This window comes from Columba livia, chromosome 24, assembly GCF_036013475.1.
Source record: "Columba livia isolate bColLiv1 breed racing homer chromosome 24, bColLiv1.pat.W.v2, whole genome shotgun sequence".
NCBI classification, from domain to species: Eukaryota; Metazoa; Chordata; class Aves; order Columbiformes; family Columbidae; genus Columba; species Columba livia.
In genome coordinates this window covers 5278670-5833424 of record NC_088625.1, presented here as the reverse complement: position 1 = coordinate 5833424, position 554755 = coordinate 5278670, and the positions used below count along the sequence as shown (strand labels likewise).

Sequence of the window (554755 nt, the reverse complement as noted above, 5' to 3'; positions counted from 1 at the left end):
AGCAGGTTTTTGGGCAGGGGGGGTGGGACTCCCAGCCCTGCCAGCCCGTCCTCATCAACAGCAGCGGCTTGTACCAGGAGCTGGAGTCGGATGGCAGCACCATGGAGGAATATTCGCAGGAGGATTGGGGCAACCACAGCCAGGACCTTCACTGCTACCAGACAGGCGAACAGGAATTGGGTAAGTTATTCCCATTTATGCGCGTCTCGTTTTAACCTCTCCCCCAGCACCAAGTTTCACGTTTCGGACAGAACACACTCAAGAAGGGGGAGAAAAGGGAAATAAATTCCCTGCTTCGTCACATCACAGACTGGACTGGGTTGGAAAAGACTTCAGAGATCATCAAGTCCAACCCTCAGTCCAACTCCAGTCCATTCACTAGATCATGGCACTAAGTGCCATGTCCAATCTCAGTTTAAAAACCTCCAGGGCCGGTGAGTCCAGCACCTCCCTGGGCAGCCATTCCAATGCCTGACCACTCTCTCTGCAAAGAATTTCACAGAATCCCAGAGTGTGAGGGGTTGAAGGGCCCTGGAAAGCTCATGCAGTGCAATCCCCCCATGGAGCGGGAACACCCAGATGAGGTTACACAGGAAGGTGTCCAGGCGGGTTGGAATGTCTGCACAGAAGGAGACTCCACAACCCCCTGGGCAGCCTGGGCCAGGCTCTGCCACCCTCACCCCCAACAAGTTGCTTCTCCTCTTTCACTGGAACCTCCTGTGTTCCAGTTTGCACCCATTGCCCCTTGTCCTGTCACTGGTTGTCACCCACAAGAGCCTGGCTCCATCCTCCTGACACTGCCCCTTTCCATCTTGATCCCCAGGAATGAGTCCCCCCTCAGTCTCCTCTTGTCCAGCTCCAGAGCCCCAGCTCCCTCAGCCTTTCCTCACACGGGAGATGCTCCACTCCCTCCAGCATCTTGGTGGCTGCGCTGGACTCTCTCCAGCAGTTCCCTGTCCTGCTGGAACTGAGGGGCCACAGCTGGACACAAGATTCCAGGTGTGGTCTCCCCAGGGCAGAGCAGAGGGGCAGGAGAACCTCTCTGACCTACTGACCACCCCCTTCTAACCCACCCCAGGTACCATTGGCTTCCTGGCCACAAGGGCCCAGTGCTGGCTCATGGTCACCCTGCTGTCCCCAGGACCCCCAGGTCCCTTTCCCCTACACTGCTCTCTAATAGGTCATTTCCCAACTTAGAAAGAAATTCCAGGTTCCAGTATAATATCCAGCCTAAATTAATATCCAGCCTAAATTTCCCCTGGCAGAGTTGAAGCCCATGGCCCCTTGTCCTATTGCTGACTGCCTGGGAGAAGAGACCAATCCCCACCTGGCTAGAACTGCCCTTCAGGTAGTTCTAGAGAGTGATAATGTCAACGATTGTGGTTCCCGAAGTGTTTTAGGAGCAGGATTTGTGTTTAGGAGCCGAGCAGGAGGAAAGAAGGGCTGGAGGCGGCGGAGGAGGAGGCGACGCATTCCCTGTCTCTCCTTCCACTGTTTTATTAGGTTGGCGCAAAAGTCATTGCGGTTTCAGACTGTGAATTTTAAATCATTAGAATGATTAGGTTGCTGAGAGCTCAGGTGTATCTGCTGGATATTCCGCAATTTGTTCAACTTTGGAAGCATCAGTTGTGACCATGACCTTTCTTTGGTGCCAGTTTGGTTTGGGAAGCACTTTGGAGGTTCTTCTCAGTCCAACTGTGGAGCTGATTGTCATATAAAATCCATTTTTCATCGCATGTCACAATCCAATGGAGAAATAGTTCCTGTTGTTGTGTGGAAGAGAAGACACTGCTTCAAAATTATGTGTTTTTTGATTTTTGGTCCCCACTTCTCGAGCTTTTACACCTTTCTAGTTTACTTTAAATGCTGAACGACCATAGAACACAGAACAGTCACCATTGTGTTGGGGTCAGCATTGAGTTCTGGTCAGCGTTGGGTTCTGGTCAACATTGGGTTGGGATTGACGTTGGGTTCTGGTCTACATTGAGTTGGTGTCCACGTTGGGTTCTGGTTAATGTTGGGTTGGGGTCAGCATTGAGTTCTGGTCAACATTGGGTTGGAGTCGACGCTGGGTTCTGGTCAATGTTGAGTTAGGGCCGACACTGGGTTCTGGTCTACGTTGAGTTGGGGTCCACATTGGGTTCTGGTCAACGTTGGGTTGGCGTCGACGCTGGGTTCTGGTCTACATTGGGTTGGGGTCCACGTTGGGTTCTGGTTCAACATTCGGTTGGGGTCAGCGTTGGGTTGGGGTTGACATGGAGTTCTGGTCAACGTTGGGTTGGGGTCGACGTGGAGTTCTGGTCAACGTTGGGTTGGGGTCGACATGGAGTTCTGGTCAACGTTGGGTTGGGGTCGACATGGAGTTCTGGTCAACGTTGGGTTGGGGTCGACATGGAGTTCTGGTCAACGTTGGGTTGGGGTCGACATGGAGTTCTGGTCAACGTTGGGTTGGGGTCGACGCTGGGTTCTGGTCAACGTTGGGTTGGGGTCGACGCTGGGTTCTGGTCAACGTTGGGTTGGGGTCGACGCTGGGTTCTGGTCAACGTTGGGTTGGGGTCGACGCTGGGTTCTGGTCAACGTTGGGTTGGGGTCGACGCTGGGTTCTGGTCTACACTGAGTTGGTGTCCACGTTGGCCTGGCAGTTGGTGGGGCTGGGGTTGGGGTCGACGCTGGGTTCTGGTCTACATTGAGCTGGGGTCAGCGTTGGGTTGGGATCGATGTTGGATTCCAGTCAACGTTGAGTTGGGGTCAGTGATGGATTTGGGTCTACATTGAGTTGGGTTGGGGTCAGCGTTGGGTTGGGGTCAGCGTTGAGTTCTTGAGCAACTCCTCGTGTGGTTGGAAGAGGATCAGCGTCGATGATGCTCCCAGTTGGTCGTTGTCACCTTCCGACGGCTGCTCCTCATCTTCACGGCTCCCGTCTCCTTTATGAAACGTCTTGACCCACTGCTGCAAGTTAACGAACCACCTTCATTAGCAGTTCCTGCGCCAAACACCTCGTTGATGTCTAATTAAAATGATTAAAATTATGTCTAATGTAATCACACTTATTTCACAATGTATCCAAAATCAAACAGCACATTCCAACAATGCAAGAACCACAGTTACGTTTGCACCAACCTAATAAATTAATTACATGCTAAATTAAATAAAACGTAAAGGAGCTCACGTTGCAGGATTCCAACCCCAACCAGTGGTGTCATAAGAGTCAATAAATTGATGTGGAGGGTTGCTTGTTGCCTGTGGCTTCATTGAACTTTGTCCAATGGACCAAGGTACCACCTTTGTGATAAAAAACACATTGATCTGGGCGGTTTTGGGAAGAAGGGAGAAATATATTAATATATTCCTATTTTTTCAGCTGTTATTTCAATAATTAATTTTACCTTTCAGATGAAATGCCCCCCACAAAAAGAACATTAAAGATCAAACAGGAATCGTCTGAAGACACACAGTAAGTCACTTCTGAGTATTTTCCGCTGGAATGTGTTTCCCTGGGGGTGATATTTGCAAATTCTGATTATAATAATAAATTATTGTGCAGCTGAATCCACTCGATGATTTCCGGTTAGCTCAAAAACATCGGAAAATCTTCCCAGTTCTCGTCTCTTCTTGGCTTCGTTGCCCTTCCCCCCCCTGCCCCCCACTCAGGACCAAATGATGCTCTGGGAGTCATGAGGGGCTGGGACACCCGGTCCCCACCTCTCAGGATGTTTCTTGGGGTCATCGAGGGCTGGGACACAGTGTCACCCCAACTCAGGACCAAATAACATTCCTTGGGGTCATGAAGGGCTGGGACACTGTGTACCCCCCACTCAGGACCGAAGGGTGATCCTGGGGGTCACAAAGGGCTGGGACACAGTGTCCCCCTGACTCAGGACCAAAGGATGATTCTGGGGGTCACAATGGGCTGGGAGACCGTGTCCCCCCCAATCAGGACCAAAGGATGCTCTGGGAGTCACGAGGGGCAGGGACACCCTGTCCCCACCTCTCAGGACATTTCTTGGGGTCATCAAGGGCTGGGACACTGTGTCCCCCCCGCCCAGAATCAAATGATGCTCCTGGGGGCCACAAAGGGCTGGGACACCATGTCCCTAACACTCAGGACCAAAGGATAATCCTGGGTGTCACAAAAGGCTGGGACATTGTGTCCCCCCAACTCAAAAGCAAATTATGCTCCTGGGGGTCTTGAAGGGCTGGGACACCGTGTCCCCAACTCAGGACCAGAGGATGTTTCTGGGTGTCACAAAGGGCTGGGATGTTGTCCCCAACTCAGGACCAAAAGCCAGTGCTGTGGGTCATGAAGGGCTGAGACACTGTGTCCCCCCCACCCAGGACCAAATGATCGTGCTCAGTGTCACAAAGGGCTGGGACAACATGTCCTCAACACTCAGGACCAAATGATGTTCCTGGGGGTCACAACGGGCTGGGACACCATGTCACCAACACTCAGGACCAAATGATGTTCCTGGGGGTCACAATGATGCAATGCAGAATTTGTTGACTGATGCTTTTCTCCTATTTTAAAAGTTTGGGGGTTTGTAATTTGCAGGAATCGCTACGTGATGCAGAACTTCATGCAAATCTTGCTGACTGATGCTTTTCTCCTATTTAAAAGTTTGGGGGGTTTCATAATTCACAGGAAACGCAACGTGATGCAGAACATCGTGTGGATCTTGACCGACGCTTTTCTCCTTTTCTCCCCTAAACATCTGTGTCGTTTCGCACCCGCAGGCGACGCGACGCGATGCAGAACATCGTGCGGATCCTGGAGTCGGTGCAGCTCAAGTGGGAGCAGTTCCAGAGCTGGACGGATTTCTCCCGCCTCCACCTCTCCAACAAACTGGCCATTTTTGGCATCGGCTACAACACGCGCTGGAAGGACGACATCCGCTACCACTACGCCGAGATCAGCTCCCAGGTCCCTCTGGGCAAGCGCCTGCGCGAGTATTTCAACTCGGAGAAACCCGAGGGCCGCGTCATCATGACGCGGGTGCAGAAGATGAACTGGAAGAACGTTTATTACAAGTTCCTGGAGATCACCATCAGCGAGGCGCGCTGCCTCGAGCTGCACATGGAGATCGACTGGATCCCCATCGCCCACTCCAAACCCAGCGGGGGGAACGTGGTGCAGTATTTATTACCAGGCGGCATCCCCAAAAGCCCCGGGTTATACGCCATCGGCTACGAGGAGTGTCCTGATAAACCCCCCGCGCCGCTCACCGAGCCCCAAATCGACACCGAAACCCCCGGCGAGGCCGAGATGCCGTCGCCGCTGCAAACGGCGCGGATCGTCTATTGTTACCTCGGCATCGCCGAGGGCCGGACCCTCCAGCAGTGCCTGTTTTTGCATTTCCAGGCCAGCGCTAAAACCTTCAGCAAGGACTGGGTGGGGATCAACGCCTTTTTATCCCAAAACTGCCTGGTGGAGCCCGGCGTCTCGCCCAAATCCATCTACATCAAATTCGTGGAGGTCGAGAGGGATTTTCTTTCCGCCGGCTCGTTGGTCGAGTGCCTGGAAAAAGCCATCGGGTACCCCTTGAAATTTAACAATTCCTAAGGATTCGGGGCTTTGCGCCCTTTTATTTTGCGTTATTATCCATCTTGCGGATTCAAATCGGACTTTTCACCCCCAAAAAACCCCTCGTTTCCGCGTGGAAAAGAGGCGCGTGGGGTGTTTTTCCACCTGATTCCCCCCCCGGGGAGCGACTGTTGGTACATTCCACGTGGTGTTTTCATACGAAACACAGAAAACCCAGTTTATTTTGTTGGTTTTTAACTCCACGGCGTCTCGTTTTTACTGCATCTCGTTCAGTGTTCTCACGGATCTGAATTAATAAGCAATAGAAAAGGGCGAGTTCGACCCCAAATCACGGAGACTGTTTTTAAAGCCGCCCTTCGATACCCTTGTATATAATTTCGAACTTGGTTTTGCCACCCGTCGAGTGTTTTTTCTTATGATTTTTTGTCCAACAATCCAAGCTGTGACAACGGGGGGGTCGGGAGGGGACACGGGGGACACACACACACACATTTAATGCCTTTTTCAGCCGCGTTATTATATAAAACCCCATTATCTCGCGCGCCGGCGCTTCCCATTGGTTCTATTTTGATGATTCCCAAGCTCATCGATCGGTGAAGTTGTGACATACGATGAATGTGTCGGTCCTAATAAAATCAAACGAACGCGGAGGGGCTGCAGAAAATGTCTTTCCCCCCCTTAAAAAGGCTGAATTTTAGGGGGGGGGGGATTTCCACATTTTTTAAGATTTTTATTTGAATTTAAAATTTTAACTTTATCACCGCTCAGAGGCGCCTGAAATGGTTGGAAAGAGATTGAAGCAAAGCTCCGGCGCTTGAAATGTCACCCTGAAGTTGGGTAAGTTGCCCCAAAATTGGGGACACTGGGGGATGTCGATGCCCCCAGAGCCGCATCCGGGCGGGATTTACGGGGGAAACTGAGGGCAGGGGATTAATTCTTCCTCCTCCTCCTCCTCCGCGTTTAATCCCCGCCGGGGTTGCCCCGAGGACGGGGCCGGTTCACCCGGGACGCCCAAAAATCCGTGACCCCCCGGGCAAAATTGGCCTTTTTGGGGTGTTTTTATTGGAAGGTTTAATGTGGGTTGGGGGGGAGGGTGTGGGGGGTGACATTGGGGCGTCGCATTGTGCCCCCTTGCCTGCATTATCATCATTAATTAATAGTAGCCCCAAATAATAATAATAACCCAAAATAATAATAACCCCATAGAATTCATAACAACCCCAAATAACTCATAACACCCCCAAATAATTCATAATAAGCCCAAATAATAATAATCTCAAAGAATTCATAACAACCACAAATTATTAATAATAACCGCAAATAATAATAGCAAAAGAGAATTCATAATAACCCTAATAATTAATAATTATACCAAATAATTAATTAATAATGACCCAAATAATAGCCCCGAGTAATTAATAACAATCCCAAATGATAACAACACCAAATAATAACAACACCAAATAATAACAACCCCAAATAATTAATAGCCCCAAGTAATAATAAGTCCAAGTAATTAAATAGTAACCCCAAGTAATTAAAAGTAACCCCAAGTAATTAATAGTAATGCCAAATAGTTAATAATAGGCAAAAATAATTCATAATAAACCAAATAATAATTATACCAAATAATTAATAATGACCCAAATAATAATAGTCGTAAGTAATTAATAACAACCCCAAACAATGAAGAACAACCCCAAATAATTAATCATAACCCCAAGTAATTAATAGTAACCCCAAATAATTATAACCTCAAATAATTAGTAATAGCTCCAAATAATACTAACCCCAAGTAATTAATAATAACCCCAAATAGTTAATAACTCCAAATAATAATAACCCCAAGTAATTAATTCATAATAACCCCAAATAATTAATTCAATAATAAGCCTGAGTCATTAATCAATAAGAACCCCAAATACTTGATAATAACCCCAAATAATAATAACGCCAAGTAATTAATTCATAATAACCCCAAATATTTAATAACCTCAAATAATTAATAATAATCTCAAATAATTAATAACCTCAAATAACTGATAACCCCAACTATTTTTTTTTATAATAGCCCCAAATCGTTAATTAATCATCGCAACTTCGTTGCTGTGTGGCCGGGGGGTCCAGTGTCCGGGGCTGAGACCCCCGAAATGGGGACAGGCCACACCCCTCGGCGATGCCACGCCTCCTCGGAAGCCCCGCCCTGTCTTTGGGCACGCCCCTCCTAAACCACGCCCCCACCTGCGGGCGGCCCCCCCGGTCCCCGTTCCCCCCCCGGCACCTGCTGCGGCGGCTCCGGCCATGGGCGCGCTGGGGGCAGCGCTGGCGGCGGCGGCGCTGCTGGGTGAGCGGGGACCGGGGGCGGGGGACACCCGCGGGGACCCAGCGGTACCGGGGGTTCCGGGGACACGGGGGGGACACCCGCAGGGACTCGGGAGTACCGGGGGGGTAAGCGGGAGGCACCGGGGGGTCACCGGGTAGGACACGGGGGTACGGGGGTGGCATCCGGAGGGACATGGGAGTAGCGGGCAGGACACGGGGGACACGCCCGGAGAGACTCGGGAGTACCGAGGGGGTCACCGAGCGGGACACGGGAGCACGGGGCAGGACACGGGGGTACCATGGGGGACACCCGGAGGGACCCAGCGGTACCGGGGGGGCACCGGGCAGGACACGGGGATACCGGGGTGTCACCGGGTAGGACACGGGGGTACGGGGCGGGGCACCGGGGGAGACACGGGTGACACACCCGGGGGGACTCGGGAGTACAGGGGCGTCACCGGGCGAGACACGGGAGCACCGGGCAGGACCCGGGGGTGCCAGGGGGGACACCCGGAGGGACACAGCGGTACCGGAGGGGCACCGGGCAGCATACGGGGATACCGGGGAGAGCGGGCAGGGTACGGGGGGGACACCCGGAGGGACTCGGGAGTACAGGGGGGATCACCGGGTAGGACACGGGGGTACGGGGGGGACACCCGGAGGGACCCAGCGGTACCAGGGGACACCGGGTTGGACCCGGGACTACCGGGGGGGGGTACCGGGCAGGACCCTGGGGACCTTTAAAGGGGAACCCGGGGGGCCCCAATCCCACCCCCGTCCCCTCTTTGGGGCACTCGGAGAGAGGAAAATGTGGGAAAAAGCCACTTGGAGCTGCCCCCAAATTGAAACCCCCCGTGTCGCGGGGGGACACAAGGCCGGTACCCACCTCCCTGCACAGGCAAAAAACATCCAATAACCTTTTCTTTTTATGTTTCCCATGATAAAAACTTAACGAGAGTGACGCACCTCAACCCCCTCTATCAATTGGCTTTTTCCCTCTTAATTTCCAAATTAATTCTGATTAAATTTTGGGGGTGGGGGGGGAAATGGCACCGTGGCTGCGAAGGGCAAACGTCCCATTGGGGAAAGGAAACGGCCCCAAAACCACAATAGCAATAGCGGCCGCGTTTCCTCCGCATGGGTGTGGGTCCCGCTCCGCTTTGCTTCTTGAAGGGATTCTTTTTATCTTTCCATGATAATAATTAATTGTTAATAATTTTTAAACAAACCGTGGCGGTCGGTTCATCCTTAACCCGGCGGGTTCTCCCTTCCCCGCATCCCAACATCATTCATGTGCGATGGGTCCCCAAAACCATCACACCCGGGATGGGGTGCTGGAGGGACCGAGAGCCCCAAAATGCAGCAAAAAGAGATTGTTGAGCCTAAAAATGCCGGAAAAAGAGATTTTTGAGCCCCAAAAAAGCAGCTAGAAGAGATTTTTGAGCCCCAAAATGCAGCAAATAGAGACTTTTGAGCCTAAAAATGCAGGAAAAGGAGAATTTTGAGCCTCAAAAATGCAGCAAGAAGTGATTTTGGAGCCTAAAAATGCTGGAAAAAGAGAATTTTGAGCCCCAAAAAAGCAGCTAGAAGAGATTTTTGAGCCCCAAATTGCAGCAAATAGAGACTTTTGAGCCTAAAAAATGCAGTAAAATGGTATTTTTAAGCCCAAAAATGCAGCAAAAAGAGACATTTGAGCCCCAAAGAAGCAGCTAGATGAGATTTTTGAGCCCCAAAAATGCAGCAAAATGAGACTTTAAAGCCCCAAAATGCAGCAAAGAGAGAATTTTGCGCCCCAAATGGCTGGTTTTCCTTCATTTTGCCTCCAGAAGTCCCGTCCCCACCCTATGGGCTCCATACGGGAGCGGAACCCAGCGCCCGGCATCCCCGGCGCCGCCGTTTCCATCGGGGCCGAAGTCACGTCCCTGCATTATCATGATTTGATTTCATTTCCATGTTTCCTTCCCAAATTTGGTCTCTCTGGAGGCTCCGGCGCTTTCTGACCCCCCAGCCCGGGGTCGTGGGAAAAGCCGCCCTGGATTTTCCCAACGGGTGCCTCCGATCCGCCCCGTTATAAATAGAAATAAGGGAAAAAATACCCCAAAAACAATTAAAACAATTAACAAAACCGTACCCGGGTGGTTGCGTCTCATGGCCGAGCTGCTCCTCGACCTTTTTAATGGTCATTTTATCTATTTCTTAATCATTTTTGCGGTCAAATTCTCCCTGCGGAGCTTAAACTCCCAGCGTGGGCTCTTGCGATTTAATTCGGGTCTTGGTTTCACATGAATCCGGCGCCTTAATCCCAACGCGCGGGGTCATCGAACCCTCCGGCTGTTAATTCCCTATAGGGTTAATACCCTATAGGCTCTTCTTATTTTCCCCCTGGTTTTGGGGGGTTCGGGCTGAGCATTGAGCCAACAAACAGCTTTATTGGGGTGAAACGCTGTGATTTTAGATAAGGACGATGCATTAACACGGGGATTAATATCAATGTTGGATTTAAAGTTACTTCCATAGGGGAAAATAATTAAAAGGTGAATTTAATTTTTATAGTGGGGAAAAGGTTTAAAGGTGTTTCAAAAGGTTAAAATAAATGTGTTTTATAGGTAAAAATAAAGGTGTTTTCTAGGTAGATGGAAAGGTGTTTCTTCCCCTCAATGTGGACAGATGGGCTGAAGCGCATGGAAAACACCCGGGCAGGTGCTTTGCTTGAGGCAGCTGGACTAAAATCCAGGTTTTTCAGCCCAAATAGCAGCCAGGAGGCCCCGTGTGTCCTGTCCCGCTCCCCCCATCCATGTATGAGCGCCGGGAGCAGCTTAATTTTTTCGATCTGGTTAAAGCATTAGAGGATTTGAAGCGCCGAGGTGGCCAAAGCCGGAGCCGATGCCAAAGGGTTCAGTCCCGCCGCTCCAGCGCCGGGTTTTGCCGCCTCTTTTTAGGCTCGGAATTGGTCGACATTTTGAATTTGGGGTGAATTCTGCCAGAAAAAAGGGGTTTTTTTAGAAAATGAGCATCTTCCGGATCTGTCGCCATGGGGGTGATGGAGCCGCGATCTGGTTTAGGGATCACAGAGTCAGGGCGCCCATCGCGTGGTCGTCATTAGGTTTCAGAGTTAACAAGGTGTCATGGCGCTGGTTCTGGGCTCCCTTGGGAAATCCCCAGCTGGTTCCGGAGCATTTTTCCCCTCCAGAGCCTCCATTTCCCCTCCAGCGCCCTTTTCCTGTCACTTATTTATGTATTTTGCCCCAAAATGATGCTGGGCTGAGAAACAATGAATTCATGTGGCTGGTGGGGATGCCCGGAGGTTCAGCTGCAGCACCATCTGATGCCATCTGCATCATTAATTAATAACGATGATGATTATTATTAACATAAACATTAACATTTATTATTAACATCATTATTAACATTGTTATTCCCATTATTATTAGAATTATTAACATTATTATTAGAATTATTAACATCATTATCACTATCACATCCTCGCTATTACAACTACCCTTATCAAACCAGTAGGGACATGATACCAGCACATATTCTTTATGAATATTGATATCGTTATTATAGAATATATACAACCTATTATTACATATATTTTATTACATATATTTATTCTAGAAATCACAAACGAATCATTAGTCGCCATTTATTCTCTCGCATCCAATCCAAATTTGCCACAATCCAACACATAATTCTCTTGACAACGCCGCATAATTCTCTTCACAACGCCCTATAATTCCGTTATAATCCCCGCTAATCCCCGCTCCATCTTTTATTCAGCTCCACCTCATTAATAAGACTAATAATATAAATCAATTCGCTCCTCACCGCCGTCTCCATCGCCCGGTAGCGTTTTATTCCACCCCCACCCCAAGGACTTAAGGGTTTATGTTCTTAGGCCGCTTGAGCTATTTTTGAGCATCCTCACCAGGCCAGGGCTGATTCCTCCTCGTTTTTTACCCCAGGGAAGGGAAGTTTGATTTGTTTCCTTTTTGTTGTTAATTCCTGGGAAGGTTTATCAGCCCCAGCAGAGTTTCCTGCCCGGAGCTCCAAGGCTCCGTCCGGAAAACTGGGGCGGGGGGGTTGACGAACGGATGCGCAAGAAAGAGGCTAAAAATACCCCCCCCCAGCACTTTGTTTGTCCTGAAGAAAGCAAATGAAAGCTCTGAGTTCATAAGAAAGAGGCAAAATCCTTTGGTTTCTCCCCAAATCCTCCGGTTTGGGGGGGTGGGGGCAGCGGCGTGGTCCCCCCGCCCCGTCCCTGCGTCCCGAGCGTGGCGGGGGCAGCCGGGGACGCGATCGATGGGATGCGGGGACCGAGCGGGTGGGATGCGGGAGCTGCTTCCCCCCCGGGGAGAAATAAACCCGGCCTAAACCCTGAGCCGATTAATTTTCTGGCTGAGCTTTAACGAGCAAAGCCGGGGAATAATCTGCCGAGCATCCTTGTCTGGGTGGTGGTACCCGAGGGGGGGCGGGAGGGGGACGAAGGGATGTGGGATTCGGGGTGGGATGTTCGGGATGGGATATTTGGGATGGGATATTTGGAGTGTGATATTTGGGATGAGATATTTGGGGTGGAGTATTCAGGATGGGATATTTGGGGTGGGGTATTTAGGGTGGAATATTCAGGGTGGGATATTCAGGATGGGATATTTGGGGTGTGGTATTCGGGATGAGATATTTGGGGTGGGATGATCGGGATGGAATGTTTAGAGTGGGATGTTATTTGGGGTGGGATATTTGGGGTGGAATAGTCAAGGCGGGATATTCATGGCGACGTATTCGGGATGGGCTGTTTAGGGTGGTATATTCAGGATGGGATATTCGGGATGGGATATTTGGGATGAGATATTTGGGGTGGGATATTTGGGGTGGGATATTCAGGATGGAATATTTGGGGTGGGGTATTTAGGGTGGAATATTCAGGGTGTGATATTCAGGATGGGATATTTAGGGTGGTATATTTGGGGTGTGATATTTGTGGCAGCATATTTGGGGTGGGATATTTAGGGTGGTATATTCAGGATGGGATATTTGGGATGAGATATTTGGGGTGGGACATTTGGGGTGTGATATTTGCGATAAGATATTTGGGGTGGGATGTTCAGGATGGGATATTCAGGGTGGGATATTCAGGATGGAATATTTAGGGTGGTATATTTGGGGTGTGATATTCGGGATGAGATATTCAGGATGGGGTGATCGGGATGGGATATTTAAAGTGGGATGTTTGGGATGGGATATTCAGGATGAGATATTTGGGGTGGGATATTCAGGGTGGAATATTTGGGGTGGGGTATTTAGGGTGGAATATTCAGGATGTGATATTCAGGATGTGATATTCAGGATGGGATATTTAGGGTGGTATATTTGGGTTGTGATATTTGTGGCAGCATATTCGGGATGGGATATTCAGGGTGGGATATTCAGGATGGGATATTTAGGGTGGTATATTTGGGGTGTGATATTCGGGATGAGATATTCAGGATGGGATGATCGGGATGGGATATTTAAAGTGGGATGTTTGGGATGGGATATTCAGGATGAGATATTTGGGGTGGGATATTCAGGGTGGAATATTCGAGATGGGATATTTGGGGTGGAATATTTGGGGTGGGATATTCAGGATGGGATATTTGGGGTGGGATATTTGGGGTGTTATATTCGGGATGAGATATTCAGGATGGGGTGTTCGGGATGGGATATTTAGAGTGGGATGTTTGGGGTGGGATATTTGGGATGAGATTTGGGGCAGGGTATTTTGGATGGTATGTTCGAGGTGCAGTACTCCAGGTGGGATATTCAGGATGGGATATTCAAGGTGGAGTATTTGGGGCAGGATATTGAGGATGAGATATTTGGGGTGGGATATTCAGGGTGGAATATTCAAGGTGGGATATTCATGGTGGCATATTCGGGATGGGATATTTGGGGTGGAGTATTCAGGATGAGATATTTGGGGTGGGATATTTGTGGTGTGATATTCGAGATGAGATATTCGGGGTGGGATGTTCGGGATGGGATATTCAGGGTGGGATATTTGGGATGAGGTATTTGGGGTGGGATTTTCAGAGTGGAATATTCAAGGTGGGATATTTGTGGCAGCATATTTGGGAAGGGGAATTTGGGGTGGGATATTTGGGGTGGGATATTTGGGGTGGGATATTTAGGATAGGTTGGAGGGTCAGGAGAAACCACCCACAGATAATCCCAGTTTAGCACAAAATGGGGATCCTGGGATAACTGGGAGCACTTGTGGGTGCACATGGGTGACCGGGGGGGTGGACTTCTTTGGCTGGAGATTTTCTCATCCTGGGAAATGGGGACAGGAGGGGACAACGTGGTCCCGTGTCCTCATGGTGGGGATGGAGAAGAAACGTCCTCCCAGCGATGACCGGTGGGGATTTTACTGGGGCTTTTCCAAATTTCGGTGGCTTTTTCTGGAAAAATGTCACCCGGGGTTGTGTCCTGTCCTGTTGTCAGGTGTCACGTCGGCTGTGCTGGAGGTGCACGTGGGGACGGGCTCGGTGTTCTCGGTGGAGGGGCAGCGGGCGGTGCTGCCCGCCTGGTACACCAGCCGCTCGCAGAAGAAGCCATATGTCACCTGGCTGCTGGACAAGGACGACGCCGACCCCTTCCAGGTCGGGGACAGGTGGCCATGGTGGCGGGACACTCATGGTGCCCACCACGAGGTGGCACCTATGATGGGGTGAAGCTCGTGGTGCCCACCACGAGGTGGCACCTATGATGGGGTGAAGCTCATGGTGCCCACCGTGAGGTGGCACCTATGATGGGGTGAAGCTCGTGGTGCCTACCATGGGGTGATACCCATGATGGGGATATGCACATGATGGGAGAAATGCTTGTGGTGACGGTGATGTGGAGATGCCCACCATGAGGTCCTGCCTGCGGTGCCTGCAATGGGGAGGTTCTTGTGCTGCCCACCATGGGAAGATACCCAAGATAGGGAGATGCCCTTGGTAGGAGGATGCTCACAGTGCCTGTGATGGGGACATGGTCACGGTGCCCACGATGGAAAGATGTTTGTGGTGGCCACGATGAGATGTTTGTGGTGCCCACGATGGGGAGATGTTCATGATGCCCACAAGGGGGAGATTCTTGGTGGGACTCTTGGGGTTCCCCCTCCCAGAGGTGACCACAGGCACGTTGTCCCCACCCCGAGCAGGTCCTGACCTACCTGGACGGGACGGTGAAGGTGGAGGAGACGGAGCTGAAGCCCCGCGTGGGCTTCCTGCACCCCGTCCTTAGTCACAACATCTCCCTGGTCATCAATGTCACCCGCGAAGGGGACTCGGGACAATACATGTGCACCGTCAACGTGGTGGACGAGGCCACCAGCACCGGCAAGAACGTCGCCGTCATCAACCTCACCGTCCTGGGTAAGGCCCCGCCAGTCCCCCCCGCTTCATTGTCACCCCCATGTGGGAACTAAGGCTGGTTCCCGCAGTGCCACCGGCTGTCCCCACCTGTCACCTGCACGGCAGCCCGGCCGTGGGAGCCAACGTCACCTTGAGCTGCTCCTCGGAGAAGGGGAAACCATCACCCGGGTACCAGTGGCAGCGCACGGCCCCCATCCCACAGGTTTTCTTCCCCCCCGCCCAGGGTAAGGTGTCACCACACGGGGGGGACAAAGCAATCCGGGAGGGGACGTAAAAATCCTGAGGCGGGCACAAAATATCTCGGGAAGGACAAAAAGTCCCAGGGAACGCTTTGGGCTCCGTCCTGCACGAGCAGGCATGGAGTATCAGGGAATAATGTCACCTTAGCCCTGCGTGGGGACATTGTGGGGACACTGCAGGGGACACAACACCCCAATTTGTGTCCCCCCCGTCACAGACCGGGCCAAGGGCACCCTCAAGCTGACCAACCTGTCCCTGGAGATGTCGGGACTCTATGTCTGTGTGGCTGAGAACCGGGCGGGCTCGGCCGAGTGCAGCGTCGCGCTGGAGGTGCACACAAGTGAGTACGTGTCTGCGGGGTTGGGGACAGTCCCCACCGTGTCCCCACGGTGTCCCCACGGACGCAAAACCTGCCGGTGTTTCTGTCCGGCAGCCAGCGCCAAAGCCGTCATCGCCGGCGCCGTGTTGGGCTCCCTGGGCGCTCTGGCCACCGTCGTCTTCTTCGCCCGGCGGGTCGTTGGCTACCGGAGGAAGAAACGGGACGGGCAGGAGGACGTGGCCAATGAGATCAAGTGAGGAATTGTCATCGTTGGCTTCAGAGTTAACAGGAGGCAGGGAGGACGTTTCTGACTGTATGTAGTTGTCATTAGGTTTCAGAGTTAACAGGGCAGAGAGGAGGGTTCTGCTTCTGGCCAGTGATCGCTAGTTTTCCAAGTTAACAGAGGGAGAGGTTTCTATCGCTGTCTGGTCATCAGTAGGTTTCAGAGTTAACAGGATAGCGGGAAGGATGTTTCTGTCTGTATGTAGTCATCATTAGCTTTCAGAGTTAACAGGGCAGGGAGGAGGTTTCTGCTTCTGGCCAGTGATCGCTAGTTTTCCGAGTTAACAGAGTGGGAGGAGGGACCATCTCTGGCCTGTCATCAGTAGGTTTCAGAGTTAACAGGATGGGGGAAGGAGGTTTCTGTCTGTATGTAGTTGTCATTAGGTTTCAGAGTTAACAGGGCAGGGAGGAGGGTTCTGCTTCTGGCCAGTGATTGCCAGTCTTTCCCAACTAACAAAGGGAGAGGTTTCCATCCCTGGTTGGTCATCAGTAGGTTATGGAGTTAACAGGAAGGGGGAGAACATTTCTGTCTATATGTAGTCATCATTAGGTTTCAGAGTTAATGAGGGGGAGGAGGTTTCCACCTCTGACCCATTATTGCCACTTTTCAGAGTTAACAGACAGGGAGGAGACACACCTCTAGCCAGTGATCATTAGGTTTCAGAGTTAACAAGAGCATATTCCACCTCTATTTCCCCTCCTTTTCCTCTTGCCCCCCCATCTGGGGCCCTGCACAGCCCTGGGGTTTGGGGACATGGTGGGGGGACATGGGGTTTGTCTCTGACCGCCCCTCTCCGCAGGGAAGACGCTGTGGCCCCCAAAACCCCGACCTGGGCGCGACGCCCGGCGGCCGACACCATCTCCAAAACCAGCACCTTGTCGTCCATCGCCGGCCCCCGGGGGGGACACTACGCTGCCACCCCCCCCTCCGACACCGGCAGCTACCGGGGGGGACCCCGCCCAGGGGGACGCCCCCCTGCCCGCTCCCCCCCCGCCCTCAATGGGACCCCCCGACGTCACCAGGACCCCGTCGCCCCCCCAGGTTCGGTGCCGCACTCCGGTTTGACCCGGGCGGGCGCTGTCCCCGTCATGGTGCCGGCGCAAAGCCGAGCCGGCTCCTTGGTGTGACCCCCCCAAAAAAAGGGGGGTGCCCATACCCACCACCCCCCTCCTCCCCCATTTTCTGGGGTGTTTTCTTCCCTTTTTGGGTTACTTTGTGTTAAAAAACTGGACTCGGTGGGAGGCGTTTAATGGGGGTGCGGTTTGGGGGGGCAAGCCTTGTAAATAGAACACCCCAAAAATGGCCCCACCTGGGGGGCGCTTCTTTTTGTTTTCTTTTTTTTTATATATATCGGTCGAAATGGGGGATTTTTAATAAAAAAGAATTAAAAGCAGGGGGGACGGGGCGGGGGGGAGGGACATGACGCTTTTTTTAGGGGTTTTTTTCTGATTAAAAACGGCGCTGCCCGGCCCTCTGGTTTTGAGTGAATTTGTGGGGAGGTTTCCATCTGCGGCCAGTCATCATTAGGTTTCAGAGTTAACAGGGCAGGGAGGGGCTTTCTGCTTCTGGTCAGTGATCGCCAGTTTTCCGAGTTAACAGAGCAGGAGGAGGTTTCCACCTCTGGCCAGTCATCAGTAGGTTTCAGAGTTAACGGGGCAAGGAGGAGGTTGCCATATTGGCCAGTCATCAGTAGGTTTCAGAGTTAACGGGGCAAGGAGGAGGTTGCCATATTGGCCAGTCATCAGTAGGTTTCAGAGTTAACGGGGCAAGGAGGACATTGCCATACTGGCCAGTCATCAGTAGGTTTCAGAGTTAATGGGGCAAGGAGGAGGTTGCCATATTGGCCAGTCATCAGTAGGTTTCAGAGTTAACGGGGCAAGGTAGAGGTTGCCATATTGGCCAGTCATTGCTCGTTTTCAGAGTTGGGGAGTTTGGGGGGGCCCCAAGTCCCTCTGTGTGATGTCACAGCGGCCGTGTGATGCCATAGTGGCCATGTGACGTCACAGCGGCTGTGTGATGTCACAGTGGCCGGGTGATGTCACAGCAGCTCTGTTTATTGGGGGGGTCCGGGGCGGGGGGGGGCAGGCGGGGGCGGCCCCGGGGGGCACATGCGGGGCTGGGGGGGCGAAGCGGCGGCTCCGGGGCCTCTGCGGGCAGCGGGGGGGACCGGGCGGCGGCGGGAGGGACCTGCGAGGGGAGAGAAGCGTCAGTGCTGCCGGAGTCTGCACCCAGCGCCCTGCACCTGCACCCTGTACCTGCACCCGGTGCCCTGAGCCTGCACCTGCACCCTGTACCTGCACGTGGTGCCTTGTACCTGCAGCCGGTACCTGCACCCAGTGCCCTGTGCCTGCACCCAGTGTCCTGTACCTGCACCCTGTGCCCTGTACCTGCAGCCGGTACCTGCACCCAGTGCCCTGTGCCTGCACCCAGTGTCCAGAGCCTGCACCCTGTACCTGCACCTGCACCCAGTGCTCTGTACCTGCACCCAGTGCCCTGTACCTGCACCCTGTACCTGCACCCGCATCCTGAGCCTGCACCCTGAGCCCTTTCACCTGCACCCAGTGCCCTGCCTGCACCCTACCTGTGCCCCGTGTCCTGCCTGCACCCTGCTTGTGCACACCCGCACCTTGCAGCCTGCCTGTGCCCTGCACCCTGAGCCCTGTTCCTGCACCCTGTGCCCTGTCTGCACCTGCCTGTGTCCTGTTCCTGCACCTGCCTGCACTGTGCCCTACCTGCACCCTGAGCCCTGTTCCTGCACCCTGCCCGTGTCTGCTTGCAGCCTGTGCCCTGTGCCCCGCTGCACGCTGCTCCTGTGCCTGCTGCTGCATCCCACAACCTCTCTATGCCCCATCTGCACCCTGCTCCTCCACCCTGTACGCACCCCATCCCCCCCGCCTGCACCCTGCACCCCCCTGCCCTCTTTACACCCCACCCACACCCCGCTCCTGCAGCTGCACCCTCTCTGCACCCTGCCCGTGACCTACTTGCAGCCCACCCACACCCTGCTGCTGCCTGCACCCTGCACCCTGCTGCACCCTGCTGCACCCTGCTGCTGCTACCTGCACCATGCACCCTGCTGCCGCTACCTGCACCCTGCACCCTGCTGCTGCCTGCACCCTGCACCCTGCTGCACCCTGCTGCTGCCTGCACCCTGCACCCTGCTGCACCCTGCTGCTGCTGCCTGCACCCTGCACCCTGCTGCTGCTACCTGCACCCTGCACCCTGCTGCTACCTGCACCCTGCACCCTGCTGCACCCTGCTGCTGCCTGCACCCTGCACCCTGCTGCTGCCTGCACCCTGCTGCTGCTACCTGCACCCTGCACCCTGCTGCACCCACCCCAGAAGAGCACCCTGCACCCCATGTGTGCCTGCTCAGCCCACCTAACAACATGGCCCTAACAAGGTGACCCTAATGAAGTGTCCCTAACGAGGTGACCCTAACAAGGTGACCCTAATGAAGTGGCCCTAACGAGGGGTGTGGCCCTGAGGAGCTGCACAGCCCCTGCGCTTGGCAGCTGCTTCCCCACTGCAGCCCCAGTTCAGCCCCACAGCAGCGCCAGTACAACCCCAGTTCAGCCCCAGTTCCTCCCCACTATATCGCCAGTTCATCCACACTGCCTCCCCAGTTCAGCCCCACTGCAGCCCCGGTTTATCCCCACTACACCCCCACTGTCTCCCTAGTTCATCCCCAGTTTATCCCCCATGCATCCCCAGTTTATCCCCCATGCATCCCCAGTTCATCCCCAGTTAATCCCCCACTACATTCCCAGTTCATCCACACTGCATCCCCAGTTCATCCCCATAGTGACCCAGTTCATCCCCATTGTGTTCCCAGTTCATCCCCAGTTCATCCTCACTAAAACCCAGTTCATTCCCACTACACTCCCACTGTCTCCCCAGTTCATCCCCAGTTCATCCCCCATTCATCCCCAGTTTATCCTCCATTCATCTCCAGTCCATCCCCACTATACTCCCACTGTCTCCCCATTTCATCCCCCATTCATCCCCACTGTCTCTCCAGTTTATCCCCACTACATCCCCAGTTTAATTCCCCATTCATCCCCAGTTTATCCCCCAGTTCATCCCTGCTGTATCCCCAGTTTATCCCCCATTCATCCCCAGTTTATCCCCCATTCATCCCCCCTACACTCCTACTGTCTCCCCAGTTCATCCCGTTTATCCCCCAGTTCATCCCCACTGTATCCCCAGTTCATCCCCCATTCATCCGCAGTTTATCCCCAATACATCCTCAGTTCATCCCCCCTACACTCCCACTGTCTGCCCCGTTCATCCCCACTGTATCCCCAGTTTATCCCCCATTCATCCCCAGTTTATCCCCCAGTTCATCCCCACTGTATCCCCAGTTTATCCCCCATTCATCCCCAGTTTATCCCCCAGTTCATCCCCACTGTATCCCCAGTTTATCCCCCAGTTCATCCCCACTGTATCCCCAGTTTATCCCCCATTCATCCCCAGTTTATCCCCCAGTTCATCCCCACTGTATCCCCAGTTTCCCCACTACACTCCCACTGTCTCCCCAGTCCATCCCAATCACACCAGCCACCTCACCCCCACCCCAGTTCAGGGGACACAGGACACACACCCCCCCCGCAGCCTCGTCTCCATGGGCTCTTTATTTCCCTTTTTCCCCCTTTTTCTTCCTTAAAAATGTTACCTTTTCCTGCCAGGAGACTGTGACACAGGCTTTTAAAAATAGCATGTGCTGAGGCGAGGCGTTCGGGGTGGTGTTGCTAAGGGAGAAATTCGATTTCAAATCTAGGGCTGCGCCTTCCCAGCATCGCTACTCCCAAAAAATTAGGCCAAGCGGGGGCCTCTTGGGAATAAAAAACCCAATTTTCCGCCCGGGGAAGGACGTTTGGTGTTGAAAAACAGCCTAATTTTGGGGCAGGACGATGGGAAAGTGGGGGGGGGGGGTACCTAATCGCCGTTGCGGAGGTCGCCGCCGCGGGTGCTGTTGGCGCATTCGGCGTCCTTGGGTTTTCGGTCGATCTCCCCCCCTTTGATCTTCTTACGGGTCATGTGGCCCCGAAAACTCGCTTGGATTTTGGCGGCGGCCGCGTTGGCGTCGGGGTCGTCCAGGGGGATGTCCAGGATGTCCTCGTCCAGCTTCGTGCACGCTCCCTCCTGCCCAAAATATGGGGGGGGGGTTTAACCCAAATATCACGTTTCTCAAGCTCCAGTGGGTGCGGGAAGTGGGGAGTGAGCTGCAGTGATTTGTCCTTGGGGGTTAGAACCCCCCCAATAGACAACATTTCCCCCACAATTTAAGTCATCAAATAAACTCCTCTATTACCCTCGGCACTAAAAATGTGGGTTATGCACTAAAAATGTGGGTGATTTGCTAAAAATATGGGGAGTTTGCTGATAAGGGGGTTTTGATAATAAGGGGTTTTTGCTAATAAGGGGGTTTTGCTAATTAGGAGGCAGTTGATAAAATTGTGCTAGAAATGAAGGCTTTTCTGCTAAAAATTTGGCTTCTTTCCTAAAAGTTTTTGGGGTTTTTATGCTCCTTGGGGGATGTTTTCACCCATTTTCCCATCCTGAATTACCCGGGATGTAACAGGGGAAACTGAGGCACGGCCACAATTAGGGCTGAGTATCTTCCCCCCCGCATCACCTTTGGTTGCAAATCCCCCAAGAGACTGGAAAAACACCCAAATTTTTAGCCAAGAGCCCGAATTTTTAGCCAAAACCCCCCTAATTTTAAGCAAACCCCCTAACTTTTAGGAAAAGACCCCAAACTTGTAGTGAAGAACCCTAATTTTAAGCAGAAAACCTTCATTTCTAGCACAACCCCCCATAATTTCATCAACTGCCTCCTTATTAGCAAAACCCCCTTATTAGCAAAATCCCCCGTATTTTTAGCAAAGAACCCACATTTTTAGTGCACAACCCACATTTTTAGCGCACAACCCCCATTTTTAGCAGTGGGGCAGGTTGAGGAGCGTATCTAATGACTTAAATCGTGGGGGGAATGTTGTTTTTTGGGGGGGGGCTCTAAGCGCCAAATAGAAATCACTGCAGCTCACTCCTCCCGCATCCATCGGAGCGGATGTTGGGATCAAGGGGGCAAAAATGGGGATCAAATCAAATAAAATGGGGTTAAACCAGCGCTGGATGCTCCGGCGTCAAGTTTGCATCACCCCCCCCCCCCCCCCCCCCCCCCGAGTGATTTACATTAGATTTATGGGGTTTTTTTGGGGGGAGGGTGATTTGGAATTGTCCAATTTGGGGGCTCCGTGAAGTTCCTCAGGTGTTTAATAAAAGGTGAACGCGGCGGCTTAAGTGACGGGTCCAGGGTGGAAAATGATGCGGTCAGGGTGGAAATGTTATCGGCGGGGCTGGAAATCCTATATGGAGGGTGGAAATCCTATATTTTGGAGGGAGGAAATCCTATATCCAGGGCAGAAATCCTATATCCAGGCAGGAATCTTATATCCAGGGCAGGAATCTTATATCCAGTTGAGAAATGCTATATACAGAGGAGAAATCCTATACCCAGAAGGGAGGAAATCCTATATATAGGGGGCGAAAATTCTATATGCAGTGGAAAAATCCTATATGTGGATGGGGGAAAACTATATCCAAGGGAAAAATCCTATATGCAGGGGAAAAATCCTATGTGTGGATGGGGGGAAAACTATATCCAAGGGATAAATCCTATATTCAAGGGAGAAAATATATGGAGGGATTGATTCTATATCCAGGGGACAAATGGTATATCCAGGGGTGAAATCTTATATATGGGGGGGAATTAAATTTGGGGGAGAAATCCTGTAGCCAAGGGGAGAAATTCTATATCCATGGTGGGAAATCCTATATCCATGGGAGGAAATGTGTATATATAGGTGAAATCCTATAGGAGGGAAATACTCTATTCAGAGGGGGAAATGTTATATACGAGGGGCAAAATTCTATATGCAAGGGACAATTCCTACATGCAAAGGGGAGAAAATGCTATATTGGGGGGGAAATTGTATATGCAGGGGGTTAAACCCTAAATCAGGGAGAGAGATTTTAATTAGGGGGGGAAATCTTTATGTTTAGGGAGGAAATCCTATATATTTGCTCTGTGCTGCCAGCTGGGGAGGGAGGGAAAGGGGAATAAAAGGGGGGGAAAGGGGAATAAAAGGGGGGGGGAATGGGAATAAAAGGGGGGAGAAAAGAGGGGGAAAAGGGAAAAATGGGGGGAAAGTGTGTGGGACCAGCTCCCAAAGTGGTTGAGGGGAGGATTTCGGGGGTTTCACCTCGATTTGGCCTTTTATCCACAAGCAACATGTGAGAGTCGCCGGGGGGGTGGAGGGGGGGGGGAAAGGGGAATGAAAGGGGAATAAAAGAGGAATAAACGCGGAATAAAAGATGAATAAAAGCGGAGTGAAAGGGGGATAAGAGGCGAATAAAAGCGCGATAAAAGGCGAATAAAAGCGCGATAAAAGGCGAATAAAAGCGCGATAAAAGGTGAATAAAAGCGCGATAAAAGGTGAATAAAAGCGCGATAAAAGCGGGATAGAAGGGGAATAGAAGCGGGATAGAAGGCGAATAAAAGCGGAGCCCCCGTCTTTGGGGCCGGGGGCACTTTCCCGAGCGGGACGGTGAGACGGGGGGTGTAAATTCGGGGGAAACGCAGAGTCGGGTGCCGCATCGCCACCCCCCCCCCGCCCCCCCGCATATCACCCCGACCCCTGGGTCGCCCCCCCAGTGGACAACCCGGCGGGCTCACGTACGTTGCAGCAGTCCATGGCGCAGGCGGCGGTGGCCTCGGCGGCTCCGGTGGCACCGGCTGCTCTCCCGGCGCGGGCGGCAAGTTGAGCCGGTCCCAGCGCTCGCCTACGTAACGCGCTGCGCCCGGCCAGCCTATCAGCTCACCGGGCTCTTTCCCCCCACCCCTTTTTTATTTTTTGTTCCTTTTTTAGTGCTTTTATTTGTTGCCTCCGTCAGTTTTCCTGCGAGTCTTGAACGGGTTGAATTTGCAGATTGTTGGTTGGGTGTTGTTTTTAAGGGGTGATGGGTGGTTTGGGGCAGGGGGGGAAAGAAGGGGAAAAAGTGTGTGATCTGGTTTAGGGGGTTGGTCCTGGAGGAGGATGAGGGAGAGGAAGAGGAGGAGGATGAAGGTGATGAGCATGGTAAAGGATGAGGATGAGGATGGTGAGGAGGATGAAGATGGTGAAGATGAAGATGAGGAAGATGAGGAGAGGGACAATGACCATGAAGATTATGAGGATGAGGATGATGAGGAGGATGAGGAATGAGGAGGATGAGGATGAGGTGAGGGTGAGGATGGGGATGGGGATGAAGAGGATGGAGACAGGGATGAAGATGATGAGGATGAGGAGGATGAAGATGATGAGGATGAGGAGGATGAAGATGAGGACGATTAAGATGAGGATGAGGTGAGGATGAAGAGGATGAGGACAGGGATGAAGATGATGAGGGTGATGAGGAGGTGGATGAGGATGATGAGGATGAGGTGAGGGTGAGGATGGGGATGAAGAGGATGGAGACAGGGATGAAGATTATGAGGATGAAGATGATGAGGTAGATGAAGATGAGGATGAGGATGATGAAAACAAGGATGATGAGGAGGATGAAGATGATGAGGATGAGGTGAGGGTGAGGATGGGGATGAAGAGGATGGAGACAGGGATGAAGATGATAAGGTAGATGAAGATGAGGATGAGGATGAGGGTGGGATGAGGAAGATAAAGATGAGGCTGGTGATGATGAGGAAGGTGAGGATGATGATGATGAGGATGGTGAGGATGAGGATGGGTGTGGGGCTGAAGAAGGGCACGAAGATGAGGATGAGGAGGTGTATGATGAGGATGGTGAGGATGAAGATGAGGATGATTAAGATGAGGATGAGGTGAGGATGAAGAGGATGGGGACAGGGATGAAGATGATGAGGATGATGAGGATGAAGAGGATGAGGAGGATGAAGATGAGGATAAGGATGAGGATGAAGAGGATGAGGATGGGGATGAGGATGGTGAGGATGAAGACGAGGGTGAGGAGGAAGATGATGAGGTGGGTGAGGATGAGGATGTGGCTAAAGATGGGGATGAAGAGGATGAGGATGGGGATGAACATGAGGAGGATGAGGATGGTGAGGGTGAGGATGAGGAAGAAGGTGAGGATGAGGAGGGTGAGGAGGGGTGACCACAGCAGCACGTCCCCAAAAATAGAGGGGGCCTCCACTTTTGGGGTCCCCTCCCCGCTCTCAGGACCATTCCACCCCCCCAAACTCGGGGTGTTTCCCAGGCCCCCGAGGTGACAGTGGGGACACAGGGGACACATTGGAGCGGGGGGACTCCCCCCGTCCCCCTCACTCGCCTCCCATTTGGGGGTTGCTAAGCAACCGCAGAGTCGCCCGTGGGCTCCGGAAACGCCACTGTGTCCCGTCCCCATGGGATTGTCACCGCGCTGTGACCCGCGCAGGGGCTGGTGGCACTGGCCGTCCTCTCTGCCATCACCGGCAATGTCACCATTAGTGTCACTGTCCCGTGGATGTCACTGTCCCCACTCCTGGCACTGGCACTGTCCCCACTGGTGCCACCGGTCCTGTCACCAGCCCTGTCACCACCATCGTTCCTGTCCGCAGTCCCCTCACTGAATCCCAAACTTCAGCCCCATCATCACCTCTGTCCCCAACCCTGTCCCAATCCCTGATCTCAGCCCCATCTTCCTTGTCCCCATCCCTGTCCCCATCTCTGTCCCCATCCCTGACCTCAACCCCATCATCCTGGTCCCCACCCTTGTCCCCATGTCCACCCACAACCCCATCACCTCTGTCCCCAGCCTTGTCCCCATCCTTGTCCCCAACCCTGACCTCAGCCCCATCATCTCTGTCCCCATCCTTGTCCCTGTCCCCATTCTGACCTCAACCCCATCCTTGTCCCCATCTCTGTCCCCATCCCTGACCTCAACCCCATCATCCTGGTCCCCACCCTTGTCCCCATCTCCACCCACAACCCCATCACCTCTGTCCCCAGCCTTGTTCCTGTCCCCATCCCTGACCTCAGTGCCATCATTTCTGTCCCCAGCCATGTCCCCAAAACTGTCCCCAACCCCGACCTCAGCCCCATCCTTGTCCCCATCCACAACTTCAGCCCCATAATCTCTGTCCCCATCCCTGTCACTGTCCCCATCATCACCCTTGTCCCTGTTCCACCGGTCCCCATCCCTGTCCCCAGACCCGTCCCCTGTTCCCCTGGGATGTTTAGATTGGAAAATGACCCTTTTCCCTAATTTAGACCCTTCAGCTCCATCACTCCCCATTGAGGGACAACGGGATGTTTTGGGGTGATTTGTGCAAAGATCCGGCAAAATTCACCCCAAAAATAACACACAAAATACCAGTAAACCCCTAAAAATACACAAAATCGGGGCGTTTTGGAGCAGTTTCAAAGGCAAAGCGGTCGCCACCCTGTTTTTGTCCCCAAAAGCGGCCCCGGCCCTGGCAGAGCCGGCGGCTGCGGCTGCGGAGGAGGGACACGAAATGCCAGAACATTTCTAATCATTAACGGCGCTTTTGAGCCCGTTCCAGATCCTGATTTTTTTAAACCATTCCTTCATCTGAAAAAATATCCCCCCTGGGGAGGAAATATTGGGGGGACGCTTTTCCAGCAGCCCCTAAATCCGGATCATTTGGATGGTTTTGGGGCCACCGCGGGTGGCACGAACCATCCCGCCAAGCGTCGGAGACGGTGGCGCCGAGGTGGTAAAAGATGCTTTAAAACCCGACGAAAATCCTTGGAAAACCACCCAAATGTGGTGCTGGAAAGGGGCCCAGGGCGGCTGGCAAAGCAGCCGGCGCCGGGGGGTCACGCCAGATTTCTTATTAGTATTATTTTCATCTTTTCCCCCCGTTTTTCCTTCCTGTTTTTCCCCCTGTGCCGTGGGCGAGCGCATATGGTACAAACAGGATTTGGGGGGGGGGGGTGCAAAATTAGGCTGAGCTTGGGCTCCCCTACCCTAAAATACAAGTGTAATGGGTTGGAATGGGATTTGGGGACCCACCCGCTGTCCCCAAATCTCATGGCGGGGGGACAATGTCACCTCCCTGCTATTAAATGTTTTGCCGACCTGTGGGAATGCGGAGGCCTAAATATAGAGCTTAAAATTACCATCTTGAGCTCGGCCCAGCTCCTAAACCCGGGTTTGGTTTCAGTGAGGAATCTCAGGTGGGAGTCGCTAATAACGGCAGGGACCTCGTTAAGAAATATTCTCATTAAAAAAAGCTCATCCACCCCCCAAGAGAGGGACGAGAGCCCGGAGGGGAAATGAAGGTTTTTTGGGGTCTTTTTTTTGAACCATGGCACCTCGTTTTGGGTCGAGATGTTGCAAAATTGGGCCAAATCGGGATTTGGGGCAAGCAGTGGGGTCAGCTCCCCATGGGGTTGTCCCCAATAGGGGCTTTTTAGGGACGCACTTGGCTCTGCTGCATCACAATGAGCATGTTTTGGGGAGGAATCATGGTGTGTTGGTGCTGTTTTGGGCTCAAAAAGCTTTGTTTTGGGCTCAAAAAGCCTCGTTTTGGGTGCGGGCGGCCTTTACCGTGACAACGGGTGTGACGCAGCTTCCCTCCTGGGCCCCAGGGACCCCGATTTCTCCAGCGGGACAGAGGGGACAAGGAGGGACAAGGAGGGACATCCTACCTGGAGAGGGGGCTGGATGAGATCTTGGTCCTCCTGCGCCGGGTCGGCCGAGCTGGCTGGGAATGGAGGAGACTTGAGGCCATGGGGATGGGCACATATTTGGGGTAAAGGGTTTTGGGGTGCAGGGTTTCAGGGTGGAGGATTTGAGGGATAGGGGTTTTAGGGGTGAAGGGTGTTGGGGGAAGGATCTGTGGGTTCAAGATCTGAGGGTGCAGGATTTTGGGGTGTGGGGTTATTGGGGTACAGGATCCCGGGGTGCAGGATTTGGGGTGCAGGGTTTGGTAGGGCAGAGTTTGGGGGTGCAGGGCTCTGGGGTGTAGGGTTTGGGGTGCAGGATCTGGGGGTGTGGGATTTAGGGGTGTGGAGTGTGGGCCAGTGACATATTTGGGGGACAGGATTTCGAGGAGAAGGGTTTGGGGGTGCAGAGTTTACGGTGAAGGATTTGGGGTAAAGGATCTGGGGGTGCAGGGCTTTAGGGCATGTGTTGTAGACCTGTCACCTCAGGGATGGGCATATGGGGTAGGTCGGATACCCTGATGGGCAAAGAAGGTAGACCTGGCACTCCAGAAATGGGCATAAGGGATAGACTTGGCACCCCAGGGGTGTGCGTGTGGGGTAGACCTGGCACCTCAGGAATGTGTACATGTGGTAGACCTGGCACCCCGGGGGATGGGCACATGGAGTAGACCTGGCACCCTAGGAATGCTTATGTGAGATAGACCTGGCACCCCAGGGATTGGTACCTGGGATAGACCTGGCATCCTATGTGGGGTAGACCTGACACCCCAAGGATGGGCACATGGGGTAGATTTGACACCCTGAATAACAGGTGCACAGGCAGGTCTGACACCCCGGTGATGGGCACATGGGGCAGACCTGATGCCCCAGGGATGGGCACACACAAAAGGTCTGACACCCCAGTGATGGACACATGGGGCAGCCCTGACACCCTGGTGGTGGGCACATGTGGTAGGTCTAACACCCTGGGGATGGGCACACACAGGTCTGATGCTCCAGGGATGGGCACACAGGGTAGAACTGACATCCTGAATAACAGGCACATGGGCAGGCCTGACGCCAAGGGGATGGGACATACAGGCAAGCTTGAAACCCTGGGGCTGGGCATGTGTGATAGACCTGGTACCCCAAGTATGGGCATGTGGGCAGACCTGGCTCCTTTGGGATGGGTATATGGGGTAGACCTGGCACCCTGGGGATGGGCACATGGAGTAGGTTTGACACCCTGAATAATGGGTGCATGGGCAGGCATGATGCCCCACTGATGAACACATGGGGTAGGTCTAACACCCTGGGGATGGTCACACACAGCAGGCCTGACACTGTGGGGACGGGCACACACAGGCAGGCTTGATACCCTGGGGCTGTGCATGAGGGGTAGATGTGGCACGCCCCCCACTCACCCTTTCTCTGCTCCAGCAGCGTCTGGAAGTGCTGAGCAGCAAAACCCACCACGTCCTTGGGCTGCGCCCGCAGCACCTCCTTTACCAGCCCCTCCAGCAGGTTCTCGAAGCCATTAGGCAGCCGTACGTTGGTGCTGGAGAAGGGGACGGACATGGGCGCCTCTCCCCGGCTCCCTGCAGCAGCACGGTTGGGGTCAGCCGCGTCCCGCACCCCCGACCGGGCGGCGCCGGGACTCGAACACGTGGCTTCAGGGATACGGGAGGTGGACGGTGGGAGGCAGCGCTGCCACTAGGGGGCGCTCCACCCGCCCGCCCGCCCGCCCGGCCACCTCGAACTGCGCATGCGCAGCGGCGGCCCAGCCCGACCCCCGGTTCTCGCTCACCCCCCCGGGTCTCCCTGGTCTCCCCGGGTTCCCCACACCCCGGCCCGCACGCCCTTCCCTGGGCCCCGCGTTCCCAACCCCATTCCCGGCCTTCTCCCCGCTCCGACCCAACCAGGCCGCTCCGGCGTCTCTGGCTGTGCTGAGGAAGCTGTTGCTTGGCAACCGGCCTCCCGTGCCCAGGCCACGCCCCCGGTGCTGGCCACGCCCCCGTGCCGGGCACATCCATGTGTGCTGGCCACACCCCCAGACGCTGGGCACGCCCCATGGGCGGGCTCTCGGTGCGGGGGCGGAGCCTGGCATGCGGGGCCCTTTGACCCCCTCCCCAGTGTCACTTCGGCGCCATTGGGACCCCCCTAAGACCCACTGCGTGGCTCTTTGAACCCTCCCAGTCTTGCTTTTGGACCCTTGATACCCCCAGAGCCCCATTTGGGAGCCCTTAGGCCCCCCAAATCCTTTTTTGACACCCTTTTTCCCCCCTGGGAACCCCACTTTGGGGTCCCTCAGTGTCACCTTGGGGCCATTGGGACCCCACCTGAGCCCCATTTTGGGGTCACTGGCAGCCCCCAGAGTCACTTTGCGGCCACTAGGACCCCCCTGAGACCCATTTCGGGGCCATTTGAATCCCCCTGGTGTTGCTTTGGGTCCCTTGGGACCCCCAGAGCCCCAATTTGGAGCCCTTAGGACCCCCGAAACCCTTATTGTGATGCCCTTTTTTCCCCCTTGAACCCCACTTTGGGGTCCTTTGGCTCCCCCCAGTGTCACTTTGGGGCCATTGGGACCCCCCTGAGCCTCATTTTGGGGCCATTAGCAGCCCCCCAGTGTCACTTTGCAGCCATCAGGAGCCCCCCAAACCCCATTTCAGGAACACTTGAAACCCCCTGATCTTGCTTTGGGGCCCTTATGACACCCAAAGCCCCATTTTGGAGCCCTTAGGACCCCCCAAACCCTTTTCTGACACCCTTTTTCTCCCCCCGAGTCACTTTGGGGTCCTTTGACCTCCCCCCAGTGTCACTTTGGGGCCATTGAGACCCCCAGAGCCCCACTTTGGGGCCCTTTGTCTCCCCCCAGTGTCACTTTAATATCCTTGGCAACCCCCCAGACCCAGTTGGGGCGCTTTGCAGCCCCAAATTATGTTTTACATAAACCAGGAGCCGCCTCCCCTGGGCTCCCTCCTCCCCGGCTCTTTTTTTAGCCTCAGCTCCACCGTCTTGGGGTTTATTTGATTTTTTATACATTTTTTTTATATAACTCATGGTTCCCGGCCCCTCATCACATGAGACGCTGGGACTCCGCAAACCAGTTTAACCGCGACACCAACAATTCTCTCTCCGCACCCACAAACCTTCCCCAAAACCCCCATGATGTTATTAGACTAATTTTAATCAAAATTTGTACCGAAATTCCATGATTTCCCTTAAATCTCACCGCTCCCTCAGCTCCGTGCTCCGTTTGCTCGAGCAGAACCGGAGGACGCTGTAAATTAAAGCAGAATCTTGAATAATGTGGATTTGCAAGGGAGTTGCTTCACTCCCTGCCTGGGGGCTTTGGGGGCTGCTCGGCGCTTATATTTTGGGGTAAAACTGCTGCTTTTTGGCTCCTCCACAAGCCGGGGAGCCTGGAGGCGACGTGTGAGCGAGCGGGGACGCGGGAAGAGCTGCAGGATCCAGCAAATCCGCGGTGGAAAAGCTTTTTCACGCCTCTAAAATTAGCCGGAGCCGCCGCGGCGTCACGCGCACCCAGTTCCTCCCAGTTCCAACCAGCGGCGGCTGCTCCGACACACGTTTTTCTGCAGGGTTTTTCTTGTTTCATACCCAAAATTCATGCCCAAGGACCCTCGGATGGTGCAGATGTTAAAATCTGCACTGGGGAGCACTGCGGAGACTTGGGGAGCCCTGGGATGCCCAAGGGGACCCCCAGAAAGCTGAAGGGAACCCTGGGGACCCCTCCCAAACTGGGGAGATTTGGGGAGCCAAGGAGAGACTTGGGGAGCCCTGGGGAGAACCGGGGAGATTTAGGGAGCCCTGGGGAGAATTGGGGAGATTTAGGGAGCCAAGGAGAGACTTGGGGATCCCTGGGGAGCCCTGGGATGCCCAAGGGGACCCCCAGAAAGCTGAAGGGAACCCTGGTGAGCCCTCCCAAACTGGGGAGATTTGGGGAGCCAAGGAGAGACTTGGGGAGCCCTGGAGAACCCAAGGGGGTGAAGTGAGGCTGGGGAGGGACTGGGGAGAACTGGGGGGCACTGGGGAGACTTTGGGAGCCAAGGAGAGACTTGGGGAGCCCTGGGGAGAACCAGGGAGATTTAGGGAGTCCTGGGGAGCACTGGGGAGAATTGGGAACGAAAGGGGAGCCCTGGGGAGAACTGGGGAGACTTGTGGAGCCAAGGAGAGACTTGGGGAGAACTGGGGAGCTGAGACAAGGTTGGGGAAGAATTGGGGAGCCCTGGGGAGAGTTGGGGATCCCTGGGGAGCCAACGCAAGTCCTAGGGACCCCCAGAAAGCTGAGGGGAACCCTGGTGAGCCCTCCCAAATTGGGGAGATTTGGGGAGCCAAGGAGAGACTTGGGGAGCCCTGGGATGCCCAAGGGGGTGAGGTGAGGCTGGGGAGGGACTGGGGAGAACTGGGGGGCACTGGGGAGACTTTGGGAGCCAAGGAGAGACTTGGGGAGCCCTGGGAAGAACCAGGGAGATTTAGGGAGTCCTGGGGAGACTTGAAGATCCCAAGGGGGTGAAGTGAGGCTGGGGAGAACTGGGGAGCCCTGGGGAGAACTGGGGAGACTTGGGGAGAACTGGGGAGCTGAGACAAGGTTGGGGAAGAATTGGGGAGCCCTGGGTGGATGAGGGGAGGCCTGGGGAGATTTGGGGAGCCCTGGGATGCCCAAGGGGAGCCCCAGAAAGCTGAGGGGAACCCTGGGGAGCTGAGGAGAACTGGGGAGATTTGGGGAGCTAAGGAGAGACTAAGAGAGCCCTGGGATGCCCAAGGGGGATGAGGTGAGGCTGGGGAGGGACTGGGGAGAACTGGGGAGCCCTGGGATCAATAGGGGAGCCCTGGGGGAACCAAGAAGAGTCTTGGGGAGAACTGGAGAGCTGAGACAAGGCTGGGGAGGAATTGGGGAGCCTCAGGGAGACTTGGGGATCCCTGGGAGCCAAGGCAAGTCCTAGGTACCCTGAAAAAGCTGAGGGGAACCCTGGGGAGCTGGGGAGGAACTGGGGTGATTTGGGGAGTCCTGGGAAGGACCAGGGATCCCTAAGGAGCCCTGGAGAGACATGGGGAGAACTGTGGAGTCCCGGGGAGACTTGAGAACTGAGGAGCTGAGACAAGACTGGGGAGTCCTGGGGAACGCAGGTGACCCCTGGGGAGCCCCAGGAGACTTGGGGAGCCCCAGGGACACCCAGGCAAGTCCTTGGAACCCTTGGGGAGCCCAGGGGAGGACTGGGGTGATTTGGGGAGCCCTGGGAAGGACTGGGGATACCTGAGGAGCCATGGAGAGACTTGGGGAGGACTGGGGAGCCCAAGGGAGACGAGGCAAGTCCTGGGGAGCCCTGGGGAGCTGATATGAGGCTGGGGAGGGATTGGGGAACCCAGGGGCGATGATGGGAGAACTGGGGAGTCTTGGGGTGATTTGGGGAGCCCTTGGGATCCCTGAGGATCCCTGGGGAGCTGAGACAAGGCTGGGGGCAGACTGGGGAGCCCTGGGGAACTGGGCCGAGCTCAGAGTAAGAAGGGGAACCCCCAAACCAGGAAGGGACAGGGGGCTCAGCCCGGCTGTTGCATTCTGGCTGTCACCCCACCAGGTTGTATCCAAAGTGGAGCTTAACGCACTCGAGCGACGCCGGCGAGAAGGAATCGGATCCAACAGGATCCCAGCAGATCTCCTGGGCTCAGGCGGAGCCCTGCGAGTCCCGGGAGGCTTTTCCCAATGCATCCACCCCTGGGCAAGGAGGGGGAAGAGAAGGGAGTTAATTAAGGAGGAAATTAATTAACCAGGCGATCGCAAACGGGGATCTTGGTCCTGACTAGCCCGGGCACCAGCTGTGCTAGCCCTTGCGGTTGCCATGCCAACCAGGATGCTAAAAACAGCTCAACCTGGGTGGGTTTTTTAAAACCAACAGCCCACGCCTTGGGTTTTTAAAACCACGGCTGTAAACGGATCCGTCAACCCCCAAACTCTCCCCCAAAAACATTCAGGTCTTGGCAAAGGGTGGGTTCATGAAAAATGAGAAGGAAAATATCCCTCCCCCCCAAAAATAATCCTACCGTTGGCACAAGGTTGGTGTTTGGGCTTGGTGGCCTCCAGCCCGGCCAGCAGCGTCATGAAGTCCACAACAGTGTCGATGTCGCCCTGGTCGGTGGCAGCGGCTTCTTTCAAGGTGCCGACGGCGCTGAGGCGGCCGAAGGAGGCGAGACAGGCGACGTTGGCGCGGAGGAAGAGGAGAAGGAGGTTGAGATCATTGAGGGGGCAGCCGAGCATCTTGCGGCTGAGGATGTCGAAGGCCGGGAGCATCTCGTAGACGGCAAGGAGCCCCTTGTCCCAGCGGCAAAGCTGCAGCGCGTTGTACGCGACGACAGGGACCAGCACAACGTAGACGCCGCCGAGCGCAATGCTGAGGAGCTGGAAGATCGAGGAGAAAAGCAGCTTGCAGGGGATGAGCGGGGGAATTTGGGGCTCCCCGGTTGTCACCGAGCAGCTGAATTCGTGCTGGAAGGCACCGGTGAGGTGGAGGAAGGTGAGGTAGAGGCAGGCGGCCACCAAAAGGAAGAGCAGGAGGACGTTGCGCAGGATGTAGATGAAAACCAAGGAGTGCGCGCGCTGCTTGCAGGTCAGGTAGCGCTCCAGCAGCGGGAACTCGAAATACCTCTCCCGCCGAGCCCTTGGGGACACAAAAGGGGTTCAGAGGGACGCGGCGGGGACGCGGCGCGGCGGCGGTGGCGGCGCCCTCACCTCTCGTATTCCTCCCAGAAGCGCTCGGGCTCGGCGCTGGCCTGCTGGACCTTGCGCATGTGCTGCACCAGGCGCACGGAGCGGTTGTAGGACTTGTCCAGCTCGTCGGCGACGAAGAGCAGGTCGGAGCGGAGCGCGGGGGCGGCGGCGGAGCGCCAGAGCAGCGCCGGGAGGAACATCAGCCCCGCCAGCGCCAGCAGTGAGTACGGGAACACCTGGAAACAAGCCACAGTTGTGAACTTGAAAGTCACTTATTTGTCAAGGAGTAACTTTTGTTCACAAAACGACACCCACTAGGTGAATAAATCCACATTGTCAGTACTGGTAAATTGCTGCGGCTGCGCTCAATTCAATAAATCAGCTAATTTATGTTCACTGAGGGTCTAATCCACTGACTTTAGGATCCAGTGTGAAGTTCCACAGCTTGATAGTCATTAAATATATTTAACTGGGAAATTAAACCATGGCTTCATTAGATTTCTTTTTTAATTGATTGCCAATATCAATGTTGATGTTGCCTTAGAATTTTAAATTGCTATGACAAGCTCATACTTGAGTGGGTTTAGAGACATATTAACATAATCAACACATGCATTATATTTCATAATATAACTTATTTCATAAGTAGCCTCATGATATAAAGATTTGTGAATTAAACCTGATTTTTCAAAATAATATAATGTAATCCAAGCAACGCATCTAATGTAATCCAACTGTAATAATAGCAGCACGAGGCTTACATTTTTGAAATTAGGTGTATAGACTATAGACTATAGGTGTATTAACACTAATGGCAGTTGCAAGGCTAAGGATCAAATTTTCAACTGAGTTAATCCTGCTTTTAGTGATCTTAGATTACTAAATGATTTTTAAAGGCCTTCAGTCCCTAAGTTATTAGATCCACCCAACCCAGCCCCAATTATGATCAGCACCACAAGCAGGCGCTGAGGAACCGTCGCCACCGCTGAACGGGGCTCCCGGCCGGGAACCCGAACCCCAGACCTTGAGCGCCCAGAGGGATTTGGTGCCGCCGCGGCCGTGGTGCAGGAGCGAGTCCCAACACGCCGCGTCCACGTAGCCCGACTGCTGCGCCGTCAAGTTGCTGGGGGAGAAGCAGCTGATCTGCGAGCCTGCGGGGAGAAAATACCCATTCTTAGGCATTTTGGGGCTTCCTGAATGCAAATGCTTTGAGGGAGGATTAGAGATGGGCCAGAAGTGAAGTCAAACCAAGGTCCTGCTCTAGATGTCCTAACAACACATAGAATAGGGCGAGCGATGTTTAAACCGCATAGAGAAAATGTCCCAAGGAGCTGCTAAGTTTGGGATTTCCACCCCACAAGCTGATATTTAATACTTAATCTTCACTATGAAATAAATTGAGATAATCACCAAAGTTAATTCGATGAAGATCGTCTCATATCTCCATGGTAAACCTTCACTTGAACATTGATATGGAGAACTTAAATACAGATATTTGTACTTGAAATCACACATAAACACCATAAAAACACACTATAACAATCCAAGACAATCAGCGCCCATTGAGAAGAGCAAGAAGTGGGTCAACTAGTAAATGCTTTGTTAAATTATTTGGGTATTCACATCATAAATAGTGTACTCGGAAAAAAAGCTGCGTCTGAGATTCGCCCTCTTCTTTTTATCCACCTTTTCCTAGAGCTCCGCACCGATTTTTATTTATCAAATTCTCACCTACTAAATCACATCATTACACCTGAGGTCTAATAGAAAGCGCTGAACAATTTCACTAATAGGAGCAGTTATTTCTAATATTGTTCAGCTGCCGGCGCCTCCCTCCCCTTGGAAACCACCCGAAAGCGCCGATAACCCATTAAGATCAATAAGTATCAGCGAGGAAATAAAAACTCTTCAAATATTATTTCCACGGGGCTGGAAAACGTCCAAACGCCCGCGTGCGGACTCACCGGCGGAGAATTCGCGGGCGAACGCCAGCGAGACGAGGAGCAGCGGCAGCCCCACGGTGACGAACTTGAGCAGGCGGTCGCTGGGCAGCTCCAGGCGCAGCCGTTCGGCGCGGGACCCGCCGTTCTCCGGCAGAAGAGCATCCGATAACATGTACTCGGCGGCCGCGTGTGACAGCGACATGGTTGGGGCGAGGAAAACGAAGCTCCTGCTTCCCGGTGGCGTCTGAGATGTGAGCGGCTCGAAAAGAGGCTTTTATCTGTTAAATGGCAGTTTAAACGCGCGGCGAGCGCACCCGTAATTACAGAGGGAAGGCTTTTCGCCCCGAAATAGAAAAATATAAATAAATAGCAAGGCGGGAAGGCGACGTTCCGCCCTGGCTGCGGCTCCTCGTGGTTTTACATCCCTCTCTCATCAGTGGGTTTATTTCTGGCGGCCTGGGGCTCCCACTGGGTGTTTTTGCCCCGGGGAGGAGGGGGGACCCGTTCAAAAAGCTCCTGCCAGGTATCTGGAGGTACAAAGAGCCTTTTTGCAGCAGCCAAAGCGCTGGAGAAGTTCCTGCCGCTCAGCGCCAAGGTTTTGGGGACAGGCCAAGGGCCACCAAATGTGATTTTGAGGCAGAACATCAGCCGCGGTTCAACAGGTTTGTGATTTTTCCGCTCAGGGCGAGGGGGAAGGAGCCGCCGAGGGAGCCGGTAACGGGGTCTGGAAGTAACGACGGGATATCGGGAGGGAAAAGTTCCTCCCGGCGGCGCAGTCGGTGCCCAAAGCAGCAGCGATCGAGTCCCGGCGCTGCTCGGAGCGAGGAATTTCCCATCGCAGCAATAAACCACCCACTGCCGCTGCCAAATTGCGCTTTCGATGGATTTTTGCATGGAAATGTCGCCAGGATAAGAGGGAGAGATTTAAACAGCGAGCGACAGCACCCACGGACCGAGAGACACAGAACCTTCTACCTCGGAGCCATCCGGGGCTTTTATTGCACGTTCCAAACACAAATTGGACAAATCCCCCACCCCGTTTGTCCCGGTGAGCGGCTCTTCTCACCGCCAAGAGACCGAAATCCTCGTTATTCGTTGGCGATGTCCAGCTGCAGCTTGTTCAGGGTGTTTTGGAAGAAGGGGGGCGGTTTGCAGAAGAGCTCGACGCGCTGGCGCAGGGGCAGCGAGAGCCGCAGGGCGTGGAGGTGCAGGGGGACGTGCCGGGCTTTGCTCTGCGCCAGCTTCAGCCGCCTCAGCGTGATTTCGGGAAGTTTCTGCGACAAGAACAAAATAATATCAATTTTACAGCGAGCTGGGGGTTGAAAACTGCGAGGGGGAGCCCCCCGGGGGGGGATTTGTTTTACCTGGGGCGCCAATTTGCTCCAGTGCGAGTATTTGTGATCCCCCAGGACGGGGCAGCCCAGCCCGTACGCCAAGTGGACGCGGATTTGGTGCTTCACCCCTGAGGAGGGAAAAACGTGATGATGAATTAAACCGCTAAACAGCAAAACGTCGCCTCTGGGTGGTTTATTCCCAGGGTTTCAGCCTAAAATTAGGATTTAAGTTGCGTTTAAGGCCAGATTTCAGCGTGGAAAGGCTCACCCGTGATGGGCTGGAGCTCCAGCAGCGAGCAGGCGGAGGAGCTGCCCAGGACGCGGAACCGCGTCACGGCGCTCTCGGCGTCCCGCTTCTTGCGGATTTTCAGCACTTTTCCGTCCTCGGGAGCCAGGCAGTAGTTGGGGGCCAGTGTCATCTGAAGGGGGACGAGAGGGTGAAGCCGTGGGGTGAATAATGGGGGGATGAGAGGGGGAAACAGAGGACTCGGGGCTCACCTTGTAGTGCGGCTGGTGGCTCTGCACCTGCTTCTCCACGATGGGGATCTCCACGATTCCCTCGGTGGGGTCTGGGACCCCCACGCTAATCGCCCTGTGGAGGGAAACGAGGGGTCTGCAGGGGAATGGGGTCAATGGGGCAGAGCCTCAATCTAGTGGAGTCCTCAGGGGTCAGTGCTGGGGCCTATATTATTCAATATATTCATCAATGATTTGGACAAGGAAATAGAGTGACTGTCAGCAAGTTTGCTGGTGACACCAAGCTGGGAGGAGTGGTGACACTGGAAGCTGTGCTGCCATCAGAGACCTGGACAGGATGGAGAGCTGGGCAGGGAAACATTTAATGAAATAGAACAAGGGCAAGTGTAGAGTCTTGCATCGAAGCCAAAAAAACCCAAAACTGGTTCCCTTGGTGCCGCCATTTTGAGCCCTGAGGTGATTCTGTTGCCGCCATTTTGAGCCCTGAGGTGACTCTGTTGCCGCCATTTTGAGGCAGCTCAGGGCTCACTCCTTTGTTCTCCTGCCCCAAACACACTGGAATACAGGAGGTTCCAGTGAAAGAGGAAAAGAAGCTTCTTCTCAGTGAGTCCCTTCCAATCCCTGACATTCTGTGTGAGTTGAAGCCTCAGCCCCTTTCCCCACCATCCAGCCCACAAAAAGAGTCTCGAGGGACCACAAACAACCCCCCACCGCTCCCACAACCCCCACGTTCCCCCTCTTCAAACCCATTTCTCCGCCCAAACCTACCAGTAAACCTTCTCCACCTGGCGGGTTTTGAAGAGCAGCCGGATTTGCTCCGCCGCCTCCTCGCTCCGCGCCAGCACCATCAGCCCCGTGGTCTCCTTGTCCAGCCGGTGGCAAAGGTGCAAGGGTTGAGCTTTCATGTTCTCCAGCATCTTGGACAATATCGGCAGCACGTCTGCAATGCTGTTCTTGACCCCGGGGCCGCCTGCGGAACGCACGGGTCATTAACAGTGCGTTAATTAGCAATATTTTGGTGTATACTATGCTCCCCTTATCTACAGTCATGCTGAATAAAGCTATAGCTAAATGGAAAGTTAAACGTATTCACGAGGTGTTAATATCTATATCTTAATACCTGCAGTCTCTCGGAGAAAGCAAAAGTAACTACAAATTACAAATGCTTCCTCGAGATTTCAGCAGAAATAAAATACGTTTTGTGCTTTCAAGATGGGAAGGCAACTGGTATTTTTCATTGATTTTACTTTATCCACCTGTTACAAACCTCTGCTTCATCCGCTGTACGATAGTTTAGAGAGTAATTAACATGAGGTGAAAAATTTGTGTGTGAATGGTTTATGTCTTGCAGATTACTGTGCAAAATTAGTTTGGTAATATTCTGGAAAATCCTGATACAAACCATATATAAAAAAGAAGGCAGTTGTGCCTTTTATCTCAGTGCTAATAAATCCAAGTTACTTTTGCTTGAGAACAGAAAGGGAATTTCCAATGGAAAATCCACCTGCCCTAAATTACCCCCAAAATGCAACGTGAATGTGGCGACAAAAGGTGATAAACCCCAGGTTGGGGACGGAGGAGCCGCTGTCAGCGCCGCAGAGCCGCCTCGGTTTCCCCTCACCGTGCACGGGGAGCCCGTAGGGTTTGTTGATCACCACGATCTCCTCGTCCTGGTACACGGTCCCTCGCCGGAGCGCTTTGGCCAGCACGTTGGGGTGAACGCGCTGCAGCCGCTCGCCCAGCGCCGCCAGCTCCCGCAGCCGCCGCCGCGCCGGGTCCGGGGGGGTCTGGGGGAGAAGGGAACGGTGATACAGGGAATTAACTAATTAAAGAACTAACGAGCTAACAGAGTCTTAACCCACATCACAACTGCCGAGGCTTGCTTAGCTTTGTGTGACTTGTTGTACGAGAAACAGGAGTTTGCTGACGACTTCACAAGCCTTGCAAAGATAAAAACCCTTGGGTGGATCAGATAACAGAAACTCGGGCACAGGACGGGAGATACACCCGTTTTAACCAACCCAGCAGTCGGAGTCCCAGCCAGCTCATCACACTGGACCAAACGTGACCATGCACAAAGCCTCCGGTTCACAATCACTGCGCAGGCACAACCAGGAAGAGCCAGAGGTGCAGACTATGGAAATGATCTCCTGGAACTCACTGTAATAAGAACCGCCTTCTTGGGGACAGGTTATGAATATGTATAGGTGCTCCTAAAACTTGCATGAATATGTAACACCTCACAACATTTAACCAAGCTCACAGCTACTGGAAATTCGCACACATCTTAGGTTAAATTATTCTCAGATCCCGCAAATTCCACCCCAGATCCTCGCCCGGGAGGAAAAACCCGCGGGTGACACCGCCCGGTCCCCAGATCCGCCCGCGACGAGGGACCCGCTCCCGCTACACGTGTGCGCCACGTGTGTGGCGCGAGGCACGCCGGGAAGGGGCGCGGGGCATGCCGGGAGTTGTAGTGCGCCCCCATCCCTCCCCATCGCCCGGACTCATCGCTCACCTCCCGCTTCTCCTCCTCGCTCTTCCGCGCCCGCAGCCGCTCCGCTAGATCCTCAGCCCGCAGCGGCTCCGCCCGCCCGGTGTGCGCAGCGCGGTGAAAGGCCGCGGCCGGCCGCCAGCAGCGCCGCAGGCTGCCGCTCGCCACCGCCATCTTCCCGCCTCTGCCCCTCTTTCTCCTTCTGACCAATGGCGATGGAGCGGAGGCGGTGGTTTAGCCCACTCGTCCAATCGGAAGGGGTGGGGAGCTGAGCGACGCTCGGGCCGACCAATGGCTGTGGTGCAAAGGGCGGGTCTCAGGGGAGGCTCTCCGCTCTCCGCCCTCTCTCGCCGCCGCCATCTTCCTTCCAGGCTTTCCCTTTTCCAGCCAATGGATGCAGCGCAGAGGCGGGGCTTCAGCCCACTCAGCCAATCGGAAAAGGACAAACATCCGAGTGACATCCACCTCAGCCAATGGCGGCGGCGCTCAGGGCGGGCCTCAGGGGACGTCCCCGCCGCTATCCTACTTCCCCTTTTCCTCTTTTCCAGCCATTAGCTGAGGCGCGGAGGTGGTGCTTCAGCTCGCCCGTCCAATCGAAAGGAGCGAACAGCTGAGCGACACGCAGACCGCCCAATGGAGACAGCGCGAACGGCAGATCACCGGTCCCCACCGCCATCTTCCTTCCTCCTGCCCTTCTTCCCCTTTTCTATCCAATAGCGGCGGCGTGGAGGCGCCGCTTCACGCCGCTCGTCCAATACGAAGGTGGCGTCCAGCCGATTGACACTCACACCGCCCAATGGCGGCGGCGCCAAAGGGAGGGCCGCGTCCCCGGCCGGCTGTTTAAATCCCGGCGACGGTTGGAGGCCGGTAACGGTTGCGGCAGGAGAACAAGACCCTGTCAGGTACTGGGGGAGGGGGCTTGTTAAAAATGTGTAAATCCTGTCAGGTACTGGGGGCTAAAAAGGTATAAATCCTGTCAGGTACTGGGGGGTGTGTGGGGGAGGGTGCGCAGGTGTGTGTAAACCAGCATAACCCAGCACAGCCCCACAGCTGAGGCGACCCCATCCCCTTCCAGACCAGACCGCTTCACGTTTCTTGCATTTTATAAAAAACAGCGCTGAAAAAACGTGATTTTTCCAATTAAAAAAATAAAGCAAAGCCACCTATTCCTGCTGTGGTGCCACATCCCCACCCACACAAACCCTCTTGGGTGGCTGCTCTGCGGCCCCGTTGCCCCCTGGGTTGTGGTGACCCCTCTTGTTTTCAGGGGCCTGCTCGTCCTTGTCCCCTTGTGTCCCCAACCCGGGGGGGAGTTCGATCCGTCCCCTCCTCACAAAATGCCGGATTCGCTCCTCCAGCCCCTCACACTTGGGCCGAGCCAAGAGCGGTTTGTAAACCCGGGATTTGACGCCTTCCACGAACCCGCTGAGCTGGGCGCGGAGCGGGGGGTTCGACTCCCCCCAAGGAGCCACTTCACCATCACTTTGCCCTGTAATTAAAAAAAAAAACAAACCATGCTTTAATTAGGCTAATCTCCGTAATTTTTGCTAAGTTGTGGGAAATGGGAGAGGTGCCTGAGGACTGGAGGAAAGCAAATGTCACCCCAGTCTGCAAAAAGGGCAAGAAGGAGGATCCAGGTGACTATAGACCGGTCAGCCTCACCTCCATCCATGGGAAACTGATGGAACAACTTCTCCTTGGTGCCATCTCAAGGCATGTCAGGGATAAGAGGGTCACTAGGGGCAGTCAACATGGCTTCACCAAGGGGAAGTCGTGCTTGACCAACCTCATGGACTCTTATGAGGACATAACAAGATGGATGGATGATGGCAGAGCGGTGGCCGTGATCCACCTTGACTTGAGTAAGGCATTTGACACAGTCTCCACAGCATCCTCACAGCTGAACTGAGGGAGTGCGGTCTGGATGAGCGGGGAGTGAGGTGACTGCAAACTGGCTGAAGGGAAGAAGCCAGAGAGTCGTGGTCAATGGGCAGAGTCCAGTTGAGGCCTGTACCCAGTGCAGTGCCTCAGGGGCAGTGCTGGGGCCGGTGTTATTCAATATATTCATCAGTGATCTGGACGAGGGAACAGAGTGACTGTCAGCAAGTTTGCTGGTGACACCAAGCTGGGAGGAGTGGTGACACTGGAAGCTGTGCTGCCATCAGAGACCTGGACAGGCTGGAGAGCTGGGCAGGGAAACATTTAATGAAATAGAACAAGGGCAAGTGTAGAGTCTTGAATCTGGGCAGTAACAGCCCCAGGTTCAGTGTAAGTTGGGGAATGACCTATTAGAGAGCAGCGTAGGGGAAAGGGAGCTGGGGGTCCTGGGGACAGCAGGGTGACCATGAGCCAGCACTGGGCCCTTGTGGCCAGGAAGCCAATGGGACCTGGGGTGGGTTAGAAGGGGGTGGTCAGTAGGTCAGAGAGGTTCTCCTGCCCCTCTGCTCTGCCCTGGGGAGACCACACCTGGAATCTTGTGTCCAGTTGTGGCCCCTCAGTTCCAGCAGGACAGGGAACTGCTGGAGAGAGTCCAGCGCAGCCACCAAGATGCTGGAGGGAGTGGAGCATCTCCCGTGTGAGGAAAGGCTGAGGGAGCTGGGGCTCTGGAGCTGGACAAGAGGAGACTGAGGGGGGACTCATTCCTGGGGATCAAGATGGAAAGGGGGAGTGTCAGGAGGATGGAGCCAGGCTCTTGTGGGTGACAACCAGTGACAGGACAAGGGGCAATGGGTGCAAACTGGAACACAGGAGGTTCCAGTGAAAGAGGAGAAGCAACTTGTTGGGGGTGAGGGTGGCAGAGCCTGGCCCAGGCTGCCCAGGGGGTTGTGGAGTCTCCTTCTGTGCAGACATTCCAACCCGCCTGGACACCTTCCTGTGTAACCTCATCTGGGTGTTCCTGCTCCATGGGGGGATTGCACTGGGTGAGCTTTCCAGGGCCCTTCCAATCCCTCACATTCTGGGGTTCTGTGATTAATTATCCCCCCCATCTGATTTTTAAGGTTTATTTCAAGGTTTTAGCACAAAAATGGCTCTTACGTGCAACAGGAGCGGTGTCCAGGCCATGTAACATGTCGTGTAAAATGTGGGTTTTGACAGCGTGGGCGGCCCAGAGCTGCTGGAGGTGGGAGACGGTGAATTCGTGCACATCCTGGTCGTAAATCCAGCGGAGATTCTCGAACTGGCAGTCGTGCAGGACGAGGGGAAACTCCACGGCCATGCTGGGGGGAAAGAGGGTTTGAGGTGTTGGGTGATGCTGCGTTTGGCAGAACCAGCACTGTGGTTTATGGTTTAGCGCTAATGTGGAAAGAAATGGCATTAATGTGGAATGAATTAGTGGTAATATGGATAGAAATGGTGCTAATATGGGAGTAATAGGGACAAAAATGTCATTAGTATTGACAGAAAGGCACTAATATGAAGAAAAATGGGACTAATATGGACAAAATGGCATTAATATGGACAAGACCAGCACTAATATGGAAAAGAAGAGCGCTAATACGGGCAGAATTAGCATTAATATGGAGTAAATTGGCGTTAATATGGGAAGAAATGGCGCTAATATGGAAAAAATTAACATTAATACGAATAAAATTAGCATTAATATGGACAAAATACAGGAAAAATAGCACTAGATAGCAAAAAATAACATTAACATGGAACAAATGCTGCTAATACGGAAACGACGGCGTGAACGCAACCCTGTTGTTCGGCGTTTTCCACACCTGTACTGCGGTTTGCGGGGGTTTTTCTCCACGTCCAGCAGCTCGTCAATGATCTCAGGTCTCTCCATCCCTTGGCCGATGAGGAAGAGCACGGCGACCATGCAGCGCACCTGGTGATAGAGGAACGCCTGCCCCGTCACCTCGAAACACCACAGTCCGAATGGGTTTTCCGGCGACTTTTGGGCCGCGTCCGCCGGCGTCACTGCCGCCCCCAGCACCGTCCTCTGGAAGTTGGTGACGCCGTTGGCCACGTCCATCTTGCAGAAGTTGCGGAAATCGTGCGTCCCCACGTAGCGTTGGGCCGCGCGGTGCATCAGCGCCACGTCCAGCGGCCCGCGCGGGAAGAAATAGCGGTAGGTCCTCTGGAGGCAGCTGAAGCGGGCGCTGAATTCGGGCCCCACGGGGGCCCAGGCCAGCACCCGGATATCAGGGGGGAGCACCCGGTTTAACATGTGGGGGTAGCGCAGCTCGCCCGCCGTCTCGTCGCCGCTCGGTTGCTTCAGGTTGGAGCGGAGATCGAGGGAAATCACCTGGGAAATGAGAAAATGGGAATTAGTTTTGAAGGCTGGAGTGATGTGGGAATCGGTCGATTCATCCTCCTCAATTAGTGGGTTTATTCGTTATTTTTTGGGGGGTTGGGGAGTTAAATTGGCTCTGCTGAGGAAGGGCTGGTTCGTTTTAGGGGGGAAGCTGCGGCTTAAAGGGCGTTTGGTTCTCTCAAAGAGGCGTCTGGAAAAAAATGTACGGAAAATATGGGAAGAAATGGCACTAATATAGAAAATATAGTGCTAATGTGAACGGAATTAGTGTTAATATGGGAAAATTAGGTGCTAATAGGGAAAGAAATGGTGGTAATGTGGACAAAAATGGCACTAATATGAACAAAAATGGAAAAGAAATGGTATTAATATGGGAAAGAGTGGTATTAATATGGGAAAGAGTGGCATTATTATGGGAAAAGTGGCATTAATATGGAATAAATTAGTGCTAATATGGAAAGAAATGGTGCTAATATGGGAGAAGTGGCGATAATATGGACAAAAATGGCATTAATATGGGAAGAAATTGTGTGAATATGGAAACAATGGCATTAATATGGGCAATATTGCACTATATGGGTAAAATAGTGTTAATATGGAAAAAATAGTGTTAATATGGATATATATGTATAGCATTAATATGGGAAAAATAGCGTTAATATGGATATATGTATAGCATTAATATGAGAAAAATAGCGTTAATATGTATATAAATGTGTAGCATTAATATGAGAAAAATAGCGTTAATATGGATATATATGTGTAGCATTAATACGAGAAAAATAGCGTTAATATGGATATATATGTGTAGCATTAATACGAGAAAAATAGCGTTAATATGGATATATGTATAGCATTAATATGAGAAAAATAGAGTTAATATGGATATATGTATAGCATTAATATGAGAAAAATAGCATTAATATGAGAAAAATAGCATTAATATGCATATATATGTATAGCATTAATATGAGAAAAATAGCGTTAATATGCATATATATGTATAGCGTCAGTATGGGGGGAAATAGCATCAGTATCAGGGGAAATGGAAATAATGCTCCTAATACAGTCAAGAATAGGATTAATATGGAAAATATAGCATTACTATGTAAGAAATAGGATTAATATGGGAAGAAATAGGATTAATATGGGAAGAAATAGGATTGATATGGGAAAAAATAGCATTAATGTGTCCAAACCCCATCACTACTGAGAATTCTGAGGGTGTAAAGCCCCGATCTCCGTGTCCGACCTGTCCGAAGGCGCTGACGCCCTTGTCCGTGCGTCCGCAGCGCTGGTAGCGCGCGCTCTGTCTGTCCGGCACCAGGCGCGTGGTTTGGAGCGCGTGGAACAGCTGCTCCTCCACCGTGTTGCGCGTGTTCTCCTGGCTGGAGAAGCCCTGGTACCCCCAGCCCAGGTAGGCGACCTTGAGCGCCGCGTGGCGCCGGCCGTGGGCGCCGAAGTCGAACGGGCGTTTGGGGCCGTTTCGCGGCTTTTTGGTTGGGGTTTGGGGCTTTTCTTGGAGTTGCTGCTGCAGCCGCGTCACCTCCCGCTCCAGCTCCTGCACCCGCTGGCTCAGCCGCTCAACAGCATCGGCCATCGCGCTGCGCACGGGAAACACACCGTTAGTGCCCTGCAAACGCGTCGGATGTGAAAAGTTAATAGTGCCACAGCATCGTCATCAGTTAATGCCACCACAGCATCGTCATCAACTAATAGATGATGATAAGAGTATTAATTGATGACAATGACATAACAGTATGAATTATGTTATATCGTCATCAATTAATGCCGCCATATCATCGTCATCAATTAATAGATAAGAGTATTAATTGATGACAATGACATAACAGTATAAATTATGTTATATCGTCATCAATTAATGCCGCCATATCATCGTCATCAATTAATAGATAAGAGTATTAATTGATGACAATGACATAACAGTATGAATTATGTTATATCATCATCATCAATTAATGCCGCCATATCATCGTCATCAATTAATAGATGATGATAAGAGTATTAATTGATGACAATGCCATAACAGTATGAATTATGTTATATCATCGTCATCAGTTAATGCCGCCACAGCATCGTCATCTATTAATGCCGCCATATCATCGTCATCAATTAATGCCGCCATATCATCGTCATCAATTAATGCCGCCATATCATCGTCATCAATTAATAGATGATGATAAGAGTATTAATTGATGACAATGACATAACAGTATGAATTATGTTATATCATCGTCATCAATTAATGCCGCCATATCATCAATTAATAGATGATGATAAGAGTATTAATTGATGATGATGACATAACAGTATGAATTATGTTATATCATCGTCATCAATTAATAGATGATAAGAGTATTAATTGATGACGATGACATAACAGTATTAATTATGTTATATCATCGTCATCAATTAATGCTGCCATATCATCAATTAATAGATTATAAGAGTATTAATTGATGATGACATAACAGTATTAATTATGTTATATCGTCATCAATAGATGATAAGAGTATTAATTGATGACGATGACATAACAGTATTAATTATGCTATATCATCGTCATCAATTAATAGATGATGATAAAGAGTATTAATTGATTACAATGACAGTATTAATTATGTTATATCCTCATCATCAATTAATAGATGATGATAAGAGTATTAATTGATGACGATAACAGTATTAATTATGTTATATCATGGTCATCAATTAATAATGTTATAACCAGTAATATTATTACATTTAAACCAAAATTTTCTTTATTATTATTAATAATAATATATTGTATTAATATTATCATTAATTTATTATTAGTAAGAATATAAGTAATATTGATGATGTAATGGACAATATTATTTCAAAATCAAAACTTTACAAATTATTTTTCAATTAAAATGATACTTTAACGTTTTCTTGTTACTATAATAAGAACTATTAATATTATAATAACATTCACTATTATGTTTAAATGTAAAAAAATTAAATTACCATTATTTAAAAATCATTTTTAATTAAAAATTTAAAAAATATCTTTCTGAAGCCCCACAATAATTATTTTTGACCCCTCACAATAATTAATTCTGACCCGTCCCAGTGATTCTTGATGTTTGAACCCCCACAATCACTCTCTATTTTGCCCCCCAGGGGGTTCAGCTCCAGCAGCTTCACCTCACATCTTTTATTAATTATTATTAATTTTGTTGCGCTTTTTAATCCCTTCTCCCCCGCAGCCGTGCGATCGGCCCCTTCCATGCCCGTCGTTAAACCCAACACCCCCAACCTTGATTTTTATCCACAAATTAACTCTGATTTCCTCTTTTTTTGTACAGAATCAACCCAATTTGGGGGAATTGATGGCAAGTCTGGGACCGGAGCGGCACAGCTGGGACGCCAAGGAGTGGGGACATCCCTGCGCCGCCGCCCCCCCCATTTTGGGGGATTTTCCCCCTTTTCCCGCCGAGCGCACGGGGAGGAAGATGAAGAGGAAGGTTCTTCGGCACGGCCCCGACGGCTCCGCGCAGGTTTGGGACGAATCGCACGACGAGTTTTGGAAAATCTTAGGAAATGAATCCAGCATTTCCGAGGGGGAGATGGAGACGAGCTCGGAGGAGTCGCCACATCGGTGGCACTTTGGGGACAGTCCCTGTGTCACCCCCGGGGATTTCAGCACCCGCGCATCCCCCGTTTCGCAGTGGGGACCCCCCAAATCCTTCATCCCCCCGCGCTTCGACTCGCCGGCTCCTCGCCGAGGCAAAACCGACCCCATCGCCAAATATTTGGAATATAAACGCGAGTGGGAGAAATTCCCCATCCCGGGGGAGGATCCGCGCAACGGGCTGCGCTGGGGGGTCCGCGAGAGGATGATTTGGCACCCCCCGCCCCCCGAAAAACCGCGGCGGCCCCGCGGCCCCAACGCTTACGCCGTCCCCACCGAAAAGAAACGCGCGGCTCTGCGCTGGGAGGTGCGGTGGGACCTGGCGCAGGGGCTCGTCCCCCGAAAATCCACCTCCTGACCCCCAAAAACAGCGATTAATTAATGGAGACTTTTCCAGAATGTTCTTATTTTGGAAGAATATTTGCTAATTAATCATAATGAGCGTGGTGATTTTGGGGGGGGGAGGGGGGGGGGGTGTCCATTGCCCGTAACCTGTCACATAGGGGTTTTATTTCTAAGCAAAGTCTTTTGTTAATAAAGCGTGTGTGTGGATTCCTTATCGCTCTGGGGGTTAATTAATGGCCTAATTAATTAGAACCCTTAAAACCCCGTTGGGGGGGGGGGGTGTGTCTCTGTCTCCTATGGGCCCCCTCAAACCCTATGGGGGGGTCTTTGATCCCCCCAAAACCTTATGGGAGGGTCTCTGCCCTCTCCACCCAGGGATCCCCTAAAACCTATGGGGGTGTCTCTGCCCACTCAGGAACCCCCAAAACACTATATATGGTCCCTGTCCCCCAAAATCTTATGGGGGACATCTCTGCCCCCTATGGGGCCCCCAGTTCCTATGGGGGTGGCCCTGTTCCCCAAAGCCTCATGGGGGGTCTCTGCCCCCACAGAGACCCCCAAAACACTATGGGGGAGTCTCTGCCTGCCTGTCAACCCCAGGGACCTCCAAATCCCTATGGGGGTGACCCCTGTCCCCCAAAACTGTATGGGGGTTTTCTGTTCCCTCAGAGAACCCCCAAAACCCTCTAGGTGTTCTCTGCTCCCTCAGGGACCCCCCCCAACACTTATTAGGGGGTCTCTGTCTCCATGGGCCTCCCCTAAAACCCTATGGGGGGGTCTCTACCCTGCCAGTGACCACCAAAACCTTATAGGGGTGGCCCCTGTCCCCCCAAACCCTATGGGAAGGGGGGGGTCTCTGCCTCCTCAGGGACCCCCCCAACACAGGGGGGTTTCTGGCCCCCCATGGACAGCCCAAATCTCTGTGGGGGAGTCTTTTACCCCTAGGGACCCCCCAAAACTTTATGGGGGATTGTGTGCCCCCTCAGGAACCCCCCAACATTTATTGGGGGGGTCTATGCTCCCCCAGTGGTCTCCTAAAACCCTGTGGGGGGGGTCTCTGCTCCCTCAGGGATCCCTAAAACCCTATGGGGGTCTTTTCCCTTCAGGGACCCCCTCTCCCCCCCCCCAACCGCTATGGGGTGTCTCTGCTCCCCCCAGGAACCCCCAAATCCCTATGGGGGTGGCTCCTATCCCTCAAAACTCTATGGGGGGGGTTCTGCTTCCTCAGAGATTCCCCAAAACCCTCTAGGGGTTCTCCACCCCTACCAAGAGCCCCCCAAATCCCGATGGGGGGTCTTTGCCCCCTCAGGGACCCCTCCAAACACTTCTGGGGGGGGGTCTCTGTTCCCACAGGGCACACCTAAAACCCTATGGGGGATATCTACCCTGCCAGGGACCCCCAGAACCTTATGGGGATGGCCCCTGTCCCCCAAAACCCTAAGGGGGGGGTTTCTGCCTCCTCAGGGACCCCCAGCACTTACAGGGGGGGCTCTGGCCCCCATGGACAGCCTGAATATCTATGGGGGGTCTTTTCCCCCTAGGGACCCCCCAAAACCTTATAGGGGGGTGTCTGCCCCCGCAGGGGTCCCCTAAAACCCTATGGGGGGGCTCTCTGCTCCCATCAGGGACCCCCAAATCCCTACGGGGGTGGCCCCTGTTCCCTAAAACTGTAGGGGAGGGTCTGTTCCCTCAGAGACCCCCCAAAACTCTTTGGGGGTTCTCTGCCCCCGCAAGAGACCCCAAATCCCTATGGGGGGTCTCTGTCCCCACAGTCCCCCTCTAAAACCCTAGGAGGGGGGGTGTCTCTGCCCCCTCGAGGATCCCTAAAGTCCTATGGGGGTCTTTTCCCCTCAGGGAGCAACCCCAAATCCTATTAGGGCGTCTCTGTCGCCCCATGGACACCCTAAATTCCTATGCGGGGGGTCTCTGCCCCCTCAGGGACCCCCAAATCCCCATGGGGTGCCCCGTGTCGCCCCCTCCATACCTGCCGCGCCGCATCCGCTCCCGCCGCCCCGGAAGGCCCCGCCCCTTCCGGTGCCTCCACCGGTCCTCCCGCCCGTTAGGGGGCGTCACCGCCCCCACCCAACCAGCCAATCCCGTGCCCGCTCCGCCGCGCCGCGGTCCGCCCGCCCGGCAGGCGGCGCCACCCGCGTGAACACTGGGGAAGCGGTCGCCATGGCGGAGGCGGGGGACAGCGGCGGCTGGGCCGAGCGGGTGGGCACCGGGACCCCCCACATTGCCCCGGGGCTCCCCGCTCCTTCCCCGGTAACGGCCGCTTCTCCCCCGCAGCTCCGCCGGGACCCGTTCGTGCACCGCCGGGGTAAGGGGAGGCCCCGCGCCCCGGGCCGGCCTGCGCCTCACGGGCCGCTCTGTGACCCGCTCTGTGACCCGCAGGAGGATCCGCAGGAGGCCGCGGTGACCAGAGGGACGACGAGGAGGAGGAGGAGGAGGAGAGAGGTGGGGCCGGGGGCGGTTTCGGGGGTCCTGGGAGCGTCCTGGGGGCTTTGGGGAGAGTCCTGGGGGGATCTGGAGGGGTCTTGGGGGGCCCTGGGGGCTTATGAGGGTCTCGAGGGGGTTCTGGGGTGTCTTGAAGGGTCCGGGGGGGCTCTTGAGAGGATCCTGGGGGGTGTCCTGGGGGTTTCTGAGGGTCTCGAGGGGGATCTGGGGTGTCTTGAAGGGTCCTGGGGGGTGTCCTGGGGGTTTCTGAGGGTTTTGGAGGATCCTGGGGGGATCTTGGGGGCACCCTGAGGGTTTCTGGGGGATCCTGGGAGGGATCCTGAGGGGTTTTGGGGTGTTTCTACAGGGGCCTTGGGGGGTTCTGGGGGTTTCTGAGGGTCCTGGGTGGCTTCTGAGGTGTCTTGGGGGGTCATGGGGGGATCCTGAAGGCTCCGGGAAGGATTTTGAGGGAATCCTCGGGGTCTCTAGAGGATCCTTGGGGTTTTCTGAGGCGTGTTAGGGGTCCTGGGGGGATCCTGAGGGGTCCTGCGGATCTTTGGGCATCCTGGGGGGGGTATCTGGGGGCACAGGCGGGCTCTACACACACTAATTATCGTCACTCACTAATTACTTACAGCCTTCCGTGGCTTTCCCAAGAGCGGGGACGTCTGGATACCCAATATTTGCAGGAAAGGGGCAAAACTCATCATAAAGTCCCATTTTTAACTGTTTTTCTTCTTTTTTTTCAGTGGATTCGGCGGAAACGTCGCTGCTGAACAAGCTGATCCGCACGTCACTGGTGGAGTCGAGTCACCACGTGGAGATCCTGCAGCAGGACCCCAAATCCCCCCTGTTTTCCGTCAAAACCTTCGAGGAGCTGCCCCTGTGAGCCTTAAAAAAGCCCCAAACCCACCATTTTGCCTCAAAACGCCACGTTTTGATGCTCTTCTTTTTAATTTTTACAGGAAAAAGGAGCTTTTGAAGGGCATTTACATGATGGGCTTCAACCGCCCCTCGAAGATCCAGGAGACAGCGCTGCCCATCATGCTGGCGTATCCGTGAGTGCCCGGCGCACGGGTTCGCCCCCAAAATCGAGGCTTTCGTCCCCAAAACGCTCCTGCTTTCTTTGCTTTGCAGGCCCCAAAATTTGATTGCGCAGAGCCAGTCAGGGACAGGGAAAACAGCGGCTTTTGTCTTGGCGATGCTGAGCAGGGTTAATGCCGCCGAGAAATCCCCGCAGGTAACGTAGGAAAGGGAGAGTTGACGCAGGAAAACGGGGTTTTCTTACCCAAAAATCCTCCAGACGCCGCGCTGGGTTTTGGCCCCATCTCTGGTTTTAAACCCGTCGAAGAAACAGGTAGGACAAAAACCATGGCGCCGGCTTAAGGGACGCGCTTTGAGTCGCCGCTTTAAGCCGAGCTTTAGCTTTCCTAAACTTCAGTTTTGCAGCGGTTTAAACGCCCTCATCACTTTGTGATTTAAATCCCTCGTCTCGATTTAAAGGCTGGTTTTAAATAACTTAAACCCAGTTTTAAAGAAATAGAGCGACGGCGGCTTTTTTCCGCTTCAATCCCGCGTGCGACGCCGCAGCTCCCCCCACATTTCTTGAATGATTTTCCTGCGCTTTTCTCGCTGTCCCTTCAATATATTTCATCACCTCGCACCCCAGCAACACCCCCGGGGTTTTAAACTCTCTGATTTTCGCCTCACCGTTCCTTTTCTCCCCCCAAGTGCCTCTGTTTGGCTCCCACCTACGAGCTGGCGCTGCAGATCGGCCGGGTGATCGAGACCATCGGGCGGTTCTGCGCCGACGTGCGGGTGACCTACGCCGTGCGGGGAAACCGCGGTGAGTCCTTTCGGTTCCCTTGTCGCTCTTTCTCGGGTGAGTTTCCACCCCCCAGGAGCATCACCCCGCTCACGGTTTGAATTTAAACCCTCGACGGGTGGAAGTTGGGTTGAAAAAGGCGTTAAGATGCGGTTTTCCGGCATGGCAGTGGTGCCAGGCACCACGCCGGCCGAGCAGATTGTCATCGGGACGCCGGGGACGATGCTCGACTGGTGCTTCAAGAAGAAGTTGGTGGACGTGAAGAAGATCAAGCTGTTTGTGCTGGACGAGGCCGACATCATGATTGACACGCAGGGGCTCTCCTCCCAGAGCATCCGCATCCAGAGGTGAAGATTTGTTCTGGTTTTTGGGGTTTTAATAGCTTTTTGAGGGAGTTTTGGGGCTGGGGGACGTGGCTTTTCGCAAAACGGCCGCAAGATGCAAAGAGACACTTTGTTCTCCTTTGAGACGTTGGGTTGGGTTCAATTTCCATCAAAAGTGACACAAAATCCGCTTAAATTAAATTATCAGGGGCTCTTCTACCAGATCATCCACATGCCGAGGTTTTCTTTTTCCATTTTTTTAGCCTTTTTTGAGGGAATTTTGGGGCCGGGGACGTGGCTTTTCACAAAACAGCGGCCGCAAGATGCAGAAAGACGCTCCGTTTTCCTTCGAGCCGTTGCGTTGGGTTCTTTTTCCGTCAAAAGTGACCCAAAATCCACTTAAATTAAATTATTAGGGGTTCTCCTCCCAGAGCATCCACATCCAAAGGTGAAGATTTGTTCCCTTTTTTGAAGTTTTTATCCCTTTTTGAGGGAATTTTGAAGCCGGGGATGCAGCTTTTCACAAAGCGGTGGCAGCAAGACACAGGGAGAAGCTTCTGTTTCCTTCAAGCTCTTGGGTTTGGTTCTTTTCCCATCAAAAGCGACACAAAATCAACTCAAATTACATTATTGGGGCCTCTTCTACCAGAGCACCCACACCCGGAGGTTTTCTTTTTCCATTAATTGCTTTTTAAGGAGATTTTTGGGGCTGGGGACGTGGCTTTTCGCAAAACAGCGGCCACAAGATGCAGAAAGACGCTTCGTTTTCCTTCGAGCCGCTGGGTCAGGTTCAATTTCCATCAAAAGTGATGCAAAATCCGCTTAAATTAAATCATTAGGGGTTCTCCTTGCAGAGCATCTACATCCAGAGGTTCCTTTTTTCCATTTATTGCCTTTTAAGGGAAATTTTGGGGCCGGGGACGTGGCTTTTCGCAAAACAGCGGCCACGAGGTGCAGAGAGATGCTTCGCTTTCCTACGCGCCGTTGGGTTGGGTTCTTCTCCATCAAAAGCACCACAAGATCAGCTTAAATGAAATGACTTTTGCTTTCAAATGGGTCCAAATTGCCTCGTTCCGGCGCAGGGCGCTACCCAAGGGCTGCCAGATGCTGCTCTTCTCGGCCACGTTCAAGGAGAGCGTCCGCGCCTTCGCCGTGCAGATCGTGGCCAACCCCATCGTCATCAAGCTGCGCGAGGAGGAGCTGACGCTCAGCAACATCCGCCAGTATTTCTTCGTGTGCCGCGGGCGCGAGGAAAAGTACCAGGCGCTCTGCAACATCTACGGCAGCGTCACCATCGGCCAGGCCATGATTTTTTGCCCGGTAAAGCGGTAAAATCGGGGATATTTTACATTTTGCGATGAGCGTAATTGGGGTTTTTGCGGTGTTTTTGATGTATATTGCGGCACCGCCGGCTCTAGGGTGGGAATGTTGGGTTGGGAGCGATGGGGGTGACGGCGGGGTCGTGTTTTTGGCAGACGCGGCGCAGCGCGGACTGGCTGGCGCTGGAGATGAGCCAGGACGGGCACCGCGTCGCCGTCCTGACGGCCGAGCTGACCGTGGCCCAACGCGCCGACGTCATCCAGCGCTTCCGCGACGGCAAGGAGAAGGTGCTCATCGCCACCAACGTCTGCGCCAGAGGTAGCGCCGCAAACCCAGACACGTCTTTGGCCAAACCCGGACCCGTCTTTGGCCAAACCCAGACATGTCTTTGGCCAAACCCGGACCCGTCTTTGGCCAAACCCAGACCCGTCTTTGGCCAAACCCAGACCCGTCTTTGGCCAAACCCAGACCCGTCTTTGGCCAAACCCGGACCCGTCTTTGGCCAAACCCGGACCCGTCTTTGGCCAAACCCGGACCCGTCTTTGGCCAAACCCGGACCCGTCTTTGGCCAAACCCGGACCCGTCTTTGGCCAAACCCGGACCCGTCTTTGGCCAAACCCGGACCCGTCTTTGGCCAAACCCGGACCCGTCTTTGGCCAAACCCGGACCCGTCTTTGGCCAAACCCGGACCCGTCTTTGGCCAAACCCGGACCCGTCTTTGGCCAAACCCGGACCCGTCTTTGGCCAAACCCGGACCCGTCTTTGGCCAAACCCGGACCCGTCTTTGGCCAAACCCGGACCCGTCTTTGGCCAAACCCGGACCCGTCTTTGGCCAAACCCGGACCCGTCTTTGGCCAAACCCGGACCCGTCTTTGGCCAAACCCAACCCGTCTTTGGCCAAACCCAACACGTCTTTGGCCAAACCCAACACGTCTTTGGCCAAACTCAATGCATCTTCTGCTGAACCCAACACGTTTAAACCCAACAACACGTTTATCGCAAAACCCAACGCGTTTTTGGCCAAACTCAACATGTCTTGTGCTGAGCCCAGCACGTTTTCCACAAAACCCAACACGTTTAAACCCAACTAAGCTGTTTTGGCCAAACCAAAACTGAATGCGTTTTTCCACCAAACCCAAAATGTTTTTAGCCAAACCCAACATGTTTTCAGCCAAACCAAATGTGTCCTTTCCTGAACCCAACACGTTTATTGCAAAACCCAACGTGTTTTTACACAGAACCCAGTGCATTTTTGGCCAGACTCAATGCGTCTTTGGCCAAACCCAACACATCTGCTGAATCCAACATGTTTTCCACAAAACCCAACATGTTTTCCACAAAACCCAACATGTTTTCCACAAAACTCAACGTTTAAACTCAACAACGCGTTTTTGGCCAAATCCAATGCGTTTATCGCAAAATCCAACACGTATTTGCACAAAACTTGATGCGTTTTCAGCCAAACCCAGTGTGTTTTTCCACAAAACCCAACACATCTGGTGCTGAACCCAACATGTTTTCCACAAAACCCAACACATTTAAACCCAACGACGCGTTTTTGGCCAAACCAAACACATTTATCACAAAACCCAAGGTGTTTTTGGCCAAACCAAACATGTTTATCACAAAACCCGACACGTATTGGGCCAAACCCAATGCGTTTTCCATGAAACCAAACGTTTTTCACCGAACACAACGCAGTTTTGGTCAAACCCAACACTGCATTTTTGGCCAAATCCAACGACGCGTCTTCCCCAAAACCCAACAACGTATTTTTGGCCAAGCCTGATGCATTCATTGCAAAACCCAAGGCATTTATCCACAAAACCCAATGCATTTTTGGCCAAACCCAACATGTTTTACACAAAACCCAATATGTTTAAACTCAGCGATGTGTTTTTGGCCAAACCCAACGTGTTTATCACAAAACCCAACACGTTTTTCCACAAAACTCAACATGTTTTCTGCCAAACCCAACGTGTTTTCCACAAAACCCAACGCGTTTAAACCCATCAACGTGTATTTCCACAAAACCCAACACGTTTAAAGCCAACAGTGCATTTTTGGCCAAACCCAATGCGTTTTTCCACAAAACCCAACGCATTTTTGACCAGACTCAACATGTTTTTGGCCAAACGTGATGTGTTTGTCGCAAAACCCGACATGTTTTCTGCCAAACCCAACACATCCTGTGCTGAACCCAACATGTCTTCCATAAGACCCAACGTGTTTAAACCCAACTATGCGTTTTGGCCAAACCCAACACATTTGTCGCAAAACCCGACGTGTTTTACCACAAAACCCAGCACGTTTTTGGCCAAACCCAACACGTTTTTCCACAAAACCCAACGCATTTTTGGCCAAACTCGTGTCTTGTGCTGAATCCAACGCGTTTATCACAAAACCCAATGTGTTTAAACCCAACGATGTGTTTTTGGCCAAACCCAATGCGTTTATGGCAAAACCTGTCACGTTTTCAGCCAAACTCAACGTGTTTTCGGCCAAACCCAACGCGTCTTGTGCTGAACCCAACACATTTTCCACAAAACCCAACACGTTTAAACCCAATGACGTGTTTTTGGCCAAACCCAACACGTTTTACACAAAACCCAACACATTTAAACTCAGCGATGCGTTTTTGGCCAAACCCAACGCCTTTATCAAAAAACCCAACACATTTTTCCACAAAACTCAACATGTTTTCTGCCAAACCCAACGTGTTTTCCACAAAACCCAACGCGTTTAAACCCAACAACGTGTATTTCCACAAAACCCAACACGTTTAAACCCAATGATGCGTTTTTGGCCAAACCCAACATGTTTATCCCAAAACCCAATGTGTTTTTGGCCAAACTCAATGCATTTTCCATGAAACCAAACGTGTTTTCCACCAAACACAACGCAATTTTGGTCAAACCCAACACTTCATTTTTGGCCAAATCCAACGACGTGTCATCCCCAAAACCCAACAACATGTTTTTGGCCAAGCCTGATGCATTTATTGCAAAACCCAAGGCATTTATCCACAAAACCCAATGCGTTTTTGGCCAAACCCAACATGTTTTACACAAAACCCAATATGTTTAAACTCAGCGATGCGTTTTTGGCCAAACCCAACGTGTTTATCACAAAACCCAACACGTTTTTCCACAAAACTCAACACATTTTCTGCCAAACCCAACGTGTTTTCCACAAAACCCAACGCGTTTAAACCCAACAACGTGTATTTCCACAAAACCCAACACGTTTAAAGCCAACAGTGCATTTTTGGCCAAACCCAACACGTTTTTCCACAAAACCCAACGCATTTTTGGCCAGACTCAACATGTTTTTGGCCAAACGTGATGTGTTTGTCGCAAAACCCGACATGTTTTCTGCCAAACCCAACACATCCTGTGCTGAACCCAACGTGTCTTCCATAAGACCCAACGTGTTTAAACCCAACTTTGCGTTTTGGCCAAACCCAACACGTTTATCGCAAAACCCGACGTGTTTTACCACAAAACCCAACACGTTTTTGGCCAAACCCAAGACGTTTTTCCACAAAACCCAACGCATTTTTGGCCAAACTCGTGTCTTGTGCTGAATCCAACGCGTTTATCACAAAACCCAATGTGTTTAAACCCAACGATGTGTTTTTGGCCAAACCCAATGCGTTTATGGCAAAACCTGTCACGTTTTCAGCCAAACTCAACGTGTTTTCGGCCAAACCCAACGCGTCTTGTGCTGAACCCAACACATTTTCCACAAAACCCAACACGTTTAAACCCAATGATGCGTTTTTGGCCAAACCCAACATGTTTATCCCAAAACCCAATGTGTTTTTGGCCAAACTCAATGCATTTTCCATGAAACCAAACGTGTTTTCCACCAAACACAACGCAATTTTGGTCAAACCCAACACTGCATTTTTGGCCAAATCCAATGACGTGTCATCCCCAAAACCCAACAACATGTTTTTGGCCAAGCCTGATGCATTTATTGCAAAACCAAAGGCATTTATCCACAAAACCCAATGCATTTTTGGCCAAACCCAACGTGTTTTACACAAAACCCAATATGTTTAAACTCAGCGATGCGTTTTTGGCCAAACCCAACGTGTTTATCACAAAACCCAACACGTTTTTCCACAAAACTCAACATGTTTTCTGCCAAACCCAACGTGTTTTCCACAAAACCCAACGCGTTTAAACCCAACAACGTGTTTTTCCACAAAACCCAATGCATTTCTGGCCAAACCCAACACATTTTCAGCCAAACCCAACGTGTCTCATACTGAACCCAACACGTTTTCCACAAAACTCAACACATTTAAACCCAACAACACATTTTTTCACAAAACCCAACGCATTTTCGACCAAACTCAACCCATTTTCAGCCCAACCCAATGTATCTTATGCTGAACCCAACACGTTTTCCACAAAACCCAATGATGTGTTTTTGGCCAAACTCAACAGCATCTTGTGCTGAACCCAACACATTACCACAAAACCCAACACGTTTAAACCCAACAACGTGTTTATTGCAAAACCCAACGTGTTTTTCCACAAAACCCAACACGTTTTTTGGCCAAACCCAACACGTTTTTCCACATTTATCACAAAACCCAACACATTTTGCACCAAACCCAACGTGTTTTCCACCAAACAGATCCTCCCCAAACCCTTTTTTTTGCCTTTTTTCGCTCTTTTCCTCCCCAGGGATCGACGTGCAGCAGGTGACCGTGGTTGTGAACTTCAGCCTCCCCATGGACCAGAAGAACCAGCCGGATTTCGAGACCTATCTGCACCGCATCGGGCGCACGGGCCGGTTCGGGAAACGCGGCATCGCCTTCAGCATGGTGGAGAGTGGCGACGTGGGGCTGGTGCTGCTCATTGAGAAGCATTTCCGTGAGTTTCCTCCCAAATCCAACGTCTTTTCCACCTTCCGACCCATTTTTCGGGGTATTTTTTAGCCCAGACAGCTGAATTTTCACTGAAACAACCCATGAGGTTGTACGTCAATCGGGGTTTTTTCTGTGTTTCCCCCATCACTTGGTGGCTGAAATTGCGCAGGTTTTCCCTGAGATCAAATTGTGGATTTTCACCCTATTTTCACAAGATTTTGCCCACACCGGCCGCTTTTTGAACTATTAGGGTGCAGAAAACCACGTTGCATCCTCAACTTCACCTGCGGAGCCGCTGAACTCACAGAATCCCAGAATGTGAGGGGTTGAAGGGCCCTGGAAAGCTCATGCAGTGCAATCCCCCCATGGAGCAGGAACACCCAGATGAGGTTACACAGGAAGGTGTCCAGGCGGGTTGGAATGTCTGCACAGAAGGAGACTCCACAACCTCCCTGGGCAGCCTGGGCCAGGCTCTGCCACCCTCACCCCAACAAGTTGCTTCTCCTCTTTCACTGGAACCTCCTGTGTTCCAGTTTGCACCCATTGCCCCTTGTCCTGTCACTGGTTGTCACCACAAGAGCCTGGCTCCATCCTCCTGACACTCCCCCTTTCCATCTTGATCCCCAGGAATGAGTCCCCCCTCAGTCTCCTCTTGTCCAGCTCCAGAGCCCCAGCTCCCTCAGCCTTTCCTCACACGGGAGATGCTCCACTCCCTCCAGCATCTTGGTGGCTGCGCTGGACTCTCTCCAGCAGTTCCCTGTCCTGCTGGAACTGAGGGGCCACAGCTGGACACAAGATTCCAGGTGTGGTCTCCCCAGGGCAGAGCAGAGGGGCAGGAGAACCTCTCTGACCTACTGACCACCCCCTTCTAACCCACCCCAGGTACCATTGGCTTCCTGGCCACAAGGGCCCAGTGCTGGCTCATGGTCACCCTGCTGTCCCCAGGACCCCCAGCTCCCTTTCCCCTACGCTGCTCTCTAATAGGTCATTCCCCAACTTACACTGAACCTGGGGCTGTTCCTGCCCAGATTCAAGACTCTACTCCTTGAAATTTAAATTTCTTTTGATTTTATTGTCCTTTAAATTAAAACGCAGGATGAAAATCCGAGTGATGAACCCCCTGAAAACCTGAATTTTGCTTTTTAGTGCCCGTTTGCTTTGGTTTTCGCCCCGTTTGTGCCAAAAAAAATGTCAATTTTTGTCTTTTTTAGAGACCAAGATCAAGCAGCTGGACCCAGAGAACATGGACGAGCTGGAGAAGCTCGAAAATTGAGTTTGCGATGGGGATTTGCTGCTTAGAAATCCCAGTGTTGGTTCAAAACAGAAAGAGAAAACCTCCCGGTTTTGTGCTTTTAACTTCCAGCTGTTTGGGTTTGTTGTGATGTGGGGGTGAAACCCTCAGGTGTAATTAAAGAATTTATAATTATCAGTGATTATCATCCTTGGGTTTGTTTTGGGGTTTATTTCATAGGGTTTTGTAGCATTGAAGGATCCCCCGAGGGGCTGAATGTTCTCAGAGAATAGAAACTTCCCCCCCCAAAATAGAAAACGTGCCCCAAAGAAACCAAAAAGCAGCTCTAGGTGACAAGTTTTAACCCATTTTGGCCATTTTAAGCCCCAAAAAACCTCCTTGATGTTCAACATTAACGGTGTGGGTTTTCTTAATGAGGAATTAATTGTAATTAAGGAATCGGTGATGGGGAGGAGAGGGAATTTTTGCTTTGGCTGAGGGATTTGAGCCGTTATCCCCATGAATATTTGATGCGGGGGATGAAATATCAAACCCCGGTGGCTTCCCCCGGCGCCCAAACATCCTGTTTTCGATCAGCAGCAGCGAATTTTCCCGTTTTTCACCCCAAAAATAAGCAGAGGGCTACGTTTCAGGAATAAATCCTCCCCCGGGAGCGAGAAGAGGGGACGTTGTCACTTCTATGACGAGCCTGTGCGTCCTCAGCCCTCAGATTTAACTGGGTGTTGGGTTTCCCCTCCCCGTGACGGGTTTATTAATAATTAAGGATTAATCAGGGCTGGGCTTAATTACCGGGGGGGTAACCAGAGAGAGCGCAGCGCTGCTTGGGGGGGACATGGTGACATGGAGCGCAGGCGGGTGGCATCAGCACCGCACTGTTGGGGACCCTGGATCCTGTGGCTGCTGCCGGCGCTGGCGGGGGGTGAGTGGAGCCCCAAAACCCCTTGAAATCCCCCCAAAAAACTGGAGAGACCTGAGCGACTCGTCCTCCTGCAGGTCAGCACCTGCCAGGGGGGGACAAGGAGGTGACGGTGACGGGCGTGCGGGGCCGAGCGGTGGAGCTGAGCTGCGGGACGGGGCCGGTGGAGCCGAGCGTTGTGTTTTGGAGCTTCGCGCCGGGGGCGACGTGGCCGCTCGTGACCACCGGGCCACCCCGGGCGGTGGCCGCGAGCCAGGGCAGGGAGGTGATGGTGGCCCCCGGCGCGGGGACACTGGGGCGGGTGACGCTGCGAGCAGGGACGCTGGAGCTACGGGAGCTGCGGGCGGGAGCCCAGGGCCGGTTCCTGTGCCAGGGGCTGTTCCCCGAGCGCGGGCGGCAGCGCCTGGGCTACCACAGCGTCCTGCTGCGCGTCCTCGGTGAGTCGTGGCCACCACGCGGCCGGTACTAGCCAGGGTAGGGCCCTGCTAGCCAACCAAGGGTTCCACTAGCCAAGGTAGGGCACCACTAGCCAAGGAAGGGCCCTACTAGCCAAGGTAGGGCCCCACTAGCCAATGAACAGCCCCACTAGCCAATGAAGGGTCCCACTAGGCAAGGAAGGGCCCCAGGAGCCAAGGAAGGGTCTCACTAGCCAAGGAAGGGCCCCACTGGTCAACAAAGTGTCTCACTAGCCAACGAAGAGTGTCATTAGCCAAGGAAGGTCTCCACTAGCCAACAGAGTCTCACCAGTCAATGAAGGGCCCCATTGGACAACCAAGGGCCCCAATGGTCAACCAAGGGTCTCACTAGCCAACCATGGGCCCCAATAGACAGTGTAGAGCCCCGCTAGCCACTGAACAGCCCCACTAGCCGAGGTAGTCTCCCATTAGCCAAGGTAGAGCCCCACCAGCCAAGGTAGAGCCCCAATAGCCAATAAGGGCTCCACTAGCCAATGTAGACCCCCCACTAGCCAATGTATCAGCCCACTAGTCAAGGTAGGGCTCCACTAGTCAACAAAGCTTGCCACTAGCCACTATGGAGCCTCACTAGCCAACACAGTAGCCCACTAGCCAACCCAGCACCCCAGTATCCAGCCCCACCTCCTTGCCTACCCCAGCAGCCCACCCGCCCAGTCCTGCTCTCACTAGCCCACAGGTGGCCACCCTGGCCAGTCCCCAGGCCCACAGCCAGGCCACCTCCTCACTAGCCCACCCACCTTCTTACTAGCCATCTCACTAGCCAATAAATAGTCTGGGCTGGAGATGTCACCCCGGGTGGGAGAGTTTTGGGGGCCACTGATGTTTGGTTGCCCACAGTGCCAGTCTCCAAGCCCTTCGTGCAGCCATCGGCGGCGGCGGTGGCCGAGGGGACAGCGGTGGCCCTGAGCTGCGCCGTTCGGGAGGGGACAGAGCCACTGAGCTTCTCCTGGCAGCACCGTGAACCCCGGGGAGGTCCCTCGGTGTCACCTCCCCTGGGGACAGTGGGCGCCAGGGCGGAGCTGAACCTGGCGCCGGCCAATCGGAGCCACCTGGGCTGGTACGTCTGCACCGTGGGCAACCAGGTCAACAGCCAGGCCAGCGAGCCCATCTACCTGGACATCGTCTGTGAGTGCCCGGTGGGGGACAAAAGGGGAGGGAGATGCCACCAGGGCCACCATGGGGCAGCCATGGGACATCCATGACCAGCATGAGGCCACCATGGCCACCATGATGGCTCCATGGCCACCGTGGCATGTACATGGCCACTATGATGCCACCATGGCCACCGTGATGCATCCATGGCCACCATGGGACATCCATGGCCACTATGAGACATCCACAGCTACCATGATGCTTCCATGGCCACCATGGTGCATCCATTGCCACCATGCGACATCCATGGCCACCATGATGCCACTGTGATGCCTCCATGGCCACCAGGATGTACCCATGGCCACCATGATGTCCCCATGGCTACCATGGCATGTCCATGGCCACCATGTACCCAGCCAACTTGATGTCTCCATGGCCACCATGGCATGTCCATAGCCACCATGTACATGGCCACCATAATGCCTCCATGGCCACCATGGTGAATCCATGGCCACCAAGCACCCTTTCACCATGATACATCCATGGCCACAATGGAATGTCCATGGCCATCGTGATACCTCCGTGGCCACCATGGTACATCCATGACCACTATGATGCCTCCATGGCCACCATGGGACATCCATGGCCACCTAGATGCCACCATGATGCCTCCACGGCCACCATGATGCTTCCACAGCCATCATGCTACATCGATGGCCACCATGATGTCTCTGTGGCCACCATGGTACATCCATGGCCACCATGACACATTCATGACCACCATGATGGTACATCTATGGTCACCATGATGTCTCCATGGCCACCACAGTACAGCCATGGCCACCATGATGACTCCACGGCCACCATGATGCTTCATGGCCATCATGCTACATATATGGCCACCACAGTACATCCATGGTCACCATGATGTCTCCATGACCATCATGGTAGATTCATGGCCACCACAGTGCCTCCATGGCCACCACGATGTGCCCACAACCACCATATTGGCCCCTTTCTCAGAAGGCTTCACATCCCAGTTCCCCACCAGCAGGAGGACATCCCAGGGACCAACACGTCCCCTCCGTGGGGCCACCCTGGTGACCGCGCGTCCCCATGTCCCCACAGATGGCCCCGACGCGCCAGCCATCACAGTGGAGCCCTTCTCCCCTGAGACCGGGGGCTTCTCGGCGGGCGAGCGGGAGGACGTGGTGCTGAGCTGCCGGGCGCCCTCCAACCCCCCCAGCCGCTACGTCTGGCTCCACAATGGCTCGCAGGTCCACGTTGGCCAAACCTACGTCATGGCGGCCATCGCCCGCGCCCAGGCTGGCACCTACACCTGCCTGGCCGAGAACCCCCACCTGCAGACTCGCACCCAGGCCAGCGTGGTCCTCACCGTCTACTGTGAGTAACGGGGCAGGGAGAGGGGGGGACAGCTGGGGCCACCATGGACCTGGTCACTGTGACGCTTCCATGGCCACCATGGGACATCCATGGCCACCATGACATCTACATGGATACCATGGGACTCCCACGGCCACCATGACATCTCCATGGCCACCATGGTACATCCATGGCCACCACGTATGTGGCTACCATGATGCTTCTTTGGCCACCATACATCCATGGCCACCATGACATGTCCATGGCCATCATGATGTTTCCATGGCCACCATGGTACATCCATGGCCACCATGACACGTTCATGACCACCATGTTGTGGCCATGGCCACATGGCCAACATGACATGTCCATGGCCACCATGATGACTCCCATGGCCACCACAGTACATCTATGATCACCATGATGCCTTCATGGCCACCACAGTCCCCCCAGCCAAGACTAACCAAGACAACTCCCCGGTGAGGCCATGGGTACCGGGGACACTTTGGGGGGTGTCACCCCCTCCACCCCCCACCCCACCCCACCCCGCGGTGCCACTCTCTGCAGACCCCCCCGCCGGCAGCCCCAGCTGCTCCGCCACGGCCACCACCGACCTGCGGGCTGTGGCCCTGCGCTGCCACTGGCCTGGGGGCTTCCCACTGGCAGAGCTGCGCTGGGTGGGCCTCGTGCCCCCCGGGGACAACGAGGAGGTGACAGGGACAAGCGTCTCCATGGCCACCAGCATCCAGCCCGGGGCAGCCACCAGCAACGGCAGCTCCTTCTCCTGCCTGGCATCCCACCCGGCGCTGCCGCGAGGGGCCGTGTGTGGCATCACCCTCTGTGAGTGTCCCCAAAAATGTCCCTGACCCCCCCGCCACGTGAAAGCCACCCAGGTGGCTCTACAATGGGGGTGTCACCTTTTTGGGGGGGACACTTTGGCACCTCTCCCCGCCGCAGGGGTCCCAGCCGGCGGCCCCTCCTGCGTGGTGGCGGCCACCAAGGGTGACGAGTACGTGATGCTGCGGTGCCGCTGGGAGGGGGGGACACCAGCGGTCACCCTGCGCTGGCGGGACGCCGGGGGACACTTTTTGGGGGACCCCTCGCCTTCCGTCGCTGTCCTGGTGCTGAGCACTGGCGGCAGCTTGCGGGGTCGTGATTTCATCTGCGCCGCCGCACACCCACTCCGGGCCGGTGGCGCTGAGTGCCGCCTGCGCTTGGGTAAGCCCCGTTTGTCCCCACTGCCCCATGCCCTGTCACTGTGGGGCAGCACGTCCCTATTGTCCCCAATTTCTCAGACGTCCCCGTGCTGGAGGCAGAGAGCAGTGAGGTGGTGGTGCTGGAGGGCGACGAGGCGCGGCTGGCATGCCGGCGGCACGGTGGGGACAATTTGGGCGCCACCATGGCATGGTACGACCCCAGGGAGCAGGAGGTGACAGCGGGGATGGCCACCAAGTACCATTTAGAGAGGGGTCGAACGTGGCTCAACCTCACGGTCGCCGACGCCGAGTGGCCGCGGGACGCCGGCACCTACCGCTGCGCCGCCGCCAACACCGTGGGCAGCGCCAGCCTCGCCGTGCGCCTGCGCGTGGAACGTGAGTGCAGGACGGGTGGTGGGTCCCCAAGGGGGTGGTGTTTTGGGGTGTCACCCCCCGTGCTGTCCCCACAGGGTACCCGGCACCCCCCAACGTCACCATCAGCAAGCTGCGGTACACACGGGCGCGCACCGAGGTGCGGCTCCAGTGGCGGACACACGGCACTGGGAATCTCACCGGCTTTGTGGTGCAGCGGCGCCCGGCCAAGAAACTGCCCCGGCGGGTGGCCGGGCTCTGGGAAACGGCCGCCGGTGACATCGAGCCTGAGTCCCGTGACCGGCGCCTGGGCGGGCTGGACCCGGCAGTGCTCTACGCTTTTCGGGTGCTGGCCGTCAACCACCGCACGGCCGGGCACCCCTCGGAGGTGCAGACGCCAGGTGAAGTTGGGGGGGGGACGCATTGGAGCGTGGAGTCATCAGTAGGTTTCAGAGTGAACAGGCACAAGCTCCCACCTCTCTGGGCTCCACCCATCCTTGTGCTGGGTGCTGCTTCCTCTCCCCCTGTGCTGCTCACACGTGGGTACTTCGTTACCTAATTACCCCCCAGGGTAATTAGCGAGGCTAACAAGCGGCCGCTCTCTTCCAGCTGAGCCGCCCTTTGAGGCCTACCCAGCGGTGACGGGCGCGGCGGTGGTGGGGATGCTGGTGGCCACCGCCGCAACCCTCCTGGCTGCACACTGCGTCGCCCGGCACCGCAACGCCCTCCCACGTGAGTGCCGGGGCCAGGGGGGGCGGTTTGTCACCCCCCGGCCCCCCGCGCATCACATCCGTCCCTCTGTCTGTCCCCAGGGCTGCACGACCTGCTCTTCCGCACGTGAGTGTCTGAACCCTCTCGTGTCACTGCGCCCCGGCACCGGTGACACCCGTGTTGTCCCCCCGCCAGGGCCGGTGCGCAGGAGCCGGTTGGTGTGCCGGATGACGCCGAAACTGCGGCGAGGACGGAGGATGGAGCTGGAGCGGCATCGGGTAACGGCACCCGTGGGCTGAGCCACCCGCCCCCGTGACATGGCACCCACCCGGTGTCACCGCAATGTCACCTCCTTGCAGAGCCGCCCCCGGACACCAGCGCCGAGCCACCAGTTAATGGCACCAGCACCGAAACAGCGACACCGTGACCCCAATGGCTTTTCTGCTTTATTCTTCCCTTCTTATCCCCCTTGTCCCTTTGTGTCTCGCAACGTCAAGACTCAGCAGCTGGAAGAAAATCAGGGATAAAACGGATCCGGCACAAAAATTTGGGGCTGGTGGCAAAGGGGGTTTTGCTCTTTTACACTATTTTAAAAGGTAAAGCCTTTTTCACCCCAAAACGGGGGATACAGCCCAGGTGGTGAGAAAGGCGGGAGGGTTTTCTTCATCAAATCGCCCCCCAAAAATAAAGAACTCAACCCCCAAACCCTGAGAAAAACATGTTATTTCCAAATATATTGAATTTCTAAATGAATATTACAGTTTCTTGAGTGTCAAATGTGATCAAGTGGAGTGTGCGGAGGGGTTGATTGAAGCGAGGTGGCTTAAAAATGGGGTTAAATGGCAGCATTTGGGGAAAATGAAGTAAAAGCCAACCTGTGGTCTTGTGGAGGAGAAAATCCAGTGAGGGCAAAGCCAGGCTTAGAGGAGCGGCCAGGCAAAGCCGGGCTTAGGAGGAGATAAATGAGGAGGGAGGAGCAGGTGTAGGTGGTGTTGAAGCTTATGGGCGTGAGGATATTCAGAATTCAATGGGGAGGTCGCATAACCCTAAAAGAAAGGAAAACAATTAATATATTTATAAATAACGCAATAAAATAGAAAAAAATAAACGCTAGAACACTTAGAACAGCTCATGGAGATGGTGCTGCCAAAGCAGATTGTTTGGGGCTCTAGCAATAGCCATTTGTTGTATTTACAAGAAAAACAGACAGAAAAACACGGCGATACTCACATTACACCATTTCTGAGGGGCCAGGCAGGTGTTACACGACGTGTTTGATTCCCGAGCCATAATATTCCCTCAAGCCGTGGAATTAAAAGCGAAGTTAAACTGGGTTTTGTCCTTCAAGGTGCAACGGGCTGGATTTTCATCCGCACTTCTGCGAAAATAAAGGTTAACGGACACCCAAAGGGCATAAAAAGCCGCCAAAACACACTTTGCTGCTCAAACCGCGTTGCAGATTCAGCCAAAGTTGAGTTTTCTTATTTATTTTCTTGTTTTCCCACCGGGTTTTGCCGCGAAAAAAACCAACCAACCAAAAATATCGAGTACCATGATGTAAAAATAGTAAAAATCGGACCCGTTTGTTAAATCCATGTATCGGATTCTTCTGGCTGCGGAAAACACACTCGGGATTTCCCATTGTTCTTCTTTATATTATGACCATTTTTTTTATACACGTAACCAGGCTAGTTTCGCGGGAAAAAAAATAAAATTCAAGGCATAAATAATATAAAAAGGCGACAATTTTGAAAAAAAAAATAACAAAAAACATGATACATTCATATGACGCGACTACAAAAAATAAATAGTGAGTCTCTGTGTTTCAGTTCACATCCCTCCATCACTCCTGTGGAGCCGCTGCAGTCCCGGGCGGGTTCGGGGACGTTCCGGGGGGACGTGCTCAGGTTTCCTGCAGCTGCCGCGCGTCCCCGGGGCCGGCGGGGGGGAAACTCCAGGCTGGGGAGCGCGGGATCAACGGGGTCCAGCTCAAAACGCCGCTCGGGGTGGGGGAGTGAGCGCAGGGGTCGCCTGCAGAGAGAGCGCGGGGGTTACTGCTCGATAGGACTTTCATTTAGTTATTTTTTATCTTTTAGTTCCTCTTATCTTATTTTATTTCATTTTACCTATCTTACTTGACCTTATTTTATTTTCTTATTTTGTCTGCCTTACTTTATATTATCTTATTTTGCCTCTTACTTTACCTTATTTTATCTTATTTCATCTATCTTACTTTACCTTATTTTCTCTTATTTTGTCTCTTACTTCATCTTATTTTATTTTCTCGTATTTTGTCTATCTTACTTTATCTTATTTGGTCTTATTTCATCCATCTTACCTTATCTTATTTTCTCTTATTTCATCTATCTTACTTTATCTTATTTGGTCGTATTTCATCCATCTTACCTTATCTTATTTTCTCTTATTTCATCTATCTTACTTTATCTTATTTTCTCTTATTTCATCTATCTTACTTTATCTTATTTCATTTTATCTTATTTCGTCTATCTTACTTTACCTGATATTATTTGATCTTCTTTTATCTATCTTACTTTATCTTATTTTATTTTATCTTCTTTTGTCTCTTACTTTGTCTTATTTTATCTTATTGTGTCTCTTACTTTATCTTATTTTGTCTATCTTACTTCATCTTATTTTATTTTCTCTATTTTGTCTATCTTGCTTCATCTTATTTCATTTTCTCTATTTTGTCTATCTTGCTTCATCTTATTTTATTTTCTCTATTTTGTCTATCTTACATTATCTTGTTTTATTTTATCTTCTTTTATTTTACCGTATTTATCTTATTTCATTTCACCTCACCTTATTTTACTTTAAATCAATCATCTCTTTCAGCCCAACAAGCCTAAAAAACCCAGAACCGCTCCGAGTTCCTCCTCTCGCCGACGGCACCGACACCCGTTGGGTCCCACCGATACTTTTTGGTGGGCTTAAGTTAAATTAAATTAAATTAAATTAAAGTTTTAACGAACGGAGCGTGGGGATGTCTCACCGTGGGGCTCCCCGGCGCGGCAGCACGGCCGCTCCGCCGGCTCCTCCCCGGCGGCCACGCACATGGTGACGGTGACGCGGTGGCCCAGGGGCTCCAGCTCCATGTCCTGGCGACACGGTGTAACCAGGGGGACGAGCGGCAGCGCCGCGGGGCCAAAAGCGCCGTTGGTTTTGGTGAAACACCTGCGGAGGGGACGGAAAAGAGCGTCCGGGTTAGGCCGAGATGCTTCTTCCCACCGCTCGCCTCGAAAAAATCACTCTAACAACACTCAGACACCTCGCCAAATATATTTTACATTAGTTTTTATATTAATCCCGACATAAATAATAGGATCGAGCGGCTTTTTAATCCCAAACTATTCAAAACACTCTTGGTTACTCCCCACGTCAACGACTCAATGACCAGGCCCGTTTCGCCACCAAGGCAGCCCCAAAACCCACGTTTTTGCTGATAAAAAATAGATCTTGAGTTCAAACCAGCAAATTTAATCACCTTGGAAAAGAAATGCCAAGTTTAATCAAAGCAAATTAGGAAAATATAGAAAATATTATCAATATAACCCCCTCGCGGTGGGATTGCGGCCTGTAAGATTTCACGGCCCTGCCAGGCCATGATAATGAAGTTAAATTGCTGATTTAATTATTACAGCCAAGTTATTTACGCTTTAAAGACAAAGGAGCTGAAGAGACACTTGAAAAGTGTTTTTAGACACTGATATAGATACAAATATGAGCATTAAGGGTGGTTTTTTGTTGCTAAATTTCAATAAATTTGGGGTAAAATGGACTTTGACATCACCAGCAACAGGTTATCGGCCACTGGATTAGTCCTAAACTCACACAGAATTTAAAACGGGGAGATATTAAGGTTGGAAATCACAGTAAGATCCTGCCTAAAAGAGCAAAAAGCACTTTTATTCCATTAATTGAAATTTAAAAGGTCATAAAAACATCACTCTGGGGGGACTCGTCCTCCACACTTGGAGCCGCGGTTGATATTTTCACCTGAAAACCACGATTATTATCGCCAGGACTTTAAAATAACAACCAAAAAATCCACAATGAAACCTTCTCGAGGAGGAAATTTCCCCTTTCTCCTCCTATTTTGTCTTTATGCCTCCAAAAAATCATTATTCTGAGTAGGAAAATACCACAGAAGCCACCGAAGAAGCCACATGAAACACATCTGGCCTTCAAACAAACCCCGTTATTAGTTCCATGGAGGTTTTTGACTGCACTCGCTTATTATTAAAAATAAAGTAAAATCTTGGAGGAACCCATTATTGAACCCATTTGTTTGTGTATTTCTGAGGAAAATAAAGCGAATTTGCAGAGAGATTTGTAAAAACGCCGATTCCTCCGCAACCATGAGGTAGTTGGGAAATTTTAGTGCAAAACCACCAAAAAATGAAAGAAAAAATGTTAAATAATCAGTTTTCGGTCCTAATGTATAATAAGAAGTGCAAACCACACTCGACTTTGTCCACGTTTCAGCAGCTCCTCCCTCTGGCAAAGCTCCACAAGGGCATAAACTGCTAATTTAAACCAAGTAAACCAGATTTCACCGCCATCGTAATAAAAGCCGCTGCGAGGTGGCTGTTGCTCAAAACAGATGGTTATTTAATAGACCTAATTTTTTAGGATTTATTTGCACGCAGTCGCAATTCGAGCGACCGCTAAATTCAGCCCAAATGAGGAATCATTCCAGGTGGAAATTGGCTCGTTTAGGGTGATTTGGGGAGAGAATCGCCTGGGTTTAGCCCCAAAATTGTGATAATTCGGGTGCGTCTCTCACTTTCTGTGTTTTTTTACTGACTTATCACTGTTTATTTTATATTTATTTTATATTATAAAAATGACATCAGACAAAAAGCAAATTTGAGCGATTTTCCTTGAGTTCTACATGGGGAGTAAAGCAGCGGAGACAAGTTGTGACGTCAACGAGGCGTTTGGCGCAGGAACTGCTAACGAAGGTGGTTCGTTAGCGTGCAGCGGTGGGTCAAGACGTTTTGTAAAGGACACGGGAGCTGTGAAGATGAGGAGCGGCTGTCGGAAGGTGACAACGACCAGCTGGGAGCATCATCGATGCTGATCCTCTTCCAGCCACAGGAGGAGTTGCCCAAGAACTCAACGTTGACCGGAACCCAACGTTGACAACAACTCAACATTGACCAGAACTCAGCGTTGACCACAACTCAATGTTGACCAGAACCCAACGTTGACAACAACTCAACATTGACCAGAACTCAACGTTGACCACAACTCAATGTTGACCAGAACCCAACGTTGACGACAACTCAACATTGACCAGAACTCAGCGTTGACCACAACTCAGTGTTGACCAGAACCCAACACTGACGACAACTCAACACTGACCAGAACTCAATGTTGACCACAACTCAGTGTTGACCAGAACCCAACGTTGACGACAACTCAACATTGACCAGAACTCAACGTTGACCACAACTCAATGTTGACCAGAACCCAACGTTGACGACAACTCAACATTGACCAGAACTCAACTTCGATCAGAATTCAACACTGACCGCAACTCAACACTGACCAGAACTCAACATCAACCACAACTCAACATCGACCAGAACTCAACATTGACCATAACTCAACATCAACCACAACTCAGCACTGACCACAACTCAGCACTGACCACAACTCAACTTTGACCAGACTCAACATTGACCACAACTCAACATCGACCACAACTCAATGTCAACCCAAACCCAGCATCGACGGTTGTAGAGTTGTTTGGCATTTGAAGCCAACTGGGAAGGTGAAAAAGCTCCATAAGTGACCAAAAAAAAATCAAAGAAATGGCCGTTTTGAAGTGTCGTGTTCTCTTCTTCTACACAACAACAACAAACCATTTTTCAATTGGATTGTGATGTGTGATGAAGTAGGGATTTTATACAACAACTGGTGGCAACCAGCTTGGTGGTTGGACCAAGAACCTCCAAAGTGCTTCCCAAAGTCAAATTTGCACCAAAAAAAGGTCACGGTCACAACCGACGCTTCCAAAGTGGAACAAATTGGAGAATATTCACCAGATTCACCTGAGCTCTCACCAACCAACGGCCGCTTCTTCAAGCATCTCAACAACATTTGGCAGGGAAAACGCTTCCACAACCAGCAGGATGCAGAAAACGCTTTCCGAGAGTTCGGATTTTTATGATAGAGGAATAAACAAACTTATTTCTCGCTGATTGGAACAGTTCCTATTTTGATTAATCAAGATGCATTTGAGCCGAGTTGTAACAGTTTAAAACTCACTGTCCAAAACTGCGATGACTTTTGCACCGAGCTATGAGGTTGAGCAAAAACAGGGGAAATTAATCTGGCCTCAAATTCCAAACCCCCCAGACCTTCCTCCTCCTCGTTTCTGTCCCCTCTCCCATGTCCCCCGTCTAGTCCCTCGGTGCCGGGAGGGGACGGGAACGGTCCCGGCCACACGGTTCTGCTGCCAAACGGAGGTTAATTATCCCGCTGGGGTGAGGCAGCTGTTAAGGCACAACTTGTTTCCCTCTTGAGTCATCAAATATAGAAAAAGGACGTGAAAATTCAAAGTTCAGGCCCTGCTGATGGCCCATCGGGGAGGGATGGTAGATTTGAAGAGGACAGAACTTTCTTAAGACAAAAAAAAAGAGCAATTAAAAATGAAACAGCGCTTAAAACGGGAAAACAAGCTCTTAATTATAGCATAAAGCATCCCATCTCAATCACACCATCACACGTGTATTTATATGAATAGGAGGAAGGATTTCAAGCCTGTTCTAAGTTGTATTTTAAAAAGTAAAACGGTAAAACCAGAGCGAAGGTGTTTTCTGCCATCACAACAGCTTCGCTTCAACTCAGCTTCTCCAGATGTGCAGCTCGGGGCAGCTGCTGATTTTAATAAGGCTGAAAATTCAAAGTCCGGTTGAAACAATCCAGAATTTACCGGGGCTGAGCCGTCCAGCATGTCTGACTTTCAGTCCTATTTTTAGCCATTCAAGTAACCAGAGATTTAGCGGGCAGCCTGGAAGGATATTCTTTAAAACGCGAAAAATAACCTAATAAAAATCCAGACTCTCAGCTACGATGTCGAAGACGGGTTAATTTCCCTTAATTTATACAAAAAGGCTTTTTCTCATACAAAAAACAATGATGTGATGACAACAGCTGGTCAAACCGCTCCTGAAAAACCTCAAATCCCACGTTTTAATGGCAAATAGGTTGTGAATGCAAAGCTGATTCTTAAGAGAACGGCAGGAAATGTAAAATCCAGAAGCCAAATTAAATCCGATTTGACAAACTCCACACGGATGGTTTTGTTATCTCGAAACCGAGGAAAATAAGGTTTAAGAAAGGAAAACCCAGCACTCAAACTGCATCAGAGTTGAGCAACATGAGCTTGGGGGGGTTAATAAGTGGTTTTATTCCATCCCAAGGACAATCGGAGATGGTCACGCCGGGCTGAACGCGGTTTTACCTCACCTGTTGTTGTTGCGGCAATTCCGGCAGTTGACGCACTCGGCGGGGTCGGCCTGTGGCACCGCTGTGTACATCCCGCCGCCCTGCAGCGTGATTAATTAAAAGAATATATAAATTAATTGTTATTTGAGCATATTAGAGCCAAAACACACTTTGGGCTTCTTGGAAGCGACTAAAAAGCGGCGTTTCTTGCATACGGTTCAGCTCAAACTAGCGCCTCACATCCTTTTAGCTTCATTTTTAAACCAATCACCTTATCAATCTGCAGATCCGCGGCAACACTGAGCCATTATCCGAAGCCGCGCGGAGGGTTTTTCGCGTCAAGAGAAAAGTAAATAACCGCAACCCGACAAGCATGCGGTAATTTCCCTGGTCTGTTCTCAGCTTAAATCCGCCCAGGTTTAATTTAACAACCACGCTGTAAATATGTTTATTTTTAACGCCGATGACAGACGTGAAAGCAAAATGCCGCTCGTTAGCAAGCGGGGAGACGGAGCCTTAAATTCACATCGCTGATGTCATAACGTCAAGTCATCCCGCTGGCCGGTAATTACTCCGATTAGGTCGAGTTTACTTGGCGACATTGATTTTCTTTAATATTGTGAGACGGTTCGTATTTGTACAGATGGGGTGAGCGCTCAGCCAGCAGCGACTCGGGGCGAGAGGGATTTGGCCGTGTTGGTTTTGGCCAAACCGCTCGTTAGGAACGAGTCCGAACGCCCAGATTAACACATACCTCATTGTTAACGAGCGGGCGGGCGAGGAGGCCGGAGCCACTTGCAAAAACGGGGCGGAGTGGAGCCAGTTTGGGGCAAAACCACCTGATTTTTGAGATTTCAGCAGCAGGGCACTTCTAACAACCCCTATTTTCGCAAAAACAAGGTTTATCCTTTAGTTTTTGCGGCGATTTGGAGCGCTGAGGAAACGCCCAATTAGCCTTGATTGCCAGTTGCTCTCCTCCTAACTCAGCCCAATCGATGAAACAATTAAGCCAGTCCTAACGAGGAGGAGAACGTCCTGCTCCTGGATGAGATTTTTGACTCTAAATTTCTAAAATATGGCAGAAAAACTCCACGCGGTTGACTATTGGTGGTGCTGCACGTCTCGTCTTGCTCTGAGACCACATCCCTAATTCCTTATTTTCCCAAAAATAAGAAGGATAAATCACGGATTCAAGTCTCTAAGCTTTCTCACGGGTGAGATTTTCAGCACTGCAAAAATCCTCCCAACCCAAGAGCTCCAACTCTTGGAGCGTTTTACTCACCGGTAGGTTGGACAGGGCCAAAACAACTTAATTTGAGCCTCGGTTGCTCTTGAAAACAACCGAAAACTCATCGTTTCTTGCTACACGAGCAGAGCAAAGACAAAATAAGGTGAAGAAGCAACTCGTCTGGACTCAAAGCTGGAATCATCTCAAGTGGCGACTACTGTGCAAGCGCTAATTTGTTGTTCAATAAAAGGAAGCGCTTGTGTCCAATTACACAAACAATAGCCCCATTTTTTGTTTGCCCTGGGTTATTCAGACTTTGGAGCTTTTTTTTTTCTCAGTTTTCCTGGGCAACGTTCACAGTTTTGAGTGAGTTTGCGTCAGTTTGAACGTGAGCCATCTGTTTCCAGAGACAATAATGAAATCATTCTTCTCTCTTGGAAACGGGACGCGTTTCAGCAAATGAAGTTCTTTTTCCACAGTGTACAGAGGCTTGAATTAAGTTTGTAATTTTATGTTGTATTTCCAAACAAAAAAATGAGCCTCGGTCACAAGCAAGGGACTGAAAAGTATTTAAAAAGTAAAATATTGTGCTATTACGTCGCTGCATTTTGAGATGTACAGGGCGTTTCATTTTATGGAAGCTCCCGCTCCCTTCGTGCTCGGCCATAATTAATAACGTTGCCTTGAGTTCCAGATCTGAAACAGGTGGGGGAAAAGCGGGCGAGCCATAAAGCTGCAGAATAAGCAGCTCTAATTAAATCTCTTTAACGGGAAGACTGAGAAAGCCCAGATGTACGCACGGCTTTCTCAGCGCTTTCCCAGAGCCAGTGGAATTCTTGCCGTCACCCGATCCCCTCAAATGAAAACCGTGACGCTCGCATCGCCAATCTCAGCCCAGATGCTTCCTCCGGGATAAGTAATTTAGCGCAACTGGCTGTTATCAACGGGAGAGTGTTTCCCCCCACCCGAATTAAGCCCAGTTCTACAAGGCCTGGCTCAACGCCAAGCTTCAGGCTGAGCTTTCCGGCCAGGCTTACATTGAGGAGGCGATGGGGATGCCGAGACAGGGAGTCGCTGTGCCCGGGGTACAACCCGGCTCCGTTGGTCGCCCCGTTGACGCCGTTAGCGACCTGGCGATGGACGTGGGGGCAGCCGCTGCCGTTGGGGACGAAGGTGCCGTGGGTGCTGCCGTTGCTGCGGGTGGCACCGGGTAAAGCCGCGTATTCCATCATCTGCCCGTTGATATCGGCCCCTTGGTAGAGGTAACCAGGAGGGTCGTATTCTGCAAAAAACGTGAGTGAGAAGTGAAACAAGTGTCTCGAAACAGATTTATTTTCTCCTTTTGCAGTTTTTGTAAATTAATTTTAGTATCTAAGCGCTTGGTGTGCAAGTGGAGAGATGGAAAAGAGCAATGTTGGTCTGAAAGGACTTGGCTCATGAAGAGTGTTCAATTAATAAAACCAGCCCATTCGTATCACCAAGACAACCTCTGCTATGAGTTCTTATTATTAATACTTCCAGAAAATACCTCCAGGCCTCTTGAAGACAACTTGTGAGAAGTTTTATTTCTCTTTGCCATTTGAAAATAACCACGGGCTGCAGAAGGCGCAAAGCTGCGAGTGCTTTTTCTTTCCAGATACACCCAAGAAAGAGAAATTTAAGGTTTAAGCCTTCACTTTTAACAAGTATTTATAATTACTCATTAATTTTGAGATGCAACAAGGAGAAACTTGCGCGGGCGCTTGGAGTTCAAGCCTCTAAATATTGGCTTGTAACAGGAAAGCACTTCCCGTTCATAAAATATTAATGTTACTGATTTGATTCTGATATTAATTTTGCCATGGAAGGAAAGGCGAACTCACTGTGCAGGGCGTTCTGCTGCCGGTTCTTCCAGAGGCACATGGCGATGAAGATGATGAGGATGAGGACCATGCCGCCCAGGACGCAGCCCACGATCAGGTACAAGGTGTCGCCACCGCGGCCGGAGCCGCTGGCCGGGCCGGCGCCGCCGACGCGCTCAGGGGGACCCGGGGGGGTGCTCAGGTCCCTCGTTGGGTATTCGGATGCTCCGGGCGTGCGTTTCACTGGGTGAGATCAAAAACAAGTGCAGGTACGGTTGTTAAATGCATATCTTTCATTATGAAAATAATTAGCGCTGCGCTGGACACCTCTTCAAGTCAGCAAGGTTCCAAGTTAATATTAAAAACCGATAATATAAAAACTATCGGGTAATAACAGTTTGCCTTGGCAAAAGGTGATTTGCCAGCTCGCTGAGGTCACTCAGAATGATGTAAAACTGTGCTCCCGACTCAAAAACGCCCGAGTTTTTCCACTTCTGAGGGCGGGCAGAACCACAATGTGCATTTCTCTCACCCGGCGGTCGCCAGACGAGCTGGTTTGGTGTGATGTGAACCCTGCTCACCCCCTTTTCAAACCAGAAGAGTTTGAAAACACGATGCCAGTTTAACCCTGGGATTAAACTGATTCTTTTTTTCAGCTTGGATTCCTTGCATTTGACACTAAAAACGTAAAAAGACACTAAAAACCTAAACAAAACTTTTTGTTTTGGACACTAAAAATGTAAAAAGGCCAAAGAAGAGGTGCCTGGGTAGGAATGAAGCTGCTCGGGGGGAGTGAGATCTGCGCGTACACAACCGTCACGGAGCCCCCAGGACACAAAGCAGACGCGCAGAGCGGGGCGGGCGGCCCAGGGGCTGGGGGGGCAGGGGAAATGGGGGAAAAGGGAAAATGGAAGGAAAAAGGAAAGAAAAAGAGAAGAGAGAAAAGGAAGAAAAAAGAACAACAAAGGAAAAAGGAGAAAGGGAAAAGGAAAAAAGAGGGAAAGGGGAAGAAAGGAAAAAAGGGCAAAAAAGAAAAACGGAGGAAGGGGGAAAAGGAAAAAGGAAGAAAGAAAAAAGGAAGAAAAAGGAAAACAGGAAAAAGGAAAAAAGGGTGAAAAAGAAAAAATGAGGGAAGGGAGAAAAAGAAAAAAGGAAGAAGGAAAAAAGGGGAAAAGGGAAAAAGAAAAAAGAGGAAAAAGGAAGAAAGGGGAGGGGAAGGGGAGGGGAAGGGGAAGGGGAAGGGGAAGGGGAAGGGGAAGGGGAAGGGGAAGGGGAAGGGGAAGGGGAAGGGGAAGGGGAAGGGGAAGGGGAAGGGGAAGGGGAAGGGAAAGGAAAGGAAAGGAAAGGAAAGGAAAGGAAAGGAAAGGAAAGGAAAGGAAAGGAAAGGAAAGGAAAGGAAAGGAAAGGAAAGGAAAGGAAAGGAAAGGAAAGGAAAGGAAAGGAAAGGAAAGGAAAGGAAAGGAGACAAAAAAGAAAAAAGGGGAAAAAGGGAAAAAAAGGAAAAAAGGAACAAAAAAGGGACAATAAGGGGAAAAAGGAAAAAAATGAAAAAAGGAAAAATATAGGAATAAAGCAATAAAGGAAAAAAGGAGAAAAAAGAAAAAGGAAAAAAAAAAGAAAAATAGAAATTAAAAAAATATATATAAAATAAAAAGGGAAGAAAAAGAAACAAACCCCCAAGGCCGCCCCTGACTAACAATATTCTCCCGCAGGGCGGGAAAGGCGCGGAGCTTTGCCCAGAGCCGCTCTGGGCTCTGCTGTGTCCTGTCCCACCCGAACCAACCCCAACAGACCCCAAAATTCTGCCAGAGGAGCCAAAATTCCCGATTTTGCGCCCAAACCTTTGGTTTCACAGATCATGACATTGCTGTACTCGCTCTCGCCACCCTCGTTGTAACATTGCATCTTGATGTCATACGACGTCTCCGGCTGCAGGTGGTTGATCAAGTGCCATTGTTTGGTACCTATGAAGCAAAACAAAATCAAATTAAAAATTAAAATTGAAATTGAAATTAAAATTGAAATAAAAATTAAAATGGAAATTAAAATTGAGAGAGAGGTGCCTGAGGACTGGAGGAAAGCAAATGTCACCCCAGTCTGCAAAAAGGGCAAGAAGGAGGATCCAGGTGACTATAGACCGGTCAGCCTCACCTCCATCCCTGGGAAACTGATGGAACGACTTCTCCTTGGTGCCATCTCAAGGCATGTCAGGGATAAGAGGGTCACTAGGGGCAGTCAACATGGCTTCACCAAGGGGAAGTCGTGCTTGACCAACCTCATTGACTCTTATGAGGACATAACAAGATGGATGGATGACGGCAGAGCGGTGGCCGTGATCCACCTTGACTTGAGTAAGGCATTTGACACAGTCTCCACAGCATCCTCACAGCTGAACTGAGGGAGTGCGGTCTGGATGAGCGGGGAGTGAGGTGACTGCGAACTGGCTGAAGGGAAGAAGCCAGAGAGTCGTGGTCAATGGGCAGAGTCCAGTTGAGGCCTGTACCCAGTGCAGTGCCTCAGGGGCAGTGCTGGGGCCGGTGTTATTCAATATATTCATCAGTGATCTGGACGAGGGAATAGAGTGACTGTCAGCAAGTTTGCTGGTGACACCAAGCTGGGAGGAGTGGTGACACTGGAAGCTGTGCTGCCATCAGAGACCTGGACAGGCTGGAGAGCTGGGCAGGGAAACATTTAATGAAATAGAACAAGGGCAAGTGTAGAGTCTTGAATCTGGGCAGGAACAGCCCCAGGTTCCAGTGTAAGTTGGGGAATGACCTATTAGAGAGCAGCGTAGGGGAAAGGGAGCTGGGGGTCCTGGGGACAGCAGGGTGACCATGAGCCAGCACTGGGTCCTTGTGGCCAGGAAGCCAATGGGACCTGGGGTGGGTTAGAAGGGGGTGGTCAGTAGGTCAGAGAGGTTCTCCTGCCCCTCTGCTCTGCCCTGGGGAGACCACACCTGGAATCTTGTGTCCAGTTGTGGCCCCTCAGTTCCAGCAGGACAGGGAACTGCTGGAGAGAGTCCAGCGCAGCCACCAAGATGCTGGAGGGAGTGGAGCATCTCCCGTGTGAGGAAAGGCTGAGGGAGCTGGGGCTCTGGAGCTGGACAAGAGGAGACTGAGGGGGGACTCATTCCTGGGGATCAAGATGGAAAGGGGGAGTGTCAGGAGGATGGAGCCAGGCTCTTGTGGGTGACAACCAGTGACAGGACAAGGGGCAATGGGTGCAAACTGGAACACAGGAGGTTCCAGTGAAAGAGGAGAAGCAACTTGTTGGGGGTGAGGGTGGCAGAGCCTGGCCCAGGCTGCCCAGGGGGGTTGTGGAGTCTCCTTCTCTGCAGACATTCCAACCCGCCTGGACACCTTCCTGTGTAACCTCATCTGGGTGTTCCTGCTCCATGGGGGGATTGCACTGCATGAGCTTTCCAGGGCCCTTCAGCCCCTGACACTCTGGGGTTCTGTGATTCTGTGTGACCCAATTTGCCCGTTTTTCACAGGAAAGATCCATCTGGGCCGCAAAGAGTTGAAGGTGCGAGTCAAGAAATGTCAAATCAAGTGATTTTTCCAGGCCTGGCTCCCGGCCAGGGGTTCGTTCCAGCTCCCGGAGCCCCGAGCGCTGGGCTATAAATCACTTTCCCTTTTTACTTTCACTGCCCTGTGACACATTTTAATAAACAGTTTAATTAACTGTTTGAGGGCTCGTGATCCCCTGGGGAAAATCCACCTCGGAGTGTTGGAGCTGTTGCCCAGAGACCCAGAGAGACGCTGCTCTGGGCAGGGGGAGAACAAAGGGAAGGAAAAGAAAGGAAAATGGAAAGGAGGAGCCACCTGAGTGAGGCAGTTTTGCTTTTTTGTCTTTAAATAAATGGCTTTTTGCCCCTAGCGGCATTTCTGAGAGCAAGAAATGCAAGTGTTTTGCAGTTTTGAGTGCCCCGAAAGGCAAAATTGAACAGGAAAAGCCAGGACTTGGTATCACGACGCGTTTTCCACGGCTTGCATCGTGGCCAAAAAATTAAATAAGAACTAAAAAATCAAGCAGAAATGAGCTGATTTGGGTATTTAATAGCATTAAAGCATCAAAGTATTGTGCGGGGTATTGTCTGGTAGGGGAAAAATATTCAAAATAAAGGGTCGCTCCTCTGGTAAGTGAAATAAATGAGGGGGGAAAACTAATTAACGTCATCGGGACGGGATGAGATCAGCGCGTTTGCTCAGGAAAATGTTTTTAAAAGGGTTTTTTCCACTTCTAGACTAATCGAGACATTATCTAATAAGTTCTTCCAGGAAAATTATGACCTAATGTGCGCAGGGAAAACACAAATAATTTGATTAAAAGGCCAAACGAAGCGCAAATGTGGCAATGAGGTGGGTGTGGGGAGAGAATTCCACACCTGGCTTAAACAAATAGAGGGAATAAGCTTAAAAACCAACTAATTACGACGATGGGGGGAAACCCAAGTGGGTTTACGTCGTGTTAAATCTTATTTATGCTGCTCTTTCCCCGATGAGTTTAAGCAAACCCAGTTTAAAGAGATCGACGTGAAGGATTTGGAATAAGGCGCGGATTTAAAACCGGTTTTAGGTCTCAAGTTTCCGCCTAGAGGAGGCTCCAGATGGAAGGAACAAGCTCAAGCGTGGACAGAACTTGATGTTACATTGCCAAAATACATTGTCATGGTTTAGTCTTAGTTTAGATGTGGCCTAAACCCAGCCGAGGCAGCTAGGCGAGGTTTTGTTAAGCCCTACCTTCCACAACGTCCCTCTTGTAGTCGCTGTCGTTGTCGCTGTCTGTGGGCCGGTAATAAATATAGAATCCTTGGATGGGGGTGTTGTTGTTGCTGGACGTGATATACTGCAAGAAAATTGGGAATTAGAGCCCCAAAATTGGAATTAATTGAGTCCTGCTGAGCCGTTTGCACTAAATACTGCCCTGAAATACGGATTTTGGTGCAAGGGGATTTAATTCATCATGAATTAAAAAAAAGAGGGTGACACGGGGACAAAAGCCCAAGTTGGGGGCGACACTTTGCTTCCCAAACCGTTAATTTGGGTTTGGCCACAAATGGCCAGAAAATCTGCAGGATTTATGGGAAAGTTAAGAGCGGTTTTAGTTCAGAAAGAGTTAAGGTCGCTCTCAACCTCAGCTCAGGGATATTTGAGTTGAAGTTATGCGGCCTCCCGAGGAACCAGAGGTTATTTGGAGTTTATTATCCTTAACGAGCGAGCCGAGCAAACGAACGCCGGGAACCCGGCACGTTAAACCCTCCAAAATATACCGGGGGGTTGGATTTCAAAACAAGAGCGAAGAATTTCTGTGGGTTTGGAGATTTTAAAGCGCTTGTTTAGAGAAGACGGAATAACGGGCGAGAGAAAAATGTTTCCACTTCGACGTGCGGGTTTTAAGCCCAGCCTAAATGGGAATCGCGGGAAACGGACTCAAACGGCCGCACAAACCGTGGGGTTTGGTCTGAGTTAAGCCTGAGCACGGGTCTAAATTTTGAGACGCCGGCACCCACCGTCCATTTCAACATGATCTGCGTGTCACTGACGGCCTCGGTGTAGGCAATGTGCGGCCCGGCCACGGGGCGGCTGGAGAAGCGGCCGGTGAAGCCGGCGACTTGGTAGGGCCGGGACGCGGCGCTGCGGGGGCTCTCACCCAAATTGTTGACGGCGATGACGCGGAAGCGGTACATTTCTCCTGAAAAAGGCCGAAAAAATCTAAATGAAGAGTTTGGAGCAAAAGGAGCGCTAGGAGACGTGGAACGGATTAGAAATGGTGAGCGCGGACACGGGGAAAATGAAAAAATCAGGGCAATTCACTCCGGAAAAATCCAAACGTGGAGATGGAAACGACTGCACTGGCTCCGGAAATCCTTACATTGCAAAATTACATTTCAAGGGATGCTCATTGCCGTCTGTCCCCGAGATTTCAGGGCTGGACAGCAGGAAAAACCAGGAGAGACGTTTTCCCATTAATATATTTTGTTCTTATTGCATTTGGAGTGCTTAAAAATTAATAATAGGAATAATATATGACCCTCCTGAGCACAGGAACGAGTATTAAATCCTCTTAGCGGGTTGTTGGTTGGGGGGTTTTTTTGGTTGGTTTTGGGTTTATTTGGCGAGGATTTTTTTGTTTGGTTTGGTTTTTCTACTTGGAAAGCCAGAAATCAACTTGAATTTATGTAACGAGCTCCGATTCCACCAAAATAACCCCCAAATCAAACCAAAACCAGGATAATCGAAGCAGAAACGAAAGCAAAACCAAAGGAGAATTGAAATGGAAACAACCAAAGCGGAATTGAAATGGAAACAACCAAAGTGGAATTGAAAGCAAAACAACCAAAGCGTCAGGGTCTCTGTTCAAAGACGCCAACGAGGTAAAAAAGAATTTGTGGGTTTTTTAATACCTGGCTCCAAATTTCGAACTTCCACGGAGAGTTTGGCGGGTGAAATGTTCTCGGCCGCCACGAGCCAGTCGCTGCTCCGGCCCAAGCGCTTAAACTCGACTTTAAAGGCGGTGATGGGGGAACCGCCATTGGCGCGAGGGATCCAGGTGACGTAGACGGACGATTCCGAGGCGGCCGAGACGGTGGGACGGTCGGGGGCTTCGGGGACTGCAACGAGAAATTCCCTCAAAAACAGGGTTCAAGGCAACGAAAAGTTTGATTTTAATTGGATTTTTCCATCGTGACTGATTAAATTAGACTTTGTGTGTTAATAAGGAGGATCTTAAACCCTCCCAGAATGATTCGTTGTCTAGAAAAGGTGCTTGAGGAGCAGAAAATAAAGGAATTATTTATTAATTGACTGCTTTATCAGTATAATAATCACAAAAGATACAGGGTTGCGCTGCCCCTACGTGGGAAGAGAAACTCTAAGGGAAAAGTGTGGTTGTTGTTTTGAAAAATGTGGTTATTATGCAAAATTTGAAATGCCCCCAAGGTGACATAACCGGCACTAACGAGCAAGAGGAGAACGCGGCTCTAACGAAGCGAAGGAGCGATGGGTACTTACTGAACTCGCTGGGTTACAGAGAGCAGCAGAAAAGAGAGAAAAAGGTGTTAGTAAAGCTGCCAAAACACCATTTTGCCAACCATCCAGCTTCGCTAAACGAGCTTATCCTTGTTAACGCTAAAGAAGACCCAGAAGAAGAAGGGGAAACCAAAGCATTTAGCAAAAAAGCAACGGCAATTTTAAATATCAACGTGAAAAATCTTATTGATTTTGAGAGTGTCCTTGGAAAGTTGAGATTTTTGCGAGAGCAGGAGGTGAATTTGGTAGATTTAGCCAAACCTCGAGCTGTGATAAACACAAATTAAATTGGATTTATGTCCATTTGCAACAGAATTTTGGTTTTTTGCACCTACCCCCGCTGTGCCGAGACGGGTCCGGGAGGACGACCCCGAAGTTATTTGTCCCTTCGTGGACGACGGGATGTTTGGGGACACCGGCTGGTGGAGACGGAGCCTGAGTGTTCTTCGAGGATGAGGTTCTTTCTAAGAAGAATTTGATGCACAGTATGTCAAGTCGGGGTTTGTGACAGGACCAAGAAGCTGGAGAAGGTTTGTGATGGGACCAAGAATCTGGAGAAGGCTTGGGGTGGTGGGACACAAGATCTGGACAAGGTTTGTGGTGGGACAGAAGATCTAGAGAAGGTTTGGGGTGGTGGGATGGGATGGGATGGGATGGGATGGGATGGAGAAGAAGATGGTGGGACAGAAGATCTGGAGAAGGTCTATGGTGAGACCACAGATCTGGAGAAGGTTTGGGGTGTTCGGACCAAATATCTGGAGAAGGTTTGTGGTGGGACCAAGGATCTGGAGAACGTTTGGGGTAGTGGGATGGAGAAGATGGTGGGATGGAAGATCTGGAGGTTTGTGGTGAGAGCAAAGATCTGGAGAAGGTTTGTGGTGGAACCAAGGATCTGGAGAAGGTTTGAGGTGGCGGGACCAAAGATCTGGAGAAGGTTTATGGTGGTGGGATGGAGGAGAACATGATGGGACACAGAATCACAGAATGTCAGGGATTGGAAGGGACGTCTAGAGTGATGCCCTACTGATGCAAGCCCAGCAACAACCCCATCCCCCTTCAAGTCTAGTTTAAAGCTCTCCAAATGAGCACTGCTAGTTCCTGTCCCAGCATCCTTTGGCCCCTGCGAGATAAACCTTTCCCACGTATCACTGTTTGGACCGCTGTCTTGTAAAACCAACCGTTATCAAAGAACCCAAAGCCATGCCTGTAGCACCAGTCCTGTAGCCAATTGTTTAGGGACTGAATTTTTCTATTCCAGAAGATCTGGAGAAGGTTTGTGATGGTGGGATGGAGGAGAAGATGGTGGGATGGAAGATCTGGAGAAGGTTTGTGGTGGCACTAAAGATCTGCAGAAGGTTTCTGACAGGACCAAGAATCTGGAGAAGGTTTGTGGTGGGACCAAGGATCTGGAGAAGGTTTGGGGTGGTGGGATGGAGGAGAAGATGGTGGGACAGAAGATCCTGAGAAGGTTTGGGGTGGTGAGACAGAAGATCTGGAGAAGGTTTGTGATGGTGGGATGGAAGATCTGGAGAAGGTTTGGGGTGGAACTAAAGATCTACAGAAGGTTTGTGACAGGACCAAGAATCTGGAGAAGGTTTGTGGTGGGACCAAGGATCTGGAGAAGGTTTGGGGTGAGACTAAAGATCTGGAGAAGGTTTGGGGTAGTGGAATGGAGGAGAAGATGGTGAGACAGAAGATCCTGAGAAGGTTTGTGGTGGTGAGACAGAAGATCTGGAGAAGGTTTGTGATGGTGGGATGGAGGAGAAGACAGTGGGATGGAAGATTTGGAGAAGGTTTGGGGTGGTAGGATGAAGGAGAAGATGGTGGGACCGAAAGTTTGTGATAGGACCAAGAATCTGGAGAAGGTTTGTGGCAGGACCAAGAATCTGGAGAAGGTTTGTGGCAGGACCAAGGATCTCGAGAAGGTTTGGGATGAGACTAAAGATCTGGAGGAGGTTTGGGGTGGTGGGTTGGAGGGGAAGATGGTGGGACAGAAGATCTGGAGAAGGTTTGCATTGGAACCAAAGAGCTGAAGAAGGTTTAGGGTGGAACTACAGATCTGGAGAAGCTTTGGGGTGGCTTAGCAGACAACACAGAGTTGATGGAATTGAAATAAACATCCCCAGGAAAGCAGAGGCCACAGGGAACGTTATTTCGCACCCACCTTTGCTGGTGCGGAAGGTCAGCATGGCCGGCTGGCCCTCGCCCACCGCGCTCCGCGCCACCATCAGCACCTCATAGAGGCTGGAGGGCTCCAGCTCGTTAAGGCGCAGCTCGTTCTCGCTGCCGGGCACACGCACCGTGTGCCACGTCCCCGCCGCGCTGCCGCCGTCATCCAGCTGCGCCGCGCGGGGACAGAGAGCTCAACGTCAGCGGCCAAAGGAGCAAAAACCAGCCTAAAACCCAGACTAACCCTCTAATCCCCCATTGCCTTTGCACACCAGCAACCAGGACTCAGCAAAATTCCATACATTTTCCTATAATTTGTGCTTCTGCCACAAATCAGCATTTCTGCAATGACCTTCCCAAAGGAAAAGATGAAGATTCTACCAAAAATAAACGACTAAACAACATAAGACTTTAAGACAACAGGGACGGGAGATGTAAACGCTGTGGATTATCCAAGGTTATGGTTTTGTGAATTAAAAAATGGAAGCGTTGCCTCCAGGTTAAGCCAAGATCAGGATGGCGAGGATTAAAAAAGAAGTTTCTGGAAAATAAACCAAACAGCTTTGCCGCTTTCACTGGGAAGAACTGAGCATGGGCGTCACTTGGCGCTGATTTTAATTACAATATCGCGTGATTTTTGCTTTGGAAATTTTAGTTTAGTTTGTATTATCTAATTTTGGTTTAATAGAGCGTCTTTGGGACACAAAGGCGCAAATTCTGACAGTTAGGCTGAGCCTAAGCTTCCCTTCAGATCTTAAGTGTCCCCGCCAGATTCAGCCTCACTCACGCAAATATATTTTTAATGTTGCTGAAGTTGCGGCCCCGGAGCCCAAACCCCCGTTGAATAAATGAAATAACCCCCTGAATTAATCTCATTTCAAACTAGATATTAATAGATACTATTAGGTAATAGAACAGGCTGCCTGTGACAACTAAACTGAGTTGCGGTCACACGGTTCAACTACTTTCTAATTCTCCAGCCTGACGCCACGTGGTTTTTAATATAAATTCCTCGTGAAATGGGGAAAAACAGGAGAAACGTTACCTTGCGGTATTTGACAAAATAAGCGTTGACGGGCGAACCCCCGTCCCGGCCTGAGCGCCAGACCAGGGTGTAGGTGTCGGGTTTTGGGGTCTGCGGGGGGCTGAGGATGATGGGGGCGTCGGGGGGAGCGGCGGCGCTCGCGGCTTTTTCCGTCGCGGCCGAAGGGGATTCGGTCGGGGCCGAGCTCCAAGAAGCCGTTTCGGCAGCAAAATCGCGCTGGGCAACGTCGTCGGGAAGAGTTTCCTCAGTTTCCGCAGCGGTTTCTGGAGGGATTGGAAAGGGAAGAGGTTGGTTACGGCTTCAAACATCCGCTTGCGCGGCGCGGAGGGGAAAATAAAGAGTTTTAAAGTGTCATTTCCAGGCAAGATGCATTTTTTTCCGAGCAAAACAGGTTTTCTCTTATTATTTTTTAGCGTGGTTTGGGGTTTGTTTTCCGCAAAGAGATAAAACACGACGCACAGACACAGTTTGACTTGTATCTCAACTAAATCAAGCAGCAGCAAAGCACGTTAAAATAAAAAGTATAAGATATACGGCTATAACTTGACACAAAAGGAGAAATTTTAAGTTAAGTGCTGTTGTACTTTTCACCAAGAGCACATTCCCCTCCCGCAGTTTCGGATGGAATTTCCATCGACTCGATGGTTTCATCATGAAATTTATGCCGAAAATCCGGTTTTGCGGACAATGAGCTTCTAGAAATTCCGCTCCGGCCTCCTATTTATTGTGCTTGCTATGAAAAATCAAAAATAATATCTATAAAGCGAGAAATTTGTGAAGCGTCGCCAGCTGTTCGGAGCCCTCGTGCCTCTTTAATATTTTTCCCAGATTTGTGGAGGTTTCTGTTCCGCGCCGGGGTCTGGAGGGGAAGGGAATGAAGGGAACTCGGTTTGCAAAGCAAACAAAATTCCTCGGGCATGTAAAGCCGAGGCGGATTCCTCCAAACCTCCATTAAAATACCAGCAGCAAGTGCGGCCGCTATTTTTGGCCGCTTTTTAAACCAAAAAAGCCAAAGAGGCAAATTCTCTTGATTTGCTCCCGGCGAGGATCCCTTGTTTGTTTATCCCGATTTATTTTGTATTTGTAAAGGGAAGGAGGCGGGGACACCATCCCCAAAAACAGCTGGAATTTGCTTAAAACACCTGAAAAACCCTTTGTGGGTGGGGGGAACGATGGACTTTCGCGCCCAAATTAATTGTGGTTGAGGCTGGTGACAGCGGAGCCGTCGCGGTGACGGCTGCGCCGGGGGGTCGTCAACACTTGGAAAGGCGTTTGGGTTTTGGTTTTGCTGTTGGAAAAAGAATCTGCATGAAGCAACTGGGATCTAAGCGCTTTTTGATGCGAAGTTTCTGGCGTAATTGCTGCCCAGGGCGGGCGTATCTCTGCTGCTGTGTCATTATGTGACTTTTTTTGGCTCTTTTAGTGCCCAGAATCCTGCCTCTGAGAGCAAAAAAGGACTAAATATCCCAAATTTGGGCGTTAAAATAACTTTTATTTGTGGATAAATGAAGCCGCGCGTGCCTGGAAAGTCTAAAATCAGCCTTCTCAGCCACCTACCTGCACTAAATATTCATTTTTCTCATGTTTTACACCAACCTACCTGCTCCTCACACGTCCTCAAGTGTATTTTTCTCCTTCGCTTCCATTAGATAAAGCGATTTTTGGAGAAGTAACCCCGCGTTTTGTAACTTTGCGCAACAACTGGCTAAAAAGGCCTTAACATAAGCGTCACGGGTCCCGAATCCTCAGGCTGTCGTTTGCCATTTTGGTGGTTTCTCGCTATGAAACGCCCTGCCCGCTTTTAAGACCACGCGATGAATCACGTAGTGGAACAGATCCAGCAGAAAGAGGGAAAAAATATCTATATATTCAGCCAAATAAGCTCTTGTATTGTGCTCTTGCATTAGGAATGAGCTGCCAGGGCTGAGAGTGGCTTAAGGTGATTTTATTATTAAAGAAACGCAGCTTAATGCGCTTCGGAAGCACAAATTCTTAATTAAAATATCAAAATGTCGGAGCATTTCTTTCCGCAACATTTGAAACTCCCAAAATCACCCAGAAACCACTCAGGGATTTTATATCGGTCCCCAACACCGTAATCACTGGTATGACATGTTAGAAAGCGATCAAATTAAGACGTGAAACATTAAAATTGAACTTAGCGCTGCAAAATTCTGAGTTAGAGCAGCTGGAATTTGGGACGATGTTTAGTTTTGTGTTTCCCCCCTACAAGGTCCAACAAGAACTTAGTTTAACCCTCCGTGAATCACCTTCTTGGGGTTTCATTCTTTAACCTTTAAGCACCTTTTCCAACCAGTTACGTGGTTTCCGAGCTCTAAACCGGCGCTAAAAAAGAACCTTAAACACGGGGCCGCATCTTGGCCGTAAATCCAGCTGGATTTCCTATAGCAAGATGAGAAATTGAGGTGGCTTCACGTAACGCAACATCTTGTGAAGTGAACTCCCGATTCGTTACCCCCGCATCACCTAATTTGTGTTAATTATTCTATTTTGAGGCGTTTCTCACCGAAATCAGGAAGGGGGGACAGTGTGACTAGAGAGACGGTAACTGGTCCAGAGCCTTTGCCTAGGGGGAAAAAGAGAAAAATAGAATTAATATGATGCTTAACGCCAAAAGGAGTTGATACAACTTTAAAAGTGACACAAGAGCTTCTACTACACACAACACAGGGAGAACTGGAACAGCAAAGGTCTCGCCAATGTCAAAAATCAAGTTATTTGGGTATTAGAAAGTGTTTTAGACTGAAAAATGATCAAAAAGACTCTTGGTCTAATACAGGGGAAGCACAAATTAACCCCAAATGTGATGATTGGTTTAGAAACTTGAGGTTATGGAGCAGGAATCGTTATTTGTTGGTCAATATGGCTAAAAAGACCAGTTTGTCCAGCACAACCGGAGCCTGATTCTATTGCAGAATAAATCATGTCCAATTTAATCATAAGCAGATTTAATCGCAGCTGGTAATCAAGGTTTTAATTACCCCAGAGGTACCTGCACCTCTGCAAATTCAATTGCGAGGACCTGCGTTGTAAGATTTGCTACAAATAAGGGTCAGAAGCAAATCAATAGATAATTTAGGGGCAAAACCAGGATATTCTTGAAGTATAAAGGCTTAATTTGAGATTTGAGGGCTGCAAGTGCCAAGAGGGGTCAGAAGGAAATAGATACACAATCTAGGGGAAAAAGCCAGAATAAAGGTTGAAATATAAATGCTTAATTAGAGATTTGAGGGCTATGAGTGCAAACAGGGCTCAGAAGGAAACAGATACATAATCTAGGGGAAAAACCAGAATATTGTTGAAGTAACAAGGCTCAATGAGAGTTCTGAGGGCTCCTACCCGGCCGGACACGGAGTCTCCCTGTGGAGAGCGCGGAGCCGAGCGCGTTGGTGGCCACGCACTGGTAGACGCCAGCATCGGCCGCGGTGACCCCGCGAAGGCGCAGGTGGGTCCCGGCCGGGAGGTGCCGCGGGGACGGTGGCAGCGGAGCCGCGTCGCGGAACCAGGAGATGGTTGGGGTGGGGGTCCCATTGGCCTCGCACCAGAAATGCGCCGTCGCGTCGACCGCCACCATTTCGTCCTTTAATCCCCTGGAGATGGAGGGAGGTTCTGAAAGGGAAATAATTTTATATAAATTATGTCGATATCAGAGTTAAGTCCTGGAAAAGACGCTGCGAACCGTTACACAAATTATCGCATACGACACACTACGTCCTTCTAGTTCTGCACAGCTTAAAGTTGTTTTCTTCCACACTCCCTTTTATTACACTAATACTGTAAATAGAACACCTGTATTTTCAAATATAACCCCCGTAACAAGAGCAATCCCTGTAACAAGGGCTGTATTATGTCAACAACCTGTTTTCTGAGTTACTTTAATGTACATGTTTCAAAAATCCAACCGAAACCTCAAAGGACAGGAAAATCTGCTACAAAAGAGATGAGGAGCTTGCAGCCACACAAAAGAGGCCAAATATATTTATTTAGCTTTTGGTTTTTTGTCCTCGTCCAAACATGCCACTTCTCCTCGCCAGCTTTTTGCTTATATACACCCTCAAAAGAGAATTATCTGACGTCTGGCGCGTTACCGACACCGTATCCCACATACACTTGGCGCTCTGCAGAAAAATAAATAGCTGGGTTCTTCCCTCGGAGTTTATTATCCTTTAGTGTTTGATTATTTCAGGAAGGACTTGGAGAGATAAATAGCGATGGGTTTTAGCTTGGGAGAGACGATGAGCTGCGGTCTTTATTCCTTATTTTACCATGAGAAAGAACGTTGGGTTATTTGCAACCAGACACCAAAACCAGCGAGTGAACAAGCAAAATTTTGGACGTTAAAATGGTTCTTTTTGTTTCTTACCGAGTACGGTGAGCGAATAATTGACGTATTTCACTTCGGCTCCGTCTCCCACCACGCACGAGTAGTTGCCGGTGTCGGCCGCCTCCAGTTTGTCGGTGCTGAGGTGCGAGTGGCGCAGGTGCCAGCGGCCGTCGCTCGGTGCGGCGCGGCCGTCCCGGAGCCAGCGCGGTGCCGGCGCCAACCGCCCGGCCACCACGCACTCCAGCGTCACCGCGCTGTGCCGCGGCAGCGCCAGGGTCTGCGGGGCCAGCGGGTGCAGGATGCGGAAACTGCGCGAGGGAGAGGCGCCTAATAAAGAAATGAATAGATTAAATAGATTGAAATGATCGCTCGAGCCCCCCCAGGCAAACCAACAGCAGTTTGGTTCAGGCTCCAGAGGAGGGAAAGGCCTGAGCTGTAGCCAAGAGCTCCTGTTAGGAAACCAGAAAGGTGCAGAACAGCACCTGAACCCCAATAACTTGTAGGTTCAGGGAGCCTCGTGCAGACTTTTCCCGCTCTATGCAATTTCGCTACATTTTGTTCTATAAATATATATTAAAAATCTATGTATATGTACAAACACATATATATATATATGTATAAATACCTATATATCTATAAATATATATATAACTATATCTATAAATATATGTATAAATATGACAGCCTGGATGAGCCACTTTGAGCTCTCCCTGCTAAATAACCAGCTGTACAGCGATGGTTTTATCAGTGGATGAGCCCAGTTTAAGTTTAATATTAATCATTTAGCTTAAGTAGATGCACACTAATGAGTTATTTAGAGACATAAGGTTGCGTGATTTTTAATATACTCTGCTTCGTGTTACTTGGTAAACTGGACTTGCTAAATTTTAAGCTGTAAAGTTCTGCTTGTATTTACCAAACTGCACAATTGCAACATAAGGCGTATTTTGCACTTTGCAAAATATTTATTCAGACAAAACAGCACCTGCAAGGTTACGGACAATAAACAATGTCTAGAGCTGAACAAAACAAAGGCCCACGTGGAATCGGAGAAGATGATCCTGAAATTCCGCCCCTAAATCAGTTTTTAGTATTTGCAACATCCCTTTTTCCAGGGGTAATTGCTCTGTCCTCTCGGGATTCGCGAAGCAGCCACAACAAGGGGAAATAAGAATTAAAGGTGCAAATGACATAGGACAGACATTACATAGAGACCAGCGGATATTTCAGCCAATACACCCAGGCTAAACAATCTTCGGGATGTTATTTATTCAGTTGGAAACGTGTTAATTTTGGACACTCACGTGTGACGATGAGCTTTTGTCCGGCGAGTTCTGTTCGGAGATCACCGGTCACCGGGTTGTACGCGGCACATTTGTAGGATCTTTCGTCTTCTAAAGACACGTTCAAAATCTGCAGGTTTCCAGATGGGAGAATTAGGTACTTGTCTAAACAAGAGGGGAAGGAAATAAGAAAAATATATTTAGCTTCAAGAAATGGCTTACTTCTCAAATTTCGTTTGAATCATTTGTCAGCTGTATCAACGCGTTCCATACGTGGGCTCACAAAGAACCGGCGCTATCATGCAGAATATTTTAATTCACAAAGGCGGGTTTAGGTAAAAGCTTTTGTTGGTCATTCATATTACTGACCAGGGACGGAAAACTTCTCACCTGTTGATTTTTCGAGCCATTTTCCTCGTATTTGGAAGCGAACCTGCGCCTTGGGGTGACTTTTGGGCACGTCGCAGCCGATCAGCGCCGTCCCGCCTTCCTCTGCCGCCACCACCGGCTTTGCCACCGGAGCAAAATCCGCCAGACCTGCAAGTGGTGAAGTGTTCAGAGCAGCCTTGGGAAAGGGGGTTAAATGGTTATTGAACCGCTTAATAATAAATAAGATTGCTGTTTAAAAAATCGGTGAAATTGCCTTTCTGCTGAGGGCAGCGGCACTACAAAAAACCTCAAAAAGGAGGAAAAAAGTGTGAAAATGGCTCTTGGTGTTTAAAGTATCTTGAAATGGTGAAGTTTTTCTAGGGTAGCCACCCGGAGAGGGTCTTGCTATGGGTCAGTAATTTAGCAAAACACTCGCTTCTCGTCGCTTTTAAGAAATTCTCTTCCCGGAGGGATTCTCGACATGGTCCATAGAGGAGAAGCTGGTGAGAAATCACTTAAATCCCGCTCGACAATGACGCGATTCAACCAAAACATGCTCGCGACGGAAGATTGTTAATATATGGGAGGAAAATTATTAATATATCGGAGGAATGTTATTAATATATTCACATTCTTGGCACTGCGGTGCCTTTTCCGCAGGGAAAATGTCACCCGTTCCCTTCTAAAGTCCTCAAAGATCAAATAATTTACAGACAAAAAGGCTGATTAGAAGAACCAGGAAGAAGAGAAATTGCACCTAAAAGGACAGAAGATTGTCCCTACTAAATAATTATTTACAGATATAAATTATTATAACTATTTATAATGGTTTGAAGGGACTTTTGAGGACTCTAACCCAACTTTGGGCTCAAGATGAGGTTATTGCCCACGCTAAGATCCATCAGTTGTGGTTTTGCCCAGTTGAATTTTGAATAATGCCCAAGGATGGAGTCGCACAAGCTCTGTGGGGGATTTGTGCCAAGGACGCATCACCCGATAAGCCTCAGGAATAAAAAAGATTGGTAAAAACGTGTAATTTATCATATACCAGCTGAGGGAAAACACCACCGATATGAGGAGTCGAAGACAAATGACGCAAAGCAGTTAAGGTGGATACAATGAGCAAGGGATATAATGAATATCTTGACTTCAGTAAAGCATTTGACACAGTCTCCACAGCATCCTCACAGCTGAACTGAGGGAGTGCGGTCTGGATGAGCGGGGAGTGAGGTGACTGCGAACTGGCTGAAGGGAAGAAGCCAGAGAGTCGTGGTCAATGGGCAGAGTCCAGTTGAGGCCTGTACCCAGTGCAGTGCCTCAGGGGCAGTGCTGGGGCCGGTGTTATTCAATATATTCATCAGTGATCTGGACGAGGGAATAGAGTGACTGTCAGCAAGTTTGCTGGTGACACCAAGCTGGGAGGAGTGGTGACACTGGAAGCTGTGCTGCCATCAGAGACCTGGACAGGCTGGAGAGCTGGGCAGGGAAAAATTCAATGCAATATAACAAGGGCAAGTGTAGAGTCTTGAATCTGGGCAGGAACAACCCCAGGTTCAGTGTAAGTTGGGAATGACCTATTAGAGAGCAGCGTAGGGGAAAGGGAGCTGGGGGTCCTGGGGACAGCAGGGTGACCATGAGCCAGCACTGGGCCCTTGTGGCCAGGAAGCCAATGGTACCTGGGGTGGGTTAGAAGGGGGTGGTCAGTAGGTCAGAGAGGTTCTCCTGCCCCTCTGCTCTGCCCTGGGGAGACCACACCTGGAATCTTGTGTCCAGCTGTGGCCCCTCAGTTCCAGCAGGACAGGGAACTGCTGGAGAGAGTCCAGCGCAGCCACCAAGATGCTGAAGGGAGTGGAGCATCTCCCGTGTGAGGAAAGGCTGAGGGAGCTGGGGCTCTGGAGCTGGACAAGAGGAGACTGAGGGGTGACGCATTCCTGGGGATCAACATTCAATATCAACATTCAAACCTGCCTGGACACCTTCCTGTGTAACCTCATCTGGGTGTTCCTGCTGCAGCGGGGCAACTGGACTGGATGATCTGCCAAGGTCCCTTCCAACCCCTCACATTCTGGGATTCTGTGCAAAATGAACTTACTGGCCATGGAAACGATGGCGGGGCTGCTGAGGACGGCACCGGCGCTGGTGTTGGCCACGCACTGGTAGCGGCCGGCAGTGCTGGGCCCGAGGGAGCGGATGGTCAGGGACCCTCCCCGGGTCTCCACGGCCGCGTTGGCCACGCGCTGCCCATTGAACAGCCAACCCAGGCGGGACGTGGCAGGTTCGGCGGCGCAGCGCAGCCGCACGGGCTCACTGCGCTTCCCCATGGTGGAGAGCGGCTCCAGAATGAAGCGGGGGGTCAGGTCTGAAAGGGAAAAAATACCAAAAAATACATATATTCACTTATTAAATACCATTTTGCATTAACTCATGTCATAAGCTTAACAACGCATTGACTTGTTGACTATAATCTGTTCCATTAACATTCCCAACGCTGCTGTTCACATCAGAAAGTTAAATATTCCTAAAAAAAACGCTATTCATCTCAAAATAAAGTGTCTCTAAACTCTATTTTGCTCATGATACACAAGCCAGTGTCGCCTTTTCGGAACTCGCAACAAATTTCTGCGAACGCTGGGGAAAACTTGGAGACGCAACTCTGAACCCGCGGCAATTAAATTCAATATATAGGAAGGGCGAGATACATCCCCAGGCTTCAAGTCTGCAGAATTAATAAAAAATAGCAGGATTTAAAAAAAAAAGCTTGATAAACAGCAATGCTTCTTGTTAAATCCAAATACATGGACTTTATCAGGGTGAGAGTGACGAATCGGGCGCCCGTTATCTTTAAGATGAGCAGAAACAGGAAAAGCCGCTAATAAATAAAAGGTTCAGCTGCGCAAAACTGGGTTATGAGATTCCCTTTATTTGCCAGATGAAAATTCCTTCTTGTCGGGAGGGAATTTTTTGCCCGTCCCGGCCAGTGAAATGCTGGGAATTATTTCCATTTGTAGTCTACGTGAGTCTTCGCTGAAGATTTTGTACAAAGGGAGCGAGGAGTTCACACCGGTAACTCCTATTTGCTTAGAAATAGGGGAGAAAAAAATCAAATTAAATTAAAAATGGGCAAGGGAAAATAATCTCTAGTTTGTTGAGGAATTCCAAAAAGTCATATTAAGTGAAATCCAAATAAAAGACAATTTTCTTGTAGGTGGAGCCCTCAGTTCATGTTTTTCTTCTTAAGTCGGTCTGTGCTTAAACAGATGAATTTCAGATGAGAAACGTCGTGTTTTTCGCAGAACCATGAATTATCTGGCATCCTGGGCTGTATTAGAAGGGGGTGGTCAGTAGGTCAGAGAGGTTCTCCTGCCCCTCTGCTCTGCCCTGGGGAGACCACACCTGGAATCTTGTGTCCAGTTGTGGCCCCTCAGTTCCAGCAGGACAGGGAACTGCTGGAGAGAGTCCAGCGCAGCCACCAAGATGCTGCAGGGAGTGGAGCATCTCCCGTGTGAGGAAAGGCTGAGGGAGCTGGGGCTCTGGAGCTGGACAAGAGGAGACTGAGGGGGGACTCATTCCTGGGGATCAAGATGGAAAGGGGGAGTGTCAGGAGGATGGAGCCAGGCTCTTGTGGGTGACAACCAGGGACAGGACAAGGGGCAATGGGTGCAAACTGGAACACAGGAGGTTCCACTGAAAGAGGAGAAGCAACTTGTTGGGGGTGAGGGTGGCAGAGCCTGGCCCAGGCTGCCCAGGGGGTTGTGGAGTCTCCTTCTGTGCAGACATTCCAACCCGCCTGGACACCTTCCTGTGTAACCTCATCTGGGTGTTCCTGCTCCATGGGGGGATTGCACTGCATGAGCTTTCCAGGGCCCTTCCAACCCCTCACATTCTGGGATTCTGTGATTCTCTGAAACAGCGAATAAAACTGGAAATTAAAGTGTGGCTTCGCTTCAAAAAATTAATTAAACCCATAAAAACGCTGTCCAAGCGTTTCACACATTTGCATTTTGAGCTTCTCATTAGAAAATCATTTTTCCCGCTGGTTTGGTTCAAATTTCCAGGCATACGAGGGAGAAAAATTGAAGTGTTTTGAGCTCGTCAGCCACCAAAAGCCACTTTGATCTACGCCCGTGACACCGACACGAAGTGGGAATTGGTAGCGCTGACCCCGCAGCTGGAATTTATCTCCTCCGACCGCTTGAAAAGAACAATCAAATTTACCCCTTTCGCTTCTAACGCCGGGCTATGAAGTGCTAAAAGTAGTAAAAGCTGCTTTTTTGGTGCGGTTACGTTAAGACAAGCTGACGACACAGAGCAGATGTGGCGATTAAAACCAGGCCTCTGGTTTATTTTCGAGACGCCGGGGCCGTTCCGAGTGCGGCCGGCGCGGTTCAAAGATGTGATTTTATCCCCCCCCGTCCCGTGAATTTCGAACCCTCTCGGCAAAATTGGAGATTCCGAGGGACGAACGGAGCGTCTTCCACGTCCTTTTCCGAAGTAACGTCGTGTGTTGAGCGTAAGGCTGAGTTTAACCGCTCTGCGCTGCCTTAAAAGCAAATTATCGCTGAATTAGCGGCTCCAAATTGTTGCTGGTGCAAAATCCGGGCTCGACCTCCAGAATCTGAGGGATTTGCGTCAATCCGGCCTTACCTGGAGCGTTGGCGGCGACGAGCGCAGCGGCAGCGGCAAAGAGCAGGGCCTGGAAGCGGCCGGGCCGTGGCTTCATAACGCTGGCCTAAAGACAAGCTCCGGATTAAGCCGAGGCACCGAAACAACTGCAAAACAAACAGATTAAGCCGGGGGTTAAGTCTTGAAAGTCACTCACAACAAAGCGGTCGGGGTTTAAAATAAAAAAGGGGGCGGCCAGGAAACAGCCGATGTTCTTCACGATATAGAAACCATCTGTAAAAATGAGTCGGGAGCTGAATTTAACGATGCTTCCAAGTGCTATTTTTAATATAATTCTTTTTCCGCATCTGTGGCAAACTTGATAAATTAGACCCATTCCCAAGCGGAGGAATTAAAGTCCAAAGTAAACAGCTTATCTATCGGAGATAATACTGTTTGCAAACCATCACGATTTGCCCGTCTATCACTGGGCGCCACTCGTTTGATGAAGTTTTAATTAGTCTCACTCAGCACCTGCTCAGCAAGACGTCACCTGCTTGTTCCTTTTGGTGTTTCACAGCTAAACAGTGGCAAATCTACCACAAAACAATCATTAATACTAATACTATTGTCATTTATATTCCCTGTTTTCTCATATACATTTCTGAGGTATCTTTGTGTGTTTTTATCTATGTGAGGTTGGGTCTTTCCTTGACCACCCCAGTGCCAAAAAACCACCAAAATATAGCACAAAACCGACCAGCAAAATACAAATGAAATCATTCAATCACTCTCTGAAATGCTATTTCTAAGAGTCTCCATCACTCGCTTCACATGAAAGAAAAATAACCCGCTTGCTTTAATTTTCTATTTGCCTGGTGGATGATGATGAATAAGATTCGGGTTCGTTTAGTGCAGTTACTTCATTTATCAGCCCAGCCACATCATTTCACCGCTGATAACAGCCAACATGTATTTTCAACATCTCATATATCAGGCACGTGTGTAAATATGTACAATAAGTAGAAATTTTATAGAAACAAGTGCAACGATACGCAAGAGAAATAATTCTATTTATTGAGCACTTGTGGAGCCATTTGCTTTCCCATTTGCTTAATGATAAGAGTGTTTTATCACTGTAAAAATATATATATTTGCAAGATAAGCCTTGGGAAAAGACTTAATAATAAAGGGATCTTTATAGAGTGATTTGCTTCTCCACCGCAGGATTCTAATGATAATTTGAGACCGTTGCAAGAAACTCCGCGGAGTTTCGCTCCTGTTTTGGGGCGGTTTGACGCCGACTTCTTTCAGCTGCTTGGGGAAGAGGCAGATGGTGGAAAGCGCTTGGGTTTATTTGAATTTTCGCTCCAGCAGAGTAAACACCCCGAGAACTTGTTAACATCAAACACTTCGCTCAAGAGGGCCGGGGGGCAGCGGCGCTTTTTTTTTCCCCTCCTCTTTTTTTTTGGCTGAACCTTCACTATTTATTTACGAAAAGCAATGAAACGTCTATTCCCGGTCAACTTTAACCCCGGCACATGGAGCTACCGGCTTCTTTTGCAGCTGGGATTTTTTAAACAAGGCCGGCTCATTATCTTTAACTAAACTTTATCTTTAGGGATCGACTTGATCCGGGCTCTGATTTCTCTCTGTTTTTCTTTCTCTCGCCGCCAGTGTCAACAGCAACTCCTTGTTTGACCCCCGCGTTGGGTTTTTCGTGGCGAGATCAGCTGGGAAGCCACAAAGACTGCAGGAAAATCAAAGGAAAATACTGGCTTTAATTGGAGCAGCATCAGTGGCTAACGACAAGCGGAGTTTCGCCAACATCTGCTTCCGAAATTCGCTGGTGGATGTAAAACAAACCCAAAAATATCTGCTTTTTTTTTTTGCTTGAAAAGCCCCTTGCTCGGTGCAGAGGGCAAAACCACAGCTGGGAGTTTTGTGGTCTTCAACAACCCAGCAGAAAAACCTCGTCTCTAATATTATATTAACACATAAGCGGGTGTTAAAAGACTTTAGGGATGGGAAAACCCGATTCTTCCCTTTTGCCAGCATCTGAATAACCCCAAAATCCCATTTGGACACTCACAGGGCCCTTGTAAAATAAACCAGGAATTAGTCGGATAAATAAGAATAATATCTAAGGTTGAATCAAGACAGACGTGGATCAAACCCTTCCCGGTTTCACCAATGATCTCTCCATGGGAAATATTCACATTTTTCTTGCTTCCACCAAGACATTTTCATCTCAGGTCTAATTATTTTCCTCCAATGCTCAACCTGGAGTTGCTCACAGACACATAAAAAGAACATTATCTCATACACTCTTATTTTTTCCCTTTTCTGATGTTTTTTTTCAGCTCCCTGAATCATCTTCCTGCCACCTCATGGAATAGCTTGGTTGGAGGTGACGCTCAAGATCGAGTCCAACCGTAACCTAAACCTGGGACTAAACCACAGCCTTAAGAGCAACATTTAAACCCCTCCTGGGACAGCAGCCTGTTTTCCAACCCTTTCTAGGAATTTCTGTCCCGATTTCCAATGGGAACGTTCCCTCTCATCCCAAATTCATTTTTACGTGCTCCCCGAGATTGTTTCCACAGCTAAAATGAAAATTGCAGATTTGTGAAGCGCAGAAATTCAGAGCGAACGGAACCCCCAGAATTAAAACACTGTGACTCGAGTACAACAAAAAAATCGCAGATTTGCAAAGCGCCTGAATTCGGAGCAAACAAAACCCCTAAAATTAAGCAAAAGGCCGCAGTTTTAGAGCGAGTGAGATGAGTTAGATCATTAAATCTCACACCGAGGCACCTTAAAAAAAAAGAAGTATATAAAAGGAAGGTATTGAAGGGCATTCCGACAGCAAGCGCTCAGACATTCCTGTGCGCCGGCTCCTCGGTGACCGGCGGGGCCTTTGATCAACCCCGTCCTCCCGGGGTCCAGCAAAATGAGCAGAACAGCTGGTAGATGGACTCGGTTTCGCTTTTTGGAACCCCCCTGGGCCTCAGGCGGGTTTACCCGCAGCCCCCGGTGCCCACGCGTCGCGCCGTCCCCCTCGCAAAGACACGGCTTTGAAACCCCCTCGCGGGTTCAAAAACCAACCGAGTTGCGTCAAACTGTCACTTTGCCCAATGCTTAACGAGCGCTCAATTAACACGGGGCTTTAAAAAGCAACCGCGGCACCTTCGGCATCCCTCCCCCTCCCGTCTTTTTTTTTCAGGCTCTCAATCGAGGCAGCCGAGCGTGCAAACCGATCCTGTCGCCAGCAAAAGCATTTCCTTTCACCGCGGTCAGCGCTAAGGAACAAGGAAAAAGAAGAAGACGGGGGGGGAAAGAAAATGGAAGTGACTCGGGAGCCGTGGCACCGAAAAGGCCAGACGAGCGAGGAAATAATCAACTCCACATGAGGCGTTGGGAGCGCGGCACAAAGCGAAGGGCAGCGCGAGCCGCCCCGGGAAGGGTCAGCAGGACGGCGGGGTCAGGAGCTGCCAAAAAATAGGCGAAGAAATTAAAGAGGCGAGAGGCGGCTGCAATCAGGGTCAACGTGGTCCTAATTACGCGGCTTGCATAAAACAAGAATGAAAAGTAAATAAATAAAAGTCAAGCGCTCCCGTTTTACTCATCAGCTGCGGTTCAATTAAATTCCAGGAAGGCGAGCAATGAGATAAGGAGCCGGGCTTTTTGTTTTTTAAATAGACCATAATTAGGCGTTTGTGTTGGAGTTACGGCATCATCGAAGGGATTTTGTGATTGCAAGCAATAAAATGACGTATTTCAAAGCAGAAATGCCCAAATTCAGCCTCGTGCTCCTGCCAGCCCCATGTTTTCTTGATCCTAAAACAACCTGAAAGGGAAAATCCCACCAAAAAGTAAATAATTGCTGACAGTGACCCTATAAACCAAGATAGAAAATGTGATGAAACAAACTCAAAGGCGTCTGCGCCAATGAGCCCCATTTAAAAGTTACGAGGAAAAGCGCCCTTTGATGTTACGTTCATATTTATTTATGACATTTTAAGCAAATGAACCCTCGAGATCCTTATCAGAACAACCCAAAGGGGAGAAATCGCGGTTGCGCAAACTCTTCCAGCCCTCGCTTTGAATGTCGGGAAGGTCCAGCGGCCAAATGGATCCCAAAACCTGCCTGTTGTTCCCAGTTAATGATTCAATCAGGATTTTTTAGGCAATGTGCTCCTTGTGTGAAGCTTCACGCGATTTAAACCCACCCCGCGAATCAGCAATGAAGCCCGAGAACAATTTTGGGGGCTCAAAATGTCATATATTAGCGATTATCGTCAACAACAGCAGGAATTTACTTGAACTGGCACAGCCCCAGCGTCAAAGAAAGAAAAGTATTAAAGTATTGGCCTGAAAGCACAACCTAGAGATTTTTTTCGCCGACTTGTTCTTCCAGGCCTGGAAAGTCTCAGGGTCAGTATCAGCTGTTGGACTCGGATCAAAGTTGAGCTTTATCAAGCCCTGCGTAGAACTCAGGGGATTAATGGAGAGACGTATATATTTTTTCTTTAAGAAGACAGTTAAGATCACTCAGATACTTAATTTGCGCTCCAGTATTTCAGAAACACCTTGAGTTTCAAGCCTCGCTCTTGGCGGACATATGGTCTTGATAGAAGAGCGCAGGCTTTGGCATCGGCCGCCGAAATGAAATTTGGGAGCAGAGCGATGAAAAATTTAACGGTTTGTGTGCTGAGCCGCTGCAGAATGCGGCCAAAAAGTCACTCAAGTCACTGGTATTTTAATCGACGCATGTTGGGGAGATTTCCATTACAACAAGGCAAAAAAATAATCAAATAAATGATTGCAGAAGCCACGCTTTCTTAGCCACAAGGAGGCCTGCCAATTAGGTTAATTTTATTATTAACTTCAGGGAAAAAATAGCTGAGACAGTCCCCCCCGCCGGCACGCTAATGAAGTGGGGATGGTTTCTGCCTCTTCTCGCCTCAGGGGAAGAAAAAGAAGAAAAAGAAGAAAAAGAACAGAGCGTGAAGCTAACAGACAGCTCCGCAGGGCTGAGGTTATGCTGAAATGCCTAAATATTGGGTTTTTGACTGAGTGATTTTTACCAAAATTGAGGTTTCAGTACCAGTTTAAGGCAATTTAACAGCAGCAACACCTCAGGTCAGGAATGGCTTGTTCCCTCCCATGTGCAGCAACGATCGTGCGGCCGTCGCCTGAGTCAGACCCAGCGGATCCAGCTGCAAACTCAGCCAAAGAACAAAAAAAAAGAAGGTTTAAAGTGTTCACCTGGGCGAGGGAGCAACTTCATCCACGAAAACTTCGCTCTCCAACAGCGCGAGGCCTTAGATGGACTGATGAAGCTTCATTAATAAGCTCTGGACGGCAAGAACGCCAGCAAAAATGAAGAAAAATTAAATATCCCCATACAAAACACGACGCACCGGCCTAATTATCCAAGCTACGAGTTGTGTCATTGCCCCTGCGAAAACTTTGCATTTTGCACGTCAAGGACAATCGCCCGTGTTTGTAGTTTCTGTAAGTGGAATCAAACTTGATTAAAAATAAAAATAAATAAGGATTAGAAGCGCAGGCTCGCTCTGGGCATCAGAAAACCTGTCAGACCCTCTGCAGCCTCCAGCAACGAGCTGAAAAAAAGGCAGGAAAATGGGGTTGGTTTTTTTTTAGCTGCCTTACCCTGAGTCCAACTCACTCTGTTGCAACTTGCCGGGATCCACACTCTGCACGACTATTAAATCTGCACCTGCAGCCAGAATTTATAGCAACCCCGTCCACCGCCGCCTGACGTCAGCAGCAATTAGGAGCCCGCGAACTCGTGGCCGCAGGACACGGTCGTTAAGTCGCTGTCGTTACCTGGAATCGTGCGCAAGTTTTGACTGTTTCCTCTGCAAAAGCACCGGCTTGAAATCGCCGCTTTTGACGCTGCTGAACCCCCGTCTCCTTATTTAAAAAGCAAACAGGCGAGGGAGAAAGCAGAAAAGAGCCCTGTCCTGATTAAAACAAGATCCGAACGATTCATCCTCACTGCTCTCCTCCCCCATAAACTGGTTTCCAAATTGACGTCTGGATTCTGCAACAAAAACGTTTCTGAGCTGAGCCTAGAGGGACGGAATCCCGACGCAACGATATTCCACAGCAAAATAATCCCATTAGCCTCAGGCCCAGATAAAAGTGGACACAACAAATTGTGCTGGTCGGGGCAGGTTTGCTCCCACGCGAGGAGGAACAGAACACGGGGAAGGAGAGGAGGAGTTTGGGTTGGAAGGTCTTGTCCAACCAAAATGATTCTATGATTCTATAATTTATTTCCTTCCTCGTGCCAAAGAACATGGATTAAGCGTCGCTCGACAATCACAAAACCACAGCCTGAGGGTTCAGCCGCTCCGTGGCTCCCAAGTTGAGGCCGGGACCCCAGCCCGGGTGGCATTTGGGGATGGGAACGTTGAGCGGCCGCAGTTGGTGAGTCAGAGCCCTCGATCTCCTCCTGTGCATCAGCTCTCTCCAGCAAGACCAGCCCCAACACGAGTGACCGATAGGAAAGTCGTTAAAGTTTCATCACGGGCAGAGTTTTCCAGCAGGTTCAGCCGCCTGTTCTCACTCGCACAGACTCATCCCGCTTCGCCGAATTCCGGCTGGAGATTCCAGGAGCTGGCGTCCCCAAAGAAATAAAATAGAAAGCAGGGAGAAGGTTCTAGACTCTTCACGGCTGCATCATGAGACTTTAAAACGCCAAGCTCAGCAACATGCGGGGGCCCCGCGATGATAACATGGGATGGAATCGGTCCCGGGAGCCGGTTCGGATCCAGCAGATAGCAAGAAAAACAAGATGATGCAGCGCCACAGCATCACTCTTCGTTTAAACTTGGCAAAGAACAGCGACGTTGCCTTTTTTGTTGGCTTCTCTTTGTGTGTGTGTGGTTTTTTTTAAAGCAAATCTCAGCCTGAAAGGTGCCTGGACTTTTTAATATCTGGGGGATTCGAAGGGACGTCGCTCATACACTTGCCAGACGCCAGATAAGCCGGGAACACCTCGGTCAAGCATCTGCCTCCCGCAATATATACATTGCCAGCAATATATACATTTCCAGAGTGAAAATAAACAGCTTCGCACCTTTGGCTCGGAGCAGGACTTGAGCTTCTTTGACATTCTCAACCCACAGCCGAGGAATAAAGGTCGGAAGGGTGAGGGTTACTTGCAGTTCTCTTGTTCCAACCGACAAGAATATGGGAATTTTCTGTCTCGTGTCACAGGGAGAAGGCGGATTGGAGTGTTTGTGGAGGATCTGGTGTCGCTTTGTGGTGTTTTACTGTAACCTGTAGGAGGTGTTGCAGAAAAAAATGGCAACACACACACTTTTCGGTTACACACGATGCACTAATTAGCCGGATTTGAAAGTGCGATCTGTGCCCCAAAAAAACGCCCCAGCGCGAATAGCTGCATTTAAAGTGACATCATTAAGCCCGAAATTTCACCATATTTTGAGAGTTTTGATAACAATGCTTTTGATTCCATCCTTTGCCAGCTTCCTTCTACACCCCAACAAAGATTCCAAGTGTGCATTCCTCTTTCATTCTGCAACAGGGATTAGTGGCAGGAACAGAAAACATCTTCTGTTCCAAAAAACCCTCGGGGTTTTCCTCTTCAACGCGCATTTTTATGAGAAGAGACTCAAATCTGCGATCTGCTGTCACTGCAAAGTATTTAGGCAACATGTATCTGAGCAAAACAGCAAAACGCACCTTTTGAAAAGGCTCCTGAGGAACAAAAAGATTTCCTGAAGCTTCTACGAACGTGAAATAGCTGCTCAGAAGTAACAAAGGTTTAGGAAAATCCAGGCCCAGGCTTGAGCGTCCACACACGTGGGTGTAAAAATGGGGGTAAAAAAAAACCCATGTTATTGTTTAGTTTGACTCCGTAAGACATATAATCTGTGGAGTTGAAACATTACGCAGCAAAAGCCTTCGGCTCCCAAAAATTACACGCAGCCAAGACCAGCAAAATCCATCCGGCAAACAGCGAAATGCTGTTTTAATGGAAAATAGTGGAAATTCTCCAGAATACAGCTGAAAACAGTAACACTTTGCCAGTAAAACTGGGGACTTTGGGGTCCTGAGCAGAGGGAAAACACACTCGGAGACCTGTAACAATCACATGTCACAGCCTCGTTGAACCAACTGGACCCACCCGAGACGTGACCGTGGACGTCAAAGCGACAAGATGCAGTTATCCCAGTAAATCCACAGGGGTAGGAACAGACTTAGACACACAAATTCCACTCCTAAAGTTGCGCAACTCCCTTCCCAGCCTGTGTGTGCAATAATGAGGACTCTGTGATAACAAGAACTCTCCATGTGTCACCAAGAGAAGATCTCGGGTGTGCAGCTCCAGAACAACCCCAACTGACTCCAAAAGCCACCGAGCTCCAAACGCCACCTTTGTATTTCCACTTCGATGCCACCTCCTTGTCCCCAATGAGCTCATTCCCCCAAACCGCAGTTTTCCAGCTCCTTTAAATAACATTTTTCTTCGACGTCGGGGCACTGAGAGACCCAAGGAGGTGCCAACATCAACACTTCTACCTGGGGTAAGACGGATGCGCAGCGGGTGACGTCACATCCCAGACGGGTGACGTCACATCCCAGACACCTTGTCTCCAAGCTGAGCCTTGGCAGAGCCGCCGTTTAATCTTCCCTTCGTTCCGGGGGGGGCCAGAGTGCACGCAGATTTCAGCAAACTCAATGAAACGGTGAAGAAAGAAGCTTTTCAGCGACAGGCGGGGAGGAGAAACATCGGCATATTAAACAAATCATCTGTTCGGGGCGCCGGCTCCTACTTGTCCTCGGTTATATTATTCGCTCAAGAGCGGGTTAATCCATCACCGCAAAGGAATCTCCTGATCGCAGAGATAAAGGCAACAAGTCACGCACTGTCTGTGGGTCCCTCCTTGAAAAATGGATGGCCTTGCTCATAGCCTTATTTGGGCCGAGCCGAACAAACAAGAAGCAAAAAAGGGAATAAAAACTGAAAAAATACCACCTGCTTACAGCAAATTTGCTTGGATCAGGTAGAGGGTTTTAACTCAGTTTGCCACGTGAATTGTCCTTTATTTGCCGCGGTTGCCCAGATGGGACTTGTCGTCATGAGAAGGGTCACCTGAGGGTTACCTCCTGAACCGGCGTGCAGAAAAACCATCATTTCTTTGATGATTATTTAGAGCGAGGCCTTTTATCCAGATAAATGGTTTGTTTTACTTGGTGAGGACCAGGAAAGGAAAAACCCCCCGGTATCGAGAGCATTTCCAGCCAGAACAGGCTGCCGCTCACACACAAGGCGCCTGCAAGAAATACGACAAAACACACGACGAAACAGTCCCAAAATACAACGAAACAGCCGCAAAATGTAAACCAGCCCCTTTGCCTTTCTCTTTTTCCTTTTCTACGCTAGGAAAAGCCGGGTCTGCGAGGCAGGCCGGCTTTGTAAGGCTGCGAGGTAGGAAATCTTCAACTTGTCTCGGAATTAAACAAATAAGGCTCAACCGCTTGATTCATTAGCGGATACGACGGGTCCAAGTCTGCGGGGAAAACTCGACAGCGAAAGCCAGGGGATAAATCAAAGGCGGGATCAGCCAGGTGAGGCCGAGGGCGCGGTTTCACCTTACACTTAAGCCAAGCCTAAAACCAGCGCTGCCAAAAGGGACCATCTCCTTCCCCTGCTACGCTCAGTTCCCCCTTTTTGTTCAGTTTTGGGGGATTATTATTTTATTCTCCCCCCATCCCCCATCTCCTGCTGTTTTAGCAAGTTTAATCGGCAAGACACCAACTTGCAAGACTCAGTATCCAGAGCGTGGTTTTATGAGACAGTGAAGCCAATTCAAAAACCGGCTGCTGCCAAAATGGGTTGTTCCCCCCGCTTCCACACACACCCCAGAGGCCTCTCCAGTCATCAGGGTGGAAGATTTAGCAACTGCGGAACCGCGGGGCGAAATCCAGCACAAGTTTGGGGCCGTTTTTTGAAGGGTTAGTTAGTGGGGAAGAGGCAGGAACGTACCTGCTGCCTCCTGCGGCGGCGAGTCCGGGGAGCTGTAACGTGAAACTGCGCCCAAGGAGCTGGGGAATTGGAGAAAAAACTCAACAAAAATTAAAAAACCCAGAGTCCCACCTGGGTAGAAAAGCTCCGAGACACATCGTGGGGATGGGAAATGGGAAAACAACCCACCTTGTGATGATTATTTTCCCTCCTGTTGAAAGACAGGAGGTATTTCTTGCAGAGAAAGAACAAGCCGGGGCTTAATGGGAAAGGCAGGTGGGCTGGATGCGCAAGGCTGGGCCCGGGTAGGCTGGACACGCAGTTTAGCCTAAAGTGTCACTGGAAAATCGGTGGCCGCAGGGGAAAGGGAGAAGCGGGGTGGGGAAATTTAAGTGGAAAACTCTGCTCCAGTGCTGGACGTCGTTCTGAGGCATCTAGCAAGGAAATTACTGGAAGAACACTCAAAAAATGAAAAATTATATATATCTATACACACAGAGGTAACCTTGCTAACAATTCTTGGGTAGCTGGAGGTCTCTCGTTAGCTAAATTAACAGAATGAACAGGGTTTTTTGCTGAATTTGCTGAGGATAAACACAATCCCAGAGGGAAGGACGGGGGAGAAGGGGATGCTCAACACCAGGGCTTGCTCAGGGAGCATTAAGCCAGGCCTAAGACCAGCTGTTTTTAAGCTTAAAAAGAGCTGAATTTTTGCTCGATCTCAGCGCAGAGGCAGCCAGAAAATGGCCCAAAAGCTCCCGGGCCCACTGGAAAACCAGAAAATGCAAGGGGGAAGGTGGAAGGACTCGCTCGCTGTGCAAAAACCTGACTCTACACATCCAGGTCAAGTTTACGGTATCAATTAATTCCGACAAATTAGACACTGCCGAACAAAAGGCGTCAGGCAGGTTTCCACGCCGATTAAAGCGGTTCCGGATAAAGCGTTATCTGGAATTCCAGATCTCAGCAGGTTCGTGGGTGAAGCCACATTCAGTCTCGGGGCTTCGTGAGGTTTCGAAGCCTCATTAGAACCGAGTTCATCACCAAATTCACATTTTTGTGTAGTTTTGTGCCGATGCATCGCATTTAAAACCCCCTCAAGATTCCCAGGATGGAAAAAGGAAGATGCAGAGTAGATTTTCCGGAAAAAGGCTCTTAAGAGATGGCGTGAAGAGCGGGTTTGGTGCATGGAACAGGAAATCAAGGTGATGTTCGACGCCTTTTCATGTACAGAAACAGAAATAGCTCACGCTACCTATATAAACCTTTCTCATAATGCTCATTTTGCAGCAGACAGATGATATATGTGCACGTACAAGTGCTCACGTCCAGGTATCACCTTGTGACTTAAACATCAGGCACCGCTTTATTCCCAACGTGATTTAATCCTGGTACGCTCGGGATTTACGAGACGCCGAACGCCGGCCCAGCCGCGCGCTCACAGTTTCCACACCTGCACAAGCGGTTTTGAAACGAGCCAGTGTTATTTTTTTAAGCTCTTGACAGTTAAAAAAAATCCTCGGGTGACATCACCTGAAGCCCGAGCGCAGCTGCCTCGCGCCTTGAGCCAAAGTAAGCACGAGCCTGGCTTTATAGGCTCGGCTTAAGGCACAGCTTGAGATAATGAAAGTGCCTGGGGATATGCCCCTGTAGTAGAGTCAGGACTCTCCTGATGTGGTTTTTGGGGTGAGAACGGCCAAGTTTAGGACCAGTGGAGCTCAGCAAGCCAGCAGAGGGAGCATGCAGTAGGCCTCACTTTGCCAGTGCCCAAAGGGCTGAGGCAAATCGAGCACCAGGTAGACCTGGCGTCCCACCAAACCAGGATGGAAAATAACCACAAAAATACAGCAAAACACCTTTTAACACACAGGTAACGCAGTGGATCCTATCTCAGCATTTCTATTTGTGACTCTACCTTTAAACAACCAAATATGTTTGAGCAACAATTTTCTATGGCTGCTTCACGAGCCCGCGGATATTTCTGGGATGGACATGGAGCCTTGAGGAGGTTTGGGAGAAGGGATTTATAGGAAAAAAAAAATGTTAATTTATTTTGAACAGAGCAGCACTTCGTTATCAAGCCCTCCCCCACACAACAAGGCTCATAACTGCTTTACAAAAATAACTGCGGTTTGGTTTAGATGTATTTGAGTCACATAAGCTTAGGTTTAGCTTGGTGGAGTAAAAGCATTAGAGCACATAATATCAAGTTTAACAGAAATCACGCCGTGAAAAGTTCAATATGAGAATGTTTAGGATATCGCGACACGAAGGACGCAGCAACTACTATGCCAAAAGTGCTTTTTTCCTCCTTAAAAAAGCCACGGGCGGGTCGGACGTCCCATAAATCGCAAGTGTCAAAACAGCGGAGCTGTGGGAGACGAGCAGCGAAGCAAACGGGATTACCTGCTTTGTTCAAAGCAAACGCCACGAAGGACATGAAAAAAACCCACCAGAAAATCCAAGTTTAGATGCTGCTGTGACCGGTGGCAACGGCGGCGTTTGGGTAAATAAATTGTATTTCTGGTGCATGTGTGAAGGACACAAGTTGCTGAGTAAACAGCCCTTCAGAGCTGACAGTTTTACAGCCTGCTCAGAAACCTCCCAGCAAATCATCTGGGAAAAAAAAACAGTAAAAAAAATTAAAAATTAAAAGAACCTACATAAAGCCATCACATTGACCCATTCGGCAAGACTTTTGAAAGAACTACGAGGCGGGGGGCAAAATAAACGTTGCCTGTTTTCTGCCCAGCAGTTGAAAGTTGTGTGTTAATGCCTGAAAAACATTTGCCTTTTGGTTTAAAAACACCAAGATTGAAAACATGCGACAGTTGACTGGAAAGTTCTTTCATTAAAAGTCAGTGACTGTGTAATTATTATATACATATATTTTTTTTTTCTGGCAAAGCGACAGACAGAGCAAGCCAAAGTAATTGCAAATTTGAGAATTGAGGGATGAAGGCACCTTAATGCAATAAAAAAGAGAAAAATAATCCAAGTTAAGGTGTCAGGATGTTTTACAGCCAGAGTCCTCGGGCAGCGCACACCAGCCCTCAATTTAGGGCTTCGAACCGCCTTAATCGCAGATAAAATGACTAAAAACAAGCAATTTTAAGACGGTTAAGAGGGCAGACGTGTCGCCTCCGAGCAGAGCAGCCTTCTAATGACAAAATATAGCGAGAGCCAGAGCAACTTTCACTGCGAAATGAGACTGTAAATCAATCCCAGACCGGAGGCAGCGAAATTGCGCTCTGAGGTAATTTTTTTAATTTTTTTTTTTTTTTTCCTCCTCCAACTCAAAGCGCTCTCTAAATACAGTTTGAGACTGAGTGGCGGGGGCGGGGGGGATAAATAGTAATAATAAAGTCAGATGGTTTGAATAAACGCAGCGCCATAAGCCGCGCATTGATATTGTGAGGGACGCGCATGATTTGGGGGGGACCCACATTGATTTTTGAGGGGACATGCACATTGATTTCGGGGGGAAACACACACGCTGCCCCCACACCGACCCCTCAGGTGCCGGCTCCGCGCTCCGTCGCCTCACGGAGCCCCGTTCCCAGCGGCGGGGACCGGCTGACAGGAGCCAAGGAGCGGCCGCCACCTGCGGCCATGTCCGTGTCCCCCCCTCCCCACTCCCGTCACCTCAGCCCCGTCCCGCCCTCGCCGCGCGGCGGGAAACCGGGCGCCCTTTTTTACCTCACGGCAGCCGCCGCCACCGCCTCCTCCTCCTTCTCCTCCCCGCTCCCGCTCGGCGGCGGCTCCCCAGGACATTCCAGGGCAAGCCGGCGGACCGGAGCCTCCATCCAACGCCGCCCCACTGGCTCCGCTTATCTCCCCGCGTCTCTCACCGGCGCCCCGTGTATGAGGAGGCGGTGGCGGCTCCTCTCCGCCTCCCTCCCCTCAGCGTCCCGCCCCGCGGAGCGTACCAAGAGCCGGCCGAGGGGAGGACGAGCCGCCGGGCTCCTCCACCCGCGGCTCCGTGGTTTATTTCACCTCACACCGGCGCTCCCGCCCTCGCACAACCGCTTGGAGACGCGGCGGGGAGCGGTCTGTCCCACACACGCTCCGTTCACCACATAAAACCCCCCCAAAACTCCCGCTCGGGGGCTGAAAACCACAAAAAAAAACCAAACCAAAACAAAACAAAAACAAACAAACAGAAAAAAAAAAGGTTTGGGTTTCTTTTTAAGGGTTGGATGGCGTCCAGCCGCAGGCAGAGCGCGTTAAGCGTCGGGGAAGCTTCTCCCCCGTCGCTCGCAGCGTAATTTAATATTAACATTTTTGTCAAATTAACCCTAATCTGAGGGATTAAAAGCGGGGGAGTGGGGCGTCGTGCGCCCAAAGCCTTCTGAAAGGCCCCAAATATGCCCAAAATGCGTTGTTTTTTCCTTAAAATTGCAATATTTTGGTTGAATTCACACATGTCATGGCTGAGCAGGAAAGAGATTTATCCTGAGGAGGTGTTTGCGTGGAAAAGTTTCAACAACACGTGGAGCAGGCCAGAAACACAGAAATGCTTAAAAATAAAAGAGAATTAGGCTTTTTAAAATTTACTAAAAGAAAAAGAACACCCTTGGGACTGATTTTCTTGCTTTTTGGGCAAACCCATGAGACTAATGGGCTGCGCTACCCGGTGTTTGCCAGCCCTGATTTTACCCTCTGGGATGTTTCCTGAGGGATGTCACTGTTTCCACACGTGTCAAAGCAAAAGAAATAAGAAAAATTAAGACTAGGAAAGTCCTCGGCAGATTAAAAATCCCTTTTAATCTGAAGAAAACGCCCCAAAACTGAAAGGGAAGGGGTTTGGTCAGCTGGTGAGTTAAATATCTTGTTTTGTGGCGGCCGCCCAGCTCGAGCGTCGCTCTCAGTGGATACGCGAGGTGGCCAAGCCTGTATTTTGGGGTAAAAACAATCAAAATCAAGACTATAATGACAGTTCTTTGCAGAGCACGGATGCTGCCAAATCGCGTTTCCACCCTGTACAATTTTCTGGTTGTTTTTGTTGTTTTTTTCCCCTCCAAATTTGCATGAGAAAACCCTCTCGGGGAGGGGAATTGCTGCTTAATTAGAGAGCAACAATCACTTTAATTAGCATGTCTCCATGCTCCCCGCTATTTTGCATAGATTCAAATGAGATGCTCATTAGGGAGCGGGCGCCTGGACAAGCTTCGCCCTTTAGCCGCGCGCTGACCCCATTAACCTCGGCCTAGCTAAACAACACTGGGGGTTTGGCCAGGCCTGGCCTTGCTAGGCTTCTGCCTTCTCCTGAGGTCGGGCTTTGCGATGGCAGGTTTTCCTCCTTGCAATGTTTCCTTCCTCGCAATCTTTCCTCCTTGGGAGGTTTTGCCTCTTGCAAGCTTTTCCTTCTTCGCAAAGTTTCCTTCCTTGCAACGTTTTTAATCCTTACAACATTTTTCCTACTTACAACATTTTTCCTCCTTACAACTTTTTTCCTTCTTGCAACATTTTTCCTCCTTGCAAAGTTTCCATCCTTGCACAGTTTATTCTCCTCACAAGATTTCCCTCCTTGCAAAGTTTCCTAATTGCAAGGTTTTCCTTCTTCAAGGTTTTTCCTCCATGCAAGGATTTTCTTCCTTGCAAAGTTTTCCTTCTCTCAGGACTTTTCCTCCTTGCAAGGTTTTCCTTCCTTGGAAGATTTTCCTTCCTTGCAAGTTTTTCTTCCTTCAGGGTTTTCCTCCTTGCAAAGTTTCCCTCCTTGCAAGGTTTTTCCTCCTTCAAGGTTTTTCCTTCCTTGTAAGCTTTTCCTCCTTCAGGATTTTCCTCCTCGCAATATTTTTCCTCCATGCAAAGCTTTTTCCTCAGCTTTCTCACAACTTTTCCCTCCTTTTGCTTTCCCTCTCACTGCTGAGATTTAGGAGCAAACATTGTGGGGGGGGACACCCCCAAAAGCCACCATCCCTCCTCGAGGACCCTTCCCTCTCCTTTGTTCCTCCACACCACCGTGTTTCGCAGCAAGGCTCATTTTTAATTTTCTTTTTTTTTTCTCTATTTAATTCTCCTGCCCCATAATCCCATCGCCTTGTCACGCTTCCCCGGGAAGCGAAGCCGCTCCGAACAAAGCCCCCAGCGCATCCCGCGCTCCCCGAGGGGGTTTGTGCAGCTGCGCCCGGGAGCGTGACCGATCGGGAATGAGCCTTCGGATGCCGCTGGGACAGGGAGCTTTTCATCCGCCCGTGGGAGCCGGCACCAGTTTGGGGTGAGTCCAGTGGGACCCCACTGTGGTTTGGGGAGGGGGAAGGTGGTGGGTACAAAACTTGGGGTGGGGGATTCTCCCCATCACCGTGGAGCATCCACCAGGTACCTTGTCCTGCTCTGTTCCCAGCAGGTATCTCATCCTGGTCCCCATCACCCCAGAAGGTTCCTCGCCATGGTCCCAGTCACCTCATGATCAGCAGGTACCTCGTCCCAGTTACCATTTTCCTGTCCCCAGTAGGTACCTCGTTCAGGTCCCATCGCTGCATCCCTATCCCCATCAGGTGCTTTTCCCAGCCGTCATCACCTTGTCCCCATCCTCATCACCCCATCTGGGTCCCCATTACCTTGTTCCCATCCCCAGCAGGTACCTCGTCCTGGTTCCCGTCACCCTGTCCCCAACAGCTATCTTGTCCAGGTCCCATCACCCCATCCCAGTCCCCATCACCTTGTTCCCATGCCCAGCAGGTTCCTCGTCCCAGTTACCGTTGTTCTGTCCCCAGCAGGTACCTCGTCCTGGTCCCCATCACCCTGTCCCCAACAGGTACTTTGTCCAAGTCCAATCACCCCGTCCCTGTCCCCATCAAGTGCTTTGTCCTAGTCCCCATCATCTTGTCCCCATCACCACATCCCAGTCCACATCTGGTACCTCGTCCCAGTCCCCATCACCTCGTCCCCACCCCTAGCAGGTACCTCGTCCCAGTTACCCTTGTTCTGTCCCCAACAGGTACCTCTTCCTGGTCTCATCACCCCATCCCTGTCCCCATCAGGTGCTTTGTCCCAGTCCCCATCACCATGTCCCCATCCCTAGCAGCTACCTCATCCCAGTCCCCAGTGGGGACCTCACCCTGGTCCCCGTCATCCTGTTCTGTCCCCAGCAGACACCTCATGTCCCCATCCCACTCCCCCATTGCCCATCAACACCCAAGGTTCTCTGGGGAGGGAATGTTTCTGGGGTCCCTGCTGGGAAGGAGACAACAGGTACCTGATGTCCCCCTACCCTTGATGGTCGTGGTGGCATTGGGTGACATCAGCTCCCGAGCATACTCTGCAGTGCAGCAGACACTTGTGTGAGCGGGGAAACTGAGGCACGGAGGAGGAACCAGGAGCTGGTGGCAAGTCATACAGGGGCAAAGGCTGGAGGGTTGTTGGGCTGGAGCACACGTGTCACCTGGGAAGAGAAAATGAAGATGGAGATGATGAGAAGAGAGAAGAAAAGACAATAGAAGGAGAGGAAAAGAGGAGGAGAAGGACGGGGAGAGGAAGATGAGAAGGAGGAGGAAGACAAAGAGAAGGACACGGAGGAGAAGAACAGGAGGGGCGGGAGAAGAAGGAGGAAGAGAGAGAGGAGGAGGAGGAGAGGAGGAAGAGAAGAAAAAGGAGAGAAGGAGGAGGAGAAGAATAAAGAGAGGAGGAGGAGGAAGAGAAGAGCTCTTGGTTCCAGAGAAGGCTTATCTCCCCGTGAATTTTGCCAACCCATCACCTCAGTGCTTGGACAGGGTTTTTTTGTTAGTTTATTTTTCCCCTGGTGAAAAGTGCCTTTTTTGACCCAAACACACGTTTTCATAAAGAAGGTTTATTTTGGCTGAAAGCCTCTTTTTTAAAAAAAAAATCCTTATTAAAAAAAAAAAAAAAAGAGCATGGCTGGTGGGAAGGGTCATTTCTGTAAAAGGGTTTTTTTCTTGACAAAAAAACATCGATTTTGGCTTGTTTTCATCAGCAATAGCTCAGCGAGAGGCTTTGGGAGTGAATCATTCCCAAAAATCCCCTGTCCCGTGCCGTGCCTGGTCCTGCCCGGCTTCATCATCTCCCCCTGCAGCAAACGCCCAGCGACGACAACAGCAGAAAAATAGAATTATTAGGAAATACTCTTCTTGTTTCTTCATTTTTTTTTTACATTGGGGGCAACTCCAAAAGGAGCTGGCACCTGCTGGAGGTGGGACAGAGCTCAGTGGACCCCCATGATAGGTTCTGGGGGTGACAAGATGTCTTCATGGTCCTCAAACCAAGGTCGTAGGTTCCTCGTTTCCATCCGTATCTCTGAAGGACCTCAAATTGATGTTGTAGGTTCCTTGTTTCTATCCGTATCTCTAAAGGACCTCAGATCAATGTTGTAGGTTCCTCGTTTCCATCCGTATCTCTAAAGGACCTCAAACCGATGTCGTGTGTTTCCTCGTTTCCATCCGTAACTCCTGAAGATCTCAAACCAACATTGTAGGCTCCTCGTTTCCATCCCTATCTCTCAAGGACCTCAAACTGACGTTGTAGGTTCCTTGTTTCCATCCGTACCTCCTGAGGGACTTCAAACCAATGTTGTCGGTTCCTCATTTCCATCTCTACCTCCTGAAGGAGGTGGGAGAACCGGAGCCGGGCGGAGGGGCCGGAGCCCCTTCCAAATTGACACCATCTGGGCCCAGTAAATGGGTCTTTCATGCTGGGCCAGTTGCCATAGGAGCAAACACGCAGGAAATATCCCAGATAACTGGAATCGCGGCAAAAACAGATGTTTTGGATAAAAACCCAGCAGAAAATCGCCCCGTTTAACCCCTCTGAGGTTTTACCTATGCAAGTTTAACCCCTTTCCGTGCACACACAGGGTGGGGAAACTGAGGCACATCAGCCCCTCATCACCCAGCGGAGGGGAAGCCGAGGGGTTTATTGCTACAAGGTGCAATTGCTGGTGGATCCTCAGTATCGTCTCCTCCTCCCCGGAGCTGCTTATCAAGACGGATGTCTGGATGCAAGGCCGCGCGCTCGCTCTGCGAGCATTTCGCTTTGATTTGCCAAGGAATTTGCTTTGCTTTTCCTTTTTTTTTCCCTTTTTTTTCTTTCTTTCTGCAGCCTCGGCCGAACCTTATCGCATCTGGTGAGCAGCGGGCCCCCGGCGCTCCCCCTGGCCGCCCTCCAAGCGCTGAACACGAAGCCACCAGCCGAGCTGCCGCAGCGCCTCACAGGGCCCAACAAACCCACGGGCCCTGGGGAAGGGGAAACTGAGGCACGGAAGGACTGAAGAGCTGCTGCGGGTGTGAGTGGCTCCTGCAAGGTGGCTTTGTGCATCGCCGTGCGTTGCGAGCGTCCCCGCGTGTTGTAAGAGTCCTTGTGTGCTGCAAAATTCCCTGTGTGCTGCAAACATCCTCATGTGTTGCAAACATCCTCCTGTGCTGCAAACATCCCTATGTGCTGCAAATGTCCCTGTGAGCTGCAAACATCCCTGTGAGATGCAAATATCCCTGCGCTCTGCAAACATCCCTGTGTGCTGCAAACATCCCTGCACTGCAAACATCCCTGTGCTTTGCAAACATCCCTGTGCTTTGCAACAATCCCTGTGCTTTGCAAACATCCCTGTGCGTTGCAAACATCCCTATGCGTTGCAAAAATCCTTGCGTGCCGCAAACATCCCTGTGAGCTGCAAAAGTCTTTGCATGTAGCAGAACCCCTCACGATTACAAACATCCCTGTGTACTGCATACACCTTCACTCCCTGCAAACAAAGCCTGAGTTAGGGCACCCATGGGTGCTGGGCCTAATTTTGGAGAGCAGGATGTCTGCAGAGGAAGCATCGCGCCCATTGGGTGCAGGCAGGACAAGAATGAGGGAATTTAGGACCAAAACCACGGGGTGATAATGCCCGGGAGACACTCTGGCCGACCTGGGATTTCTCCCGGTGCCGTGGTGTAAATACCGCTGACGGGAGGAATGTGCGAGCGCAGAGGAGAAATCCCTTGCTCTTTAACTTTTTCATTCCTTTGCAGTGCATCTCCCTGGCCAACAAGCGCTGGAAAATCCATGACAGCTTCACTGGGCCCGTGACAAGGCACCGAAACAGCTTCTCAGCCCTCAAAGCAAAGCATGGTAGATACTATTAATTTAATTTTTCCCCATTTTTTTGCTACGTTTTCCAGCAGGATACAGTCCTCGCACCCCAGTCCCTTTGCCCAGGGGTGCTGAGCCCAACGAGACGATCCTCAGTCAAGGAGGGAGAAAAAAAGTGAGCTAAAACTCTCCAGGATGACACAAAATGATGCATTTTCTGTTGTCAGCCCCCTCCCTTTCCCCCTCTCCCCAGCCCCAAAATCCCAGCGGAGGCCAAACAACGCTCAAAAGCTGCTTAGAGGTTCAATTCCCCTCTCCCAGGGGGGTATTTTTTCCCCTTTTCGGGCTAATTTTGCTTTTCCCCCCCAATACTCAGCTTGCTCCGCACCTGCGGGTTGCGAAGCAGCAGGATTTTGGGTTTTTTGTGGGGGTGCTTTGTTTTTTTTAAGGAATTTGGGGCTTTTTTTGAGGACATTTTCAGTATTTTGGGGTCTGCTCTGGGCCGGCAAGAGCAGCATTTTCTCCCCACCCTGCCCAAGAATGTTTCTGCCGATATTAAACCCGACCCGGAGGCATTTGGAAGGAGCCGACTTCCTCGCCAAAAAAATGACCTCAGCCTCATGCTTTTTTTTACCTTTTTAAAGCATTTTTCTCCTTCTCTTGCCTGCCGGGCGAGAGGCACCGCTGGGGCCTCCGGAGCCGCCATGCCAAACCCCCCCAATTTTGAGGGATATTCCAGTTTTAACAGGCAAATTCCAAGTTTTGACCTGCAAGCCAGTATCCAAGGACCAAACCTGCTGCAAAAATCCACCTCTGGGCACTCAACTCGTGTCCCCAATGGAATAAAAAGGGGGGGAAAAGCCCGAATAAAAGTACGACAGTGCCCGTGATGTTTTCTGGAAGGGCTTTTTTGCAGGAGTTTCCTTCACAGACTCCTCTGCATTTTTGCTTTTATTAACGTGGCGGCTTTCCCGACTGTTTCGCGAGAGCTAAAAGTGTCTCCTGAACCAAAACTCCGGCCCCTCCTCAGTGGGAAACGACGAGGAGAAAGGAGGGAGACGCTAATTTAGAAGGGGAAACGCAGGATTTGGGGCTTTGCGGGTGGAATTGCTCCCGCTTTGGGGTTTTCTGATTAATATTTGCTGTCCTGGAGCCACCAAACTGATGGCGACAGTTCAGAAAATATTCCTGCAAGATGCAAGGCCTGGCCCCAAAAGGCTGATTTTAGTAGGAAAATGCTGATTTTGCCCTTAAAAAAACAGATGGCGAAACGTATCTGTCATTTTTCTCTGCTCAAAGTGACGCTATAAGCTCAGCCCAAGGTTCTTAATTGCAATTAAAATCATTTCAAGGCCAGGTTGTCCTGCATATCCAGCCCATATCTGCAGCCTAAGTCCTGTACCTGCGGCCTAAAAGCTGCCCCTTCGGCCTATGTCCTGCCACTGTGGCCTAAATCCTGCCTCTGCGGCCTAAAACTTCCCTCTCACATCCCTCCTGCAGCCTAAATCCTGCCCCTGAACCCCAAATCTTGCTCCTGAACCCCAAATCTGCATCTTCCACATCCTAAAGCCTCCATCCCAAACCCACACCCTAAGCCCGTCCCACACCTTCCAGCCCGAATCCCGCAGCCGGGACACGGCCAGAACAACCCGCACCGCGAATTTGTGACAAGGGAGGGGGGGAAAAAGCCTCCCCCGGTTGTCGATGTTGGTTTAAGGCATTTTCCACGCCGGTGCCTCTCTGAGAGCCCCTTGTCCCCAGCGGGGCTGCACAGCGGCCGCTTTTTACCTGCAGAGATTTTTATATAAGCCTTTTATCCCCCCAAAATTCCCCCAAAAGCAGAAAATAATCCTCCTCCCCCCAAAAACAAATTACATCCAGCCTCACGCCCCCCAAAAAACATTAATTCCCAAAGCGTTTTCTATTCCAAAAGCTTTTCTAATTTTTTTTTTTTTACCCTTAGAAATATAAATTCCTGGGGGGAGTGAACCAGAAAACCCGTATTCAGCTTAATTATCCCCCCCGGCCGCAATCTGTGATCTCCGGGACAATTAAAAAGCTGCTTAATCCCGCTTGAAAAGCAAACAAGGTCAGAGGCGGCGTCTTCCTGCTTCCCCCTCGCCCGCTGCCGGGGTCTCGCTCGATATAAATATGCAATTAAAAAATCGCCGCTAATTGCTGCACCGGAGGGGGGTTCCCACCATCAAAAAAAAACACAAGCTGTGGAAAGGGATATTAAAAGGGGAAAACAGGTAAAAAGAGAGTTTTTTACCCCAATAATTAAACTCTGGTGCAGGTTTAGGGAGAAATTGCGAAGATGTCTCAATATTCGCATCTCTGGGGTGGGTTTTTTTTGGGGGATGCTCTTTTTTGGGGGGGAAGGGGTTAATCCCCGGCTCTCCTCTCTCGCTCCAGTGCTAACAACCCCTGGCAGCTCCTGGCTCGTTAGCCCGTTGGAAAAGCAATTAAGAGAGGTTGGAAAATGAGGGCGACAAGGCGGGAAGCCGGGAGGGGGCTCAGCCCCCAAATCCTGGGGGGTGTAAGAGGTTTCAAGCCACACATCTCAGCAGAGATGTCGGAGCGGGAGTTCAGCTGGCTGAGCAATGCTGCGCCATCAGTAGGCTTCAGAGTGAACACCATCAGTAGGTTTCAGAGTGAACAACAACAAATATAGTTTTATTCCCCCCAGGGTTTTATTGAACCTTTAAAATCTGAAGCGTGCAGTTGGTCGCCTTTGCAGCAGAGGAGGAGGAGGACGAGGAGGAAGGTGTGGGGCTCAGGTGGGGGGCAGCCAGAGCTTCTGGGTGCTGACGATGTCGCTGAGCTTGCCCTTGATCTTCAGGAAATGGCGCTTGAACTCCAGCCCGTCGCCCTGTGCAGGGGGAGGGGGCGATGTGCCCTGTGCCTGCTGGCCTTGCACCGCTTTGCACGCACCTTACACGGGCTTGTAACCACCCCGCACCGCCACGCACCCCCTTGCACCACCTTCCATTCTTGCATCCACATTGCACACACCTTGCATGGTCTTGTAACCACCTTACACTCTTGCACCCACTTTGCACAGTCTTGTAACCACCTTGCACCACCTTGGACCACTTTGCAACCACCTTGCACGGCCTTGTAATCACCTTGCACCCCCTTGAACTCTTGTACCTGCTTTGTACCACCTTGCACTCTTGCACCCCCTTGCACTGTCTTGCAATTACTTTGCACAGTCTTTTAACCACCCTTGCACCACCTTGCATCACTTTGTACCCCCTTACACTGTTTTGTAACCCCTGTGCACCCCTTTGCACACACCTTTCACCCCCCTGCAAACTCTGCACTACCTTGCACACACTTTGCAGTCCCTTGCACATACTTTGCACACACTTTGCACCACCTTGTACATACCTTGCACTGCTTTGTACCACTTTGCACAACCTTGCACCCCCTTGCACAGTTTCCACCGGCTTGTACCACCTTACATCAACCTTGCAACGAACTTGCACACACTTTGCACTGCCATGCACCCCCTTACAAACTCCTTGCACACACTTTGCACAATCTTACACTACCCTGCACCCACTGTGCACTGCCTTGCAAACACCTTGCACCCCCTTGCACATACTTTACACACACTTTGCACCGCTTCACACCACCTTGTACATACCTTGCACTGCTTTGTACCACTTTGCACAACCTTGCACCCCCTTGTACCACCTTACATCAACCTTGCAAACAACTTGCACATACTTTGCACTGCCATGCTCCCCCTTGCACACACTTTACACCCCCTTGCAACCACCTTGAACCGACCTTGTAACCACTGTGCACGCACTTTGCACCAACCTTGCATCATTTTGCACAGCCTTGCAGCCCCTTGCACGGTCTTGAAACCACTGCGCACCACTTGGCACCCACCTTGCACCCCCTTGCAGACACTTTGCACACTCTTGTAACCACTTTGCAACCACCTACACCCAGCTTGCACCACTTTGCACACCCTTGCACGCCCTCCGCTCACCTTGGAGAGGCGGAAATCCAGCAGGACCCTGCTCTCCATCTCCACCAGGTTCACCTTGAAGATCAGCTTGTTGTTCCTCCGGTCCGTGGTCGACACAGTGACCTGCACGTCGCACCAAACCAGGTAAACACCCCAAAATTATCCACAGACACCCCAACACGGGGAGAATTACCCCCAAATTTTGCTCCTACCTGGTTGGCGCAGCTTTTCTTCCAGCCGTACCCCATCTTCTCACAAACCTCCTGCAGGGCACGGTACGAACCGTCGGCGTCCAGTTTGGTGAAGAAACGCGTCATCCTCTTCACCAGCCGCTGCCACGGGCTCTGCCACCCCAAAACACCCCCAAAAAGTTACAAACCCACCCAAAATTACAACCCCCGGCTTTGCAAAATCCCAGATTGAAGAGAAAATCTTGCAAAGCTGCACCCCCTGATGGCAAACGCTGCGAGTTGCAGCGCTCGGCTTGCAAATTTGCATTCGAAATATCGCAAAGTTGCACCCCAAATGCTTTAAATACCGCAAAGGCGTGTTCCAAATATTGCAACATCGCTCCTTAATATTATAAATACGGCGAAGTTGCTTTTAAAGATCATAAATATTGCAAATTTGCTGCTTAATCTTACATATATATTTATATATATAATGCAAATTGCATTATTATTATATATTATAAATAGTGTGAAGTTCGGTCCCGATATTGCAAAACTGCACCCAAATCCCGCAGAGTCGCACCCGCACTTTGCAAATCCTGCAAGTTTGCACCCAAACCTCAGGAAGTTGGGTCCTGACGCTGAAAATATCACAAAGTTACACCCCAAATACTACAAAGTTGCACCCAGAGATGATAAATGTTGCAAAGGTATATCCTCAATGTTGCAAAGTTGCACCTTGGTATTATAAGCGCTGCAAAGCTGCACCCTAAACTTCACAAAGCTGCACCCTAAATGCTGCAAACTTGCACCCGGAGATGATAAATATTGCAAAGCTGCATCCCTGATATTGTGAAGTTGCTCCCTAATATTAAACATCCTGCAAAGCTGCACCCCAAATATCGCAAATTGCTCCCCAAATATCGCAAAGTTGCATCCTGAGATGGCAAACCCTGCAAAGTTGCACCCTGGTTTTAGAAGCGCTGCAAAGCTGTGCCCTAAACTTTGCTAAGTTGCGTCTTGATACTAAAAGTCCTGCAAAGCTGCACCCCAAATATTGCAAAGCTGCATTTCGAGATTGCCAAACCCTGCAGAGCTGCACCCCCGATATTGCAAAGTTGCTCCCTAATATTATACATCCTGAAAAGCTGCACCCCAAATATTGCAAATTGCACCCCAAATATTGCCAAGTTGTGTTCAGACATGCTGAACCCTGCAAAGCTGCATCCCCAATATTGCAAAGTTCCTCCTTAATATTACACATCCTGCAAAGCTGCATCCCAAATATTGAGAAGTTGCACCCCAGATATTGCAAATTGCTCCCCAAAGCTGCACCCCAGACATTGCAAAGCTGCCTCCCCAATACTGCAAATTTGAATCTTGATATTATGAACCCTGCAAAGCTGCACCCCAAATTCCCGCGAGCTGCACCTGTGAGGAGCCGGGGGTGCCGAGCAGCTGGCTGTTGAGCAGCATGTGCTCGGGGCAGGCGGGCTGCGAGAAGCTGATCCCCTGCACCAGCTTGTCGATGGCGGCGGCTCCGCTGTCCCACGGCGTCCCGCCCGTGCCGGGCTCCGGCTGCGACGTGGAGTAGCCGGCGCGGTCCTCACTGAGGTGGAGGGGACGTCAAGGGACATGGGAGAGGGGACGGGGATGGGGGATGTTGTGGGGTGGTGAAAATGTGGGGGTGTGCGTGGGTTCTACAGACTAAGCGGTGAAAACACAGAGCAGCGCAGTGTGCAAAGGATTGCAGCGTGCACAGGACCGCAACGGGCCCAGAAAGAACCGCAACGGGCCCAGAAAGAACCGCAACGGGCCCAGAAAGAACCGCAAAGGATTGCAGCGTGCAAAGGATTAGAATGTGCAAATCTTTGCAACAGACAAAGGATTGCAAAGGGTAAAGAACTGCAACATGCAAGAGCCTTTGATGCGCAAAGAACTGCAACGCCCTGCAGGGTGCAAAGCTCCGTAACCTGCAAAGAACTGCGAAGTGCAAAGAACTGCAGAGCGCAAACTGCAAAGCACAAAAACCGCGAAGTGCAACAGCCTTCATCATGCAAAGAACTGCAAAGTGCAAAGTCCTACGGGGTGTAAAGCTCTGCAACATGCAGGAAACTGCAGGAAAACTGCAGGAAAACTGCAGGAAAACTGCAGGAAACTGCAGGAAACTGCAGGAAACTGCAGGAAACTGCAGGAAACTGCAGGAAACTGCAGGAAACTGCAGGAAACTGCAGGAAACTGCAGGAAACTGCAGGAAACTGCAGGAAACTGCAGGAAACTGCAGGAAACTGCAGGAAACTGCAGAAAAACTGCAGAAAAACTGCAGAAAAACTGCAGAAAAACTGCAGAAAAACTGCAGAAAACCTGCAGAGTGCAACAGCCTTCATTATGCAAAGAACTGCAAAGTGCAAAGCCTTGTGTCGTGCACAGCCCTGCAATGTGCAAAGAACTGCAACGTGCAAAGCCCCGCACGATGCAGAGCCGCAGGAACGCGCACGAGCCTCAGCAAGCAAAGGGACGTGGTGGCCGCTCACCCCAGCGCGCTCTTCACCGGCGACAAGTCCGTGTCGGAGCGGACGTGCTTGGAGAAGCCACTGGGAGAGTCGCCTACGCCGCCTGAGGACCCGCGGGGCCGCTTGACGCCTGCAAGAGGACAAATCACCGTGTCACCCCCAAATTTCGGGGGCAGGCGGCGCTTTCCCCGGCGTCCTTACCCTTTTTGAGCGGGCGGCTGAACCAGCGGTCCTTCTTGATGTCGGGGATGGTGATCCGCGCCGCTGGGCTCTCCGTCAGGATCTTGTGCAGCAGTGCTGGGGACACGGGGGGGACACACGGTGACGATCGGGGGGGACGTCGCGCGGCGCCGACGCCGGGTGCTTACCTAGAGGCGCCGAGTGGATTTTCTTCCAGGGCGGGAGGTAAGTCTTGCGCTCCTTCCAGTCGCTGTACTCCTGGCAGCTGTCGCTGGGCTGGTCCCAGGGCAGCTCTGCCCGGGGAGGGGGAACAAAGCGCCATTTGAAAACGGGCAAAGCGCAAAGGCGGGTGTTGCAACGCACAAAGATATTGCAACGTGCAAAAGATATTGCAGCACGCAAAAGTATCGCAATGTGCAAATACCCCACAGCACGCCAGTCTTGCAATGTGCAAAAGATATTGCAATGTGCACAAGTCTTGCAGCATGCAAAAGTATTGCAATGTGCAAGTGCCCCACAGTGTGCAAGTCCTGCAATGTGCAAAAGATATTGCAACATGCAAAAGTCTTGCAGCATGCAAAAGTTGTGCAATGTGCAAATGCCTTGCAACGTGCAAAAGATATTGCAGCATGCAAAAGATACTGCAGCATGCAAAAGATACTGCAGCATGCAAAAGATACTGCAGCATGCAAAAGATACTGCAGCATGCAAAACTCCCACAGCGTGCAAAAGTCTTGCAATGGGCAAAGCCCCGTGGTGTGCAAACGCTCTGCAAGGTGCGAGTGCCCCTTGGCGTGCAAAAGTATTGCAAGGTGCAAGTCTTGTAGTGTGCAAATGTCTTGAAATGTGCCGATGCCCCATGGCGTGCAAAAGTCTTGCCAGGTGCAGAAGCCCTGCAGCGTGCAAACGCACTGCAGCGTGCAAAACTCTTGCAAGGGGCAAGTCTTGCATTGTGCAGAAGCCCTGTGGTGTGCAAAGCCCTACAGCGTGTAAAAGTCTTGCAGCGTGCAAAAGCCTTGCAGCATGCAAAAGTCTTCCAACATGCACTAATCCTGCAACGTGCACAAGCCCTGCAGCGTGCAAACACACTGCAGTGCGCAAAAGTCTTGCAACGTGCAACATTTCTGCAAGGTGCAAAGCCCCGGGGCGCTTTTCCTTGAGCTCCTTGCGCATCCCCCCCAGTACGCGCTCTATAGGTCGTGCTATAGGCCCCACCTCCGGCCAGCATGGCGGTGAGCACCACGCCGCACGCCCAGACATCCACGGGCTCGGCGCGGAACTCGTGGCGCCGCAGCAGCTCGGGGGCCACGTAGGGCAGCGTCCCGCACATCTTGTTGAGCAGCCGCTCCCGCCCGTTGTGCTTGAACACAGTGGCCAGGCCGAAATCCGAGATCTTCAGGTTGTCTGAGCCGCGAAACTCCAATTAAAAACCCAAATTGAGATTAAAAATTAAATGGGGAGCGGGGAGAGAGGTGGTGTCCGCCCACCTCGCTCGTCCAGCAGCAGGTTCTCGGGTTTGAGGTCGCGGTGGGTGATGCCGATGCCGTGCAGATAAACCTGCCGAGGAAGAGGAGGGTTGGACCGGCGTAGGAACCGGCGTCACAGAATTTTAGGGAATGGAAGGGATCCCGAAAGATCATCTCACCACCCCGGCGATGAGCTGCTGGAAGAACCGCTGCGCTTCCGGCTCCGGCATCCCGACGTCCGGCTCTGCGCCGGGGGGATAAATAGATCAAAACCCCACTTTTAACCATTTACACGTTAAGTTTCGGTATGAATTGATTGGTGGCGGGTACCGATGCGGTCGAAGAGCTCCCCGCCGCTGCAGTACTCCAGGAACAGGTACTGGGTGGCGCCTTCGCGCCGGTGCCCGTAGAACTTGACGACGTTGTCGTGGTTGAGCATCTTGTTGATGCAAATCTCCTTCTTGACGTTCTCGGGGCAGTCGGCCGCGCGCTTCATGTCCACGATCTTCACGGCCACGGCCTCGCCCGTGCGGCGGTTCAGCGCCAGTTGGACCCTGCGGACACCCAAACGCCGTGGGGGCCACCGGGTGGGCGAGTGGTGGCCTCATAAGGGGCAAATGGTGGCCAAGTGCAGGGCAAGCAATGGGCAAACACGGGGCGTGCGGTGGGTAAACTGCACCGCATAAGGGGCATGTGATGGGCAAGCAGTGGGCAAACAGTGGCCACATAAGTGGCAAACAGCAGCCAGAACAAGACATGCAAGGGGCAAGCAGTGGCCAAATGCAGGGCACCAAGTGGCCACATAATAGGCATGCAAAATAGTGGTCACACAGCAGACACATAAGGGGCAAATAGTGGCCAAACGCAGGGCAAGCAATGGGCAAACAGTGGCCAGATGAGGGCCAAGCAATGGCCAAGCAGCAGGGAAACAGTGGCCACATAAGTGGCAAACAGCGGCCAAAGACAAGACATGCAATGGGCAAGCAATGGCCAAACACAGGGCACCAAGTGGCCACATAACATGCATGCAAAATAGTGGCCACATAGCAGACACACAAGGGGCAAAGAGTGGCCAAACGCAGGACAAGCAGTGACCAGATATGAGCAAGCAATGGTAAAATAGTAGCCACACAGCAGGTGCATAAGGGGCAAGCAGTGGGCAAGCAGTAGCCAAACACAGGGCAAGCAATGGGCAAACAGTGGCCACATAAGGGGCAAGCAATAGTCAAGCAGTGGCCACACAGCAGGCACATCAGTGGCCAGACCGTGGGCAAACAGTGAGCACATAAAGGGCACATAGTGGCCAAGTAGCGGGCAAACAGTGCCCAGACAAGGGGCACACAGTGGGCAAGCAGCAGGCAAACAGTGACCTTATAAGGGATAAACAGTGGCCAAACACAAGGCAAGCAATAGGCAAACAGTAGCCAAACATGGGGCACACAGCGGCCAAGCAGTAGCCACATAAGGGGCAAACAGTGGCCACATAAAGGATAAACAGTGGCCAAGCACAGGACATGCAATGGGCAACCAGTGGCCAGATAAGGGCCAACAACAGCCAAGCAGTGGTCCAACAACGGGCATTTAAGGGGCAAGCAACAGCCAAGCAAACAGTGGCCAAACGCGGGGCACACAGTGACCAAGCAGTGGGCAAGTAGTAGCCACATAAGGGGCAGACGATGGGCAAGCAGTGGACACCCCAATGTCCCCCCAGCCGGGTCCCGCCGCACTCACTCCCCGTAGGCGCCTTCTCCGAGCGTCTGCACCAGGTCCCAATCCTCCACGAACGGCACGGCCATCCCCGGCCCCGCTCCGGCCTCCGGTACCGGCACCGCCGCCGCTCCCGCCGCGCTGCCGTTTCCCGCCGGCGCCACAATCCACGCCCTGCGCGCGCAGCGCGACGCGCCACGCCTCCCCCCGGCCACGCCCCCAGCCTCTGAGTCCCACCGGCCCGACCACGCCCCCAGCCCCTGAGTCCCACCGCCCTGACCACGCCCGCAGTCACTCTGGCCACGCCCCTAGCCCCTGAGTCCCGCAGCCTTGACCACGCCCCCAGCTCCCGAGTCCCGCAGCCCTGACCACGCCCCCAGTCACCCTGGCCACGCCCCCTCCTAACCCCATTCACTCCATTACTTCACCAAACCGATTAAAAACCCGTAAAACTCCTCCCGAAATCCCTCCTCCCAAAACCACGCGAGATGAAAAAAACACCCTCAGAATTTGGGTAAAAAAACCCACCGAAGTCACCTTTCTTTTAAACTTGTTATTATTATTTGTGATTCCCCGTGAATCGACTTCTCCCCCGGGTCAAAGCCGTAATTTGGGATTTGGCGGCTGCTCTGTGTATAAAAATCATCCCCCCGGCAGGGCCGGGCGGCTGCCGGCGCTTACAAACGGTACAAAACAAAACCAAATTAAAATAAAACAAACCCCTTGAAAAGAAATCCAAAAATCACCAAAAACCATCCCCAAACCCCCCCGATTTCTGCTTCACAAGCCGAGGCTGTGGCAGCGGCTCCTCTACGTCCTCGACAAACCGCGGTTGTCCAAATCCTTCACCTACGGGGCGAAAAAACACACCGAGTTAGGTGGAAAATGAACATTTTTTCCCCAAACCTGCGGGTTTTTGGGCTCGTTTTGGCGCCGTTACCTTGTATATCCGCACCAGCCAGTGCTCGGTGGTGTACGCCTCCTCCAGCACGTCCAGCTCAAAGTCCTTGTTGCCGATTTCGGCGTTGCGCACGCGGTCGTAGCCCGGCGGCCGCTCTGCGGGAAGGCAGAGGTGTCGGGGTGGCCCCAAAAATTGGTGTCACCCCTGTGGAGGTGGCCCCGGGGACTTACTGGCCTCGGTGTAGACCTGGCCGAAGCGGTAGTAGCACATCTTGTACATGAGGCAGTTGAGCAGCACCGGGGAGCCCTCGCGGTCGACGCGGAACTCGCCCGTGGGGGTGTAGTAGTCGTGCTCCTTGATGTGGCGGCCGGTGTCGGTGCTGCCGCCGATGCGAACCATCCACAGGAACTTGTTGATGTCTGGGGGGGACAGAGAGAGGGGTGGCATTGAGTTGGGGTCAAGAGCAAAGACTGAGTTGAGCTGGGGTCAAAGAACGAGGAGTTGAGGCCAAAGAGCAAAGACTGAGTTGAGTTGGGAGCAAAGAATGAGGAGCTGTGTTGAGTTTGGGATAAAGAGTTGAGTTGGAGGCAAAGAGTTGAGCTGCGAAAAAAGAACGAGGAGTTGAGTCGAGAGCAAAGAGTTGAGTAGAGAGCAAAGACTGAGTTGAGCTGGGAGGAAAGAATGAGGAGTTGAGCCAAGTTGGAGGCAAAGAGTTGAGTTGGGGGCAAAGAACGAGGAGCTGGGAAGAAAGAGTGAGGAGTTGCAGGCAAAGACCTGATCAAGTTGAGTTGAGTCACAGCAAAGAGTTGAGTTGGGGGAAAGAGTGAGGAGTTGAGGGTAAAGAACAAAGAGTTGAGTTTAGGGCAAAGAGCGAGTAGTTATATTGAGTGTAAAGAGCAGAGTTGAGTAGGGAGCAAAGAGGAGCTGCAGACAAAAAGCAAAGAGTCGTTAGGGGCAAAGAGCTGAGTTGAGAGTAAAGAACAAGTAGTGGAGTTGAGGGCTAAGAGCGAGTAGTTGTGTTGGGAGCAAAGAGTTGAATTGGGAGCAAGGAATGAGGAGTTGATTTGAGGGCAAAGAGTGAGTAGTTGAGGGCAATGAGCAAAGAGTTGAGTTGGGACAAAGAATGAGGAGTTGATTTGAGGGCAAAGAGTAGGTGGGTTGAATTGGGGGGGGCAAAGAGTTGAGTTGGGGACAAAAAGTTGAGGGTGAAGAGCAACTAGGTGAGTTGGGGCCAAAGTGCGAGTAGCTGAGTTGTTGGCGCCAAAGTGTTGAGTTGGGGCCAGCAAGTAAAGCAGGAGCAGCTCCAACCAGGAGCCCCCTGGTCCCACCTCCACACCCATCTCACCGGTACCCCCGGCTGGTCCCTTACCGTCCGAGGAGTAACCGGTGAGGCCGCCGAAGATGACCAGCACGTAGCTGACGTCCAGCTCCCTCATGATCTCGTAGGCCTTCTCCTCCGTCGATGCCATGGCCTGGAGCGGACAAGGCATCACCGGCACGTCCTGGAGCCACCAGGAAGTCCCGGCGGTTGCGGTGAGACCTACCTGCCCAACACGGGAGATGTGGGTGTTGTTCCAGGTGTTGTTGTCCACCAGGATGGTGCGGTTGGCCATGGCGGTGATCTGGTAGCCGTAGTCCCACCACGACATCACCTTGGCGTCCTGCGCCCAACCCAACATCAACCGAGATGCCAGCGATGCAATGTTGGGTCCCCATCACCCAACCCAATGTGAACTGAGACGTGGACGATGCAACGTTGGGTCCCCACCGCCCAACATCAACCAAGACGCCGACGATGTGACATTGGGTCCCCACTGCCCAAACTCCACCCCCGGTACCTCTGGCGTGTTGTGGCGCAGCCAATAATAAGCTTCTCTGAAGTCGTCGAAGATGATCCGGCTGCCGTCACCGCCGCGGGCGGAAAGCACGATGGAAGGGGACGAGTAGGCCTCGCTGGTCACCCACGTGGAGTGGAAGGTGTAGGTGATGAGGAAGAACGCCATCACCAAGATCATCCCGCTGGCCACCTGGGCGAGCAAACCGGCGTCAACGCCGGCGGGAAGAGGCCACCGACCTCCCGCCCTGTCCCCTTGTCCCCAAACTCACCTCGTTTTTGATGGGGTAGGTGGAATCTTGTTGCTTTTTGCTCTTCTTGTCCGGGCGGCTGATGTCCAGGTTCTTCATGTAGGTGGACAAGACTTGGGAGACGCCGATGCCGGAGAGGATGCACATCACCGGGGCCAGCACCAGCATCAGCCGCACCTGCGGGCAACGGATGGACCCTCAGAGAAGAAATTTGGGCGAAAATCGTCGAGAAACGGGATAATTCAATCCCAAACTCAACCTGGAGATGGACCCATCACCACCACCGCGGATGTTCTCCAAAGACCTCAACGTTGGCCCAGGTGAGGAACCAACCACGATTTTACGCTTCAAGGTGGAAAAAAGCATCAGGAGATGCCTCCACACCCAGAAACCACCCAAAGCGTGAACAAAAACGGGTCGTTTCATCAAAAAAACACCAAAACCATTGAGTTTTGGATCATCCTGTTCCCTCGCCACGCAAAGAGGCCCAAAAAAATTGATCTTTGGGAAGAAACAGCCCACCACAAATTCAACCAGCTCAAGGTTGAAGCCTCATTGATTCCGAAAACATAAAAAGGGATTAAATCGGCTTTTATAAGAGCGTTTGGCCTCACCATCACGGCCGAGAAGTACATGCTGGTGACGCCGTACATGATGATGAAGATCCGGGCGTCCGAGAGGTTGCTGAAGCAGTAGTAGAGTCCCACTGCGATGGGGAGAGAGAAACGGGTCAAATCCGCCTCAAAACCGCGTTTTCCGAAAGGAAAAACAGGCGGTAGATCAATTAAAACCAGCAGCGTGGTTTAATAAACGGGATTTTGGCGCCGGGCTCACCGGGGAACATGAAGACGAGAAGCTGGAGGTCGAAATAATAAGAGGACCAGGTGGTGGGTTGGTGCTCGGAGACGGAGGCGATGATGGGGATGTTGTTCTTGGCGTAGGAAGGATCCAGGAGGGAGTAGAAACGCCCCGTCCACGGTGAGATTTTCCCTAAAAAAGAGCAATAAAAGGGCAATAAAGGGGGATTAAGATGTATAAGCGTTGTGGGTTTTTCTAGAAGAACAGGAGGTTACCGGTCAGCATGAGGACGGTGCCGAGGGACAGGAGGAGGAAGCCGACGAGGGAGATGACGCTGCGGAAAAGGATCTCGAACTGCTGGGGGTTGAGTTTGCTGCGCAAATAGTCGACGAACGCGTGGATCTGGCAAAGGCCGAAGACGCCGAGAGCCGCCATGTGCTCCGAGGACAGGACGGGCTGCGGGGAGACAGCGGCGCTTCGTTAGCGAATTAACGGCTTCTCGGCAAAATTTTGGCGGAAAGCAGCGATGTTTTGAGGTTATGAGGGGCTCGGTGTCTCCAGAAGGGAGATTTGCCAAAAAATCAGCGCTCATTTGCCGCTGTTCGCAACAAATCAGCGTTAAGCTATCTGGCAAAATTCCCGGCAAATCAGCGCTAAATTATCTGCCAAAATTAGCGACAAATCTGTGTTAAACTCGCTGATGGTTGTGACAAATCGGCATTAAATTTGACAAAATTCACGATAAACAGGCATTAAATTATGTGTCAAAATTCGTGACAAATCTACACGAAATTATCTACAAATATTTGCGACAAATCAGCCTGAAATTTCCTGATGTTTGTGTCAAATCAGTGTTAAATTGGCCAAAATTTGCGACAAACAGGCACTAAATTATTTGTCAAAATTCACAAGAAATTGGCACTGAATTATTTGCTAGAATTTGCAACAAACCAGCACTAAATTATTTGCCAAAATTCATGACAAATCGGCGCTAAACTTGCCAACGTTTGTGACAAATCACATTGAATCTGCCAGAATTCACGACAAATTGGCATTAAATTTGCTGACACTCGTGACAAATCAGCACTGAATTATTTGCCAAAAATGGTGAACAATCGGTATTAAACTCGCTGATATTTGTGACAAATCAACGGTAAATTTGCCAAAATTCGCAACAAACAGGCACTAAATTATGTGTCAAAATTCACGACAAATCAGCGCTAAATTATTTGTGACAAATCAGCTGGAAATTTGCTGATGTCTGTGACAAATCAGTGTTAAATTCGACAAAATGCACAACAAATTGGTGTTAAATTTGCTGAGGCTCATGACAAATTGGCACTGAATTATTGGCCCAAATCTGCGACAAATTGGCACTGAATTATTGGCCCAAATCTGCGACAAATCACTCCTGAATTGGCCCAAATCTGCGACAAATCGGCCCTGGATTATTTGCCAAAATTTGCGGCAAATCGGCCCTGAATTTGCCAAAATTTGCGACAAATCAGCCCTGAATTTGCCAAAATTTGCGACAAATCAGCCCTGAATTTGCCAAAATTTGCGACAAATCACTCCTGAATTTGCCAAAATTTGCGACAAATCACTCCTGAATTTGCCAAAATTTGCGACAAATCACTCCTGAATTTGCCAAAATTTGCGACAAATCACTCCTGAATTTGCCAAAATTTGCGACAAATCACTCCTGAATTTGCCAAAATTTGCGACAAATCGGCCCTGAATTATTTGCGGCAGATTTGCGACAAATCGGCCCTGAATTATTTGCCAAAATTTGCGACAAATCGGCCCTGAATTTGCCAAAATTTGCGACACATCGGCCCTGAATTATTTGCCAAAATTTGCGACACATCGGCCCTGAATTATTTGCCAAAATTTGCGACAAATCGGCCCTGGATTATTTGCCAAAATTTGCGACAAATCGGCCCTGAATTTGCCAAAATTTGCGACAAATCGGCCCTGAATTTGCCAAAATTTGCGACAAATCGGCCCTGAATTATTTGCCAAAATTTGCGACAAATCGGCCCTGAATTATTTGCCAAAATTTGCGACAAATCGGCCCTGAATTTGCCAAATTTTGCAACAAATTGGCCCTGAATTTGCCAAAATTTGCGACAAATTGGCCCTGAATTTGCCAAAATTTGCGACAAATCACTCTTAAATTTCCCCAAATCCACGACAAATCAGCGCTAAACTTCAACAGCGTTGAAACCAGGCACAGAGTGGCCTTTTGTTTTTGCTAAAACCCATAAAATGATGGTTTTTGGGCCTCTCCCGCGCACCTGGAAGCCGACGAAGGAGATCTGCATGGACAGGATGGTGCCCAGGCAGTAGACGGTGCAATAGGCCACGTAGATGCGGTGGGAGAAGCGGCCGGTCAGCATCAGCACCAGCACGTGCAGCGGGATCAGGTTGATCAGAAACACGTAACCACCCCACGAGGAAACCTGAAAAACACCCCCAAAATGTCATTAGATTATATTATTAATAAAACCATGCACAAAATTTCTATGTAGAAATGAAGAAAAACGCATCTAATTCCAATGTGACGCCATCACAGACACGGAAAAGGCACAAAGTGCGTTTTTGGAGCCAGAAATACCCCGGAATCACAACAAAAAACTCACCATGTAGAAATAAGCCAGAGCGCACATGGCGGCCCAATAGATAGAACCGGTTTTAACGGCTTTGATCCACATGTAGTAGGTGAGGAGCATGCAGAATATCGCGATACCTGGGCGGGAGGAGACAGAAAGGTCTTAAAACCCTGAAGTGACGATAAAATAGATCAAATAAAATTAAAAATAGATATATAACCACTCTTGTTGCTGCGTCAGAAGACGGGACGGCGCTTTGCGTAAAGAATTCATATCGAGATATGGGGTTAATATCTGGTTTTGGGGTTAAAACACGCATTTTTGGCGTTTGTGAGTCTGTGAAATGGTGATTTCTGTCGCACCCGGTGGCGATTTTACCCCATTTTCCAATTTTCCCCCATTTCCGGCGCCGCAAACTCACCTTCGTTATCGTAGGAGCCGGCGACGGATCGCGAGATGTACCCGGGCACCACGGCGATCATGGCGGCGGCCAGGAGGCCCGCGCCCGCGTCCTGGGGCAAAAAACAGCCAAAACGGGCAAAAATAATCACTTTTTAGCATTTTTGTTAGCATACACCTCAAAGGAATAAAAATTTGAGCGTTTAAATGAGACTTTAAGCAAGATTTTGAGCCTGGGTTTAGCTTGGCGTGGCGGTCACCGCTGATAAAATTGATTGAGGCAAAATTTCTGCGATTAGAGGTAAAATTGTCAAGATTTGCCTCGATTTAGCCAAAATCTGCGTAATTCGCTCCGACCTTGAGCTCTTTGGTGAGGTGGTAGGTGACGACGGTGGTGAAGGAGGAGAAGAGCGGAGCCAGGAAGACGCAGACGTTGCGGATGTCGATGGTGACGTGGAAGAAGTGCAGGACGTGGTAAATGGCGGCCGAGGTGATCATCAGCCCTGCGGGGGCCAAACGAGCCTTGTTAGCACCATAATTAACATCTCAAAATCTCATTAAGGCCCTCCCAGCCCGGTGATCTCCCCGCTCACCGGGATAAATCGTCCCGCCGATAATCCTGCCCAGCGGGTACCACGCGCGGTCGTCGAACCAATTGTGGAACTTATAAAAACCTTCCTCGGCCAGAAAGCGGGTGGTGCGGTAATTAAAATATCTGTTAACGGAGATAAAACACCCGAATGTCCGCGTCAACACCGAGAAATATCGAAATTTGGGGTCTAAAAGAGTCAAAATGAGCTGCAGAGGATGAAAAATGCCCTCTGAATCCTTCCTGCTCGGTGGGGAAGTTAAGTCGAGCTTAAGGTCCTGTTAAGTCGAGCTTAAGGTCCTGTTAAGTCGGGCTTAAGGTCCTGTTAAGTCGGGCTTAAGGTCCTGTTAAGTCGGGCTTAAGGTCCTGTTAAGTCGGGCTTAAGGTCCTGTTAAGTCGAGCTTAAGGTCCTGTTAAGTCGAGCTTAAGGTCCTGTTAAGTCGAGCTTAAGGTCCTGTTAAGTCGAGCTTAAGGTCCTGTTAAGTCGAGCTTAAGGTCCTGTTAAGTCGAGCTTAAGGTCCTGTTAAGTCGAGCTTAAGGTCCTGTTAAGTCGAGCTTGAGGTCCTGTTAAGTCGAGCTTGAGGTCCTGTTAAGTCGAGCTTGAGGTCCTGTTAAGTCGAGCTTGAGGTCCTGTTAAGTCGAGCTTGAGGTCCTGTTAAGTCGAGCTTGAGGTCCTGTTAAGTCGAGCTTAAGGTCCTGTTAAGTCGGGCTTAGCAAACACTGCCCAAAAAGGAAAAAACCCATCAGGTTCTCCCCAAAAATAAGAGGCAAATAAAACGAGACTTACGGGTCAAACTCATGGATGACACTTTCGAATCTTAAGACGGAAAAAAGCCTCGTGGAGAAAGCTGCAAATATAAGGCGGAGTTTTGTTAAATTTATCATGTGTTTTGGCCGATTAAAACCGGTTTTGTCCCCAAACGCTCGTGGGGAAGATGAAGAAAAACGTGTTTTTCGAGAAAACGGATGCGGAAGGAATAAAATACGACAAATGAGAAGGGACTCACAGAGCACGGCTGCCATGGACAGGATGAGCAGCTTGAGCAGCGTGTCTTGCTTCTCATAGGACAGGCGGAGAAACCCTAATTTCGTCATTTTTACACCAAAAATGGAGATTTGAGGACACTCGGAGACCTGAAAAGGCACAGGGAGGGTGAGCAGAGAGCAAACCCCACAACACCTCTAAATCACAGAATCCCAGAATGTCAGGGGTTGGAGGGCCCTGGAAAGCTCACCCAGTGCAATCCCCCCATGGAGCAGGAACACCCAGATGAGGTTACACAGGAAGGTGTCCAGGCGGGTTGGAATGTCTGCACAGAAGGAGACTCCACAACCCCCTGGGCAGCCTGGGCCAGGCTCTGCCACCCTCACCCCAACAAGTTGCTTCTCCTCTTTCACTGGAACCTCCTGTGTTCCAGTTTGCACCCATTGCCCCTTGTCCTGTCACTGGTTGTCACCACAAGAGCCTGGCTCCATCCTCCTGACACTCCCCCTTTCCATCTTGATCCCCAGGAATGAGTCCCCCCTCAGTCTCCTCTTGTCCAGCTCCAGAGCCCCAGCTCCCTCAGCCTTTCCTCACACGGGAGATGCTCCACTCCCTCCAGCATCTTGGTGGCTGCGCTGGACTCTCTCCAGCAGTTCCCTGTCCTGCTGGAACTGAGGGGCCACAGCTGGACACAAGATTCCAGGTGTGGTCTCCCCAGGGCAGAGCAGAGGGGCAGGAGAACCTCTCAGACCTACTGACCACCCCCTTCTAACCCACCCCAGGTACCATTGGCTTCCTGGCCACAAGGGCCCAGTGCTGGCTCATGGTCACCCTGCTGTCCCCAGGACCCCCAGGTCCCTTTCCCCTACGCTGCTCTCTAATAGGTCATTCCCCAACTTACACTGAACCTGGGGCTGTTCCTGCCCAGACACAAGACTCTACACTTGCCCTTGTTCTATTTCATTAAATGTTTTCCCACCCAGCTCTCCAGCCTGTCCAGGTCTCTGATGGCAGCACAGCTTCCAGTGTCACCACTCCTCCCAGCTTGGTGTCATCAGCAAACTTGCTGACAGTCACTCTGTTCCCTCGTCCAGATCACTGATGAATATATTGAATAACACCGGCCCCAGCACTGCCCCTGAGGCACTGCACTGGGTACAGGCCTCAACTGGACTCTGCCCATTGACCACGACTCTCTGGCTTCTTCCCTTCAGCCACTTCACGTATTTAACATAAAACCTTCAATGCGTGATCTCTGCCGGATGCTTTTGCTAATCCGCATCTCCCGTTCCCAAATCCTCACCTGATCCCTCGCTGAATGTTTTCTTTATCTTAGACTCCAGAACTTCTCCGGGGCAGAGGATGTGCCTGATTTTCTGCATGAAAAACCAAGAAACCAAGCGTAAGCTTTTACCAAAACTCACAGATTATATCGCTGGTTTGTTTGGGGTTTAAGCGATGCACAAAATAAACCAGAAGGGCAAAAAGCTGGTGCCGTTTTCTCAAACACGAGAGGTCTGAATGGCTTCAAATTATCAATATTGTTTAATTCGACCTCCCTGGGTGGAGGAAGAACCAGGAAAATCTGTAAACGAGACACCAAGGAGGTGAAACTGTAGCCACAGAATGATGAATTTCTCCTTCTGAAAACACTCTGGTTTAAAATATTTAATTAGCTGATTAATTAGGAAAAAACACCTCGTGGTCAATCCTCAGTTTGTGTCTCTGACACTGGGGAGATTGAAAAATGAAACACAAACTGGGTTCTTCTGCAACAGGGACGGGATTTTGATGGGCACGAGCTAATTAACACAGGAATAACCCCGTGGGTAATTATTCCCTGGAGATAACGAGCAGTGGGGGATAACGAGGATGCAGGTGGCTCCTGTGCCCACCCCGCAGACCCTGACCCCAAACCTGGGCACCCCAAAACACCCTGACCCCAAACCTAGGTACCCCACAACCCTCTCACCCCAGACCTGAGCACCCCACAGCCCCTCAGCCACAGACCTGGCACCCCAAAACCCCTCACCCACAAGTCCCAGGCATCCCATAACGCCACAGCTCCTCACCCCAAACCTGGGCACCCCAAACCCCCACAGAGCCTCAGTGACAGACCTTAGAACCCCAAAACCCCCTCACTCCAAACCTGGGTACCCCATAGAGCCTCAGCCACACAGCTGGGCATCCCGTAACCCACAGAACCTCAGACACACACCTGGGCACCCCAAAGCCTCTTCACCTGAAACCTGGGCACCCCGTAACCCCACAGTCCCTCACCCCAAACCCCATGTCCCTACAGACCTGAGCACCCCAAAACCCCACAGCCCCAGACCTGGGAACCCCCAAACGCCATAATCCCACCCCACAAGTGCCAGGCACCCCATAACCCCACCGCTCTTCACCCCAACCCGGGGCACTCCAAAGCCCCACAGCCCCTCAGTGATCTTAGAACCTCAAAACCCCCTCATCACAAGCCTGGGCCCCCCATAACCCCACAGCCCCCTCACCTCACAAGCCCCAGTCACCCCATAGCCCCACAGTCCCTCACACCCCAGGCCTGGACACCCCACAACCCCTCACACCGCACAGCCCCAGACACCCTATAGCCCCTCAGCCCCCCACCCCGGACCGGACACCCGACACCCCACATCTCCGGGCCCTCAGGCCTCACCCGGGCGCCGCGCTCGGCCCCGCCGCCATCCGCCCCACGCAGCCGCCCTTTCCCTGCCCGCTTGCCATTGGCCGCCGGCGACGCCACTCCAAATCTCTTAGCGCTCACTGGCTGTAACGCCGGGAACTCAGCCCAAGCTGGCAGCGCACGGCGCTTTCCTATTGGCGGAGCGGTGGGCGGGCGGGACCGGCGGAGAGCGAGCCGTAACGTGTCCGTTCCCGCTTGCGGGGGGTGTGGCGACGCGGATCACGTGGGCGGATGCAGAAGCGGGAGGTTCACGCCACGTGGGTGGTGCCACGTGGGCGGGGCCGGGGGGGGGATCCCTCGTCCCCAAACCCGGTGACAGCGATCGCGACCCCGCCCGGGGCAGAGAAGCGCAGGACGGCTGCAAACCGTGATTGCTCCTTTAATGTTTTTCAGTGTGAAAATCCTAGAGAAAAGTTGATAAACCCGCCCCCCTCCCCCCCAAAAAAAACAATAAAAGGGTTTTTTTGTGTTGTTTTAAAGTCACCGGTTACCCCCCCTGACCCCACATGCACAGGGAGGGGAAACTGTGGCAAGAACTCCCCAAAAATACACCCCCCCACACCTGAGTCGGGGGACGCTATAAAACACGCGCGAGGTGTTAAAAATCCGGGTTTTCTCCCCAAATTTCACCCGGGGTTTGGTCGCTGCTCAGGTGTGTTTGGCAGGGGAGGAGGAGGAGGAGGAGGAGGAAGCAGCGCCCAGGGCCGACTGCAGGTAAACAGTTTTGTGGAAGAGCCGGTTGCTCAGGAAAACCACCAAGGAGAAGAGACGGAGCTGGAAGTGGCTGCAAGGGAAGAGAAAAATGATACGAACCCTCCCCAGCGGGGTTTTGGGGGGAAAAGTGGGGGTTTGGGGGGTTCCGGGGTACTCACTAGGTTTTGCCGGGGGTTCTGGCTTCGTTGGCGCTGATGATGAAGAGGGGGAAGAGGATGGAGAAGAGGCAACCGCTGGAAGAGAAAAATAGTGAGGAGAGAGAAAATGGGGGAAAAATGGGGGCAAAGGTGGAAGAGTGAAAAGGGGAAACAATGGAGAATAAAAAGAAAGAAAGAATAAAAGGAAAAAAGAGGAGAGTGAAAAAGGGGAAAAAAGAGGAGAGTGAAAAAGTAATAAAAAGGGGATAAAGAGGAAGAAACGGAGAAGGGAGAATATCACAAAACTAATAAAATACCAACGAAACGTCCCCCCGTTTTGCAGGCGCGGCGCTCACCTGACGATGTAGGAGGACTGCGTGGCGGTGAGGAACGCCAGCGGCAGCCCGAACCCGAAGTAGTAGGGCCAGTTCCTCTCGATGTTGGACAAGCGCTGGTGCATCTCCAGGCCTGGAAAAACACCCAGATCACCAACCCGCAGACGCAGCGGGGAGATAAACCCGAGCGGGGTGAACCACGGCTGACCTTTGTTGAACCAGCGGTACTCGAAGCAGTAGAGCGAGTAGAGCAGCGACATGTGCAGGAGGCTGATGAGCTGCCCCACCACGTCGATGGGGAACAGGCTGACGATCATCCCCTGGTGCCGGAATAACGGGGAGGAGAACCGGGAGGAGAGGGGAAGGGAGAGGGGAAGGGAGAGGGGAAGGGAGAGGGGAAGGGAGAGGGGAAGGGAGAGGGGAAGGGAGAGGGGAAGGGAGAGGGGAAGGGAGAGGGGAAGGGAGAGGGGAAGGGAGAGGGGAAGGGAGAGGGGAAGGGAGAGGGGAAGGGAGAGGGGAAGGGAGAGGGGAAGGGAGAGGGGAAGGGAGAGGGGAAGGGAGAGGGGAAGGGAGAGGGGAAGGGAGAGGGGAAGGGAGAGGGGAAGGGAGAGGGGAAGGGAGAGGGGAAGGGAGAGGGGAAGGGAGAGGGGAAGGGAGAGGGGAAGGGAGAGGGGAAGGGAGAGGGGAAGGGAGAGGGGAAGGGAGAGGGGAAGGGAGAGGGGAAGGGAGAGGGGAAGGGAGAGGGGAAGGGAGAGGGGAAGGGAGAGGGGAAGGGAGAGGGGAAGGGAGAGGGGAAGGGAGAGGGGAAGGGAGAGGGGAAGGGAGAGGGGAAGGGAGAGGGGAAGGGAGAGGGGAAGGGAGAGGGGAAGGGAGAGGGGAAGGGAGAGGGGAAGGGAGAGGGGAAGGGAGAGGGGAAGGGAGAGGGGAAGGGAGAGGGGAAGGGAGAGGGGAAGGGAGAGGGGAAGGGAGAGGGGAAGGGAGAGGGGAAGGGAGAGGGGAAGGGAGAGGGGAAGGGACCAAAAGAACAAAAAGAAAAAGACAGAAGAACCAAAAGATAAAGAAACACAAAAGAAAAGAAGAGGAAACGAAAGGAGGTTGAAATGAAAGAGAGAGGAGGAAAAAAAGAAAGTAGCAGGTGAGAGAGGGGGATCTGGATTTTGGGGGGAACGTCCCCCCAGCGTGGGGTGGGATGGGCGATGGTGATTTTTTGGTGTGCAACTCAAAAAAACCCAAAGCTCACCTGGATGAGGAAAAGCGCCTGCAGGAGGAGGTTGAACAGCATGTCGGCGATGATCTTGCTGACGCTGGGGAAGGGGTGAGGCTTCCTGCCCGAGACTTCGAACGCTAGATCTGCAATGTCCTGAGAAAAGGAGAAATAGGGCGCGAGGGTGATGAAATTTGGAAAAGAAAAGGGGATTTGAAGGAAACGGGGTTCAAAAGGAGCCGCTACCGCCCTCAAATTTTTGGGGTGGGGTTTTATTTTGCGCCAAAATCGCAATGGGAGGGAATGATTCTCGTCACCTGGAACCAGATGGCATTGACGACTTTGCTGAGCACGAAGAGCGGCAGGACCCAGAGCGCGCTGAAGATGGAGGTGAGGAGGAATTCCAGCCAGGCCCAGACGTCGCCGTGCAGGGATGGGTCACCTGGGGACAGGGACGGGACACGGGAGGGACGTCGAACCGTGGCACCAAACGATTGGGAGGTGCTGGGGAGCGGGACAGGGACTCACCAATGATCTGTGCCGTCACCGACTGGAGAACGGGGATAAATACGCGGTAAAACAAGAAGAGACTAAGCTGTGGGGGAATAAGAGAGAAGAAAGGGGGGAGAGAGAGAAAGAAAAGGTAAAAAGAAATGAGTCAAAAGGTAAAAAGGGTAACAAGAAAAGAGGGAAGAGAGAGAGGAAGAGAGAATAAAAAACCCAACTTCTCTGTGAGGTTTGCACCATCATTTCTTGTGCCCCTGATCTCCTCCACGTAGCCAAAAATCAACACTTTAACACTTAGTTTTGACCATTTCCACACCGATTCCTCACACCCTGATTTACTTTAGCAGAAAAAATGATACTGGGGACTTATCAGGCTGCTCCGTTAAGGATTAAACGTCATGAAATGGCCATGGGAAGGTCAGAGCTGCAAAAATGTCTTGAAAATATCAATATGTAATTCAGTAAAATAGGCAAGGGAGTGGAATATTCAGGCAAAAGACTCGAAAAATCCCATAAAATCCCTTAAAATCCAGAATGAGGAGTGGGAACTCAGTGGCTCTGGTCAGTCCCAACGTCACCGACAGCGCGCAAAGGGGTTTTAACATAGAAAATAACAAAGAACCATTTTCTTACCCAAAACACGCCTCCGTTCCAGGCACAGCACTGAAATATCCGGCTCACTATCCGGGGTTCGCTGCAGGAGAGACGCGTTAAGGTCCCCACGCCCGGATAAATGTCCCCAAACAAGCGACAATTGCTTCTCTCCCCTATTTTGGGCACTCGGAAGCATCGCAGAAACCAGCTCAAGGCTGGTGACGCACCAAATTTTATCCAAATTGGGGAAATTCTGGAAGAATTCCTGGTGCCCACACACGATCTCTAGATTTACCTCAAGGGGATGCTCAATCTCTATTAATTCCCCATTTCTGCACTAAAATAGAAAAAAAAAAGCATTTTTCTCCCAGATTTTTAAGCATTTATTTGAGATCTCAGGCTGCTACCACCAATGGGATATTCAAGCGCTCCAGAAAAGAAACCCCAAAATCCACGTTCTTGTCGCTCCATCCCCTCTATTATTATTTCAAATTACTTATGCACTCGTCGTTGTCCGACAATCTAAAAGGTTTGACTTTCCTGTCGCCAAAATAATTCCGGTTTTGTTACAAAGCGTGGAAAGAGGGAATTTTAGATCACGTTTAACGCGTCGCTTCAGCGCAACTGGGTTTACAAACCTAAGTTCTGCTTTTACCAGGTCGTAACAGTTGCGACAAGTATTTTTATGATCGTCCCAAGCGCCAGCAACAATAAGGGCTTTATTTCTTAAACCCCGCTTAGCTAAACCTCCCTTTGAGCCTGATGATGGATATTTAGGAAAAATAAGAAGTGCAAGGACTCACTTTTCTTGCTTGCGCTCTTCCAGGTGAAACCTGCGCTGGGCGAGCGCGCTGTTCGCTCGCCGCCGCCGCTGCTCTTCCCTCTTCTGCTGGATCCGCGCGTCCAGTTTCGAGATGGTGCAGATGCCCCAGACGGAATCCTTGATTCCCTGGGGAATTTTTTAAAAAATGCGTCATTTCTCATCAATATTCTGCTGTTTATAAGGCAAAGAGTCTCATCTCTCGCAGCCTTATTCCTTGTGTTGGAAACATCCTCATCAAAATAAAAAAAGCGCCCAGAAATCTTCGCCTCGCTCAATTAAAAACGTAACTCCTAATACTCCACAAGCAGCGATTTCCAGCTGCAAAAATATATCATGGCTATTATTATCACAATTTAATTTCAAAATAAAAGATGATGAGGACGCTACTGTGAGCCAGGACAGCGGCACAACACACGCGACAGTTTGAGATACAGAGTTTTTGGACCCGAACAGGATAAATTTCTATATGAAACGTGGCTGAAACAGCGAATCGTCCTGCTGCAGGTACCTAATGAGGTGGAAATTAATTAATTACATGGACTGCAAGAGCATCGTGAAGCAACACAAGTCACAGAATCACAGAATGGACTGGGCTGGAAAAGCCCTCAGAGATCACCCAGTCCAACCCTTGGTCCAACTCCAGTCCATTCACTAGATCATGGCACTAAGTGCCATGTCCAGTCTCAGTTTACAAACCTCCAGGGCCGGTGAGTCCAGCACCTCCCTGGGCAGCCATTCCAATCCTGACCACTCTCTCTGCAAAGAATTGCTTTCTCATCTCCAGCCTCAATTTCCCCTGGCAGAGTTGAAGCCCATGGCCCCTTGTCCTATTGCTGATGCCTGGGAGAAGAGCCCAATCCCCACCTGGCTAGAACTGCCCTTCAGGTAGTTCTAGAGAGTGCTGAGCTCAGCTCTAAGCCTCCTCTTCTCCAGACTAAACAAGCCCAGCTCCCTCAGCCTCTCCCCATAGGGCTTGTGTTCCAGTCCCTTCCCCAGTCTTGTTGCTCTTCTCTGGACCCGCTCCAGCACTTCAATCTCTTTCCTGACCTGAGGGGCCCAGAACTGAACACAACACTCCAGGTGTGGCCTCCCCAATGCAGAGCACAGGGGAAGGATCACTGCCCTTGTCCTGCTGACCACGCTCGTTTGGATACAGCCCTCCTGCTTCAGATCGCAGCAAGCGCACCACAGATTTTCCATCTGAAACCCAACAATTTTTGTCAAAACAATTTATTTCTGAAAACAATTTATTTTTTAGCATCATGTCGCAAATGTTTTTAAGCCCCGTATTTACACACGGGACACAGCAGGCGCACTGAAACTGCACTAAGATTTATCGCCGTGGGGTATAAATTAAGGGAACGGTTGCTGCGATAAACGAGTCGAGCCGACTAACGAGGGACTCACCCTGACGAGGTCGTGCAGGAAGGTTTTCACGCTGTCCGCCATCTCGCCTCCAGCATCACCTCAGCGTTCCCAAACTATCAGCTACGGGGAGAGGGGAAAAGCCGAACCCGAACCTCTCGCATCCTGGAGAGATGGGAAACGATGGAGCCTGCGGAGAGAGAGAGAAAACACGGGGCATAAATGATAAATCACCAGCTAATAAAACTCACGGAGTTTTTCCGGGATTGAAAATGCTCTTTTTCTCCTTGGAGCGACTGGCAGCTCTGCTGTCACAAGCCCCAACACGTCAGTGTTGCTGTTGCTCTAACACGCAAATAACTAAAAATAATCTAAAAATAATGGTTTTATTTTGGTTACTCCAAAACCTGCCAGGGTTTGAACTGCGCTCCTGTGAATGTCAGTTGAAGCCGAACTGGCCTCCAGCTTTATTAACATCGAGTTAATCAGCGGTACTTTCAACCCCAAATCAGTGTCGAGGTCTTTTTGCTTTAGCCAGGTGTCCAGGGTCTGCAGCAGAAAAAACAAAGGTAAAAACGAGCGTTTTCATTGTTCCAGGCAGCCACGCTTCACCACCCTTCGCGCTTGGAAACATCTGCCTTAAATACGACAAGACTCTGGCGATTTATGTTTACCTAAAAGACTTTAGTGTTTCCCTATGGATCCCAAATTACGACAGGTACCTCAGAGCTACCCCCACAGTGGCACCAAAACTACCTCAGGGTCGCCCCACGGATCCCAAATTACCTCAAGGCCGCCTCCACGAAGCCCACAGGTACCTCAGGGCTGCTCCACGGGGACCCTGAGGCCCAAAATCACCTCAGGGTTGTCCCCACAGGTACCTCAGGGGGGTCCATAAATTGCCTCTGGGCCGCCAAATCACCCTCGGGACCCCAAATTATCTGCAAGCTACCCAAAATCACCTCAGGGTTTCCCCACGAATCCCTCGGGGCCCAAAATTACTTCAGGGCTTCACCCCACAACCCAAAATTACCTCAGCGCTGCCCCCGGATCCCTTCAGGCCCGCGGTTACCTCAGGGCCGCCCCCGCAGTTCCCGGGGGGAACCCCCCCCAGCCTCCCCCGAGGGGCCCGCAGGTACCTCAGTGTTACCGCCCCGGCCCCGGGGCCACCCCCGGGCTGCCCCCGCGGTCACTCACCGGCCGGGTCACGGCGGGTCGGGCGGCCCAGCTCCCGGCGGCCCGGCCGGCCGCTCACTGCGCAGGCGCGGGACCACGCCCATCTACGCATGCGTGACTCCACCCCTTTGTGGCCCCGCCTGCTCACGCAGGGGGCCACTCCCCTTACGCACGCGGGGCCCCGCCCTTCGGGCTCAGCGCCCGAAGGCGGGCGCGCATGCGCAGGAGTCCCGCTGGAGGGCCCGATGGAGAGCGGCAGGCCCGGTAGAGGCCGGCGGGGCCCGACAGGGACCGAGAAAGACCGACAGACCTCGACAAAGCCCAGCAGAGCCCGACAGAACCTGACAGGGCCCAGCAGAGCCCAAAAGGGACCGAGAGAACCTGACATGGCCCGAAAGAGCCCAACAGAGCCCAGCTAGGCTTGGCAGAGCCGAACAGAGCCCAACTAGGCTTGACAAAACCCAACAGAGCCTGACACGGTCTGACAGAGCCCGACAGGGCTGACATGGCCCAAAAAAGCCCAACAGAGCCCAAAATGGACCAAGAGAGCCAGACATGGCCTGAAAGAGCCCGACAGAACCCACCTAGGCTTGACAAAGCCTGACAGAGCCCAACAAAGCCGACAAAGCTCGACAGAGACTGGCAAAGCCCGACAGAGCCTTATAGGGCCTGACAGAGCTCGGTGGGGCCCAACAAAGCCCAGCAGACCGAGACAAAGCCTGACAGGGTCCAAAAGGGCTCCTAACAGAGCCCGTGATATACTGTACAGTCACCAAATTACTGTATAGCCAGCAATGTATTTTGTGGTGTAGCCCGATAACCGTTAAGGATGTAACAACTTAACTAACAAAGACAAGGGCCCAGCTGCATCCTTGGTGGATGAGATAACGGGAACCTTCAGCACGCAGGAGGACAACCCAGTTATCACCAGCTCAGCAGTCCGGGCCTCGGCCGACTCCACATACCAGCCCAAAGGTAAAAAGTGCACAGTGAGGGAGACTGCGAGCCTTCAGCCAAAAGACCCCGGGCACCAAAAGATCCGCGAGCACCAGCTGGCACTGCACATACACCAAGAGGAGGAGTCCTGTGATTATAATCCCCACTCCTATTCCTGGGACTAATTGTACTAATCCAAGGATTTGAGGAGTTGAGTTGAGGGCAAAGAATGAGGAGTGGAGTTGAGTTGAGTTGGGGGCAGAGTTGAATTGGGAGTAAAGGATGAGGAGTTCGGGGCAAAGATTGAGTTGAGTTGGGGGAAAAGAACAAGGAGTTGAGTTGGGGATAACGAACGAGGAGTTGAGTTGGGGTAACAAAAAAGGAGTTGAGTTGGGGGTAAAGAACAAGGAGTTGAGTTGGGGGTAAAGAATGAGGAGTGGAGTTGAGTTGAGTTGGGGGCAGAGTTGAATTAGGAGTAAAGGATGAGGAGTTGGGGGCAAAGAATTGAGGAGCCGGGAGCAGAGATTGAGTTGAGTTGAGTTGGGGGCAAAGAACAAGGAGTTGAGTTGAGTTGGGGGCAAAGAACGAGGAGTTGAGTTGGGGGTAACGAACGAGGAGTTGAGTTGGGGGTAACAAATGAGTTGAGTTGGGGGTAAAGAACAAGGAGTTGAGTTGGGGGCAAAGAATGAAGAGTTGAGTTGGAGGCAAAGAACGAGGAGCTGAGTTGAGGGGAAATAGTTGAGTTGGGGACAAAGCACAAAGGTTGAGTTGAGCTGGGGGCGAAGAATGTTGAGTTGAGTTGGAGGCAAAGAGTTGAGGGCAAAGAATGAGGAGTTGAGGGCAATGAGTTGAGTTGGGAGCAAAGAATGAGGAGCTGAGGGCAAAGAGCAAGTAAATTTGAGTTGAGTTGGGACAAAGAGTTGAGGGCAAAGAGCGAGTAGTTAAGTTAGGGGAAAGAGCGAGGAGTTGAGTTGGGGACAAAGAGTTGAGGGCAAAAAGCAAGAAGTCTGGGGCAAAGAGTTGAGTTCAGCTGGGAGCAAAGAGCTGAGTTGGCGGTAAAGAGCGAGTGGAAAAGCTTCCCCCCAAGCAACGATTCGTGGTGCTGTTAAGATCAAAGGAAGAGGTGCTTCATGCAATAGCAGGTCCAGGTGCTGTGACTCATCTCCCACTGAGTCCATGAGACTTGATGTTGGATCAGAGGTTCCCAGAACATAATCTCTCACTGAAATATTTATTTGCTGACTGGTGAGAGATGTTGGATTAAGGGGTTCTACATGCTGTCCCGAACAAGAAGGGAAAAAGGTGGGAGGATATGCAGGGATTACTGGAAAAGGTAGCAGGATGGGACATTCAACATCCCAACTTGAATGGAATCTCACGCCTGCACTTACAGAACATTTGTTTTTATTTGATTAATGAAAGCAATAGAAAGAAAAGACGTGGTTCCTAGAAGGTACAGGTCAGCTCAATTGTAGGATACTTTATCCAAGTAGTGATGCTATCCCAAAATTTGTCACCCTGAGATTGGCAGATAAAAGCTTTCCGAAGTTAACGGAGGAGGAATCAGCATTCCACGGAATGAGAATTACATACACTCACGTTAGTTTAGTTGTTAACTCTGAAACCTAATGGCAACCATTCACATATCAGTTTGTTGTTTGACATCTGTGCAGAAATGCAGAATACACTTCAGTGGTCCTAGCTGTCCTTCTCTTGAAGAAAAGCTGCCAAATTCATGTGTACTGCGATTAAGTTACAAAAGACATACCCATCATTAACCAATTGACATGAGATAAATGCTTTCTGACAAGGGGGGATATTCTTCAAGTTTTAGATCCTTCTGCACGACAAGAGGGAGACAGAAGATTGAGTGACACGTTGTTTAGAAGCAGAGCACTTAGTTTATATTTAACTAATAATTAATATGTGTATTGTGAGTAAGAAATGAAACAATCATAACTAACATCAATTATTTCTTAGGATAGATGTATTTTCAAAAATTGAGTGGAAGGGAGAGCACATATTCACAAGCAATATTTTATCTCGAAATCTGGGTTTGGAATCATCCATCAGAAGGCAGGAAAACATCGCAGGGAGCTCAGTCAGCCCTTGCGCAGCACATTTGGTCGTCATTCACAAACACAGGGTGCTGCTTGCAAGCCGTGGATGTTTAAAGGAGTAGCTTGGGTGAGTAGTTCTCCTTTGCTCATCAGTGTTGTGAACAACGTGTTGCCTGTAGTTAAAGTACCACGGTTGGACAACAAATGCCCCAGGCTCGCTTTGATTGCAGCCACTAAATTACTCATTGTCACCTGAGAGTTCTCACCCACCAAGAACTCCCTGAAGGAAAAGGGATTCGTTGTGCCCAAGACCAGAGCGAGCTGGGAAGTTTCTGACTAGTAATCGTGTCTGAAACACCCAAAGGACAATGGCTCCTATCAAAGGACTTCCAGAAAGTTTGGCATGCGTTTGATAATTTCAGGCTTTTCCATAGCTGATCCATACATTTAGACCTGTGTAGAGAGTGTCAGGCATATGTAACACGCATTCTGATTTCTTCGCACAGCCCTGGGTATGAGAACGGTGCTTCTACAGAATATGAATAGAATATGAATAGAATGAATAGAAATGTCTGTGGGACCCTCGGATGTAGATACCAGTCTGCCTGGGAGGCAGCACACTGCAAAGGGGATGTGAAAGGAGCAGCATTTTGCGATCTGTGTCCTCACGGTGACAACTGCTTACCCTTTGCTTCCGTTTCTCTCTAGGTCTCTACCTCAGGGTCCTCGGGGCCTCCGTCAATGCGGTGCCTGGGACTGGTAAGCCCCGAGAAACCCGCCATTCCTCCCCTCCTTCCTCTCCTCTTGCTCTCTACTTGGTTTCTAGCTCATATTTGCAGGCCACTCTTAATAAGATCCTTGGGTTTGGCCAGGGAAAGTATCCTTGTATAAGTGGTGTCCAAGGGATAAGAGCAGCAGAGTCTTGGATTCTTCTCTCCCTGATAACCACTCACTCCCAAGTCTGTATTTTAGAACTCCAGCAGCCAACTTTCAGGAGACAGTTTTTGCAATGAAATCTGTCATGATTTAAAAACCATTTTATGTTGAGAAAACAAGAAATGTAGACAGGAAGTATTAAGCTAACTTTCCCGATTGCTATGGCCCTTCTTTCTGCCATTAATTAAATTTTCTTACCTGCTCGGAGGATTGATAGTTCTCCATTGCCTCCCAACTATGTCCACGTGAAAATTTCAATTCTGTCATAGTTTTTTATAAAATATCCATCCAGAAAACTAAAACAAAGCATTGATATGTACTGAGGTACAGGGAAGGTGCGTGGGAGAAGAATTTCCTCTCCCGTCTCTGCCTGGGATGGCACCAGGATGAGCCAGCGCGCGTTGATGACTCAGCCACCCCTGCCAGGAGGATGGAGGACAAAACAATCCACGTTTTTCATCCCGCCTGAGCGTTCCCCGATTGTGCTGCAACACATGAAGGCAGTGGGATGTGGATTCTGATCAACAGTTTTACAATCCTTATTCAGACTGGTTCCATATGAAAAATACGCTCAAGTGGCATGAAGGGATTATAGCTCCAGTCTCTCCCTCCTTGTTGAGGGTTTAGATTGCGGGGTGACAATAAAACCCTGGCAGATGTATTGTTAGCCCCCTCTTCCCCCCCAACTTCCCCCTTTTTTGCCCCTTCCTCTCCCCCATTCCCACTGCGGACAGGCGATCAGGAGGGAAAGAAGGACAGAGAGAAGAGCTGGAAAAATTAACAATGTTTTACTAATGCTACTGATAAAAATAGAGAAAATAATGCAAAATATACAAAACCAATCTTGAAAGTCCTGGCACCCGAAGTCCTGGACTGGACTCTGCAGCCAACCGGAGCTGGATTCAGTCTGTCACTGGCCTCAGTTCGCAGGGACGACTTGCAAGGTCCTCTGCTAATGTCGGCCATAAGCAGAAGGGAAAAAGCAAAGGCAAAATGGAAAAGGGACGAGATCCTCGTGATCTCCCACTTTGATATGAAGTATTCAAGTGAATGGAATGTTATACACAGTTGGTCCGTTTCTTGGTTACCAGTTTCTCGTTGCCCCTCTCTCAAGATGTCCATCCGTAGTTATCAATAACTTCACATTCCATTGCTATGTTCACCAAAACATGTGTCTGGTTCTCCAGGAAAATGCAGCTCATATGAAGCTTTAGCTGACAGGCAAACTTCACTGAAAGAGAAACTTGTTGTTAACAAAACCAGGACACTTCTAAAACACAGACCTTCGTAAAATCTATATTCTACCTATGGAAACAATGGCACACATCTGAGACAATGACTCTTTTACTTTTTTCTTCTTATTTTTTATTTATTCATTTATTTTATCTATTATATCTGTATGTCCTTAGGTCACTGGTATGATTCCAGCTCGAAGGATAAGAGAAAGGGTGACAGATCATTTAAGGTTTAGCAGACAGGAAGAGTTAATATACATCCATACCTTTGGGACACTATCTTATTTTACTTCATGCATGACCTTGGACAAATCACTTAATCCCCATTAGGCGATGGTGACGGTAAATCCTTCCCTTCTCCCCGTCCTCAGCCGCAGCTGATTCTGCTGCCAGCATAGAAGACATTACACTGTATTGCACTGTATTACACTGACCCCCGGTGAAGCTCTAGTTTCCAGCTTGTTTCTATTGTGAAAAATTTGGAGTTATTTCACAGATTAGAAGCAATTATTTGAAAGCTCAGAAGTGACCATTCTGGTTGCCTTCATTGCCCTAGTCTGCAAATTTGACCCAGTTATTCCTGCGTAGTTCCTAACACTTCTATGCAAGGCCTTCAGTAGCTAAGCTTAAATTCAGGCTGAGTTTTACAGATCACAGCAGCTTGAGCCAGAGTTGCAGTGGGAGCCCCTTACTCTGTGCTGGGTGTTCCTGCCCGTGGAGCCTCTGCAGGAGCCGTCAGCTAAATGCTGGCAAAAGAGAGACAATCAGGAAGTTTTAGCTCTAGTAGAACAAGCTATGACCTACAATCTAACTAAATACTTATTTGAATGTATTGTCAGAGATTTTTACCCCAGGTTCCAGTATAAGTTGGGAACAAGCTGTTGGAGAACAGTGGAGGGAAAGGGAGCTGGGGGTCCTGGGGACAGCAGGGTGACCATGAGCCAGCACTGGGCCCTTGTGGCCAGGAAGCCAATGGTACCTGGGGTGGGTTAGAAGGGGGTGGTCAGTAGGTCAGAGAGGTTCTCCTGCCCCTCTGCTCTGCCCTGGGGAGACCACACCTGGAATATTGTGTCCAGCTGTGGCCCCTCAGTTCCAGCAGGACAGGGAACTGCTGCAGAGAGTCCAGCGCAGCCACCAAGATGCTGAAGGGAGTGGAGCATCTCCCGTGTGAGGAAAGGCTGAGGGAGCTGGGGCTCTGGAGCTGGACAAGAGGAGACTGAGGGGGGACTCATTCCTGGGGATCAAGATGGAAAGGGGGAGTGTCAGGAGGATGGAGCCAGGCTCTTGTGGGTGACAACCAGTGACAGGACAAGGGGCAATGGGTGCAAACTGGAACACAGGAGGTTCCAGTGAAAGAGGAGAAGCAACTTGTTGGGGTGAGGGTGGCAGAGCCTGGCCCAGGCTGCCCAGGGGGTTGTGGAGTCTCCTTCTGTGCAGACATTCCAACCCGCCTGGACACCTTCCTGTGTAACCTCATCTGGGTGTTCCTGCTCCATGGGGGGATTGCACTGCATGAGCTTTCCAGGACCCTTCAACCCCTGACACTCTGGGATTCTGTGATTTCAAGCCTCCTCTGGAGCGCAGCACACACAGGACAGGCCTGATGAGCATGAGGCATCTTATGCTTGAGCGATTGGTTTCCCTCCCAGAATCGAGCTGTTTGGCTTGTTTGGGACACACAATCTCCTTTAGATAGATTTTAGAGCAAATAGAACAACCGTAAATTACATGGTGCCGGAGCCGAGTTTACCGTCGGGGCTTGGAGGAAGCTCAGCCCTTTCCTGGTTACTCACTCCCTTGCTCACTCGTCCTGTTCTGCGTGTTGTGTGTCACACGTCCCCATGCATCCCGCACCCCTCCCGGCTCCAGACCCAAGATGTCCCCATCGACTCCTGGCTCAGCCTTCCCTCCTGTAACTGCTACATTGGTCATTTCCTCAAGACTAATTCACGGTAGTTCTCTAGCAGCTTAATAAAGAATTACTACCACTTGTAGAGTTTGTGCAAGTTAGGCCCGTAGTACGTATAAGACCCTTTTATTTTTAATGAGTTATTCTTTAATATTTACATAATTCTCTACATTCTTCAGTGTAAGTAAAGAACAGCTTCATATAGTATTATAGTACTTAGTTTACCCATTAATTCAGCTGTAATTGTTGAAAGCTTAGAGCTTCATAAATAAATGAGATTATTTGTTCAAAATGCCATCAGGTCTGCTTGGCATGACATTTAAATTAAATAATGTAAATCAGTTTGACCTGTAAGCCCTTGTCATTATTTGGTGACATTTCGTACAGAATAAACAGTTTGCAGGTTGGGCAGTGTGGTGTGGAGCGTGGCAGAAAGGTGTAAAAACAAGTTATCCTTTCATTTTACGCATCGTTTGGAAAAATTCCTTCGTTTTTCTATAATAGAGGAGCATCATTCCGTGGTTTGGAGCACATCAGCTGCCTTGGATACAGAGTTAGATGAATGAAATAGGTAAAGTGAGGCAGGGTCGGGTGGTCTGTAAACCCTGAAGTACCAACCACTGGGGAGCAGGGGAGGGAAATTGTGGGGGGATATAAACAGGGGCTTTTTGCCCTATTCTGTGTGCCGACCTTTAGGTAGAACACCCACTCTTGCAAAATCACTATTAAAATCTGCTTTTTTATAACAACAGAAGGACAAAAGCACCTTCCCTCGTGTCAGATCTGGCTTATTCTTCACTTTATTCTCCTCCATCAGAGAACTTCCCAGCGCCCGCGTCCCCGCTTGCGTCAGCGCTGCGCGGGAGCTCAGGTGTGACGTCGGAGATCAGCAGAGAGGTGACTAAAATGAAACTCGCTCTTTGCAAAGGCGTTGGTGGCCGCTGGCTCTTCTCGCGACGTGCCTGCGCTTGTGCACGCAAATATTCAGCCAAATTAAAGTCTTACAGGACTTACGGCGGGCAGGGCTGAGGCTGGATGAAGGTACCCGCGGCGACGGGGCGATTCACACAGACAGACACGCAGACACAGAGTTCTTGTCAGCAGCAAGAGCAGAGCTGAGCAGACTTTTATTAACAGTTCTCTATTTTCAGCTTTACAGGTACGGACCTGGACGAAGAGGTTAGACAGGATGTTTTCTCAACAAACACCCCAAACACACCACGTTCACGCTGTGTCTGTTTTCAGCCACGTTCCCATGTGTATCTTGTGGGTGGCGTTCCGACCCGCTCATTCACACATCGTACACATGGGGGCGGTTTTCTGACCCGAGATATCGTTCTCACTGGGCTATCACTCCTTACACTCATAAAAAACATATTTCTGTATAACCTGCTCAAGGCTGTTTAGCTGGAACTGCTCGTCCTGCTGTTCCCACAGGTACCAGCTTGGCCGACACGCTCCAAACGCCTGTTATTATTATTTGACCCCATTCCCGGCGCTGTCCCCAGGTACCAGGACCCCCTCGCTGCCCTGGGGTGCTGCTCGGATCTCTTTTCACCTCCGGGACAGGTAAACGGGGCAGAACGGAGGGGTAGGAGGCGCCCAGCGGCACCTCGGGGTGTGGGGAGAGGCGGGGAGGGAAGGGGAGGATAAAAGGCGCTCGGTGCGGGCGGCGCTGCCTTCGCCAGGGCGGGTCCCGGGTGTGCAGAGCCCAGCGGCAGCACCGGGGTGAGGAGCTTTGCTGGGGTCTTGTTTTTCCGCAAAAAAACCCATAGCGAGGAGCGGTTTGTACCGGGGTGTGAGGCAGCGCCGTGCTCACGGGGAGCGTGTTTTGAGTGGGTTTGATTCAGTGTTTCGGGTTTGGTTGTTTCTGTGTTGTTTGGGGGTTTCTAAGTTATTCTTTCCCCCCTCTGGAGTTTCTGTGGTTGGACGCTCAGCACGTCCTGGCGCTCTGTTCAGCAGGATGGTGTCCATCGCTCTGGAGGTGACGTGCAGCCTCGTCGTCTGGCTGGCCCTGTACGCCTGTTTGTGCTTCTGGAACAAGCACCGATCCTGCGAGTGGAGCTGCCGCTTGGTCACACTGCTGCACGGCGTCATTGTCACCGGCCTCTCGGGTTACGCTGCTCTCCTGGATGGCCCCTGGGCTCTGACCCACGCAGGTGCGTTTGGAGTCTCACAACGTCCTTGTCATGCCGTGTGCTCACACCTGGAGTAGGGGGCTGGTTGCTTTTGCTGTCTGCTCTCTTATATTTATGCTGTTGGCACATGTTTGGGGCAGGATTTTATTTAACTCTCCTCCAGCCCTTACCACTTCCTACTACTAATGTTTGTATTCTTATATGTTTGTTTTATCCGTGTATGTATTGAAAGCTCTCAGCTTGGCAGCACGAGTTTATTGCAGCATTAGGCATAGCAACGTGTTGACAATAGCGCTGTTCACATCTTTAAGGGTGTAGTAACTCCTGGCGTTTGTCTGCGGGGTTTTGTTTGCTGTTTTCGGTCGGGAAATCTCTACTAGTTCTGATCAGGCTTCCCATCCCTGCATTTTAAAAGGGGGGAGAGAAAAAGAGGAGCAGAAGCGTGACGGGATGGGATGACCTGCCTGGGTGTGCATGAAGGGACAGCAGAACCAGACATCCCATAGGATAAGGCTGGAAACTGAAGAGGAAAGAGACATATCCAACCCCTGTGTTGCTCTATATTGTAGAAGAAAGTCTTAATGAAATGGTCTAAGGACGTAGGGAGCGACCCTGTGCTAACGCGCTCTGCTGTCCGTTTGGTTCTGGTGTGCCCACAGTTAATGGTGCAATTCAGTGAATGCTTGTGAGATATACATTTTTACTGATTCATTCCATTTATTTCCTCTGACTTTCTAAACAACACGAGTAATTTTCAACTAAGCGTTCAAACTGTTTGTTCATCGTGTTTTATTCATTCCATCAATTTTCATCCTTCTTGAAGCTGGAGTTACAGAAATTAATATATTTCACACACATAACGCATCAAATCCTCTAACAAACCATTAATAAACTATTCAGCCTTTTTTCCTTTCTTATTTACACCATGTGTTAACCAATTCAAAGTCGCATTTTACACCATGCATGAGCCAATTCAATGTTGTATTTTACACCATGCATTTACCAATTCAACGTTGTATTTTACACCATGCATGAACCAATTTTACACCATGCATGAGCCAATTCAAAGTTGTATTTTACATCATGCATTTACCAATTCAATGTTGTATTTTACACCATGCATGAACCAATTCAAAGTTGTATTTTACATCATGCATTTACCAATTCAATGTTGTATTTTACACCGTGTGTTAACCAACAGATAACCAACAAATAACCCCAGGCTTATGCTCATCTTTCATTTCAGGTTCACCAAACACACCTCTTCAGATCCACGTGCTGTCCCTGACCTTGGGTTACTTTCTCTTTGACCTGGGCTGGTGCCTTTATTTCCAGACAGAAGGGGATCTAATGCTGTTCCATCACACGCTGAGCATCTGCGGCATGATCATGGTGCTGGGGCTCGGGAATTCTGCTACGGAAGTCAACGCTGTTTTATTTGTTAGCGAGATCACCAACCCGCTGCTCCAGACCCGCTGGTTCCTGCGGGAAATGGGGTGTTATTACACTTTCCTGGGAGAGCTGGTCGACTTCTTGTTTGTTCTGCTCTTCGTGGTGCTGCGGATGGGAGGAGGAGCTCTGGTCATGTACGCCATGGTGACGGCCCCTGGTACCAGCTGGCTCCTCAAGGCCGGAGGCCTGGCCATGTACGTGGTGTCCTTGGGGTTCATGGTTGAAATCTGCCGCTTTGTTAAGAGGAAAATGGTGAAAAAATACCATTCCTGGACAAGCCTGAGGAGTGTGAATGCACCTGTGAAAAGTAACGGGCGCTTAGCAGGTCATTAATGGTAGTCCCTTGGGCTAGGTTCCTGGCCACTGAGGGCTATTTCTGTGAAAAGAACCCCTAAAAGTGATATGGAATTGACTTTCTGGCACTGATCCGGAGAAGAATCTGCACTGGGGATACAGGAAAGCTGACAAAATCGGGGTTTGAGCAGAAATCCGAGGAGCCTGGCGTGTCTCCTGAACCCTGATTCTCTGGCTGCCGCAGCAATGGCACAGGGTGGCGATGAACTGTTGGGTGTCCAACCGATAACCGTGTGTTCCGTAATTGTTTTGGACATAAAAACCATTTTACGGTGTAGAGCCGGAAAACCAAACCTGAAAAATCCCATCTTCCTGCCAGTGGGACCAGGAAGGGTGTGACAAAGACTTACTGAGCACCGCTCTCTCTTAAACATGGAGCTGGACAAAACACTTGACTAAATGCTTGGATGAAAAGCCTCTGAACAAGATTCAGGTGCTTGCAGGGATATAGTGGAGTGTGTGAAGTGATGGTACTTGAGGTAAGGCAATGTTTTACCTCATTGTTTTTAATAATGTGTTTTTTTAATTTAATGCTTGCGTTCAAGCAGATACTGATCTTAGAACAGCGTGACTTCACTGGGACTGACTCTGGCCCTTGCAAACAAGAGTCAGGAATTAGACTTGTGCCAATAAACTCCATCAGCAGGTGTTCACTTAGCCCCGCATTGCTTTTTGAACACTCAGCATTTTGTAGGTGAGGGATGGTAGAGAAGAGCCCTCTCTGGATGCTCCTGTTCTGGGGTTGGCTCATTTATAAGCCACTTAACGTGTGGCTAAGTAGTCTAATAAGTGACTGTATTTTCAGGGGTGACGGTACGGTTTAGGCAGATCTCAGTGTAACATCTGCTCCACACCAGCAGGTCTGGGAGTGTGGACGGGTTCTCTTGTTTCATTCGCCTCTTGGCATCGTGTTCTGACATTTCCCGTGGTGTTTCAGAGTGAATTCCCTTTACCGAAGGCTGCAGTTCAGGCTCCTCCGTGCCTCTTGTCTCGCTAAATTTGGCCCTGTTCAGCGCAGATATCTGCCCTGGCTGGGGCTGGAAGAAGGTGTCTGGAGGGGTTAAAAAATGATGTGAAATAACCTAGAAAAACAGGAGCCTTGCAGTCCCGATAGGTCGCCAGCGTGGCTCTGGGGGCCTGGCCTTGTGAGGTTTGAACTCTTGCCGGACTCACTTCCAAAAGATCCTGTGAGCGATGGGACTTCTAATAAAGTTATGCTCTCTCTTTTTTTTTGCTGTAATGTCCTTTTGTTGTGGGTCTTAAGGAGGCAACTGTGTTAACACTGAGGAAAATGGGCTCGAGAGCAGGCTGAGCACGCTAAGGCTGATAGGGGCTGGCAAAGCTCCGGTTCACGCGGCTCAGGAAGGAGTGAGCTGGTGGAGAAGCAAACACAGACAGAGCCGTGTGCTCTGGAGCTCAGGCCTGAGGTGTAAAGGGCCCATGAGGCTCAGCTGTAGCTCACATTTGTGACTAATGAACCCAGAACCTGCCTTGCCGATGACTCAGTATCACAGGGAACCTAAGAACGGGCCATTAGACTGAGGTGTTTGCTCTTGACAAACGCCAGCTTGCCTGGGTTTCCCTCTGCACTACCAATGCCTCTGTGTTGCTGTGTTTCATCCTAGGAATGACCAGTTCGGAAGGCTTGGGTCACGAGGTGGTTTGCCTACGCTGTCTTTGGAGAAGCAACTGAAAGCAGGACAACACCTTTGGTCTTAGAGATGCCCTAAGACGCTGCCGAACCGCTGTTTCCAGCTCAGAACCTGCTGCTGCTGGGCCAGGACTGAGAGGTGAGCCTGGGTTTGGTTTCCAACAAGGAAACTCTTTGTTCCATGGAGGGACAGTAAATCAGAGCACCCAGCTTGCTTGCCTGTAAAACAGAGCATCACTCTTGGACTCTTGTGTGTTTCCAGTCCCTATATTTCATGTTTGGACAAGTTTCCCAGTGTTGTTAAGCTCATACCCTCTGTGACCCTTCGGTGTTGTAAGCTCTTGTTAGGATAGGTACAGAAAGAAGAAAGAATGTACTGCTGAGCCAGGGTGTAGCGATACTACAGCGTGCAAACAACTGTTAGCAGAGGTTCCTGTCCTGGGCTGTTTTGCTGAATGCTTTTTGTTCATCTGCAGGCAAACTGAGCCGGCGCAGCTCAGCCTGCTATTGAAACGGCTGACTCGGTGCAAAGCAAACAAGGAAATTAGTGTATAAGCAGCACCTAACTTCTGGTACAATCACAGGGAGGTGATTTAACTTGCCACATTGCATCTCACTAGATGCCAGTTTTGCACATTGTATGATCTAGAACAAAAATCCCCACAATTCCTCCTCTATATTTTACCTCGGGCATTAAATGGTCCTTGCCTTGTTAGGACTTTCAGTCAGTCAGACCATATCTGTTGTTGTTCCTGTGCTATGAGTCAACGTTAGCCCCAGAGCTTTCTGTCTGTCAACACTGCTCTTTATCCGAAGCTAAGCATTAGAACAGCTCCATGCCGGTTGTTATCAAGGCTATTGGAGGGGGCCTGGTGCAGCAAAGGCGGAGGAAAGCAAGATGAAAGCTTTGTCAGAGAAACAAATGCACTATTAACGTTAGTGTGGCTGTTGTGCCAAAATAGCTGAAGAATGAGGATCTTGTGGCAATAGGAACTTGTGCCTGGTGAAATGGTAAGATAGAGGGATATTTTTTTGAAGCTTATTTAGGTGTCCTGCATAAAATCTGGGTTTTGCTGCTCCGTGGATGTAGATGAGGAGAGGGGAAAGATGCAGTTTAGTGAGAAGCTATTGCTAAGGCTTGGTGACAGCCGCACAAGCAGCGGTGAGAGGCTGTGCTCAGGGCAGGGCTGCGTGAGTTCCCAGCCTGCCGAAGCTCATGCCCTGCATGATGAACCCCGCGGGTACGTCCCGGTGAAGCTCGTGCTATCCTGACGCAGTTGTGCAAGCTCTGTAGAAGAGTCAGTTCCCATCAGGTGTGAGTAAAGCTGGCTCGTCACTGCCTGCAGATGTGTGGTCATGCCTGTTATCTCCGGGATGTGTGAACTGATCGAAGTGGGTCATGGGGGTGTGGGACTCATTTCCCATGCCCGCAGGCTAAAGCGATGCTCTGTTTGTACCCAGTGGGAACGTGACCTGCTTCTCATTGTGTGGGCAACACCCTGTTAAACGTGGAACCTCACAGTGAACCGTGCGAACCAGTTGGTGTCAGCCCTGAAGGGCTTTAGGTGGGACGTGCAACGGGGGAGCAGCGTAGGGGAAAGGGAGCTGGGGGTCCTGGGGACAGCAGGGTGACCATGAGCCAGCACTGGGCCCTTGTGGCCAGGAAGCCAATGGTACCTGGGGTGGGTTAGAAGGGGGTGGTCAGTAGGTCAGAGAGGTTCTCCTGCCCCTCTGCTCTGCCCTGGGGAGACCACACCTGGAATCTTGTGTCCAGCTGTGGCCCCTCAGTTCCAGCAGGACAGGGAACTGCTGGAGAGAGTCCAGCGCAGCCACCAAGATGCTGGAGGGAGTGGAGCATCTCCCGTGTGAGGAAAGGCTGAGGGAGCTGGGGCTCTGGAGCTGGACAAGAGGAGACTGAGGGGGGACTCATTCCTGGGGATCAAGATGGAAAGGGGGAGTGTCAGGACGATGGAGCCAGGCTCTTGTGGTGACAACCAGTGACAGGACAAGGGGCAATGGGTGCAAACTGGAACACAGGAGGTTCCAGTGAAAGAGGAGAAGCAACTTGTTGGGGTGAGGGTGGCAGAGCCTGGCCCAGGCTGCCCAGGGGGGTTGTGGAGTCTCCTTCTGTGCAGACATTCCAACCCGCCTGGACACCTTCCTGTGTAACCTCATCTGGGTGTTCCTGCTCCATGGGGGATTGCACTGGATGAGCTTTCCAGGGCCCTTCCAACCCCTCACACTCTGTAATTCTGTGATTTCAAGCCTCCTCTGGAGCGCAGCACACACAGGACAGGCCTCATGAGCATGAGGCATCTTATGCTCTGAGCGATTGGTTTCCCTCCCAGAATCGAGCTGTTTGGCTTGTTTGGGACACACAATCTCCTTTAGATAGATTTTAGAGCAAATAGAACAACCGTAAATTACATGGTGCCGGAGCCGAGTTTACCGTCGGGGCTTGGAGGAAGCTCAGCCCTTTCCTGGTTACTCACTCCCTTGCTCACTCGTCCTGTTCTGCGTGTTGTGTGTCACACGTCCCCATGTGTCCCGCACCCCTCCCGGCTCCAGACCCAAGACGTCCCCATCGACTCCTGGCTCAGCCTTCCCTCCTGTAACTGCTACATTGGTCGTTTCCTCAAAACTAATTCATGGTAGTTCTCTAGCAGCTTAATAAAGAATTACTACCACTTGTAGAGTTTGTGCACGTTAGGCCCGTAGTACGTATAAGACCCTTTTATTTTTAATGAGTTATTCTTTAATATTTACATAATTCTCTACATTCTTCAGTGTAAGTAAAGAAAAGCTTCATATAGTATTATAGTACTTAATTTACCCATTAATTCAGCTGTAATTGTTGAAAGCTTAGAGCTTCATAAATAAATGAGATTATTTGTTCAAAATGCCATCAGGTCTGCTTGGCATGACATTTAAATTAAATAATGTAAATCAGTTTGACCTGTAAGCCCTTGTCGTTATTTGGTGACATTTCTTACAGAATAAACAGTTTGCAGGTTGGGCAGTGTGGTGTGGAGCGTGGCAGAAAGCTGTAAAAACAAGTTATCCTGTCATTTTACACATCGTTTGGAAAAATTCCTTCGTTTTTCTATAATAGAGGAGCATCATTCCGTGGCTCGGAGCACATCAGCTGCCTTGGATACAGAGTTAGATGAATGAAATAGGTAAAGTGAGGCAGGGTCGGGTGGTCTGTAAACCCTGAAGTACCAACCACTGGGGAACAGGGGAGGGAAATTGTGGGGGGATATAAACAGGGGCTTTTTGCCCTATTCTGTGTGCCGACCTTTAGGTAGAACACCCACTCTTGCAAAATCACTATTAAAATCTGCTTTTTTATAACAACAGAAGGACAAAAGCACCTTCCCTCGTGTCAGATCTGGCTTATTCTTCACTTTATTCTCCTCCATCAGAGAACTTCCCAGCGCCCATGTCCCCGCTTGCGTCAGCGCTGCGCGGGAGCTCAGGTGTGACGTCGGAGATCAGCAGAGAGGTGACTAAAATGAAACTCGCTCTTTGCAAAGGCGTTGGTGGCCGCTGGCTCTTCTCGCGACGTGCCCGCGCTTGTGCACGCAAATATTCAGCCAAATTAAAGTCTTACAGGACTTACGGCGGGCAGGGCTGAGGCTGGATGAAGGTACCCACGGCGACGGGGCGATTCACACAGACAGACACGCAGACACAGAGTTCTTGTCAGCAGCAAGAGCAGAGCTGAGCAGACTTTTATTAACAGTTCTCTATTTTCAGCTTTACAGGTACGGACCTGGACGAAGAGGTTAGACAGGATGTTTTCTCAACAAACACCCCAAACACACCACGTTCACGCTGTGTCTGTTTTCAGCCACGTTCCCATGTGTATCTTGTGGGTGGCGTTCCGACCCGCTCATTCACACATCGTACACATGGGGGCGGTTTTCTGACCCGAGATATCGTTCTCACTGGGCTATCACTCCTTACACTCATAAAAAACATATTTCTGTATAACCTGCTCAAGGCTGTTTAGCTGGAACTGCTCGTCCTGCTGTTCCCACAGGTACCAGCTTGGCCGACACGCTCCAAACGCCTGTTATTATTATTTGACCCCATTCCCGGCGCTGTCCCCAGGTACCAGGACCCCCTCGCTGCCCTGGGGTGCTGCTCGGATCTCTTTTCACCTCCGGGACAGGTAAACGGGGCAGAACGGAGGGGTAGGAGGCGCCCAGCGGCACCTCGGGGTGTGGGGAGAGGCGGGGAGGGAAGGGGAGGATAAAAGGCGCTCGGTGCGGGCGGCGCTGCCTTCGCCAGGGCGGGTCCCGGGTGTGCAGAGCCCAGCGGCAGCACCGGGGTGAGGAGCTTTGCTGGGGTCTTGTTTTTCCGCAAAAAAACCCATAGCGAGGAGCGGTTTGTACCGGGGTGTGAGGCAGCGCCGTGCTCACGGGGAGCGTGTTTTGAGTGGGTTTGATTCAGTGTTTCGGGTTTGGTTGTTTCTGTGTTGTTTGGGGGTTTCTAAGTTATTCTTTCCCCCCTCTGGAGTTTCTGTGGTTGGACGCTCAGCACGTCCTGGCGCTCTGTTCAGCAGGATGGTGTCCATCGCTCTGGAGGTGACGTGCAGCCTCGTCGTCTGGCTGGCCCTGTACGCCTGTTTGTGCTTCTGGAACAAGCACCGATCCTGCGAGTGGAGCTGCCGCTTGGTCACACTGCTGCACGGCGTCATTGTCACCGGCCTCTCGGGTTACGCTGCTCTCCTGGATGGCCCCTGGGCTCTGACCCACGCAGGTGCGTTTGGAGTCTCACAACGTCCTTGTCATGCCGTGTGCTCACACCTGGAGTAGGGGGCTGGTTGCTTTTGCTGTCTGCTCTCTTATATTTATGCTGTTGGCACATGTTTGGGGCAGGATTTTATTTAACTCTCCTCCAGCCCTTACCACTTCCTACTACTAATGTTTGTATTCTTATATGTTTGTTTTATCCGTGTATGTATTGAAAGCTCTCAGCTTGGCAGCACGAGTTTATTGCAGCATTAGGCATAGCAACGTGTTGACAATAGCGCTGTTCACATCTTTAAGGGTGTAGTAACTCCTGGCGTTTGTCTGCGGGGTTTTGTTTGCTGTTTTCGGTCGGGAAATCTCTACTAGTTCTGATCAGGCTTCCCATCCCTGCATTTTAAAAGGGGGGAGAGAAAAAGAGGAGCAGAAGCGTGACGGGATGGGATGACCTGCCTGGGTGTGCATGAAGGGACAGCAGAACCAGACATCCCATAGGATAAGGCTGGAAACTGAAGAGGAAAGAGACATATCCAACCCCTGTGTTGCTCTATATTGTAGAAGAAAGTCTTAATGAAATGGTCTAAGGACGTAGGGAGCGACCCTGTGCTAACGCGCTCTGCTGTCCGTTTGGTTCTGGTGTGCCCACAGTTAATGGTGCAATTCAGTGAATGCTTGTGAGATATACATTTTTACTGATTCATTCCATTTATTTCCTCTGACTTTCTAAACAACACGAGTAATTTTCAACTAAGCGTTCAAACTGTTTGTTCATCGTGTTTTATTCATTCCATCAATTTTCATCCTTCTTGAAGCTGGAGTTACAGAAATTAATATATTTCACACACATAACGCATCAAATCCTCTAACAAACCATTAATAAACTATTCAGCCTTTTTTCCTTTCTTATTTACACCATGTGTTAACCAATTCAAAGTCGCATTTTACACCATGCATGAGCCAATTCAATGTTGTATTTTACACCATGCATTTACCAATTCAACGTTGTATTTTACACCATGCATGAACCAATTTTACACCATGCATGAGCCAATTCAAAGTTGTATTTTACATCATGCATTTACCAATTCAATGTTGTATTTTACACCATGCATGAACCAATTCAAAGTTGTATTTTACATCATGCATTTACCAATTCAATGTTGTATTTTACACCGTGTGTTAACCAACAGATAACCAACAAATAACCCCAGGCTTATGCTCATCTTTCATTTCAGGTTCACCAAACACACCTCTTCAGATCCACGTGCTGTCCCTGACCTTGGGTTACTTTCTCTTTGACCTGGGCTGGTGCCTTTATTTCCAGACAGAAGGGGATCTAATGCTGTTCCATCACACGCTGAGCATCTGCGGCATGATCATGGTGCTGGGGCTCGGGAATTCTGCTACGGAAGTCAACGCTGTTTTATTTGTTAGCGAGATCACCAACCCGCTGCTCCAGACCCGCTGGTTCCTGCGGGAAATGGGGTGTTATTACACTTTCCTGGGAGAGCTGGTCGACTTCTTGTTTGTTCTGCTCTTCGTGGTGCTGCGGATGGGAGGAGGAGCTCTGGTCATGTACGCCATGGTGACGGCCCCTGGTACCAGCTGGCTCCTCAAGGCCGGAGGCCTGGCCATGTACGTGGTGTCCTTGGGGTTCATGGTTGAAATCTGCCGCTTTGTTAAGAGGAAAATGGTGAAAAAATACCATTCCTGGACAAGCCTGAGGAGTGTGAATGCACCTGTGAAAAGTAACGGGCGCTTAGCAGGTCATTAATGGTAGTCCCTTGGGCTAGGTTCCTGGCCACTGAGGGCTATTTCTGTGAAAAGAACCCCTAAAAGTGATATGGAATTGACTTTCTGGCACTGATCCGGAGAAGAATCTGCACTGGGGATACAGGAAAGCTGACAAAATCGGGGTTTGAGCAGAAATCCGAGGAGCCTGGCGTGTCTCCTGAACCCTGATTCTCTGGCTGCCGCAGCAATGGCACAGGGTGGCGATGAACTGTTGGGTGTCCAACCGATAACCGTGTGTTCCGTAATTGTTTTGGACATAAAAACCATTTTACGGTGTAGAGCCGGAAAACCAAACCTGAAAAATCCCATCTTCCTGCCAGTGGGACCAGGAAGGGTGTGACAAAGACTTACTGAGCACCGCTCTCTCTTAAACATGGAGCTGGACAAAACACTTGACTAAATGCTTGGATGAAAAGCCTCTGAACAAGATTCAGGTGCTTGCAGGGATATAGTGGAGTGTGTGAAGTGATGGTACTTGAGGTAAGGCAATGTTTTACCTCATTGTTTTTAATAATGTGTTTTTTTAATTTAATGCTTGCGTTCAAGCAGATACTGATCTTAGAACAGCGTGACTTCACTGGGACTGACTCTGGCCCTTGCAAACAAGAGTCAGGAATTAGACTTGTGCCAATAAACTCCATCAGCAGGTGTTCACTTAGCCCCGCATTGCTTTTTGAACACTCAGCATTTTGTAGGTGAGGGATGGTAGAGAAGAGCCCTCTCTGGATGCTCCTGTTCTGGGGTTGGCTCATTTATAAGCCACTTAACGTGTGGCTAAGTAGTCTAATAAGTGACTGTATTTTCAGGGGTGACGGTACGGTTTAGGCAGATCTCAGTGTAACATCTGCTCCACACCAGCAGGTCTGGGAGTGTGGACGGGTTCTCTTGTTTCATTCGCCTCTTGGCATCGTGTTCTGACATTTCCCGTGGTGTTTCAGAGTGAATTCCCTTTACCGAAGGCTGCAGTTCAGGCTCCTCCGTGCCTCTTGTCTCGCTAAATTTGGCCCTGTTCAGCGCAGATATCTGCCCTGGCTGGGGCTGGAAGAAGGTGTCTGGAGGGGTTAAAAAATGATGTGAAATAACCTAGAAAAACAGGAGCCTTGCAGTCCCGATAGGTCGCCAGCGTGGCTCTGGGGGCCTGGCCTTGTGAGGTTTGAACTCTTGCCGGACTCACTTCCAAAAGATCCTGTGAGCGATGGGACTTCTAATAAAGTTATGCTCTCTCTTTTTTTTTGCTGTAATGTCCTTTTGTTGTGGGTCTTAAGGAGGCAACTGTGTTAACACTGAGGAAAATGGGCTCGAGAGCAGGCTGAGCACGCTAAGGCTGATAGGGGCTGGCAAAGCTCCGGTTCACGCGGCTCAGGAAGGAGTGAGCTGGTGGAGAAGCAAACACAGACAGAGCCGTGTGCTCTGGAGCTCAGGCCTGAGGTGTAAAGGGCCCATGAGGCTCAGCTGTAGCTCACATTTGTGACTAATGAACCCAGAACCTGCCTTGCCGATGACTCAGTATCACAGGGAACCTAAGAACGGGCCATTAGACTGAGGTGTTTGCTCTTGACAAACGCCAGCTTGCCTGGGTTTCCCTCTGCACTACCAATGCCTCTGTGTTGCTGTGTTTCATCCTAGGAATGACCAGTTCGGAAGGCTTGGGTCACGAGGTGGTTTGCCTACGCTGTCTTTGGAGAAGCAACTGAAAGCAGGACAACACCTTTGGTCTTAGAGATGCCCTAAGACGCTGCCGAACCGCTGTTTCCAGCTCAGAACCTGCTGCTGCTGGGCCAGGACTGAGAGGTGAGCCTGGGTTTGGTTTCCAACAAGGAAACTCTTTGTTCCATGGAGGGACAGTAAATCAGAGCACCCAGCTTGCTTGCCTGTAAAACAGAGCATCACTCTTGGACTCTTGTGTGTTTCCAGTCCCTATATTTCATGTTTGGACAAGTTTCCCAGTGTTGTTAAGCTCATACCCTCTGTGACCCTTCGGTGTTGTAAGCTCTTGTTAGGATAGGTACAGAAAGAAGAAAGAATGTACTGCTGAGCCAGGGTGTAGCGATACTACAGCGTGCAAACAACTGTTAGCAGAGGTTCCTGTCCTGGGCTGTTTTGCTGAATGCTTTTTGTTCATCTGCAGGCAAACTGAGCCGGCGCAGCTCAGCCTGCTATTGAAACGGCTGACTCGGTGCAAAGCAAACAAGGAAATTAGTGTATAAGCAGCACCTAACTTCTGGTACAATCACAGGGAGGTGATTTAACTTGCCACATTGCATCTCACTAGATGCCAGTTTTGCACATTGTATGATCTAGAACAAAAATCCCCACAATTCCTCCTCTATATTTTACCTCGGGCATTAAATGGTCCTTGCCTTGTTAGGACTTTCAGTCAGTCAGACCATATCTGTTGTTGTTCCTGTGCTATGAGTCAACGTTAGCCCCAGAGCTTTCTGTCTGTCAACACTGCTCTTTATCCGAAGCTAAGCATTAGAACAGCTCCATGCCGGTTGTTATCAAGGCTATTGGAGGGGGCCTGGTGCAGCAAAGGCGGAGGAAAGCAAGATGAAAGCTTTGTCAGAGAAACAAATGCACTATTAACGTTAGTGTGGCTGTTGTGCCAAAATAGCTGAAGAATGAGGATCTTGTGGCAATAGGAACTTGTGCCTGGTGAAATGGTAAGATAGAGGGATATTTTTTTGAAGCTTATTTAGGTGTCCTGCATAAAATCTGGGTTTTGCTGCTCCGTGGATGTAGATGAGGAGAGGGGAAAGATGCAGTTTAGTGAGAAGCTATTGCTAAGGCTTGGTGACAGCCGCACAAGCAGCGGTGAGAGGCTGTGCTCAGGGCAGGGCTGCGTGAGTTCCCAGCCTGCCGAAGCTCATGCCCTGCATGATGAACCCCGCGGGTACGTCCCGGTGAAGCTCGTGCTATCCTGACGCAGTTGTGCAAGCTCTGTAGAAGAGTCAGTTCCCATCAGGTGTGAGTAAAGCTGGCTCGTCACTGCCTGCAGATGTGTGGTCATGCCTGTTATCTCCGGGATGTGTGAACTGATCGAAGTGGGTCATGGGGGTGTGGGACTCATTTCCCATGCCCGCAGGCTAAAGCGATGCTCTGTTTGTACCCAGTGGGAACGTGACCTGCTTCTCATTGTGTGGGCAACACCCTGTTAAACGTGGAACCTCACAGTGAACCGTGCGAACCAGTTGGTGTCAGCCCTGAAGGGCTTTAGGTGGGACGTGCAACGGGGGAGCAGCGTAGGGGAAAGGGAGCTGGGGGTCCTGGGGACAGCAGGGTGACCATGAGCCAGCACTGGGCCCTTGTGGCCAGGAAGCCAATGGTACCTGGGGTGGGTTAGAAGGGGGTGGTCAGTAGGTCAGAGAGGTTCTCCTGCCCCTCTGCTCTGCCCTGGGGAGACCACACCTGGAATCTTGTGTCCAGCTGTGGCCCCTCAGTTCCAGCAGGACAGGGAACTGCTGGAGAGAGTCCAGCGCAGCCACCAAGATGCTGGAGGGAGTGGAGCATCTCCCGTGTGAGGAAAGGCTGAGGGAGCTGGGGCTCTGGAGCTGGACAAGAGGAGACTGAGGGGGGACTCATTCCTGGGGATCAAGATGGAAAGGGGGAGTGTCAGGACGATGGAGCCAGGCTCTTGTGGTGACAACCAGTGACAGGACAAGGGGCAATGGGTGCAAACTGGAACACAGGAGGTTCCAGTGAAAGAGGAGAAGCAACTTGTTGGGGTGAGGGTGGCAGAGCCTGGCCCAGGCTGCCCAGGGGGGTTGTGGAGTCTGCTTCTCTGCAGACATTCCAACCCGCCTGGACACCTTCCTGTGTAACCTCATCTGGGTGTTCCTGCTCCATGGGGGGATTGCACTGGGTGAGCTTTCCAGGGCCCTTCCAACCCGACGCTCTGTGTTCTGTGGTTCCAGCCTCCCCGCAGGCTCCGTTCCGTCCCTTGCCGTCTCTCCTCCCCGCCGCCAGGTGCCCCTCGGCCGCCGTTTCTTCCCTTCCCGGCCGGCGGAGGCGCCGCAGCGGCCGCGTCCTGCAGGTGGGTTTGCGGGGCCGGGGCGGGCGGGCGGACAGACGGGCCGGGGTCTCCCCTGCGGCCTGTGCGGGATCAGCCCCTTCCCCCGCAGCCCCGGGGCGGCCACCGGCCCCGCGGAGCGGCCGGAGAGGCGCGGAGGGAGCGGTGGGTGCCGGGTCGGGGCGCGGAGGCCCCGGGGCCGATGCGGGGGCGGCCGCGGCGCCCAGAGGAAGGTGCGGGCTCGGGCGGGCTGGACGGGCTGATGGATTCTGCGGCAGGTTGGGGCTCCCTGGGCTCCTCCATTTTGTCATTTGTACCAAAAAACCCACAAAATCAAACACATAACGGTGCTTTGGGATGCACATCTGGTGTTTAAGCTGTTTTGGGGAGATGAAGACTTTCTGGACTTTATTTATTGTAGAATCTGCTTTCATTCATTCATTCAGTCGGCTTTTCATTCTCCGTTGCTGCTGGTGGTACAAATTATTATTAGTTCTGATGTTTTTAAAGGGTTTTGGCCTTTCTCAGGACTGAAACAGAGAAATAAACTTAACAGACGAGTCAATTATGCTGTTAAGCAGCATTCTTTATTTTATCAGCGCTGGGGATCATCCTCCATCAGCATTCCAGCAACTGGATGCTCTTGCATTGCTGATGTTCACATAATTGGTATATACGCATTACAATTATTGAAAATTTTGGCATACAGTACATCCATCCTAAGAAATAATTGATGATGTTAGTTATAATATTTCAGTTCCTTACTTACACCTGTTAATTATTAGTTAAGTATAAACTAAGCACTCTGCTTCTAAACAATGTGTTACTTAATTTTCTCTCCCCTTCTTGTCCTGCAGAAGGATCTAAAACGTGAACAATATCCCCTCGTTTTTTAGGTGGTCAGAAAGCATTGATCGTGTCAATTGGTTAATGATGGGCTCATCTTTTATAGCTTAATCAGAGTATACATGGATTTGGCAGCTTCTGTTCATGACAGGTGCAATATATATATATATATATACTGTATATGCTGATGACAGATGTTGAGCTTTGATGTGCAATCGGAAGGTGGCCCCATCGTTCTTTCCAGGGAATGGAGAAACGTTTTCCGTGAGGAGGTGTGGAATACACCTCAATGTTTCAAAGGTCATTCCTCTCCCTTCCTTCTGCCAGGCTCCTCCAGCCTTTGTCACGTCAGAGCTCTTCCCGCCCTGGCTCTGAACACATACAGACCTCAGGTATCAGGCACATCAGTGGAAACACCTGCTCAGAGCAGTTAATGACGTCCTTATTTCTTCTCCCCGTGCTTCCGAGGCCCATTACACCATAATGGTTTTGTTTACCCGGCTTTCTAAGTCATTCCTGGTAGTACTTGCAACAGGCTAAACAGGAAAGTTGGGCATTGCAGCTTGGGCTCCGCATTGCGTTTGACCCTTGGGGTGTTCCCAGCGCGGGGTGTGGGTGGTCGGCAGGAACCAGCAGGACCAGTGGTGCTTCTGCTCTTACACAACTGGAAATTCACGCATCCCGGAGTCTGACTCAGCTCTGCTCTTCCCTGAGTGCCTGGGAGTAATGGCACACTTCTTGTATTTCTTGGAGAGGTATTAGAAACACAAACGAGATGTAGGTATTAGAGTAGTGTGTATTTGGGGGCTTTTAACAGCAGTTTTGTGTGCTCTGGTGATGGACTGGAGCCAGGGCTAAGATGCGGTGGTGGGGTTGGGTCAAGGAAACAGCACTCAGTGATGGATTCTGGAGGGGACCTTCTATTTGTGGGAGGGGTTTAGAGAAGATCTGGGAGCACAACAGTCCTTTTCAGAAAGCTGGAGTCTAAAATATATATGTATATATTACAGGGGTAATGGGAGGTGAATGTACAGGGTGTACAAGTAACAAAAATCAGGAAAGAAGGTTTTCCAGACAAGGAAGTGCCTGGTGAAGAAAGGCCCGGCCTTCTGGAACGCTGCTTAAAATCACTAAGTGGGGTGAAGTTTGGGGTTTGACCTGTGCGTTGGTTCTGCGGACAGCAAGAAGGGGAAGCGGGAGAGGTGGATGACCCAATGCTCTGGTGTAGCTCTGCTCTCTAGTGCTTCACTCTTTACCTGTGGGAATGCGTGCATTCAGTTTACACACCGTAGTTTTGTTCTGGTATTGAGCCTTTTGTTTGTGAGGGGTCTGTGTGCTGGTGGCCGCATGATGAATCTACCCTGATTCTCAAGGATACACTTCTTTGTAGGAACCGCAGCGCCCCTGCGGAAGAAAATACGTTAGGAGCAGCAACACCATGAAGAACCAGCCCTGCGTGCTCGGTGGTTACGGGTGAAATGCTGTCCTGGGTTGTGCTAACGCTGCTGAGCGCTTTCTGATGTGTTTTGTGTGTCTGTTCTGCGGCAGGATGCTGTTCCCCCTGCCTGTGCGGGTGGCCTGCAGTCTGCTCGCCTGGCTTTCCCTCTACGCTTGGTTCTGCCGTCGCTACAAGCACCGGAATTACGAGTGGAGCTGCAGGCTGGTCACGCTGACCCATGGCGTCCTCGCTACGTGTCTCTCCGCTTACATCGGCTTTATCGATGGTCCCTGGCCTCTGAGTCACCCAGGTAAGAAACCAAACTGTGATCCCAAAGTAGCGTTCTACCACCTCAGTATCCAGCCTGCTTGAGGGATGATGATTGTAATTATATCCAAACGGCTTTGCAATGGAAAGCTCTAGAGAAATGGGGAGGCTGGTACTGTGTTTTGCTAGCGTCATCTGGCAGAGCGATCACATCGTGTGGCCGTTGCGTGTGTGCAGCTGTTAGAGGAACAACCCCGGTATTGTGACTTGTCCAACTCCTCCGGCTGAGCTGCGATCAGCACAAGCTCATCCCAGCCCGTCAGCACTGAAGGCGGATGCCCTTTCTTTGACTGGAATCCTGCATTTGTGCTTTAAAACCCTTTCTGATGTCTTTGTGTTGCAGGGTCACCAAACACAACTCTTCAGGTACACGGGCTGTGCCTTAGCTTGGGCTATTTCCTCTTCGACCTGTGCTGGTGTGTGTATTTCCAGACGGAGGGGGCCCTGATGCTGGCCCACCACCTGGTGAGCATCTTGGGCATCGCGGCATCGCTGGCGCTCGGGGAATCGGCCGCTGAGGTCAACGCCGTCATCTTCGGTAGCGAGATCACTAACCCGCTGCTGCAGGCCCGCTGGTTCCTGAAGGAGACGGGGTGTTACCACAGCTTTGCGGGCGACGTGGTGGATTTCTTCTTCGTGGTGCTGTTCACCGGAGTGCGGATTGGAGTGGGCGCCTGGCTGATGTACTGCGAGCTTGTTTCTCCCAAACCCAGGTGGTACATCAAGCTGGGTGGCGTCATCATGTACGCCGTCTCCTGGGTTTTCATGGTCAGCATCTGCCGCTTCGCCAGGAGGAAGAGCATGAGGAAGTACCACGCTTGGAGGAGTCGGAGGAGCGATGAGTTATACTTGAAAACTAACGGGCATCTGAAAAGCCACTGATTGGATGCTGGGTAGAGAATTCCTCGAGTTCGCAATCTGGCAAGAAGGGGATTGTGCCTGAAATGCCACTGTCGGGAGAGGAGCCAACACACGTTAGCGATTCCGGAGCCAGATTTATCCCTGGCGTAACTCCACTGAAATCCAGGGAGCTACGCCATGGATTCATTTGATCCGCAGCGTTTGGCCTGGCGCGGTGTGTACCTAAGCATAGACTAAGTGATACAGTGAAAGAAGGGCTAATTTTACAGACTAAACATAACTAGTCCAGCAGTGCACGTGTAAATAGTAACGTTAGTCGCTAACTCCTTCAGCACTGGTGGAATTTTGGGAGAGAGGAGGAAATAACACTAGATCTTCACGTTCAGCGTCCTGTGCAGTCCGGACAGCTCGAGTGACTCTTGGGAAGAAGCGTGTTCTAGTGTTTGGTCAGAGTTGGGATTCCTGGCTCTTCCACCATCGTTATGTGACCTTGGGCAAGTCACGTAGCCAACTCTGTGCCTCGTTTCCCCTCCTGTGGATTGGGGGCGATGGAGCTGCTCCATCTGCTTTATGCACTTTCAGATCTTTACTCGAGAGGTGCTACATGAATACAAAATGATGGCTGATATCTGCACTTTGTTCATTATCCTTGTGTTGCCTTTGGGCGAAAGGATTTTGGTGTTTGAGATAGTGTGACTCTAGAAAGAACAGTGTTTCAGGTAGGTTGTTGTTTCCTACCCTTTCCAATTCCTTTTAATAACTTATTTAATAATGTATAACTTATTTTTCAGTCGTGTCCAGAAGCTCTGATCAGCACTGGCACCTTGTAGGACTCGGTGCTCTGTCAATACACCCAAAGACACAGACCCCGATGTGAAACGCTTCTCTTTTCCCTCTTCTTCAGCCCTGACTGTTAAAACACCCCCTGCTCCCTCCAAATATTTGCTTTTAGCTCTGTGAGTGACCAGCACTCTGTTATAAATCCCATCAGGACCTGCCCGTAAGTGTTTTTCTGGCCGCTAGACCAAGCCATTTATCTTCAGGAAGCCAAAATTCCCTCTGCTGTGCTTATTGGCCCATAATATCTCTTATTGGCAGAGTGTGGAGCCAACCTGAGACCGAATGGCACCTTCCCCAAGCTGTAAGTCACTTGAAGAACAGTTAATGCAGAGTGGTTTACTGCAGCAAACAGTCTGTACGTGTTGGTTTTGGCAATTTAAAGGGAACGGGGGCCAGAACCTGTATTTCTGTTGCCCTCGTGTCATCCCAGGTTGCGATGGCTCTATCTGAACCCAGCGTCTGTCACGGTGTTTGGGGATCGTCCATTACTGGAGATCAATGTCTAAGGATAAATGGGTAAGAGAGACGTATTTTACCGCCCAATAATTAAAGAAGTGAGAGGCAGAGAATCTTTTTTTAAGCAAAAACATGCACCTAACTGGGAGAAAACACAAGCATTACTTGTCCCATTTGCAGGGGAAAACTGGAAGAGATGCCCCCCCATTGGCAGCTTCTGGTGGTTATTTCGCTGCATGTTTTTAAGCGCTGTTCCTTTGTGGTTGCTGGCATTGTGATGATATTTTATTTTGGGGCTCAGCACCAGCTCTGCTCTGAGCCAAAGACCCAAAGAGCCCGAAGCGCTTCGTGCGAACGGAGCTGGCGGGCGCTGAGCTGGTCCTTAAAACCCGATTCATTCCGCACAGCGACGTGACCGTTGAGCCTTGAGAGATGAGAAGGGCTGGTTCAGGCTTGCGGTTTCTTCCCCAGCTCTGCTGCTGTGGGGCACGTCAAGAAGCCTTTTTGCCTCTGTTTACCCACTTTACAGCATTACCTACCTCGTGGGGTGTTTGCATTTTCACTACCTTTGAATGCGAGGTGGTCTGTGCCGTATAAAGGCAAAATGCTGTTGCTTTGAGCGAAGCCTTTGAGTCTGGGGTGTTTTGCAGTGCTGCGTGTGGGTAGGAGTCACAAAGATTGATCTAGACGCGCGTGTGAAGATCAGCGGTGCTGCTGCTCGCTCAGGTGCACTCGCAAGGCAAAGGAAGGACGTCTGGTGGGTGTTCTGCAATAAACCCAGAGCCAAAGGGCTTTCAGCAGCAAGTCCTGAAGAAGCGCAGGTGACACCAGCCTGTTCATGGAGACCTGGCCACCAAGAAGAGTGTCCTGAGCAGTGATGTGGACCCTGAGGTTTGGTGTGCAGCTCCGCACTGTACAGCCCATTCCTGCTCAGGTGAATAGGGGTGGCAGTCAGCGACTGCAGGGATCTCCGAAACACCTTGTGTGAAGATGTTTTGAAGGATAATACACTTAATGGCTGAGTGATCCCCTTCTTTGAACCGGGAGGAAGCTTGGTTAGAAGAAGTGGAGCACTGGGATCAATGTTGAGCCTTTAGGAGTTAAATGAAGGCACCAAAAAGCAAAAGAGCAATTAGGAACGGCTTGATGAGGTAGATCTAGCGATGATGTCTCACAGCAAGGCCTCATAGTCTGCCTAGTGGGCTCCGACATAGAATCACAGAGCTAGGGAGGAGAAATACGACTTTCAGGCACGTGGTGGGACCCGTCCTCAGGCTGGAGCGAATTGTAAAAGGAAACTGCAGAACTAGCGTGAAATAATAATTTGTGTTTGAATTACTGTGTAATAGCAACTAATGTTCCACCAGTGAATGGTGTAGAAGCTTTGTATTATGTTTTATAAAATAAAGACTATTTAATGATATAAAGGACTCGTTTGCTCTTTTTATATGTGCTGCTCAGGTTGTATCGCGTGTCGCCGGGTGGGGCGGCGTTGCCCGTGTCAATGAACAAAGTGATGGTGAGTTCTTAGGGGCTGAGCGTTGGCAGCTTTCCCCGTTAGTGCTGCTGAGACGTGTTAACACGTCAGCTGCTCTTCTGTGCAAACCTCTCCTTGCAAACTTCGTGGTTTGGTGTTTGCTCACAGGTGCGCTCAGGAAAATATTTCAGTGGCGCTTTCAGACCAAAGAACCAACAAGATTTTAATGTGATTTTCGAGCTTCACGTCTTCAAGAACAACGCGCCAGGATCAATGTGTAAGTCGATGGGCAACATGCTTTGATTATAAAGACAGAAATCTGCCCCTCTCCCCAGTTTATTTCATTTTATCTTCCTGTTATTTGAAAGCTGTTCCTTCCCTGTGCTGCGTTTTGCTTCTGCTGGCTCTGCGGGGCTGTACAGAATTAACCTCCTTGTTCAGTCCTCTCCCCTATTTTTCTATCTGAGCTCCTTATTTGTATTTGAAGAGCGTGCAGTTTTATGCTATTCAAGGCTTTACTCCCTCGCAACACCAGTCCAAGCACCGATGTTAAGCCTTTGGAGTCTGCGGTCAGACTGATAGCGGTGCTGGCAGCACGTCTGTTTCTTGGCCAAAAGAGCATGATTAAGCTTCAAGGAATTAGTGGGTATGTTCCTGATGCTCACAGACTTTGGACAGCTTGGCTGGAAGGGGAACAACACATCCGCTGCCATTTTCACATAAATCAGAGTCTGAGGGGGAATCAGCGTTAGCCTTGTTGCTGAAGCCTTTTTGGGGCAAGAAGCAGCTATTTTTTTGTTATATCAATATACCGGCACTTTTCTTTTTCCAAGTCAGCCTCAATATGTTCTCCAGTAAATCCATATAAGAGAAACTGGGGTGTTTTGGTGGCTCTGTCTTGTTTCCCTCGACTTCCAGGGCAGTTTGGCAGCTGGTGCGTTGGCAACATAGGGATCTTCATGAAATGACTTTAAGGCGGAAAGGACCAGCTCAAGGTGGATGGAAATGCTTTTGCAAAGTAAGAATGGTTTACTGATTTATTTTCATGTGGGAAGGTTGACATATTGGTTTCTCGAACGTTACAAAGTGCAGGTTTTCAGCAATGCTTGTGTTGTATGTGTTGTGTCAGAAAGTCATAATCTGTTCAATATCACTGATAATCTTCCAATGTGATAAGAAATGATGTTGTTCTCCATCTCTTTAGGTTTTATTAATAATAAAGATCTCTCTTTAATCCAAGGACATCAATAGTAGCAGAGAGCAAGAAGAAAGACTCATGACAACGTCCAGCAGCTTCATCCGTCCTTAAACGTTGCTGCTTTAATTGTGCTGGTATGGAACACAAGCTTAGTGCTATAAAATGCTTAGTGTGGTGTGGATTAGCCAGGTTTAGGAGCTGTATTAAGCTGGCACAGCAGAAGCTCTCATAGATTAGGCCACGTGTGTGTCTCAACAAAGTCAGAGTGTTGCGTTTGTGTCCGAGTGACTTAAAAACCCAGAGCAGCTCCCAGGAGGCTGAACTAAGGTGAGTTTGACGGGGGGGAATTGCAGGGATTTGTTGGAAAATGATGCTGGTATTGACAACTACATCTGGATTTGTGTTTTTGTGGTCAGGGTTGATGCAGAAGTACTTCGGAGATCCTCTCAGCCTCAAAGCCTTCCTTATTTTCCTGGTTGTCCGTCTTTCTATGTCAAACTTGAGACCATTTTAATGATGAGCCGCACTAAACACCATTAACTGCCATGGAAACTACGTCGTTTTCAGCTGAAGGTGATCAACTCACCTGCACGTTATTACTATTAATTTTTAGAGGTAGACTCTAACACACCTACATGTGTGGATGTTTAGAGTGCAAAGACCAATTTTCCTGTTATAATGTAACCTTTCCCCTCACAATTTAATTTATGAGAAGGAGAAAGGGGTTTGCCACTCTCAACCCAATGCTGAGGTCCCGTCTGTTCTTCAGGGGTCACAGATCCATGTGCACATCTGGAAAATGAATCACAGAATCCCAGAGTGTGAGGGGTTGAAGGGCCCTGGAAAGCTCATCCAGTGCAATCCCCCCATGGAGCAGGAACACCCAGATGAGGTTACACAGGAAGGTGTCCAGGCGGGTTGGAATGTCTGCACAGAAGGAGACTCCACAACCCCCTGGGCAGCCTGGGCCAGGCTCTGCCACCCTCACCCCCAACAAGTTGCTTCTCCTCTTTCACTGGAACCTCCTGTGTTCCAGTTTGCACCCATTGCCCCTTGTCCTGTCACTGGTTGTCACCCACAAGAGCCTGGCTCCATCCTCCTGACACTCCCCCTTTCCATCTTGATCCCCAGGAATGAGTCCCCCCTCAGGCTCCTCTTGTCCAGCTCCAGAGCCCCAGCTCCCTCAGCCTTTCCTCACACGGGAGATGTTCCACTCCCTCCAGCATCTTGGTGGCTGCGCTGGACTCTCTCCAGCAGTTCCCTGTCCTGCTGGAACTGAGGGGCCACAACTGGACACAAGACTCTCTGACCTACTGACCACCCCCTTCTAACCCACCCTGGCATTCATTTCCCTGGGCCTTTCCTCTCCAGCCGTGCAGGGTGAAAGGCAGGTTGTATTTTATTTGAATCTTTTTTCCCCAAAACAGTTGGTGTGGCAGTTTGTGCTGGCTGGGTTGGCTTTCAGAGCTGCTGTACAAGGGTTTGCCAGGAGATGGAGGCAGCTCCCCGATGAGCTTCACTACGAGGCTGGAAAAGATCTATTTTAATTACTACTGCGCAGTGTAATTACTTATTGATTTGCTCCCCTGCCCTGATTTCATGTTGTAAAACTGTCCAAGCAGCAGAAGTATCAGAAAAGGCATCTGCATTAATACAAGTACACAATCGTCTCCCACAAAACCAAAATCATTTGCAGGAAAGAGAAGCGGTTGTGCTTTCAGAATCTAGTTTGGAATTGTTTTGTTAGCGCTTTTTCCTTTTAATTGTTGCTTTAGACATCGAAATGTGAATGCGGCCCATTATAAGCAGCTTATCTACTACATGTGCCATGAGGGTTTTATGGTTCTTTTTGTTTTAATTGATGTAGTTTTATGTGATGCTTCTTTAGACAAGACCAAGCAAACTTTTGGCAAGTGTTAATTAGTATCATTCCACTGAATTATACATAATTTACTGTAGCAAGGGATAAGTTTTATTCTCGTTCTTATGTTCCTTTCTAAGATTTCCTCCGGTAATTGTCATTATGTTGTCACGCACAATAAAATATAATTAAAGTAATAAAAAAGCATCGAGGCCTAATGTGCAAATGCTGTGAAACACAAGGAGCCTTCCTCCCTCACCCACAGTGCGCGACGTTCCATAAGGTAAAAGCAGAGAGGGATTTATCACACAGAAGATACAATAAAGAGATATATAATAAATATAGATGTAGTTGGACCAAGGGTTGGACTTGATGATCTCTGAGGTCTTTTCCAACCCCGTCCATTCTGTGATTCAGTCTGTCCGTTACCACTGAGCAATGTATAGAGCTATAGGGTGAGAGGCACTTGTGGCTGCATGTCTTGCACTCCCACCCTTTCTTTCCCTCAAAAGGAAACCAGAAGCGGATGTATACACGTCCTGTGTATATACGTTGAGTACCGTGTAGAAAATCACTTCATCCCGCGCTTCCTCCCTTCGCACCGAACTTCAAAGCAACAAACCCCTCAGTCCGTCCCTCTCCCGGCTGCTTCGTTCGCGCTCAACGTCGCTCCAAAGAGGAAAAGACTTTATGTTGTAGGGCGGAATACAGCAAATTATGGTCCTGGGTTTCCAGAAACCTGTTCTCCAGACTCTTTCCAAGTGTCCTGGCTTTGAAGGAGTCTATCAAGGTGAGATTAATTAGAGGGAAGAAGGGTGGTGTCCTCTATGCTTTGGATTAGCTAATAAGGTTATTTTGCTCTGTTGGCTGAAAGGCTTCTGAATTTGTAGCATACTGATGATATTCCTGGGTGTTTGAGAGCAAGTGTGTTGGAACTCGGTAATGGAGGGTTATTAATGAAAAATACACATTTGGGTTCTATTTGTTTAGATTCTGCGGTGAATTGACGGCAATTTTATCCCTGAATTATGTATGGCTCTGTTTTGCCTCGGCAAGCTGATACAGACAAATGTAGTTAGGAAAAGATATATCAAAATGAACTGAGAGGCTGTAAAATATGAATGTTTATCATCCAGACGGTGCCGCTTCGCTTCTTTTTTACATGAACTCCACTCGAGATGGTATTTCGGAGCCTGGGACTTCTGTTCCAGCAACCTCTGCAGCTTGTCACAAAACCAAATGACACCAGAGGGACCCTTTTCTCACACTGTGTTCTTTTGCGTGAATCTCTTAAGGTACTCATAATTTATCTTCCAATAAATCAAGATATAAATTTAATATCCTACACTTCTTCCCTCACAGCCCCACGCTCCTTTTAATGGCATAAACGGCAGGGAGTTGCAGTGATGTCCCAGCAAGGACGTGTTTCTGTTGAGAGCTGTGGCCGAGGAGAGGGAAAGCCACACAGTTTGAAGTTGGAACGCCTAAATATTCTGTATTTAGTAGGTATGGTGCTCTGCAGCCTTTTTGTTTCAGAGGGAGTTCTTAGCATTAAGAGAATGGAGCAGAAATAGGCCCTGGGCCAAGGCATGTGTGGGGAGGGATGAGTTCTAGCTCGGTTTTTGGATTTGTGCTGCTACAGAAACGTGTTGTGGGAATGTGGGATTCCATGTGGAGCTATGAAAGGGCTGGGGGTAAACAGAGCAGCCGGTGACTCTCCGGGGCTCCAGAGCTGCCTGGTTCTTGGTGTCTCACTCTTTTAATTTGCTGCGTGTTTTCTTGGTGTCATATTTTCCATGCAGAGGGAGCGCGGACACTCCCTGCCCCTGGGGTCCTGTGACGAGACAACACGGCGGGGCGGGAGGAGGGTGACGGGAGCTGGGAGCACTGGGAGGCCGGGGACAGGGAGAGGGAAGGAAAGGGAGCAGCACCCTTGAAAAAAGGGTTTAGTTCAGATACTATCAGGATATACTTGGGGAACACATATATATATATGTAATATGTACAGCCATACCACCCTGAGAATGCCTGATCTCGTCTGATCTCGGAAGCTAAGCAGGGTCAGGCCCGGTCAGTACTTGGATGGGAGACCAGCTGGGAATACCGGGTGCTGTGGGCTGAGCCAGCACTGGGCCCTTGTGGCCAGGAAGCCAATGGGACCTGGGGTGGGTTAGAAGGGGGTGGTCAGTAGGTCAGAGAGGTTCTCCTGCCCCTCTGCTCTGCCCTGGGGAGACCACACCTGGAATCTTGTGTCCAGCTGTGGCCCCTCAGTTCCAGCAGGACAGGGAACTGCTGGAGAGAGTCCAGCGCAGCCACCAAGATGCTGGAGGGAGTGGAGCATCTCCCGTGTGAGGAAAGGCTGAGGGAGCTGGGGCTCTGGAGCTGGACAAGAGGAGACTGAGGGGGGACTCATTCCTGGGGATCAAGATGGAAAGGGGGAGTGTCAGGAGGATGGAGCCAGGCTCTTGTGGTGACAACCAGTGACAGGACAAGGGGCAATGGGTGCAAACTGGAACACAGGAGGTTCCAGTGAAAGAGGAGAAGCAACTTGTTGGGGTGAGGGTGGCAGAGCCTGGCCCAGGCTGCCCAGGGGGTTGTGGAGTCTCCTTCTGTGCAGACATTCCAACCCGCCTGGACACCTTCCTGTGTAACCTCATCTGGGTGTTCCTGCTCCATGGGGGGATTGCACTGGATGGGCTTTCCAGAGCCCTCCAACCCCTGGCACTCTGACTCTCCCCCCCGTCCCGCACCCCACACGCAGCCGGGCGGGGCGGGCCAGGCCGCACGGAGGAAGGACGGAGGGAAGGGGCGGCCGCTGCGGCGGAAGGATACGGCGGCGGGGCGGGGCGGCGTGCGCGGCCGGAGGTACCAGCCCGGGAGGCCCGGCCGGCCCGGCTCGGTGCGGGAACCGGGCCCGGAGCAGCGGAACCACCAGCGCGACTTCTCCCTGAACCGGGAGCGCCGCCCTCACAGGCCCCAGACCCGCCGGGCCGCTCATGGAGCCGCGGGCCTAGAGGCGGCAGCGGGCGGCCCGTCCTTCCCGGCCCCTCCCGGGCAGCGGGACATGGCGCTGGGGACGGCGGCAGCTGGCGGGGCCCGCCGGCCGCCCCCCGCGGGGCTGAGCCCGTGAACGGCGGCGGGAGCGGAGCCCCGGGCGGGGAGCGGAGCCCCGGGCGGCCCTTCCTGCCCGGAGCCGGGGGGAGAAGGGCGGGCGGGCCCGGTCCCTCCGCTCCGACCCCGCACTTCGGATTATTTTCATTACTTTTCCCCTCATCCCCGCGGCTACGGGAGCGTCGAGAGAAACACAAACTACTTTCTTTAGTATTATTTTTTCTTATTATTTCTTTTTTGTTTGTTTTGCCGAACGTCCTCCACACCCCACTTCCGTGGGCTGGATATTCTGCGAGAAAACTTTTGGATTGGTTTGTTTTTTGTGCTTAATTTCTTCTCTGTGCATGTCCCTCCTGGAGCAAGGCTGGATCCCGAACCCCAGCGCTTGTGGGGGGCGAAGCCTCGGTGACATCCCCGCAGGAAGAGTAAAATGTAAATTGGATAATACGACTTCTCGCCAAAGGCTCCAATGAGTGGCACACAGTCCACAATCACGGACAGGTCAGTCGAAAATGAGCTTTTCTTATTTTTAAATGAAATATAGGGCCTTCATAGAGCTTTTCTGACAGCGCGACAGGAAAAGGGGATTAAACCCGAGTTTCTGGCTCGCTGTCAAGGCGACTGGGTTAACTTGGGAGTATTTCAAGTCCAACTGCTTTCGAGCCTGCCAGGCTGACTCTGGGAGAACCAGGGGTTGTAATTCAGCTCCCAGAACTGGTTGGTGCTGGTAGGAACCACCGAAATGAATTGTTTTCTGTGGGAAGTTAACGCAGGAAAAGCGTCGGGAGTTCGGGATGAGTCCGAACTCACAAAACATAGAGAGGATGCGCTTGTTGGGTCGCACAGCTGGGGGTCAGTTCGGGTGAGGGTGGTTGATGAGCAGAAGTGTCTGCCGGTGCCTGAACTACCTTCGCAACCATCTGAATGATGTGAAAGTTGTACAGACACCCCCAGTTTGAGCAGCAAATCTCTACATATTTCAATAATGGCCCTTTGCTGTGGATTATTCGCCACTTTAGTCACACTGAGGTTCTTTTGGTGAAGTTGTATCAGCCTTTTGTGGCAGGTTTAGTAAACCTCTTCAGCGTAGGAAAAAATGTATATGGAAGTGCGTTTTTAGGGTAATATTTGTTTTAATTAAGAGGTACGTCTTCAAACAGTTTTTGCTCATGTGTGTTTGGAATCTCACCTGTTTAGCTTGTGTCCTGGTAGATATTAAAGAGTTATAGATAATATTTTATAGAAAGACGTGTATTGCTAACCTGTCTGCATATCAAGGTGCAACAAGAGTGTGAAGAGATGCGGAAAGAAAGCTCTGCCAAAATGAAAGTATTCCGATCAGCTCTAGAAAACTGTGACAGCAGGAGCTGTTGGCTGGTTATTCGGTTTGGTGAGGTGGTTCTGACGGCGGGTTAGTCTGGCAAGGGGCTTTGTAAATGCTCAGAAGGAGCGTGTGTGGTTAGTCTGGGTTCTCTGGTCTGTCCTGGGGTGTTCGAGACAGGGAAATAAGTATTTTGTGAGGGAAAAACAAGTAGGAAACCTCATGTTTCTGGCTGTGCGTAAACTGTTAGTCTGTATAGGATCTGATAATAATAGCACTAAGCCTGACAAAATAACAGGAATAGTTACTTATCAGAAACCTGCAGGGAAAAAAGCATCGATATAATTTCACGTGTCAAAATAACAAATCTATTTAACAGTGGCTTTTTTTGTTAGTTAGATACTAACCTGACATCTGCAGATGGGGGTAGGGATGGCCATCAAAGTACCGCTTTGTATCCTTTCCCTCTTATGTATCTGAGTATATTCAGCTTTACTGTGCGTATTAAGGTGTGAATATGTGTGATAAAGGCCTCACTTTGGCCTTTAGTGACTAACACAAGCGTTTGTGACACAGGAGAGAAATCAGGGCTGGGACACATTGGGGATGGTTTGGGGGCTCAAAATCACCTTTCAGGCTCCAGATGTGGGCAGGAAACTTAAACTTAGGCCTTGTCCTGACTCCGCAGGTCTGAACAGACTCCAGTGCAGCTCAGGATCACATACAGTCTGTGTTTATGACCGTGATTTTTGTAGAGTACCGAAAATAATCGCCTAGCATGGTTGTACTAGCAGAATAAGTGACAAAACTCTTAGATTTGGTTTCTCTTTCGTGGTGCATGTGCGTGAGATTTTCTTGATTTGCGGGACGTTTTCCTTCCGTACCTGACAAAACAGCGACGGTAAAAAGAAGGTGTTGTGAGATATGTCATGTACATATGTTTTATGCCAGGTTGTGAGGTATCAAAAGGATACAACAGGATTTTTATAGCGAGAAGCAGCCGAGTGACGCGTGGAAAGACGAGCAGAGACGTCTCTAATGTGGCTCCTAAGCTTGGAATGTAAAGCAGGTGCAAAATAAACAAACTCGACGCTTCTGGTGTCATTAGATCTACGTGGTATAAATCATATTGTGTCCGATTCTCTCTGTGTTTGCCTGGGATCAAGCTGGGAACTGCCTTAAAACAGAAAAACCCGGCTTGCATGTGTGCCAAATGGTATTACGAACATAATAGGGAAGCACAGGCCTGCATTTTTCTCCATATTAGCTTTACATATTTGCATTTACGTATGTATAGCTGCTTAAATCCCTGCTGGACTGCACATATTTCCTTTTGTATCCCTTCGGTGTGCGATAGCGATCGCGCCGTGTGTTTTGATAGCTGGTTGGCGTTGCCCATTTCCATTGTCCGCGTTGCGCTCGCCCCAGATTTTACGTCTTTTTTCGCCCTTGTTGATGATGCTGTTAATGTAAATGAGAAGGAATTAACGAACGGATGGCCATTTCTTTTGCTGTTCTGCAGCCAATCATGTTTCCATCACAAACAATCCATCTTCGGCTTGCTTTGCCACTTCACGTTTGCAAACATTGACGCCCTTTTCATGTAGTAATCCTCTCTTAGCTGCGCCGTGTTTGTTTAGATGCGCATTTATCTTGCTTAACTTAATAAGTCTTTGAGGCAGACGTTTCTATCTGAGCTGGTTTTTAGCCATTTTAACTGCATTTTTCTTGCTGTAACCGTTCCAGACGTCGAGTAATTGCGCAGCTACAGAGCTTGTTTTATACAATTATTAAAACACAATAAAAGAACGGAGGCTCCTTGTGACATTTGCTCCTCGGTGAGGAGCTGGTGGCTCTTCCTCTTGCAAATGAGTTGTATTTATAACTGTGCTGTAGCTCCTGTTGCTATGATTGGCAAATAGAAGAAGTAGCATCCACGCATAATTACCCTTGAGAGGTTTAATTGCTGATTTGCTCCTGACTTGGTACTAAAATAGACCCTGGTTGTTCCTTATCTGCTTAGATGCACTTTCCCCGTCTTTGGCTGTTTGTAAGTCCCTGTAGTAACTTCTTGAACTATATGGTGGGGAAATAAGCTTTTATTTCTGTTTTCCAGCAGGGTTAGGACTTCATAGAAAGTCGTGCCGTAGTGCTATTAAGTAGCAAGATGCTGTTATCACGTATTATTTAATTAGTAGAGTTTGTGAGATCTAATATTTATGGAAGGTGGGCTGCAGCACGTCTGTTTCTGTTGGCTAAAAAGTGGAATAATTGGGGCAAGTTGTCTTATACCTTCACTGTCTTTGCAAATTAGTAGTTGCCATAGTCTGTGCATAATTTGATTTTATTATTTTGCTTTTTTTGAAGCTGTCAGAAGAGAGAAGTGTTTAATACACCTAGGAAGCAAACGCTACCAGTTCATGCTGTGTAGTTTATTAGGGATCTTACTGGAGACAGAAGTTGAGGTGAGCTTGATTTTCTAGTTTTGAATAAAGCTGTGGGCGTTGTGATTATTTGGGCGGAGGCAGCAATGATATTTCATCTGTTAGCCCAATTGTATAACCGTCCCTGTGCATGTAACTCCTATTATGGCGTTTATTAGTGCTTTGAATGGATAGATTAGCAACAGTACTGGGATACAGGCTAATTCAGTTGTAGACTTTTAAAAACCTGTCCAGATCCACAGGAGTCGGGGTGTGATGCATCCAGCTCTTTGTGGAAAGGCTGGAGGTTGTGGAGATGGCAGGGAAGGTCTGGAGATGATCTGGGCTCTTCAGGTACCGTTCCTGTCCAAGCGATATCCCTAGATAGGTGACCTGAAACACAGGAACCTGCTGCACGATAGAGGAACCCCTTGGGCTTTCCCAGAAATGTGCATCCTGCCCTTGGAGCAGAAGTTGCGGAGCTTCGTGGGCGTTTGTTCGTCACCTTCTGAGACCAGTCTTTGTAAAACCGGCTTCTCTTCGGATGAGCGTGACCCACATAGAACAGTTTCTTGGTGGTTGAGGGTGGCAGCGTTGACCACAGTCTTCCTACTGAAAATCCAAGTGGTTTACTCTCAGAACTGTTTTGTATTATAGTCTAAAAGTAGGGATTTAGGCACTGAAGATGATTTGAGGGTAGAGTAGAGCATTCTCGTGTTTGCCGACACCTCTACCAGTAATTTCACATATTTCCTGACTGTATCCCAAGATCAGTTTCAAGCAGTGGGGTCTCCTCGTGAATTCGTGCCTTGAAGTATTTTGTCTAAATCCAGCTCAGTGAGTAGGTTCAGCACCTGCTTCTATTTCCTTTTACGAGAAGCTTTGGAGTATAATCCTGTTGATTATACTCCAGCAGACTTATCAATGAATCCCATTTGTATTATCCCTGATCTCAGGTGCTACTAAAAACACTGCTTCTGGTGTTCCCAAGGCTCTGTGAATATTCCTCTGCCTAAACACTCTCTTTCATTCTAGTCTTGGTATTTTATCTGCTTCAGCTTTGAGATAATTAGATCTTTCTTGTATAAGAGATGTCAATAGCGCTAAAATAGACCAGGATAGGTGATGTTATGTTCTGTTACGTGGCCATGTTCTGGATAATTACAGAATCACAGAATCCCAGAGTGTCAGTGGTTGGAATGGACCCCAAAAGCTCATCCAGTGCAATCCCCCCATGGAGCAGGAACACCCAGATGAGGTTACACAGGAATGTTCTCCAGCTCCAGAGCCCCAGCTCCCTCAGCCTTTCCTCACACGGGAGATGCTCCACTCCCTTCAGCATCTTGGTGGCTGCGCTGGACTCTCTCCAGCAGTTCCCTGTCCTGCTGGAACTGAGGGGCCACAGCTGGACACAAGATTCCAGGTGTGGTCTCCCCAGGGCAGAGCAGAGGGGCAGGAGAACCTCTCTGACCTACTGACCACCCCCTTCTAACCCACCCCAGGTCCCATTGGCTTCCTGGCCACAAGGGCCCAGTGCTGGCTCATGGTCACCCTGCTGTCCCCAGGACCCCCAGCTCCCTTTCCCTACGCTGCTCTCTAATAGATCATTCCCCAACTTACACTGAACCTGGGGTTGTTCCTGCCCAGATTCAAGACTCTACACTTGCCCTTGTTCTATTTCATTAAATGTTTCCCTGCCCAGCTCTCCAGCCTGTCCAGGTCTCTGATGGCAGCACAGCTTCCAGTGTCACCACTCCTCCCAGCTTGGTGTCACCAGCAAACTTGCTGACAGTCACTCTGTTCCCTCGTCCAGATCACTGATGAATATATTGAATAACACCGGCCCCAGCACTGCCCCTGAGGCACTGCACTGGGTACAGGCCTCAACTGGACTCTGCCCATTGACCACGACTCTCTGGCTTCTTCCCTTCAGCCAGTTCGCAGTCACCTCACTCCCCGCTCATCCAGACCGCACTCCCTCAGTTCAGCTGTGAGGATGCTGTGGAGACTGTGTCAAATGCCTTACTCAAGTCAAGGTGGATCACGTCCACCGCTCTGCCATCATCCATCCGTCTTGTTATGTCCTCATAGAAGTCAATGAGGTTGGTCAAGCACGACTTCCCCTTGGTGAAGCCATGCTGACTGCCCCTAGTGACCCTCTTATCCCTGATATGCCTTGAGATGGCACCAAGGAGAAGTCGTTCCATCAGTTTCCCAGGGATGGAGGTGAGGCTGACTGGTCTATAGTCACCCGGATCCTCCTTCTTGCCCTTTTTGCAGACTGGGGTGACATTTGCTTTCCTCCAGTCCTCAGGCACCTCTCCCGTTTCCCAAGACTTGGCAAAGATGATGGAGAGCAGTTTAAAGAATATAAGCATTAGTTCGTGCCTCAGCTTGATGAACTAAGGAGCCTGGATGGAGAACGTGTCCTAACGCCAGGAGGGCTCAAAAAAAGGACAGGGAAGCAGGAAAATATGAGTAAAATGAAAAGGGATGTGAAACCTGCAGTGTTTGATTAGGGGTCTGCAAGGGATAAAATACAAGGCAGGATACATGCAGAATAGGAACAGCACACTTAGAAAAAGACAGGAAAAAACAAGGTTTACTCATTTTTCTTTTAAAAGAAAACACTTAAAAATAAAGATATTCAAAATGACAGGAAAAAGCAGCGTCCTTATGTTGAAAATGTAAGCATAAGTATAAATAGTAAAAACAAAACAAACAATGTTCAGGCTGTGACATTCACAAATTGTCTACTGAACATCACTTTGTTATTGCTCTGCATCCTTTCCTGGAGTATTTTGGGTGCTGTGTGTGTTTGATTTCTCAGAGCAATGGGCAGGAACCCGCTCTTGCACCATTTGCCGCGGCTGATGGTGAATAAGCGATGGCGTTGGCAAACACTTCAGTGTAATCCAGTGGCTATTTTAAGCTTTGTTTTGACAACACTGAAACTTGTGGGCCCGGGGATGTCAGATGGTACCTTGTTGAATTGCTCTGGAGCTGGAAAAGCAAATATTCATTTGTGTGTTCTTCCTGGGGCTGAATACGCGAGGTGGAAAAGATCCGAACGCCCAACACGCGAGTCCCTGTGCTTTCGGTCGTCTGGCTGGATCTGCGCTTGGTCTCAGTTAATTTAAGGGTTCATAAAACCCCAACCCTTTATGATTAGGGAGCAAGGTGGACGGGGCTGTGTGGATTGAGCAAAAGGGCCTCTTGCGGTGGTTCTAGAGGTGTTGATGCTGGAAAGCTAAGGAGGAAGTTCTGGGGGTCTGGGAGCTCTTGGTTGCTCGTAGTTGGTGTAAGAAATATATATATGCAAAGGCAAGACTCAGCCAGGTTTCCATCTGCTCCTGAGCTCTTGAAATACGTGTTGAAACCCTTCAGAGATGTTGGTAGGAATCTTCATTTTATCCAAACGCTGTTCCTCCTTGAAACGGCGAGGAGCAGCGCAACTATTTGTGTTTATGCGAGCAGCTGATCTTCGGTTGATCTGCAGATTGTAATCCTGGTTTGTGATATCGTTTTACCACGATGAATCAGTAACTTTTGAAGAGTTAGATGCTCTTTTATGGAGCCCTGAGTGAGCTCTAAGGGCTGGAAGCTCCGCTGGGACCTGAATTGACCTGTGCAAGCGTTTCCTCGTCTGGAGGAGAAGACCCATCTTTTTAATATTAATAAAGATCTGAGACAGGTACAGGATTCCGAGTCCACCACTCCCATAAACATACAAGATTCAACCTGCAGGCCTCCCGAGAGTATCTGATGGCTGCTTGAAAGTCTTTTTTTCCTTGTTATGATAGTGGCTGTTGGTGCAGCTTGTTGGCAGCACATCAGACGAGGCGTCTCCTCCATCCCGTGGCACCATTGCCCAGCTGCAAAAGGATATTCCGATGAGCAGGGACTGAGATCAAAGCTGAGGAGCGTCGGGAAGAGGGGAAAGGGAGAGAATTGGAGCAGGGGAAGCTGTAACGAGCAAAAGGAAATAGGAAAAAGCTGCAGTGTACGATGCTAGGAGGTCGATAGGAAATGAGTGAGGAGGAGAGATGGCGGTAAGAGCCAGATAGGAGAGAGGTTTCCTGCCTGCAAGCGCGTTGTGAAGGGACGTGTTAGATAGAAAGTGCCCAGACCTCCTCGTGCATGACAATGTGTGTAAATATCAATGGGAAGCAGTGCGAAGCTGCAGCCAGACTCTCCTCGGTGCTGCCCAGCGGAGGTGGGAGAGGCAACGTGCACAAATTGAAATCAAACATGTAATTCACTGCGAAGGTGATGGAAATCTGGCACAGGTTACACAGAGAGGTTGTGCTGTCTCATCCTTCGATATATCCCAAACCTGAGCAACCTGCCGTGTTTGACCTGCTGTGCAGGAGGCTGGAGCAGATCACCTCCAGACTCCCTTCCATTCTGTGAAGCGCAAACCCTGACGAGCCGGGTTCCAGCAGTTTGTGGGAGCACTGCAGCTGTGTTTGGGGTCTGGGGTACCCGTCTGTTTCTTGTGGGTATTTTTGGGCACCAGAAAGCTCTTTCAGCCATTGCGATGCCTCTTAAAACTTGGCTCTGCTTTGAGTGACAGCATCTGGGCCATGATGATAATAATCCAGGTTCTTTTGTTAAGTGGCTTTCGGGCTCGGTGCTCTCAAGTAAGAAAATAATGGGATTTGGTGATGTGTGTTGAGAGGAGAGCTTTTCCCACCTTCTGCGGAATTATGATTATGCGATGTCCTGAATTAGGCGGCGAGTTCAGCCTAAAGTGAGCTGTTCTCAGGTGGTTTCTGGTTTGGAAAGAGCAATGCAGACCACCTAACCAGCGTCATAATATTGACAAAGTATTCAGGGGGTGCTGGAACAAAGAGAAGGGGACAAATGTATATAATGTGAACTCCCTGAGCGTACGGGGAGGGGAACGATGGTTTATATGCGTCGAGGCTGGAAGTTCTTTACGTAGAGGTCTCATAACGCTGGGCTGCAGCTCTCAAGCAGTTTGTCGACAGACACGAGATGCTGGGTTGTGGTTTGCCCTGCGCCGTCCCTGCGGTTTCCGTCGCGGAAGCGGTTCCTGCGGGCGCAGATCTGATCTCGGCAGCCGCCGCGCTCCGTCGCTGTGTTGGATCCTGCCGAGAGAGCCCTTCGCAATTGTTGTGGGATTTTCTTTGTTGTGAGGACGCGTCAGATGTGTAAGATGAATGGCTTTGTGGCAGGCTTCTCAACCTTGGAGTTACCATAGAACCTTCAATAAAAGAAATATCTTGTGATAGTTGAGAAATGATCTCAAAGAAGTTTGTGTGTCTGGACTGGTGGCTGTGGTGGTGGGTGACTCTGGTGACACTCGGTGGTTGGTAATTGCCTTGGAATAGTATTGAAAGCCTCGAGTTTTACGCTTAGATACGTGAGGAAAACGTTCATCCCGCTCACATTGCTGTGAGAATAAAACCCCGTAATACTTAGGAAAATAACCCAAAAATACCAAACAAAAAATACAAACCAAAAGTAAATCACCAGATAAAAAAGCAAGCACGCTTTTCTATTCTTCCAGCATGGAAAAATGTAGGAATGTTGGTGATGGCTTCAAACTCCCGAGTGCTGTTTGCTTTGGACGTGAACCAGTGCAACCTCAGCTGGGTGTATTGCACAGCAAACCTTGACCTGCTCTCCCTTTTCCTTTCAATAGACTCATTACCAGGTTTTGCCCTCATCAGCGAGACATGAACGATGTGCTCTGGCCCTAGTGGATAATTCAGCTTGGCTGGAAGGCGACGAGGAAAGAACCTTGTGACGGGTTTGAGTTTTGGGCAGCCAGAGTTCAGAAAGATGGAGGGAACCTGCCCCTTTCCTCTCCTCTTTTATTGTTAACCATCACCTTACTGCGGTGACAGCCCCACCATGGAGCTCAGATCTTGCTCCGTCTGTTGCTCTTTGCGTGCAGCAAAAACGGCTCCTTTGATCTAGAACTTGGAGTATCGATGGGTTCTGGTCAATTGTTGGGTAATAAGTTGGTTCCTCTGCCTTTATTGGGAAGTGGGACTATATTTTCCCAAAGATAAGTGATTATTTAGAGTGAATATAGGGATTTAGTTTTTTTTTTTGTTTGTTTTAAAATGCTCTTTGGATCAAAACTGCACTTGGCCCCAAAAGAACATCTCAACAGCTAAAGTGGAAAAAACACCGCAGAACATACCAAGTGGGGCTTGGTTGTATTATTTTTGTGTGTTCTATGAGGATAATGGCATCCTGGGGTGGGTTAGAAGGGGGTGGTCAGTAGGTCAGAGAGGTTCTCCTGCCCCTCTGCTCTGCCCTGGGGAGACCACACCTGGAATCTTGTGTCCAGCTGTGGCCCCTCAGTTCCAGCAGGACAGGGAACTGCTGGAGAGAGTCCAGCGCAGCCACCAAGATGCTGGAGGGAGTGGAGCATCTCCCGTGTGAGGAAAGGCTGAGGGAGCTGGGGCTCTGGAGCTGGACAAGAGGAGACTGAGGGGGGACTCATTCCTGGGGATCAAGATGGAAAGGGGGAGTGTCAGGAGGATGGAGCCAGGCTCTTGTGGTGACAACCAGTGACAGGACAAGGGGCAATGGGTGCAAACTGGAACACAGGAGGTTCCAGTGAAAGAGGAGAAGCAACTTGTTGGGGTGAGGGTGGCAGAGCCTGGCCCAGGCTGCCCAGGGGGTTGTGGAGTCTCCTTCTGTGCAGACATTCCAACCCGCCTGGACACCTTCCTGTGTAACCTCATCTGGGTGTTCCTGCTCCATGGGGGGATTGCACTGGGTGAGCTTTCCAGGGCCCTTCAACCCCTGACACTCTGGGATTCTGTGATAAGCACAAAGGGACCCTGGACACTTCAGACAAGGACTGTTCTGTTCAGGGCCCTCATTTATTTAAACCCCCACGTGAAATCTCTTCATCTTCTTCTCCCAGTTGTGTTTGGATCCGTTTGCTGCAGTGGTAAATTTACAGTACAGTGATGAGAAGCCCACCTCAAATGCCTTGCACCCAATTCCGTTTCAGAATCACAGGCAGAAAATAATTGAGGAGAAATCGCCTTCCTGTTTGCCATTCTCAATTTTAAATTCATTTCTCTTAATTGATTTTAATGAGCGCTGATGTTTCACTGGTGGCCAATGCTTCATCGTTATGTTTGCGAGTTGTGGTGACTCGGATCCTCTCAGTTACTTAAACTCAGATGTTGGCTGTGGTAATAAAACTCTATTTTCTTTAATCCTGAGTGTGTTTGAGTGTGGACAAGTGATGGGTGGTGAATATGTGGGGTGAATTCAGTGGAGTGCAGATGGAGAGACCGGGAAAAGACTGATTATGGATTGGCTTGAGGGCAAAGGAGAATTGTCAATAGGACAGGCCTGAGATTAAATTAATTGTAGGGGAGCCGGCATTTGGCTCATAGACAGTGTCTGGAAACATCGGAACATCGGTGGCTGTGTGTTCTGATGAGAGGACGCGAGTGCGTTGTGGTGCATTAAAGAGATGGATCTGTGCATGTTCAGAGCCTGGGGCTACGAACACAGGTATTGCTGCCTTGTATTTTGGGTTTTTTCTGCTTTTAACATTTGGGAGTGTAAAGAATCCCTTAATTTAATTATATGTATCGTACTGTAGAGCTGGGGGGGATGGAGCCTGCGGTGAGTTGAGAATGAAACGCAGAATCCTTGGGAAAGAATAAGTCGAGCTCTCCCCTTTCCCCCATCCTGCAGTCTCTTCTTGATATATAGAGTTTTTTAGGCCTGAAAGAATGTATTACTGGAAATTTCCAGCTCTAGAGGGGACCATAACAATGCTAAACCCACCCTATTCATCTTGTGTTCTTATCTCTTTTGGATTGTGACACAATTTTAGCAACTAAGTTGGGCGGTTTGCTGGGAAACGAGTCGATTTTGTGTTAGAAAACGGAGCATCCGTGTTGTCGTGGTTCTTTCTTTTAGAATTGTCAACTATAAAGTAGTTGTTTCTCTCTTTGGTTTAGTTTGCTGTTTTGGCATGGATTCAAGTTTGAATTTAGTAACTGGCGTAACTATTGTATTTTGGAGCTGTTTGGGAGGCTTTTTTCACAGCAGGTTTGCTGAAATCAGTTGAACTTAATGGCAGGATAAGCAAAAATTTCTTTAGGCTGTTCTGAAATGCTTAAAACCTCCTAAAATTGTTTGTAGGAGAAGATGAAGGAAGGAAACAGTTTGACCTTTGAAACGAAGCTCCATACATCCCATTTTCCTATGCCAGAAGTCAGGCCGGACAATGAGATACTGAAAGAATTAAGGTTCTGTTCCATAAAGGATCTTATAACTTTAGCTTTTCCAGATACGTGTTTTGTTTGGTGTTTCCCTTTGGTTTGCAGATTCTTCAGTAACTGGATCTCAAGCGATGGAGAATGGCGGTGCTGATTTAAGATAGAACAGCTGGGCGCTGGGCGAATAATCCGCGTGGTATTTCTGCTTCAGCAATTCGCGAGCTGCTTTCTTACTGCAAAAATCATTTCCTGGCCCTGTACCTCCGTTTCCTATTTTTCAAAGGGAGTCCCGGTCGTTTCAGGCGTGTTTCTAGGGAGCTGGACTCGTGCAGGCTCTGTAAAACTCTTACTTTATCTCTCTTTCAATTGTCTACTCTGACTTGCAGGGATTCCTCGTTGGGAGTTTTAGCTCTCTGGTGAGATCTCTAGTGACCATCTTGCACTGTCTTGCTGAAATCTGGGATACTTCTTGCCTGTGCTTTTATATCTGCACACTCTCAAACAAAAGAGCACAGTAGCTTTTGCTGGTTCCCCTTTATTTGAGATGCGTGGGATGGATTTTGTTGCTTTGTGTAAAAGATGGGAGAAATTCCCGTTCTGAGCCCATCAAACGCGTGGGGGTTAGTGCTCGTAGCATACGTAGCATAACGTATTGAGGTGTGCTGGGGGGGCTGGACGGCCCTTCTGCCTGTCCTTTATGATTTTGGGGACCAAGTGTATGGATTGGCAATATACTGATATGTCAATATACTATTGATATAGTATATCAATATATATAGTATGTAGATTTATATATACTAGATATAGATATATATAATAGATGTATATATAATAGAGAGAGATATGTAATAGATATATATAGTATATAGATTTATATATACTAGATATATATATATATATAAAAGATATATAATAGAGGGAGATATGTAATAGATATATATAGTATATAGATTTATATATACTAGATACAGATATATATAAAAGGTATATAATAGAGAGAGATATATAATAGATATATATAGTATATAGATTTATATATACTAGATATAGATATATATAAAAGGTATATGATAGAGAGAGATATATAATAGAGAGAGATATATAATAGATATATATAGTATATAGATTTATATATACTAGATATAGATATATATAAAAGGTATATAATAGAGAGAGATATATAATAGATATATATAGTATATAGATTTATATATACTAGATATATATATATATATAAAAGATATATAATAGAGGGAGATATGTAATAGATATATATAGTATATAGATTTATATATACTAGATATAGATATATATAAAAGATATATAATAGAGGGAGATATATAATAGATATATATAGTATATAGATTTATATATACTAGATATAGATATATATAAAAGATATATAATAGAGGGAGATATATAATAGATATATGTAGTATATAGATTTATATATACTAGATATAGATATATATAAAAGGTATATAATAGAGAGAGATATATAATAGATATCTAAAGCATAGAGAAATATAGAGAGTATATATAGTACAGTGTATATATATGAGTATAGTATAGTACAGTATAGTATAGTGAGATGTGTACTACACGGGTGCCCCCGGTCCCACCCCTCCGGGGTTTCAACACGGAACACAACACCAGCAGCCTCAGCGCCGCGCTCCGGGACTCGAACCCCGTACTGAAGCGATCCAACAGACTGGGCACAGCTGGGACGGCAGGCGCACGCCAGCGCGCCCGGCGGGGAGACTCAAGGGGCAGGCTGGCAAGGGGGATACTGTTGTGGGTGTCTATTCCAGGCCACCAGATCAGGGTGAGGAAGCTGACGAGGCCTCTACAGACGGCTGAGAGCAGCCTCACGGTCACAGGCCCTGGTTGTGGTGGGGATCTGAACTTCCCTGATGGCTGTTGGAAGGACTGCTCGGCCGGCCACAGTCCAGGAGGTTCCTCCAGTGCCTCGACGAGAACTTTGTGATGCAAAGGGTGGAGGAGCCGACCAGGAGAGGAGCACTGCTGGACCTCATCCTCACTGACAAGGAGGGGCTGGTTGATGCGGTAAAGGTCGAGGGCTGCCTTGGTTGCAGCGCCCATGAGATGGTGGAGTTCAGGATCTCGTGTGGCGGGAGCAGGATGGCAAGCAGAATTGCAACCCTGGATTTCAGCAGGGCAAACTTTGGCCTTTTCAGGCAATTGCTGGGGGAAATCCCATGGACAAGGTGGCTTGAAGGTAAAGGGGCCCAAGATAGTTGGTTATTGTTCAGGGACTGTTTGTAGCGGGCACAAGATGAGAGCATCCCGACACGTAGGAAGTCAAGGAAGGAGCCAGGAGACCTGTGTGGTTAAACAGGAACTGCCGGGTGTGCTCAATGGAAGAGGAGAGTTTATAGATCACGGCAGGAGGGGCTGGCCACTTGGGGAGAATATCAGGCTGTTGTCAGAGGGTGTAGGGAGGCAACTAGGAAAGCTGAGGCCTCCTTAGAATTAAACCTGGCGAGAGGGGTCAAGGACAACAGGAAGAGCTTTTTCCAGTACGTGGCAGATAAACTAACAGCAGAGGCAATGCAGGCCCACTGATGAATGAAGTGGGTGCCCTGGTGACAGAAGATACAGAGAAGAAAGAGTTATTGAAGTGTAGGGTCTTGAATCTGTGCAATAACAACCCCAGGTTCCAGTGTAAGTTGGGGAATGACCTATTAGAGAGCAGCGTAGGGGAAAGGGACCTGGGGGTCCTGGGGACAGCAGGGTGACCATGAGCCAGCACTGGGCCCTTGTGGCCAGGAAGCCAATGGTACCTGGGGTGGGTTAGAAGGGGGTGGTCAGTAGGTCAGAGAGGTTCTCCTGCCCCTCTGCTCTGCCCTGGGGAGACCACACCTGGAATATTGTGTCCAGTTGTGGCCCCTCAGTTCCAGCAGGACAGGGAACTGCTGGAGAGAGTCCAGCGCAGCCACCAAGATGCTGGAGGGAGTGGAGCATCTCCCGTGTGAGGAAAGGCTGAGGGAGCTGGGGCTCTGGAGCTGGACAAGAGGAGACTGAGGGGGGACTCATTCCTGGGGATCAAGATGGAAAGGGGGAGTGTCAGGAGGATGGAGCCAGGCTCTTGTGGTGACAACCAGTGACAGGACAAGGGACAATGGGTGCAAACTGGAACACAGGAGGTTCCAGTGAAAGAGGAGAAGCAACTTGTTGGGGTGAGGGTGGCAGAGCCTGGCCCAGGCTGCCCAGGGGGTTGTGGAGTCTCCTTCTGTGCAGACATTCCAACCCGCCTGGACACCTTCCTGTGTAACCTCATCTGGGTGTTCCTGCTCCATGGGGGGATTGCACTGCATGAGCTTTCCAGGGCCCTCCAACCCCTGACACTCTGGGATTCTGTGATATAATAGATATATGTAGTATATGTAGATAGTATATTTATATACTATATTATATGAATATGCTATTGATAGTGTATTGATGCAATGTGTTATAATGTTAGGGTTTCATTGATTACAGCACCAGTGTTCCCAGGTGGTCTCCCATCCAAGTACTGACCGGGGCCAACCCTGCTTAGCTTCCAAGATCGGGCGTTCTCAGGGTGGTATGGCTATGTGTATATATATATATTATTTTTATTTATGTATATCCTGACAGTATCTGAACTAACCCCTTTTTTCAAGGATAGATTTCTTTATCCATGCCTCTTGCAGCTCCCCAGAAACTCTGAGCGAGGTTTGGCCCCTCCAGCTGTGGTGCCAGCAGAATCCTCAGTGCATTTTGTTGTGGAAAATGCTTTTTCACGGGGGTGTGGACTCCGATCCCCGGGGACCGCTTTGCTTCCGCTCTACCGAGCGCTGGGAAGCTCTTCTTTTTCCATGCCTGGCTCCTTATTGGGGTAAAGGTCTGTGAATTCTGCATAAATATTTACCATAGCCCAGCCCAAGCAGCTGAGAGCTGCTGATGCTGGTAGTGAACAAGAAGAGCTCTGCTCCCGTTGCTTGTGGGGTGTGTGGTTTGTATATGGGCGAGAAGTTCCTTAATCAATAGAGGGAGGCAGGAGGGACCAAAATTGAGATACGATGGAACAAAGAGATTGGAAAATTATGGTGAGCGGAACCTGAAATGAACAGGAGTGATATTTTAGAATAGAAGCGCTCATTTGACTTAATTGTCTTATGTTTTATTGTGTTTATTATTTCTAGAAGGACAAAGCAATCTGGCTAAACGAGGAGGAGTTATCTACTTCTTTTACCATCTTTGCTGCGTTCTTAGGAGAGGTATTTTGATGATGTACAAGGTGACATCTCTTTTACCTGTTTTCTTTGCTTACCCTCTGTTTCTGTGTAGAAATGCCTGTAGATTTAAAACAGTGCTATTACATTTACAGTCCTATCTTAGCTACCTCTGATTTCTTCTCCCAAGCTGTTACCTCAGACTCTTTCTCCCCCTGGTCATTGATTGATTTATTTCCTGCCAATGGTTTTCTTCTTATGAGCGAACACCAAGGGAAGGAAATGTGGGAGATCAGAGTAGGAAACAAGATCTAAGCTTCCATTCCTGAGCCTTTCTCGTTGTTCCCCTGTTTCCTGGCAGCTGCATTGCTGTGGACTCAAAAGGAATGCATTGTGGCGCTTTTTCCCGAAAGCTGTAGATAAATATAAATACAAATTAATACTCCAAACTTCTGTTTATTATGTGGATAAGCAAAGAACCGCAGCCAACAGCAAAGTCTGTTTAGTTCTGCAATGATCATAGTGAATAATAATCCTGGTAAAAATGAGTTATTCATGTATTTATCTCAAGTCCCGATGCCGTGTCACCTCTGTGATATTTTGAGCCTGGACATAAGAGGCTTCAAAAGGCGGTTCGGGAAGCAACATTCCTTCAGAATTCGGTGTTCAGATTGTTTCTTGGTACAAACGCGTTTCTTGATGCCAGCAAGGGAGTTTTTATGTTCAAGGGGATTGGAAACGTCCCTTCCGAGGTAAAGACAACGCAGCCTGGAAGCATTTTCTGTCGCATTCCTCCCTCTGTTCAGTGCCCCGAATGGTTTCAAGTTAAATATTTCATAGGCAGATTTCAAAAAGCAAGAGGATATAAAAATAACACTCCACAGTGTTGTATGTACGATCGTAAAGCAACTGAGGCATCTTCAACTTGCGGTGTTTCCTGCAGTGGGGTGGTATTGTTGGAGGGTAAACCGAGGCGTGCAGACTTGATTTTAAAATGCAAGCCGGGTTTAAAAATAGTTCTGACAGCCTCTTGATGGCTCAGCAGCGGCTGTTTTGTGCACGTGATTCTCAGCCGAGCGCGAATAAGGTGGATGTGAAGCTCCGCTCTGGGATTCGCTGCGACTGTTCCGCAACTCTTTGTGATTCCGCGTTCGCTCCAAAAACCATGTTGCTCATTTTGTATCGTGCTTCGGGTCACACTCGGAAAGCCGGTGAGTGCCAGAACCTACAAACTGGGCTTTCATCCCTTTTCCCCACTCACCATTTTGTTGTTGCGAGTTGACATTTTCTGATTTGCGACAATCCGAGGAGACGAAGAGCCGGATGCGAACCGATGAAACGCAGCTCGCTACTGCTTAAACCATGATAATGCATGGAAAATACATGCAATGGTTGCATGCTCAGGACTGGGGGGTGGATGGATGGGGTTGGTTTCTTTGGCGTCCGGTCTGCTGGGTAATTGTAGCCTTGATGCAGCTGTGGCTTGGAGAGATTATATTTGGAAGCGGCGTTGGAGCGGGGTTGTGGTGAGCGCAGCCTAAAAACGTGGCCATGAGAACCGAGGAAATGCAAAAGAAAGTAACTAGTTTCATCTATTTTAATAAGCCCCGCGATTTGGGCAAGATGGGGGATTTAATTAGGGGTGGTAATTCCAGTCGAATCGGCAACAATGATTTCGGTGGGATTAGATGGTTTTATGGTGACGAGTAAAGCAGCGATCGCGGTGCTGGTTAACGCGGAGCCTGGGGCGCGGCCGGGGAGATTTACATTAATCAAACGCAAACAGACAGCGTAGCGTGAAGAAATTTCTGTGCTGCTCACCGAGTTAATGAGGTTATTGGGGCAGAAGAAGAAAACAGCCCCTTCGCCCTCCCATCCCGCTTCCCCAGGTCACGGAGCCCCCGCAAACCAAATACATGACGTGGCTTGAAATAAAACCTCCCTGCTCTACGCCGAGTCTTTGTTTGCGATGCAGTTGATTGGAGCGGCGATTTGATTTAACGACTTGCACGTATATATAGAGAGAGACATATAACAAACGTATAGAGCTGGTGGTGGGAGGGGAGAGGTGGAGTTTCTTCCCTCCCCTCGAGTGGTCGGGAATTGAGCGGATGCTCCTCAAGGATATCGGATAAGCATAAAAAGCCCAGAAAAGCCCCAGTTTGTGCTGCTCGGAGGGGACTCGGTGTCAGCGAACACCCCTGCAATTATCAGGGACCCGCCGTTGTGAAACAGGTAATTCTGAAAGGCTTTGTTCTTATTCCTCCATATCAGAATATACTGAGAGATGAGAAAAGAGGAGGAGGGAGAAAGGGTTTTTCTTTACCTGTAATGGCGAGGTTTGGCTTTTAGCAGCAAACCTTAGTTCCTCTTGTGTTTTCATGGTGAAAATGGCCAATTAAATCAAGAAATCCCATGTCTCAGCTCAGAACAAAGGTTTGGACAGCCGGGGAAGCTGCTTTAGATGGAGATGCCGACAGCACAACCTTCTCTACATTCCCCAACGCCGAATTACATCCCAGCACGTCATTTTGCAGCCTGAATGTGATTTTTTGCTAAGCCGATACCTTATGCAAGGTGACGTCTAATTCGCTATTGGTGTCCAAGAAACGGTGTTTAGGTGTTTGTGGGGTTATTTTCCGCTGATGTTTTAATTATTTTATTTTATTTAATTATAAGGGGCTATAAAACCAAAGCAAATTGCATCAGGAGAGTTGTCAGCGCAGAACAGAGTTAACGCAGCGAGCACCAAAAGGCTTCTCTCCATTTGTGATAATTTCTGCTAATGTATTTGGTGTAGAAGGGCTGGGAGATGCTAATCAGTGCTGGGGATTTATTTTTTGCGTATATATATACAAATATATCTCTAAAAAGCCTGAGCGGACATGCTATAAAGTGGTTATTTGTCTTTGGACAGATGCTCGTTTTGCGTGAAGAGGTAAATCCCCAAAATAGAGAGGGAAAACCTCTAAGTTATTGCAAGCTGTGCTGGAAACGCTTTTCCTTTTCTTGTATTTTTATTGATTTTAAGAGACGCAGAGGAAAACACCAATACAAACCCATCCAGAGGCCCATTAATAGCGTATTTAACTCGCGTTCTGTTCTCAGCACCGTGAGCCGTTATACACGTGCCGGTTTCTTCTCGCCCGTTTTGCAGCAGCACAAGCAGGGCTGGATGTTGCTGTGAGATGCTGATCCCGCGTTCTGCTCCGCTCTTTCGAGCTGGATTTATCCCGTAATTCAGATGACATGGGAAGGGCATGAGTACCCGTGTGAATGTTTGCATTGCGCATCGTTTGTGTTCTATAGGAGACACCTGCATTTCAGGGCAGAAACAGTCAGTTTACACATCACACAGGTCTCTTTTCCTTAGGCCATAGAAATAACTAAGACCTCGTTAACTCCAGCGTTGCTGATCTCTCCATAGTCCAGCTCACATCAGGTATTGTTTGTAAATTCTGACAAGTCCGGTGGAGAGTTTTTCCGTGGATACCTCTTGGTGTTGGAGTAAGTACAGCAAAACCTTCCTATTAGTTCCATAGCTTTAATTTAGCCTTAAATACTTTACATTTCTGCCGCCCTCGGTCTTTCGAGGTGGAATCAGCTCCAGCGGGACCTGGAGCTGATAACACGTTAAGCAACAACACGGTGACGATTTCTTGGTCCTCTCTGTAAAATACTCTATGCATCCAATTTTCCTCCTTTGCCTTTGGGTGGTTTGCAGTGTATCAGCTCTAAATTAGTTTATTGCAGCTGGCGAATGTATAGAAGCTTTGCAAAGGTGGTGAGGGTGGATGTTGTCTGCACGTCCCATGCGGAATGGGTGTAATTGGAGCAAATGACTGGATGGGAAAGGCTGAAAATGCGTCTTTAATTGATTGTCTGCTCGGCTTTGAACTGCTAAATTCCTGATGAGCAAGTCTTGGCTTACATTTCTAGACCAGTAAATGTGCATTAACCTTTAAAACAAACCAACAGGAGAGCTGAAGGAACTGGAAATGAAGACAAGGCGCCTTTCTTGGGGCAAAGTGTTTTAGTCATAGGGGTAATTTCATTAAGTTTCATGTTGTGCGGTAGGTCAGACAAGCTGGTGGTACCTCTGGAACACAGAGATCCATGGGTGAGGGTGTTGCTGAGCCGTGTCCTGTGCTCACGTGTTCAAATTGCAGTGGCACGTGTGTCACGGTAAATCTACAGCGATATTCAGTCACTGTGCTGGGAATCAGAACAACTCAGCCGCGTTGGTTCTTGAAAATAGTAAATATGCCCTAACGTGAGTGCTTTGTTACTGGTGTCTATCGCTTGAACTACATTAATTAGTGAAAAGCCATAGATTGCGGTGTTATGTGCTCCCTTCGCCAACCAGAAATGGGAACTTTGTGCCAAAAATATGACCAGAACACAAAGAGAAGTCTTTATAAAACAGGTTACAAGGACATGGAGATTTTGCTGCAATTCCATGGAATTTGCTGGTGGTCCAGCTAGTTTGTCCCCCCAAATGAACCCTGGGAAATGCTCCTTTGCAGATGTGAGCAGCTCTAAAAGGAGCTTGAACCACGTCCGATAAACCATCAAAACACAATTACAACACGAGCAACGTGCATTATTTGTGTTGTCTCGCGCTGCCCAGGTTTGGTGTGTTCCCCTGCTCCTGCCCCATTGCGGAGCCATTCAGCAACAGGCGTCGAACGCGGCTCTGAACCTCGCACGTGCGTTTGCAAAAATTCAAATCAAAATAAAGTTTAAAACCTCCCAGCAGCGTACTTTGAATAGGTTTTTGCTTGTATGTTCAAAAACTGTAATGCATGTGTAATAATGATGTGAATATAAGCAACGCAAGAGCATCCGGAGCGCTCATGGAGGATGATCCCCGGTGCTGATAAAATAATGATGTTTAACAGTAGAATTGACTCTGCTGTGAGGTTTATTTCTTTGTTTCAGCACAGTGCTGATGACAGATTGAAAAGCAAGGTGCAAACGGGCTCTTTTCCCCGTCAAACTTTTAAATGGGAAGGGTTTCTACCTCTCGACGAACGGTCACGTTTGGAAAGGGTCGAAGAAAAGCGTCTCCAGAGCAGTTTCGCCCACAGTCCCATCATTCAGCCCCGGCTGTTTTCCATGACACGAGCAACTCGGACTTTTCCAAGAGCTGATGTCAGGGTTTTGGTGCAGAAAGAGCCGCATTGACGGGAGGGGAAGGAGGATTCCCCGGCGCCGCTCAATGTGGCCTTTGTGCGGCTCCGGCCAGCACTGCGGGTCCCCGAGAGCTCCACAAAGAGCGGGGGACGCAGATTTCCAGCAGCTCGGCCATCCTGACCGGCTTCCAGGGCTCAGAACCACCAGACTTCCAGCCTCTTGAGACAAGGACGCCTATTGTTGAACAGCCCTACAACAGGGCAGGAGCAGAGAAACCAATTACAACCGGGGAGAGAGCGCAAATCACTCAAGTTGCTCGTGTTGCCCGAACGCTGCCTGATTCAGCCTGAAAATCCAGGTTCTGTGTTGCCCACAGGACGCAGGTCGGAGCAGGATGACCCCTGTTCAGAAACCGATGGACGACAGAGGTTGCCCAATCTCAGGTGATTTCCTGCAAGTTTCCCAATGTGATGGGATACACGGTACTAAACTCATCACCTTCCAGCTCCGGGAAGGAAAAACAGCTTGGAACTGGGAAAAGATCAATTAATAGAAAAAGGCCAAGTGTTTTTTCTATGACAACGTTGGGAAAACGTTCTCATAACCAACATTTCAGCAAAAGTAGAAACCTCCACAATTTGTTCCTGTTCTGCAGCTCTTATTGCACAACCCGCTCAACACAACTGAGCAGGTACAGGGGAAAGGTCAAGCCTTGTCATTTCCAAAGTGATGACCTAGTTGTCTCATTATTTCTTTAAGTCAGCTATATACAAATATCCCAGGCACACAGAGCTCGAGCTTCCCTGAAGCAAAGAACAGCGGCTGAAATACAAATATACCCAGTTTGGCCATACCCATTCTTTTCTATGTGTGTTCCCATTCTCTCCCCCAGTTCTCATTTCTTTTCAAACCATAAGTCACGCATAGGCTGCTCCTCTAGAAAAGGATCAAACTCGCACAGACGGGGAGTGGCTGCTCAAAATGAACCCGCCTCCCCAACCCGGCTAATTACGGGGAAATGAAACGTTTGCTTTGCTTGCCAGTAATTGCAACCCAGAACTGGAGGCAGCACCGACTCCCACAGCGCGTCTGGAAAAGCTTTCTAGTTAAACACCACGGAATCACAGCAAACGGACAACGGAACCCCATTTTCTGATCCCAATTATCCAGCTCTGATTTTTGCAAATGTACGTGCGAGGTTTTAGGGCAAATCCAAGATTGAAGTTGCTGGGAATGTGGGCATTCTTGATATTATCGGCGCTGGGGAACACTGGGGATCATCCTCCATAAGCGCTCTGGATGCTCTCGCGTTGCTTGTATTCACGTCATTATTACACACGCGTTACAATTTTTGAGAGTTTTGACATCTATACTAAGAAATCATTGGTGATGGTGGTTATAATTGTTTAGTTTCTTACAATACACCTATTAATTATTAAATATAAGCTCAGCACTGTGCTTCTGAACAATGTGCACTCGATCTTCTCTCCCCCTCTTGTCCTGCGGAAGGATCTAAAACTTGGACAATGCCCCCTCATTTTGCAGGTGGTCAGAAAGCATCGATCATGTCAATTGGTTAACGATGGGTTTGCCTTTTATAACTTAATCACAGCGTACATGAATTTGGCAGCTTCTCTTCAATTCAGTGGGGTTTTTTGAGGAAGAAACCCGTGGTTTCCTGAGTCCTTTGATACGGGGAAAAGATGACACGGCGTAAAAGTGTTCTTTAAGTAAGGGAAATAGACTCTGTGCTGAATCAGTGTTGTCCACGGAATGTCTGCTGTGGCCACAGCTGTTTGTGGGCAGCCCAGTGACACGGAGGCTCCTTTCTGTGTTTTTTTTGGTCACGAACTGTCACCGTTTAATTGCAGGGTGACAATAAACGGTGGCAGATGCTCCCTGTCAACCCCCTGCTCCTCCTCTCCCCACTAAGGAAAAGCCATAGGGGGAAAAAAGACAAAGTTGGAAAAAAGTTAAACACGCTTTACGAATAAAATAGAGAAAATAATACAAAATATACCAAACAAATCCTCAATTTCCTGGCAGCTGCAGGGCGGGCACCCGGAAGACCTGGGCTGGATGCGCAGCAAACTGGAACTGGATTCAGGGATGCAGGGTCCTCTTGAGATGCCGGCTGTGGTCGAACAGAGCGAGACCCTCGTGATCTCCCAGTTTCATATGACGTGGATGGGATGGAGCAGTTAGTTGGCCAGAGATGTGCGTTCTTACCAGCGACCTTGTGTTCCAGCGCTACGTCTGTCCACGCGGCCAACTCCAGCAAAGTGCGGTTACTTAGAACTGAGCTGAAAGGAGAATGCACTAAAAGAGAAGCTGGTCTTTTTAACAAAACCAGGGCACTAACTCTCGCCGGATCTGTGTTTATCCGCCTGTCATTTGCTATCTCGCCAGTTCTTTTCCTGTACAGAACGTTTCTACCCCTTTTTGTTGTGGCAGAAAACTGCCTTTAGCTCTATATTAAGGTCACGCTGGTGCTGCTTTTTGTTCCTTCAAGCCCAGCAAAAAGCTGCTCCAGTGCACATCGACATCTGCAAATTGGGAAAATAAACAGACGTTATTTTGCTTTTGTTTCTTCCCGTGTTTTTCAAGATGAAATTGCATATCTGCATTAAGACATCCATGTTTGCTATGCTTACTTAAACCTAATGGATTGTGTAGATCAGAATTCGAGGTGACGTGGTTTTCCTCTCCTCTTTCTAACGTGTGGAAAAGATGCCACAAGTGAACCTGTATAATTTCTTCCCCAGGTTTGGGGTGATCGGGTGTTTACAGAATTTAGAATTCCATACGAGTTTGCCTGTAACGAGCAACATCTTATTTAAATGAAACTAATAAAGCAATGAAGCAGCTTCTAATGCAACTGTTCATCTCCTAATTAAAGATCAGTTTTGTCAAGCAAGCAGTTTTTGGCTGTTGCCTTTTGTATGGGTTTCACAATATTTCTTACTCATCTCGGCACAAGTTGTAGTAATTTAGACTCGCGTCGCGCAAACACAAACTTAATTTCAGGCGTGTGAGTTTTGCTGCTGAAGTCAAGGGAACTAAAGTTAGGCACATGAATAAATATTTCCAAGGTTGGGGCCCTTGTCTGAATCTAAATATTTGTGTCTTTGATCAGTTTTTGAGATAGCAGATACTTGGATTCTAGTAATATTTTAGTATGGGAGGAAAAGAAACCCCAGCATGGTAATGTGAACACTGTGCTATTTCTGGTTGGATATATTTTCAGCCTCCTGGGCTGCAATGGAATGCTTTGTACTATTGGAAGCTGCGAACCCTTCCTTGCTCTGGTGTGTTTTGACACATTAGGTCTTAAAACTCCCTTTTTCTGCGTTGGTTTCAAGGTAGTTCAGTACTGAGTGGTACATGCATGTGCGAGCTAAACTGGAGAAGAATGAGAGCAGTGTAGGGAAAGGGAGCTGGGGGTCCTGGGGACAGCAGGGTGACCATGAGCCAGCACTGGGCCCTTGTGGCCAGGAAGCCAATGGTACCTGGGGTGGGTTAGAAGGGGGTGGTCAGTAGGTCAGAGAGGTTCTCCTGCCCCTCTGCTCTGAAGTATAACAAGGGCAAGTGTAGAGTCTTGCATTGAAGCAAAAAAACCCCAAAACTGGTTCCCCTTGGGCTGCCATTTTGAGCCCTGAGGTGATTCTGGTGCCGCCATTTTGAGGCAGCTTGGGGGTCACTCCCTTGTTCTCCTCCCCCAAACAAACTGGAACACAGGAGGTTCCAGTGAAAGAGGAGAAGCAACTTGTTGGGGTGAGGGTGGCAGAGCCTGGCCCAGGCTGCCCAGGGGGGTTGTGGAGTCTCCTTCTGTGCAGACATTCCAACCCGCCTGGACACCTTCCTGTGTAACCTCATCTGGGTGTTCCTGCTCCATGGGGGGATTGCACTGCATGAGCTTTCCAGGGCCCTTCAACCCCTGACATTCTGGGATTCTGGGATTCTGTGAGTTTTAATCCCCAGTGTTAATAGTTGCAGGTGTGTTTTTCTCACTTGGCTTTACAGTAATTAGGTTTTCCTAATGTGGCATGACTAACAAGACATACTTCTAGTAATTTGACGCATTTAAATTATTCGACCCGGTATTTTAAAAACAGAATGTGACTTGGCTTTTAATTGTTCTTGGTATCTGGGCAGGTGGAGCAACTCGTTTGAAAATGTGCTGATGTTCATTGGTTATCAGACAAAATGTCTACGGGGTTTTAGCTTGCAGCCTAAACTTGAAAGGTAGATTTGGAATTAAGTCTCCAGCTGTTCACCGCACCCTGCTGTGCGTCCTGTTTGCAATAGGAGCTGAAATACATTTTGTATGTTATATAACATATGTATATGTATACTATAACACAGTGAGGGGCTTTTCAGTATACTTTCAAACTTAATACTGTTTCAAAGTGAAGTTGGACTGAAATGCAAGTAGTTGCTGGTTGGGAGCTTATTGGTGATACTCCATTTATCCACTTGTCCTCTGCTGTAGTATCCAAGTGTTGTAGTGCTTGAGCTGAAGAATGTCTTCAGCAAGTCAAGAAGTGCTGGGTGCTATTCAGGTAGGAACCTGGGGAAAGAGGAGGAACTTCTGCACCGAGAGCTCCTCACCAGCACGGCCATTAAATCACAGTTGTGGCTTTAGCTCAGCGGACTTCTCGTCTCTGGATTAGAAGGGGGTGGTCAGTAGGTCAGAGAGGTTCTCCTGCCCCTCTGCTCTGCCCTTGAATAAAGGGTTTAGTTCAGATACTATCAGGATATACTTGGGGAACATATAATATATATATTATATATATGTACAGCCATACCACCCTGAGAACACCTGATCTTGTCTGATCTCGGAAGCTAAGCAGGGTCAGGCCCGGTCAGTACTTGGATGGGAGACCAGCTGGGAATACTGGGTGCTGTGGGCTGAGCCAGCACTGGGCCCTTGTGGCCAGGAAGCCAATGGTACCTGGGGTGGGTTAGAAGGGGGTGGTCAGTAGGTCAGAGAGGTTCTCCTGCCCCTCTGCTCTGCCCTGGGGAGACCACACCTGGAATATTGTGTCCAGCTGTGGCCCCTCAGTTCCAGCAGGACAGGGAACTGCTGGAGAGAGTCCAGCGCAGCCACCAAGATGCTGGAGGGAGTGGAGCATCTCCCGTGTGAGGAAAGGCTGAGGGAGCTGGGGCTCTGGAGCTGGACAAGAGGAGACTGAGGGGGGACTCATTCCTGGGGATCAAGATGGAAAGGGGCAGTGTCAGGAGGATGGAGCCAGGCTCTTCTGGTGACAACCAGTGACAGGACAAGGGGCAATGGGTGCAAACTGGAACACAGGAGGTTCCAGTGAAAGAGGAGAAGCAACTTGTTGGGGTGAGGGTGGCAGAGCCTGGCCCAGGCTGCCCAGGGGGTTGTGGAGTCTCCTTCTGTGCAGACATTCCAACCCGCCTGGACACCTTCCTGTGTAACCTCATCTGGGTGTTCCTGCTCCATGGGGGGATTGCACTGGGTGAGCTTTCCAGGGCCCTTCCAACCCCTCACGTTCTGGGATTCTATGAGGATTCTTGTGAGTTCTCTCCGTTTGCACCAAAGGGCTTTTCCTGCAGCTCTTGGTGCAGTTCTGGTCTCAGACTGGGAAGCTGCGGGACTTCGGATCCCACTCAGAACTTCTGCACTCACCGCCTGTGCCCAAGCACAGAAAAAGCTCCTGGTGATTTCAGTGCTATTTTACATGCAAAAAGCTTTAGGGTTCTGTTTCTAAATAACCTCTTAAGTAGAAAGGTTTTATACAACTCTCCAGACCTCTAAAATTGAACATTTGCACTTCATCCTTGAATACATAATAAATAGCTTGAATTCAACGAAAATAGTCTGACAGTGAACTGATTTAGTATTGTTCCTAAGTGGCTTCTTTTGCTGCAGCAGCATAAGCCCAGAGTTGTGGGTGCCTGTTTCCCAGTTTTATAAGTCCCACATCTTTTCCTTGCTGAAAACAATGCACAGACACTCCTCCCTTTAACTGTGGGTTTGTGTTACCTGTGTTAACTCTATGTAATAATATTTGGAATAGTTAATATAATTTCAGCTTTACTTTTGGATTTGAGAGTACAGATTCTGCTCCTGTTCTCGGTTCTGTTTGAAACCTTAGGCACATTGATATAATTCTTTGTCTAGTTCAGTCAGCTGCAAATGGTCTAATAATTGGCTGAAGTGGAAGATTAAAAAGGACTGGCTCTCTCAAAGGCATTGTAGGAGTATAAAATAACTTTATGTAAGTATCAGTGTTGATATCAAACAGAATATTGAGAATCACAAGTTGATTAAACTGATGTTCTTTCTTCTTTTCAGGTTTCCTCTCAAAAAACCTACAAGGTGAGTTCCTGAAGTTTGACTCTTGTTCTCTATTGCAAATTATCATCCAGCGTTCCCAAAGGAGGAGAAAGGGAAAGGAAAAAGGAAATAAAAGATCCCTTTGCTATGCTACACCTTTCATTTGTGCAGATATTGAAGGTTTGCTGGCAGAAGGGGTAGAGTTAACATTTCGGGTTGGTTTTTTCAGTTTTATGTAGCTTGCGTTTGTTTTGATGTTAAAATAAATAATCAGGATGCTCTGCTTTGGTTTGGCAGACACGGCAGCATTTTGAGCAGAGAGTCTCCAGCCGACAAGAAGCAGAAGGTCGAACGCTGCAGCAGCACCCACGACTTCGATCCGACAGGTAAACCCACATTCCCGCTCAAAAAGTACCGGGGATTGGAATAAAAATGGTTTGAATGTGGTTTCCAGAGTTGCGTTTGCAAAGGCTTTTTGAAATGGACACGGGCTCCTTTGAAACCTGCTGTTAAAATAAACCCAGATTGGTGGTACCGGTGCGTAATTGTAACCACCTCCTCTTTCAGAACAGTCAGTTGGAAATTCCAGTAGGGAAATAGTGGAATTAGTTGTGAGTAGTTTGTTTTAGTTGAAGTGTGAGATTTGAGGTGTTGTAGGCTGGTGTTCCTTGTTGGGTTTTTTTTTGGGGGGGTGCTTAGTGGATTTTGCTCCATCTCTATCAGTTGTAAAGTGAATTTGTATTCGCTAACATGATGTATTTCTAGATGTCTATTTTTATAGGATAGACTGGCTGTTTTTTAACCTTCCCGGGGGTTCGGTGTGTGTGGGTTTGGTCTGTGCCTCCCGCTGTTCAGTCCCGTCCTCCCCGGGGCTCATGGAGAGATGGGACTCGAATGGAAGGTGCTAGAACTCGTAGAATGTGTTTCGTGCACAAGACATCTGAAGCTGGTGTCTATAATCCATCCTGGTTGTTATGCTTTCTGCCACTAGCTGTGCGACTCCTTCCCAGTGCGCACAAAGCAAATTAAAATGAGCTTTTAACGTTGGTTTTAAAACCCGCGAGGGAGAAAACCCGAATTAGCGCTTGCCGTCTTTCCTTTGTCCTTGCGAACAGGTAACGCCAAGTTATCGCAGGTTGGAGTAGGCCAGGGGAGATGTTGGTTGTGTAGAAGGGGTTTGTTTTCTCCAGAAGCAAACCTGAGGAGTCCTCTGGTGTTAATTTGGTGCGAGTTGTGCCAATTTTGAGCACTGTTATCGTGCTTCCGAGAGCCAAACTCTGTCCTGTAACCTTCATAGAACCCTTTTCTTTTTAAGGGCTGAATTCAGAATGGTGTGTGTGTGTTGATTGCTCACTCTGGAGATAAGCACCACCAGAGTTTCGATGCCTTTTTATCCAGAATTCATTGCACAGAACTTCTTTTATTGTGTCTTAGATTCTGTAACAGATTCTTTGTGGTGTTCCCTGTGTCTTCGTGCTCGTATTATTCACCCCTTACTCCAAGCGTCCCGCCTACGTTTTGTTCACATCTTATTTGTGTTCTGCACGATTTAACCTAATAAATCAGTCTGTGTTTTTCATGAAGTTTGTGGTTTTTTTGTCACATTTGGTCTCCATATTTTCTCTCTTTCTCTCTCCTTCTCTCCTGCTCTCGTGCAGATAGCTCCTCCAAGAAGACAAAGTCTAGTTCGGAGGAGGGTAGATCCGAGACGTATGGTAAGCTACAGCAGCCCCTGCAGTCACTCCGTGTTTCTGTCCGCGCACCCCAGGCTTTCATTTCTCCTTCCCGTGATCCGCATGGTTGGCTCTGCAGCAGGGAAAATGGGTTTATTGCTTCAGTAGTCCTCGTAGTGGCTGCAAACTAACCCGTAGCTGGCAAGCGGAGGCTGTCGCCTGCATTCTGCTGGTATCTATCGGGAAAACTTGCACCACGGAGTATTGTTGGTGTTGTACGAGGGCTCCAGAAGTAGAAAAATGTGCGTCTTGCTTTTACTGCGGAAGTTGATGTGGATGAGCCAGCGATTCGTCTTCTTGCGTTATTTGTGGAGTATTTCGTGCTTTCGTATTTCACAGAAGTGGAGAAAAGTATCTGTAAATAACACAGAATAGTTTGGGAACTTAACAGTTTTGAAACCACCTGTGTAGTACAGAACGGTGCTGTCGTCGCTCTGGTTGTAAGGAACATGAAAAAGGAAGGAAAAGCCAAACCGAACAACCCAAACAACACCAACCCTGACAAGTTCCTTCTAAACCAAAAGCACTTGAGTTCATGCGGTTCGGGGAAATGTGATCTGTTCCTGCTGTGAGAACGAGATCTCACCTTTCCCAGAGTTCGGGGTTGCACTGTGTAATGTGACAGTCGTGTTCCCCACAACCATCAACAGGTTTTGCCTCGAGCTGCCTCAGCACAGCTGGAAAACTGTCCTGGGGAGGCTTGTTTGGCTTCCTCCCCTGTCAGAAAGGGAAACGCTCTGCTTGGAAAGCATCTGTTTTGCGCTGATGCTTCTGCTGAGCTTGTGTTTGAAGCCTTGACCCTTCCCTTGCCAAAGAGATGCCGGTTGGTGGCGGGTTCAGTGGATCCGCACGTCTTGAACCTGCGTTTTGCCTCACGCTACTTAACCATAATACACGGGAGGTGCCGTCAGGCTCTCGTGGGTTAACGACAGGAAACATGTGGTGTGTGCGATGGAATGTCTCTGTGTTTATCCTTCTCAGCCCGCACAGTGTCCTGGTTTTTCACGTAGGGCAGAAAGAAACACGACTTCCTAACATAAGCCCGACGCTTCCTGCAGATGCTCCGGCCCCTGCAGTATCTCTGGGAGCAGTTTCCACTCGTCCTTCCTTTCCAGTGGCCTTTGCTGGGCTGGGCCTTGCCCCAGCCTGTGTTGGTCCCCTCTGCTCTCCCAGCTTCTGTGCTGTGCGTGGAGAACTCGCTGTTTGCTTTGGATGGGGCCAAACTATTTAAAAAGCTACAAGGAGAAATGCTCAACTGATATTTGTCTGGCTGGTGACTGGACGTTAACCGGCTCGCCATTGGAAATGAATCATAGAAACATCCTGAATGGCAACAAGAGGAGGAGGTGTGGACTTCGTGGATGTGTTTGCTCTCACCTCTTGAAATTCTTAATTAAGGAGCAAGAGGCCAGAACTTGTTGAAGTGTATGAGTGACCAGGGGGAGAAACCGTTGGGATAGACAGAAGCTGATTTGTAGTGATGTGAAAGTTAGAGTAGGGTATTTTCTTCCTTCGATCAGTCATCTCATAGCTGCGTATTCCGCAAAATACAGCTGATCGGGAGAGAGATTTCATGTCGTTTCAGATACACCATAATTTACAAATCGATGCCACAACCTCCCACAATACCTGTTTCTTGAAGAATTCTTTTCTCTTAAATAAACTTAAAATTGATATTAATTTTTGGGGTGGTAGGTGAGATATCAGTTGCTCTTCCCTTTTCCCACCACTCGGTTGCGTTCCAAAAATCTCTTCCTTTATATTTAGAAATGATCCGTTTCTGGCCCAAATATTAGACTTAGACATAATCTTTCACATACTTAATGTGAACTGTCTTGTTTTATGAATGGTATTCAGCGCCATTATTACCGACAGTTTTGTACACCGCACTCATTGCTCTGACTTGACGTGACTTCTGTTACCAGGTGAATCCGGAGAATGCTGTTAATGCGGCATTTGGGATGAAGATCTTGGTGATACCAACGAGCAGATTTCAGACTGAATGTGTTTTCCTTAAAGAACAAAAGTGAACAAATGGCAGATTTGAGGAGCTTCTTTGTTATATTCTCTTCACAGGGAGCACTTGAAGGTGACTCTTGGTCTACCTGTTCAGACCTATCAAAGCTGATCTGGCTCTGTAGGTGATATCTTCAGAAAACCTTTCATAATTGCATTAAAATCAATATAAAGCTGCTGTGTGTCTCGGTCAAGCACAATATCTGTGAGCTGGCCTAGCTAGGCCTCATTCCAGGCTTTTATGTTGAGTTAGGAGAAGGATTAAGCCCCTGCTTCTTGTCTGAAGGGAATAAACACAGGGAAATACCTGTTATGGGGTAATTTAGGCTTGAATTGTCCTAATTTTAGTTTCCTTGAAAATTTCCTTGAAAATTAAAACTTGGTCTTGGTGAGATGGAGACTTGTGGTGTGAAACGGTTTAAGTTGGTTGTTCTTGGAACCTGAGCTGTGCTCGGTTCACGTTCCGTGTCCTGCAGCGATTCCTCTGCTTTGCACCAGGGCCAGTCCAGGATCCAAGTGTTATTAGTTCTGGAAAAGAAAGAAATTTGGGGAAAGAACCACACGGCGCCTCCAAACAAGGCCCGTTGGGATGAGTTAGTGTGTTACTCATAAAACCTGTAGGTCCGGCGATGGGCTGGGGACGAGTTTAGGTGGAATAGCGCATGTTCTGTTCCCACACCTCACCCCGGGGCCTCATTCTTGTGAAGTGAGACTTGGAGAAGCTCCGTCACGCAGAGAAACGGGAGGTGCGAAAGGGAGAGGCATGTTCTTTCACTTCATTTTATAAATACGGTGCGAAAAGTGGGGTTTTCCCTCTTTTCTGCTTTCCCCTTGTGCCCACTCCATCCGCTCGCTTCAGATCGTTACGCAGAGCATCGTTTGCTTCTACTTCATAGGAGTTACTGGGTTATTCAACCTTTTCCACTGCTCCCACCCCCATTTTTCACACGGAGGAGAACAGGGTGACCGGGCAGGCGGTATCTGCACTTAGAGCTGCTGCAGGGGAGCGAGAGGAGTCATTGAAGACACAGGTCTTGTCCTTCCTCACTGTCCTGGCTCTGTGCAACATCCTTATCTGGAACAGCAGGTGCCTCAAGATGGGATCATTGCTGACAGTCGGGAGAACTTTTCCTGATCAATAAACGTGGTTTAGTCCAACCCGCTGATATTTGTCTCAGGGACATGCGGCTTCTTTTGTAGAGCAGCTTGTACAAGTTGTTTGGTGGTTTTGGTGCTGTGGTGGAACACGACAGCCCTCTGCTGTGCTTTGAAGAGCTGTTAATACAAAGGGAAATGGTGCTCGTTGGCACGTGTTTGTAGCTGCTCTTCTCCACAAGCTGCTTGCACCTCCAGTTGTGTGTGACGTGCCGGAGCTGTCTGCATCTCTGCTGCTCTGTATCTCTGTTTTGTGTAACTGAAGCAATAAGCTTGACCTGTCTTGACGTTCCTATCCGCTTCTGGAGCGATGCCCTGTTTCTGTGTCTCATTTATTTCCCGCTCTGTTGTTTTGTACCAGTTTCTTTCAGTTCTCTGTGATTATCTAGGAGGATAAGGCTTTGGACTGATGCCTCGCTTGTGTCTCTGTATTTCTCTCCTCTTTCTTCTGCCCTCTCCCCTCCTTTGGTGCGCAGGTCTCGTTCAACGCTGCGTCGTTATCCAGCGGGATGAAAACGGGTTTGGGCTGACGGTCAGTGGGGACAACCCGGTCTTCGTGCAGTCCGTCAAAGAAGGTAAGCGGAACGGGCTAAATCACACAGCCGATGGGGTTTTAATGAGAACCAGTTAAGCACTTACATGACATTGAGGAGAAAACTCCAAATCGCCCTCTTTGGTGTTTGGAAAGTGGCCTCTTGCAGCGGAGAGGAAGCAAAAGGCTCCGTGAAACGCAGCGGGGTTGTGGCTTGGTGTATCCACCTCAAAATGAGAACAGAACGAGAGATACTGTGAGATTTTAGTCTGACAGAGACACAGGAAGCTCGGGCGGGTTTGCCGGGAACTTACAGAGCTTACAGAAGCGTGTAAACCGTTTCTGCTTTGAATGGTTCTCTGGAAATCGGAACTAAATGACTTCTCGCTTCTCTAGATGGAGCAGCCATGCGGGCTGGAGTACAGACAGGCGACAGAATTATCAAGGTAAGGGCACTCACATCATCAGAGAAATGGATCCTTTGCGTTCAGCGAGCTCTTTCCATCCAATAACGTCGTCGGTGTGGCTGGTGGGATGTTTGCATCCGCCTGTGGGATGGAGGAGTGGTCCGATTTACCAGCACAATAACCTGTGCAAGCTCACTGCTGTGTGTTACGTTGTTGTGGAGATCACTCTCATTTCAGGACTTTATGGGTAAGTTTAGCGTCCTACAGGCTTCAAGTATCAATACCAGAAGTGGAAGGAGAGAGAAGGGACAGAGAGTTATTAATAATTACCTGTAATTAGCGTTCTTGGATGATTACTTTCCCCCTCGCTGCCCCCAGATCAGTGTTCTCTTTTAGTCCCCACCAACCAAGATACCAGGTCAGTAACTAAACTATCTAAACTATTGCTGCACAATTACGCTTGCGCTCCAGCAGCTGCTGATGCAGATAGAGCTGGGGTTCCAACCGGGCATTTTAATTGATTAATTCAATTAGCCACCCTATTTTTTCTCTGCCCAGCTTGCCTTTTTTTTGGTTGGTTGCTTTGTTTTCTTTGTTACGTGTGTGTCGTTTCCTTTGATCCAACAGATCAACTGTTAGAAGGATAAATTATCTATCAGTGTCTTAAAGACACAGTAATGGGTATGGAGGAGATAAAACGCTGTTCCTCATCGTCCGTGCTCGTCGTGTGCTGTGCGGGGACCTTGGGGTGGAAACGGCAGCTAACAGTGTTAACGTGCTGTGTCCACAGGTGAATGGAACCCTCGTAACGCACTCAAACCATTTGGAGGTGGTCAAGCTGATCAAGTGTAAGTAAATTCAGGTCGCTGTTATTGTCACTGTGCTCCTTTAAAGCACAAAATACATAATTTTATAGGATCAATGACTGCTGTCACGTAACAAGGACAAGGTCTAACTGTGCCCTGTGCTGAGAGATAAAGGGTATGCAGGAAACAGTGAAATGAGGGTATATTTATTTTGGTTTTATTTGTGTGGAACAGCTTTTGTAAAAAGAGCAACTGAGTAAATTAGTGTTTTTCTGTTTGAAAAAGAGACAACTAAAGGCTGAATAGAGAGACATCTATAACATTGTGAGTAGAAAGCAGGCAGTGAATAGAGATTGATTGTTCGCTGCTTCTTCCAATACAAAGGGGAAAGGGATAGAGAGGGGAAGGAATCAAATGCAATTGCTGGGCCAGGATCAGAGCAGACCTTCGCGCAGTGCTGAGTGGTGAGATATTTCTTCATATATCATGTATTTAAGTCATGTAGTGGTTAAGCTACAAACGACTTTCCAAAGAACTAAATGATGACATGGCTTGAAAGAAACATTGGAGGAATGGCAGAAGAGATTCCACGAGTCCCGTTAAAAGCAGAGATCTCTGCTTCAGGACTCAGAAATCGCTCACAGACAAGAGAGGTTGGACCAGATGATCCTTGGGGTCCCTTCCAACCTGCGATTCTGTGATTCTATGATTCTGTTCTATGATTTTGCAGTTGATCTGTGCTTCTGCAGTTTCTCCTCAGCTTGCTGTTCAAAACCATCAAACCTCAGCTGCGTGTCTTCCCATCTTTCGATTCCACCTTCAGTTCCATAGCTATTAATGCAGATCGCTGTACATTTGCAAAGTATTTCTGTTTCTGAAGGAAGCGCGCTCTTCAGGGGTTTTCTGGTACAAGGAAGAAGGTGGTAGCGGTTCCTTCCACCCCAGCAGAGTTTATTTTGTGGCGTGACTGTGTGTACTGTCAATGCGACCTGATTGGACTGAAGATCTGTAAACCAGAGCTGCAGGTCTGCGAGTGTGTCTGACACGGGGCTTGTTCTCCCGCAGCGGGTTCCTATGTAGCTCTCACTGTCCAGGGGCGCCCGCCGGGGTCGCCCCAGATCCCGTTGGCTGATTCCGAGGTGGATCTGGCTGCGTTTGGCCACATGTCTCCCATCATGGCATCTCCCCATTCACCCGGCACGGCGGGAAACGCGGAACGGATCACGAGCCCGGTGCTTATGGGGGTAAGACTTAAAGCTCTCCTTCCAAAGAGTCTAGCAGTGGAATTAACATCGTGTGTTTGTTTCTTTAATTGTTTTGCTTTTCTTGCACAAATCACAAATTAGAATATTTATCCTGTGACCATTTAATCACATTTTTCAAGTAAAAATATCCAGTCCCATCTGAGCTGATATGGTTGAGGGGTTATTCACAGGTTGTCTTTGAGGTGCATGATGTGGATGGTACATTGTCTGGGCCAAGCCAGTCATGCCGTAACTTCTATTAAAAAGTGGCTTGTGAAGTGTGCAGATGTAGCGAAGAAGAGCAGGAAAAGCAAATAAACACACACTTTTGCTCTATTTTTTTTTGTTAAATATTGATAGCTATGTTCAAAAGTAGCAAAGAATACACAGGACGGGATTTAGGAACTTCGGTGCTGCTTGTAGCACTTTGCAGAGCTCGTGTTTAGCAAGCAGATGAAAAGTGGGCATGTCTATTTTCCTTTTCTTCCCAGCTCCACCAAAACACCCAACTCTTAATATCTTCGTATTTTCTAGGAGGAGAATAATATTGTCCACAACCAGAAGGTGGAGATCCTGCGCAAGATGCTGCAGAAGGAGCAGGAGCGGCTGCAGGTACCGGAGCCGCATGAGTTTGAGAGGGGTGGAGCATGATGCATGTTCAAAGATGTGAATAAATCCATCAAAATGTACATATCCCTCCATCCGATCTAATCCTTGGGCAGGGAAGCATCTTGGACTCTTACTGAGAGATTTCAATAAATGTGGTTGTTTTCATACGGCACAGGAGAGAGAAAATAGCCGTTCTGCCGCATCTGCTTGGCAGGAGCGCAGATGTGCTGTGTGTTATTTAAAATGTGTAAATGGCGTGAAGATTAGCGGTAGGTTGTAGCTCTAAGCTTTGATACGGAGTGAAAGCAAGCTCGTGAAATTCTTTTTCAGTGTCTGCAAGAAGAGTATAACCGATCAGCCACCCCGCGGCTGCTCAAAGAGATACAGGAAACCAAGAAGCACATTCCGCAGCTGCAGGAGCAGTTGTCCAAAGCCACAGGCTGTGCTCAGGTAGCAGAAAAGGAACGTTCTTGGGGGCTGATGGTGCTGTGGGCCAGCAGGAGTTCCCTGCAATGCTCTGCTGTGCTTGTACGGGCAGATTGCACCCTCTAGAGTTGAGATGTGTCGTTGTTCTTGCACAGGCTGGCAAGCAATAAATACAGTATGTGAAGTAGACTTTACAGTGGACTTGCAAATCATCTGTGAAAAGCTGCTTTAAAAAATAAGTGCAAACTATCATGTGTTTATTAGTCTGTCAATCCAACTTAAACCTATGAAGTCATTCTTACTGTGGAGAATGAATAACTGGAAGCTTAAAACAGTTTTGAAAACAAAAAGTAGGTGGTGTTATTTTTCCCCTTTTCCCTCTGCCTGTAACGTTGTCAGTCCTGAAAACTCAGCGTGATTTCCTGTTGTCTCCTTTTAAGAGTGCACTGTGGCCTTTTCTAGATATGTGATAAAGCTTTATAAATAATGTGAACTAACTGGGTTTGAAACAGCTGATATTTCAGGATGAGCGTCAGGAGGATGGAGCCAGGCTCTTCTGGGTGACAACCAGTGACAGGACAAGGGGCAGTGGGTCTCTTGAAACGTTGTACGTGCTCCATCCTGTTTCACTTTATCTTTTTAGGACGGAGTCTTGTCGGCCAGGTCGGTGACGGAGTCGCTGCAGATCAGCGAAGCGGAGGCGGAGAGCGGGGATTGTGTGAGCAAACTGGATTTCGGTGGGGACAGCCCCTCCCGGCCCAACAGCGACATCGCTGATGTGAGTCTGGAGCAGCTTTGCATCTGTGTTTGTTTCTCTTGGGCAGGTTCTTTGTGTTTGGGTCATCCTGTATATCGTAGGTATGTGTCGCGTCTCAGTAGTGCTGTGCATTATTGCAATAGGCTTCTCAGCCTTAATTAAGTCACCATCTGATTAGCGCAGGGGAATTGAGACTCTCTGCTGGGTTTTGGCTTAAGTTTGTTGTTTGACTTTAAGGATGTGGGAGGTAAATTTGTACCAGCAGTTGGAAGTGAAAAGGAGGTGGGTCAGATACACCTGTAAAATGTGAATATACATATGTCTCTATTTTGAAATGTTCCAACTCCAAATCTGAGTAAATATCACTCACGTTTGTATAGAATAAATGCAGGAGAGGGGCTGTAGTAGATTTTACAGCTTTGCTTCTGCAGTCAGTTGCTTTTTGGGGTGTGTTTTGAAACTGTGCGTGTCGGTCATGCGCTTTAGTTTGGCTGTTGAAGCGTTCAGTCTGTGAGAAAGGAGAAGTTTTGGCTCTTGTGGCTGAAACACCTCCCATGCAGTTCTCATTTTGGTGGGTTTGCTGGCTCTCACCAGAACTGAACTTCTTCTTTCCCAGAGTCCTCGCAGTGGTTTGAAGGAGCGGATTTACCCGGATGAGAGCCCAGAAAAGCCTGAGGTTCAAGATACTGTGAGTACAAAGTGTCACAATAGCATCTCTTGTAATGGCCCATTAAAACCTTGCTGGTTTTCACTGGCTTTCTAGGTGGATCACGCATAAACTTTGCTTTAGAAAGCAGAATGCAATTAAAATTGTGCAGGGAAAATGAATCAGCTGAGTAAATGTTTGTGGAGCTTAAGAGCAGGCCCATTGAGAGGCGAGGAATGTGTAGTCAGCAGGAAAACAGCTGGACTTAAAAGAGGTGGAGCAGTTGTACGTATTTTAATCCTTTAGTCCAACAGTAAATGGAACAGTCTTGTCGTCAGGATATTGAGTCATTATGAGACGGGCATTACCAGAGGTGACCTCAAGAGCAGGTAAAATTGGAAGGCAGCAGGAAGTGCAGACCTACCTGAATGTATTATTGTGATTTCTGAAGTATTTTTACCTCATCTGCTTGACTTTACAAATGGAGAAATATGACTCTGTACAAAGACGGCATTTGCTGTATGCCACGTGCTCAGTGTGCTCATGTCTGTACATAACCCAGTTGGTTTCGAATCGTCTGATTTTGTGCTTGGGAGGAGCATTTTTAAGAGGATCTTGCAAATGCAAATTTGAACGGGGTTGTGTAAAGACACGTGGGTTTCCACTGAGTTCTGAGAAGGACAATAAAAATGGTAGTGGCATCTTGACCTTGGTAAAGGAGGAGGAATGCTGTGCCAGGAGAGTAACAGCGCTGTGTGTTTCTTCTCTTCCCTCGCTCCCGATTCGCCCCAGGACTCCCAGTCCAGTGTTGGGAGCCCCCTGTCCCGAGTGGGGACTCAGATCATCGGGGCAGAGGACGACGACTTCGACACTGAACAGGAGCAGGTGGGAATGACCGTTCACCGCCCCCTCACACCCATGTCCCTCTGTGCCTTTCGATGTATTTATGAGGAGCTGTCAAAACAAAGCTGCTTGGTTTTTCTCGCAGTACCTTGCTTGAAAAATTCAGTTTCCACGTATCTCTACAGATTAACGGGCAGTGCAGCTGCTTCCAGAACATCGAGCTCCTGAAGTCTCGCCCGGCTCACCTGGCTGTTCTCCTGCACCACGTGGTGTCCCAGTTTGACCCTGCAGCACTGGTAAGATGCTCTGGCGTTGTTTCCTTGACCCAAAACTCGTAGTGTGTATCAGGATCTCCTCATTGTGTAGCATTGTTGGTCAAACGAGCAGCGTAGGGGAAAGGGACCTGGGGGTCCTGGGGACAGCAGGGTGACCATGAGCCAGCACTGGGCCCTTGTGGCCAGGAAGCCAATGGGACCTGGGGTGGGTTAGAAGGGGGTGGTCAGTAGGTCAGAGAGGTTCTCCTGCCCCTCTGCTCTGCCCTGGGGAGACCACACCTGGAATCTTGTGTCCAGCTGTGGCCACTCAGTTCCAGCAGGACAGGGAACTGCTGGAGAGAGTCCAGCGCAGCCACCAAGATGCTGAAGGGAGTGGAGCATCTCCCGTGTGAGGAAAGGCTGAGGGAGCTGGGGCTCTGGAGCTGGACAAGAGGAGACTGAGGGGGGACTCATTCCTGGGGATCAAGATGGAAAGGGGGAGTGTCAGGAGGATGGAGCCAGGCTCTTGTGGGTGACAACCAGTGACAGGACAAGGGGCAATGGGTGCAAACTGGAACACAGGAGGTTCCAGTGAAAGAGGAGAAGCAACTTGTTGGGGTGAGGGTGGCAGAGCCTGGCCCAGGCTGCCCAGGGGGTTGTGGAGTCTCCTTCTGTGCAGACATTCCAACCCGCCTGGACACCTTCCTGTGTAACCTCATCTGGGTGTTCCTGCTCCATGGGGGGATTGCACTGGGTGAGCTTTCCAGGGCACTTCAACCCCTGACATTCTGGGATTCTGTGATTCTGTGAAAACTTGACGTTAGGGCTGTTAGAAGAATTCTCATGGTATCGCTTAATTTCTTCCCTTCCTGTTTCCCACAGTTGTGTTACCTTTACACAGACTTGTACAAGCAAACCAACTCCAAAGAGACTCGGCGTGTCTTCCTGGAGTTTTACCAGTTCTTCTTGGACCGAGCTGCAGTATGTTCCACCAGTTTCTCTTATTTTCAAACATACCTAATAAGTTGACTTGCACCTTTCTCTGCTCTTCTGAACTGGAAGAAACGAAGGGCTTAAGTCCTCTCAAATAAAAAGGTTTTCTCTTTAAATGTGACCGGTGAATAACGCAGGATGAATGGTGTGTAGCCTCAGTTGCTGCTAACTCAATAAATCATGGGGAAATCATTGTCTGGTTGGAGAAATAATTTTGTAAGACGTCAGCAAGCTCTAGCTGTTATACATTGCCATTTAGTTAATAATTGCTGATATATTGACGTGACTATTGCGGGGATTAGGAAGTTTTATGTGTCTGTTGGAAGGCCAGAGATACTTCTTACTGGTGCAATAGTGTAGCAGAGGCTACATGTTCAGATGACATAATCCGAATGGAATGGAATGGAATGGAATGGAATGGAATGGAATGGAATGGAATGGAATGGAATGGAATGGAATGGAATAGAATATATATTCAGGGTGGCAGTCTCCCCCTTAATATCTTCAGGTGTCCAAGTTGTGTGACTTCGGCTTTTAAAGGGATTTTCTTCTGTGTTTTATGTGTCTTACTGGGTTGGTGTTTGTTGTGTGTATTCTCTCAGCCTTTCTTTTGCTTTGCAGAATCTAAAGGTTGCGGTTCCCGATGAAATCTCCTTGGAGCTTGGTAGGTGTTTGTCCACTTCCTGCAGTTTCCGCTCTCTGAGGCAGACAGAGCAAGTTTCTGAAATATACTGTGTTCTCAAAAGAATGATCTGACTTTTCTCTTTGACTTGCAGACAGAAGACGACCTGAACTAATTCCTGAAGAGCTTCATCGCCAGTTTATACAAACTATGCAAGATAAAGTCTGCCCAGAAGTCCAAAGGAATCTGGAAGATTTCAGGTAGCAACAGCTGGCCCTGTAGTTTTTGTTTCATTCGTACCTGCCCTCGCTCCACGTGTCCAACACAGAAGTCCAGACTTAGTAAAACACAGTAATTAATCTTGGACGGAATAAGAAGATTGTGATCAATCCTTGCATGTTTTTTGACACGGTGTCACAAGCACTCCAGTGCAAGATCAATTTTAGAGCTTGGATTCCTTGAGGCAGTTTCAGAATACCGTTACTTAGAGGATGTTTGATAAATCCTTCTTACTAATTGTGTTTTATAATCAGCTTATATCTTCATTTTTTTTTCCTTTGGGCACAGAATAATCCACTTTAGAAAGCTGTCACGGGCCTATAGGAGAATTTGATAATTAATATGCCCTTTCACGTGGAGTCGTAAGAGCTCTGTGCCAACACGACACATTCTACCGAGACAAGCGTTCAAGAATGGATTTTTTCGTACCTAAAAATGTCTCAATTCAAGTGTACATTTTAAATGGGTGTCGAGGGTTTGGATTGCGGGGTGACAATAAAACCCTTGCAGATGTATTGTTGACCCCCTCTCCTTCCCAATTCGATCCCTCCCTCTCCCCCCTTCCCACTGCAGACAGGTGATCGGGAGGGAAAGAAGGACAGAGAGAAGAGAGCTGGAAAAATTAACAATGTTTTACTAATGCTACTGATAAAAATAGAGAAACTAATACAAAATATACAAAACCAATCTTGAAAATCCCAGCAACTGCAGAGCCGGCACCCGAAGTCCTGGACTGGACTCTGCAGCCAGTCGGAGCTGGATTCAGTCTGTCACTGGCCTCAGGTCGCGGGAACCACTCTCAAGGTTCTCTCCTGATGTCACCATAAAGAAAAGGGACGAGATCCTCGTGATCTCCCACTTTTATATGAGTTATCACATGAATGGGATGTTACACTCAGTTGGTCAGTTTTTGGTCATCTCTTTCTCGTTGCCCCTTTGCAAGATGTCCATCCATAATTATCTATAACTTCACATTCCATTGCTATTTTTACCAAAACATGTATCTGGTTCTCCAGGAAAATGCAGCTGATATGAAGCTTTAGCTGACAGGCAAATTCACTAAAAGAGAAACTTGTTGTTAACAAAACCAGGACCATGGGATGCTGCAGAAAGAGTGACTACTTTTTTGACCCTTTCGACAGCTGCTTCTCTTGATAAACAGAAGCCTCTCTTAGCTGTGCTTATAGCATGTGTTACATAGAAATGTCACGACTTCTCCGTTTTTGTACAGAAACCAATATCACAACCCGTTTGTCATTCTGAATGTCGAGAGGTTGGTTTTCCTTGTCGTTCGGTTTGAAGTGACGCGTCCCTCTCGCTGTTTTCCAGGCAGAAGCGCAGCATGGGGCTGACCCTGGCGGAGGGAGAACTCACCAAGCTGGACGCAGAACGAGTTCGCGACAGGAACGCGGTGGAGAAGGAACGAGCATGTGCAGAACAGATTCTCGCTAAAATTGAAGAAGTCTTGTGAGTAACAAGTAGAATTGTGGAGGGTCAAGAAGTTTCTACCCTGAACCTGACAGCAGCAGAGCAGAGGAGTTAGGAACTAGAAGCAATTTGATGTTGCTACGTTTGCCTTGCTATTAATGTATGTTTGAGTTGTGATGACCAAAAGTAAGTTAATGGGTAAAGTCCATAGATGTTTTCAAATAGCAGTGTCCTGTATCCAAACTGTCGTGGTCAGCAGGACAAGGGCAGTGATCCTTCCCCTGTGCTCTGCACTGGGGAGGCCACACCTGGAGTGTTGTGTTCAGTTCTGGGCCCCTCAGGTCAGGAAAGAGATTGAAGTGCTGGAGCGGGTCCAGAGAAGAGCAACAAGACTGGGGAAGGGACTGGAACACAAGCCCTATGGGGAGAGGCTGAGGGAGCTGGGCTTGTTTAGTCTGGAGAAGAGGAGGCTTAGAGCTGAGCTCAGCACTCTCTAGAACTACCTGAAGGGCAGTTCTAGCCAGGTGGGGATTGGGCTCTTCTCCCAGGCATCAGCAATAGGACAAGGGGCCATGGGCTTCAACTCTGCCAGGGGAAATTGAGGCTGGAGATTAGAAAGCAATTCTTTGCATAGAGAGTGGTCAGGCATTGGAATGGCTGCCCAGGGAGGTGCTGGACTCACCGGCCCTGGAGGTTTGTAAACTGAGACTGGACATGGCACTTAGTGCCATGATCTAGTGAATGGACTGGAGTTGGACCAAGGGTTGGACTGGATGATCTCTGAGGGCTTTTCCAGCCCAGGCCATTCTGTGATTCTGTAATGCTTCCATTGTCAGATTGGTCTTTGTTAGATCAGAGTCCTTTTTCTCAGTGGTACGAACCTATACCTCTGGAACTCATTTTTCTAATATAAGCTGAATCCAGTTTTCCCAGCTGAACGTTCATTTCTGTTGACTTTTCCCTCACCACCGCGGGACTTTCTAACACTTACACAAGTGCTGATGCTCTGAGCGGATGCGACCGGCTGTTAATTGGGTTTGGAGTTTCATTTTTCAATTCTTTCTTTTCTTTTTTAGGATGACATCTCAGCCTTTGGAAGAAGAGAAGAGGTAATGGAAGTTGTGTGGGCTTAGTCTGTGAAGGAATAACCCTGTTTCTGAGCAGAACAAGACAGCCCTCTGCTGCCTGTACCCGCAAACACGCATCTTCTAAATCCCATGGCCTAATTCATCTGAATTCAGAGCATCAACCTCTTGCTCTCAACTTCTTATTCTGGAGTTTGCTGCCTTGGTCTCGGGTGTAAAAAGAGAGTTCATGTTCCTTTTGGTTCTGTTTACAGCAACCATACCTTTACCTATTTTTACCGTAACTCAAAACTATAATGCAACTTCAAATACGTATTTAGCGTCTAATTTTAAGCTGGCCTGCCTTTTATATACTCCATCATCTCTTTACAATTCTGATATTGTCTGAGTCTTTCTGATTGTCCGTGGTAGTTTGTTTCCTATTAAAAACAACAAGAGAAAAGCCAAGTTCTTTTAATCTAAAAATAGTTAATTTCTCAACAGAATCTTTTTTCTTGAGAAAACTTATCTTCCCTGTTACATTTCTCCTTATCCTCCATCTCCTTTGTTTTTTATCTATGTATTTGGAAGTTCCACGATGCAGTATGTGATTCTTACGTACATGAAACACCTGGGAGTCAAAGTTAAAGAGCCTCGGAACCTGGAGCAGAAACGCGGCCGCATCGGCTTCCTGCCAAAGATCAAGGTAATGGCGCTGTTGGATTCGTTAGCATTCAAAACCCACATTAGAAGTCGGGACGATTTTACAGTGTTCGATGCATCGGGGGGATCTGGGATTACTGAGACAACCCAGCAGCTGAAATTGGGTTCCTTCTAAATTCTAACTGCTGGTTTTTGACAGTTCAAACCTTATTAAAACTTGCAGACAGAAGCATTTCCTCTAATACAACCTTGAGTCACTTGGGGGTCTCGTTAAGGCTCGTCAGGCTGGTTTCTTTTTGAGAAACTTGTCCCCAAACGGGTGCTTTGTGATGCAGGAAAAGCTGCTCTTCCTGCCACCCACACTTTCCCATTTTTCCACCCAAATTCCACCTCTGTGAGTGTGTTCAGTTGTTTCCCACAGTACAGGGGTGTATCTGGCCCCAGTAACTACTTATTTTTATCAGCGTTCCTTTGAAGCGTTAGGCCTGTTCTGAGCAGTTTGTCTCCTGCCTATGATGCTCAAGGTGTTGACCTCTTGTTTGAAATAAGATTATCTTGTACCAAACGCCTGCGGTTTTAAAGAATTATTCAGTAAATAACTGAGTTTGAAGAAATGAGTGATCCGGTTGCTTTTCTTTATTGTATATTAACTGCAGCAAAGCATCAAGAAAGAGAAAGAAGGAGAGGAAAAAGGGAAGAGAAGAGGCTTTCCTAATATCTTGGGCCCACCGAGGAGGCCGAGCCGACATGACAGTGGTGCAAGTATGAAACGCTTCCTCTCTTCATTGCTGAAAAGAGGGAAGATCAGCGATCTGATGGCCGTGTTTGTTCAGTTGGCAGAGCCATGGAGATGCAGAAGCCCCGCCACCCAAAGCACTCGCCCACAGCGGCCTCGGTGAGCCCGGAGCCGCCGGATTCCAGCAAGATGCGCCAGAGCGGGTCGTGCGGTGACGGAACTGACGCCCCGTACCCACCTGCCAACCCCATGTCCCCCTTGGCAGCGGGTCCTTTTTCCTCCCCAGAAGGAAACAAGGACAGCGACACGGGTAAGGTGATCCTAGCAAAGAGGAATGGTTAAATATCGTGTTCTGAACGGGATACGCCAAGAGCAGTTCTGATGCAACCAATGTGGCGAATTAGGAAGTGGTTTTGTGTCGTTAGACATGACCTCCTGCGTGCTTATTCATCTCTTTTGATTTGGTCTCGGGTTTAAATTAGGAAGTGTTATCATGGCCAGGAATTGTTGTTAGGTGGGTTCTGTCGCTGTGGCGTTGGATCGTCTAACAGGTGAAAATACAGTCTCAGTGCCTGCTTTTGTGAGCACAAGTCGGTGTCATCTGGAAGCGTTTGGCGCTGCGATTATTCTTACCAGCCCAAGAATTCAGTTCCTCCAGCTCTGAGCTGAAATGCGGCTGCCGTGTTCTCCAACGTGCTCTGCTTTGGTACGGCTCTTGATATGTTGTTTTATTTGTTATAGGTTTGAAGCAGACCGGAGAAGCTCCACCTGCTAACGAGTACGTAGACGGCACACCCCGCACGCCGAGCAACACCTTCGAGTTCCCGTCTCCTTTGGAAAACTTGCAGGAGGAGGAGGGAGAATCAGAGAGGTAACGATGCTGCCCTGGTTGCTCGAGTCTGGGAGGAGCATCATGATGATGGATGTTGAAGATTAGTCCATAAAACTGTTAGTTTGTATTAAACTGAAAATTAAATCAAATTGCTCGTATTAAACATTATTGGTAGAAGCAGGCAATGCAGGGCTGGGTCTAGAAAACTGTATCAGGAGGCTGACAGACAATATTTTTTAGTTAGGAGGTTAAACCTTTATCCTGAGGTTGTGCTGAATGGCTGAGTGGGGGGAAATTCTTGCATAAGCTTCCCTAATAATTTCTTTCGTTCTTTGCAGAATGGTTGACATGGGAACACCGAAGCCTTTCCGCAAGTGAGTACGCTTGTATACACTGAATTTGTTGAGATTTTAATAGGTTATGAAGTCGAAGGCAGTCGTGTTCGTTGTTGTGTCTGCCCGATCTTTCCTTTGTTTAAATAATGCATAGATGAAATGAGACGCTGGCATCTGTCTATAGGACAGGTGGAGTGAATCATATGCAGATAAGCCCTTTGATCTATGAGTGAAGTACAGTGATGGTTGTATCTGCTGATTTGAATGGATGGGGTAGGGAATTGAGATTTCCACGTTTTCTTTTTAAATCTGTGTATTGCTGTCAGCTCTGTATCTGCAGGTAGATGGAGGGAAGAAATTGTAACCTGGCCTTTCACTTACTCGATATTTGACTTCAAGCAAATTATTTTATCTTTGCCATTAAAAGGAGGGTTATGGAAATACTGCAACAACAGATATTCGCTCTTAGTTGTTCTGTAAAGGACAAAATTAGAAAATGCGCCTATAGGTTCAGACATCTAACAGCCTCCAGCTGTCATGGAGAGCACATTCATAATGCTTTCCAACCGATATATTGTCACGGAGGCACCCCGAGGTTCGTTTAAGGGACAACAGGCTCCAAAACAACTTTTATTAAACCAGTGAGAAATAGGGTTTTAGCACTCAAAAAGTGACTTGAATACAGGTTCGGGTGTCAGTTGAGGAAGTTATTAAGGGGCAGCAACTAATACAACAGGAGGTCCACAGTGTGCATGCACGTGGCTCCACCAAAACAATGCTGGAGCCGCCCCTGAGTCCGGGAAGAGTCCACACGGCATGAACACGGTGTGGGGTTGTTTTAAAGGGATACACGTACTCGTAGTGAGTACGGAAAGTGTACACTCGCAATCCTGCGAGGGTAAATTTATAATACACTCGCAATCCTGCGAGGAAAAACACACGTGCAAATGTGCATGGAATATTACACGTGCTTATGTGCAAGCACGGGAGGAAAATACATTCGCGATTACGCGAGGAAATAATTTATACACATGCTTGTATTGAGCACGGAAAGTACGCATGCAGATGTGCACGGGAAGTATAAATACACGTGCAAATGTGCACGGAAAGTAAATACACTCTCAATCGAGGGTTAATTTTACTCCCACCCGTGTTGGCAAGGCAAGCGCAGTCTCCGTCCCGGGGGCTCTCGGCCGCGGCGTCTCGCTCGTGCTCCAAGAGATCCGCGCAAGAGGCGGAGCCTCGACGAGAATCCCCTTTTTATAGGCTGATCAGATCTGACTGTGGGCATTCCAGAAGCTTCTCTGCACCCCCACACTGGCTGTGGGTGCCCCTGAAGCCTCCAAACATCCCCCACGCTGGCTGTGGGTGCCCAGCGGCTCCTGGCGCCTCGGCGCTCCCTTCTCCTAACGGCCCTGGCCAGGGGCTCTGGGGCCAAACAAAAGGAGCTGTTGGCCTCAAACAGCAGAGAGAGGGAGATGTGTCTACTCCTTCCATAGCGAGAGAGGGAGGGAGAGAGGGGGGTTTGCATCCTGCCACATATATATGTACTTAGATTTTTCTCCTCTTTCTTCCTTACATCCGTGCCTAAGATGGGAAGTGTCTGACGTGTTTTTTCATGGTAGGATGGACAGTGTTGGTTTCGCAGATGTGCAAAGCGAAGATGAGCTGTATGATTTTGACATGGACACGGACCCTCCCAACTGGCAGCAACTTGTGAGCCGGGAAGTGCTGATGGGGCTGAAACCCTACGAAATCAAGCGCCAAGAAGTGATTAATGGTGAGGTGGATGCTTTTCCCTGGCTCGCAAAGTTCAAACCTGTCCTCAAGAGCTCTGAAGTTCTTAACATTTAAAACCGATTTGCTCAAAGTCGTCACCATCTATTACTTCTGGTTTGCACTGTTGATGCGTGTGGAACTTGTTGCTGAAATGTATCCTGAGGTGACACCGATCCAGTTATTAGAGAAAAAATAAACAATATTAAGTGGTTTAACACTGATGGGCCAGTTTGCAATATCACGTGCAATAAAAGCAAGCAACACAAGCTGTCTAGACCATTCAAAAACACTTGATGCGAATAGAAAGCTACCACCAAACTTCAGAGTTTCATCTCAGTTTTGGGTCTTGCAATCCTGCGGAACGCTCTGTGAGGCTGGATGGGGGAAATTATGAGTCATGTTCTTTCAAACATGGAAATATTGCAGAGCAAGCTGGAATATGGGCGGGCAAGGGTGAGGGAGACTTGTCTAAGTTCATATTTCTGACATCTGTTTGCTTCCCGTTTGGACGCGCGTTGCCACACGTCTTTAAGCGGGTGGTTACAAGCCAGCTTCCTTCTCTCTTCAGAGCTGTTTTACACCGAGAGAGCTCATGTCCGCACGCTGAAGGTTCTGCACAACGTGTTCTACCAGCGTGTCACCCGGGAAGGCATCCTGAGCTCCAGCGACAAGCGGAAAATCTTCTCCAACCTGGAGGATATCCTGGGGCTCCATGGTAAGAGCAGCCAAAGGGCCTTTCAGCTTCGTAGTCTCCATTCTGGATAGAAATAGGTGAAAAATTTAAGCAAGTGACCCTGAGACAACAGGCAACCTCATAACTTCAGATAAAAAGAGCACTACGGCCCTTCTTCCTTTTGCACGCTGGTTTTTCCATTTTGATTCACAAAGCTATTTTGATAATGTGTCTGGTGTTTAAGATACTTGCTTTTCCTTATCCGCGCACACAGACTCGTGCTGGTTCGTGCTTTGATAAAAGGAGCGATGCTTTGGTGAACGGTCTCTATGCGTCAGCGTTCAGAATGTTACAACTGCTGTTGAAGAGGATATGAAAACAAATCTGGAAGGGTTGACGCTTTGCGGGTGGTTTTGGAGGGCGGCCCTTCCTACTTGTGTAGGGAAAGGGCTGTTCAGAATCAGGATTTCAGCTCTGCCACTGAGTGACCTTACGCAGGTGGCTCAAAGTGTGTTCTACATTGTTATGTTGTTAAAACGGCGACGGTGTTGAGCCTCAGCGAAGGTGAGACTGGAAGGGTTCTCAGGGGTCACTTGGAGACAGGTGAGAGAGAAGTGCGAAGGAATGGTATAACGTTCTCTTAGATACTCTGAATTTATTATCTTGCTGGACACTTCTCATTTTTTAAATTGAAATTATTGCAAATCTTGCCTTTTCCTGGCATTAATTTATCCTTTTTTTGTTTGTGAAGTTGCGTTGAACGATCAGATGAAAGCCGTCCGCAAAAGGAACGAGACTTCTGTTATTGGCCAAATCGGGGAAGACTTGCTTTCCTGGGTAAAATCCTTTTTTGCTTTCTTTTACCTGAAAATAATGTTTCGTAGAATGACAGAGCCAGAGCCTAGCAAAGGAATTAATAACTTCCAGCTAATAGGAACCAAATCTTACACTTGTATGGAGCCAACGCAGGGGCAGAGAATGAGGGTTGGACGAAAGCAGGAGGAACTCATGGAATTCCCATTTGACTAGAGATAACAGTAATTTACAGAAGGAAAAATGATCTCCTTGTGCATGGGTGGAGTAGAAAGGTGGTACTGGAGACATAAAGATGAGAGCAGGATTTTGAAAAACGTAACAGCACCATTTATTTCAGTAACACTGAAATATATGTGTCTTGTGTTGCCTGTGGTTCAGTAAAAAGCTAGTTACAAATCCTGGTTTCCGATGCTAGAATTTCCATAGCTGAACCCTTTCAAATTCACCGCGCTGGTGGAGGTTTCCATCTGAGATCCAAATGTCGGGAGCAGGAGTGATGGAGATTCTTTAAAAAAGGTCAATTCTCTCTCAGGAATCTCCCGGGCTGGTTGTGTTTGTAAACCGCTGCTTCATTTAGGATTGAAGGCTGATGTGCTTCTTCCTTCCAGCTCTTCGTGTGGTGTTTGCTTTCTATGGCACTGTCTAGTATTTGAGAAAAGAGGAAGAAAGTGCAGATCAGAGGTGGCTGGTAGAGGAACAACCCAATTTTTCAGTTCTCCTGTGTGTTATGGAAAAGCAAGAAAATACTAGAGCGAGCTAGGCCTTAAGCTAATAGTTACATGCCCTTTTGTAGTGTTCTGGCCAAGTGACTAAACCAAAAAGCTGCAGGATCTCATTCTGCAGAGAATTTTCAGGCTGGGTAGCGGGAACGGGAAGAGTCGCAGTAAGAGATGAACCGTCTGTCACCCGCGGGACACTTCTCAGCCCTTCTCAAAGCTGTTGTTTCCCCATGCTGTGTTTTTGTAATAGTTTTGTTTAGAAAATAACATTTTGTGTTATATTCTGATGTTTAAGCATGGGCGTCCCTGAGAAACGAGGTGACTTTGGTCTTGGCTTTGTCTGGTAAATAATCCCTTGTTGTTCACCTGAGTGCAGTTTTTTCTGGAGATGAAGAAGTGAAGTGGCTGCTGCTGGACTCGAGTCTAACTTTGATTTTCTTGGCTTTCTGGCACAGTTTAGTGGACCAGCAGAGGAAAAGCTGAAACATGCAACTGCCACTTTCTGCAGTAACCAGCCCTTTGCTCTAGAGGTCATCAAGTCGCGCCAGAAGAAGGACTCTCGATTCCAGACTTTTGTGCAGGTGAATATTACTCAAGGGTTTAAGTTACATGAGGATGTGGCTGGTGACCAGCGTAGCGTAATGAATGGTTGTAGGTAAAGTTGTTACAACTCATGACATCATGTGTTCAGATTGGGATCAGTTCCAATACTGTAATTATCTCTGCTAATCATTTCTGGAGGGAGGAGCCTTCAATTCTGGGGAGCCTAAAATGTCCTGACAGAATGCAGGAAAGCACACGCTGTCCTATGAGGAGATGGCGTCTCGTTTGAGGTGCCTGTTTCCCAAGGCTGAGCACTTCTGTGGGGAAAACTACTTACAATCGTACGATTTTGATGCATGCCGTGAGCAGGAGACAGATAAGGAGCCCCGTACCGCTGAGGCCCCAGAGGAAGGCAGGACAATGGAGGAGTCTGCCTGGGTTGATGAGGACTGGGTTAGGGAGCAGTCAGGCAATCTGGACACCCATAAATCCATGGATCCGGATGGGATGCACCCGCGGGTGCTGAGGGAGCTGGCTGAGGTCATTGCTGGGCCACTCTCCATCATCTTTGCCAAGTCTTGGGAAATGGGAGAGGTGCCTGAGGACTGGAGGAAAGCAAATGTCACTCCAGTCTTCAAAAAGGGCAAGAAGGAGGACCTGGGGAACTCTAGACCGGTCAGCCTCACCTCCATGGGAAACTGATGGAACGACTTCTCCTTGGTGCCATCTCAAGGCATGTCAGGGATAAGAGGGTCACTAGGGGCAGTCAACATGGCTTCACCAAGGGGAAGTTGTGCTTGACCAACCTCATGGACTTTGATGAGGACATAACAAGATGGATGGATGATGGCAGAGCGGTGGACGTGATCCACCTTGACTTGAGTAAGGCATTTGACACAGTCTCCACAGCATCCTCACAGCTGAACTGAGGGAGTGCGGTCTGGATGAGCGGGGAGTGAGGTGACTGCGAACTGGCTGAAGGGAAGAAGCCAGAGAGTCGTGGTCAATGGGCAGAGTCCAGTTGAGGCCTGTACCCAGTGCAGTGCCTCAGGGGCAGTGCTGGGGCCGGTGTTATTCAATATATTCATCAGTGATCTGGACGAGGGAACAGAGTGACTGTCAGCAAGTTTGCTGGTGACACCAAGCTGGGAGGAGTGGTGACACTGGAAGCTGTGCTGCCATCAGAGACCTGGACAGGCTGGAGAGCTGGGCAGGGAAACATTTAATGACATAGAACAAGGGCAAGTGTAGAGTCTTGAATCTGGGCAGGAACAACCCCAGGTTCAGTGTAAGTTGGGGAATGACCTTGAATTTTTCCCCGCCCAGCTCTCCAGCCTGTCCAGGTCTCTGATGGCAGCACAGCTTCCAGTGTCACCACTCCTCCCAGCTTGGTGTCACCAGCAAACTTGCTGACAGTCACTATTCCCTCCATAGGAATGATGGGATGGAGCTGCCGCTTTTGTGCCCAGTGTCGTCTGAATGATAGATCTTGGCATTTCTTATCTTGTATTTAATTACTGGAAAGTGAGGCCATAGATGTTTATGTGATAAATAGATGTTGCATACAATTATAGTCTTAATAAAAATGACAAATGTAGTTATTGTGCTGTTTAATTTTAGGATGCTGAGAGCAATCCGCTGTGTCGCCGGCTGCAGCTGAAGGATATAATTCCAACAGAGATGCAGAGGTTGACTAAGTACCCCCTCCTGCTGGATAACATTGCCAAGTACACAGGTAAAGGAGGTTTTCTAGGCAAATGGGATTTCGTAGCATATGTTGAAGAGCAGTTCAGTTTTGTGGGTTGCTATCTGTTTTTTTTGTGACCTCGCTGCTGCCTACACACAGGAAAATAAACTAAAACCAAAGCGATCAATAGTAATTAAAAGTAATAATAAAATAAAATAAAAACATCCAGTCTTTGTTTATAAATTAAATTCATTTTCCTGCTTAGGGAAAAAAAAAAAGGACATTGAATGTGAAATAAGGGACTGACAGTTTGCTTTGGGTTGTAGTAAGCATAGAGTGCAATATAATAATTTAAGTGTAGTCTTAAAATGTAGAGGAGGGGATGCTTTGCAGATAAACCAAACCACTTATGGAAGTTACTAGCGAAACATCTTGATTTGCTATTAGTTTCTGAAGAAGGAAGCCAGGAATTGCAGACCGTCCCTTCTGCACCTCCCGTTCCTAACCCGTTTGTTCATTTTCCACCATTACTGCTGTTAATGGTTTTTAATGATTATGACAAACGAATGGAAGTGAAGCAAATCATTTCTCTGCTCCCTTCTATTTCTAATTGACATTATCATGTACTCTTATACAATAGTTACAGTCTCGAAGAAGGAGATAAGTGGAAAGAATTCAATCACTAAAGATGATATTCTATTTGTTTAAATAATAACTGCAATCTGATAAATGGTTTCTTTCCCTTGAATTCGGGACATTAAGATAGCTAAATCGAACTAGTACAAGAAGACACATTTAAGTGAATTGCGATTTCTATGTAGATGCATTTGAGAGAGAAAAAGAATAAGATCTTGTATAAGAGAAATCCCTAAACGTCCATTACTAATAAAAAAATGTGAAGAATGAAGAATCTAATGTAAAACCTGTCAAATTATGCCTAAACAAGCTTGGAAGACATAAGGCAAGGAAGGAAAATAGGAAAGTATTATAGAATCTAAGTAAAAAACATGTAGTGTTAAGGCTTACGGCAAATCAACGTGTTTCTTCAACAACAGGTCAAAAAGCAGATAACATAGAACAAATGGGTTTTTATTTTTAAGGTCAAGGTTTTCTTGTTATTGACCAAGGGTGGTTGTGGGTTTTTTCTTTGTTTTAGTCAATCCTGTTTCTTCAAAATTCACAGTATCTGAGAAAAACATCTGCTCAGAGTGCAATCTGACCCACATCCTACAGTCTGTTCCAAACCAAGTTTCGTCTAAAAATCTTGGATGTTATCAATATAATGCCAACCAAGAGGTTGAAGGAGCTTGAACTTGGAAATAAATGCTTCTTTAAACATAACACTAATGGAATTGTAATTGCAGCCTTTCTTCCCTCTGAATCTCTAAAGCACCTCAGAACATTTTCACAGAGAATCACAGAATCCCAGAATGTGAGGGGTTGAAGGGCCCTGGAAAGCTCATGCAGTGCAATCCCCCCATGGAGCAGGAACACCCAGATGAGGTTACACAGGAAGGTGTCCAGGCGGGTTGGAATGTCTGCACAGAAGGAGACTCCACAACCCCCTGGGCAGCCTGGGCCAGGCTCTGCCACCCTCACCCCAACAAGTTGCTTCTCCTCTTTCACTGGAACTTCCTGTGTTCCAGTTTGCACCCATTGCCCCTTGTCCTGTCCCTGGTTGTCACCAGAAGAGCCTGGCTCCATCCTCCTGACACTCCCCCTTTCCATCTTGATCCCCAGGAATGAGTCCCCCCTCAGTCTCCTCTTGTCCAGCTCCAGAGCCCCAGCTCCCTCAGCCTTTCCTCACACGGGAGATGCTCCACTCCCTTCAGCATCTTGGTGGCTGCGCTGGACTCTCTCCAGCAGTTCCCTGTCCTGCTGGAACTGAGGGGCCACAGCTGGACACAAGATTCCAGGTGTGGTCTCCCCAGGGCAGAGCAGAGGGGCAGGAGAACCTCTCTGACCTACTGACCACCCCCTTCTAACCCACCCCAGGTCCCATTGGCTTCCTGGCCACAAGGGCCCAGTGCTGGCTCATGGTCACCCTGCTGTCCCCAGGACCCCCAGGTCCCTTTCCCCTACGCTGCTCTCTAATAGGTCATTCCCCAACTTACACTGAACCTGGGGCTGTTCCTGCCCAGATTCAAGACTCTACACTTGCCCTTGTTCTATTTCATTAAATGTTTCCCTGCCCAACTCTCCAGCCTGTCCAGGTCTCTGATGGCAGCACAGCTTCCAGTGTCACCACTCCTCCCAGCTTGGTGTCACCAGCAAACTTGCTGACAGTCACTCTATTCCCTCATCCAGATCAGAGGGCAGAGTTTAGCTAGGATGTGTTACACTGAAAGATATTTCGAGCCTAACAGGCACAAATATAATTATTAACACCACAAAATGCCTTTTCAGGTTGGCCAGCAGATACCTGCTGCGGTGTAATTTCATTACTCATTACAAATATACTACATTTACAAGTTGACTCCAATCATAATTGGGAAATGTAACACTTTTTTTAATGTTTCACTTTATGTTTCTTTGTCTGTTTCCTTCCAAAATAAATCAACAAAAAGGGTTGGAATAGGTGCAGGAACTGAATCCTGGGCCTTGGGCTGTGTGTGATCTTAAATATCTTGGTGGAATCTTAGTAAACTCCTTAGATATCACAAAATACTTCTTAAATGGATGTTTGTGGGGGAATAGTTGTCACAAGCCCCTCAGGAATGAGCGTTTAACAAGTGCTGTGCACAGTGATCATCAGAGGCTGGTGTCTTGTGCGGGGCAGAATGAATTATCTCCTGTCACTAACCTGTTTTTGTCGTGTCACCTTTGAAATGCAGTGCTTTTGTTGATGGGTTATTCTGTAACTTTAGGTTCTCTTTCTCAAATATGAGGCTAGCAAACCACGCCAGATTTCTGATGTTTTCACCCTTTCTTGAGAGCATTATTGCATTTCCTTTTTCTCTTGCAGAGCTGCCCGAAGAGAAAGAGAAGGTGAAGAAAGCGGCAGATCATTGTCGTCAGATCCTCAACCACGTGAACCAGGCGGTCAAAGAGTCCGAGAACAAGCAGGTAGGAGATGAACAGAGTGAGAAGAAGAGAGCTGAAGGGCAGCAAGCTGCTTAAGACACCTGGAGTCTCTGTCCTGGTGACTTTTTATTGTGTTTGAAGATGTTTTGTGGCACAATTATTCCTGAGAGAGGAGGAATCTCAGGTGTTGGGATGTGTGGAAGCATTAGTGACTGTCTGCACTCTGCTACTGAGTTTTGTTAACCAAAGCGACCATTTCATTACATTTTCTGCAGCATTTGGAAGATTATCAGCGTCGTCTTGACCTGTCCTACTTGAAGCAGTCTGAGGATCCCATGATGGACGAGTTCAGGGTGAGTGACGTTAAAACGATCTCTATGTAAATTGTGCTTGCAACCCTTTTGTTCAGTTTGTGGCTCTTTCTGCTACACCCATCTGATGTATAATAGTCTTTGGAGCGAAATATTTCTGTACAAAAATTACACAGAATCCCAGAGTGTCAGGGGCTGAAGGGCCCTGGAAAGCTCATGCAGTGCAATCCCCCCATGGAGCAGGAACACCCAGATGAGGTTACACAGGAAGGTGTCCAGGCGGGTTGGAATGTCTGCACAGAAGGAGACTCCACAACTTCCCTCGTCCTAATCACCGATGAATATATTGAATAACACCGGCCCCAGCACTGCCCCTGAGGCACTGCACTGGGTACAGGCCTCAACTGGACTCTGCCCATTGACCACGACTCTCTGGCTTCTTCCCTTCAGCCAGTTCACAGTCACCTCACTCCCCGCTCATCCAGACCGCACTCCCTCAGTTCAGCTGTGAGGATGCTGTGGAGACTGTGTCAAATGCCTTACTCAAGTCAAGGTGGATCACGGCCACCGCTCTGCCATCATCCATCCATCTTGTTATGTCCTCATTAGAGTCAATGAGGTTGGTCAAGCACGACTTCCCCTTGGTGAAGCCATGCTGACTGCCCCTAGTGACCCTCCTATCCCTGACATGCCTTGAGATGGCACCAAGGAGAAGTCGTTCCATCAGTTTCCCAGGGATGGAGGTGAGGCTGACCGGTCTAGAGTTCCCCAGGTCCTCCTTCTTGCCCTTTTTGCAGACTGGAGTGACATTTGCTTTCCTCCAGTCCTCAGGCACCTCTCCCGTTTCCCAAGACTTGGCAAAGATGATGGAGAGCGGTCCAGCAATGACCTCAGCCAGCTCCCTCAGCACCCGCGGGTGCATCCCATCCGGACCCATGGATTTATGGGTGTCCAGAATGCCTGACTGCTCCCTAACCCAGTCCTCATCAACCCAGGCAGACTACTCCATTGTCCTGCCTTCCTCTGGGGCCTCAGCGGTACGGGGCTCCTCAGGACAGCCTCCGGCAGAGCAGACAGAGACAAAGAAGGCATCCAGTAATTCTGCCTTCTCTGTATCTTCTGTCACCAGGGCACCCACTTCATTCATCAGTGGGCCTGCATTGCCTCTGCTGTTAGTTTATCTGCCATGTATTGGAAGCAGCTCTTCCTGTTGTCCTTGACCCCTCTCGCCAGGTTTAATTCTAAGGAGGCCTCAGCTTTCCTAGTTGCCTCCCTACACCCTCTGACAACAGCCTGATATTCTCCCCAAGTGGCCAGCCCCTCCTGCCATGATCTGTAAACTCTCCTCTTCCATTGAGCACACCCAGCAGTTCCTGTTTAACCACGCAGGTCTCCTGGCTCCTTCCTTGACTTCCTACGTGTTGGGATGCTCTGATCTTGTGCCCGCTAGAAACAGTTCCTGAACACGAACCAACTCTCTTGGGCCCCTTTACCTTCAAGCAGCCCGTGGGATTTCCCCCAGCAATTGCCTGAAAAGGCCAAAGTTTGCCCTGCTGAAATCCAGGGTTGCAATTCTGCTTGCTATCGTGCTCCTGCCCCATGAGATCCTGAACTCCACCATCTCATGGTGGCTACAACCAAGGCAGCCCTCGACCTTTACCGCTTCAACCAGCCCCTCCTTGTCAGTGAGGATGAGGTCCAGCAGTGCTCCTCTCCTTGTCGGCTCCTCCACCCTTTGCATCACAAAGTTCTCGTCAAGGCGCTGGAGGAACCTCCTGGACTGTGGCCGGCCGAGCAGTCCTTCCAACAGCCATCAGGGAAGTTCAGATCCCCACCACAACCAGGGCCTGTGACCGTGAGGCTGCTCTCAGCCGTCTGTAGAGGCCTCGTCAGCTTCCTCAATTAGAATGATTAGTCTCAGAAATTTGAGTTCTGCTACCTTAGATCTCTGTGGATGAAACACCTTAATTCTGCGCATCGCAGTGTTGCTGAGGCTTGTAAAACAAATCTTAGTGGTCTGCAAGCTAATGTACTGTATCACATAAGAGACACCTGATGGATGTTAAGTCTTATTATGGATATTTATCTCAGATGATTGCTTGTCTTGGTTGTGCTGTTGGAACTGGGAAGGCCAGTGTAGTCCAGTGTAGCAGTGCAGTTGGTTTCAAAGGAAGAGCTTGTCCACAGGCTGGTTTGTATAGGGGATAAACAAGCGTAGCAAACTAAGTCTTAATACACTGCTAAAATACTGTGTTTCATGGCCCCTCTAAATTTGTGCAGTTAGGTAGTGAAGCTGGTTACTTGCTGTATCAGTGCCCTGGCTTCCCCAAAGTGAATGTGGATCCAAGAAAAAAGAATTATATGAAGACTTTTCTATAAAACTATGTCCTGTATCCCTTCACAAATAAGCTGGCAAGTGTTTGGTTACGAAATGGGGAATTTACTGGCGGTTATGAAATCTCGCTGTCGTTGATTGTAGACTCTGAGACTTGGAAGGAATGACTTGTGAAAACTGTCACTTCAAGTGCCTGCGGATCTAAATGTCACAAGCACTGGAATGACTGAAGAATCCATTGACATTCTAAAGTCCACGAGATCACTGGGATGATTTGTACATCAGTATATCATTTGTGGGCACACTTGACTTGCAAATCGAGTGCTGAAGCATTAACCAGTTGTAACGCTAGAACTGCGAACTTTAAACAGATATTGGAAACAACTCGTAGGCATCAGATGGCATCCTGGTGCCTTAGTAGTTTGACTTAGGGCAATTTTCTACCCTTTGAGCCCAAACATCTCCAAAAGAGCAGTGAAGAGTGATAGCAAACACCTCTCACGTGATTTGATTTACAAGGATACCCGACTCCTGCTCCATGGTTCCTTTTCCAGGCTGGGTTTAGCTGCTCATCTCCAAACCATAGTGCCTATCGTAGACTTCCCTCCGACATTCCCATGCTTTACCATTACCTTACCACTACCTTAGCGCTACCTTACCATTACCTTACCGTTACCTTACCATTACCTTACCATTACCTTACCGTTACCTTACCGTTACCTTACCGTTACCTTACCGTTACCTTACCGTTACCACAGAAATTTCATAGCGCTGCTTTTTTTCTTTCCCCCGGTGACAGAACCTGGATCTAACCAAGAGAAAAATGCTTCACGAAGGACCTCTGACGTGGAAGGTTAATCGTGACAAAACCATCGGTGAGTCCTGTTCCATCGACTGCCTTGAAGTTGGGTTTGTGTTTGCCGAGGAGGAAAGAGAAAGCATTTCTGCACTTTCTGGTGATGATTCCCACCTATAATAATGCCTGTGTGCTTCTCCGAGCTGATTAAATTATTCTTGTCAATTCTGAAATGCGCTGGAGTGTCATTAAGGCCACGCAGGGACACAGCAGTCAGTCACGAGATGATCCAGTTCCATCTGTAGCTTTCTGCCGTAGTTCTGATGAGGAAGATGTGCAAGCTTTGCCTAGAATGGCACAGCACTGATTACTGCCTCTGCATGAGTAATCAAAAAATGCGGCTTTTCTCTTTCTGCAGGGGTGTGATGTAAAACTACGCGTCTTTAACTCATTCTGAGCTCTTTTGCACTCTGCAGATCTCTACACTCTGCTGCTGGAGGACATTCTGGTGCTGCTGCAGAAACAAGATGATAAACTGGTCCTGAAGTGTCACAGTAAGATCTTGGCGTCGACAGCAGACAGTAAACACACCTTCAGCCCTATCATCAAATTGAACACCGTTCTGGTTCGCCAGGTGGCAACAGGTCAGTGTAACCCCTTGAGAAAGCAAGAGGCCAAAAATGAAGAGCAGAGGATACGTATTTTTGTCTAGAGTTCCCAGAGCAGAACACGGGAAGATGCGTAGGCTTAATTCTTAGTTGTCCAACATCTTTGTATGTATGAGCTGTTTAACTTCTTTGCATCAGTAATAGGCATGCCTCGAGTTTTAAATAGACTTCTAAATTAAAGTACTCTGATTATATTAGATGAAAGGTACTTTAAAAATAATGAGGAGGGAAAAGAGGAGAAATGGATCTGTTTCTAAATGGTTTGGGCAGTAATGGCTCTTTTCGTTGGGAACTAATAGACAAATTTCCTGCGTAGGAAAGGATGGATGTTTGTATATTACAGTGTTGGAGGGTTATCTCATGAACTCTTCTTTCATTGCTTCGGGTTGGGGTTATGCTCAGTTTTAGGAATTGTTAAATCCTTCCCTCCCTGTGTTGCTGCAGATAACAAAGCTTTCTTCGTCATCTCCATGTCAGAAAACGGCGCTCACATTTACGAACTGGTGGCGCAGACCGTTTCAGAAAAGAACGTGTAAGTACTTCGTACAGTTCTGGCGGCTGATTCTGATCACAGCGCCCAATGCATGGACTCGATTCCCTAGCGAAACACTTGGTCTTTGGTACAAACGCTTTTCTTCTAAAGTAGAAGCAAGGCACAGACTCATTTGACTGGTCTAGTCTGTCATATATGAAACTCTTCAGTAATATGTGAAGTGTTACTTAATGCTTTCATATATATTTATATATAAAACAGCTCCTGCTAAGGTCCTGTCACTCATTTCCTTCTGCTGTAGAGTACCCTGGTGAGGTGGTATAATATTAGCCGGATTTAAGAGGTGTTAAATAGAGAAACATACATTATGCTTCACGTCGTGCATGGTTTTATTTGATGTTTCTGCTGCAGGTGGCAGGACCTTATAGCTCAGATGGCAGGGACTGTAAAAATGGGGAGCGCCAGGAGGGTGATTCCATTACCGCAGTCAGGACCCGGCGAGTAAGTAAAAGCAGTTGGAGTTGGGCTGGTTTTTCTTCCCAAAATTGCCACTGATTCTCGTGCAGTGATTCAGATAAATGTGACTAAAAGAAAATGTTCCTTCTTTCCTCTCCGTAGGGAAGAGCGTGAAGAGGAGGAGCAGCAGAAACTCAAGGAGCAGCATGACATTCCCACCAGTAACCTGCAAAGTCCAGGTAGAACCGTGGTCCGGGGGAATGGTGGCAGTAGCTTTGCAAAATGGCCAAGCCGTATGTTCTTTGTGGCTTGGAGAGCTTTTGGTAGCTTGGAGGTTTCTGCATGAAGCAGAATTTTCTGCAGTTTATCATCACAGTCGTTGAATTCGAACGCGTGTTTTCTGTTTACTAGACAAAGATTTGGTCCTTGAACCTCCCTTAATGCTGAACGCGCAGTCGTCTTCGCCCATTGTGTCCGACAAGTCCAAGGCAGAAAGTCTTCTCGTGTCAGAGGGACAGTTTGATAAAGTGCAGCAAGCAGACCTGACGCTTAAAGATCCTTCTGCGTGCTGCGAGCACACAGGCGCCGGAACAGCGGCGGTGCCGGAAGGGCAGTGGGCGCTGGATGCGTTAAGGAACTGTAAGTACCCGTGGGGTGTGATCTGCAGACCCAAGTCATTCATCTAAATCAAAAATACAATCTCAGTTTCTGTTGGGTATCAGTTTGTGCTGTAGATCACAGCGGAACTAAATAGAACAGATCTGACGGCGAGTTCTAAGTTGTGAATTCATAAACCCATCCTTTCCTTGGCTCCAGGCATCTCATTGCTTTTCCCGTGTATAAAATGATGGTGGTAATGAATTGTTACTGTCCATGAGATGCCTTGATGACAAGATGATATTGCAGAACTTTGTGCCATTGCTAGTCAGCAGGTTTTTAAAACACAGCACAACCTGGGGACTTATCTTCACAGCACCGGAGCAGAACAGGAGAGGTCGCATGAGTCGCAGGATATAATTTGTGTCATTTTCTTTTTTGTAAAGCACCCCAAACGAGTTTGGATATATGTGAGCTTGACAAAGTCTAGGTTCGGATTTTGAGGGCTTGGGAGGTGGTTGGATGGAATTAGACCAACACTTACCAGTGTTGAAAAGAAATTTTCTGGATGGACAGATGATTCTGTAGAATTGTTTCTAGAAAACCACTTGGTCAGATCCAGCAGTGCAATTCCTAAATAGGACTCGGAATGAAATCATTAATCTAAATATCTCTACCTGAAATGGACTTGGAATAGTCAGGATTGCTTCTCTAAGGGTCAGTGGCTTTTATGTCAATGCAGAGCGTTCGTATCCTTGGCCTGAGTTCCCTCTTCCATCTCGCTCTACAATAATGACAGTTTTCAGCAATCTAATAGTTTACTGTGGATCTTCGGTCCATTTATGCTTCTCCTTGCAGGATTCAAAGTCCTTTTCTAGTTCTGAATTCCTGGTACTTGTTTTCAGAGAGTGGTGACAAGATCATCTGAGTTGGGATGTGTAAAGATGGTATTATTATGTGGGTTGAAGTTCAAATGAGCATAAATTTGCATGAAATTTTAGGGAAAATGTGTCTTCTTAATTTTTTTTGATCTGTCGTTTCAAGGTTGAGTGGAATACTCCCAGTATGCTGGTTTCTTAGGTGGGGATCCCCTCTTGTGGCCGTAGGTTCTGGTTCATTTGGAGGCACAGGTAAAACCTGGACGTTTACCTGCGCTCCAGCTGGATAATTTCAGCAGATCATTTATCTGTTTTTCCTGAAGCAAAATGGAACTTGTACAGAAACGTTTGCTCTCATTCACGAGGTAAAGTGTGGAGTAAGGCTTCAGACCCTAGGGACATAACAAGATGGATGGATGATGGCAGAGCGGTGGCCGTGATCCACCTTGACTTGAGTAAGGCATTTGACACAGTCTCCACAGCATCCTCACACTGAACTGAGGGAGTGCGGTCTGGATGAGCGGGGAGTGAGGTGACTGCGAACTGGCTGAAGGGAAGAAGCCAGAGAGTCGTGGTCAATGGGCAGAGTCCAGTTGAGGCCTGTACCCAGTGCAGTGCCTCAGGGGCAGTGCTGGGGCCGGTGTTATTCAATATATTCATCAGTGATCTGGACGAGGGAACAGAGTGACTGTCAGCAAGTTTGCTGGTGACACCAAGCTGGGAGGAGTGGTGACACTGGAAGCTGTGCTGCCATCAGAGACCTGGACAGGCTGGAGAGCTGGGTGGGGAAAAATTCAATGCAATATAACAAGGGCAAGTGTAGAGTCTTGAATCTGGGCAGGAACAACCCCAAGTTCCAGTATGAGTTGGGAATGACCTATTAGAGAGCAGCGTAGGGGAAAGGGACCTGGGGGTCCTGGGGACAGCAGGGTGACCATGAGCCAGCACTGGGCCCTTGTGGCCAGGAAGCCAATGGTACCTGGGGTGGGTTAGAAGGGGGTGGTCAGTAGGTCAGAGAGGTTCTCCTGCCCCTCTGCTCTGCCCTGGGGAGACCACACCTGGAATCTTGTGTCCAGCTGTGGCCCCTCAGTTCCAGCAGGACAGGGAACTGCTGGAGAGAGTCCAGCACAGCCACCAAGATGCTGGAGGGAGTGGAGCATCTCCCGTGTGAGGAAAGGCTGAGGGAGCTGGGGCTCTGGAGCTGGACAAGAGGAGACTGACGGGGGACTCATTCCTGGGGATCAAGATGGAAAGGGGGAGTGTCAGGAGGATGGAGCCAGGCTCTTGTGGTGACAACCAGTGACAGGACAAGGGGCAATGGGTGCAAACTGGAACACAGGAGGTTCCAGTGAAAGAGGAGAAGCAACTTGTTGGGGTGAGGGTGGCAGAGCCTGGCCCAGGCTGCCCAGGGGGTTGTGGAGTCTCCTTCTGTGCAGACATTCCAACCCGCCTGGACACCTTCCTGTGTAACCTCATCTGGATGTTCCTGCTTCATGGGGGGATTGCACTGCATGAGATTTCCTGGGCCCTTCAACCCCTGACACTCTGTGTTCTGTTGTTCTGTGATTCTGGATAAAAATAAATCCCTGTTTTTCCTAGAAGAGCCATGAGCAGGCTGGATGCTGAGATCCCCTTTTTGAGAGGGCGGCCTTGAAGTCTGATTGAGTCGCTGTTAGGGGTCACTGGTGAATGTTCTCTCTGTTTTCAGTGGGCTTGCTGAAGCAGCTGCTGGTCCAGCAGCTCGGCTTTGCTGAGAAGGACACCCCCGGAGACCGGCAGCGCTTTCCCAGGTTCCGGACTGTTTCTCAAGAAGCCCAAATGGAGAGTGGAAGCGAATTCCAGAATTCCGCAGACAGAACGCTCCCCAGAGCCGGAATCGGCGAATCCACAGCTACTTACGCCCTTCGGACTTCAGCCGAAGCAGCTGCGGGGGATTCCGTGCAGCTGGGAGCCAGAGAGCCCGGCTCGAGCAGCAGCCTGGCCATGGACCGTATGAGCGTGACGCTGGGGCTGGCGGCGGAGCTGGAGGCCGTGGGCGCCGACGAGAGCGGGGAGCATTTCTTTGACGCTCGAGAAGCTCACAGCGATGAAAACCCGTCTGAAAGCGAACTCATGGAAAGGAAGGAGGAAGAGGATGTGCAAATACGGATCTCAGGTGGGCGGATTGCATTAATTCCTTGCGTGATAGTTTGTCCAGACCCTGTATTAGAGACAGTTTTAAATAGGAGATACTAAAGAAAATCGCAATACGTTTTCCTCTCTTGCTTATACATTATAGAACATTTAAAGTTCACTTTCAGCCCTTGACAGTCATTTTAGCCCTGAAAAGGGCTGTGCAAGCACGTAGCTGATGAATTCTGGTTTATGAAAGAAGTTGAAATACTGTGGGGTTCATACACTTTGCGCTGTTAATTCTCCTGAAACTTTACCGCAGTCTGAAGCTCTTCAGAGCTTATTATTTTTGTTATTTCTATTATTATTACCACATACGGTACATTTGGCAGCGTCGGCCAACACGATGACACTGCGTGAGGTGTAGCACACAAGTTGAGGTTTATCTCACGTGCGTGTTGTAGTAGAAGTAGCTACAAGTAGGTAGATGCTATGTGACTGTTAGTTTTGAAATCTCTTATCCATAAGTACGCTTTTATTTAGAAATTGGATTGTATTAATGTGAATGAGGCAGTTTGTGACCGAATGCCGCCTTCCAGCTCCATATTGAAAATAACTTTTCTTTTCTTGGACTTCTGAGACATTTTAAATTATTAAAACTGAGCCAACAATTCGAGACATCTCATTTATTTGTCAAGCCCTTACGCTGTGCAGGGACATCAGAATTAGATTGACCTGTTCCAGTCAGCTCTGACTTCACATGCTCGCTTTGCTGTAATACTGTAGAGAGATTATTTCATGTAATCCTATTGGTAGGTGCAGGTTGTGAAAGCATTTCTCTCTATAATTGCTTTATCTTCTTAATGTATCATCAGCAAGCTAAATGCTAAACCCAGCCCATCTAAACGCTACCGTAGTCAGTTGGCGGAGGTTAGAAATCCAGCAGTCTGAATTGTCGGGTACCATTAGTGTAAGTGCAGGTTTTTCAGGCATTATAATAGAAACACAGATTTTACAGAAGCGGGAAGGTGGGTGATTAGCTCATTTCATCATGTAATTCTCAAACTGCGGCCCAAAAACCAGCCGAGCCCAATTCAGAACCAAACTAGTCTGGTCTGATACAATCACCATTCTGCGTAGCGTTCACAAACGCTTTTTCTTCCTTGGCGTGAAGTGTCTCGGGAGATGGGCCTCTTGCCACTTATCCTCCACAAAACTGTCTCCAGCTCTGCGGTTCTCTGCGGTGCTGGAGGTGTTAGTAAAACCGTTCTCTTGGCAGGAAATTATTTGATCCTCGACGGCTACGGCGCGGTGCAGGAGAGCTCCACCGACGAGGAGGTGTCGGCGCTGGTCCTGCGGTGCGCGGCGGGCGGCCGCGGCTCTTTGGACTCTGCGCAGCAGCAGCCGCTCTCGGACGGGGGGAGCTCCCCGTTTGCCGAGGACATGATGGGCACGGGGGACGAGTCCTGCTGCTTCCTAGCCAGACCTCACCTCTCCGTAGAGTCGCGGATGCAGATGATGCAGTATATTCAGAAGATAGAGGACGACCTCGAAAAGTTAAAGGTATAGTGTTTCTGTTTGCAGCATCTTATTCCTTAGGTTGGAAATAATTTGGAGCAGGAAGAAAGGCAGCCATGCTCTTTTTTTGTCTTTGGCTCTTGTCTCTGGAAGCTTTTAAAGCGTAAACTTAGTGCAGTTTTGCTTGTGTTGAGTTGTGGGTTACGAGAGGCAGGTAATTCCACCGTGTGTATTGCTTGAATGTGGACTTGGAGAGGTTCCCGAGGGGCAGGACGAAACCCACGCGAGTCTGCAACCATCACATTTTGAAGGGACCACTGGCCTAAACAATATGAATTCCTGTCATGAGAAGACTTACCAGATCTGTTTGCTAATGTGAAACGAAGGTGCTAAGCGCAGTAGACCAGTAACGAGGCTTTCAGCCTCACCGTGTTCAGAATTATTGCTTGGATGTGATGAGCCATTGCTGTAGGAAGTTGACTTGGCAGATAAAGAGCTGCTTGAGTGTTGGGGTTGTGTGTTTTTCAGGAGGTGGAGGAGGACTACACCATTCTCCGACGCCAAGGGCTGGCTGGATCAGCCTCCACGGGAGAGCACTCAGGTACCGGCCGGGCTCCGTAGCGTATCCCACGCGGCTTCAGCCAGCAAAGAGCACAGAGTCAATTACTAACATTTCACACGCACGCAGAAGGTTTCACCTCCTTCAGGAGCTCTCGTAGGGCTGAGACCTGATTGCGGGAAAGGTCAATTGAATCCGCTGAGACTGGTGAGCGGAGGAGATCGTTCCCTCCTCTGAAATGGTTCTTTGCAAGCTCACCCTTGCCCGCCCAAGATACGCAGGATGCGCAACTTCTTTTTGAAAGAAGGCTAAATTGATGTCAAGTCCCTAAGTGATGTTGTTGAATCCGTAAAGTGATTCTAATCTGTCTTTTCTGTCTCTGGGGTGTCTTTGCTGTATCAAATGGTTGCCGTGGGTCTCTTTAGATTGGCCTTAAGCATCCTAGAGATGTAGTTGCTGGAGTTACTAACAAAGGTCTTAAGGTTAAATGGGTGTGCTCTGGCTCACATAACACACTTCTCTGTTAGTACTAGTGTTCAGAAATGGTGGGAATTTGTCTCTCGTTGCATCTCCTCCTCTCTCACCACCATTTTTCCTTCTTCAGACAAAAGCTAGTCACGTTTGGAGAGGCGGCTGAAGATGGGATGAAGAGTATCAGGACACAGCACCCGCTGCCTTCCTTGTGGACTCTGAGACAAGAGGGTTTGGACCATCCAGACGTGAGCCGGCGCGGGCACGGGCGCTTCTCCTGTGGGACATCTGCACTATCTTGTCAGTGAGGGAGTCTGTTCTATCCCGCTCCTCTCCTTGCTACCAGAAATGCATTTCTCAGAACAGAAAAACCAAACCAAATGTACAGAGCTTTGGGTGTAGGATATAAAAGTGTATTTAGACATTTAAAAAAAGACAAAAAAAAAAAAAAATCAATGTATTTATTTGACTTCATTCCATGTATCAAAAGCACATTTTAATTTTTTAATCTGCCTTTTTTTTTGTTGTTCTATTATAACTGGGTAGTGACAGTTCTAGCCCTCTGCACAGAGCACCCCCTGCTCCGGACCCCGAGTGGGGCTGGGGGGATGTGGGGCTGTGTGCAAGTGCATCTTTGCTTCACTGGACTCTGCACTCCCTGCTGGCATCAGACTGCCAAGAGCTACTTATGAAGGTGTTAGGATGACGTGTGGCTGGAACTATCCGTATTCAGTGCGCGCATGGGAACCGTTCACCTCACAGGAGTTTTCCATGCGCTGAACAGCCAGGCACTTGAGATGGGCGACTTTTCTTTTCCCCTCTCCCATTCCGTGTCTCCTTTGCTGACAAGATCAGGCTGGGAGAGGAGAAGGAGAAGTTTTTTCTTGACTTTGTTGGCTTTGATCATTGTCTCCTTTGTAAAGTGATAAAAATACGTGGACCTGCAGCACTTTTGTAACTCTTCTCTGGATCAAAAAAGAAGAAGAAAAAAAGCAAACCCAGAAGTGTTTCAAAGACACGGGGCGGATCTGCCCCGATTCACTACTGAATGAGTAAGGGCTGCCATTTGAGTTAGCCACAGGTACTGCTGATTATAGGGCCAGTAAGTTTTAGTACCTGGAAGTATGTCTTGCTGACGCTTTGGGGTCTTTTTTGGGGGGCGGAGCTGGTGTTTTTTGGGTCTTTTTTTTTGCTTTTAAACTGGTTTGTGCCAATATATTCTCACTGAAACAGAGATGTGCAAAACAGGGCTGAACCAGCTCTCCAGTGCTTCGTTAGGCCTGTTCTAGTGGGGTTTGCTGTTGGAATTCCTTCCAGTGTAGGAAACGGGGTGGTAACTATCAGAGCTAAGCCTGGACAGCCTAAGCTGGGACTAGGACAGGCAAGTTGATCCTAGGACAGGCACTGCCTGTTGCCATAGGGCTGTTCGAGCTGTCCCTGGTGTCACAGGCATCGTGAATGCGACTCCTAATGCGTAAGGCCGTCTTTTTTGCACCCTCTTCCCAAGTTTTAAACCGTGTTCTGAACCCGAGCTGAGCAGCGTGCCCAACCTGTGAGTCCCAGTAACGCGTCACAACTGCTGGAGCATCGATTGCACCACGTCGCGAAGCGCTGAGAATCTTCGGTCAGCGTAACAATCGTACTCCCCGCGCCTTCAAAACAAAAGGTTTTCTCTGTAGTTACTGGCAAGAAATCAGATCTGTCCTTTGTCTACTCGTGTACCAAAAACCAGTTCTCAGAAACGCGCAAACGATGAGTTCATGCAAAGATGGACAGAGCTTGAGCAGGGGTGGCTTCGGGCCCGGTGTGAAAAGTCGCAGCCGTGAGCCCTTATAGAGTAAGGAGGAGTTTGTCTTGTTTTAAGAGCCGATTGCACCAGTATTGTTGTTTTTCACCAGCGCTGCCAACACAAGCCAAAGTTTTCCTTTGTTTCCTCTTCCCTGGGACCCGCTAAGGCCCGTCCTGTTGGGTCCTGCACCTGTATGACTATGTCAGTATTAACTGAGCACTTACAGATTAGTGGGTGGGATCCCCCTCCTCACCCATACAGTTACCACCTCTGCTTAGAAACATCTAGACTTCCAAAAACTAAACGCTGATGTGTATTTTACCCGATCCTGCCAGAAAGAGAACTGGGCTATAGCCAGGTGTGGTGTTTAAAGCCTCTTCTCCCCACCAGCTCCTGGTCTAGAGCTTCGTTGGGCTTTTCAAGTGACCAGCAAGGACGGGACCTGTGAAGGTCAATGCGACTGAAGACAAACCCCTTGGTTCTCTGGTTTTCTCCAAGTTGAATTTCAAGGTTTGTGGTGAGCAGCAATGGTTGTTCAGATGGGCTGTGGGGGCGCAATCCCCCCCCTGCCTCGCACTTCTTTGCATCAGCACCATCCACCACTACACGGTTCCATCTCCAATAGTTAAAAGCTGGGAATGCAGAGTGTGGATGTTGCTGTGTCATCCATACATTTCTGGCTCTGCAGTGGGATTGTCCCCACTGTCCCCCGGCCGTGGTCCCCCGTCCCTGTCACCTCTCGAGAGCGGGAAGCACCCAGTCGTTGTGGCAGATAACCCTTTGTGCTGGGTGAACAGTCTCCTGAGCCTTAAGGAATTTTCAAGCGAACCAACCCATTCGCACCCAGTCGCACGGGCAATATAAACAACATACTGTGCGTTGTCCTGTTGGTTTTTGTCTCAGCTGGTTGAGCTGCAACTCAAATGCACTGTTCAGGATTCTGTCTTGAGTTTTGTTTTCACCTTTAAGCCATAAAACGACCCTTATTTCAAACGCCAGTTGGTGTCAGGAAGAATTGTGACCTGCCCTGGCTGCGGATGGATGGGTGGTGTGTTCCCTTATTCAGACCGCGCAGTGTTCTCTGGTTTTTTGCCCCAGCTCCTTCTCCTCAATGTGTCGTGGGGTTTTTTTCCTCAAATACAAGATGACAACAGTTTCTTCTCTTGGGAGCAAAGATGCAGTAGAGCATTCGTTCCATCTTTCCAAGAAGTGATGTTAGTTCAGGGAAAAGCAAAGAAGGCCCTTCCTGGAAAGGGGATTTTCCTTCCATAGAAGCGCAGAGGAGCAAATTCGAAGCTGGTGCTTGATCGCTCTGGTTTCTTGAGTGTGTGTATGTAGAGAAGGGAGATTTCTTTAACATCCCATAGGTGGGATCAGCATGAAGGCTGAAGAACATCAGCCTGGAGAGTCTGGATGGTTTAGCTCAGCTTTCAGACAGCGCTGTACCTTAATTTCCAGTGTTTTCCGATGCGCAGACACTGTCCCTGTCACTAGAAGAGGGGGGTGATGCTCCAGCAGGTGACACTGATAATATCTCAGTGCCTGATGGTATCTGGCGGTGTTTTCTCCCCAGAGAAACCCCGTAATTCCCTCCCCGTCCCCCAAAGGTGCCAACTGAGCAGCAGATGTACCGCAAAAGGGAAACGGCAGCCACGACACTGCTGTTGGGTTTTGAATTAAGTCTTGTGGAGCTCTCTTCATACTAGGATATTTTATTTGCTTTGTACAACATACAATCATGTACTCTTAACAGAGATTTACTTTAAAGAGAAGAAGAAAGAAATAAATCTGGAAGTATTCTTTAAAAAAAAAAATACACAAAATCTTTATTAATAATCCTGTATTTTTACTGATCATGTTTGAATGTCTAAAAAGACTTTATTGTTCTAATTATCCAGATGTATGTTTGTAAAATAGCTCTTTTATGACTTAGCTGATAAGGTTGTATGTTTCTGGAATTAAATATTGGTCACTTAAAAAAAAATACAAATCTGTTTTCAGGATCTGGGAAATAGAAAATTTAAGCGTTTCAAATATCATTAAATAAGCTTAAAGGAAAGAAAGTTTGTCTGCTGCGTTTCTTGGGGGGTGTTTTGCAGGTTTGTGCCCAAGAGGATCCTTTGAATAGAAGAAAAACGAGAAAACAAATAAATAGTGAATTTCAAGTTTAATCCAGTGTTAAAAATTCTGATGTCGAAGGCGCCGTGGTCAGACCTGCACCCATTCTGAGCAAGTTTCAGTGAGTCAGTGAGTAAATGGTCAGATATCCTAAAGTCAGATGGAAGAGCTGACGTTCCAGATCAGTGGAGTAAGTAATAAGGAATAATAATAATAATAAGTAATTGGTGCCCGTGGGTTTGTACATTTTGAACCTGTACGTTGTTGCTTCTCTGTCCCTGCGTCTGCCTTTTAGTCCTGACCAGCGAGGAGCAATGAGCTCCAGACATCAGCTCCCACAGGACAAAGGGGTTGCTGCCGGCTGGAAGCCGCGCGTGGCCGTCCCCGGTGTGTCTGGCGCAGCTCCTGGCCCCTCTGCTCTCCCTGCAATTGCTGGGTGTGATTTGGAAGTGGAATTTCGCCCTTTCCCGCTTGGTGCAGCACTCATTGCATCCCCCGAGTTTCACCGTGTCACCAACAGCAACCTAACGAACCCTTCAGAACGTCCGGTGTAGCTGTCACCGGTAACTCTTTGGCTCATCTGGTCACTTTTCACAATGGAATCTGAGCGGTGAGTTTCTGGTTTAGGTCAGTTCTGCGTTCCTGTGCTCCAGCACAGCAGGGGTTGCTTTGAAGTTTCTAGCATTGCAGCTTTAAATCCAACCAGACCCATTATTGAATGACATTAAATTAAGCTGATTTTATTAATTTATAAGCTTATTTTTGGCAGATAGGAAGTGCTGGTATCTAGCCTTTCATCATGATGCTACAGCTTTAGTATCTTGCAAATGTTCATCATTTAGGTCTTGCTGGACTAATGTTCCCCCCGAAGCAGAACTGCAAGTGTTTGCTGTTCAACTACAGGGCTGCAGCTTTACATCAAATTCTACCCAGAGCCTATGGGGCTTAAGCTATATTTTCCTTGCGTTCTGCGAAGCGAATCCGTTTCCTTTTGTATCTTTTGCTTTTCAACTTTACACCTTTGAAGGAATTCGGTCTCTCCCGTAACAGGAGCGATGTTGTGCCGCTTTGCGTCTCAGTGCGTGGGAGCACTCGAGGCTTTTCATTTCCATTCTTTTGCTGGATACTTTTCCCTTCACTGGGATCAAATAGGAATTTGAGAGAGGAGTGAAATTGAAACTCAACGTTGAGGGAACTCGCAGATGTTTTAATAGGGAACATCTGTGCTCGGAGTTGTGTGCCAAGGCCTCTGTGTGGTTGGGTTGTCTGCAGAGGATGCTTTGCCTGAATCCCTCTCATTTAATGATATTCATATCTTTGCCTTTTGACTTCCCTGCAAAGTGGTGCAGTCACGTTCCTGATAGACAAGCTGATCAAATAAATGACTAAAAAACAAGCACCAAAACAGAGAAAAATCAAGTGTATTTCTGAATTTTTAAGGTCATCTTTTTTTCCCCTTTTCTGCAGTATGAATGTGAAGCTTCTTGAGAGATTACTTTATTATAATTGGTAATCGGAGCTCCATTATGCTTTCCTAATGACGCCGTTCGTGTTTTGCCTATTCAAATGTTATTTTATATACTCCCTTTACTGCGCTGCTGTAAATAAATGATTCAAAATAAACAGCTCAGGAAAATCTGAGCTTTGTGTCTTCTCTCGCGTGCCTCCGAGGGGTGGAAGAGAACCGTGCTGCATCGTTTAGGGCTCTTGGACATACAAAATCATGGATTATCCCCATGCCAGGGTGGCCTTGGCGTTTGCCGAAGACCGTCTATAAATCACCCTTGCGTTTTATCAACCGCCCAATAGACTTTATTGTTTTTGTTGATTTTTCTTCTCTCGAGGTATTTACGGATGTTGGTGTGAAGTTGTCCAGTCGCTGGGGTGGATTCTTTGCTGATCGTGAGGGCAAATGTGTCACCCGAGGGATGGACTGAGGCAGCAGCACTAAATAAAGCTCGGCTGCGTTTGCCACAGCGTGGGGTTGATATCTATCTTCAAACCTTCTTAGATGCCCGTTAATTTAAAAGGAGGGTAATGGTGGCTTCTGAAGTAAGAAAACAACACGGCGAGGGGCTTTAGAGCCGCTCTGCAGAGCTGCAAGTGTTGCAGGTTGGTTTCCAGCCCCGTTAACGGACTTGGCCGGTTATTGGAAGCTGGTTCTGTGTGTTCCTTGCTCGTGCCGATCCCTCCTCCATTTCCCTGATAAACTGACAGGGCTGCCTTCTTGAGCCTGTGGCAGCTGCTGCTCCCTCATGGCGGCACGTAGGGAGTCAAGGAAGGAGCCAGGAGACCTGCGTGGCTAAACAGGGAACTGCTGGGTGCGCTCAACAAAAGGAGAGTTTACAGATCATGGCAGGAGGGGCTGGCCACTGGGGAACAATATCAGGCTGTTGTCAGAGGGTGAAGGGAGGTGACTAGGAAAGCGAAGGCCTCCTGAGAATTAAACCTTGAGAGAGGAGTCAAGGACAACGGGAAGAGCTTCTTCAAATACATGGCAGATAAAACTAACACCAGAGGCAATGTAGGCCCACTGATCAAAGGGGTGAGTGCGTTCTGGGCCCCTCGGTTCAAGGAGAACAGGGAACTGCTGGAGAGTGGTTCTGGGGTCACCATTTTGAGCCCTGAAGTGATTCCGGTGCCGCCATTTTGAGCCCTGAGGTGATTCTGGTGCCGCCATTTTGAGGCAGCTCGGGGGTCACTCCCTTGTTCTCCACCCCCAAACACACTGGAATACAGGAGGTTCCACTTAAATATGAGAAGAAACTTTTCAGGTCTGTTCCCACCCCTGACGTTCTGTATGATTCTGTGATTCCTCACCAGATGGGAAACTGCAGCTGCAAATCATCGGCTGGGCTTTTGGCAGAATAAAACACCCAAAATATCTCTGCCGCTTTCTTGCACCAGTTTGTTTCCAGATGTCTGCAGCTTATTCAGCATGAAGTGTTTTCCCTGATCAATATTTTAACCTCCTTGTTGATATTTACTCAGTGCTGCTGAATAAACTGTATTAAGTGGAGCTCCATGGATGGGAGAGTAAATCTACATTTCTATCAGCTCTCTGGAGGTTTCGCGATAATTCGTATTATCTGAGGTTATTGTTGTACTGAGATATTAATGAGCACATCTTCCTCCTGTCTCTTGGAGCTGCAATTCTGGTGCTAAAACAATATCTCCGTTCTGAATTAACACGGAAGCGAGAAAGCTTCGTGTTGGCCTTGTCAGCTCCGCTGTGACAGAACGCTTTGCTTTTATAAACATGTATTGATATAACTCCACCTGCTTCCCTTTGACCTTTGTGATGAGGAGATTAAACCCTTTTCTGGGGGTTTCGCTGCACTTTTAAATCCTGCCGGGGGTTTCTGCTCCTATTTCCACCCTCTGCTTTCAACTCCATAATCTAACGCGCTGCCGTCCCTTTTTCCAGCACTTCTGCTGTTTGTTTGCTATTCAGCACCAGAACCTGATTACAGACCTGCCTGTTCCACATTCCGCTGTGCGTGTCCCTCCCCTAGCGTTTCACCTCCAAATACTGACATTATTTTAGCTTTTTTCTGCTGTATTTTTTCTGATAACTTCCGTCCTGCGAGAAGCAGCTCCGCGATGTTTCGAAAGCCCCCCTGACCCATTCATCACCATCATCTTGGCGCACGCGTGCGGCACAAGTCAAATAGCCTCAATTGTATCTTATATTGAACCCATCCTTTTTCCGCTGCAATTTCTTCATTCGGCTGTAATAAAACTGCCCCGTCACTGCTGAGTTATCGCTCGTGAGGTGGGTTCTGCGTCTGGATCGAAGTTCTTCCCAGGTCCACAGCGCAGCCCGGGGCACCTGACCCGGCGTCTCCTCGCTGGACGTGTCCAGAGCCCCTGGACCAACCTCTGAAGTCGCTTTCATTCTTCATCATTCCCTTTTCTTAATTATTCCTCACCTGAAAGTCTCTTCATTTTGTTGCTTTCCCCACGTTTCAAAGAGGTGGGGGTGGTTTTGTGGTGCGTTTTTCTCCTCGTTATGTTTTTAGGTTGTTTTTTTCACTCTGCTTTTTTAATGACTGCTTATTTCGCTTTGGTGTGTGAATGGAATACACACAGCACAAAACACCCTTTGATGGCGGTAATTACAAGGAAGAGAACATCAAAAAGCAAGGAAAATTAAGATGCAAGTGAAGATAAACACTTTGCAAGTAATCAGTCCAATATTTATTTGTCTGAAGAGGATAAATCTCCCTGTGACAACACGGGGTGGTCATCAAATGCATCAGATCGCGTTTGCCATTCTGACTTCGGCTCTTTAACATTCACACGCGTTGTCTTCAGTGTAAAAAGAGAAAGCAAACAAACTGTTCCACAAAACGTTCCGCATTTATCCAGCTCGCCCTCCTAACTTCTTTGAGCCGTCTAAATATATATATATAACTAGATGGGCTTTTTTATGTAACTACCACGAGATACTTATTCCGCTAACCAGCTCCACAAAGCTGTTCGTATCTATAAAACGATCTAATTTGGACATTTTCTATCACCAATAGAAAGCTGTTATGAACCTGGAGAAAAAAGCCGGCACGCATATAATAGATTTATTTTTTGTATTTCAATCAAATGAGAAGTTTTGCCTTCCGTGATGTCTTTTATCCCTGGGAATCTCTCAGCGCTCCATTCGACTGGCTCTTTTTTCCAGCGGTACCGTTATTTACTCTTCTGCCACAATACAACCACCTTACGGAGACGGATGTAGCGGCTGTTGCGGTGATTCATGACCCAGCTCCCCATCAGTTTGAGATCAGAGCCCCTCTCGCTGCAACGAGGGGGAAGATCCTTTAACTGCTCCTGTACGTCATGGCCACGAGGTGAGCGCGAGTGCTGCTGGGCGTTCTTTCCCCCGACGCTTGGGTCTGTAGATATCTAGATTATTCCATGGAACAACCAGCCTGCTGCTTGTGACGAGAGGGGCAGACGGATCCCTATTCATCACCGCACGTTTTCCTGCCCCCGGCAGAGCTGGGGAAGGTGCGTTTTGGTCTGAATCGAGCTGGACCTGCAATAGTACAACTGTTGTTTCAAGATCCCATTTTGCGCAATTAACCCATTTTCTAAGACCATTTGATTTCCCCCTGCACTTTGCTGACCTTAGGGGAGCATTTAGTGACTCTTACCTGTGCCCTGAGTGTAATTTTTGGATTTACAGTCTCACAACAACAGTATTTCCTTCCACAAACGGGATTTTCCAGGTCATCAAGCTCCCTTCCTTTTGCAGGCAACTGTGTCACCGAACCTCATTCATAAAACGACCAGACTCTATTTTAAAACTGTTTGGATGGTTTCCCCCCTCCCCACACACAGGTTGGTATCAGAAGGCAGTTTTAAATCCTCTCTCCTATGCCCAGAATCCTTTTCATTTCTAAACAAAACCTGCTTTATTTGCAGATGGTTTCTACCCCGCTTGTTCCCTTGCTGAATTATCTCAAGCACAAAGATCCCGAAAGGTTTTAAATAAAACACAAGTGTCTCAGAAACTGCAGAGAGCAAATGAAGTTGGAAATATTTGCAATCCGGCTATCTTTACTGAGACTTAGTGGTGAGACAGCAGGAGAGCCTGAGATTTTCAAGAGGAGGGGAAAGGCAGCAGGACTGATCTCAGCTGTGCTGTCCTTCAGTCTGTCCTGCAAACCTGGGGGTCCTGGGGACAGCAGGGTGACCATGAGCCAGCACTGGGCCCTTGTGGCCAGGAAGCCAATGGGACCTGGGGTGGGTTAGAAGGGGGTGGTCAGTAGGTCAGAGAGGTTCTCCTGCCCCTCTGCTCTGAAATACAACAAGGGCAAGTGTAGAGTCTTGCATCTAGGCCAAAAAAATCCCAAAATTGGTTCCTCTGGGGCCGCCATTTTGAGCCCTGAGGTGATTCTGGTGCCGCCATTTTGAGCCCTGAGGTGATTCTGGTGCCGCCATTTTGAGGCAGCTCGGGGGTCACTCCCTTGTTCTCTTCCCCCAAACAAACTGGAACACAGGAGGTTCCAGTGAAAGAGGAGAAGCAACTTGTTGGGGTGAGGGTGCCAGAGCCTGGCCCAGGCTGCCCAGGGGGTTGTGGAGTCTCCTTCTGTGCAGACATTCCAACCCGCCTGGACACCTTCCTGTGTAACCTCATCTGGGTGTTCCTGCTCCATGGGGGGATTGCACTGGATGAGCTTTCCAGGGCCCTTCAACCCCTGACACTCTGGGATTCTGTGATTCTGTGACAAGATCCCCTAACTTTTGTGATTCTGCCCTTCTGAAGCTCCAATAATTGCATGAAGGACTTACGGCCTTGCAGAGATGTGCCGGAACTGTGCTAAAGATGTCTCAAAGAAAGCGGTGTGGTTACCTTTGTGTTCCTGTCCCCGCAGTCCCCATTGCCCCCTGCTCTCCCCATCCTCAGACACGGAGCAGAAATCACGGCTCTGCAGGATCGAGCTGCAGCCCAGACTCTGTGACTCTGGACCCTGAGGGCCACAACCACAAATTAAAAGCGAACGCAGCCCAGACATAGGGAACTGCTCTTCTATTCTGAGCATAATAAATGCTCGGGATGGCCTGTCGGGCAGGGTCACTGGTGCGAAGGCACAGGGATCATTCACAAAGCAATTGACTTGTAGCTGTTGTCCTAAGGGAAATGATGTGTAAAAGGGATGAGCTCAAAGCACCCTGTGTCTGTTACCTATGTGTCTTATGAGTAATTTGTCTCTGAAGCAGAGGCGTGGTGGTGGTTTTTTCTTATTTTCTTTCTTCTGTGAAGCTGATTCTTTCCCTTCAACTTATTTCTTCTCAGCAGGAGGGGAAAATGAATTTCTGTCAAATAACAGTTCATTGCTCCTAATGCAAGAGTCCAGTTCATTGATGGTTTAAAACCTTTGCTTTTCATGCTATTTAAAAGAAAACAAACAGGAAAATAGAACTGCAGTGTAGCAGAGAAGCATTCCAGTCCTGTGTGTCCTCTTCCTGTCTGTTTCCCAGAGCTGGGTCACGTCTCTGGCCCAGTGTGCCGCACTTTTCAGGGCACAAGGAGGAGATTGACATTTAATATGGAGACTTCAGGAGGTGTGAGCAAAAGCATCTCACCCTGTGTCCTTCTCAGGCAGCGCAGAAGGAGCGGACACACAGGGAGAGTCAGAGCCCTGGCTAATAACAGGGCATTCCGAAGTGATTAGGGATTTGGGATGTGTGGGAGGAAGGCGCAGCATTTCCAAAAAATCAGTTATCACACAATCCCAGAGTGTGAGGGGTTGAAGGGCCCTGGAAAGCTCACCCAGTGCAATCCCCCCATGGAGCAGGAACACCCAGATGAGGTTACACAGGAAGGTGTCCAGGCGGGTTGGAATGTCTGCACAGAAGGAGACTCCACAACCCCCTGGGCAGCCTGGGCCAGGCTCTGCCACCCTCACCCCCAACAAGTTGCTTCTCCTCTTTCACTGGAACCTCCTGTGTTCCAGTTTGCACCCATTGCCCCTTGTCCTGTCACTGGTTGTCACCCACAAGAGCCTGGCTCCATCCTCCTGACACTCCCCCTTTCCATCTTGATCCCCATGAATGAGTCCCCCCTCAGTCTCCTCTTGTCCAGCTCCAGAGCCCCAGCTCCCTCAGCCTTTCCTCACACGGGAGATGCTCCACTCCCTCCAGCATCTTGGTGGCTGCGCTGGACTCTCTCCAGCAGTTCCCTGTCCTGCTGGAACTGAGGGGCCACAACTGGACACAAGATTCCAGGTGTGGTCTCCCCAGGGCAGAGCAGAGGGGCAGGAGAACCTCTCTGACCTACTGACCACCCCCTTCTAACCCACCCCAGGTACCATTGGCTTCCTGGCCACAAGGGCCCAGTGCTGGCTCATGGTCACCCTGCTGTCCCCAGGACCCCCAGCTCCCTTTTCCTCACACTAGTCTCCAACAGCTCGTTCCAGCTGCTAAATGCGGGCTTAGGAAAACCGACCGCTTTCAGAAGCGATAGTTCCAGCGCTCCCTCCTTCCATCCTCTGTCCCCGCTCTCCTGCCGTTCCACCCCCGCTCTCCTCTCCATCCCCGCCCCGGCGCTGCCCCGCAGGCCCGCGGGGGGGCCCCCGCGCCCGGCAGCCCCTTCCGTGCCCCGGCAGCCGCCCCCTGCAGTTCCCGCGCTCGCCGCCGGGGACCCGCCGCCGGAGCGGGGCCGGAGCAGCCGCGGGCAGAGCCGCGCCGCCCAGCGCAGGTGAGAGCCGCGGCGGGAGCGGGGTCGGGGCGGGCGGGGAGCGGGCGGAGGGGTTCGCATCGCCCGGAGGCACCGGCGGCTCCGCTTCCCGGGGGGGAGAGCGCCGGCCGGGGTCCCCCGCGGGATTCCCGGCTCCGCCGCTGCAGCACCGCGGGGCCGGGAGCCCCCGGAGCCCCGAGCGGCCTCAGAGCCCCGAGCAGCCTCAGTCCCCCGGAGCCCCGAGCAGCCTCAGTCCCCAGGAACCCCGGGCATCCTTAGTCCCCAGGAACCCCGGGCATCCTCAGCCCCCCGAGCATCCTCAGCCCCCGGAGCCCCGAGCAGCCTGAGCCCCCCGAGCATCCTCAAGCCCCAAGGAGCGAGGCGCGAACCGGAGCCGAAGCCGCTCCATGGTTGGCAGCAGCACCCGCTCCCTCTCACGGCAGCACTTGCTAAAGGACTTTTCCTCGCAGCCCTGTTGGCGGCCGCAGTGTTTTTAGTGTAGGGAGAGTTGCAAAATGCTGTACTCCAGCTTTCGGGAGAGCTGAAGTTCAAAGAGAGCGGGGAGGGGGGGCTCTGTATGGCTACAACTCCTGTGGATTACCTGGGAAGGATGTCTGTGGTGTGGAGATCCGTGTGGGAGCGCAGCGTGGAATGGACGCTTGCCCTGTGCTTGTGTGTTGCTGTATTCCTAGTCTGTGAGCTACAGTCATAGGCACTGAGGAAAATGCTGTTTAACAGCTATTTTTCTCAGGCTTTGGATTGCAGAAAAAGGGGTTTATTGTTCCGGAATGCGTTGTGCTTGTGAATAATTTCTCTTGGAATATATGAGGTACTTGTATGCGCAGACGTGCAGGTTTGATGCTGACACAGACGCTTCTCTAATGAACAAGCCACGTTCATTCTGGGCAGCGGGGGGAAACTCCACGCAGAACCCTGTTCCTAGGCCCAACTTTATGGTGTGATGTTTATGCATAAACTCTGGCACAGCCTGGAGCTCTGCATAGGTGAGAGACACTGCAAATGGGGTTCAGCTGCTACCCTTTGTCAGGTTTTTTTTCTTTCCCAGAAAGGGGCTTGAGACCTCAAGGTTGTGATCAATGGGAAAGTTAATTTAACGCACCTGAGGTTTGCTTCACCTCCACACCCGCCTCCTTTGTGCTGCGTGCTGGAAGATCCAGAGCTGCGCTCTGCCCCTCCGGGGGCCTTGTGACCGCTGCATTCGGCCAAGAGCGGAGCCTCGCGCCCCCGCGTGAGGGTCTACAGCATCCCCGTGGAACCGCTGGCGCTCCGGTAGAGCCGCCGGCAGCAGCCGCCTGTGCGGCCGGTCTTAGGATGTGTGTGCTCGCAGGTAGGTGGTGGATGCTAACTGCACTCGGGGCTTTTCTGCTTCAGTCTTCATTTCGCGTTGGGGTAGAAGCGAGCTCTCTGAAAGCAATCTGCAGTGAGGCTCCCGCTGTGCCAGGGCGTTTTTAAAGCGTCTCAATGCGAGTCTGCTTTGGTATTTATGCATATTATGCTGTGTATTTGAAGGGAACCATCTGGGTAGAGAAAGAGATGGGAAGCGGCCGAACCTTCCTGTGCTGCTTTCCATTTTGGAGTTGGGCTTGATTAGGAAAGCCGGGTGTTGAGGAAGTTGCTGTGTGGCTCTTTGGGGTTTGCAGGCATTTCTTTCCCCATGTCTGCATGAATTAATGCCTGGAGTTGTACCTGGGATGTGGGGAAGAGGGAGCTGACAGGCTGTGCTGAGCCAAAGAAGGCACTAGAGCTCAGCAGAGCAGACCAGAATGCTCTTTTTTTTTCTTTAAATGGCCATTTCTTTTGACCCTTTGTGCGCTGGCCCCTGTGGGGATGGTGTCTGAAGAAGGTGAGCCCTGAAATGAAGGGCTGTGAGTGGAGGCAGGTAGTCAGTGTGGCTCCCAAAGTGGGAAGGGGAGAGAGCGAGGTCGCTAAAAGCATCAGCATCTCCCTGAGAAGCGTCACCTGTGAAATATTGGCTCTAAATGGGGACTTAAGGGCAGCTGCCTGCGGCTCTGGGAGAGACACAGTGCTGCTGCCTGCGAGTCTCTTGCTGGAGATTTCTTTTGCAAGCTGTGCAAGGAAAATAAGCCAAGGAATCATGTGGGCTGGCAGAGGACTAAATGCCCCGATGCCAAGGAGCATGCAGCAATCTGTGGGTGAGTGGCAAGTGATTTGAGGGAGCTGGTCCTCGGAGAGCTCATCAAAGGAACAGCAAGGCAGATATGTGCAGTGCTGCCTCCGAACTGTCTGTTCCAAAAGCCAAATTGTGTTAAGAAATACCATCTCTGCCGTTGTGTGCGTGTGCTCGTGATGATTTCTTTGCTGCATTGAGAAGCGGTGAGTGAAGTTTAAAGGAAGCCAGATGCCACTGATTGCATGAGTTGGGGTGGCTGAAGGTAGGATCTCTGCTTTGGCCTCCTTTGGATCCCTCTTTCTCCAGGAGAAGCAGCTGGTTCCGCACGTGCAACGGGGTGAGAGCAGAGCTGGGAAAGGCCTCTTTGGCTGGAGGAGAAGCTCGTGTGCTCTTACTGGGGATGCTGGAGCCTGCATGGCTGGGTGGGAGGGTGAGGAAAGAGGGAAAATCAGGGTAGAATGACGCAGAGGAGAGGAGGAGCGTGATAAAGAACCTGGAAGGAGCGCGTGCATCCTTATAATCAGATATAACTGGGCTATACAGACAGAAGAGAACTCCCTCACCTAAGAAACTTTGCTTTCTTGAAGTTGGTTTAAGCTTTATTCTGTATTCATTTAGGACTAAGCAAGTGTGGGTGGTCAGTGTGTTGCCTTTTTTAAAGCCTCGCTGATGCGTCTGAGTTGTGGGTATCGATTCTCGCTGACTTTGGGGCCAGATCTTCATGCGCAGCGCTTGTTGGGGTCAGAATTAATTTCTTTCCTGCGCTTGCAGGCAGGTGGCGAGACAAAAGTTCCTGCAAGTCGTCTTGGAAATGTTGTGTGCTCTGGGCAAGAGGTTTCCAGGGCAGCTGAGGTATCTGTTAATACAAGGCACCTATTGCTGTGTGCGAATAGGAGGAACACGCTGAAATGTTTGTCTAACAAGATGAGAACAGCTTGAAGGGTCTCTCTTAGACTTGAGGGGAAGCTATGGAGAAATCAATGGGATATTAGCAACGCTGTGATTGAAGCTTTATGCAGGAATGGAACATCTATTTTTGTATGGAAAAGAGGCTGTGGTACTACGCGCCGGAGACCAGAAACTCCAGTTTGTTTGCCTGTACCCTTCGGGGGAACCAGTGACACCCTCATGGGTTCCCTGACAACAGAAATGGGAGATCAAATGAGTTTTTAAATCTACAAGGAGGTCATGGAGCAGTTGTAAAGATACTAATAATAATAATTCATTTGATCTGCGGGACGTAGGTTGGGAGGACGAATTGGAGCAAACTTACAGCATTTCAAAGGTAGGAAATGCTTCCTGTACCTTAAAATGCTCAACTGGTGTCAATAGGAGCTAATGGTGAGGAGCCTCCGAGGGCAGACAGAGGCCTGGGGTACGAGGAGCAGAGAGAAAAGTTGTTCTGGGGAAAAGGGGGGTCAGGATGTTGAGGAAATCCCCATCTGCAGTCAATTAGCAGTGATTGAATTGCTTATAGAGGGAGTAATGGAGCAAAGGAAGGAACCTGGGTGCTGTGAATCGGTAGGAATGGGGATAGTTCATCCCAGGGCCCGAAGGAGATAAAGTGTGAACCAGCAGCAGATGTTCACATGAAAAGGACGAGTTTTGCTCCTTGCTGGGAAGTTACCAAGGCAGGAATCCGCACGGTCAAAGGAACAGGTGCAGCAGGAGAGGTTTTGCCTTCAGAGAAATCAAACCTGAGGAAGAGCTGGGATATCAGGCAGGTGAGTTCTGCTCCTGTGCCGGCTGCGAGGGCCTAATTATCACTTAAATGAACCTTGGGGGTCAAATTGCCATAGCTTGCATGAAGAGGATGTGTGCGGTACAGAAACCTGCCTTCCTAATGGCGCTTACAGTTTGGAACGCTAATCAAACACTGAGAATGTACCAACAGACCTGAGTTATTTGGATTTTTCATTAGATCCACCCAAAAGAGAGTATTTTAGGAAATAAATAGCAGAATGTGGGCAATGAATAGCTGTAGGGTAAGGGGCAGGGTTTGATGCTGGCTTTCCTAGTTAAGCTGTAGAAAATAGAAGTGTAACGGAGGAGTGCTGATGGGAGCACCGATAGGTGATTATGTGAGGGTTCCTTCGCGCTGAGGCTGGGCTTATTTCTTATCTTTAATGATTTGGAGGTGTAAATGGGTCAGAGCTGGGTTACGGAGGGCGTGTGTCAACAAAAAGGCTTTGCTTGTGCTGCTAAACATTTGATGGAATTAAGCGATAATAAAGAACCAAGTTTAAAATGTCCGGCTGTAAAACGAGTCGGGGGGGAATTTTGCTGAGTCCTTGCGGGACCTTCCCCTGGATTTTCCAGGGAGACAGAGACTGTGTTACTGATTTATCAGGGAAGAAGGAGCCAAGACAAACTGTCCATCTATACAGGTGAATTCTGTGCATCCTTCATGATGGAGAGAGCCAGACATACGTTGTTTGGTGAGTCTCTCTGTCCCTTCCCCACTGGCTCTCAGTTTGTTTGGTGAGCTCAGCATCAGCACAATGAGGTGGAAATAAAGCGAAGGAGCTTCATCCCGGGTTTATTGCATATGCAGAGATGAGAGGAGTAGGTCGCGCTGCCGATCCCCAGCTAGGCTACGGGTAATGCAAATTCTGCGGTGACCTTATAAACCCTGCTCTGCAAGGCTTTATAGTGAGTCTGCAAAAACTACATTCTGGGCACAAAGGAGGCGTCTGAGGTCTTAGACCCTGCGAGCACAAAATAATAATAGTACTAATTTCCCACCCACTCGGCATGTGCTTAGCTCCTTGAAGATTTTGCCATTTTTAATCAGGTCCCTTTCCCTTCCCCCCCCCTCCTTTCCTTTCCCTTCCCCCCCCCCCTCCTTTCCTTCCCTTCCCCCCCCCCCTCCTTTCCTTTCCCTTCCCCCCCCCCTCCTTTCCTTTCCCTTCCCCCCCCCCCTCCTTTCCTTTCCCTTCCCCCCCCCCCCTCCTTTCCTTTCCCTTCCCCCCCCCCCTCCTTTCCTTTCCCTTCCCCCCCCCCTCCTTTCCTTTCCCTTCCCCCCCCCCTCCTTTCCTTTCCCTTCCCCCCCCCCTCCTTTCCTTTCCCTTCCCCCCCCCCTCCTTTCCTTTCCCTTCCCCCCCCCCCTCCTTTCCTTTCCCTTCCCCCCCCCCCTCCTTTCCTTTCCCTTCCCCCCCCCTCCTTTCCTTTCCCTTCCCCCCCCCCCTTTCCTTTCCCTTCCCCCCCCCCCTTTCCTTTCCCTTCCCCCCCCCCCTTTCCTTTCCCTTCCCCCCCCCCCTTTCCTTTCCCTTCCCCCCCCCCTTTCCTTTCCCTTCCCCCCCCCCTTTCCTTTCCCTTCCCCCCCCCCCCTTTCCTTTCCCTTCCCCCCCCCCTCCTTTCCTTTCCCTTCCCCCCCCCCTCCTTTCCTTTCCCTTCCCCCCCCCTCCTTTCCTTTCCCTTCCCCCCCCCTCCTTTCCTTTCCCTTCCCCCCCCCTCCTTTCCTTTCCCTTCCCCCCCCCTCCTTTCCTTTCCCTTCCCCCCCCCTCCTTTCCTTTCCCTTCCCCCCCCCTCCTTTCCTTTCCCTTCCCCCCCCCTCCTTTCCTTTCCCTTCCCCCCCCCTCCTTTCCTTTCCCTTCCCCCCCCCTCCTTTCCTTTCCCTTCCCCCCCCCTCCTTTCCTTTCCCTTCCCCCCCCCTCCTTTCCTTTCCCTTCCCCCCCCCTCCTTTCCTTTCCCTTCCCCCCCCCTCCTTTCCTTTCCCTTCCCCCCCCCTCCTTTCCTTTCCCTTCCCCCCCCCTCCTTTCCTTTCCCTTCCCCCCCCCTCCTTTCCTTTCCCTTCCCCCCCCCTCCTTTCCTTTCCCTTCCCCCCCCCTCCTTTCCTTTCCCTTCCCCCCGCCTCCTTTCCTTTCCCTTCCCCCCCCCTCCTTTCCTTTCCCTTCCCCCCCCCTCCTTTCCTTTCCCTTCCCCCCCCCTCCTTTCCTTTCCCTTCCCCCCCCCTCCTTTCCTTTCCCTTCCCCCCCCCTCCTTTCCTTTCCCTTCCCCCCCCCTCCTTTCCTTTCCCTTCCCCCCCCCTCCTTTCCTTTCCCTTCCCCCCCCCTCCTTTCCTTTCCCTTCCCCCCCCCTCCTTTCCTTTCCCTTCCCCCCCCCTCCTTTCCTTTCCCTTCCCCCCCCCCCCCTTTCCTTTCCCTTCCCCCCCCCCCTCCTTTCCTTTCCCTTCCCCCCCCCCCTCCTTTCCTTTCCCTTCCCCCCCCCCCCCTTTCCTTTCCCTTCCCCCCCCTCCTTTCCTTTCCCTTCCCCCCCCCCCCTTTCCTTTCCCTTCCCCCCCCCCCCTTTCCTTTCCCTTCCCCCCCCCCCTTTCCTTTCCTTTCCCTTCCCCCCCCCCCTTTCCTTTCCTTTCCCTTCCCCCCCCCCCTTTCCTTTCCTTTCCCTTCCCCCCCCCCCTTTCCTTTCCTTTCCCTTCCCCCCCCCTCCTTTCCTTTCCTTTCCCTTCCCCCCCCCCCTTTCCTTTCCTTTCCCTTCCCCCCCCCCCCTTTCCTTTCCTTTCCCTTCCCCCCCCCTCCTTTCCTTTCCTTTCCCTTCCCCCCTCCTTTCCTTTCCTTTCCCTTCCCCCCTCCTTTCCTTTCCTTTCCCTTCCCCCCTCCTTTCCTTTCCTTTCCCTTCCCCCCCCCTTTCCTTTCCTTTCCCTTCCCCCCCCCCCTTTCCTTTCCTTTCCCTTCCCCCCCCTCCTTTCCTTTCCTTTCCCTTCCCCCCCCCCTTTCCTTTCCTTTCCCTTCCCCCCCCCCTCCTTTCCTTTCCCTTCCCCCCCCTCCTTTCCTTTCCTTTCCCTTCCCCCCCCCTCCTTTCCTTTCCTTTCCCTTCCCCCCCCCTCCTTTCCTTTCCTTTCCCTTCCCCCCCCCTCCTTTCCTTTCCTTTCCCTTCCCCCCCCCTCCTTTCCTTTCCTTTCCCTTCCCCCCCCCTCCTTTCCTTTCCTTTCCCTTCCCCCCTCCTTTCCTTTCCTTTCCCTTCCCCCCCCCCTCCTTTCCTTTCCCTTCCCCCCCCCCTCCTTTCCTTTCCCTTCCCCCCCCTCCTTTCCTTTCCTTTCCCTTCCCCCCCCTCCTTTCCTTTCCTTTCCTTTCCCTTCCCCCCCCCCTCCTTTCCTTTCCTTTCCCTTCCCCCCCCCTCCTTTCCTTTCCCTTCCCCCCCCCTCCTTTCCTTTCCCTTCCCCCCCCCTCCTTTCCTTTCCCTTCCCCCCCCCTCCTTTCCTTTCCCTTCCCCCCCCCTCCTTTCCTTTCCCTTCCCCCCCCCCTCCTTTCCTTTCCCTTCCCCCCCCCTCCTTTCCTTTCCCTTCCTCCCCCTCCTTTCCTTTCCCTTCCCCCCCCCTCCTTTCCTTTCCCTTCCCCCCCCTCCTTTCCTTTCCCTTCCCCCCCCTCCTTTCCTTTCTTTTCCCTTCCCCCCCTCCCCCCCCTTTCCTTTTTTCCTTTCCCCTTCCCCCTCCTTTCCTTTCCCTTTTCCCCTTCCCCCCCCACCTCCTTTCCTTTCCCTTCCTCCCCCACCTCTTTTTGTTACATTTTGTTGAGCCTTAACCTGTTTGGTTTTTTTAACTTTTTGCTGAAAACCAGGGAGTTTTGGTTCACTGGCAGGAGTTGCCGTTTCTCTGAGGAACCCGCTGCATTCTGATGCTGAGGGGTTGTTGCCGGTGGCTCTCGGGCCCTGCTCGGTGGCACGGGGATTGCGGAGCTGCCTGTCACGGGTGCTGGTGTCCGCCGTGGGGTTCACATTGGGCATTTGTCTCCGTAGACGATGATGGAGCAGCAAATTGCTGTGGCTGGTGGTTGCTCTGAATGTGGCTGCTCTTGGCCAGGGCAGCACAGAACTGCAGGCACACGGGTTGACCTGCGAACTGTTGCGTGTGCAAAATCTGCCTTGCCCCCGAAAAAAAAAGGTTGGTTACAATATATTTTACTCCAACCACACTCATTGGCCCTTTTCTTGTTTGGGCTTATTTCCTGTTTTCGCTCCACCTTGTGTGCGGTCTGGGAACAAGTGGTGTGAAGAGGTTGTGCGCGGGCAGCTCTGAAAGCGGGCGATCCCGTCTCTTTTTAAACCGAAAAACGTTTGGGGCAGAGGCTGTGCTCGTGTTCGCAGAGCATCTGGTCCTCTCCACGTCCGATTCATCACTGTCGTGCCGTTCGCATTATTGTTCACACCAGGGGAAAATGGGTGTGAAGCTGGAATAATAATGTTTCACACTTGCTTTGCATTGGGTTTGATATCCAACAGCATTTTAACCCATAAGAAATTGAGTAGGCGGAAGCTGAAAACACAATTTACAAATAACATGTTAATTACTCTTGCTGAGAAAATGACCACTGTGCTCAATCTTCTATCAACGGCACGTTTAAAAATCAAGGTGTGATTTTAAAATTGCAACTTAAAGGTTCAAATCAGGACAGAGGAGTCGGTGCGTATCTCTGCAGTGTAATGCGCCTTGCTCATTTAAAAAGGGCTTGTTGGGAGTACCACTCATTAAATGTTGGATATCAACGTCATAGTTTCTTTAATGAAACCTAATGGGACAGAAAGAATTCAATGCTACTTGGTATACCCAAAGTTTTGTGTTTGGGAAACAGAGCTTTTTGGTATTAATTGCAGTTGAACGTCCCAAAGGTCTTTAAGGAGACAAGTCCTGCAGTGATTTGGACTGACATCCCGTTTGTTCTGCTCCTGCTGAGTGTTAAATAAGATTTAAGTCTCCTCAGTCGCTATTTAGTTGTTGGAGAACATCACAGCGAACACGAATGCAAACAAAATAGTCTGGATGTTTGTTTATGCAGCAGATCATTAGAAAGTCTGGAGGAAAAAAAAAATGTTCTGGTCTGTTAGATAATTAATCTGCATTTTAAGAATTGTCTAAAGACGTATTTCCAAGCTAGTCCATTGAGCTTCTGCTCATCTAGTCAATAATACCCATATTTAATAGTCCCTAAGAATGTATTTCCATAATGTGCTGCTAACAGTTGAGAAATCTGCATCTTTTTTGACTTAAGATGTCAGTACTCGCACATTTTCCGTGACAAATTTTTTTCTGACTGTTGGTGAAAAATCCAGACGTATCAGCTTCCAACCAGTAGTGCTGGGGATGGAGAGGAGGCTGCTGCAAGCAGAGCCCTGGGCCCAGATCCCTCCAGAGGCCGCATGAGTTGGCAGTTTCCATCTGGCATGGGATGCTGCGAGTCTGCAACGTGCTGGCAGCATCACCCAAAATGCAACTTGGGGGAAAAGGGGCTTTGGTGGCTCTTGATCCCCAACTCCTTGTCCTGGGGAGGTCAGAGAAGCAGGAGCACGTCTGCAAAAGGAGGGTCCAAGGAGTGTCTTGAGGTACATCTGGGCTGCGAGATGCTCTAGTCCTTGTGTGGTGGATTTCACAGAATCCCAGAGTGTCAGGGGTTGAAGGGCCCTGGAAAGCTCATGCAGTGCAATCCCCCCATGGAGCAGGAACACCCAGATGAGGTTACACAGGAAGGTGTCCAGGCGGGTTGGAATGTCTGCACAGAAGGAGACTCCACAACCCCCTGGGCAGCCTGGGCCAGGCTCTGCCACCCTCACCCCAACAAGTTGCTTCTCCTCTTTCACTGGAACCTCCTGTGTTCCAGTTTGCACCCATTGCCGCTTGTCCTGTCACTGGTTGTCACCACAAGAGCCTGGCTCCATCCTCCTGACACTGCCCCTTTCCATCTTGATCCCCAGGAATGAGTCCCCCCTCAGTGTCCTCTTGTCCAGCTCCAGAGCCCCAGCTCCCTCAGCCTTTCCTCACACGGGAGATGCTCCACTCCCTCCAGCATCTTGGTGGCTGCGCTGGACTCTCTCCAGCAGTTCCCTGTCCTGCTGGAACTGAGGGGCCACAACTGGACACAAGATTCCAGGTGTGGTCTCCCCAGGGCAGAGCAGAGGGGCAGGAGAACCTCTCTGACCTACTGACCACCCCCTTCTAACCCACCCCAGGTACCATTGGCTTCCTGGCCACCAGGGCCCAGTGCTGGCTCATGGTCACCCTGCTGTCCCCAGGACCCCCAGCTCCCTTTCCCTACGCTGCTCTCTAATAGGTCACTTCCCAAATTCATTCTGGCAGGAGCACAGAGTGCAGATCTGGCGCTGTTGGGATGTGAGGGCTTGAGAACGGGTGTGAAGTTTACTCAAGTTATCTTGAATTTGTAGTGGGAAAAGGGTAAATGTACAGACAGATCTTGCTGCGTGGCTGGCGTGTGATAACTTACTAATCCCTATTAAGGAGAGGAGGGAGTAAAACCCACACTTTGAGAGAGGAACCTCTGGGAGTTGCCTCGTCAAGGTGAGAAGCTGGAGCTTAATTTCATTATCTTATCAATAACTAGCTGGTGTTGTGCTGTGTTGTGAATCCTCGGGAGGGTTAACGCTATCTTTGGCTGTCTAAGCAAAGAAATAATGAATGCAAGTAGGAAGAGCGTTGTGTGTAGTCATGGTATCTATACCTTAAAAATGATGTTGGCAAACTGGCAAGAGAAAAGAGCTGCAGGGGGTCTGGAATTGGTTATTGTCTGCAAGTATTTAACCAGGGGAAGAGGCTTTTGCTCACCAAAGGGACGAGGGCAGGACGTGGTTCTGTGGCTGGAGGCTCAAGCTTGATAAATTCAGATGAGAAAAAATGCATGTTTTATTTTTGTATGGCTTTATATTTAAGCACAGGAGCAAATTACCCTGCGCTTGGTACATTTGCTGGGTTTAAATTGAAATGATACATCTTGTGAAGTTCCTTTAGGTCAACTGCAGGCTGTGGAGGTTTGGTGTGGGAAAACTCAATAACAAGTAGGACAAGATTTCAAAATGGTCGTAATTGCCCTTCAAATCTTTCAGTTTTGAGTATATTTTCCTTCTTTTTGTCATCTTTCATCCGTCTGCGAAAGCTGGACACGGGGCGGCTGAAGGTTCTGCTTCCATCAGACCCACTTTCCTCTTGTTTGATGTTGGTGCGCCGAAGCAAATTAAATTAGGGTTGTATCAGCGCGAGGGGACGATTACCATTCGCAAAACCACGTTTTGCTTAAGTTAGTAATACTGTAACCGTTAATTGAGTGTTCATTGATTGTCTGTCGCTACCTTGATGCAATCTGTTATTCTTTCAGGCCTACCGCTGATTAAATAGTGTAGCTGCTCCTGCACCGCTTAACTGTCTTGACTGTTGGTTTTCTTTCTCCCCTGGTGATTCCATTTTACCAGCAGTATAATTAGCATCATCTCCTCCTCTTTGGAGTGATCTCATCCTTGTTCTCTTCCAAGTATCTTTAATGCACCTAATACTTCAGAGTTTTTAAGTGGCTGGAGACAAGAACTTAAGCAGGGGATGCATTTGAACTCGGTTCAAGAGCTGTTGTCTGCTTGGATTTAGGGTTTAAATTTCCCCAGAAATTGCTTCATTTGTCAGAGGTTCTTTGTTGCTTGAAGGTTCAATTATGGAAGCAAATGGTGTTTTATGGGAATGGAGAGAGGGAAGGAAACCCAAGGCGCTGTTGGGGGTAAGTGGTCCGTAGCAGCGAGACTGCACCGAGCGCTGCTCCTCTTCTGTCTCCAACGTGTGACCCAACGTGTCCAGAGTAACCGCGGCTTTTCCCAAAGGACGGGACTCGTGGCATAACGCGGTGTGGTTTTGCGTATTCAAGTGTTTCTTCTCCACCAGACTTTGCAGGAAATGGTGAAGATTTGCAGTGGGCTTTCCTGAAAGCATGGGCTGGTCTTTAACGTCTTTTTGCCGTGTTTGGTGGACTCGAGCGCCTTGGAAAGATTAATTAACCCTAGGTGAGAGACTATGATTTAACATTTATATAGGGGGGAGGGAAATTAATATTCTTTCTGCCATGTGGATGATGTTTAAACTCCTGCTTTCAGCTTGTCTGACTTTGGAATATCTTCTAACTAGTACAAATGATAGAACAATTTATTTGAGATGATGAGTTATGAGAATATGGCTCGTACACCCAGAACACGACATTTCCAATCACATCTTCATTGCATTGGTGAGGAAAAATGATCTTTGTATCTTGACATGTTTATCCTTTGGAGACTGAGTCAATTATCATATTGTATAAGAATTCACTCTATAGCTCGTAGGTCTCTGGGAATATCCATGTCAAGAGGAAAACCGTGCGGGGTTTATTCCAGGTGTTACAGGTTTGGGAGGATAGCGCAAGTTCAGGTGTATCTACAGGTGGCATTCAGGAATAGGAAGATGATTTAATAAAGGTACAGTGTTAAAATATTGTTAAAATATTGTTTTCCTCTCTGCTCCCGCAATGTGGCAAATAAAGACGGGTCGATGCTACAGGAGGTGGAAGCACCGTTCTGAAAGTACAACTTAAAAGCCGTTTTCTCCCTGGCTGTATGTGGAGTAAATTTCCAGTCACAGCGACAAAAATCTCTGAGCCCCATTTGCAGACACCGGTGTTAATACAGTGCAGCTGCCATGCTCCATTTGCTTGCATAAATGCAGCTTTTAAAGCTGTCACATATGCTAGATAGAGCCACTACCCCTCACCTGCTTGTTCTCGGAACGGCAGCGTTTAGAAGGGATTCCCGAGACAGCGAGCCGATGGTTGGATCTGTGCGTTTGTGCGTATGTCGGGACTAGAAAACCACCATTTCCAACCTGGTGTGTGCAGCAACACTTCAGCTCAAAATGCGCTTACACAGATGGAATTGTCGAGCCATGTACCTTGGCTCGAGTGCTCCTGTTTGTTAGCTTGGTGGAGGGTTTGTGCTGCTTTTTGATTTTTGCCATTATTGAGGTTGTTATGTTTTTACGGTGTTGCATTACTCACTGGTTCCCTTTATTCCTTTCAAGTTTGCCAGCCATGACTAATGGAGAGTTCTGCCGCAGCCTTTTGATGGAGTGGAGACTCAAGCTGGGTTAAGGGGAACCTTTTCTTTTCCTTTCCCACCACCAAATCTTGATACTAAAGAATCGACACTTTCAGTGGGAAGCTGCAACCCGAGCTGTTGTGATTCGGTAGCGTATCATCCCTGTGTTACATCCCGGGAGTCCCCGGCCGAGCCAGAGCTGCGTCTTGCGGGACCATTAGGACTCGTGATGGATGGCAGGGGGGTGAGATAATGTGCTTCCTTCTAGCTAGAAGGTTTCTAGTTCATTTTATTTCCATTACGGGAGTGTTTGTGCTTTAATGAAGAGCTCTGATCTGGTAAAGGAATTAGTATCTTTCTAGGGGAAGGGATGAACTTCTGTTCAAGGGAAAATCTGAAGCGTTGAACCCGTCAGCGACTGACCTGGTTCGCAGTGTGAGGGTCGTTATCTCCCATACTATTGCTGCTGGGATGCCTTTGGTGTGTATGTGTGTATGTATATGTGTGTGTATATATATATATGCAGAGAAGCTCGTTTGAGCTGGGACATGAATCCACAAGGTTTTCGATGCAGCAGCCGTCCTGTATGGCACATAAAACCAGGGAGCTGTGGCTGCATGGGATCCCAATATGAGGGATGAAATGTTTGGAAAACTCTTATTTTGGTTTTAAAAAGCCAAAATAAGTTTAGTTTTCTAAATACAGACAAGCTGAGTTCACTAACACTTTGCTTCATGGCATTTTAGGGTCTCGACAGTGTTAGGAACAGCCAGTGCTTCAAGGGGATGCTGTTTAGTGGTCTTTCGCTCCATCTTCAAAGAACGGTGGATATATATATTTATAAAGGATACCTTATTAGTGAGAATTTGGATGTGCATGAGCCGTCATACCTGTGGACAGTTTGGCATGTGGGAACAGGTACCTTCAGACAAGCAGGTGTTACTTAATTTCTATTAAAAGTTTCAAACACACTTTCTGTCCTTAAAAAAAAAAGGCAATGGCAAACAGATTGAGATGACTTGTTTAATTAAAGGAAGCCCTTGACTTGTGTGCTTGGATGTTCCCACTGAGATGACGAGCATTTGGATTTCAATTCACTGCACATTTTCACTTTTTTCCAGGTTCTCTTGCTGAACTTTGCCCTCTGGGTGGAACGAATGTTAGAGCGTCTAACCCCTCTAATTATTGGAGGAATGGCTTTCAGTGCTGGGAGTGATCAACCCAGCTGCTGCGGGTGTGTTGGCTTTCTTCTCCTCCCTTAGCTGTGGATGTATCTATTTAATTTAAACAACAAGGAGCATGTAAATGTGGCTTGATTGGTGTGTGTGCACTACTGGTCCAGTCGAGCAGAATGAGATGTGCTTGTGTGTTTTCACGCTGTACGTCCAGGAGAGCTCAGCATTTGTATTTGGGGTATGGTTGCTTTGCAACTCAACTGAAGTGACACGGAAGGGTAACGCGGAGCCGCCGGGAGCGGTTAGTCAGTGAATGCCAAAAGGCACGAGCCCTGATGACGACAGGGAAAAGTTCTTGATGGGATCTGGGAACAAATGGATCCAGCCTGCAGAGGCCCAGGATGGAATTCATCAGGGAAACAGGGCTTGAGAATAATTGCATATGTTAATGTCCCGGGTGATTAGTTAGGGCCTGCTGTCCCATCCTTCTTGGGCAAAGCGCCTGCAAGAAGGAAAAAAAGGTTGTGTAAGATGAGAGGAGATAAAAAAGCGGCACAAAGGGTGGGACAGCATTATAGAACAGTCTGGAAGAATGAAAAAGAGAAGGAAAGGACTATACTGGAGGCATCCAACTGGATCCCAGCTCTTTGCAGCCAAGCAATTACTGATGAGATGTTTTGTGTGTGCAAAAGCAAATAAAATGGGGAGGACAGTTGGCTGCCTTGTTTTCTTGTCCTGTCTGGCTATGACGATGAAAAGCTTTTGCATTTCATCCCGAACGGCGTGTGTAGAAGGAAGGGGGCGCAGAGCTGGCTCAACACGGGTAATCTCTGTGTGCGAGGAGGAGCTGGGAGCAGAGAGGCCGCTCCGCAAATCTGCTGCAGCAACAGGTGTGGGATTGTGTGATGCTTTTGCTTCTCTTTCATTTGCTTCCCAGCATGCTCTGATTTATTTTCCATCTATTACTGTGTTTAAAAACCGGCTTGTGTTGCCTGATAGGCGGTTGCTAGGTCTGGCACGGCACTGCTTTATCCTTACTCTGCTTTCCCAAGGCCACAGGCCGGCGTTTCAGAGTTGGGAGTTTAAGGCTGAACTCCAGTGTCCCCAGCTCAGGCACAAACCCAACCCTTCGACTGTTGCATCTCCAAAGGCAATTAGCTTGTCTGGAACAGAAACTGATCCTTTGGGTGCCCGGGTCTGTACAGTCGGCTCTGCCTTCTCTGCGTCCAACGCTTAAGGGAAAATGAGGCCGATGCCTTTAGAGAGTGGCTGTTTTGAACTTTTTCAATTCTGGTTGCCAGTTTGAGACTGGAATACACAGAGCTCCTATTTGTGCTGTTGCTTTAGCACAGACTTGGATGGGGATACAATGACAGCAAATTTCTGAGCTGGGCTGGTGCAGGGCAGTTCAAATAAGACGGCCCATCAATTCTGTTCTGCAATGTTTGATTTATTAAAGCGTGGAAACCTGCGGCCATCTCGGCACCGAACACATGCCCACAGGAATCAAAGAGAAACAATCTCAAAGAAAGGGAATGAACTCTTCTCAATGGCATAAATTGCAGCAAGAAAAATCGAGGCTGGACATCAGGAAACGTTGTTGAACAGTAAAAATAGCGAAGCACTAAAATAGATTGCTAAGGGAGTTTGCAGAGTTATCTGTCACTGGAGGTTTTGAAGAACAGATTAGACAAATGGTTTGGAAGGATTGTGCTTGTTGGATAGACGGGGGTTTAAAACAGATCTTAATTTACTCCCTGTTTCTGGCAGACACGGCCCGTGCAACCGAGGGCAAGTTGTGGTGACCTCCTGAACACGGGCCAAGCGTCGAGCAGCAAGTGGAGGTGTCCATGCTAGGGGCGTGAGATGAGTTATGTTCTGTTACAGACTGAGATAGTGGTGATGAAGTGGAAAAGATCTTGACTTGCATCTCGTGATTCCTGAGAACAGAAACAGGACTAAACTTGAGCAAACCGCTCTGCATCAATGCCTTTGGACCGCGAGTGGTTCTGTTCCCCGCGGCGTGCAGCCCTTTCTTTTTGATCAGGTTTTATGTAGATTTGGATTAGTGTTATGTGAAAATGTTGCACCTCAAGACTTTCAGGGGCCTTAGAGGGAAAACAAACAAGTAAATGAACTGTGGTCTTCGTTTGCGTGTGTAGGATAACAGCAAGTTCTTACCATGCAGTGCCGAGCCTGTAGTTATGTCTGACTTACGGGTGTTTTCCCTTGTCTGTGATACGAGTGCTGAGAAGACTGGGGGCATCTATTTTTGTGCTTTTGCTATCTGTTTTAATCTAAAAAATCTCTACTGGGATAAACCGTGGAGTGAGTTGAACAGTAGGTTACAGATGAAAAACCAATTTACAAACATACAAGCGTGGGGAGAGGGAAAGCAGCACGGGGGTCGCCTGGTGATCCGCGAGGCGCTGGGTGTGCTGGGAACCGAGGGTTCAGATGGGCGATGGGGTAAATTCCGACTTGTCCTCCCTTTAAAAGGAAAATCACAGGGTGTTTTATTTGATCTGGAGAGACTGCATTCTCTGTCTTAGAGGGCTGTGTTAGCACTCTCAAAGTACAAAGCACAAATTATGTCCTTCCTCTCTAAGAAAACCACTTCTGTTCAGCCTTTGCTGGTGTGCTGGATCCCTAAGGCCAGGTTTTGCTATATAAAGCAGAAGACATCGTTGTGTTTTATTTCAGACTGAAGTATGTTCTCTCAGAGACAGCTGACGCGTTAACCTGTCAAGCATCCTTACTGCAGTCGGGTTCAGCTGTACGTCCAGGCCCTCGAGTGAGGACAAACCGTTGGGAAACCTGGGTTGTAATCTCTGGGACTGCAGCAAGGGGTGGATAAATTATTTGGTCAGGTCTCTCTGGTCTGAGATGTGACTGGGTCCAAAAGGGGGCTTAGGCAGGGTGGCAGCATGGTATCCCCATTTCACAGAATCACAGAATCCCAGAGTGTGAGGGGTTGGAAGGGCCCTGGAAAGCTCACCCAGTGCAATCCGCCCATGGAGCAGGAACACCCAGATGAGGTTACACAGGAAGGTGTCCAGGCGGGTTGGAATGTCTGCACAGAAGGAGACTCCACAACCCCCCTGGGCAGCCTGGGCCAGGCTCTGCCACCCTCACCCCAACAAGTTGCTTCTCCTCTTTCACTGGAACCTCCTGTGTTCCAGTTTGTTTGGGGGAGGAGAACAAGGGAGTGACCCCCGAGCTCCCTCAAAATGGCGGCACCAGAATCACCTCAGGGCTCAAGATGGCGGCACCAGAATCACCTCAGGGCTCAAGATGGTGGCCCCAGGGGAACCAGTTTTGGGTTTTTTTTGCTTCTGTGCAAGACTCTACACTTGCCCTTGTTGTATTTCAGAGCAGAGGGGCAGGAGAACCTCTCTGACCTACTGACCACCCCCTCCTAACCCACCCCAGGTACCATTGGCTTCCTGGCCACAAGGGCACAGCCTGGCTCATGGTCACCCTGCTGTCCCCAGGGGGGTGGAGTGGGTGGTCCAGAGTCACTTGAGAACCTCTCCAGGAGATGCCAGGGGCTGATTGCACATTTCCCCTCCTTTTCCCCACTTGTCACGAGCTTTGGGGTCTGAGCTGACCCCGTGGAGGGGCTGGGGGACCCCAAACCCGTGTCCCCAGCCCTCTGCAGGGTGGTGACAAGCAGGGTGCCAGGCGGCAGCCCCTTCTGCCCCCTCAAGCGTGGCCCTGGCAGCTCCGGCGCCTCCGTTACTCTGGCAACAAAGTGCGATCAGACAGCACCAAGCAGCTGAATTCAGCCCCTTGTTCTGGGAAAAAAATGCTCTCATTGAAGCCGAGCCGGAGCAAAACCCGCCTGCTGAACAACACCGACACCCATTCCTGCACTTGTTAGTTGGTGTGGGGGACACAGAGCATCCTCATCAGAGCCACCGAGTCACTTGTCCTGTGTGTTATCCCTGGGGATGTGGAAAAGAGATGAAGGATTTGGGAGGCGAGAGTGCAAGAGAGACTGGGGATGGATAGAGGGGGAGATGCTGGGGAAGAGGCAACAGCAGTGGGTCAGACCCACTGGTAACAGCAGGAATGTCACTGAGACGGAGGGCTGGACAGAAACGAGAGATGGAAATTCTGCCCTAGAATAAAGTCTTGCAAAGCGCTTTTCTCTCTCTTCGCCTGTTCGTCGGCTTGCAGCGGTGACAAAGGCGTTTGTGGCACTGGGGATGTGCCGCTTCTCTGGGATGGAGGGAGCTGCCCAGAATGATAATTGGGTCCTTTTTCTTTTTATATTTAAGAAGCTAACAGGCTACTGCACAAAGTAATTAACTGGACAGATGGATACAGCAGAATTTGTAAACGGCAGCAACAATGAGGCACAATTATTTCTGAAGATCTCCACGTTGGGGCTGGCTTTGAGGAAATAAATGAGACTTTAGAAAATTCATAATCTTGATGGCTACGTATGGTGCAGGGGTCTGGCGATGGCCTAAAGATGGAGAGGAGAGCAAAAAGGTCGGGTTTTCAACATACCTGCTTGCTTGTGTGTATATTCTGTTTTGTCTATGCAGAACACTCCCTTTTGTAAAGCAACCAACAATAAGGTTGCTGCAGGACCAAATCCACCTAAGGTGTGTTTTATGTTGTTACCTGTACTCCGGCAGCATTGGATCTATTTCGAGATGTCTGTAGCTGGTGATCAAAATGCTTATTTGCTCCCACCTGGCAGAGTTTAGTAGGAGAAAGGCGTGTGTTCCTCCCACACTTGCTAGCCAGTCCTTTACAATGTCTGGGTCTTTCCTGTGTGACGTGTCTTTTCAGTCCCTGCCGTTTGACGGTGTCTTGTGGCATTGAGCTCTGCGGGTTTAATTATTCTTCCCTCGGAGCTGGAGAAGTGCCGGTCACTTCCTACAGCAGTGACATCCCGGTTGAGGCCTGTACCCAGTGCAGTGCCTCAGGGGCAGTGCTGGGGCCGGTGTTATTCAATATATTCATCAGTGATCTGCACGAGGGAACAGAGTGACTGTCAGCAAGTTTGCTGGTGACACCAAGCTGGGAGGAGTGGTGACACTGGAAGCTGTGCTGCCATCAGAGACCTGGACAGGATGGAGAGCTGGGCAGGGAAACATTTAATGACATAGAACAAGGGCAAGTGTAGAGTCTTGAATCTGGGCAGGAACAACCCCAGGTTCAGTGTAAGTTGGGGAATGACCTATTAGAGAGCAGCGTAGGGGAAAGGGACCTGGGGGTCCTGGGGACAGCAGGGTGACCATGAGCCAGCACTGGGCCCTTGTGGCCAGGAAGCCAATGGTACCTGGGGTGGGTTAGAAGGGGGTGGTCAGTAGGTCAGAGAGGTTCTCCTGCCCCTCTGCTCTGCCCTGGGGAGACCACACCTGGAATCTTGTGTCCAGCTGTGGCCCCTCAGTTCCAGCAGGACAGGGAACTGCTGGAGAGAGTCCAGCGCAGCCACCAAGATGCTGGAGGGAGTGGAGCATCTCCCGTGTGAGGAAAGGCTGAGGGAGCTGGGGCTCTGGAGCTGGACAAGAGGAGACTGAGGGGGGACTCATTCCTGGGGATCAAGATGGAAAGGGGCAGTGTCAGGAGGATGGAGCCAGGCTCTTCTGGTGACAACCAGTGACAGGACAAGGGGCAATGGGTGCAAACTGGAACACAGGAGGTTCCAGTGAAAGAGGAGAAGCAACTTGTTGGGGTGAGGGTGGCAGAGCCTGGCCCAGGCTGCCCAGGGGGTTGTGGAGTCTCCTTCTGTGCAGACATTCCAACCCGCCTGGACACCTTCCTGTGTAACCTCATCTGGGTGTTCCTGCTCCATGGGGGGATTGCACTGGGTGAGCTTTCCAGGGCCATTCAGCCCCTCACATTCTGGGGTTCTGTGACTGGTCAAGCCAGCACTCTAATCTTGCACAGCAATTTATGTATTTTGATGGTGATCTCTTGGCTTCTAGCCACTGAGACCCAGCAAACTCGTGGCCTTCATGTAAGCTGCAGGTGAAGGAAATATTCTTGAGAAGCTTTCCAGCTTTGGTGGATATAAAACCAGCTTTACAACAAACTGTGTTTTGTGGATGAATTGTCTTCAATTAGGCTGCCTGCTTGTTCTCCTTTTAAGGGAAAAGCCTCCAGCCGTGTCTGGGTGGCTTTGCTGTTAAAAGCAAGATGATGTGAGCAGGTGACGTCCCATTTATCTGAAGGTTCTTTCATAGCGGGATTGCTGGGAACACAATCCTGGTGTTGCTCTTTGTGCTCCGTGCCAAAACGCACAGGTTTCCGATTCACAGGAGAAAAGATTCCTGACTCGAACGTAACAGCTCTGCCACAAACTGCTTTAGTTCATTATGGATGGGTAATTAATAGATGCTCTTTCAAATCTGAAGCTCGGGAGCTTTTTTACAGAACAGAGGGGACAAACTGAAGCAAAGAGCTGGAAAGGAAACAAACGTCTGCTTGGGCACTGGGGTTTTTCTTGTTACACCTTTTTCCAGGTAATAGAGGAATGGAAGTATGCTGAGGAAGATACAGCAAATCAGTGACAGCATCTGGAATAAACCTGCCTGTCCATCGACACCTTTTCTGAGTGAAGATGTGGAGCCCGATAGCCAAGAAGGGCCAGGCTGAGCATCAGGTTCTGAGCAGTTATTACAGCAAAGTTCTCTGGGCCGTTAAATTGGAAGGGAAAGCAGTAAGATTTTAGATGTAAAATTAAATGATTAGTATAATCAACTGGTGACCGTGAGTGTGTTTGGCACCCTCCTCAGAAGATCATCTCCTGTCTGGAAATGTACGTCCCCATCACCCCGTGTGCTGGGGAACCCAAATGATCCCGTCTGCTCTTTGGAGGCTTGAGTAAACCCGTGAGGGCTGGGGAAGGCTCCAAAATGGCAAAAGCACATACAGGGAAAAACAGTTCCAGTTTTGGAGTCGGAAAATAAAAGTCGTGTTCTACCTTTTCATGGCCTTTTTACCCAGCTGCTTTTTGGGGTTTTTGTTTGTGTCCCCACCTTCCCGCTTGGGGCAGAGCTCTTGTAGCCCCAAATAAAGGAGATAGGAACTGAGCGTGTTACTTGCTGGGCTTATGGGAGAAATTGGAAGCTTGTCGGTGAGGGGGCTGGATTGCAAAACTTCCCAATTATTTGGAAGAAGGCTGTGCTCTCAACAAGAAGTATTTGCTTTGAAGCAATAAGGAGCTCTGGTCGGACCAGAGCACGACCACAGCGGAGTGAAGACGCCCTTTTCCTCTGACTCTTGCTGATGGGTTGATTATGCAGTTTAAAGCTGCTTCTGTTTCTTTTCCTTGAAGCAGACACGAGCATTTTGCAAATGTTTTGAAGTGCCGGTGACAGCAGTACAATGCTGGTACCGTTCTATTTGGTTGCTCGCGCTAGCTCTCCGCTCAGCCTCCCTTTCTCCCTGAACACCTGCCTTTTATCCAATTTAATTTTCACACCTCCTCCTGCTGCCGCCGTCCTTGCCAGTTCTGTCGGTGGGTTTGCAGTGGGTGGCTCTTTCCTTTATTGGAGCGATTTGCCTTAAAGACTCGTGTCCCATCCCGAACTGGCTTCCCTGAGCCCTCCAGATCCAGTCACGGAGCTGAATCTGCCGCAGTTTCCTTCTGTCGTGGGGGAAACACATCAGATCCCCCCTGAGAGAGCAGTAAAGCATCACGTTAACTTCAAACTTGTCCTGAAGTCATGCTGATTTCAACATAAAGTCCCTTCATTGTTTTGGTCCTCTTTGTGTAATCCCCACAGTGATGTGATGGGGAGAAAGGCATGTTCCTCCTCTGCCTTTGCAGACTTGTGGATGCTGTCACAAAGGAATTGCTCTGGGTACCAATTCTCCTGTTTGGGAAGGAGAAACTATTGCTACGACACCTCTACCAGCTCCCTCTGAAGCTTCGAGTGCGAATGTGGGGAGACTGGTTAGCATGGGGCTGGTGGGCACAGCCATTTCCATTCCAATGGCAGCACTGAAAGGTTCTCTCAGCCGTGTGCATTTCTTCCTGATGGCAGCGATCGTCTCGCTGTCACTTTAGTGAGGCCGCATCCTTAAGACACCCGTCTGCTTTTAGTCAGAGCTCTCTGTGGTTGTTCTCCTTCTGTGCAGACATTCCAACCCGCCTGGACACCTTCCTGTGTAACCTCATCTGGGTGTTCCTGCTCCATGGGGGGATTGCACTGCATGAGCTTTCCAGGGCCCTTCAACCCCTGACACTCTGGGATTCAGTGATTCCCCCGCAGAGCTGGCTGGAGGAGAAGTCATCTCTTCTGGCTGGAGCATCACCAGCAGCGCTAATGAAGTCTCAGCTGAAGGGCCAGGCAATTTCACTTCTATATTCCCCAAAACAGAACCAGATTCTCCTGGGCCCGGTGGCCTCGCAGGCTGCATTTGGCTTGTGCGATCTTTGTGACTCATAATGGCCTGAAAGGACTCAGCGTGAATCTCCAGCTCCCACCTGAGTTTGCGGGATTGGCAGTGAAGGAGAGAGCGATGCGCTCTTAGCAGAGAAATGCAGGCTCCTTTGGTCAGCGTGACTAACGTGCCGACAGGGATGCTCGCTCTACCGTGCCATTTTTCAGACTATTATCTTTCACTCAGGGCTGGGAAATCAGAGTCTGAAGGGCAAGAGCCAGGAGGGTGCAGGTTGCGCACGGCCTCATCCAGCGAGGAGCACCTTGTTCGCTATTAACCTCCGGCTGAGGATTTCTGAGCACCTCGCTAAGGTAAAAGTGCTGAGAAATCCTTGGCCAGACGTCAGGAGCAAACAGGGTGCTCCTCGGTGGCTCAGACACCTATTCCCTTTCAGTTCGGCGTTGTGTCGCACCACAGAGGACGCTGTAACTTGTGTAGGACCCTACAGAGGATTTTTCCTAGAAGAAACGTGGGGGAAACGTTGGCACTGCTCTGTGCAAATACACAGGACCTCATAAGCATCGACCCTGAGGTACAGCTGTAGCGTAGAAGGAGGAAAAATACTCAAAGCGTGACAGTTATGTCTATTTATCCTCTTTTCAAATGGATAATTGTATCCCCTAGCTGTTTTTCTTAATGCTGTTTTTTGCTCTATGCGTAATATTTAGCATTTGCATGAAATAATATGATCCGGGCATCACTTGGAGGTGCCGTTCCGGAGAGAAAAGCCGGGGTTTGTGATTTGACATGGTGGGATATAGAGGGTGGGGGGGATGGAGAGGAGTAAAGGCTGCGCTGCGATGGACCTTGATCAAAAAGACAGAGGTTATGGCAACCGGGAGGAAGAAAAGATGGTGCCGGCACAGCAGTGTGCAGCTGCTAACCTGCCGTCCGTCCCCAGAGTGCCCTTTCTAACCGAGAAACAGGGAGAAGTGCTCTTTGATTTTGCTAGGCTGAAAAGAAAACAAAGTATGAGTGGTCATAATTTAGTGGGCTCTTGGGTAAATTTGTATTTCATTCCGATTATTGAGTGCATTCCCTAATTGCAGCAATAAAAAGGAATAGTCCATCTTCTAAATGCAAACGGGAGCGCTGATTGTTATTTAATTAGTTGATTCCAGTGGTCGAGGGGTGAGCTCGGAATTACAATTGCAGCTTGTATTATTTCACCGAGATTGCCGAATTAATTAGGAGAACAATGGGATTCTTCATTGTTGACGTCTTAAGAACTTGTGACAATAACTTTAATACCGAAGGACTACTAAAAGGCCGTAACGGGTTTGACGCGGGGAGCACTGCATGGAGACATGAGGGAATGTAAGTCCCCATCCTCCCTTTCCTCATTCATTGCCCTTCCCTGCTATAGACGATATGTTAGCCGTGAAGTTTTTAGCCTTTTTAGGGAGAGTGAGGTTGTGCATATGCAAGATTTTCTCTATGGTGAACAGACAAAATGTGTGGATGGATCATTCAGGAAAGACCAGATAATTTAAAGTCCAACTTGAGTTGCTGACGTGGGTTAATTCCTAAGCGTCGTGGAAAAATAGCCCGTGGTGTTCATTGTCACACAGAATAATTGAAGCTGAGAGTAGATACTTACGTGGCTTATCAGACTTTTTACGGAGTTGTAAGTGTAAAAGCATAAATGAATAGAAAGTTATAAATTCTTACGCTTTAGGATATTCTGCTTAATGAGAGCTGAGCAGAAACTTCACCCCAGGACAAGCTGTCTCTCCTCTGCCATTGCACTACTTATACTCTCAGAACAAAGACACCACTAGTCTGTCCTAAGGGAGGCCGGGCTCAATGTCCAGCTTAATGATCTGCTGGTCCTTCCCAGGCACCCCAGTGTGATGGTTTTGTCCAACTGGAATGGGTGAAGTCGTGTGCCCCGTTCTCGTTGCTGTGCCGGTTCAGGATGGTTTGCATCCCTCTCACAATATTGGTCAAGAAAAGAAGATCTTGCCATCATGAGATGGAACTTGTGGGCTTGTGGGAAGGGGCATTTCCACTAATGACCTGCAGAAAATGAGTCCCGAAGTGAGAAACAAAGTCTTTAAGAACTGGGGAAGTTTGCAGGTGTGGCCGTGAAAGCGCTGGGCAAGAGGCACTGAGGTTTTGCTCTGAAAATGTTTGCTTTATTGTTTTTTCTCTCTCTGTGTTCTTTTTTATTTTATTTTATTGAAAATTTGTTTTATATAATGGCCTTTCCGCTGGTTTATTGTGATGTGGCTTTTATTGTGGATGACTGAGTGTTTGTGGGGTTATTACAGCCTTGCAGGAGGAGAAAACACAAAACAGGTTTCCCAAAATACATGGGGGGCATTATTATGTTAAAGCAGTCATCTTTCTCCACTGAGCTTGGCTTCCTCTCTCACGGGCGCTCTGCAGAGAGTTGTTCCTTTCTTGTGTATGTCTTTGTATTGTCAACATTAATTTTTCAGAGGGAAAAGTCTTCATAAGTTATTATCCACTCCTTCCTTTCTAGAGGCATGAGGCTGGATTTTTTAATGTCTCTCCCCTGCAGAAATACTGTGGCTGGAATGTGCTATGTTACTCACTGTCTTCCTTTCCAGGGCCTGCTGCCAACCTCTCTGTTTTCCTCCCTCTTTTTATATGAGTTTTCTGTGTTGATGGAAGTACTTTGTTTGTGTCCCTCTCTGCTCCCTCAGGGCTGTCCGAGCCGGCAGTGGTGCCGAACAGAGCAAAATGGAAAATAAAATGTATGAATAATGGGAAAGGGACCTGGGGACAGCAGGGTGACCGTGAGCCAGCACTGGGCCCTTGTGGCCAGGAAGCCAATGGTACCTGGGGTGGGTTAGAAGGGGGTGGTCAGTAGGTCAGAGAGGTTCTCCTGCCCCTCTGCTCTGAAATACAACAAGGGCAAGTGTAGAGTCTTGCATCTAGGCCAAAAAAATCCCCAAATTGGTTCCTCTGGGGCCACCATTTTGAGCCCTGAGGTGATTCTGGTGCCGCCATTTTGAGCCCTGGGGTGATTCTGGTGCCGCCATTTTGAGGCAGCTCGGGGGTCGCTCCCTTGTTCTCCTCCCCCAAACAAACTGGAACACAGGAGGTTCCAGTGAAAGAGGAGAAGCAACTTGTTGGGGTGAGGGTGGCAGAGCCTGGCCCAGGCTGCCCAGGGGGTTGTGGAGTCTCCTTCTGTGCAGACATTCCAACCCGCCTGGACACCTTCCTGTGTAACCTCATCTGGGTGTTCCTGCTCCATGGGGGGATTGCACTGGATGGGCTTTCCAGGGCCCTTCCAACCCCTCACACTCTGGGATTCTGTTGTAAATATTCAGATATTTATCCCAGTGTTCCTCAGGGCAGAAATGCATCCCCTGCTTTCACAACCACCTGCTCTCCTCCCCCTCCTCTCTCCAGCTCCCACATCCCTCTTTCCCTCTCTCTGCCGTGGCTGATTTCTGCTGCTCCCAGCACATCCCAGGGGCTGCATTTCACCTCTTCCCTCTGGCTGTGCTTCAGCTCAGCTCTTAGCCAGCCATGAGTGACTGCCCGTGTCTCAGCATTGCTGGGAGCTTAATGAAAGGGAGATGGGCCAGGGCAGGGCCTGAGCTGCTGGGACATGGGGCAGCATGAGCCGCATCCACGAGACCCTCCTGGTTACCTGGGACACCCTCCTGGTACCCAGGATACCCTGTGTGTGTCTTTGCAGCTTCTTGGGAGGGGAGAGCGAAGGGTAGAGCAATAGCAGGATGCTGGGAGAGTCCTTGGGCATGGAGAGAGGAACCTGTTCAAGAGTGGGGCGGGTGGATTTGGGCCGAGCTGTCCCTGTCGGCTCTGTCGCCTTCTCAGTGTCATGGCAAGCTGCAAAATGTGCTGAGCTAAAGTGGGGTCCAGGCAGCAGGAGAGAACGTGTCCCGTGTGTGTACGGGCTGGTTGGTGTGAGGGCACAGTCATGGGGAGTGCAAACGGTAGAACACGATTTGCCCCCACCCACCTCTGTTTTTGATGTCACAGTGCTTCTGATGGCTCACGTCAGAAGGAAGAAGCTTGAAGCTTGAAGCACAGGCCGGAATAGTTTGTAGTATGTTCTCTTTGTAGTCTGGTATCCGCCTTCTCCTGTCCCTTCTTTGCTTCTCAACCCATTTTCTCCCCTCAGCTTCTGCTTGTACCTGACAGGCAGATGTCTCCTCTCCCTCCTTCTCTGTCTCCATTCACTGACGTTTCTCTTCAGACTCCAGAACAACCCTCATCTTTCCTTCTGCGCTGATAAGCAAAATGAGTTCTTCTTTTCCCCAGCCAGCAACAGCTCGACTCGGACAGGGCAGAGGGGCAGTTTTGCTCTGGAGAGGGGCCTCTGGGATGTTGCGGGCTGTGTTGATGTATGTCCCTCTTTCCATCTCCCTTCCTCTGGGATTTTAGCACCTGCAGAAGAACGGGCCGCTGAGCTCTGTTCTGAGAGAGCAAGGAGCGTGGGGAGGGATCCGCAGACCCAACCAGGCATGGGCGAGATCAGCCCTGCGGAGCGTTGGTGGCTGTGAGTCCATGAGCCAGACGCTGTGGAGATAAAGAAACCTCAGGGGAGAGTGGGGTGAGCTGGAGAGGTGAAGAAAAGAGAGGGGAAAAAAGAGAGAGAACGGCACCCAGGAGATCTGGAAAACAGCCAGAAAGAGCAGTGTACAAAGTGCCAGGGAACTGACAGATCGTTTACAGTCTCTAGGAGAGGAAAGGGAAAAGAAAAGGGAAAAAATATCTTTGTTGTGAAGGAGTGAGTGATATGGAGGAGAGCCGATGGTGGGGGTGAAACACCTGGTGTCTTTCTGACTCCTGGGTTTTCTCCTCTCTGTACTGCAGTAGTTCCAGGTGTCCTAGCCAGTGCAAATCGCACGTTCCTGAGGGTCTGAGAGAAACCCTTGTCCAGGAGCTCCCTGCTGCCAGCACGGGCAGCTTCTGCGTTAGACAAAGGTGGTGGAAGAAATCCAGGAGCTGAAGCTGTAGCCTGTTTGCCGCTATGGGTAAAGCTGGGGCTCGGGCTCTCTGGTTTTGCCACAGGTTGGATTTGAAGGGGAGACCCCCAGCCCGTTTCCCTCGTCCAGCACTGACACCAGAGCGTGTCTTTGTGTGGGGAAGCGTGATGTCTTGTTTGTGTCTGTCCCTGTACTTTGTTCTCTGGTCTGGCTTCAAGCTTTGCCTGGTGCCATTTTCTCCTGCTGCCTTTGCTGAGCCTTTGCCCAAACAGTCCTCGAGGAACCCCTGGGAGCTGTGCTTCTCAGCTGAGGCTGACTGCTACCCTGCGCGTCGAGTTCTAGTTTTGAGGGATAAAACAGAGCTTGTGTATCCAGTAACGGAAAACTTTGCCTTCTTCCCGAAGGTGTCGTGTGTCCCCGGGAGCAAGAAGCGTAAAGACAAGATGTGCCGAAGGGGAAGAGGAGAGCAAGCTCTGAGTGCTGTTTCTTTGTCCTTTGAGTTGAGAGCTCTAAGCTCTTGGAGTGAGTGAGTTGTGAGGTGCGTGGTGACACAGCTCGTGTCACGCTGGTCCCTGCTGTTCCGACCAGGAAAGCGTTGCTGGCAATGATGAATGATGCTCCGGCGCTGCCTGCCTCTCACAAGGCTTCATTTACAGGTTCGGTATTTCAGCTTAGGTGCGGTCTGCTTTCCTGCGAGAATCCCCATAGGCTAATGGGACGCTTTAAACCGTGGTGCTAAGGAGAGACTGGGGTGCAGCGGAGATTCAGCTTCCTTAGTGCCAGGATTTGGGAGGGTGACACAGGGGATGTGTCCAGGTAGTTTGTTTGCTGGCCGAACAGCCGCTGTCTCCTTTGACAGGAATAGAGATGCAATGGTTCTTCTTCACTCTGTCTGAAATTGCTTTGTAATAACAGTAGGAGTTGGAGAGGCATCTTTATTGATTAAACAATTGAGGCGATTTGTCTTTACAAAATCAAAAATGTAGAGGTGCCTCTTGCTTCCTACGTATACATTATATGCATTTATTATATGCAACAGTCTCTGTAATCAAGCTGAAGTTTATGATGGACTGGTCTATAACACTGGGTTGAGACGGTATAACGTGAAGTGCAGAGGAAACCTGATGTAAAAGTGCTGAATAACCAGGGCTGGAGCGGAGGCCGCCGGTGCCGATGGGGAGGGAGGGGGCCAGGCACTGGCTTCTTGCAGGAGATGTGCCATGCGAGCGAAGAATTACATTTGAAATGTCTGCTCCTGTGCTCTCTCCCAGTGATTTCTAGGCCTTGTCTTTGATCAAACACCATTTCAGCTGCTGGAAAATGTGTAGCTGCATCTGTCCCTTGACCCTTTCTGCCAGTGGCGCTGCATGATTGCACAGGGCCAGTGTTCCTGAGGCCAACACATCTTAGGCTGTGTGGTCCTTGGTTACCAGCTGGGGTTAAACCACGACAGCCACCAGTCGTCTTGTTTTGTGGCTTTCTCAGTTTCATGGTTCCCGTGGTGCACCAGTCCCAGAGCATTGGTACGGATCTCACCTTTGTCTTTGTGTGTCCGTACGAGCTCATATGGAACTGAGCGCTCGGGAATGATCTCTGACTGCATTTACTCCTGTAGATTTTTTTCCTCTTTTCCAAGGGGCCACACGAGCGTTTCTCCGCAGGCAGGAACACGTGTGTGATGGAGCTCGGCTGCCTTTAGGCACGTATGGGCTTTGCAAGGTCAGCCGCTCAATACAGTTTGTGTGACCTTTTCCAGCAGTCAAATATCAGAGCTGTCCGGGCTGCGTGTCTGACTCCATCCCTCGCTTGGGGCAGGCAAAAGGGGCTTATTTTGGCAGAGCTGCATTGCGTTGGCAATAGGGGGTGTCCTTCGGGGGGCTGCGTTTCTCCTTGGCTTCACACGTGCGAGTTCTTTCTCCAGGCAAGGAAACGCGGGCCAGAAAGGGACCGAGGGTGGTGGAGCAGTTCGTTCAGCGAGAAGTGAACTGCAGGAGTTCAACTGAATTATTAAGAGATCATTTAAATTTCAACACTGGGCTGTTTGTTCTGGTTCTTTAGGAAGCTGCGGCGTGCAGATTGAAGAGAAACCGGTTCGGCGTGAAATGTCTTTGTAGGTGTGTTTGTTTATATGGCATCTTAGGTGCACAATATGTCTGTGTATGCCACAGCCACCTCCATCTTGAAGAAGGGGAGGGCTTGGCTGAAAACACCGTGCGTGGCACATATGTACGCGTTGCTCTGTTCTCTCTGCGCGATGTGTTGAAGGAATATTGGATGTAAGCCCGGATGGGGACCTTACAAGACACGTAGTCCTTCTAATCACAGGTACCTGCCTTGGTAGAACTTAGCAAGCACCATCTCAAAGCTACTATTGGTTGTTTTCCCATTGTTAGTTTTTGGGACGCTATTATAGATCATCGCTGCTCTAATGGATGCCAACACCTTCAGAACGCCGGCCTAAATTAACTCAGGTCTTGCTTAGCCCCATTAGTTTTGTGTCGTTATTATCCTCTGACATAAATAGTCATATGGAGGAGTTGTCCGCTGAACTAATGTGAGTCTATAATTGTGGGGTAATACGCACGTCACAGCCGCGTGTGCGTGCAAGCTCACTTGGGTTGGGTTTTGCTGGAAGTGAAAAGGTGCCCTTGCGGCTGCTGCTTTGTAAGAGATGATTTACATTTCCACAGAGCCCCTCTGCAAAAGAACTTGTCAGACTTCCCCGAGTTAAAATGATAATGAAGAAAAACAAACACAATTGATAAGGAAGAGGTATCTCGAGAAAAATGTTCTTTGATAGAAAATGGCTTTTTTATGATGTGACAAGATTGTGTGTGAAGTTGTATCACAGATTTGATTTTTGCATGGTTTAAAAACAATCAACTATGCCATGTCCTACAAGTGAGGAAAGGAAATGATACTGGTAGAAAGAAAGAAGCGTGTCTGCTGCTTTGGGTGGAAATTTCTCACCTCCGTCAGAGGAAGGGACAGGCATCCCTTCAGAGCCCTGGCTGCAGCCTTTAGACTGAGGACTGAAAAGGATGGCTGGAAAATATCATCTTATATCTGATATTTGAGAATCTTTGGAATGCTTTCAGGAAACGTCATGAAAAGGGAGCTGGGGGTCCTGGGGACAGCAGGGTGACCATGAGCCAGCACTGGGCCCTTGTGGCCAGGAAGCCAATGGGACCTGGGGTGGGTTAGAAGGGGGTGGTCAGTAGGTCAGAGAGGTTCTCCTGCCCCTCTGCTCTGCCCTGGGGAGACCACACCTGGAATCTTGTGTCCAGCTGTGGCCCCTCAGTTCCAGCAGGACAGGGAACTGCTGGAGAGAGTCCAGCGCAGCCACCAAGATGCTGGAGGGAGTGGAGCATCTCCCGTGTGAGGAAAGGCTCAGTGATGGGTGAAGAAGTTCCCTCACCACAACAACATGGTATTTTTGCCCCCTGTTCCTTCTGAGCTGAGCCAGTCCTTGCACTGTTTTCCCATCTCTTGTGTTCATTGAGAGGGGCACAGAAAGTCGGGATGGTTAAAGTGGCGCGGAAGGTCACCAGCTATAGAGATGGGCTGAGCGGAGGTACCAGCAGCTGCTTTTTGCGGAGACAAGGGCACTGCCCGTCTTCTTCCTCCGGTAGCTCAGGATTCATCAGGTCTCTTTATTCTGCTACACTGTCCCTAGATTCTCATCTTGCTGTGCCTGCCTTAATTGGGTATAGCAACAGTTATGTATGTTAAAATAAATGAACTTTTACGGCAAAAGAGGAAAAGGAGAAAGACAGATGATCCCTCAGCAACAGCTGTTTGGAGAAAGAATCCCACAGAAGCTGCTTCCTTCACTAATTAGAAATCTGCTTTGCTTTAGGAAGGGTAACGTCTACATTCTTGACTCCTGTTCTTTCTTCTAATTACTTATTGGAGAAATGAATAAAGACACGGTTTCTTATGTTTTACTTAGAGCTGCTGAGGCAGAGAACGTTGGGTGGAAATGTCTCTTGGAGACGGGAAGGAATAAAAGGGAATTAAATAAAGATGTCAGATGGCACTTTGAATTTGAGGAAACGGGGGTTGTTTTTATTCCAGCAAGAGCTGCGTGAGCTCTGGGTTAGAAGCAGCGGTAGAGAGGGATCTTCTGGGGAGAGGGTGTTGTTCATTAGAAGAAGAAATCTGCGATGAATCGGTGTTTCTGGAAGATCCCATGGCGGGGTTTTGGACAGCGAATGGGTCTGCCTGTCATTGCTTACAGCGGGAATTCAAAACCTAAAGCACTTTGGGGTTCTGGCTTAGTGATGGCAACAAAGGGCCCCACAAACGCTGTTTGATAGCGGGTCACTCAATTCATCACAGAACAAATGCTTAGAAAATGATAGAGTCTTAAAGCTAAAATTCTAGAAAAGATTAAGTGTGCTAGTTTGGCATCTTATAAAAAACCATGCTTTGATTGTTTTCCATTAAGGAAGAATTTTGGTTTGAAACGCATTTCATCTTTTTATTAAGGTGATAAATATTGCAATTGGAGCAAAGCGCTTTATTCAAGCTGAAATGAATATTTCCGTGGTTTTGCCCGGATGAGCGGTGGGTGAGGTTCGGGCTTTGTTGGTGCTGATTTGAGCAAAGCTGAACCTTATTTCAGCCTTGAGCAGGTGTTAGTTTGCAATCCAGCAATTCAATTACTCTGGGCAATAAATTTCAGTGTAAGCGTCGGAAGCTTCATCACTTGAAGTCCCATGTTTTTGCTTTTCTCGAGGTGGTAGCAGCAGCACTGGAGGTAATGAAGCCTCGTTTCCTATGGATCTCTTTCTCATGGTTGGATTCTTTGATAACTAAGGACGACAGCACAGAACAAACTCTCTCCATTATCTTTTGGGCAGAAACCAGATCTACATTCTGAAGGAAAATCCAGTACCCGGGGAAGAGAGATGTAATACACCAGATTGTGATTATTTTCTTGGTTTTCTACAGCAATTAGTTGAGTTGCTTTTGGTTTGTCTTTGTTATTGCATGTCTGCGTTTTCCAGAAAGTTTCTTTGATTTACAGTGTGCTATAGATTCTAAAGGCAATAACTCCCCTTCCTTTTGCCTATTGGAACTAGTTAATGTGTTGAAACATTTTCTTCTCCTGCCGCAGTTTCCCTCCACAGAACCCCAGAATGTGAGGGGTTGAAGGGCCCTGGAAAGCTCATGCAGTGCAATCCCCCCATGGAGCAGGAACACCCAGATGAGGTTACACAGGAAGGTGTCCAGGCGGGTTGGAATGTCTGCACAGAAGGAGACTCCACAACCCCCTGGGCAGCCTGGGCCAGGCTCTGCCACCCTCACCCCAACAAGTTGCTTCTCCTCTTTCACTGGAACCTCCTGTGTTCCAGTTTGCACCCATTGCCCCTTGTCCTGTCACTGGTTGTCACCCACAAGAGCCTGGCTCCATCCTCCTGACACTCCCCCTTTCCATCTTGATCCCCAGGAATGAGTCCCCCCTCAGTCTCCTCTTGTCCAGCTCCAGAGCCCCAGCTCCCTCAGCCTTTCCTCACACGGGAGATGCTCCACTCCCTCCAGCATCTTGGTGGCTGCGCTGGACTCTCTCCAGCAGTTCCCTGTCCTGCTGGAACTGAGGGGCCACAACTGGACACAAGATTCCAGGTGTGGTCTCCCCAGGGCAGAGCAGAGGGGCAGGAGAACCTCTCTGACCTACTGACCACCCCCTTCTAACCCACCCCAGGTCCCATTGGCTTCCTGGCCACAAGGGCCCAGTGCTGGCTCATGGTCACCCTGCTGTCCCCAGGACCCCCAGCTCCCTTTCCCCTACACTGCTCTCTAATAGGTCATTCCCCAACTTACACTGAACCTGGGGTTGTTCCTGCCCAGATTCAAGACTCTACACTTGCCCTTGTTCTATTTCATTAAATGTTTCCCTGCCCAGCTCTCTGGCCTGTCCAGGTCTCTGATGGCAGCACAGCTTCCAGTGTCACCACTCCTCCCAGCTTCCATCACTTATAACATTCCATCATCAAAATGGGGTGATTCAGGTAGACATCCTTGCAAAAAGAAAAATCAGTTACCCCATGGCTTATGCTCTTAAAATGAAATAAAGCAAAGCAAAGCAAAACTTATTATTATATTATTGAAATCTGAAGTCAAACTCTTATTTCAGAATTAGAGCTGAGGAGGATGTGCCAGAAGTTTGGAGATTTTGAGGTGGAAAGACTTGAAACGAAATGGAACAGGAGCACATTTTTTCATCTGGCTGAAGGAATGGAACCATTAAAACTTGATTATTTGATTGTTTCAGGGTGGCTGAGTGTGGTATTGAATTAAAACTGCTGGTTTACCATAACCAGCGGATGGGATTGGAATACATCAGCTCTCGTGTTTGGCGAGCGCTATATCCGCAGTTACCAGAGGGTGAGTTAAACGGCACACAGTATATTAAAAAGATGATCCATTTCTCTGCTGTGGGTGCAATCTTCCTACAATCGCTTTATATTTGTGGTGTTAGTCGTTTCCAGGAGTGTGTTTAAACAAAAGCAGTAATGAAAAGTGTGGAAACGGAGTGAAATATGGATTTCCAGGAGCCAGAGAGATGAGTCCCCGTCTGCAGAAACTCCTGATGGACCAGTGAAGCACCTCCAGCTTCCTTGTGTCTCTTCTCCAGTAAATGATCCAGCAGCTCCAACTTCTCTGAGAACATTTAGAGGTAAAGAGAGGGGAGCGAAGGGAAGAACTGGCCCTTCTCACATTGATTTATTATCTTACTCTTTTGTAACAAGATTTCCAGTGTTGTAAAATATTAAATACATCCTTACATTCAATATCACATTTTGATACATTTCATGCCTCATTTGGTACAGGAGTCAAGGACAGCTTCACATTTTTCATGGCACGAGGCCCAGATTTGTCTATTTATTTATTTTTAATCACTACATTTTTTTTTACCTGTATCAATTTGGATTAAATCTTGGCAACCATAGCAACCTATTCCACTGGGTGGTTTCAGGTCCCCGGAACGTGGGAACTTTGCGTTTTGGCTGATCCCCCATGGGCTGCTGTGCATTAACCACCTATAGAAGATGATGGTTAGCAGGGAGCGGATGAGGTATGGTTTTGTGCTCTATGTTAGACTGCGGCAGCGTTGTCTGTCACCGGCGGTGTCACTTTTAAACAAAACGCTATTTTATTGAACAGCTCGTGGTATAACGAGGGGGATTAAGCAGAATTTGTCGCCGCAGTTAAAGGAAGACGCACGTAACTCCCGGTAATTAGGAAGGGCTCAGGATTTGTCTTTGCCTTGATCTGTGTGGGCGTTTCTTTGAATTATCGCTTCTCACGTTGGGGAACAACAGCTGAATCCTGCGTTGAGTCAGCGGTAAACAGCGGCTCTGCTGCCGCAGGTAGGGACGGCATCTTTGTCACCGCAACGTGGGCTCCATCCTATTTCCATCGTCGGACCTCGTGCGCATCCTTTGAAATTCCCGTGTTGAGCTGAGCAGTTCCTATGGGACTGTTTTAACAGCGAGTGCTGTCTGTGCTGGTTGGGGGATTGATTCTTTTGGTGAGAGCTTGGGTCTCATACACACACCTCACCCCGGGTCCATCCCACTTGCCTTCAATGGGGCATCTCGTCTCCTCGAGCCAACGCAGACCCGTGTTCTCTATGGCGGTGATATCTCAGGCGTGAGTCGTCCTCCTGGCTCTCTTTCTCTGTACAAAATCCTAGTTCTTCTTCCCAACAGCAAAGTGACTCCAGTTAGTTTGTCTAAATACAGCGAGAACCATTTTGCAAGTAACTGGAGCTCAAGAAACTCAGCCTAGAAACAAGACAGACGTTTTTGAACAGCGAGAGTAATTAGGAACTGTAATATCTCCCCTAAGGCTTGTGGTCAGTTGTCCATGAACGGCAACTTTGCCTCGCGATTGGCCGCGTTTCCCGCAGGACGGGCTGTGGTTGAACTTGGAACGGGCTCAAGAACGCCCATGGCTGGTTGTTTTGGAAGGGGGCCTGGGCAGCCACGGGGGTTCTTGCTGATCTGTAAGTGGGAGCTGGTTTAGCAAGAGAGTCCAGTGTTCACAGCTTTATTGTTTTGTTTCCAACAAGCTCCTTTGAGCTGCTCTGGCTTTGCCGCGGAGGCCAAGTTCCTGCAAGAACGGCCACGAGACTTGGAAGCGTTCAGAAGATTTACCAGCTGATGTTGCCCTCCAGTTCCCATTTCAGAAGCGCTCAGTGCCCAGAAACAAAATCCTTTCAGGTTGAGGTGGTAACATCTCTTACGGACCAAGGCACGGTGGCCTAAATGAGCAGCTTTGAACCCTGGCAAAGGAGTCTGTGCAAGATGAGAACTTCATAAATGATACGGGGTCTTTCTCTATAGGAGGGTTTGTATCTGTACTGGAGAACTCCTAAGACTTTGGATCAAAAAAGCTTCAAAACTCTTTATAAACAAAAGTATCAATAAGAGTCAGGGGCCTTATTAGTTTAGGGGCCATTAAAAATCCAGCTAGATTCTTATCTGCCTCTTTTATTGGCTGATATACTTTGAAAATCTGTCCCAAAGTACTTGAATCACTCCTGAAAATGGAACTTACACTTCTAAATTACCTGGCTGCCTGTAAACATTATCCACGGCATTGGCTTTTTCTAATGGCCACATTAATTAAAAGCCTTTGTGCATCTTGCTGCCGGCAGCCCCCGCGTATGGTCAGGAGCGCAGGACGGGCACCCAGGCCGCGTTTTACGGTCCCCGTGCTTTGCAAATGAAACAAAATTTAGTGAGGGAACTTGTCTTTCTTCTCCTCCTTCCCATCCAGCAAACTAATTGAAAACAACATGAATGTTAATGATGCATTGCGCATTTGGAAGTTAGAGGGGTGGTTAATACGTTGTACGTTGTATATTAACACCTTCTCAGGGGCATAATGAAGATAAAATATATGCTCCGAGATGAGGTTGTTTATTTCGCAATGTGTTTCCCGTGTTCCACCATCCCTTTTCACATTGAAATACACGCTTTCCAATCCAGAGGGTTTTGTTTCAAAGCGTAATTTGAAATCGATCAATAAAGTTTTATGTCTTAATCCTTTTTTTCCTTCCCCTTTTGACTGGAGAGCTGAGGCAAGATGCACAGAGCGAATGGAGACGTGAGGAAGGAAAAGCAGAGGGTGATGTGAAAGGCCGGCGATGTGACGAGGTTCCCGAAGCCGCCTCCTCTTGCTGTTGGTGGGAATGACCTGTTACTATTGCAGAGAAGCCAAACAAGACGTAACCTGTTAGAGCCCAAGGAAATCTTGTCTCCGCTCCTTGACCGATGGGTATCTCCAGCATCCTTGCGATGCTTTTTGTTAATTATTGTGATAAATGGCTGCTGTGACGTCTCTGGCGCGGCTTTGATTCATCTGTAAAGCGGTTGGGTGCACCGAGTGCATCTCTGTGACGAGCAGGATCAGTCTTGTCGGTCCCCGGCTGGCGCTGGGACGAGACACAGCGCAACTTCGCCTTCTGTAAGAGCTCAAAACGTGCCAGGTTTTGTGGGATTTATTGCAGGGTCTGTAATATTGACAGAATAGAGTCCTGCAGCTTTCGCGCTACATCTGCTTTCCTTTCCTAAACCGTGGTCAGAAACCAGAAGGAAATTACCAGCGCCAGATATATGGGTGTTCATATGTTCCTTCATATAACACGTATTTGGGGGACTGCGATTTTGTGCGGTGACACTGGGATGGTTTGTTCTGCTCGTGGTTTTGGCTGGTCCTTCATGGTGGAATCTATTTATCAAGATCCATCCTTATGCTGTAATATCGTCGTAGGTGGGAGCATGTGGTGGCGGCTGATTTTTGAAGACAAGGAGATCACGCGAGCTATAACACCTCTATAATTAAGTACAGCGAGTGGCTATAAACCAACAAACACTTAAAAATTCCATTCTTGGCCACAACTGAATTATTTTCCTCCCTCGGCAAAGTCATTAAAGGGGAAGGCGCGTGGGGGACACGCCGTGTGTGCATCAATCCGCTCGGTATGCTCGAAGCCTTTTTTAATTATTTTTTGATGAATGAAAATTAAAGTCTGAGAATGAGCAGAAAGTCCGGTGAGAACGGCTCGGTTCCTCCAGCCTCATTAATAGTACCTGGCACTGCTATTCCCGCTGGGCTGGTGACAAAGAACCCCAATTCTGATGCATTTTTCAAAAGGGGAGGAATCAACCCGTAGTAATTACTACTTTGCAAGTTCAGTATTTATCGACTTGCCGAATGGTGATGAATGGAAATGGGCTTTATTTATTAAAACATGTAAAAATGCCTTTTTTTCTTTGGAACTTGACATATTTGTCCTGTTGTTGCTACTCTATAACCCTTTTTATGTGGCGTTACGTTGGCATGAAACCAGCTCCATCTCCCTGTTTTGTCTGAAATGGTTGTAGGCTCAAGTGAAGGCCTTTGAGCTTCCTCAGGGCACGTTCCATGTGGTTTATTTGGCTCTGTCTCCCTGCCTTAGGAGCTGGATCTCGTCGTTGTGTATACGATCTTAACCAACTGTGGTATCTTAAACAGCTTCCTTGTTTGCGTCTGAATAACCTTCCATTAGTAATGGAGCCCGAAAGATACAGCTGCAGATTTCAGCAGAGCTGAAGTTTGGAGTGATGGTACCAAGACAAACCCGTGTCATCTTTCAGGATGGTGTAATAGACCAATGTAATGTTTCTGCTGTAATTTGCAGGCCAGCTGTGGTAGGAAGGAGGATTTACTGCCGCTCCCCGCTGGCAGGCAGGGTTGTTCCCTGACCTCCCGCTCCAGCAGACGTTGCAACCTGGGCATAAATCTGGGGCTATAGCTTCTCCCAGTCATCTCGGTGATCTCAGTGCTGCCTTGTGCTCGCTCTTGCGTATCTGTCTGTCTCTTGTGCTCACATTCCAATTTTTGAGGGGTCACGGGACTGTGTCCTTGCTTATCAGCGGCTTGCAGGGTGCTGGAGGGATACAGGAGACGGAGAGAGATACTCGCGTGGTTTCAGCAGCGTATCTGGTGTGTCACCTCGTGCGGCCTGAGCAAAACTTGCTGGAGCTGGGAACATGGACAAGAGGTGACTGGCTGGGCTGGGTTACAGTGGATCGGAAGAAGGAGGTGTAGGAGCTGCTAAGCTATATCTGTCAAGTTAGTGATTATTTCCTATAAGGGAAACCATTTTAAAGGAGGAGATGCAAGGTCCTGTATTGCTCAGCTGCTTGTAATCAAATATTTCCCAACCCTCTTTCTTTGGTACAATTGTTCACCATCTGCTCTGGTGGTGTGAGGATCTGGTTACCAGCTCTCAGAAGCCTGTAAGGATTGCTCGGTGATCTCGAGATCAGATGGGATGATCTAATGACCGCTGGGTTGGTCAGGCAGGAGCAATACACGAGTGCTCTTAGAACTATTCACATCTAGGAGTTTCTCTTTCGCACCTCGATGCAGTTGTGCAGAGTAAATCCGACCTGTCATAATCCATAAGCGTGAGGCTTCACGTACGGCCTCTTTAGCAGACTGCAAGAGCCGCTTCCAGAACAATAACTCGCGTAATAAGGAGTCCCTGGGCTCAGCTTAGTGATAATGAATCTGAGGGTGTGATTTCAGTCCGCAATCCTGACCATGCCCACATTCTACCGCGAGGAACCATAACCTGCTTCACGAGGCATCTTGCCCCTTGTTGAAAAGGTGGGGTTGGTGGGCAGAAAAGGTGCAAATTGCAGGGGGAGGCGTTTGGGGAGATGGTTGGTTTGTTTTGCACGTGTCGGGTACAGCACCGGGACAAGGAGGAGGCAAAGGGACCGGGCTGGCGAGCAGACAAGGGCACAGACCCCAGCGTCACTTTAGAGACCGCGAGCAAAACAGTTCAGACTCGGAGACTGTCGAGAGCATCCTGAAGATACAGATCAATAGGTTTGAATGAATTCCTATAAAAAGGAAGAATTTGGTTTTGACTTTGTAGGCACACTGCAGGAGAATCTAATCCATTGTCCCCAAAGGAGTGGTTCCAGCCCTCGTCTCGTCGAGATATGCAGGGATTTTAAAGCCTACCGGGTTTTAGAGGGGTTAGAAAAGAAAAAACCGGTGGGGGAGAGGCGGAAATTAAAGCACAAATGTTGACAATAGAATGGTGATGGAAATGGAGGTGGATGGGAAGAAGGAAAAATCCGAGTTCAGTGTCAGGAGAGCAGTAACTTCCAGGGCATTTTTGGCTGTTCTCAATGCAGTGACGGGATTTTGGCGTATTTTGGTGTCACGTCCTGCGGTCGCCACCCAGCGAATGCTCGTGTGTCCCCCACCTTTTGAAATAAGGGTTGTCTGAACCTCAGAGCCGGGTGCTGGGCACATGCATGACTGTATTGCTGGAGAAGGGCCAGGGTGCCTCACGTCTTGTCAAATCCAGCTGCTACCAGCCGACCTTCTGCAAACAAATAAGTTTTCCACCTCGTGGCTGAGCTCCCTGTGTGGATCTATGGGAAGCTTAATTTTTTATAATAGCGATATTTCATTTTTCTCTGGTGCTTCTTGGCTCTAGCTCCCAAATCTCCTTACAAAGGGAGGTATGACCTTGTCAGCATCTGCGTATGTTGCTGAGAAAGAGTTGACGGCATCTTTTCTCCATGGAGCTGCTAAGGAGTCTTTACAAGCAACCTTTAATTAACATTAGGACTTCCAGGCGTAGCTGAAAAGGCATTTTTGAAGCTCGTTTGGATAGATCCATGCAGCACCAAGGCAGGAAGACTTAGTGGGGAATGCTTCCTGTTTTATAGACGGGAAAAGAAGAGACAGTGAGTTATTTAAGGATGGGGAACAGGGCAGTTAGAGAGCTAAAAATGGATTTCTGGAGTCCAACTTCAATAGACTGAACTATCACGCTGTGTGTGTTATCTTTTACAGGCTCACTAGCAGGCACTACCGTACCCACCCACACGGTTTTAATCTGGGTTGCTGTGTCAGGCGTTGCTGATGGTGAGCCCTGGAAACTCCATGAGGCAGTTTGAGGCGTTGCCAACATTTCCCTGGCTGTTAGTCTCAGAGCGTCCGCCCTTGGGTCTGCCCAACCGCGCTGGAAACCCTTGGAGAAGCATCTGTTCTTCCTAGCGGCGGGTTTCCTGGGAAGCGGGTTCCCCCGCAGACCGGCGAGCTGTGATTTTGTCCCGTACGGAGCTGAAAATGGGAACGAAGCTGTGAAACTCATGCACGAGCGTGCAAAAATCCGGGGCGTATTTTGACGGGGCATCTAGAGCGTGCGGGTGAGACTAGATCCTCTCTGTACTTGCCCAAGCCTCGGTTCTCCCTTTTCTATTATTGCCGAGCTTTAATGCTCTAGTTACACGTGACGGAAACGAATTGTAGACACAGCAGATGACTAGACAGATTAGTTGCCGCGTCGTTAATTACCTTCATCCCAGCACCGTTCTGGATGATGCTCTGAGGCAGAACAAGGACCTGATGGTACCAGTGCCATGTCGCGTGTCCTGAGCTGTCAGCGGGAGAATTATTAGAATTGCTTTGGCTGGTAAATCACCGGCGACTGATTCTGTCCGGTGTGTGGAAGCGTCTCTGAAGAAGGAGGTCGCCTTGCAAACCCTTTTGCTTTGTGTTTGCCATGAGCTATTTGAGTGGCTTTGATACATCCTGTCCCACGGTGGAGGGGAATAGGACTGCACCACGGGACAAAAAGCCGTACGGAATTCGACAGAGACGAGTATGTTGTTAAAAGATCTAATTTCACTAAATATTAGTGTTTTCTCTAAGTGCTGCCTAAAAACTTAAGCTGTAAAATGTCAATGGCAGTGTCTTTGAGTGAGCAGAGTACGCTCTGTTTTGGGTTCCCTTCCTGACTTTAATTTGCTGTACAGAGTAGGGCTTGTCTTGATTTGGATGACAGGAGCTTGGTATTTGGGGCCATGGATTTTATCTGGTGCCTCAGGGATTTCATTTGGGATGCTGCTGTGGTTGCAATAACAACAAAGTTCAGCTGGGCAGAGGATCAGGGTTTGCTGGGGCTGGAGGGAAGGAAACGCGTTCCGAATGCAGCTGGAGGAACACTGCTCCGGGTTTCCAGCGCTGGGTTATTCCTGGGCAGAGCTAATGATGATACATGAGTCTGGACAGAACGCTTTTCATCCCGAGACCTCAGAGCCCTTCACTGAAGAGGTCTGCAACATAGTTCTCACCAGGTACAGGTGGTAAAACTAATGCATGAAGAGATAAAGTAGTTCAGCCGAGCAGCAGGACTGTGGGGATGAAGTCTTGGTGTCCTGAAACAGTGTCGTGTTTTAGTCATAGGAGGCATTACCTCTTCCAGCTCTTGGATTTGGCTGGTGCTTTGATTGCTAAGCTTTGGGAGGTCAGCAAACTTATCCCTCTTGTTCGTGTATACGTGCTTGCTTCCCGTTATCTTCTGTGAGACCCCGTGAAGCGCTTTTAACCCTATTTCCCAGCATCTGCTGTGTGCTTACAATGACAAAACCAAACACAAGTTCATCATCGTCTTCTTATTTCTGCTGAGCAGCTGCTGTGAGTACCACATGTCAGCGCTTTAAACTCCCATAAATTACTTGCAAAGCCTGGGCAGAGGTGGTGCAAATTGTTTTGGGTTTGGGGAGGTGATGTGAAAGCTGCTTCAGCACTGCAAAAAGCCCTGGAAAAGAGCGAGCCCGGTGGCCCTTGGCTTGTTTCTGGCCCTGGGGTAATCTGGGGTATAATCCTCAGATCAGCATTGCCAAACCAAGTCTAAGGGCTGAATTATATCAGTGCGAGAGCCCAACACACTGAAATGCATTTGTATTCCTTTGTCTCTTAAGCATGTGTTAACTGTGAGCATTTTTCTCATCCCCCAGGCCAGGTTTGGTTCCATGGTCCCTCTGCGTCTCGCTTGGTTTGGTTTGAGCCTCGATTTCTCTCCTTTACATGACAGCACAGCTTCCACCCAGCGCCAGGGTGAATGTGTTGGGCTACGGGGCAGCTGGGTACCTGAGCAGGGCGGGTGGATCTGGATCAGCACCAGGGGGAAGCAGGACCCTGCAGAGAGCCACGGAAACTGCGAAACTGCCATTCCATTGGACCCGAGCATCTCCTGATCCGGCCTTCCCCTGGCTTCCCTCCATTGCCTGGTGCAACTGGAAGGGGTTGGCTCTGCTCACAGAATCCCAGAGTGTCAGGGGTTGAAGGGCCCTGGAAAGCTCACCCAGTGCAATCCCCCCATGGAGCAGGAACACCCAGATGAGGTTACACAGGAAGGTGTCCAGGCGGGTTGGAATGTCTGCACAGAAGGAGACTCCACAACCCCCTGGGCAGCCTGGGCCAGGCTCTGCCACCCTCACCCCAACAAGTTGCTTCTTCTCTTTCACTGGAACCTCCTGTGTTCCAGTTTGTTTGGGGGAGGAGAACAAGGGAGTGACCCCCGAGCTGCCTCAAAATGGCGGCACCAGAATCACCTCAGGGCTCAAAATGGCGGCCCCAGAGGAACCAATTTTGGTTTTCTTAGCCTTGATTCAAGACTCTACACTTGCCCTTGTTCTATGTCATTAAATGTTTCCCTGCCCAGCTCTCCAGCCTGTCCAGGTCTCTGATGGCAGCACAGCTTCCAGTGTCACCACTCCTCCCAGCTTGGTGTCACCAGCAAACTTGCTGACAGTCACTCTATTTCCCCGTCCAGATCACTGATGAATATATTGAATAACACCGGCCCCAGCACTGCCCCTGAGGCACTGCACTGGGTACAGGCCTCAACTGGACTCTGCCCATTGACCACGACTCTCTGGCTTCTTCCCTTCAGCCCCATCCACGTCACTGCCTGATCATCCCCCATGCTGTGGGACACTGTGTCAGATGCTTTACTGAAATCAAGATAGACCACATCCACCGCTTTATCTCAGCAATGGGGAAACAGTGCGTCTCTCTTTGCTCCCTGTGCTCATCACCCTCCCAAGATGTCACCGTGCAGCACACAGATGGCCTGAACAGTTTGGGGAGCAGACTCTCCTCATTTGTATCAAGGCAAATAGGCTTTGAAATGACTGAACTGCTACAGCAATAGTGACAGGGGATCTTTTTTCGTTTAGTTCATTCTTAGGCTTGGTTCCTTCAGTCTGAGCTCGAGGTTTTGGCACGTGCGGGGGAATCCTCAGCACATTTGCACGTCCCCGGTGGCGTCCTGACTGCGGTTTTGCTCTGAACTGTGGTTTTGTGTCATGGTTTGTCCACGATAGTCACTTGGAAGGGGCTATTGGCTCTCTATGGGGAAACCTCTTGTTCATTAAAGAGTTTATCAGTTGAAGAAGTCACCGGGGCGGAAAGAATTACTTCTGCCCTGCGGAAAATCCCTGTCGTTTATTTTGCGAGCTAAAGGTCAGCTTGGCAATGTCCCCTATTTAGATAAAACATGAAACCTTCCCTTTCTGCTGTAAACCCGCGCCTGCTGGATCACTTCGGGGTATTTCAGCCTGATTGTAGGAGGGAGCAGTGGATTGGGGGACCCCGGTGTTCCTTGGGGTCTGTGCTAATTTGAGGCTTTGTTTGCGGGCAGGAATTGCATTTAATGAGCTCACGGGGGGCAGCAGCAATGCATCGAATACAAGAGCCTGAGATTACTGCAGCTGCCATCGCTGACACGGTGTGGCACAGCCCAAAATTCTAGTCAGGCTAAAATCAAATTAAAGTCTCTCAGCGTGATATTTTAGGAGGCGGACCAAAAAAAATAAGAAGGAGACGGAAAAAGAAAAACCCAAAACAAAAAAGCCCCCCACAGAGTTCATCTGGTGGATGGAGTTACATTAAGCGCATGGAAATTAAAGGCTTTTCATAGAGATCTTCAGTATAATTTGATGGAAGACTTTAATTATTTCAAAGTGCCTAAGAAAAGGAGCTCGGAAAGATTTCGGGAGGGGATGAGCTCTCATAAAAATATCTCTGTTCGCGAGCAGTTTGAGCGTGCTGTTGGGCTGAAAGGCGGCTGTCAGCTCGGAAAGAGGGATTTGGAAGCGCGGTGCCCCCCTTGCTCCCCAGGGAGCCGTCCCTGGCCGGGCGGCAGTCGTCCCGTCGCAGGAGGCTCCAGCAGCTCTTCATCAGGCTCCACGAGGCACGCGGCGCCAAGAGGGCTCCTGGCCGTTCACGTGAGGCCGGCGAGCCGGGCTTGATTTGGATCCTCCTGCCATTATGGACGGGAGAGCCAGAAAGAGCATCTCCCAGCGCCCTGGGGAGACGGGCCATTGAAGTCATAATGCTCAAGTTGTCACTCGTCCAATTCTTGCTTGGACAGGCCAGGAATTAATGGGTCTTTGTCTCATCTCCAGGTTAACATAAATTCAAGTATCTGGAGACCGTCCATTCTTTCCCTGTGACTTGGATGCTCTTCCCCTGCTCATTTTTAGGCAGAAATGTGGCCCCTTCAAGCTCGGAACGCTCAGATTTTTCAACCTTTTGTGCAGCCCCTAATGAGCAGGTCGTGCTGCCAGGAGATGTCTCGCAGGGTGGCACATCTGAGGCTGTTCAGGGGCCACCCAACACTTCACTAATAGGAAATTACGCACCGTTTGTTGCTGAGGGTGTTTTTTAATTCGATGTGTCGACCGATGGTTCTTCACTGCATTTTCTCTGGAAGGAGGAGTCAGTGCTGCGCGCTTGGCCCGGCTCCTGCGTGGTGTCACTGCAGAACTTTGGGCTGTGCCATTGACCATTTCTGCCTCATCGTACCCATTTCTACCCGGCCTCCTCCCACATCGCTCTCCTACGCTCTGCGGGTGCTTGCAGGTGAAATTCGAGTCCCTGGTGTGTCCCTGCAGACCAGCGGCTGAAATCCAGGTGTGAAATGGCCTTTCTGCTCGGGGGAGATCACTGAGCACACAGAGCGGTGCTGGGTGCAGACAGGGACCATTCGGATAACACAAAGCGACTGAGGTGGCGGCGGTTGGTTTTGGTTTTAATTTAAGGGTTTATTTCCCCACACCAGGCTGTCCATGTTCTGTTAGTGACAGCATCTGCACGCCGGGGTCACCGTCCCACTGCGCTATTTGAGGTTTAAGTGGTGGCATTTGAGGGGGGTGGCGCAGAAAATGACCCCTACTGTTAGTGATGGAACTTCTGGAGGGGACAATGGGCTGGGGAACGGCTCGGGGTTGGAGGTCTGATGAGCGACCGCCTTCATCCACCTCCAAAATGCTCAGCGTTATGTGTCCCCTTGGGTATCTGTCCCTCTCCCACCAGCAGTCCTTTTGGAAAGGGGTGGTGTGGGGTACAGTGTTAACAGCTTTTCTGGTGGGGACACGGGGAGATGCCATTTGACAGCAGTTAGCAACCGATGGCTGCTGGGCAGCTGAGCGCTTGGACGCCTGCTGGGCTCAAAACCGGTTCCAAATGACTTGTGCTGAATCACAGCCGCTCAAAATTCCCTCTGCTTGGAGTGTATCTGAGCTGAAGCGAATCCCAGAGGGTGGGGAGAGAAAGCCCGAGCGGTTCCTGCAAGCTGGGGAGCTAGGGCAGCCTGGTTTGTGCCTCGTGGCTGAATTCAGTAAGCTCTAATTGATGATTTTCCCTATATGCAGGGCATGCACAACATCTTTCCCTTGTGGATTCCTCGGTGCCTGGTGGGATTTGAGCTCGACTCGCAGTCCTTCCCTCCGCGGGGAAATCTTCTCTCCTGCTAGACTGTTATTTCATGAAACTCATAGGAACCAATAGTTTTGTGAGTCTGCATCCCCATGAAATTTGATTAGAAACTGCCCGTCATACCCCAGGTTGATTAAGGGTGGGCACATCAATAGGAATTGAAACCATAGCTGTGTAAACTCGTTTTATCTGGTGTTAAGACAAAGCTGGAAGTGTCTAGATCAGAAAGAGCAAATTCGGGGCATCAGATGTCCGAGTCATCTGACCGGAATCTGGGCTCAGAGACAACAGCTACATTAGAACATGGTGCTGGATTCTGGATGGATTATAGGTCAAGATGCAAACATTCAGGCTGGTTAATGAGGACAATTTATGCCCGTAGCTGGAAGGGAGTGATATGATCAGGGTTTTCAGAGCGCCCAGCGTGGGCATAACTTAGTCCCTTTGTACTCTCCTCATTTAACTGGAATTGATGTTAAGCCGGTGATGAGAACAACTGAAAAGCCAACTACGGGAAGGGTTGTTCTTGCTCAGTTTGGAAATGGGTTCTCGCTGATGAGGATGGGCGCTCTGGGAGCAGTTTTGTGGATGCTGCTACATCAGGAGCACAGGCAGCCTGATGATAGCGAACTTGGAGCAGCAGCAAGGCAAGGCGGTCAGGATGGATTTGTTCTGTGCACAGATCTGGTTTTCACACTGAGGAACCAGCCTGAGCGTTATGCTTTGTTAATGAAGCCAATTGAGCTTTGCTTGCTTCCTATCAAACCCCCGAATAAAATCCACAAGCGTGGTGCCATTCGTCTGCTCCTGTCACCCTGCGGATAGGAAGGGAATTCGTGTGCTCAGGTGAGAGTGTTGGTGTTAAACACATAGGTTTCTGGTCTGGAATATTTTTGTTTGTGTATCATTTACCACAATCAGGATTAAAGGCTTACATTGTGCAAACTATTGCCTTCAAAATGCAACATCGCTTATCAGTTTGGGCTTAGGTTCTGCCTTCTTGTGCAAGACTATCTGTTGCTATAAGTCATTCCATTCCTCTTTGTATGTGGTGGCTGAGTGCAGCTCTATGTTGCGTGTATGTTCATCTCTTAACTCCTGTGTTTTCCTTGCATACCTTGAGTTTTGCAGGTTTCCTTGTTCTCTTGTGCAGACTTTTCTCTTCTGTCTGCTGAGGGAGTGCGGTCTGGATGAGCGGGGAGTGAGGTGACTGCGAACTGGCTGAAGGGAAGAAGCCAGAGAGTCGTGGTCAATGGGCAGAGTCCAGTTGAGGCCTGTACCCAGTGCAGTGCCTCAGGGGCAGTGCTGGGGCCGGTGTTATTCAATATATTCATCGGTGATCTGGACGAGGGAATAGAGTGACTGTCAGCAAGTTTGCTGGTGACACCAAGCTGGGAGGAGTGGTGACACTGGAAGCTGTGCTGCCATCAGAGACCTGGACAGGCTGGAGAGCTGGGCAGGGAAACATTTAATGAAATAGAACAAGGGCAAGTGTAGAGTCTTGAATCTGGGCAGGAACAGCCCCAGGTTCAGTGTAAGTTGGGGAATGACCTATTAGAGAGCAGCGTAGGGGAAAGGGAGCTGGGGGTCCTGGGGACAGCAGGGTGACCATGAGCCAGCACTGGGCCCTTGTGGCCAGGAAGCCAATGGTACCTGGGGTGGGTTAGAAGGGGGTGGTCAGTAGGTCAGAGAGGTTCTCCTGCCCCTCTGCTCTGCCCTGGGGAGACCACACCTGGAATCTTGTGTCCAGCTGTGGCCCCTCAGTTCCAGCAGGACAGGGAACTGCTGGAGAGAGTCCAGCGCAGCCACCAAGATGCTGGAGGGAGTGGAGCATCTCCCGTGTGAGGAAAGGCTGAGGGAGCTGGGGCTCTGGAGCTGGACAAGAGGAGACTGAGGGGGGACTCATTCCTGGGGATCAAGATGGAAAGGGGGAGTGTCAGGAGGATGGAGCCAGGCTCTTGTGGTGACAACCAGTGACAGGACAAGGGGCAATGGGTGCAAACTGGAACACAGGAGGTTCCAGTGAAAGAGGAGAAGCAACTTGTTGGGGTGAGGGTGGCAGAGCCTGGCCCAGGCTGCCCAGGGGGTTGTGGAGTCTCCTTCTGTGCAGACATTCCAACCCGCCTGGACACCTTCCTGTGTAACCTCATCTGGGTGTTCCTGCTCCATGGGGGGACTGCACTGGGTGAGCTTTCCAGGGCCCTTCAACCCCTCACATTCTGGGATTCTGTGATTCTGTGATTCTGTCTGCTCTCAAGCCCATCACCCCTGTGCTTTCTAATGCATATTCTTAAATCTGTCCTCTTTCCCTCCTTCTCAAATGCATGGACATTAGATGCATAGACAGTCTTCCAAATAAAATTCTTGCTCCATTAAAATACACAGACCAAATCTTATAAACATCACCTTCAGCCCTTCACAAATTACCTTCTCAAAGTGCAGGCTTTTTGAGCTTGGATGTATCAAAATGTTCTTTGTGTGATAGATGAGAGATTAATCTATTTATTTCACTTACACTTTTGGCAGCTATAAAAAGAAGCAAAACCGGCTTTTTGGCCATAAACCACTTCTTGCAGGTTGATTTGGTAGAGGCTTCTTTGTTTTCCTTTCTTTTCCCTCTTGAATCTGCCAGAGCCTTTAAGTGAAATAAATAGATTAATCTTCTTTCTGTAGCTCGGAGATCAGGTTGATGCATTTAAGAGCTTTTTCTCCCCCCTGGACTCCTGGATGTGTTCACAGATCTGATTCATATTTTAGAACTTCCTCCATGTGTAAAGAGACTCAGTGGTAGCAGCAATTCCTCACTACCAGCGAATGCGGGTTAGCGTTTGTTGGATTGCTTTTCTTCTGAAAGACCTGAACATTTTCCATCCAAGTGTTTCCTGGATCCAAACTGGCGTGGTCAGCAGGACAAGGGCAGTGATCCTTCCCCTGTGCTCTGCATTGGGGAGGCCACACCTGCAGTGTTGTGTTCAGTTCTGGGCCCCTCAGGTCAGGAAAGAGATTGAAGTGCTGGAGCGGGTGCAGAGAAGAGCAACAAGACTGGGGAAGGGACTGGAACACAAGCCCTATGGGGAGAGGCTGAGGGAGCTGGGCTTGTTTAGTCTGGAGAAGAGGAGGCTTAGAGCTGAGCTCAGCACTCTCTAGAACTACCTGAAGGGCAGTTCTAGCCAGGTGGGGATTGGGCTCTTCTCCCAGGCATCAGCAATAGGACAAGGGGCCATGGGCTTCAACTCTGCCAGGGGAAATTGAGGCTGGAGATGAGAAAGCAATTCTTTGCAGAGAGAGTGGTCAGGATTGGAATGGCTGCCCAGGGAGGTGCTGGACTCACCGGCCCTGGAGGTTTGTAAACTGAGACTGGACATGGCACTTAGTGCCATGATCTAGTGAATGGACTGGAGTTGGACCAAGGGTTGGACTGGATGATCTCTGAGGGCTTTTCCAACCCAGGCCATTCTGTGATTCTGTTTTGATAAAAGGAAATTTTGCGGGAAAATATCAGTCTTTGTGTATGGGTTTCTTAAAGCAGTTGGTTCTGAGCACATTGTAAAGCTGGGGTCCTGGGTATTGTTTTTTCAAAAGCGTTGATTTTACACTTGCTCACACTCTTCAGTCTTATTTTAATCTTGGTTCTTTCCACCCCATAAACACCAACCAAGAGAAAAGAGGGTCTGGGCCGAGCTTGTGCCAACCACCTTGTTTCAAGGGACAGTTTGATTTGGGGCTGTACGTGCCCTGCAGTGAAATGAAGTGTCAATCTTCCTAGAACACTTACAGCTTCAATGCAAACTTTTATTACAAATAAAACTTGTAAATGCACACAGGACTTTTCTCAACGTGACCTCCAGGGCTTGTTTCCACCTGAAGTTGATCTTGCTCCATTCATTTGACTGGAGGCATCATAAGGTGTCTTACTGTTGCAGCTCTGAATCGACACAGATTCTCATTTCTGGAGCTTCCTGCTGCTGGGACGTGGTGTGTGAGAACTGGGAAGAGCTGCCCTGTATCTTAACAGGCAACGGCGCTTTGAACCACGAATGCTGGTTCAGAATTGTTTGAGCTTCCTTGCCTCACCTGTGGTGTTTACATAGAGTCTTCGTGCTCCTTACGTGTCCCGTGTGAGGATTCTGGGTTGGACCAGATGATCTCCAGAGCTTCTTTCAACCCCATTCTGTGACCGGTGAACTTCTTTGCATTGTGTTTCCAATTTGCTGTGGGACGGGAGTGTTGCAGGTGGGTCCCCAGTTTCATACAGTGGCTTGTCCATGGTTCATGTGTTTGCGTTGGGTTTTATTGGAACAGAACTGACATTTCAAAGCTCCATTATAAACTGTTTCTTAATGGAAGACAATTGTCGGTTTAAAGGCTTTCTCTTTTTCCTGGTCAAGCTTTTTATGAAGCCAAGGCTCTGTTTGTATTTATTTGAGGTCTCTTTGCACACGGGCAGTTGTTGAGCAATGGAGATGCTGCTCGCCTTGGGGATTCCCTTGTATCCTCCTCCCCGAAAACAGGCACTGGTCCTTGGCCTCATATTGTACATAGTCCCAACGTGGGGCTTGAAAGCGTTAAAATTTGGCACTAAAAAGGGGTAAAATGCGGAGATTTTTGGTGTTCAGTTTTCTTGGTATGGCGCCAGCTCAAAGGGTCGAGATACAGGTCTGTGTGCTTCGGGCATGACCTTGTAGTATTGAAGCAGATTGAAAGACGTTGGTTTGAAGGTGCTGTGGTGTGAGTTGTATCAGCTCTACCGTGCGTTGTGCGGTACCTTATTTGTGCTGGGTGTATTTCACTCATAGGTTTGTGCATCTTATTACATCTGGAAACCGGACGATGGTGATGACTTCACTGTGTGCTTTGGCACTGGTTTATTTCATTATACTGCAGCTGATAATGAATCTATACTCGTTACTGTTGTATTTAGAGAAAGCTCCGGTAGAGATTAAAGAGAAGCACAGCTACGTGTTTGCTAATTAGACGAGCGAATCTATAGAAAAGCTGACTAATGATACCTTTTCTTTTCTTAGGACAGATTACAGATGTTTTGAGCACTTTGAACGTCCTTGGAGCTTTGATCGTGCTTTGTTGGTATTGTCGGGTTTGCCCAACATGTGTCAGTTCGTGCTAGCGATAAGAGAGATGGGGGTAAATAGGAGGGTTAAAATAGGAGGTTAAATAGGAGGAGAAACAGCTGGTTTTACACCGAGACTTTTGCGAGTGCTGGCTATGGGGAGGTAAACAACGCTCTTCTTGCTGCTCTTTTAGATGATTCACAGTCAAACCTGGCCAGAAACTTTATGCAAGGTAAACGGTAATTATCATTGTCATTGCGCTTAAAATGGTTAAGAGATAGAGGGGATGCCGTGACATACAGCCCCTAGATCGGAGGAGCGTGTTTAGCGGCAGCTTGCTGTCCTCAGCTGGAAGAAAAGCTGCTGTTCTCCTTCCACCTACAGGCACTCCCCTTCTCCCGGCCTTGTCGTGATTTTGCCTTTAAGATAACAGCTTCAAGCCAATTAAGAGCGTCTGAAGTGGGTAGAGCAGACGTCGCAGTGTGAGACCACAGTGCTGTTAACTGCTATTGTTTGTTAATAAAAATAAATTGTGGGCACCAGGGAGGGAGAAAATCCCATATGATCTCAGCTTTCCCTTTTCACTGTGTTTTTTTTCCCAGTGGGAAGTGGATTGTCGCAGCCACGGAGGCTTTTGGCAGATGGCGTCAGGTGGGTTGTGTTGGGGTGGTTTGGGGGGTTGCTGTTCCTGTAGTGCCCCAGCATGTGTGCCCACATCTCCTTGGCTCGGCGGCTCTGAGTGCGGTGTAAATCAGGGTAAACCATCGCTGATGAGCCTCGACACTGGGCTTTCAATGGGCAAAGCTGGTGTTTTGTTGCTTCTGCTGCTGGCAACAGTGACTTCTGGCACAGAGGATGGGGCAGATGAAGGCAGCGTCCTCTTTGCTGTGCCATGGGGCTCGTCCATCCTGGAGAGTTGGGCGAGGAAAAATTTAATGAAATAGAACAAGGGCAAGTGTAGAGTCTTGAATCTGGGAAGGAACAACCCCAGGTTCAGTGTAAGTTGGGAATGACCTATTAGAGAGCAGTGTAGGGGAAAGGGACCTGGGGGTCCTGGGGACAGCAGGGTGACCATGAGCCAGCACTGGGCCCTTGTGGCCAGGAAGCCAATGGTACCTGGGGTGGGTTAGAAGGGGGTGGTCAGTAGGTCAGAGAGGTTCTCCTGCCCCTCTGCTCTGCCCTGGGGAGACCACACCTGGAATCTTGTGTCCAGCTGTGGCCCCTCAGTTCCAGCAGGACAGGGAACTGCTGCAGAGAGTCCAGCGCAGCCACCAAGATGCTGGAGGGAGTGGAGCATCTCCCGTGTGAGGAAAGGCTGAGGGAGCTGGGGCTCTGGAGCTGGACAAGAGGAGACTGAGGGGGGACTCATTCCTGGGGATCAAGATGGAAAGGGGGAGTGTCAGGAGGATGGAGCCAGGCTCTTGTGGGGATCAACATTCAATATCACCATTCCAACCCGCCTGGACACCTTCCTGTGTAACCTCATCTGGGTGTTCCTGCTCCATGGGGGGATTGCACTGCATGAGCTTTCCAGGGCCCTTCCAGCCCCTGACACTCTGTGTTTCTGTGATCCCTGGTCCCTGCTGCAGAATCAGGTGGTTCTGCTGGACAGGGTGACACTGAACAGCCCCGTCAGATGGTCCTGGCGTTTTGGAGTGTTTTGCTTGTCACTCTGTGTGCACAGCTCATGTTACGTGCCTCGGTGTCTGTTCTCTCTACAGCCATAGGATTTAATTGCTGTGTTGTTTGAAGGCTTTGCTGTGCTTCGCAGTGGCTGGTGAAGCAGGACAGACAGACAGGGATCAGCAGTGTGCACACTGGATCCTTTTCTGTGCCCAAAGGGCTTTACCAGGGTGTTTGTACTGGCAACATTGCCTAGCAGAGAAACAGCTTAAACTCCTTCCTAGAATAAGCTGCCCCAACAAATGAGTTCTAATGCTATCAAGCTGATGTCTGTAATGGGACTTTAGTAAGCGTGGCTCCGAGGGGCAGGTGGGGTGTTCGCACTCCTAATTCACTTGGCTGTGCCAATAAAGCTTTCGAGTGTTGGCGGATGCTGGGGGCTGGTGGGTGGTGTGACAGGGCTGCGGAGGAGCCGATAATTGAACGGACGTGTCCTGAAACTGTAACTGCCCAAGTCTCCGTGTGTGCACAGGTCTGGGGTTGATAATGCTGGGGAAAAGCTGCCTTTGAGATAGCCGAGCCTGTGTGCAGCTCGGGTGAGGAGTTAGGATGGGTACATATTGCTTTTATCTCCAGGCAGCGATAGGAACAGTTGACCAGGCTTTGCTAATGCTGGTGAGGATTGAGAGAGGGGAGACAAGAGAGAACTCGGGATTGCGGAGAAAGTTAAAGACAATAATCCACAGGAATGAGAAATGTCAGGAATACATTTGTCCTTCTGCTTGGCTGCCTCCAGAGTTCTTTTCTCCTTGAAGTTTCTTGCTTCTCTTTCTGGAAGTCACGAAGGGGGAAGGGAAAAAAAGAAAAAAGAGAGAGATAAAAGAACACTGCTGGGAGAATGAAAAAATCCATTTTATATATCAGCTGAGCCGTGTTTATCGCTAATATCACCTCCTCTCCAATATCACCCACTAACGGAGTGACCCTCTGGAGCTTTAGCATCGCGGGGGCGCCATGGGGAGTGGAAGGTGCTTTTATCCCCGACACCTGGAGAAGGGAGATACGGCCGGTCTGTCACCCCACACGAGTTCATCCCTGGTGGGGATGTGGGCTGAGCCAGCACTGGGCCCTTGTGGCCAGGAAGCCAATGGTACCTGGGGTGGGTTAGAAGGGGGTGGTCAGTAGGTCAGAGAGGTTCTCCTGCCCCTCTGCTCTGCCCTGGGGAGACCACACCTGGAATCTTGTGTCCAGTTGTGGCCCCTCAGTTCCAGCAGGACAGGGAACTGCTGGAGAGAGTCCAGCGCAGCCACCAAGATGCTGGAGGGAGTGGAGCATCTCCCGTGTGAGGAAAGGCTGAGGGAGCTGGGGCTCTGGAGCTGGACAAGAGGAGACTGAGGGGGGACTCATTGCTGGGGATCAAGATGGAAAGCGGGAGTGTCAGGAGGATGGAGCCATTTTATATATCAGCTGAGCCGTGTTTATCACTAATATCACCTCCTCTCCCATATCACCCACTAACGGAGTGACCCTCCGGAGCTTTAGCATCGCGGGGGCGCCATGGGGAGTGGAAGGTGCTTTTATCCCCGACACCTGGAGAAGGGAGATACGGCCGGTCTGTCACCCCACACGAGTTCATCCCTGGCCGGACAGTGCGAGAAGAGCACAGGCTTGGTGGCTGAATGTGGATCAGGCTCTTTAATGCTGATGAAATCTAAAAGGAGATGTGGTTTTTATAGGAACATAGAAATTGCTAGACTGGAACAGAACTGTGGTTCATGTTGGTAAGCGTCCTTTTTAGTACTGGCTGCTTCCAGAAGCCCCAAGGGCTGATTCTTGTAACCCTCAAACGTGGGGTTTACCCACTGAAGGGTTTACATGCCATCCCAAAGCTTATTTTCTCTTTAAAAAAATACTACTACCATTGTAATTCCAGCTATTAATTCTCTTCATAAATGCCTGATCCTTCTCTCAATCTTCCCGAGGTTCTGACTGCAACAATACCTCGTGGTAATGATTTACCCATGCTAATTACGCATTTTGCAGAGGAAAACATATTGTTGGTAGCTTGAAACGGAGTGATTTTTCAGTTTAATGGAACTTACATCTCTGTATCCCTGGGGCAGGCTTGTAATTTAGTTCCTCCCCTCGCCCCGAGACAAACAGGCGCTTTCTCAACCCAGCACCCGTCACCTGTTGAGATGTTTTTCGGGTTTCTTCCCTCTTGTCAGCTCCATTGAAACTTGAGCCTCTCTGCAGATGAAGATTTGCAAAGGCAACGCTCCCTTTGCTTGCCGAAAGAATGAAAAAGGCTCTGCTAAGTTGTTTGTTGATATTTCCTGACAGTTCTTCCGAATTGCTCGCTGCTCTGCAGCTGTTAGATTTGTTGCCTCAGCTGTGAGGATTACTCGAGCTTTGCTTGAGCTGCGTTTTCTCACCATTCATCAAGCTTCTGGTGATGCACGGAAAGATCCATCAACACCAAAGCCACCTCCAAATTCACAGTTGGGTGCGAGTCTGCCTCCCGATCGCCTGGAGAAGAGTGAAGTCGCTGCCAGTTTTAAAGGGTGGTTGTGGTTCTCGGCGAGCTCGCAGACGATGGTTTTGCAGCAGAAGCGAACGGAGGTTGCGTCAGGACGAAGCAAATGAGGTTTTTGGGAGCCTGGTCCTGCTCGGTGCAGCTGGAGATGCTGCGATGTGTGTCGCTGGGATGCAGCCCGTGCTGGGGCCAGATGTGCAGGACAGATGTGGAAGCACATTTTGCATTGCGGTGGCGTCTTTGCTATTTCTATTCACGCCTCCAGCGTACCTGGGTGTCTTGAGCATCCTCGGGCAGAGGGAACAAGGGGCAGAGAGGAGAAGTGGCTGCTGTTCAGCTGTATCTTGGCTATTGTGGCAGCTTCAGGAGAGTTTTATTCTGTGATTTAACTTTTTTGCTGTATCGTCTAAGAATTCTTCTGCAAAAGTCTCAGGATATCAGGAGGATGTGGTGGTAGCAATGAAGAGCAGTACTATCTCACACGCTCATTAAAAATGTATAAGTAGTTTCAGAAGCAAGTTGCTTCCTCTGAGAAGCAAATCGTCCATAATTCCGCTTGGTATTTAGAGACTTTTATCTCCAGAGAGAACTCTAAACTGTTTAGTATAGTCTTGATTTATTTTATTCTCTTGAATTTTCAGGGCTGAAGATGAAAAAGAGCTTAACAGGAAAAGAATTACAGGCTTGTGCTGTGCAGAGAGAAGGCAGGGACAAGCCATTCAGCAATTCACGTACCACCCCGAAGTACCTGCGTACCCACTCCTTTGGGGCAACCGATTCATACTGCGTTATAAACATCTGTCCATCAATCAGACTTGCGATCATAGCACAAGAACCATTAATGCAGTAGCTGTAAATGTACAGGCCGACAAAACTTCTCATTTCCTTGGTGGAAAAGATTGGCTTTGATTTATTTGCAGCAAGCTGTGCTGAGGGTGAATTAGGACAAGACACCTTCACGTGCACAAGAATTAGTGCAAGTTGCTAAATACCCTTGTTCTCCTGAATTCTAAGGCTTTCTGCTTTGTGTCGCATGAATAAGAATGTCATTTTCCTTCCCTCCCTGCATGGAATTTCGGGCTGCGCTGGCGTCGATACCCCAGTCGTACGTGCGATTCGTTACTGCACCTGGGCAGAAAGGATGTTTTATGGCTTCTCGGGGGGAGATGAGGGAGAGACAGATGCACCTTGCAGCTGTAAGGAAGCAAAAGCTGCTGGGAGGATGGCCAGCTCAGCAAGGCAAAAATCACTTTGCAATGGAGCTGAACTGTGGTTACTACCCTTTTGTGCCTGAATTTCCAGAGTAGGAACTTGTGGACGGGGGGTGACAAGAGCCACGAGGCCTTTTGTTTCTTTGAGAGCAGAAACCCTGATGTTCAGCTGGGAATAAAAACCCTCTTTCTCTTTTCTCTTCCATCCTACACGTTGAATTCCAATGCCTGTTCCCGCTGCTGGGTGGCACAGGTTGTTGGTGGGGAATTGTCCTTGTGTTGCACTCCCTGGGTGTTTTACAAGCACCTCCATCAACCAGATGCTCTATGGGCACGGCTTGTAGTAACCTGTGTGTTTCTGCAGTTTGCTGAACCCCAAGGTGTATTTCTATTGCTGACAGCTGCTCCGTGGCTCCGTGCTCAAAAATCAAAGTGCTGGGAAGCCTTTCTTAGCAGTGGTTAATGCGTTAGGTGAACACAGTATCCCTCTGTGCTCCATGTTCTAGGTAATTACAGCCCTGCCGCTCACGCCGCGGAGCACAGTGGGTGCCTGGTGTTTATTATTTAGCCTCGCTGCTCGCTCTAAGCTGGTGATGCAAAGGCAGCTGCTTCTCTGGGGTTCTCATAATCCACCAAACCAGGCTGCAAACAGCAGAGGTGGCCTCGAGGTCTGTCCCTCGGAGTCGAAAGTCACAGGACTACTAGTTTTCGCATGGGGATCCTATCACGCTCTGACAGAGGCGGGGCAGGCGTTTCCCTCCACCGCTTTGGCTGGAATTTGACATGACTTAAAAATCCGTGTCAGATAACATTAGGTGGACGTGGCTGATGTGGATGAGAAGCACACGTTGGTGGAGGAGGAGGCTGGTGTCACCAGAAGAGCCTGGCTCCATCCTCCTGACACTCCCCCTTTCCATCTTGATCCCCAGGAATGAGTCCCCCCTCAGTCTCCTCTTGTCCAGCTCCAGAGCCCCAGCTCCCTCAGCCTTTCCTCACACGGGAGATGCTCCACTCCCTCCAGCATCTTGGTGGCTGCGCTGGACTCTCTGCAGCAGTTCCCTGTCCTGCTGGAACTGAGGGGCCACAGCTGGACACAATATTCCAGGTGTGGTCTCCCCAGGGCAGAGCAGAGGGGCAGGAGAACCTCTCTGACCTACTGACCACCCCCTTCTAACCCACCCCAGGTACCATTGGCTTCCTGGCCACAAGGGCCCAGTGCTGGCTCAGCCCACAGCACCCGGGATTCCCAGCTGGTCTCCCATCCAAGTACTGACCGGGCCTGACCCTGCTTAGCTTCCGAGATCAGACGAGATCAGGTGTTCTCAGGGTCCTATGGCAGGATATATATTATATGTATATACATACATGTATGTGTATATATATACACATTGGGGCTCCATAAGGCCTGGAGGTGCCCCCGGCTCTTTTTTTGGGGCTCCATAAGGCCTGGAGGTGACCCTGGCTCCTTTTTGGGGCTCCATAAGGCCTGGAGGTGCCCCCGGCTCCTTTTTGGGGCTCCATAAGGCCTGGAGGTGCCCCCCGCTCCTTTTTGGGGCTCCATAAGGCCTGGAGGTGCCTCCGGCTCCTTTTTGGGGCTCCATAAGGCCTGGAGGTGCCTCCGGCTCCTTTTTGGGGCTCCATAAGGCCTGGAGGTGCCCCCGGCTCCATCTCTGGCTCTGCAGGAAGGGCTTTAAGGGGGTGTGTGTGCCTGTGGTGCTGCAGGCGCGGTTCCCCAGCCTGGGCTGTAATGCCGGTGTGAGTAAATTTGATGCGATCCCGCTGTTTTGTCAATAACTTGGAAAGTTTAGAAATAACTGCTTCAAAGTGCTCAAATGATATGTTACTCCACAGTCTGCCTCTGCCGCTGCCAGCGCTCCTAAGTAACCAATTTACCATGTGCTTAACCTTATAGGGCTTTTCCTCCCTAGGAATTACTCTGTAACTCCCGCTAAAAAAGAGGTAGAATTGCCATTGCCCTTCTCAGAGCTGGCTGATGATTTCCAGATGGATTTTGGCAGCTTTTGCTGTTTAAAAACGTGTTGAGCGCAGAGCCCCTGAAATATGGTTGTTCTTCACATGTCCAGCTGATATTTAAGTGTGGGGTCCCGCGGTTTTCTTGAACTGCCTTTGTTTCTATGTCCACATCTCAGTGTTTCTTCCACCTCCCTTCCCTGTCTGTGTAAATAGGGGATAACCCTAGGGGAGGGCTGAAATGGCACGAGTCTAAATGTAATAAAAACCCAGCTGGATTTAAACCTTGCAATTAGAAAGCTGCATCTTTCTCAGACAAAACTCACGGTAAAGACTTTGCCTGCGTCAGGAGTTTGGTGTTTGGCCCAAGAATTAGACAAATGGAATCACGTGAGAAAGTTTGCCAGCAAACTGGAGAAGGGAGAGGTAAGGTAATAGATGAAATACTCAAAGTCAGTGTTTAAGGACATTGCTGAATGTGGAGACAAAATTATCAACTTGAGGGACAACCATTTCTTCTAGAAAGTAAAGTGTACCTTCTACGTAGCTGTTTAAAATGGTATTTATAAAAGAATTGTTTAATTGTGCTGTGAGAATCTGCTGTGGGACAGCCAGTGCCAGTATCACAGAACCCCAGAGTGTCAGGGGTCGAAAGGGCCCTGGAAAGCTCATCCAGTGCAATCCCCCCATGGAGCAGGAACACCCAGATGAGGTTACACAGGAAGGTGTCCAGGCGGGTTGGAATGTCTGCACAGAAGGAGACTCCACAACCCCCTGGGCAGCCTGGGCCAGGCTCTGCCACCCTCACCCCAACAAGTTGCTTCTCCTCTTTCACTGGAACCTCCTGTGTTCCAGTTTGCACCCATTGCCCCTTGTCCTGTCACTGGTTGTCACCACAAGAGCCTGGCTCCATCCTCCTGACACTCCCCCTTTCCATCTTGATCCCCAGGAATGAGTCCCCCCTCAGTCTCCTCTTGTCCAGCTCCAGAGCCCCAGCTCCCTCAGCCTTTCCTCACACGGGAGATGCTCCACTCCCTCCAGCATCTTGGTGGCTGCGCTGGACTCTCTCCAGCAGTTCCCTGTCCTGCTGGAACTGAGGGGCCACAGCTGGACACAAGATTCCAGGTGTGGTCTCCCCAGGGCAGAGTATCTGTTGGGTCTGTGGATTCTCCATAGTGATTACTCTTCATATTGATGGTGTTTGGGCTTTCAAAGAGTGTTGGGAGCGGTGTTGCCTTGTAAGAGGAGAAATGAAATGGTCTGGTCGTGGTCTGATCCTGAATCCTCTTATACATGATGGGACAGAAGGGGTGGTGGCTGTCACTGGGGTACAAATAATTGCAGTGCAATAATCAGTTTCTAGATTGGCAGCTGAAGTGACTCTGTCTCCAGCTCCCATCCCTCAAATTATGGTTCGGTATGAAAACGTTTTGTCCTGTCCTAAAAGCAGCAGTCGGTATTACACGCTGCTTCAAGTAGAAACGGGAGGGGAAAAAGAAAAGAAATTAGAGATGTGACTCAATCTTGATTTCCACTTGTTTTTGTGGAAATGCTAAAAATGCCAAGATGAAATATTTGGACTTTTCCTTGTGTTTCTTTTCCATATTTTTTTTTTTTTGTTAGGAGCTCTTTGCCCAGTTTGACTTCGATTCCTGAATAATTCAGAGCCTGTAAATAGCTTCCTCCTCCATCGGTAAATAGACTCTTTGTCCCCAGCGCTTGGCAAGCGGGCCGCGGTGTCATCCTGCTGCTGCGGAGCGGAGACGCTCACGTGCTGCGTGTTTTCTCTCCGCAGAGTTATGTCATGCCCAGACCACCAAAGGGCTCCATGAGGATTTATAGAAGATGCCCCGTGTCTTGGCGCCTCTGGTGCTCGTTCTGCTGTGGCTGATGAAGATCGCAGCCAGCCCCCATTCCCTGAGGATCGGTGAGTGCAGAGCTTGCTCTGACCCGCGTTTAACCATCGTTCTGCTCGTTGGGGCCGTAGACGTGCTTAGAAAAGCCTCTCCTGGGCTCCCCTTGGTGACGTGCTCTCTGATGTACAGTGTCCCACCCGCGTTTTGGAAATGCTCTTTGTATTGTAAGCAAAATGGTTTACAGCGAGTGTACGTATTTGCATTGATTTTTATTGCCTGGAGGGAATCTCTTTCTATATAAGTTTGAACTGGAAGCTGCTCCATGAAGGAATGAACCTTCATCCCCCTTGGTGCTCCCCGGAGCTCCGCACAAAAGGACGTAGCTTATTTAATCGCAGATTTATTTGTCCCCACATTGTGTGAGCCTAAGCTGAACCTAGTTGAGCGGTGCACAGAACATTAATAACTCCATTAGTAAGAAAGCCTGATGCATGCAGTCTCCTCTGGGCTTTATTAGAAGGTGTTGAGGAAGAGGCGCCGTCATCTCCACTCGCTGCCCGTGCCGATCAGAGTGAAGAAACGCATCCAGAAACCTTGCAAAGAGACTTGCATCGTAGCATCGGCGCTTTGTTGTTTAGAAAGGAAACTGCTTTTCCTGGCTGTTGTCTCGGGAGCTGCTACCTGGTTTTATTAATTGTTTGTTGCAGATAAGAAGCTAATGTGTTCCCATTGCCTTTGCAATTTTTACAGGTGACACCTGAAGTAAAATTACTTCTCTGCACGTGGAGCGTGGAACAGCTCAGAAATAGCACAAGGGAGGGTCTGGGAAGGGTCGCTGTTTTATATCCCCTTTATATCTCTGTGATTCGTGTGGAGCACTCACACTGCACAGTTTCAGCTCCACATTCCGCATTTCTTGTTGACGTGAACGGCTACCAGGTGGGATTAGCTGCAGCCTTCCAGGTGTCAGCTCGGCACGGTTCTCAACCCTCTCCTTTGCACCCAGTTTTAAAATCCCTTTGCATTTGGGTATGATTTGCTTTTGGCTTCCCTTTGCAAAACAATAACGGAGCTGCTCCAGACACAGTTGCTCTTAAAACCTACGACCCTGCCGCTGTTCCGGGCTGGAAACGCTGGATTTCCGCAGTGGGCGCAGCACAAATCTTTGTGTTGAATCTTCCTAGGGCTGAAGAGTTTGCATTGCGGTGTCGCAAAGGCAATGTAGAAGTCAAGATTTCAAGGAAGAACTAATGTTGTTGAGGGAATGGGAAAGAACTTTGCTGATCCTTGTAAAACTACTGCGGGTTGCAGCTTCTATGCCAGATGGTGTTAAACGTGAGAGTGGCCAGAAACCCTTCAGTCGAGCCACAGGTGTCTCCAGACCTTGGAGTGGGTTCATTCCCAAACATGAGCCCAAAGCGATAACTTACTGAGGGCAGGGAAGCTCAGGTAGGTAGGTTAGTACACATCCCCAGCTTTTGCTTTGCTTGTGGCCACAGAGCTCTTGAAAATGGTTTCTGAAGCAGATGGGCAAAGAGCTGAAGCGGGATATGAGTTTTGGTTGTGTTTCTTCAAGGCACGCTTTTATTTTAACAATATATCCATCGAAAAAGTTAATAAAAATGAAGTGCAAAATAAAAAGAGATACAAAATATTACTAGCAGCCCTGAAATAGTTCCCGAATGCACGCTTTTGGCGAGGCAAGGAGATGCGGTATCTAACAACGTAAATCAATGCACTGCATGCAAAAGGAAAACAGAGCAGCGTGAACATTTAAATATTCGAAGAGAATGCAAGCTAACATTTAAAATAGTTCCAGAAGCCATCTGGTAGTGGGCTGCTCAAATGCACAGTGCCGCCATTGCTAACGTGAGGTGGACGCAGGGAATCCCTGGTCTCTTCGCCGAGTTGCCAGAAGGGATTCTTGCTTTGCAACCGAGCACCGAGCTGCCCTGCTGCTGCTCTCTTGGGGCTTTGGGTGGATCTTGGCCCTGGTATTTCTCCGTGGAGTTTCTAGGCAGCAAACTGCTTAATCTTTGATTGGACAGGAGCAGCAATGAGTGTTGCATTGCAGAGAGCTTTATAGGCGTTATCTGTGCAAAAAATGAGCAGAATATAAGCTACAGGGTGACCTTCCCCGTGCCTTTGGCATGCATAGGAACTGTAGACTATTGTACGCTCTATATCTCTCCTTGATACACAGGAAAAAAAACATTGGCACAATCACTGTTTTTCAGTCTTTGTCTTCTGCTTTAACTCTGTGTGTTCCCTTCTGACCCCATCCTGGAGAAGGGCTCTTAATTTACATTGTTCTCGAGACCTTTGTGGGAAAAACACCTGGCCCACATGTGTCCTTTTCCTAAGAACCTCGTTTATCAGTCAGCTCGCCTGGTCTGAGCTGGTGCAGTGTTATCTCCATAGATGCTGAAGAATTTGTTGTGATGGGCAGATGGAGGAGCAGGGAGGATGGGGTGTATTCTCAGAAGCTCTCAAGAGCTCCAGGAGGTACGGAAGGAATTGGCTCCAGCCACCCTGCAGCCCTTGAAAGAGCCAATACACGTCCTACCAAAATGTCCCGGGAGCAGAACCCAACGTAATCCTGGCTTTGTTGTTTGTTTGTTCACTCGCGCTCAATAAAGTGTCAGGAAATCCACTTGAGTTATTTACGGAGTTATTTACTTGGTCTTACAGAGCAGAACATCAGAAGCCTAAATTGGGATTCTCTTGCTAGATTCATGGGGTGTACTAACAGCTCATTTGAAATGCAAACGCAAGCCCAGGTTGTCGTTAGGCATGCCGTTGCCCTAACTAGCAGCAGGCTCTGTGGCACCAACGCACAATCTACTGACAAACTCCTTCAGCTGCTTTGAAGTGCTCTCTCCTGTAATTGCGTGCGTCTATCCAAATCCCTTCCCTCCTTCTGCCTCCCGAATTTGCAGACTCGATACAGAAGGCAAGACGCAGCTCTGGCGTTAAAGGGTTTTTTGTTTGGTGAGTTTGTTGGTCTGAATTTCACTTTTCTTTCTGAACATCCAATGTTCTTCCTGAGCCCAGGATCAGGATCTGAGAGCTATAAAACCTGTTTTATATCTAAATACTGTTACTGCCCCTGGGCAGTACTTTGTGTATTTAGCCACTGAGCCATGCTTAATACAGATATTTTGGTTTCATAGAGTGAAAGCTAGACATAGCAAGAGCTACCCTGTCATTTCTGTCATTATTTTTTCATATATATATATATTTATATATGAATAAAAAAGTCAATTACATGAATGAAAGATGCTTGGTTCCCTGCCTAAACAGCTGCCAAAATGAATTCAAACTCTGAGCCAAGCTCAGCAGAGCTGGAATTTCTGCAGCAAGCTCCGGTGCGGTGTGAGATCAGCTTGTGCATTCGCCTGCATTACAGATGATTGCCGCCCGCGGCTGTCTGCTCGGGCAGTTGGGAAAGGGTGCATTTCACACACTTTGTGGTGAGCTTAACTGCAGAAAAGCCTGGATTAACTCTCCTCAGCTGACCCTTGCTGGAGCAAGTGCTCACTTGATAGAGAGCAGCTGTTCCAGCTGCTCAGATCACCTGAAAACTTGGTGCCAGCATCAGCAACACTTGGAGTTTCCATTGGGTTTTTTTCCCCATTGGACCAGTTAACTTGTATTTGAAGAACCACCTGAGCTGAGCAGGAGATGTTTTGGATGGGGACAGGAGCTGGGTGGAGTTTGAAGGTGATTTTCAGGATGTGAGGTGGAGGATTGACGTAACAGTGTGAGTTTCTAATGGTGAGTTAAGATGAAGCTGAGGTCGGTACATGTGAGACGGTATAACCTTGCTGTGAAGGGAAACGGGAGGGTGGCAGATGGGAGGAGGAGGAGGACAGCAAGGAAACTTCAGTTCCCAACAGTCTGAGATGAGAGCTCCTGAATGAAAGACACTCAGTAGGGCTGAGGGGAGTGAGAGAGCGTTGTGACCCAGAGATAGAGATGAAAGCAGTGTAGGGAAAGGGAGCTGGGGGTCCTGGGGACAGCAGGGTGACCATGAGCCAGCACTGGGCCCTTGTGGCCAGGAAGCCAATGGTACCTGGGGTGGGTTAGAAGGGGGTGGTCAGTAGGTCAGAGAGGTTCTCCTGCCCCTCTGCTCTGCCCTGGGGAGACCACACCTGGAATCTTGTGTCCAGCTGTGGCCCCTCAGTTCCAGCAGGACAGGGAACTGCTGGAGAGAGTCCAGCGCAGCCACCAAGATGCTGGAGGGAGTGGAGCATCTCCCGTGTGAGGAAAGGCTGAGGGAGCTGGGGCTCTGGAGCTGGACAAGAGGAGACTGAGGGGGGACTCATTCCTGGGGATCAAGATGGAAAGGGGGAGTGTCAGGAGGATGGAGCCAGGCTCTTGTGGTGACAACCAGGGACAGGACAAGGGGCAATGGGTGCAAACTGGAACACAGGAGGTTCCAGTGAAAGAGGAGAAGCAACTTGTTGGGGTGAGGGTGGCAGAGCCTGGCCCAGGCTGCCCAGGGGGTTGTGGAGTCTCCTTCTGTGCAGACATTCCAACCCGCCTGGACACCTTCCTGTGTAACCTCATCTGGGTGTTCCTGCTCCATGGGGGGATTGCACTGCATGAGCTTTCCAGGGCCCTTCAACCCCTCACATTCTGGGGTTCTGTGACTCAGCCGGCAGAGGAGCAAAGATACAAAGGCTCACGTGTCAGCACGGGTGGATTTGAGCCTGGAGTTGGAGCAGCAGGGGGGATCAGCAGCTCAGCCCAGCGATCGCCAGCTCTGCCTCGACCCTGCCAAACCAGGGCTGTGATGGTGAGGAGGCTGCAGGGAGGGATGGCTCATTTTCCCAAAGATGCCGCTAATGAATTTCTCCTGCACCTCTGGACGCTGTAGGGGTTTGGAGATTCTAAAGGGAACTTTATGCGAAGATGATGGCTGGATGTCAGTTCTGCTGTCAAAGTCAATTTGGGAGCCGGAAAGCGCTAAAAGAATTAAGATTGGTAAATGGAGATAAGTCTACTTGGTTGAGATGAAATAAGGTTTAAATGAGTGAAATTATCTGTGGATTGCCCTTGTTGGAGTAGTGCCTTATTTAATAAACTGAGTTTTATTCTACTGCAGGGATTCCTGAAGGAAGAGCGTAGCCTATGGGGGTACATGCGTGTGGCGAAGGGCAAGGACTGGCTGTGCTGTCACCCTCCAGAATGAAGCCGTAAGAGTCACGGGGTGGTAATAGTTTGTCCCTGAGTGCTCTGTACCTTCACAAGGATCTCATTTGCTGCTTCGTAAGTGGTTTGATCTTTGTTCAAGCTTCTTGGGTAGTTCTTCTGGATACCGCGTGTCCCTGGGGAGCATTTCACAGGGACAAGCAGCACCTCATGCTTCTTGGGGTAAAAGTTGCCAGACCTCTCCTTGAGTGCTGTGAGGGAGTGAACTCTTGCTCTGTTTAGGAGAGAAAAGAGAGTACTGGAAATCTGAAGGGCTGCAATTTAACTGGGAAGATAGAATCTAATAACTAATGGGTACTGATTGTCTCGTTCTGTAAGAGCAGATCTGTTGCAGAAGAGCAAGCAGGTACTTTGAGCTAACTTCAGCTGGTGACCTGACTTAATGCAGATGTCACCTGTCATCTCACATGTGTTTCTGACCCGTCTCTCTTTAGTGATAGCCATCAAAGCGTAACTGCTCCAGATGCTTCTAAAATTGTCAATAGTACAAAAGGCTAATGCAGAGGGAGGGATGAGACCTGATTTCTCTCTTATTCACATAACTCTGAGGTTTCAGAATATCTTCTGTTCTGTACTGGGAAGACTCAAGAATTTTCAAGCTGGTTTTAAGAGAGAAATCAACTCCAAAGTGATTGGTGGGTCAGGAGTCTCAGACGGGACCCAGGATCACACTGCAGCCCCTGGAGCGGTCTGTGAGTAACCTCTGTTATGCTCCTGTCTGCTCAAAGGCAACTCTCTTCTCCAGAAATTAGATTTTGGTAGCCCTTGCTGTTAGAAAAGCCAATAAAACCAGCTAGCAGGCAGAGCCGAGCCACGTTCTGCCAGAGCCTTCGCATCCTGCAGCTTTGCCTCTTTTCCTGGCCCTGTCCTCACAACCCCGTCTCTATAAATGCTGCAAGATTTTTCATCTTATGCCACTAAAATTGTGTGCAGGGCAGAAGTTAGAGCTGGGAGAGCAGGAAGGGGCTCTATTTGCCCGTATATTTCTCTCTTGCTGTTCACTACCCCGTGTTGTAGTGTAGAGCAGCCTCGCTGGAGCCGTTCCGTGTGTGCCGTGTCCTCTGGAATTATTCCTGATCTCACATCACAGAGGCCAGGATGAACGCCTGAGATCTTGCCTGAGGCTCATCCCACATGAGCTTAAGGCTTCTGTGATCTCCTTGCCAAGCCCAAGGGATAATGAAGTCAGAAAAGTTGTAATGTGGTGTCAGCTTGGGTTTGTCTGAGGATCTCCACGTTCATTACAGATTCCGCCCCCTTCCCAACCCTGATTTGTGGTGGTTCTGCTTGGCAGGAGCAATACACTAACCTGTATCCCATAGGATCAGCTTCCGGAGGGTTTTGTCGTCCCCAGCACCTTGCAGGATTGGTGCTTAGGGGTGCAGGTGTGTGCTGCTCGATCACCCTCGCTGTGCACCAGATCTCATTCACAGGCGTCTAACTTTCCCCTGGCAGGATGCCCCGAATCTCACTCCTCCCTTCACCCCACGGAGTGCTTTTCTGCCCTTGTTCAGCACATCTTCATGTTTGACCAGCAGCAGAAACCCGCTCTGCCGTTTGGATTCAGCACTTGAGAACGTTTTGTTCCGCGTCCCTTGCACAGAAGACAGCTTGGCAGTTGCAGACCTTTAGCATTTATTATTTCTCTCTGTTTCAGTGGCACGTGGAATTTTTTGGCATTCTTCAGGGGCCCTGGTACAGTGGGAAGAAGTCATTTATTATGCCAGGCATGCTCAGAAATACCCCGATCTGCGTGATCACACGAGACAAAAGAACAGTTGGCGCTGGCGTGTCTTGCAGTTCTTGTGCAGAGCTTATCTCATGCGATAGCTGCTCCAGCTGCCCCAGTTGTGCCCCACATCCCCAGTATGACCAGTTTGTAAGCGGTAACACTGTGGGATAGCTGCCTACGGGGTCTGGCACAAACAAAGCGCTGTGGTTGTCCAGCTTGGCATGGCCGAGGAGCAATACCAGGGAAGGACGGGGAGCTGAGAAGCTGGGATTTGGAGCAGAAAAGCTTGTTTTTGTTGTAACGGCTGTGGTTGAAAAGCCTATTCTTCGCTTACCCGTTTAAATCCCAATGACCATCTCATTAGGAACAAATGATGCCTTAGGCGAGCGGAGCTGTGGAAAAGTAATCTTTAGTAAGCACCCTCAGTGGTCAGAGTTACTTGATGAGCTCCAGAGTTTGATTTGCAGGCAGCTCGGGTTGTCATTTAGCAGGAGAGCGCTTTGAACTCCCTCCCTTCCCGTCTCTAGGTTACTGTTTCCTATTTCTGTGTGTTTTCAGTCCCTACAACTCTGCAAATGCTGCTGGTGAAATCCTTGACGCTGGAAACAAAATGAATGGAAGACGCTGTGTGTGTGCGTAGGTTAGGAACGTGCAACCATGCTCGGAGAAGGGGTACAAGGGATCCTGAGCTGTTTCCACGGGAAATGGTGCATGGAACCCACAGATGGATGTGGGAGCACCTCTGGGAAGTTCTGTCTCTGAGTGCTTAGTATTTGGGGCAGGAATGGATTCTGGGAGGGCTCTTGGTACCATCTGCCTCTCCAGTAAAGCTGCACGACTGGTTCTCTGCCATCTCTTGACTTGCAAGTTCTCCACAGGTGAAAGAAAACAAGGTGTAAGCAAAAAGGCTGGCAAGAACCAGGATGTATTTAAACCAGCTTCTTGCCAGATGTTTTGCTTTTAGCTGGCTAGAGGGAGGAAGAATAAACAGCTCAGAAAAAGAAAGCAAGACACGGGGTGTGAAGGTGTTGCAGAGCTCAGCTGCGTAGCTGATCCCGTAGCCATCTGGGGCTCTGCTATATGGGGTATGTACAGATTGAGGTGCAGACCTCCCCAGCTCCTGCTTGAGCGATATCGGGGCATCTCGAGGTAAGTCCAGGAAGAGAAAGGCAAAGGGAAAGATTAATCTGTGGCCACTGTGCTTGGCTTTATGGAAAGGAAATTAAGAGAAGGCAGGAGGCTCGAAAGTTCGCCTGCGTCTGTCTTGTCAAGCGTGTGGAGCCGACGCAACGATGGGGTTATTACAGCTCCTGTGTAAATAGAGGCTTCTTTTTTATATATTTTTTTAAAATATTTTTTGCCATATCACGTCTCGTTTGTTTAATAGCCTGTAATTGCTCTGGAGGAGCAGTCGCTGTTCATCAAGCAGGAGCCTCTCGCTCATGTCGTGCAGCTCTAGCGTTCACGGTCCATAGGAGCCTTTTGGCATCAGGAGCCTCTGCAAAGAGCAGCAGCGAGGAGGGCTCCGGGCTGATGCTTTTCAGTGCCTTGTTTTAGGAGGAAAACATCTTCCGCAGTGCTGGGGCAGCCGTGCGTTGCTGGAGGTGGCTTGGAGCTGCTCCTGGTCCCCCTGCTGCCTTCGTTCCTCTTCCTCCTGGTTGCCTGGCTCTGGGTGACACGCTGCAAGGTGTCCGTGGCTGTTTGTTGTGCTGGGACTCCAAGTGTTGTCGCAAGGAAGCGGGCAGGGTTCTCAGGCATTGGCTGTAGCACAGACGCTCGTGGAGCACAAGTGGCTTTGAGAGACGCTCAGGGAGTCAATTCACCTCGCAAAGATCTGGCGGCTCGGTTTAAAGAACACTGGCTTTGAGAGCTGCCTGTGCTGCTGCTAACACAAGCCAGCTCAGCATGGAGCGTGGATGCTTTCTAACGCTGAAAGGTGAAATAGGAACAAAATAACCACAGCAAAACTCCAGAAGAAACGCAAGAAAGAGCATCTGTGTGACTAACACCCTCTGAAAAACAGTCATTTGCTGAATATAGTGGTACAATAATAACAGGAGAGCCCCTCAGCCTCCATCCCTACCCCAGGCCCTAAGACGGTCAATAGTGCAACAGATGAACCACCAGCGACTGACATGTTATAAATACACCAACTCTGCTCCGTGAGAGCGCCTTAATTTAATACTTTGCCATCAGGGGAAAATGCGATTTGGGACTCGGAATTCCTCAATGGAAGAGATCCTCGGAGACGGGCACCATTGCAAAGGGGATTATCGCCATAATCATCAGATTAGTCGAATAATCCCAGCCAAAAGGAGAGCTTCTGTCATCTGCACGATGCTCAGCACCCTCCGGCTTTCACGGGAACAGAGCGCAATGCAGGGGCAGGTCGGCTTTGAGGAACCCGGCTGGGCAAACACTGTGCCGTTCAGTCCCACCCCAAGCCGTCAGTGCTTTATTTTGCCGGATTGCTCTGCTCCCCCTTGGCAAAGCAGCCAGCAGACAGGGACCTGTTGCACAGAGCCCTACAGGTGCTGGTTACAGCTCGGGCAGCTCGGCACCGACAGCCAGCAATGCCTTTTCCAGCATGAATAACACTGGATTGTTTCCAGACAGCGGGGTGGGGAGAGCAGAGAATACAGCCAGGACATTTAAAACAAAACTCTACGGCTATATTCAGCAAATGACTGTTTTTCAGAGGGTGTTAGTCACACAGATGCTCTTTCTTGCGTTTCTTCTGGAGTTTTGCTGTGGTTATTTTGTTCCTATTTCACCTTTCAGCGTTAGAAAGCATCCACGCTCCATGCTGAGCTGGCTTGTGTTAGCAGCAGCACAGGCAGCTCTCAAAGCCAGTGTTCTTTAAACCGAGCCGCCAGATCTTTGCGAGGTGAATTGACTCCCTGAGCGCCTCTCAAAGCCACTTGTGCTCCACGAGCGTCTGTGCTACAGCCAATGCCTGAGAACCCTGCCCGCTTCCTTGCGACAACACTGAGAGTCCCAGCACAACAAACAGCCATGGACACCTTGCAGCTTGTCACCCAGAGCCAGGCAACCAGGAGGAAGAGGAACGAAGGCAGCAGGGGGACCAGGAGCAGCTCAAAGCCACCTCCAGCAACGCTCCAACATTTTCAAGGGCACCGTCACAACCTGGGCAGTGGCGCCAGGGACCCAGCAGCTCGACGGCTTCACAGTCTTGGTGTTTTCGGGTGAGGTTTTGCTGCCGAAAGCAGCGCTGCTCTCCAGGTCGTAATCCCGTCCCGCTGCTGCCGCCAGGTACTTGTCGGCAAATAAACATTTTGCTCACAACTCATTGGAGGCGGCATCTAAGCAGATGTGCGCTCGCTCGGGCCGGCGGGAGATTTATTTGGTTGTCCATTTATAGCTTATTATTTTCTTCTGTCTCCCCCCACAACTTAATAGCAGTTTGCTATCCACCAGGGTATACATTTTCTTCTGATTAAGTGCCATTTAGCCGTTGGCTGCTTGCTCATTTTACTTTTATAGACACATTTACAGCAGCGCAGACAGAGGCACAAGCGCCCAGGAGCAAGGGTAAGGAGGATGGAGAGTCGCAGCAGCTTGATTGGATTGGATTGTAATAAAGTTTCCAGCTAAGCTGCATCACAACTATTCCTCACAGCAGAGATGCTGGAGGTGCTGGGGCTGCACGGCTTCTCACCTGGTGGGACAACCAGCTGGAACCTTCTCCTGAAGCCGTTGACCATCAGTTGGCGTTGTGCATAGCTTGGAGCTGCTCTCTCTAGGGCGATGAGCGATTTCCCAGTTTTCGGCAGCTGCTAATTAGTTGCAGATGATGAGATAATTTATAAAAATTAGGAGCGATTTCCTTCATTGTGCTAATATCGCTTGGCAATAAAGCCGCTCTTTAAAAAGGGTGACTTTCTCCAACGCAGGGATCAAGGCTAAAAATATATATATATGTGTGTGTATATCAGTAGAGTGAGAGAGCGTGCTTCTTAACCACACGCCAAGAGGTATTTGAGAAGTTCATTTGAACCATAAGAACGGATTCAAATTGAAATGCAAATTTCAGTGCCGCTTAGAGCGCTGTTTGGAAAAAATAATGTTTGCTGGTGTCACCTTGGTGGCAGGAGCAGGATCCTCCCCGCGTGCTGCGGAAGGACACTCGGGCACAGGGCAGACAGATTGCGTTACGTGGGGGGTTGGCAGTGAATCAGCAAAAGGAAGGTCGCTTTTCTCCCCCTTTCCTGGAGTGGCAGTGACTCAGTGCCGGCTCACAACTGCAGGAGCAGCAGGCCAGAAAACCAAAGTGGTTCCCCTGGGGCCGCTGTTTTGAGCCCTGAGGTGATTCTGGTGCTGCCGTTTTGAGGCAGCTTGGGAGTCACTCCCTTGTTCTCCTGCCCCTCTGCTCTGCCCTGGGGAGACCACACCTGGAATATTGTGTCCAGCTGTGGCCCCTCAGTTCCAGCAGGACAGGGAACTGCTGCAGAGAGTCCAGCGCAGCCACCAAGATGCTGGAGGGAGTGGAGCATCTCCCGTGTGAGGAAAGGCTGAGGGAGCTGGGGCTCTGGAGCTGGACAAGAGGACACTGAGGGGGGACTCATTCCTGGGGATCAAGATGGAAAGGGGGAGTGTCATGAGGATGGAGCCAGGCTCTTGTGGGTGACAACCAGGGACAGGACAAGGGGCAATGGGTGCAAACTGGAACACAGGAGGTTCCAGTGAAAGAGGAGAAGCAACTTGTTGGGGTGAGGGTGGCAGAGCCTGGCCCAGGCTGCCCAGGGGGTTTGTGGAGTCTCCTTCTGTGCAGACATTCCAACCCGCCTGGACACCTTCCTGTGTAACCTCATCTGGGTGTTCCTGCTCCATGGGGGGATTGCACTGCATGAGCTTTCCAGGGCCCTTCAACCCCTCACATTCTGGGATTCTGTGTGTGACTTGTTCCCCGTGGAGGTGACAACAAGACACGATGGTGGGGTGGGTTCCCTGTGCTATATTGCTGTTGGAAGGGGACCTTCTGTGCTTCTCACAACCCTCAGGCATTGTTTGCCCCTTTAGCTGGTCTGAGAACAAGCTCAGCCCTTGAGCGTGTGCCTCTCTCCCCGCTGCGGTGGGAACTGAGGAACAGGACGCTGCTCATGTAGTCGTTCAGGAAAACACATTCATTAGGCTGAAGAATGAATTTTCCACCAACTCACAAGCCTCAGGTACTCCATCAGGCTTCTAATGGTTTTGTCACGGTGTTAATCCCTCAGGTGAGCGGCAGCATTTTGATATCAGCAAACAAATTACATTTTCTCATGGATAACCCAATACGGAGTCAAGCATGAGAGCAGAAAACAATTCATCAGGTTCTATTGGGGCTGGATGCAGCCGCGGTGCAGAGCCGAGCCTGGTTTGGCTTGCGATGATGCCCAGAATTTCCAGCTGAGATGGAGCACCCTCGGCGCCCCTCGCTGTCCAGCGTTATTTATAGAGACAGGCAACGTCTGTACCGGGGAGTTTACGGGAAGGCAAATCATGAGCGGAATGGAGAAGGTGGAGATGGATCAGTTTGCTCCGCGTCTCTCCTGGTGGGAGAAGCAGAGGACGCTGAATGAGGGCTCGGAACAAACAGCAGGATGTGGGGTTTTCAACAGGTGGTTGATACATTGAGATCAAAGGATTTTGTGAGTACAGAAAGTTTTCATAGATTTAAGGGCAGAATGTGCAAGCAGAGGGAAGAGAAAAGCACATAAGGGTTATTAAATATATAAACATCAGTTTCAGAAGTTTCCTAACCTGAGAGTAGCTGAAGGCTGGGAGGCTATTAGTAGGAATTATTGGATGGAATTTTGGTTTGACAGTAACATTTGTTCTTAGGAGCTAGATATGAAGCAGAGGCTCAGAGAAAATGAAAGGAATTGCCTGTAGCAAGCTCTCAAATTAGCACCTACATCTCCCAAATCCCCGTTTAGTGCACTGTCCATCAGGACTGAAAGGTGTGGAGATCCAGCTGGGCTATTAGACACACGCAGTGGAAACTTGTTGGGGCACCCAATGCAGGCACAAAGCACCGAGCAGCGGGTACCGGGGATGGGAGGAGGTTTGGGTGCAGTGAGTGGAGTGGGGAGCAGTTTGCTGTGTGCAGATATGTGCGGTATCCGTGTCGCTCGGAGCATCTGATGGAAACAGCGCGGGAGCCCGCGGCACACCTGCATACGACAGCAAACAGCGCTATGCGAGCGTGAAATTGCCTTCCAGGCCAGGGGGATGCTGGAAGGCGAGTGTGTGAACGGAGCGGAGCCCGGAGAGCGTGGCGAGGAGCAGGATGCGCAGCCCGTGTGCGGGGAGCGGTGAGCTGGCGTTGGGCGGCCGGCTGTGAAATGAGCCGCGACACCAGAGGAGCGGGACTGGCGGCTGCTTGCTCACGGGGAGGCGTGCCGACAAAGCCAGGGGTGCTGGTGTGCTCTAGCAATAACAGGGGTTGCCGGGGGACTGTGCTGCTGGGGTATGTCTTGGTGCAAGCAGGATCCATCACCTCTGGGGATTTAATGACCGGGACGGAATGGATACCGCCGTATACCGAGTACCACCACAGCGCCTCCATCATCCACCACCGTCTTCTCGTGGCTACGTGGGCTGTAGCAAACTGATCCTTTTGGTGGAGGCATTTGCCCAAACCTAGCACTGGAAACGGCTGCTTGAAATGATTCCCCGGTTTTGTGGAAGCAGAATTAGTTTAAACCTAAGTTTGTTTTTTTTCTTATGTGGAACTAAATAACCCTTCTCCCATTTCCGTAGCTGTATCCTCATTTCTTCTTTTTAATGCCATCCTTAAATATCTTCTTCATCTCTAAGTGATTCTCTTTTGCACTTTATGGTAGAGCTGTCTTGCTCTCCCAATCTCTCCTCCCCTCTCTATGAGTCAGTTTTAGTTGCTGCTTTTCTAGGAAAAGCACGTTATGTTCGTTCAACCTCTGTGTAGATGTTGATACATAATTCTTTCCAGTATTTTATTAGCATCCCTTGGATCCCTTTGAATTTAAACATCATTGGGTTTATAGTTCCTTGCTTTATCTCTCTGTACATACACACAGAGCTGTGAGCGCAGCCCCATTGAGACTCATCTCAACGCGACCAGCGTTGTGCCGGCCACGTGGAGCAGGTGGAGCTGCCCTCTGCGTTCTGGCTGGGCTGGACAGGGCTGAGAAAGGAAGGTTGAAGCGAAGAGCCAATGAGGACAGAACCAGGCCATCTCTCATTAGCGAATGATGCTTGCTTTTTAAAAGGAAAGAACAAACCAGCTCAGTCCCCTTGCCCTTCAGGTCAATAAAATGAACGCTTACTAATGGCTGGATCAGAGACTCAACAACTTCATTACACGCGTAAAATCAATCACCATCATCTATCTCTCTTTCCATTGATCTGTGCTGCCGTATGTCAGCGTGTTCTGGCTATGAGCAAACTTAATATGTCCACGTGCTGTTTTGCTGAGGCCCATTAGAAGACATGCTGAACAGATTGGTCCCTTCCTGGTGGATCAGACCTTCCTTGGACCTTCCATCTGCAGGAGAGCCCCCCATCAGCACACTGAGCTGCTGCACTGGAGAAACGAGGCCACAATTTCAGCAGAAGGGTCACGCAGCCTTGTGCAAAGGGCCACCAAGGTGAATTTGTAGCTTCTGGACCGCTGCTGGGAGCTCTGGATGTAAATGACAATGTAGCTAATAAGGTCTAATTGGCTATTAAAGGAGGAAGCAGCCCCAGAGATGCTAAGGGCCAATTAACCCTGGGAGCGTGACACCGGATCGCTGCGCAGTGATGTGTGCGGGAGCCTTTCAGAAATGGATACAGAAAAGGAGCAGTGCAGGACCTTACCGGATCCTTTTGAAACAGCTCGGGTTCTTTCAGGCACACAGCGAGTGAAGTGCTCTCTTGCTTTTGTAGGTGACTGGAGACTGGATGAGGGGTGAACGAGCACAGGCGCAGATCTTACAGAAACTCCATGGGGATCAAAGGGGCCCCAGCGAGATGAAACGTCTCAGGCAGCACTTTGCTTTTCCTATCTGTAGACAGAATAGACAAAGAAGGCTTTCAGTAACTCTGTCTTCTCTGTTAGCACATAGAGAGAGGTTCTCCTGCCCCTCTGCTCTGCCCTGGGGAGACCACACCTGGAATCTTGTGTCCAGCTGTGGCCCCTCAGTTCCAGCAGGACAGGGAACTGCTGCAGAGAGTCCAGCGCAGCCACCAAGATGCTGGAGGGAGTGGAGCATCTCCCGTGTGAGGAAAGGCTGAGGGAGCTGGGGCTCTGGAGCTGGACAAGAGGAGACTGAGGGGGGACTCATTCCTGGGGATCAAGATGGAAAGGGGCAGTGTCAGGAGGATGGAGCCAGGCTCTTGTGGGTGACAACCAGTGACAGGACAAGGGGCAATGGGTGCAAACTGGAACACAGGAGGTTCCAGTGAAAGAGGAGAAGCAACTTGTTGGGGTGAGGGTGGCAGAGCCTGGCCCAGGCTGCCCAGGGGGTTGTGGAGTCTCCTTCTGTGCAGACATTCCAACCCGCCTGGACACCTTCCTGTGTAACCTCATCTGGGTGTTCCTGCTCCATGGGGGGATTGCACTGGGTGAGCTTTCCAGGGCCCTTCCAACCCCTGACACTCTGGGATTCTCTGATTCTAGCTCTGAGGAACTGAAGGCTGTATCAGTCGGGAGGGATCCCCAGGGAATCCTTATCCCTTATCCTACACGTCAGCGTGTGTCCCCTGCTGTTGGCAGGACAATGTGTTGGGTCGCGATGGAGGCTGGGCCTTGGAAATCTGGGATCATTTCTTGAGCGACCCCCTCCAAAGCCTGTTGAGGTCACCAAGGGGCTCTGGGCAGCTCAATCAATCATTCTGCCTCCAAGTCTCTCCATAGATCAGGGTCGTGGGTGGCTGGTGTTTTGACGCGGCCTTGTCACTAATTTCAATGAACAAATTGTGCCTAATGGCTTTGTCCTCTTATTGATGCCAGTGCCTTCTTACTAAAGAAAAATTGAGATATTGAATGCTGAAAACCAAGCTACCTATTTTCATAGCCTGTTTTTGTGCTAGGAATGTGCAGAGAAAATATGATGTTGGGTGGATTTGACTGGTATCGTTTGATTTGATTTGGTATCATTTGTCTTCTGCTTGGCTGTACCGTGGCTGTACGATCTGCCCTATATTGACTCACATAGGAGACAAAAGCTTCTTGTAGCCCTATAGCCCGAAGCGCTTAGCTGCAATAATTTCTGTTACCTTTTATCTGCCTCAAAGGAGCACTTAAAAAATCATCCTGCCCATAGCAGGTAACCTGATGAGTCTAATTTGGTGCTATGAAAACACCACCACTTGGAGCTTTTCCCATCCATGTTCTGGCTAATTAGCTACGCTTTGCCTGCTGTGCAGTGCGGCGTGTGTTCAAACACCCCATCAGGAGCACGAGGTGTCTGTGTGATGATATTAATTGTCGACCCAAGAGAGGAACCATCCCCAGCCTGTATCTCCAGCCGTTGACATCCCACAACACTCTCCTTGCCGTTACGTATCTTCTACAGAGACCAATATCAATAACTCTAACAAACCCTTAAGTTTGTTTTGCTAATACCAGTCTTAAGTAACGCCATGATAAAATAGATTAGATGATAATTTTCATGATCGTTTGATGTTGGGCACAATTAGAATATACTCATTTACCGTTTTTCATCAAATAACTTGAGGGGACAGTCTATTGAGCAAGAAAAGCCAACTCACTGATACCAAAAAACAGTCTTAAAAAATGTATCGTGTAGATAACATATAAATATTTGGACAGTTTAAATGGCTATAAATGCATTATTAACATTCACATTTTGGAAGCAATACAATGGGAAAGGGACGGTATTTTGACAAAGCACAGAAAACACTCGCTGCCAGTTCCCCTGTTGTTAAGAGTAAGAACAAACCTCAGCAGCATCACAAATACTTTGTAAACCCTGTTTACAAGAAGTCAGGACCCCTTGGCAGAGTAAAACAATTACTGACATGATATACTACTAGAAACTATTCTGTGATTTGCTATAAAGACATACCTGGTTTAGTTGCACGAAGGCTACACAGTCTGTATGAAAACTGTGAAAGTAAGAGGGTCCAAGAGAGCATTGATGGCCATGGCAGATGATGGAACTGGTTAAAGTGGTTAATCTGGGGGTGACATCGCAATCTGAGGAGAAATTCAGACCAGTTTTTCTTAGGAGATGATAAATCTGGTTGTTTCCTTCCAGGATGGAAGTTGTTCTCTATAGTTCAGCACTCAAGGGACAAACAGGACCTCAGAGCACCCAGGAGAGCTTATCCCCCACCAGTAGGTTGGCACAGAGATTAAATATGGTCTGGCCGAGGTTTTCACCAAGGCGGGAAATAAATGGGCTACTCTCTCTTCTAAAGAATAGGGCCAACTTCCTTCTTCTTTTGTGGGACATGCCCATTGCATCCCCAGGGAAACCTCGGAGGTGACACAGGGAACAAGGTTGGAGTGGTTGTAGTAAGCAAAGGTTAATTGCATGCAGGGGACGTGCTACTGAAAACCAGCACTTAGGATGAATAATTGCTGCCAAACCAAATCCCTGGTGTTGTAATAACCTCAGTGCACATATTCCTGCCTCTTCCTCTCTGTCAGGATAAGCAGGAACGTCATTTAGGTGCCTGAGAAGCAGTTTACAACGGTCTCATACGTGTCGGTACCAGCTCTCCTACGGGTAAGCAATCACACACTGATGAGTTGAAGAATATTACTAATTGTGCCTCTAATGGCCACGTGCATGTTGCAAATTTTTGCTGGAGCGAAATCTAATGTGTTCAAAAGCTGCAGAAATCACTTAAAGAAAATGAGATCTATGCAGGACGTCTGGAACCAAACACAAGGCTCTTTACTGACCCTTGGATGCTGGTTCTGTGTAGTAAAACACGTAAGGTTGGTCTGTACGTGTTTTTTCAGACAGTTAAGAAACCAATAAAGTTAAATTGGTAGAACTGTCTAATACGATTACAGCAAGATGGAGATAAATGTGGTTTCATTCGATGTTGTTTTGAAGCAGGAGACTGTCGTTTTCTGATGGAAAGCTGAGATGACAGGGACTATTGGTATTTGAAGTGCCTCTTTTAAGAGTGACCTGCTCTGCCTTTTTGACATCAGACATATGTATACAAAAAGACATATATATACAGAAAACATATGTATACAGAAAGACAGCACTGGTTGATGTGTTTTCTTCTGCTGCCCACATCACATACTGTTAATGGTGGGTTTTGATTTGGTGGAAGCTCCTGAGCTGGCAGCAATGCAGGACAAGCCACGTGCTTAGATTGGATGTTCTTGTTTTGAAGGTTTCTGATTGTGGGCAGATTTCTTGGGATAACTCCAGTCCTTGGCCACTCTGGAACAAAGAGGATGAGTTGCAAAGACAATTTCACAGAACCCCAGAGTGTCAGGGGTTGAAGGGCCCTGGAAAGCTCACCCAGTGCAATCCCCCCATGGAGCAGGAACACCCAGATGAGGTTACACAGGAAGGTGTCCAGGCGGGTTGGAATGTCTGCACAGAAGGAGACTCCACAACCTCCCTGGGCAGCCTGGGCCAGGCTCTGCCACCCTCACCCCAACAAGTTGCTTCTCCTCTTTCACTGGAACCTCCTGTGTTCCAGTTTGCACCCATTGCCCCTTGTCCTGTCCCTGGTTGTCACCCACAAGAGCCTGGCTCCATCCTCCTGACACTCCCCCTTTCCATCTTGATCCCCAGGAATGAGTCCCCCCTCAGTCTCCTCTTGTCCAGCTCCAGAGCCCCAGCTCCCTCAGCCTTTCCTCACACGGGAGATGCTCCACTCCCTCCAGCATCTTGGTGGCTGCGCTGGACTCTCTCCAGCAGTTCCCTGTCCTGCTGGAACTGAGGGGCCACAACTGGACACAATATTCCAGGTGTGGTCTCCCCAGGGCAGAGCAGAGGGGCAGGAGAACCTCTCTGACCTACTGACCACCCCCTTCTAACCCACCCCAGGTACCATTGGCTTCCTGGCCACAAGGGCCCAGTGCTGGCTCATGGTCACCCTGCTGTCCCCAGGACCCCCAGCTCCCTTTCCCCTACGCTGCTCTCTAATAGGTCATTCCCCAACTTACACTGAACCTGGGGCTGTTCCTGCCCAGATTCAAGACTCTACACTTGCCCTTGTTCTATTTCATTCAATGTTTCCCCACCCAGCTCTCCATCCTGTCCAGGTCTCTGATGGCAGCACAGCTTCCAGTGTCACCACTCCTCCCAGCTTGGTGTCACCAGCAAACTTGCTGACAGTCACTCTATTCCCTCGTCCAAATAATTGATGAACATATTGAATAATACACGCCCCTAGTTCAGATGTTCTCCTTGCGTCCGTAGCTGATAAGAGATCCAGAACTTGCCCCTTTGATGCCACATGTGGCTGCTTTGCCTCTTCTTGACTCAGCTCGAGTCTGGTTTCTTGGCCGGAATCTCACTGTTGGTTGTGAAATGATTTGCAGGGTTTTCCCGCCGTCCCTGGGATGGTAATTAAAGCATTTCCAGCCTTCAGAATTCCTTTGCGCTGTTGGGCTTCTGCAAGAAGCTGCAAAGTAGAGTGGTGTTTATGGTATTAATCTCCAGGAGACCAGCACTGGTTGGAACCACGCACAGATTGATTTGTCCTGGTGGTTGGGAAGAGAGAGAAACGCAAAGTCTGATGAAGCCAGGAGGTGAAACCTGGGGGGCCGTGGGTAGAAAAGCACCGAGGAGGACAGGAGAGAGAAGGGATGGCCCGGATGCCGTTATAGCAAAGATGATGTGCCATAAAATGAGTAATGCCGATGCAAAATGCAACAAATGACTAACATTTCAGCCAGAGTAATTGTTTGGAGGATTGGCATTTCTAGTATGAAAAGATTTAGAGTAAGCTTTCAGTAAATAAAGGAGAAATTGGCCCTGAAGTTCATGGCCAAGATTTGACAGCCCAGGTTGATACAAGAGGGAGTTGTTTTACATATTTTAAGAAAAGAAAATAATTTCTCAAACTGCATTTTTATTCGATTGAATACCAATCAGAAGGGCTAGACTGAAAAATCTTCATTTCATACAGCAAACAGAACAAGCACATCCCCCGGGCTGTTGATGGCAACCGGCCATCCCACTGTGCCCTGCAGAGCTATAGGGGACCTGCTGTACCCGTCACAGCGGTTTGGTAGCCAGGGCAAGGTAGAAATCCCTTTGTGATGGGCTGGATTTATTGTAGTCCGCACCTGGGATTTGAGGCTGTCTCAAAGAGCAGGTTTGTGTAAACTAATGATCCCATTTTCTTGCTCCCTTGATCCATCTCATGATCTTTGTGCTCTCTTCTTCAACAGGGCCTTTTCCACCGGGTTAAATCAAAGCGCAAGACTCTGGTTATCCGAGTTAGATACTTAAGACTGGGGCAAATGGTATGCCATCAAACATCAGCTTTTGACCCTTGTTCTTTAAGGGTTTTGCCCATTATGCGTGCAGAAGAAGGGGTTCGTTAACGGGAGCAGAGCCGTGTTCTAATAAGCTTTTATAAAGCTCTGTGGCTTCCAGATGGTCAGGGGTCACCCTTTTTGGCCTCATTTCTTCTCGGACTCCTCTGGCCAGGATCAAGTGAGCAGTTTAATGTTGAGCACGCAGGTCTGCATGCGGAGGCTCAGGTTCAGGTCCTGGCTTGTGCGGGGACCAGGCTGGGAGTGGGGCCGTCTTGGAATCATTTCGGTTGGGAGAAACCCTCAGGATCATCGAGTCCAACCATAACCCAGCCTAACCCTGCTGTTGAACCCCATGTGGCCGGTGAGACCTTCCAGTTCTACCTGTCCAAGAGAGAACGAGTTGGAATCATGGAATCATGGAATTGTTTAGGTTGGAAAAAGACACCAGCTTTTCACTGTGTCATCGTAGAATCATTTTGGTTGGAAGAGACCCTGCCTATATCATGGGAAATTATCCCATTTTTCCCCCATACAAACGGCTTTGAATACATGTGTTTCCATAAGATTAAGAACAAAAGCTTATGGAGCATGAGCTTGTATCTAGCACACGGTTTATGACCTGAATTATCTCCTGCACAGGAGGGTTACTGTGACAGGACAGATGCTGGCTCTAACGTCACCACCTCCAGGGCCTGGTACATTAAGTCAACTCTAAATTATCTCAAGACACGTCCTTGATCAAGTAAACACGCTGTGTTTGCCAAGCCAGGCCCGGCGAGAGCTCTCGTGACGTACCTGTCGGAAGCCGCTGCGCGTGTGCTGCAGGATCTTCAGGGCGTAGTTGGATCGCTGACCTTTGCTGTTGAACTCGATGTGGCCGGTGAGACCTTCCAATTCTACCTGTCCAAGAGAGAATGAGTTGGAATCATGGAGTCATGGAATCGTTTAGGTTGGAAAAGACACCAGCTTTTCACCGTGTCGTCGTAGAATCATTTTGGTTGGAAGAGACCCTCAGGATCATCGAGTCCAACCATAACCTGACTCCAGCACTAAACCACGTTCCTAAGAACCGTTGAAACCCCTCCAGGGATGGTGACTGCACCACTGCCCTGGGCAGCCTGTTCCAATGCCCCACAGCCCTTTGGGGAAGAATCTTTTCCTGATATCCAATCCGGGTGTAACTCGAGGCTGTTTCGTCTTGTCCCATCACTTGCTCCTCTCGGCTCACCGATGTGTTCAGAGCTTTTAATCTCATGGGAGCCCTCGGATCTGAGCAACCACATAAAGTTGAACAAGGAGCTTTTTAAAAGGGACAGCAAGAAAACATGAAAAGCATGAAAACCACTTGGCAAGAGGTGGAGCGTCCCGGCGGGGGGAGCAGGAAGCACTCACCCCCCTTTTGATTTCTGATTTGGGGAGGAGATAAGAATCCCAAGGGAGAAACAGATGCATGGGCTTGGATGCAATATCCTGCCAGGGCTTGTTGTGCCGGAGAGGAACCTTCCCTCCAGAGACATTAAATATTAATAGCAGCAATAGAGACATGGATAAACAAGAGCGAGGTATAAACTGTTCGTTTTGAGGGCATCGGTGTTAACTCTGGCAATATTGTATTACAGCCAGTTTGGGAACATGGGCCAAAGGCTTGTGCTGCATTCAAATCCCTGCGTTTCCACCTGTCCGTATTGTTCTGACTTTTTGCCCAGCTCTGCCTTGCAGAACAGCCTCCCTGCCCCTGCTGCAAAGTGTCTTTAACCCGACACCAACACCGGTGCCTGACATCTGTGCGTCGTGTTTCCTCCTTCTGCTGCAGCGCATCTGGTCCGTTCGGTTTGTTCTGCAAGCTGATAGCTGAAAATTTACCCTCTAAACTCAAATATCTTTAGGTTTGTATCTTATAAACTATCCAAGCTGCAGCCTCTTGGCGCATCAGTGCTATGGGAGACAGCAGAGATGCTTTGGCAGGACGGCGATGCTGAGAAGTACATCAGTTCTCTTTATGTCCAAGTGCCCCTGCAACACAGACCAACTTAATTATTTAGCTGTGTGGGCTGGACAGTCTCATGTAACTCCAGGAGCTGGGCATGTAGGAAACACATTAAACATTTCCATAGCGCAGCATGGTGTTTACTACTTAGATTAAGCAGCTTTCAGATGAGAAATGATTGTAAACCGTATTTTGGTAATGCAAACTGTTATTATTGACTGGACTCAAAGTGCAATCGTTTATAACATGTCAGTGTTTCCGCTGTAATTTTTAATGGATTCTTCTTTACAAGGGGTGGAAGCGGGAGACTGTTGCTGGCTGATGTGTCACACTGCATAAGCTGCATTTTGGGGTGTTTTGTGTGTTTTTGGCTGCACCCCATTATTTAGGGAGGAATATATAGGGAGATCAGAGGTGCATGAGCCCTCGGGCCAACCTGCTAAAGATGCCTCTTTGAACAAGCCGATCTAGAAACTTCTTCCTGTTAAAAAGGGTTGGAGGAAGAGTTCCAGCTCCTCTTGCACATTAAGATGATGAAGCACTAATTGTTTGAAACCGCGCGGGCAGTGACGCGATCATCTCGCCAAGCGACTTGGGGAGGTCCAGTGAAGCAGAACCATGGAGCTGGGCAGCTGCTGGCACGGAGCAAATATCATAACAGTAATTAATGGAAAAGAAAACAAACCCCAACCAATGGCTGCGGAGGGAGAAGAGCGATAAAATGAGCCCTGCTCCGCCATCCAAAAGCTGACCGGTGGGGTTTTAAATCCCCTCTTAATAATGTATGCAGCAGCAAGGAAAATCAGACTGGGAATCGAAAGGTTTAATATTAGGAAGAAAATAAGGCAAATAAAATGCTGTTTAAAAATTTGCTCCCCTTGTAAGTGAATTATATTAAGTTTCTTTTTTTAGTGCCTTTGGGACAAGTGCATAATGTAATCATTGGATTTTAGTGTGGCCAGACTCAATATATTAAGGTGGTATTTGTACAGACATTTTCAAGCATTAACAGGTGGAGAAGGGAAGACACTGAGTTTTTTGGTTCAAGATCTACTTAGTCCTTATACACACAGTCCTTATACCACTAAGCGCATCCTAAAGCCCTGGTGGGCTTTCTGCACCCTCTAGGAGAATAAATTAATGGTACTAATCACCTACCTGGATAGTCTGTAGAGTAAGTGGCTATAAACACATTACTAATCAACCCATGCTTAAATGTAACCTGCAGAACTCCGTCATCACAGACTATTCATCTTCAAAGCCTGTATCTATCTTTTATTGACCTTGGTATTTGCACAGAATATGAAGGATACTTTCTAGCCCTTTTTTTACACATGGTTGATAATCCATATTGATGAATCTTACCCTAGGTGTCGAGCATTTTTATTAAAGCTTTGGTAATGAGCTCAGTAAAACAATACTTCATCTTCTGTTTGGTGCAGCTAGTAGCTGGTAGGAAATACAATGGTGGGATCTGTGATAGTTTGCTTCTTCTGGCCTACTGCATTGTGGTGCCATCTCCTCATAACGTGCAAACCCAAGACGTGTGACTCTTAGCACCCCAATCCATGGTCACACTGCAGCAACAACTCTGAGGCAATGGTACCTGGGGTGGGTTAGAAGGGGGTGGTCAGTAGGTCAGAGAGGTTCTCCTGCCCCTCTGCTCTGCCCTGGGGAGACCACACCTGGAATCTTGTGTCCGGTTGTGGCCCCTCAGTTCCAGCAGGACAGGGAACTGCTGGAGAGAGTCCAGCGCAGCCACCAAGATGCTGGAGGGAGTGGAGCATCTCCCATGTGAGGAAAGGCTGAGGGAGCTGGGGCTCTGGAGCTGGACAAGAGAAGACTGAGGGGGGACTCATTCCTGGGGATCAAGATGGAAAGGGGGAGTGTCAGGAGGATGGAGCCAGGCTCTTCTGGTGACAACCAGTGACAGGACAAGGGGCAATGGGTGCAAACTGGAACACAGGAGGTTCCAGTGAAAGAGGAGAAGCAACTTGTTGGGGTGAGGGTGGCAGAGCCTGGCCCAGGCTGCCCAGGGGGGTTGTGGAGTCTCCTTCTGTGCAGACATTCCAACCCGCCTGGACACCTTCCTGTGTAACCTCATCTGGGTGTTCCTGCTCCATGGGGGGATTGCACTGGGTGAGCTTTCCAGGGCCCTTCCAACTGCTGATACTCTGGGATTCCGTTTCACAGAATTGCATGGCATACTTAGAAAATGGCCCTTGTCACTTATATTTATGTTATTAATTCACTCTTCTGCGATAATTGGTGATGGTACAAGGCCCCTGTCATCTTTTCTGCTTAGAACACTTGAATGTAGTTTGTCTTAACATAATCTATGGCAGTGGCACTTTAATTGAGGATGTTGCTGCAGTTTCTTGATGAAGGTCTGAAGGGTATTTTGAGTGGTGGGAATGAAGGATTCAATAGGCTGCAGGTAAATATCTGACTCATTTTTCCCTTGCTACCTGTGCTGCTGGCAGAAACATCTGGATGTCGCCCGTGCAGAACACCTGCCTGTGCCCCAGAGAGGCACATAACCGCCTCCTCCCGCAGTATTAAACTGTCTTTTCTCAACAGAGACAGCTTAAAAGGGGAAGAAAAATATGGAGCAAAGTGTTTGGCTAATGCTCGCTTTCACTGCACCAAGACTCGCTGTCGTTATTTCTTCCAGGATGGCTTTTGGTGGCACGGCTGGGAGATGGATGGAGCTATTGTGAACATTGCGATGGGAGCCGAGCCGTGTGGAGGCAGAGGGAGAGGGCTGTGAATCTCTTGCAAGTGTATTTCAGCCAAGATCCTGCACAGGCAACAGATGTTGTGCTGGGTTAACGGGTGGTTTTTATAAATCCATTTCACCCTTGTTTGAATCTGTTGGTAAATGGCTGCTGTTTATAGCCAGCACGTGAATAGCCCCGTTCGCTGTTAGGTGCCGTACAAAGCCGGGCAGGGAGGGAAGCAGGAGTTTCCAGTGTCAGATGGTGGGACACCACAATAAACCAGCCCCGTTAGAGCCAGACGGGGTGGAGAATTCACCTTCGCTCGCGGCTCGAGCCGTTCCATTCGATTCCAGCCGTTACAGCCGAGTCACACAGACCCATCCCTCTGCTCATGGAGCTGAAGAAGCTGTGACATTCCCAGGCTCCCTCGAGAGCTCTGGTGTCACCGTTTGTGTGCTTGGTGAGCTGAATTATTTGTGATTATTTGAATTATTTGTGCTTTAGCTTACCTTTCTAGGAGCTTAATCTAACCAACCTTTCCTATTTGGAGCTCAACTCTTGAGGTCTGAAATTAGGAACAGGATAAAAGTAAAAACTTGCATTTACAAAGATGTTCTAAAGTGCAGTAATTAAATACTTGCCAACGTTTCTCTTGGGCTTTTCATCCATTCGCTACAACTGGTGGTTTTGTCAGCGTGTGTTAGAAGAGAATGGCGGCTGTGGCGGGACAGCTCATGGTAGAACTTCCAAGGACGTTGGGGTGAGCAGGGTCCAGCTTGGAGCCAAGTTCGTTAAAATGACGTTTAATTCATGTTTAATCGTGTCTGATTCGGGAGCCTGCGAGTCAGTTTGAAGCTCACGCTTACCAAAGCCAGCGCCGCATCCAGAGGCGCAGGGACAGGCTAATGTTGCTGCACCTTCATGATTAACGTGTGCATTTGCACATTTTCATTAACAAGTTAGGTTATGTTTTAAATCCAGCGTCCGATTTTTGTTATTCACTGTGATTTCATCTTTTCGAAGCGAGGTGATTCTCCTTTCTTAATATTGGCGTGATCTTTCTCCGTGTCTATGGTTGGACTCGATGATCCTGAAAACCGAAACCGAAATGATTCTATTGATGCCCTCAAGTCTCTGCTCCCTCCTCTTCCTCCCGCGAGGCTGGTGCTGGTGCCACTGAAAATGCGTGAGCTGAGGAAATGTGATGAAAAAATTAGATCCAAGGGACCAGAAACTGTGTCTGGGTGTAACTGAGGCGGTGGGACAAGGAAAAAGCCGAGCTAGAAAAACCTCTGTTCTTCTCCCCTTTCCCTCTCAGGGATCAAAGTCGGGGAGACTCATCAGCCAACAAAACAGGCTTTTAAAAATCATTGTGTGAACGTTGCACACTTGCAGTAAAAACAAGAACATTAACGATAGCCAGTCCTGGAGTCCGAATTATTGTAACGCCATTTGTCTTGGTTATTGCGAAATATAACCTGCTGCAGAGCTTTGCTGAAGGGATCATAAAGTTTGTGTGAAAAGAGCTGGGAACAAAACAGAAAAGGGTTTTATGAAGAGATAACTAAATGTCTGCCCAAGTCATGTTGCCGTCACCCAGAGCCTTGGGCCCAGAATGGGACACAAGATTCCAGGTGTGGTCTCCCCAGGGCAGAGCAGAGGGGCAGGAGAACCTCTCTGACCTACTGACCACCCCCTTCTAACCCACCCCAGGTACCATTGGCTTCCTGGCCACAAGGGCCCAGTGCTGGCTCATGGTCACCCTGCTGTCCCCAGGACCCCCAGCTCCCTTTCCCCTACACTGCTCTCTAATAGGTCATTCCCCAACTTACACTGAACCTGGGGTTGTTCCTGCCCAGATTCAAGACTCTACACTTGCCCTTGTTATACTGCATTAATATGCTTGTGGTCCAGCTTCAATGCACCAGGTGGCTTAGGGTGGAATGGGTGCATTTGTAAAAAGAGGGGCGGCCTTAAGCCTCAGAGACACAACACCTGGGCTCCTCATCCATAGCATTTGAGCCCCTAATATTTGTGCCTCAAAATGGAGAGGAGGAGGTAATTGCTGTGAAGCTTCCTAGGTTGAAATGCTTCAGAGAACAGCTCCCAAAAGGAAGTATACTTCATGGAGTTCTCCCTTGTTCTCCTCCACATTTATTTATAGTTAATAACACTGTGTGCACATCTTTGGATCTGTCCCAGGCTGAAACCAGGCTATAGATTTTGCAGCACTTTGTAATGGGAAGCCTCAAATGAAATTAAATGTATTTATTTCAAGCATTTATGTAGACAGGCTGCTGGGTAGCAGAGATGAAAAGAGGAGATGTCACTTATTTTTTCCTTTTAAAAAGGAGCAATAAAGAGATTGTAGGTGATGTTATTCATGCGGTAGCCTCAGACAGTTCTTTGCTGCACAGTGGCATGGGGTGACAGTTCTGTGAATCTGTGCTCCATAAGGCTTAACGTGCTCATGATCCTGAGACTGGCTCAGCACCAAACCGCGGCTGCTTGGGATTCAGGGGCAGAGCTTTGGTGCGGATCAAACACAGAGCAGCGTCCATAATTGCATCTAGAAGGAAAATATTTTCCTTTGGCCATCGTTGGGCTAATTGTATTTGTCAATTGTAGTTCCACTCCAGAAATCAATAAAGAACGGCGCTTTGTTTGGCCGGACTTGAGAGAAGGTGCATTTCTCCAGTCTTCCCTTGGCCCTGCAGCAAGTGATAGTATTAGCAAACCTATATTTCTTGTCGTGTTTTCTGTTGTCTCAATCGCTTTAACTTAGTGCGATAACATTGGGAGCAAGAAATGTAGTGTTCTCTTTGTGCTTTTTCTTCTGTCTGTGTGTTTTCATATTTTAAATTAACCTTTAGTGACCCGAGTATTACACTTGTACTTCTACTGATTGGTAGGGCGTGTGATCCTTCTCCTTTAAGTAAGCAATATATATTCAAGACTAAAATTAAAGATACGCGGGAAATGAAGTTGCTTCTGCTTGGTGGGGAAACTATTTCTGTCTGTGCTACTGAGGAAAAGGGTCTGGATGGTGCGAGGTGGGGCCACAGGATGAGGAGAAAAAGTAACTAAAAGAGCCAAGGAAATCCTCTGGCTCATCTCTTTTTTTTTCTTGAAAACTATGTTAATGTGACAGTTTAAAAGAAAATAAAGAAATAGGGCCGGAGGTGAGAAAAGCACATGTATAACTTCTCACTCACCGCTCCCGTCGCTCCTTCGAGTTGGCTGTTTCCCCTCTGATGTGTGAAATCTGAACGTGGCTCCCGAGTCTGGCTGCTCCCTCCCCATTGACCTCGTCAGAAACGCTGAATGCGGGAGGGGAGATAAAAAAGAACAATAAATCGCTTTATGTAACCGCAGACGGGAAAACCCTGCGCGTCCCCATCTGTTACCTCGCTGTGCTGCCGCTGCTTACCTCCATAGGAAGACTTAATTGAGGCAATGTCGTGTCGGGAGGGAATGATACATCCATTTTCGCAGGCTGGCTTTTGTAACCTGTTCCAATCTTAGAGCTACACTGGGCTTCACGTCTTGCAAGATTCATTCCCCGTCGTCTTTCAGATAATAAGCTCCTTTCATAGTATTTTTTTCATCTGTATGCAAACGTTTTGGTTTTGTCACTTATTTTGGTAGCTGCCTTGCGGTAACTGTCCCGCGCGTTAACCAGGTGTGTTTAGTGCATAATGAGGGAAAAATCTCTGCTGCTCACAGGCTGGACCAGATAAAGCGTGCGGGAACAGAAGGATTATCCCCCTCCGTTTGCAGCCAGCGAGATGACATGAGGAGACTCATGGGAGGCTTTTAGCCGTAGTTAGAGCTTTAACAGGCATTATAATCCAAGGCAGGGAGCTGATGTGCTTTCAGAAGTTACTGCTGAGCCTGTCCTGTGTGCGTTCTGCCTGTTTGATGGCTGGGGCTGGACCTCCATTATTTTTAAGTGCCTTTGTAGCACAGGAAGCATAGGTGGTTAATTTAGCTGCCTCAGAGGCTCCCGTTCTCTCCTTCCCTTTTCGGGGCTGTGTCATCTAGGGAAGAGCGATACAGACAGGCACATGGGGCTCAGCAGTCTGTGTCCTGCCTTTCAAAGATGAATTTACCTGCAGAGCGGATTGGAGGTGGTGGCGCATGCAGGTGGAGCCCTCCTGGCTCCCGGTGCTTGCAGGGTAATGGTGAGGAGCAGAAAACGGGAGGTTTGGGGCTGTGGTTTTGGCCAGGGTTGCCCGTCCTGGGTGTGGTAAAACAAGTTTCGCTTTTAGTGAATTTGCCTGTCAGCTGAAGCCTTATTAGATGCACTCTCCTGAAAAGCCAGATACATGTTTTGGTAGCCATAGCAATGGAGTGCGAGGTCATTGATAAGAGTGGATGCACATCCTGCGAGAGGGGCAACGAGAAACAGGTGACCAAAATCTGACCATCTGAGTGTAACATCCCATTCACGTGATAACTCATATAAAAGTGGGAGATCACGAGGACCTCGTCCCTTTTCCTTATGGCGACATTAGGAGAGAACCTTGTGAGTCATCCCTGCAAACTGAGGCCTAGAGAGAGACTGAATCCAGCTCCGACTGGCTGCAGAGTCCAGTCCAGGACTTCGGGTGCCGGGACTTTCAAGATTGGTTTTGTATATTTTGTATTATTTTCTCGATTTTTATCAGTAGCAATAGTAAAACATTGTTAATTTTTCCAGCTCTCTTCTCTCTGTCCTTCTTTCCCTCCCGATCGCCTGTCCGCAGTGGGAAGGGGGGAGAGGGAGGGATCGAATTGGGAAGGAGAGGGGGTCAACAATACATCTGCCAGGGTTTTACTGTCACCCCGCAATCCAAGCCATGCCCTTGCCTTGCCCCATCGTCTCCCCATTGCCCCGAGCATCCCTTTGGGGCTGGGGAGCCCATTGCCGGTGTCCAGCACCTCCCCAGGGGATCCTTCTGTGCCGAGAGGTTTTGAAACTGAATTTCCCGTCTCTTCATGCCTCTCTCACCCCTTTTCAGAGTCGATATCAATAAATGGCAGTTGAGCGAGTGGAGGAGCGATGTTTATCCCGTGGATGCCAGGCAGACAATGAACCTCGTCTTGCCCAGATGGCACGGGCTCCCCTCCAAGCAGATAAACGGGGCTGGTGCCATTGAAACGGGCCCAAACACGCCAAGTTACAGTGATAGTGTGGTAATTACGGTGCCTCCAGTGACCATCTGGACACACAAACTGATTTTCTATTTGGATAATAAAACCTCTCCTACGTCTCCAATATTAGCCATATATGGGGATGCTAATTGATTTAATTGAAGCTCTCGACGTTGAGCCGTGGGTATTGTCAGCCTTTTCAGTCTAGGTGGATTTTAATGTCCGTTTGAGGCAAGGGGATGGGCTGTGCGTGCTCTGCTCTTGACACCGCGCAGAGGGAAGGACTGACGGACGTCCTGCGGTCTGGGGCTCACGAGGGAGGGAGACGGGGCTGCTGCTTCTGAGCCCCCCTAAGCAAAGCGACTCAACTTTGATGCTCTTGGTAGAGTCGTGTTAGCTCGGTGGTTGATTTTAACCAAAAGTTGTCTTTCCGTGGTTTATTTATACATATACACATACATAGAAGATTGTGGTGATGTCGTCACCAAGGGATTAATACTGTTTTGTGCTTTAGTAGCATCTCACACCTCCGGTCGTGCACCAACACCGAAACACACACAACAAACATGCCTTCAGAGGCTTCCAGTGTGATAAGAAACCTCTCTATGCCTTTGAAAGAACTGTTTATAGGGCTTGTTTTAATGAGGGTTTTTTTGTGTGTGTGTGTGGCTTGAAACTCACCAGTTTTGGCCTAAAAGACCTTGTCTGTGGTTCTCATGCCAAAAAATTAGCTGAGTCTGCCTCTTTGTTTTCTTTTTATGACCTTTTTCTAGCAGACTAACAAAACCAAAAAGAAAACCCATAACCTTGCAGCAAAGTTACCCACCTAAAGAAACAGCAACGCCGACCTCTCGCACAAGTGACGTAGCCAGAACCAGCGCTAGTAGAAACTATTCCCCATGACCTCAGGCTATTGCTTAGCACTGGGTAATATTCCTAATAATTAACATGCTCCGTTGTGCTAAGGATATGTTGTAGTGTAACACCTGTGGTATCCGTTCCCCAGGATGAACCAGCGTCCTTTGCACTTCACCTCTTCCCTTGTAGCCTTTTCCCGCTGTTCTTGAGGGAAATAGTTTGGGTTTTTTCCCCTATCCTGTTGTTTAAAATAAGAGAGTTGTCGTGGCTCGTGTTGCCGTAATTTCCTGTTGGTTTTGCACTATCCAGATTCCTCATTAACCGCTTCATCAGGAACGTGGGAAACGCGGCCAAGTGGCTTTTTTTGTGAAAGGCGCGTTGAGTTTGGAGGGAATAGAACAACCTGCAAACAACCAAATTGCTGGCCCGCAATCGTTGTATCCCACTAGACAGCTGTTTGGGGAGGGGACATGGTGCTGCAGAGCAGGGGTGAGACTTTGGCTAAAGGTAGGAGGGCATCGCTTCTCTGGGGAGCTCTGGTGGGCCCCTTTTGGCTTTTGGGGTGAAGTGGTGTAAAACCAGCAGCCGATCACAGCAAGACTGGGGTGACTGCTTAAATGTAAAACAGTTATCATACCTGGTGCTTTGTGCCAGACCTTATTCCGTTAATCCCTGTTTGAAGAGATACAGTGACACAGAGATGTCACACGTACCTCTCTGCATAGGGCTTAATGCAGAATGAAGCTGTTGTGGGACATCTTGCTCCTTCCAACCTTAATAACCCTCAAGATTGCTGAAGCGTTGATCAACTGGTAGGTGGCCAGTCAGAACACCTCGGAGACCAGAACTAGGACCAGAACTATTCAATATATTCATCAGTGATGTGGATGAGGGAACAGAGTGACTGTCAGCAGGTTTACCGGTGACACTGAACTGGGAGGAGTGGTGACACTGGAAGCTGTGCTGCCATCAGAGACCTGGACAGGCTGGAGAGCTGGGCAGGGAAAAATTTAATGAAATATAACAAGGGCAAGTGTAGAGTCTTGCATTGAGGCCAAAAAAAACAAAATTGGTTCCCCTGGGGCTGCTGTTTTAAGCCCTGAGGTGATTCTGGTGCTGCCATTTTGAGCCCTGAGGTGATTCTGGTGCCGCCATTTTGAGCCCTGAGGTGATTCTGGTGCTGCCATTCTGAGGCAGCTTGGGGGTCACTCCCTTGTTCTTGGATGTTCTTTCGAGGTCCCTTCCAAACCCTGACGTTCTGTGACATCCTGGGCTTCTAGAGTCAAAAAGCAGCCCCAGGCAGACATTCTGCGACGTGCAAAACGTCCTCCAGTGCCACCAAAGGCAAATCCTGCAAGACGCGCGTTGCGTGCTCGGGGCTCCCTGGGGAGGATGGTTTGAAGAGCGGTGGCAATCCGCTGGGGATTTTACTTGCGCTTCTCGAGGGTGGAGGCTCCTGCCAACTGGCTCTCACAGGAGACTTCAGAAATAATCTTCCCTGATGTCAGTGCACATGTTAATTGGACTTGACAGATGATAATGAAGAGGCTGTAACTGAGAAAGGGTAGAGAGACTGTCATAACTCTTGGTGGGGGAGGAGAAAACAGAAAGGTCCAGATGTCCACAAGTTACATGAAGTAACTTGAGACATTAATCTTTGCTATTTCTGGTGTCAGAGGTGGTGGATGCAGGGGAAAGCTGGTAACTCGAAGGTGGGCAACCTGCGAAGCTTCTTTTATTTATCCCCAGTTTGCATCATAGCTTGGTCTTGCTGTTAACCCGTTTATGGAAATAAGATTTTTGGTGAGGGATCCTCCTCTGTTGAGAATGTCGTAGCTAACGCGCCTGTGAACAGCATGGGGGCACCATTTACTCCTGGCAAACACAGATGAGGATAGGGGGATGGCTTTGCAGCTGCTGTGTCTTCAAGCACAGAGCTTGGAAGCAGAAAGTTGCACCATTTCCTGGAGCTGCAGTTCCATGTGCCGCATGGCTAAAGTGTATTTAGCTTTAATTAGCTTCATGAGTCTGGGAAACGTTATTTTTGCCTTTGCTAGAAGGTCAGCGTGTCCGCCCCTTGCTGGAGGCAATGGCTGCTGCTGGGTTGGAAGGTGCATGTTGGATTCGCTCTCTCTTTAGACCATGACGCTTCTGAAGCGCACGGCTCCCATTGCAACCAAACTGCAAAAACCAACTCCTTGGAATGGGTGGGTTTTACCTCCTCGGGGACAGGACTGGCATCTAAATGCCGCTGCAGAATTGGGCTGTCTCGCAGCGCTGCGGACAGGGGCACAGGCTGTTTCAGAGACTCGTGTGCAAGCAGTCAGTAGTTGCAGCCTCAAGTTGCTTTGTGACTCCGTAATGAAAAGAACAGCCTTGTTTATCGTCATCAAATCAGATAAAAGCGGCGTCTGGCAGATGCGTTTGTAGCGCGCTCAAAGGAGGATGCTGTGCGCCGCAGGCAAAGCTGAGAGCCCGCACAAGGACCCGGCTCTGCCGAGGTTGCTGCCACCCTAGGATTGGTTTTAGCAAAGTCATCCTGTGATCCGTACTGCGAGGTTTCGGGGAGGACAGAAATCCGCCCGTCACAGCTCGTTCTGATGTGTGTTTCCTGATTGCGGGGTCTCATATTTTCCTGTAATTCCCAGCAAACTGCCTGGGCAAGAGCTGAAAGGCTTTTCGCTGCGTGGCAGGAGCGCAACGCCCGCTGATGAGTCAGGGAGGAAGAGCTCCTGCTTCATGGGGAGGTACTGGGGGAAAGGGAGAGCAGACAGGGAAGAACAGCTGCCAGAGAGTTGTGGAATAAGTGACATTTGGTTAAAGACACGTTAGAAGATTAACGATGGGACTTAAAGTATGAAAGCAACAGGGCCTGAGTTCAGTATTAATGGAACCCATTTTCTTTGCCGTCTCCTGCAGGAACTCTTTGGAAGTACAGAAGGGGGAAAATAACTTTACAGTAATAACTGTTATTTATATAAGGCAATAACGTCGGCTGTATCAAAATGTAAGCTTTCAAGGTAATAACTTGACCCTCACAACCCTTGTTATCCATTTAAAAGGCAATTTCTGTGATGGTGAATAGAGGAAATAGCTCCAATACTGCAACTGATCGTAAACGAGGTTTATTTTAGTATTATCGTTATTAGTCAGTTCCCAATCTGGTACGATTGTGTTAAGAAAAAGGGAAAAGACTGGGAGAGATGAAGGAGTTGATAACCATCCTTGCAGGATTGTTGGGACCATTTGATGGGCTCGTTAGTGACTGAGGGCCTTGTCTTGGCTCCCTGCAGAGTTGATGTCAAATGTCCAATTGCAGCATCGTTGATTCACATCAGCAAAAAAAGAAGGTGCTTCGATCTTTGAACCTCAGAGAACTGCTCCTGTTCTCCACCTGGAATCCACGGTGCTGGAAGCTCTCGTTGCAAGTACGGGGGAATCAGGACGGTTTGATGAACGGTTCATGCGGAGGGGCCGGGGGTAGCAGGGAAGGATGCGGATAATATTCTCGTTGTGGTCAAGATATAACAGTGATTTGACAAGCTCTAATTTTTAATAACCGCTGGGCTTGTGAGCAGATGTGATAGATGAGCTTGAGCAAACCATAGCCTCACAAGGCTTTGCACTTCAGAGCAACGGGGCTCTGAGGCACTAAAACTGGGTGAAAGCTCTCAGGCTCTGGGAGGTCGGAGCAGAGGGAAGAAAGGGTTTTCCATAATATTCCAATTAGAATAAGTGTTAGATGTGAGCTTCAATTCATCCCAGTTCAGAGCGGTGCTTCAATGGGAATTTTATCTTTAAACCTCAAGCGTCACGGAGTGCAATATTTCACGAGGGCCAGGGTTTTTCGCCTTTAGCTCTGCGTGTGTGGAGGCGCGGACTGTGATGCTCAAAGTGAAGAGGGATGGCAGGGAGTGGGTGACGAGGAGAGGTCTGGGTGTCGATGGTGAGGTGGCAGTTTGCTGTCCCTTGGATATCTTGTGTGGGAAGAGGATGATAAAGCAGCCTTGTTTCTCCAGGCGAGTTCTGCTCGCTGGGATAATGAAAAAGAATCGGATCCATGAGGGCGGCTGACACAGCTCGCTGTCTCCGAGGTGTTTTCAGCGCTGTGTTAAGATGCCTTTTACAGACTTTGAGAACTAAGCAGAGAAACCTGGGCTTGCGCTGCAATGCGAGCTGGTCCCAGGTCTTCTCGTGCCTTGGCGTGGTCCCCTGTCCTCCCGCCCTCCCCTCCGCTGTGTCCTTGCGCTGATTTATATTGAAAGTGTGTGGTGGGGTTCACCTCTTGCAGGTATCCCCATTAAGGTGCTCGAAAGTAGGAGGATTTAATGATCTGTTAATTAATTAATCAGCATAAACGTTGCTTATTTATAACATAAACTCCAGCCTATGGATAACTGTTGTTTAATTAAGCTTATCACCGTGAGCCTGATCCAGTTCCTCGCTGCATTAACGTAACTAATTCAATATCCTCTCTAAGAAGCACCGTAACGAACTACAGGGGATGTAATTCACCCCACTCCTGCTCTGCTTCACCAGGCGGTGCGGTTGGTTCTGGTTTGTCTCATTCGTGACCCGATGTGGGTACCGATTCCTTTCCGATCCCTCCCGCGTTAACGTGCTGCTGCTTCCATCACGCCCGGCATCTGGGAGGCTGGAATAACTTTTCCTTTGGGTTTCTTTCACTTTGTTCACTAAGAGTTTTTGTGTCTGATTTAATTTAGTCTGTGCAGCTGAGCTTTTTCTTTATCCTTGCCTTCTGCTTTCTTCCTCTTCACTCGCCCTTCTCCATTTCTCTGTGGCATGTTTAGAACTTCTCCACATTGCACAGATGTAGGGGAATCTGTAATGAGCTCCCAAGCTGAAAGCAAAAGCTGTTTGCCTAAAAGTTGTTCTTTACCTACAGTCGTACTGGAAACCTCCGAGATTCTTTGGGAAAAGTTGGAGTAACTTTCAATCATCTTGTGGTTATTTTGTGTTGTGCCAAGGATTCTCCGGGCACTGTTGACCCGCCACGTAGGGGTGATCTGAGACAGATTACCTAGAGCAGGGTGTTACTTTGCAGCACTTCAAGCACAGGAAACCCTTAGGACTCTGTAGATCCCTTCTCTCGAAAAGGAATCTCACAACAAAGTGAAACTGCTTGTTTTGGGTTTGTTTTCCAATGAGAGCATCCAGCTGAGAGTCCTTCAAAATGGACTTGGTCGTGTTCCCTTGCTTCACCAAGACGAATAGTTCAGCACTTCCCAGGCTGTGTTAGAGACGCCGCAGTTTGCAGGAGGCGCCAGAAAGCTCAGTGCAAAAAAGCCAAGGCCGTTCCTTTCCAGTAGCTCACCATCATTTTCTTAGCAAACAAGCACACAAGCTGGGGTTAGATGAATTAGCAGTTTGCTGCTCAGACGGATGGAAATGGAGGAAAAATGTGCCAGAGTCCAGGGAAAAGAAAGTTCCTGGCTTGTTTTCTCATCCGGAAGCCAGGGGAAGAAGGTCCTCAGGGGAAAAAATGCATTGAGCAGAGCACACTGAAGAGGAAAGGCAGGAAGACATTAAAGTAACCTATTAAATTGCTGAAGGCTGAGTGGCAAAGAATAAATAAATAGAGGCTGTGTAGATTGATGGATATTGGTTCTGAAGGGCTTCCACATCTGGTGTGGCAGCTCTTTAGCATCTAATTTCAGTGTGACTCAGCAGGAAAAGATGTTTGTTCTACCAGTAAAGCAAAGAGATGAAAACAATCCCAAGGCACGTCAGTGAAGGGCTTGCATGTCATTGCTTTATAATTGGATCAAACTTTCCTGTAGTTTAATACATCAGGATCTTCTGCGATAGGGGTGAGGTTTCAATGTCACCTTTTCCCGCCATTGTCTGTCTTCTACTCAGGTTCTTGGTGATCAACAGGGGTTTCTGAAGTCTCTTGGCGCGTTAAATCTGTTTATTTGCCGTGTGGTCTTGCAAAACCTCGCGGAGTCACTTTATCTCTTCGTACCTCTGTTTTTCATCCATCAGAAGACAATGAAAGTAATCCCACCTATCGTTTGTCTGTCTTGTATCTTGAAAGGGATTGTCATTGTGTCTACGTCCAGCATGGTAGGTCCTTGGATCCATCTTTTAGAGGTTTGTAGTATCAACAATGGCTGATGATTTGTAACAAAAACAGAGCCCGTGTTAAATACCTGAAAGCAAAACCCTAGATCCCATCGCTACAGCATTTCCCCCCCCTTTTCAGCTTGACACTGGGGACATGCCAATGCTATTTGCTGTCTCTGTATGCAATTAATCAGCCGGTTGAAATAGCAGGATGCCAAAAGAACACACTGTAAATGCTGAAATCCCAGGAGGGGTTAAGAGGAAAGTGGTCACTAAAGGCCACACTTACATAAATCGAAATCCATTGGCTTTAGAGGGACTCCAGGTGCCTTAATCTTGAAGGATACCGGCGCTTCAAGAAACGGTTCTCTGCAAAGAATGAAGTGTCAGTTGTGGAAATGCTGGCTCTCCTCACATCGCTGTCAGTTAAATCCCCGAGCGCTGTGTGTGTGCTGGAGTAGCCTTGGCTGCCACTGAATCACAGCGGAGAGGAGCTCTGGGATTTTGTGCTACAGAACGTGCTTATTGTGGCTGTGACACCAGGAAAAGCGTCCCGAGTCGGCCGGGGCTCCGCAGCGATTTCCTTTCGCGCCTCCCCATCTTGTGCAGCCGCACTGTGCGTCGCCATCTCTCAAATCTATGATTACAGCTATAAATCCTAGTGGACTTTCTTCATTTGTTTTTCAGCCTTTTTGTCTGCCTGGAGCTGGCCCTTGGGGTTTGTGCGGTTATTTTTCTTGTAGTTATGCTCTCCGCTGACTTAATTAAGCTCTTGCTTGTTTCCTGGTCTTGCCAAGTTTACTGGCCCCACCGGTGCGTCCCAGTGCTCTCCTCCTCAAAACCACAGCTGCTGCCGCGCACCCGAGACCGCGGAAATGGGCAGAAAACCTTCCTCTTGAAACTCAACTGGAGATGGTTGAAACAAAAGACAAAAAAATGAGGTTTCTAACTTCGGTCAGTGTTTTTAGACTGGCCCCTAAGAAAATAAGATTGAGGCACTTAAACTGAGCTTATGTGGATATGCATAAGTATCCACTGAGTAGCTTGTATTTTGTGGCGAACAGCGATCCAGTTTGATAGACAGGCTTTTCGGAGGTGCAGCAAATCTGTTATGAACACCTCCTGCTGTGGGCAAAGCTCCAGGGAAACAAAAAGGCATCTCACCACACCAGGTACACGTGTGCAGAAACAGGCTCTGAGGTGATTCTGGTGCCGCCATCTTGAGCCCTGAGGTGATTCTGGTGCCGCCATTTTGAGCCCTGAGGTGATTCTGGTGCCGCCGTTTTGAGGCAGCTCGGGGGTCACTCCCCTGTTCTCCTCCCCCAAACAAACTGGAACACAGGAGGTTCCAGTGAAAGAGGAGAAGCAACTTGTTGGGGGTGAGGGTGGCAGAGCCTGGCCCAGGCTGCCCAGGGGGGTTGTGGAGTCTCCTTCTGTGCAGACATTCCAACCCGCCTGGACACCTTCCTGTGTAACCTCATCTGGGTGTTCCTGCTCCATGGGGGGATTGCACTGCATGAGCTTTCCAGGGCCCTTCAACCCCTGACACTCTGGGATTCTGTGGCTCTGGGGATGCCTCCACTGAAACGTGTCCCACCGCGCCTTCCTGTGGCTCCACTTTCAGCATTAGCCCTTCACCTCCTTCCCCTTTCTGTCTGCAAAACCCTGCCCATGTGAGATGGAGAGCCTTTCTCCTTCGTTCTTGCAGCCTGCCTTACTAGAGGTCCCTTTCTTTCAGAGCTATAATAATTTCTTCCCATAGGTAGGACTTACGTGGTTGCAAACACGCCGTTTGGATTCTTTAGCCGTAGCCGCAGCGTGCCTCAGGTGTCTGTGATTCATGGGTTGTCACCTTTGCGGGCTCAGGAAGGACAGAGGAGGAGTGTGATGGCATCCTCTGTCTTGTTGGAAACTCCCACTCTTGGAGGACGTTATTCTGATTTTATGTACACAAAGCAATCATTAAAGAAGAGAAAAGAGGGGTTGTGTTTCAAGCAGTAGGAACTAAAGCCCATAGCTGTTTTTATCGTGTCTCCCCTTCACTCTCTCCCCTGAATTAACTCTCTGTGGATAGAAGAAATGATAGGAAAGCTCCATTTAAATGCAGATTTCCAATGTTAGCCAAGAGCAATAAATAGCCCTCTGCTGCACTGATCAGACAAACATTATCAAGTCTCTTTGTGGAGGAGAGTTTATGGTTTTTGATTTTCTTTTTCCTTGATGAGATCCAGTTTCCTCTCAGAGTAATAGCATATTGACGACTTTTTATTTTATTTTTAAGCATCACTTCAGAGGTTATAATGGAAACATAATCCCACCTGTTTCTCCGCTGGAGCAATACTCGACAGCCTCGTAATGAGGAAGCCTGCAAATTTCTCATCCTTTACCGCGCTGACAGCCTGATACTGTATTCAGTAGAGGGGAAATGTGCAAAATAAGGCAATGCTGCGACCGTATTTATTCAACTGCCCCGTTGAATGGGTCCGAAACCCTGTGGTTTTGCTGCTTACAGAACAGTAAGTTTTGCTGGTGTGTCTTTAGTCTGAAGGGTTCATGGTTTTGTGGCTGAAGACTCGGCAGCTCCAGCGGTAGGTGCAGGATCGTCTCGGTGTCTAAGCCTGGTTTTACTGAGGCTCCAGTTCTTAATCTGGGAGTCTGTTCCTCACGGGACACAGAGGATTTGAGGACTGCGTACAGTATAAATCAGAAGAGGTTGTAGGTGTGATCTTAACCTGTCAGAGGAGACACCTGAGAAATATTGCGGATGCCTTTATATCTTTTTAACTTGGAGTGACAGCTTATGAGCCATGAAATATTGTGTTTACTAAGCCAGTGCTTTGCTAAATCTACATCTTCAAGAGATTACTTGAGGTGGCGGTTGTATTTCCGAGCATGGCTTTACATCTCAATGGCATGAAAAACATCTGAGAAAACGTAGCGATATTTGATAAAGTTAACAGGGAAAGGTCAGCTGAACACTGTTTGTAGCAGCGTGTAAACCTCCCAGTAACATCTGTTCCCTGTTATTGTTATAAAAATGCTACTTCATTAGGTCTTTGTCGGATCATGAATTAAGCAGAGATATGTAGTAAAGCTCACAAGTGCATTAGAGGGCACTGTCATGTCATCTTGTATTTGTTTGGCTACCGCTAATAACTTGTTTCTAGTTCTTGCTGTTAAGCCGTTAATTTTGAGCGTTAGTTTTTGCATTTAAAATTGGCAGTTGGTGGAAATTTGCAATTGAAGTCACTTGTTGCTCAAATCTTGAGCAGCCGTAACGCGACTATTTTCAATGCGTATCCAAAGCCATAATCTATTCTGGTTTGTAGCTTCTTGGGTTCATGTTAAGTGTAAGGCAAACCTGGGCATATTAAAATCAAAAAGGGTTATTACTATATAAAGGATGTTTATCTATCAAGGTTGGAATATCCCATAGGAAAAGATGTTTCCAGCCGGTCCTCGTTGGCTTCGCTCGAAGTTGTTTAACTCTTAGTCCATATGAAATCCTAAGCAGCATTGGGTGCCGCAAACCCAGGTGCTCCTGACTCCCTCTGGAATGTTTTCCTCACAATTCAGTCTAAATTGGAGACATTTATTATGATGGGGAAGACAGAAGTGATTTTTGAGACCAACCAAGTTCAAAGGCGTTGCTGTACGTTTTCAGGATTAACGATTTACTCGGTGCATCTTCTCATGTTTAATAGTCAGGAATAGATGAAAGGGAATTTCTATAAAGGTTTTTCATTCATACTTAATGATGCCACTATTAGATGAGCTTCGGCACTGTGTCCCAAGCCGTGAAGTTTTTAAACCAACCTTTTTTAAACATTAAACGACCTTTTTCATCCACTAGCTTTAATAAATAAAGATTAGTTCAGCCTCATTACCTTGGCTGTTCCGGGGGCTGGTTTATAATATGTGGCAAAACTAACTACTCTCCCACCTTCTCTCCATGGGGTTCAGGCTGTTTCTAAATCTTGTCCCGTGCTGTGAGCACTTTCCCCCCTATGTATTTGCTGCAAAGTTCGAATCCATCAGAGTAGGATGGAGAAGGGTTTGGTTTTGTTGTTGTGTGTCTGGGATATATATATATGTATATTTTCCACAGCTGTAGGAAAGTTTTCAAGAGTTCCAAAAAGAAAAATGGAAAATCCCATCCTGAACAGAGACAAACAAATCATTGTGCACCAATTCCTGCTTAGGTGTTCTGATGAAATCAGCTGAAATGCTTCCGTTTCAACCCTTTTATTTTTAAAATGCATTGAACTGTGCATTAGTGGAAGTGGATTTTGTTTGAAAACAGACTATTGAAGATAATACTCAAAAATGTTGTCCAATGCAGTGATTTAGAAGCCTTAAATTGGAATATAATGAATCCAAGAATGCTGACATAGGCTTCCCCACCACTGATCTCTAATTTTGCTGTGTCAGCACCTGGAACGGCAGCAGCGTTTGGTGACGTTCATCACATTTAGTACATTGCTTCACCGTTTCCTGGAAACGGGGCTGTCGTGCGAAGTTTACACCGTTTTGTATAATGAGAAACTGGAACCTGTTCGGGACTTTATTCTCTGTCTGCTGCTGCTTTCCTAGAGAACCGGGAGCTGCACAAGCTGATGCTGGATGTCTCCAGCTTCTTTGTAATTAAGAGCAGTCACCAGCCATATCGATGTCTTAAAAAACCTGTGATCCGTAGTCCTGGCCTTAACGGAAAGCACAACCTTTTTCTTGCCTAATGAGATTAAGATTAACTACCCTAGCTTTGCAGATAATGATGGTGCTTGCGGGTTAGAGGAGATGGTGTCGCCTGAAGGGCCGGGAATGTTCGCCAAGACATCTGTGTGTGTCATGCAAGTGTTGCTGCATGTAATTCAGTTTAGCTCCCGTAAAACTGGGAAAAGTAGGAAGAGAAGGAGTTCCTAAGCTGGTATCGTCAGGATACGGAGTAAATCAGGTCAGTGTGGACTGCCTGTGCTTCACCAGTGGATTTGGTATCGAGTTCCCTTCCACAGCCGGGGTTAGGGCAGGATGGGGAAGCAGAGATGCTCTGCGGTTTTGTCGTGGGAGAAGAGATCCCACCGGGATGAGCTGAGAGAAGAGCCCTGAAATGGGATGCAAGTTGGTTGTTGACACTGTGCTTTGGGATTCGGGTTGGTTCAAAGCAAGCCTCGGGGACAGGAAAGCCGAAGTAAACAGAGCCAGAACCCAAGGCAGATTTCCGCATTAGGCTGGGCTGTGTTGGAGGCTCTGTGTGCTGCTGGCCATGAAGCAGTGGGGGAGCAGTGAGATCTTTCAAGGCACAAACCAGCCCGCTGAGGAACAAGCTCTCGGTCCCACCTACAGCACAACATCACCATGTGTCTTTAGCAGTGGTCCCAGCCTTTCAAATGTGTGTATCCTTGGACTCTGCCCTGATGAGCCCTTGCTCTTAGAATCCCAGAGTGTGAGGGGTTGAAGGGCCCTGGAAAGCTCATCCAGTGCAATCCCCCCATGGAGCAGGAACACCCAGATGAGGTTACACAGGAAGGTGTCCAGGCGGGTTGGAATGTCTGCACAGAAGGAGACTCCACAACCCCCTGGGCAGCCTGGGCCAGGCTCTGCCACCCTCACCCCCAACAAGTTGCTTCTCCTCTTTCACTGGAACCTCCTGTGTTCCAGTTTGCACCCATTGCCCCTTGTCCTGTCACTGGTTGTCACCACAAGAGCCTGGCTCCATCCCCCTGACACTCACCGTGTTCACAGCTGTGTTTGGTTCAGCTGCCGGCTAATTTACGTTTTTCACTCTGGTTTTCTCTATCCCCAAACCCCCCAAAAGCCAAATCCAAACCTGCCGCAGCACAATTACGTTTCAAAGCTTCAACAAGGCATGCAGCTTTCTTCCTCTTCTGTGCCTTTCTCATACCCACAATGAAAACCAGTGCTGCTCTTCCCCAGGTACAACTGCATAGCTGCATTCTGGGATTAGGCCTCCTAGTAGCAAGGATAAGCCCAGCAGGCTGCAGGAGTTGTGCCAGCTCGTAGCTGTGATTAGTGCTCAACTCCAATTTATTTTTGCGTTCCGTCGAAGAAAATAAAAATAATACCCCACACTATCTCACTCTGCCTAACAGATTTGAGTGGGCAGGCCCAGGAGCTAAGTTCAAGAGTCAAGTGCTTTCTGTTTGAAAAATATTTGTCCCTTCCCACCCACGGCTGCCCACACGCTTCCTGAAATATTCCAGCTATCAGCACCGTTCCGACGCTTTCTAAACGAGCGAACCGGGGCTATCTGGGGACGTTCTTCACCCACTGGTGTGTGAGGCAGTGCCCGGACAAAGGGTGGCTTGGGGTGAACGGCTGGGTGTCCCAATATAGGGACACAGGGGCTGAGCAGGGGGTGCTGGGCCCCGGCAGTGTGGGCGGCCCTGTCGTGCTGTTACCGGCAGGTAACGCAGCCGCTGCCGCAGAGATTTCACCGCCCACGCGTCTGGCGAGACCTGGGAGGTGGGCGAAGCGGCGGGAAAGGCCGCGTGTGGGAGGGAGGACGCGCTGATGATAACAGCAGCATGAGGAGACGCGCCTACGTGGTGGCGGAGATTTGGCTGGATCGCCATCCAGTGAGACATGGACAGGCTGGAGGGTTGGGCGAGGAAAAAGTTAATGAAATATAACAAGGGCAAGTCTTGCATCTGGGCAGGAACAACCCCAGTATAAGGTGGGGAATGAGCTGTTGGAGAGCGGTGTAGGAAAAGGGACCTGGGGGTCCTGGGGACAGCAGGGTGACCATGAGCCAGCACTGGGCCCTTGTGGCCAGGAAGCCAATGGTACCTGGGGTGGGTTAGAAGGGGGTGGTCAGTAGGTCAGAGAGGTTCTCCTGCCCCTCTGCTCTGCCCTGGGGAGACCACACCTGGAATCTTGTGTCCATCTGTGGCCCCTCAGTTCCAGCAGGACAGGGAACTGCTGGAGAGAGTCCAGCGCAGCCACCAAGATGCTGGAGGGAGTGGAGCATCTCCCGTGTGAGGAAAGGCTGAGGGAGCTGGGGCTCTGGAGCTGGACAAGAGGAGACTGAGGGGGGACTCATTCCTGGGGATCAAGATGGAAAGGGGGAGTGTCAGGAGGATGGAGCCAGGCTCTTCTGGTGACAACCAGTGACAGGACAAGGGGCAATGGGTGCAAACTGGAACACAGGAGGTTCCAGTGAAAGAGGAGAAGCAACTTGTTGGGGTGAGGGTGGCAGAGCCTGGCCCAGGCTGCCCAGGGGGGTTGTGGAGTCTCCTTCTGTGCAGACATTCCAACCCGCCTGGACACCTTCCTGTGTAACCTCATCTGGGTGTTCCTGCTCCATGGGGGGATTGCACTGCATGAGTTTCCGAGGTCCCTTCCAACCCCTCACATCCTGGGATTCTGAAGAGGTGCTGGGGTTGGGGGAGCACAGAGCTGAGTGGGTTCTCATGGAGTCTAACCGCTGCCTTTGTCCCCGCAGCCGCCATCCTGGATGACCCCATGGAGTGCAGCAGAGGGGAGAGACTCTCCATCACCCTGGCCAAGAACCGCATCAACCGTGCGCCCGAGCGGGCGGGCAAAGCCAAAGTGGAGGTGGACATCTTCGAGCTGCTGCGGGACAGCGAGTATGAGACGGCAGAAACCAGTAAGTACCTCTCCATGTAGCTGGTCCTTCCCCAGTTCTCCTCTCTGCTGGCTCACAGGTGTCAGTGGCTTGGGACAAATTATTTTCTTTCATGTGTGTGTCAATAAACAGAGGTAATGATACAGGAGGTGATGCTCCTTGGTAAAGTACTTACTGATGTGCAAATAAGAGACTCTGGGTAAGTTCAGTGCAATAAGTTATTTTTAAAACCCCGCGGAATGTCATGTGTCAACAAACATGATGGCTCTGCTGCTGCTTTAGATTGGCGGTGAATTTGTTTAAACAAAGTGGAGTTTTAAGTGATGTTTAGAATTATGTGGATTAAAAAAAGCTGATTTTGAATGAGTAGTTTACTTCCCTTCATGCAAACAGATCTCTCATATTGTTGTTACTCTAGATGCTCCAACGTGTCAGCCCCGTGCTGATGATAAAGTGAAGTTGATAGTCAGTGTCCCACAGACCTCTCAGGCACCCAAGGGAAAGAAACCAGAAAGATCTGTAAGAGGGAAAATCCTTTGGAATGGGATCGCTTCCCTTTAGAATAATTTTAAGGTGGCTTTTAGAGTTCAGGGGAGGACTATCATTTTTTATTACTTGAAAAAGCTGGAGAAATCATTTTAAATAATAGGGATTTTAGACTCGTTTCTCAACAGCTCTTTGTTGCAAGCCTGGGTAATCTGCAGGGTGTCCCCAGGAGCTGTGACGGTGTGTTGTGCTCTAGAGTAGACTGTTTTTTCCCGTAGCTTTGTTCTTTGTTCTGCGCAGCATTGAGCATCCCCATGGAGCCGCACATCCCGTGCAGATCTCTGGGTACCTGGCAGAAGGGACTCGATAGCCCGGTGAGATCAGCAGATTGCTCCTTCATTTCCTGAGTTAGCGTTTGCATTATTTATAGAAGCGTTCAGTTAATAAAATGTATTTCAGCAAGGTCCCGGCTGTCTATTTATAGAGCCCGTCACTCACGAGGCAGTCTAGATTAACATCATCACATGTCGCATCGCAGGGAGTGTTTAAAACAGCAGTTCTCCACCTTTTTAGATCCCTTTTAACTGTTTTCCTGGTCTTTGCCACCTGCTTAAGATTGGGCACATCCCGCATTCACAGCAACAGGACAAATCCAGTCTCACTGGATGGGACTTTCCGAGTCCATTCCCAGTTCGCCCCCCAAAGTATCACAGATCTCCCAGCGATCCTCCTGGGAAACGAGAACATTGGTCTTTGAAAGAACCGGTAGCATTTTTAGTTCCGTTCTTTCTCCCTTTTCATAAATCTGCGTGTAGTGGTGTTTGTGTTGTTTAGAAACAGGCTTGAACGCCAAGTGACCCCAGAGCGGAGGTGAAGATCGTGAGCGGGGTTCCTTGTAACACTGCTCAGAAATGCTTCTGTTGGAACGTTTTTCAAGCAGAAGAATTCTAATTTGCTGAGATTGAAGCATTACGCAAGGAACTGTTGATTTTGGCAAACGTGGGGTTTGGGGAAAACATGGGAATGGGATAAGTGGGAAAGGGGTAATCGTCCATTTGAATTTTCACCTCGGGGTGATTTTCTTTGTTTTCTTGACTTTGACTTACAGAACGTAACAAGTAGAAACTGGAGCAAACTAATTTGATTTAGGTGAAGTGAGTAGTGGCATCATTTTGCAATATGTTATTTGCCTTCTCTTCAGAGGGAAAAATGTCTGGAAGCATTCCTTACAAAAGGACAAATCTGCATTCTGCATGGCTGTGCTATTAATGTCACTGAAGTTCTTCTTGATTTATACCAGTAGCAGAGGAGAATCAGATACTTTAACTCAAATTTAAAGGCTTTCATGGCTTTGAAACGTCTGACTTCTCAGCTTTAATACTCACTGATATTTGTTATCACACGTAATATTAATAAAAGCAGTTTAGATGTTTTAACCTATGACTGCGAAGCTGTTATACATCTGTTTAATACCGTTCTAAAATTTCACGCCCTTTGAATCACCCTTAAATATCACAGCTTAGCCGCCTGATCTAGGAGTGCTGTTTACACCCCATCAGCGATATTCCGTGTACAATTAGTGCTTCAAGAGAATAAAGACATTTGGAGAGTTAGTTTTCAGTTGAGTGCTGTTGTTGTTCTGCTTTTCCTGCTGACTGACTCAGGCGTGTTGCTGTTAGCGAGCCACAAAATCACAATTGCTATAGCAGGTAAAATGTGAGTCAGTCTTAATCACATTCATGCATGATTTGCTATTTCAGCTTTCTATATGAATGAAGACAAACACTGCCTGTTCCTGTATGCAACAGCTGTGGCTCCTGTGTTTTGAAATGAGTTTACAGTGAAAGGTTATGGACAAAGGGTTTTTTTGTTATTATAAGTACAGCCTGTTTTGTCTTTGTGTTTGATGTTTCAGCTCCTTTTATGGAGATCCAAAGTGACTTGTTTAATCATGTCTTCATCTAAAACACCTTATTCTTTTTGATATTCAGGGAGGGACAGGTTTCCTACTTGTCACCCTGTCCCCTATTGTCTCATCAGTCTTTTAAGCGTCTTTGTGTTGTTAATCCAAACATCTCAGGGCAGGTCAGTGGTCAATGTGAGCCAGCAACTGGAGGATTTAAAACTTTTGTTTATTCACAAGTCCCTGCTACGTCCATTTAGTGACATTGTCTCAAATGTGCTGTTCACTGTCCATTTAGTGACATTGTCTCAAATGTGCTGTTCACTGTCCCACCATTTTTAGTGGATTTCACGCTTAAACCTGCTCTGGTTGTGGGTTCCTAATAGGAAGGATAAATGATGCTGCAGTTTTGCTACCACGGTGCCAGATGTAACTCCATCCGTTTATACACTTAGTGTTTTCTGTCTGATAATCCCATCCTGACCAGCCCCTGCCATCCACGATCCTCTGGTACGTTTTGCCATCCTGGAGAAGTTGGGGTGATTGCATACCTTCCCTGCTCATTTATTTTCCCTTAGAGGTAGGAATCTCCTTTGCATGCAGTTTGAAACCCTCGTATGGGGTATCTATGCAGTGCCAGCTGTGTTCTGCTCCATGGGCACGTGCTCTCGGCCTTGCGTTGAACAGGGAGAGCTCATGGAAATGATTGCCAAGCGCCCCGAGACACTCAGGATCAAGAGGTTCTGAACCTCCACACGCACATGACATCAGTGTCCAGCATTTCTTGAGGTGCTGAATCCTGAAAAGCATAAAAATTGGACACAATCTTGAGCAGAGGTACGTCTGCGGGAATTAAAAATGTGTCGTGCGCGCAGCTTACGTGGCACCTGTGTGGTGCGTGTCAAGAGGCGTGAGTGGCAGGTATCTGTGGGTATAGTCCCTGCGGTTATTTGGGATTCATTTTTGGTAGAGGGCCAACATTTCTACATCCCCACAAGCGCTCGTCTGAATCCGCAGGGCCCACAACCAGAGCGGGTTGAGCCTTTTCTCCCTGTGGCAACTAACAGCACCAGGTAATGTTCTGCAATAGGAAATATGTTTGGATTACAAGAGGAGCAGCTTTCTAAATGTGGTCAAAACCTTTGCCTCGGGCACTTCCACTTTGTTTTCATTCATTTTCCTTAATTTTACTGGATGTTTTGCCCTCGGAGTGATAAGCCCCGTCTTTTTCTTCTGACAGTTGTTGCAATGCTGTTGCTATGACTACTTAACCCACTTTTTGTTCTCAGTGCCAGAGATGAGAAGAGAGATGCTCACCAAAGTTTCCCCTGCACGCACAACAAAATTCCCCCCAGGACTTTTGCCCTAATGACTTTATCCACAATAAAGAGGACTCGGAGCAGCTCTTTGCTCCTAGATGCTGAATTTCAGAGCACCCAAGCGACTGGTGCAGCTGAGATAGCATGTGGGGCTTTCCAATCGCTGCTGCTCTTGTTTAAAAGGATCTTCTGAAGAGGTGTAAGTGCCTGTAAATTTTTAAGCACAGAGAAAAAGCAAAGTACTGGATTCCTTTGAAGATGCCGCAGAAAAATATCACTCGTTCTGTAGCAGATTGAGATGGTTGGAGGGTGAGAGAGTTTGGAACGGAGGAAACTCAGGAGAAGAGGTTTTCATATCATTGGCACTTTCTGTAAGAAGTCAGAGCAATCAGTGTGCAAAGGGACCTACTAATATATCAAGTTTTCCCTACAAGTAGCGCTTGGAGAGAAGTAAAACCAGTTCCCCAAAGTGACAAACTGATTCCTCAGCTTTTGGTGTCATATTTCAGTGACCAGGCCATGGGGACTTAAAGTCCAAGGCCAGAGGTGACCACCTTGACTAGCCGGTCTTATATTTTGCAGAGGATGGACTTTAGACATTGCCATGCTGCATGCTACACTCAGCCCCATGGCTTGATGTTTCAAGCACATTATGGGCTCTTGTTTCGTGTGCAGTCTTGATTTAAAGACTTGAAGTTGCTAGAAAACTTGGTCTGATTTGTAGCATGAGTGTTTTCATTATGAAGCCTCTTCACCACAAAAAAATACGTTCTGGTTTGAATTTTTCTAGCTGCTGAATTTGGTTAACTTCTTAGAGCCAACGCACAAGCTTCTCTGACACGTAGACCTGCAGGGAGGATGATGCTCTGGAACAGAGCGAACAGAGACTATCTTTAAAACCTCAGCTTTGTGATGCAGTGGTTTAGTTTTTACATCTGAAAACGTTGCCAGAACTGATAAGTAGTTGTGGTACCTCCTTTCTCCTCAGTATCATCTTTCTTTATACAGCAGTCGCTTGATGCCAGTTGAGCAAACGAATCTTTGTTGAGCAAATGAATCTTGGTCTGTTGGGGGAGAAAGGAGCCGAGTGTGAGGCTGGTCTGGTATTTTGGAACAAGCACAAGTTCAGATGAGCCTTTGGGAGCCCAGGGATTCAGGCCATTTGGCTAAATTTGTGCTGTGAATTAAAAGGACAAAAGGTTGCAGTTTAACCTGGGTAGCTTGAGGGAAGAGATTTAACTTCTTCATTATGGCAAGGTCTTTTTATTGTCCTGCTCACCTCGGTGGCTGGAGCCAGAGGATTAACTACTGCCAGAAAAAAATATACCAAAACCAGTAATGCAGTTCTTATTATTACCACTCAGCTCTACAGCAGATGAGGAAGAAATTCATACAAGCTTGTTTGCTGCTAGACGATGCTTTGAAGCTAAGTTACTGTTGTGTTTAGCACCTTCCATAAACTTTGGTTAATGTTTTATCTTGGAGCAGAGCAGATGGGGCCAAAAAGGGACATTATAAGAGAGACCCCAGTTCTGAGTCAGAGACAAGAATACCAGGGTTCAGGTGGGATTTATGACGGCTGGGGAAAGGTGGGACAGGAGGGTGTTGCGGGCAGGGTGACAGCGCTTCAGAGGGACTTTCTGGGGACATGAATGGCAGGGAGTGTGTTGTGTGAAGCAGAGGATACCATGTCCTCAGTACGGTGCAGCGGTTACTGTAGGCACGACTGCTGGAAGCTGAGGGTGAAGTTTAACGCATGTTTGCTCTCTCTGGTTCCTGCAGTGTGCCAGATTCTCCCCAAAGGAGTGGTGGGTGTCCTGGGACCTTCCTCAAGCCCAGCCTCCAGCTCCATTATCAGCAATATCTGCGGGGAGAAAGAGGTAAGTGGGTATGTTCTGTCTTGGAGTTGCTCTGTGCCTTTGTGCCGACTCGTCCCCAGCGGCTGCCCAGGGCTGGGAGGGTTTAGTAGGAGCCCCAGCTCTTTCAGCCTTGGGGTGAGAGCGGAGGCATGTAGGAAACAATTACCTTGCCAATAGAATAGGCCTAGGCGGGATCTCTCAGCAAAGCAGATTTTAATAACCATTTTGCAAGAGTGGGTGTTCTACCTAAAGGTCAGCACACAGAATAGGGCAAAAAGCCCCTGTTTATATCCCCCCACAATTTCCCTCCCCTGTTCCCCAGTGGTTGGTACTTCAGGGTTTACAGACCACCCGACCCTGCCTCAGTTTACATATTTTTTTCTTTTAACTTTAACAATACCCTTCCCCTTATCAATCTATTTGAAATATGGGATCCTGGCTCTTTGGCAACCCTTCCCCCTAGATTAACTTTTAAATACAGGTATCAGTTTGCATTCTGGGAGTTCAGAGAGACTTTGTTTTATGTTAAGGATTCGTAGTCTGATGTATCTCGGTCCTTCTCCCCCATCAGGCACCAGCTCCTTACTTTTGTAAAAGCACCATTCCTTCCTTAAATGTTCCTTACAGCTTCTAAAGGTCAGAGTTAACAGCTTGGTTTATCACCCCTTCTAATGCACATATTCTTGCAGCTTCTTCCTTTGCCATTTCCTCTTTCTTTTCCACCTCCCTTGTCCATGTTTTCATCTGTACCACCTCTTACTTCAGCTTCCCTCGCATGCAGCACTGGTGTGAAACGCGTCCCCTCTCACTGAGGGGTGCAAACCCCAGAGGTGGCCCTGGCAGACGCAAACCCTGGCCAAAACTCCTGAGTGTGACGGTACTTTGTGCACATACTTGGAAAGCTGCACCTATTTCTGTTTGCTGCTGTTCTGTCAGCACAAACCCCTTTTTATCTGTGTCCAGCCTATGTGACTGATTTAATATTTTATAAGCCTTGAACTATCTTACACTGATCTGGCCCTGCTCACGGGAAAAGAAATTGAGTTCTCTTCTCATAGTTCATCCCTTTAAAGCCAGATAACATTTCCCAGCCATTTAGTGGTCTCTCTCTGGAGGAGGAGAGTGCCTGGAACTGAGCACTGTAAATAACTTGCATTCACAGATCTGTTCTTTGTTCCCTGAGATCAGAATTGTTGGAGAGATGGAAGAGATGTTTTAGACCTAGCGCTCTGGGCTACAGCAGGATGGGTCTCTTGAGAATACTTTGTGGTGCTTTCTCCAGTTAAATGCCGCAGACATGCACTCTGTCCCAGGCAAAGGGGAGTAACAGTAACAGAACCTGTGTCTCCTGTGTTACCCCTCCAGTGTCTTCAGCCCAAAGATTTCCTTCCAGAGCTCTTGCCAAGGAGAGGAGTGTTCTGGAACCAAATGTGGGTCCAAACCAGGGCTGTGATCAGCTCTGGCTGCTCGCAGGAGCTGCCTTCACCTTGCTCCCCATCTCTCCTCTGGTAGCAGTTACTGCTGCAAGTCTCAGACTCCAGCTGGCTCCCAAAATGATCAGCACACTTGTAGCAGAGCCGCCCTGTCTGCTCTGCTTAAAGGAATTTGCCTTTCACTTACAGTCTGCTGCTCTCCCTGTTACAGAGCCCAGGGTGAGGGCTGCAGAGTGAAATCAAGGCAGATAGCAGCTTATTACTATTTAACTTTCCTATGGCTAACCAAACAGCTTATGCTGTCAATAAAGCAGCCATCCCAAGCTACTAATAGCTTTTCCCAAGAGGACAGGGGTGGGAGGCAGAGGATGGTAGCTTCCAGGAGGACTAATAACGGAGGAAAAGAGGACTTGACACTCCTCTAATGAAGCAGCAGCAGTTGTTTCCCTTTGTCTGTCTTCTGTTTCTTCCAAATAATTCACTCAGCAAAAGGAAAACAATATTCCTTCTCCTGATTTGGCTGAACCCCCGGTGTCTGAGCTCGATATCTCTGCCCGTCCATTCATTCGCTGTCCACGGCACTGCCAGGTGTGCAGCTGAGCTGCCTCTTCTCCCCACTCCCTGGGAAACAGCGTCATCCCGCTCCTTCTCTGCTCTATTAATGACAAGCACAGCATTATTAGGACTCGTGGTTATGGTCCCGTTGGAGTTTGCACGCCATACGGCCACCTGTTACTTCTCTGCTGATCAAAAAAAGCCCAAAGCTTCTGGCTGCCGCGTCTGTTCCTCTCTCTCCAGAGCCTTGCCAGAGCGGGGTCATCTTGTTCTTCCCTTAATCTCTCCTAATTACCTGCCGACGCATCGGTACTGCAGGCAGAGGTGGATTCGCAGTGCTTCATCCATCCAGCACGCAGCAACAGTCTGCGGGTCTCCAGCATGGGCTGTGGATGCCTGCAAAGCATCCTTCATATTTACCCAGGCAGCAAGCCTGAAATGAAATGTGGGCCTGGCTACAATTAGCACCCAAGCTAATTAGGTTGAACTCATCTGGAATGGTTTCCTGTGCTGTAATCACAACCCCCGTTGCCTTTCTCTGAGTGGCTCAGCAAGACTTCTCCTGATCCACTCCTTCCTGTGGCTTCTTGTTGCTGTGATAATTATTTTCCTCTGCTACTGCACAAATCCCACCCTCCTCTCTTCACTCTGGTGATGCTCCTTCAGTTTTATTGCGATATTTCACTTTCTGCCTGCTGCGCATTTCACACCAAAGGTCCTTTATGGTAGATTTACTTGTTTTTATTTCTCTTTCCTCTTTAATCATGTTTTCTTTCCCCTCCTTCCCACTTAGGTTCCTCACTTCAAAGTGGCACCAGAGGAGTTCCTGAAGCTGCAGCTCCAGCGATTCACCACCCTCAACCTCCACCCCAGCAACACCGATATCAGCGTGGCCGTGGCAGGAATCCTCAAGTTCTTTAACTGCACCACCGCCTGCCTCATCTGTGCCAAAGCTGAATGTGAGTCATTGCCTGGGTGGCTCCAGCCACCGCTCTGCTCCCAGTGCCCTCTCTCCATCTCCTCCTGCACACTGGGTGCCTGTTGCAGAAGGTCCCATGGGCACCCCGGGGTGTTCACACAATCACAGAACCCCAGAATGTGAGGGGCTGAAGGGCCCTGGAAAGCTCATCCAGTGCAATCCCCCCATGGAGCAGGAACACCCAGATGAGGTTACACAGGAAGGTGTCCAGGCGGGTTGGAATGTCTGCACAGAAGGAGACTCTACAACCCCCTGGGCAGCCTGGGCCAGGCTCTGCCACCCTCACCCCAACAAGTTGCTTCTCCTCTTTCACTGGAACCTCCTGTGTTCCAGTTTGCACCCATTGCCCCTTGTCCTACCATTCGTTGTCACCTGGTGCACCCGTGGTACATCCCGAGGTGTTCTCCTCACTGGTACATCCCAGGATGTGTGTTCTCCTCACTGGTACATCCCAGTGTGTTCTCCTTGCTGGTGCTGGTGGTGGCAGGGGCTCTGCTGTCAGCAGCAGACGGGCACTTGTTCAGAGCAGCCCCACACAGCGGGGACCCGCAGGGCAGGTTTTCCACCCTCTTGTCCCATGGAGGTGTTTGTGGTATTTGCGAGAGGAGGAAAGAGGACGTGGAGAGACTTGCCTGCCTTCTGTTTGACTGTCTGAAGAGTGTTTGGCTTGCACAGATGGGTTTTTTAAATGAAAAAAACCCCACAAAAACAAAAACCAAAAATGCTTAGGCTTATTTCTGGAGGTTATTTTAGGCAAGTAGAGCTTTTTGAAACATGCCTTTCCCAAACCCACGTGCAGTTTGTGGCCTAAAAGCAGGACTTGATTAATAGTCCAACACTGCACACCCTCTTGGGCTCTGCAGCCGTACATCTGTTGGTAATTGTGCATCTGGATGCTGGAGCGTTCACCTCAGCAAGACCGTAGTCATCTCTGCGTAATTCTTCTACTACGGCAGGAGCAGGCTCTGCATCGTAGGGGTTAAAGTGTGTCCTGTGCTTTCTGAGATCAGTGTGTATGTGGGTAGGTAGCTGGTGTGTTGTAGCCACATCCATTTTGCTTGTTTTAATCTGTATCTAGATTCATTAACACTAGAATTACCGCACAAACAAGCCTAGGAGAGGGGCTTTGAAAAGGCAGGTGCATCCAGGGAGAGCTTTGGGGATCCTGGCAAGCGCTCAGCAGCCTCTGAGCATGGGACCAGGTACACAGGAAAGGAGCAGCCTTTCCAGCTAACCCTGGGCAAAGCTCGCGCCATCAGCCGTGCTCGTAACGCAGTGGTGTGGCAGACGCCTGCCCAGGGATGGAAGGAGTAAGAGTGTCTTTGCCTTTTCTTTTTGCTTTGTGTACCCTGAGGAGACCACATCCTCATGTCAGTAAATTGCCTTTGGTAAGCACGCTCACATTTACCCCAGCAGAGGACCAAAATCGCGCAATTAAAAGCATGCAAATGGTTTCCTATGTTACTTCTAGTGCTGGAATTTTTCATTGGCTAACCTTAAGCAAAAAGGAGAATAAAAGAAGAGAAGATAATGAGGTTTTCTTACCTGCCGTGCAGCTCACAGCTCTGTCCTCACGCTGCTGCCGGGCATGGCGCAGCCATCCACATCAGCACAGCCCCTGCACCCTGCCCCTCTGCCCAGCTATGTGCCAGAACCCCACTGAAATGTTAATACCTCCCTGGTATTCATGTGATTCTTCAATTAACTGGATCAAAACCTCAGGAGCCAAATCACTTGCGTTAAAATAACGCCCTTTTATTTGGATCAGTCTGGTTTATTTTACTCTGGTGCTCCTGGATAACTCAATATTTAGGATGTGTTGTGCAAGCCAAGTCTTTCTCAGACCCAGGGAAGCAGTGGGACAGGTGCCTTTCGTGCATCCTGCTCTTTGTGTTCAGAAAGGACTTAGTCTGAGCTGAACTTGAAGCACAACATGCTCTGACTATAACAGAGCGCAGAAAAGGCATAATCCAGCTTCACGTAGGAGCACAAGCCCTTGTTTTCCCTTAGGACAAGTAGGGCTCCTAAGCACAGTCTTTAAACAACTAACTCGAAGCACTTTGGGCTTTCAGAAGGTTCCCTGGAGGCAAATAAGGGGACTGAGCATATGCCTGTCAGTGAGGAAAATGCTCATTTGAGGGATGTTACTATTTAGATCTTGGGAGGGAAAGTCATAGCTGTTTTTGTTTAAGTGTGATGGGACTCCCGGGTCCTACCCTGTCGTGCTCTCACTATCACTGTAAGGAGTCACATCCTTCCTCTGGGGACTGGTTATAATTTCTTCTGGCAGAAGCAGGAAACGGCCTGCAAAACCAATGGACTTAAGCCAGCCTAAGCGTAATGCAATGGTGAATAGAATAAGATTATGTGACTCAGTTTCTCTGTGGCATGGAACAAGAAGCTAGTTTGTGAACTGAAGTCCTAACGTGGAAGGCTTTGTGCGATTCCACAGAAGCCTTTGCATGAAAAGACAACCACAGGCAAACACAGGGATGTGTAGACTTGACAGGAGCTGCTCTGTGTGCTCTGATTGTCAGAGGGGAGGAAATAACACGCAGTGCTTAGGAAGGGATCTTCGCAAGGATCAAATGAAGGGCTTAGTTAAAATTTACTGAGCTGGCACTGAAAAAAGCGTTCAGGTGAGGTCTAGTCCATGTGTCTTGTCCACAGAGTGAACTCACTGGCTGGTGAGGAGGAAAGAGAAGCCTGTGCGATCCAGGGAAGTCCTGGCTGCTGCTGGTGTGATAGTTCTGGCTGAGCTGCTGCCTGTACTCAGAGAAAAACTGAGAGGTGAATGCATTGTGAAGAGCTCAGTGCAAACTTGGCTTGCTGAAAAACTCTCCCTTGAGAGGCTCCTCATCCTGGGTGTATCCTTTTAAATGCACTGCTTTGTTACCTTTGTGGAGTGCTGGGAGTCCTTGAGAGCAGCGCTCTCTAACGCTAATCACATCGCATTGTATCGCTTCCCGGCCCCTGACCTCCTGGGGAACGAGCGGTTTCGTGCAGTCAAAAGCCCGGTCAGGTTAAGAGTAGAGCTCTGACTCGAGGAGGGGTTCTGCCCCTCTGCCAGCTGGGATGTGATTTTGCGGATAGTTCTGTTCTTTTTGGTTTCCTTCAGTTCAACTTTCCCCCTTCTTTTTGGATTGTCTTTCTGTGGGGACGGGATATGTGGCCACGGTAGCTGTCTGTGTCTTGCTAATGATTACGTCTGCTGGTCTCTCTGGTCAATCAAACTTGACAGGAGGTTATTTCCTGATGAAAATCAGCAGCTGGATAGAAGAGACAGGCTCTATCAAATATGCTTTCTTGACTAAGAAAAGCTGCAGCAGGAGCTTTGACATCTTATTAGACATCAAGGAAGCTGTGTTGGAAGCAGCCCTTGCAGTGACCTAGCTGCAGGAAGAAACTTCAATCAGAAGCACCGAAGGCAATAGTGCCCAAGTCCAGGGAAGTCAGGACTCATCTATGTGGGTTCTCACTAATTAATTATAACTTCTTTCCTTCGCCTCCCAGCTGAAGGGAGAGCCCGTTCCTGCAGACTGCATGGGCAGTGCCGGGGTCGCCAGGGTCCTGGCTCCTTCTCGTGGCTCATCCTGCCCAGACACTGCCCGAGGAGCTGGAGGGATGTGCTGGGCACAGAGCTGAGGAACTGCCTGTTGGACAGTGGTGTAGGGAAAGGGAGCTGGGGGTCCTGGGGACAGCAGGGTGACCATGAGCCAGCACTGGGCCCTTGTGGCCAGGAAGCCAATGGTACCTGGGGTGGGTTAGAAGGGGGTGGTCAGTAGGTCAGAGAGGTTCTCCTGCCCCTCTGCTCTGCCCTGGGGAGACCACACCTGGAATATTGTGTCCAGTTGTGGCCCCTCAGTTCCAGCAGGACAGGGAACTGCTGGAGAGAGTCCAGCGCAGCCACCAAGATGCTGGAGGGAGTGGAGCATCTCCCGTGTGAGGAAAGGCTGAGGGAGCTGGGGCTCTGGAGCTGGACAAGAGGAGACTGAGGGGGGACTCATTCCTGGGGATCAAGATGGAAAGGGGGAGTGTCAGGAGGATGGAGCCAGGCTCTTCTGGTGACAACCAGTGACAGGACAAGGGGCAATGGGTTCAAACTGGAACACAGGAGGTTCCAGTGAAAGAGGAGAAGCAACTTGTTGGGGTGAGGGTGGCAGAGCCTGGCCCAGGCTGCCCAGGGGGGTTGTGGAGTCTCCTTCTGTGCAGACATTCCAACCCGCCTGGACACCTTCCTGTGTAACCTCATCTGGGTGTTCCTGCTCCATGGGGGGATTGCACTGGGTGAGCTTTCCAGGGCCCTTCAACCCCTCACATTGTGGGACTCTGTGAGGGCTCGGTGGGGGCACAGGGGTGGCACAAATGCAGATGGCGAGGCAGAAAGGGAGGAGGGCTTTGAGGAGGAAGGTGGGTCTCCAGAGACCCTGCCCAGTGATGGAGCCACTAGACTGCAAACATTGTCCTACTTTCCTCTCTAGTTTCTCTGTAAAGCACCAAATATGCTGCTTTGTTTGATTGTTTTATTATTGGCTCCCCATCAGAATGCTCCAAGTTGTCCAAAGCGTATCAAGTTGTGCCTTGCAGGGCACTTGGTTTGGGAGCTCGTAATGCAAACACTTATGAGGAGGAATCATCCCCAGCAACCAGCGATAGCCAGAACAACCTCGTATGTAGGGGGTCAATGGAGAAGTTGTCCTGATTCTGGGGTCCTGAGCGAATATGTATCAGCAATCTTATCTCTTCCCAAGCATAAAATTTAAAGGTGTCTTTTTTTTCCCCTTTTATTTGAAGGCCTTTTAAACCTAGAGAAGTTGCTTCGGCAGTTCCTCATCTCCAAGGACACGCTCTCGGTTCGGATGCTGGATGACAGCCGGGATCCCACCCCTCTCCTAAAAGAGATCCGAGACGACAAAACAGCTACCATCATTGTACATGCCAACGCCTCCATGTCCCACACCATTTTGCAGAAGGTAAGCGTCTAGAAAGTGTCACCAATGGACATGCGGCTTCTTCCACCGAACGAGGTGCTGTGTAGTACAAGAGCACGTGCGTCCAGGTGTTGTATGATAATGGATTGGAAAAATCCCTGCCGCAACACTGGAAGTGGTCTCTGCTGAGAGGGGAATTGCCACTGATGGAATTTCTGGGGAAAATAATGTGCTCTGTCTTTCCAGAGCTGTATCTGTAGAAGCAAAGGTTTAATTGCTCTGAGCTGATGCATTTGCTCTCTTGAAGTGGTGCGTGCTTGCCATCAAACAGCCATGGAGGGCTGCCTGGCGTTCTGAAATTAGTCAATCATTGCAATATTTTTCCCTTTTTCTCTAATTTTTTGCTTCCTTTTTTGTTGTCTTATTAAGCGAGATTTTATTTTAATCGTGTTTATTTTGAAGCGGTCTCTTGCTGCAGTTTTTAGCGTTTGTTTTGATAGTCTACTTCAAAATTGAGCAGTGGCTCCAGATGGAGTCTAAAGTTGTGCAGAGTTTCCCACATCCTGGAAGGAACAAGAAGCACTTTGCTGAATGGAGGCAGGATCCAAGCAGTGGGTTCCCCCATTAGAGCTGTTTGTATTATTCCCACCCATCCCCCCAACAGATTTTTATTCTGCCACTTGCAATTTTGCATGTCGAAATCGGTAGGTTTGGGGTTTTCTTTGGGGTCCCGTCTATGCAGGAAGGGGCATTTGGTGGGCTTTTGTTTGTTTTCTGTCTCCTGGTCCCTGTTTTGTGCTGCTGAGGGCTGTCCCCCTCCTCTGTTGCTATAGTGACTTCCCACAGCGCTCTTTGGGCACCGCAATCCCTTCCCCGCTCCAGCATCCTTCTGCCAAGCCTGATAAAGATGTCAGAGATTGCCGTGATTTTTCAGCAGTTCAGTAAAACCTGATGTAGTCTTCCTGGCTGGAGGGTTGGAGGGATGGAAGGTAATAAATAATGAGCTGATCTGGCAACTCCTTGCACCTTGGGAGGGCTGCAAAGTGTTTTCTTTACAGAGCTACAAACTGAACAGGGGCTGAAGTCGTGGTGAGCAAATAGGTGCATCCTTGGCCCCTGCACTATTGATTTGAAAGTGCCTTGTGTCAAGTCTGTCTCAGGAGACCAGTCCTGGCCTCGGACAGCGAGAGAAATTGCATTTTCTCATCTCTTATCCTCCGCATATGGGCTGGAGACACACGGTTGCTTCCTCAATTACCAGCCTGTCCCGTTCGCCCACCTGCCAGCGGGCACGTGAAACGATGGGAGCGATGCTCGCAGGAAGCCCTTTGTCACTCGCTTTGATTTTCTGCCCTTGAAATCGAATGCGCCGACTTCAAAGTGGGTCAGAGGGAGAGCTGACATTATCGCTGGCTCCAGAAAGGGAGAAGGGAGGGAAGTGGGTGCCAGGTTTTATTGTGTAGTGGCTTCAAAATGCAACAGCTGGCTGGAAAGCTGGCTGGGAGGCGGGTCGGCAGCCTTCTCAGGAGTCGTGGTGCTCTTTTGGTCAAAGCATTGTGTCCGGTTTGCCACCTGTGCAAGGGACGGGGTGACAACGTGCAACCGAAGGGCTGGGTGCAGCCAGACCTAAGGCACCGCAATGGTGATGACCTTGGTTTTGCACAGAAATGGGTAAAGAACAGGCAGGAACAGGGAGAGGTGTGATCTAAGCCGCTTCTCCTCTGTATCTTTCCTTCTTTCTCTCTTGTTGCATTCCTGGGGGAGATGGAAAGGGAACAAAAGCAAGGAAGGGGATGCTGGTCCTTCCCTCCCGGCCTCCAGTTCCCCCGTGTGGTCCTGGGTGATGCAAAAACCTCTTTGCCGAGGTCCGGAAGCATCATTTGAGACCAGCTGTGCTTGGCAGTGAAACATTGGCTTTCAGGAGGATCTGCAGATTAATCCCCCACTTTTCTGAGCATCTGTTCCCACAATAAGCTTGTTGCATACTGAGAATTTTGGATATGGGCTTCGATGATCTGGTCTGTGGTCTATAAAACAGATCATCTCATGGAAAAATCTGTGTCCTTGTCTCTGTATCTCCATACACTTCTACCCTCTTTTGTCTAGTTTTGTGGCTATCGCTACGCTGTCTAAATTCTGAAGAACAGTTTGAGTTACTAGGTTTTATTAATGATAATTAGTTTGTGGCACTGGAGCCCAAATCTGACTGATACATGTGGGAAAGCCACCGCTGGGATGACTGTCCTTTTTCTGCAGCTCCAGAAGAGCTTTTTCCGCCTCGCTCTCAGTGAAAGGCGACAAGCCCTGAGCTCTCTCGACTGCTGCTTTCCCTCGTTATGTTCAAAGAGATGTTGATAGTTGCACAGGAGAACAGAGCAGCAAACCCCAGCCAACCTCACGTTCCTCCAAGGGCACAGTACACCCAAGGAACCCCCATCCCAAGGGACACCGGAGGGTCCCGGGGGGCCAGAGCTGTGGCTCGTGCAGCGTTGGGTGTTTTCTCTGTGCCAGGTGCTTTGTCAGTGCTGTCGCGAAGAGGAGACCCTGAGGTAGGCTCAGTCCTGCTGAAAAATTGGTTCCCCAGACTTTAATTTCACGGGTCAAATCGTGTTGCTGTGTCCCACCCTTCCCTGCACTTGCAGGGAGCGATAAGGATGAAAAAGCAAATATGGCCCGGTCTCTGCCTTGCCAGAGAGGAGATTGAAGATTGTCAGGCTCTGGTCTAATCTCCTTTCCTCTCCTTCACAGGCAGCTGAACTGGGAATGGCGTCTGCCTATTACACGTATATCTTCACTAATCTGGTAAGACGTTTTTTCTCGGCTTTTCTCCCGTGTGCGTGTAGAGTCATGTTAACGGGAGCTGATCCCTGCAGCCCGTGGGAGCGTTGGGAAGAGCCCCGTGTTTGTGGGACACACAGAGGTGTCTCCCTGCAAACCCAAGCACCGCTCAGAGCAAGTCTTGACTTGGGGTGTGTGTTTGGAGGCCACCACACGCTTTTCTGTGCCTCTGAGCGCGGCTGTGCAAGACAAAGGGTGGCACCATAAATGCTGAGAGTCAGAGCAGGGTATGTCTTCAGCACAGCCCCAGGTGATTTGGCTTTATAGCTACTAATAACATTAATGGGGGAATTGCGTGGTGAAATCCCTGAACGCTGCGCTAAACAAGGAGTAATGGGCCTAGACAGCAGCGGGGGGGAAACCCAGAATAAACATCAGGGCAACTTCTCTCGCTGCAGAGCTACAAGGCTCTTAACAGGCTGTGAAGTGGTGTGGGGGAAACGCCACCGCCAGCGAGACCAGATATTAGTGTAGGTGTGGGGAGGATGGAAACCTGAGTGTGGCAGGATGGGCTGGATGATTAAGTGGAGGTGCCTTCCAACCCCGAATGATACTCATATTCTCTAATTTCTATTAATATTTATGCCAGGGTGCGCGTGTGCCAGGAAAGCCGAGAGCTGAATCACGCTTTGTGTTTGGGTGGGAGACAGACGGGAACGGATGAAGCCAAACGTGTGGGCAGGAGAGCTGGAGTGGAGAGGAGGAGGGGGCAGGAGGGAAATGGAGGGGGTGGGAGCCAGGAGAGCAACGGGGACAGAGAAAGGAGATGTCAGAAGAGATAAAAATGCAAAGAAATAGAGAAATCTACTAGTGTCCTACCTGAACTAATCACATTCTGGTTCCCACTCTATAGGTCTTCACCTTGCTCTGTGCCAGTGCAGCAGGGACAGGCAAAGCCAGGACTGTGCACATAGCAATGGATTTTTATTTGCACATCGCCGTGGATGCGCAAATAGAAATCGTGGAGTCAGTGTTCTTGGGTGGTGCTCAGACAACAGGAATAACTGGAAGAATTAAGCTCCCCGCTGCCCCCAGCACCACCAGGCTGGTTTTGAGCATGGGTGTGATGAAGCGTTTGCTCAAGGTCGCGAGATGAAGTTTGTCTTTGAAGCCCATTCATCTAGCGTAATGCAGTTATGGCAGGTGGGGAAGAAATGAATTTTGTTGCCGTTCACTCCCGCAGGAAATCAATCTGTTTACCCACGTTGTTCCACCACTTTGGCCAAAAGACCAGCCCTCAGCAGAACTAACTGGATTTTTGGCAGGGACCTTTAAAGAAAGGTGACATCGGGCAAAACCTGGGCAGATGGAAGAGATGTTGAAGGAAATTAGTAATATTTAAATGGGAATGAGAGATGGGAGTGAGCAATTTAGACTAATAAATCTGGAGGGATTATCAAGCTCCTAATGAACCCTCTGAGGTTTCGCAGTCACTGCCTAATAGAAAAGATAAAATCATAGTGAACTGCTGTCGAGGAGAGCAAGCAAAAAGATGGCTTTAAATGGAGGGAGAACCCATCAGAAGGGGAATAGACAGTCTGTTTAGCATTAAACTGCTTAGAGATGGAAAAATATTTCAGGCAAAAAAAAAGAAAAGGGGATAAAATGCTGAATTAAACACCTGCCCTGTGGCACTAGAGGGGAATTCAGTTTCTGTCTTCTAGCGTTAATTTTATTTAATAAGTGCATCTCAGCCAAGAGCTCGTTGTGTGTCGCAGCGCTTCTCTCTGCGGAGCGTTAGATGGAGGCAAGTTGCTGCAGGTCCCTGACTCTGGTCCATGGGGAGAGCGATTCAGGGGTGACGAGTGCGATTCGGGGCCCAACAAGTGCGGGTAGAGTCAGCCAGGGAGGCCGTGGTGCGGGAGAGCAGATGTGGCAGGAGGCAGCGGGAGCAAATGAGGAGGAAGACCTCAGCCCCCAGCGCATTTCCATCGGAGCCGAGGCGAGCAGGCTGATGTAAAAATATCCATGGGCTAATTTGCTGTGTGCAAATTCATTATCAGCCTCCTTCAGCCAGCTCAAGGGAGCCTTTTTGCCAGCAACTGAATCACAGAATCCCAGAATCCCAGAATGTGAGAGGTTGAAGGGCCCTGGAAAGCTCATGCAGTGCAATCCCCCCATGGAGCAGGAACACCCAGATGAGGTTACACAGGAAGGTGTCCAGGCGGGTTGGAATGTCTGCACAGAAGGAGACTCCACAACCCCCCTGGGCAGCCTGGGCCAGGCTCTGCCACCCTCACCCCAACAAGTTGCTTCTCTTCTTTCACTGGAACCTCCTGTGTTCCAGTTTGCACCCAGTGCCCCTTGTCCTGTCACTGGTTGTTACCAGAAGAGCCTGGCTCCATCCTCCTGACACTCCCCCTTTCCATCTTGATCCCCAGGAACGAGTCCCCCCTCAGTGTCCTCTTGTCCAGCTCCAGAGCCCCAGCTCCCTCAGCCTTTCCTCACACGGGAGATGCTCCACTCCCTCCAGCATCTTGGTGGCTGCGCTGGACTCTCTCCAGCAGTTCCCTGTCCTGCTGGAACTGAGGGGCCACAACTGGACACAATATTCCAGGTGTGGTCTCCCCAGGGCAGAGCAGAGGGGCAAGAGAACCTCTCTGACCTACTGACCACCCCCTTCTAACCCACCCCAGGTCCCATTGGCTTCCTGGCCACAAGGCCCAGTGCTGGCTCAGCCCACAGCACCCGGTATTCCCAGCTGGTCTCCCATCCAAGTACTAACCGGGCCTGACCCTGCTTAGCTTCCGAGATCAGACGGGATTGGGCATTCTCAGGGTGGTATGGCTGTATATATTTTATATATACTTATATAAAATATAATGCTTGTGTAAGGGAATCATGGTGTGCTCCATAATAATAATAATAGTAGAAATAGTAATCATAATGCCAGTGCATAAATAGACCACTGCAAGCAGGCTGTTGTGTGTAGAAAAACAGTGTTCCTCCAAGTGCTGGGAATCCTTGAAATGGGCAGCGCAGAGGAGCGGGGATGCTGGATGCCTCCAAGATCCTGTGCTACAATTAATTCTTTTAGCTTGTTAATTCTGTGTAGCTTGTTCTTGTTTTTTTTGTTTGTTTTCTTTTTCTCTCTCTCTCTTTTTTTTTTTTTTTTAATTTAACATACGGACCTCAGGCTGGATTTAAATTTCAAAACATTTATCAAGGAGATTAGATGCAAATAATTGAAACAATTAAAATTATTACTGTAAGAAGGAAGGTGTAAAGGAGTTTTACTAGTGCCTTGAGTCAGATGGTCTATTCATTAGATGCAGTTTTGTTCACCGACAATATTGTGCGGAGGTGGTGTTGCTGATAAAACAGCTGCCGTATTCAATTTCCAGAGACCAGATAAATCAGTTTTCGTTTGGTTTTGTGTTTCCTGTTTTTTCTTCTGTGTTTAGTGACTTGTAAAGAGGTTGGTCTTTCCTATAGGGTGAGGTTTTCAAAGCTGAATTGTCATCCTGGATACCCTGTTGGAACCAGAGGGGAAACGAGTATCCAAATCACCCGGACAACATCACACGTTTCTGTAGTAACTCGTCATTATGGGAACATCCCTTGGAAGGAGGGAATGGTGTAAAGCAGAGGGTTTTTAGTCCTGCTTTGTGAAATTACCTTCTCTTGGTGTCTTTTTGTGTCTGGTTCTGCCAAGTTTTGCGTTCCATTGCGCTCTAGCATGAGGGAAGAACACGGACTCTCTTGTTGCGCTTTGACAAATTTTCCTTGCAGCCCAGCCAGCCTTCCTGCTTCCCAGGAGCTGATGCGAACGGTTTTTGTAGAGCCCCCATCGTCCCCTGGATTTATGGTTCATATTTCCAGTGGCATGTGGTAGCAGGGCACACAAATCAGGTTTTTGCGAGGGTGCCAAAGCAATTTCTCCTAGTTGGAGGTAGCGTGAGGAAAGGAGGATTTAGAGCAATAACTGTACCTCCCTGCATTTTGCTGCCTGTGCTACCTTACCTGTCTTGGATCTTCTTTATGTGTTGTTCGGAGTCCATGCTGTGCTTGCTTTCCAGTTATCGAGTAAATCATTCTCTCACATACAGCCCGGGCCCTCTGCTGTGAGAGCAAACCTCTCTTTTCCTCTGCCCTCGTGCTGTCATGTCCTATTTGTCTTTCAGACTTTCCACCCCTTGTTTTCCACAAGCTGTGCTTTTCAGGTCCCAGCATTAGCACTTGACCTCCTTGCTGTCTGAGGATTTGTCACTCTTCAAACCTCACGCTCCCTGCAGAGAAGTTGCAGTAAATTGCTTTTTCTAAACATGTGGGCAATGTGTTTTCCTAAATTGCTCTTGTTTGAAGAACAGCCTCCAAAATGTAATAGCTCTCCTTGCATGAGGAGGTAAAAGACCCATCCTTACATATGGCACACTCTGATGCTTTTGTGATGCATCAACTTTGTCCAAGCAACCGGATTATATATATGGACAGTTCCGCTAAATTGTTCCCACCTTCAGTGAGATCACAATTCCTCTTTAACTACATGAATGGCCAAATAACAGTGCTTTGGGTCCATCTCCCACATCCACTTACCTACTCAAAAGGCCACAATTTGTTGCTGTGATGACTTTTTTTTCTTCTATAGAAATTGATTTTTACATGTGGCCCATTATAAACCTATTGACTCTGTCAATCGTTTATAAATAACCTGAGCCTTTCAAGAAAACCATAAAGCACTTAACATAATAATGCCCACTTGAGTAAATAAATAAATGTGTTCTTAGAGGAGCTGAGGAGCGATGAACAGGCTCAGCAGGATCCAGAGAGGCATTTTCTCCGCTGCGATGATCTCGGGGGAGAAATTGGTCACTGGTGCCAGACTGAAGAACTGTGAACACCTCGGTGCTGCAGGAGCCTCAAGGTCTTTTCAAGCTTCTTGCGAGGAACCTTTGGTTTAGCTGCTGGTTTGGGTGTCCCTGGAGGCAGAGCGGTTCTTCTGCTCCCTCTGTGTCCGTGAGTCTTGCTGCAGACTCAGTGTGGTCATGCCTTAGCTGGGAAAACCGGAATAAGAGCAGAGCAGCTGCACCAAGTCCATTTGTTGTAAATAGGACTAGGATGGTACTTTCTGGCCCTCTGGGCTGAGCCCACTAGTCCTGCCACCCTTGGCCCCAAGAACCAATACTTTATCTTCTCTGCTTAGCCTTCAAATGGGGAATAACGATGCACATTGGCGTCCGGCGATGTCGGCAACGAAGCCTCTGGAGCTGTGCTGACAATGCACGAGCTTCTGCATAAAAGCTGCCAGGCAATCTCACTATGGGAACTGCGTGTGTTTGGAGGGTGACAGCTTTCCTAAGCAACAAATACTCTTGAAATGGAAGATTTGCCAGCGTTGAGGGCTCAATAATAGAGAAATGGAAGCCTTGGCCCAGTATTGTCCTTCCCATCCCACATAAAAATAGAGAAGGAACAGTACAGCGTGTTCTGGACCCTGTGCCTATTGTAAATCAGCCTTCGCTGCCATCAGAGGGTCAGATCCTGGGTCTGAGGGGAATGGGACAGATCCAAAAATCCAATGAAGTCCTTGCAGTAATTAAGAGAGGAAGGTAAACATGTGTGTGTGAGCAAGAGAAAGGAGGGAGGGGAACATATTACTGTCAGTGTAGGCTGAATTGAGCAAATCCTGCTCCTTCCAGGGGCTTGGGATGGGATGAGGTCAAGCACGTTGTGCGTGGGAAGGTCTTGAAGTCACTAAAAATGCAACGAGCCCATCTTTCCCCTTGTCTCCAGCGTGTGGGCAGTGGCTGCTGTCTCCCTGCTCCCAGGTGATCTGGCTTATTAAAAATGTGATAAGAATCGAGTCAGGGAGCGAGGTTCCGCGCACACAAATGGGATGCCGAACAATATCACTGGCTAAATCGATAAAGCTGGAAGAGGCTCAGCAGCCGGTGCAGAGCGCTGAATAGCAAACCGGCCGTCTGGCCGCTGCGGGGTGAGCAATAACCAGGAGCCGAAGTGAGAGCAGGGGAGTCTCCAGCGTTCGCAGCTCCGCGCTTTCAGAAACATTTGCCTATCAGGCAGCCTGTTGTGGCACTAATAATGCCCTTTCCACGCCAAGTCTCCATGCTTGGGAGGATGTGTGGCAGCAGGACATGATTTGTGAGGTCTGCTTTAGTCTGGGAGGGGAACACGTAGGCGCAGATTTGGGAGGACACTTTGTTAGTTATATGCTTCACACCCTCAGTGTTTTATCCGTGTCCCTCTTAGGCTTAATTGTGCTGTCAGGTTTTTAATCTCTTGCTGTTTTTCCCTCTGTACCTCAGTTTCCCCCTCTGTATTCCTGGCAGGAGCCCCCATAGCAATGTGCTGTGGCAAGATGAGAAGCAGCGTGTTGCTGCTGTTGTGTTACAGAGCCAGAGCAAAGCGGGCAGGGCAGGAGGAGGATTTCCATCAGAAACCCACCGGTGCAGCCCGAGGTGGGGGAAGGTTTGCGGGTGCTGAGTCCTGGTTGGGATCGGCTGGCACGTGATCCAAATGCACACATTGCACTGGGTAATACGCTTGTACCTCATGGGTTTGTGTTCCTAACGGAACAGAGGCCGTAGCCTATCAAACTCCTGGTCGTAAGTCACAGCGAGCGACGCCAGGAAATCCAAGCTTTAAAATCATGAATTACAGCGCGTGGCTGTGTGGCTTTTATTAGCCAGGTTCTCCTGATGATCGAAACGTTCGGGTCACTCGGTAGGTTTTGTCTGCTGCTGTAAAGCGAGAATGCAGGTCGAGTGCCGCATGAAGCTCAGAAACCCGAGAGTGACTTCATCCTCTAATAACTCCTCCAGTGCCGTCTCCCAGGGAACCCCTTTGTATTCAATTAGCTAATGTGTGCCTAGCACTTTGAAAATATAGAGTGCTATAGAATTGCTAAGTGTTGTTATCTAACACCGCATATTTAGTGGTTGCAGGCCTGTAGCAGAAGTCAGAATATCTACAGTGTAATTGCCTGGTGCTGCTGCAGAATTTGCTGTGATTTGAGCAAAGCCTGGGGACCTTTCTTCTGTAAAAGTTCATTAATTTTGGCTGCCGGACCCTCAGGGCTTACTCTTACTGAGATCTCAGGAAACAGAATATTGACTTTTGGTGGGTGCTTTAAAAACCAGACTGAAAAGAGGGGGAAGAATTCAGGCAACCAGGATTTATGTACCTGAAATTAGCCTTGGCATGGTATTTTGCTGCTCTTTGTACCTCAGTTTGCCCTGCTTGGCATAAAGAAGCTGGTCTAAGATGGGCAAAATGCTGGTCAACTCCTGTTTCAGTGTGAGGACAGGGAAAAAATTATGGGCAGTGGAACAGGAGGTAATTGGGGAGATGCTGGGTGCACCCATCTCTTTAATTCACCAGGATTTGCCCGGAACTGTGTGGTTCCAAAGCTGAGTTTGCACAGGTGGAGGAGGCTGGGCCAAGCCACACCAGGCTTGGAGCCCATTAACCATTAACCAGAATCTGCTGACAGGAGTGAGTTATTTTCATAATGACTCCTTGCTCTGGAAAGGCATCTTCCAGCCTGCCAAAGCACCAGCCAGCGCTGCAGGTAAGGAACAGTGACTGTGTGAGGAGAGAAGTGGCTGTGAAGCTGTTCTGTGTAAGCCCTAGCCCCACCAGCTTTGTCTAGCAGTCAGGGTCAGGTATGTATATCGTAATTGTGCTCGGACTGCTTAAAATTCTTCCTAACTTAGGCAAAAGTCAGCTTCAGTACATCTCAATGAGAAGCCCTTGGATCTGACACAGAATCCCTGCGCGCTCGCTGCGGAGCCGTTCACGTGCCCGAGTCTTGCTTCTCAAATCTGAGCAGTATTTCTCTGCCTCAGTCTGATGTTTGGAAAGGTAAATGTGTTAAGACTTGCATGCAAACACACGGTGAGAGGAGCCGTCTGAGATCATGTCCAGGAGAAGGGTTTTCCACCCCTTTTCTCTCCCGCCGTCGGGAGGGCAGGGCTGATGGATGGGGTGTCGAGCTCTGGAAACCACCCGAGCGGCGCAGGCCTTGAATGGCAAATCAGTTTGTGTTTGTAAACCGTGGGTTTGGGAATGTCAAGCGTGGTGAATGACCAGCCAGGAAAGGAAAAAACAACAAGCAGGGACAGAAGCTGAGCCGGCAGCTACTGAAGTATCCCGGTGCTCTCACCCCCCGTAGCAGGCCTGACCTTACCAAATCTCTCTTATCCTATTGCAAATGAAGTGTGTCCCCCAAGGATGGTTTATCTCCATCTCATTGCATAGGCAGCTCACGGCTCATTTGCTCGATTCTGACCTGGGCCAGCAGAACGCTCTTGTGCACGTCTGATGGAAAAACATCTCAAGGCAGAGAGTCAGAGCTGGAGCGGAGGGAGCAGTGGAGGGACAGGGTCGCATCCAGGCCATGTGTGCTGCAGAGGTGGATGCTTTATGAGTGTGACAGCAGCAGGAGCAGGGTTTTCTGCAGCTGGAGGCTTGCCTAGAAAAAGACAGATACAGAGAGCGTTGGCTGCTGGAAAAGACTGAAGCTTGCAGCGACCAGCCGCCGCTAATGGGAGCTGGGAAAAAGCTGCTGTTAACATTTGAACCCGAGCAAACTGTTGTCTCCGTGGGGAAGAAGAGCAAGATGACTTCTAAAAGGAAATGCTCTAGTATGAAATCTCATGCTTAAATGATGGCTTATTTGTTTCCAAAGCTGCGCCGAACTCCGAGAATAGTTAGATCACTTGATTTCCCACTCCGGTAAAATTATTGGTGCAGAACTAGGGCTAAGTTTCTAGCTTTGTACTATGAACACACAACTGGAATCAGACAGCTTGGCTCAATAATATACTCCAGAGAGCTTTGCATTTGTAGAGATCTTTAGAAGCTCAAAGGTTGTTTGAAAGATTCATCTACTTGGTGCCTTTGTGACAGTGGTAATCAAATGTTACCATCAGATGGGAAACAGGTAGAGAATTCACGTGGCCAGCTTGAGGCGACTGGAAGAGTCGATGGAAAAGCAAAGAGTAGAGTTTAGAACTTGCCAGCTCCACGTTTCTCCTAATCGTGTGGGTTCAGCCTTGCGACTGCTGCGGCCTGGCAAGTGGTGCCCGTGCCTCAGTTTCCCCCATGGGAAGTGAGGACAGCAGGGTGTTCCCTTCCCCAGGAATCGCAGATTCGAGGAGCAGAGCATAACAAACCTGCCAGGGCCCCAGCAGCCTCGAAAGCTTAGAAACGTTTCCAGGGGAGAAAAGGTGTAATGGGTAAAGGCACTAATTTCAGCTGCCTTGAGATTGGGGTTGTCTGGCCTGAGACTGAAGCCTTGGACTCTGTGGCTGTTTTGCTACATAACATCTCATTTTCTTTCTGCTCTAACGAAGCCAGGAGGGCAGGCAGGCAGCTGTGCCCAGCACAATTTGCCTCTTGGCTCTGCCTAGGGGGAAGTAGTATTTTTCAGGGGCTCAACAAATCTCCTGCTGCTCTGCTTGCATCCAGGATCTCCTCGGGCCCGGGTCCTCATTAGCCATCTGCCCTCGTCGCGCGGGTTGACAGGCTGCTGTGGGCAAACGGATAACCTGTCAGGAAGGCAGGAGGATAATATCATTCAAATGAATCAATAGTTCACAGGCAATTTCACGTTACCTAACGTTAATGCGGTTGTGTCCAAAATGCACTTAATCCTGCGTCTGATCGCGTTCTCGTGGGAGTTCGCTGTGTTGGAATAGGCTTGTAACTCCATGTTTCGGAGATTTACAGACATTGTTCCTACCCGGGAAAGATGAAAAATGACTTGACTCACTGAGATCTCCTAGTCCACAGAGCCAAAAGACATCCGTATTAGTGATGAAAGAGAATGGGCATCCAGCAGTTTCTGAAACTATTATTCCCACCTTCTCACTCCATTTTAGCAATTAGCAAAAGAGAAATTAGTGAGGAAGGCACCATTATTTCCTGCTAATAGGACAAGGAGGGCTGGACTCTTCTCCAGGAAGCTGGCTTTGTCGTCTAACTGCTTCCATTGACATGAGTAGCAAAATAGAGCTCTCCCTTTTTGCCCTTTTTTTACATACATCCTGCCACTTTGCTCTTCAGAAATACAAGAGGATGGGCCCCGCACCAAAGCCTCGCAGGCAAAGCAGCTTCTCACCATCCACAGATGGCACGAAGCAGCAGGACAGGATTTCATTTCATTTAGCAGCTTAGACTTGGTGTCCTGAATTGGATGTGGTGCTGTTAGAGCAGCTTCACTCAGCACATGATGTTTGCTGTCTAGGTTTGGGTCCAGCTATTTACTATTTTACTAAAAATAGTAAAGGAAGGACATAAACTTCCCTCCAGACGTGGGTCTCCACAGTCTGGTGGTCTCGGTGGCCCGGGGATCCCTTCTGCCCCAGGTTTGGGTGGACAACCATTGTCTGTCTGGGGCTCTCAGCCACAGCAATAGGCAGGCACAGCGTGTTTTCATGGGGATCTTCTGCCAGGTGAGCTGCTTTATGAGCCTCAAAGAAGAACGTGGTTTGCAGGAACCAGCACTCAGAAATGAAAAGCTGCTTTGGAGGGGTTTTCGTCTCTCTGTGGAACTTGTGCAATAATGAACCTGGCTGACACCTTCATTAAAAGCCTGAGACCGGCATTAGCACCCAGGCTCTTCCGTGCCCGCTGGTGGGTGGATTTCAGCCCCAACGTAGGTTCCACGCACAGGTTCTCGTAGCTGTGTGGTCCCGTCTTCCCTTCAAAGCTGTTGAGTGTTTCTGAAGATTTTTGGAGCTTGTTTTCTTCTCTAATCGTGTTTTCTGGTTTGGGCTGCTTTAGGAGTTTTCCCTGCAGCGCCTGGACAGCCGGATGGACGACCGAGTCAACATCCTGGGCTTTTCCATTTTCAACCAGTCTCACGCTTTCTTTCAAGAGCTCGTCCAGAGCCTCAACCAGTCCTGGCAGGAGAACTGCGATCACGCTCCTTTTACCGGGCCAGCGGTAAGTAAAGTCCTTCACTAATTATTTAATCCAAGTAGCCTCTGTGCTAAGGAGCTTAGGCACAGCTCCAGGCTTGGATTGGCTCCATGGTTGTAGGTCTTGGTGAGATGATGCTCCAGGAATGGGAAGCATGAACCTTAGCTAAGGAGGTAGGAGAGGTATCAAGCTGTGACTTACGGGGAAGTCCTGATCTGGAGAATATTAAAGTGATCCTGAAAGACTCTGGTCACCCAAATGGACCTTGGGGCACCACATGGAGCTTTGGAAGGCTTGTCTGTACATGAATGGCTGTGCAGCTTGGAATTCAAGCCTAATCTTAATTTAAATTCTATTTTATTTAAGTGCAGGGGATGATGCAGCCCTGGTTGAGTGAAATTTGTCCCTGTGTGTTTTCCTCTAGGAAAAGAGGGAGTGTGGATGCAAACGGCTTAGGCAGGTGCCAAGGGGCTGTGTAGCCTTGTGTGCTCTAACTTCTCCCTGATAAGTGTGCAGATCAGCACTGGAACCTTCCCTAAAAACCCTTCATTACTGGGAAGGTTTGCAAAGCAGATTTGCCAAATTGGGGCCACAGGGAGCCACAGCTGGAGCTGGGGCAAGGGAAAGAGGAAATGTCAGCAGTGGAACCTTTTGCATCACTTTTAATGAACTCAGAGTCCTCTTGACAACCTGTGGCAGCTGTGTGCTGCTGAAAACGTCCTTATTATCACTAGAAAGTGATCTTAAGCGGGCAAAATACGGAGCTCCACGTCCTATTGGCTGCACGTGGAGTTCAGGCTCCATGGATTGTCTCTGCCATTGGAAAACTGGCAGGTCTCACCTCCTAGAGCGCATCTCTCTGCGTAAGAACGTCCCTCTTTAGTCCTGGGGAGCAAATATCTCATGCTAAAAAGGGAAAAGCAAGCTCAGCAGCTGGAAGTGACAGGAGGGAGGGTTCCTGTGAGCTGCAAACTCCCAGGGCTTGCTTGGTCGAGCTGAGAAAGCGTCTGAGGAAGGAGGAGGGAGCTGCTTGCTCTAACGCCATTCTCATTAATCACATCGCAAAGAAAGGAAATCAGAGAAAATCATTCAAATTACAGATGGCTAGATTAGGTAATTAGAAGTTAGGCTAAGACAGATGTTTGTAATTAAGTGTTTATGTCATTGAATAAAACCCAGATTGTCAAGTCTATTTCACAGGATTTTAATGGTTTTAATTCTTTGTGTTATGTTTGGGGGCAAAGATACACATAATAATGTTTTAGGAAGAAAAGGAAAAACACTAACTAGCCAAACCTGTTCATATTTCCCTAGAGATCAGTTCACTGTTACACGTGGCCTTCACATGGGAGATATCCTTAAATAACTAATAAAGTGGGATCTTCCACCTGACTCTGCTTAACCTGCTGTTAGTTAACAGGCAAATTGGCTTTTGGTGACATGGTGACAAAGCTGTGGTTTAAAATGTAGTAGTAGTGCGAGATTTTATAGGTGGCGTGAAGAAAGTTGAATGGAAATGTGATGTTCCTGAGGAAAATTGCAATAAAAAGTAAAATGAAAGAGGTACGTTGAGGGTATGGCAGGGACTTGTATTCGCTGCTACAAGGACTCGATCCTGTGCATCACAACCCACTCTGCAAACCCTAAATTGCTTGAAATCGTAAGGGGGCTGCCAGAAATCCTAACAAATTGTTCGAGGCTAAGGAGTAAAATATTCCAATCAATAATGTCAAATGCTTCGCTAAGATCTACAAGTCTCTTGCTAACCAGCTAATAAGAGATCATTAACTGCTCAGGGAAAATGGAAATGAAAACCCAGCAGGAGACAATTAAAAATGCTGGGCCAATGTTCTCATTTGGTATGAGATGGTGAACCTTCAGCGTTGTGTTTGCTCTCATAACATTTTCATTTGGTCAACTTGTATTTATGTGGTTCCTGAGTCAGGAAGGCATTTGCTAGTTGGATATGGCAACCTGAATGGGGTTCGGTCCACGGTTAAAATTAAATGTATGCTAAAGAGCTTCCTACTAAGAAAGGAACTTGTACTGAAGGCAACAAACAAAGGTAGGGAGAAGGGTCAAATGCAAGACTGACAGGTGCCAGTCAAGTTGAGTGGAAAGTCCTTGGTTACTGCTTGTGTAAGATGGATTCAATAAATCCATGCAGGAGAAATGTGACAGAGTAAATATGGGTTAGAAAAGTGAGGGGTTCCTGGTGCCATTAGAGCCGGTGTTTGGGGTTTTGCAAGCATGAGGCTGGAATCATGTCTTTTAACTTGTATTATAAGGTTTTGTGCTGCTTGTTAACTGCCTAATCCCAGGCCGTTGTGGTCGATGATCTTACCGCTGATCTGGGTCAGATCAAACAGGGTTAAGTCTGGCTCACTCTGCTGCAATTAGTAACGCAGTCGAAGCCAAAGGTTGGTTGGGATGATTGAACGGGGCGAGATTGTCCCTGCAGGGCCACTGACAGACGAGAATAAACCCAGTCAGGGTTTGGGGGGAGCAGGGGATGTGGATACTGCTCAAGCGCTCTAAGTCACAAACAAGGGAAAGGAGCCCTGGGCTAGAGACTTGAACCCCTTGCGGGAGCTGGCGTGGTAAAAGGATGCGGATGCTCTCAGAACTAACCATGAGGAAAATGTAGCCTTGATAGTAATGAGCTGCAACGGCTTAATTCCAGCAGGGCCAGGAGGTGACAGTAATCAGAAGTGAAATCTTAGTCACAACAGCAAACACGAGAGAGCAAATGGCTGATTATTAACCAGATAAAAATATTGGACCGGTTGTGCATGGGTGAAAAGCGTGGTTTGGGAGGCTTGGTGGACAAAGAAATCTGATTAAAGGTGGGAAGGAGAGGGGACGAGTCCTGTGATTCTGGACATTGCTTCAGCAATGCCATTACAGAGCAGGTCACAGCCAGCAGCAAACCGGAGGGACTGGATGGTCTCCATGGAGTCTGAAAACCAAGACGTAGTTGTATGAGAAGCAGATCTAGCAAAACCTCCTTTCCCATGGATCTGCCATCCATAGCAGTGGTAAGAACGGCTCTCTGAAGCAACACAGTCATCTTCCTTTCTGTGGGCACACGCACGTGACCTTTATTCTGCCCAGCCGCCTGTTTTGTTAGAACTTCACAATCTTCATGCTCTCAGGAGTGTTCCCCCCTGGCCATCGGATTGATCAGGGGTCATCAAAGATAGGAGGATGATAATGATAAAGATACCTTGAGGAACAAGCAAGCAGAGGCGCAGAAGGTAAGGAAGCAAGCAAGCAAAGAAGATGAGAAACGTAACATACAGGGAGCGGGACTGGGGCTGGCAATGGGACTACACTTGCCCCGGTGGTGCCTGTGCAGGCACAGCAGTTCAGACGTGCAAGTGCTTATGTTCTCCCTGCCCTCAGATGGGTGCAGTTTTGCTGGAGCAGAATGTCCTACATGGAGGCCAAGGATTGTGCTCCTTGCTGATCCCCGCTGAGGTTGCGGATGGAGCACTCTCTTCAAGCTCCATTTTTGCCTTCCATTCTCAGCGTTTTTCATCCCTTTCCCCACAGCTCTCCTCCGCCCTGCTGTTCGATGCCGTGTATGCCGTGGTGACCGCCGTGCAGGAGCTGAACCGGAGCCAGGAGATCGGGGTGAAGCCGCTGTCCTGTGGGTCTGCCCAGATCTGGCAGCACGGCACCAGCCTGATGAACTACCTGAGAATGGTGAGAAGGGACTGAAGTTTGCTGGTGTGTTATAGGAGGGAGCGCTCGTCACTGCTGGAAGCGAAAGGCGTGTATGTACATGCTGGTGCTGGCGCAGCTCTCGAGCACAGCGTCGGTCTGTTTGAAGGTAGAACTGGGAATGAAAAGAAAGGAGATCTGAGGGCTGGTTTGTCACCGGCCTTGGAACGACACAAAACTCTCAATTTTTCAGGCTTTGCTGCGGAAAAAATGGAATTCAGTGATTTCTATTTTTTTTTAAGTATGATTTGAGCTCTGTTTCGAGCGAACTTGAGTTGATATAAGGTCATGCAATACAATTGCTTAGAGCACAGTGGCAAGAGGTGAGTTTCCCTGTGAAGAGGTTTGAGGTTCTTTGAACTCAAAAGTGTGATTGCTGGAACTGATCAAGTTTAGTTCTGATTTCAGACCTAGTTCTGATTTCAGACCCTGAAATTTCAGCCTTGTGAAACAGTTGGAGTTTGTCAAAGTGATTCCTCAGAGCTGGGCTTGACCATGCAGAAGAAACATGTTTTCTGAGTCTGTTCGGGGTGCAATGGTCATGAGATGCAGTGCAATAGCACGTAATGGTTTGTGGAGGAATCCCCAGCTAGCGATTTGGTACGAGTAAGTAAGGGAATGAGCCGTTATGGCTTATTGATGCGTTTTGTAGACGTGATGAATAACTGTGACCTCCATTAAACCTGTGAGCAGTTGATGGGGCGACTCGTATTGTGTGTCGGTCAGGAATTGTAGCATGTTGGCCTCTGCTTGTGCACCAAATTTGGCAAAGGCTTAACAGTGATGGACTAAGCATGCAAATGGTGCCTTGAATAGTGCCCCAAAAAATTATGATGTTTTTTATTTTCCTCCTAGATGATGGCACAAGAGACAGAACAGTTTGTGACTGGTTAGGAAGTACAAATGCTGACTGCCTGTCATCCTCCTAGACAATGTGTGTATATGTATATATATCTATATATAGATATATATCTCAACTACCCGAGAGGAGGTTGTAGCATGGAGGGTGTTGGTCTCTTCTCCCAAGTAACAAGTGATATAATGAGAGGAAATGGCCTCGAGCTGCACCAGGGGAGGTTCAGATTTGATATTAGGAAAAAATCATTCACAGAAAGTGTTGTCGGGCATTGGAACAGGCTGCCCAGGGCAGTGGTGCAGTCACCATCCCTGGAGGGGTTTCAACGGTTCTTAGGAACGTGGTTTAGTGCTGGAGTCAGGTTATGGTTGGACTCGATGATCCTGAGGGTCTCTTCCAACCAAAATGATTCTACGACGACACGGTGAAAAGCTGGTGTCTTTTCCAACCTAAACGATTCCATGACTCCATGATTCCAACTCATTCTCTCTTGGACAGGTAGAATTGGAAGGTCTCACCGGCCACATCGAGTTCAACAGCAAAGGTCAGCGATCCAACTACGCCCTGAAGATCCTGCAGCACACGCGCAGCGGCTTCCGACAGGTACGTCACGAGAGCTCTCGCCGGGCCTGGGTTGGCAAACACAGCGCGTTTACTTGATCAAGGACGTGTCTTGAGATAATTTAGAGTTGACTTAATGTATCAGGCCCTGGAGGTGGTGACGTTAGAGCCAGCATCTGTCCTGTCACAGTAACCCTCCTGTGCAGGAGATAATTCAGGTCATAAACCATGTGCTAGATACAAGCTCATGCTCCATAAGCTTTTGTTCTTAAGCTTATGGAAACACATGTACTCAAAGCTGTTTGTATGGGGGAAAAATGGGATAATTTCCCATGAAATGGGCCAAAGTAGAAGGTACTTATGTACCTTTCCGAACAACTGCTTTTAGGAGGGAAAACAAAGGGGGCATTCCCATGTTCTCCACTGTCTCTCCCCAGCCTGGTGCACAGAAGCAAGTACGAGATAATTCACCTCCTGGTTTATGGTGCGTGTTCCTCTGTAATGGGTTTGCTGAGCTCAAATTCTCATTTGCTTTTTGTCTCAGTGCTCGTAGATTCCTCGTGGTGTTAGTCCCTTTTCTGCTTGTTCTTTGTGTCCAGGTGGTATTTTCTGGCTTCAGCTGAGGTTAAGAATAATCATTTGGGGCCACAGATATCAAACTCTTGAGATTATGTGACACAAGCCCAAGAAATTTGGGGTTTCCTGGTAAATCCAAACCTCATTCTGGAAAAAAATGGAAGTCCCAGCAAACAGATTTTCTTCTGCCTTATTTCCCTGCCCTTTTCTCAGCGATCGCCACTTCTCCTCGATGCTGGCAGAGAACAAAAGCTGTTGTATCTCACCCCACAGCAACAGAGCATTTTGGCGTTGGGGAATCTCTCCTGGTCGGGCAGCAGTGAATTTTAGCCTTGGCAAGGATGCTGCCTGCCAGTTCTTACCTGTCAAGCAACAGCTCGGCTTTGATGCCGCCTTTAGCTGCGCGAGCGGGGATCAGGATGGCATCTTCCCCACAGTCAGATCTCTCATAGCACCAATGCCCTTTTAATATTTCCCAAACCCATCATACGCTGAGCAAAAGTGACAGATCCAAGCCCGTCTGCATTAATAAGAGCGTGCATTCGGGAAGAAAACGCTGTAAACCTCGCTAGGACAGCTCTGGTTTTGATGTGTTTAAACGTGGCAGGGACTTCACATGAAACACACAGGTCCTCTTGGAGCAATGATTTGCAGCGAGCTCTGAGTGCAGCCTGATCCGCCCTGAGACAAAAGCCTCAGCTCTTCCCCGCAGACCCGGGCTGACAGCAAACCTTTTTTGACCTGTTGCACACAACGGCTCGGGAAGAAAGCAGCTTGGCGTTTCAGAGGCACCCGGGAAAGCTGCGCTGGGACTGAGCTTTGCGCATTTCCCATCAGAGGGTGGTGAGAAGTCCCTTCCTGATCGTGCCCACTCCTCTCAGTCACTGCCAAGAGAAAATCAAGACAATTGAGGTAAACAGTATTCCTTGAAAATAAAGCAAGCTGTTTCAGAACGAATATTAGGCCTTGGTACTTATTTTAAAAATGTTTTTTAAGCTTCAATGCTTGTTTGCTGCCACCCTTATCTACAGGCATGCTGAATAAAGCTATAGCTAAATGGAAAGTTAAATGTACTCACAAGGTGTTAATGTCTCCATCTTATTATTTTCAGTCTCTCAGAAAAAGCAAAAGTAACTACAAATAGCGCTGTGCCAGAAACTGGTTTCTTGACCAACAGCGTTGCTATAGCATGCAAAGAACTGGTGCATTCTAACGTGGTCACGGCTTTTGACGACAAGAGGCTTTGTATTTGGATATGGCACGTCATTTGGTCCATGTGGAAACAAGTTTGAATGTTAAATATTTTCTGATGCTTTGGAGTTACTGTTGCTCTTCCCATTTTCTTTAGGGCAACACATGGCTCATGGCAATACTGTACAGGTCTAAAACCTCTTTACAGAACATAGTCTGGTGTGCGACGAGTTGCGTGCTGTTGTGCTATAGATGGTTATTTTCTTCTCAGCAACGTGGCTTCTTGTAATAAAAATGACTAAATAAATAATTAGAAATAATTTAATTAAGCCCGCTGTGAGGGGATGGGGTAAGGAACAGAAATTCACATCCTGGAAACAATCTTGTTCCCAAGGGTTGTATGAACTGATCTGCTCAGGCTCTTGTTTGAAACACTCGTGTTCACTCCTTATTTTTAATCAAGCTCACGCTCTCTGCCCGTTTCTCTCTTTCTCTCTGCTCCTCTCTCTCCTTCCATCCATCAAAGCTGCTGGGACTTCCAGCTCATCAGCTTCGATAGAGGAGTCACCAAATTTTGAAGCTGATCCAGCCAGCAAACAAATTAGAGGCACTTAGATTTTCTAACTCGCTGTTGCTTTTGGGCAAGGAGAGACAGGGCTTTTTGACATCCAATTTTTAATACATTTATGTAACGCACCAAACGTGTCTTTGCCTGATTTAGCTTAACTAGTGGAAATTTTTCCCCAGCCATATGAGAGCTGCTCTCCGTTCATAGGATGCGCGATAAAGCACAGACTCATTAATGTGTTGGTGATCCATATATCTGACAAGGACTGAGCTTGTAAATGTCATCTTTTTTTTTATATTTTCCCTTTCTTTGCCCCTTTAAAAAATATTGCAGCACACCCCTCTGGTTTCAGCGCAGTTATCTGCAGTAAACCAAGAGCTGAGGTCTGGCAGCTTAGCAGCAGGAGGGAGTGAAGAGGGGCTGTGATTGATACAGCCCAAGGAAGGTGAGAGGAGAGGTGGGGAAACTGCTGTCACGTTGTCCCCATCTCTGCCTGTGACCTCGTGCTCTTGCCTGGTCCGAGGCGCAGCCAATTAGTTGCCACTTAGCTAAATGCTTTGCTGGTGTCCCGAGACAGAGCAGTGGAAGTGACGAGGGTGTCTAATTGGCATGTTGATGAGATACGGATGAGTTACCAGCTGATAGCTCTGAGACCCTCCGCAATCCCCGCTGCATCAAACCTTTTTAACTTAGAAGCGGCTAATCAGTCTCGATAGAGCTTGTTCCTCTTTAGCTGTTACCTCCAGCAAGAGTTCAGGGACAGATCCTGCCAAGAGCTGAATGTATTTGCCCCCCAGGACACAGCGAGCTCGGTGCGTGTCACCACCAGGTCCTGCCTGGGCCAGGCCAGGTGTCAGTCATGTCGTCTGAAGCGACCACACCTGGAATCTTGTGTCCAGTTGTGGCCCCTCAGTTCCAGCAGGACAGGGAACTGCTGGAGAGAGTCCAGCGCAGCCACCAAGATGCTGGAGGGAGTGGAGCATCTCCCGTGTGAGGAAAGGCTGAGGGAGCTGGGGCTCTGGAGCTGGACAAGAGGAGACTGAGGGGGGACTCATTCCTGGGGATCAAGATGGAAAGGGGGAGTGTCAGGAGGATGGAGCCAGGCTCTTCTGGTGACAACCAGTGACAGGACAAGGGGCAATGGGTGCAAACTGGAACACAGGAGGTTCCAGTGAAAGAGGAGAAGCAACTTGTTGGGGTGAGGGTGGCAGAGCCTGGCCCAGGCTGCCCAGGGGGTTGTGGAGTCTCCTTCTGTGCAGACATTCCAACCCGCCTGGACACCTTCCTGTGTAACCTCATCTGGGTGTTCCTGCTCCATGGGGGGATTGCACTGCATGAGCTTTCCAGGGCCCTTCAACCCCTGACACTCTGGGATTTTGTGACCTCTTGGGGGTTGCTGCGTGGTTTCGGGTGGGTTGAGTGCGTGTCTCCTGTTTGTACAGGTGTTAACGGTGTTTTCTGTGTTCCATGCTGACTTCTGTGCAGGAAGCTTCTCCTGCTTGCCTTGCTGGCATCAGTCTTGCGGTTCTGTCCTTCAGAAGTGCCAACTCCATGGCAGAGCTGTGCAGTGTCCTGAGTGCTTTCTCTCATTTGTTTTATGCCCTTTCCCTCACTGGATGCCCCTCAGTTCCCTCCTCTTCAGGCCAATGAGGGCACCATGTACCAAGTACCTACTTAATTCTATCTTGCCCTGGCACAGTCTTTTTCCAAAAGCAGACTTGATGAGAAATGATAGCTTTTTGCAGTCATTCCTTTTCCTGGCGACACAGAGGAAGGTGAGGTGATGAGCCCAGTCTGTAGGACAGTGCTAATCAGAGCCCGGAAGGTACCTGGGTTCATTGCAGTGGTGCTCCCCTGCCTGTTTTATGACACTTGTATTCAGAGCTGGCTTTACCTTAATTTTTACCTGGGGTGTGGGGGTGGGAAGTGCCTCTGAAGCTTATGGAGAGGTCTTGCTGTGTCATCTCTCCCCGCCATCGGCTGCCGTGCAGGCCTGCGGGGCACCGAGCAGAAGACTTCATTAAAATCATTAGCTTGAGTGGTATTTTGTCATCGCGCGCCACAAGAAAGCCCAGGCGTCGTTAACGTGGCTGCGTCTGAACGGAGGAGCTGAAGGACTGAACAGCGAACTGGGGAGGCCTCACTCGCGTGGCGTTAGCCGCTGGTGATTTTCTACAGAGATGCGAAATCTTTAAGTGCCATCGATCCGAACAACGCCTTTTGCAGAGCAGCTAATTGAGAGACCTTGCCTGCCCGTGGGGATGGGGCAGTGTCACCAGCAATGACACTTCCTTGCTCGCCCAAGGCTCTTTGGGCTGGTTCGCACTGCAACTGTGAGTGTTTTCTCCCTGCCTATAACAAGGACATGTAACAAGACAGACCTGCCTGGAGACGAGGACGTGAATGGAACTGTTTCCACCCAGGCTATGAGGGCATAGAATCCTGCAGAGGTAGCGAGCTCCGGCTTGCAACCAGGTGGTTGCGTCGCCCTTGCTGCTCTTCTGGGAAAGGTATATGCCACCACTTCAGCTCCTCTGATCATTAGAAACGCTCTTCTAATCTTCAGCCTGTTTATTTCTGGCTGGTTTATATCTGTTTATTTTTGTGCCAACGCTATCACTTCAGCTTCAAAAGCTGTTCTACCTCTTTGCTATGGGCCTCCTCCACCTGGTGTATTTATACAGACCAATCACATCCACTACTAAAAAATCCCAAATCCTATACACTCAAGTCCTAGTCCAGAGCCTTAACAACAGGATCTTCTTATCCATGTCCGTGTAGAGCATCTGATTGTTTTCTAACACGTTTTGCAGATGAACATGTTTTCTGTTTTTCAGAGGCTCTTTATATGTAGATAGAGATGATTAAAATCACCTTGACATCCATCTTGCAGGAGAGGGAGAGATCTGAGGATGCCAGACTTCTTTGGACACATTACACTTTAAAAACAGTCTGAGGAGTTAATTGCTGGCTTTGTCGTACTGCAAGGGGGACAATGGTGAGCTGGAACGAGTCAGGATGGGGTGGAAGAACCCCAAACACAGGAGTTTTTGGCTTTGGTGCTGTGCTAAAAGCAAGGTCAAACCCACTGCGCTGCCAGAGCAGGCAGTCAATTAGTCTCAGTATGCCAGCAGGGGAGGGACAAATTTGAGAACAGCGAGGGCTGTTAAAATTAAAGTTAATCTGTCACTAATCTCTGGTTGTGAAACGTGGGAGAAGAAAAAATTAGGCAATGTTTATGACTGATCGCTCACTTGGAGAGGCAATCGCCGCAGAGGGTCTGTTGTTCAGCAATCACAGCAAGACTCAAGCACCTTTGTGCGGAGAGCGGAGATAAATCCATCCCGTCACGCCGATGCAGACCCTGTACAGGCCACTTACAGCTGCGCTTCAAGGACTCCTTGTCCACAAAGTACATGGTAAACCTCCCAGTTTTGGACTGTTGTTCCCAGAGATGAGTCCTGCGCTACGTGATGCTACGAGCTTGATGGTAGTTAAGCCACTACAAGCTGTCAAGAGAACGGGTTGCCCAAGATCTGCTCCAACATATTGTCATTGTGCTCCATCTCCCCGTCTGTCAGGTGAGGCTAATACCCCCAGCCCCTTCTCCTGTTGGCGAGGAGCCTCTGAGCATGGAGTTCCAAGCACATTCAGAGGTCCTTGCCATGGAAGGGACTTTTAGGAGGGTGAGAAGGGTCTGGGCTGGCAGTTCACATGAATAATTTCCGAATGACTCCTCGGCTTTCCCTGCCTGCTTTCCTTCTGCAGAGCCATTGAGTGTGAGCCGTCCTGTTCACACTTCCTGCTGCTCCTCATATGTAATGATGAGGAGACCAGATTTGGGACGCCTCACAGGTTGGACACTTTTGTAATGGCTTCTTGGGCTGGATTTGCACCAACAGCAACCAACAGAGAAGGAAAGACCTGGCCCTTTCCTCAACGTCTGGAGTGATTCAGTCTGCTGACGGCAGCAGAGCTGAAGTTTCAGGTCGCATTTGGCTTGGATGCACAAGCTGGGAAGTGACTCTGAAGTCCTGGAGCCATCCGTCATGCCAGAGGCAAAGCACTGCCAAGAAAAGCTACTGAGTGCACGGAGTCAGTCCTGGGGCGGTGTAGATCAGCGTGCCTCCCATTCATTTCCCCGGCAGTGCACCCGCCTGGCCTGGAGCTCCGCGTCGCCTTCCACCCACCTCTTTGAACATAATAAGATTACTCTTTGACGGAAGAGAAATGAATTTGTTCCTACCACCCTGACAACCGTGGCACAGTGAGAGGATAACCTGCCTTAGACCTGCCTGAGACGGCTCCTGTCAGCGAGAGGGAGCTGGAAATGGCTTTGCTCTGGCACTATGGCTATGGAGGAGCCCTGAAGACACCCCTGTGTGTTGGGGTCACCCACTACCTTTTAGGGTCACAGCAGCTCACTTCAGTGGTGTCAGAGGACTCAGGAATCCAGCACACAGAGGGCTGGGACCTGGTATGGCAGAAGAGAAGCTTTGCAGGAGAAAAAGGAGAGAGAAGGTGTCTCGGAGTGAGGTGGCCTCCCTCAGCCACCGGTCTACCCATGAGAAAACACACAGGCTCTTTTAGGGAGCGTAAGAGAGCGAGAGCCTAATTTGCATGCTCTGAACAAGCTGCTGGAGGTGCTGATCTCTCTGCCCAGAGCTCTGAGGGAGGGAGATTAGGCTCTTGAAGTTAAAATTAGGTTTTGTTGAATATTCCTCCCCCCGGCTGAAGGCAGCGGCTGGTCGTGTTGCATCACAGCTGAGTCACGATGTCCTCCCAAGCGCCGGGGCACTGCTACCCCCCACCGGCGCTGGGAATTAGGTTTGCTGCAGCCACAGCCATGCTCGGATGGGTGAATTAGGCCGTCCATGGAGCTGTTGGCTGCGATGAGCCTGAATCAAAGGGTTTGGAGGTGCTTAATCATAGTAGTTGGCATCCATTACAGATAGAGGAGTTGAGTCACGGTGCAGCACCGCTGAGAACGTGGCTTTGTTTCACCACCTGCTGCCAAGGTGGAGCTGGAAGGTGTCTGCCCCTTGTCAACACTGCTGCTCTGGGCTTGCAATGGAAGCTGCGATGCTCTGATGCTCCCCATGAAGTGGCGTTTTCCTCCGAGGAACTCACAGTGCCTGTACCAACCTTTGACTAATGGCAGTGACACTCACAGTAAGAGGTTTTGCTCACTTTCGGGCAGCCTTTGAACAAAGTTTTCAGCATTGTAACGCAGGTAGGGGTGTGCTGGGGCCGGGCGCCAGCGGGTTAATCTCTGTGCCATCCCGTTGCGGGGTGCGTTGTAAAGGTAATGGAGCATTCCTAAAGACCTCTTCCAGGGCCAGCTCGATGGTTGTCACTCACCAGAGCCATATGGCGGGTGTGTGCAGTAATTTGCCCTGTAAAATCCCTTATTGTGCTGTTTATCTCTCCAGATCGGCCACTGGCACGTTTCTGAAGGACTCAGCATGGACAACAGGATCTTCTCCTCCAACATATCAGACAGTCTGTTCAACACCACCCTCATTGTCACCACCATCCTGGTAAGTGAGGGGGTCACCTACAGTTCCCGTTAGCTCCTCGCCAGCCCAGCGCTTAGGGGTGTCAATCAGCTAGAATATTATTCCCTCTTCCTGCCCCCTTGGCCCCCAGCATGCAGCATTGCACACTGATTTCATAAAGAACAGCCGATCAAATCTCTAATTACAGCACTGAGGACAATTCATGACAGTGTAATTAAACTCAAGTTGATGTTTCATATGGAAATGATATTTGATGAGTTCAGAAGCAGCTGGGGAGAGGACTGGGATTGGGATAAGTTGCCATTTTACATTCATCTCTGAACGATGTTCTTGTTTTACGTACAGCTGGTAAGTTGGAAGGCCAGTTGTCCCTTCTACCCATAACATTACTGAAATTGGCCAAGATGGGTAGAACTTGTGTGAACCAAGACTTCAAATCTACAGGCACCCCATCCGTATTCAACAAATTCTCCTTCTGGATGCTGCCCGTCCCGTGATTATCTCTTATAAGTTACCTTATATCTCTTTCCTGCAAGTAACTTTAAACATCAGAAGCCAACTTGAGCTTCTTTCCTACGCTGATAAAGAACACTGCTCGGTTTCCCAGCAGTCTGCCGTTAATTAGTCCGACTAATTGGTAGCACATGCTGAGCGAGTAGATGGTTAATTTTCCTTAGTACAAAAGGTGGCAAAGAAATAAAGTCTTACATCGGGCGATAACTTTTCTGCTTTGTTTTCTTTCATTCTCTTTTGGTTTTGTCCACTGGAACTTCTCACATAAACCTGCATGTATGCATGAAATTGTAATCGTTGCCAGCATCCCATAAAGTGGCTCCTGTCCAGGGCAGCGGGATCAATTATTTTTCTCGGAGGTTATGTATGCGGTGCTGTTAATTTTACAAATGAATTACAAGAAGAAAGAAGGGAGCATGTCTGATGGATCGTTATTGATGAAAGAATTTATTTTGCCCAGTAATGTGAGGAGGCAAGGATGCAGTTGTATTGGTTTTGGTGCTCAACTTGGAGGCTGAGACAGAGGGGTTTGTGTTCTCCTGTGTGAAATGACTTTAATGTCTCCCTGGTCGAGGGGGATATATCGGGATGGGAGGTTGGTTTGGCTGCCCCTTATGAGGGTTTTGGCCATGCCGGTGCTGCCCCGTGCTCGACGCCGCGCTGCTGGGACGCCTCGGCTAAGATGGGAATGACAGCTGCCCAGTTTCACTGCAGGAAAACCCTTACTTAATGCTGAAGTGGAACCATCAGGAGCTGGAGGGCAACGACCGCTACGAGGGCTTCTGCGTGGACATGCTGAAGGAGCTGGCCGAGATCCTGCGTTTCAACTATAAGATCCACCTCGTTGGCGATGGTGTGTACGGAGTCCCCGAGGCGAATGGCACATGGACAGGGATGGTCGGGGAGCTGATTGCTCGGGTAAGTGAATTAGCTGCTCTTTTAAACTGTGCTCTGGCGGGACTTGGCAATGAAGAGCCCTGATGCTTTATTAAGCGCTCCAGGATGATAGGGATGGATGGAGGTTTTAGTCCATTTGTGGGGCTTTGACCAGAGCATCTCCATTTAATGTGTGCTCCCCGTGGCAAATGTATTTGTTGTGTTGATGTGACACGGAGGCTTGGGCTCTGAGGTCCCTGCGTAAGAGCTTGCTACAAAATGGATTATTTTTTGTTCCCAGTGGAAAAACTAATGAAAACTCGAAACAGGAACACACGCAGGCTCTGGCACGGGTTGGTAGAAGCTGAAGAAGACTTAAAAAACCCACACTGCTTGGGAGGGAAGAAAGTAAGAATCACATTTCTACCCAGCAAAGTTTTGGCAGATCCAGCTGAGCTCCTTGACTTTGAGTATTGTTTGTGGAGACAACTGTATTTTTTGTTTGCTTGAAGCGCGTGGAGTGCGATCTTTTCGTGGTATTGTTGCACAGCAGCTAGGCTGAAAGCTGAATGCTTTTCTGGGTTTGACAACACCTCTGCATACCTGTGTGCTCAGTCAGCCGCTACCCCCTCCCTGCTCTTTGTTTTCCTCCTTCCCCGGGGATCCTGAAGCTTAACTACAGTTCAGGAAATGCTCTGAGATCCCTAGTAAAATAGGCTTAGCCAAAGCTAACGTTAAGACTGACGTTGTTTAAACCAATAGTTCCTTGCTCGCTGATTTCTACCCTGCCATGTTATTACCTGTGAGAACCCAGTGACAGTTTCTCAGCTGGTGGGAAATCCGTGCTGAGGTGTATTTGTGATAATCCACACCACGGTGAGTGAGGAGCCCCTGAGCCACCCCGTCATTATCCTCACAACAGTGGCACGTCCCTCCTGCAAAGCGGAGGAACGAGGGCCCGAATCCGCCCCCTGCAGCTCCAGGGCTCCTGCTGAAGCTTCTCATCCCGGCTGTGGGAGATGAGCAACCTCTCTGAAAGATCCCAGAATGTGAGGGGTTGAAGGGCCCTGGAAAGCTCACCCAGTGCAATCCCCCCATGGAGCAGGAACACCCAGATGAGGTTACACAGGAAGGTGTCCAGGCGGGTTGGAATGTCTGCACAGAAGGAGACTCCACAGGGCAGCCTGGGCCAGGCTCTGCCACCCTCACCCCAACAAGTTGCTTCTCCTCTTTCAGTGGAACCTCCTGTGTTCCAGTTTGCACCCATTGCCCCTTGTCCTGTCACTGGTTGTCACCCACAAGAGCCTGGCTCCATCCTCCTGACACTCGCCCTTTACGTTGGAGAGTTGGGCGGAGAAAAATTTAATGAAATACAACAAGAGCAAGTGTAGAGTCTTGAATCTGGGCAGGAACAACCCCAGGTTCCAGTGTAAGTTGGGGAACGACCTGTGAGAGATCAGCGTAGGGAAAGGGGAGCTGGGGGTCCTGGTGAAAGCAGGATGACCATGAGCCAGCACTGTTTAGTTCAGATACTATCAGGATATACTTGGGGAACATATATATATATATATATATATATATATATATATATACACACACACACACACACATATATATACACATACATACATGTATGTGTATATATATATATAATATATATATACAGCCATACCAACCTGAGAATGCCTGATCTTGTCTGATCTCGGAAGCTAAGCAGGGTCAGGCCCGGTCAGTACTTGGATGGGAGACCAGTTGGGAATACCGGGTGCTGTGGGCTGAGCCAGCACTGGGCCCTTGTGGCCAGGAAGCCAATGGTACCTGGGGTGGGTTAGAAGGGGGTGGTCAGTAGGTCAGAGAGGTTCTCCTGCCCCTCTGCTCTGCCCTGGGGAGACCACACCTGGAATCTTGTGTCCAGTTGTGGCCCCTCAGTTCCAGCAGGACAGGGAACTGGACAAGAGGAAACTGAGGGGCGACTCATTCCTGGGGATCAATATATAAAGGGTGAGTGTCTTCTAAAGAGCCTTCTGCACAATTGTTTGCAAATGCTCTGGGCTATTAACATAGTTTTTATGCATATCTTTGTGTGTATGTGTATACACACACACAATTAAGTTCTGCAAGGTTTCTTTTGGGAGGCAAGAAGGAAGGTGCAGAGAGCAGCGTGTGATCTACGCAAACAAAGGAAGGGAACAGCCGTTGAGTTTTTGGCCTACTAACCTCGGCAGTGCCTCTCTGTTAAATGGGAGCTTCTGGAGGGATGTTTTTCTGTAGAGATAAGTGTTTTAACTTCAGCTTCACATGGAAACTATTTGTTTCTTTTGCAGCTTGAGCCTTATTTAGGAGGATTGTGACTTCTGTTTCAGCAGGGCAGAGCTGGCAAAGCCTGTGTGAAGCTGAATCAAAAATTGAAGAGAAAAAGCTTTCTCTGATTTGCTCTTTCTAGGCACTTTAGAGTTTTTTTAATGGTTTCAGCAAGGCTTTGATCAGTCCCAGGGCCTTTGGCTCAGGTCAGCCGGGGCAGATCTGCCCATGTTGTGTTCAGGGCTGCTGGGGACGTTGCTTTCTGAGGTCATTTCAGAGCCCAAGGGGGTTTGTTCTCGGTTCCAGCCCCTTGTTTTGTACCCAAAACAGAAGCTCAGCATCTATCTCTTCACGCAATGCTGTATTATTGTAGGAAATGGATTCCTTCTTGACCCTGATCAGCTGTCAGACAGTGAGGTTTGACCCACATGCACTTAGTGTGCAGGACCAGAGGGTGGGAAAATTATCCAGCTCCATGCAATACCTTGCCAGTGCTTTTTTTGTCTTCGTTATCCCCCCGTGGCACCGAATCTCCTCAGAGCGACTATAGGCTGTATGGGAAAAGTGTTTCATTTTATTGCTTCTAAATTAATCAGCTATTGATTTATTCCTAAGTGCTGAAAATTCCATTACAGCTAATTGTGCGCTGTGATATGATTGAGAAGGATGCTATATAAACATAAATTTGCTGTTGACCCAAATTCACCAGACCTACTCAAAAAACTAAATGAAATGCTAAAGAAGAGGGGGACTGGGATGGTTCGAGGGGTTAGTGGATGAGCTGTAGAGACTCTTGTGTCCAGGTCAGCAGACTCAGCATCAGATCAGGAAACCTGCACCTTGTGATCAGCTGATGGAGATCTGGCTGGTGAGAAATCACTTGCAAGGGCTCAAGCCCGTTCCTAGTGAAAGATGCCACAAATTCAGAAAACGCTGAGCTAATTGGTCCCTCTGTGCATGCAGAGCAGGGAGACAAACACCCTGCGCATCCCCTGTGCGAGCAATGGGGTGAAGCCGCTCTCCGGTCCCTGTCAGCCCGTCCGGCTCCGGCACAGACAGTTGCCATCCCTAGCAGTCCGCCTGACACCGTACACGCGTGCTACCTGTAACAAGCAAACGAGCAGGAGCAGCAAATCTTCCCATCTCCTAATTTTTGGTGTTTCAGCCTTAGGGAGCAATAGGGCTGGAAGAATTACGTCTCGCTCCTTCCTGCTGCAGTACAGTCTCCGGGTCAGAGTCCCTGATGGTTGCCTGCTCTTCCCTTTCTCATTCTCTCCAGCACACCCTGGAGCTGAAATGAATCCTGTAGTCTGATACAAGCCAACGGATGTATTTTTAAGGCAACGTGACAGCTTTCTCCTTGTTCTGTTTCACTTGCTGTGTCAGTAGCATCGGCTCCCTTGCTCCTCCCTGAGGAGACGGGCTCATGTCTAAAAGATGCCTCAGCAACAGTTCCTGAACGTCCCCATCTCAGGAAAGCCCCTGAGAGCAGAGCTGAGCTCAGGAGAGGTGCTGTGCTTCGGTTTTGTTAGGAAGCTGTATTGGGAGGAACCAGATGCTGCAGTTTTGCTGCCAGACCTCTGAGAAGGCTCCCTGTGATGCAGCAGGGATCAGCACCCTGTCTGTCGGGTACCAGCAGGAGGTGACGGTCCCTTCTGCACAGGACCTGGTCTGCTCACCTGTGACAGGGTGCAGGGGATGGGACGGATGCAGCAGCCCCGGGGGGAGTGTGCTGAGTGTGTTTTGTGTGTTTTGTGCAGCTTGCATCAGCTGCCCAGGCTTCTTTCAGGTCTGTATTCACATGTGGTGATGGTAACACGGCAGATCTGTGAGTCTTTCCAGGGCAAGCATACCTGGTGCTGCAATAGAAGGCACAGAGTGAGGAGCAGGTCGCTGGGGACAGCAAGCTCCTTTCTGCACAGGATCATTTGCGGAGTGAGATTCTGTGCAATAACGCTGGATCTTTGTTATCTCTGCCAGCGGTTTGAAGCTGGTTGGGACCAGTGGTGGTCAGAGCTCTTTTTAAAGTGAAGGAGACGTAGTTGTTCATCTCATGGCCTTGGGAGGAGCAAGAACAAGAACTGAAAGGACGTTGAAACTTTGGGGTGATGGTTCTTCCGTATTTCTTGCTGGTAACCAAGTGGTGCTGTACAATCCCCCTCCCTTCAACTGCTCCAAAGACGGGGAATAGCAGGAAGGGGAAAGGAGGGAGAAGATACTTGAAAGCTGGCAGCGTCCTGCTCTCCGCTCGGCGGTGGGTGTTCAGTGAGGAAAGCTGCGCGTGGGTGAAGGAAAGGAGGGGGAGTCTGTTTGCACGCTATCGCGCTGGCAAGTGTGACATGGGGGGAGTGAGGGGGAGTGGGGAAGCGAGGGAGCGTGGGCTGGCGAGCAAACGCAGCGAGGGGATGGGCAGCGGCGTTTGCACCGCGCTGCTGGTGCTGCCAAAGTCGCACACAAACCCACGGCTGTGCTGGAAGCCGGTTGGGTTCTGTGGCAGCTTAGGGTCCCAGTTCTTGGTGCTTTACCTGAACTGGCTTTTGCCACTGGCACAGGGAACACCTGGCACAGCCCTTTTCCTCCCACCCCTAGAGACAGTCCGTGGGTGAAGGCAGGCTCGGGGGTGACATCTGCACCGGTGCTGGTCATCCCATCCCTCATTGTGGCTTAAATAGAGGGCTGCAGCCTCCAGGGCTTTCAGGCTGTCGCTTTTCATATGGCAGAATTTGTACACATCCTTAAAAAAAAACCCCAAAACCAAACAGCAATTCGAGTGACCCTCCTTATAAATGCAAGAATATGCATCCGAGCTCACAACCTGGCTGCCGCTCGCTCCTGGGGGAGGAGCTGCACAACCCGAAATAGCTCCTGTCAGCTCAGCTGGGCAGCTGGAGCAGAAGCAATGTGTACATTGATCCGGCGGCCGAGCCGTACCCGTCGTGCCGTGGGACAGATCTGCAGATGCAGAGAGATTGCTCTGTCATTGCTGCTGCCCGGGCGAGCAGGTTGCAGCCAAACCGCCGTGCAGTGGCTGCTGCTCGTTTTGCAGAGTTGCGCAGAGTAGCAGAGGTTGGAGGGGACCTCTGGAGTCACCCTTGCTTAAAGCAGGGTCACCTCCTGCCAGGTGTTTAGTGCAAGGTTTACAGGGGAACAAGCATCTGCATCATGCCTTGTGCTCCCAGAGCTGCCCTTTGAGCTGGTTTTCCCTCTGTTTGACACAGAGACAGCCCCAAACCCTTACACCCCTTGGACTTCCTCATTGTGTTTTGTTTCCATAGCTTGACAAGGGGTGGTGCAGGTCAAGAGAGGTTCTCCTGCCCCTCTGCTCTGCCCTGGGGAGACCACACCTGGAATCTTGTGTCCAGTTGTGGCCCCTCAGTTCCAGCAGGACAGGGAACTGCTGGAGAGAGTCCAGCGCAGCCACCAAGATGCTGAAGGGAGTGGAGCATCTCCCGTGTGAGGAAAGGCTGAGGGAGCTGGGGCTCTGGAGCTGGACAAGAGGAGACTGAGGGGGGACTCATTCCTGGGGATCAAGATGGAAAGGGGGAGTGTCAGGAGGATGGAGCCAGGCTCTTGTGGGTGACAACCAGGGACAGGACAAGGGGCAATGGGTGCAAACTGGAACACAGGAGGTTCCAGTGAAAGAGGAGAAGCAACTTGTTGGGGGTGAGGGTGGCAGAGCCTGGCCCAGGCTGCCCAGGGGGTTGTGGAGTCTCCTTCTGTGCAGACATTCCAACCCGCCTGGACACCTTCCTGTGTAACCTCATCTGGGTGTTCCTGCTCCATGGGGGGATTGCACTGCATGAGCTTTCCAGGGCACATCCAACCACTGACATTCCGTGGGATGTTCTGCCCGGGCTGGGCTGACGTCAGGCCCCATTCATCACCATTAGCGCCCAGATGAGCCTTGTCAGCATCCACAGCGAGGAGGCGGCTGCCTCCTCCGGACTGGCAGTCCCTGCAATTTACTTCTTAAGGATGCTTAATTGTTGTTCCTCTTCAGGAGCCCAGCTCAGCCCCCGTGTTTAACACCCTTTCCAGTGGCAGCGCGAGCCTGTCTGCTCATGCAGGCAGATCCACGGTTAATGCCAGGTATGGTGGTGGCAGCTCATGCTTTTATCTCAGACACCAGCCCACCTGGGTTTCCTCTCACCTAGCAAGAGTTTGGCCTTGTTTGAGCAGCGTTTTGTTAAAGAAGTGCCTGTCTCTACTCCCAAAGTGCTCTGGGTCTTTTCCTAAGCCTATTTCATGCTGATATTTATAGACGCAAGTGTGCTGGAAGGATGAAAATGACACAGTGTTGGCCCCTCTTCCCCCCATCCTTTATCTCCTGTTTCCCCTTTCCCCGGGGCCCAGCTGCGGACAGAGCGCAGAAGCACAAAGCAAAATCATTTTCTTCCCCAGTGCATGATTCAGCCTATAAAATGCCAACTCCCACCCGTTTTGAGGAGGGGAGGGCTGGTGAGCGCTCAGGTTTCCAGAGCTCCCCTGTAACTAAGATACACTGACCTCAGTGCATCACACCAAGTTTTGTGAACATCAGGAGGCAAAGTCGAAAGCATGAAATGGATGATATTCAGGCAGAGGATACATTGCGTGCTGTTCCCAGAGCAAAGTTTATTGCTGTCAGAAATTAATGGAATGGCAGGACCCTCTGGAGGTGAGAGAAGGGACCTGAAAACTAAACTCTGCTGCACTGCTCTGTAGGCAAAGGGAGGGGGATGGATTTGCATTATATTTTGCGTAGGGAAAAGCAGCTTTCACGATGTTGCTACCTACGGATTTGGAAGGGTCCCAAAGGATAACAGGAGGAATAACCGGAGTGCATTTTCCCTGATTTAGCTGGGTAGACCTGGTGGTGGTTTAGCTGGGTAGACCTGGTGGTGGTTTAGCTGGGTAGACCTGGTGGTGGCTTAGCTGGGTAGACCTGGTGGTGATTTAGCTGGGTAGACCTGGTGGTGCTTTAGCTGGGTAGACCTGGTGGTGCTTTAGTTGGGTAGACCTGGGGACCGCGCTGCTCCTTTCAGCAGCACCTTTATATTGGCCCCTGAGTGGGAATGGAAATGTCCTTAGAGCTTTTGCATGAAACACCTTTGATGTGGCCTGTTTACCATCTATTTAGTCTACGACTTTGTGGGTAGAATGGTGTTCAGTTTGAAGACCTGGGAGGAGAAATCTGCTGTCAGAATAAGCTGTATCTTCACAACACCCTTGCTGGGAGAGCTGTACCCTGGACAATAGCACCTGAAACCCTTTTAAGTCTAGACAAGAGGGGTTTATCACGCTTCAGGCTTTCCTTGCAGATAAAATTCCTCACACGCCATGTTCCACAGATGAACTGATCCCATCTTAGTAATCTGCTGGTGTTTACATAGGGCTCAATTGCTCACACACCACGTTGTGATTATTGGTGCCTTTTAAAAAACCCTGTGGGTAAATGTCTGGCAAGGCAGCAATTCTCCCTCGCTCATAATTCATTCCAGCCTGAACCTCCTAGGAATCTGTAATAGCTGCTTGGAAACAATTGCAAAAACCTGGCAGTGGGCTTGTACAATAGAACAGCCCTGAGCGGACTGTGAAACACCCCCCGAACCGGGCAGGTTTGCGGTCACTTTGCCTTTGTGCGCTACATTTACAACTAGCACGTGGATCCGGGGAGATAAGCGCCGTATTTTGCTGGTTCTTTGGGCCTGACGGTGCCTTGGCTTCTGCCTTATGAAACTTAGGGACAAGAAGTGCAAGTAGCTTTTCTTTTCCTCCTCTTCCCTTTTTCCACTTGCATAATCATCACCCTGCAAAGCAGGCAAACAAATGTATAAGAGAATGGAGGAGGTTTCATTTTTACAGAAAGCAATTACAGACATTAAAAGAGCTATAGTCATAAAAAATAATATTTAAAATTCAAATCCCTTATCTGTATTGCAATGGTATTAACACTGAAAGAAATTATTGTTATTTTTTCCCCCTAATCTCATTTGCTTCGCAAGTCAATTTGGAAATTTTGATGCCAGTCCTCTGAATTTCGGTGGGGACTGACCTGCAATTCTGGAAGTCTGGGGTTGGTGGGCTTGTAAACTTCATGTACTGGGGTTGTGCGGTTGATGCTGCTGCTCTGTTACGCTTCCCTACCTATGTTATAAAGCAACATGTGGTGAGAAGGGCACAGTCCGAACTAGTGGCCATCACCCCATCCCTTTCCTGGCTCTTGGTACTGATTTCTGCTCTCTTTTCTCTCCAGAAAGCCGATCTGGCCGTGGCGGGGCTGACAATTACAGCGGAGCGAGAGAAGGTGATTGATTTCTCTAAGCCGTTCATGACTTTGGGAATTAGCATTCTCTACCGAGTTCATATGGTAAGACACTTATTTTATGACCATTTACATCCCTCCATTATTTCCCTGCAAACGTGCCTCGTTGCCGAAGAAAAATGAATGACTCATAAAAATAGTTTGGTTTCTTATTCAAACGCGAATGTGCTTGACCTTTCTTTCCTTCTTTTCGCCGTCTTTCTGCCTTGTGTCACCATCCATTTGCACGTAGGCTGAGGAGACTGACGGGGAGGCAGAGCCGGGACGCTCCGTTTCCCTGCTCTGATTTCCCTTTTCTCACTTGTTCACTCTAAAATTCAGCAGCCCAAAGAGGGCTCCTTGCTCTTTGGTGCTCCCTGCTTGGCGTAGACAATACTTGTATTAAGTTCTTGTAGATTCTCTTGCATATTTTAATAATTTTGCAAGACCGGGTGTTCTCCATAAAGGTCGGCCCACGGAATAGGGCAAAAAGCCCCTGTTTATATCCCCCCAAAATCCCGGCCACAATTTCCCTCCCCGTTCCCCAGTGGTCGGTACTTAAGGTTTTACAGACCACCCAACCCTGCCTCAGTTTACCTATTTCATTCATTTAATTCGAACAATACCCTTCCCCTTATCGATCAATTTTAAATATGGGTTCCTTCCCCTAGATTAACTTGTAAATACGGTTTTCGGTTGCATTCCAGGATTAGTTTGAAGAGACTTTGTTTTAAATTAAGGATTTATAGTCTGATGTATCTCAGTCCTTGCCAGGATCAGGCACCAGCTCCTTAGTTTTGTAAAAAAAACATTCCTTCATTAAACACCCCTTACACTTTGCAACAGGGTGTTGTATTATTCCCAGTCTGCATTGTTGGAGATGTGCTCTGTAGGGCGCTCGGTGTGGTGCACATTTCAGTCTTGGTTTCCCATCAGCTCGACAACAGTGATAAACCAGTGAAAGCCGCCTCTCTGCTCTGTTTGGAAGGCTGCTAAGGATGCAGCGTTTGGTACGAACACAAACGAACTTGCGCACACGTCGTGGCTCCTGCCAAGAACAAATAAGTAATTACAATCTAGTTAAGATTCTGTTTCCTCTGGTAAGTGAGGAATTTAGCATCAATGAGTTAATGAATCAATTAGTGAGACTCCTCAGGCTCCCCAAATCCAACATAACTGTCCCTGTCCTGTCACACTTGCTTTTTCGCCTGCCCGTGGATGTGTGAGGTGTTGCTGCAAGTGTCACTTGGCTGGGATTATCACGGAGTTTCTTGCTTTCTCACATGCATTTTGAAAGTGTAGGGATTGCGTACCATGTGTGTTCTGCCTCTGATTTCCACGATAACGTTCAGCAAGTACCTTAACAAGGCATCACTCTCCCAACAGTTGCTCCCTCCTGAGGAAACACGGGAATAATAGTGCATGGTTTACACGTGTAAGTCCAAGGTGTTTGCTGCTGTCTCTGTGCGCACCCGACATAAATGTGTCTGACACATCCACTTAGAGTGTAAGTTGTTTAGGGCAGGGACCATCTGCCGCTTGTGCTGGTGCCACAGTGATGCAACACGGCCACGTTCCAGCCTGCCCTTCCCAAACTGAGCAGGATTAACAATTACAGTCTTTAAAAGTGTTTGCCAAACAGCCCCATGAAGGACCCAGGTAGGACGTGGAGCTGCCCAGTGACCCAGGCAGGGTGGCAAGGGGGATGCAGAGCATCTGTGGCCACCGTTTAAATCAACTGATTAGTTCTTGGCCAAAGGGAATAACGTTTTAGCAGAGAAAGCTTTTTCTGTATGTGCTGCACATGTGATTGTGTGCATCCCTTTGCTTGAGAATGGATAAAGGGGGAAAGATAATGTTGTGTGGATGATGATCTGTGTGCAGTCAAAAACACCTGCTCTGATTCCATTACTTCCAAGATAACAAAGTAGAAGAAGGAATAAGTATGAAGTGTAGTGTCCCATCCTGTCATACAGAACAATTTCTGTCTATTTACTTATCTTAGACCCCCAGCTCATCAAAAAAATCCCTAAAAATACAAAGCATTCTGTGTGGAAACATACTAAAATCAATAGTACCACACTACTGAAATATATCTGATTTAAGTGTGATAAAAGGGTTGTAATGGTGGGAGGAGCCAATTTATTTACCTGGGAGACACACGCACAAACTCCAAGAAACCCCAAACTTTTGGATGTTTGAAGATGCTTTTGAAACTTTAAGTCACAAAGTAGTGCTATTTCCAGTCAGGTAAGCTTATCTGTTCCTTTTGCCACTGTCTTCAGATATGGAGTTATAGTTACGTGTAGTTAGTAGTTATATATAGTTATATGTAGTTCTAGTTATATGGAGTTCTAGTTCTCCAGAACTTGGCCCCTCTCTGTCCAGACCTTTCCTGCTCAGCTCGAGGAGCGTGTCTGAGAGCCCAGTGGCAATTAAACTGGCTAATATTGATGTAACAAGGCAAGGTAGCTGACTGCTCTGGTTTATCTTTAAGGCTGTGATTTACAGAGCAGCCCCACAGCCCCATCTGCTCCTGCCCCCTCCCTCCCCTTCCCCACCCCACAAACTCCTCTGCAGTGTCAAGAATTGCAGCTGACGTATGTTAATCACAGCGCCTAATAAATAACAACAAATCTCTTGCCGAGAAATTGCCTCCGTGCTCTGGTCTCCTCCTAGCGCAATGACATTTTATTTTCATTCCCATGCAACTCCAGTGGCAAATGATTTCTTCCCCCTTTCTCCTCCCCGCTCCAGCCACCACAGCACGTGTGTCTCTTATCACGCATAACCGAATATGGCAGCTTTAAATGGGGCTGTCATTTTTCTCAATTTCACTTGTTGTGACATAATCAAGTATGGATTTCTGACACGGGGACTCTAATAGGCTTTCTGAGTTGCAGGCTAAGAGAAAACGCTCGCTTTGTTTTATGATGTTCCCATTCTGACCATCTGGTGGGACGTGTGGAAGGCAGGAGATGGATGACGAGTCCTGAGCTTGGCACAGGGCTGGAATCAGGTGCCCGGTGCCGTTTCTGCACAGAGGGATGGGGAAAATCAGCTTTATTTGTGGCATACACAGGCTTTTGCTCACCTGCCTGTGTGGCGGGGAACGAGGGAGTAGCTAGCGCATGATTCTGGCTCATCAGCCCTGAAAATCATTCCTGTGCTCTACCTTAAGGTGAGGAAATGCAGATTGGGTGAGTACGCTGGAGTAGCTGAGTTTAGGCCAAGTGAACCGAGGCTTGGAGTGTTCCTACTTGATTGCTACAGCAGACTTATAAAATGAGGAGGATTGAATGAATAGCTCCTTTGTTCCAGCCCGAGGAGGCTCAACAGCCGAGGCAAATGCGCTGAGCATCCCTCCCGATACCCCGCGCTGCTCTGCTCACCAGCCTCCCGTTCCTGCCCTCCCAGGCCGCTTTCTTGCTTTCCCTCCGCCTATAGAGACAGCAGCGAGTTCTCCCACCTGCCTTTTTAGGGACAAACTCCGAGAAGTGACATCTGCCCAGAACACCGTTTCTCTCTGGGTGAGAATGAAGACTCCCAGGAACAACTGGGGAGGGTAAATGAATCTCTTCTGCTTCCATCTGAGGATTTGCAGTAGGCCTTCATCAATTATTGGACGTTTTGAACATTACTATTCCAGGGGAAAAATAGCTCTTCCAATTAACAAAGCTGTATTGAGACTGGCTAAAAATATCTGACAGACTCCAGATATTGTCATTCCGATCTTCAAAACAGACAGATAAGAGAGAGTTTGTGCCCTCCGTGGGAACAGAATATCTTTATTCTTATCCACAACTGTGAATGAAAAGAATATGTAGCAGCAGCCTGCAAATGACTGTAGCTGAAAAGAACCAGAACTACTACTACTGTAAAGTCACAGGAGAGAGTCATTGCCAAGCCTGAGACTCAAAGCTTCCAACGCAATTTCCTTAATGAGAGTAATTTATTGACAAACTGCCCCAGAAGCATAAAGAAGACATCAAGGCTTTAATTACAGAAAGGCACTTTGTTACGGGAGCATCTCGGGAGGGGCCCCCAGCCAAGGGGGTGCTGGAGAGGGATGGGCTGCCCGGAACAACTTTGGAGAAGCTCCGGTTTGGCGGGCTGAGAGCAAACCTCACACCTTGCAGGTTCCCAGCGCCTCAGTTCATGCTCCACCTGCGGGAGAGAGAGGCAGGTGAGCCCGCGTAGCTAGGAAAAGGAGAGCACAGCACCAACTGACCAAAAGGGAGGAAGGACAAAAGGACACGGGATCTTTCACTCTATGTACTTCACCTTCTACCAAGTATGGTAAGATAAGCTGGTACAGAAGAGAGACCACGTCTTCAAGAGAGGCTCTGAAATGATACCCTCATGAAGCTGAACCTTTTCTTAGGAAGTGGCTTTAACCTGGGAACGGCTGCAGGGAAGTCTGACCCATGGATCATTAACTCTTTTATTTGCTAAAAGACTTAATAGGCCAGAATGTCTGAAAAAGTTCATGTAGATCCCAAGCTCAAACTCATCTTGTCCTTACGGACACAGGCACGGGATGTTATGGTGTGGGGGTTCTTCACTTCATGCAGGGCAGAGTTTGCTGTAGAAGGTTTCTGAGATGTTACGGTCCCAGCTGGTGACTGGAGCTGAGAATATCACAGTATCTGAGATATTTTAAGTAGAGGAAGATTTTTGTGCAACAACTATCGCCTTTTCTAGCAACAACTTAGCATTCAGAAGAACTACCGAGACCTTGTGAAACTGAGTTTTTGCATAAGATTACAAATACTTCAGTAGTAAAGTAGTGGTTTTTAATAGAATTGGAATTTAAAGTCCTGGTCTTGAGTCTGTGTTTCCTGGAGACTTGGTGGAAACAGAAAATTATTTACCACCTTGGGATTAAGCACAGCTTTAAAATACAAGGGCTCTTGGTCTTTGATGGTTCTGGGTTTGCTATGGCAATTGAGTTTAGGTGGTATTTATGACCAGCTATTATTGGTTTATGTGGTGTTACAGATGGGGAGGGTAAAGCAGCAAACTAGGGAAAAATGAAGCCTCTGTGTGTCAAAGATGATCCCCGGCAGCAGGTTTTGTGTAAAGCGAGCGATCTACAGCAGAGCAGCTGCCGTGCTGGAGCGAGCAAACAGTGATCGATGTTCTCAGCACACAACAGAGCACGGTGCCGGTAAGAAATAACAGCGACAGCCTGGCCGGGATCTGCTGAAAGGCAATTTCCATGTTGGATTTACAGTAAAAGCCTTCACAGGGGCTCTGACTTGTGGGCAGCTTCCCCGTTACAGGTGATGGCGGTTTTGTGATGCCAGGACTGACTTTGTGGTTCGGGGCAGAAGATACAGCTGGAGGTTTTGTGATGCTCGTATTCCCGCGGGGTTAATCAAGCCTGTAGCCCTTTGTGGGGATTTGCATGGTTTTGCTGGGCGCTGTTTAGAGGAGATGATAAAGATGCCCAAGGTAGATAGATGAGCATCGCCCGATCGCTTTGCAGCATTCGGGGTGTCCAGGGAACACCCCAAGTTGCTGAACACCACAAGTTGCACAGAGAGCAAGAGGAGAACACAGTTCTTCAGCCCTGTGGCTTGTGCTCTATTTCACCTCTCCCGTTGTCCCCCGTGGTGACATTGAGTGTGCTCAGAGGTGAGTTAGTGGCCACTTCTTCCAGCAGAGCTGCTGGTGCGGGGAGAATATGGTCACCAAAAATGGGAGGTGTTCAGCTTTTGAGATACTTCTAGAAAGTGAGCATCCTTTTGCGTGAATTTTGCTGCATTTGACAAGGTTTCAGTGGAAACTGTGAAAATTTAAGGTGCTTTGAGAGAAGACCAACCTGCTTTTTTCTAGCAGCCAGGCTTAACTTTCCGAGGAAAGGTGGTTTGCTGAGAAAAAACAGGAAATTCTGACGCATCTCGGAGATAAAAATACCACGTTCCCTGAGATAAAAGTAATAATTTCATTGAGTTTTGTAGAGAGGAGACATTTCAAGGCTGAAGGAAGAAAACCAGAAACCTTGCAAATGTATCTTTTTTCTCTCCTTTTTTGCACAAAAGATATTTCCCCCCCCTCTGCATTTTGCAAACCATCCCAGCCACCTCTGGGCTCAGGCGAGTCCCCTCCTGCCCACCAAGGGCTCCACACACGACTCCTTTGTCTCCATTTTCCTATCAGTTCACCCCTTTCTTTGCTCGAAAGGGTTGAGGTGGGGAGAAGAACAGTCTTGGGAGACGGATGCCAGCAGGGAGATGTTGCAGGACTCGGTTATTTGTTGCATTTGGTGTCACCTGTTTTCCCTTTTGCAAACCCCCGCTTCATTTATTTCCCTTCCCATGCGTTGTCAGCATCAAGGCAGGTGCATTTCTCTGTCGTTTTCAGAACGGGCTGTTAAATTTGTTGAAATACAAGCAGCTCAAACTCTTTGTTTCCCCTGCAGGGCCGCAAACCCGGCTACTTCTCGTTCCTGGATCCCTTTTCCCCCGGGGTTTGGCTCTTCATGCTGCTCGCCTACCTGGCCGTCAGCTGTGTCCTCTTCTTGGTGGCTCGGTAATGTGACCGGCGGTGCCTTTTCCTTCCTCGCGGTGCCATCTAGCGTCACGTCACGCTGCCAGACCCGTGGGGGACACGGGGACGTCCCCCAGGCCACGAGTGTGGAGGGGGCATGTCCCGGTGTCCCCCCGTGCAGACGTGACACTGGGATGCGGGAGCGTGCGTGGCCACAGCGGTGGGTGACAGTGGTGAGAGCTGCGTGGGGAGGGTGGGAGAAGGTTTGGGAGCAGAGCTGGGGCTGCAAATGGTGCTGGTCCCTGTAGGAGGTTGGTTTTCAAGAGATAAACCAACCGCTTGTCTTGCACAGGAGGGTGGAGGCTGGTGGGGACCAGCAAATGCATTCAGAGATGTTAATGCAAATGTCAGTCAGGGTGTTTGCTTCCTCTGGCCCCGTAAAACCAGTGTGTGCAGAAAAAGAGCCACCAAGATGCTGAAGGGAGTGGAGCATCTCCCGTGTGAGGAAAGGCTGAGGGAGCTGGGGCTCTGGAGCTGGACAAGAGGAGACTGAGGGGGGACTCATTCCTGGGGATCAAGATGGAAAGGGGGAGTGTCAGGAGGATGGAGCCAGGCTCTTGTGGGTGACAACCAGTGACAGGACAAGGGGCAATGGGTGCAAACTGGAACACAGGAGGTTCCAGTGAAAGAGGAGAAGCAACTTGTTGGGGTGAGGGTGGCAGAGCCTGGCCCAGGCTGCCCAGGGGGGTTGTGGAGTCTCCTTCTGTGCAGACATTCCAACCCGCCTGGACACCTTCCTGTGTAACCTCATCTGGGTGTTCCTGCTCCATGGGGGGATTGCACTGCATGAGCTTTCCAGGGCCCTTCAACCCCTCACATTCTGGGATTCTGTGAAATGCATTCAGAGATATTAATGCAAATTCCAGCAGTGGTGTTTGCTTCCCCTGGCCCTGTAAAACCCAGCGTGTACAGAAAAAGAAAGTTCATTAGTATCTTTCAATTGCCTCTTGGTTGATGCGCAGAGCCTTGCTTGACAGCTCGCAGTTCCGTTTCCCTATGACTAATTTAAATCAGCCTTAAAATATATCACTACGTGCTTCTCTGCTGCGCATCTCCTGCCGAGGGGACCGTTGCTGGTTTCCTTGACCTCCCAACAAACCGGTGGCATAGATGGGCCTTTTCAGGCACAAACTGTGTCCTGGCAATATGTACCAAAGACACGTTCAGGACTTGAAGGCTGTTTTGGCACATGGTTAATACCCAGTTCTCACCACAAAAAATTGAGCTGTGCTGCCACTTGGTCCCTTAGCATGGCTAAAGTTGTCATCCTGATAGGGCTTTAATGGTTTATTCGAATGCCGTCACAGCCTCAGAAACGTGGTTCTGGAGAAACCATTGAATAATGCAGCCTGATGCTCTCTGCAGACTGAGATTTGGTGCCTCTTTAGCCCCGTCCTCATGTTTTAAACAAGATCCTCAAAAAATGGTGCCTTTATGTGGCTTCCCGCTGGAGATGGAGGTTTGGAGGCCGCTCTCTGCCCGGCCCAGCAGTGAGGAGCTTTTGACCCTGTGAATTGCAGAAGACTCTCCCAGCGTGGTGAGTTTTACTGCTAGTGCTTGATCCAACCAGAGAAAATCTTCGAGAAATATCCTCCACCTCGCTGGCGTCTCCGCGAGGTGGGAGACGCAGAAACGAAAGTGAACACCTTATTTTGGTTAAATGCCGCCTGAGCTGGCAGAGCCCTCCCAGGTAGCAGCTTTGTTAACCATTAGCAACGTAATGAACTGCAGCACAGGAAGATTTTCTTAGCAACCAAGAAAGTGACAATTTGAAACAGCAAAAACCAGAGATCTAGGCTGCAGTGATTTCAGTGACAGGTTGTTAGTTAATTCAGATTCCCAGCGCTATCCTGTGAGCACTGAAATGGTGTGATGCTTTGTAACGCTGGCACATGGCTTCAAACGAGGATGTAGACCTTGCCAGGGCAATCAGGTATTTCTCAGAGCAACCATTTACACCAGTACAGTTATTTTTCTTGATGCTGTCGTGCAGTCAAGTCTCACACTCTTCTCTTTTGAACGCCCCGTTGATGCTCACTCTCCAGCAGGGAACACAGCCGAAGATGTTTGATTTCCATTTCACATCGAGTCCGTGCACATCTGGAATTATCGCTGGGGTTTGTCTGCCCTACAGATTTGCACGCAGGGCTCCAGCTTCCCTGCCGCCCGTGCGCAGGTTTTCAGCAGAGCCTCTGAAACCTTTTGCAAATCTTTACAAGAAAGCCTCTGGCTTCTGAATCTTAGAGCAAGCATTTCACACAGCTCTGAGCCCTGGGCATCAATTGACAGCAAAGAGCTTCCTCCTCAGAAAAATCCGCCTCCAGGAGAGTTAGGGCTTCACAGCTTTTCTTTTTTGCTTTACGCTGTTTCGCAGTCAAGCACCTGAGCTGCCCATTTCTTGTCATTTCAGATTGACGCCGTACGAGTGGTACAGCCCCCACCCCTGCTCGCAAGGCCGGTGCAATCTCCTGGTGAATCAATACTCTCTCGGCAACAGCTTGTGGTTTCCAGTCGGGGGGTTCATGCAGCAGGGCTCCACCATCGCCCCCCAAGCCTTGTCCACGCGCTGCGTCAGCGGCGTCTGGTAAGGAGGGTCTGGGGGTCTTTTTCTGGGCAGAAACAGGTGCAGGGTGGGGATGGCGATCAGGCCAGTGGTACCTGGGGTGGGTTAGAAGCGGGGGGTCAGTAGGTCCAGAGAGGTTCTCCTGCCCCTCTGCTCTGCCCTTGAAAAAAAGGTTTAGTTCAGATACTATCAGGATATACTTGGGGAACATATATATATATAGATATACACACACACATACCTACATATATATACATAAATACATATATATACATATATAAAAAAATATATAATATATAATATATAATATATAATATATAATATATAATATATAATATATAATATATAATATATAATATATAATATATAATATATAATATATACAGCCATACTACACTGAGAATGCCTGATCTTGTCTGATCTTGGAAGGTAAGCAGGGAGACCAGCTGGGAATACCGGGTGCTGTGGGCTGAGCCAGCACTGGGCCCTTGTGGCCAGGAAGCCAATGGTACCTGGAGTGGGTTAGAAGGGGGTGGTCAGTAGGTCAGAGAGGTTCTCCTGCCCCTCTGCTCTGCCCTGGGGAGACCACACCTGGAATCTTGTGTCCAGCTGTGGCCCCTCAGTTCCAGCAGGACAGGGAACTGCTGGAGAGAGTCCAGCGCAGCCACCAAGATGCTGGAGGGAGTGGAGCATCTCCCGTGTGAGGAAAGGCTGAGGGAGCTGGGGCTCTGGAGCTGGACAAGAGGAGACTGAGGGGGGACTCATTCCTGGGGATCAAGATGGAAAGGGGGAGTGTCAGGAGGATGGAGCCAGGCTCTTCTGGTGACAACCAGTGACAGGACAAGGGGCAATGGGTGCAAACTGGAACACAGGAGGTTCCAGTGAAAGAGGAGAAGCAACTTGTTGGGGTGAGGGTGGCAGAGCCTGGCCCAGGCTGCCCAGGGGGGTTGTGGAGTCTCCTTCTGTGCAGACATTCCAACCCGCCTGGACACCTTCCTGTGTAACCTCATCTGGGTGTTCCTGCTCCATGGGGGGATTGCACTGCATGAGCTTTCCAGGGCCCTTCAACCGCTGACACTCTGGATTCTGTGAACCTCAGGTCACCATCTCACCTCCCCCTTTCCCCAGGTGGGCGTTCACCTTGATCATCATCTCCTCCTACACGGCCAACCTGGCTGCCTTCCTCACCGTGCAGCGCATGGATGTCCCCATCGAATCCGTAGATGACCTGGCTGACCAGACAGCCATCGAGTACGGCACCATTCATGGCGGCTCCAGCATGACCTTCTTCCAAGTAAACCCCATTCTTTTGCTAACTGGGCAGGGGGTGCAGCCTTTAATCCGATTTGGACGTCACCGCTAGACCCGCAGTGGGTGATGAAGGGAAGGATGTTGGGGGCACATGGTGGAGGACAGGGAAGGCAAGTTTTGTGGCAGCAGCTGGGATCAGGACATCTCTGCTGGATCCTGGATGAACAAACTTTCCTGCCCAGACATAGAAAGTAACTTTTAACACTTGAAGAGTCACCGTGTGGGTGGGAAAATGGTACACATCCCTGTGTCACAGTGATGGCATAACCCATTCTTCAGCAAATGACCATTTGCAGTCAAATTTCTATGGGTCTCTATGTGGATTTGATGTGATCTTGGCTTTTATATGAGAGTCCCTCAGGCTGGGCAGGTAAGCAAAGAAACATTTGCAAACCCCAGGTAGGCTATGACATACATGAAAGTTCTGGGGTCTGTGTGTGGTCAGTGCACTGAAAACAAAGAAGCCAAGTGCATGTAAACTTCTGCTTGCCATTTAGCCCAGTTTAATTTTTGTCTTCCCTTTTCTATTCAAAAGGGAAATAAATAAATGAATGAGTCTTTTCTGCAGTGCTCTGAATGCACAAATAACTGCTTGAGGATTATTTATTTATTACGTGTTGAAATTCTGAGGGGACAGAAAGCTTTTCTTGCTTTTTCCCCCCTCTGAGTCCAAACTGAGTCGGGAAGTCTGAGAAATCCCTCAAGTGGGCCTGAGCTTTTCAGCCCAACTTTACGCCCTTCAGGGGTTTGGCAAAAAGCTACTTCTAAGCAAAACGTTACATCTAAAATGAGCTGAACCGAACCCAAGTGATTAAGGTGGTTTGTATATGAGGCACTCAGTTCTTTTCAGGAAGGCTTTCAAGTTGAAAATCCTGAGTGTTGCTCTGTGCTGCGTGGCGGGCGCTGGAATTTCTGGTATCAGAGAAAAAAATAGCTAAAGATGTTCTTGTACCATTTGCAACGCTCGTCAGCCACAGAAAACGAGCCCACCCGAGTGTGTTTTAATTTAGTCCTTGTGCAAGCAGGTTTCGCTCTTTGCTCTTTGCAAGCGAGATTAACCATAGTTGGCTTTTCTCTCCATCAAACCAAGGTGGGTTCAACCACCACCACATTCTGAGGATTCGGGGCTGGTTGAGCTCTAGTTTACTGCAGTCAATGGAAAGGCTCCAGTTCTCTTAAGCAGGTACTTCAATTTGCCCCATGAGGGGTGAAACAAAATCCGGATTCAGGGAGTAACAAGCTCCAAAGAGCTCTGGCTCTGCCCCCAGCCCTCAGTGCCCTTCTCAGGGTGATCGCGTTTGGCTCTGACACTGATGAACGGTTAAGCACAAGGTCCCAGTGACAGATGATAGGATGTGAGAATGTACAGGGAGTGTTCAGTGGTTTAAATCAGTCATGCACGAGCTATTTCTTCTTATTTTTTTGTGTGGTTTTGATATACTGTTATGGAAAACACGTATTTTTCTAAAATTGAATTTATGCAAAGAGCTTTGCTGGAACCTATTGGAATTAGGTATGCATTTCATGCCCAGCTTTGCCAACGAAGTCTCAAGTCCACTAAGATAGCTGGGCCTCTAAATCTCATTGGAATACATGGAGGTTGGGGATCTAAGTCCTTTTTAAATCTAGCACCAAATCTGCTTTGACTCCTTCGCGGCCTTTTCACGGTGGTGCCTAATTTGGAGTTTGTCACGAGGTGCTCCCAGCTCAGCTGTGCTTGCCCCCTTCCTCCTGCAGAACTCGCGCTACCAGACGTACCAGCGGATGTGGAACTACATGTACTCCAAGCAGCCCAGTGTCTTTGTGAAGAGCACGGAGGAAGGGATCGCGCGCGTGCTGAACTCCAATTACGCCTTCCTGCTGGAGTCCACCATGAACGAGTATTATCGTCAGCGCAATTGCAACCTCACGCAGGTCGGGGGCCTTCTGGACACCAAGGGCTACGGGATTGGCATGCCCGTCGGTAGGCAGTGAAGACAAATTCTAGTCCTTCTCAGCTGTCGGCAGAGGACCGGAGCGTTTGAAAGGCTGAACCGGCTCTAAAGCCAACGTCACGTTTCACAGCTCTGCCCAGGGTTGTTTTTATCTCAGAATGAAAAGCAAATCCGTTGCAATTGCTCAAGGTGCACGCTCAGAGCCAGATGTACGAGACCCTGCTCTGGTCCAGAGCCATGTGACACACGACTGCGGCTGTTTAAATAATTCATGTGAAAGATGTTTCAAAATTGCTGCTTGTTTTCTGCATATGTGCTCTTTGCTGACTTGTTTCCCTTTTGAACCAGTGTTTTTCAATCGTTTTGTGTTCCTCGTTTTACCTTAGAAGTACTGCAAAGTAATGCTGTTGCAACTCTTGTATGAATAGTTTTTAGCACAAGTCTCTTAACAGCTGGTGGTTCTCAAAACTCCAGAATAGAGAGAATTGGGCAATTCAGTGCCTATCTCACCTAGTAATCAGGTTTAACAAATGCAGGGTTTTTGTCTTTCAAGTAGGAGAGGTAGTGAGAGAACATCATCTCCCAGGGCAGCACAGAAAAAGGATGTAGCGGTTGTTATTCCAAGCGATAGGCTGATCTTTTGGACAGGCTCAAGAAGCCTTGTTCCTAACCTCGAAGCACCTGCACTTAGCAATGCAAAGTTAAGCTGAATTACATAAGAGCAGTCGCACAAACAGTCACTGTAATTTAGTTAACATGCGTAAGCTTGTAAAGTCACAGTAACCTGATCACAAGTACAAATCCTTACTTTCAGGACTTAAATTTGTTCTGACATTGTCTTGTTAAACAGTGAAACTGTAGCAGATAAGAAGAGCAGAAAGCTGCTCGCTGGGACAATAGTGCAGGGTTACGGGGAGAACTGTGGGCTTTCCCACGGCCCTTCTTCTGCATCTCAGGTCGGAGGCATCATCAAGGCTGCGGGAAAGCTCGGCACCGAGCCTCCCGTACCGTGAACACTTGGGCTTGTGCGTAGGTTGGACGTGCTGCTTGCACCAGTTGGAGGGAAGGAGGGTTTGAGTGAGACTGTTCAGAGCCTGAAGCCAAAGCTCCCCCTTGGAACAGACCTCTTCAAACGGCCTGTGCGCGTCTTGCTGGGCAGGCAAATTATCGTCTGCAAATGGCGTTAAGCAGTTGATGGTCCCAGGAGGGAGGCTGTGGGTTTCAGGGGCTCACACGGACTGATGTAGTCGGGCACCGTGGCGGGGATGAGTGGGGATGGAAGGCTGGTGGAAGCAGTGCCTTAGCACGCACCTCTCGGTGTTGCAGGCTCTGTGTTCCGTGACGACTTTGACCTGGCCATTCTGCAGCTGCAAGAGAACAACCGCCTGGAAATCCTGAAGCGAAAGTGGTGGGAAGGAGGCAAGTGCCCCAAAGAGGAGGACCACAGAGCCAAAGGTAAGCCGCGCCGAAGGGACCAGGCAGGAGAAGCGTCCTTGCCGGCAGGACAAGGATGAACGTCCATCTGCACATGAGCACTGCCAGGTTTTCTGCCTGAGAATTACTTTTTCCCCTTCTTCTGACCTGAGATTCCTTCCTTGGCAATTCAAGGAGAAAGCCAAACAGCTCTGCTGTGCCTCATGCTGTGTGTTTTTGCCTGGGGCAGAGAGAGCGGGAACAACCAAATGACAAATATTGGAGGCATATGGAGGGTAAATTAGCTTCTAATGAATGTCTGCAGCATTACATGGGAAAATGGATGGCTAAAGGGATCAGACCAAAATCTGGGGTTCCTTCAGGGGAGATGGATCTCCACCACAGGCCCGCTGGTTAATGGCTCCGAGTGAAAGCGCCTTTTAAACAGCCAGGAGAGGGGACGCAGGGACTTCAGCAGTACATCTGTAAACTGAGGAGCAAATTCTTTCGGGTAATGCTATGCAAATTGCTATAAAAGCTACCACATTAGGCTGATGTCCCAGCGTGAGAGCAGTTGCCAGCTTAAGGCAGTTGCTGCATTTTTTAGTTTTGGCAATCACCCTTTCCTCAGCAAGCGTTTTCTAGGAGGCCAGCAGGTCCCCCAGTCGCAAGGACAGTCTTGTGACCTTCCTGAGAGCCAAGCCAGGCTTTACTTTCAGGTTTTACTGACATTGCAGCAGGTGTAGGTGCCTCTGTGTGTGCAGTTTGTGAGCCAGGCTGGACGAGACCCTGCAGGGGCCATAAGCTGGTGCTCCCCGTTGGGCTGCACTGCACCACAGGCAGCACTGGCTCTTGCTCTGGAAGCAGACGGTGTTGGCCCAGTATAAGCAAGTTCCTGGAGAACTGGGTGGGGAAACATTTAATATAACAAGGGCAAGTAGAGGGTTTTGCATCTGGGCAGGAACAACCACATGTTCCAGTATGAGATGGGAAACGAGCTGTTGGAGAGCAGTGTAGGGAAAGGGAGCTGGGGGTCCTGGGGACAGCAGGGTGACCATGAGCCAGCACTGGGCCCTTGTGGCCAGGAAGCCAATGGTACCTGGGGTGGGTTAGAAGGGGGTGGTCAGTAGGTCAGAGAGGTTCTCCTGCCCCTCTGCTCTGCCCTGGGGAGACCACACCTGGAATCTTGTGTCCAGTTGTGGCCCCTCAGTTCCAGCAGGACAGGGAACTGCTGGAGAGAGTCCAGCGCAGCCACCAAGATGCTGGAGGGAGTGGAGCATCTCCCGTGTGAGGAAAGGCTGAGGGAGCTGGGGCTCTGGAGCTGGACAAGAGGAGACTGAGGGGGGACTCATTCCTGGGGATCAATATGGAAAGGGGGAGTGTCAGGAGGATGGAGCCAGGCTCTTGTGGGTGACAACCAGTGACAGGACAAGGGGCAGTGGGTGCAAACTGGAACACAGGAGGTTCCAGTGAAAGAGGAGAAGCAACTTGTTGGGGTGAGGGTGGCAGAGCCTGGCCCAGGCTGCCCAGGGGGTTGTGGAGTCTCCTTCTGTGCAGACATTCCAACCCGCCTGGACACCTTCCTGTGTAACCTCATCTGGGTGTTCCTGCTCCATGGGGGGATTGCACTGGGTGAGCTTTCCAGGGCCCTTCAACCCCTCACACTCTGGGATTCTGTGTCAGTCATCAGGTCACAGGGCAAGGCAATAAGCTATGGAAGGAGTTACTTTTGAAGGCGAGCAAGCACATAGGAGTCTCTTCCTCCGTGGACTGTGCAAAAAGCAGCTCTGAAGTGGAATCTAGTCTGTGGGCTGGTTTGAGATGGCTTGGGAAGGGGAGCTGGGAGCAGGCTCCTGGGTTGTTTCTGGCACCACCCAGTTTGTTCTGTGACCATGCACAAGTTTTTCTGTTGTTTTATGCCCTTGGTCATGGTTCACCTTCTCAGTTTGGGCAATGAGAGAGGCTGTAGCCTGCTGGTGTGTGTACACGGAGGAAGGAAATACCTCTCAGATGAGCTCAGGAATGGATGGCTGAGGTTGCCCCCAGGTAGAATGACAGAAGGATGTAGAGGCTGGTACTGGCCCTAAATTCAAATCCAAGAGCTGCTGGGAGGAGAGAATGGTCTTTATCTTGGGTCTAAATTGTGATTATGGGTGTTTTCTGCCCTGCAATTGCTGTCTTAGTGGAAATGTTTCTCTGCAAGGGGCTGATTTAAAGAGTCACTAGATTGCTCCGGAGGTGATGCCAAAAGAATGACAGAAGAGGAGGGAGAAATGTGACCTGCTAAGTTTTAGAACAAAACAGGTCAGCGATTTACAAGGATTTTGGTGAGATTTTATGTCTAAAAGCCACGCGGAGATTAAGTCAATAAATCATTGATTCTTACACTTTGATTTAATGTTACAGAGGGGAGAGGAAGATTTTTATAGATGTTGTTGTTGAGTAATGGCCTCATACAGTCACCTCAGCGCAAAGCACCGCGTGCTTTTTAGCAATCAAGTGAAGCTGTTGGGTCCTGGTCCTGTTTGGAACCTCTCCTTGCTGCTGCAGTACAAGCAGCTGCAATAATTTTTCACCAGCACTTTGTAATGCAATCAAAGGAGCTTTTCTTGGTGCCAGCTTCCCTTAAAGCCCTTTCTTGTCTTCTTCATCTCTCCTTCTTTAACAGTATTGCTCATCTGCCTTTGCAAAGTTCAAAGCAACTCGAGCTGGGTGAATAATTTGCAGGGATTAATGTGCCCGATTGATCTCTCATTTTTTTCCTCTGTTTTCGTTTTGTCCACAAATTGCTTTGTACTTCCCTCCAATGTACTTGCTGTTTATCTGCAAAATCATCATTTCTGCAAACACATCTTCGATCGTGCAGTTATTGCAAGTCGTTCAGTTTGCCATCTGAATCACACGGTTAACTATTAATAGGACGGTGCTGGCGATGTGGTTTTGGCGCCTGGCTGGGTATCTGCAATGCCAACTAAACGGCAAAGACTTGGGATGTCTGTACAGCGATGCTTGCAATTTATGTTGTGTCTGCCTCTCCACAGCGTTGTCTCTTCTGCTTTATTTTAGGCCTGGGAATGGAGAATATTGGTGGAATCTTCGTGGTTCTCATCTGTGGCTTAATTGTAGCAATTTTTATGGCAATGCTGGAGTTTTTATGGAGCCTTCGGCACTCTGAACAGTCAGAGGTAGGACCTGAAAGGATCCTGAGGGGTTAGTGCTTGTTTATTGTTATGTGTGGGGTGCTCAGCAGTGCAAGTCATGCACCCAGGCTGAGGTGAGCATTCCTAATAGTGAGACCTCGAAAGTTAGGTACATTGGGCTGGGTCTAAAATGTACGAGCTTCTCATGCCCTCCTACTAAGATCGAGGCTGTAGGGATGCTGCAAGGGCTTTGGAAAGGGTGAAGGAGGTGTACAACGTCCAGGTACCTTTCTTGGAGATGGGATTATCGTTGTCATGAGGATGGAGCCAGGCTCTTGTGGGTGACAACCAGTGACAGGACAAGGGGCAATGGGTGCAAACTGGAACACAGGAGGTTCCAGTGAAAGAGGAGAAGCAACTTGTTGGGGTGAGGGTGGCAGAGCCTGGCCCAGGCTGCCCAGGGGGGTTGTGGAGTCTCCTTCTGTGCAGACATTCCAACCCGCCTGGACACCTTCCTGTGTAACCTCATCTGGGTGTTCCTGCTCCATGGGGGGATTGCACTGGATGAGCTTTCCAGGGCCCTTCCGACCCCTCACACTCTGGGATCATCTGAGCATTTCTACATGCCCTAGGTTTGGATCTTGTGTTGTTTTGGGGATCCAGAATACAGTAGGGTCTCTGATAAGAGGCAGAACCTGTTGGGTTAAATTGAGCATGAATATCCAAGCATTTGTGTCGAAATCCGGTGGCCAGATTAAACACCAAGTCGCTAACACTTTGGCATCGGAATCCAGAGCAGCCGCAGCTCTCGTGGCTGGCTTAGGTGAGCAGTGTGTCTCGGCTCTGCCTTCCAGGTGTCGGTGTGCCAAGAAATGGTGACGGAGCTGCGCAACATCATCCTCTGCAAGGACAGTTTCCACCCTCGGCGGAGGCGAGGGGGGATGATACGGACTCGCCCCGTTATCCCGGAGGAACGCCGAGCCCGCAGCACAACCACGCTCAGCAACGGGAAGCTGTGCAGTGGCGGGGAGCCAGATCCGCTGGCACAAAGACTGGCGCAAGAAGCCGCCCTGGTCGCCCGAGGGTGCACGCACATCCGAGTGTGCCCCGAGTGCCGCAGGTTTCAGGGGCTCCGGGCACGTCCGTCCACGGGCTCACCCGCGCAGAGCGAAGAGAGCCTGGAGTGGGAGAAAACCACCAACAGCAGCGAGCCCGAGTAACGCTGGGGCGGGAGGGGCGCCGGGGTGGGCCGAGAGGGTCCTGTTCCATTTTACAGAACACGGACTTGTACAATATCAACTCGTTTTTTAAATTAAAAGCAGTTACCCAGCTTCTCCAGAGCAAGGTGGACCTGTGGGCTGAGGCGCAGACCTGGCTTTGGTTTCGGTGTCCCAGGGGACGCGCATCTTGCCGAAACCCCAAGCAGGAGCGAGTTCGTCCGGCTGACCTGTCTCCTAGAATTGTCCCCGTGCCACCGCGCAGCTCTGGGACGGGATGGAGGGACCTGGTGCGTAACTGGTGTAGCAGATGCAGCCCACCCAGGGGCAAGAACGGCTCGTGGAACTTCACCGCAGGCCAGGAGAAAGGACATAGACTTACCGAGGGATGTTCTCCAAGGGCGGGGGGGAGGGCCTTCTTATTTGGTGTGGAAAAGGGATGGGAAGGGAAGAGTCATTATTTTGTTTGGGTTTATTTTGGGTACGTCAGGACCTAGTCTCCAAGGCACCAGGTTTCAGGTGCTGAACTCTTCTTCCTTTTTGGAACGTGGCAGGTGGACCGAGGGAGGGAAGGAGGGATGGGACACACTCCCTGTGAGAAGCAGCATTTGCTGAAAAGTCTGTTTGAGGAGTTGTTAAAATAAATATATATAAATATATATATATACAAACTTATATATATATATATATTACAATGCCAAAAACGAACCAACCAACACAGTGAACTCAAAGAGGCCTTGAAACGCCTGGAATTTCAGGGGTTCTGTGTCTTTTGTTTAGTTCTGGGGTTATTTTTATTTTCTTTTCTGGTTTTGGGGTGCGGGTGGGGGAACCTTTTGAGGCAGGTGAGGTGGGAGCTGCCCTGTCCCACCAAAGCGTCCGCGGCCCGCGCTCTGCACGTCCCCAAACAAGCGACTCTGAGCTCTGTGGCCCATGGAGCGTCATCAGACTCAAGGGTGACTTGCAGCCCATTTCTAGCAGCGACCATGAAGGAAACCATTAGCCTGGGATCTGGTGTGAGGAAAACAGTGACTTCCCTAGCAACAGCAGCAGCTCACCCTCTGCTTGGTACAGACGTGGGTTTTACACGGATGGGTTTAATTTTCTGATAGAAAAAAACACAAATTCTATGCAATTTCTGGTTGTAAAAAGAAAGAGACGGCGATGGAGAGGGGCAGGGGAGATAAAGCCTTGAGTGAAGGTACATCCTGTTCTTGAATTGTTTTCTTTTCTTTTTGTCTTGAATGTACTGAAATAAAAGATGTCCTTGTATAATCATGCTTTTTTTTTCCCCTCTTTCCTTCCCTGTCCACACTCACAAAAGTCCTGAAACTGTTTGAGACCCATCTGCTGAGGGAGCAACCCAGCAACCGCCCCACTGCAAGGGAAGAGGTGCTTTGGCTCTCGCGGGTCCTTGCTGCCCGAGTGTGCCCGTTGGCGTTGTCTGTAGTTGGACAGAAACAGGAGACAGAAAGGCCAACAAAAGCCCAAGACACGTGGTGGTAAGGGGAGAAAGAACCATGAGCAAGAGCAGCGCAGTTTGAAGCATCTGCCACACGGCGAGAGCAAAACGTGTATTCAGAGAGCGCTCGTGCAACAAGGAGAGCTTGTTACGTACAGTATCATGTGATACATTCGTTAAGGTGCTTTCTGGCCTTCATATTTATAAATCTGTGGGACTTTTCCCTCCCACCGCCCAAACAGAGCAGTGAAATGAGGTGGGGGTGCCGTGGGGCCGGAGGGGCAGATCCTCAGGTAAGTTGGCAAAACCTCCACCCTGCGCTCTGCAAACTTGGGCTTTAAACGCACTGACAGCAGCACCAGAGCGATCTGAGCGCGCCTGTCTGGTGTTTAAAGGCCGACATGTTTTTACGAGCAGCAGAATATATTCATCAAAAAGAAACTGCTTTTTAAAATTTATTTACAGATTAGCAGGAGGAAAGGCCCCATTAATCATTTATCAGACCTGATGCTTTTTTCACGGTGGTGAATAAAGAGGGATCTTGACAGAGCCAGACATTATTTCTCTGCTTCTGCAAAGATCTTGCAGTCGTCTGTTCAGATGGAAGATGTCAGGGAAAAAATTATGAGAAACCACCTGGTTTCTCCCTGTCTTTGCTTTTTATCTCTCCCACCAGCTTGCTCCACCTGTATGGAGATTTTATATCCAGCTCTGTATTTTAAAGAGATTATTTTTTATGCCCCTCTTCTTTTTTAAACGTTCGGAGTGTTTTCACTCAGAACAGAAATGGACCTCAGAAGAGGGGTGGATGGATAAAAGCTGCTGTCACTTGGATGCCTTTTCGAGTGTCCCCGTAGGTCCTGTGTTTTCTGCTCACCGGTAAATCCCTACAGACAGCGTTATGTGTATCCCTGGGTGTGCACTCGTATGCATTTCAGTGCGCAGGTGGGTTTACATCTCGCATGTTCTCTCTTGCTCTTTGAAACGATTGTGGGGGCTCTTTTGCTCAGCCGGCCCCAATGCTAACGCGGTTCAAGATCTGGTCTGCCGTCCAAAAGGCACTTTCCTGGTATTGCCATCGGATAAAACTTGAGTAATTCTAGTAAGATATCTCTGCAAATTCCACTGGGAGCCAAAGATTAGATCAAATAGAATGCAATACTTGGCTTTATGCCCTCTAGCTGTTTTGCTTGATCCTGCTGGAGCCCCCCTGTTGGGTGACACGCCAGTTCTCCTACCCTGCTGGGTTGGCAGCAGTCTGGGGGGCTCCTAATGAAGAGTCGGGATCCATCTTCATGCACTAAACCCCGTGATTTTGTTGTTATTCCAGGCAGTTCCATTTTCACCTGATGATAAGCAGCTTTCTTCTCCCTGGGGGTTGTGTAGGTGAAGGCTCGGACCGGCCTGGGGACGTTTACTGAACTAAGCGGAGTAAGAAACGTAGAAAAGGGTCGTTCTGTGAACTGTGAGAGCCCACAGGACTTTGGGAAGAAAGATGGTGAGCTATAAATTATAAAATAGAGACTGAACCCTTTAGACCTTAGATTCCTGAGACAGGAATCCTTTTAACCGTTTCAGATCCAGAGAAATCTTCCATGCTTCTGCCCCGCCAGCTCCGCTTCTTTCCTTGAACCCGAAGAGGGAACTGACCTAAAAGTGGAGGAAGAGGCAAAGAAAATAGCTGTTGTTTGCCTTTTTATTTTCCATAGAGATTCTGAGTTATGGAGCCTGGAAGGGGTGTGAGTGCCAGCAGGCGTGTGTAAGCTGGTGGAGATACCCACAGCACCGGGAGCGGCGGCTGTGGGCACCGGGCGAGCGGGACAGGAGTGTAGGTACCTGGGTTTGATGGTTCTTGAGGGATGACTCTGAATGGTCAAGACCATTGGGAAAAGGAAGGGTGAGATCTGCATAGTGGGTCTGGATGATGGCTGGTTTCTAAGCTTAGGAAAGAACCAAGAGGCAAATCTTGGCTGCTTTGGCGTTGTGTTTGGGGTGACGCTGTCATGATTTGGCTATGAAAAGGCTGGCATGAGCGAGCAAAGTCCCCTCCATCAGCTCTTGTTTCATTTAGCTCCGAGGTATGTGTGTATCTCCTCTACTTCACTTGTGTATCCAATGAAGGTGACGAAATTTCTTGTGCATAAAATATGGCTTTGACTTGAGAGGAAAAGCAGCACTGTGGAGAGCCAGGCGGATGCTCCAAAGCAAGGAAAATAGCCCAATGACACCTAGAGGCAAAAGCAGAGGCAGAATCAGGCCAGGGATCTGCAAAAGGAACTGCAAACAGCCATCAGAGATGGTGAAAAGTAAGTTTGGGCTCATACTCGAGTTTTGTCCCTTCTTGCCGAACAGGATAAAGCACCCGCAGTTCCAGAAACCCCAGTAGAGCTTGATGGCCGCTGATTGGAAACACAGAGCCGAACTTTTCTGGGTGCAGAGCGGCACCGATAAATTCGGTATAAACGGGCTCCTCCAGAACCTGATCCCACACGGGGAAAAATCAGCCCCGTGTCAGTGGCGTTAAACAATGGGCAGGGCTGTGCATGCCGAGGAAGGTGACTGTCAAAAGACTGTGAGTAGCAACCACATCCAGCATATGTTTCTTGTGCCTCCAATGATTTACTACTCATTTTCTCGGTATTAATTATCAGCAACACTATTGATACATATGATTTTTAAATTACCTTGAAATTTGAACAAATAAACTCCTGCAGATTGTTCTTTTGTGGGAAATCACAAAAATTTAGTTCCATGAGGATTTCCTTCTTTCCAGTCTGGAGACGACACCCTGGGACCCTCCAAGAGAGCTCAAATAGAACATGTATTTTTTGATGGTCTTAGTATATAAAAGCCGTTAACAATATGGTCACCTTGTACAGCCGAAGTTTTACACTCACTAACACAGTCTTACTTGTGCTTTCTCACTAGTTAACATTTGTCTTTGTGCAGATGCGTCCATCAAGATTTACAGTCCTGTTGCTGACAAAAAGGAAGAGGAACCTGGGTATGGGCACTAGAGTAAGGGCTTAGTCAACAAAAAGCTGCAAATCTGAGGAAATTAGTAACTAAATTAATAGGGACTGAGATTTTATTTTTCTCTCCAAGGAAAGCTGAGTTAATGGTCTGATTTGTGGCAGGACCGCAATGTTTTATCCCAGATAAAAGCAGCAGATGAGCATCTCCGGCCTCGCCGCCGCCGCTCCATCACCAGCTCTGGAAGCCCTGCTGAGGCCACATCAGGAAGAAAATGAAGCCAGCTTAATTAACAAAGGCTTTCTCTTCTGCTGTGTGCAGTTCTGCAGTTATCAGTGTAGCTGGCAGTTCTCAAAGACTGAAATGACACTAGTTGGCCATAAAGGAGATAACTGTCAGATTAGCCGGCACGTATCTTCTGCCCGGGTTTTCTATATCATACCTATCTTGAAGGATCTCCATGTATCAAAGGGACTAGCTGGCCATTTGCCTTTAAAAAGTACCCTTCCCAGTGTGATGAATACGGGTGTATTACAATGGAAAGGCCTAACAATTCTTGTTTCTTGACTTAGGCTGTTTCGGAGTAGTGTTTTTTCATGCTTTGATCGATCTGTACAGACTTTCTGTTGTTTTTTATTGTGGTGCTTGTGTTTTCGGTGTTGAGCTTAGGGTGCAAGGGAGAGAAAGTGCGTGTTGGAGTCTAAAGGGTGGATGGAGGCTCTTCCCACGGCCCATCAGGGTAAGGGGGAATTTCATTGACATTGGTGCTGGGAAGGCAATTTAGACAAGTATGGGCGAGACCTGTGCTTTGTCAAACCCCTTATCTTCCTTCTTTTCTCTTCCTCTGTCTCTGTCTTCCAAGCACCTTTCTCTTTCCTATTCATCCCCCAAACACTTCTCTTCAGTCTCAGAAAAAAGCCTTGGCTTAGCTTTTTCCTCAACTCCCAAGAAATGTTCAGGAATGTAGTCTTGTGGCTTTTTAGGCTTAGCTCTTGCTGAGCTGAGATTTAAGGCCATTTATTTCGAAGCCAAAAGCGAATGCAAATGAGGGGGAGATCTAGGGGAAGATAAGACCTCTTATTCCAGGTGAGCACTGCGATGTTTGATCTACCCCATTGTTCTTCCAGAGTCTCCAGTACTCACGTGTGAGTGACGCGATAGTTACTCTGACCAAGATGTTGCGTTACAATTCTCCCATGTGTGCCGAGAGAAAAATTCCATCAGAGTTCCAGACCCGAGCGGACGGAGGAAGGAATGCGGTCGACCCAATATGAGTGATAAGCATACCTCAACTTTATTGATGCACTAAGCTGATTTATATAAGACTTACAATAATTATGCATACTCGTCACCTATTAATTGGATAGTATACAGTAATTATGCCTACTCGTCTTCTATTAATTGGATAGTATACAATAATTATGCCTACTTGTCTTCTATTGATTGGATAGTATACATAATGAGCTCAACCTTCTTGTGGTTTCTCTGGAATGCAACCTTCTCACCCTGCTAGAGATAATTCCCCAGCTTGTTTATCTAAACGCTCAGCTGAACCAGAGAGCAACCGCTCAGTACTTTTCCACTATGCTACACCAAACTCATGCTAACTGAGGCCTACTCATGCTAACTTAGAACAGAATTCTCCTGATACAACGGATCAATAGAGCCATGCCCCTTCTCTATTAGCCATGTCCCAACACATGTGGACTCTGTATTTCAAGGGGGCATCATTATTCTGTAACGACCCCCCCCTTTTTTTATTTTCGGACAAAATCGCGTCCACAAAACTGTTAGAAAGCAGCAGCAAGGGTGGCAAAAATGCCACCAAGCCCAGGTTTGAGGTGCTGAGAGACCAGAACATCTGCACCAGCAGCACTCGCTGGGGCTTTGGGACATCACTTTTCCACTCTGCATCCGAAAATGGGGATGATCCGAGTATTTCCCAACCCCTCCGTGTTTACTAAATACCCCGTTAAAGAACAGAGCGGAGGAAACTCTTTGGATTAACACGTAGGACTGGAGGGGGTCTGGCAAGGTTTAATCTGTTCATGTTTGCGAAGGGCTCTGAGAGCTGCGCGTGAAGCGGGTGGAGATGTGCCAAGTGTTTGCTGACATTAATGGTTAATTATTTGGACTGCTGGCAGCCCACATACTCAGCGCGGTTCTCCCAGCGCGATCCAGACCTGTGGTGGAGTTGTTGGACACGCAAGACACGAAGAGTCAGCGTCTCGCTCTGGTTTTGTCCTCTTCTCCCAGCCAAAGTCCCATTCCGAAGTCAGGCTGGTTACAAACCCAGAGCAACTGGCAGAGGAGGAGCTGGAAAATTCATGTCTGGACTCATTTCTGTGCCCCTTTTGTCTGACTGAACAGAATGGAAACCACGGTCCAAGATGAGATGTGTGAGATTTGATTTGCCAGGCATTATCTGCTCGCCAGCACCATTGCAGCGCTACCTGAGAAAGCCGCCTTTATCTAATAGCAGCCATTCCGAAAATGAGATCAAACGAATAAAAGGCTCAAGGTCCATTTGGTCCTATGAACATGGCAAATTATGAAAATCCAACTGCCCCAGGACTGATTTATTTTGTATTTCTCTGTTTGAATGCGCATTCTGAATTTCTAAAGCTGAAAGTTGTACTGTCCCTGTCTTTTGGCTATTGATAATATTTCAGAATTACGACCGCGGAGTAACGTTTGCTCTGAAAAGTAACTTCAAGGTGCATTAGTCTCAGATAATTGACAGAGACTGAAGTGATTTGGGAAGCGCTTACGCGGAACCAAAGATCTTAGCGAATTGTTACCTTAAATTAATGGTGTAGCGAGAAGCTGCTTGGACTTGATCAGCTGGCGCTCGTCCTAAATGAAGTTGAGCTTTAAAGTTATTAGTAAAATATATATGAGGCAGCGATGATTTGGATTTAGATGCTAGAATTGTGTCCTAAGGGGCCCAAATCTGCAATGTGCTCTGAGTCCGGCTTTGATGGGAGCAGAAAGTGCTCAGTATCTCTTAGGACTGGGCTCAGGTTAGGCCAGCGTGGCTAAGAGGATTCTCACCTTTAACTCCCTTCTTAATCCCCCGATGAAATGAAGGGTCTTTGCTCAACTTTTAGTAAATCTCCAATTTTCTTTCTCGTGATTAAATCATGAAATTGCCCAAAAATGTTTAAATTAGCGAAAGGGAGATTTGCGAGAAAATTGAAGGCTCTCTGAGGAATTGAAGAATAATCTCCAAGGATGAAGAAAGTCGCGGTTGCCGAACCCAGGAGCGAACGCATCAAGATGCTACAGAAAATAGGTAGAAAATTGCGTATGTTTCAAATCCTCTCCCCTACATCTTCTGGTGATTAAAATATAGGGAAAATTATTGCGATAAGCAGCAGAGCCTACACGGGGAAATTCCACAGTCTCGGTGTGTCCGTGTCCCCGTGTGTCACGGTGACACCGCTTCCCCGGACACCGATCTGTCAGATGTTATTACTGCGGGTCGGGATTAATTTGGTTTAGCGGCCTCACTCCGACTAGAATGAGGCCAGCTTTTATTTATTAACATAGCGAGTAATTAACTGTTTGATTTTTCACAGGCTGCGTTTGATTCTCTGTCTCAGGTAATTTTTCAAGAGTACCTGCACTTTTGTTTGTTTGTTTGAAAGATCTGCTCCAGATCAGATGGGACTGGAAATAGGGGAGTCTGTGCTCGTATTCCAGACGCTAACAGCGGTTTCCTTCGGTATCGACGAGCGCATGAACCTGCACGGACGGTGAGTGACGTTTCTTTGTGTTGCGTGAGGAGTGTGAGTGATGATGGAAGGATTGCGACCGGAATTCTTTCAGGTATCGAGGACGCAAGAGGTGACTCCAGTTCCCATGGTCTGGTTGATCCGGGAGATGGGAAAAAGGGGTCACGTTGCCACAAAAGGGTCACGTTGGCAAACGGATCCTTGTCTGCCAAGGAGGAGCAGATTGGGACCCATCAAACCGAGTTCTCTCGAACAATGAGGCACCCAAGAGCTGATAAGCACGTTCAGTCTACTGGGGCTGAATTCAACCCGGCCCCTCGAGGTGAAAGACAATATTGTGTTAACAATTCCCTGTCTTGTCCCGTCTCAGTTGAAATGTCCTTTAATGTGGGCCAGGGGACACACCGGTCACTTTCTCACACTTGCAACATGGACATCTGGTATATCCAGTTGATCTGTAACTATTGAAAGCAGCAACTGAAATGTGTTTCCAGTCAAAGTGGGGCCAGTTAGCGGCTGAAGTTTGCTCTGTCTGCCTTCTAGCAATTAAATAGCACAGGTAGGCTGTGCAAAACAACCCATGAGATCGTTAGTGAAAGAGCGTAGCCTCTGAATGCAATGGAGTTCTTTATCTCCCTGAAACAGATACGAGAAGTAAGGGGGAAAGGAAAACAAAAAGGAGACAAAGCTCTCTCCGGAATCTATTAAAAGAGGCAGATAAACGATGCAGAGCATGCGGGTAGATGTTTTTATACGGAGCGTTAGCAAGGCAATGTTCATCTGTGCTGGCCGGCGCAGGAACAAAATAAACCCAGTGTTGTGTCAACAGGGTAATAAGAAAGAACACCAAAGTGTTTCTTCGCTCTGTTAAGGGGAAATCAGCCCCATGGAAGCCACGCACACCTTTTTGGGGATGACAGGGTGACACGCAGCACGGTTACACAGAGACAGTGTGTGTGATGTGGACAGTGCCCCCTGAAAACCCTGAACCCTTTCGCAGAGCGGCAATGGCAGAATTTCCCCCAGGATGCACAGCAGTGATGTGAATTTCTCATAATGAGATGGTGAAGTCAGGCAGCCTTTTTGCACCGGTGTCTAGAAGATACGCACACAACACTCTGTTTAAAAAGCTGCTGTGCGTGAACCAAGTCCCGGCAGTGAGGAGGAGCCAGGAACGGGAGGCAGCAGCCGAATTTTGGGAGCAGTAATACTCTGGAGCACCTCTGATTAAGCTTGATATAGCTTTTCACTTTGCAGTGCTTAGGTGATGTGCTGATGGCTCTAACCTTGCCACTGCTGCTTGGGATGGAAATTTTCTGCTGAGATACCCTTAGTGGAACAGGTTTAGCTCTGGGGCGCTCAGAATTGTCTCCCTCGCCTACCATTGAGTCGTCTGTCTCTCACTTTAGTCTCCTGGCTGTAAATCTGTGGCTGCAACATCAGTCCCAAGTGAGGCAGGAGACACATGGCAGAGCAGGAGTTAAACTGGTCTGATGCTGAACACATTCTTCATTTTCTTGTCTTCCTCCTGGGTAGCACAGACAATGGTGCCATTGTATTGTGCTGCCTTGGTGGAGTGTGTGTAAATCAGGGTGTGCAAGTAACAGGATAAAGTTGTCCCGATGATGTTACAGGCTGGAGAGAGCGTGGAGATGCACTGTGGCTATTCAGCCATGACTAATGCAGCTCTCCCCTAACCTTCCAACAAGAGGCCACATCTCAGGCCGTATCTGATTCTTACCATGTAATACCGGCAAGGACGGACACGGGCAACGTCAACCACAGCGTGATTTATGGTCAGTAGGTCAGAGAGGTTCTCCTGCCCCTCTGCTCTGCCCTGGGGAGACCACACCTGGAATCTTCTGTCCAGTTGTGGCCCCTCAGTTCCAGCAGGACAGGGAACTGCTGGAGAGAGTCCAGCGCAGCCACCAAGATGCTGAAGGGAGTGGAGCATCTCCCGTGTGAGGAAAGGCTGAGGGAGCTGGGGCTCTGGAGCTGGACAAGAGGAGACTGAGGGGGGACTCATTCCTGGGGATCAAGATGGAAAGGGGGAGTGTCAGGAGGATGGAGCCAGGCTCTTGTGGTGACAACCAGTGACAGGACAAGGGGCAATGGGTGCAAACTGGAACACAGGAGGTTCCAGTGAAAGAGGAGAAGCAACTTGTTGGGGTGAGGGTGGCAGAGCCTGGCCCAGGCTGCCCAGGGGGTTGTGGAGTCTCCTTCTGTGCAGACATTCCAACCCGCCTGGACACCTTCCTGTGTAACCTCATCTGGGTGTTCCTGCTCCATGGGGGGATTGCACTGCATGAGCTTTCCAGGGCCCTTCAACCCCTGACATTCTGGGGTTCTGTGTGATTCTTTCTTCTGAGGTCATGACTGGTGAAATGATGGTGCCACCACTGAGCACTGAAAGAGGAGAGAAAGGGGCAGGCTGGTACAGGACACGGGCACAGCTGAGGGACGACCAAGAACACTCAACACTTGACAATGTGCGGTTTGTCCATCCACCTGTGGGGCTGTGTGTGTGTGGGGGGGGGGGGGGGGGGGGGGCGCTTCTCAGGGTCACCGAGCCGCCCTGGGAGCGCCTCAGCCCTACGGGAGCCCCCAGAACTGTTCCCTAGACCCCGTGCTCTTAGCATCACTTATCAATCTCCTTTCCTGACGTCACTGCTGACGTCAGATAACCTCAGAAAACACTGTTTTGACCCGCTGCGGGGGGTTGCGGGCGTCGCCGCCTCCATGGTAACCAGGATGCTTCCGCCAGGGTGCTCACGTGATGTGTTGCTGTTTCCGGGTCAATGCGGGACGCGGCCGGCGGGCCTGGGTGAGCGGGGCATTTGGGGCGGGCGGGCCGCGGGTGTCCCCTGGTTATTGTCCCCTATTTATTGTCCCCTGTTGTCGCTTATTGTCCCCTCTGGTCGCCGGCATCCTCCGCGGCGTGCTGCCGAAGCGGGGAAGCCGCTGTGGGCTGGGGGGGCACGGAAACGAGCGTCACAAGACAGTAACTGGTCCCTTCTCCCTCACACTCATCCCCAGAGCTGAGGAGAAACTGCACGGCGCTGCTGCCCAGGCCTGTGTCACCCCCACCGATCGATTTCTGTGGGATTAGCATCATGAAACATCTAGTTTCCCCCCTTTTTTAATTTATTTTCAGCTCCTAAGTGGTATCTGAAGTTCACCAATAGGAATTATTTTTCTCTTTATGTCTAATACAGCCAAGAATTGTCCATTCTGTGACTGGAAATGTGTGCAATTTTATCTTAACCCGGAAATGCTGTTTATTGGTTTCGCTGTTGGGGTTTTTTTGTTTATTTGTGGTTTGTTTTGGTTTGTTTCCTTTTAAATTTAAGAGGGTATATTTAGCCCTAGTTGTTATATCATCTTAAAGGAAATGGTTAAAGAAATCACCCTTGTCTTAGAAAATATCCCTGCTTAGGTCTGCCTGCGAACATTAACTTGACTTTAATGGTATTACTGAGAATAGGGAATAGTAGAACAGGAAAGGCTGATCGTGTTTGTGCGTCCGTCTGTCCAGATCCCATCAGGAATCATTGCCCTGAATCACGTCTCAGGAGAAGGACGTACCAGCTTCTTTTAGCCAGATGTTGATTCTGTTGTATCTATTCCTTATGCTTCCTTTTCAAACGTGCCAAGATGCGTTTGATGTGCGACTGCTTAGGCGTTCGAGTGGCCCTGGAGTTAATTAGAACGTCATTAATGATGTTATTCACCTGAAGGGTTTCCTGTTCTCCTTATAGCTGGTAGCACAGGGATGGTAATGTTGCTCATGTCATTTCTCTTGTTCTCCTTTCAGTTCTCTCACCCGCTGGGTTTCCCGTGGATCACAAGGCAGGGTCGTGCTCCTCTTTGCCGACACTTGACGTGTTGTTTGTCACCGGGGCCACATTCTTCCAGCAGAGCATTTAAATATAGACAACAACGGCTGTTTGCTGACATCTTTCAAAGACCGAGCGCCTCTTTTGCGGTCCGTGCTGTCACTTAGAGTCAAAAAACAAAGTGATTTTAGGATACGAGTTCTTCCTTGTGCGGTCAGTGGGACGACGCTCAGAAATGGGCACCTTGCAAATCATCCCGTCCTGCCCTTGTACAGCCAGCATTCACTTGCAGTGTGTCATGATTTCTTTGCATAATCCTTGCTCTCGAGCTATTGTGATTCACAGGAGGCACGTGCGTGACACATTATTATAGTTAACGTGAAATGTGATGAGCAGGGGAGCGGAAAAGGTCACTGCCCGCCCCTCGATGTTTTTGTCATATGGTTTGCAAGAGTAAAGCTTGGGAAGGAAAACGCTTGTGCTTCAATGCCATTAGGACTTTGTCTCTGGTCTAGATTGCTCCTGTAGCTAGAAACACCATTATCTGCCTCTGGCGTGATGTTAAGGTGACTTTCTCATGTGGGTTTTCCAGCTGATGTTTGCTCAGGGCATAAAGAGGAATGGAGTTGATAGAAAAGCGACATGAATGCTTTATACATGGGGGAGTTCTGGAATTTCCAGACGGGGACGTCTGAATGTGCGTTTAGAAACCATTACCTGTCTGTCCTGCAGTGCCGAGCTCCCCAGCCACGCTGGAGTGATGCTTTTCAGCCTGAAGCCTTGGCTGTCAACGCAAATTGTTCCTGTCGCATGCAGGATGTTTGAGCGTAGAATTAAATGCCTTGCTCCTCACACCATCTGCAGTTTGACCATCTTTTTCTCAATTCTAGATAGTGACAAGGCGTCACCAAGTTGTTGAGGGCAGAAAAAGGTGGCTTGTTTTTTCTTTTTTCAAGTAAGACCAATCCTTTAAGTCCCTGTTTGTCACATGTAAACTTTGTATGTGCAGGAAACACTCAATATCGTTGCAGCCCACGATGTGGCGAGTCCTTTTTCCTGCGCTGTTCCGTTCCGTGACGTGTGTAGATACGGTGGGCACGTTTATCTTCCAGTTACATGAAGCAGCTGCGAAATCGAATTGGCGAAACATTATTTTTGGACCGGCCAAGTGATGCGCTCGAGAGCGTTTTGTGACGCAGCCGTTGTGCTCTCAGTCTGTTTTGTCTCCAGTCATGAGCACCTACGAGCTGGGCGAACGTGCAGCTGCCAAAGTCATTGCCCGTTTCACACAGGGAACAGGAGTAAGTAGTTCTGGGTGGTTGTCATGTTGAAGAATACATAGAAATAGACCATTTGAATGATAGAAAATCTGAAAAGTAACAGTTTGTTATTTTAGGATTTATAACGTACTTTTCTTGTGTGATGCGTCTGTTTTGTAGATGGTATTTATTGTATTCGAAAACCATTTTGTGTACTTGAGAGGAAAGAAGTTTCGCTCACCATTGTGTTTGGGTTTAGGCAAAAGATTCAGGCAGTGGCCTGATTTTACAAAACCAAACCATAACCTGCTTTGCATAGCGTTTCTGTATTAATAGGGAGCTGTGGATCCTTTTTCTCTCCATCTGAGAAGCCGGTCTTGACCGAAAGTTCTGAGTTAAAATTACAGGATGAAAGTATTTCCAGGCTGCCCTGGAAATGCGGTTGAGAATATCCGTGAGTACAGGAGTTGCTTTTTGCAGCCTGGGAACTGTCCTGGAAGGGCAAGGAGACACCTGTAGGGTATGTGCGTGTTTGTGGAGCTCAGGCCTGCTGTTTGATTTTGGTTTCTTTCCAGGTTTGAAATAAGAGCTGTTGGACCATGGAGAAATGACCTGGCTGGTCCCTTTGTGTCCTGTGTCCCCAAGGGCCACTACTGGAGACGTTTATTGGTTGCTGACTGTTTATATGCTCTGTTTTCTGTATGAACTAGAAGTCCAAGAAGGGAGCATGGACCAGCCCAGCGGGAGGAGTTTCATGCAAGTTCTTTGTGAAAAATACAGCCCTGAGAACTTCCCGTATCGCCGTGGACCTGGTATGGGGGTGCACGTCCCCGCCACCCCCCAGGGTTCGCCTATGAAAGGTGGGGTTCTGGTTTCTTCGTTGTTCTTGCTTATGTTGAAAGACGAGTTGCCCTGAATTAACCAAAAGATAGATCGCGATGTGTTAGAATGTGTTTCTTGCTGAAAAGCTGAGAGACTCGACTCTAACGAGGACAGAAAGTTGATCTAGTGATGGAAGTGGGTACTGTAAAATACAAGTTTCCCTCCCCCTGTTGTTGCCAGCGTAACAGAATCAGAATCCTGTCAAGGAAAGCTGGAGATAAACCCTCTGCAGTGCTGCGTTTTGGGGGTTCAGCAGTCTCTGGAGCTTATTTTCTTCAGAATAGTGATACTGGCTATTTTATTAGTGGCGGCAACAACATAAATTTTGACAGAGGTGGCTTAGCAAATACACAGCTCTGATGTTAGCGTTTGGTTCTTGGTTTGTACACGAGATTCACGTTTATCCCACCAGAACTGCCTCTTCTTTGTGTCACCTCTTGCCCATCTTGATCCGTAAGAGGAGTTTAACTTTCCGTCAGGTCCATTTGTATCATAAGCAGCCCCAAAGGGGAAAATAGCCACGGAAGTCAGCAGGATGCAGTTTACAGTAAGTGAGTTTGACAGAGGAGAAAAAGGGCCTGAGTTCAGCTGAGGATAAAATCTACCACACGTCGCTCAAAATTAACACGGACAGAAAACTGACCTGATGGAATATTCAGTCAGTGTCCTCTCTCCTGCTCACCTGAGCTGTTTGGATGCTGGAAAGAGGGCATGTTTGTCTTAAAATGTGACCGAGAGGTGACTTACGAGCACATCATGACTAATGCTCCAAGTACAACGTTATCTTCTAAAGAAACCAAATGCTAACGAGCCAGGAAACCTGAAAACTCAGATCACTCCAGATAATTGTGTTCTGCTAGAATCCCTTTTTAGTCGTGTAGCTGTCAAGTAGTAAGGAGAAAAAGGGGCCACCTTTTCAGGAAGAAGCTTGTTGTTAAATTTTAACAGGTTTTGATACTCCACAGAGATGGGAGAGCTGTGTTGTATGTGAAAGAGTGCAAGACTCATGCATAAATGTGGATTTGTAGTGTTGGAATGGTTTTCTGTTACAAATCCACAGCATTTAGCTTTGTCTTGACCCCAGCAAATCAGGGTGTGATTGAGATCCACGCCCTTTGTGAAACGGCCGTGAGGACGTTGACCTGCGCAAGAAGGAATTAGAGCAAAACCAAAGCAGGAACGTAAGAGGCTGAATAGAGACCTAAGTTTTTCCAGGGTGTAAGAACGCTAAACATTCCACATGGTTCAAAAGGGAAAGCTTAGAAAAGAAATGGATTGTTTTTGCTATTCCTGACCCAAAGTGGGCTAAATATAAGAGAATAAGGTCAGCCTAGTCCTGTTTCCTATCTGCACCAGCAGATGCCTGGGGAGGAGCATAAATTCTGGCAAGAACTGATATCAGACAGACTATAAACCACAAAGGACTGTGTGTAAATTGTGGGATGACTGGTCGATCTGTTCTTTTGCCGAATGTCACGTCTGTTTGTGCTTCTGCGACTGAGCGATGTGACGGTGACCAGAGGGCGTCTTCTCTTTTCCCTCGTTTCAGATCGGCTCAACCTGCCCAGCGTGCTGGTGCTGAACAGCTGCGGCATAACCTGCGCGGGCGATGAGAACGAGATCGCTGCCTTCTGTGCTCACGTGTCCGAGCTCGACCTTTCTGACAACAAACTGGAAGATTGGCACGAGGTAAAACGTTCACATGCGCATCTTCCTGAATAACTTTGGTGGCTCTTACTGCGAATGCAAACTCATTGCAGGTTACAAGAGCACTTTGTTCATTTAAAAGAGTGAGATTTTCATTTTGGTGGCTTCATTCTCATCTTTGGAGCTGATGCTTATTTACTTCAGCAATAAGTGTGATTAATTTAACCCATTTGACTCCATTTAATTCATGACTTGTGATCTTGGCCTGTGGGTGACAAATATATGGGGTTTTTTTTAATTGTGCAAAGCACCAGAACTGGCATTTCTAACATCAAGATGTTAATAAAAAGTGCAGTTTTCAACAGAGTAAGAAGTAACGGGAGTTGATTCTTAGGTTTGCCACTGATTCCATGATGCTGGGCAAGGATTTATTCTCTCTTGGCTTTTGTTTCCCTATCAGCAAAGCAGGTTTAATAACCTTTACCTCCAAGGATATTTCCGAGGCCTCATTAATGAATGTTAAATGCTATTGTAAAATTCTCTGAAGTGCTTGGATGAATTATGCAAGATAAATGCACTGTAATACGAGTAAAACAATGGCAATCTGTTCAAGTGTCGTTACCAGTTCTCCATTGGCTTACGCTCTGGTTTTGTGGCGATAGTGTTTATTGTTGAAAATACATGGAAAAGAATGGGATGTGCAGCATAAAAACTACCATGTGTTTCTGTTGCATGAAACTCCCGTGTCTGAAAACAGGTAGAGAACACAGTGTTTGCAGAACTGTCCCATCTCCGGCACGGGGGCTGCGAAGCCAGAATTGGGATAGGTTTCCTTGTTCCCGTTATTTCCTTGTTAGCCTGAAATGTATTAGCTCAGCAGGTGGGGAAGGGACCTTAGGCTTGTCTGTTGAGATTAAAGCCACCCGCAACAGATAAATATCCACCCAGCTCTTAAAACTGCCAGTGATGGGGATTCCAGATCCCCGGGTAGCCTGTTCCCATGCTTAGTGTCGTCTAAACTACGTAACTTAAGTCTCTCGTGCTGCAATTTAAGCAGGAGCGTTCATCGCTGTTCCTTACACAACAGCCTCTTATACCCACGAAGAAGAGCTTTAGTGTCTCCTTTTCCAATATTAGTGTAACGCTGAAACAATCCACTTCTCCCAATCGCCCATCCTAGGCCGCTTTTTCTAAATCCTGTGTTGGTGTTGTTGCTCGGATGTCATTCCAGTTTGTCTGCTTCATTCCTAAGGCACAGCACCCAAAACCTGGCAACGCCTAAGACGAGGTGTGAAGTCTAATTACCTCCAGTTCACTTAATCATCGTATGAGGGCTATAAATTGATCATCTAAATAACCTGTTTCCGTATCCTTCTGTGTATTAGCAGTATCTAGGTCAGCACCTACCCCGATCACACACGTATCCCATTCTGCAGGGCTGTAGAGTTGACGTCTCGGGCTTTTCTTTTTCTCGCTCTTTCTCCCTTCCCTCTCTGCTGCTTTGCCTCCAGGTGCACAAAAAGAGAAACTAACCCCAAGCAGAGTTACCTGAGCACTCGGAGTGATTATAAGCTGCTCTTTTCTAGTGGAATTGAATAAGAAATTCACTGCATGCGTCCAGGGAACTTCTATCTGTCTTTTCTGGGAGCTCTGGGGAGCTGAGCGGGTGATCAGGGTGTTGGCCGTGAACTCAGGACGTGCCCATTGCTCCCAGTTTAAAGAGGGGTACGGGGTGCTGGCCGGTGCTCGGTGTCGAGGTGGATTTTACCGCCTCTCCCTAGAGACCGGCTGTCTCTTATCAAGCTGCTTGGAGAGCGGAATTAAATGAACTGTTGAGAGGAACGAGCAATAAACCAATCAATCTACATCAGTGAATAGCTGGAGTATGAATTACAAGTAGTTATCCAGAAAGCTGCTTTTTTTCCCCATATCATTTCTTCGGCTTGTGGTGATTCCGAATGGCCTTCCTTAAGGAGAGGGGATATTATGGCACGAGGTCTGATTACTGCCTGATATACATTTCTTTTTCTTATCTTTTTTTTTCCTCCTCACTTAGGTCAGTAAAATTGTGTCCAACGTTCCCCACTTGGAGTTTCTAAACCTGAGTTCCAACCCTCTCAGTTTGTCCGTTTTAGAGCGAAGGTGCGCTGGGTCTTTCGCCGGTGTTCGCAAACTCGTGCTCAACAACAGCAAAGCTTCCTGGGAAACGGTCCACACGATCCTGCAGGAGTTACCAGAGTAAGCATCACCGGGAGAGAAAGAGGGAATTTCTTCCTTTGGGAGCTTAGAAACTGGCCAGCTGAATGCTTGAGATTGTCTTGTGTGGGTCATCTTGACCAGATCTAAATACCAGAGGTGGGTCATCACCCTCGCAGTGTAGGAGGTGACACGTTTTCCTTTGAGTCACCGCGGAACAACTGGGGCAGCGCGTACCTGTACTAACAGCTTTTGAATGGAACGTAAGCCTGAGGGTCTGGCCGCTTGTCAAGTCATATTTCAGCGTGCTTTTTTGTGCAAAAGTGCTGATTTCTGTGGCTTGGCCGCGGTCCACCTTGGCAGTGGCGTTCTGCTTCTGCAAGTGTCCTCAGTGGCTTCCCTTTGATTACAGATTCCTTTTGGTGTGGCTTTGCAAGCGGACATGGTGACAGCAGTATGTCCTGCTTGGCCAACGTGTGCTTCCCTGGGATTAGGAGAGATAGTTCAGTTGTTGGAAAAATTAACAGCATGTCATCTGTGTTGTGTAAAAACACCTTTTAAAAACGAGTGGTGAGCACTGAAGAGCAGGTACCAATCACCTTTACAGTTTGGTTGGCGGCTTGCTGGGCACAAATGTGGAACACCACATTATCTGTTACACGATTAATGCTGGGAGGCTTGAGAAAGGCCTTGAGGTGTTTTTAATCTGTGGGGGATATTTACAGATGAGAGCAGAGACATAGTAGAAACACTCCAAGTGTCTTCTCTACACCAAGGTTTCAAATTGCGTAAGAGCTGTCACAGAAGGTCCTGTTAGAATCACATACGCGTGTCCCTGTATCTAGAGAGCAGCCTTTTCTCGGTGTTGAGATGACAATTCGATCTTTCTCCCCCCTGCAGCTTGGAGGAGCTCTTCCTGTGCCTTAATGACTACAAAACAGTGTCTTGTTCTCCGGTTTGCTGTCAGTCTCTCAAGTTACTCCACATAACCGACAATAATCTTCAAGACTGGACTGAAATTCGGAAACTGGGAATTATGTTTCCATCACTGGACACGCTTATCCTGGCCAACAACAACCTCACGACCATTGAAGAGTCAGAAGATTCCCTAGCGAGGCTGTTCCCCAACCTGCGATCCATCAATTTGCACAAGTCAGGTGAGAGCCTGGAAGCAGGACGAGGCTTTTTGTTCTCGGCACAAGCGACAGCGATTGATCATGTCTCTCCTCCTGAGTTTCTAAACCTTAAACATGCTTGTTTTGTGCTCTTTGGGACGGTCGCTGCATGGGCAGAGCTGTGAGTAGCCTGCAGAACCAGAAAGCTGTTGAGAAATGTGTTGAAGTCCAGTTTCCTAATGGTGCTAATGCAGGGCCACGCAAGCAGGTGAGCTGAAGTGCATTGAGCTGAAGAATGTAGCGTTAGGAGGGCAAAACAGGCAAGAATCAGTTCACCTGTCTCTGTGGCCTTCACCTGCAGCTTTTGGTAGTTAGTCGTTATCTAAAAGGTGACTCAGAGTAGCATGGCCTGGCAGTTATTCAAAACGAGCTGGCACAGGATTTTACATTAGTAGTTTCCCTCTGTTTCCTGTTCCTGCCTCAGGTGCTTCTGGCTGGAGAAGGATAAATAAACGTCTGGCAGTGGAGGGGATGAAAGGATCCCACTTGCCTTTTATTCCCTGTTTTATCTTGGGTAAAACGAGCGTATGTGTAGGTACATGGCATGTGAGGGCTGAGCATCCACCAGCAAAAGCTGTTTGTCATCTGTGCTTGGTTATTAGAAGCTCACCACAAGTTTTACTCCAGTTAGACTCAGCCCCAGGGAATTTTCAGCCAACGCTTCAGAAGGAGAAGCAGCATTTGGTGTATCGGGAAAGGGCACCCGGAGAGATGGAGCTGCAGGGCAGGTCGTGTTTGAGACGACACGTTCGCCAGAAGTTCTGCAGGCGCGCTTAATGCATCCTCATCTTCCGTTCTTTACGGCTTTGTATGCTGTGCAAGCAATAGGTGTTAGACAAGGTAGAGGGATCTTTATTAACATGCTCTGCAGTGTAAGCATCAAGGAATCCCTATAATAAAAGCTTAATGTTAACTAGAGGAAGGAAAGCCTGTTAAGCTGGATTTGAAAGCACCGTCTCGCTGAGGAGCAAGCACTCTTGCGGTGAGTAGTTTTGCAATGCTGATGCCAGGTATTTAAGAAGTATGGATTCAGTCTTGCATTTTGATGTTTAGGGGGCTGAAAGTCAAGCAGAAATCCTCTTAAGCATCGGTGACCTTGGCAGAGGTGTTTTGGGTGCCGTGATACCTAGAGGAGTTTTGTTTCTGCTCTGAAAAGAGCCTCTTCTGAGTCGCGGTTGGGACACAGTTTGGGCTTGAACGTGGCTTTTCCTGACAGCCCTAGCTCACGTCAGACCCTTGCATTGGTTTGAGCAAATAATTTGTCTGGCTTTATTTTTGTTTCGTGTTTTCTGTCTTGTGCGGGTGAAGCTGTTGAATGTTGTTCAGCAACACCCGTTTTCTAACTCACGTTGCCAGCATGTATGTCAGGAACAGCCATCGGAAAAGCATCGCGGTAAATGCTTTGCAGTCGCAGCAAACGGAAGCAAAGACAAGTGGTGTTGGTCTTGCCATGTAATCAGGGCTGTACAGTTGTTCAATCCTCAGATTTTTTCATTTTACCCTCTCTGCTTGCCTTATTATCCCTAATGTCAGGGCTTGAGGGGGCTGAAATTGAGTTAAAGCCTTTTTCATTAGTTGGCTGGCTGGCTTCTGGGACTGTTTTCTTGTCGGGTCATGGGTGGAAATGAGACCCAATGTGCGCAAGGTAGAGCCATTTGCTGGCTATTTAGCGATTCCTAGAATGACAGAAGTCATGATGACTTTAATGCAACTTAAGGCAGCATCCCTTTATAGGTGCAACAGTCATAACTGATGCTAGTGAGGCCAAAGACCAAATGGGCCATAAAACACTAAGCTCCCTAATCAGCCTTGGAGATGATCCTTCTCGACTTAGAAAACAGGAGAGAATTTAAACTGCTCTTGTCTTGCAAGCAACCAAAGTAGATTTTCTTATAGCACATCATGAGCAAAAAGCTGACTTCTCAAAGGAGCAGCAGCTGACGCTCGCCTGTCACGTATGTTCTTTGTGTCTGATGATCTCGGATACATAATGTATTGTCTGTGTTTGTTTAAGCGAGTCTTTTCTTCTGAGCAGGTCTGCATTGCTGGGAAGACATTGACAAGTTAAATTCTTTTCCCAAGCTGGAGGAAGTGAAACTGCTGGGAATCCCTTTGCTGCAGTCCTACACCACCGAGGAGCGCAGGAAGCTGCTAATAGCCAGGTCTGTTGTTTATTGCTTCCGCTCAGCAGAAGTGTGACGTGGCAATGAACGGCTGGGTAGCTGGAGGAGCCTGTTAGGAGACGGGGTTTTGTATGAATTCACCGCTCAAAAATAGTTGAGATTTTTTCTTGCTGTGTGGGAAAGCGGGAGTAGTGGAAATATTAAGTAAAACTTCTCAACTTGTCAGAGAATTTTTTGAGTCTCACATGCGATGCATGCATGAAAACGCTTAGTTTTGAATCCGCTTGGAGAAACCACGTGGAGCTTGAGGGGACCAAGGTGTCAGCTACGCCTGGTGTTGATGTTGTGGCACTTCTGATGGTGACTGTCTTGTTGGTCCCCTTGCCTGGGTTTCCCGTCTTGCTGACTGTACTTCTGGGTGTCTGCACGCAGGTTGCCGTCTATCGTCAAGCTCAACGGAAGCATCGTTGCCGATGGGGAGCGGGAGGACTCGGAGCGGTTCTTCATCCGATATTACATGGAGTTCCCCGAGGAGGAGGTCCCGTTCAGGTGGGGTTTCTTTGTTGTGGAGCAGTGAGGCAAAAGGAGAATTGAATGAACAAATGATGTTACATGGGAAGTCTGGGCTAGCTGTTCCATGAACAAAACCATCCCTCGCCTTCCTCCTGTCTTGCCTTCCTCAATCTGTTTCAGTTAATGTCGTTATACTGGAGTGTAGTCTGATGACTTGTAGAATCACTTCTGAGTCTAATTTAGTCTTAAAGTGTCCGCGTCAAGTGCCATTAAACAACATGACCGTTCAGTTCATGATCTTCATCGCTTGCTGGCCTCCCCGATGGCCGGCTTCATAATCCACCCGTGTTTGGGGGTCCCCAAAACCCAGTACAGATCGTGCTCTCCGGTGCCAGGCCGGGGCGTCTAATTCTGTTGACCATCTGCTGTGACTGAATGTGACCATCTGAATGTGACTGGCAACGGGAAGCTGTCCCCTCACTTTCAGGCTCGCAAATCACAAGCCTGATGGCTTTTCTTTGCCAAAAAAGTATGCCCGATGATCCGTTAATCTTGGTAAACTAATGAACTTAGACAGATGCTGTTCAGTCCGTATCTTCTCCATGCCAGCATCTACTTACTGCTTCTTAATAGGCTGAGGAAGGGTCACGGAGCATCGAGTCACTGCATTTATGCGGCTTTTGCCCTAGAACACTCTGCCTTTTCAGACAACAAAGCTTCGTAGCCCTTTCTTTACAGAAAGGGGGTAGGATGAGTGTTTGTGTCTGGTCAGAGCTTCCTCCAGCTTAACTCTTAGGCGAAATATCTTTTGTTTTTCGAAAGCGTTGTGCATCTGACCTGCCAATAGCATAAGGGCACAGGAAGGCTGCGATGGGGGACAAGGGCACGACATTTTGCATGAATACTAATAGGTCCAGCAATTATACTATTTGTTAAAGGCGTACTCGGGTCAGTCCAGAGGCGAAAGGTGCTAATGTAGTCAGGGAGAAAAGACAGCTGGTGATCCCTCTTGTGCCTTTTTCTGAGGACAAGTCCTGGCTTGTAATTTTAGAAGCCCTTGAAGCGGAAAAATTGAAAGAAATATTGGAAGGCATAGCAGAAGAGGTGGAGAATGCAGATGAGGGGAAGGGGAAACCGGGACAGCGAGCTTGTGGCGCTGCTCCCTGAAGGGATTCTTTCCCGTTAGGCTTTATTTTGATGAAAAGTGGTTTGTGTCTCTGCATTCGTGGCTCGAGAAGGGGAGAACAGCGGGGCAGCTGAGCCAACAGCTGTCCCAGACCCCTATATTCTCGAGAAGGTGACAGTGGGGTGTAGCTTTAGACACACGTGATGCTACGGTAGGACATGGGCTGTGCGTACCCACAGAGTTACGCTGCACTTCATACAGCCGGGGTCGCTTTCCGGGTGGGAGCTCGTGTAAGAAATGACCAATATCTCATCCAAAAAAGCTGGGCTGATCTTGACCGATACGCTGGCTCAATGCTATTTTGGTAAGATACAGGAGAATTACCTCCCCCTCTGGTTTCTCAACCTTTAAATGCTGTTACTGCCCTTTTTGTGGTCAATGGGCTTTTTGTCTGAATCCCTTCATCTGTGCAGCGTTTCCAAGAGACTTGTGCAGCTACTAAAGAGGGTTGTTCTGTTCGGGAGGAGTTTTGTGCCACCACAGACTGTTTTCTAACGAGGCTGCAGATGGCCGAGAGCGTCCCTAGTGCAGAGGGCCGGGTTTCAGTCCTTGTAGGAAGGGAAACCTGGTGTTCTTTGCAGAGGGATTTTGTGTTTGTAGCTAAAGCTTCCCAGTCTTTGCTCCCAAATCCGACGCGGTGTCTCCGAAGGTGGTTTGTAATTAGAATCTAATCAGGACATGCCGTTGCTGGGGGTATGGCATCTGCATTGCAGTGCTGCCTCAAGCCGGGGAAGAAGACAAACTCAGGCACGGAAAACTTAGGAGTTTAAGTTAACTTATGAGGTTTATCGTGCCATAAGTGAATGGCACGCTCTGTCACGACAAACCCCTGTGTGAACCGTGTGTCTTCACGGTCCGCCGCTCAAATGCACCAGAAAGGGAGGGAAATGGCAAGAATGATTTCTCTTCGGGGATGCCGTGGGTTAGAAAGGAGTGTACAATCCGATATTGACTGTCTTCCTGAGTGATGTCTTTGTGTCTGTTGGTTTTTAATGAGCCCTCTGCTTGGCTGGTCTGCTGTTTATCTGAGAGTATCAGAGACGCTGTTAGCCAGGCTCAGTTCTTCCGCATCCTCTGCTCTGGCAGCCAGCGTCTGATTATGAAGGTCTCCAGGGTGCCTATTATCGGGGTACAAAAGAACCGTATGAGCCGTGTGCCTTCGCCCTTATTGATTCGAGGGAAGCCAGTCATCCAGGCTCCCAGCATCCCTTGCAAAGCTTGTTCTGCACATGAAAAAATTTAGGACAGCATTCCCTGACCCTCCGCGTGTTTACAGCACGCATTTGGGCAATCTTAACCCTCTCATGGCGCTTCTCTCTCTCCCCTCTTTATACCCTTCCCTGTTCACCGTAGTTTCCTTCAGCGCACGAATCGTGGCAGCGCTTCTGATCAGAATGTGAGAAATAGTTGCGGGTCTACAGCAACGCAATCCTCCCCGTTGGCGACACGTTGGCGAGCCCTCGCTCGTGCGGCGGGTAAATCTGAGGAGCGTGTCGTCTCCTCTGAGCACTAATGGCTTTTCCAAATAGACCAGCGTGATCCTATCACCCGGGCGACTGTGGGAGGGGGGTGCCAGCCTACCTGTGGCCCTCTGCTCCGCTGGGGTCTCGTTTTGCCCGTGAGACTGGGGAAATCCTAGTGCATTGTGGCCCTTACCTCATTTCCCCGCAGACAGAGGCCCTGCTGTTCTCCAGGAACATTCCTGCCTTCAGCAGGACTCCCTGGGGTCACCCAGCCTGCCAAGTCCCATCATCTCTCGACAGGGGCCGTGACACGGCACCGATCACATTCAGCTCGGGCTCGCATGGGGAACAAAAAGAGCTTTTTGTAGAGCGCGTAGCAGAGGGCCTCTGAAACGTTACCTTTTCTCAGCGCTCCCGATCTTTGTCGTTCCAGTCGCATTGTGGTTTGTGTGGCCGTTTCGCCTCTTTCCCAGCCAGGCAAGGGAGATGCAGCTACTGAAATTCCCATGTAGTTTTAGAGTAGGTGTGAAGGATCAGTCAGCGAGATCGCAGAATGTCAGGGATTGGAAGGGATCTCGAAAGATCATCTGGTCCAATCCCCCCTTTGTTGTCCCCTTTTTATTGTCACCTTCCAAACCATGCAGCAGCTCCCCCTGGTTCGGTGATCCCGTGTAACATTTGGGACCCAGACAGCAGGAATGTCTGAAATTTGCTCAGACCTTGAAGCCACAGATAGACTGAGCGCCGTATCCTTTGTGCAAGCAGTCAGTGTGCTCTCCATGCATATGTTTGTATTTTGCAACCTTGGGTGATCGCAACTAAAATGGGGTGGTATAACGTGAAACAGATTGTGAGACGTGCATTGACGGTACGAGCAACTGAACCGTAACTCTGGGCTTGTTTGGCTTTTCAGGTACCACGAGCTGGTCACCAAGTACGGGAAGCTGGAGCCCTTGGCCGTTGTGGATCTTCGGCCGCAGAGCAGCGCGAAGGTGGAGGTTCACTTCCAGGATAAGGTGGAAGAGATGTCGATCCGGCTCGACCAGACTGTGGCAGAACTGAAGAAGCACTTAAAAACTGTAGTGCAGTTGTCAACGAGCAACATGCTGCTCTTCTACTTGGACCAGGAAGCTCCTTTTGGTCCTGAGGAGCTGAAATCCAGCTCGCGAGCGCTGCATTCCTACGGCATTCGGGATGGAGATAAAATTTACGTGGAGCCCAGAATGAAATAGCCTCTTTCGAGCCTGTGAGTGCACGCGCGTGCACACCCCTTCCCCCACACACATGCATTAAGGAGTTTTTGCAAGGTTTTTCTTTCGGTCGGTTGGTTGAGGTTTGGTTGCGTTTCTGTAGCAGGTGATTTCGTAGCCCGGAGGGAGAACCATGCCCGCCATCCACTGCAGGTGGCCTTGAGGTGACAATTGACTTCGCCGCGTGTGTTTCAGTGTGTGCAATACCTTGATGTTTTTTTCGATGCTCCGGTATACTCGTGATTTGGCATGAAAGGTCAGTTGCTCAAGCTAAAGAATGCCAGGGTCCATAGGGCAGAAGATAGCTCGGTGCCAAATTTGATCTGTTTTCTTTCTCTCTCTCTGTTTTTGAGGTTTTGGCCTGGCTATCTTACTGCAGCTCGAGCTTGCTCAAGTGTTTTTTTGCAACTGGGTGCTGTCTCAACCTTTTGTTGCGCTCGAGTTCACTGTAAAGATCTAAACCAGTATTCCGCTTGATTCAGAGCTCAGGTACTTAGTGCATCCACTGAACTCCACTGGTTTGGTTTGTAGGAGTGCACAAAATGGGGGAAGGAGAGAGACCTTATTAGAAAGAGACCATTTATTTTTAAAACGTGCGCTCTATATCCTTTTCTGATTTGTGGGAAAAGTTGCCGTTTCTGTACTCGTCTCAGCCGGTGTAGCACTGGCAGTCTGGAGGCGAAGGGCCCCTTGCTGTGCGTGTCACCGAGTGAATTTTGGAAAGCAGTGGATGGGCATTGCGTTGGAAGGGTGTTTAGAGCCGCAGGTCCAAAGGGGTTGAAGACCAGATTCCCCCATTGCCCATGTATCATCCCTGTGATGCTGAGGAGATCATCCCATAGGCACTTAACGTGTACCAGTTAGTGCTGGAAGCAGAACGGCTCAAATCACTCTCCTGGAAGAGAGAATAAAGTTGAGAAGAGGAGACTGAGGGGTGACTCATTCTTGGGGATCAAGATGGAAAGGGGGAGTGTCAGGAGGATGGAGCCAGGCTCTTGTGGGTGACAACCAGTGACAGGACAAGGGGCAATGGGTGCAAACTGGAACACAGGAGGTTCCAGTGAAAGAGGAGAAGCAACTTGTTGGGGGTGAGGGTGCCAGAGCCTGGCCCAGGCTGCCCAGGGGGTTGTGGAGTCTCCTTCTGTGCAGACATTCCAACCCGCCTGGACACCTTCCTGTGTAACCTCATCTGGGTGTTCCTGCTCCATGGGGGGATTGCACTGGATGAGCTTTCCAGGGCCCTTCAACCCCTGACATTCTGGGATGAAGTTTGTGTTTATTGCACCAGAAATATAACCAAGCACTTTCCCCAGGGTCCTGGCTCCCTGCTTAGGGTCCAAACGTGTTGGAGAACGTGTTGACTCGGAGCAGTTCCCGCAAGATGAGTTACAAAGCAACTGGACTTAGTGTAAAGCAGGTTTTCACTATCTATATTATCTTCTCCCCACACGCACCTTGTAGGAATCGCGTGCCGCTGCTTAAAATAGCCCCCGTTTTCTACTGATTCCTTTGCGATGAAACCCTCCTTCCTTTATACCTCTTGTTTCACTTTCCTGCATCCTCCCTTGCTCCTCTGTCCTCCCGACACGTTGAAGACTTTGCAGAATTCCTACTTAGAAGCAGCCGCATCAAAGTTTTCGAAGCTGCGCAGTGAGGGCTCTGGTTACACGTGAACTTCTGACCTTGATTTTGCAATGCTCCCTTATCCCCACGTGCACTTTCTTGCCCTGGATGCTTTTGTCCACATCCCCGAGCTCCTTTTCTATTCTTGGAGTGGTGTGTTTCTCTTCATATTTTATCTAGATGGCGGGGTGGGTTAGGATGGGAAGGGGATGAAGTATTAACTCATATTCTTCAGGTTCAGGATGTGGGGATTGTTCGGAGGGGAGTAGTTCTGCATCCGGAGTAAGGATTAAAAATGGGAGGATTTAAGACAAGTCAGTAATTTGTGCCTCATCCCCCTGCCAAAAATGTCAGCGTCCTGGCGCCGTTGAGATGAGCGATGGGAAACGGAGCCAGAACTCTTAAGCCAACACTTCTGTATGATATATACATACGTATGCATAGGAAAAGTTGTGTTTAATAAGATATTTTGTTATAAAGCGAACAAAGTTTTATGAAGATATGGTTGTTTAATATTTGAAGCCTATTTCTCCCCTTGCCCTCCAGCTGCGCTGCGACAGGTCAGCGACCGATGGGGATGCAAATTATCTCTGACCTAAATCTGTAGAGCAGTAATTGCCTGTGTGGGTGTATTTATGGCATTGAGATGCTGTAACTATTGACCAGCTTCCTCAGCACAATTCAATGTCTCGCTTTCAGAGGAGGAAATAAACCAAGACCATTAAAGAACTGAATGGGGTGTTAAAGAAGACCCGAGTACATATTTTTTGCACCACTTGAAGGTTGTTTCTGGACGTCACGCTCAAGGTGTTCTCAAGCTCCCATGGGCTGGAAACCAAAAACCTTGGTCAGCCTCCCAGGGAGAAAGAGTCACGTCCAAAAACCGGATGCGTCCAGGCGATAGACTTTGAAAAGCAGGGCTAAATGGTGCACAGTAGATGTGGCAAAACATCCCAAGCTGGCTTGTTTTCCTCCAGCAAAACCTTTTGGGAAAGGGTCTTGTGTGCGTGCCGTGTCACCGGTGGACAGGGCGGGTTTGGCCTGGGAATCCGGGAAGGTCCTGGGAGGGTTTGGTGTAAATCGATGCGGTGCCACGAGGGGCTGCGTCCCGGTGTTACCAACATACACCCGCGCTAGTCACCTTCTCTGGGTCTGTCGCGTTCCTTGGAGGAAACAGAATAACTTTGCAAGCTTTTGGGTCATTTTGTCAAGAACACTTTGTTTTTTAGTGCTAGTTCACACATAGAATTCTGCACAGCAGGCAAAGCACCCGGTTCAGACGGACCGGGCCGACAGCTCTATACCAAAGTGTGCTCAGATTAGATGCGTTTTTGGACACGTTCCTATCGAATATCCACATTTTGAGCAGATATTTCAGGCCCATCGCTTAACCGGCGATATTATAAATATGTGACCGTCCTCTGCTCCCTGGGGTGGGATTTGTAGCCACATCTGCTGGGATTTACGCGCAGATGACGGTGCGGCCCGCGGTTGCTCGGAGGAACCTCACCTAATGGTGCTTGTTGCTTCTGGCGTTAGTTTTGCCCTAAGCGGCTCTGCAATAAGAACCTCGCTTGCCGGTTTTGCTCGTAAATGAGATTCTCTAGATTCTGCTCGTCTGCGGATTTGAAAATGCAAAAAGAAAGCAGCCCAGAGGCTAAAATATATATTCCTGCCTCATTTCAATGTGGCGCTTGTGCGGGCGGGAGAGACGCCTCCCCAGGGCAGCGTTAGAGGGGACTCAGCCACTTCGGGCCTTCGCCTCTGTGATTGCTTTTCCGCAGTTACTGGAAGCTTCAAATATAATTGAAACATGAAGATCTATTCTCGCTCTCTGTTAATGTAATTTTAAAGGAAAAAGGAATAACTGTAAGCCCGCCTCATTTTTTATTCTCGTCCGTCTCGCGGGGAACATACTTTCCGCTCCCACAATTTGCCTTCGGTTTGCTTGCAGACTTAGCAGTTGGAATTCAGGCCAAATAGGTAATAGGTTTGGATCGGTTCAATAAACTTCTGTAAGTTTTTACACGGAAAAAAGTGTCCCGAGTTTTGCGCTTTTGTGTTCCCCGAAGCGAAACGTTTCCCTTTGACCTGCACACGTCGCTGCGCGATGGGAGCACCCCTGCCCCAAGAAACTCGCCTCGAAGGGAACGTCTTCCCCAAAGACACAGCGAAGCCTCACCAAACCTCATCAGTGTAGACGTGCCCAGCACGAGCAGGACCGGAGTGTTAAGGTGACAAACGTAATTTCACCAGTTTTCTCATTCTTAGAAAAGACGACGAGTCGATTGATTTTCCTGTGGCAGGTAATGTTTAAAATCCATATGGGAGGGAAAGGAAGAGCCGAGGTGCATGGAAGGGCAGGCTGGGTGTAACCTGCCCCCGGAATATCAGCGCTTTATAATCCCCCTGCCCTCCTCAAGTAGTTATTGAAAAGGGAGAAGATAAATATAAGAAATAAATATAAAAAATAAAGCATCCTGCTAGCAAAGCCATTCCTGGAGGATAAAGAGAAGGGTTTGCTGATGCCCTGACGTACCAAAAGGAACTGTGAAGGTAAGACCCAGCGCTTTGGGAGTGACTTTACTAAACACACATCTAGGGGTGCTGGGGTGATGGAAAAATGGGGGTTTAGGTGCTTCTTGTGTCCCTGTCCTCAATCTGTTCCTGACGGGAGGAGAGCGCTGGGTAAGTGTTTCCTCTTCCACCTGTAAAAGCAGAAGCTACAGAAAGTAAAGCGAGACTTGGATGGAAAAGTAACTCCATTGAACCGCTGGGGTGCTGCCTTTAAGCCTAGCGCAGTTTAATGCTAATCCTGTAACATTATATAGATGGGGCTTTTTTTTTTTCACTTACACAAAGGAGGAAGGGGCTCAATTCTTCTTTCTTTTCCTTCAGCGAAAAGCGATGCTGCGCAACACAACGGTGAGCTCCGGCTCGCTGGCATTGCCATCTGAATCCAGCTCAAAGGAGCGAGCTTTTGGGGAAGAAAGAGGCCTCTCTCCCTCTCCAACCCAAATCTGATCTCCAGATTAGCTTGCTGGTTATCAGTAGAGGTTGCGATTGCAACTCAGCCTGGAACAGCATTGAAGAAAACGGGCTTTTCAATTGCGAGGGGACCGAGCCATCGTTTCAGTCATCAGCGCTAATTGCCAAAGGAGGACCGGCATGCATTCTCCATTGACATAGGATTTCTCCCCGCTCTACCAAGATCGGTCTAAAATTTCAGCCCTGATTGCTCCTCTAGTCTACAAAACAGGTTGGTAACTCTTTTTTCCATAGTTAGAAAATTGTATTTTTGAATGCGATATGTGAAGTAGCGTATTCTTCATCGTCTGTCGTGTTTGCCAGTCTCGCTCTTGTTCTACCGTAGTCTCCACTAGTCGTTGCCTTATATAAAGCTGAGAAGGCAGAGAGGCTGGTGTTGAAACTATATATATAAGTAGTTTGGATATAGTGTCTGAAGCTGAGCACACAATATCTTCCTGGGAGCTCTGCCTGTGTGTAATGAGAGGAAGAGATCGGCGAAGAAATCAAAGCAGGTGTTTTAGCGATCCTTTCTATTGGATTAATAATGAGTAACAAATTGCATTAGGCACAGAAGGAATTAAAGCTGGCAGAGGATTTCACGTTCGTTTTCCCTGCTTCTCTCTCTGTCATTGATTCCTGTTCAGCAAGGAGTTGCCCAGCTGTGTAAATGTTTGTGCTTCTTCCACGCTCCTCAGAAACGGTAAGCGGTCGTAGTGAGAGCAGCCAGCACAAAGGATTAGTCGAAGCAGCGTCTGAAGCCCCTTAACTCCGAGAGCCGTTCACCGGCTCTGGCGTTTGGAGCAGCATGAAGCTGTTCCCCTTCAAGCCAGGCGGAAGAATCCATCCCCATGCTAAGTGCGTAGGGGAACTGAACCATCGGGGCTATTCACAGCTTCCAAAACGCTGCGTGGAATGAGCAGCAGCTCTTTGTGGTTATGGGCTTGCTTTGACGATACCTGCAGCTGCTATAACCAGGGAAGTGTTATTGCACCATTTTGGGTCTGCGTGGTGGGTGCAGAACTTGAGCTATGAAACATCCGAGTGCCGGCAGCGACTGGGCAGCTTGGCGTCTCCCAGGGTTTGTGATGCATGTCTGGGTTTCCCTCCTTCCCGCAGGATGAACAAGCGATCGTTTCTCGGAACCTGGGTGGCCCTTTTGGTGCTAACGGCGCGGCAGAGGGGTGAGTGTCTCCCGCTCGGGTGCTGGGAAGGGGGTCACCTTGGAGCGGCGCTGCGCCCACAGACCCCAGAAGGGCTCGGAAAACACTCCCTTGGTGGGAGCAAGGACAAGAACCAGGGTGATATGGTGTTCAGAAACTGCTGATTTCAGGGTGAGCACGACGTGGGGAATCAATGCACCTTTGTGGCGCCGTTTTTGTCCAAGTGACAACTTGCATTGCGGGAGATGGATTGGCCACTTGTGCAAATGGGCCTCGGCTCATTGGGAGCAATGACGCGATGGTCGTTGACATTGACCGAGGAGCTCAATACAACGCTGGCAAAGCCGGCAGGGTAGACAGGCCAAGAAGCTGTTGATCGTGGTGAGCGTTGTACATAACGTGTGCATATATCATCTATACGGCTGTGTGTGCGTGCATGGGGTGTTCCAGAGGTTGCTACGAAACATTTCAAAGGTTCAACATTTCAGGTTCAGATAATGAAGAATCCTCCAAATTTTCTATTAGGAAATCCGCATCAGGGAGTTAACAGCAGAACAGACAATGTGTGTAAAGTATTGCAGAAGAGAGACAGAAATATTTATAACATTTAAAGCATTTATTTTAAAGTAAGGTTTTTTGAGAGCCCAGACTGCAGCCCAGCCAAGGCACAAGCACACCAGGGTATTTAAAGATCTTACTCTTATTCCTTTACACAAGTCAACATTTCTTCATATTTTCACTCCACAATGTTTCCCCAAATCTGAACAAGACTAATAATAAACAGGAAAACATACAAGAAATGACCTTATTTTATTCTTTGACGTGCTGTTGGTTTAACGTTGAACCACAAGCTTCTACGGGAAAACACACATCAACAGTTACACTTACAAGGGAATTATTTTCTAAAAGCAAGGGAAGATATGATGTTGTGGTGGTTGAGCAGGCTGAGCATCCAGCCAGTAAAGGGCGAAGTGCGTGAGCGACAGGCAAACGTCATGGGGTTTGGGTAGGGAGGTTCTCTGGGGTGCTCAGCCCGCTCCCACCAAGGGGTCAGCGCTGCTTTGGGACCCCGTCTGTGCTGTGGTTGTGCAAGAGCACAGGAACAGCTCGCCAGCCTCGTGGAATAGTTAATGTTTGTCATGTTTGAGTTCAAAGAAGGGCATGCAGAGCTGGTACGGGCAGGAGGAACATCTAGTTAGGAGATGTGCAGATGTGCATGGTTGGTACGTGTGGCCAGCTTGAGGACCTCTAGTGAGCAAGCCCAGAGTTGGGAAGGTTGGAAGATGTTTCCCCGTTCAGCTGCTGATTTGCCAGCTCGGGCAAAAGCTGGAGGTCTCTTTTCCTCCTGAGGACACCAGCTCATCCTTGAAAAATGTCCTTGGGACAAAAGTCACAATCAGGAGAACCCGCTGGGCTGCTTGGCTGGGTGACACAATGCATGTAGTGTCACACGGGCAGTGCTAAAGTGTTGGCTTTGAGCAGTTTTTCTGAGTGTTCTGTGTGAGAAAGAAGCAAAATCCACGTCTCCTACCTATGGCTCAGCTATCGGGTGAGTAACAGCTGTGAAATGACTTATTTCACTGCTTGGCAGCCAGGAGCTTCACTGCGGCCCTTCGGATATATCTGTGAAACCAGGCTCGTGGCTCGGACACCGTCACCCTTTATGTCCTGCAGGGTGCTCAGGCCACGCGTGTGTGTCTTGGGAAGTCAGGATGGGTTAAGCCAGGCTTACCCTGGTGTCCTTTTCTCCAAGGAAAGTTAGACCGGGTGTGCATGTGAATCCCACAGGCAGGTTTGGGCAGGAGCATCCCCAGAGCCCATCCTGCATCCGTGATGGTGCAGGGTGAGCTGTCCTGGCTGGAGGCTCCGAGCAGCGCCGGGCAGGACCGAGGAGATAAAAGCATGTCCGGGTGAACAGAGCGGGATTGCTCAGAGCCCAGAGGCTCCTGTTGGCCAGGATTGAATGTTGTAAGGACGGGGTGCTGCTTTTCTACATCAAAGAGGGGAGGTCGGGAAGGAAAACGTGGCCAAATCCCCGCTTGCTCTGCGAGGAGCCACAGCAGCAGCAAACTGCCAGAAATCCGGGGTCAGATCTGGCAGGGGGACACGTGCCCTGGGGCCAGAAGTGCCCGCCCGCGACTCAAGCTGTTGGATTCTGGCCTGGTAGAAAGCGGCAGGTTCTTATTGAAACTCATCAGAACTGCTTCTGAAGTATTTTTAGGAGAGACAGTTACATTCGCCGGCAGCGTCTTTTAGCAGGAAACCTTATTTTGCCAGGAAATGTGGGAGCAGTCGTGACATCTCGGGCTGTAACCCCGAGCCGGGAAGGTGGGACGTTGCCATGAGGACTCTGTTCTCCCTCTCGTTCCAGCTCACACCATGGCGAGTCTGTACCCATTCTGGCAGAACGACACAAAAACACCCAAAGTGGATGATGGGAGCTCTCCTGAGATCAAGATCTCCGTCCCATTCATCTTTTTTGGAGCCCCGTACAGAAGCGTTTATGTAAGTGGGGAAGCAGACCTTCCCTTTATTCTTTTCCCTGCAATTAGCAGCTGAATTTTAAACCTGCTCTTCCCATCATCAGGAACCGCAAGATTTATTAGCACCTACCTGACAAGTTCTTAGATTTCATGAACTGATAGGTTTTATGATTAAGAAAGTCAAAGGTATATTTAATGGGCTAATGTTCATGGGGAAGAATATAAAAGGCAATAAATTTTCTTTGTAGGTGATTAAATGGTGCGGCCACGCTAAGGCCTTGACACAAGGAACATTATTCCTGTTACATGACAAGATACAAGAACATACAGGGCAAAATAAAGGGTGATGGTTTGGACCTGTATGTAAGTGTCTGAGACAAGGATGTTCTCAGATGGCCACCAGTGTCATTCAACCAGGTCTCCCGGTGGTCTCCAAACCCAGGGTCCCAGCTGAGCCGAGCGCCACGTCGCTCTGATGGATACCCCGACTGCATTGTCCCGTAGGAGCCCCGTTTTCAGACTTTTCAGGGTTTTCTCCCATGTGGGGCTTCCTGCGCTCAGCCTTTGGCCACCACTGGTGGGATGAGGTTGATTCTGTGCTGAATGAGGAGGAGTTTCTTCTTGTGGTTCACCAGGCGGTTCAGCGCAGCGTAGATTTCGTCCCCACGCAGAATACACTGTTCCAGATCGTCTTCAATCCGTTTGTACATCACTTCTTTCACATGTTCATCTCTAATTGCATCAGATACATCCTTGTAAAGATGCACCTGGTCAAACTCAATGCCATGAGTTGTGAACGACTGAATGAGTTATCAATGACTGAAGAGAGCTGGTCAGGCTATGTCAACTGGTGTCAATATTATGAGCCAATATTAGCCAATATGGTGTCAATATTAGGCCAATTTATGGTCTAAAAGCCACTCACCCCATGTTTTCAGATAAACCAGCAGCTTTCAGCTCGCTCAGGCGTGCGGGGATCTCTTTGTGCAGGTCAACAACAACGGCGTCATCTCCTTCAACGCGCTGGTCAGCCAGTTCACGCCAGAAGCGTTTCCTCTGACGGATGGCCGGGCCTTCATCGCGCCTTTCTGGGCAGACGTGCACAACGGCATCCGCGGGGAGATCTACTACCGGGAGAGCAGCGAGCCCGAGCTGCTGAGGAGAGCGTCCAAAGACGTGCGGAAGCACTTCAAAGACATGTCCACCTTCTCTGCCGTCTGGATCTTCATCGTCACCTGGGAGGAAGTCACTTTCTATGGAGGGAGCAGCACCACTCCGGTAAGAGCGATGGGCTGTGGTGTTTGCTGGTTGAGTATATGTCCGTATATATATATATATATATATATAAATATATATATATAAAAAACTGTCCTGGCCTTTGTGCATAAACCAGAGTGAGTTGCTTTGTCTTCTCTCTCCCCAGTTCTCTTTTGGGCAGAGGAGCTTCTGTCTGGAGGAGCTGGCTCTGATAAACAGTCCAGCTCTTTTCCATTTACTAGAGAGGCTCGAGATTTAATGCATATTTTTTGCCAGTCCTGGCAGTGCTTGCAGAAAAAAAAGCCACACGTACATATATATTTGCAGACAGCAAGCAATATAGAGATTCATGTATTGCCTGAAGAATTACATTTGCAACACAATGCAATTTATTTTGCTATAGAGCAGCCTTCCCAGTCAATAGCGACCGGGGCTCCGGGTTAGCACGTGGGATGGCACGATGCAACTTAAGCAGGAAATTCATCGCATTGCAGAAAAGCTGCAGTAAACAACCCCGTGGATGTGGCCTTGGGGACGCTGCGGTTACCGTTTCTCAATGACACCCAAGCAAACAGGTGCGGTTTCCGAGAGCCTCGTTCGATGGCTGGGGTGCTCAACGTACGTTTGGCCACGAGCACCGAACAGGGAGATGTTTGTTGTTCATTTAAGTGCATCCTAAACCTCCCGGTACCACGGCAGCTCCTGCCGCCCACCGGAGGGACCTGACCGGAGCAGGGTTTGCTGCTCCACCGAAGAAACGTTGTTGTTGCACAATCAAAGCGACAGTGTCTTTATGTGTTAGTCCCTTCTGCTCTCCCAGCAGTAGGAAAAGACTTTGAAAAGGTGAGCGAGCATGCCGAGGAGCTGAAACCGGAGCCAGGGAAAGGATGCAGGAGCAGGAACGGGTCCCCTCCTCAATCCTCAGGTGCTTGTGCTCACCTCAGCGCCAGTATTCAAATGTAAATGGGAATGTAAAGCACTGCAAAGTGACCCCCAGCCCCTTGGAGTCTTCCCGTTGTCCAGCAGCGCACGGGAACTGTTGGTAACGCAGGGCTAGCGCTTCCTAGCCTGAGGTGCTTCCATCCACCCGCTTCGCCATAGCGGCTGAGAAGCGTTTCTGCAGATTACTTCACAGTTTGCAGAGCCAAGGTGGCTGGTCCGGAATAACTAAAAAGAGGGGCCACCCAGGCTGCAATCCTGCTCGCTCACAGGCAGGAATCGCGCGTCACGGCGTGGTCTAGGGTGGGTGAGCACGGGAAGGACAGAAAAGCGCCAAAAGCTGAAGGAAGTAATGGATCGTTAGTTACCAGTGGTGACCTCTGCCGCTGGATCTGCAGGATGGAGGGGATATCTCCAGGGGAAAGGCCTTTTGTGTCGTTCTGTGCGTCCACAGAAGGGCTATACCACCCTCACCGGTGGCAAAGCACGTCCTCCTTACACTGGACCTGGGCTGGCAGTCGCCTGAATATATCTGGGGTTTTGGGGGCTAGAAATGCAGAGTCATTTCAAGCAAGAGGAGGAACGCGAGCAGCAGATTGAGCAGGTACCGAGGGATTTGGCAGCCAAGCAAAGCGCATAATATCCGTGGTTGACTTGGATGTAATCCACTGTTAACAGTGTTATAGGATATGAATGCGGAAGGGAAGCGGGTAAGATAATGCGGTGAGGAGGAAAGCTGAGGTAGGGTAATGGAAGATAACAGGTCATAACAACCCAAATCCTGCCGACTGCCTTTTCTTCCTGAGCTTGTTCTCGTGCTGCCATCTATTGGCATTAAATTGGATCAGAGACAGTCATCTTGTCCTCCTTGGTGGTGGGGATGGGAGTTGGTGGAACCACAGCAGCGAGGGTGAGTGTTTCAGGTCTCATGCGGCTTCACCGCAAGGCTCAGAGATGAACGCAGCAGAAGGGCAGGGAGAGGGAATGGCTCTCACCTCCTGATTGTGCCCACCGCGTCCAACAGGTGAACACCTTCCAAGCTGTCCTGATCACCGATGGAGTGTCGTCTTTTGCCCTATTTAACTACCACGAGATCAGCTGGACCACAGGGACGGCCAGCGGAGGGGACCCCCTGACCGGGCTGGGCGGGGTGATGGCGCAGGTGAGTTTTTTCACTCCTGAATCCATCGCTGTGGAGCTCTCAGATGACTGCCCATATCTTGCTTATGTCATTAATGTTCCCAGCAAGCACGCTGCACAGCACGGTGGGACGAGCACCCCAAAACGGGGGGTCAGCAGCAGCACCACAGCCCGTCCCTCTGCCTGAGGGGTTGGGGTTGCTTACCTGATGTGTCCAAAATGCTGAAGATGTTAGAGCTGCCTTTGCTGTGCCCTGGAGCTCTGCCGTGCCCCATTGCACCTTGGCGCTCGGTCTCATTGGGAGGCAAAGTTACTGTGTGCTAAGTAAGACTGTGGGTGGTTTCTGTCCCACTCCATCACCAAACCCTTTCTCCTTGATGGTCCCAGCGCATCTCTGAAGGGTCAGGAGGGCTCAGATTCAGCTTCCAGCGCTGCTGTGCAAGGGGAACCACCCTCCATCGCTTCCTCACTTTATAGTGGCCGCTCAATACATACACCCATAATCTTATCTATATATGCATACATAAATGTGTGAATATCCATCCATACTGCTTGTAGGACATGTAGAGCTTTTCACTTGCATCCAAACTACCTGATAACTGAAACGAGACTTTAAAACGAAAGACGATACGCTCAGGAGTTATTGTGGGGGGCAGAGGAGTGCAGAAATGCTTTCCCATAGCAAAGATATGCGATGAAATTTGCTCTCTCTCTGTTTTAGGCTGGTTTCAATGGTGGAAATATCACCAACTTCTTTAGCATCCCGGGCTCCAGAACCCCAGATATAGTCAATATCGAAGAAACCACCAATGTGAACGTCCCCGGGCGCTGGGCTTTCAAAATAGATGGCAGAGAAATAGATCCGGCCAATGGCTGCAGCCTGAGAGGTAAGGGGGAAAATGGCTGTTTTGGGGTGCAGTGCAGCGGGACAGCATCCTCGGCAGCGTACGTGAAGAAGCCGTTGTCGGCTGTCATTTGCCCCATGTCCCCGTTGGCATTGTGTCACCCAAGGGGATGTCATCATGCTCTCGGATGGCCAGACCTGGCTCACGAGGACTATTTGCAGCGAATTCTCAGTGTGGTGTTGCTGTCAGCCTCCATTTCTGCACCCCAGAATCTGAAGACAAGGGCAGGTGGTGCTCGAGTATTTCACAGGGATAAAATGCCACCAAGCCTCTTTTCTGTGACACTGACGGTGGCAATAGGAAGGATCTGGGGATGGTTATTTCATTGTGGCCCCAGAGTGGGAAAGCTGATGGTGTTGTCCCATTTCCCTTGTTACTACAGGAGGAATAGCAGGTTCTCCAGGCAGGACAAATGTCCCTGTACCAGTTTCTGCACATGTGTCACTGGCAGCATGGGGATATGAAGAGGATAAAAAATGCACACAGCGGCTGCAGAGGGACTCTGCTGCAGAGAGATTATTGCATTATCATTTGACAGATAAAACTGTCAGGAGCATTCGCTGTGCTCTGGGAGTCTTTCTAGTGAGACAGACTTGTCACTTGCTGGAGGACACCGGAGGTGTCACCACTCCGAGACATGTGGCTGCTTTATGTCCTAGTTTAGGGCTGTGTGGGACACTGAGGCTCTTGCAGCCTCAGGGGATGTTTTGGGTCCAGCCACCCCAGCTTCTTCCAGCTGCCGACCCCAGGAAGAAAGGCTGGGCTTTGCAAAGTCTGGCTTTGCAGATAACGGCAGCGTGTGGCGATCCTACCACTGGATTTGCATTGGGTCACACTCCACGAGAGGAGACGCAGCACGAGGCACCGGAGGCAAATGGGGAAGCCCTCACAAGTGGGTCTTGCTAAGAGGAAATGTTGCATGTTGCAGGCAAGTGGAAAATAGCTTTTTATTTTTTGTAGGAGGCAGGGAAGAGAACAAAAAGTTTAGGAGAGGGTAATTCAGGCAGCGTGCACGGCGGAAGAAGTGTGAAAGGCGGCCATATGGAGGAGAGGGAATCTCTCACGGGTGTTTGCCGCCCTGGTTCTCCCGTCTTCTCTCATGTCTCTCACCAGACAAACCTGCCTCCCTTTATAGTAGCGCCGTGTAACAAGTCTGCTCGGTCTATTGCTGTGTGATCACTCAGCGTTTCCCCTTCTTGCTGGTGTGTGGTGTGGAAGTTACCGATCAACAGCTCTTTGGTTTCATAACTCCAACTTTCGGAATGAGAGCGTCTTGCTTCTGAGCCACTGGCAGCATCATGGAATCGTTTAGGCCAGAAAAGACCTTCAAGATCAGCCTTATGAAGCACTGCCAAGTCCAGCAGAGTCGCTATTTGACCGGCAAAATTATGTGAACAGGGGAATTACAGAGATACCTACAATGCTGCAAGACAATGCAAGTACAGCGACAGCACTGGAAATGGAGTCCAGAAGGTGTGAGCTATACCAGTGGATTTGCCCTTTGAGAAAACAGCCCAAATGGCTCCTGTGTCCTGAGATTCTGAAGCAGAACTAGGCTGGTGGGTGTCCAAGAGAGAAGGAATAGCTTTTAATGAAGCCAGCGTGCATGGTGCAGCACTGACCCCAGATTCGTGACAGTGGTCGCACCACCCCACGGACTTGTGGCACAGGTAGGACGCGAAGGGGAAGCACGGTACGTGGAAGATGAAGCTTGCGATCGCAGTGCGTTGCCAAGTGGCTCCTGCTGGGAGTCTACAGAAAGCAAGCAGCCGAGAAGCCTCACAGCAGGATGTTTTGGCCACGTTCCTGTCTATATGGCCGTCAAACGCCTCCGAGGACCGATGCGATGCGGTCAGAGCGTGTTCCTCTGTTCAGAGTAGTGATGTAGCGTGGGTTTTTTTCCTTTCTGTCGTTCTAGGACAGTTTCTCCGTCAAGGGGAGATCTTCTGGGACAGCGCCAATTGCACCACCAAGTGCCGCTGCCTGGACTTCAACAATGAGATCTTCTGCCAGGAGGTGGCTTGCGGCCCCTTTGAAGTGTGCGAGCTGAAGACCAAGTTCTTCCAGTGCGTGCCGGTGGAGAGCAGCACCTGCGTGGTGTTCGGAGATCCGCATTACCACACCTTCGACGGCTTCCTCTTTCACTTCCAGGGTTCCTGCTCCTACCTCCTCGCCAGGCAGTGCTGGCCAGGCTCCCAGCTGCCCTACTTCAACGTGGAGGCCAAGAACGAGAACCGAGGCGGCTCCTCCGTCTCCTGGCTGAGGGATATTTTTGTGGAGGTCTACTCGCACAAGATCGTGCTCCCAAAGGGCAGCTTTGGGAAAGCGAAGGTAAGAGCCCCGCTGGAAGGAAAGGACTGGGGATCCTGGGGGACAGCAGGGTGACCATGAGCCAGCACTGGGCCCTTGTGGCCAGGAAGCCAATGGGACCTGGGGTGGGTTAGAAGGGGGTGGTCAGTAGGTCAGAGAGGTTCTCCTGCCCCTCTGCTCTGTCCAGTTCTGGCTCTGGAGCTTGGAGAAGAGACTGAGGGGTGACTCATTCCTGGGGATCAAGATGGAAAGGGGCAGTGTCAGGAGGATGGAGCCAGGCTCTTGTGGGTGACAACCAGTGACAGGACAAGGGGCAATGGGTGCAAACTGGAACACAGGAGGTTCCAGTGAAAGAGGAGAAGCAACTTGTTGGGGGTGAGGGTGGCAGAGCCTGGCCCAGGCTGCCCAGGGGGGTTGTGGAGTCTCCTTCTGTGCAGACATTCCAACCCGCCTGGACACCTTCCTGTGTAACCTCATCTGGGTGTTCCTGCTCCATGGGGGGATTGCACTGCATGAGCTTTCCAGGGCCCTTCAACCCCTGACATTCTGGGATTCTGTGACAGAGGTTGTGGGGCTGACTCGTGCCCCCTCTTCTCCTCCAGTACCTTGCTTGGGTGGCCTCCGTGTCCTATTCCGATGGGTGCCCTCATTCTCCCCGCTACCCTGATCTTTGCAAATAAACAGCCTCTGTCTGACAAAATGCAGCAAACCTCTGCTCCACATGTGTGCCCCGACGGCGCTTCTGGGTCCCATGTGTCCCTCAGAGAAGGGGACACAGGTGACAGACCTGGTGGCAAATGCCTGTGGCTTTCTGTCAGCTGTCCTGCCGTGCCTTTCCTAACTCTGAGACCCTGTAATGGGGCTGTGTGTCTCCTGTCCCCGTATAAGAGCTCTGCTATGACATGTGCCACCTCAGTCATCTGCTGTTGTTCTTGCAGGTGGATGACTTGGTGGTGTCTCTACCTATATCCCTCGAACTGGGCGCAATAAAAATCTACCAAAGCGGCTTGTCCACAGCGCTGGAGACCGACTTCGGCCTGCTAGTGACCTATGACGGACAACATTACGCCTCCGTGTCCGTTCCGGCCACGTACATCAACGCCACGTGCGGTCTGTGTGGAAATTACAATAAAGACCCTGAGGACGACACCCTGCGCTCGGACGGGAGGTTGGCTTCATCTGCGCCAGACCTGGGCGAGAGCTGGAGAGTGCCGCATCCCGAGAGAAAATGCTCGTCCGGCTGCTTGTACAACTGCAGCCTCTGCGACGCCGCCACCGAGTCTCTGTATTCCACCTCCGAGTACTGCGGCTTCATCAACAAGAGCGGCGGGCCGCTGTGGGAGTGCAACGCCGTGGTGGACCCCACCGCCTTCGTCCACAGCTGCGTCTACGACCTCTGCGGCGCGCGGGATAACGGCACCGGGCTGTGCCAAGCCGTCCAGGCGTACGCCGCGGTGTGCCAGGCCCTGGGCATCTCGGTGGGAGAGTGGCGTGCACAGGCGGGATGCAGTAAGTGTTGGCGAGCTCGTGATGGGAACAGGAGGAGGGCAGTCATTTTAGGGGTGAGATGAAGGTGGAGAAATCCAAGGGAGAGGTTTGCTCAAGGCTGAGGGAGTCAGGCAAGAGCCCATTGGTCCCTTCTCTCCGTGGGACTGGATTCTCACGCCAGCAAAAGGGTGGCAGGAGTCAGGCGCCAGGCGGGAGCCTCTGCAGATGGGTGGCTGTGTGATGATGAGTGATGGAGGCAGGATCAGAATAGGGACTGACCAACAGCACACTTCTCAGCCCGCCCTCCTCTCTTGCAGGATTAAATAGCTGTGGGCGGCTTGAGGGCACTGGGGATGTTCTTGAGAAGTTGTTGCTTGCATGAAAGGAACGGAGGGGACAATTCTACTGTCACGGGGGGCTCCTGGGTCATTGGGGTGACCTCATTCCTGGGGATCAAGATGGAAAGGGGGAGTGTCAGGAGGATGGAGCCAGGCTCTTGTGGGTGACAACCAGTGACAGGACAAGGGGCAATGGGTGCAAACTGGAACACAGGAGGTTCCACTGAAAGAGGAGAAGCAACTTGTTGGGGGTGAGGGTGGCAGAGCCTGGCCCAGGCTGCCCAGGGGGGTTGTGGAGTCTCCTTCTGTGCAGACATTCCAACCCGCCTGGACACCTTCCTGTGTAACCTCATCTGGGTGTTCCTGCTCCATGGGGGGATTGCACTGCATGAGCTTTCCAGGGCCCTTCCAACCCCTGACATTCTGGGGTTCTGTGTGTCTCTGTTGTGGTTCAATGGCAAAGAGGTAATCAGACCCAAATGGTGCCATAACAGGGTCCTCCTGTTGTTTGCCTCCCCTCTGCACCCACAGTGATGGCCGTGCGGTGCCCGGAGCTCAGCCGCTACTCGGTGTGCGCCAGCAGCTGCCCTGCCACGTGTTCGGACCTCACGGCCCCGCTGTCCTGCACCTCCCCGTGCGCCGAGGGCTGCGAGTGTGACCAGGGCCATGTCCTCAGCACCGACCGCTGCATTCCTGTCCAGCAGTGTGGCTGCGACGTGGACGGCCGCTACTATGCGGTTGGGGAGTCGTTCTGGGCGGCGGCGGACTGCACGGTGGAGTGCCGGTGCGAGGACGGCGGGGACGCCAGGTGCTTCAACGCCTCCTGTCCCGAAGGAGAGGTCTGCACCATCGAGAATGGCTACCGGGGCTGCTACCCCAAGCGGGAGACCGTGTGTTTGGTGGGGCAGAACCAGGTGCTGAGGACGTTTGATGGAGTCGCCTTCCCCTATCCGCTGGAGCACTCCTACATACTCCTCAAAACCTGCACGGAGACGCTGGACTTCATCGAGGTGGACATCAGCCAAAAGAAGGCCGGGTCAGCGCCTGACGGGCCCCGTGTCGTGCGGATCCAGGCGGTCGGCCAGGAGGTGAAGATCGGAGGCACCAGCCTGTCGGAGATCAAGGTAAAGGTGGCGATGTCCCGGCGGCCCATCCCAGGCCTTGGAGGGTGGGGTGTGTGTCAGGAAGCATTTAACATGAGCGGCAGACAGGAATGTCTGTGCAAAGTCACATCACCCTCCCTGACACATCTTAACCCACTTGCTACTTGTAGGTGAACAGTTACGATGTGGAGCTGCCCTATTTCCATCCTTCTGGCCGCCTGGAAATCTACCGTAGTGACAACGGCACCGTGATGGAGTCAGAGGGGCTCCTGGCTGTCGCCTACTACGATTCAGGCCTCCTGGAGATCCGCCTTTCCACCGCCTACTTCAACTGCACGGGGGGCCTGTGCGGCTTCTTCAACGACAACGCTGGCGACGAATTCTGCCTGCCCAAGGGCAAGTGCACGGACAACCTGGAGCTCTTCCTGGAGAGCTGGACCACGTTTGACGAGATCTGCAACGGGGAGTGCGGGGACCTCCTCAAGGCTTGCAACAACGACTCGGAGCTGCTCAAGTCCTACCGGAGCCGCTCCAACTGCGGCATCATCAACGACCCCACCAACAGCTCTTTCCTGGAGTGCCACAGCGTGGTCAACGTCTCCGCCTACTACAGGACGTGCCTTTTCCGCCTCTGCCAGAGTGGGGGCAACCGCTCGGAGCTCTGCGACTCGGTGGCACGCTACGCGAGCGCCTGCAAGAATGCTGAGGTGGACGTTGGTCAGTGGAGGAGCCACAGTTTTTGCCGTGAGTCCACCAAAGCTTTTTTTTGGGGTGGGCAGAAGGGGACGTAGACCCCGCCGACCTCAGGCAGGGTGTTTTTCGTCATAAGCTCGTAGGTGTGCAAAGGTAGAGCTGCTTTTCTTCGGGATGCTAAAAAGCACAGGCTCTTTCTACCCACTTCTCCCTCATCTCCGGCGGGCAGCTGTTCTCTATAACGTGGAGGTTTGAGGGAGGCATCATTCAGGAGCCTTGGCCTCATTCCCTATAAAACCGCAGGCACAGGTGTCGCTCAGCAAATGTCAGGACAGGGCTGTGATGTGAGGAGGGCGATGGCCAAGAGGAGAAGGGGTTGCAAAGGGGAGAGAAAGAGCCGGTGGCCAGCAGGGTGCTGGGACTGTTTTCCCTTTCCCTTTGCCTTTTTTCCCCTGAATTGGTCGCTGCTCACCCCATTCCCACCTTTTGCCGGTTCCCTCACCCCACGCTGCTGTGGGGCTGCCAAAGCTGGGAACTCATGCTCCATGTCTGTCGGCTCCGCAGCTCTCGCCTGCCCGGAGAACAGCCATTTCGAGGAGTGCATGAGCTGCGTGGAGACCTGCGAGACGCTGGCCACGGGCCCTGTCTGCACAGACACCTGCGCCGAGGGCTGCCAGTGCGACGAGGGCTTCGCGCTCCGCGGCACCCGCTGCATTCCCCGCGGAGAGTGCGGCTGCAATTTCGAGGGGCGCCAGCTGGCCACCAACCAGACCTTTTGGATGGACATCTCCTGCCACTTCCTCTGCTACTGCAACGGCTCTGACAACAGCGTGTACTGCGAGAACGTCTCCTGCAAGGATGACGAGTACTGCTTGGAGGAGAATGGCCTCTACTACTGCCACGTCCGCACCGACGCCTCCTGCATCATCTCCGGTTACGGACACTACCTGACTTTTGACGGCTACTCTTTCGACTTCCAGAGCAGCTGCGCGTTGGTGCTGTGCACCACGATCTCCCGGCCCAGGGCGGAACGCTCGGACACTTTCCCAGCGTTCACCGTCACAGCCAAGAATGAGGATCGGGACACCTCTCTGGCTCTGTGGATCAAGCAAGTTGAAGTGGAGGTCTTCAATTACAACATCGTCATCCACCGTGCCTACAAATATACCGTGCTGGTGAGTGTGGGGCCACGAGGGCAGGGGTTATTTCTCCCTGTTGTGGTTTCCAAACCATGGAGTGAGTCCCGAGGCACAAGGCCTTACAGCTTCCAAGGCTTTCTGGGGGTAGGGAAGGGCGTGCGCTCAGGTTTGTCCCCAGCGTGCCTCCAGGCACAGCTTTTGGAGAGGGCTTCCAATTTGGCTGCCTTGTTTTGGATGTGGAGGTGAGGCTGGCTGCGACCGCGCTCCCGGAGCACCAAGCCACCCTCCTTCACATCCTCCGAGCATCATTCCCGCTCACGACATGCCCCGTTTTCTTCTCCGCAGGTCAACGACGAACGCCTGTACCTGCCTCTGAAGCTGGGCCAGGGCAAAGTGAACATCTTCGCCTTCGGCTTTCACATCGTGGTCGAGACCGACTTTGGACTGAAGGTGGTGTACGACTGGAAGACCTTCCTCTCAGTCACCGTCCCACGCAGCTTCCAGAACCTGACTTACGGCCTCTGCGGCCGCTACAACGGCAACCCCGAGGATGACCTGGTAGCCGCGGGTGGCATGCCGGCTGCCACCGTCGCTGACTTTGTGCAGAGCTGGGCCAAGCGAGACGCGTTCTGCCGCGTGGGCTGCGGTGACCGCTGCCCCGCCTGCGGGAAGGTGGAAGGCTTCTGGAAACCCCAGCAGCTCTGCAGCCTCATCCCGAGCCAAAGCGGCGTCTTTGCCAAGTGCCACAGCAAGATCAGCCCTGGCTTCTTCTACAAGAACTGCCTCTTTGACACGTGCGTCGACGGGGGAGCCATGCAGACGGCCTGCAGCTGGCTGCAGAATTACGCCAGCACATGCCAAACGCAGGGCATCGCCATTACCGGCTGGAGGAACTTCACATCATGTTGTAAGCACCACCCTGTCTCGGGTTCTTCTTCCCTAGAGTTGTGGGGTTGTGGGATCAGGTCTAGGGAACTGCGTTCTTGTGGAGTTGTGATGAGCTGCGTGTGGTAGAGCAGGAGCAGGGATGGAAACGGGGAAGCCTCTAGTTCTAAAGGTCTCAGCCATCCCTCTGTTGTTCATCAGGAATTGTATTAGTCGGTTTCAAAGCCAGGAGTACGTGTGTTTGGTTTAATGAAGCTGCATGCTCTGTCAATAAGATTACGATGCGATGTTCAATTAGGCTGACGAGGATGGGGGCCATGAGCCTCTCTGGCAGCCAATCTGTCTGGCAAATCAGATGGGATGTAATTGTCTTTGCTAACAAGACTGAAAATCACATTTATGTCGTTCATCCTTCTAACAAGCAAACCGGTGGCTCAGAAGTCATCGCTCTCGCGGGCCCAGGGTGGCAAGGCCACACGCTGGGTCCAAAACGGTCCCTGTTGGGGCGCCAAGAAAAGCAGCACAGGCTTTGGCTCTCACAGGCTTTGCACTCCAACGGCCAAGCCAAAACACATCCCTGAAACGTGTCCCCACGCATATGGTGCAGAGGCTCCGTTTGCTGCCCGAAAGACCCCACGGCATGGGCATTGCTCCCGGAGGGAGGTGTTACTGTGGTGTCAGTGAGGAGGCTTGTTTGCAGGGAGTGCTGGGAAAAGGTTCTGGGGAAACTGGTGTCTGGGAGCTCAGAGACAGTGGGGAGTGATGGAGAAGTGTTGCTCAGCTTGGAGTAGGCTGTTGGTAAGAGCTGTAGGATGGAGGGACAAAGGCCGCGAGCTCTGGGTCCCTCTCTGGGCAGCACAGTCCATGTTAACCACCTCAGCCGGGACAGTAGCAGCAGGGATTATGTCCCCAGTGTCGGTTTTGTCCAGGGAGCTCATCAGTGTCTGTTTTGTCCCCTTGGTGATGTTGCAGCCGTCAGCTGTCCCCCCAACAGCCACTACGAGAGCTGCGTGTCGCTGTGCCAGCCCCGATGCGCCGCCATCCGCCTCAAGAGCGACTGCAGCCACTACTGCGTGGAGGGATGCCAGTGCGACCCCGGCTACGTCCTCAACGGCAAGAGCTGCATCCTCCCCCACAACTGCGGCTGCTACTCCGATGGCAAATACTACGAGGTATGCCACTCCCGTCCTTCTCTCGGCATTTCTGGTGCTTTTTCTGATACTCCTGGGCAGCATTTCGTGCCCTGAATGGGAAGGATGGTTGGGCCAGGCAGGTACCGGGTGCAGTACCGGGTCTGTTTGCCAGACAGAGAATCTAAAGGGACAGGCCCTCTCCTTCATTGGCTTCATGCCATGTCTGCTGGCTGTGGCCACGCTTGGGGATTGCTCTGAATTCAGTGTCTTTGCACTAAGCGAGAAAGGGCAGGGAGCACGGGGCAGAGCAGGCGGACGTCCATTGAGGGGAAGCGGGATCTGTAGCAAAGCCGTGGCCTGTGGGTTGTTTGCTGGGGTCAAGCTGTCCTGAGGTCTCCAAGTCCTCCTCTGAGCTGCAGAGCATTTTACTGTTGCTTCTGCTGGGGCCGGGTTGAGCTCTGATCCAGCATGCACTCAGATCTGCTGGCTTAAACATCTGCTGTGCCAGTCTTGTTTGCAGCCTGAGGGTTTTGCACAGCTGCTCTTTCAGAGCTGTGGTCTGAGGAAGGCTGGCAAAGAGCAAGGAAAGAAGCCTCAATTTGATGGCCCGTGGTCCTGCAAGCCATGTGAGAGAGGGGCACAAGCCTTGGCCTGAGCACTCTCGGAGGATAGGGCAGGGTTCTCCATCCTGTCGTCTGGTGACGGGTCCCTCTTTCAGCCCAAGCAGCTCTTCTGGAACGGGGACTGCACCCGCCGGTGCCGCTGCTTCCGACGCAACCTCATCCAGTGTGACCCACGGCACTGCAAGTCAGATGAGGAGTGCGCCCTGCGCAACGGCATCCGCGGCTGCTTCAGCACCAGGAGCTCTTACTGCCTGGCGGCGGGCGGCGGCGTCTTCCGCACCTTCGACGGGGCTTTCCTCCGCTTCCCCGCCAACTGCGCCTTTGTCCTCTCCACCATCTGCCAGAAGCTGCCCGACTTCTCCTTCCAGCTCATCATCAACTTCGACAAGTGGTCCTCACCCAACCTCACCATCATCTCCCCTGTGTACTTCTACATCAACGAGGAGCAGATCCTCATCAGTGACAGGAATACCGTCAAGGTAAGGGCTTGTCAGGGGCATCCTCTGGAGCGGGGACAGGTGGCAGGGGACCAGAAGAAGATGGTGCTTGACGATCTCCACGAGGGCCCCAGAAGGTTCCATCGATAGCTTTGTGTCCCATTCAAGGCAGCTCTATGGGTGAAGGATGTGGCTGTTGTTTGTCGGGCTGTGCAGAGGGACACCAGCTAGGGCAACAGGGAGTTTGTAGTCTCGTACCCATCCACGTCTCGGTGATGCAGGTGAAGCTGTGTTGTCAGATGGAGGAGTACAGAGGGCTGGCTATCGCTGTGGTGTCACTCAGCCTCTACAGGCCACCATCTGTGCTCTTTTCTGCTGGGCAATGAGTCTCACGCTCGAGCCTTGAGTTCCCTTTGCAGTGCGACCTTGTGCGAGCATGTAAGGGAGTTGGTCCACTCAGAGCTATTTGTCAGGCTGGAGAAAGCAGGGGGATGTGGTTGCCACTGACAAAGATAAATTGGTGTGTTTTCATAACTGGGACAGCAGGAGGAGGTCTTGGACATGTTTAGGGACAGCAGGAGGAGGTCTTGGACATGTTTAGGGACAGCAGGAGGAGGTCTTGGACCTGTTTAGGGACAGCTCGCACTTGCATGCATAAAGCAGAGGGGAACGGAGGGATGTCAGTCTCGTGTCCTCTCCCGAACCAGGTGAACGGCAGCCTCGTGAGCATCCCCTTTGTCACGGGGCTTTCCACAAAGATCTTCAGCCAGGAGGGCTTCCTGGTCATCGACTCCGGCCCTGACATCCAGATCCGCTACAACGGCTTCAACGTCATCAAAATCACCATCGGCGAGCGGCTGCAGAACAAGGTGTGTGGCCTCTGCGGCAACTTCAACGGCGACCGGACGGACGACTACGCGACGCTGCGGGGGAAGCCGGCGGTCAGCAGCGTGGTGCTGGCGCAGAGCTGGAAGACCAACGGCATGCAGAAGAGGTGAGCGGTCCGACGGCCCTTCCCCGCCGGGCGGGAGCGGGACCGGCCGCCACGGGAGCCCCCGTGACGTGTGCGCTGCCCACAGCTGCAACGAGCTGCAGTACTCGCAGTACGCCGCCTCCTGCGACAACGTCCAGATCCAGGAGCTGCAGAGCGACAGCTACTGCCTGAAGCTGACGGACATGAAAGGCTTCTTCCAGCCCTGCTACGGCCTCCTGGACCCCTTGCCCTTTTACGAGTCCTGCTTTCTGGACGGCTGCTACAACCACAAGAAGGTGCAGCTGTGTGGCTCGCTGGCCGCCTACGGCGAGGCCTGTCGCACCTTCGGCATCCTGGGCACCGAGTGGATCGAGAAGGAGAATTGCTGTAAGAGAGCTGAGGGCTGACACGGATCGGGGGAGCCATGTGTTGCTGGGACCGCAGCGGGTGGGAGAGGGGACTGTGGGGTTGGCAGGTGGCGGTCGGAAGCGCCCTCCCCGCGGTCTGAAGGTAACGATCGTGTTTGCACTCCATCTTGTGCTCTTTAGCAGGAGTGGTGGAAGATCCCTGCGTGGGCGCCGACTGCCCCAACCGCAGCTGTGAGCTGGACAACGGCGGGGAGCTGTGCGGCTGCATCGAGCCCCCGCCCTACGGGAACAGTGAGTCCTCTGGGGTTGGCGCACGAGGGGCCATCGTTGCGCTGGGGCTGCGGGAAGGGAGGTGCCGAGGGCCGGGACCTCTGCCCAGACACAGTTGTGAGAGCGTGGTCAGGTTTGATGGAGCATTTTTTCTGGAGAAGCACATTATGGGTGTCCGTGCATCAGGAGCACCTTGAGCAGCAGGGAGGGCAGACGGGCAGGGTGCGCCGCGGGAGACGATCATGTTGTTTCTGTCGGTGGGGAGGCTGCAGGCTTGGGCTAGTGTTTCCATTTTGTCAATTGGAAGCTGTCTCATCTTCTCATGTAGCCACCCAAGACATCATCGATGCGGAGGTGACCTGCAAAGCCGCCCAAATGGAAGTGTCCATCTCCAAGTGCAAGCTCTTCCAGCTGGGCTTCGAGCGCGAGGACGTGCGTGTCAACGACCGCCACTGCCCCGGCATCGAAGGGGAGGACTTCATCTCCTTCCAGATCAACAACACCAAGGGCAACTGCGGCAATCTGGTGCAGGTGAGCCAGGGCACGTAGGGCCGGCCTGTTCACCCTGGGTGTCTTCTCATTCACGTGAGCTGTTCCTCATCCTGCCATAGCGTACCCGTTGTGGCATCATGTGGCTTTTTTAGGGGCCAAGGTGTTGGTTAGGAGCAGGGGAGCAGAGAGGGCCGGTCTCGAGCGAAGCCCCGTGTTCCTTTGGCAGTCGAACAGCACACATATAGTGTACAAGAACACGGTTTGGATCGAGAGCGCGAACAACACAGGCAACATTATCACCCGCGATCGGACCATCAACGTGGAGTTTTCTTGCGCCTACGAGCTGGACATCAAGATCTCCCTGGATTCGGTGGTGCGGCCAATGCTCAGGTAGGAGCCGGGATGAGCCACACGGCGAGGTGACGAGGGTCTGAAGCAACGTGGCCCACTTGGGGGTTTGTAGCCTTTCCTCTGTCCAAGCTTGTATTTTTGTTGTCCTCGTTAGCGTGATTAACCTGACGGTGCCGACACAGGAAGGGAGCTTCACGACTAAGATGGCCTTGTACAAGAACTCCTCCTACAAGCACCCTTACCGGCAGGGCGAGGTGGTGCTCACCACCCGGGACGTGCTCTACGTGGGGGTGTTTGTCGTCGGGGCCGATTCCAATCACTTGATCCTGATGCTGAACAAGTGCTACGCGACCCCGTCTCGGGACAGCAACGACAAGCTGCGCTACTTCATCATCGAGGGAGGGTGAGTGACTGCGGGCCGGGCAACTCAGCATGTTTAGGGTCATGTCCTTTGGGAAGGGCACTTGAAGGAGCGGTAGCATCAGTCAAGGGGACCTTTCACTCTGCGAGATGGCTGATGGAGATCTGGACAGGGAGGAGAACAGTGAAGCTCACGGTGTTAGTGGAGGAGTTTTTTCACTTATCTGGAGAGCTGCAGCCTTCCCGGAGTTGTCGATACAATGGGCTTTGGGGTGACGGAGGGCAATGGAGGGATATGGCAGAGGGGTCCTTGGACACCTGCAACATGCTAGAGAACAAGCTTTAGAGACAGGACATGCTACAGTGGGGATGTGGGACAAGGGGACTTAGAGGGATAGGGGTGAGCAGTGTCCCTTGAGGAGGGGTCCTGGTCACAGGGGGGCTGGGGTGAAACTCACGGCCTCATTCAGGTGCCAAAACATGAAGGACAACACCATCGGCATAGAGGAGAACGGGGTGTCCTTGACGTGTCGCTTCCACGTCACCGTCTTCAAGTTCATCGGGGATTACGATGAAGTTCACCTGCATTGCGCCGTGTCCCTCTGCGATTCGGAGAAATACTCCTGCAAAATAGTAAGTGGGGCAAGCGTTGTGGGTCGTGGATTTGCCTGGTCAATATGGTCATAGAGAGGTGGCCAGAGATGTAGCCTTGGGGAGGAGTTGGGAGGGTGGCATGTCATTAAGGTGTTGGGAGGAGAGCCCTGCTGCTGGTAGGACACATCAGGACATACAAAGGGGCAGTGTCAGGAGGATGGAGCCAGGCTCTTGTGGGTGACAACCAGGGACAGGACAAGGGGCAATGGGTGCAAACTGGAACACAGGAGGTTCCAGTGAAAGAGGAGAAGCAACTTGTTGGGGGTGAGGGTGGCAGAGCCTGGCCCAGGCTGCCCAGGGGGTTGTGGAGTCTCCTTCTGTGCAGACATTCCAACCCGCCTGGACACCTTCCTGTGTAACCTCATCTGGGTGTTCCTGCTCCATGGGGGGATTGCACTGGGTGAGCTTTCTAGGGCCCTTCTGACCCCTTACATTCTGTGGTTCTGTTTGTCCCTGTGTAGAACTGCCCTCAGCACACGAGGATGGCCAGCGCCTTTGCCGAGGAGACCAAGGAGCAGATCATCTCGGTGGGGCCTATTAGGAGGAAGCGTAAGTGTTTGTGACCCCAAGGAAGGCTGTGGGGGTTTGTCTGCCATCCGATTCAAGGCCAGTGATGTGTCCGTGGGATCCCAGAGCTCCGGGTTGAGGGAGTGTGTGTGTGTGTTTTGTGGGGAGAGGCTGGTCTTTTGAGCAGGATTTGGGAAAAGTGCAAGACAGTGCTTCAAGGGGTTTCTGCTGAGGGCAGAGGCTGCGTGGGTGCTGGCTCGTGTGGCTCATGTTGGGGTCCACATTGCTGTGGGCACAGGTTTTGGAGTTCCCGAAAGGCCCCTGTGAGCATCAGACTAGGTACAGCTGTGGGGTTGCTGGGAAAGCAAAGAGTGGGCTCCCTTGTTGTAGTGGGGAATGTGGGTTTGAGGCAGCCAAGGGTCAGGGTGTGAAGGTCTGAAAGCATCGCTCACGCGTCCCCCTCTGCTCTTGGCGCCCAGGATCGGACTGGTGCGAGGACAACGGAGGATGTGAACAGATCTGCACGAGTCGGGCGGACGGGCCGCTGTGCAGCTGTGTGACGGGGACGCTGCAAGGGGACGGCAAGAGCTGCAGGGGCAAGTACTGGGGTCGGTGTGGCAGGAGCGGGGACAAATATACCAGGAGGCTTCTGTGCCTGAGCCGAGGGGCTGTGGTGGCGAGACGTGCAGGGAATACGGCTGGATGATGTGGTGTGCCACAGAGGTGGAGGGCAGGGAACCGGGTGCGTGCTGTTCCCAGGAGATGGTGGTGCCTGGCAGCGTCAAATCTGAGCGCTGCAAAGACTGAGACTTTGTAGAGCTGGCAGTGTAACGGGACAGTGGTGTGGAATGGGGGCAGAGCAGAGCCCAGGATCCAATATGCCAACTAAGGGGACTGTGGGATGCAGAGCGTGATGATGAGATGAGGAGGATGCCGGATGGGTGCAGCCTGCAGGGCCTCCGGGCATCAAGGAGGAGGGGGTCACCCATTGTGTTAGTGCCAGGACCCAGCTCACATTTGTCCCGTTTCTGTCCGCAGCCTCCAGCTCTTCAGGGGAGCACCGCGCCCCAGCGACCCTTCTGTTGGCGGCCCAGCTGTGGCTGTGGCTGCGCGCAGCTCCGCAGGAACCGACCTCGTAGGCACCGCTCCACCGCTCAGCCAGGGACTGTTCTCACGCCAGCCAGCGTCTTTGTAGGGTAGGAGACAGCATCCCCGCAGCAGCCAGGCTGCCACCGACCCGTCCCACGGCATGGAGGCAAGAGAGGGACTCAACCTGGAGTGAAAGCCAGCACGGACCCAGAATGTGGCAGTCACCATGACAGCAAGGCAGCGCTGCACATTTAGCAGCATTGAAGCGGGACTTGGGGGTTTTTTTGCAGTTTTCTGGCATCAGTGTGGGACTTCGGATATTTTTTACAGGTTGCCATCATAGATGTGGGACTTGGGGTTTTTTTTTGCAGCATTTTCCCAGACGGTCCCTCGTAGCCTGCACCCTAGGGGACTCACACCCCGGTCGGTCGCATGGCTTGGGACAGAGTGCCCACAGGTCTCCAAGTTCATCGGCAGCCGCCGTCGGTGTCTCAGGAGCACAGGGGCTGGGATCGAGGTGGGTGTCGCGCCATGGGGTCATCGTCAGACGTCATGTTGGGAGCACGTTGTCAGACAGTTCCCCAGAGCAGGTGCGGGTCTGGGAAGACTGCTTGTGCAATGCGGTAGCGAGAAGCTGGTCCCAGTGTTTGGAAAGAGGTGCTTTCTGCTGGGCATAAGGAAAGGAGGAGCAGTGGGGGGCAGAATTCCCTCCTGCGTTTGCGTGGTGCACCACGGCAGAAGATTTTGAGAGCGGAATCGGGGTCCATGGGTGCGGGGAGGCATCGGCGCACCTGACGGGAGAGTTGGGCATGGCAGATCTGGGGGAGCTGTCTGCGTTGGTGTCTTTTCTTGTGTTTGTACTCTGAAACGGCTGCGTGGGAATAAAAAGTGTTGTAACCCTTCGTAAGCGGTGTGGTCCTGTGAAGGGGTCGAGGACAGCACGAGGCAGGAGGGTCTGGGAGCTGCAGGGAGCGAGGGGTTTTCAGGCAAGGGGCCACATACGGGGAACAGCAGCGGTGAGGGTCTGGGCTGGACGTGAAGGGAGGAGGTGAGCGTGGGCTTCATTCCTCTAAACACGGCACTTGTCCCACACACCGCGATTCCCTCTTGGAACTTCCGTATGGCTCCAAACTCCAGCTACCGACTCGACTCTGCCTCGCTGCTCTCAGATTCTTTGTCAACAACCCTCTAAAGACATGAGACCTCGAGGATGTGCCCACAAGCCCCGACATTGCTAGACTCTGATCTCCTCCTACCCTGCCCCAACCTGGACGGTGCCTAATGCCAACAGCTATGACAACGGCCACCGTATAGCCGGCCTAACCTGCGTTCCCTGTCCATTGCCTCGGCCTCTGGCTTCACCTTGGAGCCGCTCAATCCCGCCCGTAACGCCCTCCTTCGCTCATGTTCCCCTCCTCTGCCTCCGCTGTCCTTATTGCTTTCCAGACCCAACCCTGAACGTGATGGCTAACCAAAGGATACGCCCTTCCTTTCAGTTTCCCATTATTCTGACTAGAATAACATGGACTTGCTAAACATGCCTCACAAACTACAGACGCTGCAGCCCCGGCAGCTTCAGCCTTCTTGAGACCCGCATGCCTACTTGACTCTGGCTGCATCTCAGTGCTCTCTCTATCTCTACACTACTCAATACTTTGTCCTTACCCTTAACATGGCTCCTTCGACACTAAAGAGATGCTGGAAAGCGCAACCCTGCTGTGTTGCTGACGGACTCCTTAAAACTGCCCCAAGTAGCGAGAGTGCTCTGTCTACAGTGCCCGCTACTTTTCATCCTGCTATGCTAACTTCAGGCCTGCATCCGGACTGGCCCGGCTCCATCAGAACCAACATACTACATTGTGCATCTCCCTGTACTACACTGAGCTCACTTGTATTGCCATCATACCGCACGTGCTGCATACTGCCCCTCGCTGCTCCTTCTGTTCGCTTTCCGCACTACCTGTGTGCTGGCAGACTTGCAGGTAACAACCTGACCACGATCATCTCCAACACCGAGACTGCAGACTGCTGAAAATAATGCCCAGGCCTTCCCAAAAGCCTCACTGCACGTATATGACACGTGTCCCTCCTGCTCGCCTTTCCTCACCGCACACAAACACGGTGCTACGCTTCCCCCTCATGTTGGCACACCGTCCCTCGTCGACAGGTATGCCTGAGCCCCCTTGCTCCTGCCTAACCCCTGCTGCTCCCACGCTGCTTTCCTCTCCATCAATCCTTTCCATTGCCATACTCTAACTAACAGCCAAACTAACAACCAAGCCCTTCCACTCCTCCATCACAAGCAAAGCGACTCCCGCCCAGACACCGACCTCTTGGCACGACTGACCGCTCTCGCCTTTCCCTGCCGCTAGCCAACTCTCCTCCTCTCTTTTCCTGCTCCATGACCCACAACCTTTCATGCTTCACTACGGCACTAAGCATATATTCAAACCTACCATCCTAGAGCTCCGCTTGACCGCCACCACAATCCAGTCTACCAGCCTCACTGCCAGTAGACGCTTCTTGACACTACACCCAACAGCATCTTGTTTCTCCAGCGACACGCACCAAACCTCAGACATTACCCTGCAAAGACCCTTCTGGCCCCCGACCGTCCTCTCTGCGTGCGCTCACGCCATCCCCTGCAAACCCCCTTTGTTGTCGGACAGTCTGCTCCCTTCACCGACACAGAGACGCTTGCAAAACACCGAGTCTCAACCCGCAGACACTACTAAACGTGAGGCTTCGGACATTCTGAAAGGTGCACTGGTCTTTACTAGTGTCTTCCCACAACACATCACATCTCTCTCAACTGTAATGGAAACAGTACCCTTGAGCAGTACATTGCTCATGGTACTCCTAAATGAATAGGTGACATATACACCGAGAAACTCACAGCCTCTTTGAAACTGCCCTGAGCTTTACTGATAACATTTCCTGTTTACTGACTGCTACTTGTCTTTCGACCAGAGTGTCTTCGAGCCAGCAACCACCCTTGTGCCACTCTGTAAGAAACAATATCATTTCCTCTCTGTGTGTTCTACGCCTTGCCTTTATTTCACACCAGCTCTGAGAACCCTGTGTTCATGACAACAACTACCTCCTTGCAACAACCTGCGGGCCCTTCCGTCTACCCGTTGCCCTTCTCCGTCACCGTGTTCCTGTCGAACCTCAGGCCACGGATCCTTGCTCTGCCGGACCCCAAACTCCTTTGGCAGGGTCCATGACAACTGGCCTTGGCCCCCCAGGCCCCTAACTTTACGCTCCCAAGCCACATTTACTCCCTTCCTAGGGCTGCACCCTACTGAACCTGCACCGCCTGTTTCCAGCTCTCACCTTTACTCATCTGAACACCTCTCACCTGAAGTTCTGGCCCCTACGTGCACTCCTATGGTCCTGCTGGGAGCATGGCTGGCTGTGATGCCAGACCCCTTTCTCTACGGCCCCGTCGCTATGTGAGCCCTGCGCTCACACTGCCCTCTACACACTTGTCCCACAGACAGATGCCTTGTGCCAATAATTACAAATGCGATCACACTAACACACAGCTTACTCCAAACCACCAAAAGCTACCTTAATTCCCCTTCCTTTCCTCCACTCTACAAGCCACCTGTTCACAGACACAGCTTTCCCTTCCCTATTCCCACCTCATCTGTGCCTGACAATGGGCGCAGTCCATGGGCCGCTTCGCGATGCTTCCCCTAAGCCCCTGCACACATCCTTGGCTGATCTGACGCCCAGGACCCCGATCTATCCTCCCATCCTGATCCAGCCTAATACTAAACCCACCTAACACATTCCTTTCTCTCACTGCTAAGAGCCCACTGGTTCCTAGCATTGCAAGTCTTCAGAGGGAAAGGACCTTTCCCAATCATCCCATGCGAGCTCCCCGCTTTGGAGAACTGGACCTCTACCACATCTCCAAACTCTCCCGTGCATCATATCAGCACCCTGACCGCAGGACCCTGCTTTCACATCTACTCTTTCCGCTACAAACCATCACCCCTTATCCTAACGCTGCTAATGAGTACATCCAAAGACACCCTTCACGGCCCCCTACAGTCCCAAAAGGATGCTAAGAGGTGAGGTGTCCTCGGAAGCTTCTCCTCTCTGGGTTGACTGAGCCCAACGGTCTGCCTCTCCCTCCACCTAACTACATCATCTGCTTTCCATATACTATATACAACACATCATTTCACAACAACACTGTCAAAATTCAACACCTGTGTGCTCCACAGTGCTGCTGCCATTTACCTCACCTGTCTAGTGGTCTGAAACGGAGCGCCTACATACCGCACACACCACCTACTACACCATGCCTGTTTTGTGCCTTACCAACAAAGGTGCCCGAACTAAATGGCACCTTCCAGGCCAGCAAAGAGCTGCCGTGGACCATCCTCGATGCCTATGGCTATGCCACCTCGAGGCCAGTCTGCAATGGAGAGGGAATCCTGACCCTAAGCTATCCATGGCTCCCTTCTGCGTTACTCTGCCACAGTTCTTCAGATAAGCGGCACACAAATACATTGCTACACTCACCCTGACACTTCTATCCTCTGCTTGGTACCTCCACAGGGGTGCTTGGCTGGAGACCACCCTGCTGCTAATCCGTTACCTGCTTTCTTTCCCTAACATTCCCTGCCCGTATATTTGCTTCAAAAGGCCTGGGATGTGGACTCTGGAACGACCGAGTCCGTGGCCCTAGAGAATTGTTATCACTTCCGCGTGTCAATTCCTTTGCCCTTTCCCGTTTGCCTTTACTCCCCATGTCTGCTAAACTAAAACTGTTTCCTGACTCTGGGATTTCACTCAGAGCCTGCCATGGCCAAACTCCCGCCTGCAAATAACTTTATCAAAATTGGGGTCTGTTTCTGAACCCCTTCACTCCAGAGGAGACCCTCCTTCAGCCCTCACCCCTCTCCTGTCTGCTTGCCGATCATTCCCATAGCACTTGCACCCTATTTTCCCTCACATCCAGTCTCACAGGTAAGTATGCCTATTCAGACCATTCTTTACATCAACACAACACTGCTCCGATTAGGGACCCTTATAGAGTGGATGGCTTTCTAAGGCCCACGTTGCTCGCTCCTCTCCGGCTTCTCATCCACCAGCTCCCCCAATGCCTCCTCCGTCCCTTCACCCTGCCCAGGAGCCTCCCAAGCCATGCAGACAATGCAGACGTGTGTCAGCCTCTGACATCTGCCAGACCCGCTCCTCCATTGGCCATACACACGTCCCCTCCATCCCCTATACAAGACATCAGCAGACCCTCACAAAGGTAGCACTCGTGCTCACAAAGTCACCACGTTAGCTGCCACGCTCATCCGGCTACAGAACCCTTGGTCTCTGATTGACCTCCTTACAGTTGGAGTCTGCAATGTACATTACCCGGCCCCACCTCAGCCTCCTCCCAATCCACCAGATATCCGTCTGCCCTCGCGGTCGCTTGGATCCGGCCCTTTGCCCTCCCTGTGCTCCTAGCACTCTTCTTTCCCTCATCCCTGCTTTTACCGCAGATTTCCTCATGCTCTTGCCCAACAAATCTCTGCTCTGCCCAAGGTTCTGCTACAGCCTTCCAAATTCTCTCCCAATGCAGAGGAGCTCCCCACCACTGCGAGCTGGTCTCCTGCTGTCACACCACTCCACCATCTTACTATACATCAAGATTTCCCCATCTTGCTATCACGGACCCACACAGATCCCCCTTGCCTTCCACACCACCAACACCACATCCTACTGTCCATGGTAACAACTCCTCCAAAACAGCCCATTACCCTCCAGGTGCTCCACGCCCACTCCTACCAGGCTATCACCACACACCTTCCATATTTACCACTGCACACCTTCCATATTTACCACTGCAGACCTTCTGTATTTACCACCACACCAACTTCCTCACTTCTCTACACACTCTGTCCTTCCTTTCCAACCCACCAAGATACTCATCAGCCCCCATAGACGGGAACTTGCCCCGCTTTGCTGAGCTCCCTGAGCCTCTGACTCCAGGCGATGCTTTGTATGCCATTTCTGCTTCCATGCACTCAACATCTGACAACAACAAACCCTTGTCCTCTCACCAGTGACACTGATAGCTTCTATCTCCACCTCTCTCCCATGAGCACTTTTTAAACCAGACAAGCCGCTCCACAGTCTCCCAAAAACCTTATCTCCTCCAAGCCCACGGTGCCCGACACAATCAAAGTCCCTCTTCCTGCTCCACACATGCTCACCCAGGTCTTTCTTGAACTGATCTGCCCAGGATGGGGTGGAGACCTCCAGTCAGGTTTAGGACACACAGGCCCCAGCAAACACATGCCTTCCCTTGACCTTGTAGCCGCAATTCCCCCCACGGTGACCTAAAAACTGTTGCTTTCCCAAGTGATGGCTGACCACACCTCACTGCCTCCTGTCCCCCTGTCCCCAGCGCTTCTCTGTGCGGAGACTCTCTCTCGCAGCATCACCCTCTCTGCCTTCATCCCACGGATGCACTGGACAGGGATGCCAGCCGTCCCGCTCACGCTGACACGTCCTCCTCCCCAAATACAGTCCCACAAGATAACGCCAACCGTAGCCACCACCTCCCTGCGCAACCGCTATCCCTCGACACCTGTACCCACACAGCACCCGTGCCACTACCCTAATGCTGCCTCTTCCTGGGCCTGACCTGTCCAGAGCCCCCGAACCTGATGGGGGAAAGGGGCTGCTGCTGACTCCTGTGCTGCTCCCAGGCTCCAAACCTGCAGTGCAAAAAGCTATGGGGCCTGTAAGAGCCTGCTCGGAATCCCCTGGCGACTCGCTGCCCACATGTGTGCCCCACAGTCTGGGTGGGAGTTGGGACAGGGAGCCAGGAACCTTGATGAGACCTCGACAGTGCGCTTTAGATCCTACAAAACAAACTGTGAGTTGCTCTGGTGTCTCCCGGCCTCGTTGCTTCGCTTGCTGCCTGCAAACCCGTTATTACAAACACTGCAAACAGCTTGTGCAAGCCACAAGCCTGGACCACAGCCAGTAAGTTCATGTGCTGGCTGCTTGGCCAGCACCACTCCTACACACTGCCCAGAATCATGCCACCAAGTATGGTGACCTTGCTCCTCCCAAAAACTGTCTCCCTGCTCCCTGGAGCCAGGTTGAAATAACAACACCCTGCACGGCTGCTGTGTGTACAAATATCTGGGGCAGCCCCAGTCTCATGGTCCACCCTGCTGCCTCCACGTCCGTCCTCTGCCTCCACGACACTTCCCATGGAGCCGCTAGGCCTCGTGAGCCAAGACCACCCCACCTGCCCCAGATCTGATGGGTGCCACTCTCCCACACCTGCCCCCACCTCCATGGCTGGTGGCACAGGCTGAATGCCGGCATCCGTGCCAGGGATGCCTGCTGTGGACGCCTGCCACACTTTGGCACCTCCGCATCTTTCCAGCTCTCACGCCCACGCAGATCTCACCCGTCATCTGATGCGATTCTCACACCATGATGCAGAACAAGGCTGCTCAGCTCCTGGATTGGACTGGTGGCAAACTGGTTCACAATCCGAAGGAGAGGAAGGCCGGGGTTGGGCTGTCAAGCCCTCTAGTTGCCCCACAAATGAGTGGAGCCATAACTGCTTTGGCCTTCCTAACATGAATTGCAGGCCAAGATTGATTCTAGTGACACATTAACCATCCATGTGGCTACTCATTACTATTCATTATAACCTCTGCTTTCCTGATTCAGCCTTGCATCTCTACCCATTGACATAAACTGATTGCTGATAGCAACACTCAGACCATACAGAGCCTCAGATCAGCTCTGTAAGGCATAGGCTAAGTGAGGAGCTCCATTCAGAACCTCTAAACTCGGCTGCACAGTTCTCCATAACCTTTGCTTCTTAACGTTTCAGCGGGACCCTTTCAGAAACAACCTCTGCGTCCTTCTGTCTATTTGTCCAGACCTTAATTGATAAGTTGAGACCTGACATCGCTCTCATGGCCCCTTGCAAACCCCGGCGACGCCTCCTCGCTGTCCATCCCGTTCATTCATTTCACCCCATTCACACAGCTGCACCGCCGGCGTCTTCCCCCCATTCACAGCCCTTGCGGCTCCTCTGTGCACAGACGTGCGTCCCGCCCCCGCCACCCGCTCCGGCGACACCGCGGGGACCGTCCCCCGCCCCGCCCCGCCGTGACGTCCCGCTGCTGACGTAGCGTGGCGCTACCGGGCGGCGCCGCCCGCGCCTCCCCGCCCCCCCGGTCCCGCAAAGCGCCGCGACGGGACCCGCACGCAGGTACCGGGGACGGGGAGGGGGCGCGGGGGGCGACACCGCACGGGAGCCCCGCGGGGCCGCCTTGGGACGCGGCTCTGACCGCTGGTCGCGTCCCCGGCGCCGCTCCCTTGAGCGACACCGCGCCGACCAGCTTGGAGCTGCGGGACGCCCCGTTTCTGACCCCGCCTGCTTCTCCGCCGCCTTCTCTCTGACCCCCCGGGCCCCCTCTCTGCCCCGCTGCTGTCGGGTCTCTGCACCGGCACCAGCGAGAATCGCCGCCGGAATTGCACCACGGGTCCCATAACTGCGCTGCCGCCGTGGTCTCCGTGCCCCGCAGGCTGCCCCGGTAGGAGACCTTGGCCCATAAAAGCTGTACCTCCCTGCCAGCCGTTCCTCGGTGTGGGACCCCGCTGAAAGTGCCATCTCGCGGGTACGCTGACCCCCACGCCTCTGCAGCTTCCAACATGCACGCTTCCTACTCCACAACCTGACGTGCCTGTGAGTCCTGCAGATGGTGACCTGCCCTGCCTGGCACCCAACGAGCATCCGATCCTCTGAGCCCATTGAACCAGGCCCCTGCGACCCCAGTGGCAACACACACAAGGGACAGATGCCTTCTGCACCCCTTCTGCGAGCGGTTTTGGTGACCCTTTCTCTCTCCTGCAGGAGCCGCCATGGATCTGGTGCTGGACGTTGCGGACCGGCACCTCCTGACACCCTATGTGTACCCTGCCGGCTGGCCCGAGCACGAGCCCTGCCGCCAGCTCCTCAGCCTCTTCGTCATCACCAACCTGGGCGCGCTGGCCCTCTACCTGCTCTGCGCCACCCTCAGCTACTACTTCGTCTTTGACCATGAACTCATGAAGCATCCCCAGTTCCTGGAGGTGAGTGCTACCCGTGCCGGCCCCCCTGACTCCCTGTGCCTGTGAGACCCCCCTTGACTGTCAAACTGAACCCCTGGAAAACAACAGAAAGTGCAGGGACACTGAGACAAGTTCAGAGCTCATCACTGACATCGGGTCCTTCCGACACCTGGCCTTCTCATTCCAAACAGGGCTGACCCTCCTACCCGATAATTGCCTGGCCCTGCCAGATACAACCGTCACACCCCCCTCTCCTTCCTCTGATCACAGAATGACAGGCTTTCAGGGATTAGAAGGGATGTCAGATGATCATCCCCTCCAATCACCCCAACTCCACAACCTCCCTGGGCAGCCTGGGCCAGGCTCTGCCACCCTCACCCCCAACAAGTTTCTTCTCGTACTCAAGTGGAACCTCCTGTGTTCCAGTTTGCACCCATTGCCCCTTGTCCTGTCACTGGTTGTCACCCACAAGAGCCTGGCTCCATCCTCCTGACACTCCCCCTTTCCATCTTGATCCCCAGGAATGAGTCCCCCCTCAGTCTCCTCTTGTCCAGCTCCAGAGCCCCAGCTCCCTCAGCCTTTCCTCACACGGGAGATGCTCCACTCCCTCCAGCATCTTGGGGGCTGCGCTGGACTCTCTCCAGCAGTTCCCTGTCCTGCTGGAACTGAGGGGCCACAACTGGACACAAGATTCCAGGTGTGGTCTCCCCAGCTCCCTTTCCCTACACTGTTCTTCAACAGCTCGTTCCCCAACTTATACTGGAACCTGGCGTTGTTCCTACCCAGATGCAAAACCCTACACTTGCTCTTGTTATATTCTCCCCATGACCCCCCTCTCCCACAGAACCAGGTGCGTCGGGAGATCACCTTCGCGCTGCGCTCCCTCCCCTGGATCAGCGTGCCCACCGTCGCCCTGTTCTTCGCCGAGGTGCGCGGCTACAGCAAGCTGTACGACAACATCGAGGACTCCCCGTACGGTGAGCCGCTCCCCATTGCCTCATTTAGCTGACTGTGTCCCCCTGTTTCACCTCGGCATAGCACAACTCAGACTAGCCCCCATCAAATCCCCCTGCCTCGAGCAACTCCCTTCTAATTGCCCTGGTTGCATGTTCCCATCACGACCGCGCAAGGAGGGCTCCTCCCAGTCTTCTCCATGCTCCTCCCTGGCCCTTGCCAACATCATCCCTACTGTCCCTCTTCCTGCAGGTTGGTCGGGTGTCTTCCTCAGCATGCTGTCCTTCCTCTTCTTCACTGACATGGGCATCTACTGGATACACCGCGGGCTCCATCACAGACTGTTCTACAAGGTATGACGCGGCCCCACTGCTCCTCCCCGCGAACGCCCGCCCTGGGAGGGGTAGGAGGGCTCCATCCCCGACACGACGGGAATGGAGAGCCCATTAGGATCCGTTCTGAATGCGTGTGCCTCTCCTGCTTTTGTGGCAGTGACGGTAATCCCCTAAATGGCATGTTTTCTCCCCGCAGCGCTTCCACAAGCCCCACCACCTCTGGAAGATCGCTACTCCCTTCGCCAGCCACGCTTTCCACCCCGTCGACGGCTTCATGCAGAGCCTGCCCTACCACGTCTACCCCTTCCTCTTCCCCCTGCACAAAATCACCTATTTGGGCCTTTACATCTTCGTCAACGTCTGGACCATCTCCATTCACGACGGCGACTACCGTGTCCCACGCTTCCTGCGCCACATCATCAATGGCTCAGCCCACCACACCGACCACCACTTGTACTTCGACTACAACTACGGGCAGTACTTCACCCTCTGGGACAAGATTGGCGGCTCCTACAAGAGCCCCACGTCCTTCGAGGGAAAAGGTCCCCACGACTACATGCGCAAGCTCCGAGAAAAAGGCGCCGGGACGCCCGACGGGCCCCCGGCCGCCAAAACCGAGTAGGGTTCCCCCTGGCCCGGTCGCTCTCGGGTAGAAGGTTCCCCAGCTGGATCTCTTGCCTTTCCTGCCCGGCCTTGCAAGACGGGATGAAGAGCCCCCGACCCCAAAAGTGCAGGGGGACGCTTGGTTGGTGCTCCCAAAAAGGTGGCATCTGGCCTCGCCGCTTACTTACAAACTCTCTCTATGCCTTGAGACCCGGCTCCCCCTTCCAGCCCCTTTGGATCTCTGCAAAGCTCCCTGCCCCGCTTTGGTACTGTTCTAGTGCTTTACCCAAAATAAAAACAACACATGGCACAACAGGAACAATACTGTGGTGCACACAAAAAGAGAAGTACTACGGCACAAATAGAACAATACTGTGGCACAAATAGAACAATAACGTGGCACAAATAGAACAATACTGTGGCACAAACAGAACTATACTGTGGCACAAATAGAACAATAACGTGGCACGTAGCATGGTCTCGGTTGGTCCGTGCTGCACGCCGTCCTTGCCGATTCGCCATCGATGTCCTGGACTCCGTCGTGACCAGTCAAGTCTCGTTGAATTGACAGGCTGACGATGCCACTTTTTTTGTTTTGATGCTGTATTTCGTGAAAAGAAAACGCAACCTCCTACCTTGTGATGACGGCGCGGGTCCTCCCGATGGCTCCTTGACGCGCTCCCCGTCTTCCTCTTGCTGGGGGATAGTGCTGACCGGATGCTTCCCATGAATAATCTGAAGGACAAAAATGTACTTTGAGTCCCTCGGGTCCCTCTGGCTCCCCATGAACTCTGGGAGGGAGGAAACAGGAGGTAGGGGAGCCCAAAGGCAAGGGGTGGGGGCTTCTCCTTGTTCAAGGATTCGTGGCCGGCTTTCCCCTTTAACGTCCTGCTGGAACGCAGTTGCTCTGCCTTCGGGTCAGGATCGCGTTCAATAAATCTCACTTGCCAACTTGGCCGCTGTTTGCTGCTTTGCCCTCGCTCCCCGTGCTGTACAAAGCCTAACGCGGCTCCCTTTTGCTCCCCTACGACACCCGTGACGGGCTTACCCTGCGCCGCATTGACAAGTGTTGGGTACATCGCCCCGCTCCCCTCTTGCCAAAATAGCAAAAGGGATGCTCCCCGGACTTCTCCTCCCTCGGATCGGCCGCGAGGACTCGACCTCTCTGCACAGGGATACGGACGAGGCCAATTGCCTTGTTGATTTGCCCCATGTGTGCAGGAGCCCTGCCCTCTGATTACTGATTAACTGGGAGCCCCAAAAACTGCCCAGGGTCAAGGCAAGTCCCAGAATGCACACAGGGTCAGCATTGCTGACCTTTACAAACCACTGTGCTAACCCAACACAAGGGCCTTGGGATGGGCCACAAGGCTTCTTGTTGACCCATCTCTGAGCCTCGGCAAGGCCGATGCCTAAACCCCGTGTGCCCAAAACCCTTGGCTGTGACGGACAGGGCCTTGGCATGTGTTTGGCTTGGGCCTCGCTGTCCCTGGTAAGATGTGCGAGACATCACAACCTAGAGTGAACCTGGTATGGTCATCACCCTGCCCGGCTGTGCATGCCGAGAGCCGAGATGCCCCTGCCGCCTGTCCCTCCCGTGGGTGACCTGCCTGGCTGGAAAACCCCAGGGACTGGCTGTATGCCATAGGACAGAGGTCTGACATACCCCTGTGGCTCCATCTTGCCACGACAAAACCCCTAATTTCTACCATCACTCACGCCTGTGCCTCTATGCACCGTGCAAGTGGCGTTTTCCTCTACCTCCCTGCTCATTTTGCCGGTGCCCGGCCGGCTGCTGATGCTCACATGGGTGAACATGTGGCCGGACCTTCTCGGCTCCCCGTGGTGGCTCAGCGATGCTGTCACTTCCACCCATTAAGATGCCTCGAGCATCCTTGGTTTCTGAGCTCCCCTTCTTTCCTCGCCTCTCTGAACAGCCTGCATGGCACCTACCATGCACGCACAACCCTGACCCTCGGGTGGGGAGGCAATGACCCTCTACAAAACACATCGCTTTGACCGGCTATTTGACAACTTGTGGCTGAACCGTTGTTTTGATGTTTAATTGCTCTTCCCTGCAACTGCGCACAGGATGGGATAACAGCTCGGAGCACGCATGGTATGTGGGTCACATTCTCAAGGCAGGACAGCTCTGAAGGGAAGTAAACAGGGACATACCCACGCACGTTCTAACCTGACACAGCTCCAGCCACACATGTTGATGGGCCACCCTGAGAGCTGCGTTCCCTGGACGTGTCACCTTGGGCTGCCATACTGTGAACAGGCACGATTCTGAATTTGGGACCCTGATGCTGCTGTCACCACAAGGTGGAGATGTTGCTCGTGGCATGTCGCGCCATGAGCCGCACCTCGGAGGACAGCCTTTCTCCTCCCTTCCTCCTCCTCGTTGCCCCAAAAGCATGGAACCCAATGGCGAGAGCAGCTTCCCAGCAGCAGCTTTGCGGGGGGACGTGTGGGAGGTGGCCCCTTAGAGACACATCAGTGTCCCCTACACCGCACACGACACACCACCCTTCTCTGAAAGACCCCGGGCACGACAAGTGACACGATGCACCAGCTTAGCGCTCAGACACCACTGCTGGAATTTCTTAACCAAAACCTCAGGATGGCCAACCGCCTCCAATGAAGGCTCTGACACTGTGTCTGTGAGCGGGGCGAACTTTGCCTTGGACCTCTAGCCCCTGCTGGCACGTGAATGCCATCGAGATGCTGACCCTGGTGTCTGTCTTGATGGGTTTGGCTGTCTTTTCCAGAGTGACTTTGCACATCCATCTGCACTCCTGAATACCTATGCTGGCATTTTATCTGTGGCGGGGACCACGTCTGGCTCCGCATCCTCCTTCTGTGCCCCTCGCCTGGCCATGCTGGACAGGATTGCTCCTCGAGTTGCGTTCTTTTGGCAGATGTGGCATCCCAAAAGCATAAAGGGGGTGAGAAGGCTCGGAGGACCCGTCCCCTGAGACCTGTGGTTCAAAGGCAGGTCCTGCTGACACCAGACGATTTGCTCCTTGAAAGCTCTGTCCTACAACCTCACGACAAGGGCCTGCTCTCATGGAAGAGCCACACTCTGGCACTTCAGACAACTCAGAACAAAAGCAAATTGCAAACCCTGATCTGAGATCTGCCCACTCAACACACGCCCTGACTCTCTGTAAGATCGGACTTGACGGTGGGATGAGTTGCTTGACTCCCCAGCTCAGCTCCAACTACATGCAACACTTCTTTCAGATGACTCTATCATCTCTCTCACTGTGGAAAATGCCTCTGCCAGCTCCTGCAATCCTCTGAACCCTCTGAGACCTGTGGGGCTGTGCCGGGGAAAGGCGAGGGGGAGAGAGGAAGGAAAGCTGGGGGCCAAGGGGCTCCTCGCCTTGCTCTCTGAGTACACGGCATTTGCTGCTGATGAAATCCAGATGTACCTTAACATACGCTCTGCTCTGTGCTCCCTCCCGTTTACGGCAGGAGACGGGTGCTTTTTACAAGACACAGTCAATACCTTGACAAAGGAAACATATTTCCTTCTGCAAAGAAAGAGCTATTCATCTGTTAGCATTTGCCAGCTCTAGGTTCTCCTGAAAGGTCCTCGTGACCGTCCCCTCCCTGGCAGCCTCTGTGGGGACCTGGGGGGGACGGGGATCCCTTCTCTGATCCCTACGAGAGTTATTGCATCTCTCAGAGCACAAAACAGAGGCCGGGAGGAGGACGGTGAACCCCCTGTCGCATTGAGATCCTCCCTTTAGAAACTGCGATGAAGCCGGCTCCTCTTTCCTAAGTCTTTCTTATTCCCTCGTTCCTCTGTTCCTTCTTGTCGGGGCTATTTGGTGGGGCAGAGGAGGTCATTTTGTGAAAAGTAGGACAGACTCACGGGTGTGACGGTGCTTTTGTCGAGCCTTTTTGAGCCTCTCTCACCTGCCCGCCACGTCCATGACTGTGAGCGACCCACTCTAGGGATCCCTGCACGATAAGGCTCCTTTATTGACTCTGCTCTCACCCATGGTGACCTCCAGTCCTCCCGAGGGACATTACGCTGAGTTGAGATCACTAAAAGCTTCATTAGGAGCCCTTATAATTGTATTGACTCAAATACTGAAATACATGAACTACTTTTCCTGATGAAAGCACCTCCAGGATAGCTCCGGACAACATTTTTGTTACTAAAACAAACAAAATAAAGGGGAGCGCGACCGCCTCGGTGCTGTCCCTGGGATTTATAAGGTTCAAATCCTTTGCTGCCAGGTGACATCCTTTTACTGTGAACGTTTCCAGACAGCATTAGAAATGCCAGTATGGCTCGCGAGGCAGAGAAAACACTGCCTGAGAGTCTGCTCCCAGCACCTCTGCAATGAACAAGGGCAAAATACCGGTGAGGCCTTTTCTCAGCTGTATCACTATACCCATAAACACATCTTTGCCTTCCACAAAGGCAAGGCACGGCTCTGGAATGGAGGCGAGCAGCAGAGAACCACTCTCCACATCATCCCTGGTGGAACCTCCTGTGTTCCAGTTTGCACCCATTGCCCCTTGTCCTGTCACTGGTTGTCACCCACAAGAGCCTGGCTCCATCCTCCTGACACTCCCCCTTTCCATCTTGATCCCCAGGAATGAGTCCCCCCTCAGTCTCCTCTTGTCCAGCTCCAGAGCCCCAGCTCCCTCAGCCTTTCCTCACACGGGAGATGCTCCACTCCCTTCAGCATCTTGGTGGCTGCGCTGGACTCTCTGCAGCAGTTCCCTGTCCTGCTGGAACTGAGGGGCCACAACTGGACACAAGATTCCAGGTGTGGTCTCCCCAGGGCAGAGCAGAGGGGCAGGAGAACCTCTCTGACCTACTGACCACCGCCTTCTAACCCACCCCAGGTACCATTGGCTTCCTGGCCACAAGGCCCAGTGCTGGCTCAGCCCACAGCACCCGGTATTCCCAGCTGGTCTCCCATCCAAGTACTAACCGGGCCTGACCCTGCTTAGCTTCTGAGATCAGACGAGATCTTGCGTTTTCAGGGTGATATGGCTGTTTATATATATTATATATATATATATATATGTATGTATGTACATATATATGTTCCCCAAGTATATCCTGATAGCATCTGAACTACACCCTTTTTTCAAGGGCAGAGTAGAGGGGCAGGAGAACCTCTCTGACCTACTGACCACCCCCTTCTAACCCACCCCAGGTACCATTGGCTTCCTGGCCACAAGGGCACAGCCTGGCTCCATCCTCGTGGCACTCATATTATTTGACTTAACTATTTGACACTGTTTCACATCCTTTCACTGCATTTCATCACTAACAACTTTACTTCCTTTCACATTATCTCTGTAAGACCCCGAGCATCACTTCGAGAGGTGCATATATGGTGGCGGGGAGGGGTCCCCGAGCATCCCCGGGGGGACCGTGCGGCGGGGGCGGGATGCGGCTCCGCTGCCCATTGCACATTCTCTCCGTGCGGCGGCGCTCGGCTCGGCCCCGCTCGGCTCCGCTCGGCTCCGCTCGGCCCGGCCGCACCGACATGGCGACGCGGAGCAGCGGCGGGGCTCGCCGGGCCACCCCGCTTCCCCGCCGCCTCTTCCCGCTCCTGCTGCTGCTGGCGGCGGCGCCCGGACCCGCTTCCACCGCCGCCCGTTCCGCGCTGCTGCTGCGCGCCCCGCCGCCCGCTCCCCGCTCCGAGCCCCCGCGCAGCCGCCGCGCCGCAACGCGCCCGCCCGAGCCCATCCAGGTGTACGGACAGGTACGCGCTCCGCATCCCCCCTGCACCCCAAAGCGCGCGCTGCATCCCACGGGGGAGGCGCGCACGGAGGGCGGCAGCGCTCGGCTCCGGTCCCCCCGCGACCGGTGGGCTGGCGGGGAACCGACGGGGAACCGGCCGTGCCACAGCGGGACGAGCTGCAGCCCCCGGGGAGGGCGGGGATAGGGCTGCACGTTCGGAAAATAACTTCCACGGCTGCCCTGAGCTCGAGTGGGTTCTGCGTGGGGACGGTCGGAGCCGGGTTGCAGCCCTGGCTGTGCCGCACGGCTCGTCTGCTGCCCGTAACTTCAAACCGGCAGATGCTTGTATGTGAGGTGCTGCTGAACTCCCACCTCTCCTCCTGCCTCTCCCAAAGCCATCTCACACTAGGGACACTGTTGGATTTGTGGTTGATACGTGCGGGGTTTATTCCCCCCCAAAAACCGAGCAGTGATGGCTACTCGGTGGCCAAGGGCACACAGGCTGCTGTGTCCCCTCTGCTGGGTCACTGGGTGGGAAAGCGAGTCCCGGACGGGGCTCTTCACCTAGAGATGCTTGTGGTGAACGTTTCTACGCTTGAAAGCCAAGCAGAGGGAGGTGACATTGCTTTTTGTGCGGCATTGTGCCCTTTTCCATCAAAAGGGCTCCTCTCTGCATTTCTCATCTATCCTCTATTGCTCCTTGAAAGGAGAGAGATGAGTTGCTCTTCATAGAAAAACATATAAACTCCTATTCCTGAGTGTATCCCAGCACAGTCTTGATGTGCTGGCAAGTTTTCCTGCCAGGACTATTACGGCATCCTGTCGCCTCCCCTTCTCCACACGACCCTTGCTTTAAGGTTAGTGAGGGACTGCACTTCAGCCTTCAGGAGTATACTCTGTTTTTTAAATATTCACATGCTACATGACACTAAGCTGCCCCGCTTGACCCTCCTTTGCTTTCACTGTGTCCCACCACATGCCCAAAAGGCACCGGTGCTGCTCCTAAAGCTCTACTCCGGATCCCCCATTTAGAGCATGAGAAAAGCTGCTCCTACTCCCCTTGCAAACCTGCTTCGTCTCTTCTGCCTCCTCACCATTTGTCTGGTTTTAACATAACACAGCTAGCTCAGTTTAGAAACAGATACACTCGTCTCCCATCTGCAGAAAGACATTTGTAGGGCTTCCCTTTCCATCTTCCCGGGGCTTTGCCCAGGTTGGATAGAGAGTCGCTTTGGCACGAGCAGCCTCTATCGCCTGGACGTGCAGCAGGAGAGTGTGGTAACCCTGGTGCTATCCAAAACATGCCTAAAAGGACGCTATGGGAGTTCTACAAAGTTCAACACTCTTTGGTGTTTCCTCTTTGCCTTGAGGGGATTTGCCTGCAGAACTGAGGGCTCCCGTTTCTGCTGGGCACACAAAACCCACCTTTCCCGCTGCTCTGGGGCAGGGCGCAAAAATCATATCACAAGAAAGACTTTATTGGCACTAAACAACATTTCTCCTGAGCAAAACGGTGCTTCAAATCAAGGTCTGCTTTATTAAAAGGAAGGAGAGGGAGGCCATGTGTCCCAGGCACCGATACAGATCTGACTGCACAAATCTACTAACGCTTAGGAAGCCAGAGAGCCCCGTATTGGGGGTCTCGCGCCTCCTCACTCAGATTGGGGGCCAAGTACAATGACCCACAAGGTCGGTGCTGCCTGTTGGTGCCGTGGGTGTTGTTGGGGACAGCACCGAGGAGGAGGAATGCATCACGGGGAGGGGAACAAAGTCCAAACCCTTTGTGGCACCTTCCGAGCCAAGCGGGGCTTACTCAGCAACACCAGCAATGGGCTCGGAAGCCTCTTGCCCTAGACACCAAAGACATGGACAAAACATTACTTGGATTCCTCGACCACTGATCACATCCTTGCCAGGCGGGCTCGCGCGGCTACAACAAAACCTTTTGGCAACCACAAACAACAAGACCAGCAGCCTAAACCTCTGCGTCTTCCCGACATTTCCCCAGCTTTCCTAACACCTAAGCACAAACAACCCCGACCAAGCGCACAACTCCAGACACCGTCAGCTTGGAGACAGAGCTCGTTTTGTTCCCTTGCACGGCCCTCACCTCTACAGGACTCTGGATGCGCGATACAATGGGCAGACTGTTGTGAAGCTGGCACCAACACGTGATGGTTCTTTTCTAGGACACACGGAGAGCATCCCCAGAGCAAGACAACTGCAGCATAACACCCCCGGGGCTGGCAGTGCTCCCTGAGCCCCCTTTTGCGACCTCGCACTCCTGGTGCTACCGAGGGGGCTGCTCATCCACAGCCCCACAACAGCCTCCCTGCTCACACCTGCACGCTCAGCTCTGCGATCTGACATTTCTACAGTCCATCCCCACCACCCCATGTAAATCACACCCCCGCTTTCCTGGGGGAAGCCGGCTATGGGCTGCATCACCTGCAAGGACTTCATTGCAAACGAGGAAAAGAGAAGCGGACGCTTTGAGCCCCTGCCTGGTGCTGGGTCACTGTGTCGCTGCCTGTCTTGAGCGTCGTGTTGTAGCTGCAGTGGATGGTGAGAAGCACCAGGGCCTCTGTCTGCCGGTCCTGAGGGGTAGAGAAGGAAAACCACAGTTATGGACAGGATTTACGCTGCTGGGCTGCTAATACAGACATACAGGTCTCTTTCCCTTCTTTGCTTGTCCAAAACCACACAACTCACCATAAACCTTTGCTGTAAGCTTTACTGGGACCAAGTGCGTCTTATCTAACTGCTGTGCGGCCAGCTCACCCTCCGTGCCACCTCGGCTCATCAGCTATTGCCTCCATGCATCCCTGTCCCCTGCAGCTCTTCCCTTTTGCTCCCGGGGGGACTGAATTCATTGCTCTTAAGCTTCCTGTTTCCTCCTTATAGCCTCTGAGGATAAGGACCAGGTTTTCCACATTTCTAGGCCAATTACTGCAAAATGACCTCCCGTCAGTCTACCTGCTGGACTTTCCTCATTGATGAAGACCTAGAATGACCTTCTCAGCTACCAGCGCTTATTGTACCCCCTGCATTAAAACCAACGCAGCGCCTTGATGTCACTTGGAGATCTATATCTATAGGACAGAGTTTTTCAACACAACCAAGAGTTTGCCTCTGATTTACACCACTGAAATGACTTTGTGTGGGACAAGTTACCATCTCTATCGGTGAGGCAGAGCACCAACAAGATGCAGCGATGGGGAGGGCTGAGAAGCTGAGGCTTCTCATCTTTTGAGACCATTTGTGCACCCTGGATAGAGAACCCACCTTATCTCTCTTCCCTCACAACCTGTGCATTGCCAAAGAGCCTTTTCTTTCTTCAGACGACATACAAAGCGCTTTGCAGGATAAACGCCATCCAGCTATGCGAGCACAGACATCAATCGCGCCGCGGCGGAATTGAACCGTGCTTAATTTTGACCTAGTTTGCCAGCCTGGCAGAGCCCTTCCCACATTAGGCTTTAACCTTCTGGAAGTGCCAAGGGGATGATGGTGCATCCCTGGGGTCCTGCACCCCACAGCTCTTCCTTCCTTACTCCTTTTGGGAGATACCTCTCCCCATTGCATCTACTGGGACACAGACATCCCGGTCGTCCCTTTCCCTCTCTCCTACAAACAGCATCTCTGTTACCAGTAGCAGAGAGAAAACAGCCCCGCAAGCGGATGATTTCAGTATTAACCAAATTACCGTGGGCCTGGCGCTCTCTGAAATGAGTCACCCGTGTTTCATATCAATGATTTCAGACCCTGGCATTTTCAGCCCGAGCCACAAGCAGCGCTCCGGCAGGCGCAGGCTGCGTTTTAAAATATCACGGCAGGGCTAGAAACAGACGCTCGGGAGTGGAGCAGAAGGTGCAGCAATGAAGCTTTAGTGGGAACGCGGCGTGCCGGGAACGCCGTGGGGCCCGTGGCACTCGCCGCGATGTTGCGTAAGCCTCGCCGGGGGGAGGCGGAGGAAACGGGGACAAAAGCTTGTCCGCTGCGGCTTCCAGCGAGCCGGAACGATGAGGAGATGGTGACAACACCTGCGCTTTGCAGCCCGAGCGGCGGCTTCACGGCTGACCTGTTTAGGTGCAGCTTTCTTGAGCCGCGTCCTCCTTGCCCTGCCTAACAGGTACATAGTGTTTAGCTGGTTCCTCCTATGGAGGCACCTCCTGACAGCCTTGGAGCTGAGATCTGAGCTGCTGGCAAAGCTTTGACAATTTTGGCAGATGCAGGGGCCCGTTGGTCTCCTATACCCTCCCTTATTGGCCCATATTAATCACCTATTCAGAAATTCCCTAGAGACGGCATTTGTTTGTTAGGCATCCCATTTTCACTAAGAAACCAGAATGGGAAAACACATCAATGATCCCTAGCAGTCTTTTTTCAGCACGCCCCCATTGGCACAGCATCGAGCCTCAGCCACTGGGTATTTGCACCACGTCACCTCCTGATTAACACCAACAACCTGGGTTAAGCGGCAGTCGAGTCCTATAGCTCGAGCACTAACTCTTGACAGAGATTGATGCAAACAGTTCACTCCTGAGCCCGTTTGGGACCAAGAACGGCCCCTAATGCTGCCCTGACACTTGCCACTGCACGTGGGCGCAGACACCACGCGCGAATTATTTCTGCTTGCAGTTCGTCACCGCTACCGGTGTGAATGCAGCACGGGGAAGTCACACTTCCCACGCAGAACACCTCTCTGGTGGCTCGAAGGCTGGGATTAAAGTCTTCTAGAGATGGAAAGGACCAAGATATCGCCGTCGTGCCTGTCAGCGGCCACACGAGGTGCCCACAACAGAGTTGCTCATCTCCCGCACCCTTTTGGAGCCTGGGACTTCTGCTAAAGCTGCGGTTTGTCACACGCTGAACTTGGCGACCAAAACCCTACCCCGACCTCTCAATTTGGGGCACGAGCAACCAAGAGGGGTGCGATGGGAAGGAAAACTGGTGCTTAAGCATTGCAGGTGCTGAGTAAGCCGGGTTTGGGGCGCTGGAGGAGTTGGACACTGCATGACACGCACCCTGCTCTGCTCACCTATGGATGGTCACCACCTTGGGACGCTTGGCAAGGCGCCGCTGCCATCTCAGCTCAGAACCACGTCCCCAGACGACATTCCCCCTCCCAGCCCTGCCCGGGAGCTCCTACCTGCTCTGGGACGTGCTCCCGTGGATTGGCAGCTCCGGGGACTCCGTTCTCTCCCCGCTTCCACAGGGCATTTATCTATGGGAAAATACTGTGGACGAAACAAACAACACCAGCAGCATTTAACTAGAGCCACCAGCAGTCTGCACTATGTCTTGGTCCTCCTGGACTTCATGTGGCACTTTATGTATTAGGAGGACAAATTACAATTTCGTGCATATTTCATATACACTTAATAACTTGGCAAAGACCCAAACGCTTCCCTATTAAGTGGAATTTGTACTAAATACTGTTTCCATTAGGCATAAGGTTCCCCCCATTAGGGGAGTGTGGAAGCGACTTTGTCCCAGCAAGCGGGGCAGGGTTACAGGTGTCGGGAATAACAACAGCCTTATTGCAAAGCTGTTTCACTGAAAACACCCGCTCGATGAGACATCACGTGCAGTTTGTTTGGGGCACAACGAGAACACAGACTCAAGGTCCCGTTTGCTGCTCCTCTGAGCCCTTCAGGACCCCGCACAGCTCCAAAGGGCCGTAGGGGGCTGCTCAGCACCGGGAACCAGCTGAGCCAAATGTGTGGGGCTCCTAAACCTGAGATAACGCTGTGTTCACCTTTCCCGAGGGACTTACAGTGTAAAGGATCCTTTGGGTGGTTTCTATGCACCCCTCAGTAAGACATACTCTTTAGCTCCTACACGTTCTGCTCAGCCTCAGAGCTGCAGGAGAGCCAAACCTCACCTGTGTCCTGTTCAACCTTTATGTAGGGGATCTGCCCTAATTAGGCTCCTGTGGCTCCTAATGAGTAACAAGGCATATCTGGCTCCTCCAAGCCCAGATGTGCTGCCCTTGGTTTCTGCCTTTCACTGCACCTCCCAGGTCCCTCTGCTCTCAGGAGGGTCTCTCTGTCATTGTGAGCACATGGGGAAAGACACTGAAGAGATTTATTGCTGCGCTTAAAGCAGAATGTGCGGGTAGGAGCCTTGTGTGATTTTCCCGGGTTTGAAACTGTCCTAGTGTGGGATTTCTTGCTGAGTGCAAATGGCAAGTGAACTGAAGTAGCCACGGTGGCCGTGGGGCTGAAGGGAGCCGGGGAGGGAGCGTGTGGGGCGGAACGGGTGCATCCAGGCTTGGAATCATTGTGTGGGGCTTTCCTGGGGCAGGGTTGCTGTCTTCTGTCTCCAATTGTACAATTCCAGGTCCCCCTCGCTGTCCCCGTCTCTTCCAAATAGCAGCAACGCTCTACACAGACTAATAAACTGAGCCCCTTGCTTGAGGGTGGTGACCTCAGTCCGGGCGCAGCTGGGAACACCCAAAAAACTGCATGCAAAATAACTAAAATAGACTTTGATGGGGTTATTCTTTGTTCTGTTTTTAAAGGAGAGGAAGGGGATTTGGGCTGGGAGCGCAGAGCTGTTCTGGATTTCAGACCTCAGGCTGTGTGTGGGTTAACTCACTGGGCATCAGCACATCCTTCTTCTCCGCCCTGTTTCCCTGCATCCTTTCATCGCTGCTTTATTTCCAGTGGCCACACAAGCCTGCGGCTGCCTGGCTTTGTAGCTGATGCTGCACTCTGACCTAAATCTCTGCTGCCTTTGCTGTCCGGGTGCTCTGGGATGTTCTGCCCGCTTTGGGGGCTCTGGCCGGGCAAGTGGAGGTGCAGCCCCCCTGCAAAGTTTGGCATTTTTTCTTGTATTTATCCCCCCCCCTCCTTGTGTGAGCCTATTGCATAAGGGGGATTTGAGGACTTGTGTTTCGCTTGCCCTCCCCCTTCCAGAATAAAGACCTCGTTTTTCCCAGCGTTTCATTCGCCGGGCGCTGTCAGCGGCTCAACCAGCCCCTGGCGGCGCTTTCGCTGATCCCGGGAGCCGCATCAGGCCTAAGAAGGGCTTAGCTTGTATTACAGCTTCCCAAGGCCGTGAGCTTAGGGGTTCCCAGCTGCACGTCTGCTCCTGCGGCGACTGGGATGTCTGTCTGTCCGTGGCCGTGCTGTGCGGACACTGCGCTTGTGCGGAGGCTCCTGCACCCCCAGTGATGCTGTGATCGCTTCCCCATAAAAACCGTCCCCCCGCGACCGGCGCCGTCACACAGACAACACACACACACAACGGGAAAAATGGGATCGCCTACAGCCGCCTTTATTTTGGAACCTGGCACATCCTTTTGAGTACAAAAATCCCGGTAGAGAGGTGACTGTTTCCCTAATCAGCCAAGATTTCAAATCACTTCTTGACACTTCGTCACAGTTTTCATACTCATCATCCCCCCAAATCCATTTCCATAAGGGATAATAAATGGAAAACGAACCCCTTTAGGTACATTTTGGTAACATAAAGTTTGAGAGATGTTGTTTACATAGGGCCATGATCTAATGTCCCCCCCTCTTTAACTCTTTGGTGGCTTGTGGCAAATACCTCTCTGAGGTGGCTGCGGTGTGACGCCAGCCGTGGCTCGGTGGCACTGTCTGTGTAATCCCTGTTGGGTCAGCAGAGGTTTCCAACCCCTTTGTGCTGTGCTTTGCGTGGCGGGGTATAAAATGAGACCGCGGAGGGAGGTGGGACTGGGATGAAGGCCCAAAAACCTCAGAAAATGGTGGTTTGATTTAAATTCCCACCGCCTGTGCGTTTGTGAGGAGCGGTGGTCAAGCGGGTGTTTGCCCTCTTGACGGCCCCTTTTCCTTGGTGTTGCAGGTCAGCCTCAACGACTCCCACAACCAGATGGTCGTTCACTGGGCGGGAGAGAAGAGCAACGTGATTGTGGCTTTGGCCAGAGACAGCCTGTCTCTGCTGGGTCCCAAAAACAGCGACGTAAGTAACGCAACCTGGTGTTGTCCCGGAGCACCTTCTGTACCGGGACAGGTGTTAGCGGCTGCTGAGCTACAGCCCTGCGCTGCGAAAATGAAATAGAGGCCCATCAGTTTGAGTTCCAGAGGCATAAAAGATAAACTTTTACTATCCTCTGTGATTTGAGCCCTGGGAGGCCGACTCAGGCAAACTCTTAAGGCTTTTTTTCCCTGTAGGTCTCAGAGTTTTTACCAAATCTGACATAAGAGAACCCAAAGCTTTGCGCTTTTCCCACTGGGGCTTCTCCTCTGCAGGTTTACGTGTCGTATGACTACGGGAAGAGCTTTAAGAAGATTTCGGACAGGTTCACCTTCGGCGGGGGGAACAGCAGTGAGGTGGCCATCGCCCAGTTCTACCACAGCCCGGCCGACAACAAGAGGGTGAGGAAGATGTGGCTCGTACGACGGGCTCGTACACTGCTGTACCTCCTGTACGGCTCGCCGACGCTTGGGGACACCAGAGTGCGGCTGGAGAGGGGGCGTCTGGGGCTGGCAAAGTCTTCTCCTCCAGAGTTTGCCCTCCCAAAGGCTTCCCTGGGACATGTACCTTTCTTAGTGCCAGCCCCAGTTCTGCTCTGACCTCCTGCAGTCTGACAACCTGCTTTCCCTCTTCCTCCCCAGTATATCTTTGTGGATGCCTTTGTCCCTTACCTCTGGATCACCACTGACTTCTGCAACAAGATTCAGGGCTTCTCGATTCCCTTCCGAGCCGCAGACCTCCTCCTGCATGGCAGGGACCCCAACCTGCTCTTGGGCTTCGACAGGTCGCATCCTAAAAAACAGGTGAGTGGTTCTGCTTAGGAAAGGCTGAGGGAGCTGGAGAAGAGGAGACTGAGGGGGGACTCATTCCTGGGGATCAGTATGGAAAGGGGGAGTGTCAGGAGGATGGAGCCAGGCTCTTCTGGTGACAACCAGTGACAGGACAAGGGACAATGGGTGCAAACTGGAACACAGGAGGTTCCAGTGAAAGAGGAGAAGCAACTTGTTGGGGTGAGGGTGGCAGAGCCTGGCCCAGGCTGCCCAGGGGGGTTGTGGAGTCTCCTTCTGTGCAGACATTCCAACCCGCCTGGACACCTTCCTGTGTAACCTCATCTGGGTGTTCCTGCTCCATGGGGGGATTGCACTGGATGAGCTTTCCAGGTCCCTTCCAACCCCTCACATTCTGGGATTGTGTGACTGCTGCATGCAGAGCTGTCCCAAATTGGCCAGAAAACCCCCTTCCCTATAGATCACTCTGCTTTCTGCCCTCTGGAGTGATGAGGATACAGTACCAGCCTTAAACGCTTCCTTTGCCTTTTCCTTCGTTTCTGCTGCTCCTGCACCCACGCCGCTCCGGCCCGTATCGATCTCCCTGCCCGCTGCGGTCGTCGCTGCAGCCGAGGCAGGACTGACCTCTGCGGTGTCGCTTGGGGGAGTGTGGTTTGGCTTTGGGTTGTGCATAACAAATGGCTTTTTGGATACAAACACTTTTTCTCTGCCCTGGAGTTACCGGCGACAGCGTGAAAATAGTTACAGCACCCTCAGATAGACATGGGCAGCGCAAGAAAAACTGGAGGTGAAATAATCATCACCCAGCATGTGAATGGGGACAATCGAGGGACAGATGGCTCAGCCCTGATATTTAGCCTTGATATCACACTGCACAAGTACATTATAACAAGTTGGTTTTATTTCTGAGTTAGCGGCAAGGCAGGTGGATCAACAGACAGTAAAATATTGTACTGATAAGAGACTAAAGGGCAGTTTTTACCTGTTTTAGTTATTCTGCAGCTGTAAGGATTGCTGGTGCTCTGGGCAGCTGCTACAAAAGGACAAGTCATCAAAGTAATTCTCGGTTCTGTGATGGACGCACGTCCATCCTGCCTTTGCTGCCTGAGGTTGGGTCTCTTAAAGGGCTGGGTCTGTTTGATCCCACTGGACTCTTTGTTGTTGCAGCTCTGGAAATCGGATGATTTTGGCCAGACCTGGATCATGATACAAGAACACGTCAAGTCTTTTTCTTGGTATGTATCCAAGTGTGTTCCAGCCCCGGCCGCCCGCTCCGCTCGCCCAGCAGAGCCCCTGCACCGTGGGGACGTGCTCCGCATTCCCCCTGCTTCTTACACACTCACCCCACTTCTTGCAAAGTCTCCTTGTACTCCCTGGTGCTTTCTGCATTGCTCTATGAGTACTGAGGTAACACCACCACCTTTCTTGCTCTTTCCAGGGGAGTAGAGCCCTACGATAAGCCGAACACGGTGTACATCGAGCGCCACGAGCCTTCGGGGGCTTCGACCGTCATTCGCAGCACCGATTTCTTTCAAAGCCGAGAAAATAAAGAAGTAATCCTGGAAGATGTCGAAGACTTCCAGCTCAGGGACAAATACATGTTCGCCACAAAGTCTGCGGTGAGTACCGCATGAGCAGTTCGCCACCAAGGGGGACAGTTGATGCTTTTTGGTACAGTACACGGCCACGGCGGGGAATGTGTCTAAAGCGCAGCGAGAGCGTTTCCTAGGGATGCTCCTGTTTGCTGCAGCCTTCCCGCCTCGCGTTCCGCTTGTCACACAGGTGTTGTTCGGACACCCTCACGCCTCCGTGGACACGCAGCAGCACCTCCCGATGCCGCTGTCCCGCGGGGGCGCGGAGCGCCGTGTCTGCAGGCTGGGCAGAAGTAGGTCAGGCTGCAAAGTGCTGGGACCCGGAAAACACCCGGGGAAGATGGACGGTGGTAGAGGAAGGGATGCAGCTCGGTGGTTTGGAGGCCGCTTGTCAGAGGGGATTACCATCAAACGCGGTCTGGCTCCGAGTAGCTTAATGTGCTCCAGCCTGGCAAGGGAGCGGGGTTTTCTGTTGCTTTCCCTAAGAACAGAGGATGTGGGTGAGCAAAACTGGAATTTGGGTCCCTGTGCAGCCTAATCTTTTTGCAGCCGCTGGCCAGAATCAGATGAACCTGAAAGAAAGCTAGAAAGCATTGGTGCTTCCTAGTCCTTTCTAGGTGATCAGAGACACACCACCGGATGCATACAGTCCTATTCCTTCTATAAGTTAAAGAGCAGTTTTCTTTTTAGAAGACACGACCATTGCTTGTCTTCCGCTGCTACCATCGAGTCTGTTTTTAGGAGCTGCCTTTGCCACATAGGGTGACTCCTTGCAAAACTGCATAGGGGGTCCCAGACGGGAAGTGGTGAGCGTGTCACCTCCAGCCTGACGCTGCCAGGGGACCCGTTTGCAAAGCACTTTGAGTTTGTCACAGGTCTCTGTCTCAGACAGTAAAGCCAACAACTCTTTGGGCCCATCCCCTTGGCGCTACGCCTGATTCGCAGCCTGCTGTGGTCTGCAGGAGGTTTTATCTAGGCTGGCTGGTGGTGTGGAGCGAAATGTGGGGGTGAGCTCTGTCTCTGCCAAGAAACCAGCAGACTTGGGGGGCTGCGCCCTGAAAGCCTGGGGCTGGATTCAGTCCAGACCTTCCCAAGCGTGAACTTGATTTGGCGATTCCTCAGAGATGTTTCTGCTAATGGACAGCGCTGAGGTTGCATCACGCTTTCTCCTGCAGCTCCAGTAAACAATATTACACGAAACAACATGAAAATCAACCAGGCCAGTGGGAAAAACAGCGGCTAGGAGGGGGGCAGCCTGGCTGCACACCCCTGGTTCGGAAATGACATCCTCAGCTCTGGGACCTGCCTTCTGCTCCTCACCGTGGGAGGTGCGGTTGCTTGGCAATCTGGAGCCTGGCAAAACCAGGCTGCTTATTTTTGGAGCCTAAATCTGGGTTTAGGCTCTTAGCGCTGACATCCTCTATGAAATAGGTTGCCTACAGCTTTTTACTACTTTTTTTATTTTGTACTGGTGCCATTCACTTTGTAGAAATCATTACAAATAGGAAGGACAGGGCAGCCTGCTCTGCAGAACAAGGACACATTCAAGCCAGCCTCCTTACCTGCACACAAGGCAGGTCAAGTCCCAGCCCCGCGGTCTGTGGATTTGCCCTGGTATTGCATTTCGGCTGCTGCAGGAAACGAGGGTGTTTTGGCAGTGAGAGCCGCTCCTAACGTGTCCCTCTGCTCTGCCGCAGCGTTTGCAAGGCACCTCACAGCCGCCTTCGCTCCAGCTCTGGGTTTCCTTCAACCGCAAGCCGATGCGCGTGGCGCAGTTCGTTACCAAGCATCCAATTAAGGTAAGTGGTGCTTTCTGAGCAGACCTTTTATCTCCCTCCTTTTCCAAGGGTGCCTTCAGATGTCAACAGCGGCTCTCTGCGTTCTGACGGGTGCTGCAGGCCTTGGAGCTGGGGAGGGACCTCGGATGACCCTGCTCGGGGGTTTGGCTGAGGAAAACCTCCTGTTAGGATGATGTTGAGGTTTACAAAATTGAACTTTAGCATTTCAGGCCTCTGGGGACATACCGGAATACCCAGGGCAGTGTGCAGGTCCAGTACAGTCCTGGAAAGAAGCAGACACCGACTTGCTCCAGCACTGGGGATGGAAGCTGGTGGCAAAGCCCTGATACCCAGAGAGGGGCTGATCTTGGTGCCCACCTATAAAAATCCTGCTCACCTGTCGTTTGCATCCCAAAGGAATATTACGTTGCCGATGCCTTGGAGGACCAGGTGTTCGTGTGCGTCAGCCATGATGACAACCGTACCAACCTCTACATCTCGGAGGCAGAAAGCTTGAAGTTCTCCCTGTCTTTGGAAAATATCCTCTACTACAGCCCGGGAGGAGCTGGGAGTGACACCTTGGTCAGGTAACGTAGAGTGTGCTTAATCACCTGCAGTAAATGAGAACATCAGTCAAAAATTAGTAGTTTTTTGCCGCGTTTGATCAAAGCGTTGCCCTGATCCCCAGGGCTGACAATGGCCTGCTCCCAGACCCTCAGAAGCTGTGATTCCTGGAGCCCACCTTCACGTTTCCTTGCAGGTATTTTGCCAACGAGCCCTTCGCTGACTTCCATCGTGTTGAAGGCGTACGGGGCGTCTACATCGCCACCCTGATCAACGGCTCCTTCAGCGAGGAGAACATGCGCTCCGTCATCACCTTCGACAAGGGGGGCACATGGGAGCTGCTGCAGCCCCCGGCACAGACACGCTATGGGGAGCAAATAGATTGTGAGGTAGGGGGGTGGGAAGGGGCAGAAACCCCCACAAAGTGAGACCACACCTGGAATCTTGTGTCCAGCTGTGGCCCCTCAGTTCCAGCAGGACAGGGAACTGCTGGAGAGAGTCCAGCGCAGCCACCAAGATGCTGAAGGGAGTGGAGCATCTCCCGTGTGAGGAAAGGCTGAGGGAGCTGGGGCTCTGGAGCTGGACAAGAGGAGACTGAGGGGGGACTCATTCCTGGGGATCAAGATGGAAAGGGGGAGTGTCAGGAGGATGGAGCCAGGCTCTTCTGGTGACAACCAGTGACAGGACAAGGGGCAATGGGTGCAAACTGGAACACAGGAGGTTCCAGTGAAAGAGGAGAAGCAACTTGTTGGGGTGAGGGTGGCAGAGCCTGGCCCAGGCTGCCCAGGGGGTTGTGGAGTCTCCTTCTGTGCAGACATTCCAACCCACCTGGACACCTTCCTGTGTAACCTCATCTGGGTGTTCCTGCTCCATGGGGGATTGCACTGGATGAGCTTTCCAGGGCCCTTCAACCCCTCACATTCTGGGATTCTGTGTAAAAGAAGCTAAATTGGCAATCCCAGCATGAGGGAGTCCTTCCTCGCCCTCCCAAGCAGGACTGGGTGGGACGAGGGCACCAGGGGTTAATGTGGCTGTGCTCGGCTTCCCCAGTTGTCGCAGGGCTGCTCTCTCCACCTGGCCCAGCGCCTCAGCCAGCTGCTGAATTTCCAGCTGCGGAGGATGCCCATTCTCTCCAAGGAGTCGGCGCCGGGACTGATCATCGCCACCGGTACCGCTTTCCTTCCCTCAGCTGCGCGGGGGCCCAGGGTGCGTTGTTGCCGGGATGTGAGGAACTTGGCAGCATCTAGTTTGCATACACAGGTTACAAAAGTGCAATTAAACAGTGTGTTTTGCTGTCTCTGCTGCAGTCCCTGTACAGTAATTACAGCGTGAACATTTTACTGTGGCATAGTTACATGAGAAACCTTGCCTGCTTTTTCCTGATCCTCTTTCCTGCTGTAATCCACATGAAGGGTTCTTGACCATACAGAAATTCCTGTTTATCGTGCTGTTCTCCCGAAGAAAACACATACTTTGTTTCATCATATTTGTAGCCATAGGTTTTTCCACAGCTGCGTTTCAACCTTGAAAGTCTTTAAAATACTTGCTTTGCAAGGGATTAGTTTATAGCATGAAAAACCAGCTCCTCAATTGCTAATTTGCTCGCAGGAACAAAGTAGTTTAGAGGTGTCTGGCTTAATTGTAAGCAATCACTTTGCATTACTCACAAATGTCTCTTGTTCTTCTAGGGTCCGTTGGCAAGAACATGGCGAGGAAAACCAATGTCTATGTCTCGAGCAGTGCCGGAGCGAGGTGGAGAGAGGTAAGGCTTGCTGGCTCGGCCAAGGAGCTTGTGCAGTGTAGATGAGCATTGGACCACTCTTGGATGTTGACAGTGACCTCCAAGAGCTGTAGCGATAAGGGGATGGATGTTCCTTGAGACCGAGGCACAAAGGTCTTTAGATGAAGGACCAAATGGGAGGCAAACCCCTTGGTCTTCTTGGTGAAGGTGGTAGGTTCACACACAGGAGAGTTCCCTCCTTCATTTCTTCGTTTCAACTGGCAGGGCTTGCCCCCAGCGTGGTTTATCTGGCCCCTTTTAGAATGGACTGACAGCTGGGACTTTGCATGTGAAAGCATCTGGAGAGGCTGCGGCACCTTCCCAATAAATGGAACGGTGCCCTCGGTTTATGGGGAGTTCAGTGCTGTTTACTAAGTGGGTGTTCTGGTCTGCGGCGGTACTTGTGGTCTGCCTGTGCATTCCGCTCCAAGCGCAATACGGCATTTTGACATCTGCAAGCCATTTAAATTAAACAGCCTCCTTCTCCTCCCGTAAGTGCTGCGCGGTCCGGGTGAAGATCTGGGCAGCTGCAGGGCGGTGGGGACACGCCGCAGGTCTGGCTGCTGCCAAAGCCACCCGTGATTGAGCGGGCACCTCCGAAATCCAGCTGGGGGACCAGTTCTCCCTGTGGAAACCTTGCAGCAACACAGGAGAAATCAGCCAGGGAAGGGTATCCCAGAGCCAGGTGCCGAGCTCCCCTGGCTCGTGGGCAGGTTTGCGCCGAAGTGCAATTAAAACATGCCGAGGAATCGTTGAACCGCGGTTAACGGCGTCGAGCTCCTGAGTTTTTCTGGCCCTTTGTATGGTGAGCGGAGGTGCGGAATGACCCAGCCCTGCGGCTCCTTGGCCGAGCGGTGTAACACAACTCTCTTCTCTCGGCTTTGCCAAGCCCGTTGCTCTCCAGATCACTGAAAAGGAACAATGCATTCGGTGCCCTGTGCAGGAACGTCCCCAAGAGCGTTAGCGAGCAGGATCAGGTGTGAACGTGTTCTCTGTTTCCATCCTGAGCTGCACTGGCCTCCATGGATAGGAAAGCTATGATGATTTTGTGATGATGGTTAATAGATTGAGCTGGAGATGACTCTGAAATACAGGTTTCTGTCCATGGGATGGAGGTATGAACCATCTCCGGTGCTTGTTTTGCACACCATGGCCCCGCTTCTCTCTAAGCATTCCAGAAACCTTACAGCCTGACAACCAAAACTTACCCACAGTCCTAGGAGCTTGGAGAGCATGGGGAAAGCCGCGCAGACGTGACAAAGAGCTGCAGTGTGGTTAGCAGGTCGAGGTGTCCCTTCCAATCGCTAACATTCTGTGTGATGGACTCCAGCTCTGTGTAATGATGCTTGAATTCTTTCCCTGCACGTGGCACAGGAGGAGCAGAGTCTGGGACACGCTGCTGCTCTTCAACGCAGCTCTACATTGAGGGAAATTGGTGTGGCTGCTCTTAACAGCATATGTTGGTCCATAAACACTTGAATATCTGGTGCCTCCACATACTTGGCTTGGCCCCGGTGACCCAAAGCGCTGGTCGGGCAGCATTGCTGATGAAGCATGCTTTCTCAACAAGCTTTTCCCTCAATTCTGCACCCCTCAGCACCCCTTCTCTTCCAGGCGCTGTCGGGACCCCACTATTACACCTGGGGGGACCACGGTGGCATTCTCGTGGCCATCGCGCAAGGCACCGAGACCGACCAGCTCAAGTAAGCGGCAGGGCAGGGGGATCGCCACCGGGGCTGCGGCGGGCAGCTCTCTCAACGCTTTCTCTCCAGATACAGCACCAACGAAGGGGAAACCTGGAAAACCTTCACTTTCTCCGAGAAGCCGGTGTTTGTGTACGGCCTGCTGACCGAGCCCGGCGAGAAAAGCACCATATTCACCATCTTTGGCTCCTACAAAGAGAGCGGCCACAGCTGGCTGATACTGCAGATCAACACCACGGATGTGCTGGGTAAGGGGATGGGTGATGGGGCCAGTGCTAAGCTGTCCTGTTTAATCATCTAAGGCTATTAGATTCTGCTGACGTGCACATGAAGTTGGGCACTTAAAGGTTTTCTCTGCGCTCGTTGGGTATTTGTTTCTCGTGCCCTACATCCTGTTTGCCAAAAGAGACCCTGGGGAGATGCCCTCGAGTCCCGTTAGCTCTGTGGGAGCTCCTGTGGTGAACCACCATCCACTTTTGGGAGCCCGGTCTCTTGTGGACATGGCTGCTGAAGGTGCTCGTGTCCCCTGCGCTCTCACTGTCACCCCCTCCCTCCTCACCGAGGGATTTGTTGAAAAGGAGAAGGGAAAAAAAAGCCTTCTGAAGGCTTGTGCCCATGAATGTTTTATAACCCATTTCAGCTTTGATTGTAAGGCAGCGTTTTAATCAAAGAGCAGTTAAACCCAGCAGAGGAATCTGCCTGACTGAGATTTATAACTGAGTCCCCTGACGTTTTGTTCGGAACAGATCTGTTTGGTAACTAGAACGACTTCATTTAAATGAGGCATCGCAAATGCGCTGTCGCCGTGACAGAGCTGCTTGTTGCATCCTGTCACCGAGCGCCGCTGCTTTCTGCTCTGCCCTTTCTCGCTGTCCCCAACCCTTTCGCTTCTCTTAGGGGTCCCCTGCACTGAGAACGACTACAAGCTGTGGTCACCCTCCGACGAGCGAGGCAACGAATGCTTGCTGGGGCATAAAACCGTTTTCAAAAGGAGGACTCCTCACGCGACCTGTTTCAACGGGGAAGATTTTGACAGGCCTGTCATGGTGTCCAACTGCTCTTGTACAAGGGAGGACTTTGAATGGTAAATACCAATTACTGCATTGTAAGTCTGAGATAAATATCTCTGACCAAAGTGAACAAACATGTAATTTACTTAGCTCTCGGTATCACTGCTTGATTTGATAGCAAGGAGGACTGAAAACAATAGACTGTAAACATCCTTTCATTAATCATGGCGCATGAGATTTAATTAATGTCTTTAGGCCCTTTCAGAAGCCTCTAAAAGGTTCCATAGAAGAGGAAAGTATTGTTATTCCATCATCGTCTTTCAAATGATGGTGCCCAATATCCCATCACATATAGAGATCCTCCACTAAAATGCTTAGTGACCCTTTAGCTGCAGGGATGCAACTGGCCCTGCTGCATCATTTCACCTGCAATTTGCACATTACTGACTCTGCACAGCTCTCAGGATTAGGAAACGCTCTGGCAAACAGATGCGAAGGTTTGGTGTTGGTTAGTAAGGACGGGGGTTCAGACTTGCCCGTCCCATGCTGACAGAAAGGGGTCTGACTCGTCACGAGCAACTGGGAATACTTTGGGTTCTTACAACTTCTATGCAAAACCAGAGCAGAGTAATAGGATAGCGTGGTTGCATTTTTTTCTTCTCCCGCTCCTTCCCTATATGTTTCTTCTTGCAGTGATTTTGGCTTTAAACTGAGTGATGACTTATCATTAGAAGTTTGTGTCCCTGACCCTGAATTTGCTGGAAAACCGTACGACCCACCAGTCCCATGTCCTGTTGGTTCAACTTACAGGAAGACTCGAGGGTATGTGCTGCACTCGGGAGGGGAACCTGACCTTCCAAATGCTGGGATTTATCGTATTGGTGATTAAAAAAACCTTAACAACCACAAAATCCACACACTCCATGAATGGCAGTAAACAAGCTGTGCGTTTGGCTATACATTGCAAATAAGCACTGCCGCTTATTCTGGCTGCACCTGATTGCATGTTAATGGTTTCTATGACATAAATTGTCTGCCGGTATATCTTGCAGATACCGAAAGATCTCTGGGGACACCTGTACAGGTGGAGACATCGAGTCGCGGCTCGAAGGGGAGCTGGTCCCGTGTCCGCTGGCTGGTGAGTACGTATGGGATTGATTCAGGCTTTATTCGTAAAACCTTTGGCACAAATTCCCAGAGCGCTCTGAGACAAAACCTGTGATGCAGGAGCCGAGATGCCTTGTTGAGGTACAAATCCATCATCTCCTGTTCTGTCCAGAGGCCAAAGAGCTTCTGAGGGGCCTCTTGGGAGCAGCTTCAGCTGTAGCAGGCTTAACCCAACCAGAGGGACAGGAGTTAGACCTAAGATACTCCCAAACCCTTGGGAAAATACCACTCTTGAGACAGGCCACCATATGGACTCAACAACGGCTATTTGGGGCCAGAGAAGGGCTGACGCTGCCCTTCAGTCCTCGTGTACATCCCTGCCAGGCTTCGCCTCCATCCTTGTTTTCTCCTCTCAAATGTACGAGGCACCGCAATGGTCTCGTGCCTCTGCACTGCCACAGTGATTTGCATTCTGCTCGTTACAGCTTTAATTGAATCTGCCGTCATGAGCTGCGTGATTAGCACACTGCTGCGCAGCAGCTCCCGAGCGAGCCCGAGAGAGGGAAGAGGCTCAGGAAGGGAGGTTTTCTTGCACCGTCCTAAGGTTTTTCAGGGCACCAAAGACACACCAGGTGCCAAACGACTTGGCGGGTGCCTGGGCAAGCGTTCCCTCCGCTGGGATTCACGCCAATGCCGTGCTCTAGTTTTCCTCCTCGTTTCGAGCCCGACGTGTTCCTCACCCCTCCGAGCCCTCTTGAGCTGTTTGGAGAGCTGCGCTAGTCATGCTGAGAAGGGCCTTGCTGATTGAAAAAGAAACCTGCAGTCCCCACCGGGCTGGGCTTTGAAGTGCCGTGTTCCCACAGTATTTGCTGATCATCTTCAGCTACGTGTTGGCTCGCGCCGTGGTAACACTTTCATGTACAGTATCAGTTTCGCATCTCTGTATAATCTCGTTAGGGATGCACAGCCAGAGTTTCTTACTGACTTTAGCTTTACTCATTAATAGCATTATTGGACTACCGGTAGTGTGCTAATGCCCAGGAGACCTTGTGCTGCACCAGGATCCCATTACGCTCTGTTCTGTGCAAATTGCTAACAAAACCCAGTCTGGGATAAACAAAACCCAGTGCTGGTGTCCCCTGGGACTTGCAGATTTACATCACTAAACGAGATTTTTGAGGAACAGGACATTGGTATTTTGTTTCTAATTGGCGTCATGCTAACGTGGGAAGGAAGCGGGCATGATGGTTTTTGCGCACCTTACCTTCAGCCCCAGGAACTAACAGGGGCACGAGTGCGCACGGGACCTGCATAAGGCTATTAGCATGTTCTCATTAACTTAATCCCGCTGAGACAAAGGGCCTTTGCCTCCTTTACGCTCAAGCACTAAAACCTGCAGTCGGGAATAAGAAAAACAAACGTGGAGCCTAAAAGGGCCAGAGGTGCCTAAACAAGGCGCTCGCTGTTCTTGCAGAGGAGAACGAGTTCATTCTCTACGCCACCCGCTACTCCATCCACCGCTACGACCTGGCGTCAGGCGTCAGCGAGGAGCTGCCCCTGGCCGGGCTGCGCGGGGCTGTCGCCCTGGACTTCGACTACGACCACAACTGCTTGTACTGGGCCGACGTCACTCTGGACATCATACAGGTGAGTGGGGAGCGCGGGGGCCACCGCGGTGCCGGGGGCGAGCGTTCCATACACACCCTGAAATACAAATGTTTACCTGGGGTGCTCCTCCTTGCTGCTGTTGCCTTGCACGCCCGACCCCGGAACTTCCTTGTCTTTAATTCTGATTGGTTTAACTGTTTTTTTTCAGCGTCTTTGTCTCAACGGCAGCTCTGGGCAAGAAATAATCATAAGCACTGGGCTGGAAACAGTGGAAGCTTTGGCCTTTGAACCTCTCAGTCAATTGCTGTACTGGGTTAATGCCGGGATTCCCAAAATTGAGGTATGGCTGTGCCCACTCCTGCTACAGAGAGCTTGATTGTGTCAGTACATCCTTTTGGCGGCTGGACCCCAAGCTGGATGCTGCCCTGAACTCTCCTTGCTGATGGGGTGTTACTGAACACTGCCCCTCGTCCCGCACGCCACTTTATTGCATCTAATGCAAACAGGGCATCGGATCTAAATGCAAATATGATAACATTCATCCCTGTGTATCTACAGCAAGGTCAGCTTGTGAAGCCAAATCGCACGGCAAAAATGGGGGGAAAAGCAACATCCTCGCACAGTACACACAGCCCAAACAGGGCACAGCCGGAGCGCTGCTGGTCGCTTGGTCACACAGAAATGTCAATACATACGCCCATCTATTCTCTTTTATCACCTGCCTCACCGTGACTGCTCCCTGTGCCCACAGCAGCTATTTTATCAGGGAGTTGTAACTACCTGCCACAGATTTCCTGTCGCTTTAACCAGTGCAATTACCCCCCGTGTTGCCTGCGGTCAACACACCCCTCCTGATTGTGGTTATGACTCTAGGTTGCCAATCCAGACGGAGACTTGCGACTCACCGTCCTCAATTCCTCCATACTTGAACGACCCAGAGCCCTCGCTCTGGTTCCCCAAGACGGGTAAGAAAGCGAGCGTTGCAAACAACTTTTCCTGCCAGTAGAATCAGTCAGGTCAGGGGGGAAGCTGCAGTGACCCTAATACAAGAGCCAAATGAAGTTACATCTTTCTAAGTACAGCTGTGCTGCAAATGTAGCGCTAACAAACCTTTAGCTATATGCACTGATGCAAATCACTTCAACGTGACGTAATATACACCACAGAACCTGCAGCTAAATAATAAATAAGCCTCTGTACTGCACGTAGATCTGGCGGTGGTGGTGGTCACTAGATTTGCAAAGAGCTGCCTTTCCAAATACATGCCTTGCAAGAGATGTGGAATATAAAACTATTCAAACTCTGCTTCATAAGCTGTTTCTTTGATGAGCTGTGTTGTTATCATTTCGAGTAACCTCTCTGGCTGCTGGCAGGTTGATGTTCTGGACAGACTGGGGAAACTCCAGAGCTGGCATTTACAGAAGCGACATGGACGGCTCATCGGCCGGGTGCATCGTTTCGGAGGGCGTGCGCTGGCCAAATGGCATTTCTGTGGATGACCACTGGATCTACTGGACCGAAGCCTACATGGACAGGATTGAGAGAGTCGATTTCAACGGACTGCAGAGATCTGTGATCCTGGACAGCCTCCCTCACCCCTACGCTATTGCTGTATTTAAGGTATGTGTGCGGCATTGCTTCCCATAGAATTGTTCTGCTTACAAAAGACCTTTAGGATGCTAAGAGCAAAGCCTCTGTTTCAGAATGAAATCTACTGGAACGACTGGTCACAGCTGAGCATTTTCAGGGCGTCCAAAAATAGCGGCTCAAAAATGGAGATCTTAGTCGGCCGATTAAATGGCATCATGGATATGAAGATCTTTTACAGAGGAAAGACAACAGGTAATCGCGTGAGTGTGCAGATGATCTTTCCTGCGGCTTAGGAATGTGTTCACCTCCCATTTCCACCGACCCATCCTGGGTCACATTTCATGAGCCTGATTATATCCCCATTTCTGCAGGGATTGATGCATTCGGGCTCCTGTCGTAAGGGATGTATTTCATGGGTGATGCACCCAGCTTGTGGGCTATCAGAAGAGATACTCCCTTATGAAGGAGGAAGCCCACAGGGCACTGTAGCTGTGGTGGCACTTTAGTTCAGGTCACAGACCACGGCTTTTCGATGTGCAATGCTGTACTGGCGGGTGGGGAAAACAACCTCAGCACTCAGTGCTGCAGAGCTGGCTCCTAACAGGGGTTGGAAACCAGAACATGGGGTGATGGGTGAAATTGGGCTTCCTGCAATGCCTCCAGCACTCTGTCCCCTTCCTTGTGCCAGGGGAGAACGCCTGCATCGCCAAGCCCTGCAGCCTGCTCTGCCTGCCCAAGTCGAACCACGGCCGGAGCTGCAAGTGCCCCGAGGGGGTGTCCAGCACCCTGCTGCCCACGGGGGAGGTCAAGTGCGACTGTCCTCACGGCTACGTCATCAAGAACAACACTTGCGTAAAGGAAGGTAAAACCAGGCTTGGCTCTTGCGGCTGCTTTGCGTTCTGCCATTGTAAGAGCAGGAACTTTCGGCTGTGCTTTGGGAGAGGAGGAGTACGGTCTGTCTTCTGAATACAGTGTCATGCCTCAGCTTGGGTTTGTTTTCTCTTTTGCACCAGAAAACACGTGTCTGCCGAACCAGTACAGATGCTTCAATGGGAACTGCATCAACAGCATTTGGCAGTGTGACAACGACAATGACTGCGAGGACAAGAGCGATGAGAAGAACTGCCGTAAGTGTCCTGCGGTTGCATTTGCCTCTCCACTTTTAGATGTCTGCATTGCACCTGAGATGATGCATTTGCACCTGAGACGATGGTCTGTGCTCCCTTCATAGTCACGGAGAGCGAGAGCCGCTCTGGGGGTGCAAATGGTCTCCTTGAGCACACATTCGCATCTAAATTGGGGATTTGTGCCAATATCTCCCCCACAACCAGCTCAGCGCCAGTGTCTAAAATGTGGTGAGACTGATGCCAGTTCTTATATGAGGACACATGTTTGTCTCTTGCAAAAATTGTCTTCTGAAGCTACTGGGGGCCACGGCCAGTGCTGAGGTAAAGAACGCAGATAGAAAGTGACTTTCTGATTTCATTGCACAGACTTGGGCCTCTGATTGAACCACTAAATCAAGGAGGTCACCTTTTCCAGTGACATTAGGGACTGACACCGCATGCAGGAGGGGCAGATGTTACAAGGCTTTGTAGAGCCTGAAGGGTTTGGGCTAGTGCACTGTGGTAAAAGGCCTGTGTTTAAAGAAAGGAACTGATGGAGAACCAAGTATTCCTGGAGAGATGCTATTTATGCCCATTTTGTCCTGATAAAGAACTTATTTTCCTGCCAACACCAGTAAGCAGAGTTCCTAATAGTGACATTAAAATACAGTAACAGTAACCCAAGTTCACAGGATGCTGTCTCTATCAGTTCCCTGCGCAAAGTGCACGTGCTCAGGCAGCAGTAACTGTTGTCTGACTGTTGTCTAACCACAACCTCACCCTCCTCTTCCTCTCCATCACATAAGCCACCACCGTGTGCGACGCTGAGAACCAGTTCCGCTGCCAGGGCTCGGGGACCTGCATTCCGCTGTCCTACAAATGCGACCTGGAGGATGACTGTGGGGACAACAGCGATGAAAGTCACTGTGGTGAGAGCCCTCATGCACATCTCCTTCTCTGACCCCGTGAGAGGGTGGAGAGCCCTGCAGCGCTACAGGTGCTGCTCAGAGATACTGTAGGGTAGATGCAGAGGAGGCGTGTGTTCACAGAATCGCAGAATGTGAGGGGCTGGAAGGGCCCTGGAAATCTCATCCAGGGCAATCCCCCCATGGAGCAGGAACACACAGATGAGGTTACACAGGAAGGTGTCCAGGCGGGTTGGAATGTCTGCACAGAAGGAGACTCCACAACCCCCCTGGGCAGCCTGGGCCAGGCTCTGCCACCCTCACCCCAACAAGTTGCTTCTCCTCTTTCACTGGAACCTCCTGTGTTCCAGTTTGCACCCATTGCCCCTTGTCCTGTCACTGGTTGTCACCAGAAGAGCCTGGCTCCATCCTCCTGACACTCCCCCTTTCCATCTTGATCCCCAGGAATGAGTCCCCCCTCAGTCTCCTCTTGTCCAGCTCCAGAGCCCCAGCTCCCTCAGCCTTTCCTCACACGGGAGATGCTCCACTCCCTCCAGCATCTTGGTGGCTGCGCTGGACTCTCTCCAGCAGTTCCCTGTCCCGCTGGAACTGAGGGGCCACAACTGGACACAAGATTCCAGGTGTGGTCTCCCCAGGGCAGAGCAGAGGGGCAGGAGAACCTCTCTGACCTACTGACCACCCCCTTCTAACCCACCCCAGGTACCATTGGCTTCCTGGCCACAAGGGCCCAGTGCTGGCTCATGGTCACCCTGCTGTCCCCAGGAGCCCCAGGTGCCTTTCCCCTGCACTGCTCTCCAACAGCTTGTTCCCCAACTTGTACTGGAACCTGGGGTTGTTCCTGCCCAGATTCAAGACTCTACACTTGCCCTTGTTCTATTGCATTAAGTTTTTCCCCACCCAAGAGGCTGGTAAACAGCAAGGTGGCAGCTCTTGGTCGATCAGTCTAGGGATGAGGCAGGAAAAGAGGCTTTCAAGACCAGTCTGCTTTGCGGGGTTGTGTAGCTGTCACCTCTGAGATATTAGCTGCCTCTCCTCAGTCGATAGCCCCTGTAAATCTTTCCTCCTCCTCTCCCCTGGCCCTGGCAGCATCTGAACTGCGTGTGCTTGTTTGCAGAGGCTCACCAGTGTAGAAGCGATGAATTCAGCTGCAGCTCCGGGATGTGCATTCGTCTTTCCTGGAAGTGTGACGGTGATAATGATTGCAGGGACTGGTCTGATGAGGTGAACTGCACTGGTAAGCGCTTTGACAGGATCAATAACCTTCTGTGGCTGTCAGTCATTTCTTAAAGCCTTGAGGTGCTGTACAGACATCAGCCGATGTCTCGTGCCTCAGTTTCCCTGCCAGGAAGCCTCAACTGTCCTCAGCACCCTCGGTAAAATTGATGTTCCTCAGCAGTCTCCTGAGGATAACACCTAGATAGAGCCTTCTCCTCGTTAGAAAAGCCAACACAGAACAATGTAAGAACAAACAGACAAACACCCAGAAACCAACCAAGCCAAAAACCTCAGTATTTGCATGAGAGGAGAGTTCTGAGAGTAGGCAGCGCTTCAGTATTCCGAGTGCGTGGCTATATGAGGAGGTTTAATTTATATTGGTACCACTTATCTCTCATATGAGTTTCTCCAGAGAGAATTACTACAGGAAAGGAACCTACTTCAAAAAGCATATCGGGTCTGTAAAGCCTCAAGTTGAAATTATCTAAGAGGATCACCATTATTTGAGAAACATTTCATCTGACTCCACCGTCTGCAATTATTGCTCTTATCTAAAATAATTACATTTCACACTGAATACCTAATAGAATATTACTGACACAAGATTGTAGTATTTTGAAATATCTGCAAAGTGCATGTCACTCGCTAACCTAAAATGCAGTAGCATGCGATTTAATTAAGTTGAACACAGCTTTTCTTCTCAATAACGACAAGTGCTTTCCTGGTTGAAGAGCGGCATTTGTCTCTAAAGTGACAACATAGCCCAGACTTAACTGAGATACCCCACTGGCAGATATTTTTGTAGACAGGAGAGAAGGAAAGCCAGAGCCCTACTCCCTTGGAAACCCAAGGAGATTTGTATTTCTAATTTGCTTGGCAAGACAGAAGAGCCTTGCCTGCCTTAATTAAAGGCTGTCTCTGAGTTTGCTCTACCCTGCACGTGGGACTGGGCTGCTCCACCAAGCGTTGCTTGCTGTGATGTTTCTTGCCATCTGCGGCAAGATGCCACTGCTATCACCTTTGCCCACACGTGGCAAGAACCGAAATCAAATGGAAAGAGGCTTCTGAGTTCGGGAGAGCTTTGGGGTTGCTCGCTAGCCTCCAAAAGCCATCCCTGAGGCAGGGCAGGCTGGTGAGCAAGTACGGCATAGGGAGAAAAAGCCCGTGGAGTGAAACAGGGAGAATCACAGAATTCCAGAATGTGAGGGGTTGGAAGGGCCCTGGAAAGCTCATCCAGTGCAATCCCCCCATGGAGCAGGAACACCCAGATGAGGTTACACAGGAAGGTGTCCAGGCGGGTTGGAACGTCTGCAGAGAAGGAGACTCCACAACCTCCCTGGGCAGCCTGGGCCAGGCTCTGCCACCCTCACCCCAACAAGTTGCTTCTCCTCTTTCACTGGAACCTCCTGTGTTCCAGTTTGCACCCATTGCCCCTTGTCCTGTCACTGGTTGTCACCAGAAGAGCCTGGCTCCATCCTCCTGACACTCCCCCTTTCCATCTTGATCCCCAGGAATGAGTCCCCCCTCAGTCTCCTCTTGTCCAGCTCCAGAGCCCCAGCTCCCTCAGCCTTTCCTCACACGGGAGATGCTCCACTCCCTCCAGCATCTTGGTGGCTGCGCTGGACTCTCTCCAGCAGTTCCCTGTCCTGCTGGAACTGAGGGGTCACAACTGGACACAAGATTCCAGGTGTGGTCTCCCCAGGGCAGAGCAGAGGGGCAGGAGAACCTCTCTGACCTACTGACCACCCCCTTCTAACCCACTCCATGTGCCATTGGCTTCCTGGCCACAAGGGCCCAGTGCTGGCTCATGGTCATCCTGCTGTCCCAAGGACACCCAGGTCCCTTTCCCCTATGCTGCTCTCCAACATATCATTCCCCAACTTATACTGGAACTTGGGGTTAGAACCTGCACTCCCAGCAACCTCTTGCCCCCGGGGTGATCGCTTTGCTCTGGAGTTGTGCTGGGACCTGCCATGGCACAAACTCCTGGTGCAGGCGGTGGGAACCGGGGTGCACGGCCCAAGTCGGGGCACCCCACACTCAGATGTTCCCCCGGCTCTGGTTCCAGCAGTATCCCACACCTGTGAGGCCTCCAGCTTCCAGTGCCAGAACGGCCACTGCATCCCGCAGCGCTGGGCCTGCGATGGCGACACCGACTGCCAGGATGGCTCCGACGAGGACCCCGCAAGCTGTGGTAACGTGCGATGAATACAGAGGGTGTTCTGCCATGGGGAAGAAGGGATTTCTATAAACTCACCAAGATAATCCTGCGGCAAACTCAGAGGGATGATTCCAACCCCTCCAAAAGCAGGCAGACACTTGGAGAAGGCAGCTAGTGCCGTGCCAAGGCGTTTTGTAATTAACTAAATGCAGCTTTAAAATAAACTGGCATGACAGCCACCCAATTCTGAATTTCAGAAAAAAAGTGCAACGGCTTCCAGTGCCCGAACGGCACTTGCATCCCGACCAGCAAACACTGTGACGGCATCAACGACTGTGCCGACACCTCGGACGAGCAGCATTGTGGTGAGTAGCGGGGCCGTGGGGGCTGCTGGGGGCTGACAGCCTTCACCGCCTGCCAAAGCCTGGCTGGCTGGGAGAAAAGCCCTGCTCAGATAATGGGAAAGCCTTAGTTAGCATTCAGCAGCCCCCTGGGAAACAGGCTGCTCTGTATCAGCACAAAGCGCAGTGCTGTGATGGAAAGGGATGCTGCATTCAGGGAGGTGATAAAATCCTTCCCGACGCCTGTGCCGGGCTGCTTGTACCCCAATATGCTTTTAGTGCTGGGACAGAGCTCAAGCGATATGTCTTGGGAACTTTCTGTAACTTCCTGAGATCCAGCCGGTGTGCGCGGGTGACAGCAGGTGGCATTCCTGCTGCCGAGGATGGCAGAGGTGCCATCCCCTCCCTTCCTCACCTCCTGTTTCTCCAGAGCCCCTCTGCACCCGCTACATGGATTTCGTGTGCAAGAACCGGCAGCAGTGCTTGTTTCACTCCATGGTGTGCGATGGCATCATCCAGTGTCAAGACGGATCGGATGAAGATGCCAACTATGCTGGCTGCTGTAAGTGTGATATTGTGCATCTTTGCAAAAGGAAGGGTGCATAGAGAATGCCACACCAGAGGCATGGAGAGGAGAGTGCCTTCCCTGGGTTTCCAGAAAGCTGCCAGGTCTCCTAAGAGGTAGCTCTGGACTGTAATACTCTGCTCATAAGTCCATGATTGCCTCTGAGCGTGATTCTTCCTCAATGACGAGCTTCCCTTGAGCCCCTGATCTTTACACCAAACCTCTGATGTCCCTCCGTGCCGCCCCTGCAGCCCAGGACCCCGAGTTCCACCGGACCTGCGACCAGTTCAGCTTCCAGTGCCAGAACGGCGTGTGCATCAGCCTGGTGTGGAAGTGCGATGGGATGGATGACTGTGGTGACTACTCTGACGAAGCAAACTGTGGTGAGCAGTACCTTGGTCTCTTGTCGCTGGACTTCCAGCCTCCTTTGCATCTCAGGAGCATACTGACTTCATGTTTTCTACAAGCATTCATGCATACATACATACACATGCACATGTAGCATTCCACTCGCACATTGTGGAGTGTTTTGCAGTGAGATCCATATCGTTTTCCTCATATTGTAGAGAGGTAAACTGAAGCACGCTGAAAATCCGATATGGCTGGCACATCTTGTGCTTGACTAAGTCATATGTGACTGTGTTTACTCCACAGACTCTGAGCCCAAAGCAGACAGGCAGTTTTCAGCCAAACTCAATATTTACCACTGTTCCCTGGGTAGCTGTAGGAGCTGTACCCAGACAGACGAAGCAGCTGTGTCTTCATTTCAGAGCTGCAGTGTTCGCTTCTCTGTTTTTGCCGTGCTCTGTCTGCATTTCGCTGTCATCTCTGGGATCATAGCACTCAGCATACAGACATAACAGTGATGGCAACAGGCTGGCGAGGGCTGTGGGGAACGGGGATGCTGGAGGAGATGGAACCATGCTCAGATATTCAGATAGCGTGATGCTCTCTGGGCCAGCCGCAGCGTGGCCTGAGATGCTGCCATCCTGAGCACTAGTGAGATAACCTTGGGGCTCCCGGGACTCTCTTCTCCTTGGCAGAAAACCCGACAGAGGCCCCAAACTGCTCCCGGTACGACCAGTTCCAGTGTGGGCACGGGCACTGCATCCCCAGCCGGTGGAAGTGCGACGAGGAGAACGACTGCGGGGACTGGTCTGACGAGAAGGACTGCGAGGGTAAGGGCACCCAACTTCAGATTATTACTGTTCGAACATACTAGATGCCTGGGCTTCATTTTGTTACTTACTTGGAGAACACGGCAGCAACTGGTACGAGATGTGAATGAAGAAGACAGGTATGTCTCCAAAAGGAAAAAGAGCTTAGGGTGTTCTTTTCCTGAGTTTTTAATTATAATCCCTCTTTTCCGTGGGGTCACTGCAGTGGCAGGTTATATATAGTGGCTTGCCAGGGGCTCTGCCAATACTTGCCGACAGCAAGGAAGTAGGATGATGGTTCGGGCTGTGGTGGGGAGCATCTTCCTCTCACTGTCCACAGTTTGGTTTCTCTGCACTGACTTCTCCCCATCTCTTCTCCTCTTTCGTGGCACTTTCTTCCCACACCACCACCTTTACCTATTGGGTCAGTCCTAGCCTAAAGTTCAGGATTTCCAACCCCAGGCTCCTCATCCAGCCAAGCTAGGGCTGCGCTGTGCTAAGAAACACTCTCAGCATCACCTGCCTTTCCATAGGGCTGCTTGGGACAGCCTATGCTCCAAAATTCCCCCATGGGCTGCGTGTACATTCTCATACATCTTTTTTATTCCATACTTTTATTAGGAGCTGTGCAGTTACAACACAGACAAAACTATTAGGCTTGTAATACCTTGCCTGCTCACTACTTCCCTCTGCTGATCATTGGGAACAGGCACAGCTCACAGCCTCTCAGGTGGGCTCTGGACGGTGTGTTTTCAGGTTCTCCAGTTCATCCCATCACCACATCGATGCCGCTGACGTGTTTGCCTAATCACTTCCATTGCAACAGCGGCGCCTGCATCACGAACAGCTGGGTCTGCGACGGCTACAAGGACTGCGCCGACGGCTCCGACGAGGAAGCCTGCCCCACTTCACGTAAGCTTTTAGCTTTCCTTCTTCTGTGGGATCACATCTACACGAATGCTTGGCCGTTCAGTCTCAGCGCCTGGCCAGATTACAGGGTTAAATCACACCGTGGTGCAAAAGCATGAATGTCTGCTGCTCAAACGTCACGTCTCACACTGTGCAGGGCCACAGAGAGCAGGGCTGTAGGATGGGTTTCCAGCTCACACTGATGATGAAGGTAAAAGGGAGGTTTTTTCTTGCTGTGCTCCTTGCTGAGCCTGCAAACCAGTTGCTTTTCCAGCCCTCTGCAGTCGGGAGAAACGATGGCTTAGGCATCATCCCAGCAGAAGCCACATACCTGCTAGATGGAAGGAGATTGCCATCTAGTGGATTTAGGACCTGGGGACAGGTTTTGGTCCGTCCTGGTGGCAGTGGCAGCCTGGCCGTGCCTCGGGTGGTTTCCTCACCGGCTGCTTTGTGCAGGGCCCAACGTGACGGCCACTTCGCCGGCGCTCCCGGGACGCTGCAGCAGGTTCGAGTTCGAGTGCCAGCAGCTGCACAAGTGCATCCCCAACTGGAAGCGCTGCGACGGCCGGCGGGACTGCCAGGACGGCACGGACGAGAGGAACTGCCGTAAGCGCGGGCAGGGGAGGGCGTCGCACCCAGTTCTTTCCCTTGGGAAGCTCGTTGTGTGGACAGGGGAGCTACCATGTGCTTTTATTGCTGGTGAAATCCATGCAGTAAATGCAGAATGATGGTAAAAAAGGGGAAATAAGGCCAACCAACCAGCGCTCTTCCCATTAGAAGTCCAGCTGTTGTTTTCACTGAAATATGCTCCAGATTCTTTTAATGCCACCATTAGAAGACACAGCCAGAACGCGACAGTCCTACAAATGACACACTCTGTCTGGGCTCCATCCCTGAGGTGCAGCTGCCCCAGCATCATCCCCGCTTGTGAACTAGCACTGCAAAGAGCCCAGTGCTGCTGAGGGAACGTCCCTGCCTGCAGTCCTCAAACCATTCTGCCTCTTTCAGCTACTCACAGCACCCTGTCGTGCCCTAACGGTTATAAATGCGAGGATGGAGAGGCCTGCATTATGGTGAGTGAGCGGTGCGATGGATATCTGGACTGTTCCGACAGCAGCGATGAGAGAAACTGTACCGGTAAGCAGCAGCCCTCTCCCATTTCTCGTGCTCTGCTCTGTGTTAACAGCCAGAGGTGCTCTCCTCAATACGCGACCTTTCATTCCCAGCATCCTAGACATCTCTGCCTCCCTTCAGCTGTCCAGGTTACCTCCTCACCCGTTTATAACCAGCTGGGACCAACTTCCCAGATAGTTTCTACACTGACAATTTGTCTTCCGGAAGAAAAACAACTTTAGGCCTCATAGGAGCAATGCTGTCTATTTTAGGTGGCCCACAGGTGAAGAAATAGTCTCTAGCTCTGTCCTCCTTTGCAAGGTGACCCTGGGAGCCATGGCATGTGCCCCACAGCCGTCACTGGTCCTCCCACGCTGGCTTTTGGTGGCGCTGTGGAGGCAGGAGGGATGCATGCCCAGATAACAGCGATCAATCGCAGTCTCTGGCCAGCTGAAAGATTCAGCTGCTTTCCTACAGAACTGCTCAGGGGTTTGAGCATCAATCAGGTCTTAGAAATTTAATTAAATATTGATTGGGAGACGCTAGTGGGTTCAGGGGAGAGGGAGGGAGCTGCCAAGATTCATAGCTTGGCTGCTATGCCAAGGGGGAACCGTCTCTTTTCCCTTGGCTGGCTTGTGTTGCCACGCATGGTGTCGAGGGTTTAGATTGTGGGGTGACAATAAAACCCTGGCAGATGTATTGTTAACCTTCTCTCCCTCACCACTTCCCCCTTCTGCCCCTCCCTCTCCCTGCTTCCCACTAAGGACAAGCGAGCAGGAGGGAAAGAAGGACAGAGAGAAGAGAGCTGGAAAAATTAACGGTGTTTTACTAATGCTACTAATAAGAATAGAGAAAATAATACAAAATATACAAAACCAATCTTGAAAGTCTCAGCAACTGCAGAGCTGGCAACCAAAGTCCTGGACTGGACTCTGCAGCCAACCGGAGCTGGATTCAGTCTGTCACTGGGCCTCAGTTCACAGGGATGACTAGCAAGGTCCTCTCCTAATGTCGCCATAAGGAAAAAGGGAAAAAAGGGACGAGATCCTTGTGATCTCCCACTTTTATATGAAGTATTCACGTGAATGGAATATTACACGCTGTTGGTCAGTTTCTTGGTTACCAGTTTCTCGTTGCCCCTCTCGCGAGATGTCCATCCGTAGTTATCAATAACTTCACATTCCATTGCTATGTTTACCAAAACATGTATCTGGTTCTCCAGGAAAATGCAGCTGATATGAAGCTTTAGCTGACAGGCAAATTCACTAAAAGAGAAACTTGTTGTTAACAAAACCAGGACACACGGATGTGCTCATACACAACGAAAATGATGTTAAAGAGTATTTCGTCAACAGCCACGCTTCATCTTTCCTTGGGGTAAAGGGGATGTTTGCATGATGCTGCATAAAGACAACCAAGATGTTTTGGGGAGAGCTAAATATACCAGGGGTTCCTGCTCTGGGCAGCCTGCTCTTCTCCACTGAAAACACCTCTCTAAATTACACCTCTACTTTGAGGAGCCCAAACACTCCCTTCGCTAATCTTACTGTTTCTACCTCCACGTGTCGTTTGTGCTACAAACATCATTCCTGATTCTGTTCTGGGCAAAGGCCCTGTTTGACTCCCATAGACTAACTTTTCCTGTTGCCTCTTAGATGACACGATCGTGTACAAAGTCCAGAACCTCCAGTGGACGGCCGATTTCTCTGGCGACGTCACTCTGACGTGGGCTCGGCCAAAAAGGATGTCCTCGACCTCCTGTGTCTACAACATCTATTACAGGTACGCCACACGTACCCTGCATGACCCCTTGCTATTCATATCAAGCGGCAGAAGCGTGAGCACAGGTATCTGTATGCCCGTGTTTTATGGCGAAGAACCTTGCAGAATATAGGTCTGAAAGACTGAGAGCTGTGAAATCTATTTCTGCTCGGAAAAATCTTCTAATTGGTTGCAAAGGAGACCCAAAATAGCTATACCTGGGGGGCATTTGTGGAGAGCTGTATTTTCTTCTTCCATGATTGTTTGCTCAGAAATATGGCTATATTTGGTGGGGTTTTCAGCTCAGCTCTTTGTGGGACTGCTAACAACAAGAACAAAGTCAAGAAATAAGTTCTATAAAACCTCAGAGGCCAGTGCTTATAAGTCAATGAGTTCTGTTTAGTTCAGGCTTTAAAAGAGCATCTTTTCAAACTAGTGGTGTGGCTTTACTGAAAAGGCAATTAAGCAGCATGCTTTTAAAATACAGATAGGTGGTTTCACCCTTTGGGACAAGCTGTGTCCCTCGTTGTTACTAAACGCCATCCTGACTGGAGGGTGTTCCTTCCTCGTGCAGAACGGTCGGCGAAAGCATTTGGAAGGTTTTGGAAACCCACAGCAAAAAAACAAACAGCGTTTTGAAAGTCCTCAAGCCCGACTGTACCTATCAGGTCAAAGTCCAAGTACAGTGTCTCAGCCGAGTCTACAACACCAACGACTTCATCACCCTCCGGACGCCCGAAGGATGTAAGCAGATCTACGCGGTTGTATCAGTGACGTGATGGTGCCATTCCGGCTTGGAAAACAGATGTGACTGTCACTAGCACCTCTGTTTCTCTCCCCAGTGCCAGATGCTCCCTTGAACCTTCAGCTCTCCCTGAAGAAAGAAGCTGAGGGTGTCGTGATGGGCTGCTGGAGTCCCCCTGTAAACGCCCACGGCCTCATACGGGAGTTTATTGTGAGTCCTCCTGGACCGAGTCCAGGTCGGTGGTGGGACAGGGAAGGCTGCTCAGGACACCTTTGCGTAGTGGGGTGGGCCAGAAATAGGATGTTTCATGGAGTAAATCAGAGAGCATCCTGGGGACAAGGAATGCTGTAGGTAGCAACACAGCCCCCAAGTTCGTAATTTCGTTTCTCGATCCCTTTGTAGACTTTTGTACTTCTTTCTGCTGACGTTGTGACACAGAGGGACCTGTCACTCCACGGTGTTGTTCCTCATCTCTTGCTTTGGTGCTCCTAGGTGGAATACAGCAGCAGCGGATCCAAGGAGTGGTCATCCCTTCGAACCACCAGGAACTACACTGAGATCACGAACTTACAGCTCAACACATTATACACTGTTAGAGTGAGTATTTTCAAAGCTCTGTCTGTGCATGCTCTCATTACTTTTCACCAGATGGTCTAAATCCTACATGGTCAAGTACTTGCTAAAAAAGTATCTTGTTAAAATCCTGCCCTTTAGAGTCAACCCAATTGGCATTTGTGCTGCTAATATCTAATTCAAGGCCTGAATTTAGGCCCTTGATTTGTTCCTTCTCCCAGAAGGCTGGGCTGTATTACAACATCTGCATGACTAATCGCCCATTCCAGTGTCACAGCAATTGCACCAGATCTGGGCCACAGATAAATTTGGTCCTTGCAGCATCACGGGGAAAAGCTGGGAAATGCATGTATGTGGGAGAAGCTGGGTAATTATAGACAGAACTAATAAGATCAGGAAATAAAAGTCTGTGCAGTGAGCTCTGGGAGATATAGACTCTGCCATTGCCCATCCTTCCCGTGCTGCATGAGTAAGGGTTTGTGGGGGAATTTAAAAGGAGTGGGATAAACACCTCTCCACTCCCCACAAATCACTGTTATTCTCACAATCGCTTGTAGCGAGTCTGTCCTTCCTTGGTATTCCTGCCCATATTAATCTGTTCCCAAATAATTCATTGGAAATGGATTCACCAGCACTGTTCTTGCCTATACTATGGCTGGTAGAGTCCAAAGCTCCTTATCTTGATGGACTCCTCAGAAAGATCTCATAAGAGAGTGGTTATCTGCAAAAAAAGGATGCACCTCCCTCCTCTTAGATTCCTTTAATTGACTTAAAGTAGTCTGCTTTATCTCTGTAATAAGCATTTTATTGCCAAGTAATTAAGCTATTGTTTGCTTCAAAGTCCTTTTCCCATGAGCTCTGCCACGTCCGTAACCTTGTTCTAACCTCGCTCTCTGTGTGCATTGTACAACATTGACGGCTTGCGTTTGTTCATATTAACCAACCCTCTTGTTTGAAAAGGTCGCTGCGGTAACTAGTCGAGGAGTGGGAAACTGGAGCGACTCCAAATCCATAACCACCATAAAAGGCAAAGGTAAATGTTGCTGCTTCAGTCAACTCGGACAACATAGCAAAAAGGCGGAATATAAGCCTGAAGTATTAGCATAAGCATCTTAGGTCATGATTATGATGGTTTCTGCATCTTGTGTAGGTTAGACCACTAAAAAACCACTAAGACTCCCAGGAACGATCACAACATTACAGTCTGACAGTAGATAAACTGGAACAACACAGCAAATAATTTCTTTCTGATATGTTTTTTTTAAAAAGCCTTTTGAAATCATTTGTATTCATGCCAAGTTTCTCTTCTGATTCTATATTCCAATGTCAAAATTGTCTGCTAATTTGTTAGATAAAAGCGCATCCACATTATGTTGACAAAGGAAGGAAAGAAAACACCGTGCTATGAAAATTGCAGGATTTAGATAGTGTGGAGTACATGAATACCTGATGGTTAGAAAAACAGAGGGAGAAAGACCTGAAATAACTTTCTCTTCAGGTTTTGCAGGAGCTCCTGACCTCCCTCAACAGTTCCTCTGAAACCCAGAACCCGTTACGTGGGACACGAGCTTGTCCCACTGAGTTCAGGAGTAAAACACCTGTCCCAGAGATGGTTTTCATAATGAAATCCTGTATTTTACCTGTCCCCTCTCAATAAGCATTTGTATTTCTTTGTGATGCGGTAGCAGCTGTTTCTTCCCTCTCCTTCCAGTCATTCCTCCACCTGTCATACACATTGAGAGCTACAGCGAGGACTCCATAAGTTTCAGCCTAAAAATGACTACTAATATCAAGGTAAGATTTTTACCTTTACTTCTGAAACTAAAATAAAGGGTGGGATAGACTGTCACCCACTTCACTATTGCAATTGGTTTTTGAAACTAGTTATTTCATGCAAAGTAATTTCTTACTATTCATCAACTGTCCCAGCTCTCCAAAGTAGGATGGGAAGTACAAAGCAAAGACTTTGAGCACTGAATCTTTCCCTGCGTGCAAAACCAGTTGTAGTGATAGCTCCTATTGTGTGCCCTTGCTGCTTGACAGGTCAGCGGTTACGTGGTGAATATCTACTGGACATTCGATACGCATCGGCAGGAAAAAAGGACTCTGATCATAGAAGGAGAAAAGTCCATCCAAAAAGGTACGTTCTGTGCAAAGCGTAAAATTCTGCTCGAGTGGAACGTTTTATAGAAGGCTATAGGATATTTGAAATTTGTTTTTTCAACAGAGTAGTTTCCGTTTAAGAAAAACATTAATCTTGAGAGGACAAACAGCAAATCCTTGGCCTCTCTGCTTAGGACTTGGAGTTTGAAGCGGATTTGGGATTTATCCCCCAGAGCTGCACTAGCCTTTTCTCATCACACAGGATTTTGTTTGTGCTTCCTTATCTACTCTGCAAAAGGTCAACAGTTTATTGGGCTTGTATGCAGTACATGTCCTTATTAATCAGATTCCTTTCTGGTTTGGAAAAAACACTGATGTGTAGAGTCTAGATACGGGAAAGCATCCCAATACAGAAAAGCACAGGTTGGGTAGGTATCAGAATCCCAGGTGTAAGGGAAATTAGTTGAAATGAATCAAAACACAAAGCAAAAGAGGCAGGTTCCCATCCAAGATTGGTTGATGTTGCTACTGGTTTCCTAGTGCTCTCACCATGTCCCCGCAAAGCTTTCCCTCACCTAATAGCGCGTGTTTCTCTTCTTGCTCAGTGACAAATTTGACAGCGCACACCCCCTATGAAATTTCTGCCTGGGCTAAGACGGAGCTGGGTGACAGCCCTCTGTCTTTTGTCCACGTGGTGACCGGAGGGACAAGACCAGCGTCGCCAAGTCTCAAAGCCAAGGCCATCAACCAGACGGCGGTGGAGTGCAGCTGGACGGGACCGAGGAACGTCGTAAGGCATCGAGTCTCTTTTATCACCAGCTGGGATGGGGTGCCCTCAAAACACAAGCAAAGTCTTAAAACAGGGTTATGCGTTGGGATTGAATTGCAAGACCTTGCAAATTTTATGCTCACAAAATGAGGGAAAGCTCTTGCTGCCCCTTAGACACACAGAAAACTGCCTTGTTGTCTACTGAGCCACTGGGCCAGTGGAGAAGGGGCTGAAATAGAGATAACAACATGATGCCATAGGGGTCTTTCAATTGACTGAGGTGTTATCAGAGCCGAGACCGGGATTTTAGAGTGGGGAGTGCAGATGCGGGTGCACAGACTGAACTTGAACTTGGGAAGGAGAAAAAGGGTCTTCACATCATGTCCCTAGAAAGTGACAGACAGTGAAAGTCTGGGTGGGAGCTCTGGACCGTGCCAAAATAGGGAAAGGCTGAGGGAGCTGGGGCTCTGGAGCTGGACAAGAGGAGACTGAGGGGGGACTCATTCCTGTGGATCAAGATGGAAAGGGAGAGTGTCAGGAGAATGGAGCCAGGCTCTTCTCAGTGACAACCAATGATAGGACAAGGGGTAATGGGTGCAAACTGGAACACAGGAGGTTCCACTGAAAGAGGAGAAGCAACTTGTTGGGGTGAGGGTGGCAGAGCCTGGCCCAGGCTGCCCAGGGGGGTTGTGGAGTCTCCTTCTGTGCAGACATTCCAACCCGCCTGGACACCTTCCTGTGTAACCTCATCTGGGTGTTCCTGCTTCATGGGGGGATTGCACTGGATGAACTTTCCAGGGCCCTTCCAGTCCCTGACATTCTGGGATTCTGTGAAAACCTGAACTGTTCTCTGCAGGTCTATGGCATCTTCTACGCCACATCTTTCCTAGAGCTGTACAGAAGTCCTCACAACACCACCACAGCCTCCCACAACATCACTATGATCGTGCAGCGGGATGAGCAGTACCTGTTTCTGGTGGGCTCCTTCTCCTACCCTCTCCTTCTCCTAACCTGTTCCTGGTTATCACGTGTGCAAGCACGGCATTAACAGCTCTGTCATCCCTTCAAGGTCCGTGTGATGTCTCCCTACCAAGGGCCGCCATCTGACTACGTTGTGGTGAAGATGATCCCCGACAACCGGCTTCCCCCTCGGCACCTCCACTCGGTGCACACCGGAAAGACGTTCGCCGTCATTAAGTGGGAATCGCCCTATGATTCGCCTGACCAGGACATGGTAATTGCCTCGCGGTGCCTTCTGTCCCTTTGCACGCAAAACCCTGGCTCAGTGATAGATCCCTGCTGTGCCGCTGCTAGAGAACCAAGCCTGAGATCAGGTCTACCCTCCATCTCGCTGATGCCTCCAGGACTTGCGTTTCCTCACTTCACATCAGCTGAGGCCTACAGCGTTCACACTGCGGTTAAAAAGAGTCAGGTCTGGGATATCTGTTGCTGACAGAGTCTAAAAGCAAACACGGGCATGTGCTAGAACACCTTTCTGCCTTCCGCTTTGCGCAGCCCTAACAAAGCCCGGTTCTGTTTTCTGGCACATACAGTCAGGTCTCGCTCTGTTGAAGGCGAGTCATTTTCTCAGCAAGTTTTCCTCTCCTATCGCAGTCCGGAGCCTTTAACAGCAAAGCTTTAAAGGTAGAAGTCTTCCTGGCAAAACTGGAAATTTTGACAGGGCAAGAGTTTGCATTGCATCCCTTTGATTCATTAAGAAATACAACCTGAGATTTTCCTGTTTCAGTAACTGTGTTTTCTGTATCTGTAAATGCTGATCTCGGGCAGGGATCCTGCTAGTCCAGCAAGAGGCTTGAAATCTTATTTCCCAGGCTTTCCATAGAGTGCAGGCACGGTTAAATGCACATTTTGCCCCCCTGTATAATGTCCTACCATTTTATGAGATTGCTAGCAACTCTCAGGCGGGTAAGATCTTTCCCTGTTTGTGCCTTTCCTCCCTCCCTCCAGTTATACGCTGTCGCAGTTAAAGATTTAGTCAGAAAAACAGATAAAATCTACAAAGTGAAAACCCGCAACAGCACGGTGGAGTACACCATAAAGAAACTCGAACCGGGAGGCAAATACCACGTGATTGTTCAGCTGGGGAATATGAGCAAAGAATCCAGCTTGAAGATCAACGCAGGTGAAGGGGAGAGCACTGCTGGGTGGGTAACGGGGCAGTGTCCACTAGAGGGAATCCAGCGCCCATCCCATGCACCGTCCATCCCACCCCTGCGCTGCTTGGAGGCTGCAAAAGTGTTTCTGCATCACTCAGTCCTCTCCCACAGTCAAAATCCTATTCTGAAAGGCCTCCCTGCACCTCCCAGGAAAGGCAATTAACCCCCCCAAAGCCTCTCCAATGATACCCGGGGAGTTTTTCTCTTGTCCAGGTGGAGATGGGAAAGACACCTCTTTGGCTGTGAAATACCATTACGGTCCTGCCGTAAAAAACCCACTGAAAATCTCCAACCAGATCACTTGCCACAGTATCCTCTCCTCCAGTACAGCCCCTTTCTAAGTGGAATATTGTGCTGATCCCTAGAAATCACTAATTTCTGAAGTTGCTCCCATTGCTATTTCTCAGCCATAAGTGATAAAACCTAACGTGCCTGCCATGTTTTCGTATCCGCAGTTCCACTGTCTGCGCCAGACGCCTTAAAAATCATAACAGAAAACGACCATATTTTGCTTTTTTGGAAGAGTTTGGCGTTAAAGGAAAGTAATTTCAATGAAAGCCGGGTAAGTTGTGCTATCTCTCCTGTCCTTTACAGAAAAACCTAGAGCAGAGTCACCGCAAGGCTCCTTTGATAGACTTTAAAATACACCAGTACGCTCTGCTCCCCTGAGTGTCCTTGATGGACCCTCAACACAGCGCTCACTTTAATTCCTATCATAGCTAAGGCACTATACTCTATAGATCCAATCAGTCACCTTTTAGGAACATAATTATCCTCTTGCAAAAGGTCAACTGTCTCGTGTGAAAGGACTGGGAACAGGACGCTGCCCCACGGTGCCGGGAGGCACATCAGTGGCATCTGAGAATTGCCATTATTTAGACTTGGATAGAAAAATCTGTGACATGCTCTGTCAGGGCTTGGGCAGATGGAAAACTACGCCAAAAAAAACCCATTGCTGTTACTGGACTGTGTTTTGGGTGGTCTCGGGGGATGCTCAGAATAGAGTGAACCAGACAGAGCGAAATCTTCTCTCCTCCCTGAACCAGCCAAGGTCACTGCACACAGATGCCTGGAGGAGGCTCCACATTGCTCTGTCTCCCTGCTGATAGCACAACGTGATGCATCAAAGCTAAGTTCAGGAGGAAAAACAAGTTTCAAAGCCCCGTCAGAAGGAGCAAACCTGACCTCTGCAGCCGAGTAATTTGGGGTTTGTGTCTTTGTTTTCACGACTTTCAGGGCTACGAGATTCATATGTTTGACAGCTTGATGAACATGACGGCTTATCTTGGCAACACCACGGAAAACTTCTTCAAAGTTTCCAACCTGAAGATAGGCCACAACTATTCGTTCACCGTTCAGGCCAGGTGTCTGTACAGCGGGCAGATGTGCGGCGAACCGGCCACGCTTCTCTACGATGAGCTTGGAACTGGTAAGTCCTGGCATTTTCACCATCCTCCTTAACAAATACTAATAAAAGCCTTGCAGCCTCACTAGAAAAATATGCTACAGTTGTGCCACCATCCAGCGAGACCTGGACAGGCTGGAGAAGTGGGCAGGGAAAAGTTTACTGAAATAGAACAAGGGCAAGTGTAGAGTCTTGAATCTGGGCAGGAACAACCCCAGGTTCAGTGTAAGTTGGGGAACGAGCTGTTGGAGAGCAGTGTAGGGGAAAGGGACCTGGGGTTCCTGGGGACAGCAGGGTGACCATGAGCCAGCACTGGGCCCTTGTGGCCAGGAAGCCAATGGTACCTGGGGTGGGTTAGAAGGGGGTGGTCAGTAGGTCAGAGAGGTTCTCCTGCCCCTCTGCTCTGCCCTGGGGAGACCACACCTGGAATCTTGTGTCCAGCTGTGGCCCCTCAGTTCCAGCAGGACAGGGAACTGCTGGAGAGAGTCCAGCGCAGCCACCAAGATGCTGAAGGGAGTGGAGCATCTCCCGTGTGAGGAAAGGCTGAGGGAGCTGGGGCTCTGGAGCTGGACAAGAGGAGACTGAGGGGGGACTCATTCCTGGGGATCAAGATGGAAAGGGGGAGTGTCAGGAGGATGGAGCCAGGCTCTTCTGGTGACAACCAGTGACAGGACAAGGGGCAATGGGTGCAAACTGGAACACAGGAGGTTCCAGTGAAAGAGGAGAAGCAACTTGTTGGGGGTGAGGGTGGCAGAGCCTGGCCCAGGCTGCCCAGGGGGGTTGTGGAGTCTCCTTCTGTGCAGACATTCCAACCCGCCTGGACACCTTCCTGTGTAACCTCATCTGGGTGTTCCTGCTCCATGGGGGGATTGCACTGCATGAGCTTTCCAGGGCCCTTCAACCCCTGACATTTTGTGATTCTGTAATGGCACTTGTCTCTTCATCTTAGGGGAAAGCTCCTCTGCATCGGCAGCCAGCAGATCCACCGACGTGGCTGCCATCGTGGTGCCGGTGCTCTTCCTGCTGCTGGTGACGCTGGGGATCGGTTTCGTGGTGCTGTACATGAGGCACCGGCGACTGCAGAACAGCTTCACTGCCTTCGCCAACAGCCACTACAGCTCCCGCCTGGGTTCGGCCATATTCTCCTCGGGAGACGATTTAGGTATGTAGCCCTCGGTTTCATACGCAGGATGTGAAATCAGTGCAAGACCTAAATTCTCCATTGTGCTTTGGGCCACCTTTGGTGTTAAAACCTGTGCATTTGATCCCGTTCTAAGAGTATAAAGCTAGTCTGCGATAGATGTTTTTAGTAGCTTGGCTTGAACCACTTCATCTAACACACACCAGTTAAAATCTGGACATAACAGATATAACAACCAGGTAATAGAGCACAGAATTGCACAGAATTGCACAGAATCCCAGAGTGTGAGGGGCTGGAAGGGCCCTGGAAAGCTCATCCAGTGCAATCCGCCCATGGAGCAGGAACACCCAGATGAGGTTACACAGGAAGGTGTCCAGGCGGGTTGGAATGTCTGCACAGAAGGAGACTCCACAACCCCCCTGGGCAGCCTGGGCCAGGCTCTGCCACCCTCACCCCAACAAGTTGCTTCTCCTCTTTCACTGGAACCTCCTGTGTTCCAGTTTGTTTGGGGGAGGAGAACAGGGGAGTCACCCCCGAGCTGCCTCAAAATGGTGGCACCAGATTCACCTCAGGGCTCAAAACAGCAGCACCAGAATCACCTCAGGGCTTAAAACAGCGGCCCCAGGGGAAACAATTTTGGGTTCTTTTGGCCTCAATGCAAGACTCTACACTTGCCCTTGTTCTATTTCATTAAATGTTTCCCTGCCCAGCTCTCTGGCCTGTCCAGGTCTCTGATGGCAGCACAGCTTCCAGTGTCAGCCACTCCTCCCAGTTCAGTGTCACCAGTACAAGCAATGCCACAACATGCTGTTTTTTAGGGCAGTTTGTTGCCACCTTCACAAGCCGATCAACTCATGTGTTTTGTGAAAAACATAACAGAGCTCTGGGTTTATTTTTCAGGAGATGAGGATGACGAAGCCCCGATGATAACTGGATTTTCAGATGATGTTCCTATGGTCATCGCATGAAGCGTGTTTCTGACTGTACAAGCCAAATGGTGTAAATATTTTGTTTGATAAAAATAGTTGATGGTTTATTTTAAAAATGCACTTTGAGTTGCAATATGTTATTTTTATATGGGCCAAAAACAATTTAAAAAATACACTTTGTAGTAATCAACTGTGAATTGCAGACTAGGTTGGTTTAGTAACAAATTGCTTTGATTTAACATTGATTTAGTCTTACAAGGCTATGCTTGCTGGGCATGCTTTTAAGTCTGTGAGATATTTTCCGTTGACTAAATTGGCTACTCATTTTATTTTTCTAAGACAATAATAAATTTATTTTAAAAAATTTCAGGAGATTATATATGTAGAGAGAGAGATAAGTAATATAGTCCCTGAAGGTTTTGCTTCTACTTTAAAAAAAAATCCTTTGTACTTTGTTTTATATGAAAGTATTTTTGTTGTGTTAATTTATTGGGAAATCTGCTTGAGAACAGATTTCCAGCGTCGTCAGACATTGTACACATTATTGTGTAGAACATGTGCCACTTTATCTTGCAAGGCAGTAGCATCTTGGCATCCCCATCATTGTTCTTGCCATAATAAACCCCTTTATTTTTACATCTATTTTCCCCCCAACCCCAGAGCGATGACACGAGTGGGTGTTCACGGGTCACGCCTGTCTAGGCTCTATATATGCAAAGCTTCGCACCACTAAAATACAGCACACTGTCTCATCACACTGTTTCCTTTGTTTAAACCAAAAGTATTTTTGCTGTGTAAAGTAAGTTCTAATTGCAGTCTTCCTACAGATGAACTGAGAGGCCAACTATGTTTTGATACATGACTGATCCATTTAATTTCACATATAAAATATGTATACAAAGTTGAAATGCTGTATGGTTTGATACTCTATAGAAATACTAACTCTATTTTCAATTACTAGTGTTCTCATTCCCGGTGACAGTTTTTTCCCTCAAAGCTGGGACCAAACTTTATTCACATTTTTATAAGTAGCAGCAAGCTTGCAGAGTTGCATTATTTTTATCTTCTTAGTGGGTCAGGTGCTGTCCAGGGGTAAAAGTTTTGAGTGAATCAACCCAGCATGTATAGATCAATTTGTCCAGAATTACCGCTACATAGAGAGACCAGAATCTGACCCAGAGGCTAAACTATTCCAAAGACTTGAATCTAAAGATTTGATACAGCAAAGAAAGCCTGAAATCAGAGCATTGAACCCCCTCTTTATTAAGCAAAGCAGCTTCACAGGGCTAGTGTGTTTTATACAGAGAGAAGTCTAAGCCCCACGTGGGGACTGAGCAGGACAGATGCAGTTCTGGGTAAATTGTATATTTTTATGTACTTTTGAAGCACGGAATCTTGTTCACACGGGGCGGGAGGGTTCTGGTGTAAATACGGTACGTGGATGTGGATGCATATTTTTGTTCTGGTTTTGTTTCAGTAGCCTTATGCAATGTGACATGCCTCTTGACCCTAACTTTTGGGAAGAGACGTGGGTTTACCTCATAGCAACCCAGGGAAACCTCTGGAAATCTCATTTTCCGAAACAACTTTAAAGTCTCTTTCAAATGGACTTCAGAAGGGAAATGGGGCAATTTAGTTTCTCTTGGACCCAGAAAGCACCTTCATTACTGGAACTAGCTATAACGTCTATAATTAATCCTCCAAAAGAGGCAGCAGTCTACAAGCAGCCAGTCTAATGAGTTTTCTAGAGGTAGTGTCAACGTCTAATCTGGTTCCTTAAGTGAAGTTTAATAGCATACCATTTAAATTGCTACCCTGTGTCATTTTATTTTGATTCACTGATTTCTGCTATGTTATTATTGCACAATTTTGAAGGAATTTTTGTCTGTCTTTTTTTTCCCCCCCACTTAATGGTAATAATAAAAATGGACTGGGTAAACAAACCTATTTCTGGTTTCTACAATTATTATCTGGCCTCGGTGTGTCTAGTGCAATAAAAAGGAGGCTTTTTCCTGAACTGTATTTGGTTTTTATTTTACATCGGACAGGCACGTTGTATAACCTACCAGGATCATCTGAAGCAGGAGAACTGAGCTTTTCTGCAGAAGGAGCAGCAGGAAGGTACCGCTGACATTGATAATGCAGTCACGTATCTGGCTGGTTCGCAGTCAAGGGCAGCACCAGTCAGTAAGAAACACCCTCAGACAACACTTTGAGTCTTTCCGAGCGTTCCCCCCTATGTTTGCATGTTTGCCCTTCACGTCAGATGTTATTTCCCTGCTTAAACCCCATTTCCACAACAACCCCGTTCCCGCGCCGCGTGGAGCGATTGCACCGTTTGCCTCTTGCTGTTCAAAATCCCGCGTATGTGAGTACACCTGACACCCTGGCAGCCCAAAGCGAGCGGCATTACTGGTAATGAGCAGGCAGCAGTCTCTTCACACGTACCTCATTTTTCAGCCTACATAATTGGCAAGGCAACATGTGAGCCGGGTGGACATAATTGAGGCACGCAAGCATCTTAAGTGTTGCACTTCATTAATGTTTAGCTTAAGGCAACATTAACAAACAGCCATTCCTTCCTCCCTGTTGCCCATTTCTTCGTGAATGAAGCCTGTTTTTCACTATTGTTGCGGACATAGGTTGCTCCCCCAGGAGGTACAAGTTGCACCTCATTCCTGCGCACCTACTTTCTGCTAAAGCAGTCAACGGGACTCTTAAGCTTTATTGATACAATAACAAATAATGGTATCTTAAATATTGCTGGGCATGTTGGCAGTTCTCGAATCTCCCAGCTTTGCTCATTATGTGACTTTGTTTTCTCTTTGAGACCCTGGTTGCCTCCTGTTTTACATCTCAACCTGAGCATGCTGGGTCTCTTTTCCCCACTGCTTTCATGGAATCGATGTCAGGGGCTGGAAGGGCCCTGGAAAGCTCATCCAGTGCAATCCCCCCATGGAGCAGGAACACCCAGATGAGGTTACACAGGAAGGTGTCCAGGCGGGTTGGAATGTCTGCAGAGAAGGAGACTCCACAACCCCCCTGGGCAGCCTGGGCCAGGCTCTGCCACCCTCACCGGGAAGAAGTTTCTTCTCATAATCAACTGGAACCTCCAGCTTTCAGGCTGGAGAGTCACAGTTTTGTGCAGAAAACCAGCCAGGAATCATCGCATCGCTGACGTGTGTTTCATGCCTCCCCTTCCCCACAGCGCCCTCCGAATCAAGCGCATCTGACAAAAGAGGGAAGACACCACTATCCTATGTGTTCACTGAAAATGAGAGGCTCTGCAGAAGAAAGAGATCCAAGTGAGCGTTGCTTCTGCAAAACAGTTTTCCCCACTATGAAACCCACTGGGGAGGAGGAACCCAACCACTGGAGGAGCTTCGGTTGGAGCACAGGGCGCCAACCCAGCCAGATCCAGGCTCCCTTCACTCTGCTGCTCCTGAAACTACATCTTTCTCTCCCACAACATCCAGCGGACGGACCGCAACTGCCGATTGAGGACTTGGTGAGCTGCCGGCAGGAGTGAGGAAGCCAGGTGGAAACAGAGCGAGGCCAAGACCGCGAAAGCACTTCCTAGCGTGGGTTAAGCATTTCATGAAATAGATGCTCTCTGATCTTGAGAGAGAGCAGCTGAAGTTCTGGCTCACTGCTCCTCTTTCGAGCGAGCAATCCGAGTTTCTTGTGCCAGACTCCTGAACTTTTGTGTTTAGCCTTTCTCGGCAGGAAAGATGAAATAACTGAGGATATTTCACTGCAGAACTCAAGCTGGAATTTGGAATGGGGAAGCCTAGAGCTCCCAGATAGCCCAACCCCTGCTCTGAGGGAGGAGAGACTCTGTGGGAAGGAAAGATTCATGCTGACCATCAACATCTTGGCTGCCACCACAAACCTCTCAACCTGCCAAATGTGGGACGCAGAGAAATGGCAGCCCAGGGCTCTTCCAGGATGTGTGGTTTATTTCTTCCCTCTAAATTATAGGCATCGAGAAGCCCACATCCCCCAAATTCTCATGGCTGGGCTCACATGATGCCCAACAGGTTTGCTCACCCTGGGTCCTGCAGAGCCAAGCGGGGAGTGGAACTGACATCATATTCAGCAAAAGCACCTGTGTGGGGTTGGGCTGGAAAAAATCCCACTCCTTTGGAATACAAAGGGTGATGAGAAAGGAACTAGAGAGTGATTTGGGGAGGAAAGCCAGGAAGACAGTCGGGGAATGTTGCTGTGAACCGAGCAGGAGTTAATGAAATACATCCCGATGCTTGTTACAACCTGATACTGGCTGTACAGGAGGAGGGGAACATGTTTTACAGATGGAGGATCTGATACGGAGTTGGACAAAACGTGGCATTCACATCACCCAGCCTCGCATCTCCAAGGTGGCTCGGCCAAACAAGAAGGCTTATTTTCCCTGCGTCTTTCTGTAGCCAGCAAGGGAAAGCAGGCGTCCTCCAAGGAGGAATTCAGAACTTGAATGAGCCATTCGCAAACATTTTCACACTTTTCCATTTCTCGTTTTCAACCCTTTTCCACTTCGCTATATGTAGCTCATAGCCAGCATGCCTATGTACCCAGGAAATCACCATGGCGGGCTCGGAGCTGGTAAAGACAATAGCGCGCTTGGCTCATTTATTTGGATCAGCACCATTTCAAATGTACTTTTCCTCCTAAACTTATTTAACCTCGCAACCAAGAGCCACAACGATGGTGAGCTATTTGTTTCGAGACCAGATCTCCTGGGAGAATAGACACAAAGAATAGAAGGCAGCCCGGAGAGATGGAAGAGAGAAAATTGAGAAAGGGATTCGAATGCATCGCCCTTGGAGACCATGCCAATGACCTGCTAGAGTCCAGCCATCATAAATAAATAGACTCCGTTTATTGTCTAGCCAGGCCGGCAAGCACGGTAATGCTTGAGCTGGTTCCAGCGGGTGGGGCTACGGACCAGCATCGCTCTTTCGTGCTGCGCTTTCTGAGACAAAACAGATGTCGGTCACCGAGCACCCGTTTTGTCGTGTGATTTGTGATGCAGCCCCTTTGCCTGCTTTGTTAACGGCCCCCCCAAAACGGAGCCAAAATCTTGCTCCGTGGCGGTGAATCCTAAGCAAGCGGCAACAATGTCAAACCTGCGACAATTAAAGCACTGTGTTGGGCTCCCTTTGTCACAGCCCCACCAGGTGCTCCTGTTAGAGAAAAGTCAAACCCCAGCTACACCCATGCGAAGGGCTGAGGTGTGCGGGGCTGTGGACCCGTTCCACCCGTACCAGAACCGATGGTTCATCCTTTAACCCGTTTTGCAGCCAATTAGGTCCAAATCGAGCTGTTCCCGGCCCTACTGCCACCCACTTGCAGTAGATGGCAGCAGAAGCTCGAGCCACCAGCACCAAACTCACTGAGATTCCTCTCCCCCCTTTCTTCTTTCTTTTTTTTCACTTCTTACTTTTGGTGGCCTCAAAAATTATTAGTTCCAGATGAGCTCCTGCCATTGTAATAGTCCATTTAACCCAATCCACTCTGAGCAGAGTCAGTGCGAGTTCAAATGCGGCATTTTCACGTGTAAACTATACATCAGAGACATATTTCTGCGCGGCTTTGGGCATTCCTTGTGCAGCCCAAAAGCGGAGACGCAGAAGGTTAAACCTCACGCACACCGTGGGCAACAATGGCACTTTGTCAAACCGGCGCTGCCGGAGCGGAGCTGAACTTATGAATCGAAGCAGGAACCTCAGGACTGCTTCTCCCTTTGAAGATTAGCGCTAATAAGCCAAACCAGTGGGTATTTTGTTTTATAAGGAAAGAGCGTTTCAAGTCACGTACGCTGCTATTGTTGGACACAAAACGTGTACTGTCTCTGCCTGCGGTGACTCTAGTAACTGCTCCACGCTTGTCTTTTGCTGGTATTACCTTTATTTTTGTACTATATTACATTTACCTCCCTCAGCCTTTCAGGCCTATTAAAACTGATGACGTTTCCCATGCACACATATAGTTAAAAAACCTATTTGTACTATTTTACCGTCACATTCACGTTTTGTGCCTTATGTGGATTACGTATTCAGAAACGATAATCAAAATCTACCAGATTTCCCTCCTACTGGAATAATAAGCACATCCTATATAAACAAGTTACATATAAGAGGTACATTAATGATTTGTTTCTGGTAAATGAAGACAGCTATAGCACAAGACACGGAAAATTTCATGTTGTTTGCTTTTGTAATTCACTGTACACACAGCCTTTAATCTGAGGATCTTTGAGCACTCTGCACAGTTTAATTAAGCCCCACAACTGCCATGTTGGGGAAGTATATTAAGTGGTGTTATGCTGATTCTTTACAGATGGGGAGACTCTGGGACCGAGCTGTGCGCGCCAAATTTCCCTCTCCCCATTCACGGTGGATCCTTAAAGCTCTTCCATGTGCTTTTCCCATGTCAGCCAGAGAAAATACAGGAGGTTTAACCACCAAGCAAACAAGAAAACCCTGCCTTTACTGAGCCCTGAACCTTCCAACAGCATGTTCTACCTGCAAAACATCTGACCGCATTCCTGCTCCATCAACGCTGGTGGAAACGGGTGCAGATGAGCACGATGCTCTGAGCTGGGATATCTGAAATAACCCTATATGCAATGGGTTAAACCCCAACCCCGTGCATCGACATGACCTCAACGTCAGGTCAGGAGCCAGACCGCGTCCCAAATTTAAACCTTCGGGGCCCCAGATCTGCTCTTTCGCTGCAGAGCTGGAAAGAAGAAAGTCCCAGCGTCTTGGCTCCCAAAACCCCATTTTTCCACGGTATTCTCTCCTGTGGGATCTGTATGGAAACCGCTCGCGCTGCTGAAGCCGCAGGACAAATGAATGGGAATTCACCCTGCCAGTGATATCCATCATGAGGCACAACTCTTTCCAGGGGAGGGGCACGCTCGGCCCTAACCAGCTGCACATGTGCAGCGTCTGCCTCATCCAGCCCCTCGGATCGGGGATTAAAAACCCAAACCTTGGGAGCGAATTGTGTAGCCTGGGGCTACTGAGCACAGAAGCGGCTGAGCCCCCCGCTCCCGGCTCTCGCCCTCACACCTAATCCGCTCGAGGCCACGACTTCCTCGATGGCCTTGGGAAACGGGCGAGCAACAGCTTTGGCTGGAGTATGAATAGGTACCGAAGTCATCCAGCTTTTCCCAACATTGTTTTAGCTTGGGCTGCCTCCATCTCTCCCTTTTCCTTGTTCCTTCCCCCCCTCTCCTCCGTGAGCTCCTTTGTTCTCGTGTTTACAGCAGCATCGATTTGCTGTCAGAAAGCAACATGGCCTTGGAGTTTCTGTACGATCAGTCAAAATCCTGATGGGAACCTGCCCCAACTCCCCACGATGGGCTGCACCGCAGGTACCGGTGCCCTTCCCCGCTCCCCAACAACCGCTGTAGCGCTGGGGGGGAATGCCGCTCCTTTTCTCACAAGGAATCACAAGAAAGTGAGCAAACCCAAGGAAATCTGGTTCTCTAGACTCTTATGGTCGCATCACATCCTTCCACTCCCTGCTTCTGACCCACCTCAAAGGTTTCGGTCACATTTTCCTATTAAGACTTGATAAAATCTCCTCCCTGATGCCTGAACAAAAGCTGGGGTTACGTTTTGCAGAGTGAGCTGATTCGTCCAGGAATGCTTCAGGTACCCAAGCACTTGATTTCAGACACACAACATACAGGTAAAGGGAATCCAGGCGCGACTCTGCACACCCTTGTGGC

The 554755-nt window shown here is 49.9% G+C and overlaps 22 protein-coding genes, 8 long non-coding RNA genes and 6 pseudogenes across 96 annotated transcripts in view; 20 read left to right on the top strand and 16 right to left on the bottom strand.

Moving 5' to 3' along the window:
• The window catches only part of MSANTD2 (Myb/SANT DNA binding domain containing 2), a 13725-nt gene extending 7533 nt beyond the window's left edge, over nucleotides 1–6192 (top strand). For 5 of the 10 annotated variants that reach the window (XM_065040609.1, XM_065040611.1, XM_065040616.1 and 2 more), the window contains 3 exons: nucleotides 1–180; nucleotides 3394–3454; nucleotides 4735–6192. The exon at nucleotides 1–180 is cut by the window's left edge and continues 79 nt beyond it. In XM_065040609.1, the coding sequence (XP_064896681.1) occupies nucleotides 1–180; nucleotides 3394–3454; nucleotides 4735–5560 (1067 nt within the window). In that variant the 3' untranslated portion in view covers nucleotides 5561–6192. Of the gene's footprint in view, nucleotides 181–3393; nucleotides 3455–4734 lie in introns of those variants that run through there. The other 5 variants (XM_065040612.1, XM_065040613.1, XR_010467957.1 and 2 more) reach the window with 4 other exon arrangements.
• A 1546-nt stretch (nucleotides 6193–7738) lies between these two features.
• LOC102083438 (endothelial cell-selective adhesion molecule) lies at nucleotides 7739–17576 on the top strand. The gene is made up of 7 exons (XM_065040618.1): nucleotides 7739–7886; nucleotides 14348–14505; nucleotides 15051–15264; nucleotides 15333–15488; nucleotides 15722–15844; nucleotides 15938–16076; nucleotides 16906–17576. Exons 1-7 carry the CDS (start codon nucleotides 7844–7846, stop codon nucleotides 17231–17233), a joined length of 1161 nt encoding a protein of 386 aa, XP_064896690.1. The 5' UTR covers nucleotides 7739–7843; the 3' UTR covers nucleotides 17234–17576.
• A 563-nt stretch (nucleotides 17577–18139) lies between these two features.
• On the bottom strand, nucleotides 18140–29809 carry NRGN (neurogranin). Of its 4 annotated transcripts, XR_010467959.1 has the most exons (6): nucleotides 29693–29809; nucleotides 29203–29376; nucleotides 27782–27837; nucleotides 21045–21251; nucleotides 20782–20857; nucleotides 18140–18293 (listed from the first exon to the last, which is right to left on the bottom strand). XR_010467959.1 is itself a non-coding variant. In XM_065040620.1 (4 exons), exons 1-3 carry the CDS (start codon nucleotides 29354–29356, stop codon nucleotides 21045–21047), a joined length of 417 nt encoding a protein of 138 aa, XP_064896692.1. In that variant the 5' UTR covers nucleotides 29357–29376; the 3' UTR covers nucleotides 18140–18293. The 4 variants fall into 4 exon arrangements, 2 of the variants coding, with proteins under 2 accessions (XP_064896692.1, XP_064896693.1); XR_010467960.1 differs by lacking the exons at nucleotides 27782–27837; nucleotides 29203–29376; nucleotides 29693–29809 and adding an exon at nucleotides 23852–24071; XM_065040620.1 differs by lacking the exons at nucleotides 20782–20857; nucleotides 29693–29809.
• Nucleotides 29810–30784: 975 nt separating this feature from the next.
• On the bottom strand, nucleotides 30785–37230 carry PANX3 (pannexin 3). 2 transcript variants are annotated; one of them, XR_010467954.1, is made up of 6 exons: nucleotides 36467–37230; nucleotides 35526–35653; nucleotides 34524–34738; nucleotides 33839–34452; nucleotides 33404–33512; nucleotides 30785–31058 (listed from the first exon to the last, which is right to left on the bottom strand). XR_010467954.1 is itself a non-coding variant. In XM_005509181.3 (5 exons), the coding sequence occupies exons 1-5, from the start codon at nucleotides 36645–36647 to the stop codon at nucleotides 33463–33465; spliced, it is 1188 nt and encodes a 395-aa protein (XP_005509238.2). In that variant the 5' UTR covers nucleotides 36648–37230; the 3' UTR covers nucleotides 30945–33462. The 2 variants fall into 2 exon arrangements, 1 of the variants encoding a protein (XP_005509238.2); XM_005509181.3 differs by having other exon boundaries at nucleotides 30945–33512.
• A 191-nt stretch (nucleotides 37231–37421) lies between these two features.
• Nucleotides 37422–41268, bottom strand: RPUSD4 (RNA pseudouridine synthase D4). The gene is made up of 7 exons (XM_065040606.1): nucleotides 40775–41268; nucleotides 39878–40043; nucleotides 39025–39226; nucleotides 38278–38371; nucleotides 38048–38198; nucleotides 37810–37907; nucleotides 37422–37719 (listed from the first exon to the last, which is right to left on the bottom strand). The coding sequence occupies exons 1-7, from the start codon at nucleotides 40922–40924 to the stop codon at nucleotides 37534–37536; spliced, it is 1047 nt and encodes a 348-aa protein (XP_064896678.1). The 5' UTR covers nucleotides 40925–41268; the 3' UTR covers nucleotides 37422–37533.
• Nucleotides 41269–41496: 228 nt separating this feature from the next.
• HYLS1 (HYLS1 centriolar and ciliogenesis associated) lies at nucleotides 41497–49247 on the top strand. 2 transcript variants are annotated; one of them, XM_065040607.1, is made up of 2 exons: nucleotides 41497–41652; nucleotides 48365–49247. In XM_065040607.1, the coding sequence occupies exon 2, from the start codon at nucleotides 48389–48391 to the stop codon at nucleotides 49046–49048; it is 660 nt and encodes a 219-aa protein (XP_064896679.1). In that variant the 5' UTR covers nucleotides 41497–41652; nucleotides 48365–48388; the 3' UTR covers nucleotides 49049–49247. The 2 variants fall into 2 exon arrangements, with proteins under 2 accessions (XP_064896679.1, XP_064896680.1); XM_065040608.1 differs by lacking the exon at nucleotides 41497–41652 and adding an exon at nucleotides 44669–44825.
• PUS3 (pseudouridine synthase 3) lies at nucleotides 41836–51074 on the bottom strand. 2 transcript variants are annotated; one of them, XM_065040605.1, is made up of 5 exons: nucleotides 51020–51074; nucleotides 46264–46644; nucleotides 44473–45002; nucleotides 43787–43968; nucleotides 41836–42239 (listed from the first exon to the last, which is right to left on the bottom strand). In XM_065040605.1, the coding sequence occupies exons 2-5, from the start codon at nucleotides 46609–46611 to the stop codon at nucleotides 41914–41916; spliced, it is 1386 nt and encodes a 461-aa protein (XP_064896677.1). In that variant the 5' UTR covers nucleotides 46612–46644; nucleotides 51020–51074; the 3' UTR covers nucleotides 41836–41913. The 2 variants fall into 2 exon arrangements, with proteins under 2 accessions (XP_064896677.1, XP_064896675.1); XM_065040603.1 differs by having other exon boundaries at nucleotides 46264–46615; nucleotides 51020–51068.
• Nucleotides 51075–51110: 36 nt separating this feature from the next.
• Nucleotides 51111–61253, top strand: DDX25 (DEAD-box helicase 25). 3 transcript variants are annotated; one of them, XM_065040601.1, is made up of 12 exons: nucleotides 51111–51249; nucleotides 51325–51355; nucleotides 51430–51492; nucleotides 52221–52356; nucleotides 52437–52529; nucleotides 52609–52711; nucleotides 53203–53317; nucleotides 53466–53643; nucleotides 54702–54939; nucleotides 55095–55257; nucleotides 59640–59828; nucleotides 61036–61253. In XM_065040601.1, the coding sequence occupies exons 1-12, from the start codon at nucleotides 51211–51213 to the stop codon at nucleotides 61095–61097; spliced, it is 1410 nt and encodes a 469-aa protein (XP_064896673.1). In that variant the 5' UTR covers nucleotides 51111–51210; the 3' UTR covers nucleotides 61098–61253. The 3 variants fall into 3 exon arrangements, with proteins under 3 accessions (XP_064896673.1, XP_064896672.1, XP_064896674.1); XM_065040600.1 differs by having other exon boundaries at nucleotides 51152–51355; XM_065040602.1 differs by lacking the exon at nucleotides 51325–51355 and having other exon boundaries at nucleotides 51198–51300.
• A 663-nt stretch (nucleotides 61254–61916) lies between these two features.
• VSIG10L2 (V-set and immunoglobulin domain containing 10 like 2) lies at nucleotides 61917–67521 on the top strand. Its single transcript, XM_065040019.1, is given in 10 exon segments — nucleotides 61917–61995; nucleotides 62070–62429; nucleotides 63306–63593; nucleotides 64689–64964; nucleotides 65511–65783; nucleotides 65901–66206; nucleotides 66209–66535; nucleotides 66610–66912; nucleotides 67121–67243; nucleotides 67418–67521. Coding segments are annotated over 10 exon segments (2439 nt in total).
• A 1154-nt stretch (nucleotides 67522–68675) lies between these two features.
• CDON (cell adhesion associated, oncogene regulated) lies at nucleotides 68676–112526 on the bottom strand. 3 transcript variants are annotated; one of them, XM_065040597.1, is made up of 20 exons: nucleotides 112344–112526; nucleotides 98657–98781; nucleotides 96105–96371; nucleotides 94034–94180; nucleotides 93665–93808; nucleotides 92400–92687; nucleotides 91376–91645; nucleotides 90543–90602; nucleotides 88016–88278; nucleotides 86966–87140; nucleotides 85137–85265; nucleotides 84177–84383; nucleotides 83283–83464; nucleotides 82513–82618; nucleotides 79612–79734; nucleotides 77792–78013; nucleotides 76967–77211; nucleotides 74723–74802; nucleotides 70236–70417; nucleotides 68676–69253 (listed from the first exon to the last, which is right to left on the bottom strand). In XM_065040597.1, the coding sequence occupies exons 2-20, from the start codon at nucleotides 98730–98732 to the stop codon at nucleotides 69126–69128; spliced, it is 3294 nt and encodes a 1097-aa protein (XP_064896669.1). In that variant the 5' UTR covers nucleotides 98733–98781; nucleotides 112344–112526; the 3' UTR covers nucleotides 68676–69125. The 3 variants fall into 3 exon arrangements, with proteins under 3 accessions (XP_064896669.1, XP_064896671.1, XP_064896670.1); XM_065040599.1 differs by lacking the exon at nucleotides 112344–112526 and adding an exon at nucleotides 104471–105235; XM_065040598.1 differs by lacking the exon at nucleotides 112344–112526 and adding an exon at nucleotides 104294–104314.
• Nucleotides 85171–87119, top strand: LOC135576301 (uncharacterized). Of its 2 annotated transcripts, none has more exons than XR_010467955.1 (2): nucleotides 85171–85331; nucleotides 86060–87119. It is a non-coding gene; the product is annotated as an uncharacterized LOC135576301 (long non-coding RNA). The 2 variants fall into 2 exon arrangements; XR_010467956.1 differs by having other exon boundaries at nucleotides 85261–85394.
• Nucleotides 112527–113873: 1347 nt separating the features above from the next.
• Nucleotides 113874–124688, top strand: LOC110363760 (uncharacterized). Of its 2 annotated transcripts, XR_010467948.1 has the most exons (6): nucleotides 113874–114864; nucleotides 114994–115063; nucleotides 117702–117885; nucleotides 118613–118712; nucleotides 120637–122802; nucleotides 124555–124688. It is a non-coding gene; the product is annotated as an uncharacterized LOC110363760 (long non-coding RNA). The 2 variants fall into 2 exon arrangements; XR_010467949.1 differs by lacking the exon at nucleotides 124555–124688 and having other exon boundaries at nucleotides 113877–114864; nucleotides 121363–121448.
• CHEK1 (checkpoint kinase 1) lies at nucleotides 121345–128892 on the bottom strand. Of its 2 annotated transcripts, XM_065040575.1 has the most exons (12): nucleotides 128719–128892; nucleotides 127318–127541; nucleotides 127167–127231; nucleotides 127009–127078; nucleotides 126737–126925; nucleotides 125710–125814; nucleotides 125543–125638; nucleotides 125363–125471; nucleotides 124260–124437; nucleotides 122871–123002; nucleotides 122680–122781; nucleotides 121345–121545 (listed from the first exon to the last, which is right to left on the bottom strand). In XM_065040575.1, the coding sequence occupies exons 1-12, from the start codon at nucleotides 128781–128783 to the stop codon at nucleotides 121450–121452; spliced, it is 1431 nt and encodes a 476-aa protein (XP_064896647.1). In that variant the 5' UTR covers nucleotides 128784–128892; the 3' UTR covers nucleotides 121345–121449. The 2 variants fall into 2 exon arrangements, with proteins under 2 accessions (XP_064896647.1, XP_064896648.1); XM_065040576.1 differs by lacking the exon at nucleotides 125543–125638.
• Nucleotides 128893–129232: 340 nt separating this feature from the next.
• On the bottom strand, nucleotides 129233–139982 carry STT3A (STT3 oligosaccharyltransferase complex catalytic subunit A). 5 transcript variants are annotated; one of them, XM_065040573.1, is made up of 20 exons: nucleotides 139715–139746; nucleotides 138762–138865; nucleotides 138367–138439; nucleotides 137086–137212; nucleotides 136866–136926; nucleotides 136083–136204; nucleotides 135847–135992; nucleotides 135512–135602; nucleotides 135121–135227; nucleotides 134776–134940; nucleotides 132754–132934; nucleotides 132515–132670; nucleotides 132295–132386; nucleotides 131702–131857; nucleotides 131434–131622; nucleotides 131140–131256; nucleotides 130965–131067; nucleotides 129826–130014; nucleotides 129635–129750; nucleotides 129233–129543 (listed from the first exon to the last, which is right to left on the bottom strand). In XM_065040573.1, exons 4-20 carry the CDS (start codon nucleotides 137171–137173, stop codon nucleotides 129505–129507), a joined length of 2118 nt encoding a protein of 705 aa, XP_064896645.1. In that variant the 5' UTR covers nucleotides 137174–137212; nucleotides 138367–138439; nucleotides 138762–138865; nucleotides 139715–139746; the 3' UTR covers nucleotides 129233–129504. The 5 variants fall into 5 exon arrangements, with proteins under 5 accessions (XP_064896645.1, XP_064896646.1, XP_064896642.1 ...); XM_065040574.1 differs by lacking the exons at nucleotides 138762–138865; nucleotides 139715–139746 and adding an exon at nucleotides 139846–139982; XM_065040570.1 differs by lacking the exon at nucleotides 138762–138865 and having other exon boundaries at nucleotides 139738–139973.
• Nucleotides 139983–140123: 141 nt separating this feature from the next.
• On the bottom strand, nucleotides 140124–146770 carry EI24 (EI24 autophagy associated transmembrane protein). 3 transcript variants are annotated; one of them, XM_065040577.1, is made up of 11 exons: nucleotides 146641–146770; nucleotides 145486–145633; nucleotides 144059–144204; nucleotides 143295–143355; nucleotides 142683–142749; nucleotides 142472–142596; nucleotides 142191–142310; nucleotides 141159–141270; nucleotides 140972–141083; nucleotides 140637–140711; nucleotides 140124–140548 (listed from the first exon to the last, which is right to left on the bottom strand). In XM_065040577.1, exons 2-11 carry the CDS (start codon nucleotides 145525–145527, stop codon nucleotides 140413–140415), a joined length of 996 nt encoding a protein of 331 aa, XP_064896649.1. In that variant the 5' UTR covers nucleotides 145528–145633; nucleotides 146641–146770; the 3' UTR covers nucleotides 140124–140412. The 3 variants fall into 3 exon arrangements, with proteins under 3 accessions (XP_064896649.1, XP_064896651.1, XP_064896650.1); XM_065040579.1 differs by lacking the exon at nucleotides 146641–146770 and adding an exon at nucleotides 146477–146495; XM_065040578.1 differs by lacking the exon at nucleotides 146641–146770 and adding an exon at nucleotides 145855–145873.
• A 78-nt stretch (nucleotides 146771–146848) lies between these two features.
• LOC110363768 (TLC domain-containing protein 5-like) lies at nucleotides 146849–158867 on the top strand. Of its 9 annotated transcripts, none has more exons than XM_065040594.1 (6): nucleotides 146852–147594; nucleotides 150324–150374; nucleotides 154513–154592; nucleotides 155133–155264; nucleotides 155658–155854; nucleotides 157080–158867. In XM_065040594.1, exons 5-6 carry the CDS (start codon nucleotides 155659–155661, stop codon nucleotides 157616–157618), a joined length of 735 nt encoding a protein of 244 aa, XP_064896666.1. In that variant the 5' UTR covers nucleotides 146852–147594; nucleotides 150324–150374; nucleotides 154513–154592; nucleotides 155133–155264; nucleotide 155658; the 3' UTR covers nucleotides 157619–158867. The 9 variants fall into 9 exon arrangements, with proteins under 9 accessions (XP_064896664.1, XP_064896666.1, XP_064896663.1 ...); XM_065040593.1 differs by lacking the exon at nucleotides 146852–147594 and adding an exon at nucleotides 149614–149742 and having other exon boundaries at nucleotides 155655–155854; XM_065040592.1 differs by lacking the exon at nucleotides 154513–154592 and having other exon boundaries at nucleotides 146849–147594; nucleotides 155655–155854.
• Nucleotides 157891–165877, top strand: LOC102085106 (TLC domain-containing protein 5-like). 4 transcript variants are annotated; one of them, XM_065040584.1, is made up of 5 exons: nucleotides 157891–158118; nucleotides 159265–159429; nucleotides 163336–163467; nucleotides 163861–164057; nucleotides 165283–165877. In XM_065040584.1, the coding sequence occupies exons 4-5, from the start codon at nucleotides 163862–163864 to the stop codon at nucleotides 165819–165821; spliced, it is 735 nt and encodes a 244-aa protein (XP_064896656.1). In that variant the 5' UTR covers nucleotides 157891–158118; nucleotides 159265–159429; nucleotides 163336–163467; nucleotide 163861; the 3' UTR covers nucleotides 165822–165877. The 4 variants fall into 4 exon arrangements, with proteins under 4 accessions (XP_064896656.1, XP_064896655.1, XP_064896657.1 ...); XM_065040583.1 differs by lacking the exons at nucleotides 157891–158118; nucleotides 159265–159429 and having other exon boundaries at nucleotides 161254–163467; nucleotides 163858–164057; XM_065040585.1 differs by lacking the exons at nucleotides 157891–158118; nucleotides 159265–159429; nucleotides 163336–163467 and adding an exon at nucleotides 163559–163626.
• A 147-nt stretch (nucleotides 165878–166024) lies between these two features.
• On the top strand, nucleotides 166025–180289 carry LOC102094791 (TLC domain-containing protein 5). 9 transcript variants are annotated; one of them, XR_010467944.1, is made up of 6 exons: nucleotides 166025–166321; nucleotides 167468–167632; nucleotides 169756–169874; nucleotides 172245–172444; nucleotides 172805–174041; nucleotides 176264–178454. XR_010467944.1 is itself a non-coding variant. In XM_065040580.1 (5 exons), exons 4-5 carry the CDS (start codon nucleotides 172246–172248, stop codon nucleotides 173341–173343), a joined length of 738 nt encoding a protein of 245 aa, XP_064896652.1. In that variant the 5' UTR covers nucleotides 166025–166321; nucleotides 167468–167632; nucleotides 169756–169874; nucleotide 172245; the 3' UTR covers nucleotides 173344–176045. The 9 variants fall into 9 exon arrangements, 3 of the variants coding, with proteins under 3 accessions (XP_064896652.1, XP_064896654.1, XP_021152557.1); XR_010467945.1 differs by lacking the exon at nucleotides 169756–169874; XM_065040580.1 differs by lacking the exon at nucleotides 176264–178454 and having other exon boundaries at nucleotides 172805–176045.
• An 865-nt stretch (nucleotides 180290–181154) lies between these two features.
• Nucleotides 181155–181273, top strand: LOC135576311 (5S ribosomal RNA; annotated as a pseudogene).
• A 707-nt stretch (nucleotides 181274–181980) lies between these two features.
• ARHGEF12 (Rho guanine nucleotide exchange factor 12) lies at nucleotides 181981–252570 on the top strand. Of its 4 annotated transcripts, XM_065040565.1 has the most exons (41): nucleotides 181981–182766; nucleotides 209922–209945; nucleotides 210201–210289; nucleotides 211562–211618; nucleotides 215284–215382; nucleotides 215736–215785; nucleotides 216537–216594; nucleotides 217618–217796; nucleotides 218331–218408; nucleotides 218736–218855; nucleotides 219475–219609; nucleotides 220205–220276; nucleotides 221027–221119; nucleotides 221263–221373; nucleotides 222214–222312; nucleotides 222946–222988; nucleotides 223101–223206; nucleotides 224555–224692; nucleotides 225730–225762; nucleotides 226309–226423; nucleotides 227037–227142; nucleotides 227214–227426; nucleotides 227858–227987; nucleotides 228287–228322; nucleotides 229909–230063; nucleotides 230631–230777; nucleotides 231487–231572; nucleotides 232726–232851; nucleotides 234434–234548; nucleotides 237466–237566; nucleotides 237800–237877; nucleotides 240970–241045; nucleotides 241443–241610; nucleotides 242079–242166; nucleotides 242539–242628; nucleotides 242746–242822; nucleotides 242995–243222; nucleotides 245767–246213; nucleotides 247450–247733; nucleotides 248217–248289; nucleotides 248852–252570. In XM_065040565.1, exons 1-41 carry the CDS (start codon nucleotides 182735–182737, stop codon nucleotides 248860–248862), a joined length of 4566 nt encoding a protein of 1521 aa, XP_064896637.1. In that variant the 5' UTR covers nucleotides 181981–182734; the 3' UTR covers nucleotides 248863–252570. The 4 variants fall into 4 exon arrangements, with proteins under 4 accessions (XP_064896637.1, XP_064896638.1, XP_064896639.1 ...); XM_065040566.1 differs by lacking the exon at nucleotides 211562–211618; XM_065040567.1 differs by lacking the exons at nucleotides 181981–182766; nucleotides 211562–211618 and adding an exon at nucleotides 198973–199671.
• LOC110363783 (uncharacterized) lies at nucleotides 198900–200937 on the bottom strand. The gene is made up of 2 exons (XR_002422111.2): nucleotides 200787–200937; nucleotides 198900–199997 (listed from the first exon to the last, which is right to left on the bottom strand). It is a non-coding gene; the product is annotated as an uncharacterized LOC110363783 (long non-coding RNA).
• Nucleotides 208391–208509, top strand: LOC135576312 (5S ribosomal RNA; annotated as a pseudogene).
• Nucleotides 252571–257504: 4934 nt separating the features above from the next.
• Nucleotides 257505–261609, bottom strand: LOC135576298 (uncharacterized). Its single transcript, XR_010467951.1, has 2 exons — nucleotides 261409–261609; nucleotides 257505–257660 (listed from the first exon to the last, which is right to left on the bottom strand). It is a non-coding gene; the product is annotated as an uncharacterized LOC135576298 (long non-coding RNA).
• Nucleotides 260695–454008, top strand: GRIK4 (glutamate ionotropic receptor kainate type subunit 4). 8 transcript variants are annotated; one of them, NM_001315521.1, is given in 22 exon segments: nucleotides 321099–321235; nucleotides 365820–365984; nucleotides 371454–371551; nucleotides 374312–374477; nucleotides 379292–379470; nucleotides 382177–382230; nucleotides 393016–393177; nucleotides 396709–396861; nucleotides 398234–398338; nucleotides 406064–406171; nucleotides 407378–407581; nucleotides 416076–416189; nucleotides 422551–422660; nucleotides 425089–425262; nucleotides 426370–426535; nucleotides 428290–428515; nucleotides 429813–429941; nucleotides 432966–433084; nucleotides 433894–434255; nucleotides 450095–450101; nucleotides 452776–452778; nucleotides 453998–454008. In NM_001315521.1, coding segments are annotated over 20 exon segments (2880 nt in total). In that variant the 5' UTR covers nucleotides 321099–321153; the 3' UTR covers nucleotides 450099–450101; nucleotides 452776–452778; nucleotides 453998–454008.
• Nucleotides 263958–268960, bottom strand: LOC135576297 (uncharacterized). Its single transcript, XR_010467950.1, has 2 exons — nucleotides 268480–268960; nucleotides 263958–265667 (listed from the first exon to the last, which is right to left on the bottom strand). It is a non-coding gene; the product is annotated as an uncharacterized LOC135576297 (long non-coding RNA).
• On the bottom strand, nucleotides 318563–318681 carry LOC135576307 (5S ribosomal RNA; annotated as a pseudogene).
• Nucleotides 321249–344427, top strand: LOC135576299 (uncharacterized). Its single transcript, XR_010467952.1, has 2 exons — nucleotides 321249–324941; nucleotides 341480–344427. It is a non-coding gene; the product is annotated as an uncharacterized LOC135576299 (long non-coding RNA).
• Nucleotides 384943–385061, bottom strand: LOC135576306 (5S ribosomal RNA; annotated as a pseudogene).
• LOC135576314 (5S ribosomal RNA) lies at nucleotides 409198–409316 on the top strand (annotated as a pseudogene).
• On the top strand, nucleotides 445104–463618 carry TBCEL (tubulin folding cofactor E like). Of its 5 annotated transcripts, XM_065040560.1 has the most exons (10): nucleotides 445212–445252; nucleotides 446243–446413; nucleotides 447274–447565; nucleotides 448234–448383; nucleotides 449955–450094; nucleotides 452109–452290; nucleotides 453149–453405; nucleotides 455459–455585; nucleotides 455979–456095; nucleotides 459622–463618. In XM_065040560.1, exons 3-10 carry the CDS (start codon nucleotides 447436–447438, stop codon nucleotides 459938–459940), a joined length of 1422 nt encoding a protein of 473 aa, XP_064896632.1. In that variant the 5' UTR covers nucleotides 445212–445252; nucleotides 446243–446413; nucleotides 447274–447435; the 3' UTR covers nucleotides 459941–463618. The 5 variants fall into 5 exon arrangements, with proteins under 5 accessions (XP_064896631.1, XP_064896634.1, XP_064896632.1 ...); XM_065040561.1 differs by lacking the exon at nucleotides 447274–447565 and having other exon boundaries at nucleotides 445231–445252; XM_065040559.1 differs by lacking the exons at nucleotides 446243–446413; nucleotides 447274–447565 and having other exon boundaries at nucleotides 445104–445252.
• A 152-nt stretch (nucleotides 463619–463770) lies between these two features.
• Nucleotides 463771–488610, top strand: TECTA (tectorin alpha). 3 transcript variants are annotated; one of them, XM_065040557.1, is made up of 24 exons: nucleotides 463771–464840; nucleotides 465728–465792; nucleotides 468143–468276; nucleotides 469245–469532; nucleotides 471475–471612; nucleotides 472312–472477; nucleotides 474414–474826; nucleotides 475744–476314; nucleotides 477163–477755; nucleotides 477905–478478; nucleotides 478992–479602; nucleotides 479912–480473; nucleotides 481424–481623; nucleotides 482303–482686; nucleotides 483352–483638; nucleotides 483724–484004; nucleotides 484166–484276; nucleotides 484584–484786; nucleotides 484974–485137; nucleotides 485253–485501; nucleotides 485929–486091; nucleotides 486574–486661; nucleotides 487099–487215; nucleotides 487658–488610. In XM_065040557.1, the coding sequence occupies exons 2-24, from the start codon at nucleotides 465729–465731 to the stop codon at nucleotides 487756–487758; spliced, it is 6462 nt and encodes a 2153-aa protein (XP_064896629.1). In that variant the 5' UTR covers nucleotides 463771–464840; nucleotide 465728; the 3' UTR covers nucleotides 487759–488610. The 3 variants fall into 3 exon arrangements, 2 of the variants coding, with proteins under 2 accessions (XP_064896629.1, XP_064896630.1); XM_065040558.1 differs by lacking the exons at nucleotides 485253–485501; nucleotides 485929–486091; nucleotides 486574–486661; nucleotides 487099–487215; nucleotides 487658–488610 and having other exon boundaries at nucleotides 484900–485137; XR_010467939.1 differs by lacking the exons at nucleotides 484974–485137; nucleotides 485253–485501; nucleotides 485929–486091; ... (1 more) ...; nucleotides 487099–487215; nucleotides 487658–488610 and having other exon boundaries at nucleotides 484169–484276; nucleotides 484584–484685.
• LOC135576296 (uncharacterized) lies at nucleotides 485498–487773 on the bottom strand. Its single transcript, XR_010467940.1, has 3 exons — nucleotides 487635–487773; nucleotides 485917–486081; nucleotides 485498–485786 (listed from the first exon to the last, which is right to left on the bottom strand). It is a non-coding gene; the product is annotated as an uncharacterized LOC135576296 (long non-coding RNA).
• Nucleotides 488611–495862: 7252 nt separating the features above from the next.
• Nucleotides 495863–499660, top strand: SC5D (sterol-C5-desaturase). 3 transcript variants are annotated; one of them, XM_065040563.1, is made up of 5 exons: nucleotides 495863–495971; nucleotides 496617–496834; nucleotides 497658–497790; nucleotides 498020–498120; nucleotides 498299–499660. In XM_065040563.1, the coding sequence occupies exons 2-5, from the start codon at nucleotides 496625–496627 to the stop codon at nucleotides 498722–498724; spliced, it is 870 nt and encodes a 289-aa protein (XP_064896635.1). In that variant the 5' UTR covers nucleotides 495863–495971; nucleotides 496617–496624; the 3' UTR covers nucleotides 498725–499660. The 3 variants fall into 3 exon arrangements, with proteins under 3 accessions (XP_064896635.1, XP_005509217.1, XP_064896636.1); XM_005509160.4 differs by lacking the exon at nucleotides 495863–495971 and adding an exon at nucleotides 495995–496380; XM_065040564.1 differs by lacking the exon at nucleotides 495863–495971 and adding an exon at nucleotides 495995–496448.
• Nucleotides 499661–503620: 3960 nt separating this feature from the next.
• Nucleotides 503621–503739, bottom strand: LOC135576313 (5S ribosomal RNA; annotated as a pseudogene).
• Nucleotides 503740–504190: 451 nt separating this feature from the next.
• SORL1 (sortilin related receptor 1) lies at nucleotides 504191–548957 on the top strand. Of its 2 annotated transcripts, none has more exons than XM_065040556.1 (48): nucleotides 504191–504452; nucleotides 512267–512383; nucleotides 512674–512799; nucleotides 513040–513201; nucleotides 514354–514421; nucleotides 514625–514805; nucleotides 516476–516577; nucleotides 516974–517143; nucleotides 517317–517509; nucleotides 518171–518288; nucleotides 518809–518882; nucleotides 520515–520603; nucleotides 520673–520851; nucleotides 521501–521687; nucleotides 522307–522435; nucleotides 522666–522751; nucleotides 524195–524367; nucleotides 524537–524668; nucleotides 525202–525293; nucleotides 525702–525948; nucleotides 526032–526170; nucleotides 526607–526780; nucleotides 526932–527045; nucleotides 527831–527953; nucleotides 529065–529184; nucleotides 531237–531359; nucleotides 531584–531691; nucleotides 532098–532229; nucleotides 532484–532615; nucleotides 533276–533410; nucleotides 534146–534301; nucleotides 534755–534904; nucleotides 535307–535435; nucleotides 537067–537193; nucleotides 537747–537916; nucleotides 538015–538127; nucleotides 538410–538514; nucleotides 539451–539523; nucleotides 540202–540284; nucleotides 540534–540630; nucleotides 541199–541383; nucleotides 542219–542338; nucleotides 542432–542596; nucleotides 543331–543505; nucleotides 543995–544101; nucleotides 544776–544968; nucleotides 545894–546106; nucleotides 546986–548957. In XM_065040556.1, the coding sequence occupies exons 1-48, from the start codon at nucleotides 504234–504236 to the stop codon at nucleotides 547051–547053; spliced, it is 6573 nt and encodes a 2190-aa protein (XP_064896628.1). In that variant the 5' UTR covers nucleotides 504191–504233; the 3' UTR covers nucleotides 547054–548957. The 2 variants fall into 2 exon arrangements, with proteins under 2 accessions (XP_064896628.1, XP_064896627.1); XM_065040555.1 differs by having other exon boundaries at nucleotides 531234–531359.
• LOC110363764 (uncharacterized) lies at nucleotides 511689–517429 on the bottom strand. Its single transcript, XR_010467938.1, has 6 exons — nucleotides 517299–517429; nucleotides 516954–517167; nucleotides 516341–516839; nucleotides 514169–515259; nucleotides 513070–513190; nucleotides 511689–512465 (listed from the first exon to the last, which is right to left on the bottom strand). It is a non-coding gene; the product is annotated as an uncharacterized LOC110363764 (long non-coding RNA).
• Nucleotides 548958–554755: the final 5798 nt, after the last annotated feature.

What these genes read in the sequence shown, in the direction of transcription:
- PUS3 (XM_065040603.1), bottom strand. An exon ending in GCGTCAGCGCCTTCGGACAG is followed by an intron (nt 45,003 to 46,263) that starts GTCGGACACGGA and finishes CTCATTTCCCAG; the next exon opens with GTGATTTCCCTCGATCTCCG. An exon ending in GGACACCGCTCCTGTTGCAC is followed by an intron (nt 42,240 to 43,786) that starts GTAAGAGCCATT and finishes TTTTAATTACAG; the next exon opens with GGCAAAGTGATGGTGAAGTG.
- LOC110363768 (XM_065040592.1), top strand. Translation starts at nt 155,659, where the DNA reads ATGGTGTCCATCGCTCTGGAGGTGACGTGCAGCCTCGTCGTCTGGCTG. An exon ending in CTGGGCTCTGACCCACGCAG is followed by an intron (nt 155,855 to 157,079) that starts GTGCGTTTGGAG and finishes CTTTCATTTCAG; the next exon opens with GTTCACCAAACACACCTCTT.
- STT3A (XM_065040574.1), bottom strand. Translation starts at nt 137,173, where the DNA reads ATGACGAAATTAGGGTTTCTCCGCCTGTCCTATGAGAAGCAAGACACG. An exon ending in CACCGTCCTCATGCTGACCG is followed by an intron (nt 132,671 to 132,753) that starts GTAACCTCCTGT and finishes GCTCTTTTTTAG; the next exon opens with GGAAAATCTCACCGTGGACG. An exon ending in CACCGGTTACTCCTCGGACG is followed by an intron (nt 130,015 to 130,964) that starts GTAAGGGACCAG and finishes TGTCCCCCCCAG; the next exon opens with ACATCAACAAGTTCCTGTGG.
- SC5D (XM_065040563.1), top strand. Translation starts at nt 496,625, where the DNA reads ATGGATCTGGTGCTGGACGTTGCGGACCGGCACCTCCTGACACCCTAT. An exon ending in AGCATCCCCAGTTCCTGGAG is followed by an intron (nt 496,835 to 497,657) that starts GTGAGTGCTACC and finishes CCTCTCCCACAG; the next exon opens with AACCAGGTGCGTCGGGAGAT. An exon ending in ATCACAGACTGTTCTACAAG is followed by an intron (nt 498,121 to 498,298) that starts GTATGACGCGGC and finishes TTCTCCCCGCAG; the next exon opens with CGCTTCCACAAGCCCCACCA.
- ARHGEF12 (XM_065040565.1), top strand. Translation starts at nt 182,735, where the DNA reads ATGAGTGGCACACAGTCCACAATCACGGACAG. An exon ending in CCACGACTTCGATCCGACAG is followed by an intron (nt 210,290 to 211,561) that starts GTAAACCCACAT and finishes GCTCTCGTGCAG; the next exon opens with ATAGCTCCTCCAAGAAGACA. An exon ending in ACACCGAAGCCTTTCCGCAA is followed by an intron (nt 228,323 to 229,908) that starts GTGAGTACGCTT and finishes TTTTCATGGTAG; the next exon opens with GATGGACAGTGTTGGTTTCG.
- SORL1 (XM_065040555.1), top strand. Translation starts at nt 504,234, where the DNA reads ATGGCGACGCGGAGCAGCGGCGGGGCTCGCCGGGCCACCCCGCTTCCC. An exon ending in GTCTACAACATCTATTACAG is followed by an intron (nt 537,194 to 537,746) that starts GTACGCCACACG and finishes TTCCTCGTGCAG; the next exon opens with AACGGTCGGCGAAAGCATTT. An exon ending in AACCACCATAAAAGGCAAAG is followed by an intron (nt 539,524 to 540,201) that starts GTAAATGTTGCT and finishes CTCTCCTTCCAG; the next exon opens with TCATTCCTCCACCTGTCATA.
- GRIK4 (XM_065040011.1), top strand. Translation starts at nt 321,154, where the DNA reads ATGCCCCGTGTCTTGGCGCCTCTGGTGCTCGTTCTGCTGTGGCTGATG. An exon ending in CCAGCATGACCTTCTTCCAA is followed by an intron (nt 426,536 to 428,289) that starts GTAAACCCCATT and finishes TTCCTCCTGCAG; the next exon opens with AACTCGCGCTACCAGACGTA. An exon ending in GGAGGACCACAGAGCCAAAG is followed by an intron (nt 429,942 to 432,965) that starts GTAAGCCGCGCC and finishes GCTTTATTTTAG; the next exon opens with GCCTGGGAATGGAGAATATT.
- HYLS1 (XM_065040607.1), top strand. Translation starts at nt 48,389, where the DNA reads ATGGCAAGTCTGGGACCGGAGCGGCACAGCTGGGACGCCAAGGAGTGG.
- CDON (XM_065040597.1), bottom strand. Translation starts at nt 98,732, where the DNA reads ATGAAGCCACGGCCCGGCCGCTTCCAGGCCCTGCTCTTTGCCGCTGCC. An exon ending in GACCTTCCGCACCAGCAAAG is followed by an intron (nt 85,266 to 86,965) that starts GTGGGTGCGAAA and finishes AATTCTTCTTAG; the next exon opens with AAAGAACCTCATCCTCGAAG. An exon ending in CCCGTCTCGGCACAGCGGGG is followed by an intron (nt 84,384 to 85,136) that starts GTAGGTGCAAAA and finishes TTCTCGTTGCAG; the next exon opens with TCCCCGAAGCCCCCGACCGT.
- TBCEL (XM_065040560.1), top strand. Translation starts at nt 447,436, where the DNA reads ATGCGCTCGAGAGCGTTTTGTGACGCAGCCGTTGTGCTCTCAGTCTGT. An exon ending in AGGAAGCTGCTAATAGCCAG is followed by an intron (nt 455,586 to 455,978) that starts GTCTGTTGTTTA and finishes GTCTGCACGCAG; the next exon opens with GTTGCCGTCTATCGTCAAGC. An exon ending in GAGGAGGAGGTCCCGTTCAG is followed by an intron (nt 456,096 to 459,621) that starts GTGGGGTTTCTT and finishes TTGGCTTTTCAG; the next exon opens with GTACCACGAGCTGGTCACCA.
- CHEK1 (XM_065040575.1), bottom strand. Translation starts at nt 128,783, where the DNA reads ATGGCCGTGCCGTTCGTGGAGGATTGGGACCTGGTGCAGACGCTCGGA. An exon ending in CAGCCGCCCGCTCAAAAAGG is followed by an intron (nt 125,472 to 125,542) that starts GTAAGGACGCCG and finishes GTCCTCTTGCAG; the next exon opens with GCGTCAAGCGGCCCCGCGGG. An exon ending in GCACCCCCGGCTCCTCACAG is followed by an intron (nt 123,003 to 124,259) that starts GTGCAGCTCGCG and finishes TTGGGGTGGCAG; the next exon opens with AGCCCGTGGCAGCGGCTGGT.
- LOC102085106 (XM_065040584.1), top strand. Translation starts at nt 163,862, where the DNA reads ATGGTGTCCATCGCTCTGGAGGTGACGTGCAGCCTCGTCGTCTGGCTG. An exon ending in CTGGGCTCTGACCCACGCAG is followed by an intron (nt 164,058 to 165,282) that starts GTGCGTTTGGAG and finishes CTTTCATTTCAG; the next exon opens with GTTCACCAAACACACCTCTT.
- TECTA (XM_065040557.1), top strand. Translation starts at nt 465,729, where the DNA reads ATGAACAAGCGATCGTTTCTCGGAACCTGGGTGGCCCTTTTGGTGCTA. An exon ending in CCAGCCTGTCGGAGATCAAG is followed by an intron (nt 477,756 to 477,904) that starts GTAAAGGTGGCG and finishes TGCTACTTGTAG; the next exon opens with GTGAACAGTTACGATGTGGA. An exon ending in GGACGGCAAGAGCTGCAGGG is followed by an intron (nt 487,216 to 487,657) that starts GCAAGTACTGGG and finishes TTCTGTCCGCAG; the next exon opens with CCTCCAGCTCTTCAGGGGAG.
- LOC102083438 (XM_065040618.1), top strand. Translation starts at nt 7,844, where the DNA reads ATGGGCGCGCTGGGGGCAGCGCTGGCGGCGGCGGCGCTGCTGG. An exon ending in TTTCTTCCCCCCCGCCCAGG is followed by an intron (nt 15,489 to 15,721) that starts GTAAGGTGTCAC and finishes CCCCCGTCACAG; the next exon opens with ACCGGGCCAAGGGCACCCTC. An exon ending in GACGTGGCCAATGAGATCAA is followed by an intron (nt 16,077 to 16,905) that starts GTGAGGAATTGT and finishes CCCTCTCCGCAG; the next exon opens with GGAAGACGCTGTGGCCCCCA.
- EI24 (XM_065040577.1), bottom strand. Translation starts at nt 145,527, where the DNA reads ATGGCGGACAGCGTGAAAACCTTCCTGCACGACCTCGTCAGG. An exon ending in GTACCGCTGGTTCAACAAAG is followed by an intron (nt 141,084 to 141,158) that starts GTCAGCCGTGGT and finishes GTGTTTTTCCAG; the next exon opens with GCCTGGAGATGCACCAGCGC. An exon ending in AGAACCCCCGGCAAAACCTA is followed by an intron (nt 140,549 to 140,636) that starts GTGAGTACCCCG and finishes CTTCCCTTGCAG; the next exon opens with CCACTTCCAGCTCCGTCTCT.
- DDX25 (XM_065040600.1), top strand. Translation starts at nt 51,211, where the DNA reads ATGGCGGAGGCGGGGGACAGCGGCGGCTGGGCCGAGCGGGTGGGCACC. An exon ending in CCCGTTCGTGCACCGCCGGG is followed by an intron (nt 51,356 to 51,429) that starts GTAAGGGGAGGC and finishes TGTGACCCGCAG; the next exon opens with GAGGATCCGCAGGAGGCCGC. An exon ending in CAGAGCATCCGCATCCAGAG is followed by an intron (nt 53,644 to 54,701) that starts GTGAAGATTTGT and finishes GTTCCGGCGCAG; the next exon opens with GGCGCTACCCAAGGGCTGCC.
- LOC102094791 (XM_021296882.2), top strand. Translation starts at nt 172,216, where the DNA reads ATGTGTTTTGTGTGTCTGTTCTGCGGCAGGATGCTGTTCCCCCTGCCT. An exon ending in CTGGCCTCTGAGTCACCCAG is followed by an intron (nt 172,445 to 172,804) that starts GTAAGAAACCAA and finishes TTTGTGTTGCAG; the next exon opens with GGTCACCAAACACAACTCTT.
- PANX3 (XM_005509181.3), bottom strand. Translation starts at nt 36,647, where the DNA reads ATGTCGCTGTCACACGCGGCCGCCGAGTACATGTTATCGGATGCTCTT. An exon ending in CGCCCGCGAATTCTCCGCCG is followed by an intron (nt 35,654 to 36,466) that starts GTGAGTCCGCAC and finishes TTCTCCCCGCAG; the next exon opens with GCTCGCAGATCAGCTGCTTC. An exon ending in TTCTGGGAGGAATACGAGAG is followed by an intron (nt 34,453 to 34,523) that starts GTGAGGGCGCCG and finishes TGTGTCCCCAAG; the next exon opens with GGCTCGGCGGGAGAGGTATT.
- RPUSD4 (XM_065040606.1), bottom strand. Translation starts at nt 40,924, where the DNA reads ATGGCGGTGGCGAGCGGCAGCCTGCGGCGCTGCTGGCGGCCGGCCGCG. An exon ending in CTACGGGCTCCCCGTGCACG is followed by an intron (nt 39,227 to 39,877) that starts GTGAGGGGAAAC and finishes TGCGTTCCGCAG; the next exon opens with GCGGCCCCGGGGTCAAGAAC. An exon ending in GGAGCTCCAGCCCATCACGG is followed by an intron (nt 37,908 to 38,047) that starts GTGAGCCTTTCC and finishes TTCCCTCCTCAG; the next exon opens with GGGTGAAGCACCAAATCCGC.
- NRGN (XM_065040620.1), bottom strand. Translation starts at nt 29,356, where the DNA reads ATGTCCGTCCCCTTCTCCAGCACCAACGTACGGCTGCCTAATGGCTTC. An exon ending in GCTGCTGGAGCAGAGAAAGG is followed by an intron (nt 27,838 to 29,202) that starts GTGAGTGGGGGG and finishes CTCCATTCCCAG; the next exon opens with CCAGCTCGGCCGACCCGGCG. An exon ending in TCATCCAGCCCCCTCTCCAG is followed by an intron (nt 21,252 to 27,781) that starts GTAGGATGTCCC and finishes TATTTTGGGCAG; the next exon opens with GAGGGAGCGTGCACGAAGCT.